The sequence below is a fragment of the Podarcis filfolensis genome (genome assembly GCF_964270895.1).
Source record: "Podarcis filfolensis genome assembly, chromosome: 8".
NCBI lineage: Eukaryota > Metazoa > Chordata > Lepidosauria > Squamata > Lacertidae > Podarcis > Podarcis filfolensis.
In genome coordinates, this window is record NC_139611.1 from 26629281 (window position 1) to 27144583 (window position 515303).

The following is a 515303-nucleotide window of genomic DNA, read 5'->3' on the forward strand; positions in this document are numbered from 1 at the left end:
TAAATTTAAAATTGTAAGGTATTCCTTCTACAATAGACCAAGATTTTTCTTCACTGAATATGGAAAGCAGTGCCGTTTGTGGGCTTGGCATAATCTGTTGGTTTGCTCTTGCCCTGCCTGTTTTTTTCTAATACGTTGGAAACTCGGTACCAGCGACTGCGGTCTCTTGATTTGATGGGACGGCTGACAGCAGGAAGAAGGAAGGCATGTGATGGTGCTAGTGGGACTGACAGCTTTACTGTGGGCTAGGGCAGCTTTGTTAATCCTGCTGCTGCAAGAAACTTCACTGCCAACTGCCTGCTATGCACCCATCACTCTGGAAACAATGATACTTTAATATTGCAAACAAAGGCGCTGCGCCTCAGTGGGATCTGAGTGTGGTTTTCTTACCGCTATTGCTGCATTTGCTTTACATCGTATTATTAAATTATGATGATTATTTAAATAGTATTGATCTAAGTAGCTGATAACCGTATCGATTTCAAAAAAAAAAAAAAAAGCAGGGAGGTGTAGCAATAAAACTGCTAAACTAAACAGGGTCCGGTATGGTTTCAAGCTGGGTGAGGGACCTTGAGATCCCTCCCAGCTCTACAGCTCTGTGATTCGATGACCCCCCCTTAATTCGAATCGGGTGCTGCGCCGGACGAGCCGCTTGGGCAGCGCCGCTTTGGAGCTGAAGGAGAGGGGCGGGGCGTCACCAGTCGCCCCGCCTTCTTTATTAGCATATCTCCCGCCCGTCCCATCCCGCAGCCGCCGCGCTGACGTCACGACGTCCCTGCTCGGACCAAGATGGCGGCGCCTTGGCTCCTCTCTGCCCCTCCTGTGCCTGGGCTGGGCGCGATATGAGAGGGGAGGGAGGAGCGCAGAGCCGAGGTAAGCGGGTGAGGGGCGTTTAAAAGTGCCCGTTGTTGGCGGGGTGGGGGAAAGTAGTGCTTCCCCAGTTGTGGTTTGTTTCCCCAAGTTTCCGCTATCCCATAATAAGAGGGAGACCACGGGCTATTGGGGGTGGGGGAAGAGGCAGTGAAAACCCCCTTCCTTGTTGGTCGCTTGCTTATAAATTAAACTGAACTGGCAGTTTGCCATCTGCAGCCTTCCTTTAGCCTGAATGTCAATACCGCCCCCCCCACGCCTTCCTTTCATTTCAGTCATTAACCCTCCAATACAGCCCATTCCCCCCCCCCATGATATTTTTTTGGGGTGCTCTGCAGTGGATAAGGCCAGTGGATAAGGATGATGGGAGCTGTAGTCTGACAGCCCCTCCCCCGCCCCCTGCACTAGTTTATCTCCAAGCGTTTTTACACAGAAGAAGGGGGGACGCCTTACTCCTGCTCAGAGACGTTGCTTTTTTTTCTTATGATCAGGCTTTCAGGGACCTTTTCGTTTGGGGAGTGATTTGGCTTTGCTATTTGCGTTCTGCCCCCTGATGTTTTGAGAGAGGGGAGTGTTAATAATTGGTATAATATTAACACTGGTTGGGCTCTGCTCGCCAATTATCTTCCCTGCAAATGAACATTGAAGTTTTGCTGTGGACACATAATTTGCTTTGTTTTCATTTTTAGCTGAAAAGTTATGGGAGGAAAGACAGACAGTCACAGTGCTGCTCATTTCATCTATTTTTATGCTGTTGTTTGGGTCTGGGGTATGAAGGAGCCAATTTTTTCAGATGTTAATGCAGTTGGCTAAATAATTCAGTTTGTGCCCAGAGCCCACACCCTCTAATTATTATTATTATTATTATTATCATCATCATCATCATCTTTATTATCTTTATTATCTTTATTATATTTATTTCCCACTCTTTTCCCAGACCAGGTCCTTTTCCCAGACCAGGACCTTACACAATTAAAGCAACACCCCTCTGCATTATTATTTGTTATTTATTAATAAATAAATATTATTGCTCTTTATTAAATTCATATACTGCCCCAGCCCTTCATCAGTAGACCACAGGGCTGTTTACAACATACAACACAAATGTCATATAGCAGTATCTGTGGAACTTGGGAAAAAAGCAATTACATAAATACAATTATAATAAGGAATACATAAGTGTTTTGTTCTCTACCCCTGCCTGATTGCCAAGATGAGCAGCCTACCTCTCATTGTACGTAGCTTGGATTTCAATGTTTCCATCCACTTACAATCACAGAATGTTACAATTACCCAAAGGGTTCATCTAGTCCAAGGTTTCCCAAACTTGAGTCTCCAGCTGTTTTGGACTACAATTCCCATCACCCCTGACAGCTGGTTCTACTAGGTAGGGTTGATGGGAGTTGTAGTCCAAAAAACCAGCTGGAGACCCAAGTTTGGGAAACCCTGATCGAGTCCAACACTCCACAATGCAGGAATCCTAGCTAAAGAATCCCTGACCCTTCTACTCCTGCACTTTGTTTCTCTCCCACAGCAGACCATGGAGGGCTCCTTTGTCCAGCACAGTGTGCGTGTCCTGCAGGAACTCAACAAGCAGCGGGAGAGTGGACAGTACTGCGATGCCACCCTGGCAGTGGGCAGCTTGGTGTTCAAGGCTCACTGGAGTGTCTTGGCGTGCTGCAGCTCCTTCTTCCGGAGCATGTATGACGGAGCTTCCAGCAGAATCATCCTGCCAGAGACCTTTGTGGAGATCTTCACGCCCCTCCTCGACTTCTTCTACACAGGCCACTTGGCCATCACTGCGGAGAACTGGGAGAAACTTCTCGAGGCGGCCAAGGAGCTCTGCATCCCAGAGGCAGTCAGGCTTTGCCAGGAGTTCAAGCCTGGGCGCTTGGACGGTGGTGACCAGAATGGCCCATTTCCGCTCGCAAAGGACCTTGGGGGTCGCTCCGATGCGCTAGCCGAGACGCGGGAAGAGCCGGCCCTTGGTGGCGCTGTGCCCCCAGGTGACACTGCTCGAGAAGCCAGCCCGAGCCCCTGCATCCGGGGCAGCAAAGTGGCCCAGGGCCAAAGAGAGAGCCCCTGTCTCCTTCGGGGAAGGCTGAAAAGGTCCCCCAAAACAATAGCGCTGAGCAATGCAGGTGAAGTAAAGAGCACCCCGGAATGTAAGGAGCTCCTAAAAAGGCCACTGAAAAGAGGAGCCGCCGAGGATGCGGGCGCCAATCATGAGGTGGCGTGTGGAGTCATGTGCTAACAGAAAGGGGTTGCCTTTGTCCGCGACGAGCCCCGTCCTGGTTTGAGAATAAAGGCGCCTTAAAGCAGCGAGCAATGTTGGTGGGGACAAGCAGCAGAACGCCTTTGCTGCTTGTCTTAATGTGGGAGCAGGGGGAGGATGGGTTGGGACCTGCACCAAGGGGCTGGGTGTCTCTGGGGTGGGGGAATTCAAGATCTCTGGGGTTACTGCATGTTCTGGCATTTAGGGACTCGCAGCTGTGGGGAAGCAACTTGGGGTCCTTGGGGAAGCCTTTGCTGGTGTGCAGAACAACTTTGCAGAGGATCCTGGGATACGCCCTGGCATGCATATTCAGTTTTCAGAGGGCCTCAAGACAGGAGTATGTTCAGGAAGGTAGTCAAGTCTGTCTTGCACTTGTACATGTTACAGGAGGATTGGTAAACTGTGTTCCAGTCAGTTTGTCCATCATTGCCAGTTTTTAAGGCATGGAACTGCTAATAAGCTTCCATAGATGTTTCCCGTAATTCAAATTGGCAAACTTCTGCACCTCCAGAAAGCAGCTGAGGAATCTGGTTTATACTGCAGTGAACCCAAATGTACATATGTGGTTAGTCAGATCAGAAATGCCTATGGTGGTAGGGCATGTCAGTTTAGGGAGTGTTTCTTCAATTATTGCAAATCTCTTCAGTGAAGGGTCTTAAAAATATGTTTTTGGGTGTGAAGAATTCAAATCTGATGTTTTTGTGATTGGACAACATTGAGCTTGATAAGTCCATGCCTAATGAAGAAGCACATAAACTGCTTTTGGAAAACTAAAGAAGTTTAATTCTACCTTCCGAAAATGTCATAATGCTAAAAAATATATATATTAATATATAATGTAACTGCAAGTACTTGGCAGTCATTTTTAATGATTTCCTTGCAATTTTACACACATTTTACTTAACTAGCAAAACTAATTTGTATTAATTTAACCAAAACTTCTTGATATTACAACTTTTTAGCACCCCTCATTTTTGGAATTTGAAAGTTGAAAAATTCAAGACGCTTTACTATGGTAGACTATCTCCCAACAACCTGGAATGGCTCAGAAAGTTTGTAGTTAGCAACCACAGGTGTTCAGTTAGTCTGGTCTTTGTGCAGTTCTCGAGCTTATCTGAGAAATCACGAGGACTAGAGACTTAACTATTCAAAAATGCAAGTTTTTGAGATTTACAAGAGCCTGAAAGTTGTGTACATTAAACATCCTTGACCTGATTCATGGGGATTTTGAATGGGCTATACACAGTGTTTCTGGATGGGTGGGATCTTTCGTAGTATTTTTTTCTGTATGTATAAATAGGCGTAGTGGCTGTAGGAAAACTATTATTTCCTTGTTTCCCATCTGCTAATTTTAATAATATTGAACAATGACAAAAACACGCCAGATGGATGAGTCACAAATTCATCCCAGCTTGTACTTAGAGCTTTGCTAGAATCAGTGATTCGTGCATGTTGCAGTTTTTATGATGCAGAATTTAAATTGCAGAATCCTCATTTCATTTACCTTTCTTTTTGTTAAAGCACCAAATAAATCCAGTGAGGCATGGTGCAGATTCACATGTTTTAACATCAGATCTACGCAGGCCTCTTGTTTCCAAAGCAGCACACATCCATGTACAGCAAATCCAGGCAATGCAGAAATATCACATATGTCAACAGGCATCAACAAAACTGTGCACTTTGTCCCAGTACAGCACGGACTAATAAAAGCAACTCAGAAATAACTAACAGCTCTGATTTCAAGGCCTGGCTGCTGTTAGTGCTCCAAAACCTGCAGATGGGGTCATACTGCAGTAGCAAGTTCCCTCTCACTCGCATACACGCAGTGCAGGTTTGAGCTGTGAGTCTTTGTAAACAAAGAGCTTCTGAATCTTCTAAGTCCAGTTTGCGTTCTTGTTTGTCCCAAAGGCCAGGTCTCTCTAACAAAATGCTAAAAATGTTTTACTGCAGCTGAAAGTCACAATGGGTAGTGGGATATTAGAGAAGAAACCTAACTGTAGTTCCGTGTAGAATGGTGGAATGATTGGTTTGGCCTATTCAGTCAAGCTGCCTCTGCAAGATTGAGAGCTGCCTGTTGGGATTCTAGGTTCAGGCAGCTGTTGTTCTGAGAAACTGAACAGAATAAGCATCTTGTCAGGAAATGGGGGGGGGGGGCTGCCTTGGATTTTGGGGGAGGCCAGGGGAGAGACAAGGCCAGTTCATCCATCCCATAGTAGTTTGGTTGTGTGTTGTGTACTTGAAAAAGGTGGAGCTTAGTCTAAATATTGGGAAACTCAGAGGTCACTCATCAGATACCGCCAGTTAACAGTCCACAGTCTGATAGTAACAGTCCAGATAATTTCAGGGATGGTGAAAATGTATTTGTGTGGGTGGCAGCCAGTCTATTTAATGGAACTGATAGAGCTGGTGATATGAGGACTGTGTGCTCACAGGGGTCTTGGGGACCCCTCTGCATATTTGAAGTGTACACCTGAAAATGTGTAAGGGGCCATGATCAACTTCAGCAGCTCCTTCTCAAGTCTACACTCCATTGCTAAACCAGGTTTGACCTGTGTAAAGGGTGAAATAGTCTAACTATGTTTGTATAGCAGCTTCCCCCAGCCTCATGCCCTCCAGAATTTTTGGGCTACAACTCCCATCCGTCCCGATGGTGTGGTCCAAAACACCCAGAAAGCATCAAAGTACCTTTGTCTTAGAGCTGCTGTGTGAGTTTAAAATTTCATTTTAAACAACATTTACAATGGTTTGGGCTATTCTTCAGGTGCTGGGATCAAGTAAAGGAGAATGGTTGAATCTCCTGAACTTGTTTCACCTGCGCCTCTTATTTGCACTATGTGATTAGGCTACAAATAACACTTGATGGCAACAGAACTTTTACTTGGAACGCTTAACTAATTGGCAGGATTGAAATTAGCCTATAGTTAGTTCCTTTCTTACAGTTGTACTAAATGAATGTTTTAAATACTTGACCATCATATATGGCCAAGTATTATAATTTTTTAACTGGTCAAGTGGCTAGCCTTTGTGATGGATTCTGTTTATCGTAGTACACAAAGTTGTGTTTGGGTGGGTGTGTAGACGTTACTGCCCTGTTTTTCTTGCAGCGGGAAACGCAGGAGGCTCCCGGCTCAAATGACCTGACAGCTGAAGATGAAGGAGGAGGGAGCAAGGAAAGGGATGAGGATTACATTCCCGGGAAGAAGAGCGTGAGGACCAAAAGGAGAACTCATCTGTCCAGGAAGCCCAGCAGCTCCAAGACTGCTGGGAACAGTGGCCTGCTGGAAGCCGGGGTGCTGGGAAGCCGCAGGGGTGCGACGGGACCAGTTGAATGCCCCACTTGCCACAAGTCCTTTCTCAGCAAGTACTATCTCAAGGTGCACAACAGGCAAGTTTGCATGCCTTGCGCTGGGGAGGGTGCCACGCTCACAAAGATACGGGCTGCCTGTTTTGCCCCAAGAACCAGCTTGTGAATTGAGGCATGGTTGGCTCTGCGCCCAGCATTTGGAGCAGGAATGGGCAGACTCCAAACTTGGTTTCTTATTAGAAGCCAGAGAGCCCAGGTGCAAAAGTTAGGAGTCCAGGACAGATGCCTTTGAGCACATTCTGCATGGAGGGATTTGTTTTCAGGACCAGAACTGGACTGAACTCATTCGTCTCAGACAGAAGTCTACTTCTGGTTACTCCAGACTTTCTTTGTTTCAGCAGCCAGATTTAGCTGTGGAATGGGGAAGGAAGATATCTGTTGGTATTGTTAAACAATTGGGAGTCACAAACTCCTGACAGTCAACTGTTGCTGCTGTTTTATATTATTTTATTATAATGTATTTATATCCTGCCTTTCTGAAAGCAGCTTCCAACATTTAGAAGCATCGTTACAAAATACAAAGTAATAAAAACTAACTAGTTAAAAACGATAGCTGAAATACATCAAAGCACGTTTAGAACCAGCAATTGAAAATATACCCTTGTAACCTGCAGGAAGCACACTGGTGAGAAGCCCTTTGAATGTTCAAAGTGTGGGAAATGCTACTTCCGGAAGGAGAACCTGCTGGAGCACGAAGCCAGGAACTGCATGAACCGTTCAGAGCAGGTATTATGGGAAGGAGGGGGTTACAGCTGGAAAACACACAGACACTCTTGCAGTGCTGTTGGAGGAGCAGCCCTGATGTACTGGGTGGGTGGAGGCTGTTATGGTGCCCAAGAGAGAGGGCTGAGTTGACATGTAGAAGACCCGGGTTCAAATCCTGTCTCGTCCACCAGGGAGCCGACACTGACACAGCCTGTCAGCACTGAGCTGCAAACGCACCAGCCGCAGAAATGGCAGCCCCAGGCTCCATCTGGAGAGGGGTGACTTAAGGATTTGTGCCTGCATTGAGTCAGGACAAAAAGGGGCTGTTTGGGGTTGGGTGATGTCTAGAAGAGGAGCAATGCGGCCTTCTTCTCCTTCTACAGTGCAGCCTCATGTGACTGTACGCTAATCAAAAGACACAGAGGCTGGAAGCCACAGGAGGGGAGAGTGCTGCCCTTGGGCTTGAATCCTGCTTGTGGTTTCACCCCTGGGGCATGTAGTTGCTCCCTGTGAAAACAGGATGCTGGACTAGATGGGTGAGCGGCCTGATCCAGCAGGGCTGTTCTTAAATTTCTCTGCCTGCTTCCTGAAGCAGCAGAGTGTCTGGCTGTGTTTCTCAAACTTGTAGGTTTGCTCGCTCTCCTTGGAGCTGGCAGTTCCATGCAGGGCTCTCTCTCTCCCCCCCCCCCCGCCAGCTCCCTGAATGTCCTTTTCCCTTTTCTGTCCAGGTTTTCACCTGCTCTGTCTGTCAAGAGATGTTCAAGAGGCGGATGGAGCTCCGTGTGCACATGGTGTCCCATACAGGAGAGATGCCTTATAAGGTCAGCCTGCCTTGCCCCTGAGTCTTGCTGGCTGCCTTGCGACAGGACATTTTACTTTGGGGAAGGGGAGCGATTCACATAGCCTCAACCTTCCCTTCGAAGCTACAAGGCAGCTGGGGCTGATGGGAGTTGTGGTCCAAAACATATGGAGGGCCCCAGCTTTTGGAGGGAGCGGAAGGCTGGCATCGGGAACAGAAGCTGTATCTGAGCTACCCTGGCCAGGTGCTCAGCTAAGCACAGAGGCTTGGAGCTGAGGTTCCCTTCGCCCTTCTAGGCTCAGGTCTGCTCTATGGATGGTGCTGTATCCTTTGTTACCAATGGCTACTGTAGGACTTCCGGGAACAGCCCTAATGAAGGAGCAGCCTGTAAAAGGGTTAACAGAATACTTAAAAGTTACAGGGATGATTATTAGAAAGATTTGGAAGCGTTTTGAGGGGGTTCCTAAAGAAGAATGGTTTAAGGTGAAAGGTTAACGGAAAAGTTGGTTTAAGTAGAGGCCAAATGAAAAAAGTATCCTTTATGAGCGCACAGTAAGACTTCGTTTTATACATTAATATTGACAGACAGGTGCTTGCAGCACAATGTGTAAGTATCCAGAATTGTAGAGTTGCGTCCCTGCAATGCCTCTTTACCAGATTCCCACCAAACCTTAAGGATGCTAAGTAATGAACTTGGGAAGCCTCCAGCCTTGATGAAAGGGGAAAAGAGAAGAAAGTAGACCTTCAGAATTATTCGAGCTCTGCACCTCACCCTATAAATATGAGGGATTATCCTTTGTTTTCGGAATCTCCATTTGTGTTTTTAACATCCTTTGTAATATGTGGGACGTTGCTCAGATAACTGTACGGAGGGAAGGTTGGTTTTGTAAGGTGTGGTTCAGTGTGAGAAATGGCTTTTCTTTTCAAATGAAAACAAACAAAACAATAGCAACTCTCATCTGCCACTGACCTGCGGCTCTTGTGTCCCCTTGTGTTCTAGTGCTCTTCCTGCATCCAGCAGTTCATGCAGAAGAAGGACCTGCAGAGCCATCTCATCAAGCTACATGGGGCCCCCAAGCCACACGCGGTGAGTATCGGTGTTGGCCAAGACTTGGCAAATCGCCCTTCTTGGGAAACTCTCACCTAAGCTGAAAATGTCCAGGGGACAAAGTGCTTGAGATGGCTTCTTCGCCATTGAGTCTAATTTTTGTTTTATATGGAAACAGCAGTTCAGGAGAATCAGGCCTCACAGGGAGTATGTAAGTGTCTGGGTTTAGTACACTCCAAGGCTACTTTTTCATCTTCTTAGTTAAAACAAAAACTTGCAATTGCTTTGTTTCTGTCATCACAACCCACACTTTCTTTCCCTTTTGCTACGTTTGTATTATTGACCCAGTAGATCACACAGCTGCATAAAATACTTTGTTACTGGCGGTAACAACTTGTCATCTTTTTTTAAAAAAACACAACCTTATTTTTTCTGAAACCTGTTTGTTATGGCAAGCCCAGTGGAGACAGGGAATGTGGTTTGCTTGGGAGATGGCACCTTACATGCGCACCTTACATGCGAGAATGAAGGGAAGGCTGAGCTCCAGGGATGTTAATGGGGGGAAAGGGGCAGTCTGCGAGGAAGTGGTTGAGCCTGAGGCCTCCTCTGCAAGACTGCTTGCCCCACAAGGGGCACATCCCTGACCCCAGTCCATCCTTCCTCCTCTTCCTTCTTCAGTGCTCTGCCTGCTCCAAGTGCTTCCTGTCGCGGACGGAGCTACACCTCCATGAGGCCTTCAAGCACCGCGGGGAGAAGCTGTTTGTCTGCGAGGAGTGCGGCCACAGGGCTTCAAGTCGCAACGGGTTGCAGATGCACATCAAAGCTAAGCATAGGTGTGCAGAAGTGGCCTGCTTTGTCCCTTTCCACGGGGAGCTTCCATGCCCCAGTATGCTCTAGCATTGCCCTTCCTCCTTCTGTCTCTGCAGGAACGAGCGCCCCTATGTCTGTGAGTTCTGCCAGCACGCCTTCACCCAGAAGGCCAACCTCAACATGCACCTGCGCACCCACACCGGGGAGAAGCCCTTCCAGTGCCACCTCTGCGGCAAAACCTTCCGCACGCAAGGTATGGGTACAGCCTGGCCCTTGGGGCCATTCCCACTGAAGGGCAGAGTTGCCGCAGGGCATCTGCTTAGGACTTGTGGGCCTGTCCGACCCGGGCTCTCTGGGAACCTAGAGAACCTCTCAGTCAGCAGGAGGCCTGGGCAATATCAGGTTTTCAGCACCGTGATGTATCACCAGCCAAACAACGCAATCTGGCGATGCACCACGATGTTGAAACGGGGAGGAACAAGCTGCAGGCAGACTGGAGTGAGGTGCACTGTGCTGGCTGGAGCCGGGGAGCCGTGATGTATCGCCAGCTCAAAAAGTCTGAAACCGGTATTGCGGTGTGAACTTCATACGGGTTTCGGACAAATTACCGATACATCTTGCAGCTCTAGTCATTAGTCAGGAAGGAATAGTGGGTGCTTTTAAAGCTATGTTTCCATTCCCATCACTTTTGTAATACAGTCTGGTGTGTATATAGAAATATAAAGAAGGCCTCTTCTCCTGTTTGACTGGTTTTCTCTTCTGTGTGCACACATCAGCAAGCCTGGACAAGCACAACCGGACCCACACAGGCGAGCGTCCCTTCAGCTGCGAGTTTTGTGACCAAAAGTTCACCGAGAGAGGCCCCCTGCTGAGGCACATTGCCAGCCGGCACCAGGAAGGGAGACCCCACTTCTGCCAGATCTGTGGGAAGACTTTCAAAGGTAAGGGGAGGGAGTGCCAAAACAACTGAGTGAATGAGTGAAATGCTTGTTAAGAGGGGCGAAGCTGTCTCAAAACGTGCAGTGCAAAGGCTTTTGTGTAAGATGGAACTACACAGTTGAGGAGCACGGATCCTGCAGCTTGGCCTTTGCCAATCTGGTGCCCTCCAGGTGCTGTTGTACTACAACTCCCACCAGCCCCAGGGTCTGGTATGGTCAGGGATTAGGATCGGGGCACCAGATTGTCTGCACCTGGCTTAGTGGCAGAGGACTGAGCTTTTGTATTCAGGGAGACCCCAGACTTAAGCCAAGTTAAAGAGGCCACCTAGGGCGGGACGGCTGGGCATAAATCTTGGTAGAGCTACTGGCCAAGTTGGCCAGGCTTCTGCCCTCCAGAAGTTTTGGACATGGCCAGCACAGCCCCTGGGAGAAGTTGTCAGAAACATCTGGAGGAGTGGGCAGCGCTGGGCTGGATGCTGTCCTTAGGCAGCCACTTAATGGGCCCCCGGTCTTGCTTTTCCAGCTGTGGAGCAACTGCGTGTCCACGTCCGTCGGCACAAAGGGGTGAGGAAGTTCGAATGCACGGAATGTGGCTACAAGTTCACACGGCAGGTACGATGCGGCACTCGTGGTCTGGCTTACGGCACATTTAAGAAATAGGAATTTTGTGTTTGTGTTTGTGTTTATGTGTGCATAGCTGACTCCCAGGCTCTTCAAATCCCCTCTCAATGCCTTTTCTTTCTCATTCTTGCAATTCTTCCTTCCTTCTTCCCTCTCCCTACAGTACCTGCATTGATTCCCCCCTTCATCTGAGGAAAGGGGTGGCCAACCTGTGGCCCTCTGTCTATTTTCATGTGGCCCTCAACATCTGCAAGTGCCTAGCAGAGGGGAAACTTGGGATGGGAACTGGGGCAGGAGGTGAGAGTGACAAGAGGGTGGCTCTGTTCACTTTTCTCTTGGGTCCCTGCCCAACACGTGTAAGCGGCCCCCAAGAGATTATCCTTCATGGAGTGTGGCCCTCGGCAGGAAGAAGAAAAGAGAATTCTCCTCTGCCTTAGGATGACTAAACACTTTCAAAAGTGACCCCCTTGAGAGCCACTGGCCCTCCATAAAGTACTCTCAGTTGTCCAGAGACCTTCAGACATTTTGTCATCCTCACCCCAAACCCATAAGGTGTCCCTCTGGTGCAGATGCCCGGCTGAGGCAGACCTGCCTGAGGGAACCCAGCTCAGCCCCTGCCTTGCCTCCTTGCCCAGCAGTGCATCTGTTACTGCCGGAAAGGGCCCTTAGCTGCTCTTCCCCACTTCCATTTGTGGGCTCTGGGTTCTGACATGCCAACCGTCTCTCCTCTCGCTCTCTCTCGAAGGCCCACTTGAGACGCCACATGGAGATCCACGACCGGGTGGAGAACTACAACCCCCGCCAGAGGAAGCTGCGGAACCTGATCATCGAGGACGAGAAGGCCGTGGTGGTGGCCCTGCAGCCCCCTCACGCTCTGGAGGGGGGCTCTGCCGAGGAAGTCGTGGCGGAGTCGCTCGGCCACGGCTCCCTGAGCGAGGAGCTCCCTGTACAGAGACTCTCTTCGAACGAGAACTTTGGTCCCCCGGATGTGATCGAACAGTCGCTGATCATTACCATCCCAGATGACTGTGAGACGTAGCGTTGTGCCCCTATTGTAAAGCCCCATCCCCAATAAAGGAGAGTAATTAAAAAAGAAAACCCGAACTTCAATTACATCCGTACTCTGAACATAATGCAGTGTGTAATATGGCCCAGGTGCCGCTAAAATTTCTATGCTAGGACCTTCCCTTGCTCAGCTGACAGAACCTCTACTCCCTTCTTTCACTGGAGTGGAGTGAAAAAGAATCGGTCACCCCCACAGTTCGAACCATTGTTGATCCAATTGCCTGGGACGGGGAAATGGGGGTGGTGCGGTGTTATTTCCTCATCGGCCATGAGCCCCTGGAGTTCTTTGTGTGTGGATTAGTTTACTCTGGCCTTACTACCATCAAGGGATGGGGGATAAATTTGATTCAGTTCACACTAATCTGATCTGTACTTTATGAAACGATACAGAAACTGAAACCCAGCCGGCCTCGGATATTCCCACTCCTCCAAATCTTGCAGTGCAGTGCTCCAGGCAAGCAGTGTGTTAAAAAATGCATATAAATGTGTATATCCATGAAAATAACTTGCAAAAGTGCATTATATAAGGGAAATCGTTTTGCAGGAAAATACCGTATTTTTCGCCCTAAAGGACGCACTTCTTCCCCTCCAAAAATAAAGGGGAAATGTGTGTGTGTCCTATGGGGCGAATGCAGGCTTTCGCTGAAGCCTGGAGAGCAAGAGGGGTCGGTGCGCACCAACCCCTCTCGCTCTCCAGGCTTCAGGAAGCTATCCGCAAGCCGTGGGAGAGCTGCCTGCACCCCGAAGCCTGGGGGCGCGCTGAGCTCAGCGCCCCCCAGGCTTCAGGCTTCGCACAGCTCTCTGCAAACCGTGGGAGGGCTGCGCGAAGTTGCGCAGCTCTCCCACGGCTTGCGGAGAGCTGCCTGTTCTGGGGGCTGCTGTCGGGGGAAGCTCGGGCTTCCCCAGCCCCGCGCCGGGGGGGGGAAGAAATTTTTTTCCCTTTATTTCCCCCCAAAGAAACTAGGTGCGCCCTATGGGCCGGTGCGCCCTATGGGCCGAAAAATACGGTATGTTTCTTAGCAAAATTGCATACAAAGAAGTGTACATGGTATGAATCATAGAACAGAATCATAGAATTTGTAGTGTTTTGCGTCTTATGCCGGGATTACATTCTGGGGATAGTTCGCATGTGCAAAAAAAGTACAGTGGAACCTTGGTTCTCAAATGTAATCCGTTCAACTCCCAAGATGTTCGAAAACCAAGGTGCGGCTTCCAATTGGCGCAGGTGTCCTGGAAATAATAGCCGACAGCTGCATCGGACATTCAACTTCCAAAAAATGTTTGGAAACTGGAACACTTACTTTGGGGTTTTCTGCGTTTGGGAGCCGATTTGTTCGTTAACTAAGCTGACCAAGAACCAAGGTTCCATTGTATGCCCAAACCACCCTCATGCAACCATCTTTACCTTTCAAGCAAAGCAGAGAGCTCTGGGGTGCTCCTGTGGGGGCAAATGGATTCCCAGAAAATCTCCTGAGAACATCCCAGAGCCTGGTAAGCAAGGCTTTTAAAAACTTTCTGCTCCAGGAAAACCCGGTGCAAGAGGAGCTTTTAAGCTCTCCGCCTTCCCTGTGCTTAATCTGTGGGATTTCAACCAGCCGGCTTTCAAATTGCGCAAGTTAATTGCACACAATTGTACCGTATGAAGGCAAATGGCACTAGAATTCATGAGGATTCCTTTTGTGTAAAGAAGAAGAAAAAATTAATGTGGAATTGTATGGTACGTAAGACCGGAAAAATGTGAAACCGAGACGGCAAAGCCCATCTCGCCTTGGTCGCCTGACCAGCTCAGCCTGCTGCGTTCACCCTCTTTGTGTAGCTCTGAATGGACATCTGGAAGTGTTGGTTGGTGTTGAGATGGGAGTGGAAGAGGATGACGTAGGCCTTGGGGGCGAAGTAGCCCCCGAAGATCCCGGCGAGGGTGCAGAGGAGGGTGGCGATGTGTATAGCCGCCAGGTACTTGCCCTTGTAGATGCTTGCGGCGGTGGTGTACGTGATGAAGGAGACGAAGTAGATGAGGTTGCTGAATGTGATGCACTTGGCTTCGTTGTAGCTGTTGGGAAGGTCCTTCCCCATGTAGCTGATGGTGAAGCAAGCCACGCCCAGCAGGCTGTTGAAGATCATCCAGAAAACGGGGATCACCGTGTTGCCCTGGCTGCACTCCAGGAGAATCAGCTCCTCAAAGGCCTCATAGTTCTTGTAGGGGGCTGGTGGGCTGATGGTGAGGGAGGTGAGGACCATTGTGCCTTGCAGCCCAGTGATGGCTCCTATGAGCAGGCCGGAGCCGTGGTACTTCCGCCAGGCCCCATACAGGCCCGGAGCCCTGGCCGCCATCTTGAAGACGATGACGATCTGCACCGAGCGCGCCGCCATGCACGAGAGGCACCCGGTGAGGCAGGTGCTGTACACCGACAACCTCAGAAGGCAGACAAAGTGCCCTGGGGCCCCGAAGAAGCAGTAGAGGCTGAGGCCGGCGCAGGCCAGGGCGCCCAGCATGGCGAAGCACATCCAACCGCCGGCCGACTTCACGACGGGCGTGTGGCGATTCCGCACGAAGACGCCTGTGGTCCCGGCCACAAGCAGCAGCAGGAGGGTGTTGGCTGCCAACAGGGCCACGGAGATGGGGTCGTCCCACAGCATGAAGACGACGGTGCGGTCAAAGCAGGCTTCGCTTCTGTCAGGCGCCCACTGATCCTTCCGGCACTTCTGGCAGGTGTACGGATCTGTGGGGTGGCAGGCCTAGTCAGCGGAGGCAACTGGAAGCCACGTTTTCCCCATCCCTGGGATCTCTGGGGGGCAGCCAACAGGACAGCCGCTGCAGTGTAGTTGTTAGAGAGTCTGACTACAAGGACCTGTGAGACCAGGGTTCAAATCTCCGCTGGGCCAGCTGGGTGCGACTTTGAGCCAGCTGCTGCCTCTCAGCCTAACCTCCCTCACAGGGTTGTTGTGGGGGTTAAAGGAGGAGGAGGAGGAGGAGTAGAATAATGTGTACACCACCTTGAGGTGCTTGGAGAAAAGCCTAGGATACATATGCAATAACCAACTGGGATAGCTCAGCTGGAAGAACACAAGACTCTTAATGTCAGCGCTGTGAGTCTGAGCCCCATGCCAGGCAAAAGATTCCTGCATTGCAGGGGTTGGACTAGATGACCCTCGCGACCCCTTCCAGTTCTATGATTCTATGAAATAGTTAATCATGGATTCCTTGCTGTAAGAACGTTGCCTTTCCTCCCATCAGCACAGCTCAGCCTTAGTGTACCTATATGCTGCAGTGCCTCGCCGTCTGTGTGTGTTGCACTCTGGAAGTGCTCTCCTAATATCACAGTGTGCAAGAGTGTTATTAAGGGGTGGCCCTGGGTCTTTGGTACTCCTCTCATCCCTGCATCTCTTGAACCCGTCCCCTTCCTCCCCACCCCAACTTCTAGACCTCGCCCACCCACCGTCTTAGTTCGCTCAGGGTCCTAAAAGTGCACCTGCTCCTACAAACTGGCGGCAAACAGGTGGCCCATTTAAAACAAGAAAGCAGACTCTCTCTCTCTATAAGATTAAAACTTTCCAAAGACAGTTATAAGCATCTGAAACCAGTCACATTTAGAAATAAATTGAAAAGCAAATAAAAACGCATCTGAAGCACATTCTCTCCCTGAGGCCTGTAGGTTTTTTTTAGGTCTGCTGGACATTGTATCTTTGTGAAGGGGTGAACTAAGGTGCCCAGAATTTCCCGAGGGAAAGAATGTGCTTTAAAGGTATACCGGGTACTAAACGCTCCTTTTTTTGCCACTGCCATCACCCCCCAGGCTAGCATGAGCGAACCCTCTGTGGCTCCAGCACATTTCCATGTTTCTCCATCCCTCCGATGCTTTGCAAGAGAGCTTCCTGCTTCTGGTCATGGGCCACTTGGCCATGGCTTCCTCCTAGAGGATGCAGGTGAGACCACAAACCCTGCCCCCAAACCTCAAAAGCTCAGGAACATTATGCAAGGCTTGGGCTTCGGGATTAGGAAGCCATGTGACCTCAGAGGCGTTGGCCCTGTGGGGAGACAGCAAGGGGGCAGAGCCAGCCTGAACCCATGGAGGCCATGGGTTTAAAGAGGCAGGAAGCAGAAGAGTTGAATTGCCTCTGCCCGCCTGCTTCTGACTCTGGTGCTGGCCTGGCCTTGCCCTGCCTGCTGACAATTCACTCACCGCTTCTGTTCAGGAAGGTTCCTGGAGAGCAGCCCAGGCACTGGAAACAGCATTGGTGCATGCCCTGCTGCACCTTCTGCTCCCCCGTGCCGCATTCCTTGGAGCACACGGAGTCAGGGACCTGGGCGGGAGGAGGAGCGTTGGTGTCAAGGGGTGTAAAAGGTAAAGGTAAAGGGACCCCTGACCATTAGGTCCAGTCGTGACCGACTCTGGGGTTGTGGTGCTCATCTCGCTTTATTGGCTGAGGGAGCCGGCGTACAGCTTCCGGGTCATGTGGCCAGCATGACTAAGCCGCTTCTGGCAAACCAGAGCAGTGCACGGAAACGCCGTTTACCTTCCCGCCGGAGCGGTACCTATTTATCTACTTGCACTTTGATATGCTTTCGAACTGCTAGGTTGGCAGGAGCAGGGACCAAGCAATGGGAGCTCATCCCGTCGCGGGGATTCGAACCACTAACCTTCTGATCGGCAAGTCCTAGGCTCTGTGGTTTAACCCACAGCGCCACCCGCGTCCCTGTCAAGGGGTGTAGGTAGACCCAAAGTGCCCTCATGAGCCAATGCTACAACCCCCCTGTAGTAGAATGGGTTGCTCGCTCCCATTTTTCCCTGGCAAGGGGAATTCCAGGCAGACCAACGTCATGGGTGATGGCTAGATCTCAACAGTAAAAATCTTCCCTGGGTGTATGAGCCTCCCACTCCTCCGTGTGTGCCTCCTTACCTGATTATCCTCTGTGTGCCACAGGAGCCTGTCCTTGTGGATGCTCAGGCGGTCCGGGTTCCTGTCAAAGGAGCCCACCACGGTGTAGTTCCACTCCTGCCCAGCCCATGTCCACAAGACCAGGTCGTAGCCAACCAAGGGGTCCCCATTGGTGTCAAAATAAATCTGTCTGTGGTTCAGGCTGAAGTTCACCCGCTTCACTTCCTTCAGGAGCTGCAGCAGAGAGACAGACAGACAGACTAATCCAGCCAACCATGACCTGATATCCTTCAGATGTTCTGGACTACAACTCATGTCAGCCCCAGTACATCTCATCTGGTGAAGCGTTCTGGAGGACTCTAGAGCTTGCCACGTTCTTGTGGGTTGGTCCAAAGATATTACCAAACTGTGGGCTTGGAGGCATTTTCCAGAGTTTCTCTGGGGAGAAGGAATTAACTGCTAAACCAGTTTTAAGTCTGCAGTGTGGAAACGCCCCATGTTTAAAATTAAATGCACGAAGCCTTGTTTTGCTGGAAGATCCCCAAGCTGGCTGAACCAAACGGTCCCATTCCCTGGACGAACTCCCCTTCCATTTTTTGATCCTGGAAACTCCCCATGGATTCTGCAATTTTCCACACCCCAAACCCGAACTCTTTAATTAGGCAGGGTTTGTGAGCAGGAAAAGGGAGGGGAAAGGGCGAGAGATCCAGGGCTCAGTGCAAGCGACTTGGGGGCTGCTGTCTCCTGGGTCACCCTCTAACAAGATGAATCATAGAGTTGGAAGGGACTCTTGAGGTTCATCTAGTCCAACCCCCTGCAATGAAGGAATATTTTGCCCAACATGGGGCTCAAACCCATGCCCACGAGACTAAGAGTCTCATGCTCTACCAAGTGAGCTATCCCAGCTCACATACCCCCAATGCCCATCAGAGCATGCTCAGCTGGAGAGATGGTGTGGCATAGGCGCTAAGATTATATCATGCAGAGAAATCTCAGCTGTTATTCTGTTTTCTTCGGCATCCTGGAATCCCGGGAATAAGCAGGGATAAGCACCGTGGCACCCTACAGATGTTGCAGCCTCCATCTTCCATGAATCCTGCTGGCTGGGACTGATGAGAGCTGGAGTTGAGCAATATCTGTAAAGCCACAGGTTAGCCACCCCTGGCTGGCACCTGCTTTTTCCATGGAGAGACCCCACACTTACCACAGCAGGAATGCCACTTGGCACTGTCCCTGCCGGATAAATGCCCAGAGACAGAGAGAGATGGGGAGGTTTACCTGCCACGGATAGACGGTGCCCTTTTGGCACACACCAGTTTGGCAGCCCAGCAGACGGTGGAGGGCATGCGCCATGACATACACCGCTGAGTACACACTAAATGCTCCTTGTGTGTCGTAGGGCGACGGCTCCTGCCTGTCGGGCAGCTTGCGGAACCGAGAGAATTGCTGGCCGCACCTTTCCTTGCAATTCCGACACGAGCCAGCATCGCCCCTGTGGGGACCCGCTTCCTCTGATGCGGCAAAAGCTGCTTCAAACGCCTTCATCCCCGAGAGGCGTGCCTGGTGGATGGTTACCCCGAGCACCGTGCCGATGCCCTGAATGCCGGGGATCTTCCAGATTTCCGTGGCCAATGACCAGTCTTCCGTGCCCAGCCACACCTTCCCGGTCACGTTCTGCCGGGCGGCCTCCCAGAGGAACAGGAGGGCACTGCGCTTGTTGGCGAAGACGGTCACCACGTTGGCGGCAGAGGCCACCACCTCCAGGACCATGCGGGCCACCTCTGCACTGCTGGCGGGGATGATGCCCTGGTACGCGAAGCAGATGCCCTCCTGGGGGGCCGCTTCGTGCAGCATCTGCAGGCCCTGGAGTCCGTAGTTGTTGTCGCTGCCCACCACCGCAACCCAGGTCCACCCGAAAGTCTTCAGCAGGCGCACCATGGCGTCCACCTGCAGCTGGTCAGTGGGGATGGTGCGCAGGAAGGAAGGGAAGACCCTCTTGTTGCTGAGCGTCTTACTGGAGGCTTCATAGCTGACCTGGGAAGAGAGAGAGCAAGGCAGGAAGGAGGCAACTGCTCTTGATATACATCGGGTCCTCCAGATGTCGCTGAAGTTTAACTCCCAACAGCAACCCCTTCTCTGTTCCCAGCATGGCCAGAGATGATGGGAGCAACAGCTGCAGGGCCACAGACATCCCCTCACCCCTGATGCAGCTGGATGGGGAGATGGAAACAGTTCTGTGAGTTGGAAGGGACCCCCAAGGCTCATCTAGTCCAACCCCCTGCAAACCAGGAACAGCAGCTAAAGACTCCCTTGACAATTGGCCATCCACCTTCTGTTTGAAAGCCTACAAGGAAGGAGAGTCCGCCACCTTCCGAGGGAGTCCGTTCCTTCGTCAAACAGCTCTTGCCCTCGGAAAGTTCTTCCTAATTTTCAGCTGGCACCTCCTTCCTTGTCATTTGAATCCATGAGTTCGGGTCCTGCCCTCTGGAGCAGCAGAAAACAAGCTTGCTCCAGGTACATCACTGACGGAAACAGAGCCACCGGTGGGACGTGTCGGCTAGCTAGCAGCCACCTCAGGACTCCTCAGGCGTCTTTTATCGTCAGTCCGAGGCTCCCTCTGCTTCAGTTCACCGCCCTTGCCCTCCCCAACATTTCCTGAAGGCTTTCTTCTGCCTAATCTACACTTTCACGGACATGATCCGGCAGGAACCTCTCCCCAACACAACTTCCCAGTGGACTGAGTCGCTTTTACTTTGCAGTGATCTCTCCTGCACCAGCAAAGAGGGTAATTTGCTTTGGGGGAAGATGTGTGGTGTGAGAAAAATAAGGCAGAATCGTAGAACTGGAAGGGACTCAAAAGGCTCAGCTGGCCCAACCTACTGCAATGCAGGAATCTCAACCAGACACTTGTGAAACATGCTATCAACAGCCTAAAAGAGAGACCAGGAAGAGCAGTCTGGCACCAACCCCCTGACATCTCTGGGCAGCTGCTGGTGCCTGTTCTTGCCCACCCCCAATAATTTTCCTTATTCCTGGGCCTGGCTATGCTGACTGTGGCTGGTGGGGAAGCTGGAGAAAGCACAGAGTGGGAGACGGCTCTCCTAATCCACGAAGTCCCACCGCCCTTCGGGGGCTTACCTCTGGCATGCAGAAGACGCCCAGCAGACTGGCTGTCGTGAAAGCATTCTCACTGGTGTCTGGCCCGATGACGCCCACAACCTTGGGCAGGGAGTGGGTGTAGTTGGCAGCCACCACCAGCTGCCGGGCACCGCAGCAGCCCTCTCCGCCACCCTGGGAGAGGACGCTCAGCGTGGCGTACATGTTGGAGGATGCCGAGCAGGTGTCGTAGATCTCGTACCCCAGCATGACGTTGGGCAGGAGGCGGCTGGAGTTGTTGATTTCCTCCACCCCCAGCCGCATAGCCTGGACCAGGTAGTAGCCGTGGTGGCTTGCGTCGTACATGCTGCAGAAACAGAGAAAAGCCATTGGAGAAGGTGGAACTAAAGGACAGGTGGGGGGGGGATCCCAAGTGAGACAGCAGCAAAATATTGCATGGTAGACTGCTCCTATGCAACAGGCTCCATTATGACACTCCATTCCATGTCCTCCCTCCTTGTTGCCTGCCCCACAACCCTGAATTTGTCAGCACCTTCTTTTTTATTTCTCTCTCTCTTCTTTATTATTTATTTTTGGCTAACTCTACATTTATGTTGATGGGACGCGGGTGGCACTGTGGGTTAAACCACAGAGCCTAGGGCTTGCTGATCAGAAGGTCGGCAGTTCGAATCCCCACAACAGGGGGAGCTCCCGTTGTTCAGTCCCTGCTCCTGCCCACCTAGCAGTTCGAAAGCACGTCAAAGTGCAAGTAGATAAATAGGTACCACTCCAGCGGGAAGGTAAGCGGCGTTTCCATGAGCTGCTCTGGTTCGCCAGAAGCGGCTTAGTCATGCTGGCCACATGACCTGGAAGCTGTACGCCGGCTCCCTCAGCCAATAAAGCGAGATGAGCGCCGCAACTCCAGAGTCGTCCGCGACTGGACCTAATGGTCAGGGGTCCCTTTACCTTTTATATTTATGTTCTGTGAGGGATGGAAGAGGAAAGGCCCTGTGTGAGAGGCAGGGGAGAGAGAATCTCCCAGGGTGGGAGGCTGGGGGAAGCGCCCAGGTGAGAACTGGGATAATTTATATCCCTTGGTGTGCATTAAGAGTAAATATATAACCTTGATAGGTTTTCTTCTTCTTCTTCTCCTCCTCCTCCTACATTTTCTTTTCTTTTCTTATGCTCGCTTTTTCTTATTTTTACTCTCGGTTTTGCTTTTACTGCATTCTAAAACTTTTAATAATGATTATAAAACACAAACTAAAAACAATACTGAACTGTAAAATAAAATGGTCGAACAAATAAAACGAAACATAGATTGGTTGCAAACAAATGGACAAGTGTTCAGTTCTCACTGGGCTGCTTGGAGAGTTGTCCCCCTTAGTTCCCCCCTCCACCTTGCCCGCTGGTACTTGTCTTATTATGATCTCTGGAAACTTCTTTTAGTCAAGTCATTGGTCCACCTGCTTCAAGATTCCCTGCAAGGTGTGGCAGCAGCTCTCTGGGGCTGCAGATGGGGGTCTCTCCCAGCCCTTGAGATGGTGACGATTGAACCTGGAGGACCTTCTACTCTGCCCCTGAGCCACAGCCCTTCTTGTGCCCTGGTTGCACTGTTTTGATTGCATGAGCAATGGCACTCATAGCCTCCAACTTTAGAGCTATTGATCTGTTTACGCAGCTTCTTTGGGAAAAATTGAATAGGAATTTCCAGCCCCCTTCATCTTTTATAAAACTGGAGGAAGCTGGAGGGTCAGGGATTCACTACACATAACTTTGTCCCATGTATGTTACTTGTTGACACAAGACACTGTTTCAAAGGAGATTGGATAAAATCCATGGAAGAGGTGAGGTCGATCAGTGGCCGTGAGTCATGATGGCTGCACGGAACCCTCCATATTCCAAAGGGGAATAGACCTTGCGACCTTGGAGAAGACACAGCATGGCACTTCTTAATGGGTTTTCAGCTGAACTGCCTCTCAGAGGGACAAAAGAAAAAATGACCACCTAGACAATATCAAAACTGATTAACCATCCAGCGAAACACAATAGCTGATTGCAAATAAGTAGGATGCCTGTCTGTTGCCAAGACAAGCCTAGTGTGTTGGGGGGGTGGAGAGAAACGGTCTTAAGCTGACTGTGAGTCCACATTGGAAGGGGCCTGTCTGCAGCTCCTTAAAAAAAAGTCTAGAGGACGGGTGCCACCACACACAAGGCTCTGCTGCCTGTAATGCTACTTCTGCTTGTGCAGGATGGTGGGATAGCAAGTAGAGGAGCCTCACTTGAAGGTATAAGTGTGTCTATGGGAGATGTTCCTACGAGCACTTGACTGTGGAGAAGTTACTTTTGGTATTTGCCGTTTTCATTTGCTCTTTTGCCAGGATTAAACATAGCTTGGGACCACATGCTTCCCAGACACAGATACCTGCATCCTACATAGGAAGATGACTTATCAGATCACTGGCCCATCAGACCATCTAGCTCAGTGTGGTTTACCCTGACTGGCAGAAACTCTCCAGGGTTTCAGACAGGGGTCTGTCCCCACCCTACTTGGAGACGCCTTTGGGAATTGAACCTGAGACCCTCTACACGCAAAGCACTGAGCTATGGCACCTGTGATATTTCTGGCTCCTCTCACTTACCTGTCGCAGATGTCAACTTCTGGCTTAGTTTTCTGGGGTTTGGTGATTTTACTCCGGTGAATTTGAAACAGCCCCGCAAGGGTATAATCTCCATCCAGCCTCAGCGGGGAAGAAATCCCCTGGTTTAAGTTCCCACTGGCAAAGCAACAGAAGCCCCAAAGCAGCAAATATGAAAAGGGTGGGGGAGAGAGACTCATCCTGAACAGACCAGGGGAAGTCACTGTTGCAGCCACAAGGGCACTCTGCTTTTTGGGAAGGAGGAATACTGAGGCCAGTGTCCCTGAATCACCTGGGATCATTTGCATAACCCTGCACACCTGTAAAATGCTTCAGAGCAGAGGGCAATATATACATACACAGGAAACTTTCCTGGAGCAGGGAGGCAGCAGGATGTAAGCCGAAAACCAAATTGTGGGGTTTAATTTTCCTAACAGATTCCGCAGGAGAGTGGAAGTAAAATGTGCTCTCTCCTCCTGGGCTCCTTGTGGAATAATTAGACCCTATAAACACTTGCAACACTCCTTGTGCCCCCTGTTACGATCACGTTGACTACATCATGTAGGAATGGATGCACTAGCGGCCTGTGCAAGTCTCTAGTCCTCAGCTACTAAAAAAACCCGAAAGCACCCAAAAGGAATATATCATGAAAGATTGAAATCTTTTGAAAGACTGAAATGAAAGAAGAGGAAGCAGCTATGTTTTGACATGTTCACTGCCACGCTGTTACAATGCCTGGCTTTTTGGAAAGAATTGGCACTTCCACCATGCACGGGTCTATCGCTGGACTCTATGCTGCTCCATGTCTGCATGATGACATCCTCATCCAAATGCTGGCCTGTATTATTTCCCCACTTAATCCAGATTATGGCTTCCATGGAAAATCCGATAAGGAAAGAAAATATATGCAGAAACAGTGAATCTTTATTAAAAGAGGAGAAAATGGGGATCCCCCATGGTGGGGGAGAACATGGGATGGTATTTTTGATGATGACACTTTGCTTTGCAGAATTTCCAATGGTATGTTTTGTTAAACACATACCGGTAATACAGGTGAATGGTTAATCTTCCTCAGTATTGTCCACATTGACTTCCAGCAACACTCTGGGGTTTCAGGCAGGGTTCATTCTCAGTACCACCTGGAGATGCTAATAGTGAACCTGGGATCTCCTGGATGCAAGGCAGATGCTCTGCCACTGAGTTATGGCCCTTTCCTTTAATTCTTAAACTCTATAATCAGGACAAATATTTGTAGAAATGAACCAAACTAGTATGTTGTTACCAATGCTGGTGATACTCCAAATAGACCCATTGGAACAAATTGATGTGGCATTGATTTCAGTGGGTCTGCTCTGAGTAAAACTCAGCTGGATGAAATCCCAGTATTGGGGAGAGTGCAATGATTTCCATTGCTCTGCCCATTTTCATCATGTGTAAACCCCATCACACTTTCCTTCCTTCCCTGGAAAAACAGCTTTGGGAAGGAGGGAAGTTTCAGCAGGGAATGAATGAAGAGGTGTGCTTAACCCTTGTCCCACCTGACACTGGGCCCTATCCAGCTATGCTCTACACAAAGTAGATAGACCCACTGAAATTAATGGACCTCAGTTTGTCATGGCCATGACTTTCAATGGATCTTCTTTGAGTGGGACTCTCTCATTGGATACAACAGATTATTTTCTTCCACTTGAGTGGACTTGCTTTCTGTTTGCTGAAGCCTTTGGAGTGGCCACTGATTGGCCTGATTCAGGAGGACTCTCCTTATGTTGTTATTTGATGTCATCATGGTGCAAAAACATGCATGAATCTGGGCACCATCAATTATGGATCCTCTGTTTTTTTGCAGGGGATCCCTTCAAACTGAAGTGTAACTATCACAGAGACCCTGAGTCTCATGACACCACATAAATCGTGGTCCATATCGAGGCAGTGCTAAAAAGTGGCAAGTGGCAGTGCCAAAAAGTACCAGTCTGGGACTATTTAGAGTTCAGTCATTGGATACAGATCTGATCTGTGCTTTGATGGGAGCTGGTTGTTCTCTGTAAAATTTGTGGCGAATTCAAAGGGTAATCCCATTATTATTTCTTGGATCCAACTTACTTTTTTCTTTTTCCTTTCTCCTCCTGTGATGAGGCTGCATTTTAATATTTTAATGTTTCAATATTTTAATCTTGTTTTTAAGTTGTATTCATTCAACTTGTTTTTATTATTGCTTGTTAGCCGCCCTGAGCCCGGCCTTGGCTGGGGAGGGCAGGGTATAAATAAAAATTATTATTATTATTACATTGCAATGAGGTTGGACCCTTGGGTGTCCCTCCCAACTCTACAATTCTATGCGGTCATTTGTTTAGCTTGCCTTCGTTTATTTTATTGTGTTCTGCTTTTATTACGTATTTTATTACGCTATCGCGTTTCTACTGTTAGCCGCCTCGCGCCCGTTTGTGGAAAGGCGGGAAATACATTTAAACAAAACAAAACACAGCTGGGGGAAAACCTTACAACGTCTCCCACGGTTTGCCTAGCTACCTTTCCATTCCAACCTCAAACAAAAAAGTCTATTGCCCGGAAATCCAAATGATGGGTTCCTGTAATTTCTGGTGCTCCTTCTTATATCTGCGAGGCAACCATATGACGTCACGACGTTCCGAAACACGAAGCCGCTCTACTTATTCCTGTCTCTATCGTCGTTTCCCGGCTCGCGAAAGGACGCGCATGCGCGCTAGCGGTCGCTTTGGAGACGCGGGCCGCCGCCGAGGCGAGGTGTGGGGATGGCGAACCGCCGCTTGAACCCGGCCAGCCTCCTCCGGCGGCAGAGGAGCCGGCGCCGGCGCCGAAAAGCGGCTCTGCAGTCTCCGCCTGCTCCGCCTGAGAAGAAGGCCCGCGGAGGGCCCGACGTCCTGCAGCGCTATGCACGCGAGTTCGCCCGCGGCCTCCTCTCCGTGCGGCCATCGCAACCGCCGCCAACGGACGAAGAAGCCTCGGATGAGGGAGAGATGCTGACGGCCGTCGAGGCCAAGGAAGGCAGAGCCTTTCTGCTCCTGCCTCAGGGGCAGGTGAGCGCGGAGAGGGCGTGGCTATGCAAATACAGGACGCGCGCGGGTCGTTCCCCCCCCCGCCGTTGGAGACGTTACCAAATAAGGGAAGGGCGTGGCTTGGGAGTAGAAGGGGCGTGCTTATGCAAATACTGCCCGTCGACTCCAGTTTATGGGGTTGGTCTATGAGGTGCTGCCGCTCAGGGAAAGGGCGTGGCCAGGAAACACAAAAGCCGTGATTATGCAAATACAGAGAATGGACTCCAACTCAATGGGTTCGCCATTGGGTGGAATAGCTGTATGGTATAGGCCTGCAACTTACACAGAGTTTGCACCTAAAGTCCAAATCACCTCTGATCGAAATTCATTTGGTTCCGCGGTGGGTGGGATTGCAAAGGCATTTGTCCTGGAGAACCCTGCCCCCTTCTTCCCCCTTTTAATCTGTTTAATAAAAAAATTCTGAATGTGCACACGTTAAATGCGCATAAGTTGCGGGCTTACTGTACAAGGAAGAATGTGCTTTTGTGGGGGGGTTGACTAGGTAGCAGAAGGGGCAGGGGGAAGTGGGCAGGTAGATATGGAAGGGCTGTAGTGGTAGAGTATCTGTCTTGCATGCAGAAGGGCTCCTATCTCAAGCCTTGAAAAGTCATTGTGTAGAATAGATAATTTGGAGCTAGATGGACCAATGGACTGAGTCATTATAAGTCAGCTTCATATTTCAGTCAGGCCTATATTCAGAACCATGCGGAATACTGTAGAATCTAACTCTGATTTTAGCAGAAGGATTGTAGCTCAATGGTAGATTATCTGCTTTTCGTGCAGAAGGTCCTTGCTTCAGTCCCAGGTGGCATCTCCAGATAGGGCTGAACGAGACTCCTTGTCAGAAACCTTGCAGAGCTTTGTAATTGCAGACAGTAATAATCTAGCTGGACCAATGGTCTGACTTGGAATAAGGCAGTTTCTAATGTTCCTAGAACATCCTCTGTGGCCCTTCAGCTGTTCCCATAAGCTGGCCAATGATGGAAGTCCAACAGTACTTGGAGGACCAGTATCCAGCAAATGATTATGATATAGAATCATAGAGTTGGAAGAGACCACAAGGGCCATCGAGTCCAACCCCCTGCCAAGCAGGAAACACCATCAGAGCACTCCTGACATATGGTTGTCAAGCCTCTGCTTAAAGACCTCCAAAGAAGGAGATTCCACCACACTCCTTGGCAGCAAATTCCACTGTCGAACAGCTCTTACTGTCAGGAAGTTCTTCCTAATGTTTAGGTGGAATCTTCTTTCTTGTAGTTTGGATCCATTGCTCCGTGTCCGCTTCTCTGGAGCAGCAGAAAACAACCTTTCTCCCTCCTCTATGTGACATCCTTTTATATATTTGAACATGGCTATCATTCACCCCTTAACCTCCTCTTCTCCAGGCTAAACATGCCCAGCTCCCTTAGCCGTTCCTCATAAGGCATTCCTCATAAGGCCTTTGACCATTTTGGTTGCCCTCCTCTGGACACGTTCCAGTTTGTCAGTGTCCTTCTTGAACTGTGGTGCCCAGAACTGGACACAGTACTCCAGGTGAGGTCTGACCAGAGCAGAATACAGTGGCACTATTACTTCCCTTGATCTAGATGCTATACTCCTATTGATGCAGCCCAGAATTGCATGGGCTTTTTTAGCTGCCGCGTCACACTGTTGGCTCATGTCAAGTTTGTGGTCAACCAAGACTCCTAGATCCTTTTCACATGTACTGCTCTCAAGCCAGGTGTCACCCATCTTGTATTTGTGCCTCTCATTTTTTTTGCCCAAGTGCAATACTTTACATTTCTCCCTGTTAAAATTCATCTTGTTTGTTTTGGCCCAGTTCTCTAATCTGTCAAGGTCGTTTTGAAGTGTGATCCTGTCCTCTGGGGTGTTAGCCACCCCTCCCAGTTTGGTGTCATCTGCAAATTTGATCAGGATGCCCTTGAGTCCATCATCCAAGTCGTTGATAAAGATGTTGAATAAGACCGGGCCCAAGACAGAACCCTGTGGCACCCCACTAGTCATTCTTCTCCAGGATGAAGAGGAACCATTGATGAGCACCCTTTGGGTTCGGTCAGTCAGCCAGTTACAAATCCACTGAGTGGTAGCATAGTCAAGACCGCATTTTACCAGCTTCTTTACAAGAATATCATGGGGCACCTTGTCAAATGCCTGAGACCCCAGAATGGGTTACACCATTAAAATGTAATATTAAAAACAGTCTAGGACAACTTCTCTGGGTAATGTTAAAAGGGGCAGCCAGCATTTACATATTAGTTTGCTTATTTACAGTAGTTATTTTCTACCTGTCAGGCGCTGACATTCACTGGCAAGTGTTCCCTGACGTGCCTGTATGGCTCTGTACGGGTGTTTGGGTTCAACATCGTTCCAGATCAGCCCCCGTATCACCTCTTTTCCCCTTACTCCCACTGTGCTCTCACCATTGAAGCAGTGGCTTATAAGGAGCCAGAAAAATCTGGGAAGGAAATGAAAGCAGAGGCAAAGTCCATCCTCCGAGCACATCTTGTGCCCCGAGGTAAGTTGGAATGGAGGGTGGGCCCTGAACTTGTTCCTGTGAGAGGGTGATCTTGGATGTTTGAAGAATATGATGTGTTTTGTGCTCACACAGAGCTCTGCCTCTCGGGAATCAGATTGTTAAAAAAGGCTTTTGTGGACAGGCTGTCTAGTGTGTGTTTATATATACCCATGTGCATCCTTTGAAATTCTTTTGGAGTTTCTGTGTGCAGAATGGATATCTTTGATGGGCATGATTTTGACCTGTGGCCCTTTGCCACAGACAGGTCATTTTACTGTTCTGTGTTGCAGTCTGGTAAGGGGAAAAGCCTGGATACAAATAAATAAAAAAATAAAAATTCACATCCAGCAGCTCTCTTTCAGTCTAACGCTGTTCACAGGGTGGTTTTGTTTGTTTCCTGAAATATTTTATATTGCTTTTTCAGAAGCTGTGTTTAGTATTTTACACTAAAAGAAATGCAACATGTACACAAAAACCAGCCGTTTATAAATCACGATAAATACACATTTAAGACAAAGCAGCCACAGAAAATTTAAGTCCTCATTGAAAACATGCAGAATTTGCAGACTTCTCAAAAAAACAACAACCCCCAAACAGGTGTTTGTGATTCCCTAACTTCTTCTGGAAGAAGGTTCCAGAGCTCAGGGCCTGTTGCCAATAAAAGCCAAACCCAGGCAGCTAATGTCCGAACCTGTTAAATAGTAGGAATAGAGAACAAGATTGAGTAAGCCACAGTTGGGTAGCTGCCTTATTGTGAGAATAGCTCTGTGTGTGTATGTTTTGCTTCCCTGTGCTCTGTAGAAAAAGCTCGTGCAAATGTGAAGACTTCCAGGACTGAGGCAGGCTCTACTTGAAGCCCTGCAGAACCACTGCAATTATTATGGTTTTCTGTCCTTATCACAATGGCCTTGAAGCATTATGAGGGCCAAGCAGGAGGCTTACTGTCTCATTTGTGGTTTCATCATTTGTCTTTCCAGATGCAAGATGCAAACTGATGAAAGACTTCATTCCTCAGTGTTCCATGATTTTGTTGGAGCGTCTGGATACTCCAGCGACTAGGTTCATTCACAGCTACTCAAATTTCTCCCACATATTCAAAGCAAAGGTGAGTTCCTTCTGTCCTCTGAGTTTTCGCAGAACTGATTGAGGATGGCCAGGATACACTGTAAGACCTGGTGTCATGTGTTCAGTCCCCATAAGCAGGGCCTCTACTTAATCCTCTTGAATTTGAGTAGAACCCTCTGTGTGATGGGAGACCCTGATAAAGCAAGATTATACAAGGGAAGGTCAAGGACTTGGTGGGGGTGTGATGCATGTGAGAACATGCCCTTCTTTACAGTTTGAGCATTCACACCTGAAGTCTGAAGACACCCGCTAATGAAAAATGCTGACTATGTGGCCTATATCAAATTTCTGTTTGGGCTAATTACATGGATTTCAATTGAGCTGCATTGGTCCTGGGTCTTGGGTATCCTTTTAGGCCTCTTGTGGGGATGAAGCTGCTCTGCTGGGCAATCAAGGCTTCCTTTGTGCTAATGTTTCTTGGATTTGGGGCCTTTTAATTTATCCTACACTTAGGCCTGAACTCCAATGGATATATCCGCTTTTTGGGTGTTTGTCACTTAGCCAAATACTTGCTAGCTAAGGCCAATTTGCAATGAACATTAATAGCCCTGCTGGATTCATCCAAAAGTCCATCTGATCCAGCATCCTGCTCTCCACAGGAGCCTCTAAGATGCCTCTGTGAAGCACACAAACTAGTTATGAAGCCAAATGCCCCTTGAACCTGCCATTCCCTAGCTGTTAGTATTCAGAGGGATGCTGTCTCTGAAGTTGGGGGTTCTTAATACCTGCTAATAGACATACAGTCTAGCCTGCCCCCCTTTTTTTAAATGGATAAAACCACCTTCAGACAAATGCCTTCTCATTCCTAGAGACAGAAGGCTCCCAGTTTCACTCCAGAGGATACAGTGCTCGCTTCTGTTGGTGCTGGGAAGCAAGACCCCAGGAATGGCCTGCTGATGTCGGAAAGCACATTGTCAGCAGTTGAAGAGTTAGTCCAAGCATGCCAAGGTGAGTAGCTGAAAGCTAACGTGAGCAAGGGTGAAGTGCAGCTGTAACCTAAATGGAGCAGTGCTTGTATCTGAAGACTTGTTAAATAAAAATGAAGCCAATGGGGCCCTCCTTTGTCCACAGAGGAAGAACTGGGCCAAGCTGTATTCTCTGATTCTAAGCTTGGAGGGAGAATCTGTTTCTGCTTGGCCGTTTTTTATTGAAAAAAGGTGTTGGTCATGTTAATCTCCTGTGAGATTTCATGTAGCTGTGCCAGTTGTGTGTTGTGAGTTCTTATTCTCGAATAATCATTTGAGATTGTAACTTCACTGGGGCAATTATGTTCAGATGCTGTGTTTGTGTTTCAGATGAGGATGAAGGCTGCCCTATAGTCTTGGTTTGTGGCCCCAAAAGTGTTGGCAAGTCAACTTTTAACAGATACCTGATTAATATTTTGCTCAACAGGTGAGTTCTCTGGTGAATGAGAGAGCTTCTTTCTCCCAACTCGTTTCCTATTTTCCTTGGGTCAGGGGTGGCGGGTGCTGTTTTATCTCCTCCCCACCGTGGGCTGTCAGCTCTCTCATCCTTGTCTGGCTATCCTGCCTTTGTTCCTTTTGCCAAAGCAGTCTCTAGCCTTCCAGTTTTGAAGGCCTAGCACTTATAAGCATGTATCTCTTAGATTTTGCAATGCTTCTTAATACCAGCTTCTGGAAACCACAGGAGGGGAGAGTACCCTCCCTTGGTCCTGCATTCTGGTTTGCCACAGGCATCTGGCTGGCCACAGTGAGAGAAGGATGCAGGATTTAGATGGGCCATTCTGAGCGAGCTCAGCTCTTCTGATGTTCTTATAACCATCCTGATTGCTGACAAGAGCAGGTGGGTGGTGGGCTGCTGATCAGAATATTCAAATTTTTGCTTTAGCTTCAGGCTGGGTTTTCCAGTGATGGCAGTCAAAGGCATTCTGTTAACATTTGTATCATTTCCTCTTCTTAATTGTAGCCTTCCCTGCATTGAATTCTTGGACTGTGATCTGGGGCAGCCAGAGTTCACGCCTCCTGGGTGCGTTTCCCTAATTAACGTAACAGAGCCGCTTCTGGGTATGTGCTTTGGAGGCATTTTCAGAGTGATTTGAAATGTCTGGACGCCTGTTCTGAGTGGCTTTATTTGTTTTATTTATTTAACAATGAATGACTGTAAGAAAACCTCTAAGTAGCTTACAGAAATATAAAACAAAATATTACAGTTATCATTGAAGACAGGTATTGTAAATTATACCAGTGGTGATTAAAATCAACAGTAGCTAAAAGTAAATAAAACGCATGTCAACCTACTATGTACCTGAGTAGGCTGGCCTTAACAAAAAAAATTTTAGCAGGCGCCAAAAAGAGTGCAGTGAAGGTGCCTGCATGATGTCAATAGGCAGGGAGTTCCAGAGTGTAGGTGCTGCCAGAAGATCAGTTTCTTACAAGTGCAGAATGAGCATTATTTGGCACTTGCAACAGTGTCAGATCTGCAGATTGAAGTGGCTGACTGGGCATATATGTGGGGTAAACTGATCCTGCAAGTAAACTGGTCCCAACCTTCAGGACTTTGTAATAGTAATAATAATTCCTTGAATTTGGCCCTGGAGCAGATTGACAACCAAGGCAGATCTCTGATTTGTTACGTGCTGTTTTATGCTGACAGGGTCTCACTCCCATCAGAAACCATGCTGCAGCATTCTGTGCTAACATCAGTTTTTGGATGAAGCACAAAGAAAGCCCCACACAGAATTTACTTCCTGGTGTGAGTGGAGCTCTTCTTGGAGCACCAGCCTTTCCAAAGGGATCAAAACCAAACTGGAGCAATGACCTACTTTCCCGTTAGAGGTTGAGTCTAGAGAGAAAGGTCAATTACTTTCTGCACCCCCACCACCCCGTTGGGTGGATAAAGTGCTGTTGCAGCTCTTTTGAATATGTGCAGTTCTGTCAATTTCTTCTCCCCTTTTAGGTCCACCATTCACTCACCAGCGTACCCCGCGCAAAATGGTTTACTTCGGTGCAACCAGTTGTGAGCAGGACACTGAAAGATACATTGACACGCTGAAATACGTGTTCAGTGCCTACGAGAGAGACGTTCCTCTGGTCATCAACACAATGGGATGGGTGAAAGGTAAGGCTATGGGGAGTATGTGACTTTTTCTGCCGTGGGGTCAACTGGGTGCAAGTTTGAGATCCTGTGTTGGCCCAAGGCGAGGAAAGTGGGGATGTGGGGACTGTCACTGAGGCCCATTTCTCAAATTCTTTCTTACCTGGCCTTGCCGTCTCAGTTGACATATCTCTTGCTTATTCTGCTTCGAGAACCCTAAGCTGTGCAGGGTACTGGTAGCCAATGTTATTGCTATTTAGAGTAGACCCATTGAAATTAGCAGACATGGCTAACTTTGACCCATTAATTTCAATGCGTCTACTCTGCGTAGAACCCTTGACTCTGTGTGCCTCCCAAACCCCCAGCTTCTGGCTCTGGGGACTTCACCAGATTTGGAACATGGCTGCAGAGGTAGCACTGGCAACCCAGTAAGGCTAGAACCGTGCTTGAAGGGAAGCTGGCACCTGCCCTTCCGTAAAGATCTCAGCAAAGTGCACAGCGGGGGGTGGGGAAGGAAAGTCTTCAGTTGCTTTAATACAATACCGCTTCTCTTCTGGAATTTATGCTCAGTTTGGTATTTCTGTTTTTGTTTGCAAAGTCAGCATTTTCTGTGCTTGTTTCTGTGCTTGTGCAGTACCGAAACTGACTGGCAGAGAGGGAATATGAGGTTGGCCCTGGTCAACTGATATGTTTTTCTCTTTATATCAGTCAAGTATATTCATGTAATTCTGGTTCTAAGCTTCAGATTTCATTAGAATGTCAGATATGTTTCAAAGGTGAGGAATGGCAGGTGGAAGACGCAAGGTACTGAAAATTGGGAAGAAGGAGCTATGCAGGGAACTCATGCCTTGAGCTATGAGAGTGCAGGATGTGTGTGCATTCCTTTAAGAAGGACCCAAGCTTCTCTCTTTTAATGGCCATAAAAATTGTGACCATGGAGGCAAAGCCTGCTGAAATTGCAGAAGTGTTTGAATCAGGTGGACTTGGGTCCCCTGCAAAACCTTTTTCTCCGTCTCCCTTCGGCTCAATAGCCACAGAGGCCTGAAATGATGCACTCTCGCTTGATGCAGCAGCTTCACTTTGCACCCTATAACATGTGTTTCATCCTTTTGATTGAATTCCCACATTCCTGCACTGTTCAGACATGCTCTTGTTTTGTCTCCTGGTTCAAAGGTGCCGGATTGCTCCTTTTGATTGACATAATTCGGCTGCTGGCGCCTAGTCACATCGTTCAGATCAGTGCAGAAGACTTCAGGGACATGCCTCAGCTATCCCCAGAGTATATCCATTGCACTGCTGGCCTGCACACAAGAGGCAAAGCACTCCTCCGGCGCAAGAGCCTGAATGGGATGGAGGACTCAGGGCAGCAGGGCTTGGCCCAAGCAGGCTTCCACCCTCCACATCCTGGCCATCAGTTGCTGTGTGTCCAGCCAGAGTTCCCAGGAGCAGGGAACGCTGGCACTGGGTAAGTGCCATGCAATGGCATGTGGGGACAGGGGTGGGTGGGGTGGAGAGCAGGGCAGGGTAAGGTGATACCTTAAGGCCTTTCCATGACTAGCTAGCCTCACTTCGCTGGCACCTCTGCTTGCCTTTGGGAGTCCTTGACCCACTCTTTCTGCATCCCTTCCTGTCTGTCTTGTAATGTATATTACAAGCAGGTCACTAGCAAACTGTTGGCTAATAGTGTACTTGCAATAACAGCAAAAGAGTATTGTGGCATTTTAAATACTGTTTGTGTGTGTGTGACACTAGCAGGGGGGGGGCTCTGCCTCCCTTCTTCCTCCGCTTGTCAACCTCCACCATATTAACTTCCTGGAACAACTAAACCCTCTTTTCACCTTCCCAACCCCATTTCTGTGGCCGCTTCTCTTTTCTATTCTGCAGCCCTCCTTTGCGCTGTTGTTCTCACCTTCAGTCCCATGTCCCTCCCCTCCTTCCCCCTCATAAGGCTGGCCAGAGAGTGTGCCTCTCTACCAGTCTCTGATTTATTTCTCATTTTGCTCCTCTAGACGCACCCACAGCAGTGTCCTACGAGACATGGCAATCTTGGCGTACTTGGGCCAGCTGCAGCCCCCAGGCGTGGAATCTGTGTTTCCTTTACACAGCCTGATACCCTATCAGGTAAATGTGCCTACGCAGCAGAGCTTTGTGTTAGTATTGTCGTTACAGAGGCTTTGTGTAAGCAGCCAAGATGCAGTTACCGCTTGGGAATTGTTACCCTAAAGGATTCTCTCTGTCCTGCTCTTTCAGCCCAGGCTGCTTTCAGTCCATCCAGCCTGGCATTGTTTTCTCTGGCAGGCAGCAGCTCTCCAAGGTCTCAAGCAGAAGCATTTCCCCAGCCTGGCTTCCTGACACCCTTTTGAACTTTGAAGATGTGAAGTATCTTGCATGTGCAGAGTATATACTTTGTCGCAGAGCTCTGCCCCCTCCTCCCTCAAGTATCCCCAGTAGATTGTCCCCAGGATATGGCATCCAGAGGTATTCTTCTGTAAAAATAAACAGGAATTCCATTTCTGGCTGGTGATGCCAAGCGGTCATTAGCAGATGTAGCCCACAGAATTTGTATAACTGAAACAAAGCAAATTGCTGGTTGAGTTTACGCTCTTGCTTTTTGTTTTCCAGGTACCTTTCAATGCAGTCGCCCTCAGAGTCATACACACAGACGTTGCTCCTGCCCACATCTTGTATTCTGTCAATGCCAGCTGGGTTGGCCTCTGCCAAGTGCCAGATCAGGTGCCGTGTAACGCAGACGGGCCGGTCTTGTTGACGCACACCCCTATTTGCAACTGCCTGGGCTTTGGTAAGTGTCTTGCATTTGTAGCACCCCTCTCTTCCTGCCCCACCCTAAATCCTTAGTCTTTTGTAAAATGAAAACAGTCCATGATAGTGGGAGTGCCCTTTCCACTGGGAACTGTTCAGAATCAAAAGGGGCAGCAATCCACGGACTTCGGTTGACCTTGGTAGATAGCCAAAATGTATACTTCCCACCCAGCTTCCCCTTCCCCTTGAGAGGGAGGACCTTGTCTAGCCAGGGCAGGTGATGCAGGACTACACAGACAAATCACCCCCAACTTTTGCTTGTAAGAAGCAGCATCCCCTCTTGCTAAGCTCTGTGGGTTGGCTACCACTATCTGGCTCATGTGCTCTGCCCCCAAAGTGCTCCAAATATTTATTCCAGTGAAATTATATCTTGACCTTTCTGAGGGCAATTTGCACTATTTGGATTAAAAATAATAATTACAGTATGTAATTAAAATAAACACCGGTAAAAAAAAGAAAAGAAAAACCAAAGCAGCAGCAGATAAATATGAACTGAAATATTGTGATTAAAAACCAAGTCATGATTTCTCTTTAGCCCTGAAGTAGGTGTCTAGATTTTTGCAGAATGTTGCTAAAACGTCCAGAGGTAACCTTAGTTGTGCCAGCCTGCTAAGTGGTTCCAGAATACTCAAGGCTTGTTCTTCATATGCCCCTTTCTACAGGAATTGTCCGAGGCGTGGACACAGACAAGAAGCTGTACCACATTCTGACACCAGTAGCGCCACAGAACTTGCGATTTGTGAATTGCTTACTTATTGGAAGTATCCCTATTCCTAATTGCATCTTCCTGAACCAAGTAAGGACTCTTCCTTCTATCTATCCTGAACCTACTGCCAGCCAGAGCTATTGGAGAATCTGAGTTTTAATATTCAGAGGGAGAAAACAGTTTCTCACCCTCCCCCCATTTCTTTCCACGGTTCACAAATTCATACTGGGTAATGCTCACTTTGCTCCTAGTGTCCTATTGGCCTTAAAACCTTAGAGTCTGATAGATATGTTTGGTGTTTTGTTTTGTTTTTTAAACCCAATGAGTCTTTTGCTGGCATTTGCCACGTGTGTGTATGTATGTATGTGTGTGTGTGTGACAGACACAAGGTGTCCTATAACACTGTCTTTTCTTTGTCAGGTGGGGATTGAAGGGGACATACCCTATGTCACGTCGGAGTATAACTATGACATTTCAGGTGCTGGGAAATTGAAATTGAAAAAGCATCTTAAGAGGAGAGAACATACACAGCCATGAGCTCCAATCTAAATCCTCCTCTGCAGGAACTGATCAGCTCAGGAGACATGGCATGTTCTCAGGGGACCTTCCACAGGAGACCAGTTACAATTTTCACAGCTGAGAGTGTCATGCTGATCCACTGTGATGTTTTATTCATTTGTGTGTTTTCTTTGCATCCTGAAAAATTAAACTTTTGATATAAACTGCCTTTATGCCACATTCTTTGAGGTCCTTGGTGCAGGATTCACCAAACAGTGGCCCTTCTGAGTGTGGGTGAAATGATGCTTCTTTTCTGTTCCATCACTCTGGTTGTCATGTGCTGGCATGTGTTTCAGTTTTCAAGAGTCTGCAGCAATTTGGTATTTACTGTTCCTCTCTTCTCTGTGAAATTTGGTTTAGGCTACCCAAGATGTGGTGGTGGAGAATATCTGGTTTCAAACAAGAAATTACCAGGCTGCAGTTGCTGCCTGCAGAGGGAGCTCTGTCGCTCTTGCAGTGCAGTGAGCTTGAATGTTCTGGGTGCAGCCTTAACAGCCTTTTACCAAACAGCTCCGTGCTGAGAGGACTCTTGGCACAGGCCACCTGGCTTCCTGAAGATGCTGTAGCTGCTGCTGCTGCTTTTGAGTCCCTTATTATATTTGGATAAGATTCAAGGGAGCCAAGCTATTTTCATTGAAACAATGCTTGGCCCATGCCAGAGACCCTCTTGAGCCAAAGCTGCACTGCAGGAAAGGGATCTACTGCTGAGTCGGCTTGGTTTTTCTCAGGCTGTGTAACATCCTTTGCCTACCTGGGCTCCTTTGGTTGTTTTGGACTACAATTCCCATCAGCCCCAGCCAGCACAGCCATGCTGGCTGGAGCCATTGAGATTTGTAGTCCATCGTAGTCTCTGTTTTTTCTCTTGAGATCTAGCAATTCAGTCTCATTTCAGTGCTCATCCTTTGGGCCAGGGAACTATGCCTCACACAAGCTACTTTGATTTTTCTAATCTAATGGTTTTAAGGAGCTAGCTGCAGACAAAAGGTGGTTGAGATCATGTTGCTCAAGCCGCCTGATCGACTTACCTAAAGTCCTCTGGTTCTTGAACTTGCAGTTTTGAAATCCTAGATTTTGATCAAGAAGTTGGCCTTTGTGTGAACAGGCATCAGTGCACAGCTGGATGCAGTCATCTTAGTGTACAGTGGTACCTCGGGTTACAGACGCTTCAGGTTACAGACTCTGGTAACGCAGAAATATTACCTCAGGTAATATTCTGGTAACCCAGAAGTATTACCTTGGGAGAACAGAAATCGCGCGGTGGCAGCGGGAGGCCCCATTAGCTAAAATGGTTTCTCAGGTTAAGAACAGTTTCAGGTTAAGAACAGACCTCTGGAACAAATTAAGTTCTTAACCTGAGGTACCACTGTATACCTTTTAGATGGGGATGAGGAACTTACAGTTTTTCAGATGTTGCATTAGCCAAAGGCCAATGATAATAGGATGCAGAGGACTCAACAGCAGCAGCATTATTATTTATTAAATTTATGTTGTCATCCACTTTTGACTAGAGTATCTTCATTCCTCTGATAACATGGGCTCTAATCCGTGAAAGTTTAGGCTACAATAAATCTGCTAGTCTTCAAAACAAACCCTCTGGAAAGCAGTGATTCTGGATCCCATATTATGTGAAACAAAGTGTCTTGTTGAAGCTTAAGTACCAATAAATCTATTACAGTGTTAGAAACTGAGATATGAAAGCTAGGAGCTAAATAGCACCTTAAACCTAGGTTACAGGTGCAGCAACGGAATGTCTAGGCCCACTTTTTTTTATATAACAAGAATGCAAGGCTGAAAATGAATGAACTGCAGCTAAAATATTATATTCATTTTTCCCATAGTCTAGTCCTTCCCCTGCCCACCTCCCTAATTTTCTTAAAAGGGTCTCTTCCCCAGTCTTCAGAGAGTAGCTAGAAGTGGAGAGGTAGAAAGAGCTCCTCCTTTCCTTCCGCTCTGCTGTTTTAATCTGAAATCTTAGGTACAATACTGCACCCAGAACTCAGAAACTACTTGCACTAATGAAATTCCCTGTTGCAAAATGTGCCTAGAACAATGGTTTCTAGCACTGATATTTGGTTTTGAGCACTGATCTATCATGGCTCAAGCTTTCATGCAACAGGGTGTGCTTCATCGGATGCCTAAATTGAAAGACATATGTGTAGCATATGGGCAGGTGGGGGAATGGAAGGAAGTGAAGTCAGAGAGGATCGAAATGTGAAACAAGTCAGTGATAAAAGCAAATTACATTGATGATGGGCATAAACGTCAATTTCTGTTGAAAGTTTCTCATTCCCCCCCAGTGTTAAATTCACTTTTCCACATTTCTTCAGCAGTTGTTTTTTTATTATTTTTTAAAGATCCTCATGAAAATTCATCAGCATTTTAGTGCAGATTTCTTCTAGGAAATTCATTTTCATTTGCGGTTTTGACTAAATGCACACTTTTGCAAGCTGTTTCCCTGATATCATTTGTGAATGTTATTTTCACTAGTATATGCTTTTTAAAACACACATTTTCCCCTAAGATATATGCATTTTTGTTCATATTGTTTGGAAAACTGCAAACTGAAAAATTTGAGAAGTGCAGCTTTCGTGGTGCAAATTAAGCAGTTTCTCATTAAAGTGCAATTTCCCCTTCATCTCTGGTGACAGCAGAGAAACCCTGGTGATTGATAAGCTAATTGACACATGTAGTGTAGTGATAAAAACAAACACCCTTTTGGGTTGTATCCAGCTAAATTCTAGTTGGAGTAAACCCATTGAAATCAACAGCCATAAGGTTAGCCATATTGATTAATTCCAATAGGTCTACTTGGCAGTATGGCTCCAACCCTTCATCCTGATTTGGTTCACTAGTTGATAGCCTAGGACCTCTTGAAGAATTGCAATCCAGCCGTTTTCTGCTGCCGTCTCCCATTTGAAGTTCTGCCGATAGAAATTATTTTGTACTGCCTTAAGATCGGTAACGGAGTGTCCTGGAATTGCTGCTTTTCCTGTTCAATACGTACTATGTGAAACAGCATCTGATGTATTCTATTTACAAATTGTCCCAGCTCAGATCTCCCTTGGGGTGGGAGAATTTACTATTCAAGTCTACAAACAGCTACCTTAAAGCCACTTTTAAGTAATTCAGAGAGACCACAGGAAATCCACTCCTCCGTCCCCATTTAACTATTCCATTTTGTGTGAGAGCAACCTACGAGGAAAAGATTAACTTGACCAGTTTTTGTTTTCTTGAAATGGGAGGGCTTTTTGTTGGGGTTCGCAACCCGGGACGTTCTCGTTGGCTGAGGCCCGCATACGTCACGCTGTTGGCAGCCGAAAGAGTTAAAGTGTTAGCTTAATGTGTTCTTAATTCTCCCCATATGGCCAAGTCTGGCTGCACAGGAAAAGCTTTGGCTGACAATCTACCCTGAACAGTGGCTAGGGTAAATATGGACGCCATCTGTGCAGTGCTTCAGACGGGTGGGGAGGGGATTGGAAATCACATATGAAATATCAGGGTCTGAGGCAGCCAAAGTTTTAAATGTATCTTACCAGAGACAGAAAAGCACAGATGTCCATAGGCAAAAGGCAGGCACCCCTCTGCCTGTGGAACGAGCTGCACAAGCCTTTGAATCTGAAATAATCGGGCACTGGGGTGGGATGGGGGAGATGAAATCAGGGGTGCGGTGGTGCTTCCCTTAGCTGGTTCTGAGTAGCTGGTTGCTGTAGCAACCGGTCCTGCCTGCCTGATGCTCAGTGGCCTGTGCCTTGAGCTTTTCTAAGGGACTTTGCTTCGCTGGCTGATTTGTTTGCATGGCGGGTTGTGGGTAAGAGAGTGAGAGCTAAACCCAGTGCAATAAAATAAACTGGGCAGGCTCGGAGGAGTAGCAAAACTGAGCCGTGGAATAACGCTGTGGAAGTTCTTTCCCCCCTCCCCACCTGGTGGGCGCCAAGGCTGGAGAGACGGCTTGGTTGCCGAGTTCATTTTCGGGGGGGGGGGGTGGAGGTGTGTGGCCGCCTGCCAGGAAGGGGGAAGGCCCAGAAGCGGGAATCCAGATGGCGAAGGCACATGAAACGGACAACCCTAGGAAGCTGGTGGTAAAATATACAACGCCCAAGGGAGGCTCTCGGCTCTGGAAAGAAAGAAACGTGGAGGAGGCCAAGAGGCGCATACTTTGCTCTCGCCGTCCGAGTGGAAAAGCTTGAGCGGTGGGAGTCTGGCTGCCGAGCACCAGGGCTTTCTCACTCCCTTACTGAAGGGTGCAGAGCAGCGCTGAGTCCCTTTCTCTTTTGATCTCTTTGCTTTGTGGTGCTGTGACTGCTTCTGCTCTGTGGACTGCTATCTGCCAACCCACCCACCCACTGCTCCCCCTGGGACTCTGGCTCCGCTAGAGGCAAGGGGATGAACTCGGTCCTGACCAAGTATGGCTCCCCACCTCGCACCTGGCTCAACCTGCGCTTGGGAACAAGTAAGTGGTAACAGTCATGAAATAGGCTTGGGGTGGGGGGAGATCTGCCGCTTCAGGGCAGTTAGCTGCAGCCTGGTGTTTTGTGACTGTAAGGTCTCTGCAGCCTGGAATGGGTCTTCCATGTTCAGGAGCAATCTACACCTGAAATAACTAGTGCTACGGGCAAACGGGAAGGCTCTTCCTTTCATGCCGGGCTGGTGGGTTTTATTGAGATACCTTGGTGACCCCTTCAGGAAACGGGTTGTGGGGCTCCATGGGGCCTTTTGTCTCATCCAGCAGGGTTGCCCCTTGAGTTCTTTACTGCCAGTTCGGGTTTTCTTCTGCCATGCACGCCACATCACTAACATTCACAAGGGGGCACAGTGTTATAGTTTAAACGTGTCTTGAGCTCCTTGCAGGTGATGATATTCCTTCTCGGACCCCAAACGGAGCAGTGAGAGACTCTAGGGGTGCCTGTGCTTACCCAGGGTTCGGCTTCCTTGACATGAAGGTCAACAGAGACTGGTGTCATTAGGATGTATGGTTTTATTTGCACGTATCTACAACCTGAGCATAGGATGGAGGGGCTCACAGCATTAACCCCCAAACAGATCTTGCTTCCCCATTAGGGTCCCAAGGTAGCCCCAAGTCACAGCTTTGGGTCCAGCACAGAGCAAGGCATGCCTCTGCATCTCCAGCTTACAGCACAGCCAAAAAACACAACCTCTTGGGGGGGCCACTAGGTGGCGCATCGGAAGATGGCTGACAATAACATCTCTCCGACCCACACGAGGTAATTTGGAGGCTATGATGGGGGTAATTAGCCTCCTTAACCCCCCCAGGATTGTGGGGGGGGGGACGGCCCTTGCCTGCTGTGCCCTATACCACCCCCGAATTTGTGGGGTTGGGAGCACTAGGCACAAAGCCCTCCTGTGGGATTCCGGCACTCCTGGACGCCGTCCCTGATTTGCGCCGCTAGTTGCAAGCATCTTCAAAAGAAACAATTTGGACGAGATAAATTGCACATGCTTCAAGGAAAAAGGGGAGTAAAGACTGCTGACAGAAGAGATCTCTGATAACAAGACAAGAATAAAATATGAGAAGATACGTCAAGATACGGTATGACAAATGACTGAGGGGGGAGGGGGGAAAAACCTGCCTTCCTTTTTCTTATGTGATTTAACAAGAATCCCCTCCCCTAATGAGTCAGAAACTAAGGACTTAAGCTGTGGATTTAAACTTTCGAACCAAAGCAATGTTTCAAGATGAAGCTGGAAAGCTAAGAGTTTTGGAATGACGCAGTTAAAAATGCCGTCGCCATTTTGGGAGGCATTGTTGGAGCTCTTGGGTCTGGGAGGAGAAAGAGAGAAATAGAGTTGTTTACATATCATGGATCAACTCCTCGGTGGGACTTAAGAGCGACAAATGCCAAATTCATGATAGAAAGAGCGATGCTATCTACGAAGGAGATATATGGAAACAATCTGGACTTAGTGGAGGAACGGGAAATCCACACAGGATTATTATTTTGCTTATCGGCTTAAGGAGACTAACAGAAGAGATAGTAAAGGAAAGATAGAAATTATATGAACAAGATATGATGTGGAATGGGACTGATTTGGACATTAACGCAGTAATAAGAAGATGATTTGAATCCCCCGTTGGATCTTGAAGTATGGGTTCCCCCAACAAAATTTAAAAATTTGGCTTTGTAATTTGGAATTATGTGATGTGATTTAATTTGATGTGATTGGCCAGTTAATAAAAATTATTTAAAAAAAAAAAAAAAAAAACCACACAACCTCTTGTCTCTTGTTCTTCAACCTTACAAAGTGATGTCACTTCCAGCTAGGTGATGGAGCTTGCCCCCATTTGTCTCTATGACAACAGAACAACCTCTTTCTAATATAAATGGCAGCACTCAATCATTGCCTTAACAATGAATCGGGTTGGGCTGTTTTCCTCTTATAGATTCTAGCCTCACCTATACAGGATCACAGGTTGGAAGGGGCCCATGGGTATCATACACACTGACCCCTCTAAACCTGTAGCAATATCCTTTGGGACCCATCCAAAGGCCTAGCTGTCCGTCATCCATCCTCTCTTACAGTGTGGCCAAACAGATGATTCTGGAAAACCTGCAAGCCTGAGTGTAACAGCAGACTCCTCACTTGCAATTCCAAGCAGCTGGTATTCACGGGTATTCCGCCTCCTGCCCTGGAGGAAGCATAGGGCCTTTTTGACTAGTCTTTGATAGCCCCATCCGCCAGGTATTTGTGTAATCACCTTAATAAAGCCATCCAAGTCAGTGGTACTTCATGTTGTCCTGAATGTTCATCTTCCTCAGATGACCCTGCTGGGTTCTAGTATTATTAGAGAGGAAGAAAAACTGTTCACTTTCCCCACCTCGTATCTAATTTTATACACCTCTATCATGGGTCCCTCCTTTACTTATCCTGTGTTCCTGTGACAACAGTTGTGGCCAAAATCAATTTCTTTTCCCACTGGAGGGGAGAGGGCTAAAGAGCCCTTTGCCTGGGTTTCTGCTTGGGCAGGCCAGTGGCAAGCTTATTTCGCTAGCCCTTCAGCCTTGCTCTGGGAAAACAACAGTGTACAGTGGCCAAAGAAAACTGTAGACTCTGCTGAGATCCCCATAACTCCCAAGAATGCAGCCATCCTATTTAGCACTGGGCTTGTCGAGTTCAATGCCACTACTGACCAGCAGTGTCTCCCCAGGGGTCCAGATTAGACCCAGTGCCCCCCTACCCCGCATAAACATTGAGTTCCCTCCTTTACGTATGAAGCCAAGTATGTGGCTTTTGATAATGCAGCAATTCTGAGCCAGAAGTGGGGGAGAACTGGTGATTTTATAACCCTGGCTACCTCTTTGGCAACTAGGACAGACAAAACAAACTGTTCTGAGCATTCCCCCCCCCCCCTTAAAATAAGCAAAGGAGACACTGATAAATTAGCCAGCTGGAAAAGGGTTCACTCTGCCTCCTTTATTCTCCCAAATCATTTCCTTCCCTATTATAGGGAAATGCTGCTCGTTTTTGTGCCTCTCAGGAATGAAGCAGTCCTTAAATGTTTTCATTAGCTGTTTTCTTCTTCTTCTCTCTCTTTCTCTACCCAGTCCCTTCTCTCAGACCCAAGAAGTGTTGGCGATCAAGGCAGGAAATCCAGCTGGCACCCCCCTCCCCTTGCACAACTTCTCCCTGTTTTGAGATGCTGGGGAACGTCTCAAGAGCACCAATCTCCACCCAGGACTGCATTCAGTCATGGGGGAAATTCTCTTAGATTTCCTGATTATAGCGGTAGAGCTTCTGTCCCGTTTTCTAACATTCCTTTCACGCTGCAGTACCCACTGTGTTCTGCAACGGTGGCTTTCGGACCAAATATACCAGCATGCAGTGCTAAATTTCATTCGCGCCAGTGGGCATGGTGTGGCACAGTGATGATTCTGCCATTGGACAATGTCCCTCCCCACTTTTCACACATGCCCGCTCCTCTTCCCCCCCCCCAGATCCCCCCCCCCCCGTGAAAATTGCAGGAAAGAAATGTACAACCTCCCCAAATCTCGTCACTTTACTCTCATGATTTTCCAAGGTTCAAGGCGCTGCAGACGGATTAATTTTTTTCCTGGAACCAAATCGCACGGAAATTAGCACTAGACATGCTTTTCTGGAAAAGGCTTTTACATTGTGTGAAAGCTGAAATATAATGCAGACATTTTGGACAAGAAATGGAAATGGAACACTGTGCAGCCCAGACCTGCCTCGGCTAGGCGAATGTCCCAAGGACTGGCCAATGAGCAGCCCAGCCATTCCCCTGAATGAAGCAGCTCCCTCAAGCAAGTAGATCCTGTGGGCTGAGGAGCCCACCCCCCAAGCTATTGAAGGAGCTATGGCCCTGCTGCCTTCAAGAGGGGTGGAAGATGCCATCCTATTGCCAGTGCTGAGAAAAGATTGAATTCCTTTCCTACTTGGAATGCAGGGACACCATCTTTCTTTTCCTCAGGACAGTCCTGATCGGTGGTCCCTTTGTAAAGAGCTTGCAGCTCATGGGAAGCTTACGAGGCAAACCATTGGTTCATCTAGCTTAATACTGTTTGCATGGACTGGCAGCTACTCTCCAGGGTTTCAGGGCAGGGAGCCTTCGCCAGCCTAACTGGAGATGCCATTGGGGAATGAATCAGAGAATTGTAGTTTTGGGAGGATCCCAAAGGGTCATCCTGCCCAGCCCCCTGCAATGAGCCTGGGACCATCTACATTTTTTAAACAGGCGCTCCACTCCCAAGCTAAGGCCCTTCCCTAAATTCTCCTTCCAGGCCGAAATGAGTTTAACATTCCTGCCATTTTGAGTTGCTTAGAATAGAAAAGGCGTTCGTCTTGCCACCAGTGGTGTTAAGATGGACCTGATCCGGGGCCATGTCAGGACACTTGGGAGGGTTTTAAATGGGGTAGGATGAACCTAAGAAACATGGTTGCTGGTGCAGAATGGCAGGGCTGAAAAGGAACGCCAAGGGTCATCTAGTCCAACCCCCTTTCGATGCCAGAGCCGCAGATACGAATGTGTGCGTGGGGATGGGGACCTGTGTTTTGCTTTTTGCTCCGAGAACGTAATCCACACCGGGGCAAAGCCAAGGGTTTGGGTGGTGCTCATCACAACCACAAGAAACATTTTATTTTTTTTACCTCCCCCTTTTTTATTTTTAACAGGCTGAAAAAGCTTGAGGTTTTTCGCGGTGCGGCTTCTCACGCAAGTTTCCCAGGACCTGGCACTGTTCAGGCAAGCTCTCGTTGCCAACAGCCTCCGCCTCCCCCCCGCCCCCCCTGCCCCTTGCACACAGAGACTCTGGTTTTAGCACAGCTGGCTTTCTGCTTTTTCTCTGCAAGTGGAAAAAATAGCAGGAGATTTAGAGCAAGCGCTGTGTTCTCCCAAGGAAACGGCTGCCTTAAGGAGCAGAAGAGAACCAGTGCAGTTGGGTATACAGAGCGTTATCGGGTCTGGATTGGGGAAACACGCTGAAAGCTCCTGAGGTTATTGAGGCTAAAATATTATCATTCCATGTATGTGTCCCCCACCCCACCCCCTTTCAGGGTGTTGCTAGGTACTTAAAGGAATCAGAGGTGCAGGCCCATTATGCAGTAGATGCCTTGGGAACTCCTTGCCATTTGATATTGCCATATTCTTTTTTCGGCACCTGCTAGAAACATTTTTTTTAGACAGGCCTACCCAGAAATTTAGAAAGTTGATGTGAGTTTTAATCTGTTTTCAGTTTGTTATTTTAGCTTTTTGAAAGTCTTAAATTATTCTTACTGGTAACTATATCTTTTTTTGTAAACTTCAAGGGGTGTTTTTTTTACAATCAGGTGGTGTATGAATCTAAATAAATAAATATGATGATAGGTGGCTTTTCATACTATTGTAGAGTTGGAAGGGTCATCTAGTCCAACCCCCTGCAATACAGGAATCCATGACAAATGGCCATCCAACCTCTGTTGAAAAACCTCTGTTGAAAAACCTCTACCACCTTCTGAGGTTGCCCATTCCACTTTCAAACAGTTCTACCAACAGAAAGTTCTTCCTAATGTTTAGTCTGAATCTCCTTGTCCTCTGAATCAATTGGCTCAGGTCCTACCATCTGGAGGAGCAGAAAAGAAGTTTGCTCCATCTTCCATGTGGCAGCCCTTCATATATTTGAAGATGGCTCTCATGTCATCTCTCAGTCTTCTTTTCTCCAGGCTAAACATACCCAACTCCCTCAACTGTTCCTCATAGGCCTTGGTTTCAAGACCCTTGATCATCCCAGTCGCCCTGCTTGTCAGTATCTGTCCTAAACAGGGGTGCCCAGAACCACCAAGTGGACTCTGAACAAGGCAGAATAAAGTGGCACTATAACTTCCCTATAACTTCCCTTGAGCTGTACGTTAGACTTCAGCCAATGCAGCCTAGAATAGCATTAGTCTTTCTTTCTTTCTTTCTTTCTTTCTTTCTTTCTTTCTTTCCTTCCTTCCTTCCTTCCTTCCTTCCTTCCTTCCTTTCTCTCTCTCTCTCTCTCTCTCTTCCTCTCTTCCTCTCTTCCTCTCTTTCTTTGCTGTTGCATCACACTGTTGACTCATGTTAAGACCCCTAGATCCTTTTCACCAGCCCTGGGATTTGAGGCTCATCTTGCTGCCCTATAAGCAGAATTGAGCAAGATTAAGTTTAAAAAGGGGACAGGGGTGAGGAGGTCTGGAAATCCCCGCCCCTGCCAAAACAATAACAGCACAGGCTATTATTTAATTAGCATCTTCTTCCAGCACCCTGATTTCTTTGTTATTGCCATTGAAGGTTTGAGGAACCCTTCACAATCAAGGCTGCCAGGACCAGAAACAGCCCATCTCTGTGTTCCATCTCTTGATCATGCTTAAAAGTGATGCAGTGCCCAGGAGCTGGGTTTTAACATCTGTCTCACACACTTGTCTTCAAGGTCAATCAAGTTTGACAGGCAGAGAAAGGAGAGAGAAAGTGGGTTCCAGGAGAGAGAGAGAGAGAGAGAGAATGAGAGCACAGCAAGGAGCAATGCTTGTGGCTCTTTTTCAGTCCTCACAGTGGCCAAAAACGTGCCCCAGTTGACATCAACAACCCTCTCCCCACGAATTTGTCCAATCCTCTTTTAAAGCCAACTAGTTTGGTGTGGCCATCCCTGTCTCCAGTGGGAGTGAGTTCCACAGTTTAACTGCATGAAAAAGTCATTTCTCTTGTCTGCCCTGAACCTTCCAACGTTCAGTTTCATTCGACGTCCATGGGGGGCTCTCTGGCTAACTTATTTATGGCCAGCTCCACACCCCTTTCCTTCTGATCAGGGCCCCCAAAAACCCCAAAGCCAGCTGAGAATTGTCGCCACCCCACACTGAGCCCCTTGGATAGAAAGGTGGGGTAGAAATTAAATAAAGAAATAAACGATGTGCTTTTGGGCTGTGAAACTTGACCTCTTAAGTGTGGGCCAAGGAGTCTGGGAGTAGGGGTTCAGCGTGAGGCCAGAGAGGGTGGCTCAAATTTGCTCCCAAAGCATCCTTTACCTTGGACACAACCTTGGACAAGATGACATTTTGGATCCCTTCCAACTCTACAGTTCTGTGATTCCAGCCCCACTTCTGGCTTTGCAAGCCATTTGGCTCCAAGGACCACTTTTTTCTGTGAGTTCACCCCTCTCCCCTTCTCTATCTTCCTTCGCTGCTTGATGAGGAATGCTGGGGGCTTGTCAGAGTTTCCATCCATTCGGGCTGAGGTGTTTTAAAAGGCAGGATGGCTGCAGCTTGTTCGTTCCAGGCTACAGTCTGGTGCTCTTGCCTGCCAGGAGGTTCTCCTTCCAGAAACCTTTGCTGAAAGGGGGAATGGGGGGCGGTGGCTGAGAGGGAACAGCAAGAATCTGCTTCTCAACGAAGCCCAGCGAAGGACACTGCTGCACACAATTCCGATTTCTGTGCTGTGAATTGTACAGAAAGAAGGGGATATCACCAGGTTGGAGCGCGGGAGAATTAATAATAATAATAATAATAATAATAATAATAATAATAATAATACCCTGCCCATCTGGCTGGGTTGCCCCAGCCACTCTGGGCGGCTTCCAACACATACAAAAACATAATAATGTGGTACCTCAGGTTACAGACGCTTCAGGTCACAGACTCCGCTAACCCAGAAATAGTACCTTGGGTTAAGAACTTTACCTCAGGATGAGAACAGAAATCGTGAGATGGCAGCGGGAAGCCCCATTAGCTAAAGTGGTACCTCAGGTTAAGAACAGTTTCAGGTTAAGAACGGACCTCCAGAACAAATTAAGTTCTTAACCCGAGGTACCACTGTAAAACATCAAACATTAAAAACTTCCCGATACAGGTGTCTGTCTTCAGATGTCTTCTAAAAGTTGTGGAGTTCTTTATCTCCTTGACATCTGATGGGAGGGGCGTTCCACAGGGTGGGTGCCACTGCCAAGAAGGCCCTCTGCATGGCTCCCCATAGCTTTTCACAGCGAGGGGACAGGCAGAAGGTCCTTGGAGGAGGACCTCAGTATCCGGGCTGAGCGATGGGGGGTTGGAGACGCTTCTCATGTGTACAGCCTGAAGGCCAGCCTGGGCAATCATCCTTGCAGAGCTAAGCACGGGGCCTCCATGTTTTGAGGCAGTCTACCTGTACAGGGCAGATGCTGGAGGCAAGCAGCAGGGGTGGGCTGTTGCCTCCACAAAGCCCATAGATGAGGGGATGCGCAAAGTCACCTTGGCTTGCCAGTGTGGAAGGACAGGACGCTGAGGTAGATGAACCTTCAAGGCTGCTTAGTTTTTGTGGTGGGTAAGAAGCCTTGAGTGTAAACCGCCCCTCTGCTTCTGCCTAGCAGTTTATCTTCTATGAGCCAAAAATAAGTTCTGGGTCCATTTTCAAGGGAAAGAAAGAAAGAAAGGAAAGAAAGAAAGAAAGAAAGAAAAAGAAAGAAAGAAAGAAAGAGATATTGGAGACAGGTTGGAGACAGGTTGGCCTTTCAGAACAAACACCCGCCTCTGATGCCAAAGAGCATTGTGATTCCTCTGATAGATGAGCCTTGTTTCCAGTGACCTTTGCAAGTTAAATAGAAAAAAAGGGATTTAATTAGGCATGCGGAACAAGAGGGGGACTTGTTTGTGCCCAGTCTGTTTGCACAGATCCTTCTCTTTACCTCCCACCTGGGCAGGTGAGTGTGTGCTAGAATAAAAGGAAAGCAACTTGGTGCATGCAGCTTCTCATCCCTCCTCAAAAGCCCTGCTGCCCCTTTCCTCTCTCCCTCTGCACATTTCCCCATGCCACCCCACTGCCCAGTTTTGCTCCCCCCCCCCTTTGCACATGGATGCTGCCTGTATTTCTGGGCGTGCCGAAGCATCGGGTCGAAAAGGAAAACCAGCTGTAGAATCCAAGTCTGTACAAAACCAGCAAAGGCGAGTTCAATTGCCAAAAACTCATTTTGGGCGGCTGAGTCAACAGATGGAAAAAAAAAAGTGGCTGACTTGGAGGAGCATGTCAAATTGTCTGGTGGGCAGCAAGCCAGGTCCATAGAAGAGGGCAGGTCTGTGGGGCAGCCAGCTGGGGTAGGAAGTGTTCTTTCTTTCTTTCTTTCTTTCTTTCTTTCTTTCTTTCTTTCTTTCTTTCTTTCTTTCTTTCTTTCCTGGAAGTGGGACGGAAGCCCCCAACCCAGGCCTGAGATGGGAATCTGGCAGAGGTATAATTTGAGGGAATGGGCTGAGCCTCCTGCAGTTCCACCTTCCTAAAATCCTTCCCTTTAATCTTGACTTTTGAGGATTTATCAGAGCAAGCTTCAAAGAGCCCTCAAACCACATGCCACTTGCAAACCCTGCAGTGTGCTATAAGGCTATTCCGCTCCGCAAAAGGGAAGGGAGGAATCAGGAGAGAGAGAGAGTAACCTATTCCTTGGGAGAAGAAGCTTTGTAAAAGTTAAAAAGACTTTTGCCTCAGTGGGCATTCCTGCTTCAGAGTGGGGTGTGCATGTGAGGGGTGTGTATGTGAGAGCTGACAAGTGATAAAGACCTTCTTACTAAAAAACACCAACAAACAACCCTACAGGGGTGGAACGAAGAGCGGATTGGCCGAGGTGAGGGGGGCAAAGGCTGTTTGCAGGCAAGCCCAGAGAGCGAGATGGTCCAGGATGCCTGTGACAGTGGGGCCATATGGCCAATCCCAACCCAGTTGCTTTGACAGAGTGAAAATAGGCTTCATGATGGGCTTTGCTGTTGGTATGGCAGCAGGCGCACTGTTCGGCACATTTTCTTGTCTCAGGTTTGGCATGAGAGGGTCCAGAAGTGATGGGTGGTGCTGGCAAAACCATGATGCAGAGTGGTGGAACTTTTGGGACATTTATGGCAATTGGCACGGGAATCCGCTGTTAATGTTACTTTTCTATCACGAAGACCAGTGCCCCTGCAAGTTGGAAGTTCTGCTATGTAGTAGAATAAAAATCTCTGCACCCGGATTGAATAATCCATCAAAATAAGTTTCGGCCTTTATTGCTGTAGCAAGAGTTTGTAAATCTTTTTCTCCATAACAAACGTGGCAGGCAGTGGAGATTTAGAAGCAATGGAATCTCTGTATACAACGAATCTCCGTGGATGTGACCTAAAATAAATGATCAATTATAGGAATCATACTGTTATGTACTGAGTTGAATAGGATTCAGAATGCAGCAGTCTGATTGGTCCTAGAACAATGCAGCAGTATGATTGGTTGGCAGGAACCACCTAATCATGCTCCAGATAGAAGTGAATCCACAACCTGATTGGCTTACAGTAGAATTCCGGAATTAGCCAATCATGTGCAGCCCATTGTGTAAATAATGTATATAAAGCAGATGCTTTGAGGGGACTTTCATTCATTCCTCCTCACCACTATGAGCTGAATAAAGAGCATGAAATCACTTTGCGACTCTGAGTATATTTCACATACCTATTAGAAGTTGCTTTTTAATTGGTATCAAGTGTTTCCTGTGTGGGTATGATTAGTTTATTACAAGATCAGCCATTGTTTATCAAAGGAATCTTCTGTCTGTGATTTTGTAAGCCAAATCAGGGAGGCTTGAATTTTTGCAAAAATCCCAAGTTTATGGAGGTGGAATAAAATTGGATGAAAGTGTGTATGGGTGGGTGGGGGGAATAACAACCCCACAAGTGTTTAAAATCTAGCCTGGGTTCACTTTGCATGGTTGAATTTACCCAGGAGCAGACCTGCGACATCGGTCCCCTTGGACATTGTGAGCTGCAAAGAGTGTTGCCAAATTTCAACCGCTTACCATTTACACTTAAGTTTTCTGCATTTGGCGTGTTTTGTTTTTACCGCTGCCAGTAGTAACATGCTGAGCGAGGGTAAACATTTTCTAATAAAACTGACCCAGAGAAGCAGATTTAAGGACCTGCGTAGATTTTTCTTTTCTGAAAAAAAAAAGACACATGGTGGAATGAGAAAAAAATGCTCCAAGGAATTCTCTAGCGAGTGCTGTATTTGGGGGGTACCTTTTATCCCGGACAATGGGGGAAAAAATGTCCCATGAGGTTTTTCAAGCGAAAACTGAGCTAGGGAAACAGAATTAAGTTATTTTCATCTCTTTCCCTCTATCACATGCACACACAACTCATTTGGAGTCATTTACTTATATACATTGGAATTTCAGCTTGGGGTAGTAAATTGTCACCCCACCCCAAAAAACCCTTTCTATGTAAGTTTTCTAGTTTCTGATGAAGAACGTTAACGTCCTCAAATAAACTAGGCTGAAGATCACACCAGGTTTCCAATGCCATGATTAGTCTAGATTGCAATTGTTATATTCCTTGCTACATACCAAACTGAAGGGTACTCCAATCAGCATCGGTGAACTCCAATAAGGCTACACTTCCACTATGAGGAAAGACACTGCTAAAGTGTTTTGGGCATTGTGGTGGTGGGAATGGCTAAGCACAGGTGGAATATGAAGGAAGAGTTATAAAACTGTACATACTGGAAAAAGAAATGCTACTTCTTGACACTGTGTAGAGGCACTCTGCCACAAGATATGATGGCCATTGGCTTAGGTTTAGGAGGAAGTATGGTCGATCAACAGCCATGGTGTCCTAGGTGGAACCTCCATGTTCAGAGGCAGTCTGCCTCTAAATGAGAGCTCTTGAGATGGCAAGGGAAGACTCTTGCAGTCATGCCTGGCTTGTGGCTCTCTGCAAAACTTTGCTGCAGCCCACCATCCTTGCCTGACCTCTGAGACTGCAGGCACAGGTGACAGCTTTTGGCAAGAGGCTGGAAGCATGGCTGATGCAAATCCCGCTGATGTCTCCGTGGTTTTGTTCCCAACAACCCTGTGAGGTAGGTAGGTGATGCTGAGAGATGCTAACTAGTCTGTGGTCACATAGTGAGCTAAGGGAACCAGCCACCAATTATGCTTGGTCTCGGGTCAGCATTTCTGTTCAGCACTAGACTGTCACTCTTCTAGTAAACAGGTTTTTGTGTGTGCGTCAAAATATTCCGTCCTCTTGAATTGGGAGATAAGAAATTGGGGTTCTCATGGGATGCAATGATGCTCCTTTCTCTTATTATCTCCTGCATCAAATTTAAAATCAGCTGCCTGACTCCCACCTTGGAGACAATGGTTCTCTTCCCATGTATGATTTCGACACTCCTTGTTTCTTTCGAAATCTCATTGTAGGGGCAAGACCGCCTTATTTTGGTTGCTTTCCAGCAAGATTTCTTTTTCTTTTTCTTAAATGCCCACCATAAGTCTGCCTTGTATCCTTGGCTGAGATCTCTTTCATAAATGATGGAAAGCGAAATTTGTAAAATGTCTGTAGGAGGCACGAGAAAAAGGCCCTTTGTCCGGCTGGGTGCGCAGAACATTGGTCAGTTTCTTAGAAGCTCTTTGCTCTCCCAGAAACCTCCCGTTTCACCAGGATGAATGAGCCACTTGTCTGTACATCTGCCGGAACCTGCTCCTTAAGGTGCAATCCTGACCGGCTACAGCTCAAGCCGCGGATGGGACTTGGGCTAAAAAATGTTGCGCTCGCCACCATCCCAGGCTGGTGAGACAGAGAGAGAGAGGATCTCCCTTTGGGCCACTGAGCTTTAAGGACAAGCCCACGCTTCTGGGATTCCTCTATGCAAAATGTTTCTATACTGGAAGAAACGAGGTGCGTACGAACTAGAGACCCTCCCTGCGGACTTGACGGAGCTGGAATGCGCAACAGTGGAGCGCTTTTCGTGGAGTTCAACTCTGGATATCACTCAGGATCTGGAGGGTAGGTCAGGTGCCCTGTGCGCCGAAAGCTCGAGGGATGAGGTCACCCAGCCTCGTGCTCGCTTCCCAGAGCCAACCCAAAATTATGCAAACAGTTTTAAGAGTCTTAGGCAATTTATTTCCACAATAAGAAGTTGCTTTCTTTCCCCGCTTCCTTTACCTCCCCCTGCCAGGATGCGCCGGGGCTGTTTTATTGCAGGGCAAAAGAGTTTTACAGTTTTAAACAAAAGTGTGAGGTTTGGTAAACAGGCGGCTGAAAATCAAAGTTTGGGTGCTGCTGGGTCCTGCCGACTGTCCAAATATTTGGACAGCAGTTGCAGAAAGGATGAGGATTAGTTCAGAGGCTTGCACACTTTCGGGACGGGCTGCCTGTCTAAATAATAGCAGGAAAATAGGAAAACAAAGCTTTAAAGAACAATGTGAGCAGAGGAGGAGAATCTTGCCAATATTGTGGTTTGCTTTTGAGGGGCTGAGCTGATAGCCTCAGAGTTGGGACCAAGTTGGATGGCTTTAAAAGAGGGTTGGGCAAATTCATGGAGGGTAAGGCTACAAGCCGTGATGGCTATGCTCTGCCTCCATGGCTGGAGGCATTAATGCTTCTGAAAACCCGTTGTTGGGAAGAGTGCTGTTGCACTCAGGTCCTGCTTTCGGGTTTCTCTTTGGGGTGCATCTGGTTGGCCACTGCGAGAAGAGGATGCTGGACTCTGATTGGCCATTGGCCTGATCCAGACAGGCTCTTCTTGTGTTCTTATAGATGCTGTTGGACTCCTGTCAGCATGGCCAATGGCCAAGGACGATGAGAGATTTATTTATGTATTTTGTTTGTGGATTGCGTCTACATCAAAAAGAATTTCAAGTCCAGCACAGATACAGAGATTCAAATTTTCTATAGGTGTTTCAATGGGTGCTCTGAGGACAGTAGAGATGGCGTCTGGCTGATATAGTGATGGGAAGGAGTTCCAGAGGGCAGGTGCTGCCACACTAAAAGCCCGATTCCTATGTCCTGTGGAAAGGACCTCCTGATGAGACGGTATCTGAGACAGTATAGTTCAGTGATCAGTTGGATCTATCAGGAGTGAGATGATCTGTTTGGTATCTTGACCCTAAGCTCTAGAGCAGGGTTTCCCAAACTTGGGTCTCCAGCTGTTTTTGGACTGCAGTTCCCATCATCTCGGACCACTGGTCCTGCTAGCTAGGGATGATGGGAGTTGTAGGCCAAAAACAGCTGGAGACCCAAGTTTGGGACACCCTGATCTGGAGAGCTTTGCATTACGAGTACCTTGAACCTGGCCTACTACTTAATGGTGGTCCACCAACATCTGGAAGGGACACCATGTTTGACCTTGCACAATCCTTTTTAAATGTTGGTCTGTGGACCCCTGGTTGGTACCTGAAATAGAGTGCTGGCTGTATGTCCTACTTGCACAGGGCAGTCCTCTGTTTTGAAGGGCTGCAGCAGGAAGAGAGTCCTCTACCTGAAGGTGTCCTCTATTTGAAAGCTGTTCTTTCAAAGTCTGGGTTTAAAGATAAGGAGCCATCAAAAGGGAGAGAAGGGAGGGGGGCCTCTTTGAAGTTGCTCATCTTCTGTGAACAGCACCTGGTCACACGTCTCTCTCTCTCTCGCCTGGTATCTGCCTTGGTTAAAGGCATTGCATTTCTTAATTAGATAGCAGTAATATGTTTGTCCCTGATGCTGGTCCTACCCAATGGCATTAGTGGGCATAACTGTTGTAATTGCAGTAGCTCAACTCGATAGTTAGCATGATTTCAGGAGATCTACTCTGAGTAGCTGGATGCAGCCTATTATTTGGATGCTTGCTGCTGTACACATAACCTACGGTGTGCAAATTGGCATTCTCTTTTACCTTATTGCATTGTCGTTATTAGTAGTAATATTGAATTTGAACCCCGCCCTTTCACCCCAAGGAGCCTAGGGCAACAAAGAGGTGCACAATTTAAGAAGCAAAAACAAAAAAAGCAAAAGCATTCTTAAAACAGTTCAAAACATTCCAGAATCAATTACAATTAAAAACATGTAAAATCATGTATATGTGATGGTATTGGTTTTCATTTATGTATAGTATAGAAGTTTTCTTTTTTCTTTTTGTTTGTCAGTTTTTGGTATGTATGTTCGTTGCTTTTTGTATTTTTGTGCAATCTTCAAATAAACAAGAGTGTTAAAAAGACACATGTAAAATCAGTTGCAGTTTTTTATTTTATTTTTTAAAAAAACATTCTAAAAGCAGTTAAAAATATTCTTCCATCCAAGGATCTTGGGGTTGCCTGGAACAAGCAATTTAAGGTTCAAGTAAATAAATACGTACCGCTCTGGCAGGAAGGTAAACGGCATTTCCTTGTGCTGCTCTGGTTTCACCAGAAGCGGCTTAGTCATGCTGGCCACATGACCTGGAAAAACTGTCTGTGGACAAACATCGGCTCTCTCGGCCAGTAAAGCGAGATGAGCACCGCAACCCCGGAGTCGTTGGCAACTGGACTTAACAGTCAGGGGTCCTTTACCTTTTTTTACCAGCATCGCTGTGGGTTAAACCACAGAGCCTAGGACTTGCAGATCAGAAGGTCGGTGGTTCGAATCCCCGCGACGGGGTGAGCTCCCGTTGCTCGGTCCCTGCCCCTGCCAACCTAGCAGTTCGAAAGCACGTCAAAGTGCAAGTAGATAAATAGGTACCGCTCCGGCGGGAAGGTAAACGGCGTTTCCATGCGCTGCTCTGGTTCGCCAGAAGTGGCTTAGTTATGCTGGCCACATGACCCGGAAGCTGTACACCGGCCACTAAAGCGAGATGAGCGCCGCAACCCCAGAGTTGGTCATGACTGGACCTAATGGTCAGGGGTCCCTTTACCTTTACCTATCATGAAACCATAACAGAGAAACCCTCCAGCTTCCTTTTGAAGCTTCCATTGCATGCTGAAGAGGCAATCCACGTATCCCACCCTTGACTAGCAGCTTGGCTCTTCAGCAGCTGCAGTGGCAGCTTCAAAGAACAGACTCCCCACCCCCACGCCAATCCTGGGCATCTTTGCCCAGTTCGCCCCCATGCATGCTTGTCGCTGTGAAGCAGATGTGTGTTAATAATGAAGGCTTTCATCCACCCTCCTTCCCCCCCATCTCTTTCTGTGTGTGTTTGTGTGTGTGCAATTTAATACATACAAAGGAGACGAAAGCTAGACCAGTAATCTTCAATGTACAACAAGAGCTTTTAAGAATGGCTGCCTTAGAAACTGCAGGCCTGTTTTCATTTGAAACGAGATACCTCTGGAAGAACTGCAGGTCAGGTCCTGAGCAGGTGCAGCATGGAAGGTCAGAGCTGCAGGTTGTCCTGGGACAGGAAGCTCTGGAAACCAGCATGGGGTCCTGGGAAGCTTGCTAGAAGGCTGACCGATGTTTTGCAAAGCTCCACCTCTGTAAACCGGCTGAAAACAGGCTTACGAAAACCCTTGCGGCTTTTAGAACTAGCCAATGTGAGTGAGCAGGCACCACCTGTAAGTTTATGTATGGAAGAAGAGAGTAGGGGAATCCAGTGCGCAGTTCTGGCTGCCTCACCTTAAAAATGATGTTGTAGAGTTGGGAAAGGTTCAGGAAAGGGCAGCCAAAATGCTCTAGCAGATGAGGGCACGTCATCCTCATTCTGACCTATTTTAAAACTTTTCAACATTAAGAGGAAAGTGCACCTCTCAGTTTTATTCTTGGGGAGGTGAGAGTGAGGTAGAACAAATCTTTTGGGTAAGACTTGGGTTTTTTTTTTTTGCAGCTCTGAAAAATCTCACCCCTGCTTTGATCCCTTTTAAAGTGTGGGTGTGAGTGTGCATACTGCTGTTTGCATAGGAGGCCGGACACTTTGCCACACCAAGTTAATTCCCCCCCCTTTGACTTCACACAAATATTTAGCTCTGGTGCTGCTCTTAGATGTAAACATCTCCCCCTTTGCTGTGACTGATGCCTTCCCTTGGCTGACAGCTGGCACCGCTAGGGAGTTGGTCCTGCAGCAGACCTCCCACTGGCAGGCCATGGACTGGGATGGATGGTGCAAGATGGGTAAATGAAAAATCAGAGGGCTCTGCTGCCTCTTTCTAACCTGCCAAGGCAGTGGAATTTCTGATCACTGCTGCAATTTCCCTTGTGGGAACGTAGGAGGAGCAGCTCCAGCAAGAAGAAAGGCTGGTTTGTAAGAGGGACATGGCAGAAGTTGAAAGTGTTGTACACGGCATGGAGAAAGCTCAAATCTCTTTTACAGACTGAGCTTCTCAGGTAGACTGGAAGGGAACAATAGGCTTGATTACCTTTTTCCTGCCAGGTAAGGGAAGTGGACATAGCTAAGCCTGGCAGGACAGCTTACTCTATGGCATTAACCCCTTCATGCATTGATTAGACTTGGTGGTTATATGAGGCTGGTTTTCCATAGTTGGCTGTGCAGAAGGCCAACTCCAAAGAGGATGCTGCGGGCAGACACACATTTCTCTGCTTAGTTCTGTTGCCTCCAGCTCTGTCGTCCTGCCCGCTTCCTCTCCCCCCCCCCAGCTTGCTCCCAGTTCTGCAACTGGATTTCCTTATTTTCTGCTCCTCCTGTGTGTTTTAAAAAGCTTCCCTTTTCCCTGCGCTGAAAGGATTCCCTTCTTCGCTCCCATGATTATTCATAATAGGTCAACGGCAATCATAATTCCGCCTGGCGGGGCGGCCAATAGGGAGGCTGTTACTAAGTGGTCAGGGCCAAGAGTGACCCCACCAGCGACAGAGGCTGCATTGTTCTGTGGGGCTTCAGGGTGGTAGTGGGGAGAGAGCAATTTCAAAGTGTGGGTAGCCCAGTCTCTTGAGCAGAAGCACATTTCTCTCACACAACTCGGGCAATAAAGCAAAGGGGACAGGCCGTCCTCCACTGCTGTGCTTGATACCTAGGTGCCGTCACTGTTCATAGAATCATAGAACTGTAGAGTTGGAAGGGACCCCGAGGGTCATCCAGTCCAACCCCCTGCAATGCAGGAATCCCTGACAGATGGCCATCCAACCTCTGGTGAAAAACCTCCAATGGATGAAAGGTTGTCTGTTCCACTCTCACCTTCCCAATGTTTAGTTGGAATCTCCTTCCGTGTCACTTAAATCCATTGTTTAGATGCTCCCCTCTGGAGTAGCATAAAACAAGCTTGCTCCATCTTCCATGGAGCAGCCCTTAAGATCTTTGAAGATGGCTATCCTATCCCCAGGGACGCGGGTGGCGCTGTGGGTAAAACCTCAGTGCCTAGGGCTTGCCGATCGCATGGTCGGCGGTTCGAATCCCCACGGCGGGGTGAGCTCCCGTCTTTCGTTCCCAGCTCCTGCCCACCTAGCAGTTCGAAAGCACGCTTAAGTGCAAGTAGATAAATAGGTTCCGCTTTATAGCGGGAAGGTAAACGGCGTTTCCGTGTGCTGCGCTGGTGCCGGCTCGCCAGAGCAGCTTTGTCACGCTGGCCACGTGACCCGGAAGTGTCTCCGGACAGCACTGGCCCCCAGCCTCTTAAGTGAGATGGGCGCACAACCCTAGAGTCGGACATGACTGGCCCGTACGGGCAGGGGTACCTTTACCTTTACCTATCCTATCCCCTCACTGTCTCCTCTTATCCAAGATAAACATACCCAGCTCCCTCAACGAGCCTACTCCTCCATGAATATGTCCAGTCCCTCTATTAAAGCCATCCAAGTTCAGGACTTTCACTGCCTTCAGTGGGAGGGAGTCCCACAGGTTAACCATGCGCTGTGTGAAGAATGACGTCCTTTATATCCGAATCTCCCAAAGATCAGCTTCGTTGGATTTCCACAAGCTCTACTGCTAGGTGATAAGAGAGAAAAACCTTTCTGCATGCCATGTGTAAATTTTATAAACTTCCATCATGTCACCTCTTACTTGCCTTTTCTCTAAACTAAAAACTCCCCAGTACTGCAACCTTTCATTTCATGTGTGTGTGTGTGTGTGTGTGTGTGTCACTCCATCCCCTTGATCTTTTTGTTTGCTCTTTCCTGATTTTGTTGGAGACGATGGTCTCAAAGTGCAACAGCATTAGGGGGCAGCAGATTCAGAACCAGCCTCTATCCTTCCCCTGGATTCTACACAAATGAAGTAGCCCTATGTCTGTTCTCGGAAAATGTTTCCCTTGCCCACAATTTACAGGGTCTTTTCTGTGGGTAGCGGACGGGTAGGGAACTTCTGGACCCATGGACCAATCTTAGTCTGCAGGACCCCATCCACTGACAGCAGTGGCGTAGCGTGGGTTGTCAGCACCCGGGGCAAGGCAAGTAATTTACGCCCCCTAACCCGTGGATTTGCGCCCCCTAACCCGTGGATTTGCGCCCCCTAACCCATTGATTTGCCCTAACCCCAGATGTTGCGCCCGGTGCGGTCCGCCCCCCCTGCACCCCCCACGCTACGCCACTGACTGACAGCAACTGGAGGAGATGGTTTAATCCTACATTGGCTGTGCTGCCCTATTCCCAGCAGGGAACATGAAATATACTCGGAGTCCTGTAGTGATTTCATGCTCTTTATTGCAGCTTGTAAAACAGTGATTGAATTGCCCCCCAAACCTCAGGCTTTTATATACATTATTTACACAATGAGTCCCGTCCTATTGGCTGATTCTACTTCCCTCCTGCAGCCTGATTGGACTTTTCCTGCAGGCCAATCAGCTGTTGCATTCTATGATCCTACCAGCCCAATAGGCTGATTAACTTCCTCCTTAAGCCTGTTAAGTCTTTTCCTGTAAGCCAATCAGTTGTTGCATTCTAGGATCCTACTTGCCTATTGTTCTAGGATCCATGCTTAGTACATAACAGAACAGGATCATGCAGAGAGGCCACAGGATTTAATCTTCGCTTATCTGCTGGAGGAGCTGAGATTAAAGCCCTTTTGCCTGCTTCTTTAAGTGGGCTGTGGAAGGAGGCGCCAAGGCTGCCACCCTCCTGCTTAAAGGACAGGCAGAGCAGAGCACATTTTGAAACAGCTTCCAGCCTCCTTTAATGGGGGCAGGGGAAGAAGCTGCTTCAAAAGGCAATTCTGTCACTTTAAAACAACGAATGGCAAAATCTTCAGAACTCAGAGGATGGGGGAAGTTAGGATCTAGGAAGGGCCAGGTCACCTCTTGGCCTAGGGATGGTGGGTGCAGGATTGGTATAAAATATCTATTTATCTTCTATCTATCCTGTTTGCAGAGAGGGTAGTAGCTTTGTTAGCAGACTGGTGCCAACTGCCTGGGGTGGCCTTGCAGCATTGTAGAGCGTGGAACAGCAGGTCCCATATAGCATTTCAGCCCTTGGAATCATTCGAATTGTAGAGTTGGATGGGACCTCCAAGGGTCCTCTAGTCCATCCTCATTGCAATGCAGGAATCACAACTAAATAATCCTTCCTGCCCCTGTTTGGTCTTTTTCTTTCTTTCTCTCTCTGGACACTTCCAATGCCCTTTTGACAAATGCGCCACCCTCTCCCAGGGCTCCCTAAAAAGGCAAAGGCCCAAAACTTTGAGCTTCTCCCCCCCCCCACTTCTGAAAAATAAGAAATAAAACTCCAGCTGTGAGTCAGTTTGCTGGCAGCCCGCACCGTACTGGGACTGGGTCGAAGGGAACCCGCCGATGCCGTCAAGACGAGCGTGGCCTCTGTTGTTGTTGGCTGCATCTGGGGCGGGGTGAGCTGTAATTCACTCGGTCCACTTCTAAATATAAACCCTGTTGAACCACCTTGGCCAGAAGCTGCAGCTGTGTGAAAGCCATCCATCGCTGAAAGCACCACTTATTTTCCTTTGGCTCGAGGTAGAAAAGAGTGTGCTCGTCGCTGCTCTGCATGCTCCCTGCCCCTCACTCCCTGTCTCTGACATTGGCTTTCCTGTCTTGTCTTGAAAACGGCCTCTGTCTTGTGCTGCTAAACAATTTTGGTGCTGCTTTGTTTGGTAATTGTCCAAGACTGACATTTTAAATATTGGAAGTGGGGGAGGGGTCTTTTAGCCTGTGCAGGGAGGACAGGTGGCTTAGAACCAAGCTGGTTTGGCGTTGAAGCCCTGACCTTTGCATAAGTCAAAAATTCTTTTTTGTTGTCGATAGAGATGGAAGAATCGGTCCATTTCAGTTTCTTTCTGTTTCTCATCTTCCCAGTCTTGTTTAATTTGTCCATCTCTGTATCAGTTTGGATTTTTTAAAAAGAAAATCTCTGTGAAAATGCATATGCATTTTTGTTCAGTTATCACTCCTAATACACATGTTTCTGTACACAATTTTGCCTGATAGCTGTGTTTTTTGCAAGCCATTCCCCTGAATACAGTGCTTTTTGGCACAAACCTATCCCCCAAATCGCATCCTTTCCCCCTACTAATACAGTGGTACCTTGGGTTAAGAACTTAATTCGCTCTGGAGGTCCGTTCTTAACCTGAAACTGTTCTTAACCTGAGTACCACTTTAGCTAATGGGGCCTCCCGCTGCCGCCGTGCCACTGCCACGCGGTTTCTGTTCTGAAGCAAAGTTATTAACCCGAGGTATTATTTCTGGGTTAGTGGAGTCTGTAACCTGAAGCATCTGTAATCTGAAGTGTCTGTAACCCGAGGTACCACTGTACCTGCATTTTGGAGGGCTGGTGAACTGCCTTGCAAAATTCGGAGAAGTGCGAATTTCAAAGGCTAGATGTGTTTTTGTTCACTAAGTGGTTCAGCAAAGGCAAATTTAGGTGGGTTGGGCACTGAGGTGCGAGAATCAAAAAGGAGTCTCTCCACTGTCCTTGTATATAATCTCAGAAGGGGCATGGTTGCCACAAAGCCTTTAAAGTTGTCACAAAGATTGCCACCAGTTGCTGGAAACCACAGGAGGGTAGAATGCCTTTGTCCTTGGGTCCTGCTTGCTGGTTTCCCACAGGCATCTGGCTGGCCACTGTGAAAAGAAGATGCTGGGTGTGATTGGCCTGATCCAGCAAGACTCTTTTTGGGTTCTTATTGCCATGAAGAACACCAGCACTTTAGAATTCACCACTGCATCAACACTTGAGGTGATGGGGAAGCTTCATTGGGATTGAATCAGAGCTCAGCAGCTGGAGGGTAAAGGTAAAGGTAAGGGACCCCTGACCATTAGGTCCAGTCATGGCTGACTCTGGGGTTGTGGCGCTCATCTCGCTTTATTGGCCGAGGGAGCCGGCGTACAGCTTCCGGGTCATGTGACCAGCATGACTAAGCTGCTTCTGGCGAACCAGAGCAGTGCACAGAAACGCCGTTTACCTTCCCACTGGAGCGGTACCTATTTATCTACTTGCACTTGGACGTGCTTTTGAACTGCTAGGTTGGCAGAAACTGGGACCGAGCAACAGGAGCTCACCCCATCACGGGTTCTGATCGGCAAGTCCTAGGCTCTGTGGTTTAACCCACAGCACCACCCGTGTCCCATTTCCTCTTAATAAAAAGGTAAAGGGACCCCTGACCATTAGGTCCAGTCATGACCGACTCTGGGGTTGCGGCGCTCATCTCGCTTTATTGGCCAAGGGAGCTGGCGTACAGCTTCCGGGTCATGTGGCCCGCATGACTAAGCCGCTTCTGGCGAACCAGAGCAGCGCACGGAAACACTGTTTACCTTCCCGCCAGAGCGGTACCTATTTATCTACTTGCACTTTGACGTGCTTTCGAACTGCTAGGTTGGCAGGAGCAGGGACCGAGCAACAGGAGCTCACCCCGTCGCGGGGATTCGAACCGCTGACCTTCTGATCAGCAAGTCCTAGGCTCTGTGGTTTAACCCTAGTTGGAGGGTAGAACCTGCAAAAAAGAAAAGAGAAACCCCCAACCCCCTTTTTTGCACTTGTCTGGAAGGTGGTCTCCATGTGGCTCTGAGTTTCTTGTCTCTGGACTCTTTCTGGCTTCCTCTTTGCTCACCGTGTATATTTGTCAACAAGCATTTTGCAAAAAAAATTGCTGTCATTCTCTCCCACGCTCTCTGGTTGAAATACTGGCGCATTTCCCCATTCGGGGAAGTGAGGAACCGCATGCACAAATTTGTATTCTCACCCCCAACCCCAACCCCCCCGCCAAGAAGAGAGAGAGAAAGATTTAAACAGCTGGTATGAAAACATTGCCTGGCGAAACCGTTGCCAAGAGCGGTTCTGCGGCGAAGAGCAAAAATAAAAAGGCTAGATTTAGACAAACTCAAAGGGGTTTTCTTCAAGCTGCTTTGGGAAAGGATATGTGAAACTCTAAAGAGATGGTGGGCACCAGTAGAGCTAAAGAGAAATTATCTCTGGGGCATCACTGAAGGAAAAACTTGCCTGCTGACCAGAGATTTGGGCAATGGGGACTTGTCTGGCATGTCCAAGTGCTTGTTGTTCCCTAGGGCAGATGCGCCTGCCTTAAATGGGAGTCCCTTGGAAAGGCAGCTGTGCAGTTGGGTGGGTGGGTGTGTCCCCTGGGCTCAGCCTTGAGCCTGGATGTCCCTGTGGTAGCCGTGGCAAGGGTGCCCTCACCCAACTTTGGCTGCTGCAGGATGAACCATGTCCAGTCCTAGATAAGGAAGCTCTAGACTCAAGGATATGTGCTTTCGTTTCATCACAGCTGGACTCCTGGGATGCACTCTGCATGGGGCTGCCTTTGAAGAACCTCCGGGAACTTCCGAAAAGCCACAAAGCGCCCCCTGTGGCGACCTTTAAAATAAGTAAATTGCTTTCTTTCAAAAAATTTCCCTCTACACAATGCGAATAAAGACAAGAAATACAAATGTTTTGTGGCAACTTTAAAGACCAACCTGGTTTTTTTTATTAGAGCATAATTTTTAGATGCACTTTGTTTAGATGCATGACTGAGATGTTGCCCTGGCTCCAAGATTTTAGACCATAGCAACAAAAAGTCACCAGCATTACTCTGCGGGGGCAAAGTTCTAGAGATCCTGAAAGACGGAGCTGAACCCTGCAGAACAAAGACTCCAGCAATTTGCTCTGCAAATTTGAACCAGACACCGCCAAAAGGAAAACAAACAAACAGGAAGTGATTTCCCAGGGACCACACATGGATGCTCTTATTTATTTGCCGCCCTGATATGCCGCTTGACAAACGTTCTGCGTTCCCAGACAATATTAAAACATGACAACCAAACCACAGAACAGTAGATTTGGATAGAATTCAAAAAGACTGAAATATTTAAGGGAACTTCACAGATGTGGGGAAATGAGTGGCTATTTCTCTCCTCATTTTCCTTTCTTCCCGGCTGACTTCTCATCTGCGCAATGCAGGGAGGATCATGGCTTTGCCTCTCTTAGCAACATGGTTCTCTGAGATCACGGCTCTGCAGTGTTTTGAAACCTGGAGCCTCGTCTATAGGCCCTCTTGGATTCCTGCAAATCATCTTGCCAGTCCTCTGACCCTGGTGGTACCAGCTCCCTTTCACCTCCGATGGGAGTCCGTTTGGATTCCTGCGCAGGCCCTGTGCCTGACAGATGCTCCATCCCTGCAGCTGAGAGGTGTCTGCCAAGAACAGCACGTAATGGCCTTTTAAATGCTCTTTGTTGACGGGAACTTTTCCCCGCATAATCAGGGGCTTAGGACCGGAGCCAGCTGAAAACTCTGAAGTTCGCCAGCAACGGAACCCAAGGCTTTTGAGCAGAAATCTCCCTCTGGGCTGAGAGGTGAGCAGCATGACCTGACCTGGTAGCTTGCTCTGACTTTACTTTTTTTTTTAACAGCACGTGGTTCATTTCTTTGCAGTACAGCTGACAGAAAGACAAGTAGCTTCAGGACTTGATGTGAGCCAGCACTTAACAGTGATTGACCCCGGAACCTGTGCTGGGCCTAGAATTGGTCAGGCCATGCAAGAATAAGAAGAGCCCCCAAAGCACGTGCAGAGTGCATTTTGCTTTGCCCTAAGTATCAGTCTCTCCCACGATGGGGGAAGGTGCTTGTTCCACACTAGCTATGGCTCACAAGTTAAAACTATTCTACATTTTCATTTACTGCTCACTAGTGTTGGGCGAAGGGACGCAGGTGGCACTGTGGGTTAAGCCACAGAGCCTAGGGCTTGCCGATCAGAAGGTCGGTGGTTCGAATCCCTGCGATGGGGTGAGCTCCCATTGCTCAGTCCCTGTTCCTGCCAACCTAGCAGTTCAAAAGCACGTCAAAGTGCAAGTAGATAGATAGATATCGCTCCAGCGGGAAGGTAAATGGCGTTTCCGTGCACTGCTCTGGTTCGCCAGAAGTGGCTTAGTCATGCTGACCACATGACTTGGAAGCTGTACGCCAGCTCTCTTGGCCAATAAAGTGAGATGAGCGCCGCAACCCCAGAGTCGGTCACGACTGGACCCAATGGTCAGGGGTCCCTTTACCTTCACTAGTGTTGGGCGATATCTGGTTTTCACAACGTTGCAATAGATCACCAGCTAAACATTTCAATATACCAATATACAGTGGTACCTTGGTTTTTGAACATCTCCGTTGACGAACATTTTGGTTTTCAAACGCTGTAAACCTGGAAGTAAATGCTTCAGTTTTCGAACTTGCCTTGGAAGTCGAACATGCCATCCAACTTCCATATTGAGTTTTCCATATTGAGGCTTCCTTACTGAGCTTTCGGTTTTTGAATATTTCGGAACTCGAACGGTCTTCCAGAACAGATTACGTTTGAAAACCGAGGTACGACTATCACAATGTCTAAAATAAGGATGGAGCTCTGTAGAGGCATTGGCTGGCTTCATGGCTTTTCCCACATTGCAATTTTTGCATAATGCACACACACACACAAATCATGATTCGAAATACATATAGCCAGCTCAAAAATGATGAAATTGATATCACAATATGGACTTCAAACCAGTTTTGGACACTATATCGATATATTGCCCAGCCCTGCTCTTCACAAAAGGCAGCTTCCGATGCCATTAAAAATAAAAGCAAAACATTTTAAAACAGTTAAAATCAGCAAAACATTAAAACAGAGTGCAAATGGACCATTACATGATCAAATGCTTCTCACCCCGTCCGCCCCTGATTCCTACATATAAAAGAGCCTCATGCTTGTTGATCAAGGGCCAGAGAGGCTTTGGGTTCAAATCCCCACTCAGTCTTGAAGCTTCCTGAGAGACTTTGGAGCAGTCACTCTCAGCCTAATCTGCATCACCGGGTTGCTGTGGGATATAAAATAGGAATAGCGGGAGAGAGCTGTGTCTGTGGGCTTTGAACTTATTGAATTGCAACAGGGGAAAAAATGAGTTATTAAATGAGCTGTGCTGTGGGTTATTAAGTTGAACAGACGTCCTTTGGCAGAAGGACCGAAAGGCGGCTGTGGAACGTGGCCACTGAGGATGAACACGTGTCGGGGTGTTTGCCAAAGTTCCCATCATGTCAGGCCTGGTAGGCTGAACTCTGTGGCAGCAATGAGTTGCATGGTGTTTAAAAAATAAATTTTAAAATCCCAGAATAGCTTGCCTATCTTGCTTATACCCGAAAGGGAACTGTAGGTCTTTTCTGCCTTTTGACCTGAGTTTCGAAATCGCATATCCTCCAACTTTCCTCAGATGAAAACAGGGACATTTCTCACTGCCCCACAACTGACTCTCCTAGACCCCCTATTTTTTGTTGTCCCCACCTATTTGAATAAGGGCAAATGCCAGCCCCACAACCACAATGGGATGCAGCACACACATCCTCCACCATCCTGAGAAAACCCCTTCATCCGAAATTTATTTTATTTTTCTTCTTTGGTAGATTTACAGAAAGAAAAACACACTACAAGAAATAAATTTTAGAAAGAGGCACTTTTTAAAAATTTATTTTATTTGTCTTCTTTGGTAGATTTACAGAAAGAAAAACACACTACAAGAAATAAATTTTAGAAAGAGGCACTTTTTTAAAAAAAAGTCAAGGCTCCTTGCTCTCCTCTCTGCAAGGGTGTTGCTAGAGGGTTCATGTTAACTTGTAGGCAAAGTGCAATGACAGTGACCACTCTTCAATTTGTCCTCTTCATTTGCTCAGAACCTAAATTTTGCATCTATAGCAGATGCAAAATGTGTGTCGTGGGCCTCTGCTGTGAGTTGCTTAAGTCCCGATCTTCTCCTGTGATCACTAAGCTTTTCCTTTGCCTACAAACCACTCCTTTTTAAAATTTTTGGCCGCTGGGTCCAGCTGGTCCCCAATTAGGACCACAAGCTGGCTGTCGATCTGAAGTTTTGCAAGCTAGGGGCTGTGAAGCTGTTTGCTCCTGACCGGCTGCTGGATAACCTGCCTTCTTCTTCTTCTTCTTCTTTTTAAAAAGCAAACTTTTGAACGCTTTCTCTTCCAGATGAGCGGACCGTGACGGAGGAGAAGGAGAAAGTATTGTACTGCCAAAATCCCAACTGCGTGGAGAAGCGGCGAGCCGCAAAGGTACTGTATTATGATTTTGCATGTGTTTGGATTCAGGGGGCTTCTGGGAAAGGGGATATTCTTAGATCTTGAGGAAGTTGCCACAAAGCCCTTGATGTGAGAAATCCAAAGGCTGTGGGGCTCAGTTAACCAAGCCAAGCAGGATGAGGTCACAAATACAGAATCAGTTGTTGGCACTGGGCTGCGACAGGCTCCATCTGCACAATATGCAGTGCTTTGCCATTCCTGTCAACTGCCCCCATTAAATCAGGACATCCCATTTTTTGGGTGCTGTGCACACCCCAGACACATGTTTTTGGGCTCTGTGATCTCGTGCAGGTCATGTGACTCGCACGGGAGCAGGGCCCAGAAGATGCACCTCCCAATTTCTGGAGTCAACATGTTGGAAGGTATGCTATACCACTTTGTAAACAGTCATGGCTTCCCTCAAAGAATCCCAGGAGCTGTAGTTTGTTAATGTTGTTGAGAGTTGTTTAGGAGACCTCTTTCCCACCCAACAGAGGTGCAATTTCCAGAGTGGTTTAACAATCAATTCCCCTCCACAGGGTGCTCTGGGAGTGAAATAAAGGGCCTCCTAACAGTTCTCAGCATCCCCAACAAACTACAGTTCCCAGAATTCTTTGGGGGCAAACCATGACTGTTTAATGTGGTATGATGCTGCTTTCAAGGCATAGTGCAGACAGGGCCATAGGGATTCAGACACAGTGAGCCTCTAATCCACTTTGTAATGTTTCTGGGTCCAACAACAAGCACCTGCAATGAGGAGTCATTTTTATAAAAGAATCTTTATTCAGAGGATCCTCTGAGACCATACCCTCCAACATTTCTCCAATGAAAATAGGGACATCCTAAGGAAAAGTGGGACATTCCGGGATCAAATCAGAAACCGGGACGGCTTCTCTAAATCAGGGGCGTCCCTGGAAAATAGGAACACTTGGAGTGTCTGCTAGTCAGCATCGAGATTCCCCTCTCACCCACCTTCCATCCCTGAATCTGCCACATGCTGCCAATATATTGAGTGCTCCCCACCTGCCACTCCATTCCACCCAATCTGCTCCACATCACCACTGCCTAGTGCTGGCATCATCCAACACATTGATGTCCGGACTGGGGGAATATGGAGTGGGTATCACACCCTTCTTTAATTGGCTGCCAGCCCATCTGAAAAGTTTTGCCCAATGCCTGACTTCGAGAGTGAACTAAAAACGACTTGAGTCCCCAAAAAGTGGCGGGAGCTGCTTATTGTTACATGTGTATTTATCCTAAACGTGCCTGCTTTGTTTATTTTTTAAAAAAGAAGCTGAATACCTACCATAGGGGCTAACCAGAATGTTTAAAGTGTGTTTGTGTGTGTGTAGGGTAAGGGGTAAAGTAAATAAGAACCCGGCTGCTTTTTCCCAGCTGGGTTTTAGAACTGAATGTGGGTGCCCCAAGTTCCTTTGTGCCCCTTCATGTGTGTGGCTGATGGTGCGGCTTGCGCAGGCCATTGCGGAAGGCAGGTTGCGGAAAGATGCCAGCAGGGCCGTTTGGGCCCGATGTTTGGCTCCGTCCTTCCCCTCTGCTCTTTCTGCCTCTCCGCCCTTCCTCGGGTCTCCCCCTTACCTCACCGCCTTTCCCCTCCCTGCTAACAAACCGCAAAGACTTTTCCAGACAGAGTGGCAGCCTCAAAACCTCAGCAGCTGGAGAAATGTTCAGCTCTCCCCCCTCCCACAAAAGGGTCAGTGCGTCGCCATTCCAGCAAGAAGATTGGTGTGTGTGTGTAAAGAGAGAGAGAGAGGGACAGCTGTTCTCCCTCGTCTGCTTTGCTCGATTCACAACGATTCGCTGGAGCTGCTCCCCCCATTCTCTGCTGCTCAGGAGCAGGAAAGGAGCCCAGCAACACGATTTGCAAAAATGAAAAAGGGCAGCTTCGTAGGCCCCTTGAGCTGGCCTGCGTGTGAGGAGTTGGAGGAGGAAGGGTCAGTTTCCTTGAGAAGACTGTGGGGTGCAAGGCAGCCTCGGCTTGTTCACAAGGTTACAGGTTGAGCAGGTGGGGAGGGAAGTGGGCAGGGTGACTAGCGCCACTAAAATAAATTAAGAACATAAGAAAAAAGCCTGTTGGATCAGGGCATCTATCCCAGCATCGTGTTCTTGCAGGAGCCAATCAGATGCCTGCAGGAAACCTGCAAGAGCCCCCCCCCCCCCGGTTTTCCAGCCACTGGCATACAGAAGCATTGCTGCCTTTGACCGTGGAGATAGAGTATAGCCATCCTGGCTAGTAGCCACCGATGGCCTTCTCCTCTGTGAATTTGTCTAATCTTCTTTCAAAGCCATCACTGCCTCCTGTGGGAGTGAATTCTGTAGTTTAACTATGTGCTGCATGAATAAGTTCGAGTTCCAGTGTCATTAGAGAGGGAGAAACAACTTTTCTCTAGCTACTTCCTCCGTGCCGTGCATAATTCTATAAACTTCTATCATGCCACTTCAGTCCAATCCTACAATTAAGGTGAAGAAAAATTTTATGGGTTTTTCTTCAGATGGGTGGGGGGTGGGGAAGAATCAGTTCTGGGGCCATCCTTTAATTCAACTCAGACTTTGCTTATGAGCTCTGGAAGGGGTGGGTGGGAAATGGCACCACTGATGTTCTGCAGCTTGCTTTGGACTGGGGGCGGGGGGAAGCTAGAAGTGGACAGGACCAATTGGCTAGTGCCTGTGACGCCGTCAATATGCCTTCTACCAATCCCTGGGACAGTTCTGCAACTGGTTTGTGTGTGTAAAGTAAAGCTTGAGGATGGGCATTTAAATGAATAAAAATAGGTGTGATCTGAAAAAAAGAAAAAGCAGGTAGCTTTCTTGAAGCACCTGAGTGTTTTGACATCACATATTAGGTTGCAGAGCCCTGTTGGGCCTAATCTGAGTCTGCCTTTCTGGAATGTGAGAACTAGCTGAACACCAAACCACTCACTCACTAAGCCAGCCTTAGGGTCCAGCTTGGACTGTGCTGCTACCAAAAGCCCAGCACAGATGGGCTGCCCCTGCTTCCACTCCCAGGTTATAATTTGTGTGTCTGCGTGCAAACTAGCCCTGCAGAATCTCCCTCTCTCTGCCTTGTCCTCTTAGCCTAATTGCTTGTTAATGTAAAGCTGCGATGGATTTAGAGCCTCTCATTCCCCTCTTCCCTGTCCGTGGAGTAGCCGACTTGGTTTCTCGTTCTTTCTTCTCTGGGATAGCTTCCCTTACTTTTCTTTGGGACTGAAGTCTGGGCAGGAAAAAGAAATCCCTTTGGGGTTCCCCCCCCTAATGCCACCTGGGTTTCTCTCTGAGGCTATCTTGAAGTGAAGGTAAGTGTTTGCTAATAGCACTGAACCCATATTCCCAGACCTCTCCCCCACCATTTCCTAAACCTTCATGATCTCTTTGGATGTTTTCCTGTTATGGGGAGCGTTTTTTGTTATTGAGATGAGGTTTTTTGGAGGGAGGAGGGTCTTGAGGATTATCCACAAAGGGGGATGCTCCATGGACTTTGTTCAGTCCCTGAGGTTGAATATGTGGTGTCCATCCTCTCCCCGCCCTGCCACCCTTGCTGCTGCTACTACCAAGTCTTTGAACAAACTTCCTCTTCAGGTTGGTTAAAATTGAACCTGGAAAAAAGTCCATTCCTTTTCTTGAAAAGGGAATTGGGTACCGATTTCAACATCTAGTTTTTACGGCAGCGGTAGGAGCCTATTGGCTAATACGTGTGACGTCAATTTGTCAACCCCCCCCCCGGCCTCCAATTCCTTGCGGCAGAATAATCTGTTTGGGAAAACTCTTTAGAAGCTATTAAAAAAACTAACAAATTTATGATGACATAAACTCTTGCGGACCGCAAGCCTATTTCATTGGTTGCTTGTTTGGCATATATTTCATTAAAGGAAAAGATGGGTCCGGAATGGTTATGAGATGCAAAAATTGGAGTCGCTGATGACCAGAACTTAAATATATGCTAAATAGGTGCACTTTTTACACTAACAAACCGGTGGTAATTTACTTAGCAGTATTAAGATGAATGTACTAACACCTGGAGTGTAGCAGGGAACCATTCACAAGAGTGGGACCCCCCCCCCCATCTTGCTGCTATTCAGCTTTTCCCTTGGATCCCTCCAAGTGAGATGGCTTTAAAGCAGCTTAAAAATAATTTTAAAATGTTAGTTAAAAATGCAGCCTTCAACTAGAGGACTTCAGGGTTGCTTCTACATTAGGCCCAACTGAGGCCCTAGTCTTCTTGTGGAACTGAGAGATGCTGAGGGCCATGTAAACAACTGCTCCTATGATAGAGGATGAAATACCTAAGAAAGTACTTGGTACTCCTTCTATACGCAACGGCAGCAACCAGAAGAATTTATGTTCCAAGGTGGAAGGACAAAGATAGTCCTACAGAAAAAGAATGGCAGAATAAGTTGGCAGAATATGTGGAATTAGCAATGCTGACTGCAAAGATAAGGAATCAGTATGAGACAGATATAAGAGGGGAGTGGGAACGCTTTGGATAATATTTAAAGATACACAATAGCCAGATAAATTTCCAAGTAGGGTTATACATGTGAGCAGCAGTTAAAAACAACCAGAAGAGGGGGGGGGGTAATTAAGGAAATGCAGCTCAACAAGGACAAAACAAGAACCCATGAAGGGATGTGCGGGGAAGTCCAAGAATATAAGATAACCAAAGATAACTGTACAGTGGTACCTTGGGTTACATACGCTGCAGGTTACAGACTCCGCTAACCCAGAAATAGTACCTTGGGTTAAGAGCTTTGCTTCAGGATGAGAACAGAAATCGTGCGGTGGCGGCGGAAGGCCCCATTAGCTAAAGTGGTGCTTCAGGTTAAGAACAGTTTCAGGTTAAGAACAGACCTCCAGAACGAATTAAGTACGTAATCAGAGGTACCGCTGTATAATGGATGTGTCAAACTATGATTGCTCTTGAGAGCCCTCTTCAGAGCATATTTGGCCCCTGGGATACTGGGTAGTTATGAAGCAGACTGGACAATAGCTCAAGTGTAGGTGTTGAAAGCCCCGACTGGACATGAGCCCACTGCTTCCTTGAGTAATTGGCCAGGCAATTGGTGGTCTGAGCCCTCCTGACAGTGGATGGAGCCTGCAACCTCTTGGAGATCCACTGTGATTTGCTTGGCGAACGGTCCGAGGACAAAGTTGCCCATCCATGTAGCCTGCTTGATGCCACGGCTGATGCAGCTCCCAGCGAGGTTTGCAATGCTCCATCAAGCCTTGTTTTGTGGGACTGGTCTTTGTAGCCTGACCAGGCCACTTTGTGCCCAACCAGGTGCCCTCTCAACCCTTCGAGGTCCAGGGTGTGTTGAGCACATCTTTGCAGGTGGTGCCTGCCACCTGGAAGGAGGTGATAATGTGGTCATTCCTGACGAGACCCAACCCTGGACCTGTTGGTATTAAACAACTACCACCCAGTTGCTTAAATTCTCCCTTTTGGGACAGGGACTCAAGAAGGTTGTTGGCAGTGCAGTTGCGGGTGTTTTTGGAGGAAACTGATTATACAAACCCACCCCAGGTTGGGTTCAGTCCTGAGTCTGCGGCAAAATCAGCTCTGGTCTCCCTGGTGAGATAGGACAGATTCCCACTCTTTGAGTTTTCCAGAAACAATGGAAAACATTCTTGTTTCAACAAGCCGTTCCGACGGGATAAATGTATATATTTTCAGGGGTCCGCCTTGGGTGTTTCATTGTATCATTTAAAAGCTACATTTAGTCATGTTTTTAAACTCATTTTTATTGTGTGGCTGTGAATCGTCTTGAATTGTACATTTTATCAAACAAAGGATCAAATGATGAGTGGTGCAGAGAAGGAGGATGGAGAGATGATGGTTTGCTGTTTCTCTCAAAACACTAGAATTGGCGTGTGGGGGTCTGTCCATGTGAGTTTGCGGTAGAGATCCTCTAGAAAAACTGTCTTGTAGCACATTTCATTAGGCAGTGTACCCAGGTAATTTTTCATTTTAGAAGGCAATCATCTATTGAATGCCTACACCAAAGGACATTGTTTTTATTCATTGAACAATTAATGAAACTTGATCTTTGAAACAAACTTTGCTTAAAGAATATAAACTTTTAAAACGAGTCACAAAATACGTGTTTGCTGTAATGAGGCATTTACAAAGATGCAGTCAGTTTTCATGAGCGTTATCTTTAACCAGATAATGAGCTAATCCAAATGGACTGAAACAGATTAAGGTTTCTTCATCTTCCTGTCCTAGACAATGAGAAGTCGCTCACTGGGTGTGAGGAAAAGGTGGCGAGGGGACCTTGGATGGAGGCAGAGCAATGAGACAGAGGCAGGTAGATGCAGGCAGAAGAAAAAAGCTGGAATGGTTCTGTAGTTTCTCCCTGTGCCGTTTCCAGGGACAGACTCAGGCAGAAGCTGCAGTTCCATTCCAGCCTTTTTCTTCTGCCTGCATCTCTCTCTGCTTCCCTTCCTCCTTCCCCCTTCTGCCTTTGTCTCCCCTCACTCCACTTCTCTGCGGTTCATGGCAGCTGGCTTACTGCTCTTTATTATCTCCTCTTTACCAGGACCTCTGGTTTTTTGAAACACTAGGAGTGCCTGGACCTATGACTGCCAGTATCCAGAAGCTGCCCTCCCTCAGCCTTCATCCAAGGCATAATTAACTTATGGGATTCATCGCCACAAATTGTTCTTAGGGAGAGCAGCACAGGTGGCCTCTTAAAATGGATTAGGCAAATTAACGCGAGAGAGATTTGAAACAGCAACCTTCATATTTAGAGCCCCACTGCCATGCCTCTCTGCCTGGGGTCCTCTTGCTGGACTTTTGCACAGCTCATTGGCTGTGAATTAGCTCTCCCAACTTTAGGCAGAGGCCTGTTTGGATGGAGGAAGCACAACAGATTTCAGAGTGTGGGATGAAATAGAGGAGCCGAGGGATAGTAGAAGCTGGAGGAGGAATATCTGTTCATTTACAACTGTACGAGATGAGTGTGGTGGTGAAGAGAGAGAGGGAGGGTGGGAGGGAGGGAGGGAGGGAGAGAGAGAGACCAGGCAGGTAGTGGAACTCTTTTTTTTTTAAAAAAAATAAAAATCATTAAGCACCTTATCCCAAGACTAGTCTTCTCTGGCCAGGCAGCTGCAAAATCTCAGGCTTACCTCCCAGATGTGAATTGGCCCACCCCAAATCGTGTGCACCCTAAAATGCTCTGGATTTATGTTGGGCATGAGTGTGGAACCCTGGCAGGCAAGGCCTGGAAGAAGCTGTAATGTTGTAACGTGGAAAGTATGTTTTACACCAGGACAGACACAATTTGTCCTCCAGTTTGTTATGTGTTGTTGTAGCCAAAGCTGGTCCTGCTTAGAGTAGACCCACTAAAATCAACACACATGGCTAACTTAGGTCCAATTGCTTTCAGTGGAGCTACTCTTGAGTAAAACTTAGTTGAATAAAGTTCTTTATCATCATCATCATCATCATCATCATCATTATTGAAATATACTCAGAGTCGAGAGTGGATTTCATGCTCTTTATTCAGCTCATAGTGGTGAGGAGGAATGGAAGTTCCCCCAGAATGTCTGCTTTATATACATTATTTACACAATGGGCCCCACGTGATTGGCTAATTCCGGGATTCATCTGTAGGTCAATCAGGTTGCGGATTCACTTCCACCTGGAGCTGGATTGGGTGGTTCCTGTGGACCAATCAGACTGCTGCATTCTGGGTCCTATTGTTCTAGGACCAATCAGACTGCTGCATTCTGAATCCTATTGTTCTAGGACCAATCAGACTGCTGCATTTTGGATCCTATTCAACTCAGTACATAACAATTATCATTATTATTATTTACATTTGTTCATCACTTACTATGTCTCAGTGCAACTCATGTTTACAAAAACACGTGTGATTACAAAATTTTAAATTCATCAGAAAGATGAAAGAACATCAACTGGCTAAAAGTGATCTGGCAACTTCTGTTTCAGTGTATCTGAAGAAGTGTGCATGCACACGAAAGCTCATACCAAGAACTAACTTAGCTGGTCTTTAAGGTGCTACTGGAAGGGAAAAAAATTTTTTTTTGTTTTGACTATGGCAGACCAACACGGCTACCTATCTGTAACTGGCTAAAAGTGCTCATCCTGCAATATCTATGGTCATTAGCTGTGATTTCTACATTGCAGGGGTAGGACCTTGGGGTCCCTTCCAACTTCCTATGAGTCTATGGTTTCCTTCAACCTCTCCATCAATGCAGGTGATACTTGTGCAGTGCTGTTTTTAGCAGCTGATAGCCACAAGCCACTAGCACCATGGAAAGAAGCTATTCTGTAGATCCCAGAAAGCCCCTTTGTGGCCATAGACTCGTCCTCGTTCACCCTTCCCAGCAGGAAGGGTTAGGGTTAAGAGTTTTCTCTGAGCTGTTATGTAAGAAGCTGCAGAGAGCCTCTGTGGTCCACAGCTGCCCGGAACAAGAGGTTCCTGCTCCCAGTCTGTGGCCTCTCTGTTGGCGCCTGTGTGTATGAAACTGAGGGGGGCATGGGTGGGGGGAAAGGACTTGTTGGAGGGTTACAGGAGGTGCTCTGACATCCCCTGGGCAGCTGATCAAGTAGATTTTGGCTAGGATGAAGGCTGCTTCCATCTCTCTGCCCCCCAAACTTCACTCTGTGCCAAGATAGATGCATGAGGAGCAGATTCAGATGAGGACCTGGCTATGGAATTCTCTCTCCCTGGGGGAGAGTTGGAAGGGACCATGAGGGTCATCTAGTCCAGCCCCTTCAAAGCAGGAATCTTTTGCCCAACGCGGGTCTCGAACCCACGACCCTGAGATTAAGAATCTCGTGCTCTGCTGATGCAGCGATCCATGCCTTTAAGTACGCTTTGAAAATGCTTCTATTTGCAGAGGAAGTTTTTTGTTTTTTTTTAAAAAACCCAATGGTTTCTGAGAAGATTTTCTGTGCAGCTACTCTGCATTATGTTGCTGTGTCATCATGAATTATTATGTGGTGGTCTTTATTGCTTCTGAATTTTGTAGGCTGCTTGGAAGAGGAAAATTGCCAAGCAGTGGGGAAATCCGTGTCCGCTGTGAAATAACATAGACACTTTAGGTTCCCATTTACTTTTGATGGTCTGTTAAACAATACGACAACAAGAGCAATATCAAAACATTGATATTTTATTTTTGAAAAATTAATAAAATATTATATATATAAAAAAAAATACTTTCGACGGTCTGTTAACATCTAGCGCAGTTGTTTCTCAGCTGTCCAGATTAAAAGTCACTCCCATGGCTCTTTTTTTCCTTTGTCCTCCCAGCAGGTTTGAAAAAGTTGACCTTCCTCATCAGGCCCTATGTTGTGTCTAGAGATGGTTTTGATAACAACTCTTCCACAGTCTGCCAGCAGGTGGCAGGGTTTGCTTAGAGCTGGCCAGCTCAGGCATCACAAGGCCCATGGAATTGTGGGAGAATCTGGCATGATGTTTAACAACATAAGAAGAGCCCTGCTAGGTCAGGCTATTGGGGGGGGTGCATCTAGCCCAGCATCCTGTTCTCACAGTAGCCAACCAGATGCCCCCATGGGAAGCTCACAGCAAGGCCTGAGTCCAGTAGCAACTCTTCCTACTTATGATTCCTGACAGCTGGTACTGAGAGGCTTGCTGTCTTTGACAGTGGAGGGAGAATTTGTCAATGGCTACTAGTCACAATCAGTCCTAGAAATCCTAATCGTGAACCTCAAAAAAAGAGAGAGAAGTTTTAATATCTTGTTTTATTTTTTTTCTTTTGCGAATAAATTATCTAACAACAATTGGCGACACCCTGTGAAGGTGCGTTACCTGGATGAAGCTAATTCAAAATCACTTGTCCTGGTGCATAAGCTGAGTGCAAGTCTGTAGTGGTAGTATTTAAGAGACTTACCAACATGTCTGACAACATGACCTACCCTAGTATAAACTTTATTCTTCATTGTAAAGCAGGCATAGGCAAACTCGGCCCTCCGGCTGTTTTGGGGCTACAATTCCCATTGTCCCTGACCACTGATCCTGTTAGCTAGGGATCATGGGAGTTGTAGTCCCAAAACTTCTGGAGGGCCAAGTTTGCCTATGCCTGTTGTAATTCTTTATTAATGGATTATTGAAGCTCAATGCATCAACCAAATTATTTTTTCAATTATATTTTATTAAGTTTCAACGTTTTTAACAAACATGGTCAAAACGCAATTTTGTCTTTTCTCTTATTTTTGTCAACTTCCCCCTTCTGCTACACCCTATCTACAATATATGTTTAGAGAGTAAACTTCTCAATTTATTCCCATGTAAATGCATTCCCCTTTCTTAAAAAATCCAAACTATTTTCCCAACTCAAATATGGGTCTGATGCAATTTTTAAACCCCCCCGCATGATAATCTCATGTCTTTTAAACAGTCCCAAGGCTCTCAAGGTATTTCTGAGGAAGGCAATTGGTTTGAATTAAGAAATGAGTTCATTTGTTTTCTTTACTTCAATGTGCTTCATTTTACATTTGCTTATATTGTATTTGCCATCTTGGTGGCCATTCATTCCAGTTTGAAGAGATCCTTTTGGAATCCCTTCCAATCCCTTATTGATCAGCAGGCAATACTTGCAAGCAGAAAGCTTTTAACTAAAGGCACACGAGTCCTGAATACATCAATAGCAGTGGATAAGCAGATGTTGTACATTGTCTTTTATTGGAGTGGGAAAGTGGGGGAAGCACAAATTAGGTCTGAAAAGACCACTGGGCTGCAGTGACATGAAAATGGTGCCACCAGGATTCTCCATGAAAACTGAGTGAACAAAGGAGAGAAAAGAGTGACTGTGGGAGCAAGCTATATCTGTAACACTTTCCAAATCTCAAAACCTCCTTTATTCTGGGACACGGAGGAAGGAAGGGTGGGCTTTAGTTCATCTTGCTTGTTATTTTTAGGCATGAATGATATTGTAATGCACTTTGTCCTTTCAGTGTATGGCTTCCTGAACTTTGGGCAGCTGAGGTATATTTTTGTTTTTGAATTTAAAATGAAGTCACCCTCGCTCCCAGAAAGCATATAGGAGAGGAAGTGTGAAGACCTCCCTTTGAAGAGCTCAGCCCTCAGGGTTTTTGCATGAGCCACTGATCTCGATGTAACTCATACAGTGGTAAAAAGGTAAAGGGACCCCTGACCATTAGGTCCAGTCATGGCTGACTCTGGGGTTGCGACGCTCATCTCGCTTTATTGGCTGAGGGAGCCGGCATACAGCTTCCGGGTCACGTGGCCAGCATGACTAAGCTGCTTCTGGCGAACTAGAGCAGTGCACGGAAACGCCGTTTACCTTCCCGCCGGAGCGGTATCTATTTATCTACTTGCACTTTGATGTGCTTTCGAATTGCTAGGTTGGCAGGAGCAGGGACCGAGCAACAGGAGCTCACCCTGTCACGGGGATTTGAACCGCTGGCCTTCTGATCGGCAAGTCCTAGGCTCTGTGGTTTAACCCACAGTGCCACCCGCGTCCCTTCTCATATAGTGGTACCTCGGGTTAAGTACTTAATTCATTCCGGAGGTCCGTTCTTAACCTGAAACTGTTCTTAACCTGAAGCACCACTTTAGCTAATGGGGCCTGCTGTTGCCACGCCGCCGGAACACAATTTCTGTTCTCATCCTGAAGCAAAGTTATTAACCTGAAGCACTATTTCTGGGTTAGCAGAGCCTGTAACCTGAAGCGTCTGTAACCTGAAGCGTATGTAACCCGAGGTACCACTGTAATTAGAGGATGCGGACTCAGAACAGGGGCATCATGCGGTGATGCAACAAGGAACCTCCGTTAAAGCCTGAGCAATTTCCCCTGTATCTTTGCACTGTGAGTGACTGGATGCACCAGCCACACTTGATGTCAATATGTGACATTATTACCCATTCCATCCCCCCCTCGAAACTGACCGGAAGGAAGCAGGGCCTCATGCAGAGATGCAGTGGGCAGCCTCCTCTGCAGATAGGCTTGCCTTATCAAATTACTTTCCTCTTTGGGCAGCACAATTTGGGGAATGGCTTCAGTGTTTTGCTCCTGGTTCTCTGGCGTCCCCCTACCTCTTCTTTCAAGGGGCTTCAGACGCCTTGCCTGTTGGACCCTCATCCTGAGTTCTCATTCACTCTTACGCTTCTGTACCAGCCGAGCTGTCCTTTGGCATCAGCTCCGTGCTTTCATCTCCCTTGACATGAATGACGCTGTCTGTGCAGGCTGCCACACGTCTGCCCTGCTTGCAAGTGGCCAAGTATGTGAGGGGGCGCAGAACTGCAGAAAGAGGAAATACGCGCAGGATGAAAAGCAGCCTGTGTTCGAGGAAACTGCTAGCCAGGCAGACATGGGGCTTTGATGGATGGGGAGGGAGCATGGGGGCCAGGTGGGGTGTGTGGAGGAGGCGTAGTGAAGCCTTTTCAGAACAGCTCTTGCAGCTGAAAACTTCATCCAAATTGTGATTTAGATGCATGCACCCCACCAAGAAATTGTGTTGCAGCTTGCTGGTGCTGCTTCCAGGCACAATTCAAAGCACTGGTGCTGACCTATAAAGCTAGCTTGGGTCCAGGCTATCTATTTATCAGGTGGATAGCTCAGTTGGTTAGAGTGTGGTGCTGATAACACCGAGGTCGTAAGTTCAGTCCCTGCAAGGGACAGCTGCTTATTCAGGTGAGTGGACTGGGTGAGCCTCACGGTACCTTCCAACTCAATGATTCTATATTCTATATATGAAAGACCATATTTCCCCATGCAAAGCTGCTCAGGATCTGAGATCATCGAGGGAGGCCCTTATCTCATTCCTGCCATCCTCACAGCCACACTTGGTAGGGACACCAGAGAGAGCCTTCTCGGTGGCTGCTCCCACTCTGCAACTCCTTTCCTGGAAAAGCTAGACTGGCTCCCTCCTTGTTGTCCTTCCACCAGCAGGTGCATATCTTCTTCTTTTGGGAGCTGACTGTTTTTTTTATCTGTATTTTAATAGAATTCTTGTTTCAATTCTATTAGAGTTGAATGACTTTGTACTGATTATGTGTTTAGCTTTTATGTATTGTAGCGGTGCTGTTTTAATTTGTGTAAGTTGCTTTGAGGTCCAGTCTGGAGAAAAGGTGAAATAATAATATTAAGTACCAATTACGCATTTGGACACTTTGCAGTACCATGTGAGCAAAAAGGGGAGCCAGATCCCTGCTCCCCAATATCTTGCAGTTGAAATAATCCAGTGGGCACAAACCATACTTAGAAGGGGTCTGAATCTTCCTTTCTGTTCATCTTCTTGCAGATGTGCACCAAACTTTTGCACAATCTTAGAATTATGGAATCAGAATTGTAGGGTTGGAAGGGACCCCCAAGAGTCATTGAGTCCAACCCCCTGCAATCCAGGAATCTCGGGATCTCAGCTATCTTAACAATGGTGGAAAGGAGCTGGGCAAGGGGAAAACCACTTGGACCCGTGTCTACAAAGCATGAGTCAATCAGAAAACCGTTCTGCCCCGTGTTTTCAAAGCTTGAGACAAGCAGAAGTGTGAATGAGCCCATTGTTATAAGTGCCACATAATACCCAAAACAAAAAAATATTTTTTTCCTTCCAGTAGCACCTTAAAGACCAACTAAGTTAGTTCTTGGTATGAGCTTTCGTGTGCATGCACACTTCTTCAGATACCTGAAGAAGTGTGCATGCACACGAAAGCTCATACCAAGAACTAACTTAGTTGGTCTTTAAGGTGCTACTGGAAGGAAAAAAATATTTTTTTGTTTTGACTATGGCAGACCAACACGGCTACCTATCTGTAACATAATACCCATTCCGCATTTGCAAGAAACCAATCTTTTAGTGTGGCAGCACCTACACTTTGGAATTCCCTGCCTATTGACACCAGGCATGTGCTTTCAAAAAACATTTTTGTTTGGACCAGCCTACCCAGATATTTAAGGGATGCGTGTGGCGCTGTGGGTTAAACCACAGAGCCTAGGACTTGCCGATCAGAAGGATGGCGGTTCGAATCCCCACGACGGGGTGAGCTTCCGTTGCTCGGTCCCTGCTCCTGCCAACCTAGCAGTTCGAAAGCACGTCAAAGTGCAAGTAGATAAATAGGTACCGCTCTGGCGGGAAGGTAAACAGCGTTTCCGTGCGCTGCTCTGGTTCACCAGAGGCGGCTTAGTCATGCTGGCCACATGACCCGGAAGCTGTACGCCGACTCCTTCGGCCAATAAAGCGAGATGAGCGCCGCAACCCCTGAGTCGTCTGCGACTGGACCTAATGGTCAGGGGTCCCTTTACCTTTACCTTTAACCCAGATATTTAGAATGCTGTTTTGTTTTCTGTTGTTGTCTTCAACATTTTTAATTTATTGAATTTATATACCGCCCTATACTCTCAGGTCTCAATCTTTTCACGGTTTTAACTAATAATATTTTTCGTTTTGTTAACCGCTTGGAGAGGGGTGGCTTTCCTTTTACAATCAAGCCGCATATAAATTTTATGAAATAAATAAATAAGGCACCCCCACCCCAAATCTGGAGGGGGTCAACAGGCGAAGAGTTTCGTCCAGAGACCCCCACCACGGCCGATGGACTTTTCGGGCTCCCGCTTCTTGAAACAAGAGGAGGAAGAGCGCACAACCTCTTTTTCTCCGCTGTGCGCTCCGGTGCCTGCTTCTGCCTTGGCGCCTGCGACTGGACAGGAATGGTACGCTCCAGCCGGAGACACTCTCCTCGGCAGGGGAATGGTAGGTCCCGCCAGTCTTCCTCCTCCTCCTCCTCCTCCTCCTCCTCCTCCTCCTGTCGGGCTTGAACGTGGCTTTGTCTCGGTGGAGCCTCCAGGCAGGTCTGCCTGTCTGGCTCTTCCGCAGGAGGGAGAGAGAGACGAGAGGCGCAGCAGCAGCAGCAGCTTTGTGCGCCATGAAGGCTGCGGCGGCGGCAGCTGGGGCTTTGGACGGAGCCCCCTCCTGTATCTGAGGCTGCAGACAGCCCCCACCCCCTCAGCCCCATTTTGGAGGCTCTCACAATGAGGCAGCGGCTGGGGGACTTGAAAGCCGCCGGTGACGGTAGAGGGACCCCCGAGGAGCTGCCCGCCAGGGGCGCCATCAAATTGGTGAGTGGCTGGACCGGAATCCAGAAGGAAGGGACAGAAGGGGGGGGACCTCGGGGAGGGGGCGCAAAACTGGGCACACGATGGTGTTGGTTTTTTTTAATGTATTGGTTGGCTGGCTGCAGACAGGGGCCCGGCGCCTCTTGGGCAGACGCGCGGCTCCTTTTCCACCAGGACTAGAAACGTGAAGGCGTTTTAACTTACCAAGGCTGCGCGTTAGCAGGGCGCGTTGGGTAGATCCAGACGCTAATTGTTGTTTTCGGGACCACAGATAATAGCGGAGTGTTGAGAGGCGAAGGAAAGCCAGTTCGGTTTAGACTGCAGTGCGAAAGCATCCATCTCTCTCTCGGCTTCTTGGCTAATATTGTTGCTGTGGTGGCTTGGAGAGGGGCGAGCTTTGGATTTTCGAAAGCCGGGAGATTTTCCAAACCCAAAAGGAAGACGTTTGAGTTGTGGCTGGAGAGCAGAGAAATGGACGCCATGAGCCCGTCTGGTGGGATCTGCCCCTGCTGGGTGTCAAGGTAACCTGGTTGGGCAGGTGTGCTGTCCGTGTTTGTGGAGGAGGGAGACCAGGCTGGACTCTTGGGAGTGACCGGCAGGATGGTCGTGGGTCCTGTACAGAGGAGCAGCAGATGCCCTCCATCTCCCACCCCATCAAGCGTAAATTTCAGGCCAATCAGTGAGCAGTTTCTTTGGTTTCCAGGGGCACAGTTACGGTCTTGGTGGAAGCTAAAGCATTGGATCGGGTCCCCACTTTGGTCGGCTTCGGTTGTTGGGATTGTGCCATTTCCCCAAGGCAATAGTGGGGTTTATCATGTGGGTCATCTCCAGGATTATAACCGCGCATTTGTAGGCGATACAAATATAGGCCATCATAAAACATCCATATATAAAATTTTAAAATATATACAAATAAGCAGCTGTGTAAAAATACGTAATAAGGATTTTCATTGGAGTTCCTTCCCGCTAAATAGTGCCATTCACCACTCTGAGAGATATAAAAATTCAGCCACCCTTGCAGTTACTTCCGGGTTAGTGTCAGGTAGAATCTGATATTTTCATTGTGATGTTAGACTACCCCCCAATAAAGGGGGATAGCACGCTTTTGAGTAGCTGGGTGTACAATGGACAGTAGAAAAGAATATGTTCCACTGTGTCCGGCAGATTCAAAAAACAGCCACAGATCTCCAGAATTTCCGTGGCCTGTGGCAATTATTTGCAGCCTGACTTTTTTTGGGGGGGGGGTCACCCTGTAAGAACCAATAATCCCCACCTAAATCCTGCCTCCCTTTCTCTTCTGGGATGGGCTACCTCCAGCTTCCTCTCTGGAATTTCTCGGGCAGGAGTCATGGAAGTTTGCCTGGGGCAGTTATAATATTCGGTGTACTAATTTGTTTTTACAAATGCTGTACTTTGAACAATTTGAAAACAGAAGTGCCAGGAGGGCCCCTCTGAAACTGTAGGGTCAGTAAATTTCGCTGGGGGGGGGGCAGGGTTCAAAGCCAACTTTTCCTCAAGTTTCAGTTGCAATACGAAGAAAACAAAACCACGTATTTACAGTTGTGGGGGCGGAGAAGTTGTGCATTGCCACAAACCTGATTCATGGGCCCATTTGGCTGCAGGAAGAGAAATGAAAACCACTTTGTCCTTCTGTGTGCTGGACCAGATATCCAGCCAAGGACAAAAGTGTGCCTGAGAAATTAAGGAGCTCAAGGTACTGCACATAGTCCACCTCATCCTCATTTAATCCCCATAACAGCCCTGTGAAGTAGGTTAGTCTGAGAGGCAGTGACTGGCCTCAAGGTCACCCAGTGGGGTGATCTGAACCTTGGTCTCTCCCAGGTCTGAGTCTGACATTCTAAACGCCACCCCACACTGACCTACCCCACACATCTTGTGGGGCCCGGAACAAAACCTTGGGGGCAGTAAGCAAGACCCCTTATTTTATTTATATTTTTATTCCATAAAATTCATACACCACTTGATTAGGGGGAGGGAAAAAACCCCTCAAAGTGGTTTACAAAAAAGATAGGGCGATATAATGATCAACAAGAAAAATCAGCAACAATAATTAAAAACCAGCTTTCTAGACATTTCATCTAAACACAATGTTTTTAGCAGGAGCTGAAAAGGGTACAGTGAATGGGGGCTGCCTGATGTCAATAGGCAGGGAGTTCCAGTAAAGGAACCATTAGGTCCAGTCGTGGCCGACTCTGGGGTTGCGGCGCTCATCTCGCTTTACTGGCCGAGGGAGCTGGTGTACAGCTTCTGGGTCACGTGGCCAGCATGACTAAGCTGCTTCTGGCGAACCAGAGCTGCGCACAGAAACACTGTTTACCTTCCCGCTGGAGCGGTACCTATTTATCTACTTGCACTTTGACGTGCTTTCGAACTGCTAGGTTGGCAGGAGCAGGGACCCAGCAATGGGAGCTCACCCCGTTGTGGGGATTCGAACCGCCGACCTTCTGATCGGCAAGTCCTAGGCTCTGTGGTTTAACTCAGCACCACCCGCGTCCAGAGTTCCACACTAAAAGATGGATTTTTTTACAAATAGTGTAATAGTGCCAATTCCACCAGTCAAAGTGGTTGAGTGGGTACTTGTGGAGCGAGGCGATCTCGTAGGTAAACTGGTCCCAAGCTGTTAAGGACTTTATATCCTAATAGTAACACCTTGAACTTGGCCTAGTAGCAAATTGGCAAACAGTGCAGATCTCTGAGCACAGGTGTTACATGCTGCCAAGGTTTCCTTCCTGCCAGCATTCTCCACTAGCTGCATCTTCTGGACCAAGTGCAAGGGAAGTCCCGCATAGAGCGCATTGCAGTCATCCAGCCTTGAAGCTACCAGGGCATGAGATCCTGTGGCCAGCCTTTCCTGCTGCTTCTCCCACGGTGTGTGTATGAATTGGTGCACTTCCTTCGTTCGGCAGCTGTTTCTCAAACGTTTTGGACTTCTAAAAACAACTTCCTCCTCAAAACACGTGCCATGCGCTGACTGTCAGAGGCTGACGCACACGGGGACACACCCGCTCTAGGCATGGGCATGTTAGCGTGAGCAGCTGTGGATTGGGGCAAATGTGTGTCTTGTTTGTGTGTGTGGAAGATTATACCCCCCAAAATACTTTTGCAGGTGGGCAGTGTGCTGTGGCACTCTTGCCCTGCATGCAGGCAACTGCTTGGCTACTGTGAGAACAGGATGCTCGACTAGATGGCCTACTGATCTGATCCAGTTCTTATGATTGGTTTTTTAGCAGAAGCACCAGTTCCCCTCTTCTCAGACTGGTCCTGATGAACAAAGTTGCTCTGTTCAGATCTGGGCAGAGGGCAGGTGACCTAAGGAAGGGCAGGTGCTCTCTGGAAACCCAGTTCTGTGTCATGTCCAAAATCGACCTTCACAGGTGAATTGGACATGTCCTGGAATCAGACCAGAATCTCAGATTCAAGGCTTGGAAATAAACGTCTCAATGAGAACCCAAAGCTAGAGAGTCGCTTCCAGGCATTTTGGACCATCCTTCTCCAACTTGCCACCCTTCAGATGTTTTGAACCACAACTCCTATCCGCCCCAGCCAGCAGAGCTGTGTAGTCCAAAATGCAAGAGAGCCTGTTGTATCAGGGCAGCCTCCTATTCTTACTCTGACCATTATGGGAATCCCACAGACAGGACCTGAGCACAAGAGCCCTTTCCCTTCCTGCTGTTTCCAAGCAACTGGTATTCAGAAGCATGACTGCCTCCAACCGGGGAGGGCGTCAGGTTGGGGAAGACTGTCTTAGCCTGTTTTGCCAGATGAAGCCTGTGGGTTTTCACTGTAAAATGGCACTAAGGAGCAGAAACTGGGGGTGGGGGATAGATGGGCAAAAGGAGACTCAAATTTGCATCTGCTAATCTATACGTTCCAGGTGTCAATCTGGAAACAATTCCTATAGCTGCCTGCTCAGCTTGCTGCCTAGGTGATGCTCAGCTTCACGGCCACTCATTTCTGGCCTGTTTTTCTCCCTTCTTAGCACTCTTTAAACTGGGCAGCTCTGAAACAAGAGGATGGGTTCTATTCAATGAGATTTTGCTGAGAGTGGACCTATTGAAGTGAATAGCAAGAACCCGTTCGTTTCAATGGGTCTGAAAGTTAGTTGAATGCCACCCATTGTTTCCAAATAGAGAACTGGCCTCTGCTAAGGGAGGCACCCTGGCCAATATGGAACTCACTCCCATGGGAGGCAGTGATGGCTGCAAAATGAGATGGCTTTAAAAGAGGATAATAAAAAAATTCAGGGAGGAGAGCTATTGGCTCTGCTCTTCATCCAAGGATGAAAGCAGTAATACTTCTGAAGGCTACTTGCTGGAAACCCCAGGAGTGGTCTTGTGTTCGAATCCTGATTCTGGGCTTCCCATCGGGGCATATGGTTGGCCACTGGGAGAAGAGGATGCTGGACTCGATGGGCCATAGGCCCTCTTTCCTCTGGCCCATTGAGTCCAGCATCCTGTTCTCCCAGTGGCCAACCATATGCCCTGATGGGAAGCCCAGAATTAGGATTCGAACACAAGACCTGCTTTTCCTTGTTGCACACAAGTGGAGAGAGTGAAGGGAAGCAGCCTCCCCCCCCGCCTCCCCACCCCCGCCATTCTCTAGCCCCTAAGCTAGCTTGCTCTGTGCCTCTTTACTCCAGCTGCCCTCGGGTATATTGGAGGATGCAGTCTCCTTAGCCAGTGTTGAAGTAAGATGAAACTGCCTCTTTGGTCGGATTTTGCACATGGAATGAGGGAGAGAGAGGGGGCCATCTGCAGGTGGCGAAATGTCTTGGGATGGCTTGGACAAAGAGATTTGGCTGGAGTATGGCAGAAGAAGGAGATGCTGCCTGATCATCCACTCATTTGGCTTCATAAGTTCTGATATAAGCAGAAAGCTTTGGGTTTCCTGGAGCTCAGGGTGGGCTTTGACATATCCCTTTGCAAGGTGGAGCCTGTTCCGTTGCGCAGGAGAGGACTCTCGGTGTGCCCCTCTTTCACCTCCTCCATCCCCTGGCACTCATGAGTGCGCAGGAGGCCGGCTGCACTTGGCCATCTTTCCAGATCGGTCTGGGACCATGGCAGCAGCCTGCGATGTCCCTTTGGCTCCCTGCCTGCCTCAGTCACATGGAACGGCCATGACGCAACAGCTGTCTGTGCTGAGCCACTCGCTTTGGGGCTGAGCCGGCCAGCGCTGCTGTCTGGGACTCTTGGCTGCCTTGAAGCTGGGCTTCTCCACTGCCCCCACCTCGTCCCAGCCTAGTGGAAGTGATTGAAGTAGCAGCCTGGGAAGGCCTGGCTTTTTCCTCTTTTCTTTTTTTGTTCTATTTGCGGTGTGAGCAAATAGGCAGCCTGAGCCCCCACATCCTCTCTCCCTTTTGTCGGGGCTGGCTGGCTTCCAGCCGACAGCTGCAGCCACTTGGCCCTCTGGCCTCTCGGAGACGCCCTTTCTCTCTTTCCGCTTCTCTTTCTCTCTGCCAAAACATGGATTGCTTAAGACCTGAGTGGCTGTGTGTGTGTGTGTGTGTGTGTGTGTGTGTGTTTAAATGTGTGAATTCCAACATTAGCCCAAACCCGTGAAAATCTTTTTTTTTTTTTTAATTATAAATTTTTATTCATATTTGCACATATATCCAGGAAAAACATAAACAAAAAATCCACCACATACCTTATACAAATTATATCCACTTCACAAATCATAAATAAAATACATAACTGAACTAGTCTCAACTGAGCCTTGGACTTCCCTCCACTCCTTTGGTAAGTATCTAATAAGTTATATAGTCGCGTATTTTTTAACTCTTTTACATAGGCCTTTCCCGCTGTTAGAGTTATTTCAACCCCGCCAGTGTCACCTGAGATTTAGATTCCATATACATTAAATATTTCTTCCAATTATCATGAAATTTCTGTTCGTCTTGGTCCCTTACTCTTCCTGATATTCTGTCAAGCTCAGCATAATTTATCATTTTAACCTGCCAATCACTTATGTTAGGTATTACTTCTAATTTCCAATTTTGTGCTAACATAATTCTTGCAGCTGTCGTAGCATATAGAAACAAGGTCTTGTCTTCTTTTTTAATTTCTTTACCGACCATTCCTAACAAAAAAGCTTCTGGCTTTTTGGGAAATGTATATTTCAAGATTTTTTTAAGTTCATTATAAACCAATTCCCAAAAGCCTCTCACTTTGCAACACGACCACCACATATGGTAGAGGTCACCTTCTACCTCTCTACATTTCCAGCATCTTTTATCCTTCAACTTATAAATCTTCGCTAATTTCACTGGTGTGTGATACCACCTGTAGATCATTTTCCACAGGTTTTCCTTTAGTGCCGTGCATGCCGTAAATCTCATATTCTTGTTCCATAGTTCCAACCACCTCTCAAAGTCGATGTTATATCCAATATCTATCGCCCACTTAGTCATAGCCTCCTTCACCTCCTCATCTTTTGTATACCACTCCAGCAAAATATCATACATCCTTGACAGTGTTTTGTTCTTACCTTCTATAACTTCTACATTAAATTTAGATTTTTTATCTTCAAATCCTACTTTCTTTTTGTCTTCTTTTAGCAGATCATTTACTTGGTGGTATTGCAACCACCCTGTAAATAAATTTTTGATCTCTTCATATGGTCTAAGTTTAATCCCTTTATCTGTCTTCCAAGTTAGTTCTTCATAGGTGGCATTCTTCCCTTCCATGTTTATTTTTTTTATAGTTAACACCTCTATTGGTGAAATCCACCAAGGTGTCTTCCTTTCCAATATATTTTTATTTCTTTCCCATACTTGGAATAGTGGTCCCCTAAAAATATGATTTAGAAAGCCTCTATGAACTTTCACCTTTTCGTACCACAGGTACGAGTGCCACCCGTACCTGTTATCGAAACCTTCCAAGTCCAAGATGTCCCTATTTTCCAATCTTATCCAATCCTTCAGCCACAATAAACACGCCGCTTCATAATATAAACTTAGATCCGGTAGAGAGAATCCCCCTCTTTCTTTTTTGTCCACCAATATTTTCATTTTTATTCGTGGTCTTTTGCCTTGCCAGATGTATCTCGCTAAGGCTCTTTGCCACTCTTTACACTGCTTTAGACCTTTTAGTACCGGAATGGTTTGGAACAAAAATAACATTCTGGGGAGAACGTTCATTTTGATAACTGCTATCCTCCCCAGAAAAGATAACCTCAATCTCTCCCAGATTTCAAGATCTTTCTTAATATTCTTCCAAGTGACTTCATAATTATCCTTATATAGGTTAATATTTTTCGCTGATATCCACACTCCAAGATATTTCACTTTCTTTGCTGTCATAATTCCCATCTTTTGTTCTAGTTCTACAATATCTTCCTTAGTTAGATTTTTAGTCAACATTTTAGTCTTATTTTTATTAATCTTGAGGCCTGATACCGCTCCAAACTCTTCAAATTTTTGCAAGGCTTCTTTCATACTATTTTTTGGGTCTTCTAGAGTTAATACAATATCATCCGCGAAAGCTTTTATCTTATGTTCTTTAATCCCTACCTTAATCCCTTTCACTTCCACTGCCTCTCTCAGTCTCTTAGTAAGTACTTCAAGTACTGTTATAAATAACAGAGGAGACAGGGGGCAGCCTTGTCTAGTCCCTTTAGATATGTCAAAAAATTCTGATGTTGAGTTATTTATTATTAGCTTAGCTTTTTGTTCATTATAGATAGCTTCTATACCTTTTCTAAACCTTTCACCCAGCCCCATCGTTTTTAGATTTTCTGTCAGGAAGCACCAAGAAACGTTATCACCAAACCCGTGAAAATCTAGGGCTGCGACATTGAGTTGATTTAATGGGACGGACGCGGTTGGTGCTGTGGGTTAAACCACAGAGCCTAGGACTTGCCGATCAGAAGGATGGCGGTTCGAATCCCCATGACGGGGTGAGCTTCCGTTGCTCGGTCCGTGCTCCTGCCAACCTAGCAGTTCGAAAGCACGTTAAAGTGCAAGTAGATAAATAGGTACTTTTTTGGCGGGAAGGTAAATGGTGTTTCCGTGTGCTGCTCTGGTTCGCCAGAAGTGGCTTAGTCATGCTGGCCACATGACCCGGAAGCTGTACGCCGGCTCCCTCGGCCAATAAAGCAAGATGAGCGCCGCAACCCCAGAGTTGGTCACGACTGGACTTAATGGTCAGGGGTCCCTTTACCTTTACAAACATTCAGAATAAATAGGCCAATGCGATCTCGTTGCCATTTCAGCAATACAGCAAGGGCAGGGTCCTGTAGTGTACTTTGGCAGCAGAAAATCAAATAGAGGAACTTGGCTACCGTCTTGGTGAGCTCCTGGTCTCTCCCCTGTAATAAGAAGCATATAACCTCCGTCTCTGGTTTCCATGTTGGAATACACAGATGGTCTAAAAATTGATGGCGGAGATCATCATACATTTAAGGGCCATGTGAGCTAGAGTTTCCACCAGGTGGGCATCACATGGGCAGATCCTATCTCCCTCTGCCATACCCGCAAACCTACCCCAAAGGAGGTTAGAAGGATTACAATTGAACCTAGCCAGCGAAAAAGCCCTTCTTTCTTGCGGGTTAAACAAAAATTGTAAATAATTAAGGTTAAATTCCTGCGCCCAGGAGAGTCGAAAATAGATGAGCCAATTTTCTGACTCAGCAGAAGGCAGCTTTCCAGGTTCCTGTGCTTCTGTTGAAGCGGCTTGTGCCTTGCTTGGGGATGGCAGGCAGGGGGGCCAGTGCCTTCTCTGCCCTAAGCCTCGCCAGTACAGACTGCGAGTGCCGCAGAGGTCAACAGAGCCCCGAGGCTGCCCTTCTGGAGGTCGTCCCTTGGATGAGAGGCATGCTGGAACTTGTCCTGTCCAGGTGCACAACCTTCCTGGCTTCGTGCTGTCCCCCTGAGCCACTCCTTCTGAACTTTAGACACACAAACACACCGAAAGAGCACTCGTTCCTGAAGGGGTTGGTCTTTGTTGTGGTGGCGGCGGCAGTTGCAGAGGGGTGGCATCTTGCACAGAGGATCCCACTGCTGACTCTGGAAAGCTTGGCTCCTGGAGAGCGGCGAGGAGGAGGAGGGAGTGAAGCCCCTTCCAGCGACAGGCAGTCCTGCCGCAGGCGAGGTATGGAAGCTGCGTTTTGGATGCCTGTCTAGAACCGCAGGATTGTGGAGCTGGAAGGTACCCAAAGGATTGTCTCGTTCGCCTCCCTGCAATGCAGGAATTGCAGCTCAAGGGCCCAGAAAGCACAACCTGCTCTTGTGCAGGAGGGCTTGGTGGGTGTCAGAGACACTTGGGTTTTCTGCTTGGGTACCAAGCCTCACTGGTTGGCTCACGTCCATCTGGGGTGCCAAAGGGGGTTTGTGAGGAAGGGGGGTTTGTCAGAACTGTTTGCCCCTGCACGAAGAAGATGGTGCAGAGGAGTGCTTGATTCTGGATGCCTGCAGAATTCGTCTCCCCAAGCGGAAAAATACATGTGTTCAAAAACGGTGTTCCTGGGCAGGTGCAGAGTGTGTTTTCTTTGGGGAGAGGTCCTTCCTTGTCTGCTTGGTGTGCTGCAGGATCAGATGCCGGCTTGTCTTGGGCCAGAGTAGACCCTCTGCTGCTGCTGCTGCTGCTTTGACCAAGAGGTGGCCCAGTGGCAGAGGACATGAAGTGACCTTCATGAAAGACAGTGTGGTGCAGTGGTTAGAGTTTTGGACTAGTTTGTTGGGCTAGTCACTGCTGTTTGGCCTAACCTACCTTTACAAGGTTGTTGTGGGGATTAAAGGAAGAAGGGGGAAAAACCATGGACACTGCCTTCAACTCCTTGGAGAAAAAGGTGGGATACCAATGCAAGAAATAGAATCACGGAGTCATAGAATTGTAGGGTTGGAAGGGACCCCAAGGGTCATCTAGTCCAACCCCTTGAGATGCAGGAATCTCAGCTGAAGCAACCATGACAGATGGCCATCCAACCTCTGCTTAAAAACCTCCAAGGAAGGAGAGTGCACAACCTCCCGAGGGAGTGTGTTCCACTTTTTAAATAAATATTAAATAATAATTCACCTTAACGTGTTAGTTGCAAAGAGCAATTTATCCCTTTCTCGGTGCAATTTGCAAAGGAGCGGGTGAGGCAGCCTTTGCTATGTAAACTGGTCCTGAGTCGCTTTGGGCCCTATTGTGCTTAGTGCTCGAACCTTGAACCAGGCCCGGTAGTGTGGTTGGCAGCCCGTGCCAATCCACGGACAAGGCATTGCACTCTGGCAACCCTCACAAGCAGCTGCCTTCTGCACCAGCCGCAGCCTCCAGACTGAGACCCACCCAGCTAGGCTGCCACGTGCGTTGGCAGCAGAAAAACATGGCTGAGCGTCATTCTGGTGTTGCAGCTGCCCATTCCAGCGACAGGCCAAGTGGAAACGTTGCTCTGCGAGTTGGCAAGAGGGGTCAGCCTGTCGGAAAGGCCCACACCCCTTTCGTTCCCAGGGTGGAATGCCGCAGTTACTTGGGGGTGAGGGGGTGGCCTTCTGCATGAGCTCTGAGATGCTCTTTTCTGCATCATTGTTTTGCTTATTCTCAGGGTCATGTGGGCAGGAGATGTGTTGTCAGGTTCAGTCCTCCTCAAATAGCCTGGCTTTTGCCTGTCAGAGTTTGATGCTGGAGCAGTTTTGCCATGGGGGGGCGCGGATGTCTTTCTGTATTGACCTTGCCAAGCCCCACTCCACCCCCCAGTGATGGGCAGCACTGACCTGGGGGAGGAAAAATAATTGCATTGTAGAGTTGGAAGGGACCTCAAGGGTCATCTAATCCAAACCCCTGCAATGCAGGAATTGCAGTTAGGAGGAGAGTTTCCCCATTATTTAGTCACATGGTAGAGCAGGAATGCCAACTTGGCCCCGTGACTGTGGGTGCCTGGAGCCATGGCTGCCATGCAGCATGCAAGGCCCTGGCACTGAAATCTGTGGGTGCCTGGGGAATTTTGTGGGTGCTCAGGCACCAAGGGCAGGCAGAAACAGCCAGTGTTTTTTGCTGCACCTGTGGCTAAGACAGCTACCTGGATGCCACAATTTTACTAGCCACTCGGCCAGTCACAGTGCAGGAAAAAAGGCGTGTGCAGAAGGATGCGACAGGTTTGTAAAATTCTGCATGGTGTGTTGGATGTGGGGCAGTGGGAGAAGCTTCCCCCCACCCCTCTTTGGATGCCAGAAGCTTGGGTCCATCCATTGCAACTGAATGGCAGGAGATATTCGAAAGGAGGCGCTCCTTCGCACCTGTGGAACTCATCACCACAAGATGCGGCAAGGGCTCCTGGTTTCGGTGGCAGCTAAGCCAGTGCATGGAGAGAGGCCCATCAGCAGCCAAGACAGCTAAATGGAACTTCCATGTGCAGAGAAAGTCTACCAGATCCTGGGGAGCAGCTGCAGGAGAGGCCTCGTTCCTTCGTCTTTCCTGCAGCTTCACAGAACGCATCTGATTGGCCACTGGATCTGATTGGCCAGTGGATGTTTGCCTTCATCCGGCAGTCAGGCTCCTCTTTTGTCAAGAGAAAAGTCCCAGCTGAGCTGTTCTGTCATCTACTACACATAGGGAAGTGGCAGCTGATGCAATGATATGTGCCCAGGGATGCCAATCCAGGCATGCTGCCACCAGGAACTTCACTTTGCACCTGGATGGTGGCATCGGCCGGCCTTGTTTTACAGCATGGCTCTGGCGTGTCCCGTCTTCTACCTCTCTGTTAAGTGACCCCCTCTCCTTTGCCATCTCCCCCCACTGCCAGTCCAGGATTGCATCAAGGTTTGTCATGCCTGGGCATCGCCTGCTGTTTGGTCCCGACTAAGAAGAGCCTCCTGAACTAATTTCAAGGAGGAGTAAACTTGCTGGAGAGGGAATACCCCAGTGAAGGTGTCTTGCCCCAAACCTCACTGATGGTGGAGGGCACCAATGCAGAAGGGAGAGAGAGAGTGCAGTGCTGTGGTTAGAGTGCTGGACTGGGAGACCTGTGTTCAAATTCCCGCTCAGTCATGAAACTCACTGGGTATGACCTTGAGCCAGTCACCAGTATATCAGCATATCCTACCTCACAGGGTTGTTTTGAGTATTAAATGAGCAGGGGGAGAACTATGCATCACCCTGAGCTCCTTGGGGCGGCGGGGGGTGGGGGGGGGAGAAATTCAATAAATAATACCCAGATAAGCAAGCCAGTCTTGTCGGCTGAAAGCGGTCAGGGGGAGAATGAAACAAAACTCTGGACATGCTCAGAGGCACCTGGCTAAGGACAGCATAATCTGTGGCTGTGTCGTTATTGTTATGTACTGAAGTTCTCACCCTGGGCCAGCAGGGGGATACTGTAGATAGTTAAGGTCCACATATGCAAATAAGGGATCAAAAGTGACGTTCAGTGATTGGATAGTTACAGAAAGTTGTTACAGTTACGTTGTACTGGAGCTCTATATAAGCAGGCTGGCTGAACCCTTCAGTTCAGTTCTGTTCTGGCCTGTGAATAAACAAGGGCTGTTTGGAGAATCGCTGTGTTGTCTCATATGTTCACCCATATGACTTAACAGTTATAGTGGGCCATTTGCCTGCTGAGAGCTCCCCCCAAAATCTCAAGCACAGGTAACCTTCCTGCCTTGCAGCATAGCAGATTTCAACTGATGCAGCTTCCCCAACCCTCCGCTTATAAAGACAAACTTCACTTGCCTGCCTCCCCTTCCCCCTACCTGTTGTAAGAATGATTGTCTGCGAAGGGACACGGCACCGAGAGTGCTGCGTGCGACTTGCTCTGTGTCAAAACAGTGTGAGACACACTTGTTTACAATCCCACGCCCGGCTGTGGAGATTTCCCTTGACTCATCACCAGACGGAGTGTTTCCTGTGAGTTAGCCGGGATGTGTGGCTGGCTGGTGGATGACTGGCTGAGGAGCTGGTTCCAGGCCTGCCTCGACTCAACTGAAGGCTTGCCTGGGCTGGCAAGATCCCAGAGGCCCCCACTCCAGGATACTTAAATATATATATATTATTAAATGCATTTATGTCCCAGTTTTTTCTCCAACAACCCTGCGAGGTAGGCGAGGCTGAGAGGCAGCAACTGGCCCAAGGTCATGCAAGGAGGCTGAGTGGAGGATTTGAACTCTGGTCTCTCCCAGGTCCCTAGTCCAGCACTTTTCTAACCACTATACCACATGGGTTCTCAAATATATATAATATAACTATCTGGATGGCAGAACATCAGATTTCTTGGCTCTCAGGATTTTTGACTGGAGACGTTTTGAGACTTACCTGGGATGTTTTGCATGTAAAGCAGATGCTGTACCTTCCAAATCTGGGGGAACAGCTCCCCTTTCTTCCACCATACTCCAGCCGAATCCCTTTGCCCAAGCCAGCCCAAGACATTTTGCTGCCTGAAGATGCTCCGTCTCTCATTCCATGCACAGAATCTGACCGGAGAGGTAGTTTAATCTTACTTCCACACTGGCTAAGGCGACGGCATCCTCCAATATACCCGAGGACAGCAGGCTAGCCTAAGAGGCACGGAGCAAACTAGCTCAGGGGGCACAGAGAGAATAGGGGAAGGCCACTGACTCATGAGGCAACTGCTTCCCTCTTTCTAATGATAGAGCTGGGCTGGCCATGCCCTTCCCTTCGCTCTCTTCACTTGTATGCAACAAGGAGAAGCAGTTGGAAGTAAGGACATAAAAAGAGGCTTGCTGGATCAGGCCAGAGGAGGCCCATCTAACCCAGCGTCCTGTTCGCAGCGTGGCTAACCAGATGCCCTGATGGGAAGCCCCAATGCAGGATTTGAACACAAGACTGCTCTCCCCTCCTGTGGTCTCCAGCAGCTGGGTATTCAGAAGCATTCAGACCTTCCAGGTGTCCCTATTTTCCAGGGGCAGTCCTGGATTAACAGAAGCTGCCCCGGTTTCCGATTTTCCGCTTTTCCTTCGGGTGTCCCTATTCTCATCAGAGAAATGGAGGGGACATCTCTATTTTCATCGGGGAAATGTTGGGAGGGTAAACTATGAAACTTGCCCAGGAGGGGGCAGCGATAACCACCCGTCTGGATGGCTTTAAAAGAGGAGAGGGCTACCGATAGCTATTAGACACAGTGGCTTTGCTCTGCCTCTGCAGCCAGAGGCAGTAATAATAATAATAATAATAATAATAATAATAATAATAATAATAATAATAGATAGATAGATAGATAGATAATTTATTATTTGTACCCTGCCCATCTGGCTGGGTTTCCCCAGCCACTCTGGGCGGCTTCCAACAAAGATTAAAAATACATTAAAATGTCACACATTAAAAACTAATAATAATAATAATGCTTCTGAACACCAGCTGATGAAAACCGCAGGGACTTGATTGGTTTTCAAATCCTGCAGGCATCCGGTTGGCCACTGTGAGAACAGGATGCTGGGCTAGATAGGCCTTTGGTTTGATCCAGCAGTCCTCTTTTTATGTTCTTTTATGCTCATAAGGCAGCTTGCTATGTAGCTTGACACAGATGGAAAACGAGCGAGGTCCCAACCAAAGAAGAATGGGAACTTAAACTGATTGGATATGCGCAGCTTGAGGACCTATCATATAGAATAAGAGAACAAGAAGAACATACGTTGAAAGAAGATGGGGAAATGTTTATTGACTATATGGGGGGGGGGAACTGTGCACACTTGAAAACGTTGACAGTGTTAAGATAAATTCAACAGTGTAAATAAGCTTTGATGGATGTATTAATGGAATGCTGAATGGTTTAGTTTATGTAAAATATGTTTTGTAAAATGAATCACGGAAAGAGAAGAAGGGAAGTCATTGATATTTTAAGGTTGTTTAAATGAATGTTTTAAAATGTAAAATAAAAAAATTAATAAAAAGCATACCAAAAAGAGAGGGGGGCTTTTTTTTTTTTTGGAAACTTAATGCCCTGCTGGTTACCGCTGCTCCTGCTCACCTGGGGAGGGAGGGAGTGCCTTCTTCCCCGCCCCTCAATGCTGCCGGCTTAGGTTCCAGCTGGGAGAGTTTCCTGGCAGAGACAGGCGATGAGAGGAGGGGAAAGCCAGACCCAGCCGCTGCAGAGGCAAGTACCAGCAAGCCGGACGGCTCCTGCGCTGGCAGCGGATTGCGGCCTGTCTGGGCCCAGCCTGGCAGGAGCGGCTTTCGAGCCCTTACTCACTGCAAACCCCAGAGATGCCCCACCTGCTTAGTCAAGGCTTTGTCACGGCTGGGATGCCTCCTTCAAATCCTCCCGGAGCCATGAATCAGCCAGCCAGCCAGCCAGCTGGGGACAGGCTCTCTCTGTCCTGCCCTGGTCTGCAAGACCTGGCTTGGGGGCGAAGTGGGGCCTTAGGGGTGAGTTTCTGGGGCTGGAGCGGCTGGCAGCCTCCTGCTGCCCTCCCAGCGGTTGCGTTTCCTCCGGGGAGGCTCCCTTGTCGCACCTGAGGCTTCTATGTCCGGCCGGGAGAGTGGCATTCGCTTTCAAGATGGCCGTTGAAACAGCCAGCAGCTGTTGGTTCCTCCCTCGTTCTCCTCCCCCACTGTCTCCAGCCCTTTCTGTGCATTTGCCACCGATGTCTGGTTGCCAGCGGGTCAAATGTGTTGCATCTCCCTTCTGAGCCACCTGCTGATTCTGACTCCCCATATCTCCGGGGCTTCCTGTTGCTTCAGCTGCTGCCTTGGTGGCCCTTTCCCTCCCTCTCAGCTTCGAGTGCAGAGAAGGAAAAGCCTTGCAGGAGAATGTGGACTTTTCAGCAAGGCTCGGAATTGGGGGTTGCCTCGTGGCCTGCTGGCTTTTCAGCTAGGAGCCTGGCTGGCTGCCTTGGTTTGTGTCTGAGGGGTGCCACTCTAGGAACAGTGCGATGGCAGGGTGGCCTGGCTGTTGCACCTGGTAAGACAGACAGGCATTGCATCGGCTCTGTAGGAAGCATGGCGCTGCACCGGGTAGACCCCCGGCTGCCTGTTTGGGGTTATGTTGGGGAGATTTAAAATGGCGGCAGTAACTCCTGCGCTGGGGAAACCTTTTGCGGAAAATGTATCAACAGGGCACGGAAATGATAATAATTGAGGCGATAAAGTTGCGTCTTAGAGATGCAAATAAAGATCATTTACATATGTCTACAGTGGTACCTCGGGTAACATACGCTTCAGGTTACATATGCTTCAGGTTGCAGACTCTGCTAACCCAGAAATAGTGCTTCGGGTTAAGAACTTTGCTTCAGGGTGAGAACAGAAATTGTGCTCCAGCAGCGCGGCAGCAGCAAGAGGCCCCATTAGCTAAAGTGGTGCTTCAGGTTAAGAACAGTTTCAGGTTAAGAACGGACCTCCGGAATGAATTAAGTACTTAACCTAAGGTACCACTGTAGTTACTTTTTGTACTTTGAAGGACCAAGACCCCGAGGTGGTTTTTGCTGTCCCCCTTCCACTTCCTGGGCTGCCTTCTGGTAGGAAATTCTCCTCAGACCCCCTCTGACTTTTTGTATTTTGTCAAGGAATTGCCCGCCTGTTTTCGAGGGTATCTCAAAGGCTGGACCCTGAGGTTGTTGGTAAAAGATGGGTGCTGGTGGACTCAGGTCACTGAACGCTGATTTCTGCTCTTGCTTTGTGCAACTGTGGAGTGGCTGAATTGTCTGGCCTGCACCACAATTGCAGTACATTTTGCCCATCATGTCTGAGCATGGAAATCTGTATGGCTTCCAATGAAATAGCACTTCTCTTTTCAGATATCATAGAGTTGTAGAGTTGGAAGGGACTCTTAGGGTCATCTAGTCCAACCCCCTGCAAGGCAATCTCAACTGGATCATACATGACAGATGGCCATCCAATCTCTGCTCAAAAACCTCCCAGGAAGGAGAGTCCATCACCTCTAGTGGGAGCCTGTTTCGCTGTCGAACAGCTCTTACTGTCAGAAAGCTCTTCCTTTCTTATAACTTAAATCCATTGGTTTGGGTCCTATCCTCCAGAGCAAGAAAAAAACCAAGGAGAAGTGTGGGCACTATTTACAGTCGGGGCGAAATCCAAGAGACCCCAGTTCAAATCCCTACTCAGCCATGAAGCTTACTAGGTGACTTTGAGCCAGTCACTATTCTCCCAGTTCAAATCCCTACTCAGCCATGAAGCTTACTAGGTGACTTTCAGCCAGTCACTATTCTCCCAGTCTAACCTACCTCAAAGGGTTGTTGCGAAGATAAAAGGCGGGCACAGGGGGAGAATCGCTCTTGGAGAGAAGGCAGGATAGAGACCAAATAGAAACACAGAATTGCAGAGTTGGAAGGGACCCTGAGGCTCATCTAGTCCAACCCCCTGCAATGCAGGAATATGCAGCTGTCCCAAACAGGGATCGAACCTGCAACTTTGGTGTTACCAGCCCCCTACGCTCTAACCAACTGAGCTATCCAGGCTGACATGAATAGCATACTGCAAAACGTCTTGTGATTGCAGCTTGGCAGTACAAAGTTTGGGGTGCACAGAATTTGGATGAAATCAGTTAGGAGCATAGGAAGGTGCCTTATATACCGAGTCAGGCTATTTTCCATCTAGCTCAATATTGTCTTCACTGGCTGCCAGCAATGGCTCTCCAGGATTATCAGGCAGGGGACATTCCTGGCTCTGCTTGGAGCTGGTGTCGGGGATCGAACCTGGGACCTTCTGCATGCGAAGCGGATACCCTACCGCTGAGCTATGGCCTTTCCCATGAGGGCAGCTGGAACTTGAACTCTGATGTGGCCCAAAATGTGTTGGGGCAGATGGAAGAGAGGCCCTGCAAGGTATTTCCTTCCAGAAAAGATCTGGGAAGTTTGGCTGTGATCAGAGACTGGCAGCGAAATGAAGTGTGGCTGAGCCTTTCTTATCCCTTAACTGTTCCTGGTGACAAGCCACAGGAAACCGGCTGGTTCCCAAATGCTGGATTTGAAATGATTGTGCCCTGACAGAGGGTCTCTTTCAAGCTCGCCTTTGTCGATTTTGAGGGCGAATAGTCTGTGGGCTTTTGTCTGGTCAGCATCCTTGTTCATCACACAGAGATTATGCAACGCTTCAGGCAGCATCCGATAGCTACCTCGGTGCAAAATAAAACAAGTGCCTTTAAAATAAAGTAAGAGTGTAGTCCTCATGGTTTTGGAAAGGAGGTTGACCTAGTCTTTTGTCTAGCCACAGTAGTAGTTCAGTAGCAGTTAATATTGGGCAGCTGAAGAAGTTATATCATTGCCTTTCACTTCAGTTTTGATAATAAGCTTCAGGTTCAAAATACAAATGGCGAATTTCAAATTCAGGGTTGACAGTGAAAAATCTGAGTTTCAAAACCTGACAGACCCGTCAGTGTTTGGCTCACAGACCAAAACAAACGGTTAGCCAATTTCTAGCCAAACCTTCAAATATTTGCTGAATATTCTCCGTATTTCAATAAATCAAATGCTGCTTTCAACATTTGCCAATGTAGGAAAGGTAGACATGGCTTGGTGTTGAGGAATTCGACTGAATTGACAGCTAACCTGCAATGGCATATTTGATATTTGACATGCAATGGTGTTCAGTAGTTTGCTGAAAGCTTATGAGGTTTCATATTTGAACTGCTAAGAAGGGCCTAAGCACTCAGATTTTAGCCTGGGACACCGACATTTCACCTTCAAAACAGGGATGAGAACAGAAATGTTAAGCATTTTTAAATATTGGTTTTAGGTTTCAGCAGAGGCAATTCCAGTAGCTGGGCTGCACTGCCCCCTCCTGGATCAACCTGCCATCTCCAGCTCCCTAAGGTGCCGGATTCAATTCCTGCCTGCTGCACTGTGGTCACAACTTCTGATATAAGCACATTTGAGACAGAGGAGGCCGTAGCCCATCAGAGGCAGCGATGCTTCTTCATCCCTAGGAGGGCAGAGGGCTCTTTTGCTCGGATCCTGCCTGATGGCATCCCAGTGGTTGGCCACTGCGATAACAGGATGCTGCACTGGATGGGGCATTGACATGGTCCAGTAGGTCCTCTTTTTCTGTGCTTGTGCCATTGTTGTATGTGAGGTCACCGGGCATCAGGCAGCCCTCCGCCCAACTCGGATGTGTGCTTAAAATTAGCTCTCTGGGGTTGCTGAGCAGCCGCAGGCATCCAGGGTGTCCCTCACAATCGGAGGAAACCTTGTAGCCGCTCTTGCATTGTTCTGCTGCAGACACTTGCTTCCGGCGCCTGTGTGGGGAGGAGTTTGGTAGGCCAGGGCTGCCGGCAGCCTCCTCTATGAGCCCCGGGGGGTGGGGTGGGGCACGTTACTTCAGGCATGAAGGACTCAGGTACCCCTCCTGTGACAGGGGCTGGGACGTGGGCGGCAGGGCGTGAAAGGCCGGCTTTTTCTGAATGGTGAGCTAACAAGGGAGCGAAAACAGCTTGGGGGTTTGCACAAAGCAGATGTGCAGGCAGCCAAAGGGAGCTCCATCGCCTAGTGGAATGGAAGCGAAGGGGGAACGGAGAGATGCGCCGACAATCTGGATTGCAGATGAATTTGCGAAAGAAAGAGAAATGCAAAGGGAGCCACCGTTTCCCCGTAACCTGTGCATCTGAATGATGTAGAAGGAGAACCCACCTGCAGTTGGAAAGTGGTGCATGCCACTCTCCCACCTCATTCAAGCCCAGGGGTCAGCAAACTTTTTCAGCAGGGGGCCAGTCCACTGTCCCTCAGACCTTGTGGGGGGCCGGACTATATTTTGAAAAAAAAATATGAACAAATTTGTATGCCCCACAAATAACCCAGAGATGCATTTTAAATAAAAGCACACATTCACCAGGCAGGCCCCACAAATAACCCAGAGATGCATTTTAAATAAAAGCACGCATTCTACTCCTGTAAAAACAGGCTGATTCCCGGACTGTTCGCGGGTCGGATTTAGAAGGCGATTGGGCCAGATCCGGCCCCCAGGCCTTAGTTTGCCTACCCATGTTCAAGCTTTAAACCTTGAAATTCACGTGGGGTGGGGAGAATCAATGAGAAACTAATTTGGGTTGATCCTGGTTGGAAATGAATTGGAGAAATCTGGAATGGCTAGGAAGAGGAATGAAGCTGGCTCGCTTCTACTGATACAGTATAGAAGGTCTACATTTGCATCTATACAGGCAAAAAAACCATCATTTTGCAAAAGGTTTTGCCTTTTTGCAGCATCAGTCAGGGGAGGGCAAGGTGCCCTTAAAGAGTGAGCAGGGAATCAGCTGTGGACTCTGGCTCACATCACCGCTGGCCCGTTTGCTCTGCTGCCAACATGCCTGCAGGTGATGGATGTTGGAAATCCAAACCCTGCATCAGGGAGATGCCTCTCCTCTTGGTCCTGGAATTAGCCCCTGGCTTGACCTTGCTGTTTCTCTCTCCCCTCCCTCCCTCTCCCTCTGCCAGGTATGCCACCACGCCGAGTGCCAGCAGCTGAACCACAACAGCCCCCTTCACTTGTGTGAAGCGTGTGACGGACACTTCCACGGTGCCATGCATTTTGACGGGCACATCCGCTTTGACCTGCCGCCGCAAGGTGAGGGGAAAAGCCCAAGTCACGCGGCTGGGTCAAGGGCAGCTTGGCATGGCCTCCTTTTCACAGGGCTTGTCCGAAGTTCCTAGACAGAGGTTTGATGGCCACCTGTCAGGGATTCTTTAGCAGAAGAGTCTGTGTCCAGGGTGGCTGTCTACCAGTTCCACCTGGTATGCAGGCTGAGACCCTACCTGCCCGCAGACTGTCTTGCCAGAGTGGTGCATGCTCTAGTTATCTCCCACTTGGACTACTGCAATGCGCTCTATGTGGGGCTACCTTTGAAGGTGACCCAGAAACTGCAATTAATCCAGAATGCAGCAGCTAGACTGGTGGTGACTGGGAGTGGCCGCCGGGACTACATAACACCAGTCCTGCATTGGCTCCCAGTACGTTTCCGAGCACAATTCAAAGTGTTGGTGCTGACCTTTAAAGCCCTAAACGGCCTCGGTCCTGTATACCTGAAGGAGCGTCTCCATCCCCCTCGTTCAGCCCGGACACTGAGATCCAGCGCCGAGAGCCTTCTGGCGGTTCCCTCATTGTGAGAAGTGAGGTTACAGGGAACCAGGCAGAGGGCCTTCTCAGTAGTGGCACCCACCCTGTGGAATGCCCTCCCATCAGATGTGAAGGAAATAAGCTATCTTATCTTTAAAAGACATCTGAAGGCAGCCCTGTTTAGGGAAGTTTTTAATATTTAACGCTGTATTGTTTTTAACACTTGATTGGGAGCCGCCCAGAGTGGCTGGGGAAACTCAGCCAGATGGGCGGGGTATAAATAAATAAATAAATAAATAAATAATAATAATAATAATAATAATTATTATTATTATTATTATTATTAGGGATGACCCGGAGGGGGGGGGTACCTTCCAACTCTGCAATTCTATTATTTCTTTCCAAACGGCTTAGCTGGTGTGCTCTTCAGTGGGTTGCTTCCACACCCCCCGCCCCCGGGCAACACAGTGAGGGCTGGAGCCTTCATGGGCTATGTCTTCCGCGCTTTTCTCCCTTCCAGGTTCTATCCTGGCCCGGAACGTCTCCACACGGTCGTGCCCACCACGCACCAGCCCTGCCTCAGATGTGGAGGAGGAAGATGAAGGGCTGATTGATGGGAAAGGGTGAGTGGAGGGGAGGGCTGGCCGGCCCAGGAGGTGCTCACAACAGGAGAGCTCTCCTCACTTAGAAAACTAGTGTCTCAGGGAGGAAGAGTCCAGTCTAGCCTTTTCCCTGGTGCACTGTTTTACATGCATACATACCGCTAGCGATTCATAAAAAAAAGGGGGGGGGAAATAGCAGGGCGATTTACAAGTATACAAAAAAAAAACAACAAAAAAAACCCCACACCATAAAAATCATACTTAAAAAGTTAAAATCAGAAATCAGCTAACTGTTGTGGAAGGGCGCATTCTCAATTGCTGGACTGAACAAAAACTATTCTAGCAGTCGTTTTAGAAGTCGAAACAGAAGGCGCTTGCAATTTGGGTTTATTTGGCTTTCTTTATTAGTGTGGGGTGTCTGATGGGGAATTTGTGCCATTTGAAAATCTACTTTGAACAAAAAAAACCAAAAAACCCTGGTATAATCCACCAGGAGCTGTATTGCCCCCCCCCCCCCGCTCGACACGTCGGTCAGCTTGATAGGAATTCTGCAAAGGCATTTATAAACCGTATGGGAGCCGGTGGGGCAGAACGTTTCCTGCATCAGAGGGGAAAGTTGTGCCTGCCTTCCCTTGCTGTTGTGGCAAGGGGGACATTCTAACTCCTTTCTGTCTGCTGGCTGGTCTGTTTCAGGGACAGGAAGAGCTCAGCCTTGAAGCTGCCAAAGAAGAAGGCTCGCAGGAGGCACACTGACGTAAGGAGGCCACTTGCGCTCATCCCATCACCGCAACTTGCTTTCACTCCGAAACCCTGGGAATTGGGTCTGGCCTCATCCTGTGCAGGACCATAGAAGTCACAGAGGCTTGGATGCCCTGCAGAGGGCCGGAGGGGTGGCAATGTGCCCTGGTGGTCCTCCTCCACGCGCTAAGAAATTGGGGTGGGACAGAGGCCTGGCGACTGTTTTGAATTCTAGCCGACATGCTCCTGTGTTTCTCCCGCAGGACCCTAGCAAGGAATGCTTCACCTTGAAGTTTGATCTGAACGTGGACATTGAGACAGAAATTGTGCCAGCCATGAAGAAGAAGTCCCTGGGGTAAGGAGGGCAGAGAGCAGCTTAGCCTGGGGTGCAAGCTGGGTGGGGGCTTCTCTCATGTTTGGGAGCCCAGGAAAGCACAAGGTGGGATTCTGTGGGTCTAAGGCCTCACCTGGAAGCAGCTCCAGCAATCCCGAGCCCATCAGTTCAGCGCAGGATCCTAACCTGCTCCCAACACCAGATGTTCGGAGGGCAAAGGCCTGGCTAGTTCTGCTGCTGAAGTTCTGACAGCTCTGATGTGCAGCTCCTGCTTGGAAACGGGTGTGGGGAAACAAGGTTAGGCTGAGAGTAAGTAACTGCCCCCAAGGTCACACCTATCTGAACAGGAAGGTCTTTGTAGCCTGTCAGCAGAAGGATAACAAGGAGGGAGCCAGTCAGGAGGGAATCCCACAATTTAGGAGCCACCACAAAAAAGGCACTTTCTCATCTCACTGCCGGCCGTGCCTCTAGTGTTGCATTGGGAGCTACGACCTTCCAGGCATTCTGAGCCCAAGCTAGTTCCAACACATTGATTAACTGGCAGCGCCACTTACTGGTTCTCTCTCTTCACTCACCCAGCGAAGTGCTGCTGCCGGTTTTTGAGAGGAAGGGAATCGACCTGTCTAAAGTGGACATTTACCTGGACCAGTCCAACACTCCCCTCTCCCTCAACTTCGAGGCCTACCGGTTTGGAGGACATTACCTTCGTGTGAAAGGTAGGCTGATGGGAGATGCCGTCCAACCCATCCAGAGGGCTCCAGGTTGGGAAAGCCTCTTTGGCAATATGAGAGAGACCTCTCTGTCCAGAATTGCCCTCCAGACCTGTCCCATGGCCTCCTCTTCTGTATTGCAGCCAAACCTGGGGATGAACTCAAAGTGGAGCAGGCGGTGAAGGACTTCAAGTCGCTGAGTTTGCCTATCCTCCGTCCTGCGGGCACTGGCCCGTCCTTCCCCAGCACCCCCTCTCTCGACCGCCTGGAGCAGTTGTCGCTTCGGAGGGAGAGTACCGACATCCTGGTGAGTAGGGGAAAAGGGATGGGGTGGACAGGAGTAGGGACCCTGCCCTTGAGATCGGGGAAGCCTGTGGGTCTGCAATTTGCGCTGCTCGTTATGTCTCTGTTTGTTTCACTCCATCTCATAATGTTTGTGCTAAGGCAAAAACCCGAGTAATATAAAACCCCCAAAAAATCTGGTAAGCACCATTGCAGGGCTGGAGGTGCAACACCATTCCCATGGGCCAGAAGCTGTTCTTGACCCTGGGATCATTCTCGGTGTTGGAGGGCAGTCTGCAAATCGAGGTACCAGGTAAAGACATAGCAAGAGGTGCCTGGCTTCACTACTGCTGCCCAGGTCCTGTTTTCAGCCTTCCCATGTTTCTCCTTGCCTCCTTTGGCAGCCTGGCACTGCTGAGATTTTCCTGTGGCACGTGTGTGTTTGTGTTGATGGCACAGCACAGCAGAGGGGCGGTCCGGCTTGTGTCAGGAGGAAACGAATTGTTTGCCATCCGTGCCCAGATGCGGCTGTGAGTGTGTCAGGGATGCCTGGGCGAGGAGGCAGACATGAGGCATGCCATCCTCTCGTGCACATCTGATGAGCCTTTGTCTGTTTTGCACGAGAGAGTCGTGTGTCACTTGGCGTGACAAATTGCCTTCCGTGCCTCATGCGGCGTTAGAGCAAGACTGTAGGCGTGGCTCTGCTCTGTGGGAGGAGTGGATGGATCTGTCAAAATGGATATATTTGTGCAAGCTGTTTCCCCTAACGTAATGCATTTCTGTATGCTGTTTTTCAACACACCTGCTCCTGACATTTGCGTCATTTGGAGCGCCATGAAATTTGGAGAAATGCAAATTTCAAAGGGTGGCTGTGTTTCGCTTTGAGTAGCGCTTCAGGAAGTGTCGATTGCGGAGGGTCGCCTTCAAATGTCAGTCGAGCTGAACTTTCCCAGTATGTTTCTGGGGTGCCTCAGTGCGCATGTGGAGGGACTTGGCCGATTCTCCCCCTTGCTGTGGTTCCTGTATTCGTTAGGACCTAAGAAGAGCCTGCTGGATCAGGCCTATGATCCATCTTGTCTAGCACCCTGTTTTCACAGTGGCCAACCAGATGTCTCTGCTGGCAAGCCTGCAATCAGGATTTGAGCTCAACCAGCACTCTTCCTTTCCTATGGCTTCCAGAAACTGGTATTCAGAAGCATTTCTGGCTCTGACTGCGAAGGCGCAGCTTATCAATCATGGCTAGTTGCCATCAATAGCCTCCACCCCCTTCCTACTTCCTCAGTAGCCTTTTCCCTTATTATTTGGTTGTAATTAGTTAATTCACCCTCATTGTAACCTGTCTGCTTTGTGGCAGTCCAAACCACCCCATTCCCATTAGTGGTCCCTCTTAGGTTCTCATCCAGCAATGTCTGGGTGGAAATATTAAGGCTGGGGTTCCCTACATGGCTGCATCGTCCCATATCCACTTGTCTGTTGCTTGCTTGGCGTCTGAGAGAGGGGTCCTCCTTTGCAGCCCATCACTGGCAGAGGACAGTGGTGTAGTGTGGGTTGCCAGTGCCCAGGGCTGTGTGGAGGGTGGTGGTGGTGGGAGGGAGGGAAATGGACAGAGTCCACATGTGCATTCAACTGTATCACCCACGGAGATAAGAAATGAAGAACCATTCTGTTACCTGGAGAGGTTACTTCCTGGTTCACATGAAGAAGCTGTTTTCAGTGGAGGCCAGTGATGGAAGCTCACAGCTGTATTGAGGCAGCACTGGGTGTTCAAATTTGGCACCCCTAACAAATTTTGTGCCTGGGGCAAATGCCCCTGTGCCCCCTCCACTCTATGCCACTGGCAGAGGATGTGAGCCAGGGGAGGGGGCTTCTCTAGTAACTCAGCATCCCTCCTGGCTTGCTGTGGTGGCTGGTACAAGGGGCGGAGCAACAAGGGTGCGCTCTGCCCTGGGTGCCACCACTAAGGTGGGTGACAGATCCTGGGCGGCACTCACCCTGGGGGCTGCAGTGCGCCCGACCCACTCGTCTCTCCTGGGAGTGACGTGGTGGCTTGGGCACACGCAGGCTCTGCTGCCGAAAAGGTCCGCCTGCTGCCCCCATCTCAGCTGTAGGGCAGCTGAGGGGGAGGAGGCAGGCAGACTCCTCGGAGCCCCGCAGGTGGCTGGCCCCACCCCTGCTGCCCCCACGTGCCACTGGCCCCGCCCCCCGCTCCATCCGGGCACCCAGTCGGCTTGCTCCACCACTGGCTGGTACCCTTTCCAACAAGCAGGGCAGAGGGCAGGGAGAGATCCACAGTATGTGCAGATGGGTCTAATGGCAGGCAGAACTGCAGAGGAGCTTAGAGCAAGTGTTGGGTGTGTGCGCAGGGTGTTATTTGCAACAGCAGGTAGCCAAGGCAAGCAACTGTCCCTTAATGAGTGCTAATGGGATCAGAGCCTTTGCTACGCAGGGAGCTCACCAGACTCCAGATTATCACGTCATGCGGCTGATCTTGATTAGATTTTAAGGCAGCAGAGACACCTTGTGTCAAGCCCTGCGCCCAGGCGCCACCAGAGCCCCAGATGGGTGCAGCGTTTGCTACATGAAGCCTAGGTTTGCCCCATCCCATATTAAATGGGGAGGTGGCGCGCTCTGGTTTAAAACAAGCAAACAGACAAACAAACCAGGAAAAATGTCCCCCAACAGGAAAGGACTGAAGATCATTCTCTCACCACCCAAACCACATTGCATAGGTTTGATTTATTTATTTATTCGAGTTATATCCCACTTTTTTTCTCCAAGGGCACACATTGTTCAACCCTCCTTACTGAATCTCCACAACAACCCTGTGAGGTAGGTTGGGCTGAGAGGCAATGAGTTGCCCAATATCACCTACTGAGCTTCCTGGCCGAGTGGGGATTTGAACCCTGGTCTCCCAGGTCCAAGTCTGACACTCTAGGCACTACACCAAACTGGCTGTATATCCTTTCTGCTCTCTCTCTCTCCCCCTTACATCCTTCTACTCTGCAGCCACTCAAGGAGGCTCAGGGGGGGGGGGGAAAGAATAACAATTAAATACAGTTATATCCTGCCATAAAACCAGCTTAAAAATTAACAGTGGGGAAAAAACCCAGAGATGACAGATAGCCATTCTCAAACACTGACTCCTTGGCAGTCCTGGGAAAGGGAAGACTTGAGTGTGAACCATAGCTGGGGAAGAATTTGTGCCCCCTCCTCATTGCCCCTTTTGTTGTAAAAATCAGCCCTCCAACGTTACATGAAACGAGGCAGGTGCACATTAAAATAATCGGTTCTGTCCCAAACCCATCATGCGCTTGCTGGTCATCTTCAACTGTCTGAAGGCTTGTCACACAGAAGATGGAGCAAGCTTGTTTTCTACCACTTCAGAGGGGAGGAACTGAACCAGTGGATTCAAATGGCAAGGAAAGAGATTCCGACTAAATGTCAGGAGAAGCTTTCTGAGGGTAAGAGCCATTTGAGAGTGCCACGGATGACCTCAGGAAGTTCATTGGAAATCTTTAAAAGAGAGGTTTGCTGCCTACCTGCCAAGGATCCTTTAGTTGCAATTCCTGTACCCCAAGAGGTCTCCTGCCAACCTAGCGGTTTGAAAGCACGTCAAAGTGCAAGTAGATAAATAGGTACCGCTCTGGCGGGAAGGTAAACGGCGTTTCCGTGCGCTGCTCTGGTTCGCCAGAAGCAGCTTAGTCACGCTGGCCACATGACCCGGAAGCTGTACGCCGGCTCCCTCGGCCAATAAAGCAAGATGAGTGCCGCAACCCCGGAGTCGGTCACGACTGGACCTAATGGTCAGGGGTCCCTTTACCTTTACATTTACCCCAAGAGGTTCCTTCCAGCTCTGTGATTCTGTGATTCTATGGTTCTACCTCCTTTCTTGCCTGCTGCTCCAGCATCCAGAAGTAATATATTGAGAGCCATCGGTGCCACAGCATCGGTAGGCCATAAAGTAATCTATTAATGAGAGGAAACTTCAACCCTGTGATAACATTCTGAATAATGTTTCCTTATGCCACCTCATTTTGTATAAGTTGCTCTTTGGTTAAGGCTGCAAATTTGCATGCTGTTTTGGCTCCGACTTCCGAGTGTATTACCCAGAAGTCTATGCCTCTCCCAAATCTTACCTGCTTGGCCCAAGCGGGAAAAGCCCAACGTGGCTCTTGCTTTGTAGGAGATTTCTCAAAGCCGGTGAGAGATGCTTTTGTGTGTTGCATTCCTGCAATAGCGCACAGTCACCCAGCTCGTCGGGCAGAGCCCGCGGGTCCCTCCAGAATAAAGGAAGGAGTCCAGCCACCAACAGGAGCAAATAGCTGTAGACCAAAGTTTATTGTGCAACAGGTTCAAAGAGGAATTTTGAACCCCGAGGATGGGGTGACAAGGACTTTTAAAAGTTTCTATCTTATCCCAGCATACAGTTCATTAAGCATCTTCACTACATCATTGCTACATCAGAAAAGGGGAGGGTTATACATGATTAACATAGGAGGAATGTATTGGGGCAACAGGGGGATACAGGATATGTATTGGGAAATAGATTCTAAGCACCTACTACAAAGGGACAATAAAACTTTGGTTTGCATAGTCTGCCACCTGGGCAAGTCCGGAGGAGTGCCTTTGCCCAGCGATTGACACCTATGAGTACCTTTCTGTGAGTATGTGACCTCCTGCCTGAGGGATTATGGCGGGGACCAAGTGGTTTCCAAGTCCTTGGCCAATGAAGCAAATTGGTGGTGGAAGGAAGGCAAATGGCAAAGGAGTTGATTTTATATGATTTTTAAAGCTAGGTAACTTCCCTGAGCTGTCAAGTCGAAAGGGTACATTTATGCATAACAACTTTAAAGATGTTTCCCCCCCCCCCCCTGGTAATTTCCATAACACATCAAAGGAATGGAGTGGCTCCCAGGTGAGGAAAGGTGGCAGGATTAGGGACTGTGTAGAGAAAAGGCAAGTAAGTTTATAAAATTATGCGTGGCCTGGGGAAAGTGGCTCGACAGCCCCCCCCCACTAGAACTCACGGACATTCAGTGAAGCTGAATGTTGGGAGGTTTGGGACAGACGGACATAGTTTGTTAAACTGTTGAACTCACTCCAACAGGTGGCAGTGATGACCACCAACTGAGATGGATTAGACACATTTGTTGAGGAGACGAATGGCTGTTGATGGCTGCTAGCCATGATGACTGTCCTCTGCCTCCACAGTTGGAGGCAGCAATGCTTGTGAATACCAGTTGCTGGAAACAGAACAGGTGTGTGGAGAAGGCTCCTGTGTTCAGATCCTGCTTGCGGGTTCCCCATAGAAGCAACTGGGTGGCCACTGTGAGAACAGGATGCTGGACTAAGACGGGCCAGTGGCATGATCCATCTGGTTCTTCTTATGTTCGTATACATAATAATGATGGTGATAATAAGCAGGACCCAAACACAAGAGCAACCTTCCCTTTTGTGGCTTCTGGCAAATGCCATTCAGAACCATACAGGAACCAGGTCCCCCACTGCTGGTGCAAAAGAACCTTCAGTAATATCTCCCTATATACATAAAAATGTAAGGCTATCATCACCCAGTCCCCATTGTTCTATTCTATAATAATAATAATGTTATTTTTTAAACCCTCCCCATCTGACTGGGTTGCCCCAGCCACTCTTATGTCATTCTCCTCTGCTTGGCTGTAGTCAGAAGAGTGATGAAGGAATGGGGAGGAAGCACAAGGTCTGCATTCTCACTGTGTGTACCTTTGAGTACCAGAAGCTAAGAGGGTGTGTGTGTGTGTGTTTTGCAGCAGGCAACAATAGTCTTCCTAGATGCTGCCTGTGGGCTTTCTGGGGACACCTTTTCTGGCTGTCCACTGTTGGAAACTGGATGCTGTGCTGGAAGGATCTTCTTAGCCTTGATTTTGCAGGACCCTGTTTGTGCATGTGTGTGCACGAAACAGGGTGCACAACACCCAACCCCTCAGTCTGTTTTATCTCGTTAAGACACATCTGTACCACTTAATCATTTGCATTGCTAAGCAGTGTACATAAAAAAAAACAGGAACTGGGATGTTAAAACAGTGACAACAATAAAAAACCTATCATAAATCCAAACATAACCTTGGAATGTCTGCTGGAGCAAGAAAGGCTTAGTCATGCGTCTGAAGTTCTGCTATGTTTCAGTTAAAGGTATTCTATTGGTTAACTTGACAAACAAACAAACAAACAAACAAACAAACAAATCAGGATCATAAGAACATAGGATTTAGGGCATTGGAGCACCGTCCCTAAGGCAATGCCACTAAAGTGCTGGGCACTTTTGAGTGAGCATAGGGAAAACTGAGAACAAGTGGGCTCTGCAACAAAATGTTGCAGTGCTTACTCCTCTCTCTGGCTTGTGCTTTTGTTCAGGGTTCTGGCCTGCCAGCCAGCCAGCTGTATCCTACAAACTGTCAAGACCCAAGAGACTCAGTCGGGACACTCCTGTCTTTCTCTCTCTCCCCCCCCCCCACCGCTTTTTTGTTTGTTTTACCTTTCCAACTGATATTCAATACTCTTTGACTTCTAAGGACTCTCAATCCTCATAGGGCTGCTTTTTCGGGGTGGGGTGTATACCCCCTTAGGCTTCTTATTTTTTTCCCGCTACTTCTGCAAACCTGGGAATTCTGAGGTAGACTGCCTCTGAACACAGATGTTCCATCTATCTATCATGTCTAGTAGCCATCATTCAGTGTTCTTAAAGCTGCGTTTTAGGGACATGAAGGAAGTCCTTTTGGATTGGAACAAAATGCCCCTCTAGCCCAGCGCCAGCTTCCCACAGTGGCAGCCAAATATCTCTACAAAGTCCACAAGCAAGCCTCTCCTGTCTCGGCTCCAATGATACAGAGATCTGTCCCCGTTTCAAACGTTTCCCCTACTTCAGCTCCTCCCCACTCCTGCTCTATAAGCAAATGCATATTAGGAGAAGGGGTTCCGATTGGGACCCACACCTTCCCTGCTGCACACCCTCTTTCCCCAAAGTTTCAGGGGGAGGCTGGGCTGTGATGCTCAGGTTTTTACAGAGCAGCTTGTGGCTGCTTCTTGCACTCTGAACCCCAGCCAGCCACCCCGCCCTGCCAGCTGCCTCTTGGGCTGGCCCGGCCCCTATAGCTCCTTCCCTGATCTTTGGATTCCTGCGTGCGGCTGTGCCGAGCTGCCTGCCAGCCTGCCCTGGAGGTGAGCTTGGAAACCTCGCCCCCATCCAGCTTGTGGTCGAGGGCAGCCTCTCAAGTCGGATGCGGTTTCTCCCCATGGCCAGCCAGACTTGGAAACCTTTGGAGCCGATCTGCTGCCTGCTTTGGCCTCTGTGCTGGAATTGAAGAGCTGGAACTGATCTCAGGGGGAAAGGGCTCCTTCTGTCCTTCACCCCATCCTCTCTCGGCCTGACATGGTTCGGAGGCAGCGAGGGCCTCGCAGCTTTGCCTTGTGGACATGCTGAGCCCCAGATGGACCACATGGAGTGTCCCCACTCATCTCAGCCCACCCAAGACCTCCCATCTTATCCGCTTCTTCCGTTTCCCTGACGAGCCCCCTGGCAGAGAGCCGCAGAGAGACAGCCAGCCAGCTGTGGCCCCAGGATTTGTTGCCTCCAGGATCAAGATATATAATTCTCAGCTGGCTGGTTCTGCAGTTTGTCAAGAGGCGGTGAGGTCTGGAGAGGCCCCAGGTGTCAAGGAGGAAGAGCGCCCTGGCTTGCAAGCACAATCCCTGAAAAGACAGCGATGGGGTCCAACAGAACCTGGGGATGGGCCTGGCACTGGAGAGAAACGGCGGCTGAGTGTGAGTTATCTTGTCCTGGGCAGAGAGGAGGGATCTCAAGGGAACAGCTGGAAATGAAAGAGGAGGACGGGTGGTTCTGAAAGGAACAGGGCAGCTGATTCTCAAGTGGAGGATGTGGACTGAGAAAAGTTTTCTCTCCCTCTCTCAACACTAGCACTTGTGCAGCCTAATGGTGGGCACAATTATTTGTACGGTGAACGCTTAAAACTATGGAAGGAGGCAGGAATTGCCACCAGCTAAGATGGTTTGTTGGGATGCGGGTGGCGCTGTGGGTTAAACCACAGAGCCTAGGGCTTGCTGATCAGAAGGTCGGCGCTTTGAATCCCCACGACGGGGTGAGCTCCCGTTGCTCAGTCCCAGTTTCTGCCAACCTAGCAGTTTGAAAGTACGTCAAAGTGCAAGTAGATAAATAGGTACCGCTCTGGCGGGAAGGTAAACGGTGTTTCCGTGCGTTGCTCTGGTTCGCCAGAAGCGGCTTAGTCATGCTGGTCACATGACCCGGAAGCTGTACGCCGGCTCCCTCGGCCAATAAAGTGAGATGAGCGCCGCAACCCCAGACTCGTCCGCGACTGGACCTAATGGTCAGGGGTCCCTTTACCTTTAAGATGGCTTTAAAAGAGGATTGGACAAATACATGGAGGAGAAGGCTGCTGGAAGCAGCAGGAGGGGAGAGCGTGTTCTTGTGCTTGCAGGTTCCCCACAGCTACCTGGTTGGCTGTTGCAAGAAGAAGATGCTGGGCTCAATGAGCCTCCTTTGTCCTGTTCCTGCAGGCTTTTCTTATGTTCTTAGTGGTGCTGGCAGCTCCTCTGATAGGATGGGCGACTGTCATTTTCATATTTCCCATAGTTCATTAATCTTCCTCCTCCTCTTCATGCGCATGCACCTCAAAAATGGATCCTCTCTGCCTATAAAAACAGGAGCTTTTGGATCTCAGGGTTGTTTTGAAATTTCAAGAGTTAGAAACCATGCACCGGATTTGGGCTCCAGCTGGAGCCAGTCCCTAGCCAGTCTACCCTGAGCACTAGAAATTTCGTCAATACCAGGAATCCACGGTGGCAGGAAGATCTTTGCAAGTTGGCAGGAGTGCGGACCTTTGACCGCCAGTTTCGATTATTTCTTGCTATTCGGGGAAACAAGGGGGAAAACCAGGTTGACTTTCCTGGCCTCTTCTTCTTCCCTTTGTTATATAATGGCCTTGGGCAGCAGCCAGTTTCTGGGGCGGTGGGGGGAGCGAAGGAGATCCTTCCTCTTTCCTCTTATCCTGGGTGGACTAATTTGTTCTTTGCACTTTCAGTTTCTTTAAGGGTAAACATGCAGAGCGTTCAAACTTTGTACTGTGTGTGTGTAAGCTTCATACAAAATGTGTATATTCTCTGCGCATAATACCTATATGGACGCTTCATTGTAATCCTTGCAACAACCCTGTAAGGCTTTTCATTATTTTGTTTATCATTAAGGTTTATCTCCTTTCGGAATAAAGATTGACAACTTAATACAGTCATACCTCAGGTTACAGATGCTTAAGGTTGCCTGTTTTGGGGTTGCACACCGTGCTGAACCCAGAAGTACCGGAATGGGTTATGTCCAGGTTTTGGCACTCGTGCATGCACAGAAACACTAAATCACGCTTTGCACATGTGCAGAAGCACCGAATCGCGACCACTGTAATAAAACAATATGTGAAATTGTCAACCCAAAATGCCTTAGCCAAATTCATGGAGGAGAAGGGCTATCAACTGCTACCACCCACAAGGGCTATGCTCTGCCTCCACAGTCAGTCTAATAAATTTTTTATTGGTTTTTCCACACATAATACAAAACAATACAACACAATACATAGACATACAAACATATAAACACGTATACTTTCTTAACCTTTCTTTTCTTGAACCTTCTTTCAGCGACTTCCCCATACCTCCCCTTTCTGCATCCCTGTTATCAATCTTTTCAGCATCCCCTAATTTCAATATACCACTTTCTTTAGATCTTATTTCTCATATCCAATTGTTAATCGCTGCAATTCTATTTTGCATTACCCAAAACATTTTAGCATTCATTAATTTTACAACAGTTCTTGAGATAGATTTTAAACTTCTTCCAGTCTTCTTCCACCGTCTCTTTCCCTTGGTCTCGGATTCTGCCGGTCATCTCCGCCAGTCCCATATAGTCTATTACCTTGGTCTGCCATTCTTCCAGTGTGGGTAGTTCTTGTGTCTTCCAATACTTTGCTAACAGTACTCTTGCTGCTGTTGTAGCGTACATAAAAAACGTCTTATCTTTCCTTGACACCAATTGGCCTACCATGCCTCCACAGAGGCTTCTGTGGAGAGACAAGAGTGCTTCTGAATGCAAGTTGCTGGAGACTGCTAGAATAGCACGAGACTCTTAATCGCAGGATCATGGGTTCAAGCCCCACATTGGGGGAAAGAAGGAGAAAAATAATAATAATAATAATAATAATAATAATAATAATAATAATAATAATAATTCTATTTATACCCCGCCCATCTGGCTGGGTTTCCCCAGCCACTCTGGGTGGTTATTCCTGCACTGCAGGGGGTTGGACTAGATAACCCCCAGGGTCTCTTCCAACTCAACAGTTCTATGGTTCTGTGAAGCCACAGAAGGACTCCGGCTCTTCTGACTGCTTATGGAGTTCCCAGAAGAGGTATCTGGTTGGCTGTTGTGAGTACAGGACGCCTTTCACCAGATCCAGCGAGCTCTCCTTATGTCCCTAAGCTGAGTTGCTTTTGTAAAAGAAAGAAAAGTGACTAATAATAAACTTAACTAAGAATAATAATGGGGCAGCCATGCCCATTAGTTTCAGTGCATCTGCTCTGAGTATAATTCACATGAACCGCCTGTCGTGCATCTCTTGAATGAGCTCAAAGCATCCGGATCCCATGTTTGCCTTTGCGTCCAAACTGCTCTGCTTCTGAGCACTGGAGGCGGCTTCACAGGGGAATGGGGGGGTCTCCGTTTGGGGAAAACAGCCCTCCCACTCCCACAGGGCCTGGAACAAAGAGAGGAGAGGGGCTGTGGGGGGACCGGCTGGGAAAGGCCTCCAGCCTTTGAGGTGCATTGTCTCCCTGTCAGCTGCCGGGCTCAGCTGGCCCTGAGGGCAGGCACCCTGTCACCCGGGGTGAGCTGCATCGCGGAGTAAGGTGACCTTGGGGATCCAGTTGTTTGTCCCAGCTGCTCCGTGGGCCCGGAGGAGGGAGAGTGTGCTGGAGCCTCTCTCCTCCTCCTCCCCATTGAGGCACTGGGGGGGGGAAACGGTGCCACCCCCTACAGGTCTGTAGAACTGCTGCTGCAAAGGCTGCAGCGGCTTGGAGATGAGCAGTGTTGGGTCTCTGCATGCTGGACGCCTTTGAGCTGCAAGGCCCTGATCCTGGAAGTTGCTGCTGCACCCTTGGGGTAAGGCTTGGCATTCTCTCTCTCTCTTCCCACCCCCACCGCAACCCTTGGGGCAATGCTTCTCCCTGCACCCAAACTGGCCTGATCCATTTGCATATTTCAGGGGAGGAATGAGGATGGAGGCAGAGAGACCTTCCTAGAGACAGGTGAGGCAGGAAACTTGGGGATGGAGGCCACCTGTCTGGTGTGACAACCCACGTTCATGGGGGCTCTTCCCAGGGAGTCTCAGCTGGTGCTCTCGTGGCTAAGTTCTTGGTGGCGAAGGGGAAGACCATTACTGGAACATTTTCCTTGAGGTTCTCTGGTTTTCAGTCTGGTTGTTTTGAGGTTTTGCTGCTTTCGTCTCTGCTGAGGGCCTGCCTCAGCAGCTGCCTTCTCTGCTCTCGGCATTTTGCCGCTCTGTTGCTTTGATTGCCACATATCGATGTTTCTCCTGCCTGATGTCAGCCGCAGCCCAATAAATGTGACCAAATAAATGCGGCGCTCTTCAAGATGCCACGCGACTCAGTCAACGGTCTTTGCCTCCGTTGGGGTTTGTTTCCTGTTGTATTGATTTTGTTGCAAAATCAACACAGCACACTTTTTTTGGATGCCAGAGGACTATGTTTAACATTTCAAATGAAAGATCTGGCATTAGCATATGCGATGCTTACACGTTGTCCAAAAAGATGGTACCTATTTGCATAACGTTTGGTGTATACTAGTACAGTTGTTCCGAAAGTGGGTGGTACCACCCCCTGGGGGGCACCTAAAGGTAAAGGGACCCCTGACCATTAGGTCCAGTCGTGACCGACTCTGGGGTTGTGGCGCTCATCTCGCTTTATTGGCCAAGGGAGCCAGCGTACAGCTTCCGGGTCATATGGCCAGCATGACTAAGCCGCTTCTGGCGAACCAGAGCAGCGCACGGAAACGCCGTTTACCTTCCTGCTGGAGCGGTACCTATTTATCTACTTGCACTTTGACGTGCTTTTGAACTGCTAGGTTGGCAGGAGCTGGGACCGAGCGAGGGGATTCGAACCTTGACCTTCTGATCGGCAAGCCCAAGGCTCCCTGGTTTAGACCACAGTGCCACCCGCGTCCCTTCTGGGGGGCACCTAGGGGGCACCAAAAGGCAAGGGGGCAGTGGGGGGGGCACCCACTGGAGGTGTAAATGACTATCAGACTTTGAAAAGCGGGACTCACTGGATCAAGTTCATCAGTCTTGTAGAATAAATTAAACTAAGCAGTTTTAATGGGATTTTGAATAAATGTGCAGTTGCTGCTGCTTTGCATTTTATTATTCTCTTCCTTCTGCAATGATTCCTATGCATTATTCAGAATGCAAACTGCCATTCTGAAAAATGCTTCTTATAGGGTAGATGTTAATGCATAGGTACGTATAGATGCAAATTTAGAAATGGTTACTGTGATTTAAATAGAAGAGCAATCCATCTCACTGCAACTTCCGATCTTTTCCACAGATGATGCTTAGCTACCCATCTGAAAAGGCAGTTAGGTTGAAGCGCACAGGAAACAGGGCCTTCACAGTGGTGACCCCCTTTCTGTGGAATTCGGTCCCATAAAATATCAGGAAGGCCCCCTCCCTAGATCTTTAAAAATGGGAAAAATGGGAAAAATTTAATCCTAAATTTTTCAGTAGCTAATCATGAGCTGTAGAAACAGGGTAGAGAATTCCTTCTGATATGATGTGCTGGTTAATTGCATGATTTGTGCTGGTGTGGTGAATTATGAAATGGATGCTTTTAGCAGGCAACGAATATCGTTTTGCTGCTGCTGCTTTGGCAGTTATTTTGGACCCAGCTTTGCAACAGATTCTCCTTGCAAAGGGGGCCCTAAGATGCATAAAAAGCAAACCAAAAAAATTGCCTTGCAGTGAAGTGATTGGAGGGGGGAGAGAAAGTGGGATCGTTTGCAGCTTGGAAAGCAGCAAATCCACTTCTGGCTCTCCTATAAAGAAAATGTCTGCCTGGTTCCACCTGGAGGGAACATTTGCACCATCTCAAAAATCCTGCAGGAACTAGCCTCTTCACCAGAGATATTTTATCCTGTGCCATCCTCCAAGCCAAGAGGTCTGTGTGTGATGGAGAAGAGGAGAAACGTTCAGAACTGGCCGATCTCTGGAGGGGGGGGGGAAGAGTAGGGAGAGGCGCCAAGGGAGCCCAGGAATGTCCCATCTCCAGGGTGCCCGGCAAGCTGCTCTCAGCGATGCAATTAATGCGAAGGCAGGCGGCGAACAGAGTGTTGATTCAAGGCGAGCAGCCTTCTCCTCGCCTCCCTGCTCACCAGCCAGCTGGAGAGTCAGTCTCTTGGCCCTTCCTCGTCTGCCTTTGTGCTTTCGTTCCTTGGGATTCTTCCCAGGGCAGAGAGCAAGAGGCATTGGCTATAAGGTGAGTCTGACAGACACAAGGATCCTTTTCTGCTCTGGCGGCAGGGGGAAAGGTTTTGGGGTGGCAGCCTGGCACTCCTGCTGATGGTTTGGCCCTTGCAGGATTTGTGGGTTAAAGTCCTATTCACCTTCTGCCCAGGGGAGAGCCAGAGTCTGGACCTTAGGACATTTTTTTTTGGGGGGGGGGACTACTTGCGTATTTGCACAAAATGCAAATTTCGGTCATTCGCTTCACAATCCCTGGAAAAGATAATTCTATTCTTGTTGTGCAGTAGTAATGTTTTGTTTAAGATTTGGTTTTATTGAGGTTTTAAGCAGAGGTTGGATGGTCATCTGTTAGGGATTCTGTAGCTGTGATCCCTGCGTTGGGCTGGAAAACCATTCCAACTGTACAATTTTGTGATTTATAATTACCAGGATCTTGTCCTTCAGGTCTTATGATATTCTCATCTGAAACTTGAAACATCAGTAAGAATTCCAAATAGTAGCAAATTTCACAGCAGGCTTTTGAACAGGACAGACCCTCCAAGTGCCCCTATTTTCCAGGGACAGTCCTGGATTTACAGAAGCTGTCCCAGTTTTTGATTTGATCCTGGAATGTCCCACTTTTCCTTAGGATGTCCCTATTTTCATTAGAGAAGTGTTGGAGGCTATAGGGTTATGCAATGCCCCCCCCCAAGCCAATGAGATAAGTAACTATGCTACCTTTAGAAGACATCTGAAGGCAGCCCTGTATAGGGAACTTTTTTAATGTTTAATGCTTTACAACGTTTTTAGAGGCTCCCAGAGTGGCTTGGGTCTGGAGTTATGCAACCAATGGGGGGGCCACTAGGTGGCGCATCGGAAGATGGCTGACAATAACATCTCTCCGACCCACACGAGGTAATTTGGAGGCTATGATGGGGGTTACAGACTCTGCTAACCCAGAAATAGTGCTTCAGGTTAAGAACTTTGCTTCAGGATGAGAACAGAAATCGTGCTCCGGCGGCACAGCAGCAGCTGGAGGCCCCATTAGCTAAAGTAGTGCTTCAGGTTAAGAACAGTTTCAGGTTAAGTACGGACCTCCAGAACGAATTAAGTACTTAACCCGAGGTACCACTGTACAGCCTTTAGAAGACATCTGAAGGCAGCCCTGCAAGGGAAGTTTTTTAATGTTAAATGTTTTATTATGTTTTTATATATGTTGGAAGCTGCCCAGAGTGGCTGGGAGGGTAGTATAAATAATAAAATTATTATTATTATTATTATTATTATTATTATTATTATTATTATTACTGCTGCTGTTGCTATGGAATAGGATGTCCCTATTTTCATTGGAGAAATATTGGAGCATGTGTGGTTATAATTATTTGTGTATAAAACAAACTTTTGGTGTGTAGTTGAAAATGAATCTTTTTGTTTTTGTTTTGGTCTGTCCCCTAGTTTACCTTAGTTCTGAACTAATTTTTCAGCAGTAGAAAAGTTTGTGTATATATATATATATATATATATATATATATATACTTTATAAAAATATATAACTATATATATATATATATAACTATATAGCTATATATATATAAAACATTTTGGATGGTTCTTTAGATGCAGCAACCATGACTGGTGTATTTGTTTCAGCTCAGGGAATTCAGCCTTTTGTCTTCCCGACAGCTTTTGCCACTCTTTTGCCAGCTTAGATATGAACGCCAGAATCTCTATGGGCCAAAGAAAGATCCCTATGGGCCGAAAGGCCAACTCGGATTACCATCCTAGTAGCCAATCTGCTGCCTCCGCTACATCTAAAAAAAGAAGAGATAGAATCATAGAATTGTAGAGGGAAATCTCAAACACCTTTAAAAGGAGATGTTAAATGAATAGAGATCTGGAGATAATCTCACCTGCTCCAGATCCTGGCCTGGGGGCGCTGCAGAGCACCTGTGGCTGGGTAGAGGGCATGCTGGGTGATTGCGCAGGTCCTTATCAGGCTTAGAATAGCATGGAGATTAGACAAGAGGCTTTGGGATTTGTGCTCTTTTGCCCGGGTCATGAAAAGGCAGCTGGCCATTAGCTTGCGCACCAAGAACCGGGCAAGATGTTTCTCTGCACTCTCCTCCAGCTCTCTTTTCTCCTCAAGGTATGGGCGGCTGCCGTGCCCCTGTGGGTTTTGGGGACAGGTTCCATCGTCCCAGGGTGCTCTCTGCCTCTCCTGACAACCCAGAGGCCTTCCTTTCGGAGGCAGCCATGCTTCTGAACAGGGTGGATTTGATTTAAATCAAATCGATTTATATCACGATTTAAATCACTAGTCAGTAAGACTTGATTTAATTTTTTTTTTTAACAGAAAGGCTCATTCTTGCTCGTATAATCTTAATATTTACAACCAGATAAAGGTTTCATCTTTGGAATAATAAATTTTCAGAGTAGTTTTTACAGTTCTATCAAAAATTACTGATTTGGTTATGCTATTAGAAATACATTGACAGATAATTATGAAATTTTCTGCTGTACTTCATTGGAAGGAGAAAAATAATCACTTCCTTAATAACAATTTAAACGATTTATTTAACTAAAACATTATAGCATATGTATCTATGTTTGTTAACTGATGTGGTTAAACAATTAAAAAACAAAACAAAACCTTAGGCGGAGTTTTAGCCCACATGAAAAACTTAAAACAAATCCTTATTTCCTGATGAATAGCCTTTGGACTTTAATGTCACTTAAATAGAAAGCTATCTTTAGAAAGATTTTTCCTCCAAAAGCATTATATTTTATAAATCCAATTTAAATAATAATAAAAAATCCGATTAAAATTTTTAAAAATCTGATTTTTGTGTGTGTGTGTGTGTGTGTGTTTTTTTAAATCATTGATTTTTGTCCACCTTGCTTCTGAATACCAGTTGCGGGAAACCGAAGGAGGCAAGAATTTCTCAGGTCCTGCTTCCTTCTTTCCCTTGCGGTTGGCCAGTGTGAGAACAAGACTCTGGGCTCCCTTTGGCCTGTTCCCGCATTCTAATCTTATGTTCTCCAGCCCTCTCACTTATCTCTCCTCTCCCTGTTTGCCCCTCGCAGGCCCCTGGAAGACAAAGGAAGAACATGAACGAGTTTTTGGGGGACGCCAGCATCCCGAGCCACGACCCCCTGCAGCCCTCCAGCGCCTCCTTGCCCAGCAATGGCATCGACACGTGGAAGAACCGGGCTGCCAGTCGCTTCAGCGGGTTCTTTGGTTCCGGCAACAGCGCCAGTCCCTTCACGCGGGTACGTTGCCAGTGCCCACCACTGCCGCCCGTGGGTTCCTGCAGGCCCTTTTCTTTTGCAGGTGTTTGCAGCTGGGAAGGGTGTCCTGGAGAGGTAGGGAGTCCCCGTTCCTTGCAAAATCAAGTGGCGTCAGATCACGAGGAAGGGTAGCCAGAGATCAAGGTGGAGACGCAGTCATAGAGGAGGCCATTCATGATGGAACTTCCATGTCCAGAGGCAGTTTGCAGCAGCAGCGGGTGGTTCTTGTTGTCTTACTCTGCTTGTGGGTTTTGGGGGAAGGGCTGGAGCTCAGTGGGTAGAGCAAGGGTCAGCAAACCTTTTCAGCAGGGGGCTGGTCCACTGTCCCTCAGACCTTGTGGGGGGCCGGACTATATTGGGGGTGGTGGTGGTAAATGAATGAATTCCTATGCCCCACAAACAACCTAGAGATGCATTTTAAATAAAAGCACACATTCTACTCATGTAAAAACATGCTGATTCCCAGACCATCTGTGGGCTGGATTTAGAAGGCCTTAGTTTGCCTACCCATGGGGTAGAGCAATCTGCTTTGCATCTGGCATCTCCAGGTAGGCCTGAGACCTTGGAGAGCTACTGCCAGCCAGTGTTGACAGTACTGAGTTAGATGGACAAATGTCCTGACTAAGCGGAAGGCAGCTTCCTAGGTTCCTATCTGGTTTTCCACTACGGGAGGCAGTTGAGGCTCATCTCTTTGGGGCTGGTTCACACATCCCTCTGGTGTGTGAGGGGGGAGCATGTCAGGGTGGGTGTGCCCTCCTCAAGTCTTGCATGCACACATTTATAGGATGTTCGCACACACAAAAGCAGACAGTGACACTCTCGCAAGCACACAACACCTCCTTTTCATTGGCTGATCCATGCAGATCAACTAAGGAGGGCAGTTCTTGCCCCCTCAGCAGTTCGTTAGGATGGCCAGTGAAGGTTGCTCTCTGAAAGACACGGCACAAAAGGAAAAGGGCTTGGGAGGGAGGAGGAAAGAAATAAACTCAAGGCCCATCCATACTTAACCTTTCACTTTCTAGGTGCATGTCCATGCTTTCCTGCTCCGTGTCTGAGCACTTTTCCCTCACCCATGAAAACCCACTCCTTTGCACTGAATTGGAGAAAACAGCCATTTTTGTTTCCCTCAGATTGCTGTTTGCTCTGATTCAGCAGTGAAGAGCGGATTTTTGAGGGGAAAGCGGCAAGGCAAAAATAAAAAGCTGTCGGGCACAGTTCCAGAAAGCCCGGACAGGTGTCTAGAAATGTGGAGCAAAGGTAATTGTGGATGAATCTTCAGGCACTAGTTACCAAGTTCAGTAGGTCATGGAACTGGGTCTAAGCGCAAGGAAAGAGCGCTTCCTTGCCTTCCGGTGGCTTCAATTACGGCAGCTGGCAGTGGGAGGGAGGCCTGTTATCCGTGATATCAGGGGGTCATGTGCCACTAAATACTCTTTTCCAGGAAGCATCGGTGAGTGCAGGCTGGTTCCTTCATACCCTATTTTGGGAAATCAGAGGCAGGGGACAAAATAGCTCAACATTAGATGACATGATTCTATCCTGGCATCGCCAGACAGTTCTGGGAAAGACTATTGCCTTTCTTGGAGAACCACAGCGAGTCATTGTAGACAATACTAAGCTAGATTATTATTATTATTATTATTAATGATTATTTAAATTTATTCAGTTATTTTACAAAAGGAACTCAAAATGACGCCATAATAAACCCATAGGTTTAAAACCAGTAGGAGAGAAAACTCTAGAAGGCAATCCTGTTTTTAATAGGCAGGATTGAGACATCCCAATTACTCAAGGTTAATTAATAGCCAAAGGCCTGAAGAAGAACAGATGGTTTGCCTGATGCCTAATGATACTTTATTATTCTTTATTATTATTATAAATTACATTTATATACAACTTTTCATCTGAAGATCACAGAGCGGTTTGCAGCATAAAAACACAAAATGAAAGCACAAAATACACATGACTGTAACAAAAACCAACCCCCGCCCACAAACATATTTAAAAGGCAATAGATTGCTTAATCAGCCAAAGGCCTGCTTATAGAGTTACTACGTAACACAGATGAGAGACAAATACACTAAACACTAAACAGGCACCCGGTGAGTCTCCTTGGGGAGAGCATTCCACATGCAGGGAGCCACCACTGAAAAGGCCTGTTCATGTGTTGCCGCTCTACAGACCTCCTGTGAGGTGGCACATGGAGAAGGGCCTCAGGTGGCGTTTGCAAGGCCTGGGTCGGTTCATATAGAGAGCATGGAATGGTAGTAGCCTGTTTTGGGGGGGGCGGGCGGCGGGTAGAGTCCTATACTATTTTGGTCTGGTCCAAGAAGGCTTCTTTTAGGTCCTTGTCCATCCATGATACCTACCTCAGGGAACCAGCTGCCAAAGGACAGGAAGCTAGGAGAGGATGTTCCCTTCATTCATCCAGCGGGCCATTATGGGAAACAGGATTCGAACCCTTGTCTCACGGGCCTCCTTTCCCCCTCCCCACGTGGTCCCACACAACACCCCTGTGAGGGAGGCCAGGTTGAGAGGCAGTGGCTGGCCCCAGGTGAGCTTTATGACTCAGCAGGGATTCGAACCTTGGTCTCTCCCAGGTCCTGTTCCGGCACTCCAACCAGGGCAACACCCCTGGCACCGCACAGCAGCAGCCCCAGACTTCCTTTTTCAGCCTTCTCTTCTGTGCCCCTCCAGGAGATGGACAAGATGGAGCAGCTGGAAAGCAGGCTCCACTCCTACAGCCATTTTGGCCTCCCCAAGTTCCCCCAGCAGCTCCGCTTCGATCAGGATTCCTGGGAAGAGGAGGAAGAGGATGACGATGCCGCCCTGTGCCTGGAGGACAGCTGGCAGGAGATCATTGAGGGCACAGAGGTGAGGTGGGAGCAGGGCCCTTTTGCCGTCCAGCTGGCGCTTCGGAATTCCAGTTCTGAAAGCCACCCTGAAGGGAGAGAGCTGCTCTTGTGCTCGGGTCAAGCTTGCGGGTTTTCCCTTTGGGGTATGTGGTTGGCCATGGTGAGAGCAAGATGCTGGGATAGATGAGCCATTGACCTCATCCAGTAGACGACTCTTCTTACAATTTTACGGAGAAGGCTGGCTGCTGTGATCTTGACTTAGGTAAAGGTAAAGGGATCCCTGACCATTAGGTCCAGTCATGACCGACTCTAGGGTTGCGGCGCTCATCTTGCTTTATTGGCCGAGGGAGCTGGCGTACAGCTTCCGGGTCATGTGGCCAGCATGACTAAGCTGCTTCTGGAGAACCAGTTTCTGTGCTTCTGGAGCACAGAAACGCCGTTTACCTTCCCACCGGAGTGGGAGTCTGATCAGCAAGTCCTAGGCTCTGTGGTTTAACCCACAGCACCACCCGTGTCCCCGATCTTGACCTAGCTGGGCTCAATTCTCCAATAAAGCTTTAACCTGAACCCCCTACCCCAGTGAAGGTATCTAGCAGCTGATTTAGGACAGACAAAAGGGAAGTCCTTTCTCCCCCTGCACAATTCACTTTGTGGAAATCTTCATCCCTGGATGAGGGGCAGGCTGATACTAGTTTAGATGGCTTTGATTTATTGAAAGGGATTGGACAGATTCAGGGTAAGGTCTGCCAGTGGAACCTCCACTTTTAGGAACAGTATGCCAGTATGTTGGGGTCAAGCAACAGGGCAGGGGTATGCTTTCAATAATAATAATATTATTATTCATACCCCACCAATCTGGGCGGCATATCTAAAAACATAATAAAAACATCAAGCATTGAAAACTTCCTGATACAGGGCTGTATCATAAGAAAAACATCAAGCATTGAAAACCTCCTGATACAGGGCTGCCTTCAGATGTCTTCTAGAAGTTGTGTAGTTCTTTATCTCCTTGACATCTGAAGGGAGGGCGTTCCACAGGGAGGGTGCCACTACCGAGAAGGCCCTCTGTCTGGTTGCCTGTAACTTCGCTTCTCGCAGTGAGGGAACCACCAGAAGGCCCTCGGCGCTGGACCTCAGTGTCTGGGCTGGACGATGGGGGTGGAGACGCTCCCTCAGGTATACAGGGCCAAGGCCGTTTAGGGCTTTAAAGGTCAGCACCAACACTTTGAATTGTGCTCGGAAACGTACTGGGCTTGTGGGCTCCCCAGAAGCTTTGAGCCTGCCAATTCGTGGCACTACTGACTCTTTGGAGGAAGCAGGGCTGTCGGCTGATGGGCGGTCCCTTCGAGCCTCACTTGGCCTTGGTTTTCCTTTGGTGTCAGGTGATTGACAGGTGGCTGGGGCCCCACCCACTCGCCAGAGCGGTCCTCTGGGGGTGGGGAAACCCAGGATGTGGCTGGCTGGGTCCAGTTCCCCACCCCTGGGGGGAATGGATTCAGAAGGGGGCTTGTCATATTCTTGGAAGGTAATGGTAAAAAGAAGAAGAAGCCCCTAACCCTGCCTCTGACTCTTAACCCTCCTAGGTTTTGACACGCCGGCAATGCCACCAGCAGGAAGCTATTTGGGAACTGCTGCACACAGAAGCCTCCTACATCAGGAAGCTGAAGGTCATCACAGATGTAAGCATCTTAGATGAAGGGATGTGTTTAATAATAATAATAATAATAATAATAATAATAATTTTATTTATTATTTATACCCCGCCCATCTGGCTGGGTTTGAGGACACAGAAGTCTTGAAGTATATTCATTCATTCATTCATAAAAAATATTTAAATACTGCTCTTCATACACACACACACACACACACACACACACACACACACACCAGTGTAGTTTATAAAAAAATACAGGTAGCCCCCTGTCTAAGCATGTTCAATATGTGTGCGGCTGTGTACAACCACATCGTGGCGAACCCGGAAGTGACCTGGAAACATCATAAAGATGCCACTGAAACGTCACTAAAAGGGCAGAATGAGGTGGGGGTGGGACAGATCGGGGTGTTTGCAGGCTTTTTCAGTGAGTTTCAATTATACACCATGCGTGCGGTGTCTCAGAACGTAACCCCTGCATAAAACCATACAATGCAAACTATATATATAAAAAGTTTAAACCAGAAATGTAGTACCTTTTATGGAACAATGTGCTCTCAATTGCCTGCATAGATGCCTGATGGAATAGAAAAGTTTTCAGCAGGTGTTTAAAAGTTGAAAGACAAGGTGCCTGCTGAAACTCTAGTGGCAGGGAGTTCCACAGAACAGGGTTAATGACACTGAAGACTCCGTTTCTTGTTTTTGTCAAATGAGCCACACCTGCTCAGGGAACAACCAGCAATGCTTCTGCAGAGGATCTTGGTGTCCCAGCTGAGATATAAGGGTTCAGGCAGTCCCTGGGGTACCCTGGGGCTGAAGCTGTTCAGGGCATTGTCAATTAATACAAGGACCTTGAACCAGGCTGCATAGTAGATGGGCAGGCAGGGCTGGTGCTTTAACAAAGGCTTCATATGTTCTCAGCCAGATGCCCCCGTCAGCAATCTGGCCACTGCATTCTGCACCAGCTGGAGCTTTCAAACCAAGACCAAGAGCAGCCCCACAGAGAGTGCATTGCAGTAATCCAGCCTTGAGGTTGCCAGTGCATGAAATACAGTGGTCACTCTATCCCTGCCCAGGAAGCATCCCTTTCCCTTCGCTTAAAGCAGTGTCAGATCCAAAGCCCTGGATCATGACCAACATCACCTTTGTTTGCTGGCTCTCTAACCAAACGGCGACCCCCACAACCGAGCCCCATTGCAATAGCTCATTTCTCTCTTTTTCTCTTTCCTCCTCAGCTGTTCCTGTGTTGCCTGTTGAACTTGCAGGAATCGGGGCTGCTTTGTGAGGTAAGCTAGCATCCTCTCCCTTTAAACATGGCTGTTGCCCCAGAAATGTCAGATGTCACCCTCCAGGGCCAAACCTCACTTTCCTGTGCCAGCAAGGGTCTGCCTCCTGCTCCCGGTGGCTTTGTAGCGAAACGCTGTCTCTGAAGCACCCTCCCCTCTGCCCCACTGGTCTCTTATCTGCTCTGAGGAAGTGGCCCAGTTTCTCTCCCCCTCCCACCCCCATTTCTGACAAGAAACCGTCTTGCGATCTTTCACTGTTTGGAGAAATACCTTAACCACACGACGCTCTGGCAGGCTTGCGGCACACACAAGCTATTTAAAGAGATGAAAGAGATATACCCAAGGCAACTCTTGCATCATGCAAATGCTTCTCTTGGGTCCCAGAGGTGTGTTGATCAGGTTTTCCCAACGAAAACGCACTCAACCTGTTTGATCGAGAAGGAACGCTGGATAAATGTAGTTGCATCGGGCTGCAGAGCAGAGCTGGGGAAAGGAAGACGGCTGCATCCTTTAGGTGCCTTTAGGATTCCCCTATCCTGGGATGTGGGTGGTGCTGCGGGTTAAACCACAGAGCCTAGGACTTGCTGATCAGAAGGTCGGCGGTTCGAATCCCCGCAATGGGGTGAGCTCCCGTTGCTCAGTCCCTGCTCCTGCCAACCTAGCAGTTTGAAAGCATGTCAGTGCGAGTATATAAATAGGTACCGCTCTGGCGGGAAGGTAAACGGCGTTTCCGTGCGTTGCTCTGGTTCACCAGAAGCGGCTTTGTCAAGCTGGCCACATGACCCGAAAGCTGTCTGGCTCCCTCGGCCAGTAAAGCGAGATGAGCACCGCAACCCCAGAGTTGGTCACGACCGGACCTAATGGTCAGGGGTCCCTTTACCTTTACCTTTATCCTGGAAGTATTTCCATCTCAGCTATCACTTTAAGAACTGTTGCCTGAGTTTTCAACAGTTGGGATGACTTTGATTGATTGCATTTCTATCAGACCTTCTTTCCTCTAAGGCAGGCATAGGCAAACTTGGCCCTCCAGACATTTTGGGACTACAATTCCCATCATCCCTGACCACTGGTCCTGTTAGCTAGGGAGTTGTAGTCCCAAAACATCTGGAGGGCCTATGCCTGCTCTAAGGAGTTCAAAGTGGCATACATGGTTCTACCCCCTTCCTCATTTATTCCCCACAACAACCCTGTGAGGTAGGTTAGGCTGATAGTCAGTGACAGGCCTCAGGTCACCCAGTGCGGTTTGGGACTGAGCAAGGTGGGAGAATTTGAACCCTGGTCTCTCCTCGGGAGGACTCCTCCAAGGAAGGAGAGTCCTCCTGAGGGAGACCATTGCACTGCTGAACAGCTCTTACCGTCTGAAAACTGAAATAATCTGGTGAAGTGGAATGGAAGGAGATTCGGGACAGATGAGAGGCACTGTAGACCTTCATGCCCTTTGCAGTTTCTTTGTGGGACACCACGTGTTGGAAGCTGCTGGAGTGGGTGGCTTTGAAAGGGGGGGGGATGGCCAAATTCATGGTGGAGCCTGGGGGCTGGGTGCATGTGTGCATCTCTCGATGGCTCCTGCCATGGTGCCTGTGTGGCACCTCTGTTCAGAGAGAGCAGTGTGCATTGAATGACAGTAGCAAGCGAGAGTCTGACCCAGGGGGGAGGGGCTCTTCTTGGAAGGTGACTCCAGTGCAGGGCCAGATTTAGGTTTGATGAGGCCCTAAGCTACTGAAGGGAATGGGGCCCTTTATATGTCCAGCTGTCCTTTGTCAACAACAAATTGTCGCTGCTTCTTGTGTTGAATATATGCTATATGGTAATTTAAGGACCTAATAGGTATCTAAAGTCATTTGCACATGTTGCCACGCACCCAGTCCATGCAAATGTAGGCACCCTATATATATAAATGAGCAAACCAGTGATATTTTAGGGAGCAGGCTAGCAGGCGGGGGCCATTACTCACATCATAGGAGCCTACACAACGCAAAACACTGTTGCTGTATGTAGGTTTTATTTTATTTGTTTTTTATCTTATATTTTGGAAATGTACATCCAGTTTTTTTCCTTTAGATTTTTTTTGGGGCCCCCAAGAGTGTGGGGCCCTAAGCTACAGCTTGTTTAGCATATACATAAATCTGGCACTGCTCAAGAGTGTAAGAAGGGTCTCAGAGTCTGCTTTTCCCCACCCTGCAGGTGGAAGCTGAGCGTCTTTTCAGCAACATCCAGGAAATCATCCAGCTGCACCGTGCTCTTTGGAGAAGCGTCATGGCTCCTGTTTTGGACAAGGCCAGGACCAGCCGGGCTCTGCTAGACCCCACGGACTTCTTCAAGGGCTTCAAGATGGTAGGTGTGCGTGCAGTGAGTGTGCCTACATGCGGGTGCAGCCAGGAGAGGATGGTGCTTTGTTCCTGAGCAACAGCGGGAGACCATTCCAGTGTCCCAGAACTGCAGCAGCAGAGGAACGCGAAAGGCCTCCTACCCCAGCTCTGAAGCATGTTCTGTTTTATTATACCAACATGTTGTAATGAAGGTTGAAATCTGGCTGTTGAAGGTGCCACAAGTGAGGCAAGTCGCCTGGCAGGGGGCACTGGGTGGCCGAGAAAGAGGGCCGGGAAGTCTGGTGTTAGCTTGGTTTTGATCCAATAGTTGGACCCAAACCAGAGTGAGCAGCTTTTCCGGGACCAAAATGCAACCCAACAGGCTCCTCGTAAAAGGTGGTCTCTGCTGAGCTGGTAGCTGCAGTACCATCTCTGGCCATCAACAGGGGTGGTGCTGGAGAGCAGAGGGGAAAAGGGAGTCTAGCTCCCAGAATCTGTGGTTTGGGACAACTGCACAGGGCCAGTTGGGTTGCTCAGGTGGCCCTTGCTCTCCTCCACTGCTCTTGCCTCCCTCCACCCGTGTCTTTAGTCTGATGCTTTCCCCTTGCAGTTTGGCTCCCACTTCAAGCCTTACATCCGCTACTGCATGGAGGAGGAAGGCTGCATGGAGTACATGAGGAACTTGTTGCGGGACAACGAACTCTTTCGCATCTACGTCACGGTAAGGAGGCTGTGACCATCCTACGAATCCCACACCTGCCTCTGTCCTCAAAGCTGAGTCCTACATTCAGAAAAGCTGCAGACATCCATCACCAGCAAGTCAAATGCTGGCTAGGCAGAGGTGCAAATGCTTAATGCTCACCTCTCCTAGTCGTGCGGGGGCTGTTTAAGCCCCACACTTTAGGAGTGTTATGTGGTTAGCTTGGTTGGTTGGAGCTGATAGCGCCAAGGTTGTGGGTTTGATCCCCGTACGGGCCAGCTGCATCTTCCTGCATTGTGGGACAAAATGACGCCAATGATACAATTCTATAATTAATCCTCTATGATTATTGCTCAGCTAAAAGAGGGGAACAATCTTAAAAGCAGTTTCAAAATGGCTCTGGAGGTTCTGGGGAAGTGGTGGGCTGGTGATGGCAGAGGTACTAGCCAATAGGTACTTTTCCTTTTCCTCGATTGGTCCGAACCAGGCAGACAGTCTGCAGAGCGGACTGTTGCTGTTTTTACAGAGTTTTGCCTGGAGGCCAAGACAGAACTATTGAAAACACCAAGAATTGGCCATTATTTAGAATGAGAGTCTGTCTTTCACCTAGGGCTCCTTTTGGAAGCTGTTCATTCCTGGGCTGGTTGTGGCTTGCAGCAGGGGCACCTTTCCAGGGCTGGCTTGTGTTCCTGATGGGAGCTAAGCCCCTGGCTAGTAGTGACAGACGGGCTAGTGGCCTGTTTCTTGGCTCCAGGAACTGACACTTCCCTTCTTCCACTTGCAGTGGGCCGAGAAGCACAAACAGTGCAACCGGCTCAAGCTGAGCGACATGCTAGTAAAGCCTCACCAGCGCCTCACCAAATACCCTCTGCTGCTGAAGTCGGTGCTTAAGAAGACGGAAGACCCCCACACCCGAGAGGCCATCATCACCATGGTAAAGTCTTGCCAGTGCGCCCTGGTACACCTGCTAGCGTAGGTGATGGTGTGTTGGGAGACACAAGGAATTCAGCAAACGTTTGCACCCAAATCCATCTCAGGAAGGGCTGGGACTCCATTGGGATGGGGGAGAAACACAGTTCATTTTGCATTTGAAGGCGAACCTACCTAACGCTGACAAAGTCTAGCCACGATGGAACCTCCATCACCAAGAGCAGTCTACCTCTAAGGATTTGATTCCAGGGGAGGACTGCAGCAGGAGAGGGCTGTTGCATTCACACCCTGGTTCTGGGGTTTCCTGGAGACATCTGGGCCAGCCTCCCCAACTGTGTGACTTCCAGATGTTGCTGGACACCCAGCACCCTCCATCAGTGCCGAACCACTGGCTGCTGGGAGTTGTAGATCAGCACATCTGGAAGGCACCCAGTTTGGGGAAGCCAGGTGCCACCCTCGCCTTATTGCTGCCTCCCCCTGGGTATAACCTCTGGCGGGCTTCCCTCCTCCCAGATCAACTCGGTGGAGCGCTTCATCAACCACATCAACTCGCGCATGCGCCAGAGGCAGGAGCAGCAGCGCCTGGCCAGCATCTTGAGCCGCATCGATGCCTACGAGGTGGTGGAAGGAAGCACGGATGAAGTGGACAAGGTGGGTGGCGAGGCTGTGGCTGCAACGTGGGGGAGAAGGGTGGGCAAAGGGTGCCCGAGATGGCAGCCTGGGCTGGGTGGCTGGAGAGAGTGTCTCAGGCGCCTGAACTCTCTTGGCTTTAACCCCCTTTCTTCAGATCCTGAAGGAGTTCTTGCGCCTGGACCTGACAGCCCCCATTCCAGGGACCTCTGCCGAGGAGACCCGGCAGCTTCTGCTGGAGGGAAGCCTTAAAATGAAAGAAGGCAAAGACAGTAAGGTAAGCCTTGATGGGCAGGGGAAATCTTCTTCTTCTTCTGTAGCCTTATTGGAGTTCACCAATTGGGTCTGCATTGCTCCCGGACAGGAGGAAGGAAGTCAAATGACACCGAGGGTTGGTTCAGAGAAAGAGTTCTTTATTTCTGCTCTCCAGAACAGCAGAAAGGCACCTGCGTGGTCAATCCACAGCAAGTCCAAAGAAATGAGAAATTTCAGGCAGTATATATATCCTCCAGGCACCCTCTCCCTCCTTTCCCAGGAATCCAACCACGTCAGCCTATACACGCAGGTTGACATCACATATGTTCATGCTCTGGTATTCTTAACCATAAAAGGGTATTCCTTCCTGTACTTCTGACCATAAAAGGGTATTCCTGTTCCTACTCTTATCTTGGAGCAAGAGGTCACCAGCTCCAAGAACACACTCTGGCACTGTTCCCGGACTAGGTCTGTGCATTAGGATGTAATATAAGACCTAGACATGTCATCCCTACTCCACTGGAACAGCCAAGGTCATCCTTGCCGTCATGAACTGATAAAGGAGAGGGCTCTGAGCACTTGTTTATACAGCCGGGTTTTTGTTTATACATTGACTCAGAGCTCAAGTTAATGGATTTTAGCTAAGGAAAAATAGGGATTTTGGTGCCCGTTTCAAACTGTCTGCATAGTCAGTTTTGGGTTTGGGAAACCCATTCCTTCACTTCTTGTTGTTGTTACTATTGCAACTCAGACTCAGGGATCTCATGTGATTCAGCCCAGAATTTCTACCCCCAAAGCCAGAGGCTGAGACACTGCCTTTGCATGCATAAAGCTAGGCAAAAATGTCTTTTCCCTGACATGCTAGCTTTCCATGTGCAGAGAGAGTGGAGAGGAATTTTTTTTTGGGGGGGGGTTACGTTTCACTTGCAGACTAATGTGGTGCACATCATCCCTTGTCCTCTCTAGAAAGGGTTGCCATTCCTGCCCCCTTCTCTGTCCCCCGCACCTGCATCAAGTTCCACGCAGGATGCTCTGATCGTTTGGCGTCTTTTTCTTCTCCAGATGGATGTTTACTGCTTTCTCTTCACGGACCTCTTCCTCATCACCAAACCGGTGAAGAAGGCCGAACGCACAAAGGTCATCCGCCAGCCATTGCTGGTTGACAAGCTGGTGTGCCGTGCGCTCAAGGATCCTGGTGAGGGGTGTTTGTGAGTTGGGTCATTTTTCACAGACAACTGCTATATGTCTGCACTGTAGGATTGACCCCTCGAGCTGTGCCACAGCCACAGCCTCAATCCTGATCCCCCCTGCAACTGCTTTTTGTAAACAAAGCACTCATCCACCTGTTGTTGTTATTTGTATACTGTGTTATACTCATATAAAGACACATAGGTAAAGGTAAAAGGACCCCTGACCATTAGGTCCAATCATGACCGACTCTGGGGTTGCGGCTCCCATCTCGCTTTATTGGCCGAGGGAGCCAGCGTACAGCTTCCAGATCATGTGGCCAGCATGACTAAGCCACTTCTGGCAAACCAGAGCGGCACATGGAAACGCCATTTACCTTCCCGCCAGAGCGTTACCTATTTATCTACTTGCACTTTGACATGCTTTCGAACTGCTAGGTTGGCAGGAGCAGGGACCGAACAACGGGAGCTCACCCCGTCGCGGGGATTCGAACAACCGACCTTCTGATCGGCAAGTCCTAGGCTCTGTGGTTTAACCCACAGCGCCACCTGCGTCCCATAAAGACACATAATACATGATAAAAATAAAAACGACCCAATAATCCCCCCTCCCCAATACATTTTAAAAGGGCATTGGATGTCAATCAGCCAAAGGCCTGGTTAAAGAGGAGTGTTTTTGCCTGGCACCTAAAGGTGTATAATGAAGGCGCCAACCGAAACCTCCCTGCGGAGACCATTCCACAAACGGGAGTTTAGTGTGGATTTTTGTGGTGTGTTCTCCCTATCCATGCAATGTTCTCCCTATCCAGCCGGCAGCCCACAGTTTCTCAACAGTAAACTCAGATATTCCTAATCCGGGGAAAATCTGCGTGCATAAATTGCCCTGTGATAAGGGCTGTGTGATCCTGGCCCTGCAGAATGTCGAAACCTGCTCCAAAGGAATCCAGATTTTGCTTCTGCAGTCGATGAAGATAAATCATAGAAAGGGAGGAGGGGATGGAATTCCTCTTAGTTTGCACAATCCCTTAGCAGTCCTAAGGAGCCTGATCTTGGGAGGCTGAACATCAGAAGAGCCTGCTGGATCAGGCCAATGGCCCATCTAGTCCAGCATCCTGTTCTCACAGTGGCCAAACGGATGCCTGTGGGAAACCAGCAAGCAGGATTCAAGCGCAGGAACCCTCTCTTCTCTCTTGCGGTTTCCAGCAACTGGTATTCAGAAGCTGTACTGGCCGGGCGCAGCCATCGTGGCTATTAGCCTTCTTCATGAATTTGTCAACTCTTTCAAAGCCATCAACGTCGTTGGCCACCACTGCCTCCTGCAGGAGTGAGTCCCACAGGTTAACTATGCACTGCAGAAAAAATGTACTTCCGTTTGCCTGTCCTGAGCCTCCCAACATTCGGCTTCATTTGATATCCATGAGTTCTAGTGTTAGGAGAGAGGAACTGTGGAGAGTTACGCTTTGCCACTCCTGCAGGAGGCAGCCACTGACATGGATAGCTTCAGAATGGATTTGGACAAATTCATGGAGGATAAAGCTATATCGGTGACTACCAGCCAGGATGGCCATGCACTGCCTCCATGGTCAGAGGCAGCAACGCTTCTGAACACCAGTTGCTGGAAACCACAGGAGGGGACAGTCCTCCCTTGGGTCCTCATTTGTGGGTTCCCCACTGGGCCACCTGCCGCTGTGAGACCAGGATGCTGGACTAGGTGGGCCACTGGCTTGATCCAGTAGGCTCTTTCACCTTTCCTGAATCTCCCACCATTCAGCTTCCTGAAACCGAGCTTGTGCCGGCAGCAGCTTTCCCTTCCCACTAACCTAACACCAGACTCCCCCTCCCTTGTCTTCCTCATCAGGTTCCTTCCTGCTGATCTACCTGAACGAGTTCCGGAGCGCAGTGGGAGCCTACACCTTCCAGACCAGTGGGCAGTCTCTGTGCCGGAGCTGGATCGAGGCTGTCTGCAATGCCCAGGTGGGTGCTGTGGGAGCCAAGAGGATTTCCCCCGAAAGGTGGAGGTTGTGGGCACTCTGTTTCCTCTGACTTTGCTGGACTACAACTCCCATCATCCTCGACCACCCTGGGTGGGTCCGATGGGAACGAGTCCAGCAATACTTGGAGGGCTGCACATTCCCCATTCCTACCCAAGGAGGATCTCCTCCTCTCCTTTATTTGAGTTTTTTTAAGAGAGATCGGATGACCACCTGCCAGGGATTCTTGAGCAGCGCTTACTGCATTGCAGTGGGATGGATTGGATGAGCCTTGGGACCCCTTCGAACTCTACCATACTGTGATTCTATGAATAGATTTCTTTTGCTGCAGTTTATCCTCCCCACCCTCTTTCCCAACTGGGGAAGATGAATTCTTCGACTGGGAGGACATCTAGTCAAGCAACACTCCTGCCCTTTGCCTCCAGGGACTGGCATTGAGACTCCCAGTGCCTGTAGACTTTGTTCAGCTGATATTTATTTTATCTTTTTGTTTTCATTTTTACTCATTTATTCTACTTGTTTCACAAAATGCATTTAAAGCGATGCCAGCCCACGATGACAGTGCCCTGTGCCATTTTTTTAATAGCCCCTCATCCTTTTGATAATTTCCCCCCTCCAGTCATCTAGAACTCTGAGGGTTTCACTTGAGAACTTCTCCCCTTTGCTTGTCCGCTTTTGGGTGCAGATCTGTCTCCACCCAGGGCACTTGCTGGCTCATTAAATTTTTTACAATTTTCTTTTTACAATTACAATCCACTCTTGATAAATTCGCTTATACCCCAGCTACAGTGATTGACTTCAATTGGTATTAACACATTTAGTGATTTCTAAATTCGTAAGTGAAGTTCTCCTTTCTTCCTGCGTGAGGTTTTAATTTTCATCAATTGTTCCCTTCATTTCTATATAAATTTTATATCTGTAATAATTATTCCTGGTCTCCTTAGTGCCGCCTTACCCATGCTTTGTTCAGCAAACCACAAATTGTCTCACAGAGGAGCAAAGAAGCCATGGCCTATACTATAGCACCAACTTGCATAAAAACTGCACCTGCTGATTCATATGCCTAGATGCATCTTGAGCAAATTGAGATGGCGAGTGCTTGGTGCGAAATGTGCTGTAACGACACCCCTCCGCTGTAGTCTCTGCTGGGTCTTTCTACTTATCCCATCCCTCCTGTACCTTCTTGCAGAACAAGTTGCAGCACCTCCGTCTGCAGGAGCACCAGCGTAGCCAGCGGCAGCTGCAAAGCCTTGAAGAAGAAGAAGAGGAGGAAGAAGAAGAAGAAGAGGAAGAAGAGGAAGAGGACGGGGAGAGTGGCGCCTCGGGAGCCAGCTCCCCCACCATCCTCCGCAAGAGCACCAACAGCTTGGACTCACAGCAGTGGTATGCTTGGGGCGGGGAGACAGGCAGGAGCAGAGGGGGCTTTCCAGGGGCCACATGCCAGTGCTGAGTGTGGCCAGAAGGAAAAGTGATGCTTATTGTGTAAAGAAGGTCATATTCCAGCCATGCACTAACCAGAGGCTTGCCCTCTACACCCACCCACACCACAGTTTAAATCTGCCTGGATAGCTCAGCTGGTTAGAGCATGGTGCTGATAATGTCAAGGTTGCAGGTTCGATCCCTGTATGGGACAGCTGCATATTCCTGCATTGCAGGGGGATCGGACGAGATGATCCTCAGGGTCCCTTTCACTGAGGTGTGTGAAGCAGGGTCCCTGAGAGCTGTGGCCTGGGGAGCAGGGATATCCTTTAGGGAGAATCCTGAGCACCAGATACAGGGATGTGGCCCCTGAGCCACAGGCTCTGTTATTGACATAAGGCAGTGGTTTTCAAGCAGTGTGCCATGGGACCCTGGGGTGCCTTGAATGATGGTCAGGGGTGCCATGGGCAATGCTGGCCTCTGTCCCTCTTTCCTTCCTCCGATCCCCTCTGGCGTCTCTGCTTCCCAAAGGCTTGCACAACTATCTGTTTGTTGGAGCAGCCCTGGCTGCAAGCTCCCCAGGTGAATGGTTCCTCCGGGGCTGGCTTCCCAGGCCCCTGTTGGGCAGTGTCAGGAGGCACCTCCTCTTTAGCTCAGAGACCAGAGGTGGCAGCAACGGCTGCCCAGAGGACTCCCAAGGAGTGGGGAGAGGAGAGGAGGCTGAGGGAACTCTCCACGAGGGAGGGCTGAGGGGATGCCAGCTCTGCAGGCAAGGGGTGACGTAACTGGGCTTCTGAGCCCCACAGGGGTGCTGCAGAAAGAGTGTAGTTGGTCTAGGGAGCCGTGGACCCCAAAAAGTTGAAAACCTCTGGCATGAGAAGACATGTGGTGGTGAAAGTCGCAACTAGTCCCGCATCCCATTCTCAAGAATGGTAGAACACTGCCCTGGATCAGTCAGAAGAGGATTCTGTCTGAGATGCCCCTTGATCCAGTCAGGCTGCTTCCTCTGCTCTGGTAAACAGATAGAGGCTGAGGAAAGATGCCTTATCAGCAGGCATTAAGCATGACAGGCAACATAAAGCTTCCAGGTTCAGCAGCAGTATACAGTGGTACCTCAGGTTAAGTACTTAATTGGTTCCGGAGGTCTGTACTTAACCTGAAACTGTTCTTAACCTGAAGCACCACTTTAGCTAATGGGGCCTCCTGCTGCTGCCGCGCCGCCGGAGCACAATTTCTGTTCTCATCCTGAAGCAAAGTTCTTAACCCGAGGTACTATTTCTGGGTTAGCGGAGTCTGTAACCTGAAGCATATGTAACCTGAAGCGTATGTAACCTAAGGTACCACTGTACCTTCGAATATAAGACGGAAAGGATATCACCTTGATTCTTCTGTGCTCCAGAAATCTTTGACTGGCTAGCTTAAGAAACAGAGTGCAGGAGAACTGAATGCTACAAAAAATGCCAAACTGTGCCAAAAATAAGTTGTTGTTTTTTATATAAAAAAAATAGCTCTACTTGCTCACCTCTGAAGGAGGGTCCATCTTATCCCCTCATACTTCTCCCCATAGCTGGTGAACAACTGAAGTGCACTTTCAGTCTCTTAATTCAGAAATGAAAGAGCCAGCCTTACCTGTCAGAAGTTTTGGAAACATTCCCATTACAAAATATCCTCATTCATGTGCCATTCATGTGCCTCCAATAGGGGCAGCGAGAACCTCACATTCTCCCTCAGTCCCCAAAATGCCTGGTGGAGTAAAAGTAGTCCAGGAATTAGATTTAGGGAAGGAAAAGAGTGGCCCATCGCGGAAGTGTTACCATAGGAAGGCCCTTGTCTCGTTCTTCCTAACATTTAGTCAAAGTCTCCTCTCTTGAAATTGAGCCTAAATTGATCTTAAAAGCTAACTGGCAACCAGCTCCTTCCTGATGTCCCCCTGCCTCTTCTTTGCAGCCTCTCTGACGGCTCCACCGAGACCATCTCCGTGGTGGTGGTAGATGCCAGTGAGGGCCCCCCTTCCCCCGACTTCGAGGTGGGTCCCTTCAGCTCCCAGTCCGATGAAGCATCCATCAGCACCACAGCTTCCTCCACAACACCCACCATGGAACTGGGCGAGGCCCTCCCTGCCAGCACCGCCAACCACTGCCTCAAACCGGAGTCTGGGTCTTGCCGCTCGGCCTCCATTGACAGCGCCTATGGCACCCTGTCGCCCACCTCCTTCCAGGAATTTGCAGACCAACAGCAGCGGCAGCAGCGGCAACAGCAGGAGGAGACTGGGGGGTCTACAGAGCAGGAAGACAGCGCCCCCACCCCCTTGCAACGGACTGGCTCCCCGAAACTGCGGCGGCAGGTGCCAGTCCAGCTGCTGCCTGCCAAGACCAAGGTGCTCAAGTCCAAATCGGAGGCAAACCTCTTGCAGATGCTGCCAGCCTCCCTGCAGCTGGCCCAGAGCAAGAGCCTCTCTGAACTCTGCCCGGCCATGTTCCTGCTGGGCTCCCCGCGGACTAATGGGCCCCAGGGCCACAAACAGGGCAAAGCAGGGCGGGGGGCCGGCGGGGGCGGCAGCAGCAGCAGCAACAGCAGCACCTCGGAGCTGTCTGAGGCCGAGGAGGGGTCACCAGCCGGGCTCTGCGTTTCCCCAGAGTTGCCTGCCACCTCTGCGGGGCTGCAAGCGCCTTGCTGGTTGGGCAGAGAGTGCCGGGGAGAGGAGCTGCCCACCGCCCGCCGGACTCTGTCGGACCCGCAGGCGAGCCAGCACCGCAAGCTGACGCTGGCGCAGCTCTACCGGATCCGAACCACGCTGCTGCTCAACTCCACGCTCACTGCCTCGTGAGTGTTGCTGGGCTGGGCTGGGCTGGGCTGGGGGAATTATAGGTTACTGTAGTTAAACTACGGAACTCCCTTCCACAGGAGGCAGGGGTGGCCACCAATTTGGATGGCTTTAAAAGAGGATTGAATAAATTTGTGGAGGGGAAGGCTAGTGATGGCTGCTAGCCATGAGGGCTGTGCTCTCATACCCTCCAACATTTACCAGCAGAAAGTCAGGACGTGTGTCAGCTGGCTTGCTCAGGAGCATGGCACCAAACGAGGCGCATGTCAGCTGCCCACCTCCCCTACCTGGTAGCTGCTCTCTTCCCTCCTCACTCACTTCTTCCTCCCATGCTGCACCTCACACTGCCATAAAGGTGGCGGCAACTTTGGTGGAGGCAGAGAGGGACTGGCAAGAGCGTTGCGCGAGTCCGTCGCCTCCGCTCCAGTGCGGAAATGCCTTTCCCACGAACAAGGGTTCCACTTCCTGAAGGTTTCCCTGCTAAGTGCAAGCCCTGGCCCATCCTCCTCCTGTGTTTGGAGCGGGGAGATGGGACATTCCTGAATGAAAGCAGAAGCCAGGGTTTCTTCTGCAATTCCATGAATTTCCCGGGAAAACAGGGACACTTGACGGTTATGTGCTCTTCCTCCGGGGTCAGAAGCAGTGATGTTTTTGAATCCCAGTTGCTGGAGACCGCAGGAGGTGAAAATGTTGCTCTTGTGCTCAGGTCCCATTTAAGGGTTTCCCAATAAAGGCATCTGGTTGTCCGCTATGAGAACGGGATGCTGGACCGAATGGGCCTGATCCAGCAAGGCTGCTCTTATGTAGAGACTTCAGCTCTCTTCCTGATCCTCTCACCCACTTTGTTCCGCTACCTCCACCTTCACATGCTCCTTTTGCAAGAACTTACCGTATTTTTCGCTCTATAAGATGCACCCGACCATAAGATGCACCTAGTTTTTAGAGGAGGAGAACAAGAAAAAAAATATTCTGAATCAAATGTTGTTGAAGAGACTGTGCGCGGCTATCCCTGAAGCCAGAAAAGCAAGAGGGATTGCTGCGCAGCAATCCCTCTTGCTGTTCTGGCTTCAGGGATAGCTGCGCAGCCTGCATTCACTCCATAAGACACGCACACATTTCCCCTTACTTTTTAGGAGGGAAAAAGTGCATCTTATAGAGCAAAAAATACGGTAGCTAACAGTAGAAATAGGGCTTGTTTTCCCAGTTGGAGCTCACCGGAGTTCAGCTCCAGCACCTCCCAGGCTAGCGCCATTGCCGTTCTAAGAGAATAAGGGAGAAGTTCATGGTGAGCTCCAGCATCTCTTTCCCCCTAGAAAAATCAAACCATCTAAATAACCTCTTTTGTCTGGTGGTCTGCTTGCTGCAGGGAAGTATGAAGACATCAGAGAAGCGCAAACCACAAGCGGGAGATGCTGTGCCCGGCGCCAGGAGTTCCACATCATCCTTAAGTTATGCAGCGTCACCAGCCTTCGGCACCGGATCCCCTTGCCCACTCCTTGGGTGGTGGTGCCCTGCTGACCTGGCAGGACACAGGCACGAGGGCGAGGGGCACCATCCTGCAAGCAGAGTCCGTGCCGCACGGGACGAGGCAGCTGCGTGCGTCGATGTGTGTGTGTCCAGGGTCCATGCATATGTGGCAATTGTTGGGTTTGAGTGCGCGAGAGGCAGCCTGGCAGTGGAGACGAGAGACAGCCACACCTGCTGACGGCTCTTGGCGGATGCACGGACCTCCCAGGACCACATTTCCTGCTTCCTTGCCCTCTCCTGCTTCACCCACATTCTGGATGGGGGGGAGTAAGAGGCAGGTGGAGTGTACTCCCTTTGACAAGGACCTTTGGGGTGGGGCAGTGGGGAGGGGTCTTTCCCAAACAATGCACTTAGGACTGTTATCTCGTACCATGCCCAGACGCCTGGGCATTAACACTATTGTGGGATGCTTCCAACCTAATGCCCTCCCTCTGTCCCACTGATTAACAGTTCTTCCTGTGCAAAACTCCTTGAAAGAGCAAGAGTTTATGCCTGCTGTGCTGGTACAGCCCTGCTGTTAGACGGCGGGGGGTATTGTCCCATTGCCCATGCTGAAATAAGATTCGACTGCTAGCAGCCAACTGACTTTGTCTGGCCCTGGGGGTCAGATGGATCTCTGTCTCTCGCTTTGCTTCTGCCCCCTGTGGGCGCCCTTCCTTGCCTCTTGGTCTGGACATGTGCAGAATGGCCAGATCAAGGAAGCAAACCCAGATGGCGAAGCTGGCTGGTCTTCCACTCTGTCTCCCTTTCCGTACTGCGGAGACCTCTGCAGCGAGGCCACGATCCCTGGTGCAGTTGTAGGGTGTGGGGAGGTCCTCCTGCCTTGACAACATGGCTTGTCTGATGAGTGAAATGGCATGCATGGCTGCGATCTTCTGCAAGGGTACCCAGGATGCTGGTGAGGGCACGTAAATGGTTGACGTTGCTCTCTGGTTGCGCCCAGGAAAGCCATCCACCAAGGGGGTCCTGCCAACCTGCTGGCGATAGCCCACATTGGTTCCAAGGCCCCATGTCCTGTGTATGCAGCAACATTTGCCCAGGCTTTGCACCCGAGTGTCCTGATTCCACTGGGGGGGGGGCTGCCCAGCAGGGGAACAAAGAGGGAAGCAGAATGTCGGGAAGGAGCAGAGAAGTGGGAGGTCCGGGGGATGTGCTGGGAAATCCAGGTTCTGGAGTAAGGGGGGAAAGTTGCTGGGGGAGGGCGAAGTGATGAGGAATGGCAGTGCAAAGTGGGCAGCTGAACGGGTGGAGAGGCCGAGCGGCCTACATAAACAGACGGCAGAGCCAGACGCAGGCCAGGAAGTTGGGAATACGAGAGACTGGGGATGGAGCAGAAGATTCAGGGCCTGCACTGCTTGCCATTATCAAAAGAGGCTGTGCTGTCTTTGCGGGAATGTTGGCTTAAGGGCTGGAGACATAGGAGACCCCTGGGGAAATGATGAGGGCAGCAGACTGGGGTCCCACCACCCCTGCACTTTGCAACCTTCTCTCCTTTATTGAGAAACGTGGAGGCGAAAGGACCCCTTCTCCCCCCCCCAAAGTGAATCCCCTCTGTGCTGAGCTCTCTTCCTTTGCCCTGGTGGCAAATTGGGGCACCTGCCCCGTCCTTCCCTTCCCTTCCTTTCACCTCCCTCTGGCAATAATAAGCCTGCAGGCCTCCCAGTTTGATGGGGACCCTGCTTGCTTTGCTCTCTACGGGGAAAACCCAAAGCACAGAGTGTCGTTCTCCTTTTCTGGGAGCAGGGGGTGGGGGTCTGTCGAGAGCTTCCTGCCCTTTATGCCCGTAATAAGTTGGCATTGGGTGCTACACTGTGTAGAGCAGAGACTGCAAGGGGGAACTGAGGGAGACCCTCTTCCCCATCCCAGTCCATTTCCCTGTGCATGATTTAGCCGGCTGGTATATTTTTTTCTGTGTGTGTGTTTTCAAGTTGCCTATTTATTAAGCTTAACTCTTTCCCTAGCACCCACCTCAACCCCCCCCCCCAGGCGAGGCCAGTTCCTTTTATACCACTTTATGTCTTGACGGTCGTGACCCCCACCCCTCCGCCCTTGTCCTTCCTGATATCAGGCAGATGTGTTGGTTTCGGCCGTCCCTCTAATGCTAATGTTCCTTGCTCAGTGCCGTCAGTGTCACAGATAAACCATTAAACATAACCCAGATCTCTGACTTGGTGTTTTTCTGTTTTATGGTGTGTGTGTGTGTGTGTGTGCAATGGAAGGTGGGGGCAGAGGAGAGAAATCCTCTGTGTGGAGTTATTATTGGTACTATTATTTATTAAATTTATATTCTGCCCTTCATTGAAGAGCTGTTTGGCGGTGGGACAGACTCCCTGCTTGGGGAGGTTTTTCAGTAGAGGTTGGATGGCCACCTGTCATCGATGCTTTAATTGAGATTCCTGCATTGCTGGGGGTTGGACTAGATGGCCTTTGGGGGTCCCAACACTATGTCTGGAACTTCATGGGGCAGTTTACAACATGGAGCACATACTAAAAAAAGACAATAACTTCAAACAAAGGCCTATTTGAAGAAGAACGTTTTTGCCCCGTGCCTAAAGATACATAAGGAAAGTGCCCTGGGGAGTGTATTCCACAAACAGGGAGTCACTGCAAAAAAGGCCCTGCTGTTGTGTTGCTACTCTGTCCTCACATGCATACCCTCCAACATTTCTCCGAAGAAAATTCCAGAATGATAATGTTACTATTTATACCCCACACATCTTGCTGGGTTGCCCCAGCCCCTCTGGGCAGCTTCCAACATTGTAGAGCAGTCTCATGCTCTGCTTGGGTGGCCAGACTCAAGCAGCCAGTTGCCTGTGTTTCTAAAGGTTGGGGGTTGAAGTAGCAGGAGGGGCAGGTGCCCATTTTTCTGCGCCTGACAAAGCTGTGGATGAAGTCCTTTGCACACATTGATTCTGCTCTGTTTGAAATGCCGTGGCAGAAACAGCACGTTCCCTGCAACCCTAAGGGCTGACTCAGCTGCTCATCGAGTCACTCTTTCCAGGCCAGATCGACAATGCACTAATTTGCATAGCAGCGTCTTTCAAGGAAGCCCATTCGTGACAACGTGCTTTGCAGTTCGCAGAAGAAATAATGGAAACGAGAAGTACTTTCCCTTTTATTTCCCCTTTGCTCTACACCGCAGAGCTCTCGAAGCACTGCCCTAAATTGGGCGGTGAATCAGGGCCCCTATCCACAGGGCCCCAGCATTGGGGGAGACCTCGGATCGAGTCCTGACGCTGGCCAGCTCCCTTTTTGCTGCCCCTTTCGCCCCGGTCTTGGATTTCCTGCGGGCTTCTGAATGGTTCCTCTGAACAGCCACGCTCTTAAACAGACATTTCCTTCCTCCCATGGTGGTTTTGCCTGAAGGGCTTCCTTGTGATGGCTCTGCCCTCATTTCCCACCTGTTCACTGGGTGAAATGTTGAGGACACCCTCTGCCCTCATCGCTTTCCCCAGGGCCTCCTTCTTGCCAGGCTGCATCCTCGGCGGCCTCCTGGTAGTCTCCGGTGGCCCCTGACAGCAGTTCCTCTGGGGATCCTTGCAGATAATGGGCTCCTCATCCCGGACTTGAATGATGAGGTGGCAGCAACCCGCTGCTGCTGTGGTAAGTAGGCAAATGAAGGGAGGGCAAGTTTTGCAGGGGGTCGACAAGGGAACTGGCAATATCCTAAGGCAGTCCTACAAATCTACGGGGTCTGGCTGCCACTTGGGAATCTGAGTGCTGTTCTGGGGTCCCATGCCTCCGGAAGGAGATTGTGGAGCTGGGTTAAGGTTCAGAAATTCTGCCATGGAAATGTTCCAGGGGCTACATCGACAAATGCTGTAGCATTAGTAGTCATAGAAGCATAGATTTGTGGAGTTGTCAAATGGGTTCTTGCTAGCAGAGGGCTGCTGCGCTATGTGGAAAGGTTGCAGCATTTTGGACTTTTGAGTTTAGAGGAAAGGTAAGAGGCGATTTGATGGAAGCGAATGAATTACACCTGACATGGAGAAAACAGAGAGAGAAATTTTTTTCTCCCTCTTTCACATCACGAGAACTTGTGGATATTGAAGCTGAATGTCGGAAGATTTGGGACAGAGAAAAGAGTCCTTCACGGGGCGCATAGTTAAACTGTGGAACTCGCTGCCTCATGAAGCAGTGATGGCCACCAACTTGGATGGCTTTGAAAGAGAGGGCTATCTGTGTCTACCAGCCACAATGGCTTCTGAATTCGTGCTTCTGAATACCAGTTGCTGGAAACTGCAGGAAGGGAGAATGTTCTTGGGCTTAGGTCGTGCTTTCAGCCTTCCCAAATAGGCATCTGGTTGGCCACTGTGAGAACAGGAAGCTGGAACAGGCGAGCTATTGGCCTGATCCTTTTCTTAAGTTCTGGGACGGCCCTATTGTTAGGCAGAATGAGGCAGCTGCCTCAGGCAAGACATAATGGAGAGTAGCCTGGAGGTGTTGGAGGATGAAGGTATAGATTCTCATTTGCTGGGGTAAGTGGGTCACTGCCCAACCAACCTCAGTCAGCTTGCATCTACCTGCCTTCTTGCACCCAGTCCACACTGTGGCCCTGACTGCCAGCTTCCTCAGCCTCAGGGTTGTCTCCCCCTGCCCCCCCTACAACTCAGCAGGAAGGAGGATAGGGACAAAACCAGAATGAGTTGGCCTGTTTATCATAGGCTCTGGTGCCCCCTACTGTTGGGCTCCCCACTTTTCTTCCTACCAGCCCCAATGGGCACCAGCCACCACTGGGGCAATGCTGGACAGGGAACTTTTCCTGAACCCCCAAAGCTAGCTCCAGGGGCAGTAGAAGACACTGACTCATCTCCAGTGCTGATACTGGTTTCAGCTGCAAGCCAGGTCAGTTTCTGCATGTGGAAGGGGGTGGGGGCTGCCATTTTATCCTTTCCCCCCCCAGCAAAGCGATGGCTCTCTTGCTAGTGACATGCCCCATGATTTTCATATTATAGCATTAGTTTGGGTGGTGATGTCAGCACTCTGGAGGGGAAGGTTTATTAAATGATCTGCCAGGATCCCCTACAATTGTCAAGTGGTCCACAAAATATTTGAAGATCTATTATTTAAAGGTAAGGATAAGAGAGAGAGAGTGTGTGTCTAATGTAAAGATTGTTCCACCTTCAAGGCGATGCAACTTTTTCTGAGGGTGAGGAGCAGAGGACGCAAAACTTGGAGGAAGTTTCTAGTTGTGCTATGTGGCTTTTTTATATATATACTGAGATGCTCATCTCCAAATTCACGGTCTGAGTTTTGGAACTGAAATTTGACAAGCAAAAACACAATGGATTGTATATAGAACTAGTCCTACTCAGAGTAATGATAACTGCTAAGGCTAGAAGAGTTGTTTGGAGCAGCTTACAGGTAAAAAGCAAAAACAACCCCTGGTTATTATTTTGCTGAAAACAGCAGTGGCATCAATATTGCAGAGAGCAGCACCCACCACCAATACATTAACCAGCAGCAGGAGAATCAAATTCCTGCATTTAAAAAGTGAAAACTTTTTCTCCATTGCCTCCAGGAGGACACAAATAAAGACTCTACTCTCTACTCGTCACAAGAAATTGTGACGGAGCTTTTGGGCCCTGGCTTCTCAGACAGATACATTCTAAAATGTTTTATTGGCAGGTGTGGATTTGCTGGTGTTGGCACAATGCAAGTGGGGAATGTTTGACATCATCACAATTCTCAGAGGAGAAGTTGGAGGAGCAGGTCCCAGGGTGGGGTAGGGGGGGTTATTCATTTCAGCTCTGCTCTCGCCCACAGTGATGCGCAATCTGTCCCGCTTTGTGTAGGAGGGCTTTACAAGAACAGGGCCAGTGGAACCACAACAAGGACTCTTTCGAGGTCATGGGGTTTTTGAGGATGGCAAACTTAAGAGAGAGGAAGGGGGTGGGGAAGGAGGAGGAGGAGGAAGGCTGATGGACCTGATATTTCTATATACTATCAGCATCTCATCTGCTGCATTTGTGTGTGTTGGGATGGAAGGGTCTGTAAATTTCAGGCACCTCAATTTCTCATTTCCCCCATCATAAATTCAGTTCTTCGCATTTTGCAGCCATATGTGGTGTGTTTCTTTTAATCGTCATGAAAACTCACCAGCGTTTTAGTGCTAATTTCTCCCAGCAAAACACATTCTTCTTCTTCTTCTTCTTCTTCTTCTTCTTCTTCTTCTTCTTCTTCTTCTTCTTCTTCTACTTCTTCTTCTTCTTCTTCCAAGCTTTTCCCCCTAATGGAATGCATTTTGTCTGCTAATTTCACTAATTCCTTCACACCCTTTCCTCTAATATATGCATTTTCATAAACACTGGCTGGAGAGCCACATTGCAAAATTCAGATCAGTGCGGATTTCAAAAAAAGGAGAGCTGTGTTCCATCGGTTCATGTTTGTTTTCACCCCCCCCCCCCAGCAAAGGCAAACTCGATATATTTGGCTTTAAAGCCAAGTGGAATTGAATTTTCTCTCCATCTCTAGTAGGGGGTGGAATACGTAAAGATCAAGGCAAAGACTGGACTGCACATTAGTACATGTGAAAAAGGCTCTCGCACGAGCCAGCAACGTGCTGCCACGGCTAAGAAAGCAAATGTGGTCTTTGGCTGTGTGACAGAATCATCGCATCCAGATCATGAGAAGTAATAAGCCTGGCTGAGTTGTTCCTACCATCGTGCAACAGGGAGAGTGGGAGAAACCCCTCTCCTCCAAGACCCTCAGGTCCCCATCACTGTTCCTGCAGTGCCCCACCACTTCAGGGGCTGGACCTCTGCAGCAGCAGGCCTTTGTTGCTAAAGTCGGTTCCTCGCAGGAGAACACAGGAGCTCTTGCCTCGTCTGTGGGATTTGGAATCCTGTGTGGGGTGGTCAGAAGGCTTGGAGACGCTTAGCCTGGAGAAGAGGTTCCAATATCTGCTCAGATATTGGCTTTCTGTTGCTCCAGAGCCCAACAGGTGGAAACCACACAGAAACAGGATTTTGACAAAATGTTAGGAGAAACGTCTTCATGGTACAAGCTGTTCAACACAAGAAGGGGCTGCCTTTGCTGCTGGTGTTGGGGTCCTTTGCTGCAGGTATTTAAGCTTCCATTGCTTCCTGCATTGCAGACCCTGACTTGCACCCGGGGTGGGGATTGGACTCAGGACCGGATTAACCATTAAGCAAAATAAGCACATGCTTAAGGCATCAAGGGAAGGGTTGGGCGACACATAAATTTTCCATTGCTAGGTTTTAACATTAACGGTCCCAAATTGCTCAGCTGAGTGTTCATTTTCTCAGTCGAAGTCTATTACAAATCCCAACAGGACAACTAGGCAGCAAGGCGGACTGCATGCCTTGTCCCTGCTAAGTATAGAAGCAGATGTGTTATGTGAGATTAGTTTCGGGGGTCTGATCAAAGACTCTGCAATTAGAAAAAGTGGGAGAAAAATATTAATGAAGTGGAAGTTTACCAAAAATAATCATTATTTTCCAACTTACTTGTAGGTTTCGTTTCATTTCAGAAACTAAAATTTTATTTTACGGTTTTCTGTTGTTTATACTTTGAATTAGATATACCAGTATATGGTGGCACCAAAATCTTTTAAGTGCTATCTTAGGCCTTCTAAAGGTCTTAATTTGGCCCAGGAGGCAGTACTTTACGGCAGGGATTTAATCTGCCATCACCTCCTCCACTGCAGACCCTGACTTGCACCCGGGGTGGGAGCGGGTTGGACTAAATGAATCCCAAGGACCTCCAACATGATGATTCTTTTCTTCTCCACTGGGATTTAATTCCTTTCCCAGGCAAGTCAGACCCCGAACCTTGACGCTTTGGGGCCAAATACACTGTTTCCAGGAAGGTAAAGGATACCAAGAGATCCTTCGGGGAAAGGGCACGATTATTCTGGTAAAGAGCTGCCTCAGCAGCCGCCTGGCTTTTTCTTATCAGTCCTGGCTTGTGGTTGCAGTGCCATCGAAGGCGCAGCACATCCTGCCTGCTGAGATATTGCTTCCGGGCTTCAATACTGGGTCCCTAGGGCAGCCACCCCCAACTCTGGTGCCCTCCTGAGGCAGCTGGATTCCTACTGATGGCGCACTTGGCTAGTAGGCATGATGGCAAAGCTCTGCCTCTGCAGCAGGAGGGAGCAATGCATCTGAGCACCAGTTTCTGGAAACGGCAGGAGGGGAAAGTTCTCTGGTGCTTGAATCCGGCTTGTGGGTTCCCCACAGGCCTGGCAGCAGACCCAGAGCACAACAGCAGCATTCTCCCCTCCTGCGGTTTCTGGCAACAGGTATTCAGAAGCATTTGCCGCCTCTGATCGTGGAGGCAGAGGAGAGCTATCATGGCTAGTAGCCACTGAGAGACTGGTCTTCCAGGAATTTCTCTAATTCTCTTTTAAAGCCATCCAAGATGCAGACCCTCCAAGTGCCCCTATTTTCCAGGGACAGTCCCGGATTTACAGATGCCGTCCCGGTTTCTGATTTGATCCTGGAATGTCCCGCTTCTCCTTGGGAGAAAATGGGAATGTTCCCATTTTCATTGGAGAAATACTAGAGGGTATGGAGTTATGCGACCCCCGATTCAAGGAGATAAGTAACTCTACAACCTTTAGAAGACATATGTATAGGGAAGGTGTTTTTTAAAATGTTTGTTATATTTTTATATATGTTGGAACCTGTCCCGCTGCCGCACAATTTCTGTTCTCATCCTGAGGTAAAGTTTTTAACCTGAGGTACTTCCTGGTTAGCGGAATCTGTAACCCGAAGTGTTTGTAACTCGAGGTGTTTGCAACCCGAGGTACCACCGTAATAACTTTTTTATTATTATAGACTAGGAAGTCCCTATTTTCATTGGAGAAATGTTTAGAAAACATCTGAAGGGTGCCCCGTATAGGGAAGGTTTTTTTTTAAAAAAAAGTTTAATGTTTTGTTATGCTTTTACGTATGTTGAAAGATGATAAGAGTGGCTGGGGTAAGCCAGTCAGATGGGAGGGGTATAAATAAAATTATTATTATTATTATTATTATTATTATTATTATTATTATGGAATAGGATGTCCCTATTTTCATAGGAGAAATGTTGTACGGTATGAAGGTGGTGGCCATTCCTGCGTCCTGTGGCATGGAGTTCCATTGTTCAACTTTCTGCTGTGTGAAGGTCTTTCTGCTATCTGTCCGGAGTCTCCCAGCACTGGATATTCCACAAGTTTTAGCAATAAATGAGCAAGAACTAGGTGTGATTATTCAGTAAGCATGTGCAGAGTGCCAATTTATTTCTTATTCCTGGACTCTATTAGGAATGCCAGAAGCTGTGTCAGTCAGGCCACCTAGGTCAATATTGTCTGCAGTGACACGCAAAACGAGTGCTGTACCTTGGTTTAAGAACAGTCCGGTTTAAGAACGATTTGGTTTACGAACTCCACAAAACCGGAAATAGTGTGCCAGTTTGAGAACTTTACCTCAGTCTAAGAACAGAATCCGAACGGTGGAAGGGCACCGGCGGCGGGAGGCCTCATTAGGGAAAGCACGCCTCGGTTTAAGAACAGTTTCGGTTGAAGAACGGGCTTCCGGAACAGATTAAGTTCGTAAACCGAGGTACCACTGTACCCATGAGCCGTTATCCCTTCTCCTATTATAATTATAGAATGGTAGAGTTATAAGGGACCTCAAGGATTGTCTAGTCTGACCCCCTGCAATGCAGGAATCTTTTGCCCAGTGTGGGGCTTGAACCCACAACCTTGAGATTAAGAGTCTCATGCTCTGCTGATGGAGCTAAATAAGTTACACCCAAAGCGTGTTTGGGGTCTGTGTTGCTCTGAGCCCTGTTATCAGCTGGGCTGGCTGTTGGGGCTGTTGTGGTGACAGGGCAAGTCATTGACCTCAAACGTAAATTTCAGGTTATGGTGAGGAGTCATTTGGATTGCGACAGGCAAGACGTTGGTGGGCAGGCAGCTCTCAGCTGTCTCATCACAGACGCAAGGCCGTGTGGTGCACCTTTTCCCCTTTCTCCTTTGCAAACTTTATCGGAGTATGCTGGCAAACACCCACACCGCCAGGGTGACGCTGAACGGGGCCTTATCGGCGCCGAGCGCTGGGAGTGAGTGGGAGGGTGCTTTTGCGGGCAACTCGCGGTGTTTCCCCTGTCATATCAGATAAGGTCAACCCAAGGAGTTTTGAAAAATTACCAGCCTTTAAGAAAACCACCACCAGAGCAGCAGCAGCAAAAGGAACTACGATTCCGATCTCTTCTGCCTGTGAGATGAGCGAGAGCAGATGCTCGAAAGGCCTCGCAGGTTAAAATAAGGGGGCTTCCTTGCAACACCCCCGTTCTTGTACCAAGAATCATTCCTCATCATTGTACATTTCCCCTGTAGCAGCTCTGCTCTGCTTTCTAAATACCAGTTGCTGAAAATTGTGTGTGTGCACATACACTTTCATACTTAGGTGTACAGACCCTCCAAGTGCCCCTATTTTTCAGGGAACATCCCGGATTTACAGAAGCCACCCTGGTTTCTGATTTGATCCCGGAATGTCCCGCTTTTCTTTAGGACGTCCCTACGCGGGTGGCGCTGTGGGCTAAACCACAGAGCCTAGGACTTGCTGATCAGAAGGTTGGCGGTTCGAATCCCCGCGATGGGGTGAGCTCCCATTGCTCAGTCCCTGCTCCTGCCAACCTAGCAGTTCGAAAGCACGTCAAAAGTGCAAGTAGATAAATAGGTACCGCTCCGACGGGAAGGTAAACGGCATTTCCGTGTGATGCTCTGGTTTGCCAGAAGTGGCTTACGGTAGTCATGCTGACCACATGACCTGGAAGCTGTACGCTGGATCCCTCGGCCAATAAAACGAGATGAGTGCCGCAACCCCAGAGTCATCCACGACTGGACCTAATGGTCAGGGGTCCCTTTACCTTTACCTATTTTCATTGGAGAAATGTTGGAGGATGTGGCGTTATGCAACCCCCAAACCAAGGAGATAACTATACAACCTTTAGAAGACATATATATAGGGAAGGTATTTTTTAAAATGTTTAATGTTTTGTTATATTTTTATATATGTTGGAAGCCGCCCAGAGTGGCTGGGGCAACCCAGTCAGACTGGGAGGGTATAAATACAGTGGTACCTCTGGTTACGAATGTAATTCGTTCCGGAGGTCCATTCTTAACCTGAAACCGTTCTTAACCTGAGATACCACTTTAGCTAATGGGGCCTCCCGCTGCCACCCCACCACTGCTGCACAATTTCTGTTCTCATCCTGAGGTAAAGTTCTTAACCCGAGGTACTTCCGGGTTAGCGGAGTCTGTAATCCGAAGTGTTTGTAACCCAAGGTACCACTGTAATAACATTTTTATTACTATAGAATAGGAAGTCCCTATTTTCATTGGAGAAATGTTGGAGGGTGTGGGTGTTTCTTGTGGGCTTCCCAACAGGGCACCTGATTGGCCACTGTGACACTAAACCCCTCCTCCACCACGGAGTAATACAAATCAAGGATTCTGATGAGGCACTACAAATCCTCCAATGGGGACTGGGTGATGGCAGCCTTACATTTTTATGTATATAGGGAGATATCGCTGAAGGTTCTGTCCCAACAGTGGTGGACCTGGTTTCCTGTGTGCTTCTGAATGCCATTTTCCAGAAGCCACAAAAGCAGAGGTTGCTCTTTTGTTTGGGTCCTATCTGCAGGCATCCCACAGGCATCTGGCTGGCCTGCTGCAAGAACAGCATGGTGGACTAGATGGTACGCTGGTGTAATCCAGCAGGCTCTTCTGATGTTCTTATGCCCTCCGTGGTGCTGGTCTTCAGCTCTCATTAGCCCCAATCAGCTTAGCCTATAGCAGGCTTCCTCAACCTTGGCCCTCTAGACGTTTTGAGACTACAATTCCCAGCATCCCTGACCACTGGTCCTGCTAGCTAGGGATCATGGGAGTTGTAGGCCAAAAACATCTGGAGGGCTGAGGTTGAGGAAGCCTGGTCTATAGCCAAGGAGGCTAATGGGAGCTGAGCATCTGGACCACAGAATCAGAGAGTTGGAAGAGACCACAAAGGTCATCTTGTCCAACCCCTTGCAATGCCCAACGTGAGGCACGAACCCACAACCCTCAGAATAAGAGTCTTGTGCTTTACTGGCTGAGCTATTTATGGTGACTCCAGCATTCCTGCTCTACCCAGAATTCAACCCTACAATTCCCAGAATACAACCCTACAATTCCCCTGTCAATCCCTCCTCGCAGGGAACTCTCAGCACTTTTAACAAATGACAGTTCTCAGGATACTTTGGGGGAAAGTCATGACTGTTTAATGTGGTGTGATACTGCTTTATATAGAGTAGATTTGGCCCTAGGTTCCAGGCAAAACAGACATCAGCGCCACCTGGTGGGCATAGCCTTCCTTCACATAATGCAGGTTTCAGTGACTGCTGTCACTGCTGCAAAATTCGGGATTTGTTAGTTGGGATTGCAGCCTACCTCGCTAGTTTGATTTCATGTGCCTGTATAAACTCTGGTGGATCTCATTTCCCTCACTGAGGCATCAGGGAAAGGACAATTTAGCATGCTGTTGACATTTTGGTCTTTGTCTCCCGGGCTGAAGAAATTCCCATGGACACACTGAACAGTTTACAGGCTCCCTCCACAAAGTTATTTGTGTAATGCAGCATTTTATTTCATAAATGGATATTTTATAAAGAATATGGTCACACGTGCGCCTCTACTGGAATGTAACGCTCAAGCTAATTTATGCTTTAAATGTTTGCGATCAACGTGACTTTGGGGTTGTCAACTTGAAATCCTAGGACATTAGCAGGTAAATTCCATGTTGGGGGGGGGGAGAGAAACTACAATAATGAGGGATGGCATCCCTTTGTTCTTTACCATGCAAAATACAAAGTGGGGCATGGCTGAAAGCCTAACCCAGGGATAGGCAGGGGGCTGGATGCAGCCCAATCACCTTCTCAATCCAGCCCATGGATTATCCTGGAATCAGCGTGTTTTTACATGAGTAGAATGTGTCCTTTTATGTAATATGCATCTCTGGGTTATTTGTGGGGCCTGCCTGGTGTTTTTACATGAGTAGAATGTGTCCTTCTATTTAAAATGCATCTCTGGGTTATTTGTGGGGCATAGGAATTCGTTCATATTTTTTTTCCAAAATATAGTCCGGCCCACCACATGGTCTGAGGGACGGTGGACCGGCCCACGGCTAAAAAAGGTTACTGACTCCTGGCCTAACCCCACTTACCTAAGCCCCATTGAATTTCGAGTGTTACGCTTCTGATTTGAGTGCCACACTTCCATTTTGAGTGCCACAGTTCCGTTTTGAGTCTTACGCTGAGGTCTGTCTGTTTTTGCTATTTATTTTGCGTTTTTGTTTTTGCAGCTGTGACTGCGTAGAACCCAGTTCGGCTACTGATTGATTGATGAATTGATTGAGTGACTGCAGTACATTGTTTATTGCTTTCATTTTATGGATCAATGGTCTCGTTAGAGAGTAAAATTCATGTTAAATTGCTGTTTTAGGGGTTGTTTTTAAAAGTTTGTAACAGATTAATCCACTTTGCATTACTTTCTATGGGAAAGTGTGCCTTGGTTTTGGAACGCTTTGGTTTTGGAACAGACTTCCGGAACGGATTAAGTTTGAGAACCAAGGTACCACTGTATGTAGATTTTTAATATGTGGATATTAAAAAATAACAGCAGCAGCAGCAGAAAAGTCCATTGTAGAGAACTAAGTGATTGCAGCAAGATTCAGCTGAATGGGCAGACAGGAGAACATCTGCTTGATAAATCTGCTCTTCAAGGGATTCTCAAGCCTCCAGAGCTGCTGCACAGGCTCTTTCTCTCCATCTTTCCTCTTTCAGGCCTTTCTGATGACTCTCTTGACCTCAGGCTGCAGCTCCAGAAATCTGGGTAACACAACTCAGGACGAGCTCATAAGGAGACTCCGGAAACAAGGGACCCCAAGGAGCCTGTGGAGTTCGAAACAAGAGATGCTGATTCGCAATGGGCGGGAGTCCACACCGCCACGAAGGTGCCCGTATGGTAAGTGAGGGTGGCTACAGTCCCTCTGCAGGGATGGAGCGCTTTCAGTCTGGCTGGGGTTCCTCCTGAATCTTGTGGGCCTTGACAATGTGGGGCGGGTGAGAGCTGGTAAAAAACTACTGGGCTTGGAGGTCCAGAAGGGGCCCCTGGTCCTAACTATCTTGCATATGTGTTTTTGTTTTTTTTGCAATTGCTAACAAAATATGTATATTTCATAGCTTAGTTGGTAGAGCCTGAGACTCGTAATCTTGGGGTCATGAGTTCGAATTCCAATATCCCTGCTGTAATGGTTCTAGGGGTTGCTCGCGCGTAAGTTGTCGCCACTCCTGGCTAGGTTACCTGGTTGAACCCTTTCTGTCTGGACAGCCTCTCTCTTCCTGGCTGTCTCAATCGCTGGCAGAATCCGTCAGTGGGCGCTTCTTGAACTTCTTCCAGCAAAGAAGTTCTTTGACGCCTAGTCTCCGCCTACTCTCCCTGCGTGGAAGTCTTCTGCGCAGGGAGGGTGTGGGCAGCGGAGGACCCGTGCTCTCCCCACTGGTCTCCGGCGAGGAGTCCTGGAGCCCCCTCGCCGATTCCCCCATCTGCCCCCCTTCTCCACTGGTGCTACGCTGATTTCCTTCCCCAGCAGATGGGCTGCCTCTCTCCCTACTGGGACCCTCTCCGGCATCCCTCTGGAGCCTTCCCTCCGCCTCTGGCTCCGATGGCAGTTCCCTGACACCTGCATTGTAGGGGGTTGGACTAGATGGCCCTCGTGGTCCCTTCCAACTCTACAATTCTGTGTTCAACACATGCACACTGCTGAATGATGGCTTGCAAGCCATCTGTCATGGACAGAGCATTTCTGAGTATTTCTGAGGCTTTCTTATTACAGAGGCTAGAGACCGCTGGATCAGGCCAATGGCCCATCTGGTCCAGCATCCTGCTCTCACAGTGGCCACCCAGATGTCCATTGTGGTAAACTGGCAAGCAGGACCCATGCACAAGAGCCCTCGCCCCTCCTGTGGCTTCCAGAAGCATTGCTGCCTTCGTCTGTGGAGGCAGAATGTAGCTATCATTGCAGCTAGCAGCTGCCCATCAGTAGCCTTCTCCTCCATGAGTTTTGTCCAATCCTCTTTTAAACCCACTCAAGTTGGTGGCCATCACGGCCTCCAGTGGGAGAGAGTTCCACAGTTTAACTTTGAAGGACTTTGTTTTATCTGTCCCGAATCTTCCAACATTGAGCTTCATGGGACATCTCTGAGTTCTAGTGTTATGAGAGAGGGAGAAAAACTTCTGCTCACTTTCTCAATGCCGTGTATAATTTTATAAACTTCTTCTTCGCCTTTCCTCTAATCTAAAGAGTCCCAAACTCTGCAATCTTTCTTTGCATGTTTTCAAAAAAAGAAAGCTGGGCTTTCCAGGAAAGGCTTGAAGGTTCGAAGCCCCCTTTGGCTGCGACCTTTGGCTCCAAAAGTAATTTATTTCTCACACGATGGATGATTCTCTTAAGGTATCCAAGCTGGCCCTTTCTGGAACATGGTTGTGGTTTTTTAAAATAGAAAATGTACAAAGGGGCGTGCTTGTTTTGCAGGGAATATGTACTGGATATCACAAGAATGCGAAAAACCTGCAGACAGATGCTGTTTTGGGTGTGCATTTTGTGAAGGTAAGAATCCAGAGCAGGGTAGTTTTGAAGAGTTGGGCAGAGCTGGGTCAAGGCTGGGATGGAAGCTCCCCCCCCCCCCCTTGCATGGAAGAAACAGGGAGGAGAGGAAAAGGGTGCTGACTCCAGCCTCCTCTACTCATGCTTCCTTCCTGGACAAAACCTCCCAAAGATGTTTGATTTAACGTACAGTAAAAGCAAACTGATTAATCCAGATGCAAGCTACCAAGTCGTCGTGAAACCCTGCAGAGACTTCCAGAACACAGTGTGCGGCTGTAAGTCGGGCTACTTTGAGGAGTCCCAGTATCTTGGGCACCTGGATTGCCAGAAATGCACAGACTGCTTGTCTATGAATCGGCAAACGCAGCGGAAATGTGAGTATCCCAAAGCGCTCAATATCTGCCTTTGGATCACTGTTTCCCAAACAAGAGATAAATTAGGTACATGTTTGAACAAGAGATAAATTAAGTTTTTCTTTTCTGGTCCCCCCACCCCCCTTCTTGATAATTTTTATAGCATCAACCAGGTTACCAAAAAGAAATAGAAATGAATGAAATTAAAACCCATTGTGTGTGTGTGTGTGTGTGTGTATGTGTGTGTGTGTGTGTAGGCAAGTTGTCACAATTGCCAATGAATAATACAGCTACGTGATGCCTGCATTGCAGGAGTTTGGATTAAATGGCCCTTAGGGTCCCTTCCAACTCTACAATTTTATTATTCTTTTTTTTTAAATTATCAATTTCAACATAACAAAATATCAAAACATATCATATTCATTATTTTCCCCCTTCTCCCCCACCTCCCCATTGAACCCTCCCCCCGAGACTTCCCTCAGCTCCTCTCTCTGATTTCTCAACACATATTATTCTCTGCATACTGTAAAATTGTATAAATCCTTATATTATCCGTCCATTATGTTAACAGTCAATAAATTTGTGTATTCAAAACCTGCCAAGGAGTCCAATTTATTTTGTTGTCTTTTTAAGTAATTTGTATACAATTCTATGATTCTATGTAGGACTTTGTTAGGGCTTTGTTGAGAAATTTAGGAGAAATGTGGTTAAATGCTGAAGAATTTAAAATAATAATAATAATAATAATAATAATAATAATAATGGCAAGCCGATGCAGAAATGTGATGAACTCAATGTAAGATTGGAGAAACGGGAAACCAAGAATATCCAAAACTGATGGCCTTGTCCATCCCTAGAAGAGAGGAGACTAGTAGAGCTGTATTCAAATGGCTGGCTGTACCGAAATCCTAAACTGGTCCCGAAACCGATTACCATGGGGCTTCTCTTTCCTTGCAGGCTCCCGAAAGGCGAACACAGAGTGTGGAGACTGCCTGCCTGGCTTCTGCCTATCTGGAGAAAGCTGCCAGCCATGCCCAACGTGAGATTTCCTTGGTTGTTCTTGACTTCCTTCCTCCATGGGGAATTCTGAGGGAGGGGTGGAAACTAGAAGTGAGGCCTGGTTTTCCCTTTGGCTAAAGGTCTCCCAAGAGGGCTGCCACGTTCTCAGCCATATTTTATTTAAAGAACCACACCAAAATAGGGCGGGGGATGCTCTCTCTATTGTTCCTTGCTTAGCAGCCTCAGTTTCCTGGTTCCCTTGCTAAAAATGTGTGAGTGTGAGATTTGCTAGCCATATTCAGCACCTTCCCCTGAGGATCTCTGAAAGTTAAATCTTTGAGCACAGAACAGACCCATTCTGGACTCTTCCAGATAACTTTTTATCGAGCTTTCATCCTGATTGTTTTCCCATATATGAAATCAGCTGCTTATTGAGTATTCACTCTGATTTGTTTGCATTGCACCAATGGATTGAGATCCTCCACTTTCCATTCCATTTCCCACCACTTTCCGTACTGCAGAAAGTCCAGGGTTGGATTTTTTTGGGGGGGTTTTAAGCAGGTTTGTGCAGCAAGTCAATTTCAGCTGCACAACCTGAATTTGATGTTCCATGACTTGCAAAACAGCCGTCTGGAAGCAGCCCTGGTCTGTCATGCAAATTCATCACTGGCACCTGCCAGTCGACGCTACCCATTTAGGACTGTTTGATCACTGGTTCATTCTCTTTTTCAAGTATATTCCTTTGGAGAATCAGCCCTGGACTTTAAATTATTGGCAGTCAGCTGGGTTGGGAAATAAACCAACATGGCGGGCAGCAAATGTAATGTCAATGGTGATGTGGACAGTAAGAATTCAATGAGAATTGCAATGTTCCAAGCTCATCCCTGTCTTCGTCATTTTAGTCAGGGGGTGCCAGTAAGCTCCACATAAAATCTTTTGTAAATTTCTTTGATTTTTATGTATGTATTTATTTATTTTGCAAAAAGCAACCAATAATTTTTATCAAAATCATCATCACCATTAGAGATTCAGGTAGGTAGCCGTGTTGGTCTGACACAGTCTAAATAAATAAATTAAAAAATTGTCCAGCAGCACCTTGGAGACCAGCTAAGTTTGTTCTGGGTATAAGCTTTCATGATATACTTCAGTTACACTGAAACAGAAGTATCTGAAGAAGTGTGCATGCACACGAAAGCTTATACCCAGAACATACCCATAGAGATGCTGTGGATGAGTCTCTCTTAAATTCTCAAGTGCCCTTATGTTCTCTTTGTCATACAACACAAAGCAACCCTCAGCACATCATTTCCCTGTCCTTTGTAATGCTTGTACCCAGGCATAGCCTACAAATTCTCTCCATTCCTGCAGTTTCTTATTATGCTTACTGTCTCTGTGTTCTTAGTTCAGCTCCAAGCCCTCTCTAGCTCCCTCCTATCAGCTCGGAAGCCTCCGCCATTAACATATAAGTCCCTCTCCAAATGTCTCTGGTGTCCCCATTGCCACCACCACGGCCTTGGGCCTCTTTGTGGGCTCACAGCTGAGTTCTGCTCTACCCAGTTTTGGTGACCTTGAATGCTGAGGCCAGCCTTCCTCAACGTGGTGCCCTCCAGATGGTTTTGTATTGCAGTGCCCTTCCTCCCTTACCGCTCTTTTGTCATGTTGGCCAGGCTGGTGGGAGTTGGAGAAAGCCATGTTCGGGAAACCTGGTTAGCATCCTTATCCCGTAGGGATGTGTTACCCCAAGCTAGACATTCTCCACCTTTTGTCCACCCCCAACAGACCCCTTTCTTTCAGTCCCCTGCATTGCCACCCTTCTGTTTGGGGGCTTAAGCCCCACTGGTCTGCAATCTACAAGTGGAGCCTGTCCCTTTCTGTCTATGATCTGCTTGTCTCGAAACACACCCTGCTCCTGCACGCTGCCTACCAAATCGAACTCTATTCTGCTGACACCCACCTTCTCTCACGCAGACATCAGAAGCTCTCCATCCCACCTCCTGCTTATTTGACCCCAGGAAGCATTTCTGTAAGGGCTGCCTTTGGATTTCAACAGACTACCTAGAAACTTATTTTATCTTTCCCCTCCAGAGCAAGATTATGGTCTAACTCTGATGCCTCACGACTTCCGGTACCCACCACCCCAAGCAGGCAAGTCCCCACACGATCACCTGCCCCTCACAAAGTGATCTCTCCCTGAATCACTTTGTCATCACCCAATAAACAGGTCGCTGTGATGAAAGCAGGGGTGGTCAAAAGAAGCCTCTTCCCACCCCTTCCCTTTCCAACTGTAACACAACAGCCCTGCAGTGCGGCCTGGGAGAATTGTCTGGGAGAATGGGCTGCCTTTGTGGCCTATATTTACCTAAAGGACTTAACTCTTTTTGTCTTCCAGCAAGAGTCCCAGAACTGAAATCTGCGGCAAGGACTGTAAATTTGGTAGGTCATGGCAATCCCAGGATATGTCACTCCTGGTGTTATGAGCTCAGTTTAGTGTTTATTGGAGGGGTGTGGGTAACCTCAGGGTCAGGGGCCAAATGCAGCACTCTGCCTGGCCCTTGGGAGTTTCCCCTGGTTGTGCCTCACAGTAGCCTGACTTTGCACCTTCCTGGAGTACTTTGGCTTGACTGCAATGCGTCTATGGCCTGTGACTGTGCCTTCTGCTTGTCTGGATGATGGAGAAAGGGGTGTTTATGTGCATGGAAACCTGTTTCTTGTGCGACTGAAACATAGCCTATGATAGGGCTGTCATATTTCAAGAAGTGAAAATATGGACGCAAACAAATTGTTGACTTAAAAAAAAATTCCCCTCCAAAATGCAAGTTTTCGGTTATGTTGCCGGAAATCCAGGACAAACTGCCGCTTTTTGGACATTCCACCCAGATATCACTTCTGCCACTGAGATCCCAGTTAATGTCTGGGAAAATCTGGACATATGGCAACCCTAAGCTCTAAGATAGTAAGGTAAGTGTCACAGGTTCAGTCCTCAATGGCTTTACAACTGGGTTGGGCAAATTTGTGAAGAAGTTAAATGTGTGTTACATTAGGGTTGACATCCTTCTGGGTTCAGCCACACATTGCCAGGATTCGGCCGTCGGAAACAGTGTCTGGGGGGAAATCGCTTAAATGTCCAGGAAAATCCGGACGTATGGCAACCCATGTCAGAAGTGTAGATTTTTGGCAAATTTCCTTAAAAATAGCTCAGAAACAACTTCTTCTTCTTCTTCTTCTTCTGCTTCTTCTTCTTCTTCTTCTTCTTCTTCTTCTTCTTCTTCTTCTTCTTCTTCTTCTTCTTCTTCTTCTCCTTCTTCGCTCAACAACTGTTGCATCCAGATTTTCACTTTTTGAAATGGTTAAATGGGACCGCCATGCCACTTTTGTTCAGGTTGAGCCAGTACAGTACAGAGGTTAGAGTGCTCAGCTAAAACATGGGAGAGACCAGGGTTCAAATCCCCACTCAGCCATGAAGCTCACTGGGTGACTTTGGGTCAGTCACTGTCTCTCAGTCTAACCAACCTCGCAGGGTTGTTGTGTGTGTGAGGGAGGGGAAGGTGAGGCAGAATCATGTATGCCACCTTGAGCTTGAATAACAGTGAGACTGGAGAAGCCAGTATAAGTTGCAATTTCAGTTGCATTTGGGGAAACCGCTTGAGGCATCCATTGTGTTGAGCTCCTTCAACTGCTTCTGTTTGATTTGCTCATTGCGGACAGCTGGAAGTTTGTAAATTTGTGATAATATACCTGATTTTCAATGGGGGGAGGGTTTGAATAATTTCGATTGCAACTGTATGTGCCCATGCACTGCGGTAGTACAATGTCTGGGGAGCTTGGCCAAGGCTAGGTGTTTGATTCCTCACTTTTTGGTCTCTTCCTGCGTGTCTTCTAAGCTATAGGTGTCTGCGGATGCTTGATGCTTCTGGCAGCGGCCTTCATTGTGTACTGTATAAGGAGATTTGCCCCCCATGCTGAGAAGAGCTACTCCACATCTCCATGCGTCCAGACTGGCCAGCCTACCAAACACCTTTGCAATGGTAATCCTAAGGTGGAAACAGGACCGGTCCTGCCATTTGGGTAGACCGGTCCAGCCATTAGGGGCTGTAGCTGCAGACCCTCCTCCAGTCCATTCACCTCTGTTGGGGATGGGAGCTGTGTGCCCCACAAGCCAACCATCTGCCCTCTCAGCTGGTTCACTGAAGTTCAGTAGCCCCAGGCTGTTGCTAAAGTAAGATTCAATCAGTCAGCCTGAACAGCTTCTACACATGGAACAGGGCAGGATGGGATCCTATCCTCTGCCTCAGGCAGAAAAATGTCTTGGGCTGGCTCTGAGTAGGAAAGTCCTCCCACGGGGTGGTCACATCAACCACACATGTAAAGTGCTTCAGACTGATTACAATAAAAAGATCAATCCGTATAAGTCCAGCTGTTGCAATTATACCCGTTTTGCAGATAAAGAACTGAGGCTGAAATAATAACAGCTCGCCTAAGCTGGCAAGGGAGTTAATGAAAAGAGTTCAATGCAGAGAGGAATTGACTGTTAAACCACTTGGAGAATTGTAGTTCTGTGACCGGGGGAGGGGGGAAGGGTCCTCTTACTGACTCCCAGCACCCTCCACGAACTACAGTTCCCAGGATTCTTTTTTTTTCTCTCTCTCTCCAGTCATTTACCATATTTTTCTGTGTATAGCACACCTCCCATTTTTGGGGACTAAAAATTAAGAAAATGGGGGGAGATTGGCCCCGTGTATAAGACTACCCCCTGTTTTTAACATTCTTTAGTAAAGAAATCTAGTCTTATACACGGAAGAGTACGGTATATTAAATCTCCAAAAATATTCCAGAATGTTTTTTAAAATGTATAAAGTTTCTTCTTGACTTCCTACCCCCCTTTCCTGATGTTTGTTTTTTTTAACTCCATTTTATTAGCTGTTTTACAACACATGCATTTTTACTCGCTAAACTCCAGTATCATTAATTCTTTCATTAATCCACCGCTTATATTTCAAATCCTGCCAGCGACTTCATATAGGGGTGATACTTTAACAGATAGTCGATCAATGGTCTCCCATCCTCCTTGGACTCCTTGGATCCTCGTTATGGCCTCTTAATCTGGCAGTTAATTTTGCCATTTCAGCCCAGTCCATCATTTTCATAAGCCATTCTTCCTTCCTTGGTAATCCTTCCTCCGTCCACCTCTGTGCATATAAAGTTCTAGCTCCTATTACACTTCCCATAATTCTTTTGAGAGATGCCATGACAATCTCAAATGCTTTAAATGTTCAGTGCGGATGGGCCCTTTTCCTAGCAACCTAACCACTAAAGGTGTAGCAAACTTAGCTGTCAACCTTCCCTTTTTTTGCGGGAAATTCCCTTATTCCAGTGCCGTTTCCCGCTGCTTCCTGCTGCTATCCCGGATTGTTAGATATCCCGTAGACTGTCCCCGGGACAGGTGAGGCTGCTGATCCCTTACTTTTGAGGCTGCTGATCCCTTATTTTCAAATCTGAAAGTTGACAGCTATGGTAGCAAATATCATGTCCAGCACATGCAGAAGCTCTCCAAGAATTTCGACGTGCCCATTGCTCTCAGAGACTAGTGTCTACGCCCCTTGAGACTTTCTGCTGCAGCTGGAAGATGCCCCCAGAGCCTTGCGGTTGGTAAAGCCAAATCTTTTGTTTTTGCAGGCACGGTGCAGATGCCCCCCCTGTTTCTCCATTCAGAGCCTCCCGCCGCATCCCTCGCCGAGAAAGAGAAACTGGTGAATGGAGCGCCCCCGATCTGTGGTTTGCTGCAAGGCAGAAACATGTACGCCGTGATTGACGCTGTGCCAGTCCGGCGCTGGAAAGAGTTTGTGCGGGGTCTGGGCCTGCGCGACAGGGAGATTGAGCTGGTGGAGCTGGAGCACTCGCAATTCCGCGAGCAGCAGTATGAGATGCTCAAGCGCTGGTGCCAGCAGCAGGGGCCCTCGACAGACGCCATCTTCACCGTCCTGGAGAGCATGCAGCTGGGCGGTTGTGCCCAGGAACTGAGGGAGCAGCTGCACGCCAACAGCTAGCAGGAGAGCCCCTGAGATGGGGTGGGGGCAAAGATCTGGGCTATGCTGTTCCCCACTCCATCTCAGACAGACTTGCGCTGCGGCAAAGGAAACAGAGAGGTCCAACCTCATGGAAGGGGCACTGCAGGTATAGAACTTTGCAGTGACATTGAAATCCTACTCCAGGTATTCTGGAACATGTGTAGTGCCTAAGACACTGAGCTGCAACCCAAGGATGATGCAGTTCCAATGGATATTCCAGGTGGCCCCTGAGATAGGGAGATAATACTTCATCTACCTTACATGCCGGTAGATGTAACGTTTGCTGAGATTATGTATGCGAAATGCTTTGCGCACACAAAAATGCTCTAAGGTACTATTAATGATTCAGCAGGACACCTTGCTACAAATTATGGCCAAGACCTATGCCTCAGGGCTTGGCTGCCCACAGGAAGGCTGAGACAACCAGAATATTACTCTCCCACAGCCCCTTGCCCACCCGCCACTCACCTCTCGGCCCTTCTGCAAGTTTCCTCTCAGTCAAACCAGCCTTCTGATTTCTTCAGTGTCCAGTATTCCATGACTGAGCCTCCCCACTCAGGAGTTGGAATGTTCAGGAACATTCTGTGACCTCACAGGAGGTCACCCAATGGCTGGCAAGAGTGCCAGGAGCCTGTTTTGAAAAATGTATTTATGTGTTTTCACTATGTCAATTCTAACGCACTTTAACAATCAGGGGCTCGTGATTCTGAACCTGACTGAGCCCTGAAAAGATACACGTGATGGTCCTAGGAGCTCCTAGTTTTCCCACACCAGGAAGTCTGCAATTTGATTGGCTTTCACTGTTTTTTGTTAAGTGGCCAAACACAGGGCAATCTCCAGGCGTCTTGCAATCTAGTTTAATCATGTTCCAAATCCCATCAAATGCCCGAGTGAAGAGGAGGGCTTAATCAGGTTCTAAGAAAATGTCAGTGTCGGCACCAGGCAGGGCTCACTTGGGAAAGAATTCTGCAGGTGGGGGGGTCACCACAGAAAAGGCCCTGTTCCTCACTGCCATGCCTTAAAACTCTCTCTGAGCCAGCCCACAGAGAAGGACCTCAGGTGATGTTCATAAGGGTTGTCAAGAGAAGTGGTGGTCTACCTGCAGACTAAATAGTGTGTCTGTAGGCCAGAGGGAGCTCAGCATAAGAACTTTAGTACAGCCTTCAGGATGAGGCCAATGGCCCATCTAGTCCAGCAACTTGTACACACCAGATGCCCTGGTGGTAAACCCTCAAGCACATATTTTGCATGGGGGGGGGGCTCAGGTGCCGTTCCTGCCATCTCTAGGGGTTTTTGGGAAGACCCTTGCTGGAGACACTCCTGCCAGTCAGCTAGGCGGACCCAAAGGTTTGGCTTCCTGTGTTTTTATGCATAGAAAGAAGAGAATAGACAGCTAGCTGTTGAGGATCCTCTAGCTTTCAAATTTCTGGTCTCGAGCAGCGAATTGGGATTCGAGGGCCGCCATCCAAATCCAGGATGCTGCAGTATTGCTATTTATGAAACACCCAGTTCTCTGCCATTTTTCTGGTGCTACATTTCCAAGGCCATTTTCAGAATTCCCTGCTGGTTGCAGCAACTGGACACTGCAGGCGCATCAAGCTGAGTTGTGGATATTGTCATTTAAATTTGAACTAGAGACTACCAGCTCTCGCGCTCACTGCCATGGCCACTGGAATTGGGTGCTGGTTGAATGCTAAACTTCCTGGGCTTAGAGTTTTGTTTTGAACAATTGAGAGGTATATACATTTTGTTAGATTAAAAAAATGCTCCACACCTCCGCCTACGACTCCCTTCCATTCCCTCTCTGTTCAGAAACCCTTTCCACCATGGCATCGTTATTTCAGTTTCAGGAAATAAAATAAAAAGAAATGATATGCTCTACGTTATTAAATATTACTTCTGTGTCCAGAATAACAGCTGCCTATTTTGTGTGTGGTTAATAGGCCCTTGGTGGCTGATCCAGAGGGGGTTAGTTATCCCTAGGTCCCATTGAATTCAGTGGAGGCAAAGTGAGTCACACAACAGGGGCAAGGGGAGGAATTCTGGCTGGTTCATATATGCACACACCTCTACCCAGTCCACTCCCTCTTAATTGCCACCCTTCAGCAACCAGGATGGCATAAAAACGTTCTTGCAGTTGTATCAGCGAAAGCAGAAGGGAGTCTGTGTAGAAGCAATTCCATCCTGAGGGAGAGGTCAAAAGTGAGAAAAAACAAAGGAAAGACCAGCTTGGAGAGGGACTTGCTTTTTAACAACTGATAAGGTCAACACGGGTGGCGTTGTGGGTTAAACCACAGAGCCTAGGACTTGCCAATCAGAAGGTCGGCGGTTCGAATCCCCGTGACGGGGTGAGCTCCCGTTGCTCGGTCCCTGCTCCTGCCAACCTAGCAGTTTGAAAGCACGTCAGAGTGCAAGTAGATAAATAGGTACCGCTCCAGCGGGAAGATAAATGGCGTTTCCGTGTGCTGCTCTGGTACGCCAGAAGTAGCTTAGTCATGCTGGCCACATGACTTGGAAGCTGTACGCCGGCTCCCTTGGCCAATAAAGCGAGATGAGCGCCACAACCCCAGAGTCAGTCACGACTGGACCTAATGGTCAGGGGTCCCTTTACCTTTACATTCTGGGTCTGAAAGAATCCCCAACCTTCAGAGGCCTCAAAGGTGGACAGGACCCAAAGCCATATAGAAAAGAAGAGTTTGAAGAAAATCTACAGAGCGCTGCTAGAGCTGCTGTGCTTTTAATGAAAATATGGCAGCTAAAGGAACTTCTTGCTTCAACTCATCCAAATTACTGAGATGTACATTTCAAACTGTAACCCTTTTATTTAGAAATGCCCTTTTCCCTTTGCAAAATAAAATGTGCAGCAGCAGAACCTTTTGTCTACAAGGTTCTATTATGAAAAGGGCAGGGTGCTTGAGGAACACTGCTCTCCATGATACTTTAAGCTACCCAGGTCAGTTTGCAGCAGACAGATGATCTTGGCAGAGAAAGAGTGATGTCAGACATAAAAAGAGGGCTGTGGCCCATCCACCCTGGAGAAGGGGGCCTGAGCGCTGTTTTGCAAAAAAAACAACACCCTCTCCTTTGCCAATAAAATAAGTACTCATAAAGACAATGGGAATTCCTTCCCAGTAAACATGCACAGGATACACAGAGCTTTAAAACATTCTTCATCCGGTTTCTGCATCAAGGAACACCAGATTCTGCAACCTGTTTAAACTATGCAAATGCAGCAAGCTTGCAGAATTTCTCGATTCATTTTTTCAGTGGTTATTCTTTTGCTTCTGCAAGTTAAGAGCGAGAGGTCAAAGAGCTTGATGGTATGCTGAAGAACCTTGTTCAGTCATGCCCACTTTCAGAATAGAAGTTAAGGGACCAAGAGGGTCATCTAGTCCAACTCTCTTAGGCCTTAGGGTTAGCCAAGACAGCAGAAAAGGACGAATCTGGAGAAATTATTTTATTGCACAGATGGACATTTGGACATTAAGCAGTTGATATCATACCAGCCAAGTGGGGGTGGAGGGTGTTGTAAGTTGCTAAGGTTGCCATGTGGCTAGATTTCATATTCAACTTAGCCTTAGGGTGAAGACAGACATAACACTCCGGACAGCCAGTTCTCCCCCTCCCCCAAGGTGTGACATCAGCTTCAGCTTGACTTACACACAAGTGAATTTATGCACATCCTTCCCCACCTTTCAGTACGTCACCCACCTCCCTGCTTCAAATGCTTCTTAACAAGGCATTGTGAACATTAATTCAATTCAGAAATACTAACAAGTTGCAAAACTTTTCTCAGGGTTGGTGAAGTCCCAGGTGCTAGCCAGTCAGTGCTCATCCCTGGTGCTTCCCGACACATTGAAAACTGGTACATGGGCGTTCTGGTTTTTTCTTTCTTTCTTTCTTTTCATTCCAGGACAGAAAACGGTACATTATATTTTAGGGTACAGTTTCACATCACTTCCAGCAAAACTTAAGAATGTTATGCCTGTCTTCACGTTGAGGGGTGGGGGTAGGGCTGGTCTGAAAATGGGCACAAAATGAATAAGAAGAATTGGGGGAACGAGCAATTGGAGAGAGATGGCATAGGTCAAGGAGGTGTGTGTGTGGTTTTGCTGAGAGGAGAGAGAAGCCCAGAAACAGGAAGTGGGGTAGGGGCGGGCAGTAACATCCCTCCTCCTCCTTCTCCTCCTCTCAAACAGCTCACAGGGTCTGAGATCTACAGGATGGAAGCATCTCCAAGCACAGCGGAACCAGGCAGGTGGGCAGATTGAAGGACGCCCGGGTCCTAGTGCTTCGCTATGTCTCCTTTTTTGAGGATGATCTGCCTTTGCCAAGGCGCCAATTTTGATTCATCATACCCAAGAGTCCTTAGCTTTTCTGACTGCTCTTTTTCCTTCTCTTCCTCTTCTCGCCGCAGCTTTTCTTCCTCTTTTCTGTTGGGAAGGAAAAGGGAGGGGAGGCTCAGCTGGTTACCAAAGGCTTGGGAGGCACCAAAGCTAAAATGCCCATTCATTCAGCACATAGGTGAACTGCGGAACTCCCTCCCACAGGAAGCAGTGACAGCCACCAACCTGGATGGCTTTAAAAGGGGAGTGGGCAAGCTCATGGAAGAAGGCGACCAATGGCTGCTAGCCATGATGGCTATCCTCTGCTTCCATGGCCAGAGGGCAATAATGCTTCTGAATTGCCAGTTTCTGGATATCAAGAAACCCCAGAGTTAATGAATACAGAACACGTGAGTAACTATGGCTTATTATCCTAATAGTGGATGTTCAATTGTTATTTTAGATAAAGTCAACATACCAGACGGTGGGAAGACTATTCTTGACACTGAGCAATAATAAGAACTGGAGAGCCCCTTTTTGGACTTTTTGTGTGGAAAGGAGAATGAATGAAACTGCGGGTGTCTGGGGTTGAAGTTTGGGGAAACATTGCCTAGCAGAACGAGGAACAGCTGGATATTATCTTGGAATACAGCTGGATACTTTGAATAACTTTAATATGCATAATTGAAAGACGGAGAACCACAAGTCCTCCTTATTTCTTTGTCACCTCTCTCTTTTTTATATTTTGTGATCTTTTTCTTCTTGTCATCCCCCGCCCCATTTTTTTCTCTTTTATCTCCCATGTTTTTGCTTTTGTTTTATTTTCTGATGTCCTCTTCTCCGGGCTAATGAGGGTATGCACAGGGATGGTTGGTAGGTGAAAGGCCCTGTGTGAGAGGCAGGGAAGGGTGGGAGGCTGGGGGGAGAAAGGGAAGGTCCTAGGTGAGAGCTGGGAGGGTCTGTCCCCCCCATCTGTGTGAGACAAGGGTTAAAGTCTACCTTTGGGAGAGGGTATTTTATTATTTTATTATTTTATTTTATTTTATTGCCCCCTTTCTCTTTTCTTTCTTTTTCTTGTTGTTGTTGCTGCTTATTTAGATTAGTTCAATTAGTTCATTTTTTTTATATTGTATGTTGAAGTGTTTTGATAATTTTTAAAAATAAAAACAAAACAAATCTCAGCCGACTTTTTTGCCAATCCTTAAGCCGCCACCCTTCCGAACCAGTCACAAAAGTAATGACTCACCGCTTTTGCTCTCTGCAGAAGAAAAGGAAGAAGAAGAAGAAAGCGCACCCGTTAGATCCCAAATTTATAAGAGTAATACTATAAGCATCTACTCAAAATCAAGCATGGATGAATATCTTTATTTTTGGTTTGTTCCACTTTTAAGAGAAACCACAGTAGTGTTGTCGTTAATATGCCCGAGGCATGTACAGAATCCACCCCCTTCCAATGGCTGAGAAGCTGCCTGCTGCCATCTATTGTCCTAGGTCTCCAACTTTCCTCTTTTTCCACCCACAGTATGGATAATAAATAAAAACAAATAGGGCCAGTGAGAAGCTGCAGGAAGGATTGGCCTTGCCTGGCTTGCTACCTTCCCCTCCTGTTTTTCCTCACCTACCGTCTCCAAAATGTGGCTAAACAGCCCCATGTTGAAAACACAGCACAACATAATTTAGCACCAATTTAACAACAGCCCGGGACGTGGGTGGTGCTGTGGGTTAAACCACAGAGCCTAGGACTTGCTGATCAGAAGGTCGGCGGTTCAAATCCTCGTGACGGGGTGAGCTCCCATTGCTCGGTCCCTGCTCCTGCCAACCTTGCAGTTCGAAAGCGCGTCAAAGTGCAAGTAGATAAATAGGTACTGCTCCGGCGGGAAGGTAAACGGCGTTTCTGTGGGCTGCTCTGGTTCGCCAGAAGCGGCTTAGTCATGCTGGCCACATGACCCGGAAGCTGTACGCCGGCTCCCTCGGCCAATAAAGCGAAATGAGCACTGCAACCCCAGATTCGGTCACGACTGGACCTAATGATCAGGGGTCCCTTTACCTTTACCTTAACAACAGCCCATATAGGATACGATCTTTGATTCCCATTTTGCAAGTCCAGCCAGGTTGCAGCCTCTATTGGTACTCCTGGGCTGTTTGCTCAGTGCTGTGGTTAGAGTGGTGGACTACTAGGAGCTGGGAGAGACCAGGGTTCGAATCCCCACTCGGCCACGAAGCTCACTTGCAATCCCTGCCTCTCAGGCTAGCCTACCTCACAGGGTTGTTGTGGGGATTATATGGGGAAGGGGAGAACCTTGTGCACCACCTTGAGCTCCTTGGAGGAAAAGGCGGCACACATTTGCAATCAATAAAGGATGCCCTTGCCGACAGCATCCCTTGAGCTGCGTTTCCTCCCCCCGGAGCCTGTGCTCACCTTTCCTCCTCCATCTTCTTGCGCAGGATATCCCTCCGCCAGGCGGGCATGGTGGCCAGTCGAGCCTCTTCCTCTCGCTCCTGCAAGGCAAAAGAAGTGGCTGAGGGTTTTCCTTCTGCTCAAGCCTGCGAGAAGGGCTGGAAGAAAGGGAAACGGAGGCCGGAGAGAGAGAGAGAGAGAGAGCAGAGAAGGCAGGTTCCAGAGCTCCAGGGCTGGCTGGAAGAGTTTTGTGGCCCCAGAAGGGAGGAAGGGGACATGGAAGCTGAATTTGTCCTGGAACACTTACAGGGGAAAGCAGGGATTGGTGGGGGCAGCAGGACATAAGAACCGCCTTAATGGCAATGGGCAAAACAGGTGAACCCCTTTGCCACCCATTCTCCAACGGATATCTGCTCTGGGTGCTGATATCTGGCACCCAAAAGGGAGATAGACTTACTTAACTACAGCATGCAGACCCTCTCCCCTCGGTAATCTGCTACAGAAACCATGGAATGGGCTTGTGGGGCGGGGTAGAAAAAGCACTGAAGATCCATTTGTTTTGATCACCTTTTCTGTTGGTTAGGAAGCTCTCTTGAGGCTGCAGAACAAATCTGGCTGTTAACCTCTCTACTAGGTAGCAAAGAAGAAAGGTGAAAGCATAACACATACACACACCCTCGCACTCAGAAAACCAGCTCAGGCTGGGAAAGGGAATTCTATGCCTTGCTGCTGCTTTGGAGATGCCACTGGACGTCGCTTTACTTTGGTGCAATTAAGTGGAGACGCCTTAGGACAGAACTCTGCCAAGTTCTGCCAGAGATCTGGAATGTGTTAGCTGTGCCTTGGACTTCTCTGCCCCATTGCCAACACTTCCTGCATTCTGGCACGTTTGTGGCTAAACTCAGGGCCACTGGAACTGGAAAGGAATCTCAGAAAGAAGGTAGGTGGGGAAAAGTTCAAGAAGGATCTAAACAGGGGGTTTTGCCCATCTCTCCACACCGCAAAACCTCCTTGCTGCTGGAACTTTGTGCACAGACCTTATTTGCAAAGGGGTTTGCACACTGAAATAATTTCTCCAGGATAAGTTGGTCAGAGCAACTTCCCTTTTGGGTGGGGGGCTGCTGTAGGCATGGCAGCCTTTCCAGGAAGATTTCACAATGGGGAACCAGCCAGCCAGGTAACCCTGCCTTTGCATGCTTTCCCACAGTGAGAGAACCACCAGAAAGCATTAGACGTCCCTGTAGAAAAACATCAGTTTTTGCTCCAACAAATGGAAGGAATCAGGCTGAATTTGCTGTTAAGGGTGTGAGCTGCTCTATGGTCAGCACACTGCCTGAAACATCGACTGCTTATCCACACCTCCACCTCCCAGTCTTGTAAACCCTCTGTTGTTTTTGTTTTAAAAAATATTTGGAGGCTTTTCACTCCATTTGACTGGGGCAGGTGCAGGTGACTATGGAATTCTATGCTCTCTTAAAAAGTGCCATATTTGGTTCCATTCTGTGGGTATGGCTAGCACAGGCTAGTCCAGGCTTCCTCAACCTCGGCCCTCCAGATGTTTTGAGACTATAATTTCCATCATCCCTGATCATGGGAGTTGTAGGCCAAAAACAGCTGGAGGGCTGAGTTTGAGGAAGCCTGGGCTAGTCAATGAAAGAAATATTCCCTCTAGATGGTACCCAAGGGAACCCTTGGTCCTTCTTCTTTTAGAAAGCTTTTTAAAAATAAAATAAAATCCTTTGTCTACAAGGCAGGCACCCCTCTAAAACTTGGACAAAATTTGCATCTGCACATATAAATCAGCATAGGCAAATGTTATGCAAATTTGTATCACGGGTCAGGATAGGGAAATCTTGGTTTCTCTTAGTTTCTCATTTTTTCTAATCTGAAGTTCAGTCAGTTTGTGATTCCCCCCCATTTAACCCTCATGAAAACTCACAAGCATTTAAGTGCGAATTCCTCCTAATATACAATTTTTTGTGTGTACAATTTGGCCTAATATACACATTTTGGAGAAGTAATTCATCCCAACACCATGCATTTATAGATTTTTTTAAAAAAGTTCTTTTCTCTATCTAGCTATGCGTTGTTAAACACCCTACCCTAGCATGTGCAATTTTGCACACATTACTTGGCTGGAGAAATGCATTGCAAAATTCGGAGAAGTGAGAATTTCGAAGGATGGCTGTGTTTCAGAAAGAGTGAATTAGGCTTTTACACACAAATCCCCACCCCTACTCTTAGTTCTGGGCCTGGGCCCCAAGTCCTTTACGGACTGAGACTCATTCCAAATGCCCTTCCCCCCTTAAAAATCCCACCTAGTTTCTCAGCCTTTTTGGGCAATATTCTGTGCTGGTGTAGTGCTGTTCTGCCCTCAATAGCTAGGGGAAGGTGAGTGTGGATTGTCAAGAGGTCTAGGATGAATTGGGAAATGTGTGTGTAAGTGGGAGGGAGTGATGTACCTTTCTAGAAAGCAGGAATCACACCCAAGCTTTTCCCCTCCCGACACTACAAGTTGTCATTTCTTAGCTGCCTTAAAACAACATGATTCTCTGAGAACAGCAGGTCCTCTACAGTAGTACAGGGTGTTTGGGGTTTTTTTTGGCATGGGTGGGTGTGAAGAAAGAGTAAGAGACCAGTTAAGATGAGATCGGAGAACAGTTTTCACAGTGGGGTCAGGGATCGTGGTAACAGGACCACAGCAAAAGAGCAGAAGATGGAGATGGATCAGGAATCCCACCAGGGCAAGCCGCTTAGGTGGAAGAGCCCAGCGAGCACGAGGGGGTTTAGCGCTCAGCCCCCACAGAGAGGTGGGACCTAAATTCCTGGGAGATTTACTGCTGAGAGGATAAAGGGGCTTATACGTGTGTAGGAACTGGAGGTCGTACGAGGCTATGGCTGGACTCAGGTACAGAGCCAGGATTGGCTGGTAAAGTTGCAAGTCCAGGGGGCAGCCGAGGCCAGTGTTGCTTGGAGGGGCTGGGAGGGGGGGAGAGGCTACTTTTACAGAGCATTTCCAGGGAAGCGACAGAGGACATGCTTGGCACACTGAAGAGTCCAGCTTCCCTGGGAAAGGCTCCTGTCTGGAACCCTGGACGGAAGAAGAGCTCTGCTGGATCCGGCCCATCCTAGTCCAGCATCCTTTTCTCACATGGGTTCTGAAACGCAGGCCCAAAGGAAGGCATGTGGTTGGGCGCAGGGCTACCAAAGAAGGAGTCCAAAACCATCACAGACCCTCCAACATTTCTCCGATGAAATTAGGGACATCCTATTCTATAATTCCATAAAGGGATGGCGCTGTGGGTTAAACCACAGAGCCTTGGGCTTGGCGATCAGAAGGTCGGCGGTTCGAATCCCCACGGTGGGGTGAGCTCCCATTGTTCGGTCCCAGCTCCTGCCAACCTAGCAGTTCAAAAGCACACAGTGCAAGTAGATAAATAGGTACCGCTCCGGCAGGAAGGTAAACGGCGTTTCCGTGCACTGCTCTGGTTTGTCAGAAGCGGCTAGTCATGCAGGCCACATGACCCTGAATTTGTACGCCGGCTCCCTCGGCCGATAGAGCGAGATGAGCGCCGCAACCCCAGAGTCGGCCACGACTGGACCTAATGGTCAGGGGTCCCTTTACCTTACTATTCCATAATAGTAAAATAATAATTTTATTATTTAAACCCCAGCCACTTTGGGAGGCTTCCAACATGTATAAAAACATTGTAAAACATTAAACATTTTTTTAAAAAGTTCCCTATACAGGGCTGCCTTCAGATGTCTCCTAACGGTAGCATAGTTACTTATCTCATTGGCTTGGGGGGGTCGCATAACCCCATACCCTCCAACATTTCTCCGATGAAAATAGGGGCATCCTAAGGAAAAGCGGGACATTCTGGGATCAAATCAGAAACCAGGACAGCTTTGTAAATCTGGGACTGTCGCTGGAAAATAGGGACACTTGGAGGGTCTGCCAGCAAGGTCTCCCAGGCTTTACAGACCTGGGACAGGCAACCCATCTCCTTGCTGCCGGGTCCATCCTATGTCTCTTCATGCCGGGAGACCTGGCAAGCTGATTTGCTGTAAGTCTATGCCTTCCTTTAATAAAGCACTAGAACTGATCACTATGGTGTTTTGGCCATCCTTCTTTAGTATCCCTGCACCCAACCACAAGCCCTCCTTTGGGCCTGTGGTTCAGAACACCAACCAGCTACCTTCTTCCAATTTGGTGCCTGCTCCAGAAGTTGTTCTCTACTTCCCCTCATCCCAGACCGCAGCAGGGACTGATGGGAATTTAGAAATATCTGTAGGGCCACTGGTCAGGGGAAGGCTGCCTGCAGAGGCCCTTTCAGCCAGAGTAGGCAATACTGAGCTTGACAAATCAACTTAGTAGAAGGCAGTGTTCTATGTTCCTATCCAGGAGGGAATTCTTTCCTTGCAATCCACTCTGGGCTGGAGAACGGCAGATCAGTAGGAGCAGAAACCAACAAGAGACAGTGGACTCAACAGCCTTGGAGGAATGGACAAATAGGTCAATTTCAGTTTTTCTCTAACTCTCCCCCCCCCCCACAATCTTAAGTTCAGTTCTTTGCATTTCTGCATCAATTTGGGATTTGTTTTATTTTTAATGTCCTCATCAGCATCTGAGCACAGGTTTCTCTTCATACATGTTTGCAAAGCAATTTTCTCTCATAAAATGCATTTTTGTATGTAGCTTTCACTAATCTATTAATTTTTGTGCACACAGCTCCCCCCTCCCCCAGCATATGCATCTTTTTTTTGTTCGCATGACTGGGAAAACTGCACTGCGACTTTGTGCATATCTGGAAAAATGGGCACATTTCAGCAGGTGCATCATTTCAGGAAGGGCCAATGAGGCAAATGCAAACTTCTCCCTCATCTCTATGTGGCCTTGGGATCAAATCCAGCCAGTGCTTCTTTCTGCATATTCGAGTGAGGCCAATTCACACTTTCTTAGCAATTATGGGTTTTTCTGCATGCAAAGTCATCTCTTCCCTCTGCAGTAGTATCTGTGCTGCAGATTCAAGAAGAGGGGTTTAGGCAAAACAAAACTCTCTGCCTGCTGAAAGCTAAGCGTTCAGGGTTCTAGCCTTTGAATTGCTAGTTTTCTACATGCAGGGATTCACCTGCAAACATGGAGAGAAATCACTTATGTCTCAGCAGAGGCTTGTGTTACTAACTAGTTGTGTTTCACAGCAGACAACTGGGGACAGGCAGAAGGTGGTTCAGTTAGGACCAAACTAAACTAGGACTAAAGAGATCTGGGATCAAATATATATGTCTGCTTTTCCCTTAGTGGAAGGCATGAAGAAACTATAGAAAGGGTATGGGGAGACCACCATCACCATTACATGGCACTGGTAAAATAGATATTTAGTTGATCTGGATCTCATCTCTGTTGCATTCTATCCAAGTAATTGCCTTATACTTTCTGCTCTCCTTTCATCACTGTACTGCATGGGTAAGGTCTCTCATCCATTCACATTTTGAAGCTATTAGAATTCCATTAATACCACTGGAACCTTGGTTCTCAAGTGCCTTGGTACTCAAACAACTTGGAACCCAAACACTGCAAACCTAGAAGTAAGTGTTCTGGTTTGCGGACTTTTTTTGGAAACCAAACGTGCTCCGTTTTGAGTGTTACACTTCTGATTTGAGTGCCACACTTCCGTTTTGAGTTTTACGCTGAGGTCTGTCTGTTTTTGCTATTTATTTTGCGTTTTTGTTTTTGCGGCTCTTTTTAGTTTGTTTTTGTGACTGTGTGGAACCCAGTTCAGCAACTGATTGATTGATTGTGTGACTGCAGTACATTGTTTATTGCTTTCATTTTATGGATCAATGGTCTCGTTAGATGGAAAAATACATGTTAAATTGCTGTTTTAGGAATTGTTTTTAAAAGTCTGGAATGGATGAATCCATTTTGCATTACTTTCTATGGGAAAGTGCACCTTGGTTTTGGAATGCTTTGGTTTTGGAACAGACTTCCGGAACGAATTAAGTTTGAGAACCAAGGTACCACTGTACTTGAATAGTCTTCCTCCAGAGAGGTCCTAGGACCTGGGAGAGAACAGAGTTCAAATCCCCACTCGGCCATGATCAAGGGTGACCCTGGGCCAGTCACTGCCTCTCAGCCTAACCTACCTCACAGGGCTGTTGTGAGGATTTAAAGAGGAAGGGGATAACCATCTAAGCCATCCTGAGCTCCTTGGAGACAAAGCTGGGGTATACCGTATTTTTCGCCCTATAGGACAAACTTTTTCCCCTCCAAAAATGAAGGGGAAATCTGTATGCGTCCTATGGGGCAAATGCAGGCTTTCGCTGAAGCTTGGAGAGCGAGAGGGGTCGGTGCGCACCGACCCCTCTTGCTGTCCAGGCTTCAGGAAGCTATCCGCAAGCCTGGGGAGCCCGCGGGAGTTCCCGCAGGGCTCCCTAGGCTGCGGATAGCAGCCTGCTGCACGGAGCGCGGGGAGCGCTGAAGCAGAGCGCCCCGTGCTTTGGGCAGACATTGGGCAGCCCCACAAGCTCGGGGGACAGCGGGGAGGCGCAGCGCCGCCATCCCGCTGTTCCCCGACCTGGTTTTGATTCCCCGACCTGGTTTTGGGGGGGAAATAAAGGAAAAAATTTTTTCCTTTATTTCCCCCCCCCCCAAAAAAAAACTAGGTGCGTCCTATGGGCTGGTGCGTCCTATGGGACGAAAAATACGGTGCAATAAATAAATCTCAATAAAATAAACCCACCTGCCCCCCTAAATGCTTTGCACTGCAGTTCCAGTCAGCACAGCTGTGCTAAAAACATCTGGAGAGCACTAGGCTGCGGAAGGCTGAACTAAATGGATCTTTGGACCAATCCAGGAGAGTTGCTGTCATTGTTGTTATTGGCAGATATCTGGATTCTGCACTTTTAACTCATTTTTTTTTAAATGTGGAGACACTGATGATGCTTACTATGAATTAATTTCAATTTCTTGTGAGGCCTGGTCTCATGTAGAGAGGCAGGGGATATTTAGATATTTTAAACAAACACGTACGAAGATCCAGCACATAGCCTGAGCAAGTCTTCCGCCAACAAGAATAGATATGCTCAATTCCTTCCATGCAAGAGAGAACTTTATTTCTTAACTTCAGTATCAGAGAAAACAACACTGACCCATGAACAACAGGCACACTAATCCTAAAATCTCTCCACTCCACCCTCAACCCCCCTGTTTCCCCCCTATTGCACTAGCTGGAGCTAACAGAGACAAGCAAAGGGGGAGGTGGAATGGAACTTTTGCAGATCAACACACTGAGCTAATCAGAAGATGCCACTTCTGCCACAAGTCAAAATCACACAGCTCAAAGATCACGCAAGCAGAATGAGAGGTTGATGCATCTGTTCGTGTTTTGATTGCCCAAACTTCCCCGAGTGATGATTTGGTTATTTGTGATGTTCTCTGAGATATAAATAAATTCCTGCGGGGAAAATGAGGACACCACCGCACACTCAATAATAGGGGGTGGTGGTGGTTGCGGTCGGAAATTCTAGGACCCTGTTTCCAGGTGATTTCAAGGGCTGAGAGCGATCTGCTGCTACTGTGCTACAAACCACAGACAGCCAAATAGATGCGACGTTATTTGTGCACATGGCTGTGGGTATTTTAATTTTTAATTTTTAAAAAAGAATGGAAATAGCTGCGGGAAGGTCCGATTTGGATTGGGACCGTGGTTGGAGGCAAAGGGTTAAAGGCCCCCTCCTGATCCGCATCACACACCTCCCCGCAATGAATGCTACTTACTTTAAAACAAACAATCACACTATTGCTAACTGAATAATGAAAACATTGCGAATGGTACAGCCTGCAATGTTTGAAGCGTGTCGAATAAAACAGGCTACTCGAGAGTTGCTTTTCCTTCTTCTCGTGGAGTGAGAGCAAGAGCCAGGCTCAGTCTAGGGCCCCACCTGCACCATGCATTTAAAGTGGTCTCACACCACTTTAAGCAGTCTTGGCTTCCGCCAAAGAATCCTGGGAATTGTAACTTGCGAAGGGTGCTGAGAGTCATGAGGAGACTCCCGCAGAGTGGCTTAACAATCGAACTCTGGGAACTCTGGGGGAACAGGGGTCTCCTAACATCTCTCAGCACTCTCGGCAAACTACAGTTCCCAAGAGACTCTGGGGGAAGCCATGGCTGTTTAAAGCGTTACTGCTTCAAATGTACAGTGCAGATGGAGAGTAGGTTGCTTAGGGCAGGTAGTAGATTTGAGATCTAAAGGTAGGTCTCTAAGTGATTTGCAGGAGATCAGCAAGGACTCCGACTCCCAGATGTTCGATAATAGCAAATTTATACTAAATTAGGCTGCTGAGATGAAGAACGCTTTTTGGAGGGAGATGGAGAGAATCAGGGGTGTTGTGTGACCGGAAGACTGTTTGTTCCAGTACTGAAATCCATGCTCAAGGATATCCCGTTCCTTAATTCTAAGAGTATATTTGCACCTGGCTCTGCCTGATGGCTCTCAGGACTTGAGTAAAACTCAGAATAAATCACCAAAGCCTAAAATCTGCCCTTCCTTGGCTTACTGCAAGTACTCAGTGTTACAATTTCCCAAAGGAGCGGGCTACCAAACCTCTTACACTCAAAATAATGAAAGATAACCATGGCCTAGTGAAGGCCTCAGCCTGAGACCCTGGAAAGCAACTGATGGCTGACATTAGGGCCGGCCCTGTCATTGGGCAAAGCACCAGGTCAGCTGCCTTGGTCGGCAGATGCTGAAGGGTAGTAGTTCCTCCTCCCCACTGGCCATTCCGCCTGAGCCCTCGCATTGCGAATAGATTAAGCTGCACATATAATCGTTCATGTGCCCCCTCCACGAGAGGCCTGGAGGGTGGCAACATGAGAACGGGCCTTTTCTGCAGTGGCTCCCTGTTTGTAGAATGCTTTCCCCAGGGAGGTTTGCCCGGTACCATCATTGCGTATCTTTAGGTGCCAGGCAAAAAACGTTTTTCCCCCCTATAACTAGGCCTTTGGCTGATTAACACTCTAGAATCACAGAACTGTAGAGTTGGAAGGGACCACGAGGGTCATCTAGTCCAACCCCCTGTAATGCAGGAATCTTGCCTGATGTGGGGCTCAAACTTACAACCCTGAAATTAAGAGTCTCATGCTCTACCACCTTTTTTGCAAGGGTGTGTGTGTCTGTTATTGATTTGTGTTTGCTTTATTGTGTACTTTGCGTTCTCATTTTTATTTCTATGTTGTGAACTGCCCTGTAATCTTTGGATGATATGCGGCATATAAATTTAATTCATAACAATATTCTCATTCATAAATGCAGCAAAGGGGGAAACAAATCATGAATAAATGCATAGATATTCTGTGCCTCAGACTATTCAGCTCTGATCTGCCCTCATATCTTTGGTCATAGGGGAAGAGCAGGAAGGGGACATGTAGTGTAGATATGATGACTGCTCTTCCTACTGATCTGAAAGAAAAGGAGCCTTTGAAGCCAATTCTGCACAGATTCAGGGGCACTGTGTACTGACAGTGACCATATGTGTGACCCCACTGTTGCTGGCCTGTCTTGGGTCTCAACATGTTGACGCACCAGGCGGACCAAAGATCTGGTGCATCAAAGGATTGTAGGGGCAGCTCAGCTAGACCAGGCGAATGGTCCACATGGGACATACTTTTGTTTGCCACGATGGCCAATCAGGTGTTTCTGGGAAGCTGAGATGATGATGACAACCTTCCCCAGATACTCACAGAGCTCTAGGAATGTGACTAGAAGCACCATGGCTCAGTGGCAGGGCACCTTCAGGTTGGGAAACAGACCCCTGTCTGAAACTGGAGATGCTGCCAGTCAGTGTCGACAACACTGAGTTAGTTGGACAAAAGACCTGATTTGGTGTTTAGCCATTGTGATCAGCAGATGTTGGCAGACCTACCACCCTCTCTCTGTAAAAATTGGTCTGGTCCTTTCCCCAAGATTGGCCACCACCAACCTCGTGGTAGCGAATCCCTTGTATAAATTACGTGATGGGTCAAGGAGACATTCTTTACGCCTGCCCTGAATAATGCAAATCAATGGGTTCTCAATGAATTGGAGACGTTCTCCCAATAGAAGTAAGGCGAAGTGCACCTCTGGCCCCTCGCCTCTGTTCTCCAAGACACGGCAAGGCCTTCGCTGAGGGCCCCCATGTCCTCAGCCCCCTCCTCACTCCCACCACCGGCTTGAATAAAGTTGTCGCCTTTGAGAACAGCCCCAAGATCACTTTCCACAAAGGTGGGTTGGGCCGCAGTGGCGCTGGCAGTCTGCACTGTGTGCCTCTGAGTTTGCATGGAAAAAACCGGGGCCGAATCTCTCTGCGCATGCCCTCTCTCCACCCTCCCAGGAATCACCCTCAGATATCAAACATCTCAGCCTCCTTCTCCTTCCAGAAGGAGAAGCTGCGGTCTATATAGCGGCAAATGTCTTCGTTGCTAAACTCCCCGAGCTCCGAAACGAGCTGGACTGAGTTCTTCCTGCTCTTGGGGTCGAGGGACGCTGGGGTCAGTTCATCTGTAGTCATGCTGGGCTCTTGGACACTGCTGACCAATGTTTGGGACGACGCCTGATGGGAGAGAACGGAAGGTGGGCGGGGAGATGACACCGCCGACCGCTCTGCGGAAGCCGCCTGGTCGGGCTGCAGGTTGTCACCAAAGAATTCCTGCTTGAGGTCCTCGAAGCTGTCCAGCCAGTCCCTCTTGCCGGCCTCTACCTCCTCCATCACCACCTTGTGGAAGTGGCGGATGAGCTCCCAGCTGTGGCTGCCCAGCCGGTCGAACATCTCGTAGCAGAGGAGGTGGCGGAACTTGCGCTCTGCGCGGCTCATGCTCATCTCCAACAGCTGGAAGTATCCCAGCATGAAGAGGTCCAAGGTGAGGCTGTCGTAGGCCACAGGCGTGCCACTGATGTGGGGCAGGAAGTGCTCGGGCCAGTAGAGCATGTTGGTGCGGCTCAGGCGGCGGATCTGCCTGGTGGGCACCTGGCTGATGATGCTCCTCCAGTGGGCGATCAGCTTCCCGACCACTTGCCGCTGCTTCATGAAATACAGCAGCCGGTCGTCCTCGCTGGGCTTCCTCCCCAGGGGCATCAGCCGAGCTCCGTCCAAGTTGGCGTTTGCAGCATCAGAGGTGGCCATCTTCCTCTTGGGCGTGGCCTGCCTGACCGACTCCGTGAAGGTCCACTTCTTCCAGTGCTCCAGGAATAGGTAGACGATCCTCTCCTTCCGCATGTCGATGTAATCCTGGACGCAGCTCAACTCTGTCTGGACCGGGAGGCTACGGGTCATGTGGTCAGGGCTGAACAGTGCCTCCCCGAAGGGGTCTCCCGCCACGCACGGGACGTCAGCCTGCTTCGGGAATAGGACCCCCGCTTCGCTGTAAAGCAGAGGTGCATGAGAGAGAGGGATGGGCGGCTCCAGGCCCATGGTGGAGATCTCCTCTTCCCCGAGCCCACCAAACGGCTCGATGCCGGTGATGTAGTCTTCTTCCAAGATGGGCTCCCGGCCAAGAGTGAACTGAGCTGTCCCCACCGGCAAGGACCGCTTCCTCTTGTACACCCGGCTGGGCATGGCATTGGGCACCTGTGCCTGCATGTGCAGTTCATAATTGGCCTTGAGGTTCTTCACCGACACCCCCCACTGCATGATCTCCTTCTCCACCTCCTCCCGGGTGCAGCTGAAGGACTGCGACCGAGTGATGTTGGAGGGGCCTTCTTTGAGAGGTGGTGCGGCCCCCACAGCAGCAATGCTGCCTGCCTGCTCTGGCCCTTGCGGGGTGACCATGTCTGCCAGGGTAATGGCCTTCCCACCCAGGGTGGCCAGGAGGAGCGCCATGCTCTTCAGGAGGGTGGAGATCTTGCTGCACCAGGCCGGGAGGTCCTCGGCCTGGCCTTGCATGCGCTTGGGGTTGACGGTGAAGTGCTCCTTCGCCAAGGCGGCTGAGACGGGCAGCAACTGCTGCAGCTCCTGCTCCAGCTGCTCCAGCTGGGTCTCCACCTTCTGCACCTTGTGCATCACCTGGAGGTTCTCGATCTGCCTCTCCAGGTAGAGGATGTCCTCCTCAGTCATGAGCTCCCCGAAGGGCCCCAGGATAGCCTTGTGGGCATGGGAGTAGCGCCAGCCTTCCTGGTGGCTGGAGGGAAGCTACGGCAGGGCAGAAAAGAACAGAGGGCAAAGGGGCTCCCTCAGGACCGTCCTCTACATTTGCCCGGGTTTCGCACACGCCACAAGGCCTTACATGTCCCTTCGTGGTGTAATGGTGGCGCAACACGTTGGCGCTCCCAGGGAGTTGCGCAGGCCGGGGTGGGGCGGGTGGGGTGCAGCGGGGCAGGGGAAAACAGGAAAGTGGTTGGAGGGGGGAGAAGATAGAGACACTTACAGTTTCCAGCTCACGTGGCGGGTAGCGAGAGAACCACAAGGAACACAAGGGCGTGATCGACTCAACGGCAGAGGCCGCAGGTATGATGCTCACACATTACACCACCGAGTGATCATGTAAGGCATTTAACGCTGCAGTATCGTGCCTTGTAGCGAACGGGGTGTGTGTTGTCTGTTAGGGGGTCCTTTTTCAGGAAAAGCAAGTTGGTTGGTTTTATTTAGACAGACGGACCAAATTGAAGACACGGCAGCAAAGAGTGGAGCTTGGTGGGCCACCATCAGATGCTGGGAACCCCAGCCTTGAGTCCAGGACCCTTGGCACCTACTGCAGGTTAAATGCACTTCAGAGTCAACCACACCAAGGCAAAGGATGCAGGACCATGCCAACCACATGCCAGCCGCATGCCCCTCACCTCTCCACCTCCCCCTAGCACACAGAAAAGTCTCAGGTGACCAAACGAAGTGGGAAAGAAGAACCCCGAGCCCTGGAGGCTCAATGAACTTGATTTGTAAAAGGGGCCACGGAACCAGGCTACTCATGTTGGAGACTGAAGGTCAAGGAAGGAAGGAAGGAAGATGGATCATAGACTCACAGAATTGAAGAGTTGGAAAGGACCCCAAGGGTCCTCTAGTCCAACTCCCTGAAATGCAGCTAAGGAGGGGTAGAGAGATGGCTAGGATTGATAGGTAGATAGATACAGGTGTCCATGGGAGCAATCTGCTAGTGGGGTTCATATAACTGTATCTCATCATACAACACAGCAGTCCAAACCCTGGTTATTGAGGGGTGCAGCAACTGGTGCACCCACAGCTCAAACTGGCCCGGCAGGGAGGAGCAGGGAAATCGAACCGGTGCAGGAATTGTCCCTAGGCCCCTGCAGGAAGCACATGAACCTGCCCAGGTGGCAGAACAATGCTGTTGTCGCTCTGCAGCGGAGGGGGATGTCTGCTCATCACAAGTCCTTACCCCCCCTTAGCTGGTGCAACAGATTAGATTGCAGCCGGCATTGCTTGCCTTTGACAGAGTGTCCGAGCCAGATGGATGGGCCAAATCTGGCCACTGAAGCAAGTTATTCCAATGAATGTTGTGATCATAATCGGAGTCCTTTCAGTTATCTAGAGCCAGTGGTGGTGTAGGGGTTAGTGCGTTGGACTAGGACCTGGGAGAGACCAGGGTTCAAATCCCCACTCAGCCATGAAGCTCGCTGGGTGACCGTGGGCCAGTCATTGTCTCTCAGCCTAACCTACCTCACAGGGTTGCTGTGGGGATTTAATGAGGAAGGGGGAAACCACCTATGTCACCTTGAGCCCCTTGGAGAAATTGCTGGGATATAAATGCAATAAAGAAATCATAATAAAATAAAACTGCCCCTCCCAAACATTTTAATTCGCAGTTCCAGCCAGCATAACTGTGCTGAAAACATTTGGAGAGCATTAGGTTGTAAAAGACTAAACTAGATTGATCTTTGGACCAACCCAGTAGAATTTTTGTTATGGTTGTTATTGGCAGAAACCCAGAATTCTGCACTTTCTTTGGAGGAAAGGCGGGATAAATGGATAAATAAATAGAAATGGTAATAATAATAGTAGGAGTAGTAACAACAATTATATTTTAATCCATTTCTAGCTTATCATTGATTTCATTTTCTGAACAGTTTAGATAGCTGTTCTTCTGTGCCATTGCCTTATTCCTCCTGTAAAGCCCTTTTGATATTTCCCCCTCACAACCAAGCGATGCACAAACCTCGTGAAATAAAACAAATTTAGAAAACCCAAACATCAATACTGTATTGGAAGGACCACAGGTGAGCCTCTCCTTGTTCTAAAGTAACATTAGGGCAGCTTCCTAAGTAATTTTCAAAGGTTCCTGCCAGCTAGCTGAGGCAATACAGTGGTACCTCGGGTTAAGAACTTAATTCGTTCTGGAGGTCTGTTCTTAACCTGAAACTGTTCTTAACCTGAAGCACCACTTTAGCTAATGGGGCCTCCTGCTGCCGCTGCGCCGCCGCCACGCGATTTCTGTTCTCATCCTGAAGCAAAGTTCTTAACCTGAAGTACTATTTCTGGATTAGTGGAGCCTGTAACCGGAAGCGTCTGTAACCTGAGGTACCACTGTACAGAGCTTGGTGGATCAAAATGATCTGACCCAGGAGAAGGCAGTCCCCAGGGGTGGGTGGGGGTGATTCCTCCCAAGAAACCCACTCTGGGCTGGAGAACGGTAGATCAGGAAGGGGAGGAGAATCCAGAAAGAGCTAGTGGACTGAGCAGCCTTCCTCAGCCCGGTGTCCATGCTGTTGGGACTCTCATCAAGCCCCGGACAGTTTAGCCCAATGGTCAGGGGTGAGTTCAGCAGCACTTGAAGGGGGTCTTGAGGCCGTGGGGCCAAGGGTTGATGCTTTCCTCAGAGGGAGCCTCACAGCAAACACAGGTGACAAGACCAGGGCACGCAGCACCACGCCATGCTGACCACCCCCATGCCCCCCCCACGCTTCCTACCTTGCGCCTCTGCTCTTCCTCTTCCTGGATCTTCACCTGCAGCTTACGGACCATCACCTGGCGCTTCCACTCCGGGATGGGTCTCCCCTGCTCATCGTGGGTGGGGATCAGGGCCTCAATGTCCACCTGGCCAGCCGCAGCTGACGAGGAGGGCGACAGCGAGGAGCCGTTGACCACTGGCTCCGGGGAGGCCGCCGGTCTGGGCGCGGGAGGCGCATCCGGGGTGGACGGAGGGGTCGGTGTCCTAGTAGGGGAAGGGGAAGATGCAGGAGCCTCGACCTGGAGTTGGGTGGGGTGAAAAGGAGCCGAGAGTTAGGGACAAGAGTTCGGTTTGCACTTACTTATTTCATAAAACGGATACACCGCTTGTGTGTAAAACAGCGGTCTACCAAAACAAGATAAAACAAGAACATTGTCACAAAGAAAAATGGACAATAGCCCTGTTCTGAAACCCATAAGTGACAAAGCCTATTTGCTGTTGCTAACCACCTCCTAGAACAGCTCACTGGACCAATTTCAAGTAGGGCCAGATCCGTGGGAGGTTGCCCTGTCCTTATGGCCTGTGTGATCCAACACCCATACACCTAATCAGTAGACAGATTCTTTACGACATTGTCACTCAGCGAAGTGAGAGTTTGGCAAAGGATCAATGTCAAGGTCTGTTGTTGCGTCTAGTATCTTGCCAATGCTACCCGTCTGCTCGCTGTTAGACAAGGTCTTCCCATCAAGGGCTGTGATCAAGTGTCGCAGGGGTAACTCCTTGATGTGGAGGGCACAAACCAACTAGATCATCTGACGACCAAGCTTGACCCATGGTACCACCCTCCCAGCCACTGGTTCTGCCCCATTCCCCAGAAACCTCTTCTTGATGTTTTGACAGGATCTCCTTTAGTGCAATTTGGATCCATCGGTTTGGCCTCCCAGCCAAGTCTTTTGTAGAATCATCTCCAATGGCCTGCAGGCCCTTCTTCACGAAACCTACAAGATGATTAGCAATAACTTCAGCTGGTTTGAGCCTTTCTCCGGAGCGAAGTGGTAGATATTCTCTTCCACCCAGTTCACTGCACACAGAATAATGTTGTTCTGTGATGATGCTAGGGAACTACTGATCTGAATTATATGCTTTCTTCTTCTTGTTCTTCATCTTCTTCTTCTAGTTTATATACCGCCCTATACTCGCAGGTCTCAGGGCAGGTCACAGAATAAAATCAGAACATAAAACCACAAAATACATAATCAAAATAAAAACAACAAAAACTCAATACCTCCCTCCCCACAATTTTAAAGGGCATAAAAGTTACGCTTTCAGCATAACTTTAGTTGTAACTTTACAGCCATCAAATAATCAGTTTCACCTTTCTGACAAAGATAATAGGATTCCTGATCCAACAATTTCAAACCTTTTTCTCGGACCTGACTGGCTTTATTGTGATCAAACACGCATTTTGTTGTCTTCTTCAGTGATCAAGCCAGCATCCATAAAGGTGGCAGTGGTGATGGAAGCTGCGGCATGCAGGCCAGCACCATATCTGATGCTCTGCATGGCAACATCATGTATTTCTAATGTATTATACTCTTGTTTTTTTATTAGACGTAGAAGGCGTGCTTGGTTTTCCTAATGTCCATTCATAACGTCCGTAATTTCAATCTTGGGCACTAGCTATTCGTTCTTCATTTTCACCAGCAGAGAAAATCATTTCATTTGACAGTTCTGAAGTATCCTGTTTCCTTCTTCTCTGCTTATATTCTGCAAGGCTTCTTCTCTCATCTTGCCACTTCCACTTATGTTCAGGCATATATATATATATATATATATATATATATATATATATATATATGACTGCAGGCACTTGGCAATCATTTTTAATCATTTCCATGCCATTTTACACACATTTTTTCACACGCACACACACAAATAATCGGACGAGTCAATATTTTTCTGTAGTTATTTACCAAGCAAAACCAAATTATGTCAATTTAACTAAAATATCTTTTGAATTCCCAAGTCATGTTACAACTTCTTTGTCCATCCTCATTTTTGGAATTGGAAGTTGAAAAATTCAACAGGCCCCAATATACCTGTGGTTATGGAGTGCCCATGTGCCTCCTATAAGAAAAAAAAGCATGCCATACATGGGGTGGGGACAGGACACCTACAGCCATTTGAGCTCTTCTCTTTAGATACTTACCGTTTAGGGACATTTTGGCAGGCTTGAGGTATTGTCTCAAGATGGATTTTGGAATGTGCTTTCTGCCCAGAGTGGCTGGGGAAACCCAGCCGGATGTGCAGGGTATAAACAATAAATTATTATTATTATTACTGCTGGGAACAGTTTGCAAGAGTGCAGCCGCGTGGGGCAGAATTCCCTGCAGCTGGAGTGAGGAATCCTCCCTGCCAAAAAAACCAGCCTTGTTTTTGCATTAGTAAAAGCTTAAGGACCCCACTGATAACCCCCATCTGCTGCCCACCCCCACATCCCCTTCGCTTCTTAAACAACAAAGGCAATGCTGTTGAAGTGAGCTCCAGAAGACTCCTCTCTCTCTCTCTCCCTCCCTCTCTCTCTCTCTCTCTCCCTGCACAGACAGACACACACACACACACACACACACACACACAGCAGCCAATCAGCTTCCCTGCTTCTAATTACAAAGAGTTGATCCTGCTCCAAAAGCCTCTTTGGGGCCTCTGCCCTCCCCCCACTCGCACTTCTAAGGAGGATAAGGAGGAACGTGGTTGGCAGACAGGCAGGCAACCCAGTCCGTCACCTACGTTGGTGGCTGTCTGGCCAGAGCCCGAGAAGATGGTGGTGAAGCCCTTGCTCTGGGGTGTAGGTTTCAGACTCTTCCCGGCTTTGATTTCTGCCAGCAGCTCTGCGTTGTCACCGGTCGGGGACATCATGTTGAACGACTTGGTGCCTGAAACAGAGGGTGAAGGGGAGGGTGCGTCAATTTCAGCCCCTCTCACTTTCTCGTTTCTTAAATTCAGTTTGTCCGGATCTGGCCCAATCACCTTCTAAATCCGGCCCATGGATGGTCCGGGAATCAGTGTGTTTTTACATGAGTAGAATGTGTCCTTTTATTTAAAATGCATCTCTGGGTTATTTGTGGGGCATAGGAATTAGTTCATTATTTTTTTTCATAATATAGTCCGGCCCCCCACAAGGTCTGAGGGACAGTGGACTGCCCCCCTGCTGAAAAAGTTTGCTGACCCCTGACCTAGGGCTTACATGAAACCCAAGCCACTTCCATGTGTTGGTTGATCATGACCTTGCTGCTGTTCATACATTTGCAAGGTTTCTGTGCAGCATCTACGCCACAATGCCACCACACAATATTTCCCCATTTAATCCGGATTTACTGTTTCCGAGGAAAATCCGATCAGTAAAACAAACCAATAAACCCCAAAAAGAGTTGATCCAGATTAAACATGGGGGTAGAAAATACAGCGTGGCATTTTGATGAGGCCGTTGTCATGTGGATTCTTCCCCTCCAAACCTGTCTGCAATAAACTGCCCACATCTCCTCCTCTCTGACTTGCTAGTTTTCCATGCGGATGTATTTTTTAAAAAAAACAACAACAGGGGAGCATTCATCCTAGGAACGACAGATCCTTTTAATTTCAGTTCTCTGAGTTTCTCATTCCTCCAACTCAGCTCCTATTTCCACAGCAATTTGCATTATAAAACCAACAACACCCCAAAAACAATTACTGGCATTTTACTGTGGATTTCTTCTAACAAAACCCATTTTTGTATGCAGCTTTGGCTAGCATAGACATCATTGCAAGCCATTTCCCCAGATACGTTGCATTCTTGTATGTATGTTATTTTTCCGAACACATGCATTTTTGCATGTATCACCTGGCCAGATAAATGCATCGCAAAATTCGGTGGAGTGGAAATTTCAGTTTGCATTGGGGTTGAGAAAACGAGGGAATTTCTCCTGCAAACAAACAAAACCTAACCTCTCCCCCACCTATTCATGCATACAGTTCCCCTGCCTGCAGTCTCTGGCAAGGTTTTGAAGATAATGGGGAGGGGGGGCATTTTCTCCAGAAAAAGTACATGGCCAGAAAAAAGATCCTCATCATATTCCACCCCCACATAGTTACTACTACTACTATTATTTATATAAAACACCTGGAGATCTGTGACCTGTTGCCTCACCTAATTGCAACCTCACCCAAGAGACATTTTTCACATTATCTTTGTAAGAAAGAGGATCAATGGTTGGAGCTGGAAGATCAAACAATTCTGCCAATCGAGAGCTCTCTGGGTAATTGCTCAAGCCCATGCCTCCCCCTCCCCCAGTTAGGCTGCCTCGGAGTTAATCATGGTCCACAGCAAGTGAGTTGAGCATTTCCAGTCACTGGCAGGAGAATTTGGCGTCTTCATTTGTGTGACATCGCTCACCAGACAGAGCTCTACTGCTTCCACCCGGCTTCTTAAGGAGCTCTACCAGGAGCTCTGCAAATGATCCCCCCCCCAAAAAAAAACCCCTGGAGTCAAGAGGACCACACCTATGCTCTGTGTATTTGAAGGAACCGCCTTGGAACATAAAAAATATGCAATGCGGGGGCGATGATGTCCTTAAGAGCCCCGGCGAGCCTGGGACACACATGGTAATCCCATCTCGGTGGAAGCTGGAAACATTCAAAGCAACGGCAAGCTAATCACTACACCATGTTCAAAGCCAGTGGGGGAAAAGTTGAGTGGGCAGAGGTGTCCCACGACATCACCACAAAAAGCCAGCTTTGCTGTCGTTCGGGGAAGAACCGAAACATGCCGACACCTCCAACCAGTTCCACGGCATCCCAAACCGAGACGACTCACATGGAAAAGGAAGCCCACAGACTGAAGCGTGCAGGATGCAAACAGGGTGCCCGACACTTCAAAGACAGGTAGACTTGTGCAGTTGGAAAGGGTGCCAAGGGTCATCTAGTCCAACCCCCCTTCAAGTGCAGGAATCGCAGCTAAGGAATCCCTGGCAAATGGCCACCCAGCCTCTGCTTGAAAACCTCCAACCACCTTCCGAGGGAGCCCCTTCCACTGTCCAACAGCTCTCACCATCAGGGAGTTCTTCCTAACATTTAGGCAGAATATCCTCTTGATTGGGTCCTCCCAGCAGACCACGCACCCCTCCTCTGAAGCCCGCAATGGCGCCTCACCTTTTCCTGATGCGACCCATCCAGCGTTCAGGTGCAAGGAATCAGACAGGTAGAGGTTAAGAAGGGATAAAGGAGGCCAGGGGAAGGCCAGGGCTGCGTTAGCCAGGTGCCAGCCCCTCCCATCTTCCCAGGGGGACCCAGAATAGCACTGATCTGGGCTAATGAAAATCCCATTTTGGGAGCTATTTAGTCCCGTTGGGTTGCATCGCCTCCTCACCTGGCTAGTTCTGATTCTGGAGCACAGGACTAGATGCTTGCTCCAGCTGTCGCCTGACCTCACACACCTGGCACCAACCACAGAGGAGCAGGAAATTGAACCACTAACATTGCCCTGGGTGCTCTGACCCACTTAGGGGGCGGGGAGGCGGTTGCCAAAGCTGGTCTGCTGCAAGGAGGATACTTGCCCTGTTTGGTGTGCGTCAGCATAGCACGCAGGGCGCAGCCCCAGCGCTCCTGAGCAGACGGCGCGGCAAGACAAGACCCAGGCTCCTCGCGCCACCATCTGTCTTCCTGCGCCATGCGGCTCCGTCGCTCCTAATTCCCTAGCAAGGGCCCATGGTACCACCAGAAAAGGGCGGAAGGAAAGGCTGCGGCGTCAGCCTCCCTCCTCCAGGCAGGAGGAATGAATGGACGGGGTCTTGGGAGCGCCTTTCCCCTCGGGGAGCAAAGACAAAAAGCCTGCTGGCATTAATGGCCCACTTTGAGAAAACGACATGCTATTAAGAGCCGGCTTGAGACCCCAAATCCTCCTGGATTCAGGGCTAATAAGCGCCATGTGTTGAGCGGCTGCCAAATTGGAAGCGCTAATAAGCCCCTGGGGGCCCCTGATAGATGTCCACGTGGCTCGGCTAATGCGGAGCATATGAGCACAAACAAAAGGAGCCCTGTGTGCCTCCTCCAGCAGAGGGGCGGCGGGCACAGGACAATTGGGGTTGGGGAGGGGTGAACTAGTAAGAGAGACTGCAGAGGGGACAAGGCATTCCCAGGAGAATAAGCACTGCTCTGATCCACAGCGAGCTTCTGCCCTCGGCTCTGGTGGAAACGTAGCCCCTGAGTTTTGGGGCTGAGGTCTGGGGACTCGCAGCCCATGGGCCCCCAGGTAGTGGCAGCAGGTGAGGGCAGCAGGTGAAAAGGCCCAGTATCGTGCAAATAATGGGGACCACTGCGGCTGACGCTGGTTGCCACAGCACCCTTTCCTCCTTCTTATCTCATCATCAACCTTTATTACAGTCCAGAGACCCAACAAATCGTTACAAAGCAATACACAATTCATACAGCCTACCTCCAGGTTAAACAAGCATTTTGTTCACAATATAGGGATCACTGGTTCTTGCAACCACCCATAAAAACTTTGCCACTGCTAATGTTCTAGCGTTTGTCTGGTCTTCCAATAGGAACCTGACATAGTGAGCCTCTGATTTTCCCGAGAAAGGTAGCAGCAAGGGTAATATCAGATCAGCCCTGGCTTGCTCATATTTTGCACAGTGCAACAAAATATGTTTTATGGAATCGATGTCTTGAGCACATGAGCAAAGTCTGTCCTGGTAGGGAACTCCTCTCAACCTGCCATCCAACACTGCAGAAGGAAAGACGCTTAGTCTGGCTTTGGTGAAAAGCCTTCGATGGTTTGGTACTGTCAGGTTTTTAATGTAAGATGTTAACTTCTTATCTTTGAATACTTTATAGCCAGGGGACATGCATATAGTTGGCTATCCAATGTCTCTTAAAAAATTTCTAAGGGAGGGCAGGATGTGTCTATTTCAGCCCCTCTCTTTTTTCTCATTTCTAAAGTTCAGTTCATCCCATTTCCACATAAGCTTTTTTTAAATGGACTGCAGGATTGTGGAATTGGAAGGGAAACCCAAGGATCATCTAGTCCAACCACATTCAATGAAGGAATCACCCCTAACAGGTGGTCATCCAACCTCTGCTTAAAAACCTCCAACAAAGGAGAACTGACCCCCTTCCAAGGGAGTCTGTTCCACGGTCAAGCAGCTCTTACCACCAGAAAGTTCTTCCTAATATTTAGCTGGCGTCTCCTTCCTTGTCAATCAAAGCCATGGTCTGGGTCCTCCCCTCTGGAGCAGCAGATGGCAAGCTTGCTCCACCTTCTCTGTGACAGCCCATCAGATATTTGAAGACAGCTCTCACATCAATAGTGACTTATCATATCCTTGCATCACGGAAAGCCACCGTGACTTTTTCCCTGCACCGGGATTTTGCAAGGAGCACGCGGTCAGAAATTTCCCAAAACGTATTTAAATAGCATGAGGCTGTGCAGATTCTGGGAGGCACACTGAGGCAAAACAAAAACTGCAGTTGCTTTGGGGAGACAAAGTAATCGGGCTTGGCCATTTCTGCAGAGGAAGAAAACGAGCAATTGTCTCTGAGGCGCGATCCGTTACTCCGAGGACTGTGCTTCTGTGTGAAGCCTCTGGGGATCAACAGCGTTTACCGAGAGACTTGTATGATGTTTGTAGCATGGTTTGAAATGCAAACCAGCTTCCTCCCTGTTTCATAGCTGTTCTGGGTGCTGAGCAAAGCATTCTGGGAATAGTGGTCCTAGGCTCCCATAGCAACAACAATTCCCAGTACCCTTCCCGCCCACACTTGGTCTTTGGAGGAAAGGCCACAGTTTGGTGGTAGAGCATCTCTATATCCTGACTGATTGAAGCCGAGAGAAGGCAACCATTTGCCTTGAGGAAGTTGCCTGTCGCATCTCTGGGTGAGTCAGGGAAGCAGAAGCATATGAGTTTCCTAGAGGCATTTGGCAGGCTGCTGTAGGGAATGGCTCAGCCTGATGGAGCAACATAGTCTTTTAGAAACAAGCTTCCGTGTGTGTTTCTCAGTCAGGATATAGAGACAGAGATTCGGTGTGTACGTCCGTAAACTGAGGCTCTAACGCCCTTATTGCCATTTGCATCCCACAATCCGGATGCATTGCCAGACTCAATTTGTACTAAATAATGTAGGCTTGGCATGGGGTGTGGTGACAGGTAAGCACCCAACACAAAAGCCTGAGGATTAAGCCTCCATCAATATTTTAAGGAGCTAAAGCCTTTGCTAAGGGAGGCAACTGCAGATGTATTTAAAAGCAGAGAGTGGGAGGGAGAACGTTTCTGAACTACAAGATAGCGCATGGGTTTTGCACCAGTTCAGCCCTCATGACTTCCCCCAAGGAATCCTGGGAATTGTAGTTTTGCAAGAGTGCTGACAATCTAGTTCAATAGCCAGTTCTTTCCCCTCTTGGAAGAGGTGAATAGCTCTTTCCATTTAAGTTTACAACTGGCCATTTCCAAGGGAAAGCAACCACTTTCTCAGGGGCCCATACTTCCTCAAGAAATTTTGGTTTTACTAAAAAAAAAAAGGCTCCCATTTGCTCCCAAAATGTCCAAATATAAGACACTGAGCCTGAGTTCTTCATCAGCATAACATGGGATTCCCAAAATCCTGTCAAATAGTATGCCTCGAGACTTGCAAGGGGGACAGAGGGAAAAGGGTGCCTCTGAGCAAGTTTAGAGAACCGCCCACATGGTGAAGTCCATGGAAATTATTAAAATAATACACCTATACAAGTTACTATCCTTCCTTCCTACAGTATACCTGCACCAGCCATACTCTGATTACCCTCTTTAGGGGGGGAAATCCCTGTCTGTCTGTCTTCCTTAGAGTAGTAATTTCCCCTGACCTAAAAGGGTGTTTCGAGAATTATTGTGAGAATGTAATTGATATAAATGCTCAAAATTATGATAGTCACTGTTTCTTCACCATCTGGGACACTTCCTTATACATGTGTATAAGATGTCTTATGGACATCTCACTACTCAGATATTAACCGCTTGTAGTAAGATTGCGAGATCCACCCTCCAATAAGTTGGGAAGCCTACAGCCTGCCCAAAATATGTATGGCAAGGGGCACAATTCTGCAGAAGCGCAGGAAAACAACAACCCCTTAGCATTCAAATTCATTTTTTAAAAAACGTTAAACACCTTCTTGCCAAGTTTCTAGTCCCTTGGGTTGTGGAGCTGTATTCGGAAGTATGTGGGGAACTTCGGAAACCTCAGAATCCAGAGGCAAGCAGCTGAATAAGGTTCCTTGGGGTCGCAGATACAGAATCAGGGCCCTGGGAGCCTCTTAACCACACCCCATGGCAGGAAAACAATTGTCTAATTTTATGCAAAATTAGACAAATTTCGTAGGCTAAGTATGGGTCCCCAGAATTTTTTCAACTGTAGTCTGGCATGCACACAGTGAGTGTGACTAGTCCTCAAGAAAGCTCAACCCCACACAAATTAGGGCTCTGAAGCAAGGAAGCTACACAACACAAGCGTATTAAATAGGTACAGTCAGAGATATGGCAAAAAGGCTCACTGGACTTACTCTTCATGGCTTACAAGTGGAGAAATCCTTCCTGGGAAAAGCAGCCATTGCTCATGGAACAGGCTGGTGCAAAGCTCTGGGGTGGGGTGGGGGGTGGGGACGGCCAACACAGCAGGTCCTTGGGGGTGGGAGCCAGAAATCTGTCACCCGGGGCAAGTGAGAGGAAAAGGCAGGGCTAAGTCGAAGGGGTGGAGTTTGGATAAAGGTACGTCGAGATAACCGCTTCCTTCTGCCTCCTCCGACCAAAAAAATAATAATCTACCTGCAGCCCCCAAAGGAGATTCATGGCTATATATTTTTTGCCTCAACACCCTCTGTTGTCCGACAGTTCCAGGTCTTCTTGGAATTTTAGACAAGAACACGAAACATCCGAGTCATGCTGACATTTTTAAAGCTACAATTTGCTTCCATTTGACAGTTTGGTGTAGAATCTGGTGGACTTTGAGACTGCAGGGAGAGGACAGGGAAAGCGGGGAAGCTGTAAAACACACACTAGCCTGTGACCCACAGTCACCATGAAGCAGAAGCAGTGGAACTCTGAGCTCTGGGTGTTCCCAAGCCTGTTTGGACCCATAAAAACATTGGGGATTATTATTATTATTTTAAATGGTCAAGCAGGGCTTTTGACCTGCTGGACTTTGTTCTTGTTGATCAACTACTCTGATTCACGCTTCTATCTCCTGCGTCCCAATTTGGCTTTAAATTATTATTTTTAAAAATAATTTGTTCTCGTGGCTGTCACATGGATCTTTGGTTTCCCACACTGTCCAACCAGGTGTTTCTGGGAAGCTCAGAAACAGGGCAATACCCACCTCCCACTTTTGCTCCTTGGCAATTTTGGTTCAGAGGCAAACATGGAAGCTTCACATAGCTATCACAGCCAATAGGGGCTGATACGCCTGTCAGACGGGAAAGTCGCTGTCTGACTTACTTCCAGTGGAGGAAGATGATCGCCGCTGGCTGGTGGATGGAGGGTGGTTCTCTGTTGGCAATGGAGGGGGTGGCGGTGGGGGGCAGACGCCCTCGGGGAGGGGTGGGGGAGGAGGAGGGGGAGGCATCTCCCCGGAAGGCTTGTTCTCTGCTGGGCTCCCGTTTTGCACGTTGTCGTTGGACAGAAGGGAAGCCTGAGAAGGAAATTGACAACAATAGCAGCGGCGGCAACAGAAGTATGGGAAGGGGGAATGAGAGACAGATAAAATCAGTGCCCTCACCAAGAACAGCTGCAACTACTAGCTACAACGACTGTGCTCTGCCTCCAGAGCTTCTGAATACCAGTTTTGGGAAGCCATAGGAGGGGAAAGGGCTCTTGTGCTCTGGTCCTGCCATAGTGGGCACCTGGTTGGCCACTGTGAGAACAGGGTGCTGGAGTGGATGGGCCATTGGCCTGATCCAACAGGGGTCTTCTTAGGTTTTATGACTCAACCCCCACTCAGAGGATGGCCCTCCTTGGGGAGGATCAAAGCCTGGATTTCAACAGAGAAGCCAGCACCTACTGGCTAGTATGTGTGACCTCACCAACCCACCTTTGTCAACTTCCACAGAAGTAGGGCAGACAAGCTGGCACAGAGATATGCAGCTCAAGTCCCACCTTGACCCACCTGCAGCCAAGATGCAGGTGGATACATCATTTGAGAGCAGTGGAGGTGACTTCCCCGCAAATACAGGCGTCTTCTTCCAGAGAGGGGCAGTGAGGTGGGGTAGAAAGCAGAAAATAGCCACTGTGGTCAAAAAGGAGGCAGGTGTCTGCCAGAGACAGCTGGGGAGGAGGGCAGCTGGTCTTTTGCTCTGCCTGCTTACTGTTTCTTGGTCCACCTCACCAGCTGCTGCACCATGAAAGGGGGAGAGGCTGATTTTGCATGTTTGCAGCCCATCAGGGAGAAGTCAGCACCTACTGGCTAGCATGTGTGACTTCACCAACACACCTTGGTCTTGAAGCAATCGCGGGAACAGTTTTGCAACTATGCTAGAAAATAACTGCGAATTTGGGGGAGCTGGTTGTATATGCATTTAAGTGTGTTTAAAAAAATGTTTTTGAAAGTGGATGAACTATCTGAAGCAACAGAGGAGGGGCCAGGCAGATTGGACCTAGTGTTTGAGTCATGGTTTGTCGCATAAACCTACTGTGATCAGACCGACAGCGTGGTGTAGTGGTTAGTGTGTTGGACCTAGTCCTGGGAGAGACCAGGGTTCAAATCCTCATTTGGACATGAAGTTCACTGGAAGTGACCTTGGGGGCCTTGCACTGCCTCTTAGCCTCACCTACATCACAGGGTTGTTGTGGGGATTAAACAAGGAGAGAAAGAGAGAACCATGTATGCCGCTTACAGCTCCTTAGAGAGAAAGGTGGGCTATAAATGCAAGCAATATATAAACCATTTTTAAGAAGGCTGTGTCTGTTTTCAGTCTGGGGCAACCCACTGTCTCTACCTCTGACTGTTGTCGGAAGGCCTATGCTCTGCAAAGAGCCTTGACAAGGACCACACACTCTCCGCCTGTCCCCGACCAGCAATTGGCTGTTACTCAGAATGGCTAGAGAGGAACAGCAGCTGGCCAGAAGGAAGCAGTATTCCCTAGTGGCTCACCTCCTCACTGTGTGCCATCCTGCGGTTGTTCCCGGTTTGCTCTCCCACGCTACCACCACTGCCCAGGTGCTTGTAGTAATCCCCGGTGCTGGGCTGCTTGTTGAAGTTCCTTGATTTTCTGCTAGAGTCGACACGCCGCAGTTCTGGGCTGCTCTCAAGCGAGGTGAGCTGGAAAACCAAGATGCCGGATCTCTTTTATTACAGCAAAAAGCATGAGGACAGATCCCCACAGACCTGCATGTTGCAGAGAAGGCGCCCGCACCACTCAGAGCCCAGAGTCTCATTTGAAAGGATGTGAAGAGGTAGATCATTAGACCCATTTTGTAGACAAGCATACTGAGCCCCAAACTAGTTGACACACTCAGTTCCCAAGATCCTTTGAGAGAACCATGAGACGTTAATTAGTTAGAACACCCTGGCCAGTTGAGTTGCCCTGGATTGCTTTGGCTTCTGCCTAAACAACACAGATAGCCTGCTACTATATAGGACCATCGGCATGTAGGGTTGCCTGACCATGAGAAGGGACCTGAAGTCTCCAGGTTTGCCTAGCCCTCTCCTGGTGACAGGTGAGGGCTTGAATCTCCAGGTGGATATCTATCTATCTATCTATCTATCTATCTATCTATCTATCTATCTATCTATCATCTATCTATCTATCATCTATCTATCTATCTATCTATCTATCTATCAATCATCTATCTATCTGTCTATCTATCTATCTGGGACGCGGGTGGCGCTGTGGGTAAAACCTCAGCGCCTAGGACTTGCCGATCGTATGGTCGGCGGTTCGAATCCGCGCGGCGGGGTGCGCTCCCGTCGCTCGGTCCCAGCGCCTGCCAACCTAGCAGTTCAAAAGCACCCTTAAGTGCAAGTAGATAAATAGGTACCGCTTTATAGTGGGAAGGTAAACGGCGTTTCCGTGTGCGGCACTGGTGCTGGCTCGCCAGAGCAGCTTCGTCACGCTGGCCACGTGACCCGGAAGTGTCTCCGGACAGCGCTGGCCCCTGGCCTCTTAAGTGAGATGGGCGCACAACCCTAGAGTCAGACACGACTGGCCCGTATGGGCAGGGGTACCTCTACCTCTATCTATCTATCTATCTATCTATCTATCTATCTATCTATCTATCATCTATCTATCTATCTATCTATCATCTATCTATCTATCTATCATCTATCTATCTATCTATCTATCTATCATCTATATCTATCTATCATCTATCATCTATCTATCTATCTATCTATCTATCATCATCATCTGTCTGTCTATCTATCTAATCTTTCTATCTGGAACACCTGCAACTTGCAGGCTTCATCCTAGCACGAGCCAGCTGCAAATTAGAGCATACAGTCTCTGCAGAGTCTGCTCTCTTCCCCTCTCCCAATTAACCTCCGTCTCCAGGGCTCTGTGGTGGAAGGGAGTGCAGAAAAAGAAAAAGACCAGGGTTGGACTCAAGAGGAGGAGAGGACTATGAATATGTGTGTGCCCACCTGTCAATCACCTGGTGTCACCATGACAAATAGGTGATTCAATTTCAAAGGGGGGGAGAGGAAATTGTGAGCAGGCTCCATGAGTACTCCCGATTCTCCCTTCCTTCCTTTGCAGGTGCAGTGTGATATCACGCCCATCTCTTTGATTAAGAACTATTGTCTTAGTCTTTTTCCTTTTCTCCTCCCCCCTCCCAATCAACTTTCCTTTGTGTGATGTCTTTCAGATACTAAGCCTGAGGGTAGTTAGGGACTGCCTAACTCTAACAACAGCTGTCTATTACCATAGCAAGAATTACTTGTCTCACCCCCACTTTTTTTAAAGCAGTGATAAAACTGACAAGGCTGTCGTAATCTCTGCAGCAAATAAAAATAAAAAATCTGGTGAAATGGATAAGCTGTGTCAGTTTTACTGAGCAGAAGAGAACCTTTGCCACTTTCACTATGGTTTCCGCCTTCCTCTTCCTCTTCTAAATGATTGGCAGTGAGGAACAGAACTTCACTGAATTCATTTGCCACTCCAGTAGAGCACTAGCGCAAAGAATCCCTGACAGATGGCCATCCAAACTCTGTTTAAAACTGTCCAATGAAGGCCACCAACTTTAGAGGGAGTCTGTTCCACTGTCAAACAGCTTTTACCATCTGAAAGCATTTCCTAATATTTAGTCGGACTCTCCCTTCTTGAAGGGATGCAGGTGGCGCTGTGGGTTAAACCACAGAGCCTAGGACTTGCCGATCAGAAGGTCGGCAGTTCAAATCCCCGTGACGGGGTGAGCTCCCGTTGCTCGGTCCCTGCTCCTGCCAACCTAGCAGTTCGAAAGCACGTCAAAGTGCAAGTAGATAAATAGGTACCACTCCGGCGGGAAGGTAAACGGCGTTTCCGTGTGCTGCTCTGGTTCGCCAGAAGCGGCTTAGTCATGCTGGCCACATGACCTGGAAGCTGTACACCGGCTCCCTCGGCCAATAAAGCGAGATGAGCGCCGCAACCCCAGAGTCGGTCACAACTGGACCTAATGATCAGGGGTCCCTTTACCTTTACCTTCCTTCTTGTAATTTGAATCCCTTGGTTCGGGTCCTGCCCAGAGGAGAAGTAGAAAACAAGCTTGCTCCGTCATACCAATTTTTGGGGGGCTTCCTCCCAAGAAGTCTGGGCACTGTCCTTTGTTAAGGGTGCTGGGAGTTATTAGAATCCTGGGAGCTACAATTCCCAGAGTGACTTAACAATCATCCATCATTGTGCATATTAATTGAAACAAAGCATGTTTTCTATCTTACTCGTAATCTTGTACTCAAAACAAACATGAAAAGTCAGTTGATCATTATGGTGTTGGATGCCTGCAGCCCATAGAAGGAATGATGCGCTCGCCACAATATATTGAGGTTCTATGAAAGAGAGTTATTCCAGAGCTGGAAAAGAGGTATCCTGATGGTACAGGGATATTGCAGCAGGACCTAGCCCCCTGTCACACATTGAAAGTGGTGAAGAAATTCATGACAGAGCAGCAAATACAGGTACTTGATTAGCCAGGGAATTCCCCGGACGTAAATCCCATTGAGAATTTGTGGGCTATATGCAAAAGTCGCCCTCATGCTGTAGACTGTACAACTATGGAGAAGCTCATTCAGGTGTGAATTCAAGTGTGGTCCAGGGATCCGAAAATCAACAGTGACTGTTTGAAACTAGTAGACTCCATGCCAAACCATGTTCAAATGCTGCTTAAAAATAGCAGAGGTCACATCCGTTACTAATGTGAGTTTTGTACATGTATATGTGAGTTTTGTACAATAAACTACTAAATTCATTGTTTCAATTAATTTGCACAAGGGTGTAGAATCATAGAACTGTGGAGTTGGAAGGGAGCCCCCAAGAGTCATCTAGTCCAACCCCTTGCAATGCAGGCATCACAACTAAAGAATCTCTGACAGATGGGACATCCAACCTCTGCTTAAAAACCTCCCAAGAAGGAGAGTCCTGCACCTTTGGAGGAAGAGACGAGCTATTCAAAAGCACTCGGGAGATATCTCCTGTGACTTTTCTGTATGGCAAAAGTGTGGACAGTGGAGTTTTGGGGACCAGGGTGCATGGGGGATGCCCATCTGCACCACATTTCTTGATCTGATGGTTCCCGATTACCAAAACATATCGGGGTGCCCCCTGCACGTAAAGTAAGAAAACAAGGCAGGCAGGCCACAGAAACCTTCCTCTCTCGCCCTTTGCCCCGTGTATTTATTTATTTATTGAAGTATTTAGATACACCACCCTCTCGTCAAATATCAGGGCGATGTACGGTGATATAGAACAATGCTCCCAAAGCCAGAGTCGCTCTCCTTTTGGTGTGGTCTCTCTACCGGTAGAAATTGTATAGCCAGCAGAAACACAGCAGCTGAAGTTCTCCCCAGGCCTAGGAAGCACCTCATTTGCTGAATTTCTGCTTGCAACATGGGAGTTTAAAGGCGCAGAGGTCCTATTAAAAAAGCAAACCTGTCAGAATGAGCACCACTAGATTGGTCCAAAGATCTAGCAAAGATCTTCTTTGGGGAAGGCTGGCCTTCCCCAGCCTGGTGGTCTCCAGATGTTTTGGGACTACAGCTCGCTCCAGCCCCAACCAGCATGTCCACATGATAACAACTACTAGCCAAAATGGCTATGCTCTGCCCTCCACAGTCAGAGGCAGCAAGGCTTCTGAATATCAGTTGCTGGAAACCACAGGAGGGGGAAATGCTTGAGACTTGCTTGTGGGCTTCTGTGGGAACCAAACTGGTCCCCTTTTGGCCTGATCCAGCAGGCTAGTACCAAACATCGGGTGTGTGGGGGGGCTGATCAATTTCATCCAGATCAGTGTTTCCCAAACTTGGGCCTCCAGCTGTTTTTAGACTACAGTTACCATCATCCTTGACCACTGGTCCTGCAAGCTAGGGATCATGGGAGTTGTAGTCCAGTAACAGCTGGGGACCAAAGTTTGGGAAACACTGATCCAGATGATCCAGATCTACAAAGTGCAAAATCAGGGCAGGAAGACAACAGCCTTATTGGTTTGTTTCAGTTCTTTAAAATGTCTACCTTCTTCCCTTCATCGCAACGGTTTCAGGGTAGGGTACAATAAAAGTTCACTTGAAACGCAATAGCGACACAATCAACAGAGCGGCTGAAATTCAGTAAATGTGATCAACAGTAGAGGGAAGACTTATATCTGTCCGAGCTGGCAATTAATAACCCACAAATGGCTGATCATCCCTCGCATTCAGAGACACAAACGCCTCTGGAAACTTGATTCAAGAGGATTTATATCCTACTAGCATACAAGTCTCAAGGAAAGCCTTTAAAGGGCAATATAAACAAACCACAAAGGAAAACGCCCCATCTAAAATCAGCACAGGACACAAACGTGAAAACATGCCAACTTGCCAGAAGAGGCATCTTGTTGGCCACTATGAGAACAGGCTGCTGTGCTAGATGGGCTCCCTTTGATCCAGCCGTGGGGCTCTTCTGAGGTTCTTAATTGCAAGGAGGATATCCATACAAAAGTGCACAATAGATTGCAATTGAAAGGCTGCATTCTTAGCTATCACCCTGACTAGCTGCCAATACGCATTTCCTTTATTTTTTAATGTGCATTTTCCTGTTGTTAGCTATCCATTTATCTCACCCATGAGAAGGCAAACTAAGGCCCGGGGGGGGGGGCGCGGATCTGGCCCAATCACCTTCTAGATCTGGCCCGTGGATGGTCCGGGAATCAGCGTGTTTTTACATGAGTAGAATGTGTCCTTTTATTTAAAATGTATCTCTGGGTCATTTGTGGGGCCTGCCTGTTGTTTTTACATGAGTAGAATGTGTGCTTTTATTTAAAATGCATCTCTGGGTTATATGTGGGGCACAGGAATTCGTTCATTCCCCCCCCCAAAAAAAATATAGTCCGGCCCCCCACAAGGTCTGAGGGACAGTGGACTGGACCCCTGCTGAAAAAGTTTGCTGACCCCCGATCTAATCCTTTATATTGGGATGGGGAGTCTGTATTCCAGCTAGCATAAGGTTACCAGATGTCCCTGTTTCCTGGGGACAGTCCCCGGATTTACACATCAGTCCCCATACAAAATCCATTGAAGTTGATAAGTGTCCCTGGATTCATTGGGGGGGGGGGGAAATCTGGTAACCTTAAGCTAGCAGCATCCCTGGCCATTGGCTATGCCAGCCAGGCCTGAAGGGGATTGAATCCAACAGTATCTGGAAGTCCATAGATAAGAACATTAAGTAGAGCTTGCTGGACCAGGCCAGTGGCTCATCTATTCCAGCATCCTGTCTTCGCAGTGATGCCTCAATGGGAAACCGCAAGCAAGACCAGGGAACAAGAGCCCACTCCTCCCCACAATGCTTTCCAGCAACTGGTATTCAAAAGCATTGTTGCCTCGGATGGTCAGCCATTGCAGCTAGCAGCCATCAATAGCCTTATCACCTACGAATTTGCTCAATCCTTTTTTTTAAAGGCCTCCAAGCTCCCCTTGTCCCAGATTTAAACAAATGCAAGAGCAGCCCTGCTGGATCGGGCGAGAGGTCCAGCAGCCAGTTTTCTGCAGAGGCTGACTAGATGCCTCTAGGAAGCCCGCAAGCTGCAGGGCACAAGCACAAATGGTGTGCGAGAGAACACCCTCGGAAATGGTCTGTTGGGTAGCTGCCTGTTATCCCCATTTGCATTTGCAGGTGGGTTGGACAAGATGACCTTCAGGGTCCCTTCTAATTCTACGATTCTATGATTCGTTTGCCCCTCCCAGCAACAGACTGCCTCTGCCATGTTCCATGGCAGGGCCAGGAGGGGCAAGGAGAAGTAACCACCACCCTCCCCCTCTGGAGCCAAGGGCAAACTCCACTCATCGTTATCATGGAGCAAAGCTTTGACTTCCCCGTCAACTTTGGAGTTTGCTCCCTCTGCACAACACAGAGCCCTTTTGCTTTCCTGCCAATATCGGACGCCGCTCTTTCTTGACCCTGCTTCTTTTATTACAGGCTTAGGGCAGCCTGCGTGGTTCCTCTCCCTCCCGCCCCCTTATTATCCTCCCCACGACCCCGTGACAAAGCTCAGCAGCTTGCATTTCAGGAACAAACTGAAAAGAGGGAAGTGGATGAATTTCCTTCTTTTGCACAACCAGCCAAGCACTAAAAAGCTTTCCCTGGTTCCGTATGCGGGCAACCCAGCTCAAGGCTGAACCGAGGGAAGGGACTTGCTAATATTCCTCTCCAAAGGAGACCAGCCGCCTGCCAACAGCCCTATCTCCTGTCTTTTTTCTCCTAAAGATTTCTGAACTGAATTGAACCAGCTCTCCGAGCATTCCTCTAAGCCTGCATACGCATTACCGGCTTGAAAGGCAGATCTGTTGCTCTCCCCCTGGCCCAATTCAGATCCAAACCCCGTTGTTGGAAAGCGCATGATCAAAACCAAGTATATCAGAAGAAACAACAACAAGATGGGCTAATGCTGTGTATGTGCAGGGCATAGTTAAACTATGGAACTCACTGCCACAGGAGGCGGCGATGGCCGGCAGCTTTAAAAGAGGATTGGAGAAATGGCTCGTAGCCGTCAAAGGCAGTAATGCTTCTGAATAGCAGTTGGTGGAAGCCGCAGGAGGGGAGAGTGCTCCTGTGAGCGGGTCCTGCCTGCTGGTTTCCCAGGGGCATCTGGTTGGCCGCTGTGAGAACAGGAGGCTGGACTGGATGTTCTTATATACAGTATATTTATTACTTTCCAAACCAGAGCTGGGAACACGCTGGGCGCAGCGTAAACAGGAGGCCTTAAATGCACCAACAAACTGGCTTGGGGTAAAGGCGGCTTCCTATGTCTGCATGACCTTGGGCCAGTCACTGTCTCTTTCGGTCTAACCTACCTCAAAGGGTTGTTGTGGGGATTAACCGAGGAGCAGGAGAACTTGTGGGTCTTGGAGGAAAAGGCAGGATATAAAAGGGCAATCAATCCATAACTAAAACAAATAATGTGAGCTTAGAACCTGTCGTTTCCCTTGTCTCTTAAAGAGCCTGATTTCGCAGCGAGCCCAGAAGGCATAGAGGATGCCAGCTCTGGCTTCTTGGCTATCATTTGCTCCAGCAAACAGGAGTGTGTGTGTGTGTGTGTGTGTGTGTGTGTGTGTGTGCCCACACACAGCCTTAAAGAGGCAGGAATCAGCCTCTCATTAGCTGCGGCTGGCTAATCTTTAACCGGGGTCCATTCAGGAGAGAGGACACAAGAGACAGTTTGCTTGCACTCTCTACTCAAGGCCTCTTGCTGCTCAGCATAAGAGGAGCAGCATAAACGTGTGGCACAAGAGGTGGGGGCAGGAATGACCCCACGGAAAAGGGAACCGTGTTCAAAAGCTGGGGGAAAGGACTTAGGAACAAGGGGAGCTACCTTAGAAATGATTCAGTCCCCTGGCCCCATCTAGCTCAATATTGCCAACACAGACTTGGGAGAACCTCTTCAGGGTTTTCGGCATATGTCGAACCGGGACAAAATTTTTCCTCTCAGTGCCTCTTCTCTAATCCTGAAGCTGCCTCACTGTCCCCCTTCTACATCTGAGCTCCTTTCCCCATTAGCTTTAAAGCTGCATGTAGCCTTTTCCTTTTTTCCTGCTTATGCCTCTGCCCCTGACTCTTCCAATCCTGCTGGTACCTAATAATTTGGCCACAATGATCAAGGATGGATAGAGCAACTCCCCTATTTGCAAAGGTTGCAGCGTTTGTATAGAGAAAAGGTGAGTAAGTGGCAACATGATGGAAGTGGGATAGTTTAGTTGGTAAGAGCATGGGACTCTGAATCTCGGGGCCATGGGTTTGAGCCCCACGTGGTGGTGAGCTTCATGCTCTGGCACTGGGGGGCGGAGAGCAGGCAGGGGTGGGGCTGGTGCGCATCCCGGAGTGTGGCACACATCCTGGGGGCAGGGCACCCAGTGCGGGTGGGGGGGGCAGCCATGATGGCACCCCACTGGGATCACACTGCCGGGGGCGGTGCGCTTCCCCCACACTCCTCTTCCTTCTCCAGTGGCCCCACGTTGGGCAAAAAGATTCCTGCATTGCAGGGGGTTGGACTAGATGATCCTCGTTGTCCCTTCCACGTGGGGCATCTGGCTGGCCACTGTGAGAGCAGATGCTAGACTAGTTGGGCCATTGACCTGGTCCAGCAAGGCTCTGCTAATATTTTTAACGCAGCCACCTTGGGAAGCAGGTCTGTGTCTTCTCAGCACCTTGATGGCAGGCTGTCCAGGGAGCCTCAAGAGACAAGCCTTGAATTCTGCCATGGAAGAAAGGCAGGATGTGATGATGATAACAAATGGAATTTGGGGCTTGCCCAAGATATTTGGCCACCTGAGGTGGCGCAGCAAATGGCATCTCACAGTCACAGGGCACAGTACCGCTGAGCATGCACACAATTGGCTTCAAAGGCTCAGATCAATAGCGGGGACAAACATAATCTGTACACTATATGCCCCCTTCCTCCTCGGGCCAAAGATAGACGGCAAGACCTGAGCTGAATATTTGCTCGAAGGCACAGTATATCTCTTAGGATTACGCAGGCTTTGTTGTCCTGTTCCCTTTTTGCTGCATTGACCCATGAGGAATCACTTGCGCAGCCTGATCTGTCCATGTTGGGGAGACTCAGGAGGAGGGGCTGGGTATGTTTGTGTGGCTGCCTCCCTTTGCCTCACAATAGGGCCGGCTCTGATAGAATCCATTACCCTGGGGTTGTTGGGTTACTCACTCCAAGCCCCTTGATACAAATAAAAGTTTATTTTCGGATCCATTTTTAGTCAGTTCTTGCTGCTATTTCATTTTCTCACATTGTGGAATCCGAAGCCGCATACCATTTTCCCCAGGTGGATGTTATGTTTTGAACTCCCAAACACCTCTGTGATACCATCTCCCTTCTCTCTGTTGCTCTATGAACACACAAAAGCATTCCTTTCCATCAACAACTACCAGTAATGATAGTTATACCATGGACCCTCCACATTCGGAGGCAGTCTACCACAGAATATTAATTGCAGGAGGAGGGAATTCCATTCAAAGCTTTCCTGGAGGCACCTGCTGGTCATTTCAGGGAGCAGGAATGCTCCGCCTGGACTCCCTTGCAAGGTGTTCTGTTTTAGCATGTTTTTCTTTGTTAAAATGCTTACAGCCTGCCTTTGGGTGCAGTAGTCCCTGCCAAAAGCCTAGCAGTATAAAATAAAATAAAAAAGGATAGTAAAAATTCAAAGCCTTAAAGCACAGACCCAAAACACAAACACCCCCCTCCAAGATAATCACAACATTACTGGCAATTGAAGAGCCAATAAGCCGTGCTACCAACTAGAATTAAGCCTCAAATAGCTGCTCAAAGAGCCCAGCTTTGTTACCCACCAGAAAAATGGGCAGTGAAGGGGCCAAATGGGCCTCCCAAGAGAGGGCATTCCAAAGTGTAGAAGAAGAAGAAGAAGTTTGGATTTGATATCCCGCTTTATCACTACCCTAAGGAGTCTCAAAGTGGCTAACAATCTCCTTTTCCCTTCCTCCCCCACAACAAACACTCTGTGAGGCGAGTGAGGCTGAGAGACTTCAGAGAAGTGTGACTAGCCCAAGGTCACCCAGCAGCTGCATGTGGAGGAGCGGGGAAGCGAACCCGGTTCACCAGATTACGAGTCTACCGCTCTTAACCACTACACCACACTGGCTCTCCTTCAACTGGAACTAGCAGCAGCCATTCCATCAGGCTGCAGGGAATCATGCAAGAAGGGAAGCGGGGTCAGTCCATTGGCTGAGGATTCCAACAGATGCTCAGCATTTGGTACCCATGATCATGCTCACCCTTCATTGGACTGTTTTTGGTGTTCCCGCCTCCTGACATTTCTTTTGTACTTCTGCAAGGGGATGCCCCAAGAAAGTTACTGCCTCTCTCTTGAAATGCAGAGGGTTCCGTTTTGGCCACATAAAGAAAGGGGCAGGTTGGAGGAATTCAATTCACTTTGCATTTCAAGGCAAATCTACCAAATGCAGCACTTCCTGAAACGACACACAAACCGAAATACAGCAACGATTCAAAGTCTGCACTTATCCAAATTTTGCGATGCAGTTCTTCAAACCAAAAAGTGTTTTCAAAAATGCGTATCTAGTGCATAAATTTGGATATATTGGGGAAAATAATATGCGTAAAAACGTATTGTATTTTAGGGGAAATTGCTTGCAAACACGCCTCCATTAGTGAAATCTGCCTACAAAAATGACTTTACTAAGAGAAATTCACACTAAAATGCTGGTGAATGTTCATGAGGGTTGAGGGGGATGCTAATTGCTGCAAAAAATTGGAAAAGGAAATCTAAGGTTGGAAATGTCAGAAGCTGAGAGAACTGAGCTTCAGTGGCACATTTTGAATATTTGAGAACAATTGTTTCACTTCTAATCCAGGCCACAGGTTTTCTTATATTACTGTGTGATTTCCAAGTTGGTGCAAAATGCACTGAAGAAACGAGAGTTGTCCTAAATAGTTCTCATGGCACTAATTTTACCAATGAAGTTTGGGGGGAGGAGAACAACCACCCTGGCCCAGAAAATTTGCCCCAAAGGGGCAAATGGAAGTCAAATAGGATACTTTAACTCTCAAGCTCCCCCTTTTTCTGCAAAACCCCCCAAAAGACACACAGCCCAGTCAATTCTCTTGACAAACGGATTTGCCAAAGGAAGAAACTTATTGCCAAAATCAACTTTCTTGCAGTTTCCTAGCAAGTCTCCCATAAAACTGCAACTGGTGAATTTCACTCCTATTTTCCTTTTTATAGTTACACCCCCTTGTGTCACTTACACCCCCCCAAAAAAAATCACCAAGGGGGGGGGTTTCTTCCTGCTACCCAGTGGTGTAGGAAGGGGGGTATGGGCCACCCCGGGTGTCATCACTGGGCGGGGGGGTGACAAAATGACAAAAATATGAGTTTTTTAAAAAATAATTTTTAAAAATTGGGCTCATGAAACTTTTTAGTTCAGTCAACAAATGTAACGAAACGCGGCTGGCACTGGGTGCCACACCACGGGAGCCGGCACTTACCACGGGGTCTGCAGCATTCCCGAGCCACGCGTCTCTCCTGGGAGTGACATGATGGCTTGGGCGCCTGCAGGCTCTGCGCTGCCTGAAACCGCCTCTGCATCTGCCCACCGCCTCTCCCTCAGCTGCCCTACAGCTGGGTCGCATCAGGCATCTGCGCGGCTAGCTATGCCACTGCTGCTACCCCCCCCCCCCACTGCCCATGTATCCTTGCATGATCCACAAACAAGCAAAATCAGCTGCAAATGTGCATCCCAGTGAAGACGGATGCTGCATACCTGTCCTGCATTGCTTACAGAGCAAACACCGGAACACAAAGAGCTGTCTTTAACTGAATCACACTCTTCATCTATCTAGCTCAGTCATATATGCACTGACTGGCAGCAGCTCTGCAGGGTTTCAAGTAAGGGACATTTCCAACTCAACCTGGAATGCTTCTGCATGCCAAGCAGGTGCTCTACCGTTGAGCTACAGTAGCCCTTCTCTTAAGTCACAGGAACATTGGAAGCTGCCTTATAAGGAGCGAGACCATCGGTATACCTAGCTTAGTATTGCCTGCACTGACTGGCAGCAATAGCTCGCCAGGGTTTCAAGTAAGGGTTATTCCCAGCCCAGTTGGGAGCTGAACCTGGAACAGGCAGGGGCTGTATCGCCAAGTATCAATGCATAGCCAATGTCCCCCAAGGTCTCTTAAAATAGAAATGAGCATCCTAACCGCCGCCATCCCTGACAGGATCTTCTCTGCCTGCATGCATTTGCCAGTTTATTCCATTTTCACTATGTTTCCCTAACCGTTAATTTCCACACTGTCTCTGAGCTTTCACACAATGTACAATCCACTTCCGGAACTGTAGTGAAACACTCCGAAAAGCTTAGCACTCATTTCCATACCATTTGCAAACAGATTGTTTCTGGAAGCAAATAACATGGGGATGAACTTGATAAACTTTCACTATACAGTGGTACCTCGGGTTAAGTACTTAATTCATTCCGGAGGTCCGTTCTTAACCTGAAACTATTCTTAACCTGAAGTACCACTTTAGCTAATGGGGCCTCCTGCTGCCGCCGCGCCACCGGAGCACGATTTGTGTTCTCATCCTGAAGCAAAGTTCTTAACCCGAGGTTCTATTTCTGGGTTAGCGGAGCCTGTAACCTGAAGCATATGTAACCTGAAGCGTATGTAACCCGAGGTACCACTGTATTCCCCTATAGTCCCAGAAGCGGCTTTTATCACAGAATTGAAGAGTTGGAAGTGACTAGTCCAACCTCTTGCAGTGCAGAGATCTTTTGCCCAAAGCAGGGCTCAAATGTCGTGTGAAAGCTCAACTATAATGTGGAACTCTGCTGTTAGGGGGAAGCCGTGAAATCGGAATAAACCGCCACCGTGTGGACGCAATCTCTGGGTGTGTGCGGCACTGGGAGCTGTGCTTGGGCGCTGGCCGTTCCTGCTCACTCCACAAACCTTCCAAAGGCACAGAGTCCTTAGTTCTGTGAGAATCTGTTCATATTTCAAGCACCAGAATCTGGAACGAGACATTTGCCGTTTCGGCTGAGCAGTTGGCCCATTTATACCTAACAAGCACAGAAACCGATATACCTGACTCAGATATATTTGTGATTGGAGACAGAAAACATTATCCGCCCAGGCTGCGGTAATAAAGCCAGACAGGGAAGCAGAAGCTCCGATGGGGAAGCTGAGAAACTGGAGGTCTCCTTTCGACCAGGGCACTAATTGGGGCTGGTTTAGGCTTTAAGGCAAATTGGGTTTCCTCCCGGAGAAAAATATGAGAATACATCAAAAGGACAGGGAAAATGTTTATGAAATTACCAAGGCCTCTGAGAGCAGGGAATGAATACTACAATAACAAGCTGGGAATTTAAGAAAAACACACATATGACATTTTCAATTTCTGTATTTATTTTTGTTTTCTCATCATAGAATTGTAGAGTTCGAAGGGACCTCCCAGGGCCATCCAGTCTCAACCAGCCCCTGCACCACCCTGGTTGAGAGTCCACATGGTCTGCTGCTCTCTGAATCGCCAACCTTCACAGACAGAAGATACGTACAGACAGCGATCTGTCCCTGCTGAGTTGGGAAATTCTTTTTTAAATAAAGATGTTGCCCATTTCCCTAAGAGCTTCCCTTCCACCCCATCGATGTGTCTGTCCTTTCTTCCATTCCAGCCACTTTGCTCATAAGAGGTTTGACATTTTGCATTTCTGGAGCACGCTCCAAGCAGCCCCCAAGCGATTGCTGCAGCAGCCCTTCCAACAACCCTGCAGTGTAGGATAGCAGTATCTCGCCCCCCCCCATCAGCAGGATGGAGGACATACCAGCTTGCCTGACTGCCCTGTTGAAGTGAGGGTTTGAACCGAGAGCTTCAAAGGTACACTAGCTTTCGACTCATTCCATGCCCGTCGCTCCTGGTTCTAATCTTCTCCCCCAAGTTCTAGGTGGAGAACAATTTCAGCCCAGCTCAATGCAATGCAAGAAAACAGGATGCTGCCTGCCTTATACCAAGTAAGACCAAATTCGCCCAGATTCACCGGCTGGGATCTGCTTTCCAGGTTTCCAGGCTGGGAGCCTTTCTTGGGTCTCCCTTGAAATCCTGCCAGGAACTGAACCTGGGACCTGCCGCATGCAAAACTGATGCTCTGCCACTGGCCCCTGGGCAACCACTTCCATTCCTTGACAGCAAAAAATAGAGGACAGTCACACCGTGTCCCTGTTCTGTGCCTGGGGAATAGGAGAATCTGCTGTAAATTGCCAAGAGATGTGGGGATACTTCCTTAGCTCTGGTACCAAGCTACCCCAGATAAAAATACCCCACCCCCAGGGTACCCATCTCTCCGCCGTCTCAATTTAATGAAGCAATACAGATATACACATCTATGTCTTTTTAATTTTCTCTTACCTGAGCAGAGAAGCACTAAGTCCCACCAAACCTGCCCAGCTGCCTGAAACATCGGTGTCACCTGACACCTGCCCTCTGCACACCTGCGATACTGAAGCTGGCCTCTCTGGTTACAGAAGCCTTCTAATGAATTAGCTACACCTATCAGCTCACCCACCAGTGACATCACCCGGGCGCAGCAGCCAATCGCCACCCGGCAGGATCTCTTGCTCCTCTCTTCACGGAGCCGTAAGTAAAGATCAACCTGGGAGCCCGGCAGCCCTAGAGATGAAGTGGCAGGTGGCAACAGGTTCCTGGGCTGAATGATCCCAGCCCCACCCCCCACCTCCATTCCCAAATTGCCAATTCGCTTAAGATCAGTAGGGAAACTGGCCCTGCTTGGGAAATGGTACCCTCCAACATTTCTCTGATGAAAACAGGGGGTTCATATTTATATTTATATGTATATTTATATTTATATATTTATACTGCACCCATGTGACTGCGTTGCCCCACTCTAGGTGGCTTCCAACATATATAAAAGCATAGGAAAACATTAAACTTTTTTTTTTTAAAAAAACCTCCCTATACAGAGTTGCCTTCAGGTATCTTCTAAGGGTTGTATAGCAGGGGTGCCCAAACTTTTTTCAAAGAGGGCCAGATTTGATGAAGTGAACATGCGTGAGGGCCGACCAAAGTTGTTGAGCTTTTTTTACAATTTTACCCCAAAGTTGTTGACTGAGCTTATTGGAGCCTGTTCTATACATTTTTTGTATTTTTAACAGGTGTGATATACCCCAGGACATACACTGCCACAGGGGCTGGATTAAATCGACCGGCGGGCCGGATTAGGCCCCCAAAATGGGCTTTGGGCATGCCTGTTGTATAGTTACTTATCTCCTTGGCTCAGGCGTCACATAACACCATACCCTCCAATGTTTCTCCAATGAAAATAGGAACGTTCTAAGGAAAAGCAGGACATTCCAGGATTAAATCAGAAACAGCTTCTGTAGATCTGGGACTGTCCCTGGAAAATACGGACACTTGGAGGGCCTGGAAATGTTCCAGCCCTGTGGTGAGATTGGGGGCAAAGCCATTTTATTATTACCCTTCGAAAGTCACACTTCTCTGAATTTTGTGCTGCTGTTCCCTAGCCAAATAATATGCCCTGAAATTGACATACTAGGGGAAAGTGTACATCCAAAATGCTAATACTGGTGAAAATACCGGGGGGGGGGGGGAGTGGTATATCAAGGGAAACAGCTTTCACAGATTTGCACATCATTATGTTTCTTATTGTTACAATTTATTACCCGCCCTTCATCCTAAGGGCCCAGGGTGGGTTACAACAATTAAAGCACAATATTACACAATATTTTAAAAAACAACAACCAAACAGTTTAAAACAATTTAAAATTACAAAAACAGGAGATGGGTCTGAAAAAGCCAGGATAAACATTCTCCAACAGATGTAGAATGAAAGTGCCATTTGCACCTCTGTGAGGAGAGAATTACACAATTTAGGGGCTGCCAATGGGACGCGGGTGGTGCTGTGGGTTAAACCACAGAGCCTAGGACTTGCCGATCAGAAGGTCGGTGGTTTGAATCCCCGTGACGGGGTGAGCTCCCGTTGCTTGGTCCCTGCTCCTGCCAACCTAGCCGTTTGAAAGCACGTCAAAGTGCAAGTAGATAAATAGGTACCGCTCTGGTGGGAAAGTAAACGCCATTTCTGTGCACTGCTCTGGTTCGCCAGAAGCGGCTTAGTCATGCTGGCCACATGACCCGGAAGCTGTACGCCCGCTGCCTCGGCCAATAAAGCGAGATGAGTGCCGCAACCCCAGCGTCGGTCACGACTGGACCTAATGGTCAGGGGTCCCTTTACCTTTTTAAAGAGAAGGCCCCTCTCTTGGGCTGCCACCCACCCCAAGACTCTGGGGGCAAATGAACTACCAAGGGGGTGCCTCTGCTAATCTCAACACCTGAGGGGGCCTTCAGGAATGGAGGTGACTTTCAGGTATTTGAGGCCTGAGTCATTTAGGGCTTTGAGCACTAATGGGCCCTAAGACTGAATTGGGCCCTAACTGGCAACCAGTGCTGCTGTTTTATATGCAGGGCTTTTTTTTTTTTTACCAGCCACGACTCAACAGAACTCAGTTCTCAGGTGGGCACATTTGCTATTCTTGGAGAATGGGGGAGGTGGCGAGTTCTGGCACCTCTTTTTCTAGAAAAATAGCACAGGCTATATGATTTCTAAGGAGAGGCCTGGCTAGCAATCTGGCCACTGCATTTTGGCCCAGGTGACATTTCCGTCTTCAAAGGAATCGCTCAGCTACCACCCCATTACTTATTTTAAAATATTCCTTAACTGCCCTTCACCAGAAGATTCCAGGGCAGGAAAGCTTGAGAAGATTTATTCAACATAGAAACCGAAATTATGGCACATACAGCAGAACCATCATTTTTAAGCCCAGCCCAGCAGATTTGGAACGATGCTTGATCTGAGAAAGTTGATGGGTCTTTAGTTGGACTTCGCTTTTTCAACTCATGCGCAACTACTCATCGCGTGCGCCTATTTTATAGTTTCGCTTTAATTTTTCTCCCTTGTAACTGTTCTCTCTGCTTGATATACATTCTCCAATGAAATAATAACAAAAAATGCTTCACACACAAAAACTAAGCAGAACACCAATGTAAACAAAAAAAGATAGGCTAAAACCAAAGAGAAAATAAACAAGAGGAACAGAAAAGGCAGTTCAGCTTAAAAAACCCCAGCTAAAACACTTGCATTGTAAGAAAGGTTGTAAACTGGTGCCAAGAAGATTGAGATGCCAGCATCAGTTGGGTCTCCTTGGAGAGGGCATTCCAAAATTGGGGACTCCCTGCAGAAAAGGGTTTTTGCTTTAAACAGCTAGAAGATTAAACCAACAAAAGGATTTTAGAATCATAGAATTGTAGAGTTTAGTTGCAATGCAGGAATCTCAACTAAAGCATCCCTGGCAGATGGCCGTGCAATCTCTGCTTTCAGAACTCCGATGAAGGAGAGTCCACCACCTTCCGTTCCACCATCAAACACCTCTGACCATCAGAAACATGAGCATGACTTTTGGTGAATACGAGCCTCAACTGCCTCATCAAATTCTGGACGAGCTAAATTACCAAACAACAGTGGATGCTTTATTTGTTTATATTTTATTTTTTAAAAAAAACTGCTTAATAACAATCTCTTAAGAGTTTTACATAAAAAAACAGCATTCAATAAAAATGAGGCCAGAATTATATGCAAGTGGATCTCAGCAATAAAACTCAGCCGTGTACAAAACAGAGAATTAAAAACCAAGAATCAATGGCTACTAAGCCACGATGGCTCAGCAATGTCACCAAGATTGGAGGCAGAAAAACTTCTGAACATCAGTTGCTGGAAACCACATGAGCCGTGAGTGCTGCTCTTGTGCTCAGGTCCTGCTTGCAGGTTTCCAACAATAAAGATCTGGTTGGCCACTGTGAGAACAGGATTCTGGGTTATATGGGGCATTGGCCTGATCCAGGAAGGCTCCTGATGTTCGTATGTTGGTCCAGGAAAGCCTGGGTAAATAGGTAAGTTTTGCAGAGGTATTTATAAGTCATGACTGTCTCTAGGCATCTAGAAGGACAATCGACAGGGTGGGTGCTATCACCAAGAAGGCCATGTCTGTGCAACAATCTGCTTATTGTGGAATGATGATCAGGTGGTCTCCTCAGCAGATCTTAAAAACTGGCTATGCCTGAACTGAGAGACGCAGTCTGCTAGGTATCCAAGAATCATAGAATTATAGAGTTGGAAGGGACTCCCAGTCCAACCCCCTGAAATGCTGATCCCAAGAGGCTTAGAATTTTAAAAACGTCAATGTTGAAACATTGCTATTTGGTAGCAAATAGGCTTTGAGGGAAGTGGGTGGTGTTGTGGGTTAAACCACAGAGCCTAGGACTTGCCGATCAGAAGGTTGGCAGTTCGAATCCCCGCAACGGGGTGCGCTCCCGTTGCTCGGTCCCTGCTCCTGCCAACCTAGCAGTTCGAAAGCACGTCAAAGTGCAAGTAGATCAATAGGTACCACTCTGGCGGGAAGGTAAACGGCGTTTCTGTGCGCTGCTCTGGTTCGCCAGAAGCAGCTTAGTCATGCTGGCCACATGGCCCGGAAGCTGTATGCCGGCTCCCTCGGCCAATAAAGCGAGATGAGCGCCGCAACCCCAGAGTCGGCCACGACTGGACCTAATGGTCAGGGGTCCCTTTACCTTTACCTAGGCTTTGAGGTGGGTACCTTCATGCACATGGGCATTCTGCAGCTCCAGCCAGCCAAAGTGATGGATTGAGTTATCAGAGAGAAACGTCTCTGTGGACAGATAGCAACCAGGATTTTACTGTAGTAATAAGATGCAACCAGATGCAACCTGGAAGTGAAACCCTCTCCAGGGCATGAGCCAGGAAGCAGCTGTGGGGCTGCCCCTTCTACGTGCGAGTCTGTTGCGAACGGAGTGTGCAAACACACACATCTTCCGTGCACCTGGAAATGTGGCAAAGGAGGGTGTCGGGGGAACTGGACACCGGCCGCTGTGTCCAGGGAGGTAACCTCATCCTGAGGTGCAATCTGCTAATGAGAAGTTATGCAGGGGGAAGAAAGCGAGCAAGTTCACACCTTTCCTCTGCTTCTGCAGGACCCAGCGGAGCCCGGATGATGCAAATGTGCTTTGCATAAGTACAACCAGCTGGAAGAAGCAGGACTGCAGCTGTGAGGGAGAGGAGGTGCTTTGCTTATGCCTGGCCCAGAACTTGTCCAAAGGCCAGGAGCCTACCCTGGCTGGTGGTTAGACAACAAGGCCTGAGAGCATGTGTGAAAAGTACCCTTTCTTCCCCTGGCTATTGGCATCCCAGATCACAAGACTGATTTTATATGCACCCCCCTAGCACTTGAATACATTTTGCTGTGTAAGGCTGCAGGTCAAAGAACCAATGAGGAGCTAAAACTGTCACTCTTGCCTGGCCTGCTGCCCTCACTAAGCCCCAGGGCAAGTCTTTCTGTCCACCACCTTGAAAAACATGTTTATTGTTATTTATTTAAAGCCTGTCTACCCTACTCTTAAGGGATGTGGGTCGTGCTGTGGTTTAAACCACTGTGCCGCTTGGACTTGCCGATCAGAAGGTTGGCGGTTTGAGGCTCCATGACGGGGTGAACTCCCATTGTTCGGTCCCAGCTCCTGCCAACCTAGCAGTTCGAAAGCACGTCAAGTGCAAGTAGAAAAATAGGTACTGCTCCAGTGGGAAGATAAATGGCATTTCCGTGCACTGTTCTGGCTTTGCCAGAAGCGGCTTAGTTATGCTGGCCACATTACCTGGAAAAACTGTCTGCAGAAGCAGACAAACGCCGTCTCCCTCGGCCTGTAAAGCGAGATGAGCGCTGCAACCCCAGAGTTGTTCACGACTGGACTTAACTGTCAGGGGTACCTTTACCTTTACCTTTACCCTACTCTTTAGTCTCAATGAGCAGCTTGCCAAAATCGGGACAGTGGTACCTCAGTTTTCGAACATAATCCATTCCGGAAGACTGTTTGAGTTCCGAGGCATGTTTGAAAACGGAAGCATTTATACAGAAGCCTTTTTGTTAGGCATTTCAAGTCAAGATTTACCAAAAGAGAGGAATTTTTTTTTTCATGTATGCTACAACTGCTGCTAGGATATTGCTAGCACAAAGATGGAAAAGTCCTGACATACCAACTAAAGAAGAATGGCAAGGAAACCTGATGGAATACGCTGAAATGTCAAAATTAATGGAAATACTTTGAGACAAAGACAATAAAGACTTTAAGAGACTGGGAACCATTTATGTTATATTTACAGAATCAATGTAAAGAAATGGACTCACTTGCAGGGTTTGAATAAACACTTGCAATAAAAAAAACAAATGTAGAAATAGAAACAGGATGTTAAAATAAGAGAAGAATAATTATTTTAATTTTTTTAAAGAATAAGAAATAACCAATAAGCAGGGAGATATAAAATGACCAAAAAAAAAACAAAACAGAAAAGGAAGTTGAGGGAAGTCACCGGGAGGGTGGGTTTATAATGTATTTTGTTTCTGAAATAATGATTGTAATGATAAAATTATAAAAATTCAATAAAATTATCTTTAAAAAAGAAAGAAAATAGAAGCATTTACTTCCAGGTTTATGGTGTTCAAGTTCCGAAATGTTCATCAATGGAAATGTTCAAAAACCGAAGTACCACTGTAGCAGGGAGCATTACTTAAACATGTGTGTTACTTGCCTTCTTTAATTCCCACCTTGCCTTTTGATTTGGTTTAATATTTGCATGCTGCTTTCCCAAGAAGGCTGAGCTCCTAGTAGATCATGTGAAGAGAACAAGGAATTGGAAAAATAAAAATAGCAGTACTGTCCATCTTGGTAAGCAAAAAAAAGGGGGAGCAGTATTCAATTAAGTTTTACTCAGAGGCGATCCACTGAAATTAAGAAACACAACTAAGGCCCATTCATTTCAGTGAGTAAAATTTAGTGGAATGCCACCTAAACAATGCAACAAATGAACACAGGTCGCTGTCAACCCATAAGCCTCAGGCACTTTGCAGTCCTACCACTTCTGCTGCAATCTGCAGTGCAAAACCGATCCCAAAGAGGAGTCAAACTGGACTCACAACCCCAATGCAAACAAGGGGTACTTCCAGACTGTCGCCATTTTCCGGTGGGATCCCATCACATATCAGCAAAATTAGGTTGGGATAATATAGCTGCCTGGGAGTTTTCGCACAACAAGCCCTCTTCCCCCAAAGATCAGACTTTTTTTTTTTTACGAAAAGAAAAGTTATGGGAAAACGTCCTGGATAGTGTGGGATAAGACTCGACACAAGGCCATCTAACCTCCTGGCCAACATATAAGGATGACAGCTCAATAAACAGGCCATCTGGGAAAAGCTCAATGGCTCCCCTAAGGGAAATTCAGCTTCCCTTGTTGCAAGATTTTACTTCTCTCCTCCACGTTTTCCTCCTCCATCTCTCCTCTTTTCTGCTTAGGTGGTTTCCTTTTCCCGCTAAGCCACATTGAAAGGAGAGGTATTCAATAGTTAATGCACCTCCAGCTGCTGGGATCATTATCTGGGTTAATTCAGGCATTGTTTGTGGAGTGATTCAGCCAGGATTCTGTTGAATCCCCCTTGAAGGCTGGAGCGGAGGCAGCTTTCTCTCTTTTCCCCCCAGGAAGACTGAAGACAGCTTGAATGAGGGATCACAGCCTGCGCGGGTCCATTCAGCCTGGAGGCATGCCTGGCCAAACAGAGTGCTTCGGTTTTTGTACTGTAATAACAATTTAAAATGTGTGTGCGTGTGTCCGTACACACACACATTTCCGAGCACAATTCAAAGTGTTGGTGCTGACCTTTAAAGCCCTAAATGGCCTTGGTCCAGTATACCTGAAGGAGCGTTTCCACCCCCATCGTTCTGGCGGTTTCCTCACTGCGAGAACTGATGTTACAGGGAACCAGCCAGAGGGCCTTATCGGTAGTGGCGCCTGCCCTGTGGAACACCCTCTCACCAGATGTCAAAGAGAAAAACAACTACCAGACTTTTAGAAGACATCTGAAGGCAGCCCTGTTTAGGGAAGCTTTTAATGTTTAATAGACTATTGTATTTTAATATTCTGTTGGAAGCCGCCCAGAGTGGCTGGGGAAACCCAGCCAGATGGGCAGGATATAAATAAATTATTATTATTATTATTATTATTATTATTATTATTATTATTATTATTATCATCTACTAATCTCAAAAGCAATGCAAACAGCACACACTGACAAAACAGCAACAATCATATAACTCACAAGGCACCACAAAATATATCAACCATCTGAACAGATATAACTCAAGACCATTACGAAACCCAAATGTATCGATGGCTACTAAGCTGGAGGCAGTAAATGTATATGAATAATAATAGTTGTTGGAAGCCACAGAGAGGGTGAGTGACATTGTGCTCAGGTCCTGCTTGTGGGCTTCCCAGTTGGGGTACCTGGGTGGCCACTGTGAGAACAGGATGCTGGACTAGATGGGCCCTGGCCTGATAATTTAAGATTCTTGCTCCGTTTTGGAAGGGCAGCTTCCTCTGAGAGCCAGCTTGGCTGGATCATATATCAATTGACTTGTGTGGGGCACTCAAAGGCTAGATAAGCATGACGTGGTTAATAGCCCCAATTGGTGGTGTTATTTCCATTTGAATATATTACAATTGGTTTAATGTTTGCGCAATTTTATATTTGCTTCTCTGCCAAATGGCTCTTACGCCGCAGAGCACAGAAGAAGATGCATTTGGTCTAAATCCCTTTGGGTTTCTGTTCTAATCTGGAGTTACATCTGTTCAGATTGTCAGGATTTTGTCAGAATACACCGATTGCATTTGAATTATTTTGCTTTCGATATTAGCAGATACACACTTGTTTGTTTTTACCTGTTACGGGACTCCATAGAATTATATTTATTTTTCCATATGTCTTCATGCTACTTTGTAACTGTTTTTATCCCAATTGTTTTTTTTAAATCACACCTTCAGTTTGTTGGGATTTATTTCCCTTTTTAATTTGGTATTGCTAGGTTTTCGTACTGTGTCAGAAAATCCAAGAAAAGTGTTTCACCAGCCTATTGCTTGCTCTGGCTATTCATATGCTACTTTTTTAAAAAACAAACAAAAAAACCCTTTTCTGCATTATATTTCTTGTACAACGCTTAGAGCTGAATGCAGTTCAGCGGGATATAAATTGTTTAAATAAAGAAAATAAGTAAAAAAGGCAAACACACTCTGGGAAGCAAACCTATTCCCAAACCATTTTCATTTTCAATTAAAATCAAACGATTTGGGGAATTTTGCAGTGGTTTCAATTATAGGAGCTGCAGACTGCATGCCACAGGGTCTTATGCAGTCTCATGAAAAGTGCTTTGTTCCTGCTCAGCTCCCAACTCGCAGGCAAGCAATATGTTATCAAGGTACCGGTGGCTGCAGCCTTGCAAGAAAATCATTTTGCTGTATGGTAGGTGGTAGGACAGCAGTGCGTGCTTTAGCTGAGATTCCTGCATTGTGGCAGTTTAGACCAGATGACCTTTGAGGTCCCTTCCAACTCTCATGCTTCTATGAATCTTGGAACACACACTCCACCCTCAAAGCAGTTCCACTGTAAAATTTGTCCCTGGCTAAGGTTTTATAGGCTGTATTTATTTTATACTTTCCTATTAAGTATTTCTGCCCTGTTTTCCCCTCCGATAGGAGATTCTCAAAAGCAGATAGCGCATTTATTTTATTTGTGGCACTTATATCCCACCTTTTTTCCCCTCCCAGGAGCTCACGGTGACACACATGGTTCCTCATTTTAACCCCCTCCCAACAACAACCCTGTGAGGTAGGTTGGGCTGAGAGGCAGCGCCTGGCCCAAGGTCACCCACTGAGCTTCACGGTGGCTCAGTGGGGGGATTCGAACTCTGGTCTCCCAGCTTCTACTCCAACGCTCTAACCCCTACATTGCATACATGCAAACCTGCCCTGCTTCCCACTGCCGTTTGCTTCAACTGGGCTGCAGCGAGCCAAGTAAATTTTTGCTCATGACGTCATTTAGGGTAGCAGCACTTAACAACGGCAGCAAAAAAATAAATAAATCACTTGGGTCACCTCAGCCAATCAGATTAAATCTTCAGCGCCTAGTCCTGCTGGTTGCGTAAACCAGCCCTAAGACGCCAACACTCCCCCCCCCCCGCAAGAGGGGAATGAGCGGCTGCCAAAGCGGATGATTTAAGGAATTTTTGCCTAAGCCCGATGCTGCGGGTTTAAGGCCTTTGTGCCGCTAGCTGTGCAGGGGGAAGAGGGGTCACATTGCAGAGAAACTGGAGACTTGTGTATTTATTTCCCAGCAAAGGTATCTGTGCCACACAATCCAGCCGCCAACAATAGACCCTCGGCCTTGGATGCACTTCCTCAAGCAGGGCCTGACACTGTATCTTCACCCTACACATGTGCACACACACACACAAACACACACACACACACAAACACATACACACACCCCTGCATGTCAGAGGCAGAGGATGGATCTGGCCCTGTCTTCCTAAGGAGGTGGTAAGACCTCCCCCCACCAGTGCTTGGCGAAGGGGTGAGAGCCGAATGCTTTGCATGCAGAAGGCGGCCATCGGCTCAACTCCCAATATCTCCAGGTAGGAATGGGAGAGACAGCTGAGTCTGGAAACCTGGAGAGCTGCTGCCCATCAGTGTAGGTAGATGCTGAGAACACAGCAAACAGCCTTCTACTGAATCAGACCACCGGCCCACTTAGCTCAACATTGTCTCCATTAACTGGCAGCAGATTTACAGGGCCTTGGGCCTAGGATGTTTCTCAGCCCGATCTGGCCGTGTTGGGGATTGAACCTGGTGCATTCTTCCTGCAAGGCAGGCACTCTAACCACCAAGCTACAATGGCTCTTGCCAAAGGCTCCGGCTCAGGATTGGTTCCTTAGGTTCCCAAGTGTGGGGCGTAGCCTGAAAGAACTGCAATCCAGGGAATTACAGCTAAAGGATCCCTGGCAGATGGACAGCCAATATCTGCTTTAAACCTCCAGGTCTACCATTTTCTGAGGTGGTGTATCCTTGCAACAGCATAAAGGTAAAGATAAAGGGACCCTTGACCATTAGGTCCAGTCGTGGCCGACTCTGCGGTTGCGGCACTCATCTCGCTTTATTGGCCGAGGGAGCCGGCGTACAGCTTCTGGGTCATGTGGCCAGCATCACTAAGCCGCTTCTGGCGAACCAGAGCAGCACACTGAAACGCCGTTTACCTTCCCGCCAGAGCAGTACCTATTTATCTACTTGCACTCTGACGTGCTTTCAAACTGCTAGGTTGGCAGGAGCAGGGACCAAGCAATGGGAGCTCACCCCATGGGGGGGATTTGAACTGCTGACCTTCTGATCAGCAAGTCCTAGGCTCTGTGGTTTAACCCACAGCGCAATAGCCACTGACAAAAGCACACGTTGAATCTTGTAGCTATGCAGTGAGGCCCTAAGAAAGCAAATGTCCGTTTTCAAAACGGGGGCATGTCCCCTTTTGCAGTAGTGTTTCCGCAGGCATCAGAGAAACACACAGCCCCTCTTGCTGTGTTTCAGCACAGTTACTTACCCAGGGAGAGGGCCTTCTTGGCAATGGCGCCCTCCCTGCGGAGTACATTTCTGAGCACAATTCAAAGTGTTGGTGCTGACCTTTAAAGCCCTAAATGGCCTCAGCCCAGTATACCTTAAGGAGCATCTCCACCCCCATCGTCCAGCCCAGACACTGAGGTCCAGTGCCGAGGGCCTTCTGGCAGTGCCCTCCCTGTGAGAGGTGAGGTTACAGGGAACCAGGCAGAGGGCCTTCTCAGTAGTGGCGCCTGTCCTGTGGAACACTCTTCCATCAAATGTCAAAGAGATAAACAACTATCTGACTTTTAGAAGACATCTGAATGTAGTCCTGTTTAGGGAAGCTTTTAATATTTGATGAATATTTTAATATTTTGCTGGAAGCCTCCCAGAGTAGGTAGGGAAACCCAGCCAGATAGGCAGGGTATAAATAATAAGTTGTTGTTGTTGTTGTTATTATAATAAATTCTTCTTCTTCTTCTTCTTCTTCTTCTTCTTCTTCTTCTTCTTCTTCTTCTTCTTCTTCTTCTTCTTCTTCTAGTATGTCAAGGAAATAAAGAACTGCACAACTTTTAGAAGACACCTGAAGGCAGCCCTGTATTGGGAGCTTTTTAAGGTTTGACATCTTATGTTTTTATATTTGCTGGAGGCTGTCCAGAGTGGCAGGGGAAACCCAGCTGGAAGGGTGGTGTACAAATAATAAAATTATTAATATTAATATTAATATTTCAGGGGTGCCCACAGCCCACCCATCCCTGAAACACACATAACAAATGCTTGAGGACTTTATATGGTCCACGTTTTAAAGTGAGCTGATCAGATTTGCAGCTCCATGACCAGTACATGGCTTGAAATGCAGACTGCCCTTCACTTTTTGCACTGCTCCAAATTTTGCAGGATAGTTCTTGGTTCAAAAACACACTGAAATGCATAGGTTTGGTTAAAACACCTATACAAATCCACATTTTAAGGCAAAATATTAAAGCACGTTTTCATGCTTTCCTTAAAAAATAAATACAGTGGTACCTCGGGTTGCAAACACTTCGGGTTACAGCCTCCGCTAACCTGGAAGTAGTAGCTTGGGTTAAGAACTTTACCTCAGGATGAGAACAGAAATCGCGCGGCAGTGGCAGCGCAGTGGCAGGCCCCATTAGCTAAAGTGGTACCTCGGGTTAAGAACAGTTTCAGGTTAAGAACGGACCTCCAGAACGAATTAAGTTCGTAACCAGAGGTACCACTGTATAAGCAGATTGGTGTGGAAACAGAATGAGTTGGATTTGTGAATAAATAAATGAAGCGGACAAAGTCCTGAGACAGATCTGTCCAACCTTTAACACATGCCAGCATTGAAGGATTTCTGTAATTCTCAGTTCATCTATTCCTTTTGCAGATATTTTTTTTTAAAAACCAAGATGCTGGATTCCCCTGTCCTTATTACCTAGATTGTGGGAGTTAGTGCAAAACTTTACCGGTATCAGAAAGCCTGTATGTCGCAGGGGGAAAGTGTAGAATGTGGGGCAAAGAAAATGTGGTTTTCTTCAAAATTCAGCTTCCATTTTAAGAAGCAAGTTTTGAGCCCTCTCACAATAGAAATTTGCTTGTTGAAATCTTAGCAGGCAGAGAAGAGGAAGAATTAGATGTTCCAGTGATCTGGAAACCATTGTGACTTCCCTTCCCATAACCAGCAGCAGCACAGAAGAAATTGTGCAAAGCAGCAAGTTGCAGGATACACGACACAAAACCAGAGGAAAATATTAACGTGTGGAAATTATGTAGGTCTCAGAGTGCAGCTTTACTTGTCACAGTGTTCGAATTGCACATAGTTTTAGTGGGCTGGGCTCGCTCAACCCTTGCGGGGGCATCTAATTTGGGATACGTGCATTACACCTGCCAAATATTTGGCAGCGAGATGATGAGGAGAGAATGCAGAGAGGTCCTCCAATGGCAACATCCACCAGCTGTGTCCCCATTTGGAAATGGACTTGCCACAGTTACACAAGCACGGCTCTCATCCAGCCTAGACTGCCGCAACGCTTTCTACATGGGGCCACCCTTGGAGAGGGAAACAGACCCACTGAAATTAATGGACATGATTAACTTAGGTCCCTTCATTCCATTGGGTCTAGTCTGAGTAAATCTTAGTTGGAGACAACTCTCTGAATTGATTGGACTTGGCATGAATATCAGAGGATCCAGCATTCTGCAGCGCAGAGTGTTCTGCTCATTGTATCTTCCAGACACAGCCACTGATCTCAGAGACTCCATGCGGCAAGGGACACCCATCATGGCTCAATTCTTCCCCTATCCCTGCATTCAGTCACTTGCCACTCAGGAGCCAGCCTTCCAAATCCTTCAGCAGCCAGCAAGAGACCGCAAGGGACTCAATGAACCATTTATTTCCATATATATATATATATATATATATATATATATATATATATATATTGTCCAGTAGCACCTTAGAGACCAACTAAGTTTGTTCTTGGTATAAGCTTCCGTGTGCATGCACACTTCTTCAGATACCATTTATTTCCCTTTATTTTTATTTTTTTAAAAAAAAAGACTTCCCCTGTCCCTCACAGTCTGCCAGAAAGGGACCTGGTTGTGGGTCTCAAAGTCACCGCAGCAGCCAGGCCACTTCCAAGCTGCTGAGTCTGCAAACCGAACCGCATTCCTGAGCCCCAAACCAGGGCTAAGGGGGAATGAAAGGGCCGGTGCAATTAACCAAATTACAAATGGAGCCATCAATTTTTCCTAACTGCAGCCTGTTGTGGTGAGTCAGCCAACAAACCAGCTATTGTTCCTGACAGCCCCTCTGTCGCTTCACATCATAGACAGGCAAGCGGGGACCAAGACCGCTCGCACTCCATCACCATCCCAAGACAAGAGAGAGGAATGGGAAAGGACAGGATTGTGTCAGGCAGGTGTGGGGTGTTCTGTCTGAAAAGGTCGACGCTGAGCTTTGGAAGGTTTATTTAATTATGACGTATACTTTCATCCCACCCACGATCTCCACTATCATTTTATTACCTACCCTTCACCCTGAGGTGGGTTACAACTATTTAAAATATCGTGACTATTCAAATATAGTGAGAGATTTTACTTTCTTGGGCTCCATGATCACTGCAGATGGTGACAGCAGCTGCGAAATTAAAAGACGCCTGCTTCTTGGGAGAAAAGCAATGACAAACCTAGACAGCATCTTAAAAAGCAGAGACATCACCTTGTCAACAAAGGTCCATATAGTTAAAGCCATGGTTTTCCCAGTAGTGATGTATGGAAGTGAGAGCTGGACCATAAAGAAGGCTAATCGCCAAAGAATTGATGCTTTTGAATTATGGTGCTGGAGGAGACTCTTGAGAGTCCCATGGACTGCAAGAAGATCAAACCTCTCCATTCTGAAGGAAATCAGCCCTGAGTGCTCACTGGAAGGACAGATCGTGAAGCTGAGGCTCCAATACTTTGGCCACCTCATGTGAAGAGAAGACTTCCTGGAAAAGACCCTGATGCTGGGAAAGATGGAGGGCACAAGGAGAAGGGGACGCCAGAGGACGAGATGGTTGGATAGTGTTCTTGAAGCTACCAACGTGAGTTTGACCAAACTGCGGGAGGCAGTGGAAGACAGGAGTGCCTGGCGTGCTCTGGTCCATGGGGTCACGAAGAGTCAGACACGACTAAACGACTAAACGAAACATTCAAATATCTGAAGGGCTGTCATGTGGAAGGTGGAGCCAGCTTGTTTTCTGCGGCTCCAGAGGCGAAGACCCAAACCAACAGATTCAGATGGCAAGAAAGGATATTCTGAGTAGACATTGGGAAGAACTTTCTGACAGTGAGAGCTGCCCAGGAGAAGAGACTCCCTCAGAAGGTGGTGGATTCTCCTTCATGGGAGGTTTTTAAACAGAATCCATCTGTCAGGGATTCTTTAGCTTGATTCCTGCATTACAAGGGGTTGGACAAGATGAACCCTGGCACCCCTCCCAACTCTACAATTCTATGATTCGATAATCCATGAATATTCATAATTAAAAACAGTTGAAACATATTCCATTCACAAGAATGGAATATGCCACAGGTCAGGGTGCATGCTCAGCATTTGCCAGAAGCTGTGCAGTGAAGGGGCCAGGAACACCATTGTGTGTTCATGGAGTTCCACACTTTAGGGGCCACCACAGAGAAGACCCTCTCCTCGGCCGCTGCCACCACCCCTTGAACTTCTGAGGGAGGTGGAAGCACCAAGAGGAACCCCTCTATTTATCTTAGCACCTGGGAAAGACTGTAGGGAAGGAGGTGGCCTTTCAGGTGTGATTTCAGAGGATGTTACAAATCGGTTAAATTACAAACACCTAAAACAAAAAAGCCCAAGTCAGACGGAGCAGATAAAACGTATCTAAAACCAACTGGAGATCAGCCTTAAGATCATCTTGAGGAGCAGACCTTACAACAACAGATACCAATACTGGCAGCCCAGAAGAAAAGCACAGGCAAACGGATATAGTAGGCCTTAACCTGGTGCAAAGCTGCCAGCAAAGTCAATTGCAGGAATTCCTTCCAGGAGAGCAATCCTTCTGAATACCAGTTGCCGGAAACCACAGGAGAGAGTGTTTTTGTGCTTGGATCCTGCTTGCTGGTTACCTGTAGGCATCTGGTTGTCCACTTTGAGAATGGGATACTGGAGTGGATGGGCCATTGGCCTGATCCAGCAATATTGTTCTTATGTTCAAAGCTGTGGGGCCACCACTGAAAAGGCCCTGTCTCATGTCACTCCCCTGATGCATCTCCCTCAATCATGGGACTATGAGAAGAACCTCCCCCACAGATCAAAGAGTCCAGGGAGGGCAGGCTGATGCAGGCTGAGGTGCCCTTTAGGTCATGCTCAGTGCCTGAGGCTGGCTGCAGCTGGGACTTGTCAGAGGCTTGGCCCAGCTGAACTGTGCGTCCACAGAGCCTCACAGCTGTGTGGAAGGCACTTTCCTTCTTGGGCAGAAGAAGCAGATGCCAGAGGAGCAGCACAGATTTGGAAGGAAGAGGTACTTAGAAAGCAAAGCATTGCCTCAGCATGGGAGGCACATTAGGGACCGATGGGGAATTCTTTCTGGATGGCAACAAGCCAGGAAAGTAAATTCTGTGTGAAGGGAGGAAGGGATGGAGGAAGGCATTTGCCCAGTAACCCTTGGAAAAGCTCAGTGCTAAGAAGAGTCTCAACCCTCCCTGCTTGGAGCAAGAGGCTCACAAAGATCTTTCTGATTGAACAACAAGGTTTTGGGGGTTCTGAGAGCACCCACAAGTTGGGGAGATTCCACAGCAAGGAGGACACTGTGCCAAGGTGCAGAGTCATACCACAACATGAGACTGTGTCCAGTTCTGGGGTCACGAGGTTCTCAGGGGAGACAGTCAATGTCTCAGTCAACCAGAGAGCATTCAGCACCTTGGAGAGCTCCAGGAAGCCCTGCTGAGGTGGCTATAGGAGATGTCTCTGTAGGGAGCTGGAGTCAACTCAAGTATTACTTAGGCCAGCCAGGCCCAACCCTGGAGTTCCAGATGGTTAAGATTAGCAAAAACATCCCATGAAGGAAAAGCAGAGCAGCGGTCATCATCCAACCAGCAGAGCAGACAGAAATCCCTTTGCAAAGTGGGGAGAAGAGAACAGTGGAAGGACTGGCCAAGCCAATGGGCCTGCTGCAACGACCCACATTTTCCCCTAAGGAAGAGTCAGTCAGATCTTCTGGGAACTAAGGTGGGGAAGGATCTCTGCCTAGTGCATGCAGGTCTGATGGGAAATGCAGCAAGGCCTCCCCTGACAGCCCAAGTGATATGGCAGGATGTTCAGAAGGAGACAGTCCTTTAAGGATCCTTGTCCCGAGCTGGTTTGCAATGCTTTAAATGTAGTGGCCCGCCCTACGAACTGGGCTCACAGACTGGTAAAATTCATACAGCATCACGGGCTCCACTTCGGGTCAAGAAGTTAGCAGCTGTGTTTTGGCTTAGTGAGGCTTTCCCAATATTTTTCAAACGAAGCCCCTGCAGCGATCCAATGTTGTAGTAACTGCAGCATGTCTGACTGGAGTAAAGAGAATCAGCTTTTTTTGTTCTCTCCAAGAAAGGGCACTCAGGTTCTTGCAGGGACCTGACTGAGCTGGCCAAAGGTGGTCCTCTCCGCCTTCAGCTCCAAAGGTGCATCCAGCATCACTTCTGAACTGCACTTCCTGACTTCTCAAGCGGTGTTCAAAACCATCTGAGATGGAAGAACAACCTGCTCCCTAAGTCTTTGCCTAAACAAGCACAACCAGGCATGTGCTCAAACCTCTACAGCAGTAATAATAATTATTATTTTATTATTTGTACCCTGCCCATCTGACTGGGTTGCCCCAGCCACTCTGGGTGGCTTCCAATACCGTACTGGCCAAAATATAAGATGCACCCACAAATAAGCCGCACCATTAAAATTCAAGGCTTATTTGCATGTGCGGCCCGCCTCCCGGCACTACTGCCCTGAACGGGGGACGGTCGGCACTGGTGCTTGGCACCCTGCTCCCCAAACCGATGCTTGGTTCTGAGTGCACTGTGTGCCCACCTCCTGACACTACCACCTCCTGGCACTACCTCCCCAAGCCGGCAGCAGGGGAGGCTTGGGAGCAGCAGGTGGGCTGTACATCATTACCCCACGCTCCTGGGCTGCTTCCTGGGGGGGGGGAGCCATGCCACTTTGCCGGCAGCCCCTCCCTTCCCCACAGCAGCTCAGAGGAGGCTTGGGAGACGCAGTCGGGATGGGTGCTGTTGTCCCACACCCCCAACGGCTCTCATGGACAGCTGTTTATGCCGCGATACTGTAAGGTCATGAATATAAGCCACACTTTAACTTTTCACAATCAGAATTTGGGGGGGGTGTGCCTTATATTTGAGCCAATACGGCATATACAAAAACATAATAAAGCATTGCAAAAACAGTAGTTGCGAAACCTTATTGGGCCAACATAAACTCATCCCTGCTGTCCCTTACCCTAATATATTAAAAAAGTATCATTCAGAATCATCGTTTGCAGAACCCAATACAAGAGTGCAATAAAATTTAAAACAGTAACCATTTATTTAAGATCCAATTAAAACTATGTAGTTTAATTAAGTCAACAACACTGGTGAACTTGATCTGGTGATACCAGCTTTTCAAAGTCATTTGCACCTTCTGTGCCCCCCCTACCTGTTAGTGCCCCACTAGGTAATACCACCACCTGCTTTGGGACCCACTGCTCTATAGAAACCTACAACAGCCTTCGCCAACCTGGTGCCTTCCAGCTGTGGTCCAAAATATCTGGAGGGTGACTGAGGCTTCCTATGTTTGAAAACCATGACCCCAGAGGAATCCTATGCACCCTTTATGTCACTGTTGTGCTTCCCACCTACTCAAGGTCAGTTTGGAATCTCCTCCACCGCACCAAGAAACTGCAAGAAAAAGCCAAGACAGCTTCCGGCGCAAAGCTTAGCATTTCTCCAAAGGGTCCTGCGGCATCCTGGGCCTTACCTCCCTCTTGAGGGCTTCGCTCTCCACATGGCGGAGATTGTTCTTCGCCTGCACGTAGATCTCAGCCGTGTGCTGAACCTCTGGGGGGTTTGGCGCTGGGTAGCCAGGAGGAGGAGGGAGCACCTTGGTGTCAGGGGGCGGGGGAGGCGCCGGGAAGTTTGGAGGTGGGGGTGGGGAGGCCTCACCCCCCTTCTTGCTGTTCCCGGGGGCGAGGTCGGGGTTCAGCATGTCCATGTAGGTTTGCATATCTGTGATTGTCGTACCGGGAACTCCTGGAGCAAGGAGTCAGAGGAGAGAGAGACAGAGAGCGCAGACTGAAATATTCATTGAAATTTGCAGTGCTGTAAAACAGCCTTTGAAATACCCTTTGACATTTGCAGTCTACAGACGGTCATTTACCCTTGCTAGATTCAACATGCTGCCATCTGCCTTATTGCAAGGCAGATTCGAGGGTAAACCATACGCGGAACGAGTCTGCCCCTGCGGCTTGATGGAGGTAGAAACTGTCTTCGTTACGCTGCCATTTCTACGGGGACATACGCTCGGTATTTATTACCCCTGCTATGCAAAAATCTCCAAATGAATCCAAACTTCAATGTCTAAAATCCTTGGTAGACCACAAGGATCCTGAAATCACGTTAAGGGTAGCCAAATTCTGTGTGATTGCCATAAAACTTAGGGAACAAGCTGTGCTATCATAATTATTGAGGCCTTAAATGATAATTTTAGGTTATATGTCAGTGACGAAGTTTTAATTTATATACTTTTAACCGTTGCTGTATCTGTATTGTCCCTGTTATACCTAATTGCAAATTCAAAAGTATCCGTACGGTGTTTTATGACTTCCTTGATATTGTATGTGGGCTGGAACTGGTCTGTGACCGAAATAATAAAATTCATTTGGAGTCCTTTGAAACATCCTTGGAAATTTGCACTTCTCCACATTTTGTAGCAGAGGTCTCCCAAAATGGGTGCACAACATATGGGAGACACATGATGAGCCCTGTTGGGTCCACCTAACTCCAGCATCTCTGCAGCTTTCTACAGTGCCCAACCAGAAACATCCAGGAAGCCCACAAAGCCTGAAGGCAAGAACCTTCCCCAGCTGTCTGTCTCCAGCAGGTGCAATTAGTGCAAGATTGCTTTGGCTCACCTTTGAGCCTGTGTGGCTTTAAAAGGGAGGACCAATTAACCTCTTGGCAATGTCCTTATTTGAAATTATTTTCAAAAGAAACCATAGCTGCTTTGGGAAATGCGGCCATTGCTTGCTGCTGTGCTGGTAACGTTCTCTAGCAGGGCTGGCAAGGAAGCACAAATCTGTGCCACAGGGTGGCACTCTTCCCTTGGCCCTGATCTGTATGTGTGGCCAGGATGATAAAAAGGTCTGGAAACTGAGCCTTATGAGGACAGGTTGAGGGAGCTGGGTGTGTTTCGCCTAGAGGAGAGAAGACTGAGATGAGAAATGTGAGCCATCTTCAAATATCTAAAGAGCCATCGCATGGAAGATGGAGAAAGCTTGTTTTCTGCTGCTGCTCCACTGGGAAGAATCAGAACCAGTGGATTCAAATGAGAGGAAAGGAGATTCCAACTAAACCTTTGGAATAACTTTCTGACTGTTAAGAGGCGTTTAACAGTGGAACAGATTCCCTCGGAAGGAGGCTGATTCTCCTCCATGGGAGGTTTTTAAACAAAAGTTGAACGGCCGTCTGCCAGGGATTCTTTAGCTGTGATCCCATCCAACTCCACGATTCTACAATTCATTGGAGGTTTTTAAGTGGAGGTTGGGTTTTTTTCACCTTTTGTCATAAGATTTTGTTGAAGCTTTTTCGTGGTAAAATAAGATCAAAGAAAACTAATCTGAAATTTTAAAAACAGAGAAAGAAGAGCAGAGGTTGGGTGCTCATCTGTCAGATATGATCCAGTTGAGATTCCTGCATTGGAATAGGTCCCTTTCCTGTAGTGGATCCCCGTTTGTAGAATGCTCTCCCCATGGAAGTTTGCCTGGCGCTTTCATTATATATATTGTAGGTGCCAAGCAAAGACATTCCTCTTCAACCAGGCCTTTGGTGGATTAATATTCTACAGTCTTTTAAATGTGTCTGTGAGACACAGGGGTTATTGCTTCGTGGTTTCGGTGTGAATCTTCACTTGTGTTTCATGCATTTTATTCTGCGAACCACCCTGAGATCTTTAGATGAAAGGCGGCATGTAAGTTTGATGAATAAAAAACAAATAGATCAAACTCTGCAATTCGATGGTGCGATGAATTAACTCCCCCACCCCTGCTGGCACCTCCCACTTCTCCCCAAGAGCAACTTTGCAACAGATGGCGAGTGGGGAAGGGCGAACAAACCCCAACACACACACACACACACACACACACACACACACACACGTGTGTGTAAGGGATACTCACTGCAGCCTTGACTGTTCCTTTTCTCCCCGGTGCTAGACTGGCTGGAGTTGCAGGAGTCGTAGTTGGAGAGGGTGCTGCTGGGGGACCCAAGGTCAAAGTGGGCCTGCGGGGCAGACATGGTGGTGTTGGGCGACGACATCCCAGAGTCTGGCTGCTTGAACTCCAGGTCCGTCGAAGGATCCCGCGAAAGGACCCTGTGCTCCACACTCTGCAAGCCACAGAAGTGTCAGTTAGAGGTGAGTAAGCAGCTCAGAGAAAGGGGCCACTCCGCACCAGGCCACGCTCAGGTGGCCCCCTCCTCGAAAACGGGTCCGCCTGGCTGATTGGGTGGTTGAACTTCTATCCCCACCTTCTGTCCTCCAAGGAAGTCTGGGGGGGTGCGTGGTTCTTCCCCTCCTCATTTGTTCCTCACAACAACCCTGCAGGGTAGGTTAGTCTGAGAGGCAGTGACTGGCCCAAGGTTGCTCAGTGAGCTTTGTGGCCGCGTTGAGGTTTCGAACCCTGGTCTCTCCCAGGTTCTACTCTGATGCTCTAACCCAGGGATCCCCAAACTAAGGCCCGCGGGCTGGATAAGGCCCAAGGGACTTGTTTATCCGGCCCGCGACAACCCCTGCCGCCTGCTCTTACCAGTGCTGTGCTGCGCGGCTGCGCACATCCGGGTCAGAGGAGCACTGGAAATAGCTTGTGCACATGCACAAGCGTTATTTGCACATGCGCAAGCATTATTTTCAGTGCACTTCCGGGTTGGAAGTGTGCCAGAAATAGTATGTGTGTGTATGGGCACGCACTCCCCCGCCCTCCAGCCCACTACATGATCGACGCTGGAGACACCAGCCCGAGGCGCGGTAAGTTTGCTGACCCCGCTCTAACCACTAGACCACACTCCCTGTGTCTGCATGCAAAGCAGGGGCTCTGTCCCTGATTTCAGGGTCCTCCCTGGCCCAGACAGGGGACAGGCCAACTCTTGCCAAATTGGAGAGGCCTTCCCTGGCAAATCATGGGTAAGAATCCCCCCCCCAAATGATTTTTATACAGCACCACAAAGTTGCAATTTCCCCAGTTTATTTATTCATCTTATTGCATTTATATCCCACCTTCTCTCAGGGTGGTGTACACAGTACTTTTCCTCATCTTTATTCTGACAACAACCCGGTGAGGTAGGTCTTCCTCATGGCTGAGTGGGGGGTTTGAACCCTTGTCTTCCCAGTTCCTAGTCTGGCCCTCTAACCACTGCACCACACTGACTCACTTGCATCAGTCCCTGACAATGAAAAGGCAGGCTATAAATACAAAGACGGTGATGATAAAATGAAGAAGAAGCCAAGACCAAAAGCCTTGAGAGCTGATGCTGAGGTAAAGTTTGGAGAACAGAAGGATGGCTTCAACTGGGGATTAGGGGGTTAAAGCCAACATGGGAAAGTGGCTTTTGAAAGGCGGGGAGAGAGGGAGGAGGCACCACCTGGGGATTCCTGAAGGGTGTTTCAAGAGACCCCTTGATTTAGGCTGGCTGGCTCCCCTACCCCACTCACAGGTTTTCCACCAGGCTGTAATTCTGCATCACATCTTTCCCAGATGCGATGCCCCAAGCTAACACTTGCCCTGGAGACTCCTTGGCACATCCCACAACAGGCACACATACACAGACACACCAGGACACCCCCCTTGCTTACGTTGCCCATGATCCCGGGAAAGCCCCTGGTCCCCTTGCTCGGCTCTGGCGCAGCCCAACCCTTCGGTCTGACCTCCTTGGCATGAAGGAAAGCATAACACAACAGCACTGGATGAGTCCCCGGGGGTGCTGCTGAGTGACAGCAGCCCTTCTGCGAGCCCTGCTTGGCATCATTAGCCCAGCTGCCCTGGGTAACACACCAGCTGCCAGCCTCCCATTGGCCTCCTCCGGCTGCTCGAGAAATATTTTTGTCCTCCCAATGGGGAGGCAGGGGAGCTGTGAGAGTGGAGCTGTAGGAAGGGAGAGCCTGCAGGGAGGGAGGGAGGGAGGGAGGGAGGGAGGGAGGGCTGTTCCATGCACCTGAAGTCACCCCCATGCAACACACACACAAAATGGCCCACAAAGGCAGAACGATGATCTGGTGTAAACTCGGCTGGCAGAGTCCGTATCAGAGGAGTGCAAGTGCCTATCTGCATCTGGTTCTGCCGAAGAACCTCCTAGGGCTCAGGAATGGTTCAGATGGGCCCATCATTTCATGACTGTCACACTCATAGGAGCCAACTCGTAGAGGCCTAGGAGGTTTCCCCCCCCCATAAAATATTTGAGGGGGCTGCCCCTCTCCAAGTTGATGGGCATTGTCACTCAAATGGTATGCGTCCACAGCATCATGTGATCAACTAAGTGGGGCAGCACTTGCCTAAGGGCCACCCCCCATATTTTATTCAAGTTGGCACCCCTGGTCACACTTCATGATTGCCAACATGCAGTAGTGGTTAGAGCATGGGTAGGCAAACTAAGGCCCGGGGGCCAGATCTGGCCCAACTGCCTTCTAAATCTGGCCCGTGGACAGTCTGGGAATCAGCGTGTTTTTACATGAGTAGAATGTGTCCTTTTACTTAAAATGCACCTCTGGGTTATTGGTAGGGTCTGCCTGGTGTTTTTACATGAGTAGAAAGTGTGCTTTTATTTAAAATGCATCTCTGGGTTATTTGTGGGGCATAGGAATTCATTCATCCCCCCCATATAGTCTGCCCCCCCCAACAAGGTCTGAGGGATAGTGGACCAGCCCCCTGCTGAAAAAGTTTGATGACCCCTGGGTTAGAGTGTTGGAAAACCAGGGTTCAAATCCTCACATGGTCATGAAGCTTACTGGGTGACCTTGGACTAGTCAGCCTACCCCACCTCGTAGGGTTGTTGTGAAGATAAAACACGAGCCCCTTCAAAAAGCAAAAAGAACTCTGCACAATGCCTTGAGCTCCTTGGAAGAAAGGTAGGATATAAATGTAAAAAAAAATGAAATAAAGAAATGGACGGGTGAAACAGCAATCCCTGTTTAAACATGTCATTGTTCCACGTTCATCCCTTGCCGTTCCAAGAGAAACCATTCACACAGTCATCTGCAACTCGTGAAAAGAAATATGGACTCAAGTGTTGCCTAAACTGGCCCTAAAAACAGCTCCACATCTGCGCTGAATGCACCAGGGTCTGGTGACGCATCTACCCATCAAGAACTTCTGAAAACCTTCAGCATCCAAAGAAAAAGTCCATTTCCCCATAGTCAGACCCCCCCCCCCAAATCTGGCTAATAGGGTTCAACAGGTGGCATCCCTCTCTTTCAAACTATTATTCCCCTCCAAAGTAAGCTACATCCCAGAGTTAACTGCCCCTTTCCCAGGCTCCTTCCACACCAAATCCCTTTAGCATTGCTTGGGTGCTGTTTTACGGAAATAAGGAGCAAAGCTGAAATGTGGGTTCCGCAATTGACATAATCCAGCAATATCCTTCCCTCTGGTGAAGATTCTTTCCATGATGATTGCACAGTAAGAGCTCAGCAACATTAGGTCTCCTGCAGTGTTAAGTGGTAGCTTCCTCCTTGCAACTTAGGCCCTATTTATTGCCTCTTGTTCAGTGTGATGGGGGGATTTTAATGCTATGTGATCCAGCAATGTCCTTCCATCTAGCAAAGGTCCTTCCACGATGACTACACAGTAAGTACTCGGCACCTCTGGTACCCTGCAGAGTAAATTGAGAGCTTCTATCTTCCAGCTTAGACTCCTTTTTACTGCCTCTTATTGCATGTGACGCTGGTGGCGCTGTGGGTTAGACCACAGAGCCTAGGACTTGCCAATCAGAAGGTCAGTGGTTCACATCCCCGCTACGGGGTGAGCTCCCATTGCTCAGTCCCTGCTCCTGCCAACCTAGCAGTTTGAAAGCACATCAAAGTGCAAGTAGATAAATAGATACCGCTCCAATGGGAAGGTAAACGGTGTTTCTGTGCGCTGCTCTGGTTCGCCAGAAGCGGCTTAGTCATGCTGGCCACATGACCCGGAAGCTGTACGCCTGCTCCCTCAGCCAATAAAGCAAGATGAGCGCTGCAACCCCAGAGTCGGCCAGTACTGGACCTAATGGCCAGGGGTCCCTTTACCTTTACCTATTGCGTGCAATTGGGGAGTTACGGACAAGGAGCCAGTTAATTGTTCCTTGCATAATCTCTCTCAATGGCCCTTGTCATTACTGCCTCTCCCTTTTCTCTCTGGTCTCACTCTTCCCCGTCAAAGCAAGCCAGCCGCCCGCATGACCTGATTCTCACCATGTTTTCCACCGTACGCAGGTACTTGGCGCAATGCAGGTGCCCATTGTAGTCTGCAAGGTCGGCCGCCGTGTAGCCATCCTGGTCGCGGATGCCCAAGTTTACGCCATTCACAACGAGGATTTGACAGCACTGAGAGGAGAAGAGAAAGGCAGTCAGCCCACGGGAAGAAGGACCACCACCAAGCCTCGAAAGGAACAAGGCTGCCTTCTTCTCAAGCTATGGCATGCCAGAGATTCATTTGTTCTGGCCCAGAGCTGCCTCCTTTTGCAGCAAACCTCCAAAGTTCCCTTTTATGAACTGTAGGGGGTTGGACTAGATGACTCTTGGGGTCCCTTCAATTTTACCTGGAGATACGGGGAGACTTGCATGTCCCTACCCAGCATTCTGGGGCCCAGCCAAGAACCCATATATCCCCAGGTCACTGCCCCGACCTCACAGAGTCCTGTTTCCATAAAGGACAACTCTATTCTTCATGCTTTGGTGTCTGCAACGAAATGTTGCAGCGTGCCTTCCTCACCTCTAAGCATGTGCACTCATCCTCAGGAAGGGCTGCAGCTCAGCAGGAGGTCCCAGGTTCAATCCCCAGCTGCATCTCCAGGCAGGGCTTGGAGAGGCTACTGCCTGGAGCTCTGGAGAGCTGCTGCCAGTCAGTGCGAACAATACTAAACCAGGTGGACCTCCCTGTAGTCCACCTGTTTAGGGTTCCAGCCACTTAGCCACGTTGCCTCTTGTATCAGTTGTAATTAGACCTAGCAAGCCTATATTTCCAGCTGACACTTGACATTCCTCACCGGACTATGTTTCTTGGGGTGGTTTGCCCTCTTAAGGCAAAGAAGAACCTCTTACACCAATGGCTCAGTTGGTTAGAGGGTGGTGCTGAGAATGCCAAGGTTGCAGGTTCGATCCCTGTTTGGGACAACTGCCTATTCCTGCATTGCAGGGGGTTGGACTAGATGATCCTAAGGGTCCCTTCCAGCTCTACAATTCTATGATTCTAAGAGGTTTTGTTGTTTTTTATTTTTCAAAACCCTGTACTTCTGCAAACCTCATGAACGAGCCCCACCCCCCACCCCAGCACGTTGATATCTCCCTCTAGTTTCGCCATAGCCTTGTTTCAGCTCCATCAGTACTCATCAGCTGTTTTTGCCATTACCATATTTTTCGCTCCATAAGACGCACTTTTTTCCTCCTAAAAAGTAAGGGGAAATGTAAGTGTGTCTTATGGAGCGAATGCCGCTGTGCAGAGAGGGAGAGCTGTGCAGCGCCCCTTTAGCGGGGCGTCTGTCCTGCGAAGCCGGAGGAGGAACAGAAGGGGCTCCTTCTGTTCCTCCTCCCGCTTTGCTGAAGGGCCGCTGTGCAGCTCTCCCTCTCTGTGCAGCGCCTCTCCTGTGCAGCGATCCCGCTTGCTGTTCTGGCTTCTGCCTTAGCCGCGCGCAGCCTTTTCCAGGCAGGGGGAGCCGTCATCCCGCTGCCCTGAAGAGGCTTAGCGCGGCTATCCCAGAAGCCAGAACAGCCAAAGGCTATCCCAGAAGCCAGATCCCTCTTGCTGTTCTGGCTTCTGGGATTCAGAATTTTTTTTTTTCTTGTTTTCCTCCTCCAAAATCTAGGTGCGCCTTATGGTCTAGTGCGTCTTATGGAGCGAAAAATACGGTAGATGTTTCCTTTTTTTAAAAAGTGCCTTATGCATTTCACATACATTGTTCAGAAATCTTTCCAACAACTCTGCAAGGTAGATCAGACTTCGCCTTGTTTCACGGACATGGTTTCTGCACGCTAAGGCAGGGAGATAGCAACCAGCTAACAACATTTTGTGGGTTTATGGCTGAACGAGGGACTTCTGGCTGAACTGAGGCCCCACTCATAGCATCCAGTTTGAAGCATTATGATGCTAATTTAAGCAATCGTTTCTGCACCCAAAGAATCGTGGCAGCTGTGGTTTGGTAACGGTGCTGAGAGTTTGGTGCTGAGAGCCCCATATCCCCCTTCAGCGACCTACAATTCCCAGAGCGCTTTAATGATCGATCCCTTTTGACGGGGAACTCTGGGAACTGTAGCTCCAGCAGGGAAATGAGAGAGGCCTCCTAACAAGTCTCAGAACCCATAATAAGCTATTTTAGGGGTCCCCGCTTCGCCGTAGCGGTCAGACCCGAACTCGCGGAGCAGTCTCCCTGAGCGGAGCTCAGCGGGAGACCGCCATTGAGCGCTGGCGCCGACCGGAAGTCTAGAACCCATAATAAGCTACAGCTCCCAGGATTCTTCGGGGTTGTTGCAAGAGGTATGATAAGTGCTTCAAATGCATACTGCAAATGTGGTCTGAGAAGCAACCCTGGATAAAAATCCATGCACTTACAGGGTAGGATAGACCCTATACTCTGCCCCTACAGACCACACAGCAACTGCACAGCCCCTCTTCCTACTTCTCTTCCTGGCCGCCAAATTGCTTTGCATTGCAGCCCTCCCTACAAGATACTCGCGAGGCCGACCGCTTGTGGACTCACCTCCAGCTCCCCGTTTTCAGCTGCGTCGTGCAAGGGGGTCCCACCCCAGTGGTCCGTGGTGATCTCCCCTCCGTGCAAAAGCAGCCAGCTGAGAACTTTGGCGTGGCCTCGGCTGGCGGCGAAGTGCATGGCGGTTGCACCGTCGTCGTCTTGCTCGGAGAGGCTGATATCCGTGAAGCTCATCTGAGGAATTAGAGATAAATGGCAGGATATATATTATATACCACATTTTTTGCTCTATAAGACTCACTTTTTCCCTCCTAAAAAGTAAGGGGAAACGTGTGTGCATCTTATGGAGCAAATGCAGGCTGCGCAGCGATCCCTCTTGCTGTTCTGGGTTCTGGGATTCAGAACATTTTTTTTCTTGTTTTCCTCCTCCAAAAACTAGGTGCGTCTTGTGGTCTGGTGCGTCTTATAGAGCGAAAAATACAGTAAATATGGTAAAGTGTCTTCTCTGTCTTTCTCTCTCTTGCTTGCTTTTTTTCACTATTCTAGTTCTGTAGACTAGTTTGATTCTTATTTTATTTTATGCTGAAAATTTTCAATTTTATTTTTTTTAAGGAATGAGAGAGAGAGAATGAACAAGAGGGAGAAGGCAGGATAAAAAACCCCCTGAAATAAAACAGGCCAAGAAGCTCCATTCCAGCAAGCGCCACTGGAGAGGATTGCAATACAAATGCAAACAAATGCAATTTGCTTATAGGTGACCACTTGAATGTTGCTTGGGCAGCCTTACTGGGCCCCGAGTTCTGATCCCCCTCGCGCCCAGCCTTTGCTGCAGCCCCGAGCAGCCCTCACCAGCCAGACGATGACGGTGTTGTGGCCCATCTGGGCGGCGGCGTGGAGAGGGGTCATCCCGTCGTTGGCGCGTAGGTGGGGGTCCGCTCCGCAGTCCTTGACCAAGTACTGGATGATTTCCAGGTGGCCCTCCTGGCAAGCTAAATAGAGAGGTGTGGCACCATTCTTGGTTTGGGCACTGACCGAACTGCAGGGGCGAGAAGACGGAAAGGAAGAGTGGGTGGGAAGGAAGTGTTCCGGTTTACTAATGTTCTTTGGAACCCGAACATCCAACGTGGCTTCTGCGGCTTCGGTTTCCAAACGTTTTGGAAGTCGAACGGACTTCCGGGACGGATTCCATTTGACTTCCGAGGTACCACTGTAGGTTTGAGGTGGACTAAATCGGGGTTTTTGCAATCCTCTCCAAACCTGTGATTTTTTACCCTATCAGGGAAAAAGGCAGGATGTAAATAAGAATAAGAGTAAGAATCATATTGATAGAAAAGGAGAATGCTAAAATGATCAAACCAGTTTCTTTGTTAGGTATACAACGGACGCTCGGGTTACAAATGTGATCCGTGAGGGATGCACGTTCACAACCTGGAGCGTTCGCAACCCACAGCGGCGCGTCTGCACATGCACAGGTTGTGATTCGGTGCTTCTCCACATGCGCAAAGTGCGATTTAGTGCTACTGTGCATGCATGACTGTCGAAACCCAGAAGTAACCCATTCTGGTACTTCCGGGTTTCGGCGGTCTGTAACCAAAAAAACCCGCAACCTGAAGCGCCTGTAACCTGAGGTATGACTGTATAGCCCTAGCCATGTCTCTTAAGGATCTGCTTGGTCGTGTATGCTTGGGCTAAAGCGTTGCCTAGGAAATTAAACAGCTGGAGTCACTTCTGGAAGGTGATTGGGAGAGCGCGTCTCTCGTCCAGCTTCCTCTGTTGTTCTCTCTCTTACACAGAGACCTATAAAATAGCCCTTTGGACCAGGTGACTTAAAAGAGCAACTTCATTCCTAATTGGCCTGTTTGATCATTATGATTAGCTGGTAGCATAAGTCTGCTTAGTGGCAACCAGGCGAGGGTCTCTGGAACAAATATTTCTGTTCCTGCAGCGCTGCCAGCAGATACCTGGGAATTGAACCAGGGAGCTTTTCAATGCAAGGCAGATGCTCCCAGACTGAGCCACAGACCACCTCTCCTTGCTCAGTGCTGTACCCCATGCTGCATGCAGAGAGGAGCTCTCAGTTGATGCTCTCCACCCCCACCCCCCCACCCCGCTCCAGGCAGGGCCATCCCATCCTTCTGGGTCATTAAGTTAATCAGCCTGCTTAGGCTAAGCTTCTTCCACCGGCTGTTTTTGGATGCTGCAGTTTCGTATCATGTTTAAATAAGCAGATTAGGCGAGTAGTAAACACAGGAAGGGAAAGGGTAACAACTCAGCGATGAAAATGGAAGGGTGGGGAGAGAGAGGATAACAACCCACTTCGAATCAGAAGCTCTCGAACTTGTGGACATCCAAGGAAGCTGAATGCTGGAAGACTCGGGGTGGATAAAATCAAGTCCTCCTTTGCCCAGTGCATAGTTAAACTGTGGAACTCCTTTCCACAGGAGGCAGTGATGGCCACTGACTTGGATGGCCTTAAAAGAGAATTAGACAAATTCATGGAGGAGAGGGCTAGCCAGGATGGCTATGCTCTGCCTCCCTGGTCAGAGGCAGCAATGCTTGTAAATACAAGTTCTGGGAAACCACAGGAGGAGAGAGGGCTCTTGTGCTTAAGTCCTGCTTACTGTTTTCCCACAGCCACAGGATGAGGGACAAGCTGGGCTAGGTTCCTGATCCAGCAGGGCTCTTCTTATGTTCTTTGTGAGCCAGTGTGTGAGCCAGTGTGGTGTAGTGGTTAAGAGCGGTGGACTCGTAATCTGGTGAACCGGGTTCGTGTCCCCACTCCTCCACATGCAGCTGCTGGGTGACCTTGGGCTAGTCACACTTCTCTGAAGTCTCTCAGCCCCACTCACCTCACAGAGTGTTTGTTGTGGGGGAGGAAGGGAAAGGAGAATCTTAGCCACTTTGAGACTCCTTCAGGTAGTGATAAAGCAAGATATCAAATCCAAACTTTTCTTCTTCTTAATTTTTATGGGCTGGAGGAATTCTATATAGCAAATCAAGGTAAAGGCAGCAACAGAAGCAGATTCTGGGTTGGTCATCACACACCTTTGTGAGACAGGCTCATTCCCATGCGACAGGGTCTTTTTGTTGCTTGAGGCAGAGCGACAAATGACTCTCCCCAATCGGTCAAGAGACTGAATTGCTCGAAACATGCACAGGATTTGCTTTAAAAGAGCATTTTGTTTCAGATTGGTAAGTAGACCAAACAAATTTGACTATATTGCCCAGAGGGTGGCAACACAAGAACAGGCCTTTTCTGCAGTAGCTCCCCATCTGTGGAATCCTCTCCCCAAGGAGATTCGCCTGGCGCCTTCATTATACACCATTAGGCACCAGGCAAAAACATTCCTCTTTAACCAGGCCTTGGGCTGATTACCATCCAATGCCCTTTTAAAATGTTTTGTGGAACATTATTGGGTTGTCTTTGTTTTTATTATGTATTTTGTTGTTGTTTTAATTGTGGTTTTATGTTGTGAACTGCCCTGAGATCTATGGAAATAGTGTGATATAATAATAATAATAATAATAATAATAATAATAATAATAATAATAATGTGACAGGGTAAATAGGTGCATCTACATCATCCTCTGAAAGCTGTGCGATGAGGGTGCCAGGCACACTGCTTTGGGGAGGGAGTTCCACAGCTTAGGGGCCACCACAGAGAAGACCCTCTTCTCCCAGGTCATCTCCACCCCCAAGCTTCTGAGGACAGAGGAACTACCAAAAGGCTCCCTTTGCCAAACTCAGCACCCAAGAGGGTCTTTAAGGAAGAAAGTGGTCTTTCAGGTCTTTGGGTCCCGAGTCATTTAGGGCTGAAGGCTACTGCACCTCCTAAGTACCAGTTTTGGAGTAGTTTTGTCCCACGAGGTGGGGGCAGAGCAACTCAGATTCGCGAAGGGAGGTTGAATTGTTCAGACACCCGGTGTGTTGATGGAAGCAGCCATTCCAACACTGGCAAACACAAAAGCGACTGCTTTCAGGAAAAAAGAGGGCATGGGGTTGAATTCCTGGCATGGACAATTGCTTGGGCTCCTCAGAGCTGGGAGCCAGAGCTGCTTTGCTAGTCAATTGCCTCTTCTCCCCTTCATTGTCTGTTGCATTATGGAATAGGAGTCGTAGCTGAGTGGAAGAGCACCTGCTTTGCATGCAGAAGGTCCCAAGTTCAGTTTTCCATGGCATCTCCAGGTAGAACCAGGAATATTCCCTGTCTGGCAAACTGGGCAGCTGCTGCCAATCAGTGTAGACAATGTTGAGCCAAATGGGCCAATGCCCTGACAGTGGAACAGAATATGCAGAATAAGTGAACTGCCAGCTCAGCAGTGAACATGCTCATTCAGGAGTCAAGCAGTGATGTGCCAGTGATTTCTTATAACATTTGCTTTTGTAGGAAGCTCTTGTCATGCATTTATTTGGGGCAATGCAAGCTATCTGCACCCTGCATTTCCCCCAATGAGATCAACCAGCCTGTATCTTCCAAGCTGGATCCCAAGCTTTGGCTGGGTTCAGATTTGCCCAAAGGATTTGCAAATGCCTGGCTGCAGCATCACGAAGACCGTTTTATGACGCTCCCAATAAATACCTGTTTAATATTTTAAAGAGGAGATGCAATAAATACTCGGCTCTGCTATCAAAATAGATGCCGGGGCTTTCAATAATTCATTGCTGTAACTCTGAGAAGGGCGGTGGCAGAGCAGGCTCTCGGGAGGCAGGGAAGAGGAGGGCTGGCCCGGGGTGGCCCAGTGCCCTACTTCGCAGAGGGCAGTCCTCTAGGTTGAAGGCACCTTCCTCCGTGCCTCATTGAAAGAGAACGGGTTGCAGACAACTCAAGTTTTACTCTGAGTAGACCCACTGAAACTCATGGGCGGAAGAAAGGCCACCCCGTCAGACCAGAACCTCCAGTTCTAGTCCCACTGTGTTTGATGGCATTGCTGTTGGGTGATGAGGAGAGAGCCAAGAGATCTCTCTCTCTGGAACAACCTGGCCACTTTGACCCTCTTTTGGGCATGTTGGATGCCCTCTGCTGCTGTGGAGGTCAATGGAAGTCACTGTAAACAGAACCAAGCTGCTGCATGGGTCCAAAATGGGTCCAGCTCTTTGTGTTTGGCTAACAGCTGCAAAGGATGTTGTTTCACGAGCAGGTGTGAGCCGCCGGTTCAAAAGAAAAGGCCCTGTGCGATGCTGCCAGATGTTTATTCAGCCATAGGAGAGGCGCAGCAGGTGGGCCTTTTGTTCCCAAGTGTGTGTGTGGCTCTGTTCATCCAAACTAGCTTCTTTCGGATCTCGGCTGCCCTAAAATATTTTTGCTTACTTGAAAAACCTCAGTAGAAAAGAAAAAAGAGATTCACAGAACTGCAGAGTTGGACGGTACCCCAAGGGTAATCCATTCTAACCCACCCCCACCCCCCGGCATTGCAGGAATCATTGCAAAATAATCACAGACAGGTCGCCACCCAACCCTATGAAGGAAAGCCCACTGCCATCAGAGGGAGTCTGGTCCACTGTCAAACAGCTCTCGCTGCCAGGAAGTTCTTCCTGTTGCTAATTCTTCGGAATCTTCTTTCCTGTCATTTGAATACATACATACATCCTGCAGGGGGCAGGGGACGAGGGCCACCCCAAAAGCATCCATTCAGCTGCACCCAGAAAATAAGTTGGGGCAGAAATAAACCCCAAGACTGGTGACTTTCTGATATCTTACAGGCTCAGAACACCATCATGAATCATTGAATTAGGGTACCCACTGCCTGTGGACCACGTTTGACCACCCAAAAGGTTTTTGATGACCCCCAAGAACCCAAACGATTTGGTGGTGGCTTTTGGTGTGTCTACTATGAGCCAACATGGCCCTCTAGCCCCACCCAAAAGGGTAGCCACTTCCTATTTAAGCCCAGTTTTTAAGAAAACCCTACATTTTTAGCCATTATGGCTGAGGTGAGGCGTTTGGGCCAAGATCTCCTGAACTTGGAGTCTGGAATTAATGTCCTCTTTTACTTGGCTTCTAGCCTCATGGTGGAACTGTGAGAAATTTATTTCCTCGGTGCAAGCACTCAGCCCTGAAAGAAGTGAAGAATCCCTCAGGTTTCATTATTCTGCTCTGTGGCCAGTACACATGAACCAAACAGATCATGGCTAGAACAGATTTTACCCATGAACGTATGAAGCTCTCTTATACAAGTGAGACCACAGTCCCATCTAAACCAAGACAACAGTCTGAGCTTATTATCTTACTCAGAATAACATGGCTTCATAGGTTTACTTTGACTAGCAGCGATTCTTCAGGGCAGCCTGGTGCCACCTCCAGATGTTTGAAGATTCAGGACAGATAAAAGAAAGGACATCATCACTATGCAGCACATAGTTAAACTATGGAACTCTCTCCTGCAGGAGGCCACCAACTTGGATGGCTTTAAAAAAAGGACAAGGCAAATTCACGGAGGAGAGGGCAGCAGTGCTTCTGAATACCAGTTTCTGGAAGCCACAGGAGGGGAGATTGCTCTTGTGCTTGTGGGCTTCCCACAGACATCTGGTCAGCCACTGTGAGACCAGAATGCTGGACTAGATGGGCCCTTGGCCATTGGGATTAGTGGAAACTGTAGTGCAAAACAGCTGGAGGGTACCAGGCTGGGGGAGGCTGCTCAAGTAGAAAGCAGTCTTCCCCAGCATCTTGATTTCTGAGATCCTTTAACTCAGTTGTGGGAAACATGTGGGCTTCCAGATGTTGGTGGCTGGACTCCCAACTCCCATCAGCCTCAGCCAGCCAGCATGGCCAGGCATGATGGGAAATAGGGATCACCAACCAGGGCCAGAGGTTCCCCATCCTTACTTGAACTGGAGACTGGATCTGGGCCTTTCTGCATGAACTACCACAGAGAACTACGCAGGCCCTCCTGACACATGAAATGGCCCTGGTTCGCCATCACACTATTGGCAGACCTGGCCCAGACTTTCCCCTTTGATTGACAGTGGCTCTCAAAGGTTTCCAGTAATGGTCAAAGGTTTCCAGGAATGGTCGTTCCCATCAACTGTGAGCTGGGGAAGATGGAGACACCTGGGACTATGTCCACACAGAGCATGTGCTATCTCAGTGAGTTAAGGCTGCTCCCCCTGGTGGGCAGAAAGCAGAGCTTCAATGCTTCTTCTCACGAGCAGCAAAGCAACATAAATCATAAACATAAACATAAATCATGCAACTTACAAAAGGAATAGAAACATAGAGTTGGAAGGGACCCCATGGATCATATAGTCTAACCCCCTGCAATGCAGAACTATGCATCTATATGGGGATCAAACCCGTGACCTTGGGGTTATCAGCACCATGCTCTAACCAACTGAGCTAACCAGCAAGGCAATAATAATTTGCACAGGGGCTCCCAATACTGACCTGCTGGGAGCCTGAAGGGTCCTGCCCTGCTTCTCTCCACCTGGCTTGGGGTGGGGCCTGACAGGCTCCACAAAGGACTGCTGCTGTTGGGCAGAGAGGGCTCCGTTTTTGTTTTCTTTTTCTTTTTAAATTGCTTTTCTTATCTATGTCATTTTAAATTGTGATTGATATTAATGTTGTATTCTTAGTTTTAGATTTTATGATTTATGCGGAAATTGTTTTCCATTTGGTTGTGTACTTTTCTGATGTGTTTTATTTATTGTGTGACTTTTGCTGTGTTGGTAATGATGTAAATCTTGTCATGTTGTAAGCCGCCCTGAGCACTGTCTTAACTATGGAAAGGCGAAATACAAATAAAATGATGATGATGGTGATGAATATGCTACCAGGCCAATTTCAATGTGCTGGTGACAACTTAGAAGGATGAGAGATTTAAAAGTGTCGTCTCCTAGACTGGTCTTTTTAGATCATTACAGGGTGTTCCATCACCAGGTGAGATCTATTATATGGCAGTGCACAGAAAGGCTTGCTTTGGTGGCTCCCCTTGAATGTGGCATGTCCTCCTCTCTGTGGTTTGGCTGGCATAGCCTCACTTTGCTTTTCGAAGCCAGCTGAAAATATAGCTGTTGACGCAGGCATTTCTAGGAGACTGTTAAGTGTCTAGAGATCAGGCACCAGGATGGCCCTCCAAATTTCCTTGCATACAACTCCCATGAGCCCCACCCAGCAAGGCCTATAGTCTAGCAACACCCGGAATACTATAAGTTCCCCATTCCAGCACCAAGGTATAGCTTTCACAGGCGACCGCTGTACCAAACTTATTTGTACGAGGGTTTCCCTTCAAACTTTGCCAGAGCTGGCCCCTGCAATGAACAGTGGGCTAGAAATTTTGTGCAACAAATAAATAAAAACGAAGCAGGTTTTGCAGGCTCCCAAGCGAAGTTCCTTTGCTCGGCGAGGCCGGAAAATGAAGCTGTTATCTTTTGCACCATGAACGGACTATAAATTCTCCCCCTAAACGCAACCCCTAGAGAGGTGGAACAGGGATCGGGGCAGCTTGAGAGGGAGGGAGGGAGGATTAACCCCCTGCACGTCTGCATTTTAATATTTTTAATCTATTTAATTAACAGTAATAGGGCTGAGGCCTCTTAGCTGCTAATCAGGGTGACGGACCCTCATCCTAAACCCATCATGGTCAATTTCAGCCTCATCTACCATCCGGCAAATTAATCTGCCCTTCCAGGTCTCAGTTGTATGCTGCAGAGACAGCAAGTGCTTTGGGTTCCCTGGTAATGCTGTGCTGGTGAGTTAAGGGCTTTGCCATCTGGCTTCCACAAGTCACAGGGGAGAAATAATGTTATGATAGCAGATGCTTGGGGTGGGGGGTTGTGTGCGCGAGGGAGGGGGGCAGGGTAACATTCCTTTGCTCTGCAAAAGCCCATCCCATCTGGGCTAAATTCCAGAAGGGCCGGCAGCTGCTTATGTCATGGCGACATATGCCGGGGAAGGATTCTCCAGCATCTTGAAAGCTAACACCTTTAGAGCAGCATCCTCTTTGGGTAGGGTCCCATCATCAAATGCAGGAGAGATAACAGCTCCTGAAAATTGGCAACCTGGCCGTCAGCTGGTCCAGCTGTCACCTGGTCTACACTCCTTCCCTCCACAGGGACTGCAGCACCAACGGCCTCAGGTCAGAAGAGGCAACTCAACACATAAAGGTAAAGGTAAAGGGACCCCTGACCATTAGGTCCAGTCGTGACCGACTCTGGGGTTGCGGCGCTCATCTCGCTTTATTGGCCGAGGGAGCCGGCGTACAGCTTCCAGGTCATGTGGCCAGCATGACTAAGCCGACTCTGGCGAACCAGAGTAGTGTTCGGAAACGCCGTTTACCTTCCCGCCAGAGTGGTACCTATTTATCTACTTGCACTTTGACGTGCTTTTGAACTGCTAGGTTGGCAGGAGCAGGGACCGAGCAATGGGAGTTCACCCCGTCGTGGGGATTCGAACTGCCAACCTTCTGATCGGCAAGTCCTAGGCTCTGTGTTTTAACCCACAGTGCCAGCCGCGTCCCTAACTCAACACATACATGACTCAAAATGCATCCCTGACTGAGGCATTCCTTTCCACGCCTTTTAACTCAAGAGGGAAAAAATCAAGCCTCTGGGTTGTGATTAAGGTAAAAGTCTGCTGGGCGATATCTGGTTTTCAACATTGCGATATATCACCAGCTAAATATCGCAATATACTGTTATATCACAATGTCTGAAATAAGGATGGAACTATGTAGAGGCAAACAGTAGGGCTGGATGGTATCTGGTTTTCAACATTGCGATATACTGATATATCATGATGTCTGAAGTAAGCATGAGTTATGTAGAAACACTGGCTAGCTTCACAGTTTCTCCCGCATTGTGATTTTTGCATAGCACACAATCACACACACACACACATACACACACACACACACACATCATGATTCACAATATATTGCCAGGTCAAAAGTTGTGAAACTGATATCATGGTATGGACTTCAAACCAGTTCGGGATGATATATCGCCCAGCTATGTGAAAATCACAATGTGGGGAAAACCATGAAGCCAGCCAATGCCTTTACATAGCTCCACCCTTATTTCAGACATTGTGATATATTGGTATATCACAATGTTTAGCTGGTGATATATTGCGGTGTTGAAAACCAGATATTGCCCAGCCCTAACGCACACAGTGTTAGAAACTCAGATATATAATCTAGGTGCCAAATGGCTCTTTAAACCAAGGTTACAGTTGCCAAAACAGAATGTCTAGTTGCTATTTTTATTTTTCAAATGACAGACTGACTGTGATTGATTCTCAGTTAAACATCTGGCTAGTTTAGATGACAACCTTGAGCTAGGCTAAGAGCTTTAAGAACTTAAAGAAGAAAAGTCACTTGATCCAGATACAGTCCACCTATATATTGGCCTATTCCGACTTCCCAGAAGGTGCTGGCGGGTCTGCTGCTTGATTCCCTCCTGCTCAACCTGTACGGATTATTCTGAAAACGCTGCAGATCCCAGGAATGGTCTCTTTCAAAGGGAACCAACTCTGACACTCGAAAGGAAGGATTAGTGAGTGCAGCAACCCTGGGAACAGCAGCTTGCCTCCTGTTATGAAGTTTGGAAGGTGGCAGGAATGCGGAGAATACAGCTGCTTTGTGAACTGAACTTTGTTGCTGTTTTCAAAGACCACAGAGGTATCCCATAGGCCTGGAGAGTGGCTGTTTCTCGGAGGGTGCATGAGCAAAGCAGGTGGCATCCAAGGTCAGGGATGCTCCAAGAGTCTGCTGCCACCAATGCTGCAGAGATTCTTTTCAAACAGCACATCCTCCAATGGAAAAGAAAAGTTGGGAAACTTTGATGCAGAGAAAGTCGCAGAGAGGAAGTGTTTCTTCCTCTCCCAACACCAGAAATCGCACAACACTGATGAGCATCAGAACATAAGAAGGCATGCTCAGAGACGGAAGGAAGGAACAACCCCCAGACTAGAGAAGAATGGCAAACCAAGTTGATGGGCTATGCTGAAATGGCAAAATTAACTGGGAAGCTCAGGAATCAAGAAGACAAGAACTTTAAAAAAAAGAACGGGAAAAGTTTATGATTTACGTACGAGACCACTGCAAGCAAGTTAAAACATTGGCAGGAATTTCACCCCACTTGTAAAGTAATAGAAACTATGGGTAATTTAGAAGGATAAAAATTTGGATAAATATTGATATGCGGTTGTAAATATTAACATGAGGACCTATGGAAGGGATGGAGGGAAGTCAGGAGATTCAGAGTAATCTTGATATTTGGACTTTGAATTGTTGTTTGTAATTTGTTTATAGTATTCAAAATCAAATAAGAAAATTAGATACCGATATATATAGAGAGAGAGAACATAAAAAGCCACTTTACATCCAGTCGGGCCAGTGTTAGGAACTCAGGTATGTAAGCTAGACACCAAATGGCTCCCTGAATCCAGGTTGCAGTCGCCACAATGGAATGTCTAATCCTAGGGGGTTGGACTCCCTTCCAATGCTACAATTCTACGATTTTATTATCTCAACTACATTGCTTGACTGTAGCTTGCTCTTACAACAATTCACTTGTTGCAGCATGTAAGAAGGAGAAACACACACACAGTGGAAATGGAAATGGTATTAACAATGGAGTAAAGCAGAGATTTTTAAACTGTCTTCGCCAACCTAGCACCCAGAACCGCCCCCATAGTCACAATTGGATCCTTGCCAGTAGCAAAAAGCACCTGGCGCCTAGCTAATTTCGAACACTGAGTCAGACCAATTGGTCCATCTAGCTTGATACTGTCAACACAGGCAGGCAGCAGCTCTCCAGGATAGCAAACGGCCCTACTTAGAGATGTGAAGAGCTGGACCCAGGATGCTCTACCAGGGAGCTATGATCCCATAAAGTCAGATCAAATTGGGAGCCAATGCTGTGGTGCTGGTTAGAGTATCAGACCATCTCCCAACCACTGAGAAGGAACATTAGGACTGGTGGACATCCGGTGAAGGTGAATGCTGAAAGATGCAGGACAGATAAAAAGAAAGGACTTCTCCATGCAGTGCATAGTTAAACTATGGAACTCATGGCCACAAGAGGCAGCAATGGGCACCAACCTAGAGGGCTTTAGAACAGGGCTGGGCAAATTCATGGGCTATGGATGGCTACTAGCCATGATGGCTATGCTCTGCCTCCGCAGCTGAAGCAACAATGCTTCTAAATGCCAGTGGCTAGGAATCACAGTGTAACCCTCATTTCTGCAGGAATCTCAAGTAAAGCATCAGGAGTTCTTTGGGGCTAAAATCCTGCTGAAGGGTTTCCCACTGGGGCATCTGGTTGGCCCCCCTTTGGCCTGATCCAGGAGACTCTTCTTATGTTCTCAAGGACCTGACTGCATTTCTGAGCACTCTTCACCAGAAGCAGGAACAAGCCCACACCCCTTAAGGCTGCAGCTGCTCTGATAAGCTCGACCACCATAATTCACAAGTGTCCAGGCAGACCAAAGCCGCGCCAAGATTTACAGCTGGGCATTGATTGCAGGCAGCCCCATAAATCAGCACTCTGGAGAGACCTGCACCATTGTGCCAGCTCCCAGATAGCTTCACGGCAGAGGCCGTAAAGGCATTGCAGGCATAGCAAGCGATAAAAGCCAGCCCCCACCCCCCAAATCTAAAGCACACAATGGGCTGCAGCCTCCTCCCCCTCCTCCCCACTCCGTGGAAGATTTTGTTAGTTCCAGTAAGGAACGCTTCTTGCAAAGAACAATCTGCAAGCCATTTTGTGAGGCTCAGCAGATCTGCGGAACCCTGAGCCACTTGACCAATGCACGGATCCACAGCAATGCTGAACAAATGGGCAAGAAGAGGAGACTCTGGTAGCAACTGGTGGTTGGGGGTGTGCTGGTGATCCTGGGTGCAAGAACAGGGGCAGAAGAGTGGTTTCACCTGTGAAATGGTGGGTAAAAGGTAAAGGTAAAGGTACCCCTGACCATTAGGTCCAGTTGTGACCGACTCTGGGGTTGTGCGCTCATCTCACTCTATAGGTCGAGGAAGCCGGCGTTTGTCCGCAGACAGCTTCTGGGTCATGTGGCCAGCATGACAAATCCGCTTCTGGCGAACCAGAGCAGCGCACGGAAACGCCGTTTACCTTCCCGCCGGAGCGGTACCTATTTATCTACTTGCACTTTGACGTGCTTTCGAACTGCTAGGTTGGCAGGAGCAGGGACCGAGCAACGGGAGCTCACCTTGTCATGGGGATTTGAACTGCCGACCTTCTGATCGGCAAGTCCTAGGCTCTGTGGTTTAACCCACAGCGCCACCAGAGTCCCTTGAAATGGTGGGACAGGGGTGCAAAAGGTCTGTAGGAAGGGGCGCAAGTCTTCGTTCCACCCACCTGCCTGGATTCTCTCCCCACCCCCAATTAGGAGAGGGATTAGCTGCTTGCTGGTTACCCAAGCAACTGCAGCAAACAACCCGATGGAAACCAGCCCTCCTCTCCCCTCATTGATCGCCACCAGCCAAGCTGATTAAGAATTAACAAGGCAAAGCCTACAGATTGAAGGGCTGGCACTGATCAGGTTTAAAAGCCCCGGCGGCTGATTAGGGACAAGATTAAACAGACGCAAAGCAAAGAGAGCCCTCCCCACCCCCATAAATGTGCTTCAGCCCCAGAAGCGGCAAAGACCACAGCCTCGCTATGAATATAGTGCCAGCTATAGCTCCCGCCAATGCCACTCCCAATTCATTTAGTCATTAGGATGAGATGCACCTCTATCTGGCCGCCCACCTCATGGGGCATCAAAGGGTTATCTGACCACCTGGGCCTGAGCAACTCACTAGAGTTACTCCCTCGGCTGCATCACCCCATTTTTCATTGCGCCCTCACACCAGCTTTTGAGCGCAGTTTGCTGTGATGCCAGTTCCAAGGTTCTAGTCCCTGGTGTTACTGCTCTGCACCTCTTCACTCCCTTTCGTGGGCCAATTCCACATCAGCCATTTTTTCCCAATAAAGAGACGGCGGGGGCAGCTGTAGCAATTTTGCATGGGATTCCCCCACCCCCGCCGAAAATGCGCCTGTGCATATGACAATATTTCGGTACTCAAAAAGAACCCTCTGCCTCTGGATGCATTGAAGAGAGGACGCATTGCAACCTGAAGGACCAATCCCAATAAATATTCGATATAGGACATGGGGTCGGGGGGTGGGAAACCACACCTGAGCAGTGCATTTATAATATATTCCATACTTTTGATAGCTGGGTCGCAAGGTTCCTTGGTTGGGTTCTTGAATAAAATGGCAGGCATTCTTCACTTCAGTCTCTCCCCCTCAGATTTCTGTGTATAAAAGCATTTTTAGCACGGAGAAACCTTTTTTTGAGGGTGGCATATAAAGGCTGCTTATTCTTATTTTTTTAAACAAACCTTGCAAATAATTTAAATTCCCCAGTGGGCATCAGATGCAGCCCTTTTTAGTTATGTGATGCTTCTTCAAACTCACTGTAGTGAGGATTTTCCCCCTCCTTTTTGCCAGTTTCACCACTACAGTGGTACCTCGGGTTACATACGCTTCAGGTTACAGGTGCTTCAGGTTACAGACTCCGCTAACCCAGAAATAGTACCTCGGGTTAAGAACTTTGCTTCAGGATGAGAACAGAAATCGTGTTTTGGCTGTGCGGCGGCAGCGGGAGGCCCCATTAGCTAAAGTGGTGCCTTCAGGTTAAGAACAGTTTCAGGTTAAGAATGGACCTCCGGAACAAATTAAGTACTTAACCCGAGGTACCACTGTATTCTTATTTTTTTTAGTGGATGCACAGGTGTCCCTGGGAAGGGGGTTTGTGCTGAGGTGGGACCAGAATGTCCACAATTGCACTGTGGGCAATTCACTCCTGAAAGGACAGCACTGAATCTGTGATGTGAGCTTTTTAAAACCACAGATCATAACTTGGCAGGTGCTGGGAAATCACAGTGTCTGGATTGTCCAGAATAAGCGCGTGAGCAGAGAAGGAATCGTTATCAGAGAAAATAACTAGTGTAAGAACATCCAGCATGAGACACTGCCTTATAATTGATTCAGCCCACTAGTCCATCTGGTTCAGTATTGCCTACACGGACTGGCAGCAGCTCCCCAGAATTCCAGGCAAGACTCTCTCCTAGTCCTATGTGGAGATGCCAGGCATTGTATCTAGAACTTAATGAATGGAAAGCAGGTACTTTGCTGATGAGCTGCAGCCAACCCCAACCCCCCTTTCTGGAGCAGTGTATACAATAAACAGGAATGCATAAAATTATGCTTCTTATAGATTAACATATCTAGTCACACCCACGCAGAAAACTGCAACTTTCATAATAAGCAGACAGGCAAAACGACTAACAGAAGTGATGCAGAGCAGGACTGAAGCATCCTAAGGGTTCTATCCAATGCTACTCCTACTCAGAGTAAACCTATTGAAGTTAATGAACATGACTAACTTGGATCCAGTGGGCCACCAAGTAGAACTTAGCTGGATGCAACCCTAACTACTGAAACCATCGGGGCAGATTATTATTATTATTAATATTAATTAAATTTTACTAATTGCTTCATTTTGTCCTGGGTGACCCAAAGTGACTTACAACCAAACAGACAGACAAAAATAAAAATAAAATAAACCCACATAGAAACATTCAAATAAATACTTTAAAAAAATCCTGCCCACTTCTAAAATGCCACAGACATCCTCGTTTGGCCTTTAACTATCTCAGTGTGGCAATCAGAGAATGTAATAGCAGAGGCAGCCTCTGTTCTTTGGAAATTCCAAAATCACAGTGTCACCATCACCAAAAGGGGTCCCTCTCCTTTGCCCATAGACTGCAAACTTCCACAAGGGAAAGCCGTGCGGAGAAGAGCCTCATCCAAAAACCTTGCAATACGGGCACATGGTGTGGGAATTCCTGTATTTGTGAAAATGGGCTTCATAGAATTTACTCACAAGTACAATGTCAGTGTGGTGTAATGGTTAGAAGGTTCGTCTATGGCCTGGGAGACCAGGGTTCAGATCCCCACTCTGTCATGAAGCTCACTGCAGTGACCTTGGGCCAGTCACTGAATCTGAGCCAAACCTACCTCACAGGGTTGTTGTGAGGATGGACTGAGGAGGAGAACCATTTACAGCACCCTGAGTTCCTTAGAAGAAAAGGAGATCTTTAAATGTAATCATCATCCTAAAATAAACAGAGCTTTAGAAATGATGAGGGGAGAAGGGCCACAGCTCAATGTTGGAGCATTTGTAGAAGGTCCCGGGTTCAAATCCCTGACTGACACTTCTGCATAGGACTGGGAAACCCTGGAGAGCTGCTGCCAGCCAGTGTAGGCCATATTGAGCTATATGCTCTTAAAACGGCAAAGGCTCCTGTGAGCTGCATTAAACTACTCAGCTTGGCTTTTCTTGGTAAAAAGGTAAAGGGACCCCTGACCATTAGGTCCAGTCACGGACGACTCTGGGGTTGCAGCGCTCATCTTGCTTTACTGGCCGAGGGAGCTGGCGTACAGCTTCCAGGTCATGTGGCCAGCATGACTAAGCCGCTTCTGGCGAACCAGAGCAGCGCACAGAAACGCTCTTTACCTTCCCGCTGGAGCGGTACCTATTTATCTACTTGCACTTTGATGTGCTTTCGAACTGCTAGGTTGGCAGGAGCTGGGTCAGAGCAATGGGAGCTCACCCCGGCACAGGGATTTGAACCACCGACCTTCTGATCGGCAAGCCCTAGGCTCTTCTTGGTAGCTGGGGGGAAAACCCAGGTTCACTTTTTCAGGGGATGATTTGCCCCTTATCCAAATATTGTCCTTATCTGCAGAAAGAATGAAGAAAACCCTAAGATAGAACCAATCTTTTGCTTCTTGCAACAATCCACTTAGCCGTCTTCCTTAACCTTTGTGAGTTCACAAGGGGGAGGGGGAGGGAAAGAGTCCCGTTTGGGCAGAATAAAGCCCTACCTCTTAGCCAACACGCAAGGTGACAAGTCCCTCCCCAAATGAGCCCCTGGCCATGTTGCTCACAGCCCCTGGAGATCCAGTTGCAGAGACCTGTAACAGAGACCAGCGTCATGCTGTCTCCGGGAGGTGCAGCGAACAGAGCGTCCTCACCCGGCAGTGAATAATTCATGCCCCTTCTTAACTAAGGAAGACAGGTGATCCCAGTAAAAAGCCAGCATGAAAGACAAGGACATTAAAACAAGGAAGGTCTACCAGGGGTAATCCACAGCTAATCAAAAACCTATTTAAAGCCGGGAGCTCCTCTGGTGGGGTTCCCAAGCAAGCAAGAGGGCTCAAGAGGAAATCGAGATTCTGAGCCAAGCTTAGTGCTGGATAAATGATGCATCGTTTATTTTTGGGTGGGGAGATTTCCCTGGTTCCACCCCACAGTTTTTCTTGAGTTGACTCATCTACACTTCTGCTTTTCCCCTTCTTAGAAAACATGGGTCTGAGTGGTTTTTGGCTTGTTCCATGCTTTCGAGCCACAGGTCTGAGTGGTTTCCCATTTGCCCACCCGCCTTCCCCAGGAAAACCTGCTGTTTAGCGCTGAATCAGAGCAAACATCCATCTGCAGAAAGCATGGCTGATGTTTGTTCCAATTCAAGGGTAAAGAATCGGTTTTCTCTGTGGGAAAGAAGCAAATCCTTAGTCCAGCATCCCACTTTACCTTCTTTCAGATTAACCTGGAAAATTAATTCATTTCATAACTGGTATCTCCATGGTTTCTGAAGTATTTGTTTCTTGAATTCCCCTGCCGCTGCCCCAATGTGGACGAGCGATCATGGATGATGGACAGATCAAGATCCTTTCTTTCTTTCTCTTTTTTCGCAGTCCTATTTTTATAGTGCAAATGATTGCAATAATTGGGAAGGGGAGCATGAAGCACGGAAGCCGTAGCAAACTGAGCCTACAAGAAGTTTAATGGAGTCCAGAAATCAAAATGACATTGGTGACATAGGTAATTTGGGTCCCAAATATCCAGAGAAATGGGGGGAGGGAATTCATAAACATCCTATTTTTGCTTTTGCATCTTTTCCTGTCATTCTGTTAACCAGGAGATGCATGAATCAAAACTACTTTCAGTTTTAAATAAATAGTCACCCATATACATAGCGCTGATGCGGGGGGGGGGCTTTATGGAGATTCCATTTTGTGTTGCATTTATTATTCCTTACAGAAATGTTTGTCCATTTGCATTCTCTTCGCTGGCCTTCACCTGCCCTCTGTGATGTCATCACACGGCTACATCTGATTGGCCATGGAGTTTTATCAGAAAGCAACAAATGACTGGGAGCAGGAAACCCTGACCAAAGGAGAATTAAAAACAAATGCAAACGTCAGGAAAAGCGACATTACAAAATAATCCAAAAATGCTTCACTCACACATAAACAAATTGCAACCTATTTAAAAACCAAACTGAAATGTCTAAATACGCTTTACACAGTCTGGTTTCGAGACAGAGGAAGTGCTAAGAAACATTGGCATCTTCAATGTTTTAATTTGGCTTTAAAACGCTCCATTCAGTGTTTATATCCACAGGTTTGGGTAGTAACTCATTTTACTTTGAAAGATCAGCCCTGTGACTCATCTGAGAAAGAAATGGTGGTGCCAAATCCTGATGGGGAAATGTTATCTATGGAATGCAAATGCTTCCTGGGAAATAAAAAGTCCACAACCTGCCAACTGCAGTAATTCCTGTGTCCTGTCCCAATTCTGTTTAAATATGTGGCCTTTCAAGAAGTAAAATTTTGCACCACTTGCACAGAGGTCCCATTTCAGCTTGCAAATGAGGTTCGCTTGCCATTTGCCAAATTCCAGCCCTCCAGCTCCAAGCTGTGACCAAGCATGTGTTCCCAGGCCACCTGCCTGCTTTATCATAATCCACTTAAGTTTACTTGTATTTACCTGTGTGGACTATAAGCTGTAGAGGAGGAGGGGGCAAGGAGGTCTGCTGCAAATTCCCTTTGATAGGTAGGTACCAGCTTGTAACAGCAGCCTTCACAAGGTGCATAGATAAACTATGGAACTTATTCCTGCAGGAGGCAGCGATGGCCACCAAGCTAGATAGCTTTAAAAGAGGATGCGGGTGGTGCTGTGGGTTAAACCACAGAGCCTAGGACTTGCCGATCAGAAGCTCGGCGGTTCGAATCCCTGCAACGGGGTGAGCTCCCATTGCTTGGTCCCTGCTCCTGCCAACCTAGCAGTTTGAAAGCACGTCAAAGTGCAAGTAGATAAATAGGTACTGCTCCGGCGGGAAGGTAAACGGTGTTTCCGTGCGCTGCTCTGGTTCGCCAGAAGCGGCTTAGTCATGCTGGCCACATGACCCGGAAGCTGTACGCCGGCTCCCTCGGCCAGTAAAGCGAGATGAGTGCCGCAACCCCAGAGTCGGTCACGACTGGACCTAATGGTCAGGGGTCCCTTTACCTCCCTTAGACAAATTCATGGAGGTAAAGGCTGTATCAGTGGCTGCTAGTCATGATGGCTACGCTCTGCCTTCAAAGTCAGAGGCAGAAATGCTTCTAACTACCAGTTGCTGGAAACCACTGGGGCATCTGGTTGGCCACTGTGAGAACAGGATGCTGAGCTAGATAGGACACTGGCCTGATCCAGAAGATTCTTATGCTCTTCATGCATCACAGAATTTTCCAAATTTCTGACAGCCTCCTTGCCACCCCTGTAAATTGACGCCCTTGACTCTTATGCCCAATATCGACTTTGGGTGTGTGATGGTACAATACATCGCTCCCACCTGCGAGCGCTCCAGATGAGAACAGCCTTTACCAAAGGTGTCATGGGCTTTGAAGACACTTGAACTCAGGACGCAAGGGAGAAATGTGCTAAGAGGAAGGCACACTTGGCAAATCCACACTGTGATCAACTCCCCCCCGGAAACCAATGTCCCCACTGTGGAAGGACGTGTGGATCCAGAATTGGCCTCCACAGTCACTTACGGACTCACTGTTAAAACCGTGTTTATGGAAGACAATCTTACTTGGCTACGAGTGATCGTCAAAGAAGAAGAAGAAGAAGAAAACATCGCTCCATGAACATATACAATACTCTCCCAAAAAGGCATGGGGCTCTCCAGGGCTACAGACAGGCCCTACCTCAAGTTGCTAGAGATTGAATCTGGGACAACTGAACTATGGTTCTTCTCCCTAAAAATGAAGTAAGATTAGTCCTCATGGCTCTGAGTTTAAACAGGAAGTTGTCTTAGACTGTGTCTGATCATTGGTCTATCTGAAGGCAGCCCTGTTAATAATAATAATAATAATAATAATAATAATAATAATAATAATAATTTATTATTTATACCCCCCCACCTGGCTGAGTTTCCCCAGCCACTCTGGGCGGCTCACAATCAAGTGTTAAAAACAGTACAGCATTAAATATTAAAAACTTCCCTAAACAGAGCTGCCTTCAGATGTCTTTTAAAGATATGATAGCTGCTTATTTCCTTCACATCTGAAGTGAGGGTGTTCCACAGGGCGGGCGCCACTACCGAGAAGGCCCTCTGTCTGGTTCCCTGTAACCTCATTTCTCGCAGTGAGGGAACCACCAGAAGGCCCTCAGCGCTGGATCTCAGTCTCCGGGCTGAACGATGGGGTAGAGACGCTCCTTCAGTTATACAGGGAAGCTTAGGGAATGTTTAGGGAAGCTTTTAATGTTCGACCGACTATTGTATTTTAATATTCTGTTGGAAGCTGCCCAGTAGATAAATAGGTACCGCTCTGGCCGGAAGGTAAACGGCGTTTCTGTTCGCTGCTCTGGTTTGCCAGAAGCGGCTTAGTCATGCTGGCCACAAGACCCGGAAGCTGTTTGCTGGCTCCCTCGGCCAGTAAAGCGAGATGAGCGCCGCAACCCCAGAGTCGTTCGCGACAGGGGTCCCTTTACCTTTACCTTTACCTTTACCATATTACCACTTAGGCCACATTCACACCCTAATAGGGCTGCCATATTTTGAAGAGCAAAAAAGAGGACACGTTTGCTGACTTTTAACTATGGATCACTATGACGACTCTCATCATGAAAAAGGGGGGGTGTCCTCGAAAAAGGGGACATATGGCAACCCTACAATTGCTTTAAACATTCATGGCTTCTTCCCCCAAAGAGTTCTGATGTCTCTTAAGACGGCTGAATTCTCAGAGTGGTTTAAAAATCACTCCCTCTTCCCAGGTTTGGGAACTTCAGCCCAGGAATGAGGATCAGAAGAACTTGCAACTAAGAACTTGTACCTGAGTATTTATTTCTTCCTCCCCTCCCCATTCTATTGTCCTTTTGTGTCATTTTAGATCAGCTGTTCTCAACCTTGGGTCCCCAGATGTTCTTGAACTATGGCTCCCATGATCCCTGACCGAAGACCATGCTGGCTATGAATGATGGGAGTTGTCGTTCAACAGCATCTAGGAGCCCAAGGTTGAGAAAGGCTGTTTTAGATTATAATTTTGAGAGCAAGGGCTGCCTTTCTGTTCTTTTAAAAGTAACCTGTGTGCTTCTCTGGGCACCTTTTTAAATAAACAGATACATAAATAAGTCTCTAATCTAGCTTAAACATACCAATTCCTGCCAACTTTCCTTGTAACAAAGCTTCCAGGTTGCTCAAGACTTGATGATGCAGTGTTATCAATAAGTGTGTGTGTGTGTGTGTGTGTGTGTGTGTGTGTGTGTTGGCCTTATTTGGGGATGGAATATTTGCCAGAGGTCTAAAACTACCCTTTCCAGTATACTTTACCCCTGCTGGACCTAGGTGTTCCCGGTATGCCACAATTGCATAATATGGCAGAAAAGAATGTGGACCACGGTAGTGGGATAGTTTAGCTATTTTCTTTTCTTTTTTTGGATCTCAACTTTCATTTAATAATTAAAAAAGAAGAAGATCCAGTTCCCAGCTGATGACTGGGAAGACGTGCTGTGGCAATGCCTGCCGAAATCCTGCAAAAAAGAGGCTAAATAAAATCCTGCAAATAAAATCTCCTGCAGCCATGTGTCTGTGCCTTGAAAAGGTTCATGCTTCTCCATGCAACTAGCAGAATTATTATCCCTATATAAATTTATATCCCAGTTACCCAGCATGGTAAACACACCAGTCATAAAAAAATCCAAAAAATCAAAATCAAAGAGGCATAGAATTGTAGACAGGGACTCCAAAGGTCATCCAGTCCAACCCCGAGCAAGGCAGGGATCACAGCTCAAGAATCCCTGACAGGTGGCCATTTAACACCATGCGAGGGAGTCCATTCCACTGTCTTACGGTCAGAAGGTTCCTCCTAACGTTTAGTTGGAATCTCCTTTCAAAAACAATCCCATCTTTTGAAACAACAAAACACATTTCCAGGACAGATGCAGACTCAGAACTGTGCAGGTTATGCAAAGTGAGAAGCTGTGAACACCTATTGGATTTGTATAGTTGGCAGAGCATGAGACTCTTAACCTTAGGGTCGTGGGTTCGAGCCCCACATGGGGCAAAATGATTCCTGCATTGCAGGGGGTTGGACTAGATGACCCTCAGGGTCCCTTCCAGCTCTATGGTTCTGTGATTACGATCTAACGCCAGTTACAGATTAGGAAAGTACATTGAATGGGTTTGCATTGTTTCCAGTCTCCACTTCAATTCGACCAAGTCCCATTTTTTTTGGTGCAGCACTGAAACAGCCTGGCCACAGAATTTTAACTTAACAAACAAGGGGGTTGCATACAAACAACTCTGAGCTGTTTTTTGTTTCATTTTTCAGTTTTTTAAAAATAATGATGATGATGATGATGATGATATTAATGTTAGCCCTACCCAGAGTAGGCCTGTTGAAATTAATGGGCATGGCTAACATGGCTCCATTGATTTCAATGGGTCTATGATTTAGTTGGATACAACCTCAACTTCTGGATGCTAACTCCTTCAGCGCTCCTTCCAACAGGGCCTCAACATTTCAGCCCTCCCCACTGCAGGGGCAGACCATTTAAAATTCTTTGCCCAGGATATAAAATAAACATATCTCCAAATTATGGTAATAATATGATAATCTCTGCATCTGTTGAGAATGTTAACATCCCAATGACTAATATCAATAATATGAGCACCCACAAGACCGTCGCTGAATGAACCAGGCACTCTAAAAGTTACAAGTTGCTTGTGCAACACAACACAATGTGTATCACACCGCAACTTTGCTGTGTTCGCACGGGGTTCACTTACGAAAAATTACAAGTGTGACTGCACATAACAAGAGGAGGCTGGAACGTCACATACCCTCAAAATGCAGGAGTGAATGTTTGTATAGAGTTGCAAATATTCAGAAATGCACAAATTCGCAAGCCGCTATTCAGAACTCTCCCTATATTTTGTTAAGAACTGCATCAAATAGACACAAGGTGCCCAGGCCCCGGGAATTTGTGCTTGCTTCCCGGTGCACATTTTGCCCGAGGTGTTTGCAAAACAGCTTCCTTGGCACGGGACCCAAAGTATGGGCAGGTTTTTAATTACCACGCCAGGTTCCTTCTCTCCATCCAGGTTATTTATAGGTCTATCACACTCGCTCATCATGGAAAATGAGATTAAACAGCCCGTAATCTGCAAAGCACGGATCCAGCCGACCTGCTTTAATGTCGGGCAGTGATTTTGCCATCAACTCCTTGCATCAACAGTATTTCTGAACTGGCACCTCAACAACCACATTGCTGGCACCGAGCTCAGCGCTGTGAAGGGCCTGCAGAGATCTTGGGGATCTCAGCTGCCAGCCCCAAAAGGGGTATAGTTCAATTTGGGGGCAGAGGAGGCTAAGGATTTGACCCCAGTCAGGTCACTGTTTAATCTAGGGACAGGTTTGTGGGCCTACAGAACACAGAAGCACGTATCTAGCAGGAAATCTACAGCTTGTGTGAGGACAACACTAGGACCCAGCTGCATCTTAAGATTTCAGTGGATCTTTATTTTATTTTTTTAATTATGGCTAACAGTGCAAACCCCATAAGGCAAGGGCAGCGGGGCGCTTTTCAAGGGGGAATCCCTTAGTTGTTGGGAGGAGAGTGACATTCAGTGCATTGATCTCCTTGCTGGAAAGATGTGATCTAAACAGCCAGTGTGGTGTAGTGGTTTAAGTGCTGGACTAGGACCTGGAGAGACCAGGGTTCGAATCCCTACACAGTCATGAAACCCACTAGGTGACCTTGGGCCGGTCCATCTCTCTCAGCCTACCCTACCTCACAGCGTTGTTGTGTGGGTAAAATGGGGATGAGGAGAACTATAAGAAGAATGAAAATGAGAACAACTTATTATTTGTACCCCACCCATCTGACTGGGTTGCCTCAGCCACTCTGGGTGGCTTCCAACATATATAAAAACATAATAAGACATTAAGCCTGAAAAAGCTTCCCTATACAGGGCTGCCTTCAGGTGCCTTCTAAAGGTTGTATAGTTGTTACTCATGTCCTTGAGTGGGTGCCACTACCAAAAAGGCCCTCTACCTGACTGTGTATGCTGCCATGAACTTCTTTGAGAAAGTGGGATGGTGATGATGATGTAAACTGGTGCAAACATGAATATGCCATCTAGCAGGTATTTTTCAGGATCCTGTGGTGCTGTTCCGACACCTGAAACCTGCACTCTGTGCATGTTCTGCTTCTCACCAGCACAAGTTGTAATGCAGAGAGGATGAGTCTGCCAGTGGCTATTTGCCACAATACCTAAATCACAGAACCTCCAACTATAGGGGAGTATCTATCTCTGAATACAAACTGCAAGGCCCAGACAACAGGGGGTAGTCATTATATGAACATAACAGTTTTGCTGATTTACAAGGTACCACCATGAGACGCAAGTCCATAAAACTCACCATAAAACATTGCTTTCAACCAGCTTTACTGTGTCATGGGTACAAGAAATCACTATATATATATATATGGAAACTCTCCCCACCCTGATGGCTGAATACCCTCCTCTGGGAAATTACGCTCTAACATTCAGCAGAATCAAGCATAGATTTTCCATGCCAGAAGCAAAAAGAAGAACGCCAGAAAACTACCCTTCCCCACATGTAGAGGAGTCACCTTGCAAGAAGGGGGGCAGATGTCTCCTAGAGATTTTCCTTGACAAATTGGAGGGGTAGTGCGCCCAAACTTGTTAAAAAAATAAATATCCACCTGCAAGTGGAAGTGGTATGGTCCAATAAAGCTCTACAACTTGGTTATTTAGGGTATTTGAGGCCCTCCCTAAACATCTGATTGTTGAGGAACACCCCCCCAATAAAAATTATAGGAATGCTTCACTCTTTGAGAAACAGGTTCCAGTTTCCAGGGTGACCTCAGTTAAGTGTCCTCTGTGGGGTCCTCTTCTGAATTGCCTCCTCCAGAAAATAAGAGTATTGGACTAGGGCCTGGGAGAGACTAGGGTTCAAATCCCAACTCAGCCATTAAGCTCACTGGGTGTGACTTTTGGGCCAGTCATTGCATCTCTCAGCCTAACCTACCTCACAGAGTTGTTGTGGGGAATTAAATGAGAAAGGGGTGAACCATGTGTGCAACCTTGTGCTCCTTGGCAAAAAAAAGGTGGGACAGAAAAGCAATAAGCACAAAAAATAATAATACGGCAATACAGGCTTATATGGCTGCTCACAGGCATCCGTCACCACTGCCGTTAAAAAATTCTCCCACTAGCCCCTGCTCCTGATGGAGCATTGTGGGAGATTTAAAATGTTAGCACACAGCATGAGGTCCTGGCAGGTGCCCCCAAGGCATCTAGTGGGGACACCAGACCCAACTCTTACAGAAGTTTCACTTGTGGAGAATGAAGGACTTGCCTGCCGTCAGAGAAGTTACAGATCAGAGCGTGCCTCCTGACTAAAGCAAGCCAACACAGAGCAGAGAGAAACTCACACAGAGACTCAATGAGCAGCAGCCTCTGAGACAGGCAATTCTGCTGCATCCGAAGCGATTGCTCAGTTGCCCCCCCCCCCATCATGCAGAGAGGCAACAGGAAAAAAGGAGCAGAGACTCACTCAGAGACGCATTGATCCCCCTCCTCTGTTGATGGACAGTTTGGGCTTACAGGACCTCTGAATGTTGTAACATATTTCCCACGGTGCCTATTTTGGGGGATTACTGGCTTAATCAATTGGACTCCTCACATGACTTTGGGCTAGGTGCCAAATGTCGACGTCAAGACCTCAGGACTCTCCTTGGGCCAGGGGTTGCCAACCTGGTGCCTGCGGGCGCCCAGACTCTGAGCTTTCATTGGGGATGGGGTGGGAAGTAAAACTCTAGGCCTCTTAGAAAAAAGGTTGTGAAGCAAAATGTGCTGGTATCCTTCTAAGTGATATCCACATGGTTTTGGCCAGTGAGCAAAGTCAGAGCTGTGATTGGTAAGCAAGTTGTTTGGACATCAGGCAACAGGAATCCTAAACAACTGCTGTTCCCCCCTCCCCTTTAGTGTGTTATTCCCTCACCCCACATGGTAGCCATTTTGTGACTGCCTCCAAATTCAAAAAGTGTCCACTGATCCAAAAAAGCTGGCGAACCCTGTCCTAAGCCATTCCCCATCTTTCCTGACCACAGCCCCCACCAGCCCTACTCCCCTCCCCCCCCGAAGCAGCTTTGCCTGTCTAGAATGTGCTCTTGAACTGTGATCATGTTTCTTGTCTGCCGGGATAAAGAGGTGGGTTTGAGGCGGACCTGGCTTGAATAGAGCTTAGCGTGTACAGGTAAGGGTCACACTCAATGCTCGGCCCATTTTGGCATCCATTCCTGCCCACCATTAACATGTGACCCACAGGAAGTTTGCTCTGAGGGAATGCGGCCAAACCCCACCCCCCAACTGCCCCCAAATGTGACCATAAAGCAGCACATACGCCCAGCGGCAAAAATATGTCTTCCTATATACAATGAAGGCAAGGCTGTCATCACGCAGCCCCTGTTGGAGGATCTGTAGCACTGCATCACAATCCTGGATTTGCATGGGTTTAAGAGAGCAAAGGAGAAGGCAGGTAGCACAGCACCAGTGACCATGGGCTGAGAGTGAGAATGGGGGACACTGACGGGGGGGGGGGAGAGGTGGTTTAAACAACAGCAGAAGTTTGAGTAAAGCAGGGATGACTAAGGAACTGAAAGAGGAATGGTGATTTTAAACAACAGCAGGGGTTTAAGTAAAGGACATGAATATAGATGGGGTGATAAAGCATCTCTGATCCCACTTTGAGAGCCATTGTTATCACGGTTGTTGCCGTCATATTGTCGTGGAAGAGCTGCAAGATGTTCACAAATTTATCTGGGCAGCTGATTTTCAGAAGGACAGTCCACAGGGCAGTATGATTTAGTGTCAAAAGCCTTAGTTTGGTCAATAAACGTCATATACAGGGGTTGGTTGTGCTCCCTGCATTTTTCTTGAAGCTGTCAAGCAGCAAATATCATATCCACTGTCCCCCTAGAACAGACATGCCCCAACTCCATATGTTTTGGGATGACAACTCCCATCATCCCTAGCTAACAGGACCAGTGGTCAGGGATGATGGGAGTTGTAGTCCCAAAACATCTGGAGGGCCGAGTTTGGGGAAACCTGTCCTAGAAGGTCAAAAACCATTTTGGGATTCAGGAAGGGTATTCTCGGATATAGTTAGGAGACAGTTTGCTAAGATCCTTTCAAGAATTTTGTCAGCTGCAGCGAAGAGAGAGATGCCTCGATAGTTTCCGCAATCCGTTCTATCACCATTTTTTAAAAGAGATTGATAATTGTGGCATCCCCAAAGTCTGCTGGGATCTCCTCTCTCTCCCAATGAGCTTGTGAAATTGTTGTAAAGGTTCAATTCCACCCACTTTGAAGACTTTGGCAGGTATCCACATCAGGTCTACTGGCTTTGTGTTGTTCATTTGGTTAATGACTGTGCACAAACACACCCAACAAACCTTGACGGTGGTGGACTCTCTTCCATTGGAGGGTTTTTAAATTTGAGATTCCTGCATTTGCCGGGGGTTGGACTAGATGACCCTTGGGATCACTCCCAAGGTCGCAATTGAAAGATTCTGTGTTTCTGCTTGGAAATACGCAGAAGTCACACCATCCACATGGCTCCCCATTCTTCCCTCTGCATTTACTGCACATGGAAGGGTTCCCCATCCCCCACCCCAGTTCTTCACATTTGGCTAACCATCCCTCCCTTGCAGGCGGCTTAATCCATTTACATAACCTCCGGCAGAGACAAAGGCGGCTGTGTTATCGCCCCTTTGCAAAAGCACCATGTGCAAATCCTCGGCTGCACCATGTCTGCACAAGGGAGCAATATTTCCATCAAGATCTAAACCTGGCTTTGTTGGTGCCCTGTCAAAAGAGCAAGCATTTGACTTCCCGCCATGATAAAGCTGTCATCGGAGGAGAAAGGCAAGCAGGGCTTAACAAACAGGAACAAATCTTCACAGCAGTCAAGACGGACAGGCAGCCTCTTCCCTGGCTGTTTGCTGAAACCGGGTTTTGCTGTTATCGTAGGAAAAGGCAGCGGGGTGGGGGTGGGGGTCAGATCTCGCTGAAACGCCAGCAGGCCATTAAGTGTAGTTACAGGCTGTTACCTACATTTACTACAAAAAGGGCCATTTCACAGGGCCACAAAGGAGGATGAATTTCTTCAGACCTGCAGCTCAGGGGTGGGGAACTGCCAGCCCACAAGTCAAATATGACCTGGCACAGGTCCCAATTTGGCCCATGAGGCTATTTTCCTCAAACCGTGCCCACGTGCTCCACACAGGTACAGGGCAGGCAGAGACAATGTTAGAAACTCAATTAAATAAGCTAGGCACCAGATTGCTCCATAAAACCAAGATTACAGTCGCCAAAATGGAATGTCAAGTTGTCATTTTTGGGCAAGACGGCTCTAAAGTCTGACTGAATTTTCCAAAGGTGGACTGACTGTGATAGATGATCAGTTAGACATCTGGCTAGTTCAGATGACAGTTTAAGGGCTCCAAAAACTTAGAGAAGAAGAGTCACTTTATTCAGGGATAGTCTGCATACGTATATATTGGCTTATTCCTGCAGGGTGTGGCATGAGTGTGTGAAAACAGTCGGGATCCAGTGATCCCCAGGCATGCACCTGGATTGTGGAGGTGTCAGGCGCCATCGTGGCTCCCAGGCATCTTCACTTGGTCGCAAGTGGCTGACAGCCAGGTGCAAAATGCGCCTGCAGACTGGCTAATTTTGAACACTGGGCAGAGATGTAGCTGGCTTGGTTGAGCAACTGAATTTCCTATGGGGAACTAGATTGCACAGCTGATCCCTGCAGAAAGCATGCTGGAAGTCACCACGTATCAGCCAATGGGTGGTGATTTCCATCTTGTTGGATCGGCTGTGCAGGAGGGAGCTTAGTCGCACAGCCAATCCCTGCAACAGATTTCAGCTGATGGGAAGTAACTTCAAGCATGCCAATCTGCAGTACTCCAGAGCAAAGCCCTGCAAGGTGCTTTGAAGTCCCCTGATGTCATTCTAATGTCTGGTGATTTGCAGGCTTCGGCCACCTATCAAATTTAGCCCATGGGGGTTAAGGGAGATAAGGACCTGGACCCACAGCCAAATTTGCCTTAGAGACACATTTTTGCAAAGCAATATTGCTGCATGCACTGCATTTTTGTATGTTGCCTCCACCAATTTATGCATCTTTGTGCATACCTCACCCTAGTGTAAGCCCTGCATGGCTGCACTGCAAAGAGGACGCCTACAGATGTGGGTCAGCAGCAGCACCAGGAGCCTGTCTTGTGGACCAGCCTGAAAAGAGACGGCTCTATGAGCCACTGAGAGGAAGTAGACTTGATGCTCAGTCCTGCTCCCAAGGCTGGGAACTTGAACTTGCCCTTCTGCCATGCCATCATTCTGCCACGGTCCCTCCTTGCCTTGCGAAGCTCTACCCAGAGGCAGCAGGCTTGCTCCAAACCTGGGTCCTTAAAAAACTCCAAATAGCTTCTCGTGGCCTTGCTTGCTTTGGGGACCAAACAAGATAAAGAAATAGAAAACTAGGTCTGCAGGTTAAAAGGGTAGGATGTTTCTTTCTGCCATTCTTCATTTTTTATTTGCAAGATGTCTTGCTTTTTTAAAATGGGATTTCATCTCCCCTGCCCACCCACCCCCTGCCAAAAACAACCACACCCATTACACACCCCTGCAGTTCAAAATGGCGCAGCCCATTCTATCACCAACATCTGCAGCAAATGAAGGCCAGCCCAAAGCAATGAGGAATATGGGGGAGGGTTGTCATTTGTGTGAGAATCAGCTGCCCCTAGCCAGACAAAACTGTTTCTTTGCTGAAGACCTCATGCAGAGAATACAGACCAGCCTCTCAAACGCAAAGAGGCAGCAGCCCAATTTTGGCCACTGAGACAGTTTAGATCATTTTGCACAGCCATGTGGAGTAGCCACCACACCCTATTTTTCATACTGCAGACTTGGGGTGAGGGCAAGGGGTTGGGTCTTGCCATTTCAAATTCTGGCCACAACAAGGGCCGCAAATTCTCCAGCAGCTCTCTCTAGCATGCACATGTTTACTTCTGTAGTTCAGAACCCAAAACCATGTTGCTTTCCAAATTAAAACATGCAGTTTGGACATCACAACCCAAGGAGAATTCATCACACAGCAGACTGTCAGTGGGGGGAGGGGGGGTAACTGCTAGTGGGAGTGAGTCAAAGAATGCCATGGTTCTGCCAATGGGCCAAAAGAAACCTAAGCAACTCACTAGTCCCTACCGAGGAACAAACTCACTCTTGATTTCTTACCTGGGGCAATGCCCAATGAGGAGTCGCAAGGAAGGGAAGTCTCCTTTGGCTGCTGCATAGTGAACAGGTAAAGCACCCGTGTCTGTGGCTGCCAGCGGGTCGCTGCTCCCGAAGCGCAAAAGCCAGTCGATCACTTCGTGGTGCCCAAAGCGGGCAGCCAGATGCAAGACGGTGGCACCAGAGTTGTCTGTGTCCTGCAAGTCATGGAAACACAACCAAGAGGGTCAAGCGTCACCTCCATTGAACACACAGGATGCTAAGAAGCAGAAGCCATTAGCACAGTATTTTCAAGCTTTGGAGCGCTGTGTGAGTGTAGGAAACCTGGGACACATTACCCAGGATGGCAAGGATTTAAAGCAAGAGTGGCAAGACCGAAAGGGACCCAAAAGCTTATCTGATCCAGTCCCCTGCAATGAAGGAAGCACAACTGAGTATCTTGCAAATGACAGGGCCAGCCCCTGACATTTTTGCTGCCTGAGGCAGAGGGAAAATAGCTCTTCCCCTCACCGATACCATGCACAGAAACTAAGTGGATGACAACACTGGTCATGGAACACTGCATACCCTCCAAATGTCCCTATTTTCCAGAGACACTCCCGGATTTACAGAAGCCGCCCTAATTTCTGATTTAATCCTGGAATGTCCCGCTTCCCTTAGGACGTCCCTATTTTCATCAGAGAAGTGTGGCAGGGTATGGAGTTAGGTCAGCAGTTCAAATCTGCACAAAGGGGTGAGCTCCTGTCGCTTTGTCCCAGCTCCTGCCAACCTAGCAGTTCGAAAGCATACCAGCGCAAGTAGATAAATAGGTACTGCTGTGGCAGGAAGGTAAACAGTGTTTCCGTGCGCTCTGGTTTCTGTCATGGTGTCCTATTGCGCTAGAAGTGGTTTAGTCATGCTGGCCACATGACCCAGAAAGCTGTCTGTGAACAAACGCTGGCTCCCTCAGCCTCAAAGCAAAGATGTGCACCACACCCCATAGTCAAATTCAACTGGACTTAACAAAGGGGTCCTGATAGAGTTATGTGACATATACATCCAGAACCAAGAATATAAGTAACTATACACCCTTCTGAAGACATCTGAAGGCATCCCTGTATGAGGAAGTTTTAAAATGTTTTATTATGTTTTTATTCATGTTGGAAGAATGGTTGGGGCAACCCGGTCAGATGGGTGGGGTATAAATAGAATAGTAATCACCATCATGGCCTTTGGTTGATTTGACTGACATCCTATGTCCTTTTAAAATGTGGTTTTTTTGGGGGGGTATTGGGTTGTTGTTTATATTTTGATTATAAATTTTCTAGTTTTATATTTTGATTTTGTTCTGTGAGCCACCCTGAGACCTGTGGGTATAGGGTGGTATATAGATTCAATGAATAAATAAAAATAAATAAAAAATCATCATAAAAAATAGGACGTCCCTATTTTCATCGGATAAATGTTGGAGGGCATGATAGTGTCCCCCACTACACCTGAAGGACAGCAACCTGGCTTAAGGGGCACAAGGCAGGCCACCTCAGAGAGAGAGAGAGAGAGAGAGAGAGAGAGAGAGAGAGAGAGAGACTGAGCTTTGTTCTCCATCAGCATTGCCCTGCTGCCTATCGTAGCCAGCAACCTCACTCTGCCTAATGAAAGGAACGGCCCTGAACATGGCAAATATTATGCAGCAACTTGGGGCAAGATGCAACCGAAATGGTGCTTTGCAAAAAGTTGTTTTCACCAGCAGAATTTTAGTTTGTTCAGCTGTTCGGCCCCTCCTCCTTATTTTGCATGATGTATTCTTGCCCTGCTAATCGCTGCTCACTGACCAGTGGAATTTCTGCTCATAGGTCACCCAGTGAAGGGCAGGCCCATTCCCTGGGCTCTGAATGCCACCAGGCACCAGTTATACTATTCCTAGCCCACCTTTGCAGGCTTTAAAACATATACACACACACAGCTGAAATGTTGCTAACTAACCATTTTTTCCATACTTGTACAATCTGGGACCTCCCATTTTACAGGTGAATGCTGGCATTGATTTGACTTGCTCCCAGTAGAGTTTCAGCATTCAGGTTTGGCCTAAGAAAACCATGAATTCACAATGGGGCTCCGGGACCTGTGTTAAGATGGTCCTTTCCTACCCAAGAGAAACAGCCAACAAGGAAGGGTTTTTTGTCAAAGGTGGTGGCATCCCACTGGCCTCTGCCTTCCCCTCCACACCTACGAGATTATCTTAAAGGTTCCGAAACTACCCCCCTCCCATTTCCAGAAACCATGTGAAAATCTCGGAGGTACTTGGCAGACTGTTTAATCATTTTTTTCCTGCCCGTTGTAGCAATTTGTAAATCAGTATTACATATTTATTTATACCCTGCCTTTTCCCCCGATGGAACTCAAGGCGGCTGTGCTAGATGTTGTATGGTTTTACAGGTGTGCTGTGGACCAGCCAAATGAAGCTTGCGGACCACAGTTTGGATCAACCAGTGGAGGAATCCCTAAAAAGGGGGGGGGATTCCAACCCCACGGGAATACATGAGTGACAAGGCCAATCCTTTCTTGGTTATCTCAGTTCCCTGCCTGGACTAGAACACTTTACACTTCAGTTCCATTCAATAATTGCACCAAACCATGGAAAAGAAAGCCAAACTGTGGTACTGTATATAGGATGCTTTTGCATTAACAACCACAGTCTGTGGTCACCTGGCAAATTGGCATCAGAAACCAGGGTCTGAAGTGGCTTTTCAAACCACAGTTTGCATCAACTACAGTTTGGCATATGTCTGAACTGACAATCCACAGAGGCACTTTTCTGTCTTGGGGAGTGGGTGGGGATGGCTGCTGCAACAAGATGCTGGAGTGATGGAAAACAAAAGAAATCAACCAGCTCCAAAGCCTGGTTTGCCCATTGTACATTGGGAAGCCCAAACCAACGTTCTGAGTTCTAAATTACGTTCTGTGCAAACCTTGGTTAGGTGTGTTGCCTGAACTGAGCAAACCATGGCAGAGGCTCCCTCCAAACAATGGCTCTGTATCTTTCCTGCTTTGACTCTGGTCCACTCTTCTCTAATCAATGCACATGCATAGCATTTCGTCCAAAATGCACATAATTTCAAAATGATCAGGAGTGGGCTTGTGAGATCCGCTTTGGTGGGTTTTTTTTAACTAGAAACCAGTTCCACCAACCACATGCAAAAGACATACACTGAAGAGTTCTGAGCCCAGGTATTTGTTTGGAGCACCAGAAATGAATGGGGCTCACAATCCTTCCATGCAAAAATCCACGCCAAGTTTCCTTCATATCTGGGAAAGGCCACAACTCAAAGGCAGAGCATCTGCCTTGCATATAGAAGGTCCTGGACTCACTCCCCAGCATCTCTCCAAGTAGGGCTGGAAGAGAGCCTTGCTGCCCGTCAGTGAGAAGGACCAATCTGTCAGAGCTGGCATAAAACAGCTTTCTACGTTGGGGTGGAGCTGTTGTTTTGTGCCCAAGCGTAAGCAGAAGGTCCCAGTTTTGGCTCGCATCATTCAGATAAGACTTGGAAAGACTTTCCACCTGGAATCCCGAGGAGCCTTCACTTTTGTTTCTGGCCCTCCCCAGCCCTGGCTTGAGAAAAGATTGCCTACCCCTTGCTTTAATGGGTGAAGATGCCCTTATGAATTGAACTCAGAACCTCCTGCATCCGAAGCACGTGTTCTAGGCTTCACCTCTTCTCCTGGTGCCCCAACCTACTCACGCCGATGTTGGAACAACTTTAACCACCTTCATTGGAAAGATGTACAAGACAAAAAACCACAGTCCTCCTTGGTGGAAACCATTTCCATTTCTTGCAAACTTGAGGCATTTCTAACCTGCTTTGATATTTTAACTTGGGCATGTTTTAAGTTAGGGTTGCAAACAGCGCCAGATTAGGTTTGATGAGGCCCTAAGCTTCTGAAGGGAATGGGGCCCTTTATATGTCCAGCTGTCCTTCGTCAACAACAAATTGTCACTGTTTTTTGTGTTGAATATATGCTATATGGTAATTTATGGACCTAATAGGTATCTAAAGCCATTTGCACATAACAAAATATGTGATATTTTAGGGAGCAGGCTAGCAGGCGGGGCCCATTCCTTACATCATAGGAGCCTACAGAAAACACTGTTGCTGTATGTAAGGTAAGGTCGAGGGAGCTGGCGTACAGCTTCCGGGTCATGCGGCCAGCATGACTAAGCCACTTCTGGCGAACCAGTGCAGTGCACGGAAACGTCCACTGAAGCGGTACCTATTTAACTACTTGCACTTTGACGTGCTTTCGAACTGCTAGGTTGGCAGGCGTGGGGGCTCGTCCGTTGCTGTATGTAGGTTTTATTTTATTTGTTTTTTATCTTATATTTTAGAAATGTACATCCAGTGGGGTTTTTTTTTCTTTAATTTTTTGGGGGCCCCCCAAGAGAGTGGGGCCCTAAGCTAAAGCTTGTTTAGCTTATATGTAAATCCAGCACTGGTCACAAATCTTTCTTGATTTTACTGTTTTGTAAACGCTCTGAGGAGGAGTTGTTGTTTTACAATCAAGCGGTGTGTACATTTTTAACAGAAGAAATAAATAACAAATGCACTTAGCATTTTAACGCAAATCAAGCAGTGCAATCGAAACATGCCAATTCCTACCATATAGTAAAGGTCATTTTACAGCACGGCTGGATTTTAGCATGTACTTGGAGATGTAAGGAGCAGTCTTAAGAGTGTTTCCTAGTGCTACATGGAGATGCCTTCAGGGGTTAAAGGTGGGACCTTCTGCATGTGCCTATAGGTCCATCCCTGAGCTATAGATGCTCCAGCTGAACAATAAAATTTGCCTTAGACCAAACCAGAATATTGCCCCACGTAGCTCAGTGCTGTATATGACTTCGAACTACAATTACCATAAGCCCAAGCCAGGTTGACCTGGGCTGGGGCTGATAGGGGTTGCTGTGCAAAACATCTAGAAGGCACCAGACTGCAAAGGCTGCTGCTGTACACTGACTGGCAGCAGCTCCCAGGGTTTCAGGCAGGGCTCTATCCCAGCCCTACCTGGAGATGCAGAAGAACTGGACCTGGGACCTTCTACATGGAAAGCGGGAACTCTACTGCTGAAAAGCTGCCCCTCCCCAGGTCATGCAGAAATACTCTGGCAGGGAGCCAGACTGCATTTCCCTGTCAATCAAGCATTGAGAGGTCAACACAGGTTTCCTTCAGTGTCTAGGGTGACATCTAGTCCACTTTTAAAGAAATTCTTCTGTGTGGGGGGAGGGTTTATCCCCACAGTGTTTCTGACCATATGCAACAGGGCATTGCGAATGTCTTGCCTACACAACATCCCCACAGACCAAGAGGCTGAATTTTGCACCTTCCTCTCCTCCCAAAGAGGGGGGGGGGGAGGAACCTAAACATTTTGCTCTGGCTAACAAGAGCTTAGCCCCGCAAAGTATTAAGACTCTCTTACTTAGAAACTCTGCTGGCCTTGAACACCTGCCTCCACGTAGAGGGAGCTTCCCAGTTGAGCACAGAATATGCAGCAGACAGGGATGCAGACTTCACACATGCTCAGAGGAACTCCTGCCCTCCTTTACAAGCACCACTCCTGTAATCAGCACTTGCTCTTGCTGTAACTACTGTACAGTGGTACTTCGGGTTAAGTATTTAATTCGTTCCGGAGGTCCGTTCTTAACCTGAAGCACCATTTTAGCTAATGGGGCCTCCCGCTGCTGCCGCGCTGCCGGAGCACAATTTCTGTTCTCATCCTGAAGCAAAGTTCTTAACCCGAGGTACTATTTCTAGGTTAGCGGAATCTGTAACCTGAAGCGTATGTAACCTGAGGTACCACTGTATTTGGTTATGGAGCAGCCAAGAAACTGTTCCCTGTTCTTTCCTTTTCGGTACTGACTTCTGAATTACGTATTTGTTGTCCCTGTTTTAAATACAAAGGCATGATCAACTTTGGGGGAGGAGAGGACACCTGCGTGCTGTCTTTGCAAATGAATCTCCACAAAGGAAGTGCTGGGGCTTAAAGCTAGGCTAGAAAATTGCTGCCTCCAACCAGCAGGTCCCTCTTCTTCCTAGAGTGAGCAGTGCTTAGTGGATGATGGGGGAACAGAGCTCTCATGGATCAGGCCAGTGGCCCATCTAGTCCTGCATTCTCTTCTCACAGTGGCCAGCCAGATGCCTGTTGGAAACCTGCAAGCAGGAATCAAGCACAATAGTCCTCTCCCCTCCTGTAATTTCCAGCAAGTGATATTTTGAAACATTGCTGCGTTTGACCACAGAAGCAAAGTACAGCCACCATCGTGCTTAGTAGCCACCGACAGCCCTCTCCTCCATGAAATTTGTCTCATCCTCTTTTAAAGCAGTCAAGATTGATGGCTATCACCAAACTTTTGTGGATGAGAGTTCCATAGGACAAAAATGGAATTCAGAGGCAACACATACACACACATAATCCTCCAATTTTGGCCAAATTGTTCACCCACCAACTTTCTAAAAACTCTAGCTATGGGTATCGACAGGGGAAAAATAGATTGCTGCGCGCCCCCGCAAAAAATAATAATCCAGCACTGGGTTGAGAGAAACGAACTCTGCGCGCAATCTGAGACATTCCCATTTTGACCCTTTCTTTTCCGAGCTCTGCTTGCCTTTCCTAAATAAGTAAATAAGAATTCCAAACAGGTGTCCTTTAAAAGATAACGCCCCTAAAGGTCAGCGTCAACGGAGCCGCTTGGAACGCAGTCCCCTTCCGTGCGCCCAAGGCGCAAAACCCTTCAAAGCGCGCAAGGGCGTCCCCTCGCTCCACCGGTGCTCACCTGGACTCGGCACCCTCCCTGGGTGAGCAGCCACTGGAGGCAGGCCAGGTTGCCGGTGGCGGCGGCATCGTGGCCCGGCGTGGCCCCATTGCGAGCCCGCCCGTTGCCGGCCAGCGCCGCTTCCTCCACCAGGTAGCGCAGGCAATTCAGCTTCCCGGCGCGGGCGGCGTGGTGAGCAGGAGAGGCGCCCAGCGCGTCGCGGAGCTGTGCGGGCGGCAGCAGCTGCCCGTCGGCCTGCAGCGCCTTGAGCGTGTCCACGTCCCCCTGGCGGGCGGCCTGCAACGCCCGCTCCAGGGCCATCGCCTGCGCCTCCGACGGCAGCCTGTCCGGCCGGCCGGCCCTCAACACCTGGAGGGAGCCATACGGAGGCCGCCCGCCTCGCCCCGACGGCCTCCCGGGAGTCTCCGGCGTCTCTCGGCGGTCCGCTCCGTCGGGTGCCTTGCAAAGGAAAGGTGGGCGGCCCGCGAGGTGCTGTGGCGGTACTCCTCTACTTTCCCGTCCCCTCTAACTTTGCCTGAGCAGCCGGACGCGAGGAGCCATCGCGCCCCGTCGAGGTTTGCTAGAAATCTTGCCCGCGGTCCTTTCCTCGGCTGCGGAGCTCTGCGCGACAGAAGGGCCGGCCTCCCGCCCCGGCTGCCGGCTCCAGCTCCTCCCTCCCTCCCTTCAGCACCAGCAAGAGCCTCCGGGGCGCCCTTCTGCCCCTCCCCGAGCCGGCCGGCTCCTCCCCTTCGCCGGCAGCGCTGAGCCTGGAGACGGGAAAGGGTTAAACGCGAGATTTAAAAGGGAGCTGCATCGCCTTTCTCTCTTGCTGCTGATCCCCGCACAGGCGCTGCAAACCCGAAATAGCCCCGCATGCTCTGGACTCTGGGAATGATCTCTGAGCATGTGCAGTGGGCTTTTCCTAACACCTGCCCGATCCAGAATGATGGAGCTCTTCGCCATCTACGGTACTTTGAAAAAAAACCATCACGGTCGTCGATTAATCAGGGGGGCTGACCTGATTCATCCAGATCAGTGTTTCCGAAACTTGGGTCTCCAGCTGTTTTGGGACTACAACTCCCATCATCCCTGACCACTGGTCCTGCTAGCTAGGGATGATGGCAGTTGTAGTCCCAAAACAACTAGAGACCCAAGTTTGGGAAACACTGATCATCTATGAACAAGTTAAAAAACAGAGGTCCCAGCACCAATTCTTGGGGGACACCTAATTTTTACTTCTCTCCATTTGGAGAACTGCCCATTTATTCCTGCTCTTTGCTTCCTGCAGCTTAACCGATTCCTGATCTACAAGACAACCTCTCTTCTTTTTCCTTGACTGCTAAAGCTTACTCAGGAGTCTTTGGGGAGGCACCTTGCCGAAAGCATTCGGAAAGTCCCGGACTTTGGCTAGTTAAGCACACTCTAGACTGGCTTTTGTTGTTATGCTGTCTTCATCCTGCTTGGTTTCAGAGCCAGTCCTAACATTAGGCAAAATGAAGCAGCTGCCTCAGGTGGCAGATGTTGAAGGGTGGCAGTAGCACCAGCTCCACTCCCCCATCACCTGGTCCTTCTTCCTGAGCCTTCTCAGGCCAGGCAGGAAGAGGGGAAATAAACCACACAGAAACCCCACACTACACATTGTGCTTTAGGTTCCCAAACCTCTCCTCCTCACTCAGACCAGTCAAAAATTGTTGAGGGTGTTGATGGTATTTTCTGCCTGTTGTATGAATTGCAATGCACCGTGCTGGATGTTGTGCCATTTCCCCATTCAATACAATAAAATTAAGGCCGTCAAACAATAAAATACAATGTGAGGCACAAGAAAGCAGCGGAAATACAATTCAATTAGGAATATTTAATGCAATGGTTGTGCAGTCTTCCACCTGCAGCCACAAATTCATGGATGCACCACAGACCACCTGAATGAAGGTCATGGACCACAGTTTGAGGGTGCCAACCTTAGAGCAAATATTCAGCTTTGTCCCTATGAGAAGAGGAGGCAGGCGGCACAGTGTCAATTATGGGTTGTATCCAACATTAGAGTATGTCCATAAAAATGGCTAAGTTGAGTCTACTCTGAGTAGGACTTTGTGGGATGCCATGCTTTGTTTGATCGACCTGCTGATCAGAAAGAAAATTTTCCTTTGACGCCAATTCTGCCCGAGCTCAGGGGTGCTGTGCACTTAGGTCTATGAGGGCAGGCCCCACCTGCCATTCAAAGGGCTTTTTTATTTCTGTTCAACCTCCCGCTAAAGTTAGCCTCACAACTCGCCACATTTATTTATTTATAATTAAGCTTGCATAAAACGTATCACAAGATGCTACAAAACACAGAAGGATAAAACCATCGAAACATTGTTTTAAACATCAGCAAATACTGGTTGGCTAAAAAAGGATAAAATTATTGTTGCAAAGGCTTTCAAAAGACACCTGAAAGAAGGGAGGGGCACTTCTGCCAAAACCTCTACCTGCAAGGAGCTCCACAGGGCACGGGCCACCAGTTAGTATTTGCTGATGTTTTAAACAATGTTTTTATGGATTATTTTGTTGATTTTATCTTTCTGTGTTTCTCTTAAGGACAGTCTGTTTTCTTATGCACCACCTTGATCGTTAAGCTCCTCTGATGGGTCACAATCATGGAATCGGATGGTCCTCTAAGAAACACCTGCAATAAACACCTTACATTTTACTATACACCACTATCAGAAGATGCTCTGGGGTCCCTCCCTCCCTCAGACGTATGTCCAAGTAGTCCCAGCGGCATCTCCAGCAGGCATCTCCTTGGCTGGACTCATGTTGAGGGTCTTAAGAAGCACCCCTTCGTAGTACGACGTGGCAGCTGCAGCAATGGCTGCCAGGCCTCCTGCTACAGCCATCCACAGGGAATAGCCATATTCAAAGCTGGGGAATCCAGGGATGCTCAGAGACACCTAGAAGGCAAATGGGAAAGAGCTGGTTGGTCAAGGATTTGGCATGGAGGGGGATCCCAGGCATTGGCATTGTGAGATGCTATGGGGTGCATTGTGTGGGAATGTTGATTACCGTATTTTTCGCTCTATAAGACACACTTTTCCCATCCTAAAAAGTAAGAGGAAATGTGTGTGTGTCTTATGGACCAAATGCTCTCCTCAGCGCTCCCTTTTCCCCCTCCTCAGGGAAAAGCCCCACGCGCTCTTTAAAGGGAGAGCCTTCCTCCCACTGCCCAGAAGTGGCTTCGCACGGCTATCCCATAAGCCAGGACAGCAAGAGGGATCGCTGTGCAGTGATTGCTCTTGCTGTCCTGGCTTCTGCCTTAGCAGTGCACAGCCTCTTTCAGGCAGGGGGAGCCTTCATCCCGCTGCCCAGGAGAGCTTCGCGCGGCTATCCCAGAAGCCAGATCCCTCTTGCTGCTCTGGCTTCTGTGATCCAGAATATTTTTTTTTTTGTTTTCCTCCTCCAAAAACTAGGTGCTTCTTATGGTCTGGTGCATCTTATAGAGCGAAAAATACAGTAAATATATCCTTCCTCACTCACGCTAGTGAGTCAGTAGCAGAGTACATTCCCCAGTATTTAGCAGGAAGCTAGTTGGTAGATTCGTCTGAATCTCTTTACTTTAGCAGTCCAATCTGGCTTGTCCATAATGGGTTTGTTCCTGGTAAATCCCCTTTGTTCCCTCTTAAAAAGAATAAAGACACAACAGTCTTCTTTTAAAAGTAATGATAAGAAGTTTACTCACATTCAGTTCACAGTAGGTTCCCTGAAGGCCAGCTTTAGCTTGTAATTACAGAAGAGAGTTTATCCCATATGGGGACTGAGCCCATGCGCTGCTGGCTGAGAGCCAGCAGACAGCAAAAGCATGAAGAGAAAATGGTCGAGAGAGAAAGATGGCTGCATGACCAGCCCTTTGATGGGGTCTCACAGGCTCACGCCCATCTACCTGGACACACGCAGGGGGAGGATGTTCCAGACAGGTGTGACAGGAAGTCCTCCTGGCTGGAGTAACATCCCCGTGTGTCCACTCTGGGCAAACAGGAAGTGTTGTACATGACTGCTTATGTTACATCCCACACAGTTGGGACTGCCATGTTGGAAACTGCAACTGGGCAGATTTTATGGACGGTGCTGATTGCAAAAGCCGATGTGGTGTAGTGGTTAGAGTGTTGGGCCAGGACCCAGGAGAGACCATGGTTCAAATCCCCACTCAGACATGATGACGCTCACTGGGTGGCCTTTGGGGCCTAACCTACCTCTCAGGGAGGGAGAAGGAAGGAGATTGAAGAGCAGGCTCTCCAAGCAAACCTGGATGTATTTGTCCAAGCTGCCGCCTGAGGCAACTGCCTCAGCATGTCTCATGGGTGGGCCAGCCCTGGACAGGAGACTTTCAAATGCTCTTCAGCACTATTTGAAAGCAAGGTGTGACCAAAGCCCTGCACCCCACCCATGGGAATCTCACCGAAACGTTCTTGTCCTTTTGGTAATTTTGAAATGCAATTTATTTTCTCATTAAGGGATGGGACACTGTTTAAAAAAGAGGGAGGGCATTCTGGCACAGCGCTGCCCTAGGCTAGCCCTCTGCCTTCAAGCATCTCCCCATTGTCTGTGCTGGAGTAAGAGTCGGCTGCCAGCGCTATTTCTCTGCGTGTTGTATAATACAACCACCACAAGGAGGGTGGGTGAAAAAGGACGCACAGCCATAGCAGACAGGGGAAATACCTCATACTGGTGCTGGAAGAAGACATACAGGCAATATCTGATCACACCAATGCAGGACAAAAAGCCTAAAAGGAAAGGGAGAGAGGTGTGAGCTCTTATGAACTTGGAGTGCAGAACCTATTTACTCCCCCCCCTACATGGGCATAGCCATGATTTTTGTGAGGGGGGCAGCAGTGGCGTAGCGTGGGTTGTCAGCACCCGGGGCAAGGCAAGTAATTTGTGCCCCCTAACCCGTGGATTTGTGCCCCCTAACCCTAACCCCCAGATGTTGCGCCCGGTGCGGCCGGCCCCCCCTGCACCCCCACGCTACGCCACTGGGGGGCAGAACCTCAGTTAGCTATGTATTATTATTATTTTTTATTGATTTAGGGGGGTTAGTTGTCCCTCCCTGTCCCCCCCTTTGGCTATGCCCATGCCCATGCCTCCCTCCCTCCCTCCCTGCCTGCCTGCAAGTCTTTAGCTTGGGAATTCCCAAATTGGGACATGGGCATAGCCAGGATTTATGTTGGGGGGTGGAGCAGGGCACCCACCTGCCATCATCCTCTGTCTAGCAGATTTGGAATGAAGTGCCTCTACAACAGTTTTAAATTACTTTCTTTTGACCCCAAGTGCTCAGAAAAATCTGTCAGAGTCTACAATTTCTACTTTTAGTTAATAGTTTTTATTTATTTATTTATTTGCTTGATTTGGAAGGGAAATTGCCCCTCCCTCCAGCTATACCCTTGGTGCCAGACCCACTGGTGTGCTGCAAGGAATACAGAAATCCACTGATTTAAGACTGTTGCGAATCATGGAATTGTAGAACTGTAGAATCACAGCTAAAGAATCCGTGGCAGATGGCCATCCAACCTCTGTTTAGAAACCCTGAAGGAAAGAGTCTATCACCTTCCAGCCAGAAAGTTCTTCCCAAAGTGCCTATCCAAAAAAGAGGCTGCCTGTTGATTCTCTGCTTGAGTCACTGCTATGGACTGACCTCCTTCCAGCCCAGAAAAGAGAACCATGAAACATGAGCTACTCTGAAGTTGTGAAACTTTTAGTCGTATGTACACAGGGCTGTGTAAGCAAGTATATTTGTGTGTTTTGGCTGATGCTGGAAGCTGGAGACATAGAGACACATCTTGCTGTGTGCTGGACCCATGAGTTGTGACGTGGGGCTTCCCTGGAACCCTAATGTGGAAGCAAGACCTGCTGGAGTCTCCAAGCCACAAGCTCCTCTATCCTTTGCTCATACATCCAAATAAAACTCTAAAGACGCCACAGTCTCCAATGACCATTCCAAGGAAACCAAACCCTGGGTGAATGCTGGAATCTCTCACCACTCAGAGTGGGGTCACATACAGCAATATCCCACGGGTCTAGGCATGCTTCCCCACTTTCTTCTGCAATAAGGAATTGTGCAGCCTGATCTATGTATCATGGGAAGGCTCAAGGAGGAGTCACTAGGGCAGAGGACCTGTGGCTCATCTGATTCTGCCGACTGAGGGAGGTGCCTCTCTTTGCCCAATGGCAAGGCTCATCAATGACACTGCAATCAAAATGAGGTGTGAGCTAGCTTGCATGGGCTTTACCTGTCCCTCGGCACTGCTTTCATCTAATGGAGAGGGCTCTTGTGTTGAAAGCCTCTGGTCTTCAGCGGAGGACATACCTGCAAAGAGATAGCATCCTGTGGAGAGGCAGAGGCAGCGCCACTTGGCCGTGGCCTCTTGGAAGCAGCGGAAATATGGACATCCTGAGAGGAGGCAGATGAAGGCTGCAGCCCCTGCGATGGCAGATGTGATGAGTGAGGCTCTTGCAATGATAATGGCCCCTGCAGGAAGATACATAGGTCAAGCCCCAGCAAGTGACCAGGAACACACCAGCATGGTTTTGAGTGGGGACAAGATCAGTATGGGACTGTTAAATATGGGACTGCAGGGTCTGCTTTGTTTGGGGGGGGGAGGCCAGGGGTGGTTTGTCCCAGTATCCTGTCTCTGACCATGGACCAGCAAATCATAAAGGAGTCTTCCTCCAACCTGGTGCTTCCAAATGTTTCTTTCTGCTTCTTGTAAGGGTAAAGGGACCCCTGACCATTAGGTCCAGTCGTGACCGACTCTGGGGTTGCGGCACTCATCTCGCTTTATTGGCCGAGGGAGCCGGCGTACAGCTTCCGGGTCATGTGGCCAGCATGACTAAGCCACTTCTGGCGAACCAGAGCAGCGCACGGAAATGCCGTTTACCTTCCCGCCAGAGCGGTACCTATTTATCTACTTGCACTTTGACATGCTTTCGAACTGCTAGGTTGGCAGGAGCTGGGACTGAACAATGGGAGCTCACCCCGTCGCGGGGATTCGAACCGCTGACCTTCTGATCAGCAAGTCCTAGGCTCTGTGGTTTAACCCACAGCGCCACCTGCGTCCCTCTGCTTCTTGTAGTCCAAAACATTTGGAAGCACCAGGTTGGAGATGATATATATAATGAAATAAAAAAAAATGCTTAAAATAACCTTTGTTAAGAAACCAGAAGCTTTTTTATTAGGAATTACAGGTACCGACATACCAAAGGAGCAGAAAATACTTTTTAAGTATGGAACAACAGCTGCCCAGATGTTATGAGCCCAGAGTTGGAAAGAAGACAAAGTCCCTACCAGAGAAGAATGGCAAACCAAGCTGATGGACTATGCCGAGATGGCAAAACTGAGTGGAAAACTCAGAAACCAAGAGGATAAATACCTTTATAAAAGAATGGGAAAAAATTATAAGTTACTTAGGAGACCACTGTAAGCAGATGGAAACAAGAGCAGGATTTGGATTCACTTGTAGTGTAAAAATTACTATGGACAATATGGTTTGATATAAAAATTGGAGTACGGATGAATATGCAGTTGTAGATGTTTAAAATGAGACCCCATGGAGGGGATGGGGGAAAGTCTTGAGATCCAGAGAATCTCTTTATATTGATATGTTTTTACTAGTGTGTTTGTACTTTTGTGAAACCAATAAAAATGATTTTAAAAAGAAAAAAAGAAATGTTTTGGATTACATCAGCCCTGGCCAGCGCGGTGAGTCATCGAAAGCACCTGCCTTAGAGCGAACACAACACAGTTCTAGACTGGAGCATCGTCCTCTCAATTATTCTCAGCACCCCACGGCTAAAATGTGGAGTGATCTTACAGACAAAGCCTTCTCAAATCTGACCAAATGCTCCTTTTTCTAGCATCTTTCCTCCCAATGGCAGACAACTTGATGCCTATGGATGCTCTGGACCAGAGTGTAAGGGCACAGTCACCTGAAAGTCAAAGGTAGACTGCCCTGAATGTGGAGGCTCTATTCCAAGCTAGCATGGTTCCAGGTAGTAGTTGTTGTTTTTTAGCCATATAAGCTAATGGCCATCCCCAGAGCCTGTGCTAATAAATCCACAAATTATTTATATTTAGAAAAATAAATAAAAGCATGCAAATATTCTGTTGGCCTTCCAATCACCCTGTGGCAGTGAGGTTGTTCACAACGCTGATTTGTAGTGACTGGCAGCCCCTTTGCCTTATAGAGAAATGATGTCAGTAAATTGAAAACCCAGAAAGCAGGAGAAGAACTGAAATAGCCAGGAATTCCGTTTGTGGGTGTGAAATAATGGATTTCTAGAGCCCCGGCGATCTCCTGGGGCCGTGGCAAGTTATAAATGGAGAAGAGGAAGTGGAAGGGAGGTGTCAGTTTACCAACCAACAGCTTCTGTGGTCAGAAGCCAGCCACTTGGCTAAGACCAGTAATTATCTTTTTTTCACACAGCCTTGGTTGCCCCCCGTGGGAAGGTCATAGTATTGCATGTGCACAGCCAAGAAAAACCAATTTAGTGATTTTACAGCAGCAGAACCAGTTTGCTGCACTCAGTGCAGACATCCCAGTGTTTGGACAATGCCTCCCATTCGCTTCCCTGCCCACCACCCAACCGTGTCAAGGTCAATCGCCTGCTGCTGCTGCTGCTGTGCCAACCAGGGTAAAGATAAAGGGACCCCTGACCATTAGGTCCAGTCGTGGCCGACTCTGGGGTTGCGGCGCTCATCTCGCTTTATTGGCTGAGGGAGCCGGCGTACAGCTTCCGGGTCATGTGGCCAGCATGACTAAGCCACTTCTGGTGAACCAGACCAGCGCACAGAAACGCCGTTTACCTTCCCGCCAGAGTGGTACCTATTTATCTACTTGCACTGGCATGCTTTCGAACTGCTAGGTTGGCAAGAGCAGGGACCGAGCAATGGGAGCTCACCCCATCGCGGGGATTCAAACCGCCGAGCTTCTGATTAACAAGTCCTAGGCTCTGTAGTTTAACCCACAGTGCCACCCGTGTCCCTGCCAACCAGGGAGCTGTCTTTAAAAGGGGTCATCCTTGACAGCAGCTTGGTGGGGCTCAATGGTCAGATTTGGGACGTGAAGTTTACCGGGATGCGGGTTCAGGTAAGAGCTGAAGACATCACAGGTCCAGATTTTGACAAACTTGTCCCAAACGCACTCTCCCCATAGGCCTCGGCAACGCATGCTGAGGACCACAGAGCCTTTGCTGTTCACCTGGAAGAAATGGGGGAAGGGGAGGCAGGAGTGAGGGAGCCTCAGATCAGTTACTGGTCCTCAGTAAATGGACCACTCAGGGCTAGAACACTTAGACACCAGTTCAGTTGAAGCGGTGCAGCAGCTAAGACAGGGCAATCTGCTAGCAGCTAGATCATAGCAGAGACTATGCATGCACCATGCATCTTAAGCATTTCCTTACCACAAAGAATTCTGGGAACTGTGGTTTACAGTTCTTAAACTACAGTTCCCAGGATTATGTCTTTTGAGAGGAGGATACATGTGCTTTAAATGTATGCAGCCAATGCCACAGCCTCAGTAATAGGTACTAGACGGATAACATCTGGAGGGATGGGTTGTAATTTTAATAAAGTAACTATGATAATATTGGCTCACCTGTAGACCATTCTGTGAATTTTATGGGGAAGTTCTCAAGGTTTTATGAGCTTTCTAAAAAGCTCCTACCACTTACTTACAAAGCACAGCAATGACAAAAATTACTTACAAAGCACAGCAATGACAAAATTCCTCCACCCCCCTCCAATCACATGCCCTCTGAAATTGCCCAAAGACTGTTATAAATGAGCATATGAAAATCTGATGCAAATCTGGGTCGTGGCCCTGTGCCTCAATTTCAAATGCTTTAAAATACCTAGTGACACCCCTGGAAGCAACTAACCCCCTTTAAAATTCCCACCAACTTTGCTTAAACCCTTAGGAACTAATACATACCCCCACTCTCTGATCCCTAAGGGAACGAAAAGCTCAATTATGCACAAGGCAATGAAATCATAGACCTACATTAAACCCCTAGCCCTTCCCATTCCCTTCTATTTCCCTCCAGTATTCTATAGATGAAATTAGGGACCAGCAGCTGTCCCTCCCCATTCTAGAAACTCCTTGGAGAGGAAGCTGAACCCTGAAGCATGGCCACAGACAGAGTTTTAACAAGACATCTGTAAAAGGCAAGAATCAGGGGCAGTGATTTCCCTCTCTGAGCCCTCATCCTGAGAAAGGGACAAGGAAATATGGCAAACGGGGACATTTGGAGCACATGTCTTATTCCTGGCACCCACCCACCCAAGTGCCCCTCCCAGACCCTTTCTGAAGAGTGGCAAGAGAAATGGCTTGCTCTTCTTACCTGCCAGCAGTCTGTGCAGATGGCGCCCACAGTGCAGACAAAGGAAAAGGCCCCCAAGAAAATAGAGAGCAGGCTCACGGTCAGCCCCATGGAAGAGACGTTGTGGAAGGAGTAAAGGGCCCAGCAGCCAGCCCCACTGGGCTCCAGCTCTGTCCTTCTGCCCTAAGGGGTTTTCCCACCTGGCCCAGATGACGGAACACTAGGCATTGGAAAGCCACCCCCCTCACTAAAACCTGGGTGCTTGGGGACCTCCTCATTGGGGCTGGCTTAGGGGCCGAACATGCAGCGGTGCCTTTTAATGAAATGGGAGGCTTTGACTGTGGAGATTAATGGGGCACAGAGAAGCTTAAATGTCAGGCGGAACGGAAGAGGCAGTCAGCCAGCTCTGGGACCTGTTGGCAGGGCCAGATTTAGATAAAGAGAGGCCCTGGGCTACTCCACTTGTGAGGCCCCTCCTCACCTCCCACCCTCCCAACTAGAAGAAAATGGAAGAGTGTTACAAACAAAATTGAGTGAAGCCAAGGATGACGACGGGTATTTAAAATTCTACAATTCACAGTTTCTCCTCTAAAGGACATAAGATATTATTGTTAAATACCATGGTGATTTTAAAAAAATGCATAAAATAAACACTGAATAACTTTTGCAATAACTGACCTTTGTAAATCTTTTGTGGCCTGAGTAGGCCTGGAACTAGTTCCCATGTCTTGTTCCTCTATAAGGAATCAAGTTCAGCCTTCATGGCATTTAACCATGGCTCAGCATCCTCTGAGGTTAAACTTTGAACCTCTTGGAAGATTGAAGGTTCCCAAACCTTCTCTGAGTTACTAACAACAGCTGCATCTGCTATGACTGTTTTGGCAAACTCTTCAGCATACCTTTTGGGTGGTTTACCCTTTGTGGCCCTTTAAGATCTGCGTACTATACACAAGCCTTCCATGCTAGGCTTCTCTTCTCTAGGAGAATGGTGGGCAGGCTGGCTCGTCCTCTTATATACCTGCTGGGATTGACAAGGCATCTGACCCTCGCCTGAATCTCATAGCTCTCCTGTAGCTGCCTCTGGTTATTTATCATTTAACTCTTGGGGGAAATAATTAGCACCATACATCATGTGCATGAAAGTTGCTGAACCAATTAACCAACTAGAAGGATTATTGTTAATAGCACCAGGAGCAGGGCCGTCTTAACCGTTGGCACTAGGGGTGCACGGCACCAGGGCGCCGGGCTCTCAGAGACACCAGGCTGAGAGTCCAGGGCCGAGCGTTGGAGTCCAAGGAAGAGTCATCAACAGTCAAGCGGAGCAGAGCCTGTTGGAGCACCGCCAGCTCTTCTGCTGCAGGTGGCTCTTCCCCGGACTCCAACGCTTGCCCCCGAACTCGCGCCAAGCCGCAGCAGCAGAAGAGCCTGTGGCACTCCAACAGGCTCAGCTCCACTCGGCTGTTGGCTCTTGCCCCAGCTACATGGCAACTAACTGTTTGGGCGCCGCACCCAGAGCATCGTGTAACATTGTGGCGGGATCCGCCGCGTGCCAACAGCACTGAAGGCAGCAACAAAACCCAGCAAATAGGAGCACACGGATCCTGTCCGGAGATGTTGCCTCCGACGCCGCTTGCATTCCCCATCGTTCTGCACTGGCACCCCACATTGGACAGGGCTGGGAGCGTGTACCGACAGCGGAAAAGCCAACAAAGGAACCCGCAGCTTGGCGCACGCAACAGGATGCATCGCACAGTGCCCACAACGTTACATGGCCTTCCAGGTGCTGCACACGCAGCCAAAACAGTTAACCGCCATGCAGAGGGAGGCAGCGGGTGGACAGCGGGGTGACTGTGCATGCAGACTGACATTTTATCCCCCTCAGCATGGAACCCCCCCTTTATATGCCCCTGTGTGTGGGGCACTGGCACCCCTTTTGGTTGGCGCTGTGAGTCCCTATGTCCCACAACTGTTTTAAAGGTTCTAAAGGTAAACAACTATTTCTTTTTTAAAAAGCCAACAACTTTGGGGTCCCCCCCCAAAAAAAAGGTCGACAACTCTGGGCAACCTAGGGGCACCAGGTGGATCTTTGCACCCCAGCACTGCATATGCTTAAGACAGCCCTGTGAATGAGCTCAGTAGAAGGCAGTGTTCTCCTCCTGTTCTGCTTAGAGTGTCTCCTTTCCTCTTTACAGACTGTAGTTTCAAGGATGGGCCTGGGGCAATGACAAGAAGATCGTCGCCTCCACTTGGGTTGACTGTGTGCTATAAGACTGGTCTGCTCATACTGCAGGGCCTTCCATTTTACAGAGTGTACATTCAAGAAGGGGAGGGGAGGGAAAGTGCCCTGCTGCAGGAATTCCTTTCCAATTCTTAGATGGCATTTTTTAGGGACGGGCAAGGACAGTGCCATCCTGTTTCGTCATCCAATATGAAATGGGAAGGTGCCGCCCCAACTCACCACCCCCCAAGCCTCCCTTTTTTACATATGTAATAATTTTTATTTGATTTTACAAATATAGAATTATAACAATCCAAATTACATATCCCTATTTAGAGATTTCTCCAAATCTCTGGACTTCCCACCACAACGTTACACAGCAAGCATTTCCTTTAAATGAGCTTTCATCGCTCTCGTGGCCAGAAGGGGGAGCTGAATACCATCATTTAAACCCATGGAAAAGCCTCATGCCTACAGAACAGCTCCTTCCTCCCAGGATCCTGTGGCCTAAGTTTGGTTAGATGGTGCTTTGCAGCATTCAGTGACTGATTTGCCCCTCTGAAAGGCTAACAGCTAGGCTTCTCCCAAATATACTATTTTCTCCTGCCTCCTGCTCCACCAGTCCCAATGGGCACTGACCATTCCTGCTCCTCTTGTACTTTCCCACCCCAGCTGGTTGTTAGAAGAGCTGGTAACTAAGGGCTTGTACGCAAGTTTGCTTGTTCCCTTCTGCAGCCCAATACGTTTTCCTTTTGTGTCTTGATACCTGCAGGAAGGGGCTGCCTTGTTGATAGTGTTGTGTAAGCTGTTCCAGAAGCAAGATACACACACAAATACACACACACACACACACACACACACACACACACACACACACAGACACCCCAGTCTCTCACAAGCTTGCAATGTATTCCTCTCAGCCACGGGAGAGCAAACACAGAGTACATATTCTCCAGCATGAAAGAGCTATGGAAGACTTCAGCTAGAGCTTAGTAAAGCTGGACACCAGCACCCATTTTATATGTTCTCAGGATAAGCCCAGTACCTCTGAGCATGTCTAGATTTCACTTCCTCTGGATGCTTTCAGCTATCAGGATTGTCCCCCTGCCACATGACTTCACCTGAACATTGAGGCTACTGGGGAGACTATTATACACCTTCCTCTGAACTTCCTTGTCAGCCTGGATTATGGATCTCACTTAAGGATGGCCTCCAAGGGTGTTCTGAAGCACCCCTAAACAGATCCAGCTTTTGTTATGACAGCCTGCTGCACCTCAGAAATAAGTTTTGATTGTGGCCTAGAGACATCTCAAGAGAGACTCCATTATAGGAAGCCAGGTTTGCAGGTTCCAAGCCAGCTGAATTACAAGACACACACACACACACACACACACACACACACACACACACACACAGCGAATGGATGATCTTCTTCCTTTTGTCAATCTCTGCCACCCCTCCCTTATCATATGAAAACTGAAAAATAAAGAAAAGAGCATCAGACTTCTTCTGGCGATTTTACAATAGCCCAAAGGCTCTGGCCAGCAGAGCCCCAAAGATATGCTAATCTCTTTCCCCCATCTTATCTGCACAGCAGAACAGGTTTTTTTCAGAAGCCATTTCCCCTAACACTTTTTAAAGAAGATTCCTTCCAGTAGCACCTTAGATTAAGATAAACCCTTCCAGATTGGTGCCATTTAAGAACTGATAACACCCACCCACTATCTAGTCTTTGTTTCTATGTTAATTTTCAATCCCAATTTAGAGATAAGTGGCAACGGTCTTCACCTTGCTAGACCTCATCTGCCTCTGCTAGGCATGCTTTCAGAATAACTCTTGCATTGAATATTAACTCTCCTCAGACTAGATTAACGTGCCATTTATTGAAATTGTTTTAATGTTTTTAGTAAAAATGTGCTGATGCCCTTTCAATATCATAAGATGTACTTCATCCATGTGGCCTCTTTAGGTGTCAAACTCTAGAGTGCGCTGGATTTCAGCATCAAGCAATCCCTAGAATTCAGTGTCAGAGCTGCATGTGAGAATGGCAGGCTTGCATGTAAACACCACGCTTCTTAACAAGGAGACCAGCCCCCTTTGGCAACATTTCCTCCAGGCTGATGGTGTACAGGACATCTGGGAACATTACATGAGACAATACTAAATGATTTGGCTCTACAGAACCACCCAAGATTCCCAAGACCGGAAGGATGAGGATTTTGGTCTGCTGTGTTTGTATCCTGGCTCAAACTTTCTGCAGGTTTTTTTTTTTCCTTTGACCAATTACTTGGGATGGCCTGCTGCAGGACTCTTTAATTCTGGGTTACAGAGGAGCTGAACAAATGTTGTCCTGGTTCATAAGTAGAGCCTGCTGGCCCTTCGAGTCCAGCATCCTGTTCTCACAGTGACCAAGCTGATCCCTGAAAGAGAAGCCCACAAGCAGGACTCAGGCACAAGAGCTCTCTTCCCCTCCTGTGGCTTCCAGCAACTGGTATTCAGAACCATTGCTCCCTCCAGCTGTGGAGGCTGAACAGAGCCATCATGGCTAGTAGCCATTGATAAACATCTCCTCCTTCTGCACCTGGTGGGAGTGTGGTTTTTCAAGTGAGGGGCAGAAATATGGTTTGCTAGAAGCTACAAACATTACTAAATTGCAGAAGTTGGCAGGCTGGTGTGGGGTTGTATTCAAGGGGGTCCCTGATCAGTCTCGCTGTTCCAGCTACCAAGATGCAGACACAAATCAATTTTATTATCTTGTTATAAGGAAAAAAACCCACCTGCTACTTTTCCCTTATGGGTTACCCAAAAGCCCGTATAGAGTCCTTATGTAGGTTCTCTATCGGTAGGAGGAAAATAACAGAGGCCAACCAGAGACTATTGAGAAGCAAAGCAGCTAGTAAGCCTGATCCTTATTAAACTGTTGCAACAGGGTTCTCACACACCCCACGCAGGAGGGAGGAGGAACCCAGAACATTGGTATGCAAGCTCTTATATAGACTTTTGAAATTGCCACCCTATAGCTCAAGACCACCCCCCAAAACATCATACATACATCACTGAAGGGGCGGTCTACAGCAGAAAACCTGTCTGCAAGGATACCTGGGCATCCTGGCTATTCTTTTGTGATGGTAAATACTCAGTTCCTGAATCCAGGTCATAGGCTTACCCTAGTCATACACAGATACACCCTTAAGACAGGATTTGTGATCAAAGAGACAATGGGGAGGTTTTCCCATTTCCTTCCTCCTTGCAGAGAAATGTTTGAGGGCAATTTGGGAGAGTCAAAATGGCTTCAGGATTGTTCTCCTGTATTATTTCCGACACATGGTTTATATACTTATGTATGTGTTTGCCTTGTACATTTATGAACATTTATTTTATATATATGAGACCTCGGAATTCCTATAACAATCTGAAGAAGACTGTGATCTGCTACACGGCTGCCGTTACTTACTCATCAGGCACACGCCCACAACCCCTCTCTCTTGTTGAGGAGGCCGTTGGGCGAGCAGACGGGGAAAGCGGCACGTGCCACTTAAAGGCATCGCATGGTTTCATGTCATCTTAACCAGAGGCCTGCTGTCAAGGCTGGGAGTGTGGCACGGGCCTCTATTGTAACCACACAAAGATTAAACTGATAATGGTTCTCCAGGGGGAGATGAACAGCTATCCCTGAACAAGCATTAATGAGCGCTTAGCTTGCAGGAAGGGGGGGGGAGAGAAGATCCAGATTTTAGCTCCTTCTTCCATTCGCTAAAACAAGACCTGCCAGGCGGTCCAACTCCAAAGGGAAGCCTGGGTTCTGCAAAATGAAAAAAGAAACCGTTATCCTTCTGATTTGCTGCTATATTATGATGCACAGTTAAACAGACGGGTGGGGATTCTCGTTGCCCCTAAACAAAGCCATTTCCCCTTTTAAAAAATTCAAAAAACAGCCTGATGCTATCTATGCCTGCTAATGTTATGTCCAGTTGTTATCTCAGACAGTTCTAGAAGCTTGCATGTGACTTAGTCGAGACCCTGTTGTTTGGCAGTTTGAACTCTGCTTCATCTGCAGGTTTTGGCACCCTAAAATGTTGGGTTTTGGTATGCAGTGTGGCTTGTGAATTTGGCTAGAGAGTAGAAGTTACCTTTTGCAACCACACACAAAGAGATATTGGTAGAAAAACACACAATATAGTTGTGTATTATAAGAAGTACTGTACCCAACTTGGATAGAAAAGGCTTCGAGTTCTAAGCTAGCTAACAAAATCTAGAGAAGACAGAGGTAGCCATGCTTGCTCATTTGTTCTCAGAGGATAAATCCAAGGTGACCTCTCATCTTGAGGTCTGAGAGAGAAGCGTGAAGCGGAAGTTGTAAATAGGATGCAACCTAAGATGTATTAGTCTAAACATCAAAGAGATTGTGGGGTCAGCACAGAGGTCAAAGGTACAGGGATAGACTCCCTTGCTCCAACTGTTTTAACCACATGTGAACCCTTTTCTGAAAGCTGAGTTGCACCAAAACTTCCAACCCAGAGGGGAAGTGGGATTCAGGAATTGCCATGCAAAAATGACCCAGAAGCATTTGCCATATCACAGAGCAGAAGCAGGGAACCTCAGGCCTGGGGAATGAATATGGCCCTCCAAGGCTCTTTACATAGCCTTCCTGATGACTCTGCCTAGGGCATACCCCACAACCAGCTATGCCTTTCAACAGCCCTACTGAGGGTCCTCTTTCTCTGCCTGGAATATGTCCTGAGGCTTGAACTGAGATAATGCCTTTCACATGGAACTGTACAGTTGGAAGGGACCCCAAGAGTCATCTAGTCCACCCCCGTTTCTCTCCTTCAACAGCCATTTGACCAGCAGCAGTAGCTGGTAGGTGCATTTCATTCCAGGCCAAGGCGAACTCCACTTGATAGTTTCTGCATAACAAACCTCTGCTAAAGGCACAAACACGAGTTACTCTGGAGTTTTTCCGTGGTCATTTGGCAACCAGGAGAATTCTGGGCTGTGGGGATAACCTCCTGGCTCAAATGACCTTTCTACTCTTCCAACCTGGTCCAGCTCCAAAAAGCACTCTTTTCATGGCTCTGGTTACAATCCGATTAAAATTCCAGTGTGAAAATCCTTGGAACGCAAACATTTTGAACACCGGTGACCTTAGCAACCAGTCCCAGGTTCAGACCCCTCCATGTAGGGGGAAAAAATCCTGAAAATTCTGATAAGAAGCTGCCAGACTCCGTGTAAGGCAGCCCTGGAAGAGACCGCTGCCTGCAAGTCTGGGAATGGTCTGACTTGCCATAATGCAGCTTTCTGTGTTTCGAATGAAGACAGTAACCAGTAGGAAAAACCCAACACCCAAACTGAAAAAACGTGTATGTCCCCCATTCCGCTGAAGCCCCTCCGGCCGGCTGGCTTCCTGCAGAGTCGGCTCGCGTCCTCCACGCGCCCTCGACGGGGAGCCCAGGCGGCTCAGCCTTAAGCATCAGAAGCCGCCTGGCGCCTGCCGACCCCCGGACTTGCAAGAATGGCGGGGGGGGGGGGAGAGAGCGCGACATCCTCTCTCCGTGGCTCCTGGGTGTGTGTTTTTTCTCCGCCTGGCGACGGAATAGAGCTGGGATGGAAAAGGGTCTCCCGTCGGAAGTTGCCGGGGAGAAAGGGCGCTTGAGCCAAATGAAGCGTCTCCTCTCTGCCTTGGCCTTTGTGAGCGCGCCCGGTGCGCCTCTTCAGCTGCATTCGTGACACCCGCGTGGTGTCTGGTTGTGAGAAGGGTTGCTGGTTTGGGGTGTCAGGTGTGTGTCTGGGGTGTGAGAGAATGAATCCCTCCCCCCCCCAGGCAGGAATTTGCAAACTTCAGTTGTTTGTTTGATTGCTGCGTTTATAGCTCAAGGGGGCGTACATGATTCTCGCCGCTCCTCATTTAATCCCCACAATAGTAAATGGGCCAAAGGTCTGACATAGAGTACGGCAGATTCCTATTTTAATCCAGAATCATGAGGATTACCATCTTAGTTATTGTATGTATTGCCCTTTGCATCTCCCCTTCCTCCGAGGAGCTCGAGGTGGCATCCATGGTTCTCCCCGCCTTTTCATTTAAGCCTCACACAACATCCCTGTGAAGCAGGTGAGGCCGAGAGATAGCGTGTCTGGTCCCCAAGGCCGCTCCGTGAGACCTTTATGTCTGTCTCAGGTCCTGGTCCGACACTCTAACCACTGCACCACACTGCCTCCCACACCCTCCCAAGTTTCCTTAGTGGAATGAGGAACTGGGAAATGCCCGATTTGTTCGTAAGAGAAGGTGGGGCTCGTAGCTTGGTGGTAGGTAATCTGCTTTGCATGTAGTAAACCCCAGGCTCAGTCCGCAGCATCTCCAGACAGAGACCCCTCACCCCTCTGAAAGTCTGAAACGCCGCTGCCAGTCAGTGCAGACTACTTAGCGAGGTGACCTAGCGAGGTACAAGGCAGTTTTCTATGTTCATTGGAAACGCCCATAGCTCAGGAGCAGAGCACACGCTTTGCTTGGGGGAAACAAAAAAGGCCTCAGGCTCCAACAGCATCTTCTGGGGATAGAGCCCGTGCTTGAAACCCCGTGAGCCGCTGCCGGTCAGTGCGGACAATATGGAGCTAGATGGATCCTTGGTCTGACCGTCTGTTTCTAAGAGAGGTTGCAGCTTGAACGGGAACAGTCCTGCTGAATTTAGAAAGGCTTTGTGGGGGGATAACTCACCCCCACCTGAATCATCAGCTGCCTGTTACTGAAGCCCCCTCAGCTTGGGAAGCGGATGAAATGAGGGGATAATCTCTGCCCCCTCCTCCTGCAACGGTTTGGAAGGAGGGTTGCAATGGGGGACTCTGGGCTGTTCTCTTGAGGGGCGGGTCCTAAATGTAACCAGGGACAAAGAGCTGGATCCAAACACCGGGTGGGGGGCATGGTCCGCTCGGATCCCAGATGGGTCGGGGACGCGACGAGTCTGTTTGAATGGTCCAATCTCATCCAGCAACCGCCTGGGTGGGGCAAGGGGGAGACGCCAACCCCCCCCCAGCTCTCTAACCCCCTCCCGAGGGGGGGACGTGGGGCGTGAGGGAGGCTTGGCGCGAGCTGGGTCTAGAGTTCAGCACCTCGGAGAGCGCTCACGCCACCACCCCCAGAGCGCCAAAAATATATATCAGATCTCTCACGCACAACACGCCCCCCACTCTTCCTGGGGCGGGGGGCGGGCGCAGTGCGCGACTTTAGGCTTTGGGGCGGGCCTGCTTGGGGTGAAAAGATGCCGTTGTATGTGGGGGTGGGGAATAATCCGAGAAATGCATGAAATGAGACGGAGGGAGGTGGTGGGGGTGTTGAAAAGGAGGACCCATTGCTTAGGGGGCTTTTGAAAGGGATCAGCCAGCCTCATGGAGGAGGAGAGCTCCATCAACGGCTTTCCGCCCCGCCACCATTAAATGGAGCCTCCAGGTGCAGGCGCAGTCTATAGCGGAACAACACCGGCTGCTGGGGACAAGCAACAAGCGAGAGTTGTGAGCTTGTAGTTAGAGGGACTGTCATCTGACTGAGCACTGTAGAAATGGGATGCTGACCCAGATGAGCCCCTCTCGGTCCGGCCCAGCAGCGGTTCCCCTCTGCTGAAAGACACGTAGTCTCCCCCCCCCCAAAGGATGGAGACAGGCTTCTAAGCTAGAAATCTGATTTCGTGCCAGGGCGAAGAACATCAGAATAGACCTGCTGGATCGGGTCAATGGCCCATCTAGTCCAACATCCTCGCGGCTAGTAGCCATTGATAGCTTTATCCATGAATATTGGCCCAATTCTCTTTTGAAAAGCCGTCCAAGCTGGTGGCCGCCGCTGCCTCCTGCGGGAGTTTGAGCTGCGGAGGACCGACTTCCTTCCATCTGTCCTGCTCCTTCGCTTTCTCTAAGCCTAACCTACATCACAGGGTTGTCGTGAGGATGAAATCGGGGACGGGGAGAAGAGAGCCATACACACAGCTGGCGGTAGGCTGAATAAAAACGCGATGAATACATAAACGACACAAAAGGAAGACCCTGTCGCTCCCACCCATTCACTTTCTCTTCGTGTAAAAGGCACGGTCCGCTTCTAAGCCTGGGGCAGGATCATTTATCATTTATTTTATGACATTCCTATCTTACATTCCCCCCCCCCCAAGTAGGTTAGGCTGACAGGCAGTGACTGGCCCAAGGTCACCCAGTAAGTTTCATGGCTGACTGGGGATTCGAACTCAGGTCTCTCCCAGGTCCCAGTAGTCCAGCACTCTGAGCAGTACACAACACTGTCTCCCTCCCAACTCCGGCCTTTTAAAATAGGCTCTCCTTCCCTTATTTTCAAGGCAACGTATTTCCAGCTTTTGCAACATTCGCTCAAATTCTGAGATTTTTTTTAAAAAACACTTTTTTGTGGAAAGCACTGGTCAATCCAGCTCAGCCCAAATCGCCCAGCATTTCGCACAAAAATAAAACGGGTTGTGAAGGCGTTCTGTCCTTGGCAAACGGAATCCGGATTATTTTCTCGAGCCAGAGAGCGGAAATTCCCACGCGTGCTGGCAGGCGCCTGGGTCCGGTCTTAGCCTCCGGGGAAGCCGCCTGGCGCGTGCCGCTTCCCAGCGCCTCCTGCCCAGGACACGGAGCTCTCCCTCCCTCCCTCCTTCCCTCTCCCCCCGGATTTGGACGCGTGCAAAGGGATTCCTCCACCCGGCGGCGCCTCCCGCTCGGGGGATCAGCTTTGTTGTACAGTATACAGAGCAAAAAGGCTGCTATCCCAGGCACAGAAACTCCCGGGGCACACGTACGTTTGCAGGATCTCTCTCTTTTTTTTTGCGGGGTGGGGTGGGGAGTCAAAGTAAAATACTGAAAGTTAAGTGCAGGCTGGTTTCTCAACCCCCAAAAGTTGAGAAGAGCAGAAGACTAGTGGCTCTTATGTCTCAGGTTTTCCACCAGCTAGATACTTGCTTTTTTTTTTTTTAATGAAACCTGGGAATTTGGGGGTTAGGGTTCATCTGTGTGCAGAGATTTGTGGATAAGAAAGCCGTCTATAAATGATCCAAATAAGTCATTACAGAATAAAAACGGATGGGAGTAGCTAGGATTTTCTTCGCCTTTCCTATTTCGTTGGCGGAGCATGATGCAACGCTTAGCATGTTAGGCGAGTCCTGAGTTCAAATCACGAAGATCACAAAGATCAGGTTCTCAGCCTAACCCACCCCTCGAGATAAAACTGCCCCGAGCCTCCATCAGCGCGGAGGGCGCTTTACGGATCCCCTGCCCCGAGAAGCTTCCAGTCTGAAATGAGACGGCACCTATGAGGGTAAACGGGTGCGGGGGTGGGCAGCATAGGGAGTTACAGTTCATATCGGGTGGGCTAAGGACGGAGGGGTTACTCTGATGGCTTCAAGGTGGGCTTTGAAAGAGAGACCCCCGTCCCAGATAGGTTAATACTCACATTACAGGAAAGCGGAGTGGGTTGCTCTCAGCAGCCTCGAAGTCCGCGGCTCCATTGCAAGATCACCTCAGAGGTCTGCAGAGAAAGCTTTGCTCCCTCGATGCCACGCTTGGTGTGCCTATTCTCTTCTCTCCCCCTCCCCACACCAAAATCTACCCTAGTACACAGAAGAATGTTTTTGGACTCTATAAGGACATAGGAGAGCCTGCTGGATCAGGCCCATCTAGTCCGGCATCCTGTTCAGATGCCCCAATGGGAAATCCGCAAACAGGATTCGAGCACAAGAGCGCTCTCCCCTCTTGTGGCGTCCCGAAACTGGGACTCAGAAACATTACTGCCTCTGGCCATCAAAGCAGAGCAGAGCTGTCCTGGTTTGCAGCCATGGTTAGCTCTTTCCTCCGTGAATTTCTCCAGTCCTCTTTTAAAGCCATCCGAGTTGGTGGCCCTCACTGCCTCCTGTGGGAGGGAGTTCCATAGTTTGGGCTGCGTAAAGAAGTCTCTTTATTTATCTGTCCTACAGCACTCATCTTCATTGGATGTCCCCGAGATCTAGCGTTATGATGGAGACATTTTTTTTTGTCTATTCACTCTCTCCGCGCCATGCGCCCCTTTATAAATTTCTCTGACTCCCTTCAGCAACGCCAGCCGTCAGGGCTGATGGGAGCGGCAGACGTCGAGCAAAATCTGGAGGGTCGTCTTCCCCACCTAGGCTATCCTTTCTCCTCCAATTTCCTCCTCTTTCTGCCAAGGCACCCCATTCATGACTCCCTCTTGAAAGCGCCTTTGGCTGAGGCCAGAGGTGGACAAAGCCAGCCGCTTGCCACCCTCCAAAGACTCGGATCCTCGACGGGGAGGGAAAAGAGAGCCCCCTCCCCTCTTTTGCAGTTTAAAACGCATAGCCCTCCCGCTCCCAGTTAAACAAAGAACCGAACCTTCCCCCCACCCCCAATGCACATCAATAAACCAATCAAAGGGATAGGGGTGTTCGGAGGGGGGGACCTGTATGTGGGAGGTGGGGTGATGGGACATTGTTGGAGTTAAGCCCCCATGCATCCCCCCCACTCGGCTTGGGAAGCAGCTAGGGGTCTCAGGGGCAGATAATCGCCCACGCACCCCCAAGCCCTATGGATTTGGAGGAAAACAAAAGGGGGGCATATCCTAATTCTTTACGTGGGGGGCGGGGAGTCTAGGTAGCGTCGGGAATAAATAAGAGACCTGGAGTCAAGCGGATAATGGGGGTGGGGGCTGAGATAGAGCGGGTCCGATTCACGTTCTTCCCCCCACCCCCACCCCCACCCCATGGATCAAGGACGCTTCGAGAGTTTTAAAAGCTTAATCCCATGAGGGGAGGGCACTCAGCCCCACCTCCTCCTGTAGGTGAAAAGGGGTAGTGGTTTTGGTGGGGGCGCCGTTGCAGCGGGTGCCAGTTCAGCACTCTGGAGAGCGGCCAGAGGCGAGACAGGCGCGTGTCTGGAGCGGAAGAGGCAGCCCAGGAACGCCCAAACACCGCTTAGTCGGAGAGCAAGCGAGACTGAAAGCTTCTGGATTTCCAAATTTAAACAGATGTCCTGAGACCCGTTGGCTTGGGGCGGGGGCGGAATGCCAGGCATGAAGAGCACCCCACACCCGCCCCAAGCCGACTGATACCAACGTAAATCTCCTTTGTCAGATGGTTTCCTGTTGGCCATAACCACATAAAGCCATATCCTCACAGGGCGGGGGGCAGTGGTCCCATGTCCTCGAGAAGAGGACTATTGTACTCAGCCTCACTTCTGAATAAAGATGAACAGGATTAGGCTACACTTTCAACCGGCACCAGTGGAGCAAGTTCGCTGTGACTAACATAACTCTGGTGGGATTACTTTTGAGATTGCAGAACCACAACCCTATGTACACTTGCCTGAGAGTAGGGCTCATTGTACTCAGTGAGGCTTACTATCAAGTAAAGATGCACAGGATCGGGCACACTTCCCAATGACACCAGTGAAACAGGTTATTTGTGACTAACGTAACTCCTGTTGCTTTGAGTGGGCTGCAGTTGTGGCCAGTTTTTGTTGAAAGGTAATTCCTTTTTAATAAAATAAAACAACGGAATATACATTGCAGCGACCAAGAAAAGCACAAAACCAAATTATATCTGGTGAAAGGTAGAGGAAGAAACAAACAAATAATTAAGAAATGGTGGGCCTCCGGATGCAGTCAAGTGGCAACGCTTATTATAAGGGCGTAAGAAAAGCCTGCTGGTATTCAGAAACATCACTGCGGAGGCAAAGCACAACCATTGTGGCTGAAGATCTGATTTAATCAGGACGTTTTCTTATACTGAGTCACAGGTGGGGCTCATGTGAGTCCTCAGCTAGAGAAGGCTCAGGTGAGGGTCACACGCCTCATCAATCCCAGAGTACAGTCATACCTCGGGTTACAGATGCTTCAGGTTGCATTTTTTCGGGATGCGGACCTGCCAAAACTTGTAAGTACTGGAATGGGTTACTTCCGGGTTTTGGCGGTCATGCATGTGCAGAAGCGCTAAATCACGCTTCGCGCATGCTCAGAAGCGCCGAATCTCAACCCACATGTGCGCAGACACGCTGCTGCAAGTTGCGAACATTGAGGGTTGTGAACGTGCATCCCACACAGATCACATTCACAACCCGAGCGTCCACTGTATATAACAGGAAGACCGTCCTGACCAGGCCATTAATAATAATAATCATAATCATAATCATAATAATAATAATAATAATAATAATAATAGTAATAATAAAAAAAATTATTTATATCCCGCCCTCCCCAGCTGAAGCTGGGCTCAGAGCAGCTAACAACAGTAAAACATTTATGGGTTCTTTATTTTTCAAATTAAAACAGCTCTTTTGCACCAAAATGCATTCACACAAAAGAGAAGTATTAAAAACAAAAGGTTTCCTTTGCAGGTACTAGGCCACTGTTCCATCTAGGCCAGTGTTGTGTTGTAATTGTTGTAATCTGCCCTGGGACTTTAGGTAAAGGCCTGATTATTAATTAGATGAATGACATGATTCTATGATTCTTAGCTTATTGTTCTTTGGTGAAGCAGACTGAGTACACACTCATACTAAAACACACACCACTAAGCAAAGGTAAGCAGTAGAAGAAGCACATACAGAATAGTTTTCTTTGTTAATAATAACAAAGAAACTCTGTAAAAACAGAGCAAAACATTATTTTAACCTATGTGATCTTCAGATGCTCCTCCACAGCCTGTTTAACAAATTTTGTGGTTCTATATGTTGTGCAATTGGTGCTGGAGGAGACTCTTGAGAGTCCCATGGACTGCAAGAAGATCAAACCTATCCATTCTGAAGGAAATCAGCCCTGAGTGCTCACTGGAAGGACAGATCCTGAAGCTGAGGCTCCAATACGTTGGCCACCTCATGAGAAGAGAAGACTCCCTGGGAAAGACCCTGATGTTGGGAAAGATGGAGGGCACAAGGAGAAGGGGACGACAGAGGACGAGATGGTTGGATAGTGTTCTCGAAGCTCGCAACATGAGTTTGACCAAACTGTGCGAGGAAGACAGGAGTGCCTGGCGTGCTCTGGTCCATGGGGTCACAAAGAGTCGGACGCGACTAAACGACTAAACAACAACATCAACAATGTTGGGCAATAAGTACTTGCAACTGAGTTTTTCTTTTCAGGGAGTCATTGCTAAGGCCTAGTGCGTGGGTGGGGTGGGGTTCCAGAAAATAATAATAGTTGTTACTGTTATTGTGATTATCATTATTAGATCCATAGCTAATAATATCAATATCTACACTGCCTGGCAGTTGCTTTCCAGGAATTCAGGTCTGAATCGCTCTCAGCTGTACCTGGAGGTGTTGGCGATGCAAAGCAAATGCAAACACTTTGATAGTTGTTAATAATAATAATAATAATAATAATAATAATAATAATAATAATAATAATATCGAGGGGGTGGCAGTAAGAAATGCCCCTGACTGGCCACGGTAAAACTCTCCAAGGTACCCCGTGAGAGGTCTGGACTGAGCACAGTTGCTCAGCTGCGGAGGTGCTTCACCGAGTAACTCTCCCAAAGGGCGAGGAGGCATCAGGCGGGATTTTGAGTGCAAAAGGGAGCGGCAGATTAAGCGGCTTCCCCGGAGCAGATGGGCTGGGACTCAGCGCGGGGCTGGGGCGTCCCCCGGCGACGCGGTGGCCCAAGGCGGAGCGACGGGGCGGGGACGCGAAGCGGCAGGCCGGCTGCAATAAAAGCGGCTCGGGCGGGCGGGGAGTGCTGAGTCCGCCTCCTCCTTGCCCCGCACTCGCTCGCTGAGCGCGCTCCCTCTCTCTCTCTGGGCGTCCGCTCCGACAGCCACTTCTCTCCATGCCGCCGCTGAGCTCCGACGCGCCGTCGAGGACTTACGGCTCCAAGATGGGCTCCCCGAAGAAAACAGGGGAGGCCACGCAGCTGAGAAAGGTGAGGGCCGCAAAGGCAGTCCCCGCTCCCCAGCCTCCTTCCCCGGGGAGGGATCCCCTTCTCCTCCTCCTCTTCCTTGTCCTTTTGCTCCCGTCCCGTCGGACTGACTGGCTTCTCCTCCCGCAGAGCCTCAAGCCGCTGATGGAGAAGCGCCGCCGGGCGCGCATCAACGACAGCCTCAACCAGCTGAAGACCCTCATCCTGCCTCTCATCGGGAAAGACGTAAGTGGCGCTCAGTCCTGCCTCTCCCTGCAGTACAGGACGAACACACACACAGAGAGAGAGAGAGAGAGAGAGAGAGCGCGAGAGAGAGAGAGAGCCTCTGCAGAGCGCTTTTTGTAGCCTGCCCTTCCAGTCGCGTCCCCGTTGGCACCCGCTGGCAACCCCTGCCAGTACTAGAAAGCTTCTATAGTAAGAACTTTGCAGGATCGGGCCAAAGAGGGCAGGAGTTGCCAACGGGTGCCCTCTAGAACAGGGTTTTCCGAAGGTCTCCTGCTTTTTTTTTTTTGGACTACAACCCCCATCATCCCTAGCTAGCAGGTCAAGGATGATGAGAACTGTAGTCCAAAAACAGCTGCAGACCCAATTTTGGGAAACGTTGCCTAGATGCTGTTAGACTTAGGCTGCCATCCTTCATGACCCAGTGGGCATGCCAGGGATCCTAAGGGAGGGAGCTGAAAATAAAACTGCCAATATCCTCATGAAAATCAGTGGTGCAACTGCTTTTCTGCAATGCTGTGTCCCGTTCAGATCATCCCTCCTCAGAAAAAGGGTATTGTGGAGTTGGAGAAGGTTTGGAAAAGGGCAACCAAAATGATCCACGGGATGGAGCAATTCCCTTATGTGGGAAGATTGCAGGTTTTGGGACTTCATAGCTTAGGGAACAGGCGAGTGAGAGGCAACAGAATAGAAGCTTATAGCTTTGCTTTCAATCTGTTTTAGTGTTTAGACTTCTGTATGTTTTAAAGCACAGTTGTAAATTTCTCTTGATTCTGTTTTAACTTTTTGTAAACTGTTTCGAGGGGTTTTGGTTTGTTTTTACAATAAGCAAGGTAGAAATTGTATTATATAGATATAAAATTATGCATGGCATAGAGTAAGTGGGTAGAGATAATAGTTTTCTTCCTCTCTTGTAACTCTCAAACTCCTGGACATTCAATGAAGCTGAATGCTGGAAGATTCGGGACAGATGAAATCAAGTCCTTCTTCCGCACGGCACATAGTTAAACTATGGAACTCAATCCCACTAGAGGCAGTGAAGGCCTCCGACTTTAACAGAGGATTAGACAGATTCATGCAGGAGGAGGAATGCTATCCATAGTTACTAGCCTGAAATGCTAGTTTCACTGTTGGGAGTCAGTATTGCTTCTGAATACCAGTTGCTGGCAGTGGAAACTGCAGGAGGGGAAAGAGCTCAAATCCTGCTATGGCTTTCCTAGAGGTTGGCCCATGTGAGAACAGGATGCTGGACTAGAGGGGCCTCGGGCTTGATCCAGCAAGCTCTTATCATGTTCTAGTCATTGCCCATCCTGAGTTCAACATCTAGAACACTCCATATTCCACACTGGTGGGCTAGCCAGAGCTCTCACCTGGATTCAGAAGCATATTGCCTCAATAAGTGGAGACCACATTTATTTCCCTGAGTCTTTTTTCCATGGATTTGCCCTATCATGTGGCTATCCTTGTGTTTAGTTGGGGGGCTGGAAACCTACACCCCCCAAATGTTATTGGACTCCCATCAGGTTAGCCAGCTCAGCCAGTAGTCAGGGATGAAAGGAGTTTGGCATCTAGCAAACTTTGGGGTGGAGCACAGGCTCCCATTCTGGTATTTAAGGATTGCACAGAAAAGTACTTCTGTCTGAGCCTGCAATCTTTCCATTCTCTCTGTGGCTCCATCCCACCTAATGTCCCCCTGGTCCCCTTGGCCCTAGCCTCCATTAGATGGGTGCCCACTCTCCCCTGTCCACATCCAAAATCCTCTTCCTTGCCCTTTTCTCATCTCTTCACTGCTTGGTATGTCTGGGTCCCTTTGCAACATCCTCTGTGCATTTTCTTGCTTTTGAGACTCCTAAAGCAACTCTCTCTCTCTCCCTTTCCTTTCCAGAGCTCTCGCTATTCGAAGCTGGAGAAGGCTGACATCTTAGAGATGACTGTCCAGTTCCTCAAGGAGCTTCCAACGCCTTGCGCTTCCGTCTCTGGTGAGTGACATGACATTCACACATGATGCGCGAAATGGCATCACTTGATTTCTTACAACTGAATTATCCAACACAGGGGAGCTGACCGATGAATGTGGGAATAGATCCCAGTTTTGTTTTGGGTTATTTTAAGTGTTAGAAGAGGCAAGAGATCTAGGGGCCCAGTGCAAGAAACTGGTGCTTGGCATGCCTGGGCCAGCCCCTCACAACACCCCTGTGTGTAAACACTTGAGCAAGAACTGAGTTTGTCTGAACCAGTAAAGGGGGGGTGGGCAGAGAAGAGGGGCTAAGTGGATCTTCCACACCATACAATTAAAACACTATGATGCCAATTTGAACAGTCGTGGCTTCCCTAAAGACTCCTGAGAGCTGCAGTTTCTTAAAGGCACTGAGAGTAACTATACCCAGAGTTCCCTTTGAAGAGGGATTGAATGTTAGACCACTCAGAGAGTGGCGGCTATGTGAGGAGGAATAGCAACTCTTAGCACCCTGAACAAACTACAGCTCCAAGAATTCTTTGGGGGAAGCCATGCCTGTTTAAAGCGGTGTTATGTACTGAGTTGAATAGGATCCAGAATGCAGCAGTCTGATTGGTCCTAGAACAATAGGATCCAAAATGCAGCAGTATGATTGGTCGGCAAGAGCCACCCAATCCAGCTCCAGGTGGAAGTGAATCCACAACCTGATTGGCCTACAGGAGAATACCGGAATTAGCCAATCACATGCAGCCCATTGTGTAAATAATGTATATAAAGCAGATATTTTGGGGAAACTTTCATTCCTCCCCACCACTATGAGCTGAATAAAGAGCATGAAATCCACTCTCGACTCCGAGTATATTTCAAGCGGTATGATAGTTCTTTAGATATATGTTGCAAATGTGCCTCAGGAGCATAGGAGAGAACTCAGCCAAAGAGGGGTTGCTGTCATCAGTGGGAAGGATCTCTGCCTCTTGTCAATCAGCACTGACCTAGATTGACCCAGGATCTGACTCAGTTACAACCTGCTCATCAGACCTCATGAGGCTACTTTATAGGGAAGTCAGACCATTTGGCCTCTGCTCTCTCCCCTAGCCAGAATTTAGGAGACATGGGCAAAATCTTTGAGAAGAATTCCTACCTGGCTGAGACCTTAACTCTATATTGATAATACAGCACATAGGGCTTTGTGGGTGGAATTCAAAGATCCTGGAGTCTGGGCTCCCAATGAACTTAGTCTAAAACTGATGGTGGGGGAAATAAGAGGGGGGAAATGAGATAAATGGGATAAATGATGGTGTTGCATGATGGGATAGATGAGGTCCATGCTTCATTTAGCAAAGTGTCCTCAGTACTGTCAAATTTCCCTATTTACACCAAAACAAATTACAGGGAGAAATTTTCTGAGCAAAGCAATAACACGGTTATACCAGTTAAATCATCACAGTTCCCTCCCAAAAGAATGCTGGGAAGTGTGGTACTTTAAGCATGGAAGTCAGGGTATTCTCTGTTCATAAAATCATAGAATCAAAGAACTGTAGGGTTGGAAGGGTCCCCAGAGGGACATCCAGTCCAACCCCCTGTTGCTAACCTCTGAGTGGGTGCTGTAAGTTCAACAAAGAATAATGCGTGTTGTATTACTTTCTGTGGCTGGCACTGGTACCCAGCTCACAGACACAGAATTGTAGAGTTGGAAGGGACCCTGAGGGCCATTTATAGTCCTACCCCTTGCAAGGCAGGAATCGCAACTAAGGAATCCCTGACAGATGGCATGACAGATTTCTCTCTTTCTCCCCCCACAGGCTCCGCAGACAGTTTCTGTGACGGCTACCACACCTGCCTGTCTCGCCTTGCCACCCTCCTTCCTAAATACAACTTCCTGAACCGTGAGGCCTGCAGCACCCTCCTTGGGCATCTCCAGCAGGCCTTTGCACAGCAGGGCTGGCTTCGGGACTGTTCCAGCCCAGCAGACTTGTCCAAAGAGCCAGGCTTGGAGAGGCCCCCGGGCCCACCTAGAAGGGCCCAGGAAGCCCCTTCACCACAAACAGCACTCTGGAGACCTTGGTAGAGCCACAGAACGTCTCGGCTTAAAACTGAGAGCCCTGCGTGCTCTCTGTACGGCAGCCATTTTCGGACGGGGAGTGGCTGGAGCAGAGCCCTGTGCTGTGAAAGGATTGCCGATGCGTCGAGCAGAGAGATCCGCCTGCAGAAAAGGCTGTGTCTCAGAATGATGTGCTGCTCTAGCCTTCCAGCCAGCCTCAGCTGGGCATAAATAACGTTTACCTGGTAATTCGGGTGTGATTGGATCGTCCCAAGTCGCTCCTGACCCAGTTGAATGACCTGCCCTCAGATGAAGCTGCCTGCTGTGCCTCTGCATGGCGGTTCCCTGTGTTCTGTTTAGGGAAGGATCACTCAGTGATAGAGCATGTGCTCTGCATGCAGAAGGTTCTAGGTTCAATCTCCAGGGAAGGTTGGGAATGCCCCCCCCTCCAGAAACCCTGGAGAGAGCTGCTGCCAGTCATTATAGGTGACCCTGAGCTAGGTCCAACTGTGGTTGGATCACAGTGGTTGGAACACTTGGCATATGTTCCTATTAGACAATATAGGACCACCTCCTTGCAATTGGGAGGAGCACCCATGACATGGACTCATGCAGAGACACATGAGAGGGACTCCTCTGAGGGCAGGTGATTTCTTACACTGAACATGTGTGCATGCAACAGAGTAATGCGTCTTCCTTTTCATTCAGAGTCAGGTATCAGTTGCCTGGAGAAAACTGCTTTCTGAGGAGCATCAAGGGTCTGGGGAGACTTCCTGCTCTCTCTCTCTCTCTCTCTCTCTCTCTCTCCAGACATCTCCTTTCTCCCTCCCATAGCCACGATAGGAGTGGGGGATGGAAGGCCAGTAAACCCCGCGGGTTGTTAAATTGTCTTTTTCTTTCCCCTGGTCTGTGACTTGCACAAATCCGGCCTGGCTTGAGCCAAGGACCGGACAGCACTTTAAACCTGTATATAATAATGGATTTGATACACAATTAAAAATAAAGAAAAAAAATCATGTTTGTTTGTTTTTTAAATGCATGTATTGTTCTATCATGAGAATGTAAGAAGAGGCTGCTGGATCAGGCCGGTGGCCCATCTAGTCCAGAATCCTGTTTTCAATCCAGGCCAACAAGGTGCCTGTGGCGAAACTAGCAAGCAAGACCTGAGCACCAGAGCTCTTTCTCCCCTCCTACGGTTTCCAGCAACTGGTATTCAGAAGCATTGCTGCCTCTGACCCTGGAGGCAGAGCATAGCCACTGCTGGCAAGTAGCCATTGATATCCATCCATGAATTTTCCCAATCCACTTTCTCCGTGCCACACATAATTTGATAAACATCTTTCATGCCATCTTCTCTCTAGACTAAAAACTACCCAAAGCTGCAAGCTTTCCTCGTATCAATTTGTCAGACATAGATTTATCATTATGGGATACATTCATGGATTGCATTTATATCCCAGTTTTTTTCTCCAAAGAGCTCTAGATGCCATTCATGGTTTCCCCCCTAACAACAACCCTGGGAGGTAGGTTAGCCCAGGATCACCCAGTGAACTTCCTGGCTGAGTGGGGATTTGAACCCAGGTCCTAGTCCAACACTCTAACCCAGTGGATCTCAAACTTTCCCCTGGGACACACTTTCAGAATAAAAATTTTATTGATGAGAAATATATTGTGGGGGGCAACTCCTAGCAGTGCTTGATTTATAGCACAAAACACAACTATTTTATAATATGATTGTGGGACATCCAGAAAGTATAAAACAATGCAGCTACATAAAAACATTAATCATTCCCAAAATATAATTATAAACAAACCTCTTACATTATTACCTAAGGTACATACTGTATGTATGTATACCAACTCAGTGAGGTGTGAACTTGCTTTTGCCAGGCAATCTCATTTATATTGGCTCTAATTTGAGACAAACTCATCTCATCAACGTAAAGAAGCCTTTCCCTTTTCTGATCTTCCACATTTGTCAGAGTTGAAAACCCCTATTCACAACAATATATCGTGGACAACTGGAGAATAATAGCCATTGTTCTGCCTCTTGTTTTGAGAGTACATCTAGCCCTATTTTGCAAATAAAAAAATATTGTATTTAAACTATGCTACGCTACACTGACATGGTTAGGTGTTTCTTTGATTGTCCTTGAATCTTCCTGCCACACTCGCCATCCTCTCCTGACACACCAGTGTCGCACACCACACCCTTTGAGAACCACTGCTCTAACCACTACACCACACTGGCTCTATCTACAACAGGGATAAACTTTGAACAGGGATAAACTTTCAAACCACTGGTTGGGCAGGTTGCTTAAACACCTTGCTACACCATCTCCCCCTGTAGGTCCCCCCCCCGAAAGACCAGTCCCTCCTAGTACATTAGATCCACTCCAAGATGGGAAAGGACTGGAGGTAGAGGGGAAGAGAGAGAACGTGCCCTCCCTGCTTTGTGATCCGTGTCAATTTCTGAGCTTAGCAGCCACCCCCCTCAACCCAGAACTTTGCTCTGGTTGCCCAAACATGTCCCAGCTATGGCGCCAGTTATTGCTTGGGTTCCTCTGCTCCTGGGGCTTTGCCCAGTCTTGTCCCCAACCTGCAAGCCTGTGGTGCTGTGAAGTGTGTTGCCAGCCACATATCTACAGTATGTGAGGGTGTGACAGAGGAGACTTGCAAGGGGCTCATTCCCTAGCACCCAATTTCCCAAGCAAGAGACCTGCAATGGCTTCCTCGGTGAGAGCGTCCCTTTGCCCTTATTACAGTCCACCACCTCCTGGGAGAAGCGGTTACAGCTCTGTGCCATTTCATTAGAGACATTAAAACAACACAGATTCTTGGAACATAATAACAGGCTGCTGGATCAGGCCAATGGTCCACCTACTCCAGTATCCTTTTATCCTTGTGGCCATCCAGGTGTCCTGCTGGGAAACCAGCAAGCAGGACTCAAGCACAAGAGCATTCTGCTCACCTGCAGTTCCCTGGCAGCTGGTATTCAGAAGCATTTAAATAGCAAGATGATGAAAAAGTGGCAGGCCAAAGGACCGGAGGAAAGCTGCCGTCGTTTTAGAGGAATAAATGAGCTGAAATAATGGGCTGGGGCTGTGTGCGGCAGTGCAAGGACAGGGAGTTGGACTATATGAGTCTCTTGGGTCTCTTCCAACGCTACAATTCTAGGAAAAGCTCTGCATGCAGAAGGCCTCAGGCTCAGTCCTCAGCAGAATCTCCAGGTAGGGCTGGGAATATCTTGAAACCCCGGAAACCTGCTGCACACAGACCCTGAGACATCTTGGTAGATTCCGTCTCCAGAGCACCCAAATTCCTTATCCTGCTGGCACCTTGAAAGTGCTGGATCAGCAGTCATGAGACGCGGAAGCAGCTGCCTGATGACTGACAAGCCTCCTGGGAGCTCCTGCTAGACACTCCCTCTCATCAAGACGGCTGTGCCCTGGTGATTGGCCAGAAACAACCACCACCAAAACTCTAGCAGAGGCAGAGAAATGCCAGTCAATTTCCAAGCTGTGAAACCCAAGAACAATGACCCAGCAAGTTAGGACCAATTCATGATGGACAGATCTATCGGCTACTGTTAGTATTATTGATTTACCTGCCCTTCCTCCTAAGGTCCTCAGGTGGGTTACAGCATCAAGACACAATATTAAAAACAGTTTCAAACAACCTGCAACCACAGAAATCAGGCGGGTCCTAAAAATATACATCTCAAGTGTCAAAGGCAATGGTAAAGAGTTGTGTCTTCAACATTTGCTGGAAACTGTGGCGTGTAGTGCCAGGCAGTTCCACCACCCCCAGGTACAGTATAATTACTACCAGCCTCAGTCTGCACTGCTGTGATGGCTGGGGCTGATGAGAGTCGTACTCCAAAATGTCTGGAGGGTGCCAGGCTCAGGAACACCACTCAAATGTATCTCCACTGCATGAGGGCTAGAAATTTGATTGTTAAGAAATGGAGAAATTAACACAGAGACCGACGGCATGTAGGGAAGGAACTGAGTCAGACAATTTTCAGAATACATGGTATACCTTCATGACAGATGTCACCAAAGAAGCTTCTTCCAGCCATCCTTGGTCAGCTGTGGCTAAATATTCTGGGCTGATACCCACAAAGAAAATGCACATTAGTTAAAGAATTCCATATACAACTTTAAACCTGATAGTATTCTACATAATAATATTCTCTTTCCATTCTTATTGTGACAGTTGAGTTATCCTTTTTTTTTTTTTTTTTTGGTATTTTTATAACCAACCGCCCCCCCCTCTCTCAAATCTGGTATAGCAAAGGTGAGAAACCTTATAGCTCACCAAATCTTGTTAGGTTCCAGCTACCATTATTGCTAACCACTAAGCTTGCTGATTGGTGCTGATGGATGCTGAAGACTGACATCCTCTACTGGACCACTTTGGGATTTCCAGTCAAAATTTAAGATTGCCAGACAGGCATATGAGGGGCTGACACTCATGGAGTTTCTGAATCACTATAGAAGGGACTGTATGAGGTCACTTCTTTAATGTTTTGGTGGGAACTACTAACAAAGGAGATGATCTTATGCACTTTCTTCCTGAACTCCCTCTCTTCTTTCAAGCCAGTGATGTGAGCAGATGTACAGTACATGCCTGGGTTCTGCTTAGGGCCCAGACTCCATGTTGGAAACCAGTTTTATATTTTGTAACTAAGAAGTATCTTTTACCTTCATACTACTTTGATGTATTTGCTGCCTGCATTGAAATGTAAGTAAACCTTTTGCTTATCTTACTAAAATGTGCAGCTCATTCTTAGCAACGGGGACAAAAAGGTCAGCAGTGTAATTGCCTGACTCCTCGCTTCCAGTAAGCTGCAAAAGCACATGGGTATTTTTACACTGCTAAAGGGGCTTCACAGCCTGGTTACTCTTATATTTATCCCACACACACATGATAGGAGCTTTAAATTTTAATTTACAGATTTAATCCTTAATTCATCTCCATCAACCACAAATTCTTTACTCCTGCACCAGATTCTGCAGATGCAGGTTAATGATAAGTCGCAAATGGGGCCCCATCCGAATTCTTTTCATGGGTAAGATTACAGAACATTAACAATGCAATCTTATGCATACCTACTGAGAAGCAAGTCCAGTGGAGTTCAGTGGGATTGAAACCACCTCCCTGAGAGTAAGCCCCACTGAACTCCATGGGATTTACTTCTCAGGGGATATGTATAGAACTGTGCTGTAAAAGTCAAGTTGAGCAGGACCGACCAACGCCCAAAGGTGAAAAGTAAAGTTGAAACATCAGTGCAGATCTTATCCTCCTGCTGGGGTGCCCCAGTGCTTAGCTCATGAAGTGGAGCAGGGTGCACTTGGTTCAATTGCTTAATTACCAGTTGCTCACGTCTCCTCACTTCTACCCTTTCCTGAAAACCTGGGGCTATTGCAAAACTATTTTCCAACCACACAGAGAAAAGGAACACAAGAACTCATGGACATCCAGTGAAAATGAATGCTCAAACACTCAGAGAAATAAAATCCTTCTTCCTGCAGCGCATAGTTAAACCATGGAACTCCCTGTTAAACCACGAAACTCCCTCCCACTGGAGGCAGTCATGGCCACCAACTTGGGTGGCTTTTAAGACAAATTCATGGAGGAGAGAGTTATCAATGACTACTAATCCTGATGACTATTTTCTACCTCCCCAGATAGTGGCAGTAATGCTTCTGAATGCTGGTTGTCGGAAACCACAGGAGGGGGAAATGCTCTTGTGCTGAGGTCCTGCTTGCAAGCTTCCTACAAGCATCTGGTTGGCTACTGTGGAAACAGGATACTGGACTAGATGGACCATTGGCCAGATCTAACAGACTCGTCTTATGTTCCTATAAGCAGGAGGAGATGAGTCCTCTGGAAGATGCTCTGCAGAAATACTCATGGTGTGGAGAAAATGATGGTTTCCTCTCTTTCTTGGAATGCTAGAACTTGAGGTCACTGAATGAAGCTGACTAGCAGGAGGTATTCAGAACAGACAGGGAAAAGTTTGGTCTTCATTCATCCTGTGATGCACTGGTGGGATTCACTACAAGACTGGACAGATACATGGAGATGAGGTCTCCATTAGGGAACATCTATAGCCCTTCAGATGTTCTTGGATGGACTCCAAACCCACAATAGTGAGGGTAAATAGCACCACTACAAGTTGGCCAAGTGCAAGAGAGGATTATAGAGCTGGTGAAACATTAAAAGCTGTATAGACTCCAAAAGCCAGTGTAGTGTAGTGGTTAGAATGTCTGACTAGGACCTGGGAGACCAGGGTTCAAATACCCACTCAGCCATGAAGCCCACTGGGTGACCTTCGCTAGTCGCTCACCATAACCTCCAACATTTCACAGATGAAAATAGGGACATCCTATTCCATACTCTCCAACATTTCTCCAATGAAAATAGGAACGTTCTATTCCATATCTCCCAACATTTCTCTGATGAAACTAGGGACATCCTAATGAGAAGTGGGACATTCCAGGATCAAATCAGAAACCAGGACGGCTTTTGTAAATCCAGGACTGTCTCTGGAAAATAGGGACACTTGGCAGGTGTTGTAAATGAAATCTGCCCTTATAGAGTCATTTGTAGGTTCTCCATTGGTAGGAGAAAATAACAGAGGCCAACCAGATAATATTGAGAAGCAAAGCAACTAGTAAGCCTGATCTCTATTAAAGCTGTTGCAACAGGGTGCTCCCCTCACACGCAGGAGGACGGAGGAGGACCCAGAACAAAGGTGTGCCCGCCCTCATATAGACATTTTAAATTGCCTGCCCTGGAGTCCAAGACCACCCCCAGAAACATCATCCATACATCACAGAAGAGGCGGTCTACAAAAGAAATCTGAGTGTGTTGTTTATTTCCTATCTGGCAGGTTACCTGTTAATGGTCACTTGACTGGCTTACCTGGGGAGCCTGGCCAGTCTTTTGTAATGATAAATACAGTGGTACCTCGGGTTAAGAACTTAATTCGTTCTGGAATTCCGTTATTAACCTGAAACTGTTCTTAACCTGAGGTACCACTTTAGCTAATGGGGCCTCCTGCTGCCGCCACGGTGTCACCGTGCAATTTCTGTTCTCATCCTGAAGCAAAGTTCTTAACCTGAGGTACTATTTCTGGGTTAACGGAGTCTGTAACCTGAAGCGTCTGTGACCTGAAGTGTATGTAACCCAAGGTACCACTGTGCTTAGTTCCTGAGCCAGGTCACAGGCTCACCATATTCATACACAGACATACCCTTAAGACAGGATTTGTGAATGAAAAGACAGTGGGGAGGCTTTTCCATTTTCCTTCGACCTTGCAGAGAAATATCTGAGGTTAATTTGGGAGGGACAAAATGGTTTCAGGACTTTTTCTGTGGGGTTTCAAACATGTAGTTTATATACGCACTTAGGAATATTTATCATATGTGTGTGTGTGTGTGTGTGTGTGTGTGTGTGTGTGACCTTAAAATTCTTATAACACAGGTCTGATGCCCTCTCAGCCTAACCTACTTCATTGCATAGTTGGGACAATGAATGGGGAAGAGGAAAGCTACACTGCTTTGAGCTCATTGGAGGAAAGATGGGATATAGAACCACAGAACTGTAGAGTTGGAAGGGACCTCAAGGGTCATCTAGGCCAACTCCCTGCAATACAAGAATCAGAGCTGAAGGCTCCCTGGCAGATGGCCACCCAACACCTCCAAGGAAGGAAAGGTTTTTAAGCAGGGTTTGGATGGCCACCTCTCACATAATTGTAATGAATGAGTAAATCAAATAAACTCCCATCAGCCCCTGCAGCTGGCACGGCCAATGGTCCAGGCAGTTGGGAGCTGGGCTACACAGCAACAACTGGCGGGCACCTGCTTGAGGAAGGCCATCCCTGAGGATGCATGCAGCTCCCTCCCTGAGTGCTTTCCTTGATGGGAGAGATTTGCTGGAGGTGTCTACGGCACTCAGGAAGAGCTGCCCGGGCATGTTCTGGGGAGACAGGCCGCTCAGCCAGCCACCCACAGGGCTCGCAGGGAGCGCGTGACTCAGCAGTTTCGCTCGGCAGTTCCAAGGAACCAGGTGAGGCCTCCAGGGCCCCAAGGGATCGGCATCCGACTGGCAAGCCCTGCACTGATTTGAGCACCGTGGGAAAGCAGCAGCCTGCCTTGCCCCTGCTCGACCCACGTGGCTAGCTGTGCATGCCTGTCTACCTTGCAGCCCCAGGCAGCTACTGCACTCTGGGCTGCTTGGGCCAAGGTGTGCCAGAGAAAGCAACACACTTTAGCCAATCCAGAAGAGACCTGATATTCGGTTGGGAAAGTATCTAAGACCATTAGGAGAGCCAAATTTCATGCTGCATTATGGAGAGTGAGTCCTGTGTGTCTGTTTGTTCCGTATCAGATAAAATCCCGTCAAGCAGCACAGAATTTCTCAAGGGTCCTCCAAGCCTTTGGCAACATGCACTTTAGGAGTTCTTTTTTCAGCGGATGCTAAACTCCACATATTTTTACACCAAAGCAGAAGTCGCAAGTTCTGTAAAGTTTTCGCGCAACCGAGCTCCTGGCAGCCGCCTGCATCCGGGTCTAGAGTTCCTGAGCACTGAAACCCTTCCGCTGATTGTCCCACAAATTTAGTAAACAAAGCTGTGGTGAAGTAGGAATGCGATGTTTGAGTATTTTGGTCATTCTTGACAAACCATATTCCAGAATTTGAAAAAAACAAACAAACTGTGCAGTTCCACCATAGGTGGAAAATGGTACCTCTTTTTCCACCCCCCAACAGTTCTGAGAAGATTGTGATGTCATATAGGCAATTGTGTTGTGCCATCTTTGAAAAATTTTCATAGAACACTCTCTCACTTCCATTGAGAGTGGTCTATGTGGTTTAGATGACCATAGTGCATACCATTTAAAATCCTTTATTTGTGTGAGGAGGTCCTTCTCCTGTGTAGGTTTAAGGCCCAGCTCATCATGAACCAGTTCACACTGAAGAGTCTCAGCCAACAAGCCAGCCAGAGGCTACGATCCAGATCTCCTGCCCTTTCTGCTTTTTATTTATTTAATATTTTTAACTTTGCTGATGTGGCAGCTTTCTCTCTGATAGTTATTGTGGGGGCACACCCACGCCCAGTTCCTTATTTGTTTTTGTCACATGGGGCCATCGCATATGTGCCTGAGCACTCTGCAAACACAACAGCTTTGTTACGGTGTGTGTGTGTGCGTGCGTACAATATGCATCTCAGAGGAGACGGTCCCCTCCTCCATTCCTTCCAAGGTTTAAGGACATTCTTTTAAGAATGAAAGAAGAACCTGCTGGATCAGCCCAATGACCCATCTTGTCCAACATCCTAGATGCCCAAAAGGGAAGCCCACAAGCAGGACCTGAGTGCAAGAGCATCCTCCTAACCTGCGATTCCCAGTAACTGGCGTTCAAAAACATTTATTGCGTATGACTATGGAGGCAAAGAAAAAGGGACATGGGTGGCGCTGTGGGTTAAACCACAGAGCCTAGGGCTTGCCGATCAAAAGATCAGCAGTTCGAATCCCCACGATGGGGTGAGCTCCCATTGCTCAGTCCCTGCTCCTGCCAACCTAGCAGTTCGAAAGCATGTCAAAGTGCAAGTAGATAAATAGGTACCCCTCTGACGGGAAGGTAAACGGTGTTTCTGTATGCTGCTCTGGTTCGCCAGAAGCGGCTTAGTCATGCTGGCCACATGACCCAGAAGCTGTACGCCGGCTCCCTCAGCCAATAAAGCGAGATGAGTGCCGCAACCCCAGAGTCGTCCGTGACTGGACCTAATGGTCAGGGGTCCCTTTACCTTTACCGTGGAGGCAAAGCATAGTCATCATGACTAGTAGCTATTGATAGCCTTCTCCTCCTCCATGAATTTGTCTAATACTCTTTTAAAGCCATCCAGGTTGGTGGTCATCCCTGCCTCCATTGGGAGGAAGTTCCACAGTTTAACTTTGCACTGCATGAAGAAGTCCTTTCTTTTATCTGCCCTGCATCTTGCAACATTCATCTCCATTCATGGGCATAGTCAAGAGGGGGGCGGGGGGCACCTGTCCCCCCCATCAAGTAAAACAATAGAGATACTTAACTAACTGACCAATCACATTGGTTCTGCCCCCCAAATCCTGACCCCTTAACAAATATCCTGACTACGTTCATGTCTTCATTGAATGCCACGAGCTCCCTCTGCGAGAGGGAGGAAAAATTCTCTCTCTCCACTTTTCAGAGCTTTCCAAATGAGCTGTGTGTCTAAGCGCCATGCAAACAAGGAACTAGGAACGAGTAAACCGACTGCGCCTTTGTCTCCGCCATGACCTCTTCCCACATCCTCGGTCTTGTCACCTGATGTGCCCGAGGGCAGGAAGGATGTGCCAACCCGTGGAAACCTCCGCCCATAATAACTGGCATCAGTCGGAGGTGGATCTACCTGGAGGCAGCAGGTCTGACCCCTGGAGCCCGAGAACAGCCTCCTAGGCCTGCAGGCACAGGCAGGCAGTCTCCTAGTTTCGCTCTGGCTGCTGCCCGGAAGCGTCGCTATGAATCACCAGGAAGGAGCTGCTTGACGGAGGAGTTTTCTATAGGAGCTCAAACCGCAACAAGCTGGAGCACATGTCAGCATCTGTCTCCCCCCGCCTCCCTCCCTCCCGGCACTCAAGAGCTATGCAATCACGCTTCCGAAGACAAGACGTGGGAAAATTGCAAGGAGCGCCAGGTTTGAGCTGCCTTGCAGCAACAGTTTCCCAGGCCTGGGGAGAGAACAGAGACGGCGGTGGTGGCAGGAAAGTCGGGCGTGGCTTTTGCTCTCAAGCCGAGATGCAAGGAGAGCCTGCTTGCATCAGGCCCACCTAGTCCAGGATCCTACCCTGGATGTAGCAATGGGAAACCTTCAAGCAGGATCTGAGCCCCAGAACAATCTCCCCTCCTGTGTTTTTCAGCAACTGGCAATCATTCAGAAGATCCCCATTCTCTTAGGTCTGCTTTCTTTGCTAGGTCTCCTTGACTCAAACTCCTTCCCTAGGCAATAGATTGCTGTTGCTCCCTTTAAGAACTCCTTCTTCTTCCCCCAAGATATTTTGTCTGTGCAATTAAGCACCTCCTCTGCAGAGTGCTCAGCATCCTGCCTTGGTTTCTGGACCCCATTTGCCTGCTCAAACTAACCTCAGCCAGATGCATAAACTATGAGGCGGAATTTGGTTCCCAATTTCCAGTTCCTTATTTGCTTTGTTTTCAAGGCCACCACTCTCAAACACGCCGCCAGCCCCATGGGAAAATTATTTAGGGCATTTTAACCCCATGCTTCAATTAGAAAAGGTTTCCAGGGTAGCTTACAAAAATCAGTAATAAGACAGTCCTTGCCCTGAGGCTTTCAACCTCAAAGACCCAACACGCACACAAAAAGGGAGGAGTCAAAAAGCAAACCAAGGCACAAATTCTCAGCAACAAAGTTCTTATATACAGGTTATTTCAGGGCACTTCCAGGCGGTTATTATTTCTAGGTGGGATTCAACCACATCCCAGCCAATTCAGGTTGCCAACTCCCCTATCAAGAAAGGTTATAGCGTATGGGATTTTTCCTTTACAAAAAAGGCAAGCCAGAGGTGACATGATAGAAGTTTATAAAACTTTGCATGACAAGGACAAAGCAAATAGGGAAAGGTTTTCCTCCTCTTTCATAAAACTTAGAACTCATGGTTATCCAATGAAGCTGAATGCTGGAAGATTCGGAACAGATAAAAGAAAGTCCTTCACACAGTGCGTAGTTAAACTGTGGAACTCACTGCCACAGGACACGGTGATGGCCACTAACATGGCTTACTTTAAAAGAGGCATGGAGTGATTCATGAATGGATACCAATGGCTACTAGGCACAATGGCTATGCTCTGCCTCCACGATCAGAGGCAGCAATGCTTCTGGGAACCACAGAAGTGAGTTGGGCTCTTGCTTTCTGGTTTTCCACAGACACCTGGTTGGCCGTTGTGAGAACAGGTTGCTGGACTAGGTGTACCGTTGGCCTGATCTAGCAGGCTCTTCTGATATCATATGTTGATTAGAAGGTATTTTGTAACAAACCCACTTCCCCCAGAGATCAGATTTTTTGTGATAAGGAAAGTGACCAGGAAATGCACCAGGTAACATTTGCTTTGATGCAAGAGCAGTGGCGTAGCGTGGGTTGTCAGCACCCGGGGCAAGGCAAGTAATTTGCGCCCCCTAACCCGTGGATTTGCGCCCCCTAACCCGTGGATTTGGGCCCCCTAACCCGTGGATTTGGGCCCCCTAACCCATGGATTTGTGCCCCCTAACCCGTGGATTTGTGCCCCCTAACCCGTGGATTTGGGCCCCCTAACCCTAACCCCCAGATGTTGCGCCCGGTGCGGCCGGCCCCCCTGCACCCCCACGCTACGCCACTGTGCAAGAGATATATAATCTCCCTGAGAATGAATCAGAACGAATGCTTGATAAACAGGCCACTTGGAAGCGCCCCCAGGCAGGCAGGGAGCTCCTTCTTTGGCTAATGGATGGGGTCAGGTTGGCCTTAGCTATCTATCTGGGAGGCAGGGGTGCAACCTTCCAGGAGTCCTGGGTGTCAGTGGCTGATGGCAGAGGCAAAGCGTGTGGTTCTCTTCAGCTTTGCAGTCCCAGGGCCCATGTGTACATAATTGCCAGGGTAGGCATAAACGAATCAGTTCTGGGGTATCCCAAATTTCACTCTCATTCATACAAACATGTCCTTTATTAGGCACTGTAGCATTGGGTCAAACCCAAGACATAACCAGGCACACTTCAATCAGGCAAATACTTGCCAATATACATAACAGTATATAACCCCGGTGGCGCTGTGGGTTAAACCACAGAGCCTAGGACTTGCTGATCAGAAGGTCAGTGGTTCAAATCCCCACAACGGGGTAAGCTCCCGTTGCTCGGTCCCAGCTCCTGCCAACCTAGCAGTTCGAAAGCACGTCAAAGTGCAAGTAGATAAATAGGTACCGCTCTGGCAGTAAGGCAAACGGCGTTTCTGTGCGCTGCTCTGGTTCACCAGAAGCGGCTTAGTCATGCTGGCAACATGATCCGGAAGCTGTACGCTGGCTCCCTCGGCCAATAAAGCGAGATGAGCGCCGCAACCCCAGAGTCGGCCACGACTGGACCTAATGGTCAGGGGTCCCTTTACCTTTTTATACATAACAGTTAAAAGAACTGGGGAGAGTCAGTGTGGTCTAATGGTTAAGAGTGATGGACTAGGATCTAGCAGGCCAGGGTTTTTTTTTTTGTCTTCTTTTTTTGAATACAATTTATTAATTTTCTAATAACAAAAACATCACAAACAAAAATTCAAACCATAATTCTTAGTTCAACTGTATATACAAATCATAACATCACCATATCCTGGGATTTCATAAATCCCTTGACTTCCCTTCACTCCCCCTCTTGGTTCCATTGTTTTGTGCTTATTCATGCACGTCTATAACCGGAAGACCAGGGTTCAAATTCCCACTTGGCCATTGAGTCAACCATGGCCCAGTCACAATCTCTCAGCCTAACCTACCTCACAGGGTTGTTGTAGGGATTAAAGTGATCGCCAAAGAAGAAGAAGAAAGACGAAGGAAGGAGAGAACCATGTACACCACTTTGAGCTCATTGAAGGGTGGGATATAAATGCAAATAATAATAGGTACTCCACATTAGACTTTGGCCTGACCTAAAATGGTACATCCACACCACTGGGGGTGCTATTTTCTAGGAGAGTCTGCTGCCTCAGGTGGTCTCCCTACCACTTCTCGGCTGCCCCTCTCCCTCCTTGCTGCTGGTGCTACCAGCTCTCTGTGGAGAGGGAGGAGCAACAGGTATTGAACCAGACTCAAAGGGAAGGTGAGGAAGTGTGTGACTGTGGCAGCAAGGAAGAAAGGGCACCCACCAAGCATATCTTGCCTAAGAGCCCCACAAATCCTGGTGATAGCATTGCATGGCACACTTGTTAGGGTGACAGCAGAGTGTGGTTGCCTTCTGCTCACTGATGGAACAGGACGTTGGGCTTGATGGTCCTTCAATCTCATCTGCCAGGGTGTTCTTAAGCACCCCTAAAAATATCCAGTTTGGGCTACAATAGCCTGTACCTCAGATTGTGGCCTGGGAGGATCTCAAGAGAGATTCCGTTACAGAAAGCCAGGTTTGCATGCTCCAAGCCAACTGAGGTGCAATATCAGCAGGTCAATTCATTGTCTCCTTCCTTTTGTCAATCACTGTCATTCCTCCCTTATCATTTGCAAATGGAAAAGAGCATCAGGCTCCTATTAGGAATGTCCAGGCAAGACAGGGTCGCTTTTTGGCCACTCAGTCCCCCTTCCTCACAGTACCTAATGGAGAAGTTTCAATAGCCTCAAGGCTCTTGCCAGCAGAGCCCCAAAGATATGCTAATCTCTTTTCCTCATCTCACCTGGACAGCACAACAAGATTTTATCAGAAGCCGTATCACAAACTTTTTTTTAGTAGATGGTTGGCACCATCTTAAGACATTTAACATCAGTTCATTGTTAGGAAGGCAGGATTTCCAGTCTTTGTTTCTATGCAAATTTTCAAGACCAACTTTAGGCGTAAGAGATTCTGTTGTAAACAAAAATCTGCCCTTTTCCCCTTATGGGGTATCCAAGAGCCCATATAGAGTCCTTACGTAGGTTCCCTATTGGTAGGAGAAAATAACAGAGGCCAACCAGAGAATGTTGTTGTTTAGTTGTTTAGTCGTGTCCGACTCTTCGTGACCCCATGGACCAGAGCACGCCAGGCACTCCTGTCTTCCACTGCCTCCCGCAGATTGGTAATGATAAATACTTAGTTCCTGAGTCAGGCCACAGGCTCACCCTATTCAAACACAGACATACCCTTAAGACAGGATTTGTGAAGGAAAAGACAATGGGGAGGTTTTTCCATTTTCCTTTGACCTTGCAGAGAAAACATTTGGTCAGTTTGGGACAGTTTGGGAATCAAAAATGGTTTCAGGTCGGTCTTCCTGTGCTGATCTATGTACGTGCTTGGTTGGTACATTTATTATATATCTAAGACCTTAAAATTCTTATCACAATTCCCTCTCCTTTCTGCTTCTACTTCCTGCACCGAGAAGAGGTAGTCTCACCTCCACCTCATCCTGCCACTGAACTCCAGCCTTGCAGAATAAGGAAATGGAAGAACACAAGAAGAACCTTTTGGATCAGGCCAATGGCCCATCTAGTCGAGAATCCTGTTTTTACAGTGGCCAACCAGATGCCCCAATGCGAAACTCACAGCTGAGCACAAGAGAGCTCTTCGCTCCTGCAGTTTCCAGCAACTGGCGTTCAGAACTTCCAACCATGGAGGGAGAGTATAGCCTCCATCGTGGTTTGTAGCCATTGACAGATGACTATCATCTCATGCTCGTCTTTCCTCAGTATCCACAGCCACCGACCAGCTTCCCACCTGTTTCCAATGATTTTTACCTTTCCCCAAACTCTACTGCCCAAACCCTCCTTATTCCCCTGACAACCACCCCTTCTCTTGCTACAACTGAGCCACTCAGCTCAGCACCCATTGAATAACTGATTTGGGAAATAAACAGAATGAAAATAGATGAGACAATTATAGATGATCCAAAAGTAATAATACAAATTTTTAAAAAATATTGTGAAAATGTATATAAAAAAGACAAAGATGCAAAAGATGAAGTAGACAACTACCTACACCAACAGAAAATCCCAGAGATAAATAAAGAAAAAATACAAATGCTAGACTCTTCAATAACAACATTAGAAATTAGGAGCGCAATCAAGAAAATTAAATTAGGGAAAACACCTGGCCCAGACAGTCTCCCAGCAGAATTCTATAAAAAAAATGAAGGAAATCCTATCAGCTCCACTGGTTGAAGTAATGAACAACATTCTCAATAAAGGAAAGATTCCAGACTCATGGAAGGAAGCCTATGTAACATTAATACCTAAACAGGGAGGAGACCTGGAGTCAATATCTAACTACAGGCCAATATCGCTATTAAATTGCGATTACAAACTTTTTGCCAATATATCGGCAAATAGACTTAAAGAAGCCATCAATGAAATTATACATCCAATTCAGTCCGGGTTCCTCCTGGGAAGACAAATCTCGGCTAATACCAAAAATATTGTGGGCATTTTAGAATATCTAGAAGCCAAAAATGATAAAAAGCTGCCCTATTATTACTTGATGCAGGAAAGGCATTTGATAATGTTTCATGGTATTACATGAATAAACAATTGTAGGTTATGGGTCTAGGAACAAAATTCAGAAAAGGAATAGAGGCAATATATGAACAACAAAAAGCAAGGTTAATAATAAATGGTAATCTAACAGACAATATCCCTATAACTAAAGGAACCGGACAGGGGTGCCCCTTGTCACCCCTGTTATTTATATTAGCTTTGGAACCGCTGCTGCATAATATAAGGAAAGAAGGAAAAATAAAAGGAATTACAATTGGAGAGAAATCATATAAAATCAGAGCATTCACAGATGATATAATAATAACAACTCAGGATCCAAATCAAAGCATTCCAACAGCTATTGATTTAATTATAAAATATGGGAAATTAATGGGCCTGAAGATAAATCACCAGAAAACAAAGTTATTGACCAAAAATCTAACACAGGAAGAGAAAACTGAATTACAAGAAAAAACAGATCTGGAAATTAAAAATAAGGCTAAATACCTGGGGATCTGGATTTCAAATAAAAATATAAATCTCTATATTATATTAAAACATGGAAAGACATAAAAAAGGATATGGAAAACTGGACTAAATTACACCTCTCCCTTTTGGGAAGAATCTCGGCAGTAAAAATGAACATCCTCCCAAAAATGATTTTTTCCCCCCAAACCCTACCAATTCTGGTAGGAATGAAATGCTTCCAGGATTGGAAAAAAGAATTAGCCAAATTTGTCTGGAATGGAAATAAACCAAGAATTAAACATCAGGTATTGATAGACAAAAGAGAAAGAGGAGGATTTGGACTACCAGATCTGGAATTATATCATGCTGCAGCAGGATTAGTATGACTAAAAAAATGGATCACATTAAAAGACACAGACGTGTTGGATCTTGAGGGGCATGACAACCGGTTTGGGTGGCACGCCTATCTAATATACGAAAAGGTGAAGGTCCACAAAGGTTTCTTAAGCCATGTAATAAGGAGATCACTTTATAAAATATGGAGTAAATATAGAGGAATTTTGGAACCAAAGATACCTTTGTGGACATCTCCAGTGGAAGCAATAGCAGTTAAAAGGAAAAACATGGAGGGAGAGTGGTCCACCTACTGGATATTACTAGAATCAGACAAAGATAAGCCAACTTTAAAAAAAATATGATGAAATTAGATGCCACCTGTCTGATTGGATAGAGTATTTCCAACTAAATCAAAAATTGTGTATAGATAAGAAAGAAGGTCTTGCCAAAGAAACTTCCATTTTTGAAAGAGAATTAATATATAATAAAGGAAAGTATATATCAAGAATGTATGAATATCTTTTAGAGTGGGAAGTGAAAGAGGAGCAGGTAAAAACATCAACGATAAGGTGGACGCATGACTTTGGATATAATATCTATATGGAGCAGTGGGAAAGACTGTGGCAGCAAGATATCAAATTTACATCATGTTATAACTTGAGGGAGAATACCATGAAGATGCTTTACAGATGGCATCACACCCCGTTAAAACTTGCTAAAATGTACATAGGTCGTTCACCAACATACTGGTGATGCAAAACGGAGATAGGGTCTTACTATCACATGTGGTGGACCTGCATAATTATAAGCGAATTTTGGAATAACATATATGACGAATTTAAGAAATTATTTAAATTTACTATCAAAAAAAGGCCAGAGATTTTCCTGTTAGGAATATTTCCAATAGAAATCAAGCAAAACACAAGACCACTGTTTATGTGCGCAATCATGGCTGCAAGAATACTGGTGGCCAGAAGTTGGAAATACGAAACAACACCAACAATAACAGAATGGCAAACACTCATGATAGAGTATTTCCATTTAGCAAAGTTGACTGGAAAAGTCAGGGGAACCTTAAATCAAAATGTATATGGAGAATGGAAAATATTTAAGGAATATATGACTATATTGTAAAAATGATATGTATAATAAATCAATGGAATAAACATCTTAGAGGAATATATGGAAAAAGATATAAAACAAACTGTGCAATGAAATCAAGACAATAGAAAAAGTATAATGAGAACGACTGGAAGTTTTTCACAGAAGACTTTATTGGATAAGACATGATGTTGTATAAATGTCTAGTACTTAATTGTTACTTTCTTTTTCTTTTCTTGTTACTTTTAAACTTCTTTTTGTACTTTTTGATGTGGAAAATTCTTTTTTCCCCTTTTTCCCTTTTTGTGTTTAACTTTGTTGTACTTACCTTTATTGTATGATTGTATTTTAAACCAATAAAGATGTATTAAAAAAAACAACTGATTTGGGAAATCTGGGTTGTGGTGGGAAAAAAGTATCTGAGGTAATTTTGGCTAGGCAATTCATTGGCTTGCCCTCTGTGAAATGTAACTAGTCATTGTTTAGCACAGAATGATCAAATTGTAGAATTGGAAGGGACCTCTATTTCAACCCCCTACTATGCAGGAAACTCAATATATGCCCATCCAGTATGAAACAAAACTGGACCCTGCTTAGCTTGGCAAATGTGCTAGCAGTTTTATCGCTGCACCACAATTTGCATTTATGTACAAGATTTATGTAAATGCATACTATTAAAATATGCATCTATTGATTCTGATCCTTTAAATACTTAAGTATTGGGCCCCTGAGCATGAGCAGATGGAAGCTCAGGCCTCTAACCTGGAACTTTGGAACCTTGCCATAGAGGGGCTTCATTAACTATGAACCCCAAAATCTGGGATCCCTCAAAACTGGCACCAAAGTTTCACAAGCGTTTCGCGGCAAAAACTCCATATTTTGCACACCCCACAGAGTAACTGATACATCAAAAAGGGGGTTGTAGTTAATGCCCCCAAACCCAACATTGTCCAGTTTGCTCCAAACAGGCGCCAAACTTTGGTAAAAGTTTTGCAGCGTTTTACAGTGAAAACCCCGCATTTTGCAGCGCCCAACAATGGGGGTAATGGGTATTACCCAAAAACCCAATGTCGTCTGATTAACTCCAACCAGCACTGAAGATTTTAATATACAGGACCTGAATGAATTACAGAAGTGTGGTTTTTTTTTTTTTAGGGGGGAGATGTTCCAAAAAAAAGTTCAACAACTTTCTCCTGGTTTTCACTTTTGGGAATATGGCTACCCAACTATAGAAGTTAAAGAAGGGCCGCTTTCTTTATTTTGCACTTTCCTGCCATCTAGTGGAACCAGTAGGAGTGAGTGCAGTAACTCCAAGTCCCCTTAGCTTTTGTTTACTGGATGTAATAGAAGGCAAGAAACTGAGAGGTGCTGGTCAGTTGTGAGGTCTTGCCTAGGGACAGAGGGGTCATTTTTTTTGCTTTTCATTTTAATGGAAGCCCACCTAATTCACAGTTCCCCCAATAATACATGGCCGCTTCTGGAAGCTAGAGAAACAGAGGCTTGTCTTTCTCTGAGATGCACCCAAGAGCTGTGGTGTGGGGCTTCCTTGTAACCCTACTGGGAAAGCATGATTTGTTGGGGTGCTAATGCTGTGAGCCCCTTCATCATATGCTCACAGTGCATGTATGTGCAAATAGAACCATATACTGTATCCTAAAGACACCACAATCTCCATTGCCCTCCATTCCAAGGAAACCAAACCCCAGATAAACTCAAGCACTCCTGGAGCCTCTGCATTTTCAGCTGCTAATGTGCAGATAGCATAAGTGAATTTGGGTCATGCAGCAGTCATGAATTTGACCCAGCGACTTGTGCTTGGATGTCTCTGATTTTGTTCCAATCCATCTAAAACATTCTCAGCCACCAAATGTCATTAAGGTTACATGGTTAGGAGCAAAGGATTCACTTCTCAGTGAAGATGCTTTGAATCAGGCTGTCAAACTTAGACAGAGTGAAAATTAACACAAGGAAACTCTGCAGCAGAATTTTTGTTTTTTTGTTTTTAAAAAAGCAAATAAACAAAAGGAAAAGGCACACTGGAAAAATAATCCCCTGAAAGAACTCCTTTCAGGCATTAAATAATTGATTTGCCTCTAAAAGTCTAAAAATAGCAGTTAGAGAGGAAGACCAGCTGGAAGGCAAGATGGAGGCAAGTTGCTGAGTCATGCCAGGCCTATTAGCTTGATCTCTTCCCACTTTAAAATAACGGTCAGCATTTTAAAAAATATGTGAAATGGGGGTAATCAGGACATACAGTTCCTTATAGCAGCCAGCAGTTTATTGCTTGGGTGAGATGGGACTGGGAGGGAAAATACGGTATCTTCAGAAAAACAGAAGGATTTGCACCTGCAACACTCCTGCTCACACCATACATTTAAAGCATATCCTATGGATACAGGGGTGCTTGAAGGAACTGAGGGAATGCGGGGATTGAGTGAAGGGTAAAGAGAAGTGATGGTGGGGTTGGCAGGGGGCTAGGGAAGGTTGGCAAACAACACAATTGGGGCTACCCTCTTTGGAAACTGGGTGGAGTTTGGGTTATTTTTAAGGGTTCCCTCCCTTCTTCATCCCCATAAAGATGTTGACGGCAATAAAGGTTTATGGTTTTTGAGTCTTGATCATTGAGATGGTTCCCCCCCTTTTTTTTACAGCTCTCTTGGATGAAACTGATATTCTAGATCCATATTAATTGGGGTTTACGTCCAATTTTGGTATGGAAACTGATTTGGTCACCCTGTAACATGTCTTCTGTCAGGAGAGAGACAGGGGGAATGAGTCCCTGTTAATTCTCCTTGATCTCTCAGTGACATTCCATAACATTGACCATGATATCTTTCTGGAGCGGCTGTCCAAATTGAGGGTGGGTCACTCCGCTTTGTGGTGGTTCCATTTCTACATAGATGGTTGCTTTCAGAGACTGGTGTTTCGGGAGTGCTGTTTAGCCTGATGGAGCCTTCAGTGTGGGGTTCCGCAGTATGCAATATTATCCCCATGCTCTTTAACACCTACATGATACTGCTGAGTGGTGTCATCCAGAGTTTTGGATGCTGATGACACACAACTCTACTTCTTTACATTTATAGAGGTGACAGTGGAAATACTGGACTGATGTCTTGTCTAGCTAATGGGCTTGATGAGAGCCAATAAACTGAAGCTCAATTCAGACAAGATGGAGGCACTGTTCGTGGGCCATTCACTAGACCTGATGGATGGGAGGTTGCCTGCTCTTGATGGGGTTACACTCCCTCTGAAGAAGTGGGTATGTAGCTTGGAGGTATTTATGGAGTCATCACTTTCTTTTGAGGCCCAGGTGGCCTCAGTGGCACAAAGTGACTTCCATCAGTTTCAGCTGGTGGTTCAGCTAAGCCCCTATGTGAACAGAGATAGCCTAACTTCTATTGCCTGTGCTCTGGTAACCTCTAGGTTATATTACTGCAATGCATGATATGTGGGGCTGCTGTTGAAGGCGGTTTGGAAATCGCAGCTGGCACAGAATTCAGCTGCCAAGTTGTTTCCTGGGGCATGTCAGTTTTGCCCATACATAGCACTAGTCCTGGTCTGACTGCATTGGCTACCAATGAGTTTCCAGACCCAATTCAATGTGGTTTTGACCCCTAAACTCTTAGGACCCTCAGTACCTCAAGGACCAGCTCTCCCCAACCCAGACTTTGCAATTGTCATCTGAAGTCTTCCTTTGGAGGTCCAAGGGGTGGCAACATTCGAACAGGGACTTTTTAGTGGTGGCTCCCTACTCCTGAAATGCTCTCCCTTAGGAGGCTCATCTGGCACCATAGCTTTAGGTGCTACGGAGAAAGATTTATTTTCTTCCATGCCTTTGGCTTTTCATTAACGACTTAAATAAATATAATATAAACAATTGAGAAACATGAAAAATTCATAATCTTATAAATTATGGTTTATAACTGCACACTCAATAAATCATATAGCACTTGAAAATACAATAAATAATAAAAACACAAAGTAATTGTAATGGTGATGGTATCACATCTTATATTATGCACAGGGCATTAGCCGCCTAATCACGCCAGTTTCTTTTAGGGGGGCACTCTACCCCTGCGCACCTCTATGGCGCCTCCGTCGCTTGGCAACGCTTCTCCTCGCGTGTTCCGTTCGGAGCCGGAAGAAGCGACCGTCGACTTCCCTAGAGACCGCGACCTCTCCTACCTCCCCCTCCTTTCGCTCTTTTGTTGCCGTCACGTGGGCAAGGGAGGTGGTCGCTCGGCGGTTTGAAATGAGGCGAGAGCCTGGCCAATGAGGAGGGAGTTGGGGGCGGGTGGGCGGCGGGCAGGGAAGAGGTGCCCGGAGCGGAAAGCCAATGGCGGCGTGGGAAGGCGTGTTCTACTTCGGGAGGCACCGCCCCTCCGTTGCCTTCCCTCGGTCCGCCTGTCAGTCATTGAGTCGGTCGGCCGGTTTTTCTTGCTGCGGTTCCTGTTGTCTCTCCCGCCATCCTTGCTTCCCTCATGCAGCTCGCCAGGGGCCCCGCCAGCGGGGAAGCCGCCGCCGCCTCGCCAATCTCCGGCCCGGCCGCCATCCAGATCAGCAGGTACCGCCGCCAAGAGCCACTGGGCTCGTCCTGTCAGGAAAACGCCGCCTCCCCCCGGGGGGTGGGGGCTTTGCCGTGGAAGGTGTAGAGAGAATAAAAGGGCGGGTGGGGGGAGAGGGCGCCTCTGGGCATGTGCAGAGGGCCTGGGGAAAGGAGGGCTCAATACCACCATTAGATCCCCACCATTTCTTCCAGATGACACACCACACATTCCTTCTAGTGAGATGCGATATTGGACTGTACCCATCTAAACCTTACTCGGAATAGACCCATGGAAGTTTATGAGCCTAAATTGGGGGAGGGAGAGGGCCTCTGGGCACGTGCAGAAGGCCGCTTCCCTCATCAGGGGGTGCTCGGTACATCTGTTTGTAAACTTCACACCCCCACCCTTTTTAGCCAATTGACACCACAAATACAGCTTAGTGATATGCTATATTGGGTCGTATCCAGCTAAGCGTTACTCAGAGTAGAACCATGGATGTTTATGGGCCTCAATTGGCCCTGTCCCCATTAATTTCAGTGAGCGCACCCCAACTTGGGCTTATTTTGGATTTGCCCCGTTAAAATGATGTAATACCCTAAAATACCAAAGGAGCTGAAATAGAGCATCGCCTCTGCTTGAAAGAGAAGAAGTCACCAGGACCAAAATCAACAGGAACAACCGACCCACGAGTTGCTTAAGGCCAAGAGCAGGTTCGGGGTTGTGTCCGATGCTAATCCTATTTGGAGCAGACTCATTGAGGTTCATGGACATGACTTAGAGTCATTAATTTCAATGGATCTATGCTAAGTGGAACTTTGTTGACTGCAACCCTCAGTATCACTTCAGCCAGTGAGGCCTTGCAGAACAGATATGTTGGCGACCAGCTTGAAGAGCATTAAAGGGGATTTCGACAGATTCATGGAGGAGAAGGCTAGATGACTAGACATGATTGTTGGGTTTTACCTCCACTGTCTGAAGCAATGTGACTGAATAGCAGCTGCTGGGAATCACAAACTGGGAGAGTATTGCTGTGCAGTCAAATCCTGTTTGTGAGCTTCCTGCTGGGGCAATTGAGTGGCCACTCTGTGAATGGGACATAAAAAGCGCCTGCTGGATCAGGCCAGAGGTGGCCACCTAGTCCACTGTCCTGTTCTCACAGTGGCCAACCAGATGCATGTGGGAAACTCACTAGCAGGACCCAAGCACAAAAGCACTCTCCCCTCCTGTAGTTTCTAGCAACTGGTATTCAGAAACATTGCTGCCTAGATAATCTTTTGATCTGATCCAGTAGGCTCTTCTTAGGTTCTTGTGAGTCTATCAATGACTACTACATATGGTGGCTAGATTAAAACATCTGGGCTTGGAGGCAGTGTAGCTCTGAATGCCAACTGCTGGGGATTGTGTGGAGAGGCTGCTGTTAGACTCAAGCTTGTGGGCTTCTGGAGCATTTGGTTGGCCACTGTGAGACCAGAATACTGGACTCAATGGGCTTTGTTTGGCCTAACCCACATGTCCAACTTATTCTTATGTTTTCATTTCCACCCGACATTACAGCACTACAAGGAAGTTTGGGGAGTGTCTCTGGGAAGGGCACTCCATGGCAGTGGTACTATGCCAGTCAAAGTTCTGCTGCTTTGAGAGTGAACCCACTTAGATTGCTGTTAATTTATGTAGTGAGGGAAGTGGCACTTGTATGCTCAAATGTTGTCTTATCTTCAAGGTGTGGCTGTTCAGAGGGTACGTCCTTATTCATCCACCCTCTCTTGCTATCTATCAGTGTTGGAAGAGGAAAGGATTCATGGAGATCAAATTGAATTAAATGGGGCAGAAGACTGGTGGCGGGATATAGGGGTTAAGTTGTTGGCATGGTAAAGTCAGTTGTCACTATGAATTCTGACAATCCCAGATTACTTTTGTGAACATCCAGAAATAGAAAAATATTTTCCCACTATGGACATTTAGCATTAGTATGCAATGAATGCTAACGCTTTGCGTGGGACTTCCAAGATGCTAGTATATGCCATATTTCAGAATTCACTCTAAAGTGCCAACATTATAAATCAGTTCAAAAAAGTTATTATTGTGTAAATTATGTAAACACCTGAGCCTGATGGGGATTGGCAGGAGAAGAACAGAGAGACAGTGTGGTGTAGTAGTTAGAGTATTGGACTACTAGGACCTGGGAGACCAGGCTTCAGATCCCCACTGAGCCATGATGAAGCTCACTGAGTAACCTTGGGCCAGTCATTGCCTCTCAGCATAACCAGTTGCTGGAAACCACAGGAGAGGAGAGAATGCCCTGTGCTTGGATCCTGCTTGCATGTTTCCTACCTGCATCTGGTTGGCCACTGTGAGGAAAGGATGCTGGAGTAGATGGACCACTGGCCTGATTTAGCAGGCTTTTAGTAAACTCTAAAGAGCCCATGTCTCAGTGCAAGGAGTCTGGCTTGATGTAATGCAGCTTTTGTTCTCCAAATGTGCTGGATGGGAGTTAAACTAAGACCAAGGTATTGTTTGTGAGGTCTAGGGGAAAGATCTGTTGCCCAATTTATTTCTGGGATTGTTCACCCACTAACAGATCAGATGTTTAGGAGCTGCTGTTAGATCCAGCCCTCAGTGGTGGATGGTCAGGTACTTTGTATGGCTTGCAGCCCTTTCTTGTTTATTTCACCTGGTGTGTCAACTGCAGGGGAGGAATTTGTCCACAGTCATCCACATCTTGATAACCTGCAGATCACATTACCGTAATACACTACCTCTGAAGGCTATCTGGAAACTTCAGTTGGTTCATAATGCAACAGCAAGGCTGGTGCCTAGTGCTGGTATTGAGGCTCACATCTCCTTCGAAAATTGCCCAGTGGATGCTCAAACCGTTTATAGGTCAATTCAAAAGTGTTGGTTTTACCCTAAAGATCTTTAAATTAAAGAGGCTCTGGGAAGTGGAGGCTTGGTGGACCACCTGCCCAATTACTGGCTCACCATCAGGTGTAGTGGAGGCCAAAAGGAGGGGGGGCAATTTATGGATGTTCCTCTCTACAACTCCCTCTCCTTATTTGGTTGCCAGGGCCTTTGCTGTTGGTTTTCAGCTTACTGGGAAAGATTTTGCTCTTCTTATTTGCTTTTAATGGTTGTGGGTTTTAATGCTGTTTCTGTATTCCCCGTTTTATTTGTGTTAGCTTGTGGTTCAGTACCTTTGCTGGAGAATCTTTCAGTGAGTGGGGAGGGTTATTATAGACAGTCTAATCAAACAGGTAATTTAATTATTATTTTATTTGTCTCCCCCCCCCAATCCCCCTGAGCCTCACTTCATACTGGCCACATTCACACCATACTTTTAAAGCACTATGATGCCACTTTAAATAGTTATACCCCCCCCCAAAGTTATGGGAGCTGTATTTCGTTGAGGATGATGAAAGTTGCTAGGAGCCCCTATTCTCCTCAAAGACCTATGGTTCTCGGTGTGATTTCACAATCACTTCCTCTTCTCAGGGAACTCACGGAACTATATCTCTCAGAGGGGAATAGGGTCCTCCTAACAACTCTCAACATCTTAAAAAAATACAGGTCTCTATGACTTATTAAAGTGGTATATCACAGTGCATGGTGTGAATGTAGCTTGGGTATTGCTGCTTGAACAGCGCTTATTGTCACTTAGATGGTAAATATTTTACTCAGTATTTTATGACCTGGAGGCATAAATTGTGTTTGCTCTGGGTGGGGACTAACCTATTTCTTCAGGGTTGGGTTAAAGAAACACACACGTTCCTGAGTGTTAATCTACAAATTGATGCTGTGCAGATTTGTGATGTACTGTAGTTTAGTTTCTCTCTACTACCATCCTGAGCTCTCCTGAAAATGGAGAAAGTCAGGCCTGCTGAATTTTCAGTGTGATGGTCAGCTTTTATTGAGCTGCTGTGCCATTAGCAAGATGTGGCGGCTGCAAAGTTACATTTCTCCTACTGGATTCAAACTATTGTCTTTGTGTATCCTCTCAATGCAATATTTGTGCTCTGATCAATGAAACCTACACCGGGAAATCACTTAAAGGGCTCCAGTTTTCGCCTTCCCTTGGTGTCATATTAGCAGTAGGCATAGGAGAATAATTACGCTAACCAGGCTGCTGCCACCTGTGAGGTTTTCTAATCTCCTTACTCTCTGGGGTGGGGTTTACACCAAAGGCACTTAAGAGATCTAGGAGAGAAGTTTGCTGCTCTCTGTATATCTGCTCTTCTCAGTTGTGCTGACTTGCTGGGTTTTCACTCAGCTTTTTGCATTTGCAGACTAAGTTTAAAATAAGTGCATTGGGAATTGCATTCATAAACATCTCCCTTGGGCTGTTGGCGTTTTAATTTATATCCTCTGGAAGCTTCTTTTTATTATTTCTTTATTTTTACTATGGCTTTTTTGTTTTAAACGTACCATTTCCTGACCAAGCCCAGTCCTCTTTACCTCTGGCATCCCTTTGCAAATCACTATATTTGCAGTTAAATTCAGCTGTTGGTTTGATGGTAAAATCTGCTTTGACACTGTGGTATTCCAATAAACAGAAACAGTGGACAGCTGGGTTTGAACAATCTGGCTTTAAATCCTGACTTTCTCAAGGGCAACGCAGTTGCATAGCCTTGTCAAAGCCACCAGCCCAATTCATAGCCTGACCACTGCAGTACATGTGTTGGTTACCTTGAGGCTGAAATACTGCAATGCATTCTCTGTGGGGCTGCCCTTGGTCCTAGTTCAGAAGCTCCAACTGGTAGAGAATGTGGTGGCCAGATTGCTGATGGGGGCATCTGGCTGAGAACATGGGACACCATTGTTGAAGCATCAGGCCTGCCTGCCCATCTACTACAGAGCCAGGTTCAAGGTTCTTGTATTAATTGACAAAGCCCTGAACATCCTAGGTCCAGGGTACCTCAGGGAGTGCCTAAACCCTTATATCATTTGCAGGATCATTCTTGGTTGTTCCCTGAGTTGGCAAGGCTCATTTGACAAAAACAAGTAATGTTGGTGTCATTGGCCCAGTCTTGTGGCACACTCTGCCTATAGAGATTCAGCAGGCGCCTTCAGTTTTAATCTATAAATGTCTTCTGAAAAAATGAGAAAGTGTGAATGCAACGAAGACATAGAACAGGTATGCATATCAGAGAGAGCCGAGATTAGCTGCAGATCCTTGATGACTACCGGTATATAGAAAATCCACATTTGCTCCTATGTAATGTGTGGACACTCAGTTATCCATCAGTAAAATGCAAATGATTGTGCCTTTAAAAAATCCAGGTGTCTGTGGTGTTTTGACTTTTTGTCTTATCTCTTCACTGGATTGGCCTAAATGTTTGTTGCTCAGGGCGCTTCCCAACAATTGTTGTTGTTTAGTCGTTTAGTTGTGTCTGACTCTTCGTGACCCCATGGACCAGAGCACGCCAGGCACTCCTGTCTTCCACTGCCTCCCGCTCATGTTGGTAGCTTTGAGAACACTGTCTAACCGTCTCGTCTTCTGTAGTCCCCTTCTCCTTGTGCTCGCAATCTTTCCCAACATCAGGTCTTTTCCAGGGAGTCTTCTCTTCTCATGAGGTGGCCAAAGTATTGGAGCCTCAGCTTCAGGATCTGTCCTTCCAGTGAGCACTCAGGGCTGATTTCCTTCAGAATGGATAGGTTTGATCTTCTTGCAGTTCATGGGACTCTCAATAGTCTCCTCCAACAATACGTACAGTAATGCAATTTAACGTTTGCTAACAATAGAAGTTTAGATTCAGCTTAACACAGGACGCAGAGTGAAAACATCTTAAAGCTGACACAGATTAAATGCCTAGGGCGGGGACAATATATTTATTCTGATAAAGAGCCAGTGTGGTGTAGTGGTTAGTATGTTGTACTAGGACCTGGGAGACCAGGGTTGAAATCCCCACTTGCCCATGAAGCTCACTGGGTGACCTTGGCCAGTCACTGCCTCTCAGCCTAACCTACCTCATAGGGTTGCTGTGGGTATTAAATTAGGAGGGGGAGAACCATGTAAGCCGCTGGTGAGTTGATCTAATTCTTTTTTTGACTGTTCAAAAACAGAGATTGGGTGAGTGCAGAAATAGTGTTACTTGGCATCCTTCAGTAGGACAAAAAATTGTTGGCTTGGATTTCTTTTTTGTAATGCAGGGTCTTACCAAGTTGGTTGCTCCGAATATGTATGTGGGGAAACTGCCTTCATAAAGGTTCAGGTGTGGAATAAGTAGCCAAAACGAAAACAAAAAAAAACAGGTTGCCTCTTCTAATCCTGCAAGCTGTTGTAATTTGTTCTGGAGTCTGCAGAGAAGGTCACCCTTGACCAAGTGCCTATAGTAGTGTTGTCTGGCAGAAGGTGAGCAGGCTCTGCCCTCTACAGGACATTTTTGGGAAATGTTCAAGAGCTGGAGGCAGGCTGCTGTTTTTTTAAAGGAAGCTGCCTTATGCAGCATGACCATGTCTTGCGTGGGGGTTATGTTTTGGCAATGGTACGTATATATAAGAAATGCCCCTGCACAGCCATCCTTACCTACCAAGCAAGAATGACTTGCTTACCAGGCTCTGGGATGCTCTCACAAGATCTCACGGGACTGTTCAAGTTCCTACAAGATTTTGTGAGCTCTGTAAGCAGTCTGAGAGCTTATCAGCTCTTTCCGCACCAGGAAAGCCCTGCTCTACAGGAGGTTTAAGCTACCAGCATGAGTTTGACCAAACTGCGGGAGGCAGTGGAAGACAGAAGTGCCTGGTGTGCTCTGGTCCATGGGGTCACAAAGAGTCGGACACGACTAAACAACTAAACAACAACAACACAGGAGGTTTTAAGTTCTCTACCTTGTGTGCAGTTAAATTGTGGAATTTCAGCTGCGCAAGTCTGCAATTTTGCAAGTTAATTGCACGCAAGAAGTAATCGTCAAACCTTTGGCCTGCTTAGTTCAGTCTTACCTACATTGACTGGCAGTGGCTCTCTAGGGTTTCGTGTAAAGCAGATGCTCTGCCACTAAACTGCTACAACCACTTCCCATTTATTTGTTTGCTACAAGGTCCTTGGATTGGTTTTCTGAGCCACTTTTCCATAAAATGTTTCTACTTCTAGGCAAGTGAGGATTAGTTAATTGTCAAGCTATGCTGTTTTCTTGTTTGTTTCATATTTTTATTTTGGATATGGCCTTTTCAAACAGAAAAATTACTGGTTGTGGTGGAACTCATTCAAGTGAATGAGCTCTCAGTCTTCCTCTGCTTTTGCATCTTTACTGTCTTGCTGAATGCTAGGAGCAGATTTCTATATGGTTGGGTGTCAGGGTTTTGGAAAGCACAATGCTTGTATTATATTGACAGCTGTTTATGTAGTTTCATGGATTCTTCTCTTCCACTTCTCGCTCCCCCCCCCCCCATTTCCTAATGATGGCTTGAAATCCTTTAAAATAGCATTTTGAAAGCAGGATTTCTTCCTCATCTCAGATTCTGGATCCTTTCAGGTTTGGGATGGGTGGATTGGCAAAACCCTTCCTTCTCTGGAACCTCCCGGACAGAGTGGCTTTGGGGAGGCTCTCTTATTGGGACGGGGGGAAATGGGAAGATTTCTATATTGCAGGCCAAGGTGGCTCCTGGCAGTCCGATCCTGCACACATTAATCTGGAAATTAAGCTGTCCATTTAGTTCAGTGCCACTTGCTCCTTTATCAGTGTGCCTAGGATTGTGGCCTGAGAGAGAATGTTTACAGTAATTCTTTTGTGGCTTTCCCTCCCTGGACTTTCATTTAACAGTTTCACGAGCTTGCTTAACTTGAATATCCCCTTCTCAGACACCTCCCTCCTGCACCTCCCATATTTCATGACCTAATGCTGATGGTGAACCCAGCAATGAGGTGTAACCCGTGTCCTAGGTGATGACTCATGCATGTGGGTATTTGAAGCCACATAATGAACCCAATAACAACTAATTAATGGTACCAAGCGTCCTTCATTAGACAGATACTTCATTCCTCTGATTTTGTTTGTTCATGGCTCAGCAGTTCTCCCTATTTCTACATTTTTCACTCCACCTCCCTTACTGTAACTTATCACTGGCCAGCCTACACGTTCCCTTAATTCCACCTTCTTTCATATTTTTTTGACCCCTTTCTCCCTTGTCCCACATTCTGTAAAGCTCCTTATAGGAATAGGCTCTGTGCTCGTTACCTGCTATCTAGCAGCATTCCGCTTTTCTCTTCAGCCTACGTTTTAGTATGTCTTCTTTGGCTCACAGAAGGAGTTAAACTTTATGTCACCATTTTAGAATGCAAAAGCCCTATAGCGGAATCAGGTGAAAGACCCATCTAGCCCAGCATCCTGTTCTCACAGAGTCCAAACAGATGCCCCATTGAGAAGCTCTCTTCCCACATGAGATTCCCAGCGGCTAGTGTTCAGAGGCATATTGCTTCTGACAGTGGAGAGAGAACATAGCAGTGTTAGAAACTCAGATATATAATCTAATCACCAAATGGCACATTAAACCTAGGTTACAGTCACCACAATGGAATGTCTAGGCACCATTCCCCCCAGTTGTTGTTGTTGTTTAGTCATGTCCGACTCTTCGTGACCCCCATGGACCAGAGCACGCCAGGCACTCCTGTCTTCCACTGCCTCCCACAGTTTGGTCAAACTCATGCTGGTAGCTTCGAGAACACTGTCCAACCATCTCATCCTCTGTCGTCCCCTTCTCCTTGCACCCTCCATCTTTCCCAACATCGGGGTCTTTTCCAGGGAGTCTTCTCTTTTCACAAGGTGGCCAAAGTACTGGAGCCTCAGCTTCAGGATCTGTCCTTCCAGTGAGCACTCAGGGCTGATTTCCTTCAGAATGGATAGGTTTGATCTTCTTGCAGTCCATGGGACTCTCAAGAGTCTCCTCCAGCACCATAATTCAAAAGCATCAACTCTTCGGCCATCAGCCTTCTTTATGCCCAGCTCTCACTTCCATACATCACTACTGGGAAAATAATAATAATAATAATAATAATAATAATAATAATAATAATAGAATAATGATGATGATGATGATAATTTCTATACTGCTTTACAGCACATTAAAACATCAAATAAAACAATCCAGAATAAAACTAATTCAAGCTTCCAGGAAAATCTTTCAGATGTTTCTGTAAGTGACATTTTGCTTTTCCCAGTCGCCAACCTGGCATCCAGAGATCTCCATGTTCTCACAATTGACCCGTGTTAGTCGGGGGGAAAAACACACATGGCTGATTTCTGACACTGGAACTTAGCCATAGTGGCTAGTAGCCATTGATAGCCTTATCCTCCATGAAGTGAATTCCATTGTGTGCTGTGTGAAGATGCACTTTCTTTTGTCTCTCCTGAAACTTCCAGCAGTCAGCTTCGTTGGATGGCCCTGAGTTCTAGTATTGTGAAAGAGGGAGACAAACATTTCTCTGTTCCCTTTTCCTCTTTCTTGGTTTTTATCCAAACTGGAAATCTCCAAGTGCTGTGAGCTTTGATCCATCTTTGTGATCATTCTGGTTGCCCTTTTTCAAACCTTTCCCAGCTCTGCAGCATCCTTTTTGAGGTGAGGAGATTCTGCCTCCCATTTTTGTCATTGTATTTGAAATATACTCAAGAGTCGTAAAGTGATTTCATGCTCTTTATTCAGCTCATAGTGGTGAGGAGGAATGAATGAAAGTCCCCTCAAAGCATCTGCTTTATATACATTATTTACACAATGGGCTGCACATGATTGGCTAATTCCGGAATTCTACTGTAAGCCAATCAGGTTGTGGATTCACTTCTATCTGGAGCATGATTGGGTGGTTCCTGCCAACCAATCATACTGCTGCATTGTTCTAGGACCAATCAGACTGCTGCATTCTGAATCCTATTGTTCTAGGACCAATCAGACTGCTGCCTTTTGGATCCTATTGTTCTAGGACCAATCAGACTGCTGCAGTTTGGATCCTATTCAACTCAGTACATAACAGTATTATAAGTTACCTGAAAACCTGCTTTAGCAACTGAAGCAATAGGCTAAGTCATCTGATAATAGTATTTTAATTGGTAGTTGGCTTCCAATTAAAGGGAGGTACATGATACTTCCACTTTCTAAACAGTTTGCTGTTGAACATTTATTTCTCCAGAGCTTCTGGTTAGATGTTAAAGCAGTTCCCTGAACCAGGGAGACCAGCTATATGAATTGTCAACCATCTCCTGTTTCCTAGGGAGAGGTCAAGCCTCTTTGATGGTTGTTTTTAGAGTCTGTTGTTGTCTGGATTCAGAGGAATTCTTTTTGTGTGTGTATGTTCTTCTGTCAATAGCGCAAGATCAGTTTGTTCTCTAAATTCATGGCTTGTGGCACTGACGATGTTTGTGTAGGAGATTTCCAGACACTATATGAAGAGCAATATAGTTATGTGTGTGAAGGGAGCAGAGACATCACCTGGGCACCACTTTCTGTACCTGAGCGGTCACAAGTTTTAGAGCAGCCATGCTGAAGATGTGGCGGGAGGTGGGAGCAAAGCTCTTCCAGCTGAATGCGAATCTTGGGAGGTAAGTGATCAGGTGTGAGTATCCTGCAATTTAAGCTGCCCTGGTATGGGAGTAAGGCTGGGTGCTGTCTTGGGTAGTGGGTTGGCCTTGGGCTAGCCAGTTAGAACTTGCATCTTAGATACACATTCATCAGGTGGCCTTTAGGGAAATATTCACATCTTTTTTGGAATTGGGTATCTAGCCTGGGAGACCAAGGAAGTGAATGGCACTGCCTGTCCTCAGCTTTGTGGGTTATAGATCTTGTAGTGTCAGATTTACATATGTAAAATGGAAGAGCCCACCCCACCATGGGGGAGTCCCATATGTAAGTCATAGGTAGAGATTCCCCTTCCCTTAAAGTCTGAGACTGGGAGAGTACTCTAGCCTCAAGCTGCCACAAAGAAAAGGGAACTGTAGTTTTTAAAAAGGTTTTTGGGAACCGCGGCTCTGTGATGGGTAAACTATAGTTCCCAGGATTATTTGTGGGAAGGATGTCCAAAAAAAGATTCTGTCAGTTGATTGTTCAAATGTTTTTGAATAATAACACAGCTATATTTGAATCATTACAATTATTAGAACAGGAAAGACAAAATTTAATCAGTACTTAAGCTAAGTTGACTTCATTGTTTTACAACTTTTGAAAAAGTAGACCTATTGAAATTAATGGATATGACTAACTTAGATCTATTGATTTCTGTGGACCTACTCCATGTAAAGCTTTGGTGGATACGGTCTGGCAGGATACATTTTTTAATTAAAAAATATTGAACAACGTTACACACACACAGAGAAACAATCAATAATAACAAAATAATGTAAGTTCAGTGCACGGAGCTCTTGATAATAAAGTCAAAAGAAAAAAATCAGGAGTGAATGAAATGGACACAAATAAAATTATAAATGGGGTATAAGACACAACTTATACTGTACAATGATGAGAAAAAATGTCTTGCCTGTTTATAGATCTGGTCAAATAAAATTGTATTCTGAAGGGATTTGCCTGTCTGACTGCATTGTCATATATAAATTTAATAAAATAAACAAATATTGATTAAAAATAACCCACAAGCAGAGGTGCAATCAGAAGAATCAGTGTCTTCCTAGCCAAAGGAAGATTACATCTCAATATCTCTGAAATAGCAATGAACATAACTTTCTTGAACCAGCTATCTAGGGTGCAGCATGAAGCGTCTTCCCAGCCCTGAGTGATGACTAATCAAGCTGCTACCAGAAGATATACAGTTTACTGTTTACATATAGGATCTGCATTACCTTTATCAAAAATAGGAAAAATACATACATGTGAGCCAAACATTCTAGGGTAAAATACTACTGATGGAAGACTCCCCACCCCCACCCCAATGCTGGCAGAGACAGTCTAAAAGGGTGGATAGACCAGATCTTCATCCATTGAGATACCTCAAATTGTTCCTTAAGATCCGGCTCCCATACCAACTTTACATAGGGTGAAAATTGTAATAGTAAAAGTAGAGTGTGATGCCATTCCCCTCTGGATGGCCTGTATAAGGAGGAGCTCAAAAGATGTGTTTTTTTATGAATTGTCCAGTCTGTTGAACCCTTAACCCTTCAAGCCAGTTTCCCAATTGCAAGAGGCATTTCTATGGCATGGGTACCTTTGCCCTAGAGAGCAAGTTCTCCAATCAAAAGGGAAGAACTGCACCACTTCTTGATGGCCCTCCTTCAGGCCTCCTCCCTTGCTCCCACTCCTTTTTCAATTGATGGCTGATGGCGTGCCAGTTTGGATCATGAAGGGAGGAAAACTCTCTGTCCTTCATTTCTCAGTCTTCCCGGTGGGAGAGCAATCAGCCCCCCACAAACATCTCCTCCTTTTCTTCTTTCTGCTGTACCTGTTCCTAATCATAGAATCTCAGAATTGTAGAGCTGGTGCAGCAATGGTTTTTATTTTTAAGAATATTTTTAGCCTCCCCTTCCTCGCCAAGCAACCTGAAGAATGTAGATCCTTAAGAATTTAAGGTGAGGGGAGTTCAAGCTTTTACTTACTTGTGGGTGGGAATTTCTCTTTGTCCTCTTGCTAAAAGTATGTGAACAATTTGTCCCTGCAGAGGACCAAAGTAGAACTTCTGCTAGCTTGATGAAGGCAAAGGTCTGCTTATCTTCCTGCAGCATTTTTCCATGGGTTCATCTCTCAGCACTGTTGCAGTGTTTTAGAACAACCACCTCTACAGCAGCCTTTCCCAAGCTGGTGCCCTCCAGATGTTTTAGGCTACAAATACTTTTTGGGTGGGGCTGATGGGAGTTGTACTCCAAAACATCTGGAGGGGGATACCAAGTTGAGTTAAGGCTGCTGTACGTGAACACTGTCAGTCATGTAGCTGGGTTTCTCCCTTCTCCTTTTGTATGAGACCACAGGGTGTCTATGGTGACTCATTCTGCAACTATGTTGGGGACCAAGGCAGGAAATCCTCTGAGGGGGAGGCGGGTGTGTGTGTGTGTGTGCCAAGCCTAGTGCAGATAATGCCATGAAAATACCAGTTCAGAGTGCTTTCTAACAGAGATGAGGACTCTCTCTGTCTCCTCCTCGGGATGCAAGGTCGACTTATCTGGTATGACAACCTTCATACTTTTTTTGTAGGTGCTGTGTGGTTGAAATCTGTGGATTGACCCTCCTTTGTGATCAGTTGCTTCTCTAGGTCCCAGTCAGGCACAGTGCCAGACAGTAGATATAGGAGAAAGAAGAGCAGTTAGTTGGCTTGCAAGAGTGGCTGGGACTTCAAAAGGAGGAATATGAATCAAGGATTATGCCATGATTGAAAAGGATTTGACTTAAAGCCTGTATATACAAGAAGACAGGTAGTTGGGAAGGGTGAATTGGGGGCTCTAAATACAATTAGGCTGCAATTACAGCAGGTGGAATGGGGAGGAAGAATGGCTTTGGGAGCAAAGACTTTTGCAAGGGTTTTTTTTTTTTTTTTTTTTTTTTACATTCAGAACCTTATTTTCAAACATCCACTTTCTGGGACTCCCCCCTTCCCCCACCCCTACCGTATTCCCCTTTCATATTGTTGTTTCCACAAGTTCTGTTTCTGATTTAAAGCACAATTTATATACCCCATTGTTCAAATTTAAATTTATACAAACCTTATGCAACACCCTTGATAAAAAAAAAGCAAAAGATCTCTCCCCATAGCCCGCCCCCTTTTCTTTCCACAATGTCCCCCTTTTTTCCCATTAAAGTAAAAGCACACAGAATAAAAGTATAAAAAAATAAGAAATATATTAGAAAAAAGAAAACCAATTCAGAAAATAGTTGCAAGCCTTTGGATTCTAATTCTCCCTCCCCTTCCCCGGTTTAATTTCCCTTATCCTCCAATCTATGTTTCCAGCCTGGAAGTCTTAAGTCCATCAATCCCATTTTTCCCCCAACTCCTTGCAGAATTATTTCCCATTTTTAGGATTACTTTTTAAAAATTAATTCCTAAATCTTTAAAAATGTCAAATTATAAAATTCCCCCCATTGTTCTTTCAAGGTTATAGTCCAGCTTCCTCTTGTTCCGCTGCTAAAACTTTCTTATTCAGAAGTTTAGTAACTCTACATGGGTTGTTGTTATTCAGGAACAAAAACTTGCGTTCAGTCCCTTCCTTCTTCAGTAAAGTATTCTGTTGTCTCCTTTTAGTCTAAACACCCTGTAGACGAGATTCAGTTTCAGTTTTGCAGCTTTCCCAGGAGATAACCAGTTCTGTGAAATTCCGAAGTGTTGTATTTTTCCCGGCTTACGCCCATCTTTGTAATGTCCCGAAGCTCCTCTAGGGGGGTTGTTGTAACTTTGTTTCCAAAAATCCGATTGTTCTCCGTATTTTCGCCATTTTGTATTCAAGTCTTAACAAATTATATCAAGTTGTAACAAATTTGACCAGCAAGGTCCTTGTAATAAAATCCTCTTTAAAATTCCGACTTTGACAGCTACTTTGACAGCTGTCAAAATCACCGGCTCTTTTCACCAGGCTCACTCCTCAATCGCCCCGGTTCCCAGGGAGGGGGGTGCATTTTCCTTCTCCTTCAATTCTTCCTCCAGCACAATTCTTGTACTTTCCCATCATGGAATTCTTGATTTTAGCAAAGATACCGTTCTTTTTGGGCCTTGGCTTCCCAATCCTTGTTTTAAAATGTCTACAATAGGGAGGGGGACTGACTTCCTTTTTAGATCCCCCCCGCTCGTCTCAAATCCAAAAAATTTTTCTTCTTTTAAACCCGATTTCCAATTTACTCACGGGTTGTTGTTAAAAGTCCAAATTCTCAATGGAAGAAGTCAGCGCTCTCCGCCGGATGGCATGCGGCTTCGCTCGGCAGGGATGGCAGAGGACTCAAAGCACCACGCTTCTCCCCGGCACCCGATCCGTAGCCTTTAAAAAGGCTCCTTCACGAGTCGGGAGGGCGCTAGCGGTGCTAGCCGAGTCTCCAAGTCCACGGCCCCCGTGGCCGTGGTTTCTAAGGGTCCCCGCATCGCCGGTGCGGTAAAACCCAGCCCCTGCCGAGCCGGCTCCCTCCGGAGCTCGGAGGGAGTCCGCCATTCGGCGATGGCGCCAACCCGGAAGACAACCTTCATACTTTTTTTGTAGGTGCTGTGTGGTTGAAATCTGTGGATTGACCCTCCTTTGTGATCAGTTGCTTCTCTAGGTCCCAGTCAGGCACAGTGCCAGACAGTAGATATAGGAGAAAGAAGAGCAGTTAGTTGGCTTGCAAGAGTGGCTGGGACTTCAAAAGGAGGAATATGAATCAAGGATTATGCCATGATTGAAAAGGATTTGACTTAAAGCCTGTATATACAAGAAGACAGGTAGTTGGGAAGGGTGAATTGGGGGCTCTAAATACAATTAGGCTGCAATTACAGCAGGTGGAATGGGGAGGAAGAATGGCTTTGGGAGCAAAGACTTTTGCAAGGGTTTTCCTCTCCCATGGTTGGGGCTGAGGGAGGAGGAAGAGCTACAGAATAGAAGGTGACTGGCCGGACAACAGAGGTGGGAAAATATTTCATATTCCTAGGAGTTGTTGACACCTTTTCAAGCTCCTTGGCAACCTGTTGCCTGGATTTTTTCCTGGTTCAGAGACTTCTTCCTGGGAAGAAAATGGTATGCTTCATCTTGACTCATTTTGAACATCACTTCAGTGATCTTCCAGACCGTGTGGCTGATTTGCTTATACATTTCCAGTTTGGCCTGACCGTTCTTTACCATGATGTCTGAATCAGATGAATTATGTTTAGCATGAGCAATTAATTTGCTTCCAAACTATGGCTTGGTAACTGACTTCACATCAAGGTTTTGTGGCAAAAATGGTTTACATTTCAATCATGAGATTAAATTTTACAGTTTGCAGCAGCTCCCAACCTTGGCCATTGAGAATATTAGACTGATATCCTTGAAAGCAGACAGTTGTTGTTAAAAGTGTCCTGCCCCAAAATGCCTTGCTCCAGAATTCAGTCCAACATCAGACATGAGAGAGGTTCTGACCTGAGGAGAGACCCAAGGGCCATCATGATAGACTGGCCTGTAAGAGATTGATTCTGCCCTACAGTTCCCTACAGCCGCTGCTGTGTCTTTTGTTCCTGGCTCAGAACCTGTCCTTATCTCGTGTTTCAAGATGCAGCTTCAACCATTCAGTTTTCTATTACTTCTTCCTGTTACTCTTTGAGAATTTCAGTAATTCAAGGACTACCAGAGCACCTCTGGGGAAACATACCTATGCCTTCTCTCTTTCCATGGTTCAACCGGTGACCCAAATTGGGGAGCAGCAGCTGCTTGGTCCAGTTCTTCCCTGACCTAATCCTTCCCCCCACTCCTAAATCTGGCAGGAAGTTAATCCACAATTAGATATTATAGGATTATAGGGTGTCACTCTTGAGGGTGGTCCAGGTTAGAAATGAGAGGAAGATTGTGTTCAAAACTGGAGTAGTAAGTACTGGCAATGTCTCATGCAGCTTGCTGATCCATGTAGCAGGTGCCCTCTGCTGGTCTTTGCACCTGTGAACCTGTCTACGCACTTGGGTTACCTATGGAGGTTGGCTCTGTTTTGTCCTCCATTGGAATAACAGCCTATTCCTACCTCTTAATGGTGACGCAGATCATTAATAACATTATATTCTTCACAACTGTGAGCAGGGCAGTGGGATGGGGTAAGTGAAGACAAGCTGCTGCAACAATTAATTATAATGTTTTTCACTGCTCCTGCTCAGGCTGCACAGACAAAACATTTTGGTTCCTGAAATTCATTCTGATTGTGCAGATAAAATATAACTGATAGTATTGTATAGGATGTGGTATTAGTGTGTGAAAACAGTGAAGATCCATTGATACCCAGGCATGCACACCAGATGGTGGAGATGTCAGGCGCCATTCTGGTGCCCAAGCTTCTTCACTTGGTCGCGAGTGGCTGATAGCCAGGTGCAAAATGCACCTGGCCGCTGGCTAATTTTGAACACTGCAGTCCAACATCATCTGTAAGGTGCCATGTTGTTGACACATGTTCTGTCTCTTCAGCTGAGCTAGAGCCGACTGCCTCTTTATCTGCCTCTTTATCCTCTTTTCTCTCTGTAGGATTATGCGCCCTGATGATGCCAACATTGCTGGGAACGTCCATGGAGGGACCATATTAAAAATGATTGAGGAGGCAGGTGCCATCATCAGCACTCGGCACTGCAACTCTCAGTCTGGGGTAAGTACTCTGCACATGTTCAAACAGTAAAGCTGTTTGCAGCCATGATATACGGAGGAGCCTCTTCCCAGTGATGCCTTCAGTATTAGTAGCAGGCAATTGTGGAATGGGGCAAAGCTGCAGGAGCAAAGCCTTTTTGCCTCCCTGCGCCTCCGTTGTAGATTGAAGTGCCTGCTCTGCATGTTAAGGTTTATAATGTTCCTGTCTTCTTTTGTTTTATTTTTCAAACTGTCATATAACAGTTTCCAGCTTAATAACAAGGGAGTAGTAAAAAAGATAAGTAAATTTAAAGATACATGACATGGGAATACAAATTCCAACTTCAGCAAAAAAGAAATGGAATAGAAAAGATCACAAGAGACATTTGTCCACTACCTAACCCAGTGGTTTTCAACAGATGTGCCATGGCGCCCTGCAGCACCTTGAATGATGATTGTGAGTACCGCGGGTGGGGGAAGTGCTGTGCAACCATTGCCGTGCATCAGCCAAAAGAAAGCAGGCATAAGAAAAAGTCTGGACCCTGCGCTCCTACGCAGGATTAGGTCCCATGTCACCTGTACGAATTTATTTCCGAGCTAAGCACGCCTGGGGCAGGGCTGCCAAGCATTTTGGCCTTGTTCAAACAGGAGGGATGCAGGAACGAGGCAGCAGGCTTGTAACGTCCCAGAGGAAATGTGGGCTTCACCTTTCACTGTAGATGCTGTTCCCCCCCAACTTTTGGATCCACGCTGGCTGCGCATGCGTGCTCATGCTGCTTACTCACCTGCTGCCAGAGCCCTGTGAAAGTGCGGGGGGGGGCAGGGTCAACAAAAGCAGTGTCCGCGCCCATTATGCCCCTCCTTCTTCTTCACCTTTAGTGGGGGAGGGGTGTGGTTGTGAGATAAAGCTGAGGGGGAAAGACATCTGCCTCCCCCACCCACCAACTGACCAAACCTGAGCCCTAATCCATAATAAAAAGGTCTGATATTTATTTATGCAAGGGCAGAAACAACAAATCCAGGTTCTGAAATGGACACTGACCTTCTGCCACCATGATTGGAGAAAAGCCCGAGGGTGGTGGCTGCCTCTCCTCTGTTTCCAAATCTGTCCTTTTAAACTTATTGGATGACCAGAATTCGTGGATAGCCACCCTATTTTATCAATTTCTTCCTTTTTAAAAAACAAACCCCAAATGTAATCTATGACTGGCCAGTAGGTGGCAGTGATAGATAATTAGAGGGGAATAAAGAGTGGGGGACTCCACCAAAGTTGGAGATGGGATTCCAGTCTGCCAAAGAGCTTATTGCATAAGTACACAGTTAAAAGCATTCTGTGATGCTAATGGACCCAGACTCCCTCGCCACTTGCAAGGTGGGTAGAACTGGGTAGCGGGTCTGTAGACTTCAGGAGCAGCCTCATGTTTTTTCCACCCATCTTCCGTTTTGGGCTCTTTTCCTCCTTTGCTCCCAGTGGTGTGTGTTGTTTTCCTTTTACCCCACCTGCCTGTGATGTTTTGCTCACTCACTAACAGTGGCTTCGCCTGCCCCTCTCAGGAGCGATGCGTGGCTGCCCTGGCCCGCGTGGAGCGCACAGACTTCCTTTCCCCCATGTGCATCGGAGAAGTGGCTCACGTCAGTGCTGAGATCACCTACACATCCAAGCACTCTGTAGAAGTCCAGGTGCATGTGGAGTCGGAAAACATTCTCACAGGTAAGCAGAACCCCAGCACCTTTTGTGGTCACCTGCTGAACAAGGGTTAAACCACGTGATGGCGCTTAACTTCTTCGCTTTCTTAAATCTTTCATTTCCCAAGATTTTTCTTGAGGGGAAAGGGCAACTGCTGTGTCTATCATTCTTTTTAATGAAAGAAATTTCTCTCAAAGTGCATGTTCAACCATGCACGGCTGGAAGTTATACTTCACCCTCAAAACTGGATTTGAACATAAAGAATTAATTTTTTACCTGTTAGCTGCAGCAGGAATTTTCGATGTGAAAAAGTGGAGATAACCTCCTATCCCATCCGTTAAAAAGTAGCATGATAGAGTACGTTACGGTGGCTAAATTAACTAATTACCCGAGAAGTTAGGAAGACAAATGACGCCCATGTTATTTTAGGAATTGATGGATGCATTTTGTTTTGCAGTAGGAGGAGGTTGGTCTCGATGGAGTCACAATATTTTGATTTATCCAGGGCTGAAGCTTTTTATTATGATTTGCGAAGCAATTATGATGATTGAATAACAACACAGAATAAAGCAATCCACCAGGATACAAGAGACAGAATGCACTGACTTTGATACATTAAGTTGTATACGAGATGAAGAACTTCCATTTGTTTGAATAGACTAGTGTTTCCCAACTTTTTCTCTTCCTGTGCCATCCCCATGGGCTTGGCCAAGGAAGGCAGGGGGGCAGCTGTTATTTGACACAGATGGGGAAAACCTACAGATACAGTCCAAAAGGCGCACAGGGAGTTCTGTATATATGGGAGAATTTTAAAAAGCAAGTGGTCCTCCCTGACCTGCTGCAAAACTATCTTTTCATCCATAGGAGCCCTGGCTGCCTAGATAAAACATTCTAGCTCCCCATACTTTACCTGGGAGTAAAGCCTACTGAGCTCAGTGTGGCTTTCTTCTGAGTTGACACTTATTTACTAGATGCAAGTCAGCAGCACCAGACAACCCCGCTTGGCTAGGCGCTGGGGTGGATTTCACCCCACCCTGCAGAGCCGAGGCCCTGGTAGGCCGCCCGCTTACCCACTAGTGATTGGCCAAGTGGATAGCCAATCAATCAGGATTTTTTTAAAAACAAAAGCTTTCCTCCTTTCACTTCTCACTTCCCTCTGTGGTCCCCTAGCCTTGTGTTGTGGTCCTTCAGTTATGCAATTTTCTCCTGTGGCCCCCTTGGAATATCCTGGGGCCCCTGGTTGGGAAACACTGGTATAGACTATATTACAATATACTGTGGTTGTATCCTACTAATTTGTATTTGGAGCAGACCTTTCTGTCATCTTGCCAAAATTTCTAGGGCCACCCCCCCCAATGATATTTCAAAGCCGATCTCATGCAAAGTGAATAATAATGTTGGGCCAGGACCTGGGAGACCAGGGTTCAAATCCTCTCACTCAGCCATGAAACTTGGTAGGTGCTCTTGGGCAAATCACTGGCTCTCAGCCTAAACTCCCTCCGGGGTTGTTGCGGTGATTAAATGAGGAGGTAAGAACCATGTGTACTACCTTGACCGTTTGGAGAAAAAAAGAAGTGATATAATGCTCACCCTGCCTCTTGCTTGATGCCTCACTCCTTGGCTCACAAATCCAACTTCTTTGGAAGTGGCTGCTTCCCAGCTGCTACATTCCAAAACTTCCCTTCCCTCCAGGCCTGGCCGAAGTGACATTACCAGCGGTTGTGCAGTCGAACGCATACTTCATTGCTCACGAGATGGAAACTGTCTGCAGCGTATCTGCAAATTTCTGGCTTTCTTGGCCTTTTGGTCTATTTATTTATTCAATTTCTCGCCCACCCTTCACTACAAGCTCAATAAAACAAGAAAAGTTTTTAAAATGTGAAAAAAAGTTCCTAAATGTTAAGGGAGGTTTTAAACTAAATGCATATTTTAAACCCTTCTCAGGGTTTATTCTTGCTTTATTGTACCGAGGATTCCCCCGCCCCCCGTGATTCACACATAGGTGTTTATATCATCATGGCATGACCTTTGGCTACTTACAGTAAGACTCGACTCGATATTGCGGCACAAATGTTTGAAGAAACGTGTGCCAGGATTCAAGAGTCGGGGGCCGACTTAGGAGACAGGAATGCCCAAAATGGCCCTCAGCATTTCAGTTCCTTCCCCAGATACCCAGTCTGGCAAGAGAGTCCCCATGTGTGGCATTACAAATGATAGCTCTCTTGGCAACCCTCTTCTCATCTCCTCTCATCCCCTCCTCCCAATATTTGGCCCTGCCTCAAGCTTCTCTTGGAATATCTTCCTGCCAAGAGAATATGGTTTTGACCAACTGGGATGTTGAGACTTTGTTGGTGCAAACGTTGGGTTTTGTAAAAACAAAGCAGGTGCAGAGAAACCAGATGTCTATCCCCATGCTCTTGGCCGACGTGTGGGAAGATGAAAATGTGTTTCCATGGTTACCGTGCCTTGAAAGAGAATATGCAGATCAAACCGGGAGCCAAAAGTTCATCTCACTCGGTGATAGACACCACTGATTAACTGTGGGCCACTGCGAGGAGTGGCACCAAGCGAGTCCCTGCCTGTGACTTCCTTTTTATAACCTCCCCAAATCCTTGAGGCTGCTTCTAAATATTAATCTGCATATATCGCTGGACGGAGGAGAACTAGGGAGAACCTTCTCTTCCCACAGACGATCACAGTTCAGAGGCCCTCATGACTGTGGCCAATTGGACAGCTTTGATGGGAGAGGCCTTTAATAAAATTGGACTCGTGGAATGAAACGCTTGGGCTGCCTTTCATCTCCTCCAAATTGCAATTAAGATTTAAACCAACCCTTTCACCGGTTCCACTGCACAAGGAGATTTTTTTGCAGTGAGGTTTGTGGAAAAAACCTCTATCCAGAGGAACAAGGGAGCCGTCAGGCCTGGGAGTGTGCTGACTTTGATACTGCCCAGAGCAGGGACAGAGTTGGGAGGCTGCTTGCACCAACATCTTCCCCAGGATCAGCTTAGCTTAGCTTAATAAACAGCAGCTCCCAGCATTCTTGGGGAAAGCCATGACTGTTTCAAGTGGCACCAAAGTGCTTTGAATTTACGGTGCGAATGGGGCTGCAATGTTTGCAGGAGATGCCTCATTGCTGTGCATTGCACCTTGAAAATGGATAGGCAGGTCCAAGTGGCACTTGAATTCCAAATGTGTGCTTATGTGATCCTGTGTCAGGCTACTAAAACCTTTGTTCAGTGTTCTTGTTTTATAGGAAAGATTGTCAAATTGGGGCTCAGCCAAGGGGTGGAAAATGAGCAGCTCTCCAGATATTGGTGGACTTCAGCCAGCATGGTCAATGCTCAGGGATTATGGAGTCCTGCAAAAGCTGGAGGGTGGTATGTTCCCTGCCCCTATATTTTGAAGGGTTAGGGAGGTCGTGCCAAGGATTCTTTTGCTTATCCTTTGTTTCCCCATTTCAAGTTGCCATTTAGCGATAGCCGGCGGTGTCTGAAGTGCCCCAGTCCCCCTCTGGGCTTGCCGGCTCCCAGCAGGCACGGCCCATCCAGCTCAACCAAGCTAAGCTGCCAGTGCTGCTCATTTGACTTATCCCCAATGTCTGGATGCTAATTTCTGTTAGATGCAATTAGGAGGGAACAGCTCCGGTACAGGCGGACTGCAGCCACAGAAGCTTCTGAAAGCAGCAGCCTTGGGAATTGGCGCTCTTTTGATCAGAGTTTTACCGGGAAAATGTGCAGATAGCCATTCTGTGTTGTTTGGGGAGGAGTGTGGGAGCCTTGGGGGGGGGCATAGGGTTGCTGCTGTGGAATCCAGCCTGTCAGGTTGTTTTGCTGTTGTTGGGTTTAAACAGTAAATCTTATTCCCAAGAGAAGGTTGTCACATCACAGTGAAAAGCTGTGCACAGAGCCGAAGTATTGCAAATTAGCCCTACTTTCCGCACAAATTCTGTTTTCCTTTTGTAACAGGGAGGGGGAGATGCTGCAGTGAAACGCCTCCTCCAGAGTACTGGGAGCATTGTCCCTCTGATCTTCGGATGAAAAGAGGCGTGATGTTTTTTTCAAGCAGTCGGGCCAGTTTTGAAAGCAATGTACTTGTTTGTACCAGATCAAAATCTGAGCAGACTTTTCCCCCTGCAAATTTAGGCCCATAGTCAGAAATCAGGGTGTGTGTGTGTGTGTGTGTGTGTGTGTGTGTCAGGAACGGAACAGCCATAACATATAGCTCCATAGGGTCAAACTTAGGTAATGGTCACTTTTTTTGGAAGCGTACTGCCTGCACACTTTTCCTTATTGCTGCAAATGTAAAAGGAACTTATTAAAAAATGAAAGCTGAACATTCAGGGAGGAGCCTGGAATATCTGAGATGATCAGTTCCCCTCCTTTTGGAACATAAGACAAGCCTGCTGGATTAGGCCAGTGGCCCAACTGGCCCAGCATCCTCTTCTCACAGTGGCCAACCAGATGCCCCAACCAGAAACCCTCAAGCAGGACCTGAGCACAACAACACTTTCCCTCCTGCAGTTTTCAGTAACTGGTATTCTGGAAGCATGACTGCCTCTGTTAATGGAGGCAGAGCATAGCCATAATGGCTAGTGGCCTCCTTCTCCTCCATTAGTTTGTAAAACCCACTTCTATAACCACCCATCCCCGGTGGCCATCCCTGCCTCTGCCTGAGCCAGTGCACCAATTGCAAAGAGCCTTATAGGTGTAGCACCATAGAGGCTAACATACGTGCTATGACATAAGTGGGGCATGGGGTTGGGAATGTAGGTAGTGCTGTCAAATAACACTGAAATGCAGAAAATAATTGTTGGGAGAACTCAATTATGAACGTATGTCAGATATGTACAGTGATAACTCACAACAGCAATAGCTGATTCAATGCAATCATACACACATTGCAAGTTAATTAACAATGGCACTGATCAGACAAAGATAGTTGCCAGAGTTTGAGCGCCATGGCAGAAAAGGTCCCCTTGCCAGGAGTTACACTGGCTGATATCACTTGCTTTGTTTTGCTTTCTCATTTCTTCAGGCCAGATGCTTTGATGACTCAGTTATTATTCCATATTTTGCAGTTTTCCGTGGTCTGTTCATTTACAGATATTTTTCCCTCCTTTAAAAGGTGCCAAGCGGGTGACCAACAAGGCAACTCTGTGGTACGTGCCCCTCTCTCTTAACAACGTGAACAAAGTATTGGAAGTCCCTCCTATTCAGGTAAGGGGATGTTCCAAGGGTGATGGTGGAGCTCTATATGAGTCAGGCCTTAGTCCAGATTCTGCAAACAAAATAAGCAATGCCCATTTCCATGTTTGCATCCACTTGCTTAATCATGTACTGTATCGTGTTGTATAATCTGGTTTTGTTGTCTTGATTCACACTGTAGCTGAGACTCTCCTAGAAAGATGTCCTCTTCTCCCCCCAGACTTCCTTTGAACAAACTTTTTCTAACTCCCTCCTTTGCTCCAACATATTGTGACATATCAGATTTAACACTTGGTCCACGTTGCTCCTGTCCACTCCCATTACCTCAGAGGGAAGTCCTCTCTTGCCATGCCTTCAAAGGGGCAGTGTGTGTCCTCTTAAACAGCTGTATAGAAAAACACTCCGGCAACTTCCTTTCTCCATTGGTGGCCCAAGGGGACATTTTCTTGCCTCCAGTGGCACATGAAGCAATGGTGGTGGTGTGGCCAGTCGGGCAGCAGTCCTTGTCCCTTCCCCTCTGACTTAGATGACCAGGTGGCCCTTCTGTTTCTTCTCAGTTTGCAGAGAAGGCGCAGGAGGAGGAAGGGAGAAGGCGCTACGAAGAGCAGAAGCTGGAACGTTTGGAAACGAAGGAGAGGAATGGGGACGTCATCATGCCAGTGATTAATCCAGGTAAGACGGGCAATCTGAGTTAACGCCGGCTCCAAAGGACATGGTGAGGCTTAGCAGAATCCTTTGCATTTTTACATGGATCTATTGATTAGTTTGCTGCCAAAGCCAGAAGTACTAACTTTGGGGCAGGTATTTTTGTGAGTGAACAACTGCAACCCCTCTCCGAACTACTGATTTCTAAAATGTTATACCTTTCCATGAATCGTGCCCATGATGCACCATTAATTGACGTATGCTTATCAACTACATGTCACACCTCCTCCCTGGTCCTTCCTCCAAACAGGAACATTTTAGGCCTTTTCTCCTCCATATCCCTCTGGCTGGCTCCTAGGTTCAGCCTGAAGGTTGCCCTCACCCAGTGGCGGAGGAAGGGGGGCAGTCCGCCCGGGTGACATCTCTAAGGGGGGTGACAAGAAGGCATTGCATGGGGGGCTTGCCCCTGGGTGCAGTGGCGCTAGCCGTTGCCATCGCGCCACCGCAGCCGCGCGCAGAGGATCCTCCTTTTTTGGTTGCAGTGGTGGAGGAGGGATCCCATCGGTGTCTGTACGGCGCTTGAGCAGCTCCTATGGATCCCTCTGCTGCAGCCACGAGCAGAGGATCCCGCCGTTGTCTGTACAGTGCTCGAGCAGCTCCGTCGGCAAACCGCCCCGCGGTGCATGCGCTGTGCCGCTACGTACGCTGCATGCATGTGCGCTGTATGTACAGTGCTGTGCATGTGTAGTACATAGCAGCGCCGCACATGGGCTGCAGGGCGGTTTGCCCCCCCCCCGACACCCCGCAACAGGTGCTGGTTAGCCTTCCTTTGCCCCTGCCCACACCTGAAATATGGGTGGCATCTTTGCTACAAAGGTGGGATATCTGGGATTGTAGTTCAGTGGGTGCTTCCTGAGAGTCAGTTGACTGTGACTTAGCTAGTCACCATGAAAGCTGGATCCATTTTGCATTTCCTGCTGCAGAGCCTGTCTGATGACGGTGCCAACTTGTGTGTGAACCTGGATGGGGACTGGCATCTCCTCCTGATGTCTTGAACAGGCTCAGTCTCTCAGTTTGGCTCACAGAAGCTCACAGGGACCCAGGCTGAGAATCCCAGGTTGGAGGTCTAGAACTTCCATGCCATGCATTGGGACTTTCCCCAGAGGCACGTGCTCCTCTTTACCTTCCCCACCTCTATGCATAAAGACAGACTTTCTTCCTTCCTCCTGCTCCAATGAAAGCCCAAAGCCTGCCTTTTGGGGAGTGAAGAGCCCCAACCGGCGCAATGTGCCTGGAGCAAGAGCAGTCCTCCAGGGATGCTTTCGTCTTCCTTCCACCACAAAAACAGTTGGGTTCAAAGCCAGCTATTTTAGTGCTCAGACTGTCTGCACTCGGGTATTTATAGATGACCATACAGTGGTGTGCATGCAGCCCAGGAACGTGTCGTTCCCCCTCTCCCCATCCACTCGAGGAGACTGTTCAGTGGATTTCTTCCCAGATCTGTGAGTGGCAGCAGTCATGCCTTCTCTAAAGCTGAGGCTGCTGCCAGAGCATGTGATCGAGTGAACTTGCAGAGGTAGGAGCTCCGAAGAGGTGACCTGCAGGTCTATTTTTGGCTCTGTGAACAGAGCCCCCCCTCCCCACTAGCTTAATTTTAGGTGTCTTTTAGAGCAGGAAGAGCACAGGGGATTTGTGCTGCAGTTGCCTAGCAACCCATCACAAAGGGCGGGAGGGGGGGGAGAGAGAGAGCTCGGATCTCTTTTGTCATGTCCAGGAGGCTTTTAAGACGAAAATTTCTACAGAATGGCAGCGGGCTTCCTTTGTTTGGAAGCTTTAGGATGGGGCACAGCTGTCTGTTTCCACAGTGAATAGACTGTATGTTCTACTTAAAGGTCGTTGTCTGTGTTAAGGACATTTAAAGCTTGATGTGCTCCAGACTAAAGGTGTGTTGGGAACTCCCTGCCAAGTGAAGTATCTAAGGACTTGTGCTAGGAGAGAGCCTCATGTAGACACAGCAGAGAGGAATGCAGGTTCTGCCCCTGCAGCTGGGTGGCACACTGGCACCTCTGGCTATAAATACCAGGAACTTGCCCTGATTCGCAGAGCAAGGCTTTCAACCAGCTGCACTTTAGGGTCCAGCTCAAGTCCTGCCTCCATCCATGGATGACAGAGTTCCTGGGTTGTTATTATTCATTAAACTTATTAGTCACTTTTAAAAAAACAAACCAGTAACTCAAAGTGGCTGAACAATAAATAAGTCACATCTGCATTAAAACCAGCACAAAACAAGACAGAGAAAAATCTAAAACTCGTTCAAGTTTAAACAGAAGGTACCTGCTGAATCTCTATTGGCAGAGCATTCCACAATACTGTGCCGATGACACTAAGACTGTATTTCTTGTTATCGAGTGAGCCTCACCAACTCGGGGAATGACCAACGATACTCCTGCAGATGATCTCAGAACTTGGATATAAGGGTTCAGGCGGCTCCCCAATCCCAGATCCACTACTATCTGTGTTTAGACCAGGCTTTGTAACTGAATCACCTTTGGTCACCCTGATTTATTGTGAGAGGGACAGGGGGAATGCAACTGTGTTACTTCTGCTCAATCTCTCAGGGGCTTTTGCTGCCCTTGACTGTGAAATCCGCCTGGACCAGCTCAGAGTGATGGGTATTGGAGGCACCATATTATGATGCTTCTGTTTGTATCTTCAGGGCTGGTGGCTGCTGCACTTGTGTGCAAGGGCTGAACAGACTTTAATAGAAGGTAGCTTTGAGGATGGCTGGACATTGATAGAACCTACATGGCGAGAGGGTGGGGAGCACAGGGAAATTGTGCAGAGCTGGTACAAGAGAGGTGTGGAATGGCAGGGGCTTGAAATGATTTTTTTGGGTTTTTGTTTGTTTGTAAGTCTCTTTGAGTTGCCTTGGGCAAGAAAAAGCAACTCACCAATTCAGTAAATAAATGAATAAATAATGGATTAAAACTCCCACGTGCTATTTTGTGTGTATGTGTGTGTTTGTGGGCACTCTGGGATCATTTTCAGTGGTGTCGGAATCCCACCCTCCTGGAAGAGACTCCATGCAAGGCAGCATCTGAAGTCTTATCGACAGTAACCTTCTGGTGAACTGGTGCCACAGACACTGCCTCTTTCTCTCAATTTATTTGCCTGGTGGGCAAGGAAGGGCTAGCAAGCAGCAACATACCCCCATATGCAGTGATTCACTCATCAAGCATTTTGTATTCAAATGCCATTGGCTACACGATTTCCAAAACAGAGTGAGGTCAATGTGACTTTTTAATTCCCATATGAAATCCATACTCCCTTTCTGAAAATGTAACCCAGATTCCCTTTAGGTTCAAACACCTAATGTTAGATTGTTTTCTCAGCTCTTGGACTTCAGGTCCTTCTCTGAAGTCTGTCTTGTGGTTGGATGGGGGTTGCTGTGTTTGCTATTCCCTTCAGCTCCTGGCATGCTCCTTAATCTGGGTGATCAGGTTAATCTTTGGGAGAGTGAAAGTCTTGGCATGGTTGATTGGTGTGAGATACTATATTGCCTGAAGGTTGGGGGTGAGGCTACATTACCTTCATATCCCATTGCGCCTTGTAATCCTGCAGTGAATGCTCACAGCTTACCTTTCTGTCTCTCTTGCTCTCCTTGCTCACAGATAGACAAAGAAAAGGTAAGATTGTTCTGACTAATTAACACTGTTAAGATAGGGAAGCTTCCAAGTATTGGCTCTCTTATTCTTTGCTGTAAGATTTGTCAAAGGAAATAACTCTCGGCTTGGCACTATGGGAGCAGGTTCCCTTATTGTTTTAAAGTTCATTACAATTGCTTAAAGCAAATTATATAAAATTATATATATATAAAAATCATCTTGCCACACAGACCTCTCCGAGGCAAGTTGGCTTGAATGGATTTGGTTTAGAGGAGGCATATAATTTTAAAAAGTTAAGCTTTGCTTGATTTCTTAAATTTTTTAGCTCTGGAGAACTGGGCAGGTACTGTGCTAGCCAAGGTGGATCAGATTTTTTTTCCTTAGGTGGTTGCTGCAAGAGGGGAGAGGATCTGACAGCCAGAGCTCAGCTGAGGAGAGTCCCTTTCCTCTGCTAGTTGAGGAGGGGCAATGGTGCTAAACATTCTGGATGAGACATGCTTCTTCCTTTGCTTAAAAGCTATATAGCTGGATGAGTAGATGATTTTTTAAAATACATAAGGTTTCACTGGTACAAATAGTGGCTATACATTTGATTTCACATGTCAGCCATGTTGGTAAATACACAGATTTCAAAACTGCTGCCTTCTCAGGTGGGTTTTCATAGTCTGTTTTGACCCCTTTAAGGCAGGGGTCAAACATAGCTGCTTCAAGGCGTCTTCCATTGATGCGTGGTGTACACAGGGCATCACGCTGCGACCTGTTTCCCAGCATTTCCTTGGAACTGAATTGCAGGGGAAGAGGAGCAAGCTGTTTTTCAGGGAAGCTCCTCTGCCATTATTATTCTTACTGAGGATCCTGACACAGTTGCAAAAACTGCTAACACAACGTTCTCCAAGTCTGAATGCACCCTTAGTCTGATCCAGCAGATCTCTTCCTCTGTCCTTACGCTTCTGTGAACTCTAAAACATCCTTTCTGTGGGGCTGAATTAATTTGGTCTTCTTATGGTCTGTGCTCTTCCCTCCCCTTACAGAGCCATATACTGTTGGCTACAGCCAGTCCAGCTTGATCCACCTGGTGGGACCATCTGACTGCACCATGCATGGATTTGTGCACGGAGGTAAGTTCACAGTCTGTGTCCATCGTGGCTTTGATGTGCTCTTTTAGTGCTGCATTGTGGCTCTGACAGACACCCCGTCATTTGCTAGAAAGTCCTGGGTGAACCCTTTGAGGAGGTGCCTGTTGATGCTGGTTTCATTCATTAGCTTATATACTGCTTCCTGTTTCATCAGAAATCTCTAAGCAGTTCCTTGGCATCAGCTGTCATGTAACCTTTTCCTTAACTGCACCCAGGCCTATCTGTCTAGTTCTGCCTACTCTTCCACACACCCCTTTGTTCTGTTAGTTTTGCATTGGAGGCTTACTGGGCAGGAGTTGTATGTTTGTAATGCATGAGTGCTGCAGAGGTCTCCTACACCTGTTTTGGAACTAGTCAGGGGCTTGGGAGGCTTGAATCAGGAACCTCAGGATTCAGGGCTAGGGTCTTCTCTGGTAAGCTGGCTAGAACCATACAAATTCAGGCGTCTAGACACACAATCTCAGGTTGTGTAAACATTGGTGCCTGCAATTAGCAGTCTGTGTTACAAAGCCTCTGGGTGAGCGGACGGAATGGTACGTCTTGCTTGCTGTGCTTCAGGTATCACCTTTTTCAGTTACCAGCTCATGCAACTGACTTCAGGGATCCTGAATGGGAGAGGGTCCCCCACCCTCCACTGGCGGAGGAAGAGGAGTTTGGGGGGAATGCATCGCCCCCGGCAGCACGATCCAGGTGGGATGCCATCGCGGCTGCCCTCCTGCCTGCGCTGGGCACCACGCCCTGGGACGCACACCAGCTCTGCCCCGCCTGCTCTCCGCCCCCCCCCCCGGTGCCGGAGTATGAAGCTCTGCCACTGCCCCCCCCCCCGGTCTGGATTCAGGTTGCTGTCCAGTCCCAAGGAGCCAAGGGAAGATCTCTTTAATAACATTGTATGTCATGTTTGTTCTCGATGTAGAGTTCTAGTGGCTTCGGTTTTTGGCCTTCTTCCAGTTGCATTGACTGGATGGATCCATTACATTAAGCCGACCGTTCAGCCAAAAACAAAACAAAAAAAACCCCCAACCATTCTAGGAAATGTGTTGAGAGACTGAATTGCTCCAAATTTCCCAGCAAAATGCAACATCTGTCGGTTTATGCAAAAAGGCTCAGTTGGCACAGGCTCTCTTTTCTAGCTGCAGCTCAGTATCTTACTGGCGACTACATCAGCCCTGTGCAGTTTATTCTACGTGTGCTGAAAAATCCTCAACCAACCTCCCCCAACCTGGCGTCCTCCAGATGTTTTGAACTAAAGTTCCCATCAGCAGTCTGTGTCTGTGTCTGTGTGTGTGTGTGTAGAAAGGAGGAAAAGACAGAGCAGCTCAAAGAGAATGGAATGGTGCCTTTTTCTCCTTTACCTCCAAAGAGATCAATGGAGGGGTGGATGGCAAAATGGTTTGCTCTTAATAGAAATTGTAAAACCATAACTGCTGGTATTTTTGTTGCTTCGCAACAGCTGCCTCTTTCCTAAAATACTGCACCTGCAACTTGACTGTTTAGCAAAATTGATTTTCTCTTGAATAAAATGTTGGCAGATGTGTGCGGGTGATTTGCAGGAACAATTTTAATCATATTATGGTAAAGTTGGTTTTTGGCCAAATTAGGCCTAGTTGGAACTTTCTCCTTTAAAAAATTCAAAACTACCTTGTGCCATTTTCTGTGAAAAACATGGGATTGCTCAAGGCTAGGAAGAGTTTGGAGAATAGAAGGGTGAAATATTGTGGAGCTGTTCCCCCCCCCCCCGGGCCTGCATGCTGCTTCTGTTAGCAGGGCTGTGACAAAATAAAAATAAAAATGCAACCATGCTGGTCTGAGCTATCAGATAGATCTAATAATCCAGATTTGCAGCACTTTAGAGGGCAGATGAGAATATAATGCAGGTTTCAGGCACTGGATAAAAAGATCATCCCGCCCCCCAGCCATCAGCTTCTCTGAAACTGAGGCTTCAGTAGTCGTTCTCACTGGGGTGCAGTCTGGCTAGCAGTCCACTCCTCTGCATATCTGCTCAGGAGTAAATCCTATTGAGTTCAAGTGGGTATAGGATTGCAGGCTTCATGCTGCAAAGTTCCTTGGCTTCCAGGTGGCCATTGTGTGACTTATGCCTTTCCCAGGCATCCAGATGGAGCAGTTGGGCAGAAGGTAATAATGGGAGCTTTGTCAAGCTCACTGCTTGGTGTTTGGGGTGTTGTTTGCAGTGCCTGTCATTTCAGTGTAGCAGCTTTAGATGTGCAAGATCAAACTTTGAGTATCAGCAGAAATCGCAGCATAATTGGCAGCCAGGAGGGCCTGACTGGCAGAAGGCAACAGACGTAGCACAGAGCGCAGCCCTGCCTTGGTGTTCTATTTTTAAAAGGCAATGGAAGTCATGAGATCTAGGAAAGATCCCACCAAGGCCCCAAGGTGAGAACCTTGTCCTAAAATCCACTGTTGACTCTGAATAGATTCTCGCAAGCAACCGAGGGGGCTGTCGCTGTTAGGGTGGGCTTGGTATTCATAATAAAGCACCAGGATCCATCCTCAGCCTGTGTCCCAGAAGAGCTGTGTCTGATATTCCTCTGCTGATCAGAATGGTTTCAGTCAAGCTGCCTTCAACAACCTTGGTGACCTCCAAATATTTTTGGACTGCTGCTGCACCCATCAGCTCCAACCGCCAAGGGGGCTGTATAGAAATAAGTCAGTAGGGCAGGACGAGTTATGTGTGCAAGTCCAGTCTCCTCGTCTGAAAAAATATATTTGTAGATTTGCAGATGGTACAGACACAGGCAGCCGAAGTGATCCTCACAAGATCAGACCCAAGTCTTTTTGACTTCTTAGTTTAAAAGGGAGGGAGAGAGAGATGACGGGGGGGGGGCAACATGGGGAGATAATATGATATATGGTTGTAGAATTACGCATGATGAGGAACAAGTGTGTTTCATAATACTGGCATTTGTGTGGTGATCCAATGAGGAAGATTGGGGGTAGATTCAGGTCTAGCCGAAGAAAGCACTTCTCCACACAACACATGGTGGGGTTTTATTTATTTTTTTCTTTTTGAGCCCCCCCCCCCCCAAGTTGTGGTGGTTCTCTTTTTATATATATATATATATATATATATATATATATATATATATATATATATTATTCAATTTTTCCAATACAAAATTTATACAATTCATACATCTTTTGTATATCAGTTCTCTTTTTGACTTCCCTCAACTTGACTGATACTCCTTCCCTTCTTAATTTCTTACACATTTCTAAAACCTTACTTCCATTATTTTTATAAATTAAGTCTTATTTTGCTCACATTCTAATCTCTGATCTCGTCGATTTCGGATCCTTCCCATCAGTCTATCAAGTTCTGCATAGTCCGTCATCTTCATAAGTTGTGGTGGTTCTCACTGGCTTTTTTGGGTGGGGGAGGGTTAAATTTGTGGATGAAGATGTTTGACATCAGTTAATCGTTTGACAGATTGTGACACAGCCTTGTGGAAAAGCAGCTTGCCAATGAATGCTGTCTGAATAAAGCCTCTATGGTCAGAGGGCTGTTTTGCTTGAGTGCTGCAAGTGAGTTCCACAGAGGCATTTCATTGTAGAAACCAGGATGGAGGACTAGAGGGTGTCTTTGCTTGGATCCAGCTATGGGGCTCTTCATATGTTCTGACAATTAAAGCTTCAGAAGAAGATGAAATGGGCAGGTGCTGCCATGGGCTGCAGAAGCAACACACGGACTGTGCTCTATTATTCAGAGGCTGCAGTGCAGGTAGGAAGAGGCTGTGATAGGCTGAGCTGTGTCTGGCTTGGGGTGTTCCAGCTGCCCGAGATCCTGCATGTTAGAGGAGGGCTAGCCAAAGTGCTCCCTACAGGTGGTGCTGGACTATATCTCCCATCATTCCTGACAATTTGCCATTTGGCTGGGGCTGATGGGAGCCGCAGCCCAAAAACATCCAGAGGGCACCAGGCTGGCAAAAGGCTGAAGCAGAGTAACCTAGATAGATGTGATGGTAATGCCATTTGTTCAGAGTTTTCTTTTAATCAAAATTTAAATCTCCTGCTTGAATGCAGATGAGGTGGTGCTTCTAGTGGTGCCAGCGAAGAGAAGTGGTTGCTATAGAAACTCTTCATTATGAAGACTCTCCTTGGTAATCTAGACCTGTGTAATTAAAACATACACTTTGGAGAAGGAGGGGGCTCTCAACTTTAAAATCAAGTCTTGCAAATTAAGTGGAAGCCTTTTGATGGGAGGATTGTGCCGGAGTCAGAACTGACTTGCTAAAAATCCTGTCTCGTGCCTCTAAAAAGAAAGAAAAGTATATGTGTGACTTAGAGTAGAATCCTGGTAACACCTTCTCCCATCGAGCTGGTTTAGGAATAGAATGGCTGATGGATGCTAAGCCCTGGTGACCTCACTGCCCATTTTGTACTTGGGAACCAAAAAGAGGCTGTGCAGACATTTGACACAGGGAACCAGCAATTATGATGCAGGGTTGTCTTTTGTATTGAGCATATATGAATTCAAGCATCTAAAAAGCACCTTCCCTCTTCCCCAAGGCATTGACTCCCAGTGACCTAATAAACTTTAGAAAAAGACTCTGTCCTCACCACCATTTCCACCTGTTTACAAACTCACAGAGAGAGACTTTTTATCCACAAAAGACTCTAGTAGGCCTGGTTAGGAAATTCTGACCAAGTGATGCTTCTGAATACCAGATGCTGGGAACTGCAGGAGGAGAGAGTCCTCTTCTGCTTCTTGCTGGTTTCCCACAGGTAGGTGGTTGACTACTGTGAGAACAACAGGATGCTGGACTAGATGGGCCCCTTTTGGCCTGATCCAGCAGGGCTCTTCTCTTGTTCTTAGTTTGAATGGTTGTGGGTCTGTAGCTTTTAAGAGCTGGTTTGTAAAGTGAGTATATAATACAGGAAGTAAAATTTTGGGGAAAGGATGTACACCCACCACCAATGAACCCAGTTTATTTTATAGATCCAGTGCCTTCTCTCAGAACCAGCTGGTTCAGAACAAGGTGTCTCCCTCTCTCCAGCACCCTGGCTCCCCACAGTAGCTGGCCAGGTGGTTTCAGGAAGCCCACAAGCAGACTTGGATGGCCTGTGTGCCCCTCCAGCTACTGAGCTGAATATGGAGTTCCCGCCTGGTCCTTATTGCTAACAGCCGTTGGCAGGCACATTCATGGAGATCTTTTCTACAGTGTCAGAACATAAGAAGAGCCTGCTGGATCAGGCCAGTGGGCCACCGAGTCCATCATCTTCATCTCACAGTGACCAAGCAGGTGCCTATTATGAGAAACTGGCAAGTAGGACCTGAGCACAAGAGCACTCTCCCTTGTGGCTTCCAGCAACTGGTAGTCAGAAGCATTTCTGCAACCGACCGTGGAGGTTGAGCATTGGCATCATGGCTAGTAGCTATCGATAGCCCCGTGGACACATTCATGATTTGTCTAATCTTTTAAAGCCATCCAAGTTGGTTGCCATCACTGCCTCCTGTTGGAGGGAGTTCCCTATTTTATGTGCTGCATGAAGAAGTCCTTTCTTTTACCTGGCCTGAATCTTCTGGGCTGGGGTGCGGCATATATGATGGATGGGCCCTGGCCTGGAAGGCGGGGGGTTTTGCACATACTTTGGAATCACTGCTTGTTGTTTGTGGCCACAAGGCACTAGACCTCTTGATGTGGATAGGCGTGTGCTGCTTTCCACTCTCCCTTTTGCTGTTCCTCCACAGCCCCTTTCCCCCCACACTTAACTAAGCCTAAAATGCACTCATTACAGCTGCTTCCCTTGTTCCAGGTTGCTCCCCCAGAATGCCACCCTGGGTGCATTGCAGCACTGATCCACACTGCACGTGCTCCTCTACTTTTTTTTGCCTCTCACAGTACACCACAGGCTCTCCCCCAGCAGGGAGTAATGGCTTAACTGCTAGCCCTGGCAGTCTTCATCTTATTGTTTTCCCCATAGCCCTGGCAGTCTTCATCTTATTGTTTTTCCCATGTTTGGCGCGGGGGGGAATGCTGTTACTAGCCAGGGCCTTGCTGCCCCTGTGATGCATGCAGTCCCCAGGGTGGCTTGATTAATTGGCCATCACCGCCTGGTCGGGGGCAGCGGCAGGGCAGGGGAGATGGATGCTTTGTTTCAAGGCCTCCTCTGCAAATCGGGGTTAATGCGATTTCATCTGTCTCCAGCAGGCTAACACTAATAGGGCAGCAAGCAGGCAAGAGGAGAGCTGCGCTCGGGAGACATCGCCTTCCAAGCGACTCAGGAGCAAATCATTCTCCTTGCAAGCACAGGCCCAGCACTTGGGTTAGCAAAGATCTGTTCTAATAAGGGGTCAAGGAGTGGCTCTTCTCTCTGAGTTGAGCCTGGTCGTCCTTCATGGGGTCATGGGCTTCAGTTTGCAGCATCTTTGGTTTAAAGGTTGTGAGGTAGCAGAGCTGGGTTCCTGCTGGAGGCTTTGGGGAACCAATCAGAATGAACCAGACTTCACCATCTTGATACCCTCCAGATGTTTTGGGCTACCGCTTCCATCAGCTGTGCAGCGACAGCTGAGCTGGCTTGCTGGGGGCACCAGGTTGGTGAATACTGCCTGGAAAAGGCAATGTTAGGCTAGGTGAACTAATGGTCTGGCACAGTATTTACCATCTTCCTATTCCTGAAGAGTAGCTCAGTCCCAAGAAAGTAGCAGTTGGTTAACCTGTTTAACCTCATGTTGCACCCTTTGGGGGATGCTGCAGACTAAATCCTGTGGTCCCACCCAGGCAGTGCATGCTCTCTACTACTGAGCTGTAACTCCCTGCCAATTTTTGGACTTTTATCCCGCTTCAAGCACCATGGCTATGTATTCTTTGGCATACAGAAACAAGAGTTGAATTAACTTGGAAGATGGGCAATATGTGTTGATTTCCATACCCCTCCTTGCTAGGTACATTTTAGCAGAGAATTGATTTGTGATATATTGGTGTGCTGTTGTGTGTGCTGCAATTTTCCCTACTCTATTGGTATTTACTTCTCTGTTTCAAAGCAGAAACAAAAAAACTCAGGGCTACTGTCCTATGTGTGTGCCCATGCCCATTTGCATCTTGTGTTTAAAAAGAAAACACCCCCAAATCTGGAGTGAGTTGCCTGTCAAATAGATACCCTGTAATTTGGCTGCCATCTATGAAATGACGAATCTCCTCTTCTGACACCAAACACAAAATTACTGAGAAATGTCTGTGTAATTATTCTTGTTCTCTTTAGGTGACAGCTTGAATGAAGTGGCTGTAAATGTTGGGGAAATGTGGATGCTGATAGAAAGGAAGGGCATGGTTGAAAACCTTAACATATCCTGCTAAATGAACTTCTTTATAAAATGGGTGAAGGTCTCTGGACAGTTTTGGGACTGTGAGATGGAAACAGTTTTATGTGATGTTCATTGGTGTCCACAGGCAATAAATCTCTGCTCTATTGTTGAAGGGAAAATCTTAAGACACCTTTTTGAGAAACTGAAAAATGTGTGGCCTGTATGATCCATGTTGCAGGTCAAAGCTTGCTATGCACCCCTTGCCTTATTTTTTAAATTTTATTTCATCAACTCTGTCCCATGTGGCGTCCCCGTCCCCATCCTAGGTCATAAGAAGAGTCCACCAGATCAGGCCAGTGACCCATCTAGTCCAGCATCCTGTTCTCATAGTGGCCAACCTGATGCCTCTGGGAATCCAACTCTCCTCTCCTGCGGTTTACAGCAATTGGTATTCAGAAGCATTGCTTCCTCCAATTGTGGAGGCAGCAGGGCTTCTGAATACCAATAGCCATCAACACCCATGAATTTATCTAATCCTCCTTTAAAGCCAACCAAGTTTGAGTCCAACTCAAAGCTAGTCTGATAAAAAAAAATGGCAAAAGCCTAAAGCAGCAGAATGGAGGAAGATGGAACAAAAGTTAATCTACTCCAAAATTATGGTGAAGCAAATGAGCTTATAATATACCAAACATTAATAAAGCAGGAAGCTTGGAAGCTGATCAGAAACCAGCGGAGATCTGATAACATTGAAGTTGGTGTTCCAAAGGGGACAGCACTACCCGTTGCAGACAGAATTGGCCATTTTGTACCTGCTGACGTTACCAAAGGCAGCCTCACACGGTGTAGCTTTGATGTGATCCAAGTGTGACAGTGTCAAGACCTGCTTTTTCTAAGAAAGGGCATTGCTGCCGCACAAGTTGAATCTCTGCAAAAGCATGTCATGCTACAACTACTGACCTGATGTATCATGGAGCAGAGCTTGGTTCCAGGAGAACTGCAAGCTGCTCTTGGGTGGGGGGGGGGTGAACTTTCACCCTGTAGGACGACCTGTGTCCCTATAAATTGGGATCTACCAAACTTTTTTCTTACTTGGTTTAAGTCTCAGTTTGTTAGCCGACATCCAATTCATACCACTGTGATGCTTGTTCCAGATGTCCTCTCTGAGGTCACATGGAGAGGGGAGAGAGACAGAGAGACAGACAGCGTGGCACTGTACTGTCCCCCCCCCCCGCCAAACATAGCTAAATGCTGACACCAGTGGCGTAGCGTGGGGGGTGCAGGGGGGGCGGGCCGCACCGGGCGCAACATCTGGGGTTAGGGCAAATCCATGGGTTAGGGGGCGCAAATCCACGGGTTAGGGGGCGCAAATCCACGGGTTAGGGGGCGCAAATTACTTGCCTTGCCCCGGGTGCTGACAACCGACGCTACGCCACTGGCTGACACAGTTTCACAAGCATGAGTGCAAAGATAAGATCATGGTTTGAGTTTGAGAATATAGCAGTTCAGATTTTTAAAGCTCTCGCGTGTTATCCCTGGCTGTGTTTTGAGACAGACATAAGCATGGCCCGTGTAGTCCAGCCTCCTGTTCTCGCAGTGGCCAACCAGATGCCTGTAGGAAACCAGCAAGCACCCTTTGGCTTCCAGAAACTGGTGTTCAGAAGCATTATTCTCTCCAGCCATGGATGTAGAGCATAGCCATCCTGCCTTAGTAGCCAGTGTGGCAGTGAGTTCCATAGTTTCGCTATTTGAAGAAGGACTTTCTTTTATCTTCCCCGAATCATCCAATGTTCAGCTTCATGGGGTGTCCACGAGACCCGGCCTGCCGACGATGAGCTGTGCTTAGGACAGATCCCCACATTAAACAAGAGACGCAGATGCCACTTAAACGGTTTCCCTATTTTGCATGATTCCCCCATAACATATAGGATTACTTGTCCCTCTCTTCCGTGCTGCTACATCAGTGCACTGCACATTTCCCCCTTTCTAGGGAAGCACACAGCATGATGGGGGAAGTGACGGTCCTTGTTTTAGGAAGACAACATGCTCTTCCTCCTGTTGCTGTTGCTTTAACAGCAGTGCAAGGAAGGAAGTCACGGTTCTAGTGAGCGTGCACTTGCCAGGGTATTTTTAGTAACTGTTAGCTTCCCTGTCAGTCGGAGCCACATTGCCTTGCTTCAGGCTGGGGGGTGGGGGGGCGGCTGCATGTCTATGGAATACGCTGAAAGCAAGTAGTAAAAGAAATGGTGTTGCATCTCTCTCTCTGACTTCCCAACCTGTACACTGTTTATTTCACAGGCCATGATGCTAGGCAGCGAAGAACACCGTGTGTGTGTGTGTGTGTGTGTGTGTGTGAGAGAGAGAGAGAGAGAGAGAGAGAGAGAGAGAGACTTGCAAGCCATTTCCCCATGTCAATCTGATTCTTTTGCCCCATTCTAAAAAGCCTGATGTCTGCCCACGTGGACCAAATGTAGTGGCATGCAGGCAGTCTTTCAGAAAACCAGCGTCAGACCAAATGCAATAGATGGGATCAGGAGATTATTTTAATTGATTACAAGGATCACAGGGCAGCACATTATGGTTCTCCCTTTCCCCCGTTTTATCCTTACAACAACCCTGTGAAGTAGGTTAGGCAGAAGGAGGCAGAGTGACTGGCCCAAGGCCACCCAGTGAGCTTCATGGCCGAGTGGAGTTTTGAACCCCGGTCTCCCAGGCCCTAGTCCAACAAATTTAACCGTTGCGGCAACCACTGGCTCTCAGTGAGAGCTAAACTCTGTCAGCACAAGGGGGCTTTGCTGTCTACAGCTCCCTGTACCTCCCAGGGGGTCTGGGGCCTGCAATGGGATGGAGAAATGAGGAGGCTTTAGTGGCCCTGTCTCACTCAGTCCTAGTCTGACCCTTTTAGCACTATCCCATGCTGGTTTACTCAGCCATCATCTCCTGTAGAGGTGCTCAGGAGCATGGTTGGATGCAGTCCCAAATATACCATATTTTTCCGTGTATAAGACTAGATTTTTTCCCTAAAAAATAACGTCAAAAATTTGGGGGTGTCTTATACACGGATAGTAAAATACACATTTTTTTCTTAAATTGGAGTCCCCCAGAATAGAGCGCTTCTTATACATGGGGCGTCTTATAGACAGAAAAATATGGTAGTTGTCTCTTCCTCTGTTGTTTCCAGCTAATGATAAAGAGAGCAGGATGATTGGAGCATCCCTCTGTTCAAAATGCACTACCCAGAGTGGCTTGCCTGTCACCTAATTTATTATACTTCCGGGATCGAGAGAACATGGGCAATCTTCTTTTTTAATCTCTCTCTTTCAAATATAGGTAGGCCTGGAATTTAAAAGGCCTGTAAATCTTCAGTGCAGCTGTGAACTTTGTGTTGTGGTTACATCTTTGATTTTGTGCTGCGTTAGATTTTCATAGTGTCCTTTTTGTGTACAGCTACTTTTAATTTGTCCCAGGAAACTGTCATTATTGTATCGCATATATGTATAAAAAGCACTGTAAGTAAATAATTTCTTCCCCACTCTCTAAGTTTCGGGGATCAAAGCGGTAGCACCAAAATTTCAAGCAATTCATCTCCTACCCCCCACCCCCCTGTTTGGTTTTGAAGATGCTCTCAAGGCAAGTCTTTAAAAATGTAGTATAAGCACTGATAACTGGGAAACACTGGCCTGCGAGTGCTCCAATTGGAGAACAGGCTTTCCTTTGTCTTCATGGAAGACAATCTTACTCAGCTACGAGTGAGAGAAGCTGCTTCACATCCTCCCCTCCCAAAGGCCTCTATGCTGCTTAAAAGTCTTGTCAGAATGGATGTTGACTTGTGCATAAGTCACAATCCTTCCTCTTTCCCCCTCCCCCTCCCCTCCTTTCTTACCTGCTGTGATGAATGCTCCACTTGCCTGTAACACTTGCTGTGCTTTGCCTTAAATTGCTTTGCCTGTTTTTTTCCTGTAGAAGAATGGCTTGGCCTCTTCTTTTATGTTCCTTAAACCTTGTGGGGAAGTGGAAATTGAAGCCTGGAGGAAGAATGCAGGCTTCCTTTTGATCAGAGACCGTTCCAAAAGAGAGTCTGGAGGAAAGGAATTCTGTTTCCCCGCAGACCTTAAAATTTCAGTGCATTTAATTTCCTTCCAAAATCAGCTACATTTTCTCTGAAGATCTTAGGGCCTTGTTAAGCTGCAGTATGTATTGTGCACTTATTTAAAATGTTTGTGTCCTGCCGTTCCAAAAATGGCTGTTGGGCCCAACAAAGAAAAAGGAATTTGGAAATAAGTCAAAATGCTTAAAACATTATTACTTCAAAGAAGGAACGGCAATAAAAGAGCAGAGGTAAACTCCAGAGTTCACCAAGATCACTAGCAACCAAAGACCTTCCTTAAAATAGGTCTTCATCCTGCAGTGGAAGACCCTCCAGGAAGGGGTGAGGCAGATCTCTTCGGGATAGGTATTCTAGATTCTGGCTGTGCCCTACTCCCAAAGGCCTCTCTGGTCAGTCAGGATTTTGGAACTCTTAAGAGTTGATATTAAGAGATTGTGTTCCTTTACAGCCTAGCTAGCTGTGGATCTCTGTCCTTAGCTCTCATCCACTTTCTAGAATGCAAATAACAAGCTTGTGCAGAAAGGCTTGATAGCACTCACTGGCTGCTGCTCCTCGACAGGAAATTGCTAAAAACTGGAAACAAGCCTCAAACTTGTCTCTCTGTTTGCTTTGTTCGACCGAGCCTGGAGAGCTTTCTTGGCAGAAAGGCTCACAAATGAAAGAAGTCTGCACAAAGACCTAATTAAACAAGATTTATTCACCAGAATTTGGTTCACATTTGTAGTATCTGCTGTGAAACGCACCAATCTGTATACTCCCATCTGGTTCACAGATAAAAGTTTGGAAGATCTGCTCTTTGACAAAACAATAACTAATGGCCTGCCGGGCTGAGTCTGCCATATCATCATGGAATATTTCAATGTTTATGTCATGGTATGACTCCTGGAACGTCGTTATGTTCTTTGTTCTGTGGCTTTTCCTGTTTTGTTTTAAACAAACACACAAATACTTTTTTGGGGAAAAGATCCAGCTGCTGGAGGGAAGTTGGGGTGTTTCCTCAGTGGTGTTACTGAGTGCTGAAAACTTTAACTAGTCATGTGTAGCTAATTCCTAAGATAAGAATTCAAGGCTGCTGGGAAGACATGACCTCTGCTTTTTGAAGCCCTACCAGGGCTGCATCCACACAGCAGTTGATTCCATTTCCCCAATTTCCCCCAAACTCTATTGTATTTGAGCCTTCACATAACGTAAAAGCCACTTCTGGAAAACTAATGGAACACAGTGCATGTTTAGCGCTCATTTCCATGCTATTTGATTCCAGGAGAGATCTGTTTGCAACCCCCTTAAGCTGGAAAATTGTGGGAGCAAAGTGACAAAATTTGGGGCAGTATACCGGCTTACAACTCTTCCTGCTATTTTTATGGGTGTGGGGATCATGGGGGAACAGAAACATGCCTGTGTGGAAAGCAAGGAGAGATTAGTGACATTTGTTTTTATGCCACCTGTGTCCACTGGTATGAATAAAATGTAGCACAGCATGCCAGTATAGCAATAAAATAGCCAGAGTTCCGTAACCTGCAGTGTGAACGGAATGTTAAGGGAACTGATGGGCTAGCATTATAAAACTAAGGCAATATTATCCATGCCCATGCCTCTTAAGCTCTGGCTTCAGAGGAGTGCCATATGCTTCTGAGCCTGGTGTGGTTTTTGGGGAGGTTTTTTGCATCCTTAAGATTCAGAAACATGCATGTTTTAAAATAACATAAAAAATGAGACACTCAACCTGCTGAATTCTGTGGGCTGTACCAGTTTCTGCACTTCCGTAGAGAAGTTGTAGGATTTATTTTCTGCAGCCTGAAAGAATGGCCACCAGGATAGAACAGAGTAATTTTTGCATGCTCCCAAACAGCAGCTTTCCAGTCCTTAAAGAGGAAAAATCTGAAAGCCTTTTTGCAGGTTCTGCTCAAGACTTAGGAGCCAGAGGAGGAATGTGGGGAGCCCAGTGGCTGAGGGTGGGAGAGGGCAACTGAGTAGCTTATTCCCCAGAGTGGCTGGGGCAACCCAGTCAGATGGGGCAGGCTTCCTCCTCTTGTGGCTGCCTCAGTTAATAACTGGCCATTCTGTTTCCTGCAGGTGTTACTATGAAGCTGATGGATGAGGTAGCTGGGATCGTTGCTGCTCGCCATTGCAAGACCAACATAGTCACTGCATCCGTGGATGCCATCAATTTCCATGAAAAGATTAAAAAAGGTAAATTGGTGGGGGTGGACATAAGTATTTCATTTTTCCATTGCATTTACACTTTCATGGCCCAAGACACTGGCCTTACTCCCAAGTCGGACAGAGGGTCCAAAGACTTGAGGAAGGAGAGGACCAGATGCCTGAACTGCTGTAAGAGACAGCAAATTGGCTGCCCTGCTAGAGATCTCCGCATGGAAGGAGGAACATAAGGAGGTGCCTTATGCTGAGTCGGACCACTGGTGGATCCAGCTCAGTGTTGTATGCTCTAACCAGCAATGTATCTCCAGGGGTTTAGGCATGGAGACCTATCATGAGGTGCTGGGGATGGCATACTGGGCTTATTGAATGCAAAGCTGATGTTTTACCATGGACAATTCATCCTTCCCAAGTGAAGAGTCCTTGCAGGCAGTGAGGTCTCCTCTGCTCCTGAGAAAACAGTTTCACCTCCCCAGATTCCCTTGTATCCCTGTAGACTACCGTGACCAGCTTGGGGCTTCAGGAGGCATCCCATGCCTGAGGGACTGCATGCTTTCTCCTAGGGAGCAGGACTTCAAACACCCCTTTCTCTGCAAAGCCCATATCAGCCTTGAGTTGGCTCCAGGCAAGCCATACTCCAAGCTCCCTGCTGGTCAGCCAGTTGCATCTGGCCCGAAGGTGCTGCCAGCCCACAGGGAGCTCTCTGTGGTCCTGACGACTTGCTGCCCAGCCTGCACTTTTTGCCTGTGCCCGGCTCAGAACATCCCTGGCAGAGCACTGCTTCTTCCGGTGGGTTTTTGTTCCAAATACGCTTGCCATGCAAAAACAAAGTGAAATTGGGTGGAAGGGAGATCTAGATTCGGCTCTGCAGAATCCTACATGATTTTTATTATTATTTTATGAATTATATTTATTCGTATCCCGCCTTTTTCCCGGACCAGGATGCAAGGCAGCTTACGTGTATTTAGATTTAGTACAAAAAGCTAAAAGCATATGAAAGAGAATCATTGAAACAACAATTAAACTGCAATAGAATTAAAATAATATGGAATATATATTTGAAAATACAGAGTGTACATTGCATTGAAATGAAAGGAAGGTGATTCCAGCATGGATCTTTGAAAGCTGCCACACCTTGTCTCCTAGCAGGGAGGGAGAAATGCCTGGTTTTCCAGCAAGGGCACAGAGTGTCAGTGGCCTTCCAAGCAGGGCTGCGTTTCCCACCATACTGAACCAATACTGAATGCTCTGTTATGTGTATAGAGAGAACTTAGAGGTCAGTATATATTTTCCCCCATCTCTCTGCTGAATCAGGCAGAGAGCCATCCAATCCAGCTTTTGTTCCTAAGAGCGGTGAGCCACAGGCAGGATGAGAGCATGATAGCCTTTTCCTTCTGCCTAAATACTAGGTGCAACAGACAATGGCATGCTATCACTGAACCATGCAGGGGTGCAGCAGGCAGCCTCCCTTGTGGGCACAGCCAGCTGGGTCACAGGAGCCCTCAGCTGTTTCTTTTGATCCACAGTGTGCCCCAGCAAACCATGTGGGTAGTGTTGAGACCCTTTGAGGAAAACAGAAGAAAACATTAGTAGGGTGTGGGAAGGAGCTCCCCCTCTTGACTCGGTGACATTTACCTTTGAGTTGAGAAGCAAGCCCTTCCCTTCTGACTGCCAGTTGCCGCGTTGACTTTTGAGCATGTTCTGTTTCTGAAAGCTTGACTGGATTAAATTAGCTCTCAAAATCTTTATGGGATAGAATGTGGGTCAGAGGTGTTTACCCCTCCGTGGAGAGAAACAGCCTCCTGAAAGGCTGACTTTTCCAACTCAGTGTTGGGTCTATGACTGCAGTGGAAAAATCCCACGAATTTCAGCAGGAGTTCATAGAGTTCCAATTCGGCGTTGTTCTCTTTGAGCCGCCAGCTTTTTCCTGGCAACATTGAGGCTAATCTGAGATCTGTAATGAACACCCCTGACCTACCGCAGTAAACCTTTTTGAAAAACACAACAACAATACACACATGCACATAACCTTCTCTCCATTAAAGCTGGGAGAGAATTTAGTTTGCTCCAAATTTTAAAGCTGGCATATCTTAATTCACACCTCCCAAACCTAATACACAGATCGGATTGTAATGATCCTTTAGAGTTTGCTAGTCGGTTCTCTCCTCAAAAAAACATGCCAAAATGCAATTGAAAAAGGTGTGTGTTGGGATAAAATACCTTTCGAAGATTGAAATAAAATACTTCATCACAATACCTATCTAAATACATATTTAATTTTTGTGTGTGTGGATTTCTGGTTTTTTTTTTAAGAAAATTGCAGATTAATGTGGAAACAGGGCAGGACAAAATTAGGATTAAACAATGAGAAATTGACAATTGGCATAGTGATCTGTTCATTCCTGCTTTCTGAAATAGGAAGTGATTAAAATGACCCAGCCTGACTTGCCAGTTCGTGGGGTGCCTTGTTGTCGGCAGGGTTTTTCAGCCTTGCAGGTATTAATCTAGTGCCAGGAAGCCAAACCCTTCCTAAATGGAGATGAGCTTCTTGCCTAGCCAGGCTGCGTGCTCTTCCTTCTCAGGGGTGAACTTGGAAATAGCAAGCTGCCTTTTGCTCCCACCCACACAAGCCGGGGCGCACAGTAAGGAATAATTGCCGCTTGTCTGTCCCTTTCCCAAGGCAAATTCATACCAGAAGTGACAGCTCACCAGCTGCAAGTCACTGGGGTGGACGCCTTTCACAGCTGACTTTAAAATTACATGAACCCTGGGACTTGCCTCTTTCTCTGTCAATGTGTTGGTTTTTTAAAAAACCTGAAATTTATTATCCAAACTGGGCATTTGGACATGGAAGCAACCAGCTGGGCAGGGAGGCAGTGCGATTTCCCTCCCATCTTCATGTTTTACATCTGTGTTATTTACCTACCACACAATGCAGTTGAGAATGGAGGCGTGCAGGATATGTTCCTTTCTTGACATTTTTATCTGCTTTCTTTCTATGCTGGATCACCAAAGGTAGTGCTTAATCCTCTAGAGATTTTGTTTGTTTGTTTATGTTTATGCTACTATGCTGGAATCAGATAGGCCCCTGTTCAAAAGCAAAACAAAAACCAAGTTTTTTTTTGTTTTGGGGGGGCATGTTTGTGTGACAAGGTATTAAGGTTTGCTGTTTACAGTAAAGTTGGCAAGTTATGCAGGGTTTGGAAGTCAATGTTAATTTCAATGTTGATACATTGCTGATTCATTTGTCCCCTTCTTCGTATGGTTGCTGGAGATATGAATTGAAAAAAGCAATACATGGGGGCTAAATCCTCAGTTAAACATTAGCTGCTGCTTCAAGGAACTGTTTTGTTTAGATGAGAGTTTCACTACTTTGAAAACATTTAGATCCTCTCTTCCCCCCCCCCCCCTCTCGCTGACACCTTGGTCCGGCAGCGTTGCGTTCCCCCACTTACATTAATTGGGGTCTAACTGGCCACAGTAACCTTCAAAATAGCAAGTTATTTGTTCTAATTTTTGCATTCAGGGAAAAATTGCTGAGCGTTCTAGAATGCGGAAGCAGGAGGTGACCAGCAGTGCTGATCCTGCCTCAGTTGCTAGCACAAAGCCATCCATAACACACCAAAAACACTGAGTGGTTGCAGAGCAGTTTGGTATGTTCATGTGTTAACAAATAAATCTGCTGCCACCGCTGCAAAATTGTTGGGGGTCTTGTGTGGGGGCGGTACAAACCATTTGGGTAGGCCATGGGTTAGCTGCCACTTCCCTACACAACTTGTGTCTTCAGTTCCTATCCACCTGCCCATCCATCTGCTTTTAGGCCCCATGAACATCACCAGAGGCCTTCCTTCTTTAGGCACCCCTGCCAGGTGAGGTGGGTGGTGACTGAAGAGGCTGCTTTGTCCCCCGTGGGAAGCCCTTCGTGCAGAACTCTCTTCTGCAGAAAGACTTGATGGGGGCATTAATTTTTTTAGGTACGAAGACTTCTCTCTCCCCCCCCCCCATGACTTTTAATTGTTGTTTATCTCTGCTGGCTGTTACAAATGTGTTAATGGAGAGATGTGTGATCTCAGGCCCAAAAGTGGCCCCCAGAACTCTCTTATCAGCCACTCAGAACTCTCTGTAGGCCACACCCCTCATTGGTCCTGCTCTGCACCCTCCTGACATGCTTTTGCCTGGCTGGAACATGTCCTTGAACTGTGCTAATGGCTCCTGCTTCCGTGGATGGAGAGGGGTGTGCTCATGTGTATAGAGACTTCTGTGTGACTGCAATGTAGCCTATTGGGAGGAAGGTTAAGAGCCACATTATTTCATCTGGCTTTGACCACCAGGGTATTGGATACCTTTGTTCACAGAAAACTCCATGAGAAATACATACACCCTGTGCAACAAACTCTGGCATGACACATCCTGTGACTGAGCCTCCAGCTGCATGTAATTCCTTTTGGAGCAGAAGAAGACAATAACATTGCAAGACGGCTTCCACACCTCCTGGGTGTCTTTGCTCCTGCCTTTACCTGTCTCCGGGGTATTTGCTATAGAAAAAAAGGAAATCATGAACCTGTTAAAATTTTGCCCAAATAGATCTTATGAAGAAGTATTAGACATGCACTGGAGATGAGCTGCCCTTGTGGAGAAATACCAGCAGTTCCCAAATGTTATAAGCATCTTACAGCTAAGGGGGTGCTGTCAAGTTTGGCGTTAACCAAGTAACATCTAATGTGTTTGCAGAGAATGCTATCTGAGTGTGCCATCTTGTTACAGAGCTGAGAAAGGTTCAGATAAGGGCAACGAGAATTGCCAAGGGATTGCAGCGCCGCCTCTATGAGGAAGCGGTTAAGCATTTGATTCTTTTAGTTTGTGGGAGAAGGTTGACATGATGGAGGTGCATAAAATTATGCAGTGTGTGCAGAGAAGTTGTCTCGTAATAAGAATTCAGGATCATATTGTGAAATAAGAACATAAGAAGGGCATGCTGGATCAAGCCAGTGGCCAATCTAGCCTAGCATCCTGTGGCCAACTAGTTGCCCCCAAAGGAAACCGGCAAGCGGGATCTGACCACAAGAGCACTCTCCCGCCGTGTGGCTTTCGCTGTAGAAGCAGAACATAGCCATCATGTTTAGTAGCCATTGATATCCTGCATGAATTTGTCCAACCCTCTTTTAAATGAGATTTGGTTGGGCTGTAGATTCAGGACAGACAAACACAAACGAACTGTCCATTCACACAGCGCAGAAATTTGTACTTCACTGCCATGGGGTGTGCTCATGGGCATCTTTAAAGAAGGATTAGACAAATTAATGGAGGAGGATGTATTATCTGTGGTTATTTGCTCCCTGATACTGAATGGCGCCTTCATGTTTTAGAGACAGGGTGCTTCTGAATGGCAGTTCCTGCAGGTCAGCAGTGAAACTAAGGGATGGTGGCCTCAGTGTTGCCTAGCGAACTTCAGTGATTTCAGACCTGGCTCCTTCCTTGAACCCAGACATGCATCTGGGGACTCACTTCTTATTTCACTCCCCCACAGTATTTCTGTGGTACTGGTGCTGTGACCGATCTTAGACCAGGCTGCAACCCAGCCGTGGGTCCCAGGCCCACAAGTTGCTGTGGGACAGCCTGGGGCTCACCAGATGTTTTGAGATACCACTCCCATCAACCTTAGCCAGCATAGCTGTATGATGCTGGGGGTGACAGGAGCATGACCCTGCTGACCGAGGCTAATGGGAGTTGTGGTTCCAAACATCTAGCGGGCTCCGGGCTGACTTGGGCCACCCCTCTCAACAGCTGGAATTCTGTATCTGAGGGGGAGGGGTGTCTGGCACTAGCTGTATTTTTCCTTTTCCAACCAGATGTGTGTCTGGGGAGGGGGAGGGGACACACACACACACTGTTCTGGGGATCAGTCTTGTTTGCTTTCCATGCTAAGGGATCCGTTTCCTTTCCTTCACATCACAAAGGAGGCTTGAAATTACAGATAATAGCATCTCTTAACAGATGGAACCTGCTGTTTCTCTTTTAAATGTCAAAACTGATTAGGTGCTCTTATTCAATCGCAGAGATGTGGAAAAACCATCTGACTTTACTGTTCCTCATCCATCCCCACCCCCCAGTGTGTGTTTTAACGATAGTCATGTGTTCTGGATTGGCTCTTTCCCTCTCTTCTCTCTCTCCCCCCCACTCTAATGCTTAAAGTTGCAGAGTAGGCTGTTCCGTGCATGAATAAAACAGCAGATTCAGGCTGTTAACCTAAAAAAGGGAGGGAGTGCATGGGAGCACAAATCTACAACCCAAGTTTCAGTAATTCAAAAACACGCCTGACATTTGCAGCCCGTCAGGCAAATGCACAGAGGGTGGTGAGGCGTGGCGGAAGAACAGGTGCTGAAATGAGCAGGCCAGAGTATTCCAGGATGTAGGCAGGGTCTTTGTGTTTCTTGACTTACGTGGTGGAAGGAAGTGGGCACCAGCCTATAAATTTGACTTAATAATATGATTTAATCAAATGCCTCCAGCCAGGATTGGTGTGATGTGCTCAAGGCTGAAATGTGCACCCAGCTGTTTGGCGCACACTTGCCTTGGGATGCATTTAGCTTAGGTGTACTCTGAGTAAACCACTTGAAATTAATGGGCTGAGCAGGTCCAACACTGAATACAGCGTGTCATGAACCTATTCTGAAAGGTTTTGCCACTGCATGCCTTTTTCCTCCAACGCTGTTCATTTTACAAAACAACCTCTTGTCTCTTCCTGGGGTGGTAAAGAGCGACTGCTTGAGAGAAGTTCCTGTGCCCGAATGGATCCCCCTGTCAGCTACAATCTCTCGGCGGGTTATATAACGTGGGTGCCTCTGGAGGAGCATGTTAGGTTGATTCCTGGGGTAACATGTCAGCGCTGTTGCAATGAGTCTTAAAATCAGGAATGGTGTGAAAACAGGAAGAGCCTGTGGGTTCAGGCCAAAGGGGGCTCATGTAGTCTAGCATCCTGTTCTGTCAGTGGCCAACCAGATGCCTGCCACAGGCATGACTTGAGCACAAGAGCCTTCTCCCCTCCTTTGCTTTCCAGCAAGGTATTCAGAAGTGTTGCTGTTTCCAACTGTGGAGGGAGAGCATAGCCATCATGCTTAGTGACCGTTGATAGCCTTATCCTTCACAAATGTATCCAGTCCTCTTTTCAAATCATCCAAATTGGTGGCCATCGCTGCCTCCTGTGGGTGTGAGTTCCATAGTTTAACGATGATTTGTATTCAGGTAGGTAGCCATGTTGGTTTGATGCAGTCGAAATATATATAAAAATATAAAAAATTGTCCAGTAGCACCTTAAAGGTAAAGGGACCCCTGACCATTATCTAAGTTTATCTACTTGCACTTTTTGGTGTGCTTTCGAACTGCTAGATGGGCAGGAGCAGGGAACAAGCAACGGGAGCTCACCCCGTCGCGGGGATTCGAACCACTGACCTTCTGATTGGCAAGTCCTAGGCTCTGTGGTTTAACCAACTAAGTTTGTTCTTGGTATAAGCTTTCGTGTGCATCTGAAGAAGTGTGTATGCACATGAAAGCTTATACCAAGAACAAACTTAGTTGGTCTCTAAGGTGCTACTGGACAATTTTTTTATTTTATGATTTGTATGGTGAAGTCATTTCTTTTATCTCTCCTGAATCTTCCAATATTCAGCTTTGCTAGTAGTTGTCCATTCGTGTTGTGAGATAAGGAGAAAAACTTCTTTCTGTCCCCTTTCTCTATACCATGCATACTTTTATAAGCTCTCCCCACTCCTTTTCCCGTAATGCCAGAACCCAGGGTCAGCCAGGGAAAATATCTGACAGCAGAAGCAGAACTTCACACAAATCATAATTTAATTTGCAGAATTCACTGGCAGAAGGTGTCACGACTGTCCATAGCATAAGCAGCTCATGAAGTCACCCACACAAAGTTCAGGGTGCTAATTCTGGTGTATAAAGTCCTATACAGCTTGGGACCTGAAAGATTGTCTCGCCTCTTATATAAATAATCGATCACTGTGCTCTGCATATGAGGACCTCCTGCAGATGCCATCGTTATCAGAAGCTCTGTTCTGCATAGTGCAGGATTCTAGCATTTAGCGTTGTTGTATGTACCCTTTGGAACTCCCCCCTACTTGAATATTAGACAGGCACCGTTTCTGCACCTACCAAAAACCTTCCTCATTCAGCAAGCCTTTTAAGCTGGGATATTTCCCACGCTGCATCTGTATCTGGGTATCGTTTTTTTATCACTTGTTCATTGCCCTGGGCTCCTTTGAGAGGAAGGGTGGGAAATACATTCAACAAATAAATAAAGCCCAGACCTCCTTAGCCTTCATCAAGGCGGTGGCCTTATGTCTCTTCAGAGTATGGAGCCTCCATGTTTAGAGGCAGTGTACCTCTGGGTTCTGGTTGCCAAGCAACAGCAGTGAGAACAGGATGTTGTTTTCAAGCCCCCCTTGCAATCTTTGCAGAGGTATCTGATAGATTACTGTGGGAAGCAGAACGGCGGGCTAGGTGGGTCTGTCCTAGTGGGCCATGAGTCATCCCTGTGTTTGAAAACCTCACTTGAGTGATTGCTTGACATCTATTTGCAAAGTCTAAGCCAGCTTTGGGTAATCTGTAGGGCACTTAGATGAACAAATTAGAGCACAGAATGTATAGCTTTTGCTGGAAAATGGTACCTTTCTGTTAATTTGCCCCTCACCCCCACCCCGGCTGCCGCCATGGAATAAATGATGGTGCTGCAAACTAAAAGTTCACCGTTAATGCATTTTTGGCTTCATTTAATTAGTGAAAATGTGTTTATCCCACATTTCCGTTTTGCTTGTTTATGTTTTGTTTTTAAAGATCAAGATGACTTATGACACACTTAGTATGTGCATCTGAACAAAATAATAGAAGCAAATATTACAGAACAAGCGATTTGTCACGGCAGATACAGTAAATATAAAATCAGGAGGGTTGTGTGTTGGTCCCTAAGATGCTCCAAAAATCTACAGCCAAATGGGACCAAGCCAAATGGGTGAAAATTATGGCACACTTTCAGTAGATAGGGTTTTTGTAACAACAACAACAACAACAACTGTTAGAATTTAATTACTTTTTAATAATTATCTTTTATGTGTGCTTTTAGCTTTTTGCATTTTACCTGTGCTGTTTCAGTCCATGTGAGCCACTTGAAACCTGGTCTGGGGGGAAAGGCAGGTGCTCTCTCTCTCTCCTCTAAAGTTCTCCAGAATTCTTGATCAGGCAGATCAGCAGCAGAGAGGGGGGTGGGTGGGTGGGGCGGGTATAAAATAGGCTGAATGTTGTAGCCATCAGGTCAGCTTGTAGAGGCCTGAGTTCGCAGGGGGAGACTGCAGGCTGAATCATCCCCCCCCCCCCGCTGTTCCCGTGTACTGTATCCCCAGTACTGTGGGGATACAAAAGCAATGAATGTTTCCGTGTGTGTGTGTGTGTGTAAAGGACCATGGTTTACTGGTGCAACTGCAACAAGCAAATCACAGTCAAGGCAGTTCTGTGGCTTCTCTGCTTAGAAGATGACAGGTAGGTCTTGTCAGCATGTTTGTGATGTGTTAAGCAGGGTAGGACACTAACCCATGATCAGCACTGGGCTGCTGCCACAGCTGAGCTGTGAATTGAACACAGATTCCCCCATATCATAGAACTGTAGAATTGGGACCCTAGGGTCATCTATCCTCTATCTCTGCAATGCAGGAATCACAGCTAAAGAACCCCTAGCACACAGCTATCCAAACTCTGCTTAACAAACTTTAAATGTGCTTCCATGTGAAAGCCCTACAGATATTTGAAGCGGGCTATCGTATCACCTCTCAAAATGAGCTTTGTATCCACTGAACTTTAGCTAACTTTTCAGGGCCAGCATGCAGTTTGCAGATTATAATGCTACTTCTGACGTCTTGCTCCATCACCCTCATGTTAATTGCTCGGGACCGGCCCATGGATTTGACAGCACAATGGCATGAAACACCTTTGGCATCTCTGACAAGGGCCAGTTTTGCAATCTTGCCTGGCTGTGCGGCTCCCAGCGATGCCCATGAAAAGATGCCCAGAGCTGCTTCTCAGGAATTTGCTGACTCGCTGCCAGCGCCTTCCTTACCCCAGCACTGGACAAGATCTTTGTCTTTGGAAAAAAGAAGAAGTTATAAATAAATAAAAAGCTACCCAAGCTGGAGTTGCCCTCTTACAGCTTGTTTCATTTTATAGTGTTTATAGTGCCTGTAGCTTCTAAGTCAAGCTCTGTTCTACTGGTTTTTATCTAGTACAAATGATGACATCAAACTGGAAATTGAAAAACAACCCTGCTTTAATTGGTAAAAGTTCATCTTGTCATTAGGATCCAAACAACTTGCAGAACTTTTTTGGTGGGTGGGGGGACAGTTAAAAGTACAGCTTTTTTTCCACCCTAGGTAGCTGCAGACAATACTATTTAACAGCTTTGAGCTGCCAAACTCAACTTGGCACCCAGAACCCTTCTCTGCTCCCCCAGCTGGTTTTTCATTGCTGGACCTCTTGCACATACCTAAAGTGCTGCTGTGCATGGCACTGACATGAATTCCACTGTTACTGATTTTACCCTTGGTAAAAGACTTGCTTTGAACAGACAACGCCTGGTGTGGAAGAGAAGGCTCGCAATGGCTTCCAGCCACAATGGCTATTCTCTTCCTCCACAGTCAGAGGCGGCAATGCACCTGAATGCTGGTTGCTGGAAGCCAAAGAAGGGAAGAGGACTCTCTCATTCAGATGCTGCTTGTGAGTTTCCAAATCAGGCATCTGGTCGGCCACTGTGAAAACAGGATGCTGGACTAGATAGATCCCCTTTGGCCTGATCCAGCAGACTCTTCCGATGTTCTTATAGGACCTAAACACTCAAGAAGCATGGAATTCCTCCTTGGGACCCTGCTATTTAAAAGGGAGCTGCATGACCACTATGAACCTACATGTGGTGCCATAAGAGAGACTCCCTGAGCTCATCTTGTGTGATTCCCTGCATCAAAAGTGCTGCTTGGCATTCTGGCCCCTCACCTGCCCTTTCTGCCTTCTGTTGGAGAACCTGGTTGATTTCATAAAATTTATATACTGCATGATTGTAGCGAATAAAAAGGTTTACAAAAGGAATAAAACAACTAGATTATTAGTAAAGGCAGTAACATTTAAAAAAAAAAGCAAACCACCAACAAACTAAAAAGACATCTGCATTCTAAATATCTGGGTAGGCTTGTCTAAACCAAAAAGCTTTTAGCAGGCACCAAAAAGAGTCAAACCGCCTGCCTGGTGTCAGTAGGCTAGGAGTTCCAAAGCGCATGTACTGCCATGCCAAAAGATTGATTTCTTATAAAAGCGGAACAGGTGATGCTCCTAACAATGCCAGTTCTGCAGATTGAAGTGGTTGAGTGAGCATATATAGGGTAAGACAGTCTCGCAGGTATAGTCTGGTCCCATGTTATTCAGGGCTTAGTATCCCAATAGTAACACCTTGAACTTGGCCCGGGAGCAAATCTGCAAACAGTGCAGATCTCTGAGCAGAGGTGCGGACAAGTCTTTACTTCTGTTAGCAATTGTGCCGCAGCATTCTGCACAAACTGCAGCTTCTGGATCTGATGCAAGGGAAGGCCCACATAGAATCCACTGCAGTAACCCAGTCTTGAAGGTAACCCAGGCATGAACTACTGTGGGCCAAGCTTGATGAACTCCTCTGTGTCTTACAGGCAGCGTGATCACAATTTCTGGGCGCATGACCTTCACGAGCAATAAGTCCATGGAGATCGAGGTCTTTGTGGATGCTGACCCCTTTGTGGATGAGTCTCAGGAGCGGTATCGGGCTGTCAGTGCATTCTTCACCTATGTGTCCCTAAGCAAGGAGGGGAGGCCGCTCCCTGTCCCACAGCTGGTGGTAAGCCTTACGAGTCCCCCCTCCCATCTTTTGGTCCTGCAGAACTTGGCTACGAGTCCTTCTCTTCTCTCTTCCCGCCCCTCATTTTGGCACATGTTCCTAGATGACTTCAGAGATGTTAAGCATCCTGGGAGACTGCACTCCCGCTGTTGGTGAGAAGCATTTGAAAGCAAACACAGAACCCTCCTGCTTAGCCGTTTCCAGCTGCATTTCAATGTATTGTTTAAACAAAACACGCAGCATTGTGAACGCCCTCCAGGGTTGTGTTTTCCCTCTCTGCTTCCAGGGTGGAGAGGTCACATGGATTCAAGTTTCTCGTTTGTCAGAGATGATGTGTCTTACGCAGTTGAGCTCTTTATGCAATGTCCCTGGGGCTTTTTTGTGTTCCGTCCAGCAAAATCTTGTTCTCTTAATTCAGCATGGAAAAAAGAGAGAGAAGAAGCTGCTTAAATTAGGCTAAAGACACATTTTGTTTTGTTTTTTTCAGAGAGCTGAAAGTGGTTTGAAAGAGAGATGTGGTGTGTGTATGGGGGGGGAGAGTTCATCTTAGTTTTGCCCTTGACCAAATGGGCTTGACAGGTTTTTGTGGGGTTTTTTGTTTTGCTTTTACAGCAACCTGCCAAACCTATTTGGCTAGAGAAAGCAGTTGAACCAAAAAGATTTGTGTGTGAGTGAGTGAATGAGAGAGAGAAAGAGATGCCCCCCTCAAACGATTTTCACGTCTCTAGAATTATTTCTCCAATCCTTTACCATAACTGCATGTTGCTACCTAAGCAAGTGTAGCTTCCCAGACCCACTTCTGCCAACCTAACACAAATATGAGGGCAGAAGGGGCATTTCTAGGGAAGGAGGCATGCATAATCTCTCCTGGGCCCATCAATTCTTCCCAACAGTTGCCGCATCTCCACCTCTTGATTGCTTTCCCCTCCACTGAGTTTACATCTCTTTCCAGTCAGAGCCTGGCTTAGACAGGGAGGGGGGCATTCTTAAAAAAGTGATCTGGTGGAGCATTTGTGGGTGAGAATCGGCTGAGAAAGGGTTAAACACCCTACCCGCTTCTCCGCTGGACCACCATCATTTATCCCACTCAATACACATGCCTCTTTGGTGAACATACAGAGCCGGCAACCCTGTATATTTTTCTCTGTCCACCCTTAGTGTCTCCAAAGAGTCCCCTTAAAACCCATGATAAGAAAACACCTAACCATTTCTACAGTGTTTGTCCCATTACTGTCTCTTGAAATATTTTTTAATTATAAGCATTAAGGTAGGATTGATGCAGAATTTGGAGCCAAACGGCCTCCAGCTTCTATCGATGTTTGAACGTTCCTCCTCCCCAAAAAAGTCTTCCTGGTTTACTTTTCCAACCCACTATTGTCAGTCCTGCTTCCCTTTTATTGCCTATTTTTAGCTGTCTTCACTCAGCCGCTCAGAAACAGCTGAGTGAGAGAGTTGTTCCTCGATTAATATATTATGCCTTGTTGATTTCCAACAGCACTCAACTCTCCCCCGGCCCCCCGGTGTTTCAAAGCATTTAGTCGACTCGGCTTGGTTTTGCTATCGGAGTAGTGTTTATATAATTTGTTCTTAACATTAAACGAAACACACAGATACACCCCACTTAAATTTCTTGGTGCTATAAAATGGGGGGCATCCCCCCAAAATGTGCTTCCTTTCTTTATTTCTGGAGCTTGTTATTGCCTTCATAGAATTTAAAGTCAGCTCAGCTCCACTTCATGTAACATTCCATTCTTATACGGCTGTTGGCCAGGCCAAGGCTCTGATTTATTTCCTGTGTGTTTCATAGAATCATAGAATCGCATCGCTGGAAGGAACCACAAGGGTCATCTAGCGCAACCCCCAGCAATGCAGGAATCACAGCTAAAGTATCCCTGACAGATGGCCATCCAACCTCTGTTTAAAATCCTCCAATGAAGGAGAGACCACCACCTTCCGAAGGAGTCCTTTCCACTGTCAAACAGCTCTTACCATCAGAGAGTTCTTCCTAATGTTTAGTCAGACTCTCTTGTAATTTGGATCCATTGATTTGGGTCCTGCCCTCTAGAGCAGCAGAAAACAGGCCTGCTCCATCTTCCATGTGGCAGCCCTTTAAATATTTGAAGATGGCTATCATATCACCTCTCTGTCTCCTCTTCTCTAGGCTAAACATACCTAGCTCCCTCAACTGTTCCTCATCAGGCTTGCTTTCTAGGCCCCTGATCATCTTGGTTGGCCTCTCTACACATCTTCCGGCTTGTCAATATCCCTCTGCAACTGTGGTGCTCAGAAGCGGACACAGGGCTCTAGGTGGGGTATGATCAGGGCAGAGTAGATCGTTGATGTAGCCTAAAATTTATATATTTATTTGCCACTCTTACACACCATGTTCCAAGCCACAGCTTACATCAACAAGAGGAATAACAGCAAAACAACATCTTAAAACAGCCACAACAATTGCATAGCGAGGCAGCTGAAAGTATGTTATCAGCCAGCTGGGAAAGCATTTATTCTCCATAGGAACCCCAATGGGAGCATTAACACCCCAACATACCTTGCTTCTTCCCCATTAGGGTTCTAGGGGAACCCCAAGTCACATCTTTAGGTCCCTCCAGCACAGAGCACGCCTGTCTCTTCTCTCTCCAGCTTCCAGCATCAGCCAAACTGAACACACAACTCCCTGGCTAGCATTGTGTTGTGTTTCCCTAAAGCCATTATTTATTTATTTAAACACTTTACATACTGCTTAAGTAGAAACATCTCTGGGCGGTGTGCAAAAATTATAATACAGAAAAGGTTAAAAATCAGGTTAAAACTTATAAAATCAGACCTCAGTTAATATGCATGCTGGAATGAAGTCTTCAGTAAGTCCCGGAAGTTCAGAAGCGAAGGGGGCCTGACTGACATGGCTAAGGCTTCAAGTTATATCCCTGACACCTGCAATAGAACAGCTGGGAAGGACACTCTCTCTCTCTCTCTCTCTCTCTCTCTCTCTCTCTCTCTCTCTCTGGGGCCTTGGAGAGCTGCTGCCAGTCAGAGTGGACAAAGCTGGGGCTGGATGGATGGATGCAATGGAGCCTGAGTCGGAGGAAGGTGGCTTCACTGTATGTTAATGTTTTCCAGGGTTCTGTTCTGCCTCTGCTCTAAGCCGCTGTATTCCCTCGAGCCAGAATTAAATTTCTGGCAAACGGGCTCCCCACCCCATGCTGAGCAGTGCGGAGATGCTAATCTTCTTGGATTGCAGTGTTCCGAGTTCCTTGAACTGATGTGTTTGTCTTTGAGGCTGGTCCGCTGTGCAGTTTCCAGGCGAAGGTCTCTCATCCCAGGCTCCCCGCTGCTGTGGCATCCAGGGGGCACGTCGAGGGCTGCTTCGCATTGCCAAACCAAACTGGGCTCCTCCTGCTTGCTGCTCAGTGCTTCTCCGAAGCTCACTACCACATCTAACCAGAGGTTCAGCTGCACCTAACACCTAGTTAATGAGAATTGAGATCTTCCATTGATCTGCTGTGCCCACATACTGCTGGTGGGCCTGTTTGAGGGCAGCGAGTCCTGAGAGGCAAATTAAATGTTGAGTCCTAGAATGTAGGTGTCCAAAGGATGACATCATGGCCCATGTAGCCAATTCCTTGTCCCTTGGGGCAGGGTTCCAAAGCTACCTTTGGCTAAGAGACTGAGCCCCCTAGTTCAACTCTTGCCTTGCCCATGAGCTCCCTAGAACGCCATGCAAAAGCCCCTCTGGTGTGGATATCTGCTCCCAGCTATTAGCAACTCAGATGCCTCTGGAAAGACCAGGAAGCAGGATATGAAGGCAACAGCTGTCTCTCCCGCCCTCCACAGCATCTGATATTCTGTGGTCTCTAAACCCAACAGTCATTTATCGATCTCCCTCTCTAGATTTGTCTGATTCCCTTTAATATTTTAGACTGTTTTGATGTCTAAATTAGCAGCTGTCACCCCGTCTCATGAATAATATTGGCCCATCTTGCTAGGAAATTGTTAGGCAAACTGTGAGGTTATGAAATTTAGCTCATCATCAGTTTCAGTATTAATATGAGTGCCTGTCTGCTTTCTCCACCCACATTCCGCTTCAAGACTGACATAGTGCAGGCTCCCTCCCTTGATCCAACATCAGCCCAGCCACCCAGGCCATTCCATTCTCTAGCCCAGGGGTAAGCAAAGTTGCACCCTCCAGATGTTGGAGCTGCCAGAATGGGGCTCTGGCCTGAGCCACACTCACAAAGTTGGTTGGCCTGTTAAGAATTTGCTGGTCAGCGGTTCCACAGGCGTGGTTTGAAATCTAAGCTGAACAAACACATCTCTAAACTTGGGAGGGGGGAGGCAAAGTTGGACCTGGGACCTCATGCACCCAAACCAGCTCAGCTGTGGAGCCATGCTTCCAGCCCCTAATCCCAAGAGGCAATCTTGAAGGATTCAATGACAGCTTGAAATAGGGAGAGGACAGGCCCAGGTTTGCTAGCTGACTTTTGGGTCAGCCCCACTCCTGTCCCCCAGGGTTGTTTGGCTTCAGTAGGTATAATCTCAGCAGGAGGCAGTGGTGGTAAATAAAGGGAAGGATCCTCTTCTGAATTCCAGGGCTGAGCTTTGAGGCCTGGCTCTGATTAACCACCAATTGTGTTGGAGGAATGCTGGCTTGAGTTAACTTCTGCAGGGGATGGTTGGGTGTGTCGGAATTTTAGCTGCAGTTGCTTATGGGGGGTAGTTCCTGCCATTTTCCATCTTAAAATATGCTCTCTCTAGGTCAACTCTGGGTCTTCTGGGGGTGGGGAGAGGAACAGCCTCCAGGCAGTTGCAATGCAAGGGGCTGTGGTGACTTTTTTAGTTTGGTCTCCTGCGGAGGGGGGGGGGAGGTTGGCAGGCATGGGGCAAAGCTGGCAGGAATTCTTCAAGCTGTGTGGCCGTTCTGCATTTTAACTGGGTCATTTCAGCAGGGGGCAGAGGGAGGAGTGCTGCTACTGAACTGTGCCATATGAGGCTGGGTTACCAGGAAATCCCAGGTTCAAATGTCACTTGCAGGGTGACCACCCACCTGTAATATTCTGAAACTGGGCTTACGTTATGATGCTGGGAAGAGTTAATGCAGGCCAAGGTTCATATTAGACACAGTTGCATGGAACTTACTCCAACCTTTGTTGATGGAAAGCAGTCCCAAGAAGCTGCAAATTCCAGGAGGGGGCTGGTGGACCTTTTCCTACCCCTCCAAGCTCTTGTCGCAGCCCCCCCACACACACCTTGCAGGTGCCTATAGCAGTGTTGAGCCAATTGTGAGCACAGTGACCATAGTACTATTAAATTAAATATCCATGTAAATGGCCAATTACCAAGACAATCCAGCACTGTCACGTTCGATTTCAAAGAAGTCCTCAGAACGAGGAGATTGGTAGAAAGGAGTGTGTAATGCAGATCAGGAAAGGTACCACAAGCGCAAGAGGATGCCAGTGTGGTTAATGGGCAGAGTCAAAGGATCTATTAGAGGCAAGGAAGCTTCCTTCAAAAAGCAGAAGCCTTGTCCAAATGGAAGAGAACTTTGGCAAAAGAAGTGCAAGCAGACAGCAAGGGATGCTAAAAGGGGAATGGGGGGGGCATGTTGTTAAAAGCATTAAGACCAACAACAGGAAGTTCTTGAAATACAGTGGTACCTCGGGTTACATACGCTTCAGGTTACAGACTCCGCTAACCCAGAAATAGTATCTCGGGTTAAGAACTTTGCTTCAGGATGAGAACAGAAATTTTGCTCCGGCGGCGTGGCAGCAGCAGGAGGCCCTATTAGCTAAAGTATTGCTTCAGGTTAAGAACAGTTTCAGGTTAAGAATGGACCTCCGGAAAGAATTAAGTACTTAACCCGAGGTACCACGGTACAGTAGTAGCAGGAGATTGTCATCTGTGGAGGTGCTTGAACAGGAGGCTGGGCTGGAAGGGCCACAGGGATGTCCCAGCAGGTTCTTCTCATGTTCTTACATCAAGTGGGGAATTGCTCTTTGGGGAAAGGGGTTAAGCAGCACCAACACCACCAGGGCTCTGCTCTGTATCACAGGCTTCCATGACAAAACTAGAAAGGGACACACACTTTCCATTAATGTGTGGCTTGAATCCAAGTTCAGCCTTCCTGAGTCTGGTGCCACCCCACACACAGTTGTTTTTGGACTACAGATCCCATCAGCACAAGCCATGATGTCTGGGGTGGATGGCAGTTGCGGTCCAAAACACCAGAGGGGGGCACCAGCTAGGTTGGGGAAGGCAGCTAAGAGAACAGCACAGAGTTCAACTGGAGATTCTGTAGTGCTGGCTGAATTAACTGTTAAGTGTTAGCATTCTAAAACAGTGTGCTCAAATTCCCCAAAGTGAGTGGTTCCTGCAGGTTTGCATGGTTTCCATAATGGGGGAAGGAAATCCTCAGAGAGTCACAATGTTCCTCACCACCAAGATGAGAGGCCCCCTCAGGGCGAAAGGGGCAGAGGAGGAAGAGCAATGGAGGTGAAAGGTGGACAAGTTTGGGAAGGGGGCTTGGGAAAGCCCTGCAGTTGGATATTGCCAAGAGCCAGCGCTGTGTAGTGGTTAGAGTGTCAGGCTAGGGCTCAGGAGAGACCAGGGTTCAAATCTGCTGCTCGGCCATGAAGCTCGCTGGGTGGCCTTGGGCCAGTTACCACCTCTCAGCCTATCTTGCAGGGTTGTCGTGGGGATTAAATGAGCAGGGGGAGAACCACATGGCACCACCTTGAGCTCCATGGAGGAAGAGGTGGGATATAAATGCAATAAATAAAATAAAAGCCCATCTGTTCCAGCTCTGGCTTTGCTGTGGTGGCCAACCAGGTGCCTCTTGGAAGCTCCTGAGTGACATATGTATGTTTGGGGTGGGGGGCAAGGGATTTATCCAGCAATGCAGGGCCAAAGATCTTCCCTTCCATCTGGAAGATAATGTTACACTACTTGGCAGCAGATAAACACAGAGGACTCATTTGGAAGGGAGCGATTCATTAGCGCCACCACTCTTCCTGGGGGAATCATCCTGCCAGGCTGGTGCATAATAACCACTGTGATCCAGAAACATCCCCCGGCTGCCTCTGACTAAACCACCAAGGAGCCTGCCAGCCACCTGGCATGTGCCTTTTTACAAGTGATTAAGTACCTGGGTTCAGCCACAAGTCCTCTGCGTGTAAAACACGTCCCTGCATATGGGATTGTCGCATCAGTTGGCAGGTGTGCCAGGAATGTCCTTGTCTCTGATGTACAACGGAGGATCGGAAAACCAAGGGCTTGCCAAAGCCAAGGCCAGAGCTTGATCCTTTGTCCCTCTTCGCCCCCACCCCTTCAGTCATCACAGATTCTGTGCAGGCTCAAGTATTGTATTGGGGGAGAGTGTGCAAATCAAGCAGATTCTTGTTTTATTGATTTGGAGCACTTGGACCCCCCACTCTTCAGCCAAAAAGGCTCCCGGATTGGCTTACATACAGTCAGTTAAAACAAGACAGACCCTGCCCACTCAGGCTTACAATTTTCAAAAAACACAAGGGGAAATGGACAGGGAGAGAAGCAGGAGGATCACACTTGGGGACAAATTCAGTTCTTTGTTTAATGACCAGCTGGCACAGAGCAGATCATAGACTTGTGGAGTTGGAAGGGACCCAAGGGATATTCTAGTCCAACCCCCTGCAATGCAGGAACCACAGCAAATATGATTGCAGATGAGAATTTTCCTTCTGCCTTGCGTCTGCAGTGATGGAGTTGTTGCTGGTCCGCGAGGCAGTGTGATTCAGTGTGTGTGATGTTTAGGTATGTGAAATGAAGTGGGGTTTGTGGGAGGTATGGTTCTTGTGGAATCTCATCAGAATGGGAAACAGTACTGGAAATTATGTGGATTCAAACAGGGACAGAGTTCAGGCAGGCAAATGTGATTGTGTACTCACTGTCGTCACTTTTTTGCCACTCCCCCCTCCCCAAAATGACACAAACGATGTGGAATCACTTAGCAATCACAAATTAATTGCATGTAAATTTGGCCACAGCAAACAAGCAAAAAAAAAAGTGTTTGTGTGGAATTCAAGCTGAATTTATATATATGATGCTTTTCCATGGTGGGACCATGCTCAAAGCAGGACACAACAACATGCAGAATAAAATCTAACAACATATCAAGATAATGCATGAACAGTTGCAAAACAGAATACAATTTAAATGAAAAGTCATGCTAATATCAATATGGCAAGCAAACATTTCATGTTAATAAACACTGAAACAAAATAAAATACAGTACTTCCAAGTAGCAGCAAAAACAATGCTGCCGCCACCCCAGCAGAGAGTTGGGGCAAGGCAGGGGCAGGTAGCAAAACAGAAATGACACTCCTTTGCATCCTTTGACACCCCCCCCCCGCCCAGCCATTGTGAACATGGGTTTGAGATGGAAAGGAGCAGAGCCTGAAGACCCCAGGGAGCAACCCCAAGTGAGCAGCTCTGTTGGGACCCAGAAACAAGGGCTGGGAGATGAAATGATCAGAGCCCTAGGAACATCAGGTGCTGCCTTATACTGGTCTGTCTACCTGGCTCAGTATAGTCTAGACTGACCGGCAGCAATGGCTCTTTGGGGTTCTCTTCCAGCCGTACCTGGTGCTGCTGGGGATTGAATCTGGGACTTTCTGTGCAAAGCAGGTGCTTTACTACTGAGCCACCATCCCTTACTTCTAGCATCTTTCTTTGCTGCTAAAACTACAAGGAGAACCAAAGAGGCACAAGGGAGCTGAAGGGAATGGGAGAGCTCCAAGGATCTGGAGGGCATCCCTTGCAAAACACCCACTGGAAATGTGCCCTTAACATTTTGAAATGTGGATCCCAGGGTACCCCTTGGTTTCCTGCAGCTGTGGATGAGGACTGACAGATGTTTCCTGTCTGTGGAAGATCCTCCCCTTAACCTAGCCAGCCAACGTAAGGATGAGTGGTTGTAAGAATACAACGAGAACCGCTTTTGTCAAAGAATTTAAACACAGTGAAATAAGTGGCTGGGAAAACCCTGCCTGTCCCTCATGTGCTTTGGGTTCCAGGGCCAGCTTAATCCAACCTCGACCGTGCCCACACCTGTTCTGTCTTTGCTCGGCAGGTAGAAACAGAAGATGAGAAGAGGCGTTTCGAGGAGGGGAAAGGCCGCTACCTCCAGACCAAAGCCAAGCGCCAGGCACAGACCCAGCCGCTCACTCAGCAATGACCGATCTCAGCTGGAGCCCCTTCCGGGAGGAGAGAGCCACCATCAGCACATCCACTCAGAAGTCTTCACTTTGGGCATTTCAATAGCAGAACCTGACCGGTAGCACATAGAGCCCTCATGGCACCCCAGAGAAAGCCACCATTCTGTTATATCTGTACTTGTCGTAGATAGTCCAACTGGCACATTAGGAGCCATGCTAGGCGGCCAGGGATGCCCTTGGAAAGGTGGGGTGGGGGGCTTCGGGACAAGGGATTGGGGGTGGTAATCCTGCTTGGAGAGTTATGGAGCTTCATTATTTTGAAGGCTGCTCCACCTAGGAGGGCTACTGTATGTTAACAAGGTTTTATTTTTTGCGGGGATGGGGTGGGGTTTGCCTTGAAAAATCCTGGCCAGCCTCCCCTAGCCTAATGCCCTCCAGATGTCTTGGGCTTCCAAGACTGATGGAGCTTGTAGTCCAAAATATCTGGAGGACACCAGGATTGTTGGGCAGGCTACCCTTGTTACATGCAGACAAACTGAACACCTGGCTGGGGCAACACAAGGACTACGTCGTTGCACTTACGGGGGCTGCTCTCCTCACCCCCCAAAAAGGCACTAGCATTCTCTCGGAAGAATGATGGGGCCATTAGCACATATATTTTTTCCAGGGCCTTGTGTCTTTGTTATGCTCTTGTTTCACACCCTTCCCTTCCTCTCAGCAAACACCAAAAGCTGCTTCATGACAGTCACAAGCCTAAAAAACAACGCTGTTCTCTGTATTGTTATCTGGCAGTCTCTCTTTGTCCTGTTCCATTCCTCTTGACTATACATATGTATATGTATGCCTAATTTATTTAATGACTATTGTGAATAAAGACTCTATGCCTTTATTTCAGTGATGGGTCTCTGTTAAATTGCTTTGGGCAGGTAGAATATGCAGGCAACTCTCAACTTACGCAGGGGGCTACATTCTGGGGATAGCGTGCAAAACCAAAATTTTGTATAATCAAAGCACACAGGGTGCAATGGTGAATGGGATTGCCAAAGTTTTTTTTTCCCCCTGGGTGCCTGCCCCCTTTTAATTTTCTTCTTCTTAAATATACCAGGCGCATACAAGTTAAATGTGTGCAAATCGCGAGTTACCTGTAGACGTTTGCACAGCTGATGGAACATCTAGCAGGCTTGGACTCCATAGAAACACAGGAAGCTGCCTTATGCTGAATCAGACCATCAGTCCATCTTGCTCAGTGTTGTCTGCACTGACTGCCAGCAGCTCCTGCAGGCAGGAATCTTTTCCCATAGTGGTATATAAATATTCAAACAAATAAACAAACAAACAGATACAGTGGTGCCTCGCAAGACGAAATTAATTCATTCCACGAGTCTTTTCGTCTTGCGCGGTTTTTCGTCTTGCGAAGCACAGTCCGTCGCACCTGTACCTCTTCAAGCGGCTTTAAGAAAAAAGGAAACAAACTCGCAAGACATTTTCGTCTTGCGAAGCAAGCCCATAGGGAAAATCGTCTTGCAAAGCAACGCAAAAAACGAAAAACCCTTTCGTATTGCGCGTTTTTCATCTTGCGAGGTACCACTGTACCACGTAAGTAAGCCAGGAAGCGGAAAGGGAAGACCTGCCACCATTTTGAGTGTGGAATGAGCCCAACTTGGCCAGTGGCAACTGGTTCCAGGGAAGCTTGGGCTCCTGCAAGTGGGAGAAAAGGAAAGAAAGTTACAGGTCATTGTAGAAGTTTCACATCTTATAAGAGCAGTGCAGTCAGTGGAAGTGTCCCTTGACCAAGCTAGGAACAAAGTACCTGGAGAAAAAAGGAAAACTATGGTTGCTATGCTTCTTTCTGTGGTTAAACAGGCTGCTGTTTCCTTGGAGTTACAGGAAATGTGAGTTTTACCAACTGCTCTAAGAAAAAAACTGCTCCTTTATCCCTTATGGTGTATCCAAGAGCCTGTATAGAGTCCTTATGTAGGTTCTCTATCGGTAGGAGAAAATAGCAGAGGCCAACCAGAGAATATTGAGAAGCAAAGCAGCTGCTAAGCATGATCTTCATTAAACTGTTGCAACAGAGTCCCCCACTCCCCCCATGCAGGAAGGGAGGAGAGGAACCCCGAACAATGGTGTGCAAGCTCTTATATAGACTTTTGAAATTGCCTTTAGTTCCTGAATCTCTTACATATATTGATAGTTTGCTCAGCTTAACAGATACTTGCCAGGCTGTATTTGCAAAGGGAGGTGTAAGCCCCTACAGTCCAAAGACAACTAGAAAGCTTTTCCCATTTCCTTCCTCCTTGCAGAGAAATATTTGAGGTCCATTTGCAAGAGTCAAAATGGCTTCAGGATTGCTCTCCTGCACTGTTTCAGACACTAATCCATGTGTGTTTGCCTTGTGCATTTATGAACAATTATTGTATATATATAAGACCTTAGAATTCCTATAACACAACTGAAATCTGTTTGTGGATGCCTAGGAAATAACCACCAGCCAAGACTGTAATTGAGAAGGGCTCCATCCTCAGGGGAGGCTATTTGCCGAGTGTCTGCAAGAGGTGCCATTCTGTCCTTGCTTCCACTTTGAATTTGAAAACAAACACCACACACCTGGCCCTTGAGTGTTTGCACTGCCTCAAAACCAGCAGCCAGGTTCTGAAGTTCCTAGACAATCCTCCTCCCCCTCTGGCCCTGTGTTGCTTATGTTTCCTCTGTGCTGATGGAGAGGTGCTCTGCACATGTTCAGAAGGCCTGTTATTTCCCTAGGCTGCGCAGGCAAGCCTGCTCTGGTTCCTAGGTCCTAACAGCATATTTGTTCGTATCTATAATGTAAGCCGTTTACCATTTTTTGAGGAGTTCTCTCTCTCCCTCCCCCACCCACAAATCAGCGTGGGAGAAGACAGTCCCAGCCCCACTGCTCAGAGCTGGAATTGTCATCAGGGAGCTTGCAATTAAGCAGAGTATAAATAGCCCCAACTCGAGTGGGCAGCGGTGTGGCTTTAGTCATGGAGAGGAGTGACATTTCTAAGTGAAATAGCTGTTTAGCGCTCCCTTTCCCCTTCTCCCCCCCCCCCAATTCCCAGTCGCATGAGTCATGACAAAACCCAGGCAGATAACAGGTGGGAGAAAGGAACCCTCACCCCTCAGTGTTGAGCCTCTGGTGTGTCTCTGTCGTGCGGCGTTTAACTGTTACCTTCCTAAGGGCAGCACCCGGCCCTACGTCCGTCCATCCTAAAAGAAGCTAAGCTTTGGACTTCTTCCTTAAAATGCAACCTCTATTCCTCAGTGTTGTATGGCCAGATCAAGCCTCTGTGTGAATGCCCAATGGCTAAGACATGGGCTTTGAAAGTGGAAACAAAGGCAGAACAGTACCTCTTGCAGAGACACAGCAGGCAACCTCCCCTGAGGGTGGATGAGTCCTTCAGGGTCAGAGGAGAGTGTGTGTGACAAACAGACGGACAGAGACACATTGGCAAGTGTTGTTTTACAGTGATGGGGAGGTCGTCTTCCCAATTACCTCTTCTCCCTGTAGAATCTGGAGGTCTGCTCCAATCTGGTTTTAGTTTATTGTTTATTTTATGCTTTGAATTATTTAAAGAGTCATTTTAACAGGGTGGTTTTTTTTACTGATAATTGTGTTGTTTTATTCTCTTTGCAAACTGCATTGAGGTTTCTTTGTTACCATCAAGCAGTTGTATAAATTTTGTGAAATAATTTCTAAAATACCAGTGGATTGGAGGAGGGGGTGAGCAGGTGAATCTCACAAAACTGAGGCCTGCTCCTTCCTGATCTACAGGAATCCACAGTATCTTTTAGAGCAGGTGACCAGGGATGATGGGGCTGTAGTTCAGCAACAAATGTAAGTTTGAGATTAGCCACCCCTGGGATAAGCTTTTCTAAGGTAATTCATCATCATCATGAGAGCCAGTGTAGTATATAATGGTGAGAATGTCAGACTAGGACCTGGGAGAGACCAGGGCTCAAATCCCCACTGGGCCATGAAGCTCGTTGGATAACATTGGGCCAGTCGCTGCCTCTCAGCCTAACCCACCTCATAGGGCTGCTGTAGGGATTAAATGAGGGGGAGATCTGTGTAAGCCACCTTCAGCTGCTTGGAGGAAAAGGTGGAAAATAAATGCAATAAATAATCATTTCTTGGGATGCCACCTTTCCTTGGTAAACAGTGTTCCAATGCTGCTCACAGCCTTCTTTTTTCTGTTTAAAGTTTGGGGATGGATAATGCTGCATGCCTCCACTTCAATAACATAAGAAGAGTCTTGCTCAGGCCAATGGCCCATCTAGTCCAGCATCCTGTTCTCACAGAGCCAACCAGATGCCTATGGGAAACCCACAAGCAGGATCCAAGCACAGAAACACTCTCCTCTCCTGTGGTTTCTAGCAGCTGGTATTCAGAAGCATTACAGCCTCCAGCAGTGGAATGCATGGCCATCATGGCTAGCAGCCATCAATAGCTCGCTCTCTGCCGTGAATTTGTCTAATCCTGTTTTAAAGCTATCCAGTTTTGTGGCCATCCCTGCATCCTGTGGGAGTGAGTTCCATTGTCCGACCCTTAAACTATGTGAAGGGCTTCTTTTTATCTGTCCTGAATCTCCCAACCCTCATCTTCATTGGAAGCTCATGAGTTCTAGAGTTAAGGAAAGGATAAAAGCTTCTCTTTACAGTGGCACCTCGGGTTACAGACGCTTCAGGTTACAGACTCCGCTAACCCAGAAATAGTACCTCGGGTTAAGAACTTTGCTTTAGGATGAGAACAGAAATCGAGCGGCGGCGGCATGAGGCCCTATTAGCTAAAGTGGTGCTTCAGGTTAAGAACAATTTCAGGTTAAGAATGGACCTCTGGAACGAATTAAGTATGTAACCAGAGGTACCACTGTATCTACTTTTTCCATGCCATGCATCATTCTATAAACTTCCATCATGTTGCCTCTTACTTGCTTTTTGTCCTAAAAAAGAAGTACCACCAAATTCTGCAACCTTTCCTCATACAGGAGTTGCTCTGTTACCTTGGTTATTTTGTTTTTGTTTTATTTTTTAGTAAAAAAGAAGTGTGTCTTTGGTACCTGGAATATGGTGTTGAGGTGACTTGAGCAAGGGTCCCACATGGGATTTCGAAGCCACACGTCTGCTGCGTCAGCCAAAAAATTTTTGGCAGGGCAGGAAGCTCATCTGGGCTGGGCCCCTTTCCCCCTTTTTCTGTCTTTTTCCTTGAGAGTGCCTGTCCCAGGCAGATGGCCTCACGGCCAGCTTCTTCAAGAGCGCAGCCTCTGCCCTGCGCCTCCCTCGGCCGAACGCCAGCCTAGCAACACGGCCGCATGTCTCCAGCAGCTCAGCGAGGCTCAGCGCTGGCTTTTCACTTCCAATTAAACATCAAGATGCATTTTGAAGGATGAGTCAGGGCTGCCCTTCAGGAAAAGGGGGAAGTTTCTGTAACATGAAAGAAATGCGTCTCAGGCTTATGGGCAAAAGCAGGGCTGCCAGGGCAAAACATTCCCCCTTCCCCTGCCAAAAAAGAGGATGCCTCCCTTGTGTAACTTTTGAGATGGTGAGGCGTAACACTCTCTGGACCAGAACACCTAGTCCGAATTAAGCAGGTAGGTCCAAGGATGGCTACTCATTCCTGAAATCTGTTTTCCGGCCTTGATTCTGGCCAGAATCTGACCTCCTCCTAGCTATGCATCCATATGTGGTCAGCAAACTGCAAGCGAACACATGGGAAGCAAGTGGAAAGCCAAATCTTACACCCCTCCTTTGCAAAGGGGCAGGGCTCCTGCATCACTCAGTTTTGCTTCCTTGAAGAACCACAGCTCAGCACTAAGCATCTACCTAATGGCTTCCTGGTAGGGCCAGGAGAGACTCCCTGCCTGAAACCCTGGAGAGCAGCTGCCAGTGAGTGTAGGCAGTACTAAGCTAGACAGGCCAATGGGTCTGACTTGGTAAAAGGCAGCTTCCTATGTGTTGGCAGCTGATGTGCACTGCAGAGTGCCTTTCTGGGAATTCTGCTCAGAGAGCTTCCAGCTTCTGACTAGGCTTGGTGAAGTGTTCAGGTGGGAAGAGTGACTTCCTCTAAGGTCCACTTGGCCATCTCTTGCGTTTGATGCTGGTGGGAGAGGCTGATGGACTGCCGGAAGTTGGTTCAGTCTTGGAGGGGTTCTTTGGCACAATTAGGAAGTCAGGGAGAGAATGTTTTGCAAGCCCATCCGCCTGGCCAGCCTTTGAGATTTTCCCTGAGGCTCCTGTTCACATCTGAGATGGAGCCTTTTTTGGTGGCTTCCCCCATGTCATTGCCCTCTCTCCACATTGAAGTGTACCCTGCCACACACTTTGTAGTGCGATGTGAACAAAGTGCTCCCCCTTTCAGACAGTGTCTAATAACACTTAATGGCTTTCTTTGGGAGAAGCTGTTGAAAAGGGTGAGTTTGGGGGTTCTGGTAGTGCTGTTCCGTTTCAGCTGTTTTGGCTGGCTTGGATTTGTACATGGTTTATGTCGCCAACATTTGAGTTTTGCGCTTATGGAGGCAGTGAGCCAGCAGGGGTGGGCAATACCCACCCAAGAGGCATTCTTTTCTTAGCAGCTCAGATGTCTTCAGAGTAGGCTTCCTCCAGGGGTGAGGGCTGCAGTGGGCCTGGAATCTCACCCCCCCAATCCTCTTCACACTGCCTTCTCAAGGCACGAGCTAAGGGGGCGTCACAAAGGATAGGGTTTTCCCTCATTTTACATCCAGTTCTGCTGGCGAACGGTCTCGGTGAAGCCTCATTGCTGTGGCCGGGGAAAGCACTCTGCATATGCTTAGAGGCACACGCACCTCGCTCGCAAACAAGGAGGCACGAGCAGTGCAAAGCGATACACTCTGCGTATGCTCAGAGGCGTTCGCGTACCTCGCCTGCTCCTGAGACCCGAGTTCATGAGAGCAATGCAAAGTGGGGCCGTGCGCCTTCTCCTCGCCCGTGGGATGATTCATGGGGGCTGCAGAGTGAGCCTCCTGCGCCTCCCGGTGCGCCATCGCCATCTTCGGCCGGGACTACCGGTGGGAGCGGGGGTGGGGGACGGGAAAACAGACCGGCTCGGAAGTGCGCCCCCTCCCAGGCTAAAAGAGAGAACGGGGAGGGGAGGGGAAAGGAACCATCCCTGGCGTGGAGACACAAACACAGCCCCCCTCCCCGCGTGTCCAAAGCGCCTCGGCCAGAAGGCCCCCTCTCCACCCCCAGCAACGCCTCCCCCGGGCCCGATCCTGGACGAGCGCGGAGCGGAGGGGCGGCGAGAGGAGTCTAAGCATGCGCTTGCACGCCCCACCCCCGCCCAGCCCGGGCAGGCGGCGAAGGCGGCGGCGGCGAACAGCGCGAGCGGCAGGCGGTGGCAGAAGGAGCGGCAGCAGCGAAGCGCCCGCTTGCAGCCCGGAGCTCTCGCAGGTAAGCTGCCCCGCGTGGACGCTGGCGCGCCAAGATGCTAGGGGGATATGGATTCCGGTGGAGGGGGGGTTCCTTCAAACCCCCCACCTCGTGGTGTAGGGACGACACCCCCTTCCTCCCTGCGGGGACACTCCCTTCCCCCTCGCCTTCCCCGGGGCGCGCAAGGCAGCGCGCTCTTTGGGGGCCGCGGAGGGTGGGGTTTCTCCCCTTTGCAGCCGAAGACGGTGGGGGGAGCGACCTCCTTTTCAGCCCAGCCATCTAAGCTGCAAGGAATGCGACTCCCCCCTCCCTTTCCCCCTCCTCTCCCAACCCACCGCAAGTTTCTTTCTTCTCCGTCGAGATTTTACAAGGGGTGGGGTGGCGAGGATGAGCAGGCGCGCAAAGGACTCCCAGTCTTTACTGCTAGTTCTCAAGACGAAGCCTTTCTCTTTTGGTTCACCCGTGGGAGGCTGGGCTAGATGGGCCTTTGCACGATCCAGCTGCTTCAGGGCTGGTCTTTAGGGTCTTCCCTTCATCCCTCCTCCCACTCTGTGAACCAGGCCTGCCACAGAGTCCATGCTCCTCTCACCTGCAGTACTCAATGTAAGATGATGATGGTGGCTTTTGTTTGTTTGCAAACCGGTCGATTTGGGCTGATTTCTGGCATTGGTCCTGATTCTGTAATCCTATTGCATTTTGTTGTAACTCTTCCGCCTTTGATTGAGGCTGCAAAATTGGCATCATCTGCCCCATTTCCCTCCAGCTTTCTCCCAACCAGCCAGTTCCTCAGCTGACACTGGCTTAGGAAAGGAAGGGTAAAGTAAAGCCAGGGAGGGGGCAACTGTGGGGGAGGGAGGGTCACTTAATTGCCCTGATCCTTTGTTAAGACATTTTGCAAAGATGCCTCTGATAGCATTGCGAGGAATTTCTGGAATTTGCTGGGGGCACCTGCTGTCAATGTCTGAAAAGTCGCTGAAGCAGCCATAAACTCTTGTAGTTGCTCCTCCAAGAGGATGTTTTGTGTTCACCCAGCGAATGAGGGCTGTGTCATTTGATTGATGAATCAGTTAGTTTAATTAAGAGGGTCTCCAAACTGTGATCCCATATCTGAGAAGAAGCAGCGGTTGTTCTTAGGACCTGGTGGTCCATTCAGAAGATGAGTGGGAAGGGCCAGTATTGACAGAGGGAAGAGTCCACACTTGAGAGTAGTGGAGAGGATTAGCAGCAAAGTCAATGGGAGGCTAGAATTAAGATGTTTAATCTTGATTCAATTAATAATCATACAGCATCTAGTGCAGCTCATTACAATTGCTACAACAGGCATAAAAACCATTAAGGCCCTCAGCAATTTTCAAGTGGACTGTGGAGTGGGGGGAGTTTGGGAACCACTTGTCTAATAGATTGCAAGGTTCTGATTAACTTTTAAAAAAAAAGCACCAGATGCTCATGCGTAACTGCATAATTCAAGTACTTAGAGACTTTAGATGGTAGAGGCCACCTTAGCAATGCAAGAGGAAACCCCCCCCCCCCAGCTTGGTCAGGCCAGAAGCCCATCTAGTCTAGCATCCTGTTCTCACAGTGGCCAACCAAATGCCCCACTGGGAAGTCCACAAACTGGACATGAGTGCTTTCCCTGCTTACAATACTCAGCCTCTGCTATTCAGAGATGTACTGAATAACTCAGTTGGTTAGAGTGTGGTGTTGCTAACACCAAGTTTGCAGGTTTGATTCCCATATGGGACGGCTGCATCTTCCTGCATTGCAGGGGGTTGGACTTGATGATCCCACTCGTACCATCCTGTGACAGCAGAGGCAAGCATAGCCATTGCAGCCAATAGCCTCCTCCTCTATTTATTTTTCGGATCCTCTTCTAAAGCCATCCAAGTTGGTGGCCATCTCTACACCTGGTCAGAGTAGATTTCTTAAGAGCATAAGACAAACCTTGATGATGGCTCAGACCAGCGGCCCGTCTTATCCAACATATTCTTGTGCAGTGTCCAACCAGAAGCCTTGCAGTCAGGACCTGAGCTCCAGCAGCACTCTCCTCACTTGTGCTTCTGGGCAACTGGAGCTCAGAGATGGACTGCCTCTGAACATGAAGGTTCCATATGGCCACCATGAATGGTGGGAACAGAAGAAGAAGCCCCATAGTCAGACCAATGGCCCTTCTAGTTCAGTGTTATCTACACTGACTGGCAGGAGCAGTGTAGGTTCTACCAGCCCTCCCTAGAGATTGAACCAGGGACGTTCTGCATGCACAGCAGATGCTCTGCAACTGACTTTGGTGCTTTGTCTAATAGCCATCAACAGACCCCTCTGTCATGGAAGAGTATAACTTCCATGGAAGAGTAGAAGAGAGGGAAATGCTCTTACTCATAAACAGAATGATCCATGGGTTAAAGCACATGCAATTCACTGGCTAGGCTTTCATCTGGATGTTGAAGTCCATGGAATTTCAGGTGTTCTCTGTAGTCCATATGATGCATTAATTGGTTTCATTTCCTTCATGTACCATCCTGACCCTAAAGTCCAGTGCACAATACTAAAAATGCATTCGATAAGTAGAACACCTAAAAACTGCATTTTTCCTTTTAAAAAAACAATACAACAAGGCTACATAGTGAAAGAAATGTTGAATCCCAGGTCAATAAAAGTGTGGGGGACAGCCACACGTCTCAGGGGAAGGAACTTCACATCATCATCATCATCATCATCATCATCATCATAATTTGGTACCCTGCCCATCTGACTGGGCTGCCTCAGTCACTCTGGGTATGGTTGTTGGGAGACGGACGGCTGAAATCTCTTTAAAATTTAACACTGTGTGATGGAAGTGCAGTTGCACCGGGTGTGTTGTTTAGGGAGGGGGCTGCACACCCCTCCCAGGTTTCATACTGATAACCACTGAGTCACGACTGCCTTACCAAATTAAACAGGCCTGGATCCAAAGGACTTGGATCCAAAAGCACACATGCAATTGCTTCAGAAAAAAGGACAACACTCTCCCATGTCTTGATAGCCTATGTAAAAAGCAGCCTGCATCTTTCTTGGTCACGCTCTAGTGTGACCAAGTAAACGGCTTCCGGGATGGCGCTGTTTAGAGAGGAGCCCCTTTTAAGATTCCAGGCTGCCTGGTGAGCATGGAGGTGTGCTCGCTCCAGAGGCGACATGGCTGGCTGTAAGAAGTGGGTGTCCCCAATGAGTGTGTTCAGATCCTCTCCCATGGATACACCCCTTAATTTTCTCCCCTGGCACATTGGGAGGACAGTAAGGTGCTGTGCTCAGGGACAGCACAGCGACTTTTCCAGCTGCCAATAAAGACCCCGCCGGCAGTCCCGCCCCACGGGGTTCTAGCAATGCACAAACCCACCCTCACCCACCCCGGCAGGAACTTTGGTTCTGAATGGAAAGGAGAAAATAGCCACAGCGATTGCTCTCTTCCAACCCCAACAGCCATTTAATCCCTCAAAAAGAAGGCGGTTGAAGTTGACTTGCTGACACACACCCACACACCCGGGGACCCTGGTTTGCTTTGGCATTCGCTGTTTGGGCTTTGTTTGCGATTCTCCCACAGCAGAGGGATGCCCCCACACCTTGTGAAAGAACTGTTGATAAACTTCCTGCCACAAATTGCTTTGAAGGGCTTGCACTAGATGAACCTTGGGGTCCCTTCCAACACTACAGTCCTAGGAATATGGCCTCCTTGCTTCTCACTGCCTGCCAGCGGTTCATCTCGGAGTGACTGGGGGAGTGCATCTAACCTGGCATCATCAACCAGGAGGGGTGAGCAGGTCTCCTTCCTTCCCTCCCTCCCCAAATCTCCTGGAATCTGACTTCCCTTCCCAGGAAGGGTCAGGTAAAGGTAAAGGGACCCCTGACCATTAGGTCCAGTCGCGGACGACTCTGGGGTTGCGGCTCTCATCTCACTTTACTGGCCAAGGGAGCTGGTGTACAGCTTCCAGGTCATGTGGCCAGCATGACTAAGCCGCTACTGGCAAACCAGAGCAGTGCACAGAAACACTGTTTATCTTTCCGCCGGAGCGGTACCTATTTATCTACTTACACTTTGACATGCTTTCGAACTGCTAGGTTGGCAGGAGCTGGGACCGAGCAACGGGAGCTCACCCCATCGCAGGGATTCAAACTGCCAACCTTCTGATCAGTAAGCCCTAGGCTTTGTGGTTTAACCCACAGCGCCACCCGCGTCCCTAGGAAGGGTCAGAGCTACTGTTAAATCGTGCCATGCAGGGGGTTGCACTCGATGGCCCTTGAGTCCCTTCCAACTCTACAATTCTATGGTTTTGGGCTTGTTGATCATCTTAAAGCCACTGTGTGGTCATAAGACCATAGGAAGCTGCCTTATGCTGAGTCAGAGCTTTGGTCCATCGAGCTCAGAATGGTCCACCCTGACTGGCAGCAGTGGCTTTCCAGGGTTTCAGGTAGGGGATATTTCTTTGCCCAACCTGGAGATGCCAGGGATTGAACCTTCTGCATGCAAAGCAGATGTTCTGCCACTGAGCTAAAGTCTCTCCCCTAAAAATAAAGTAAGGTCCTCATCCTCATTGTTTGAATAAAGTTCCGAATTAAATAGGATTGCTGGTCTATCCAGCTCAGTTCAGACTCTCCAGAGCAGGGGTCAGCAAACTTTGTCAGCAGGGGGCCGGTCCACTGTTCCTCAGACCTTGTGTGGGGCCGGACTATATTTTGGGAAAAAATATGAATGAATTCCTATGCCCCACAAATAACCCAGCAATGCATTCTAAATAAAAGCACACATTCTACTCTGATTCCCAGATCGTCTGCAGGCTGGATTTAGAAGGCGATTGGGCCGAATCCAGCCCCCAGGCCTTAGTTTGCCTACCCATGCTCCAGAGTTTTTCCCAGCCCTGCCTTGAGATGCCATTGAGGACTGAACCCAGGACCTTCTGCATTCAAGACAGATGCTCTACTAATGAGCTTTGGCCCTTCCCCAAAAGCACTCCCCCTGTCCTGTTTTGAGCATTGATTTGTGCACCTATATTATTTATTTATTTATTTATTTATTTATTTATTTATTTATTTATTTATTTATTACAGTCTTATTCTGAAAAAAAGAGGCCTCAAGCCAGGTAGAAACTAATCTAGATAATCTGTTTTGGCGCAGGTTTTGCCACTGAAGCATCTTGTCCGAAAATGCAGTACTGGGAACTTGCAGAAAATTAATTAGTTAAGATCAAGCAGTGCTAGTGAGGGCCTGTGTGTGTGCGTGTGTGTGGAGATCCCACTGTTGTTTCTTTCAAGCTTCACTGGTGTTCCTCCCTCTCTTAAGGAGTCATTTATCACCCTCGCTGCCCACTCAGCCAGCCCTGCCTCTGGCTGCCCTGCGAGCATCCAAGAGGGAGTGATTTATCAGCGCTGTGTCTTGCAAATTGGTTGCAGCAGGCCACTGTGCCATCTCTCCCCACCACCACACCGCCCCCCGCCCCCCTGCAACAATCTTCCCCGAGGGCCCAGATGTAAAAAAAAGGCCTTTTACAACTTGGAAGAGCTCTGCTGGATTTGGTGGGGTTCGTTTGTCATTTTTCCTCCAGTGCTTCCCTAACCCTTCTTCTTTAACTGCGGAGCTGAGAAAATGCTCTGTGGGTCTCAAAAGCTCGTCCTTTATTTCGTGATTGATTTGTCTGCTTTACTTGCGGCTGCTAATACAGTGGTACCTCGGATTACAGATGCTTCAGGTTACAGACTCCACTAACCCAGAAATAGTGCTTCAGGTTAAGAACTTTGCTTCAGGATGAGAACAGAAATCGTGCAGCGGTGGCGCAGCGGCAGCAGGAGGCCCCATTAGCTAAAGTGGTATCTCAGGTTAAGAACAGTTTCAGGTTAAGGACAGACCTCCAGAACGAATTAAGTTATTAACCCGAGGTACCACTGTAGAAGGAATTTGAAGCTGTCTCCACCTGGGTTTTTCCCTGGTGGGATTATAGAATTGTAGGGTTGGAAGGCACCCCAAAGGACCATCTAGTTCAGCCCCCTGCAATGCAGGAATCACAGCTGAAGAATCCCTGACAAATGGCCACCTAACCTCTGTTTACAAGCCTCCAAGGAAGGAGAGGCCACCACCTTCTGTCCCATTGTCCGACAGTCAGAAAGTTCTTCCTAATGTAAATTGGGCAGTGAGCTCATGGCTAGGCTAAAATATTTTGCTGCCTGAGGCGGAGCAGCAAGTGTCACTATACACCCATACATGGTGCACAGTGTCCCTGAGCATGCGCAGAGTTGACTTTCAGGGCTCATTTCTTTTCAGATCTGTAGGTAGATCAAACATAATATCTATGCTACTACCCCCCCACTCTTCTTCCCATAGGACCACAGATGTGGCAGGAGCTGAATGTTTGCTCTAAAGGGCAGCATATCCTCCAGGTTTATATATCCTTTATCTCCCCTTCCCTCTATTATTATTAGTAGTAGTAGTAACAGCATTAATCTTATTTTGCTTTGCTTGCAGAGCAGCTGGGTGCCTTAGAAATCACTGCCTCTATGTGCTCTGGAGACCTCTTTTTTTAAAAAAAGTTTAAATAATATGTACATAATTGACCGTTCTTGTCAATAGATTGTTTGTGTGGATTGGGCCCTTTGCCCACCCCCCAGAAATGCGTGTTGGCACCCTATAATTCAGAGTCGGCCCTGACAGCACTGCTTCACTCCCCCACCCCTCTGAAAGTCAGCCTCTGTTTGCATCTATATACATATATACTGTATATATATAACTCTGTGCTACCAATCTGTGCCCTAGGTCCCTTTTGCAGGAGCCCATTTCCTGCCCTTTGGCTTGGTGGGGGCGAGGGGAGCCAGCACCAATGCCCATCCATCCCCCCTCCCCCATGCATTGCAGGGGGTGGACTAGATGAGCCTTGGGGTCCCCTCTAAACTCTATGATTGTATGATTCTAAAAGATGTCCCTGTCCAAAGCAGCCACCAGCCTGTGCTTTCGAAAGCTGCCTGCCAGCAATTCCCAGGGCTTGTTAAGTCAGGACGGACCCAGAATGGATCACTTATTGACGAGGAGTAAATGCTTTATTTGATTTCTGCTAAAGAGTTGTTTGCGAGGGTAGCAATGGCTCTCTTGATTTGAGTGGATGTGCAACTGGCACAACCGATTCGGTGCAGAAATGTGTGTGTTTGTGTGTGTGCTGCTGGTTGCTCTTTTGGCACTGCACTCGTCTGGCTCCAAGTTTGGTATTTCAGAGGTCTCTTGAGGTGGGCAGTAATCAGAGAGAAGTCTGCCAAAAGGCTCTGTGACTCTAAAGAGTGACGGCATTTGAAATAGTTGCCAGAGCAAAATTCTGCCCAAGACTCTGTTTCCACAGGGAAGGAGAACGTAAGGAGGAGCCTTCTGGAGGCAGAGCCAAGCCATCATGGCTAGTAGAGCCTTATCCTCCAACAATAGGTCTAAATCTCTTTTGAAGCCACCTAGATCTCAGAGCCCAGGTGGCTTTGTATGGGAGAATACGGTCCTACAGGTAGCCTTGACCTGAGTCAAAAAGGGCTTTATAACCAGCACTGTTGAACTGTGCCCAGAAACAATGGTGCTGTGCTAACAAGGGAGTCATCTGCTCTCCATAACCACTTCAAAATACAGTCCATTCGCTTACTTTTTATATTTTGAATTTGAGTTTCTATATGGCTAGTCCCCTTGTGGATTTCTTTTTAGATCAGGTAGGAGGGAAATAAATGTTCTGGCATGTGAATGAATGAATGAATGCCAGTGGGTGTGGTGCTTTCTACAGGGACTTTACAGTCTAGAATTCAACACACAGTCAGCAAAAGTGGAAGAAGAGGGGAAGCAGAGGCACAGGTGAACTGGGCAAGAGGGTGCATTCTTTTGACCGCAGGTGCTTAGGTTACTTGGAGTGGGGAGTTAAGGACAGCTTCTGCAAGTTGAAAGGCTGCCAGGAAGCTGCTGTGGTGCTGGGCCATGAAATTTCAGACCTCCTCCTCACCACTTCCCAAGCAGGTCCCTCCATTTTGGACCTTACACTCCATCTACTGAAATCCACAGAATTACTGCTACCCTCCGAAGTGGACCTCAAGACTCTCTCCAGCGAGCAGCGAGGGGCGGGGAGAGTATTCCCTATCATTTATTTATTTATTAAATTTCTATACCATCCTTCATCTGAGCAACACAGGGCGGTTTACAATATAAAAACACGAAAACACATAACATAGTAACAAATAAAAACAATAGCCTCACACAGTTTAAAAGGCCATCGCTTATTTAATTAGTCAAAGGCTTGGGAGAAGAGAAATGTTTTCACTTGGTGCCTAATGATATGAAACAAAGGCGACAGGCAAGTCTCCCCTTGTGAGAACATTCCACAAGTGGGGAGCCACTGCAGAAAAGGCCCGCTCTCACGTTGCCACAATCCAGGCCTCTTGTGGAGGAGGCACATGAACAAGGTTCTCATGATGATCGTAGGGTCTGGGTTGGTTCCTAGGGCAGGCATAGGCAAACTCAGCCCTCCAGATGTTTTGAGACTACAATTCCTATCACCCCTGACCACTGGTCCTGTTAGCTAGGGATGTTGGGAATCGTAGTCCCCAAACATCTGGAGGGCCGAGTTTGCCTATGCCTGCCCTAGGGGGAGAGGTGGTCCTTAAGGTATTGCGGTCCTGAGCCGTTTAAGGGTTTACAGCCAGGTTGCTTTTGTGCTGACCGTCCCCCTGTAGAACAGCCTTTCACAAGCCTGTGGCCCTTCAGATATTTGTGAACTATAACTCCCATCAGCCACAGACAGCATAGCCCAATGGCCAGGGATGATGGGAGTGGTAGCCCAAAATTTCTGGGAAACACAGGATTGGAGAAGGCTGCTCTAGAAGGTGCCAGCTACTCCAGATTCTAACCCTTTAGATGCCAGATGCAGCTCTCGAAGAGGATGGAATGTCCTGAAGAACTCTCCAGGCTGGTCTGTAAAAGCTTAGCCGGTGCTCCAGGCTGGTGCTGAGGCAACTTGTCTCCTGCATGGTTGCTGGCTGTGGTCCTGAAAGCGTGGTGAAAATCTGTGGGTTGATATATGCAGTGCTGTCCATGGTGCTGAACCTGCCCCAATCCAGATTAGCACCAGCCTGGTCTTGTTCCCTCTCACCTGAGCCATTGCCTTGCTGGGTTGATGGAATCCCCAGTGAATAATAGGACCAGAGCAGACCTGGGAAAGGCCCTGGGGAGCTGGTGTTAGCTTGAGAGGGCAGTATTGCACTTTTTAATCCTGGTTGCCTCATCTCAAAAAGAAAATTGTAGAATTGGAAAAAGGTTCAGAAAAGGGCCATCAAAATGACCAACAGGCTGGAGCAACTCCCATTCATGAAAAAAGATTGCAGCGTTTGGGACTTTTTAGTTTAGAGGAAAGGTGACGAAGTTTAGAGGAAAGGTATCTGACGAAGTGTGCATGCACACGAAAGCTCATACCAAGAACTAACTTAGTTGGTCTTTAAGGTGCTACTGGAAAGAGGAAAGGTGAGTAAGTGGAGACATGATAGGTGTTCCAGTAATTATGCATGGCTTGGAGAAAGTAGATAAAGAAACATTTTCCTCCCACTCTGATAACACAGTAATTCATTGGGCGTCCAATGAAGCTGGATGTTGCAAGATTCTGGACAGATAGAAGAAATGACTTCTTCAAACAGTGCATAGTTAAACTATGGAACTCTCTCCCACAGGATTAGCCCAATCCATGGCTCCTAGCAATTGGGGCTCAGCTCTGCCTCCACAGTTGGAAGCAGCAATGCTTTCGAATACCAGTTGCCGGAAGCTGCAGGAGGAGAGAGTGCTCTTTCTCTCAGATCCTGCTTCCTGGTTTCCCTTTGGGGCATCTGGTTGGCCAGGATGCTGGACTAGATGGACCAGGGGCCTGATCCTGCAGGCTCTTCTTATGGGCCTCACTTTGTGCAGGTGAGCTGCCTCTGCTCTGTATGCTTTCCCTAGTAGTGCAGAGCTGCAGCAGTGCCACAACTTATTACCTTCTGAGCACAGAACCTCCTGGGAGTGTTCAAATGTTGGCACTTTGCCAGCAGCAGGGGCCGAACCGTCCCCCTGCCCCCGGTCCCTGGAGAGGCACATTAACGGGAATCGCTCCTCTGAACCGAAAGAGCCCACCTCCCCTTTCCTGTCCCAGCCAAAACGCTCTGCAAACCTCTCGCCTGGCCCCTCTTGCTCTAATTATTATTTTTTGTAATTGCCAATTCCCCAGTCACAAAAGGCAGCCCCGTACAGTGCCAGCCAGGGTATGAATTATATTTCTGGAGAGCGCGAAAGATCCATTATTCACCAAAGAGGCATAATAATTCCCCGGGTGCTCGCTTGAATGCCGTGCACTTAATCACCCGGGCAAGCTATTTGGGGGCTTGATGACGCTTTGCCCCCACCTGGTGCCTGCGATTCCATTTCAATTACACTAGGTGTGCAGACGTGTTTTGAACACAGAACACAGTGGCGAGGTCAAGGTGCCCGAGAGATGCCTGAGGTTGCGTGCCTGATTTTTTTTAGCTTGCTCTTGAGCAATAGCTGGGTTCTCTGCTTCGGGGTTGTGCTGTTGGAGGGGAAAGGGGAGAGAACCACAAACCTACAGCTGTGCAACCTGTAAGGCACAGTTCCTGAACAAGCTGTTAAAATGAAGGGAGGTGTGTGGAAACTCCACACAATTGAAATTCTGCCAGAGCTTCGGATAAAAAAATAAAAATCAATAAATTCCATTTCCAGTGCTAGACCTTATCTTCAGAACATGTGAACTCTTAATGAGCCCCAGAGGATGTGCAGAGTGCCTATTGCTCACAGCACAGTGGTCCTAAGCAGTCCTTACCAACATATTGAATTGCAGGGCAAGGTGTCCTACTCTAGGAGTCCCAGAGTCCCAGCAGAAAGGATTTTTAGAGCAGGAAAGGAACAGGCTGTTCAGGGCAGAGGTAGCCAATGGGATGTTGTAGACTCTCAGCAGTCCCAGTATGGCCAGCAGTCAGGGATGGTGGGAGTTGGGAGCCTAGCATCGTATGGCAGGGGCGCCATACTGGTTACCCCTGCTTAAGGCCTGCTGGTTATAGAATCTCAGAATTGTAGAGTTGGAAGGGACCCCTTGTGTCATCTAGTCCAACCCCTTGCAATGGAACAATCAAAGCTAACCAGCCCCTGAAATCATAACTAGTTATGTTTACCAGTCCTTAAGAGGACTCACTAGGAATGCTGCTTTTGCAGAGGCAGAAATAATAATAATAGTAATAGTAATAATAATAATAATAATAATAATAATAATAATAATAATAATTTATTTATTTATTTATTTATTTATTTATACCCCGCCTATCTGGCTGGGTTTCCCCAGCCACTCTGGGCGGCTTCCAACAGAATATTAAAATACAATAGTCTATTAAACATTAAAAGCTTCCCTGAACAGGGCTGCCTTCAGATGTCTTCTAAAAGTCTGGTAGTTGTTGTTCTCTTTGACATCTGGTGGGAGGGCGTTCCATAGGGCGGGTGCCACTACCGAGAAGGCCCTCTGCCTGGTTCCCTGTAACTTGGCTTCTCGCAGCGAGGGAACTGCCAGAAGGCCCTCGGTGCTGGACCTCAGTGTCCGGGCAGAACGATGGGGGTGGAGACGCTCCTTCAGGTATACTGGACCGAGGTATACTGGACACTGCCATTTCCTCAGTCTTGATAATGATGATGCAGTCAGCATTCATGATGATTGACCTGTATGTTTAAGACCTGGTTGAACATGGTGTTGGTGGGTAAATCTCTCCCAGCTTTATCCAAAGTATTTCTGTTCAAAGAGTCCTTATGGTGGTATCTTGCAAATCCATTTCCCAACTTTCTGTTACTGACCACGGTGATAATGCAAACAATAATAATTTCCGGGTATCACAGGAGGTTGACATCACCACTCCTCAGCATCCTTTCACGCTGTGTAGAACCCACCAACTCCCTGATTTTCCAGGGAACTTGAGACAATAGAACAGCTGGATGACAGCTGGAATGAGGGTGGAAAGGAACATGTGGCGAAATGATCAAAGCGATGGAACAGCTCCCCTTTGAGGAGAAGTTGCAGCATTTGGGACTAGAGCATCCAGCCAAGCTGATTGGCCCATCTTGTCCAGCATCCTGTTCTCAAAGTGGCCAGCCAGATGCCCCAGTGGGAAACCCTCAAGCAGGACCCAAGTACTAGAGCTCTTGCCCACTCCGTGGCTTCCAACAGCTGGTGTTCAGAAGCATTGCTGCTTCCAGCTGTGGAGGCAGAGAACAGCCACCATGACTAGGAGCCGTCGACAGCCCTCTCCTCCATGAATTTGTCTGATCCTCTTTTAAAGCCATCTAGGGGACGCAGGTGGTGCTGTGGTCTAAACCACAGAGCCTAGGGCTTGCCGATCAGAAGGTCGGCGGTTCAAATCCCCGTGATGGGGTGAGCTCCTGTTGCTCGGTCCCTGCTCCTGCCAACCTAGCAGTTCAAAAACACATCAAAGTGCAAGTAGATAAATAGGTACCGCTCCGGCGGGAAGGTAAACAGCATTTCCGTGCACTGCTCTGGTTCGCCAGAAGCGGCTTAGTCATGCTGGCCGCATGACCCGGAAGCTGTACGTCACCTCCCTTGGCCAATAAAGCGAGATGAGTGCCGCAACCCCAGAGTCATCCGTGACTGGACCTAATGGTCAGGGGTCCCTTTACCTTTACCTTTAGGTTGGTGGCCATCATGGTCTCTTGTGTGAGTGAGTTCCGTAGTTCATGTGGTGCATGAAGAGGTCCTTTATCTCTCCTGAATCTTCCAACATTCAGCTGCTTCAAGGTTCAATAGGATTTTAGCCAATGAGTCTATCAGCTAATCATTGACATCTGGAGTAGCTTTTCTGGCCGGGGTTGATTTATTTATTACATTTAAAGCCCACCTTTTTCTCCAAGGAGCTTGTGGTGTCATACACGGCACTCTCCCTCTTCAGTTCATTCCCACCACAACTCTGTGATGTAGGCTAGGCTGAAAGGCTGTGACAGTCCCAAGTTCACCCACTGGACTTCGTGGCCATGTGCAGAGAAAAGTGGGATATAAATGCAATTAATAATGATAATGGTGATGATGGTGGTGGTGGATTGGGGCAAGGGAGAGGCGTCTTTTCCAGGTAGCGTTGATAGAGTCATAGAATCGGCCATCTAATCCAACCCCCTGCAATGAAGGAATCTTTTGCCCAACGTGGGGCTCAAACCTGTAACTCTTGAAGTTAAGAGCCTCGTGCTCTACTGACTGAGCTATACAGACAGTTCGTTTGCAAGGTGCCTATTTAAAGCCTGTGGTTCATCGTCTCTCTTTTTAAACCCCGCCGGGTCTTTGCACCACCAGCACCACCCACTCTGCAGGGACAGCATAAATAAATACGTGGGGCGCCTGCCATTGTAAGTCTCGCTGCTACTTAATGGAAGTGTTGCGGGGGGCGGTGTGGCGGCTGCGTTTTGCACCTGAACTGTATGTAGCCCAAGAAAACTACCAGGCTATATTTATCTCCTTGGTGTTGGATGGGTTGCCATGGCAGTCAACGAAGAGAGAGGTGTCAATGGGGGGGGGGTAGCAAAGGAAGCCTGCTGAATTCCTCCACAGAGATACCCATGCACTCCCCCCCCACACACACACTGCAAGTCTGGGTTATTTTTAGCCAGCTTCTCTCACATCCGGCAGGTAGCCGAATCCTTCCTCTCCCTCATCCTGCTCATCTCTGAGATGGGATGCCCCCCAAAAGTGGATGTTCCACTGCTAGACTAGATGGTGATGCTGTCCCAAGCGTTGCTGCAAGGAAGGGAAATGGGTGTCATAAGGAAATAAAAAGAGTGTGCTGGATCAGGCCACTGGCCCATCTAGTCTAGCAACTCCAGGTACCTATTCTGGGGAAACCCAGGAGCACTCTACCTTCCAGCAACAGGTGTCCAACTGTGGGGGCAGAGCATAGCCATCACGTCTAATAATAATAATAATAATTAATAATAATAAACATTTTTATTTATACCCCTCCCTCCCCGGCCAGAGCCAGACTCAGGGCGGCTAACACCACAGTAAAAAGCATAATAGGAGAAAAAGAAAAGAAAAGAAAAAACAATTTAAAATACAGATTAAAATGCAATTTAAAATGCAGCCTCATTTTAAAAGTAACCGATAAATCAAGACCATAAGGGGAGGGAAACATAAGGGTCAGACTGAGTCCAAACAAAAGGCCGGGCGGAACAGCTCTGTCTTGCAGGCCCTGCAGAAAGATGTCAAGTCCCGCAGGGCCCTAGTCTCTTGTGACAGAGCGTTCCACCAAATCGGGGCCAGTACTGAAAAGGCCCTGGCCCTAGTTAAGATCAATCTAACCACCTTGCGACCTGGGACCTCCAAAATGTTGTCATTTGTGGACCTTAAGGTCCTCCGCTGGGCATACCAGGAGCTGTCGACAGCCTTCTCCTCCATGAATTTGTCTAATAATAATAATAATAATAATAATAATAATAATAATAATAATTTATTATTTGTACCCCGCCCATCTGGCTGGGCTTCCCCAGCCACTCTGGGCGGCTTCCAAAAAATATTAAAATCCTCTAATACATCAAACATTAAAAGCTTCCCTAAATAGGGCTGCCTTCAGATGTCTTCTAAAAGTCTGATAGTTGTTTTAATCCTCTTTTAAAGCCATCCAAGTTGGAGGCTGTCACTGACTCCTGCGGAAGAGAGTTCAGAACCATGAGGACTAGCATCCTACTTTATTTTTAGGGGAGTGGCCATAGCTCAGCAGTAGAGCGTCTGCTTTGCATACAGAAGGGTCAATCCCTGGCATCCGGCATCCTCTCCATGTAGGGTTGGGAGAGACTTCCTGCTTTGAACCCCAGTCTGTGTTGACAGTGCTGGAGCAGTGGTCTGATGCAGACTTAAACCAGTTCCTAGGAACCCTTCTGAGTTCTGCTGGTGCAGAAATGAGAGTGCTTGAGTCTTCAGACAGTTGCTCAAACAATGCGAGTTTTGCAAGAAAAGGAATGCAGTCAAGGGTTGGGCTCACCATGTTCAGGGTCAGCTGTGAGGCAGGAGAACTGATAATGGAGTTTGTCCTGAGGGCCAGCATGGTGGATTCCTCCAGGAACAGCATATGCCTTTTGACCCAGCAGGGTGAGCAGCTGTCTGTCTGCAGCAAACGGCCAAGCGCTCCCAGGAGGAAACAGCACCACTCCCTTTTCGCCCCCAGCCTTGCTCCTTAGGAATCATGCAGAGAAAAAATGTAAAATAAATAGCAAAAGACATATTTCATTAAGTCTTGCTTAGAGCTGCAGGAAGCTTTGCAGATTAAATATTAAATCGCACCCTGACAGATAATGTCACATCCTGAAGGTCGAAGGAGCATTTTTTCGTTTTTTAAAGCGAAAGATGGAAAAGAAGTGGAAAAATGTAAATGTTAACAAAACAAAAAACCAGCCTCTTAAACTGGTGAGAATATACTGTGAGGAGGTGGTGATAATCTGCCTTAGAGCCAGTTCTTGACAACCTTTCCTGCTTGTCTACTGCTCTGCTCTCAGCATTCTGTCACACTCTAGTGTGACCAAGAAAAGGGTGGAGCTACGCAGATGAAAGGGGGTGGTTGCTGTGTAGAGTGGGGCTGGCTGAGTTCTCCATGGGTAGGGACTCAGGCCTGGGGTGGGGGGTCATGAAAGTCGGTGTGGTGTAGTGGTTAGAGGATCAGGTTAGGACCTGAGTGAGATCCGGGTTCAAAACTCAAGTCAGCCATGAAGCTCACTGGGTGGCCTTGGGCCAGTCGCTGCCTCTCTCAGCCTGATGTACCTCGCAGGGCTGATGTGAGGATTAAATGGGGAGGGAGAGAACCATGGGGAGCATGACTTCCTCCAAACAGGGAGGCAGAGCATAGCCATCTTGGCTAGCAGCCATTGGTAGCTTTATCCTCCATGAACTTGTCTTACAAAGCCATCCAAGTTGGTGGCCAGGTTGGGACAACTGTTCTGACTCAGCTCTTTAAGAGAGCCCTGCAGGATCAGGCCAGTAGCCCATCTAGTCCAGCATCCTGTTCTCACAATGGCAACCCAGATGCCCCCAGTGGGAAAACATCAAGCGGGACAGGAGTGCAACACCGCTCTGCCCACCTGCGATTCCCAGAAACTGCTGTCCAAGCTTTGCTTACTCAATACGTTCTGGAAGAGTTAGAATCATAGAGTCAAGGAAGTGTAGAGCTGGGTGGGACCCTGAGAGTCATCTAGTCCAACCCCCCACAATGCTGTTGTATGGGGATGTTCCAGGCTGTTCTCTCACCTGTAGTCTGAACTGTTCTGACATGTTATTCAGATGCCTCCATGCAGTGGTCACGGACCCCAACAGGAGTCCAAAATGATGTGCATTTTGTCTGTTTGGGAGGTGCTTGGCAGCTGATTTGGTTCTCTTCTGATCATTCCTCCTTGACCACCTTTGTTGAAGATCCTCTGGAGCAGAAGTATTTTGTTTCTTTCCCTTTTTTGCAGCCAGACAGAATAATAAGTAGACCCTTTGAAGGGGATTTGGAAGCGGATCAGGACCAGGTTGCCAAAGCTCAATGGAGGCAGCATCGAGGGTGGAGATTTCAGCAAAATGCTGAAATGCAAAAAGCTGGAATGCTAAGAGAGCAAGCTGTAAAGGTAGCTCAGGAGGAGGGGAGCCCCCAGCAGCCAGCGCCCCTTAGTAAACAAGCTTTCCTCATTTCAGCTGCTTCAAAGGTCTTTTTGCTAGCAATACGTTTGACTTCAGAAGCATGTACTCGAGGACCGTCAGCTGACGAATTGGGCCTTGCGCTGTGTACTGGGGGAGTGGGCAGCAATGTGCAGGTGGGTTGACTCAGTGGCCTGCATTTTTGGATGCTCCTTGGGGGCTGCTGCTGTGGCGGAGGAGGCTGCCAGGCTGAGCTGGTGCACTTCAGAATTTAGCACTCCACCACTGTCTTACGCTTACCTAGGCTGCAGGAAGGGGGCACTCACTTGGTCACAGCATCTTGCTTGGCAAGGCGAAGATCCCTGGTTTGGTCCCCAGCATCTCCCAATTAAAAAGGAGAGTAGAGGCTACTGGTGTGGAGGGACTAGTGGCTTGTCTCGATATAAGGGCAGCACACTCCATCTCCAGCCACCATGACTCCAAGCATTGGGCTGCTGGCTGCTAGCTGCCTAACATGGGGGCAGTGGGCTTTGCATCGTGCCTCAAAAACGTGGGTGGGTGCCCACAGTTCAGTGAATCAGAGGTTGCTCCCCGGTTGGGAACAGTATCTCTGTCTGGTGCTGTTGTTGCTGCTTTATGCTAATCTCAAGAGCCCCCTCTGGGGGTTAAAAGGGGTTTAACATAAGAACATAAAATGAGCCTCCTGGATCAGGCCAGTAGCCCATCTAGTCCAGCATCCTGCTCTCACAGTGACCACACAAATGACCCCATGGGGAACCTGCAAACAGGACCTGAGCACAGGAGCCCTCTCTCCTCCTGCGGTTTCCAGCAACTCTTATTCAGAGTAATTGATGCCTCCTGCTATGGAGGCAAAGTGATAGCCCTCCTGGCCGGTAGTTATTGAGAGCCATCTGCTCCATGAATCTGCCGAATCCTCTTTTGAAGCCATCCTGAGTTGGTGGCCATCACTGCCGTCTGTGGAAGCGAGTTCCACAGTTTAACTATGCCTCCAAATACCAGGAACCGCAGGAGGGGAGAGGGTTGTCGTGCCTGGATCCACTGCAAGAACAAGATGGACTAGATGGGCTTAATCCAGCTGGTTCTTCCTATGTTTTGTTCCTCCTCTGTTTGAGCCTTGCAATCCAGCAGGATATCAATTTCACACAAACCTTTTGCATGTGGCGATGCTCTTTTTGTTTTCTGAGCTGTCTCTTGTTTCCCTTCCAGAACCATGAGCCATAGGACCACCCCGGGCGCTGCTTCCCTGTCTGTCCTTGGGTGGGATCCTCCCACTTCCCTGATGCACCCTTGATGGCCCTGGCCCACTTGTAGGATGCATCTCCTCCCCTCCTTCTTCCTGGTACGTCATCCTCACCTGGCCTCGCCAGATGGCCACTACTCCTCCCTCCACCATGGATGATGAGCAGACCTTGAACAGGAATGCCGTGGCTTGGCTGGTTTGCTCAGGGCTCTCTGTCCTGGCCAACGCCTGGGGGATCCTCAGTGTGAGTGCCAAGCAGAAGAAATGGAAGCCCCTAGAGTTCCTCATCTGCACGCTGGCTGGGACGCACATCCTTAACATTGCCATTCCCATCACCATGTACTCGGTCGTCCAGCTCCGCCGCCAAAACTCCGACTACCAGTGGAGCGAGGGCCTCTGCAAAGTCTTCGTCTCCACCTTCTACACCTTGACGCTGGTCACCTGCTTCTCGGTCACCTCCCTCTCCTATCACCGGATGTGGATGGTCCGCTGGCCGGTGAACTACAGGCAAGTCCCTCCTCTGGATGAGTCCCGCGGTGGTCGCAGAATCATAGTATTGTAGAGTGGAGAGGAACACCCCCCCCCAAGGATCATCTGGTCCAACCCCTGCAGTGTAGGAGTTACAGCTAGAGAAGGGCTTTCACCATGGAAGGTGCAGCAAGCTTGTCTTCTGCTGCTCCAGAGAGGAGGACCCAAACCAATGGATTCAAATGACAAGGAAGGAGGTTCTGACTATAAACATTTGGAAGAGCTTTCTGACGGCAAGAGCTGTTCAGCAGTGGAACGGATGACCTTGGAAGGTGGTGGAGTCACCTTCACTGGAGGTTTTTAAATAGGTTGGATGGGCATCTGCCGCAAAAAAGGTTTCCCAAACTTGGGTCTCCAGCTGCTTTTGGACTACAACTCCCATCATCCACTGATCCTGCTAGTTAGGGATGATGGGAGTTGTAGTCCATCAACATCTAGAGACCCAAGCTTGGGAAACCTTGTGCCAGAGGTTCTTTTGCTGTGATTCCTGCACTCCAGGGGGGTTGGACAAGATGACCCTTGTTGTACCTTCCAACTCTACAATTCTAGGATTGTATGGTTGCCATCCCCAGACGGACCTGGGATGATCTGTTTCACTTTCAGCCAAAAGGATACGGAGTATGTGGCTTTGTCCTAAGGGGAGGTGTCTTTTTTCCTCCCCTCTCTAGGTTAAGCAACACCAAGAAGCAAGCGGTCCACACCGTCATGGGTATCTGGATGGTGTCCTTCATCCTCTCCACGCTGCCGGCCGTGGGCTGGCACGACACCACAGAGCGCTTCTATGCCGCGGACTGCCGCTTCATTGTCACCGAGATCGGCCTGGGCTTTGGCGTCTGCTTCCTGCTCCTGATCAGTGGGAGCGTGGTCATGGGCGTGGTCTGCGTGGCCATCGCCCTCTTCCAAACTTTCTCCATCCAGGCGGGCAACAACATCGACAAGAACAAATTCAACGTCCCCACCATCGTGGTGGAGGATGCTCAAGGCAAGAGGCGCTCATCCATTGATGGCTCAGAACCCATTAAGACTTCTTTGCAGATCACCTATCTGATCGCGGGGATCGTTTTCATCTATGACTTCCTCATGGGCTTTCCTATACTGGTGAGTGTGATTGCAATTGCTGGTGGTACTAAGTTGTCCAGGGTCTCTGCAATAGATAGGGCTTGCAAAGAGCTCTTTCCAAACCACGTGAAAGGGCAGGAAAATGGCAAATGCAATCCCATGTAAACAAGTGTAAACTGATGCACGTTGGAGCAAAAAAAATCTTACCTTTACCTATACGTTCTGAACTGGCGGTGATGGACCAGGCATGAGACGGTGGCGTAGTAAATAGCTGAATGAAAATGTCGACCCAGTGTGCAGTGGCTGTGAAAAAGGCAAATTCCCTGCTACGTAGCATTAGGAAAGGAATCGAAAATAAAACAGCCAGTATTAATAATGTATACAATGAATACAGCATACAATTCCAGGGTGCCACCGTGTTTGGAATGCCGTGCACAGTTCTGGTTGCCTTGCCTCAAAGAGGAAAAGGTTCAGGAAAGGGGAGCCAGAATGATCAAGGAGAAAGGAAATGTAGTTTTTAAAGGTGCGGAGAGTTGTGAGGAGAGCCCCATATCCTCCTCACCTACCTACAATTCCTAGGGTGCTTTAATGATCGATCTCTCATCACAGGGGACTTTGGGAATTGTAGTTCAGTAAGGGGAGTGGGGCTGTCCTCAGCAGCCTCAGCAAACTACATTACACAGGATGCTTTGGGGAAAGCCCTGACTGTTTACAGTGATATGATGCAGGTTTAATGTACAGTGAAGATGGGACCACACACACACACACACACACACAGAGAGAGAGAGAGAGAGAGAGAGAGAGAGAGAGAGAGACTTCCAGGTGTTCTTGGTCTCCCAACTCTCATCAATTTTGGCCACCATCCTTAACTATCAGGGAAGATGGTAGTTAGTCCCCAACAACATCTGGAAGGCACTTGGTTGGGCAGCCTTTCTCAATCTGTGGGTCCCCAGATGTTGTTGAACTACAACTCCCATCGCCCCTAGCTAGCAAGGCCAGAGCTCAGGGATGATGGGAGTTGTAGTCCAACAACATCTGGGGAACCACAGGTTGAGAACCGCTGAGGTTGGGGAATGTTGAGCAGTCCCTCCAGATAATATTGTCTGAATCCCCCAAGGCAGGGGGCGCCAAGTCTGAGACCTGAAAGGCACTGGGCACAGCAACCTGGTATGATGCCCAGAACAGGCTGACTAGTAAGAAATGCCAAAATGGTTACGATACTTCCCCCTCGGCTAGAGAACCCGAGTTTTCAAACATAACAGGTCCCCTGATGGCTCTTACCAGTGCCAACAAGGGACCTGTGTGTATCCCTCTCCAGAAACCAGGGTATGTTTCAGGCACATCTCCCCTAGTTAGCAAGCTGCAGTCACTCCATGGGCTTTCATTCCCTCCCTTATTTGATAAAGCAAGCCCTAGGAGCACGCCTTTGTTGCACGTGGTTCCTCCTCCACTCCCTTGGAAAACAGCCTGCCTGCCAAGACTGGATTCCAAGCCTCCTACAGTTCCCCTTCCCAGGACCTCCCTGCAGCCCACTGAGACGGCTCCGGCTAAACATAGCCGCTGCTGCCTCGCCATCATCTGGAAATCAAGAAAAGGCATCTCGGAGGCTGGAGCCCAACGAGGAGAAGCCTTACTTTCCGGTGCCCCATGTCCTGGTTTGTTCTTATCTCTCTGGCATCGTGCCCGATGCCTGCCTGCCGTTCCAAGGGTTTCTAATCACTTTCCAGAACAATAAGCAGCGTCTTCCAGCTCTCTCAATTAATGCAGATGAATCGTTTTATTAGAGGATGGTTGCCAGTCAAGGTGAAGGCAGAGAAGCTGTATGTATGATTCCTGTGGATATCAGGAGCATGCAAGGGGAATTTGAACAAACAATGGCAGGAAGAAGCATCTAGCCAAGCACGCAAGTCCTTTCCATGGAAGGTCAGTGGCAGATCAAAGTCCAGTGAATCAATATTGAGATAGGCTGATCAGGGCAGAGCTGGTTTTCCCCCTGTGTGGGGCCAGCCAATCATCACTTCAGAGTTGGAAAGGGTCCCAAGGACGGGGGAAAGCCCCCCCCCCATAACACTAGAACTCATTGCCGTCCAGTGAAGCTCAGTGTTGGAAAATCCAAGACAGATCAAATAAAGGACTTATTCACGCAGTGTGCAGTTAAACTATGGAACTCCCTCCTGCAGTAGGCAATGAGGACCACCAACGTAGATGGCTTTAAAAGAGAATCGGACAAATTCATGGCTATCCTTGGCTACTAGCCGTGATGGCTCCGCTCTGCCACCACATTTGGGTGCAACAGTGCTAAGTTGAATACCAGTTGCTGGCAGCTCCAGGAGGGCAGAGGGTGTTCTTATGCTCGGGTCCTGCTTGCTGGTTTCCCACTGGGGGACCTGGTCGGCCAAGGTGGGAACAGGATGCTGGACTAGGTGGGCCATTGGCCTGATCCAGCAGGGCTCTTTCTCATGTTGTTATGTAAACTCAACATAGGCAGATGAGTTCCTATCAGCCACTGGGATTCTTTTTCCTTTTGTCTCTGCCAGTACAGTGGTACCTCGGGTTAAGAACTTAATTCGTTCCGGAGGTCCGTTCTTAACCTGAAACTGTTCTTAACCTGAGGTACCACTTTAGCTAATGGGGCCTCCCGCTGCCGCTGCACAATTTCTGTTCTCATCCTGAAGCAAAGTTCTTAACCTGAGGTACTATTTCTGGGTTAGCGGAGTCTGTAACCTGAAGCATCTCTAACCTGAAGCGTCTGTAACCCATGGTACCACTGTATTCCTTTGAGTAACCCACTAGATGGCAGAAGCCCAATCCATAGACAGGAGTGAGTTGGAGGCTGGCTAAACAGTGGCTTGCTAAGCTCCACACCAGGCTATGTCCAGATGTGAAGTGAGGATTTGGAGATCCACAGCATCTTGGCTTCTTAGCCAAGAAGCCACACTCCCTCTCCTTGTTTGGAAAGCAAAGGGAAAGTCATGACATAAAACAGAGAGAACCCAATGTACGTCTACTTTATTTCTCGATGCCCAAACTGGTTCCCAACTAAGTAACTAGCTACCTTCCTCCCCAGCTAATCTCTGGTGCTTTTTAAAAGAGGGTTAAACCTTACAGGATTGGCAGGATTTTAGCATCCAGGGTGGTGAGGCTGGACAGCAACAGAATTTCTTTTCAGATTGCTCATTCCCTGGAGGCCAGGAGGGAGGGGGAAAGGATGTACAGTTTGAGCGGGTGGAAAGAACTCTGTGTTCCTTTGATGTGTGCGCTTGGAAAAGGTGCTGGGCCTCAAGGGAAGAACTGGGGTGGGAGAATCTCTGCTGCATTTTACACCCTAAAAGACAGAGTGAAATTCAGCAGATCACTCCTCTTTCATCTCTAAAACTCTTACAATTGCGGATGACAGTGCTGTCCACCCTCAAGCAGTCAGCCTGCTCTGAGGTCAGGATGGAGAGAGGGAGGGGAGGCATCGCAGCCAGCTTGGGCTGCCATTGGCTTAGCTGCTCCGATGTCATGGAAGAGCTCTCTTGGCTTGGGCATCACGGTGAAGGGAGCGTTGCTGAGATGTTAACCTTAAAGGGGTCTCTGAGCAAACATTACTAAGTGGAATGTTTGCAGGTTTTGTCTCCTTATCCTGATCTTGGGCTTTCAAAAGAGACTTTGTGAATCAGTTGAGTGGAACGGGGCCTAGCAATGGAAATGGATAGAAGACTCTTCCTGTGAGTAGATGTGATATCTGAGCCATCAGGGGTTCGTCTTAGTCAATGGAGAACAAACCCTGCCTTTTTAAAGAGTCCTCTTTGACTGTGAAATCTTTCTGAGCTTGCTGTTGTTATTAGACTACAGTGGTACCTTGGGTTACATACGCTTCAGGTTACAGACTCTGCTAACCCAGAAATATTACCTGGGGTTAAGAACTTTGCTTCAGGATGAGAACAGAAATCACGCTCTGGCGGTGCAGCGGCAGCAGGAGGCCCCATTAGCTAAAATGGTGCTTCAGGTTAATAACAGTTTCAGGTTAAGAACGGACCTCCGGAATGAATTAAGTACTTAACCCAAGGTACCACTGTACTAGGGACTGCTGTCTCTGTTCCCTTGTTGGCTCCCATCAGCAGTCTGGCTGCAGCATTCTGGACCAACTGAAGCTCTCTTCTCAATGGCATCCCCACATTGAGCGTGTTAGAGTAGTCCACAGTAGGGTTAGGCTGAGACAGAGACAGAGATTAGGCTAAAGTCACCCAGTGAAACTTCCGGTGGGATGGGGATTTGAACCGGGATTCCACACCTCTCCAGCAATCTAACCACTATGCCATACTCCCTCCACCCACATGGCTGCAAAATTTGCAAATGTATGGCAGCTTCAGCAGAAGGGTGGGTAGGATGTGTCTGACTGGGTAGTAGGGGCTGTTCTTCTTGGAAGAAGCATTCTGTAGCTCTTCCTTTCTCCATTCCTTTTCGTTTATAAAAATGGAAATGAGGTTCTCTTCCTTCCCACTCACCCACCCACCCGCAAACCGAAATCCTCCCTCATGTACTTCAAGCCTGATTCACCGCCACGGCTCTGTTCTGCTGAGAGACATTACGCACTCAATTTATAAAGATCAAATTAAGTTAATTTGAATTTGGCTTGCACTGGGGGTGTTAATGAAACATTGATTAACAGTGGGGGAAACCTCTGTTTTCTAGCCTTGATTGATATAAATGTCCACGTGTTCCGGTTTTGGCACCCCTCCCATCTACCCTCACCACCCTCACCCTTCTGGCCCCCAATTTAAATTCAAAGATGCTATTAATTGGATGGCTTTGCATTGGACAGGCTGAATGTCCGTGCAGTGATTTTGAGTCTCCAGACAGGGCTGAGGCTGGCAATGTGCTCCACTGGGGAAAGAAAAGGCTTTTTGCAGCTAGACTTCGATGCTAAATGATGGAATGAGTCCCTTCCCTTTTGGAATAAATAAAAAATAAAATAATATGAATCTAAATGCCTTCCTTATGCATTGTGTCACCACCACATACCACTGTCTCAGTTGAGACTGTAAGCTCTTTGGGGCAGGAACCTGTCCCCTGGATCTCAGAATTCTGCCCAGGCCACACCCCCTTACTGACCACGCCCTCTTTGACTGCTTCTGCCTAGCTGGGAAAGGGCCACAGCTCAGTAGCAGAGCCATCTGCATTGCACGCAGAAGTTCCCAACTTCAATTCCCAGCTCCACAGAAAAAGGAGAGAGAATATCTGCCTGCAGTCTCAGAAGGAACCTGCCAGTCTCTGTAGGCTATGCTGAACAAGATCGACTCAACAGACTCCATGCGTGATGCCTCTTGCTTGTTTGGATGGAGAAGAGAGAGGTTTGCTGCTGTGTAGAAACCTATTTCCTTTTGTGCAGCAGGAAGGTACGTACCTTTGCACAGGATGTGCCTTCTGTACAAAGGGAAGAGTCGCGTCTCTCATGGCACTGGGACTTGTGAACATCCGATGAAGCTGCAAGATCCAGGACAGGTGACAGAAAGTCCTTCGTTAAGCTATGCAGCTCGCCCCCACAGGAGACAGGGTTGACCACCCACTTGGATGGCTTTCAAAGAGGATTGGACAGATTCATGGAGGAGGAGGTGGCTATCCATGACTACCAGCCATAATGGGCTATGCTTTGCCTCCACAGTCAGAAGCAGTCATGCTACTGAACACCAGCTGCTGGAAACCACAGGAGAAGAAAGGCATCTGGTTGGCCACACTGAGAACAGGATACTGGACTAGATGGGCCTCCCAAGTTGACCTGATCCAGCAGAAACCTCCTTATGTTGCTATGCCAGTGTGCTCAGTCATCTACTGCCTTCTCTCACGTTTCCTCTTGAAACCGTCACCAGATGCAAGCTGTTCTGGAGCTCCACCATCAGCTTGCACTCTGCTTAAGATCATAAGAAGAGCTTGCTGGATCACACCAATGGCCTGATCCAGTCCAGCCTCCTGTTCTCGCAGGTGCTCCAAAGGGAAACCAGCAAGAGCACCCTCTCCCCTCCAGTGGCTTCCAGCAGCTGGTTTTCAGAAGCATTGTTGCATCTAACTTAGGCAGAATATAGTAGCCATCAACTCCCCCATGAATTTGTCTTATTCTCTCTTAAAATCACCACTGCCTCCTGTGGGAGTGAGTGCTGCAGTTCAGCTATGCTCTGCGTGAAGGACTTTAAAACAAACAAACAAACCTCTACTTGTACCCTTCCTATTTTCTGTGAACTCAAGTCCGGGTCTGTGGCGGTCCCAGGTAGGCAGGCACCCATCCAAGCCCTGACCAGCCTGAGACCAGCTTAGCTTCCGCAATGCGGCTGCATTAGATACCCCACCAGCCAGTGTGCCCACCGCCCACCGTGAGAGTCTGGAGGGCCTGTTAGGAGCCCCTACTGACGTGCCTGATGCCTTGTCCTGCAGGTGGTGAGCTTTGCCAGCTTGAAGTCAGACGTGGCCTACAACTGGATGATCCTCTGCGTCCTCTGGTGCTCGGTCGTCCAGTCCCTCCTGCTCCCGCTTTTCCTCTGGGCTTGTGACCGCTACCGAGCTGACATCAAGTCTGTCTGGGAGAAGTGTGTGGCCGTCATGTCCAATGACGATGTGGGGGAAGGTGAGTGGTGATTTTTCTTTGCGGGGGGAGTCCCCCAAATTCTGGAGGTAGGGCATTTGGGCAGTCCAGTCCAGTCTTGGGCACTGTGTCCTTCCTAAGTGAACAGAGGGCAGCATCTTGGCTGAACCTCAGTCCTCTTCAGTTGCAAGGCAGATGTTTGGGAGCAGTAGGAAATGATGGACAAGACCAGGAAGAAACCAAGGCAGCCAGCAAATGCATTCCATGTGCCCCTCCTGGCCCAAGTGAATTGTAGAATTGGAAGGGACCCAAAGGGTGAGTTAATGCAACTCCCTGCAGTGCAGTTATATCTGTCCACATTCATTCCTGCCCTCCAGCATAGTCTATCTGTTAATATCGCAGTGAGCATTCAGGTGGAATTTTGACTCTACCTACCCTTCCATGTATTCCCCATAGCGTGTTTTATTTATGGTGTTTGTGGAATTTATATATTTCACTTGGGTGTAAAAACCAAGACCTCAGAGTGGTATACAAAAAGGAAGAAAGCAATAGGAATTACCATTGAAAACAGATTTAAAAAGGCAGCAGCTACTTAAAACATTCAGAAAATAATGAAAATTGGCAATAAAAGAATGGATCGGAGTGCATGCCAACATCCTATATAACTGGACAGGCTTGTTTTTAGCAGGTTCTGGAAAGAGTCTGGCGAAGGAGACTGTCTGATATCAATAGGCAGGGAGTTCCAAAGTCCTGCCAAACAATGTGAAAGAGGAGAAACTTGCTGCTTACTCCCCACCCAAAGAAACCCCTCCCACAAAAAAAATTAGAGAGGTGGGCTTTGACATCTTGGAGGAGTGGGTCCTGCATGGCTGTGGCCCTGACCCCTTCATCCAAAGTTCTTAGCAGTGGACCCCACCCCACCCTTTTTAATGCAGCTTTGCTTCCTCTGGGACTGCAGAAAACAGCCTGGATGGAGTGATCCATACAGACCTGATGTACGAGCGGCCCTACGATTACAACTTTGCTGGGGACGCCCTGACCTTGGACCACATTGCCAAATACGACCTCTCGGCCCTGGAGAGGGGCATCCCCCAAGCCTACCCTACAAAGCCTCCCCCAGAGGACAAGATGCAGTATCTGCAGGTAAGGGGGGGGGGGAATACTGAGTCAGATCACTCACCCACCTAGATCAGTAACACCTGCACTGACTGACAGCAGGTCTCCGGGTTTTCGGACAGGGAATATTTTCCAGCTTTACTGGGTCCTTCTGAATGGGAATCAGGTGCTCTAACCACTGAGCTGCAGAGGGTTTGAGTTGCATCCCAGTGAACAGGAGAAGTAAAAAGTGTAACTGCTTTCTACCACCTACCAGGGAGAAGAATGGGGGAAAAGTAATCATATAATTGTCAAGTTGGGAGGGACACCCCAAAGGTCATGTAGTCCAACCCGCTATAATGCAGGGATCACAGCTAATGTAATGGCACTTCTGTGTTCTTTAGCAGTGACGGTGCTGCTCTGCCCCTCCTTCCACTCCACACAAGGCCCATTCCTCCCCTCCAGCTGCTTTTCGCTTTCAGCTGTCTTAAAAAACCATGCGTCCATCTCTAAGTTCCAGTTCCCATCTACCAAGTCCTGTCAACTGTGGATGGTGTGAAAAGAAACTCAAAAACATTAGAGGTGTTACGTTGCAGCTTACTTATCATGGATTGAGACTGCTCGGTCCTGGAGTTAAGTTCCATTCACCTACTTCAGAGGAGGGACCTCAAGGGTCATCTAGTCCAACCCCAGCAATGCAGGAATCTTTTTCCCAATGTGGGGCTCAAACCCGCAACCCTGAGATTAAGAGTCTCATGCTCTACCGACTGAGAGATGTACAGTTCCCAGAATTCTCTGGGGGGAGGACATGACTGTTAAAAGCAGAATAATGGTTCAAATGTGTTGTCTTGCACAGCTCCAGGAACTCAAAGCACCTGCCAGAGAAATTGTGGAACAGGGGTGGCTAACCTGTGGGTGCTCCAGGGTCATATTCACACCTTCCATATAAAGCGTTATGATACTACTTAGAATAGTCATGGCTTCCCCCGAAGAATTCTGGGAAGGGTAGTTTGTAAAAGGTGCTGAGAGCTGTTAGGAGGCCCCTTGCATTCTTCTCGAAGAACTACAATTCCCAGAGTTGTGAAACAACCACAAGGAGTTGTAGCTCTGTGAGGAGAACAGACAAACAAACAACTCTCTGCCCTGTTCCCAGAATTCCTTGGGAGAAGCCATGACTGTTCTAAGTGGTATCACAGTGCTTCAATGGGACGGTGTGAATGTGCCCTTTGAGGGCCCTTGACCCGGGCGCAGAGGCAGCAATCACTCTGAAGCTTCTCCGTTCCTCCTCCCACAGGTCCCCCCCACCCGGCGCTTCTCCCACGATGAAACGGACATTTGGACAACCAGCCAGATCTCGGCCTACCTCCAGCACTGGGGGGCCAGCGGGGACATGGCCGCCAGCCTGGCCCAGCTCCTCCTCCCGCGGGGGCACGGCTATGAGCGCCGGAGGAGCAGCAGCAGCCTCCTGTCCTATCAAGAGGAAGGGCAGCACCCGCACCGCAGGCGCCGGAAGTCCGCCGAGAGCACCTTGTCCCTCAGGCCCTTCCCTCCGGAAGACTACTACAAGGGCGGCGGCGGCGGTGGGGGGCCTGGAGGCTACAAGTGCTTCAGCAAGGAGGAAGGGGTGAACTTCATTGACACCAGCCCCCTGCCCAGCCCCAGGAAGGGCCCCCTGCGCTCTGCGTCCGTCTCCCTCATCCCGGACACGTTCCGCCACTGCTCGGCCAACCTCGCCAACTTCCCCTTGACCACTTTCGAGCGGGAACCTCAGGGCTTGCGGCGCCTCTCAGCCCAAGGCCGGGGGTGCTCCCTGACAGTCCCAGGCCCTTTCCTGGCCCAGGAGGATGCCAAGAACTTCTTCCCTAAAGGCAGCGCCGGCTCCCCGTGCCTGGAGCAGATCCGCATCCAGCTGTACGAAGCTCCTGAGGAACGCCCAGCCAGCAGCTGCTGCTCCGAGCCAGAGGGCTTCCGGACAGGCCTCAGCCCCTCCTGGGGGGGCCAGGAGGAGCTCCGGAAGGGTGGAAGCAAGGGCAGCACCAGTAGCTTCCTGAGCACGCCCTCAGCCTCCTCCGGGTACGCCACGTACCACTCGGATTCCATGGGTTCAAGCTCCTAGAAACATAAAGCACCGGAAGCCACTGGCGGGTCCCGTTCAGTTTTCTCTTTCTCTCGGGAAAAGTCTTCTCCTCTTCGTGGTCCAGGCTTTGGTTGTTTATTTAAAGAGGACTGGGCACAGCACCAAAGAAACCAAAACTCCAGCCTCTCTTGCGTGTTTTGCAAAAAAGCAGGAGGATGGAGGAGAAGGAGGAGGGCGGCCAGGACGATTTGAGGACTCGGGAGCTGCAGCGGAGCAGCTTGGAGACCCATGTCCCTCTTGGCTGAACCAGACCCCACCAGCAGAAGGGCGGTGGGGTGCACTTTCCCCTTTCCCTCTTCCTTCCTTACTTCCAGCTGCAGCCGCTAGCTGGGCCCGATCAGGAATTTTCCATTTTTTTAATAATCCCGTGTCCCGCACCTGGTACTTTCTAAGACAATGTAAAGTTGTGCATGAGTTTTCTGTATCAAATGACCCTGCGATGCGTCCCCTGGATGAGGCTGTTGATGAAAGCTATGGGCTTGCAAGAGGGTGGGGGTGGTCACCGATTTCTTGGAGGGGGCTGTTGGCAGGGTGGCAAAGCAGTCTGTGTTCCCCTTTCCTCCATCAGCCCTGGTTTGCGGGACAAGAGCTCTGTGTTTGTGTTCCATTTGTCCATGATATCACTGCACAAGCAAAGGGTTTGAGGCAGGTGCAAAGCTCTGTGCTGATATGCCCCATCCCCTGAGCCGTAGGGTATTGCAGGATGAAGCCCCTGTGGAATCTAGCCTAGCAGCTGATAGGCAAGGAGAGAGAAGAAACTGTTGGTTAAACTGGCTGCTGGGACTTGGGAGTCCAACAATATTAGGCTGGAATAAGGGTTTAGTCTATGTTGGCATTTGGGGCTTTCTCCCCTCTGTTCCTGGGACTCAGGCAGCAGCTTCTGACACACACATTTGGCCCACAGGATGGAGATTTCGCTGCCACCACCTTTCCAGTGCCAAAGCCCTGCCACCCACACCATGGGTTGATTTGCTGCCTCTGGTCTGATCTGAAGCAGCATATTGCAGGTAGAAACTGTGCTTTATGATTCTAGGGTCATCTAATCCAACCCCCTGCAATGGGCGTTTCTCCAGGGGCGAAAAAGCACGGCAGGCACAGTGTTAAGGGCCAAAGCTGCAACCCATCCTCCTGTTCTCTCCTGAGCCCCAGGAACACCTAGCGATATTTTTTTTAAAGACAAAATCATGGCATCGCTGCAGCGCCCCTGCTGTGTGGCCAGGAGCACCACCTGCATGCATCATTCAAATTGTAGTGTTGCACCTGGGGCTACTGTTTTCAGCCTGCTTGATCGGAAAATGATGGGAGGAGATCGTCACCTTTCTGGTTTTTCTGTATGTAGGGTGGCATGTCTTTGGTACTGGCGGGGAAGGAATCCTTTCTAGCCCTTGGGCTGGATCCTTATCTCCCCATCCCAGGTGGGCCAAATTTGACTGGTGGAAGCGGCTGCCCACCTGCCAATCACCTGACATCATTATGCCACTGTGCTTTGAAGGCCCAGTTGGTTGTCGGGACTTCAAAGTGCAGCACAGAGCTGTTTGAAAACCCCTTTGTAAACAGCCCCATGCTGCTCTTTGAACCTGAAAATCAGCTGGTGGGAAGTGGAAGTTCATCTGGCCCCAGCAGCAAAAATAAATCCCCAAGAGTTCACTCCCAGTTATTTATTTGAAAGCACATTATGTGATGGCAGGGTGGGGAGACTGGGCCTCTCTTTCAGGCTGCTTTGAACCCCTGGCCACTGTCACTTTTCCAGTTTAGCATGGGGCAAGTGAATGTTATGACCATTAGGGTCAGCACAAAGTTTCCTGCTTGAGTTCCTTCTCGCGTGCACGACTGTGTGTGTGATGTTGTCTTGGTAGCAGGGGAGTCGAAAAGGTTTGCTTTAGGGAAATAGATGCCCGGGAAAGGAATGAGGGCAAGTAGAGAAGGGAGGGGAGGGAGGGAGTTAGCATTTGTAGAGTCCTCAACATTTTTGCTTTCAGGTACACTGTCTTCAGTCAAACAGTCTCCTCCCTCTGGGGCAGGAGGTTGTCTCAATGGAGTCATGAGAGAAGCTTCCCCAAGCTAAGATAGAACCAGATTCGGTGCTTGTTTACGTTCAGCTAATGGCTGGATTTGCCACCATTTCAAGTCCAATCTAGTGTGGTGCAGGAACCACAGCTAGAGAATCCATGACAGGCGGCCAGCCAACCTTTGCTTAGAAACCTCCAAGGAAGGAGAGTCCACCACCTTCTGAGGTTGTCCATTCTGCTGTCAAACAGCTCTTGCCGTCAGAACGTTCTTCATCAGAATCTCCTTTCTCGTCTCCAACCCCATCGTTCAGCCCAGACACTGAGGTCTAGCTCCGAGGGCCTTCTGCTGGTTCCCTCACTGTGAAAAGTGAAGCTACAGGGAACCAGGCAGAGGGCCTTCTTGGTGGTGGCACCCGCCCTGTGGAACACCCTCCCATCAAGGAAATAAACAACTATCTGACTTTTAGAAGACATCTGAAGGCAGCCCTGTTTAGGGAAGCTTTTAATGTTTGAAGTTTTATCACTTTATTATTATTATTATTATTGTTAATAATAATCTGTTTGGGAGCCGCCCAGAGTGGCTGGGGAAACCCAGCCAGATGGGCAGGGTATAAATTATTATTATTATTATTATTATTATTATTATTATTATTATTATTCCATGGTGCGGGCCCTACTTTCTGGAGCAGCAGAAATTGGGGGATCTGTGCCTTTTAGCTGCTGAAGAGCAGGCAGAAATATGAGGTGCCCCTTTTCCTTCCTCTTCAAAACTTAGTTGCACACAGCTTTTGAAATCAACCCACACTGTCCATGGCTGTTTTCATCCCTTCGCTGGGCAGATCTACACCTAGGACACTGCTTTGCTCTGAGACCAAACTGGTTCATCTCACTCAGTATATTGTCCACCCTGAGTGGCAGCAATGGTTCTTCCAGTGTTTCAGATGTAGGGGACATTCTCTGCACCCCACTTGGAGATGCTTCCAGGATTGGACCTGGGACCTTCTGCAAGCAGAGCAGAATGAGATGATAGAGTCCAGAGGCGGAGAGCAGGCTGTACCACTTTAGGGTGCTGGAAATTGATAATTTCTTTGAGCATCCCCCCACATCCAAGGCAGATGCTGCCTTGATAACAGAACTATAATCCTGTGCTGTGGAGAAACGTTCTCATCTCATTGAAACCTGTTGGGTGTTCCTTATTTTTCCCTTTTGGATTTTGGATTATTTAAGAAAGGACATACACTTCAATAACATACAAGGAGTGAAGAAATAAAGAAAGACAATGCGGTGAAATTGAAGTTAAACATAACACACAAAATGCAAATTTGCATCCTTTTGGTCACAATCCCTGAAAAGAATTACTGTATTGGTATTGGGGGTCGGGGTAGCAATGCAATTGCTATTACAGTGGTACCTACGGTTACATATGCTTCAGGTTACATACGCTTCAGGTTACAGACTCTGCTAACCCAGAAATATTATCTCAGGTTAAGAACTTTGTTTCAGGATGAGAACAGAAATTGTGCTCCGGCGGCAGCGGGAGGCCCCATTAGCTAAAGTGGTGCTTCAGGTCAAGAACAGTTTCAGGTTAAGAACAGAACTCCGGAATGAATTAAGTACGTAACCAGAGGTACCACTGTACATATACAAATGTTTGAGAGATACAGGAACAAACAACAGCTTGCCTGTTTGCCATCATATGGTCCACAACTTGAAAAAGAAAATAATGCGCAGTGGAGAGTTGATGAATTGGTTCAAGTGCCCCCACCCCACCCCACCCCCTACCCCAATCTGTTTTAGGATGGTCGCCCGTCTTGGGTGCCAAATCTGGAGACAGTTTTCCAAAATGTAGGATGGCATCATTCATAGTTTATTCCCCAGCGCTTTAAGAATAGATATGGGGCCTTTGGGAGGATAAGCATTTTCCTAATAGGTCAAGGAAGGGGTTGTTATGCATGCCTGTATTTGTGGTGTGGGGGGTGTGGAGGGTTCAAAAACATCTTGGGGGGGCTGGGGGGGCTTGGTTGCACTTTGAAACTTGTACTGTTTTAATCATTGTAGCAGATTTATTCCCCTCACCCCATCGCTATGAAATCCACAAAGGGCAAAGCATCTCAAAAGGCAGGTTCCAGGGCGCAGAAGTGCTCGGTGCACATCCTTCCACTCGGCTTTTCTTCCTTTTATTGAAAAACAACAGCAGCGCCAAAAAAGCAAGCTTCTAGCCCTCATGCTTACAGATGCTAACTCGCATCTGAACCGGTGCAGCAGCAGCTCCTGTGTCGAAAAGGGTATCTCAGAGGAATTGCGATAGTCCCTCACTTCATCTCAAGTGTAGTTTGTTCTCGCACAGGCCACGGGATGGGGTCCCGTCCCCCGTCCCCCACATTGTGGGTTTGCAAGGGGGAGAAGGATGCCAGTTGCTGAGAGGAGATCATTCAGTTTGGGCTGTGGTTTCCAGAAAGGGGCTCTTTCGCTGCGTCCGCCATTGAATGTCCAAAGTCGTAAGGAGCAGTAATTATTTGACTGGTTGGAACAAAACTGCCTCCCCCCACAGAGAAAAAGATGTTGACCAGGAAACCAGCCATCGCTCTCTGTGGTGTGACCAACAGACTTCTGGGGCGCTGTTTTTTCATTATTATTATTCCAACCACTTGATATTCCACCTCCCCACAAATATATTATGGATGTTGTGCCTTTTAAGGGTTTGACAATAACGATGCTGGTAATTAATATCTGACGAACATCAATAGTCCCGTTGATGAGCGTATATTGGATTTCTTTTTTGCAGAAAGCAGTCAAGGTAAGAGGTGGGATGGGCAAGATGAGATACTTAACCCTTTTGTCGTACTGTATCTTTTTAACTCTTTGTAGTGTCACAAGGCAATACTTTTCCAAACCCGTTGGGAGGGTCACCGTATCTCAGAAATCAGATCCCATGTTTTTACTGACCTTTTGGGAAATAATACTTTTTTAAAGAAAAAACTCACCACCTTGGCACCCTTAATAAAGAATACTGTACCGGCGGCTAAAATTCATAGGCCCAGCCAGGCAATACCTTTCTACTGCTAGAAGACCACGGGGTGGGGGTGGGGAGTGTTTATTCCAGCGCTGAGGCTTCTCTCGGCCTGCTCCGAAAAAGACTCCATTTCTGTTTTGTGTTCTGTCCCTTTCTCTTGGTGACGTTCCACGCTGTGCAAAGACAAACTTTCTGATTTGTGTCTGGATTTGTCTCGAAACCAGATTTAAAAAAAAAAAGTTTTATTCATCGGTTTTTCCAAACTGTTTGTAGTTTGCTCTTTTTTCCCAACCACTTTGAGGGTTCCTTTCTCTTAAAGACCAAATTAAAAATGAAAACAAAAACCCGTCTGTTATTTTCTTTGTCTCTAAACCTCATTGGCCTTCTTTTTAGTTACCAAAACAAAAAAACCCACCCAAGGGCAAGCCTATCTAATCCAACCTGGTGCCCTCCAGATGTGTTGGACTACAACTCCCATCAACTTCAGCAAGCATGAAGTTGTAGTCCAAAATGTCTGGGGCTCATGGGAGTTGTAGTCCAAAAAAGGAACACAGAGAAATACATAGGAAGTGCATTTTACCGAGTCAGACCATTGGTTCATCTTTGCTTAGTATCATCAACACTGATTGGCAGTGGCTCTTCAGGATTTCAGGCAGGGAGACTTTCCCAACCCTGCCTGGAGCTGTTGGGGATTGAACCTGGGACCTTCTGAAATCAAGGCAGATGCTCTTAACATTGAGCTATGGCCCCACCCCATTCTGGCAGGGGCTGATGGGATTTGTGGTCCAAAACCTTGGGAGGACAGTAGGTTAGTGAATATTGGTCTAATCTAATATCCTGAGGATTTTTAGCTTGGAAAAGAGAGTGGGGGGGTAAGCTACATCTCTTCAAATTACTGAAGAGGGACTAGACAACTGAAGCCATAACCAGCGCAGACCCTCCAAGTGTCCAAGTTTTCCATGGACAGTCTCAGGTTTACAGAAGCCATCTTGGTTTCTGATTTGATCCCAGAATGTCCCACTTTTCCTTAGGATGTCCCTATTTTCTTCAGAGAAATGTTGGAGGGTATGGAGTTAGGCAACCCCCCCCCCCAAGCCAAGGAGATAAGTAACTATCTGAAGGCAGCCCTGTATAGGAAAGTTTTGTTTAATGTTTTATTATGTTTTTATATTTGTTGGAGGCCGCCCAAGGTGGCTGGGGCAAACCAGTCAGATGGGCGGGGTATAAATAATAAAATTATTATTATTATTATTGACGACATCCCTACTTTCATCAGAGTAATGTTGGAGGGTATGTCAGCATGCCAATCTCCTCTTCCATCTAGTGGTCCAATCCTCTTGAACAGCCATCAAAGCTAGTGGCAGTCACCATCTCTGGTGGCAATGAGTTCCAAAACCTAAGAAACCATTTGTGAAACTGCCGCAAGGACAGTCTTTGGTTTATGTCCAGGGAACCAGCCTGCTTTTAGGCCTTGGGCCTGGAGTTTACATTCAAGCAACCCAAATGTTGGTTGATTGGGGCAGAACATCCAAATGATGGAAGTAAAATTATTATCAAAAATTAAACGGGCCCATTTGCTATCCTGTGATGGTATCCAGCACTAAAAGGTCCCACCTTATCAGATTTTCCTTCCAGTTGGATATTCTGGCGAATACAGCATGTAAAAATGCCTGCTTGTCTGAATTCACCAATGCAAAGTAGCTCCTCTCCTCTTTTTTTTTTTTTTAGAATTGGATGTTTTCTTTTTCTTGGACCTGATTTTCATTGAGTCATTCTGGCAGTAAGACAAAAGCTTTATGAGCAAAAAGCCAGCCTGCAGGATCAGGCCAATTGCCCATCTATTCCAGCATCCTGTTCTCACAGTGGCAGACCAGATGCCTGAGGGAAAGCAGCAGGCAGGATTTAAGCACGAGAGCAGTACTCTCCCCTCCTGTAATTTCCTTTCCTTTTCTTGACGAGATTTTTCAGGCTCACCTTATCCAAATGTGACCAGGATTGGGATGAGGAGCACAGCTTGCTGCTAAGGTCTCTAAGGTGCTACTGGATATATATATATATATATATATATATTTTTCGACTGCGTCAGACCAACATGGCTACCTACCTGAAGCTTGGTGCTAGTTCTGGTCTTTCCTAAGGGGCCCAGTGGACTGTTGTCCAATGCATTGACCCATTAACCTTTGGATGTCCCTCGAGGCTCCCCCATGTTGTTTAAACATCTTCATCGAAGGTGGGGAGCCTGTGGCTCTCCAGATGTTGCTGGACTGCAACTCACATCATCCCTCACCAAGGCTACGCTGGGGCTACTTGGAGCTGGGAGTCCAAGCCCATCTGGTGTAAAATAACACATTGCCCAGTCTCTGGTCCCCTATCCTTTCCGCAGGGTTGTGAAATCTGGTTCCCGGTAGCATAACGGAAGGAGAGAAGAGTGGGGGGGTTTCAGCCGCTGCTGCTAAGCATGGCTTAGTAGTAGCATTAAGACTGGGGAAACGAAGGAAATGGCTCCTTGATTTTTAATGTGCTTCTGGTTTGGCAAACAGCTGGAACTTTGCATGGAATCACTCCCACCTAGTGGTTGGCAAGGGCATCACAGGCACCCACCCAAATTCCTTGGGTCTGAAACAGTCATAGAAAGTTGGGGTGTTAATACCCGCCTAACAGAAGCCCAGGGACGCGGGTGGCGCTGTGAGTTAAACCACAGAGCCTAGGACTTGCCTATCAGAAGGTCAGCGGTTCGAATCTCTGTGACAGGGTGAGCTCCCGTTGCTCAGTCCCTGCTCCTGCCAACCTAGCAGTTCAAAAGTACGTCAAAGTGCAAGTAGATAAATAGGTACCGCTCCGGTGGGAAGGTAAACGGCGTTTCTGTGCGCTGCTCTGGTTCGCCAGAAGCGGCTTAGTCATGCTGGCCACATGACCTGGAAGCTCAGTGGTGTAGCGTGGGTTGTCAGCACCCGGGGCAAGGCAAGTAATTTGCGCCCCCTAACCCGTGGATTTTAGCACTCGAGCCAGGTAGGGGCAGAGAGCTGCGAGTGCGAGCGTGCCCCCCCCCCGATGTTGCGCCCGGTGCGGCCGGCCCCCCCTGCACCCCCCACGCTACACCACTGTGCCAGCTCCCTCGGCCAATAAAGCGAGATGAGTGTCACAACCCCAGAGTCAGCCACGACTGGACCTAATGGTCAGAGGTCCCTTTACCTTAACAGAAGCCCACGAATCTTCCAAAAGGTAAAGCAACCCACCTCCTGGCTGAGCCTAACACCCTTGAGGTTCTTTCGTATGCATGATGATACAGTCCCTCCCCTGCTATCTGAGCTCTTAAGGACCTCGTGTGAGTCCTACTAGATCAAGCCAAGGGCCCAATTAGCTCAACAGCATCTGTTCACAGCAGCCAGCCAGATTCTCCAAAGAGAAGCCTCTGAAAGCAGGATGGGAAATGCAACAGCCCCTCTGAGTCAAATGAACCTTAATGGCTTCAGGTGCTGACTGAATGACCCAGTTAATCAGCAACCATCTCCAAGTGCCCTTTGTAAATCTCCCTCAATCTTAACCGTAATTAGCACCTCGTATAAAAAAAGCCCCACAGGGAGCCTCAAATGGTTAAGGGAAGGTTTCTCCTCTTCCTTTATTTTTGGCACTCAGGAATAAGCTTCATCTCCCATGATTCTGGCTGCTGTGACAGACAAGGAATCAACCCCAACTCCTGGCCCTTTCAATGAGGCCATTTTAACATGTTCCACAGCAATTGTTGGTGGGTTTCTTCTTTCCCCTAGAATAAGGATTGGGGACAATTGTGCAGGCTGGGGATTGTTCTCTTTCTCATCAGTGTAAGGTGAAGGAAGGATGGGGGAGAAAATGATAGGATTGCACTCCGGGTACTGCAACTGATCCCAAGTCTGCTTAGTTTGCAAAAGGCCTTAAACTCTATGGTGTCTATTCACAGCGGAAACTGTGAGCTCCTTTGCATTTTATAGGCACTGGCCACAGGCTGAGAAGTAGCTAGAAATTGCACATTAGCTTTAGAAAGTGCAAAGAAGAAAACCCTAGAATGGTGACTCATGCAGAGTTGCAACAAGTGCCCTCCTCTCTGGGGGCTGGGTTCTTAAAAAGAGCCCTGATGGATCATGCCCATCTAGTCCAGCATCCTGTTTTCACAGTGGCCAAGGAGGTCCATAAGCAAGACTTGAGCGCAACAGCTTTCTCCTCACTTGGGCTCCCCAGCAACTCGTATCTGGGATGCTGCCTCTGACATGGCAAACGATAGCCTGGTCCTCCATTGAAAACCACCCAAGTTGGGGGCTGTCACTATATCTCACAGGTGGCAAGGTCCAAGCAGCGACCTAGGCTGAAAGTCGAGGGACGCACCAGTAGCTGATTGTAGCCTTCTGAATTATGGAAAAGAGGAGACCCACACCAATTTTGGGGTAAGGCAATTTTTTATTATTATTATTAAAGTTATTACATTGTTTTAGAGTAACTGTACACTAGTTTTATTAAGAAACAGTTTTAAAAAGAAACAGGAGTTATTGATATAAAAGTCAACGTCGTGAAAGCTACATTTTCCTTCGTCTGAGGAGAAATGCACAGAACTACAAAAAAGGAGGTGGGCCTGATCCTGTGAAAAGGTTGCCAACCTTTAAAAAAAAAAAAAAAAAAAAACTAGCTCCAAGGGGCCCTTATCTGGCAGCAATGCTGCTTTCATGTAAACATGTCCCTTGCTGAATCCTGTGACTGCTTAGGGCATAAGAATAATAGAATAGTACAACTAGAGTTGGAAGGGACCCCAAGGGTAATTTAATCCTGCCCCAGTTGTTCTGTCCCCCCCCCAGCTCCCCTCCTCAGCTGGCAATTTCATACTGCCCTGTTCATCCCTCTCAATTTTCCTGGACCCCCCCCCCAAAATTGAAAACAGGGGTTGTCATATTAACTCCTACTCCCAATGTAGGGGCTATGTGCCTTTAACAGCTTTGTAATGGGCAGGAATCCAACAGGTGAAACCTCCTCTTTTCCACTGCCTCTCTGTCCATGGTGAAAACGTTTTTTTCTGACAGGTTTTGTTTTTCTTGCGTTGTCTCCCCGCCCAATTTTAATACCAAATAGGGGCACGGGGCTAGGAAGGATTTTTAAAGCGTCAGAATCCGGTGCCCAACACGGAATGGGGGCTCAGTTCAGACAGGACCAGGTCGTCGTTGAAACTAAACGCTTGGTTCAGTTGGAACCCGGACTCTGGGCCTTTGGGGTCTGGATCGGAACCACCCAGTTTATGCATTTTAAGGAAGAGCAAAGTATCCCTTGTGGGTCCACAGCGTTGATAGAACTCGAGAAATAGTCTCTCCGCCAGTCTTCAAAGCCCCCCTCCCAGCCCCTCAAGCAAACCGTGGTGCCTACAGCGTTTTAGGACGAGTGCCACACACGGAGCCCATGCGTGTTTCCTCGGGAGCAAGCGCCATAGAGATCAATGGGGTTTACTCTCATGTAAATGTACATAGGATGGCAAGTTCCAACCTAGAGCGCAGGCGGAGGCCGGCATGGAGACGCAGCACAAGAGCGCACGGCGAGAGCGCACGGCCAGGGCACACCGGTTTCTTACCAAGGCCGCCACAGCTCTTGGCTCCGCTCAGGGAGCGCCTGCCCGCTCTGGCACCGGTCGCTCCCCGCCTGGCTGCGGCCTCCCGCCGCGGGGAAGGAGACCTCGCACCCTCGGCTCTTCAGCGGCCTCGCTTTCCTGAGAGTCATCGTCGGCCCTCCGGGGCTGCCCAGCGCGGCCAGCCGGGCTTTGGGGAGCGCCGCCTGCGGGTCGCTGTCCGTGGTGCTGAAGACGCCTCCGGCGGCGGCCATGGGCAGAACTCGGGCGAGCTGGTGCAGGAGCTGGAAAGAAGAGGAGCAGGAAGCTTCGCTGGCCGCTTCGGAGCGCAGCAGGAACTGGCGCACTCCTTGGAGGCAGCTCCGAAAACCGGCCTGGTAGTCGGCGCTCTTGGTCAGCGGCACCCCTGGAAAAGGAAAGAAGTCGGGAAGTCGGATGGAGACTGAGCCACTCACGCTCCCAGTCCCACTCGCGCTCCAGAAGTCAAGATAGGGGAGATGGCCGCTCTTTAAGGCTTAAGCCAGTGGCTCGCAAACTTTTTCAGGCTACCGCCCTCTTGGTTCCATAAACTCACCCGCAGTGTGCCCTACTCTATACAAAGCATTATTCAGAATATCTGTTTGCACGACCCACTGAGGAAGAATAAAATTCAGAACAGGAGCAATTAATTGTTTAATCAAATTAAAACTAATTGGTTTCATGAATTCAACAAAATTAATTAGCTAGATCCAGCTTTCCAAAGTCTGGTAGTATTTTACATTTCCAGTGCTGCCACCCCACTCCCTTGCCCCTGCCCCCCAGTTAATCCCACTGTCCCATAGAGAGTGTTCTTGCCCACTTTGGGAACCACTAGAGGTTAATTATCAGAAGCTGTTCTTGTCAGAGGCAGTGAAGGTTCACCTGGACTTCAACTCCCAGTAGCCTCAGACAACATGGCTAATAGCCAAGAATGATGGGAGTTGTAGCCCAATAACACCTGGGAAGCCACCGGGTCGCTATTAATTTCTGTCCTGCAAGAGCCGATTGTGCAAAAACAGTTCTGCTAGGACTCCAGCTGATCTTCCTTTTTTATTTTTGCTCAGAACTGTGATGGTCTGATGATCAGTTACAATTTGCTAGCACTTGTAGCGTTTGGTCAATTAGTCGGTTAATCAGTTATGTCTTTTTTTAATGAAAATGTGTCCTTGAATGATCAGTCAGCAGACTTTTAAAAATGGGGGGGGACGACGACTGTTTTTTAATTTTTAGAAAATATGGCTACTAATTGTGGACAGCAAGCAGCATCTCTTCTGTGTGTGCAGAAAGAGAACGCCTCTTCTGAAACTATGGCTTCTTTGATACATCATTCTAGAAACCCAAGGGACAGTGCAACCCTGTGCATGTCTACTTAGGAGTAGGCTCCATTGAGCTCAAGGGGGCTTAGACCCAAGTGTGTGTGGCATTATAGCTGAAGCAATCCATCTTTTTTGAGGTGTTGCTTTCCCCTATGTCAATCAGCTAAAATGTTAATCTACCAATGCTTCCTTAATTGGGTTCCATGGTTCCATTTGGGGGGCTTACCTTGGTGGGCCAAGGGCTGTAGGCTCTTCATGTACTTTACGCTCAGCTCCAGGATATCTGCCTTCTCCAGCTTGCGTTTCCGGATCTGCAATTTCACCACCAAACCAAAGAAAGCCAAGGGGTTACTGGGGTCGTTTCTGCCTGCCCTGCCCTTAGTGAATGACTTCCCCCCCATAACCCTGTTGGCTTCTCTCTCAGCTGGATCGAAGGATGGAAGTAACTTATTTATTGTCTTTCTATCCCATGTTTAATCCCCACAGCAGCCCTGCGAGGTGGGTTAAGCTGAGAGCCAATGGCTAGCCCCCAAGGTCACCCAAGTAGATTTACCATGGCTGAGTGGGGATTTGAATCCAGGTTTTGGTCTGGAACTCTACACTTCAGGGGGATGAGATGGACCCCTATTTCAACATTGCTGGTTCCAAAGCAAGGATACTGGAGTCTCACCACCCGTCCCCTGATGTGCCAAGCGCCTCCCTTCTCCCGACCCCCACCCCATCCTGCACTTACGAACATCAGAGTCAGCCCTATACTAAGCCAGACCATTGATGCATCTAGTGTGCTATTGTCCTCACTGACTAGCAGCGGCTGTCCAGGGTTTCAGGCAGGAGACATCCCCAGTCCTACCGGGAGATGCCATTGGGGATTAAAACTGGGACCTTCTGCATGCCAAGCAAGTGCTCCGCCACTGAGCTGCTCCGTTCTTCCAACACTGGTTTGATGAAAAAGGTAAAAAGATGGAGGGGGTCCTTTGTGCTTCTGCCTCTGTCATTTTCAAAGTAAAATGTAACCCGCTTCCATGGGGGATAAATTGGCTCCCTGACTCTCCCTCTCTCCTGGAAATGCAAGGGAAGCGGGAGCCTCACCTGGTGGGAGTAGTTCTTTTCCAGCAGAGCTTTGAGTTGCTCTAGGGAGAGGTTGATGCGAGCTCGTCTCCTCTTCTCCATGAGGGGTTTGGAGACCTGAGAAAATGCACACGGGGGGAGGGGAGAATCTATTTATTTATTTTATTTATTACATTTCAATCCCACTTTTCCCCCCTCCAAGGAGCTCAAGGTGGCATGCACGGTTCTCCCCCTCCTAATTTAATCCCAATGACAACAACAACCCTGTGAGGTAGGTTAGGCTGAGAGGCAGGGACTGGTCCCCAAACTTCATGGCAGGGGAGGGAATTAGAACGCTTAGAAGTCCAGCACTCTGACCATTACACTGCACTGCCTTTCAGGTATCAGCCAGGCTTAACTCTGGAACCTAAACCACATTATATCACATAATACCATATTATTACATATTCATTCGTTGCTTACTACAATTTTTTTTTGTCTGAAATGCATTTTTTTTAAAAAAAGGTATACAACTTCTGAAGCAAGAAGAGATGAAGGGACTCCTGAGTGCACACAGAGTGCATTCTTTCCACCACAGAATAAAGACATAGGTGGTGCCGGGGGGGGGCAGAGGGGCAAGCACCCCCCACAAAGGATCTCACTCTCCCCACTTGTCCGCCTCCTGTGGCTGAACTTCTGCCATTTAACAGAGACTGTTTATTATCGTTCAGAGATCTTAATATGTGGGGCACAATTTGCCCACCTAGAAATAAACTTTCCCCCTTCTGTGCCCCCCCCCATATTTTTTGCTGGTGCCCCTACTGCCTACAGACACCTGCAGATTGTGGGTGGGTGGGGAAGAGCTTTCAGGTCAGAACAATATTTTTTTGTCTAGATATTGACTACTGGCTTTTTGCAGTTTCTCCCTGTATAAGCTCAGGGGAATCTCCAACTATTCCTGGCATTGGAAACAGGTGCCATGCTGATCTTGGGGACACATTAACCCCTGGGCTAAAACACATGGCAAAGGGACCCTTTTCTCCTTCCACCCTGGGGAGGGGGGGCAGGTAGGCTGCCCCCTGTCCTTTTGCTCCCATCTGTAGCATCAGACCCACCAACCTTGCGGAAGGAATTGAGCGCCCTCCTCTCTTGCAGTCTGTGGTCCGTACCCATCCTGCATCCTCTGCCCTCTCTGCACCAAGGAGGTGGCATTTTATCTCCGGAGTCGTTTTTCCATTTCAATGGGTCCATTCAGGCTGGGGAACCTCCCCCGCAAAGGGGAGGGAAGTGGTGGAAGGTGGAGGAGAGGGTAGCGGCTTGCAGAGAGATGGAGGGCGGGATACAGGCATTTGGATCTGCCTGCATCAAACGGCTTTCAGGTCCTGCTCTAAGGACAGATTTTTTTAATCATGCGTTTTGCCTACTTAGAAACATCGAGGCCTTTGGGGAGAAGAAGAGGGGCTTGGTGGTGGAAGGCAGCAACACCCACCCCACGCCCCTGGTGAATTGTTCCTCATTGTAATGTCCCTCGAGCATGTACAAAGCGCTTTCCCATTTCAGTGGAATAAATGCACAGCCTACAAACAAGCTAGGATCAGGAGGGAAGCCAAAGCGGACCCCAGAACCTCTTTGTTGATCAGTTAAGCACTTGCTTAACCCCAGGGACGACTGCTTTGAAGGCTCAAGTGGGGATTGTTTTGTCTCCTGTAAAAACACCCAGGCCAAATAATTGTGAGTTGATTATGGCACTTGGATCCTGGCGCTTGCTTAATCCAAATACACTGGTGGTTGGGGGACAAATCCTAGACAAAGCAGCCAATCAACAGCTGAATCAGGCTTCAGCCCTAAGCGCAGCCCATTTAACTCATGACCTGAAATATAGGATTGCGTTGTAAGTCGCCAAATGTTGGTATTCTCCCTTCCCATTCTCATCCCAGCCCTTCCTCCTCTTGGTGCTGTGGTTCGAGGAGTGTCAGACAAGGACCTGGGAGAGACCAGGGTTTGAATCCTCTCTCGGCCGAAGCTCACTGGGTGACCTTGGGTCAGTCACAGACTCTGGGTCTCTAACCTACCTTACAGGGTTGTTGTAAAGATGAGGTGGAGAACCACGCGCAGTGCCTCGATAAAAGAAATGTTTAGGGCTCCCTTGCAGTTGAAGAGCCAGGATCCAAAACCTTCCTCTCAGGGGGGTCTCCCTGAGTGGCCATCCATCCGCACATTTCATGCTGGGGACGAAGGAGGAGAGCTGGACAATGTAGCAATTTTCTGCCTTTTTGTGACTGTAAAAGAGCGTAGCCGCTCTCGCTGAGCTCCGCCTGGACATGTGTCCCATTAAAGCATGGCAGCGAGGACGCAAGGAGGGGAAAGGGGGGGCAGGCACACCGCTTGCTGTTAAGTGGTCAGGAATGCCCCACTTTCCCCTGTCCTCCTTTCTCATCTCAGGGAACCCCCAGGGGATAGGACTCTGCTCAACTCCCTCTTGGCTGCAAGGAAGACGTAGCTCAGTGGCAGGGCACTTGTCTTGCATGCAGAAGGCCCCGGGTTCAATTCCCCACAGGGTCTCCAGGTGGAGCTGGGAAAAGACTCCCTGTTTGAAATATTGGAGAGCTGCTTCCAAGTCCGTGTAGACGCTACTGAGCCAGATGGAACACAGCAGTCCGACTCCATGTATGGCAGCTTCCTATGTCCCTGCAGCGTTTTCTACACTTCCTTGCATTTGCTGGTGTTTAAGACACCCCTGCAAGGTAGGCCATCGCAAGTGGTTACCTGAGATGTGGACATTCGCCAAAGACCACCTCAGGGCTTTGTGGCAGAGGCAAGACGAAACGGGGGGGCTTCCAGACTCACAGCAGAACCCTCTTTCTTCCCATCACACCCCACACTTTCTTCCCTGGGGTCGGGGATTGGCATCAGAGCTGCTTCTTTGTGCCAGGGCTGAGCCACAGGAGACATGACGTGTGCCTCTGAGCATGTGCAGAGTGCTTTCACTCAGGCCTTAGTAGAGAGGATGCTAACTAAAGATAGATTTTCCATGTTGACTGGCAGTCTACCTTTGAAGCAACAAATACTTGGGTGTGGGATGAACTAGAGGGGAAGGCCGATCTCTTAATGTCCTGCTTGCGGGTTTTTCCAGAGACACCTTATCTTACACGGTGAGGAAGCGTGACTTTTGGGTCTGATCCAGCAGCACCTTCCTTGCATTTCATTTGTTTATTTAGGGATTAATAGTTGTACTGAAGTTTTCTGTACATTAAATAGTGGGAGGGGTTTGATTCTTTGCTTTTGCAAGAGAGCATAACTGAGGCAAGAGGTTTAGAATGGGTGACTAACAGCTAGGGAAGGAGGACAAAATTGCAGAGCACCTCTCATTCTTCTAGTGATGCAATTCACGAAATCAATTTCTTGCAAAGCTGGGAAGCTATGTACGTTTGGAATAATCCCCCTCCCCTTTTTACAGTACTGCTATATTTTGGACATTGCTTGATGTTTTCTCTTCTGTATAATCACTAGGTTCTTAATCCCAAGAAGAATAAGAAAGAAGATTGAAAGAGGATACACTTTCCTAGGCAGGCTTCGATGATCTCGGGGTTCCTTGCCCCTGGACCTTGTGACTGCATTTTTTGGGGGGTGGGAGGCTGGGTTGTTTCCCTGCCTCCAAAGTGCACATGGGAAATGAGCTTGGCTGGGGAGGGGGGAGGCGTGGCCCTAATTCTCCTCGCCCCAGGCCTGCCCCATGAAGCCTGAGTCTCCTGTTGAGGAACCCATTCACTGCCACCGCCTCCATAATAGGCGATTCGCTTTGGTGCCTCAGACAAAAACCCCAGATGTTGCCAGGCGCGGCCTGGCGGTGGGAGCCGGGCTGCTGCTGCTGGTGGTTTGGTGGGGAAAACAGATGAGGGGAATGCCAATGACTATCCATGCTTGCCCCCCCCCCCCAAGCTAAGGCAGGCACGCCTGCTCTGAAATTGTAAATGGAAGCCAGCTTGGCTGGAGATGGGGGCCTCCTGGCCATTGGATGGCCCAGAGGTGGCCAAAGGAAGTCTCCCCCCTGCCTGTAATTTGTCCTCCCTCCCTCCCAGTTTCTTAAGGATACTGTCTGCTAACCACACACACTACAGTTGGAAGTGGGGGGGGGGTCACAAGGAATAAGGGAGCTTTTATTGCTTTGCCTGCAATCCGGCTGAACAATGTCAGCAAGTGGGACCCTCCAAGCCAGGCTGAAGGGCCTCCCAGTTCCTTATTCAGCCCCCGAGATGTGTTGAAACAAACAAAAGTCTGGTGTCTTTAGAAAGACTTAACCCATTTTATTATGGCGTGAGCTGAGGTCTGCTGGTGTCCCAGTTCCTTCTTCCTGGCTCCCAGTTCCACAATCAGCACTCGAAGTACATCATAGCCTGAACTGGAGGGGGCACAACTCTGGACCCCCGACATTGAGATGTCCCCAAATCATAGGTCTGCCTGACTGGGAGGTTGTTCCTTCTTCTGATGCACTTGGTCCAAAGCTTCCAAACAGGGATCTGGATGTTTTGCACCCCAAAATAATTATGGTGTCAATCCAAACCATGCACTCCAAGTCCTGGCATCCTCTCCATCCCAAAGCTGATTCCCCCCCCCAAAAAAATAACCCAACCTCACTCTCAAAGCTGACATCTGTTCTATGACAGAAGTAACCAATATGGCCCTCTCCAGATGTTCTGAAACAGAGAAGGAGCCTGCCTTAGTGTGCAGACTTTTGGGAAGGCCCAAAGGAGTCTGTGGGGAGATTAGGCTAATTCTTTCTGCTCCAAAAGTATTTACATTTGACAGTGAGAGTAGCACAGCAGCTGAAAGGTGGATCTAGAATCCGGGCAGCCCTGGATTCAAATATGATCTCAGCCACAAACTTGCTAGGGTTGCCTTTTTTATACTCAAAGGATGGGGAACCTGAGGCCCTCTCTATCAACATTTCCCAAACTTGGGTCTCCAGCTATTTTATATTTTTGGACTACAACTCCCATCATCCCTAGCTAGCAGGACCAGCGGTCAGGGATGATGGGAACTGTAATCCAAAAACAGTTGGAGACCCAAGTTTGGGAAACACTGCTCTAGATGTTGCTCAACTCCAACTCCCATCATCCCTGGCTATTGACCATGCTGGCTGGGGCTTATGGGAGTTGGAGTCCAGCTACACCTGGGGGTGTGGGAAGAGGTTCCCAACCCCTGCTGTATCCACTTTCCTGAAAACATCTCAAAGTTAATTCTGAGTAGACAGGCAGAATAGAAGATTGTTCAACTTAAGCACACCACTCTCAGCTTCCATCTGCAACAGAGAAAAGAATACACGCATGCAAGTATATCCACCTCTGTAATCCTCAGAACAGCCCTGTAAGGTGTTAACACCTCTGCCTGCCAAGGTGTTCTGCATTACTCATAGCTTGCAGATTCCTCCATCAACAGAAACTGGCACAGTGCAGTTAAAACACCAAGTGACACAGGGAATCCGTCTCAGATCAAGGCATAGAAGGGGTTGGGGGATGAGGACAGACAAGTAGCTAGCTAGAAACCTCATTAGATGATCCTCAGGGTCCTTTCCAACTCTATGATTCTGTGTGAGGCTACCTTTGAAGGTGACCCAGAAACTGCAACTAATCCAGAATGCGGCAGCTAGACTGGGAGCAGCCGCAGAGACCCCATAACGCCAGTCTTGAAAAACCTACATTGGCTCCCAGCACGTTTCCAAGCACAATTCAAAGTGTTGGTGCTGACCTTTAAAGCCCTAAACGGCCTCGGTCCAGTATATCTGAAGGAGCGTCTCTGCCCCCATCATTCTACTCGGACATTGAGGTCCAGAGCCGAGGGCCTTCTGGCGGTTCCCTCACTGCAAGAAGCCAAGTTACAGGGAACCAGGCAGAGGGCCTTCTTGGTAGTGGCACCCACCCTGTGGAACGCCTTCCCACCAGATGTCAAAGAGAACAACTACCAGACTTTTAGAAGACATCTGAAGGCAGCCCTGTTTAGGGAAGCTTTTAATGTTTGATCCATTACTGTATTTTAATATTGTGTTGGAAGCTGCCCAGAGTGGCTGGGGAAACCCAGCCAGATGGGCAGGGTATAAATAATAAATTTGTTGTTGTTGTTGTTGTTGTTGTTGTTGTTGTTATTTATTATAAGAAGAGCCCTGCTGTGTCAGGCCAATGGCCCATCTTGCTCAGCATCCTTGTCTCACAGTGGCCAACCTGACTCTTGCAGGAAAACTTGGAAGCAGGATCTGAGTACAAGAGCACCGTCCCTTCCTGTGGCTTCCAAAACTGGCATTCAGAAGCATTTACCACCTCCATCCCTGGAGGGATAGCATAGTCATCTTGGCTAGTAGCCATTGATAGCTTTCTCCAATTTATAAGCTCCCCTCCCAGCCGAGGGCTGTTTCTCCAAGGCCACTTTGCCTCATACCCTCTTAGGGGATTTTATTTGGGGGGGGGGGGTGAGTGGGCAGCAAGCTCTGCATCCTACTTGTCCATATTGGCCTTGAAGTTTTAGGAGGAACCCTGTTTTTCTCTGTCCTGGAGCAGGATGAGGATCAGGAAGAAGGCAAGTCCCCCCCCCCGCAAAAAAATCTCTCCCCCCAGAATCTCCCTGCTTGCTCTGTGTAGTCCAGAGTCAGCCTGTGCCTGGGGAGATTTGTGGGGGGGGGGGAGTTAGATGAGGCTTGTCTGTGTTCCTCCAAACAGATGGGGGGGGCTTCTCTCCCACCCGCCCTGGTAGCCTGTCTGCCCCTTTCATGGGGGAATATTGATGTGTTCTCAGGAAGGACAGCATCTTACACCGTGGAAAATCGTGGCCCGCCCCACAGTCTTTCAGTGTTGTGAGTTGAGACCCCCCCCTTCCAAATAGCCAGGCACTCTGCTGGGGGGGGGCACTTGGTTTCAACCCACCTTGCACAGACGTCCTCTTGGAGGGTCTTGGCTAAAGAGTAGGAGGGAGGCAGTTGGTGTATTGTATAAAGGGCCTGTGAACTAGAAAGCAAATGTGGGGTGAAGTGGGGTGGAGAGGATAGTTATTCAGCCCCCCCCCCGCTGCTCAATTGCTGCAAAGACTGAAGGCTGGGGAGGGGGGCAGGCTGAAGCTGCTTAGGGTAGGATCCCATAGAATACCCCTTGCAGCACCCCCTCCCCAAATCTGAGGCGTACCCTGGTGGGCGCGTCTGTGCCCCCAAACTGCCTTGTTATCAAATCTGTTAAGTCTGATTTCTTTGATCCGAGACGGGTTTGCCTAAAATAAGAAGGGTGACACAAAATAAAAGGGGGGAAGGGTTAACATATAGCGGAAAACCCCAGGATGATATAGGTACAGAATAAAATGAGAAATCGTTTCAGCACCTTTTGCTGGGAGCAGAGTAAACTGCCTTACACTGAGTCAGGTTCTTGGCTGATATAGCTCAATGTTGCCCACACTGACTGGCAGCAAGGGCTCTTCAGGCTTTCAGGCAAGGGTCTCTCCGAGGCTTACAGGGAGCTGCTGTTGGGGATGAAACCTGGGACCTTCAGCATTCCAAACAGGTGCTCTGCCGCTGAGCCGAGGCCCTTCCCACTCCTGCCTTGCTTGCAATATTCGCACCTGTGCAGAATCTTACCATCCTAATGACGAACAGCAATAATAGAAGCACCCACACGACTGCTGCTGAACGCAACATACACATTAAACGTTACACTCGTACATGCAACACGACGCGATGTGGGTCACGTGACAGCTTTGTTGTTATGCATGCGGGGTTTGCTTCCGAAAACGTACAAACACAGACGAGGCTGTGTTGGCACATACAGGCAAAAGGCAGGCGCGGATGTCCGTAGGCAATTGAAAATACAGTGGTACCTCAGGTTAAGAACTTAATTCGTTCTGGAGGTCCGTTCTTAACCTGAAACACCACTTTAGCTAATGGGACCTCCTGCTGCCGCCGCGCCACCAGCGCGCAATTTCTGTTCTCATCCTGAAGCAAAGTTCTTAACCCGAGGTATTATTTCTGGGTTAGCGGAGTCTGTAACCTGAAGCGTCTGTAACCCGAGGTACCACTGTACTCACTTTGTGTCACAAGTTTACAAGCCGTCCTTCATAACTGTGCGTGCGTTGAGCTTGAAATATTGTTAAGAATGACATAAAACGATGCCAAATAGACGGGGCCCCAGGGATTTTGTACTGGTTTTCTCCACCCTCTGCGGTCCTGGAGATACGCATGTGTGAACATGGCCAAGGAACCTTTGCATTGCAGGGGGGTTGGCCTAGATGAGCTCTGGGGGTGCCTCCCGACTCTACGATTCTATGAGACCGCATGTGCTGGGATGGTGGGCGGAGATGTCCAGCTGAAAAGGACAGCAGGCTGAGGCTTAGCTAGCGCCTGCCTTTGTTAGGGACACCTCCTGCCTCTCAGGGAGCAATTTGTTAGCTAATGATCTGTTTCCTTGCCATAAAGCCCCCATGGTTTCCCCTTCCCCCCCCAAGAAAAAAAAGCTTTCTCAAAAGGGATCTTCTATTAGCAACCCAATAAGCCTTGTTATGTTGATGCCCAGCCAAAGGACCCAAAGCCCACTTGGTGGAGCCTTGGAGGGTAATTAAACAAGAGGCTGCAAAGCTGGTCTTCTATTAACCAGCCCCAGGCTCTCCTGCCTCACTTTTGGCATTCGGTGGGGTGAAAAGAGAGCCATGCGCTCCCTTTTTCTAAACTGACTGAGGTCTAACTGGGGCCACGGGAGGAGGGCTGGTTCCAAAGGCAACATCAGGCAGAACTCTCCTAGGATTGTAGAATCTCAAGAGTCATCTCACCCAATCCCTTATAATGCAGGGATCACAGCTAAAGCATCCCTGACATGGCAGAAATGACCGGCAGAATCCGCGACCAGGGAGAAGAGTCGGCAGAAGAAGATTGGAAGAAATTTAAGGACTATTTACAGAAATACTGCAAAATTAATGAACTCTGAAAGATGCTGGATTGAACTTATGTGGTCTCTAGCTGTTATGATAAAAATAATTGGGATTAATATTGTTTAAGTCATAAAATTTAAAAAGTTGATTGGAAAATAAGGTGTTAGTTAAAAGGAATGTTAAGAGATTAGGATTTGCTGGATTAACAATTTGAACTAGAAAACAAGAAGGGGAGGTATGAGGAAGTCAAAGAAACATGTCATTGAAAAACTGTTATTGAAATTGATTTGTTTTTACTATTTTTTTTCTTTTTCTTTTTGTGTTTGTATAAAATTGGAAAATTCAATAAATATTTATAAAAAAAAAAAATAAAGCATCCCTGACAGATGGCCACCCCACCTTTGATATACCATATTTTTTTTAAAAAAATATTTTTATTAAAGATTTTTTTGATTTACAAAAGTACATGCCTTGTCTCTTTTTTTCAAGTTTTACAGTCTTTTCTACAGATCTGTTACAACAGATCTGTTGCTATGAGACTTTAGCGCTGAGTACAGTATAAGGTCGGGAAAAAGAGGGGTGGCGGCGGCAAAATTTGTATTTATTTTTTTTTTGCTGTGTATTTGTGGGGGTTTCGTGTCGCCGTCCACTAGATATGTTCTCTTTCTATTCGCTTGTTACATTTCCTTGGTTGGGGGCCCAGGGTATGGTTGGTTGTCTGTGTTTGGCTGCAATGGGATTTGTTTGCATTTGTGCGTGGGGTGGGGGGAGTCTTGTTGGGTCAAGTAAGCCAGATTGATTCGTATGCTGTTGGTGGGTTCTTGTTGTTGCCTTGTTGGGCTGTGTATGTGACAAAGGGGAGCCGTACTGGGGTGAAGGCGCCTTCTTTGTCCCTTGTGTCAGTCTCAGTTTATTGGTTAGCTTTTCTAGCAAGGCTGTGGAACAGTTAAGATAGTTCTTCCTAATATTTACCGGTAGTTGGCATCTCTTCCCTTGCAATTTGAATCCACTTGCACAAGTAAACCTGCTTTATGCAACTTTGGATGCCCTTAAAATTCAGCAAGGTGGGCCAGATGATGGAAGAGGGCTGGGCATGTTAAGCAAGGTTGGAGATGATAGATAGATAGATAGATAGATAGATAGATAGATAGATGATAGATAGATAGATAGATAGATAGATAGATAGATAGATATCCTGACCTGGCCTGCAGCACAATCTGTTGCTAATTCTTCGCGGGTGCACAGAGAAGCAGGAGGCTGTAAATAAGTTGGCAAGCTTAAGGTGACATCCTTTCCCAGAGGACATGGAAGCAGGGCAACAGGCGGCTGCAGTTGTATCTATCCAGTTCCTAGCTCTGAAGGCATGTGTTCATCAAACCAGATGTTGGTGTGATGCTGATGCCCAGGTGGCTTTTACATCCACCACTTCTAGCTGCGTTCCTCTTCTCTCTGATTCTCAGGCAGAAATCCAACCGGTGAAACTGTCCCCCCATCACTGCATCTCTACATGAGATGAGAGGCAATCTGCACCTGTTGAATGTCCATCCTACAGACAGGTGGGGAGAGAGGGGGCTTTGTCCTAACCAGAAGCCTTCAGATTGTTAGCGTTCATTGCACAGAATGAAAACCAGTCCTCTGAATCCAGCACACAACCTATTGCCAATTGCAAGCATAGTCCCAGTTAACCAGTCTGGGGTGGGGGGGTGGGGGTGGATAGAAAGGATGGTTAGTACGGCACCTGGAACCTTTGAAAACTAAGGTGCAGTTGATGCTGACAACTGGGCTGCCTTCAGGGGGAACTGTATTTTAATTGCTGGTTCTAAAAGTGTTTCAACTATTGCTCTTAACCAGTTTGCTTTTATTACTTTTCTGTTTTATAATTATGTTTTTAGATGTCGGAAGCCACCTCAAATCCCAGCCTGGGAGAAAGGCAGGGTATAAACACATTAAATAACAAACAAACAAACAAACAATCTCTAATTCCAGAACAATGAACCCCCCAACCCCACCACCACCCACCAAAGAATAACTTTATAACATGCATAAGCGTAACAGTAATAGTGGAGAGATTGCTTCTGAGGTCGTAGGGAGTACATTTCTGTTACAGAGAAATAATAATCTCTCTATTCCCCTCCCTCGGCCCCAAAACTCCCTCCAAGTTAGACAGCATAAATAGAGTTTTGTGTTATAGTCCAGCACCTTGGACAGTATTTAATTTTAATTAAAAGCAAGCCAGCACTCTGAAATATATAACAACATCAAGCATTTCTACAGCACATTTAAAGTTCGAAATGTATCGTGCGCATCCTTTGATTTATCCATTCATTTGTAAAAAAATAATAATCTCTAAACCAATTAACATTAAAGAAGACCTAAGCTTGCGCAGGATATTAGATGAAAACATAACATAATTAAGCAGAAAATTAGAGAAGTCTCAAGCTTGCATACCATTTTAGATAAAAACAGAACAGAACAGAATTAGGCACAAAATTGTGTGCTCTCCCCACCCGTAAAAATTGTACACATTAAAATCCAGACGGAAGTGCAAATAAAGTAATAAATGAATGCAGAGATACAGGAGCAGACCTTAAGGAGTCAGGAAAAGCCAACGGTCAGGCGGAGAGGCATGTATAAAGCCAGGAAGGGACATAATTGTTTGGCTATTTCTGTCTCATGGAGTAGAGTGGGTTGATGCCAGCTAAACTGTACTCGGGAATATTAAGCCCATTGAAATGAAAAGGCCTTGTTCCTGAGTAAGTATGCATCACATCAGGCTGAATGGCTGCTGTGAGCTGCTCCCTCAAGCCCAATGCAACTTACACCTGAGTAAACCCGCGCAGGGCTGACCTGTGGCTGGGGCAGGATCTGAACGCTGCCGTTTTAAACCCACATTTCGAACCACTGTGCAAATTGTAAGCAACGCTCAAATTCTTGCTTTTGAAGCGTGATGAGTTGAGGGTCCATCTCTCCCCCCCCCCGAAAGTCTTCAAATAGCCAAAGCTTTTTTTAAAAAGGGGCTCATGAGCTCAGGAAGGACCATGCCTGCCTTTCCTTGCTTGCCTCCCACCTCCTCCCTGATGCCGGCCAATCCCCAACAGTCCCCCAATTTGCTCCACCATTATTTTAATTACATGGATATTTCCCACACAGCAGGCCGTGTTTAATGAGTGCCTTGCTCAAAGGGATCCCAAACCAGTCAGCAGGCCAGCCTAGCTGGTTTTGAACGCCTTGTGTGGTGGTGAGGGACCTCTCAGCGGTGGAAAATTGACCGAAAAATGGTGCTAATTTGCAATGTTCTGCTTTTGGAGTGATCCCCTGCTTTAAGCCTGCCTTTGCCATTCACGCACGGTCACGCTCGGTGGTGTGAGGCTGCACCGTACTAAATGGGCCCTGTGCCGCTGCTGATGCCCCCCCCTCCAACGGCAACCTCACACAGAGATGGCTCCCAGTTCAGTTTTTGTCCAGAAATTGCCATGCCTTGTCCTAATGGTTATAAATGAGCTCCCTGCTAAGTTCTTACAGAGCTCCTGGAAAGATGAGATCCTATTTACCGAGTGTTACAGAAGCGTTTGATATGATCTCCTGAACTGCTGAAATGCAGGCTTCTCTTTGCTTATGTTAGAATTGTAGGCTTGGGAGGTAACCCCAAGTCTCATCTATTCCAAGCTCTGTGCAAGGTAGACAGACTGTGACTGCTCAGAAGAAGCAGCTGTGCAACAAACTAACTCAACGTTGACAACACCAAACCCTGGGCATTGATGTAGGAGCCCAGAAGGTACAGCCCTGTGTCTTTCGTACCCTCATATCTCCTGCCCATTTAACCTGGATTTACAAATAAAGTAAGAGGAAAAAATATTATTACTATTTTATTATTTATCTATTGTGTTCATATCCCACCTTTCTCTTCAAGGACCCCACATCAGCTGCTGGGCAACGCTTTTAAAACACAATGCATCGTTATGGCACCTATGCATATCAATTAGCACCTGCCAATTAGTGTCCTAGGTCTGTGCCCTAAGGACTTTTTAACAGTCCTTCATCAATGGTCTAAGTAAAATTAGCAGTCATGGGGTAAGAAGACAGGTCCTTTTAGGGACTGGTAACTGGTTAAGGAACTGGGTGGGGACCGAGTAGGAATAAATGGACAGTTCTCACCATGGAGGTAAGCAGGCAGAGGTGTCCCCCAAATATCTGTATTGTGAGGAAGAGTACTGAAAAGACTTCTTTGCCTGCTTTTGCTACTGCTAAAGCTGCTGATATAAGAGACAGAAAGATTTGGGCTACTGATGGCTACTAGTCACGATGGCTGTGCCCTGGGTGAGCCAGTCAGTACAAAAGTGAGTTGATGAATCATCATGGGCTTTTGAACCCAAAACATAAAGTGTTTAATTGGTTTAATCTAAATGCATTTGCAGGGATGCGGGTGGCACTGCAGTCTAAACTATTGAGCCTAGGGCTTGCCGATCAGAAGGTCGGTGGTTCGAATCCCCACAACGGGGTGAGCTCCCGTTGCTCGGTCCCAGCTCCTGCCAACCTAGCAGTTTGAAAGCATGTCAAAGTGCAAGTAGATAAATGGGTACCGCTCCAGCGGGAAGGTAAACAGCATTTCCGTGTGCTGCTCTGGTTTCACCAGAAGCGGCTTAGTCATGCTGGCCACATGACCCGGAAAAACTGTGGACAAACGCCGGCTCCTTTGGCCAGTAAAGCGAGATGAGTGCCGCAACCCAGAGTCGTTTGTGACTGGACTTAACTGTCAGGGGTCCCTTTACCTTTTTAAATACATTTGCACCTTGATGCCAAAGCCCAAAGAGAAATGCCTTTATTGAGATGCTGAAGGATGTGTGATATAGAGTCACAGAATTGTAGAGTTGGAAGGGTCTACATTTTGTCCAACCCCCTGCAATGCAGGACCATTCACTGTCAGACTGAAAAGCCATCTCATCTGATTCCTTTTTGTTCCTTGTTACAGTCACGCCAGAACCAAAAGAAACTTCCAAGGAATAATCATGTGTTCTGGATTTGCAGGACCGTCATTTTAAAATGTGCCCAAATGATCCTACACTTCTTAAAGCCATTCAGTCCAGCCCAATGTGTGTTTGTTCAGGAGTACGTCCCACTGAAACCCATGGAGATTTGCATCCTCGTAGGTGCAAGCCTATTAACAGTTATCCAAAAATAAGTCCAACTGCGTGTGCTATGGGACTTATCCCTAGGCAAGTATTCCTGCAATTCCAAATGCATTCCAAAAACGAGGCACCAATCTGTTTAGATTTGCAACCCCATCTAAGCTGCAAATGCCATGTTAGATGTGAAAAAACAAAACCAATTCTTCCATACCCAACTAGAGATTGTATTTTAGGAGCCAGCAGAATGTAACATTTGCAAAACGAAGTTAATCATTGCACAAGGAGTGGGGAGGTGGCTGGAGGAAAAGGCGAACAGCTCTTCAGGGCAGTCGGCCTGTGAAAAGGAGTCACGCTTTCCAATTTCTTGGAAAAAGCTTTGAGGGTGATAGAGAGCTTGGAGGGAAAAAAAGAAAGAAAGAGAAAAGGCTGTGCATTCTTTCCCCCCATGAAAGCTGAGTGAATTTCAGTCTCTGTTGTCTCTTGGCAGACAATGACCACACTTTCTCTAGAGATGCATCCTGGAGGGGCTGGAGGTTTTCAAAGTGTCCTTAATAAAAGTTGGCTTTTAGCAATCTGAATTGCCAAAGGGGGGGGGGGGAGAGGGGCCCACTATGCCTGGACACAATAGACTCAGAGGAGTGAATCAACACTCATCCAGAGTGTGCAAAGTGAGAGTTAGGAGTGAATTCAGAGAAAGGCCCAATTGTCTGTGTCTTTTGTGCCTTGAGCCAGCTGGAGGTAATCTTTCAATATTTACCCTGCTCTATTGTTCAAAACTCATTTGCACACGCAACAGTGGGGGGGGGGGGGCAGCAGGGGAATGTGTAACTATTTCCAGAGGTGGTGGCTCTGTTTTTGCAGGGGCAGCCTGCAAAAGGTAGACCTTAAAGAACCCACCTTTGGTTGGTATTTTGTTTTCAGTCATTAAAAAAATACGTATTATTCATTTAAAAACGAATCAGAGCGGTTTACAACAATTGTATGCAACACCGTATGATAAAAACCATATAAAAATATCAAAATCAGAAATCAACCAACTATGATGGAATAACGTCTTCTTAATTGCCTGCTTAAGCCTGATAGAAAAGTTTTCCGCAAGTGTTTAAAAGTTGAAATCGAAGGTGATCCAATGGTACCCTTCTGCCACTAGCTTTTCAGATCTTCTAAAATTTATGTAGCCACTTAGGTATCTGCAGTCTGAACCATATATTTTTTATTTGTTTAGAGCAGGCAACAAACAATTAGCAAAGGAAGCATAATATATCCAGAGAATACAAAATATCCTTTTACAAACACAGTTTCAAATATATTTTTCGAACGATGTTCGGTTTCAATGCACGGCCAACACATTAAGATTTACAATGCCTCAACCCCAAAGAACAAGTGGTTTCTATATTATTTATTAAAAATTTTATATCCCACTTTTATTCCAAGGAGCTCAAGGTGGTCACATGGTTCTTCCCCCTCTTCATTTAATCCATCAACAACCCTGTGAGGCAGGTTAGGCTGAGGGACAGTGCCTGGTCCAGGGTCACACCCAGTGAGCTTCATGGCCAACTGGGGATTTGAACCCTGGTCTGTCCCAGGTCCTTGTCTGACACACTAAACCACAGGACCAGGAAGAGAATGGACCCGGATGAGGATAGGAAGGCAGCATACAACCCCACCCCCAGCAGTGCTGGCCAGGTCTGCCAATCCCACCCCCCACCCCCCGTCCTATGTTGTAGGTTGAGGGTCAGGTTGGTGGAATAGTTTTTGTCCTTGTTTGTTACTATGTCATGTATTTTTGTGGTTTTATATTGTATTGTAAACTGCCGTGTAATCCTTGGATACAGGGCAGTATAGAAATTGATTAAAAATTAAAAATTGCAACAACGACCCTGAAAGGAAATATTATTTGGTTTTATCCCCGATGCAGGTGGATAACGGAAGATGGAGCAAGATTGCTTTCTCCTGCTCTGAACAGCAGAATGGTCTCCCTTGGGAGGTGGTGGACTCTCCTTCCTTGGAGGATTTTAAGCAGAGGTCGCAGATGGTCATCTGTCATGTATTATCTAGTTGAGATTCCTGCATTGCAGGGCATTGCACTAAATAAATCCCTTCCAACTCTACAATTCGATAAGATTGTAACACCACCACCACCCCGCCATGTTCTGCCATGTAAAGGTAAAGGTAAAGGGACGATACCTATTTATCTACTTGCACTTTGAAGTGCTTTTGAACTGCTAGGTTGGCAGGAGCAGGGACCGAGCAACGGGAGCTCACCCCATCGCGGGGATTCGAACCGCCGACCTTCTGATCGGCAAGTCCTAGGCTCTGTGGTTTAAGCCACAGCGCCACCCACATCCCTGTTCTGCCATGTAGGCTGCTGTTAATAATGCAGCAGGCTGAAAGTCGTTAGTCGGGGCTTTAGAGAACTCTTGGATGTCTGCCTTGGTTTCTATGGGCTGCCTCAGTGGGTGAGATGGGAATCGGGGCCCATACCACCATGCATGGCTGAAGGGCCAGCTCCATTGGGCTGCTTCTGTTTCTTGAACTGCTTGCATTCTAGACTGGTCTCCCTCTCTCTTCCCATTCTCTTTGTGTGTATATATATATGTATGTATCCCCCCACTTCAAAAGGCAGCAGATGGCATTTTTAAGTGATGCCACATCAAGAGCCCACAATGTAAGGCCATAAAGTCCCAAGTCGAAAACAGCCTAACTGCACTGCTGACTGTGAGAACGGCTATTTCCGCATTTAACCATCGGTGCCAGAGTTCTTTTTTCCTCCCTCCCTCCTCCCTCCCTGAACCTCTTATTTATTAATTATTAATTATTTTCGTGCCACCTCTTATTTATTAATTAATCATTTCATAAGCATACTCCTCAACTGTAAGAAAGCACCACAAAGTACTGTAGTTTACATGGAGAAAAACAATAGCAATTATAAATAAAAAGAATTAAAAGCAGTTATTTAAAACATGTTAAAAATTGATTAAAGTCAAGATAAGCAGGTTGTCCGCCCACCCGCCCAGCAGTAAAAATCGGCTGCTATCTGAGCTGCTCTTGGAATCCTTTCGGCTGGAATAGCCTGTTAAATAGAAAAGGGGGGTCGGGAAGTACATCATCATCATCACCATCACCAAAGCGTTATCGAAACCAGAAACTCGCGCTGAGTGCGTTTCTCTTCACCTTTCTTATCTCTATGGTCACCCGCCCTATCGAGGCGGACACGCCCCCCTGGGCCGGTTTCAATAAATCTCGCGAGGTCTCGCCGCCGTCCTGTGCTGAGATGCCAGAGTCTACGCCCCGCCTCCGCGGAGTTGTCTCGCGAGAATTGGGGGGGCGAGGCCTCGCGAGAGCGGGGCTTGGCTCCGGCCGCCGGTCCATCATGGCCGGCGCTGAGGGGAAGGCGGGCGTCGGCGGGCGAAGGGGACGCGAGGCACGGACCAGCCTGACGGCCTTCGTGCTGGGAAGCTCCGTGGCGGCCGTGCCGCTGCTGCTGTCGGCACCTCCGCCGGCGCTGCTCTCCGGGCTGGGCTTCCAAGGCCGCGCCGCGCTGGCCCTTCATGTGGCCGGAGTCAACGCCGCCCTCCTACTGGCCTGGGGTCGCGCTCCGGGGGGCATGTACCAGGTAAGGGCGGGGAGGGCGTGTCCACACGAAGCCCCGCCCCTCGGCGGAGGGATTCGCGAGCTCGTGGGCGTGGTTAGTGCAAGTCCGCCCACTTCTGGCTGGGAAGGGCGTGGCCATACCCCTCTTTGCTATAACTTGGTTAGACACGCCCAGGGATGTGGAATTCTAAAAGAATTCTAAGGTCTTAAAAATAGAAAAATATTCATAGATGCATGCATATCTAAATACAGTGGTACCTCGGGTTACATGCGCTTCAGGTTACATGCGCTTCAGGTTACAGATTCCGCTAACCCAGAAATAGTACCTCAGGTTAAGACCTTTGCTTCAGGATGAGAACAGAAATCGTGCAGCGGCGGCACGGCGGCAGCAGGAGGCCCCATTAGCTCAAGTGGTGCTTCAGGTTAAGAACAGGTTCAGTTTAAGAATGGACCTCCGGAACGAATTAAGTACTTAACCCGAGGTAAAGGTAAAGGTACCCCTGCCCGTACGCGCCAGTCGTGTCCGACTCTAGGGTTGTGCGCCCATCTCACTTAAGAGGCCGGGGGCCAGCACTGTCCGGAGACACTTCCAGGTCACGTGGGCAGCGTGACGAAGCTGCTCTGGCGAGCCAGCACCAGCGCAGCACACGGAAACGCTGTTTACCTTCCCGCTATAAAGTGGTACCTATTTATCTACTTGCACTTAGGGGTCCTTTCAAACTGCTAGGTGGGCAGGAGCTGGGACCGAAAGACGGGAGCTCACCCTGCCGCGGGGATTCGAACCGCCGACCATACGATCGGCAAGCCCTAGGCACTGAGGTTTTACCCACAGTGCCACCCGCGTCCCCAAGGTACCCGAGGTACCACTGTATAAATAATCCATGTGTCTGAAATAGTGCAGGAGAGCAATCCTGAAGCCATGTTGACTCTCCCAATGACTTCAAATATTCCTCTGCAGTAAGGGAAGTAAATGGGGAAAGCCTTCTTGTCTTATAGGGGGCATATTTGTGTATGAATAGGGTGAGCCTGTGACCTGGATTCAGGAACTAAAGTATTAACCATCACAAAAATGGCCAGGCTTCCCAAGTAATGCAATCAGCGACCATTATCGGGTATCCTGGAAAACTGGATTTCTGATGTCGACTGCCTCCTATGATGCATGTATGATGATTTGGGAGTGGTCTTTGGCTAAGGGGGTTGGGCAACGTCAAACGTCTTTAAAGGCTCCTGCACTCTTTTGTTCAGGGTCCCTCCCATCATGGAAGGAGGGGAGGGATCTCTGTTGCAACAGAAAAATATATATATCTGCCTTGCTTTCCACTGGATCCTGCCTCCATCCATTCTTCTCTGACCGATCATGGGCTTAGGGGACTCAGAGTCCCATGGGGAGTTGGACAGCAAAAGGCAAACCCCAATTTTTACATCAAAGGCTACTCCCTTCTCTGCTTGAGGAGGGGTGTGGCTGTCTCCTTAATGAGTTTCCTTTTCTGCTCCTGACCCAGATATGTCAGCTCTGCTGAATGGCTTTCTATCTTCTTCTGATGCCAGTGCTTAGGGCTGAATCATGGGGCAAGTATGTCCCTGCGCAAGCACAGAGTGCTTTAACCACTGAAGCAGTCCATTCCTGTGAGGCGTTTTGCAGCACTCTGACAACTGGGCTTGTTTACTTGTCCTAGGCTGGCACTTGCTTCGTCAAGAACATAAAGCCAAAGCTGCTGAAATCATAATGTCGTTATGCAAATCTATGGCGTGATTCCATGTGCAAAACTGTGCACAGTTCTGGTTGCCCCACCTCAGAAAGGAAATTTCTGGAAAAGGTTTAGAGAAGGGCAACCAGAGGATCAAAGGGGAGAAGTGACTTGCCTATCAGAAAAAGTTGCTGCATTCGGAACTTAGGACCTTTTCGTTTAGCAAAAAGACAAGTAAGATAAAATGATAAAAGCTGATAGAATTATGCACGGAATAGAGAAAAGCTTTTCTTACTCTCTCACATTAACTTGTGGACATTGATGAAGCTGAATGTTGGAGTTTTCAGGACAGATGAAGGAGAGGACTTCTTCACACAGCGCATAGGTAAACTATGAAACTCCCTCCCATGGTGGGAGGCAGTGATGGCCACGAACTTGGATGGCTTTAAAAGAGGATTAGGCAAAATCATGCAAGACAAGGCTGTCACTGGCTGCTAGCCAGAATCAGCCTCCGTTATTCCTCAGTTGCTGCACACAGGGCTGTTTCACTCATCTTCTACTTGTGGTTTCCCCGGAGGCCTCCGGATGGCCACTGTGAGAACAGGATGCTGGACTAGATGGGCCATTGGCCTCATCCTGCCAGGCTCTTACTTGTCTGTTGTGGCGTGACTTGTTTTAGCCTGGCACCTACTTTGTCAAGCCCACAGTCATTTTTGCTGCGGCTGGTCTCTTAAAAGTCTTCAGCGTTGTGTTAGATCTTAATGTCGTGCCGTAGGATAAGTAGGAAAAGTTTGAAGAGGAAACCTCAAGCCCTTACCCCTATTTGAAATAAGGTTGCACTAGAAGATTAGGATGCAAAGCCGTCCCCGATAGATCTCATATATCTTTTTCTCATAAATGTTATTGTAGACAAATAAGCTATAGAGAAGAAGGGGAACCTGCAGACTTCCATATGTTTTTTGGCTCGAACTTCCAATATCACCAGTGGTTGGGGAGGATGAAGGGAGTTTGGAGTGGTGGACAGGATAGGCATATTTCCACCCAGGGGTTTCCTGTTGTCAATCCCTCCCATGGTGTGCTGGAGAGATAGGACTGCCTTAGGATTTGGCTTCAGAACTGGTGACTTGTGGGGTAGGAGTATGTGGGGTTGCCCCCCCTCTGGCTGATGGGCAGGTGAGTTTCTGACTGCCTTTTCTTGCCTTGTAGATTGCCATCCGTGCCTGCTTCTTGGGCTTTGCATTCGGGTGTGGTTTATTGCTCAGCTTCGGACAATCTACGTGGAAGCATTTTGGATGGTAAGACTTTGGGTTTGGCAGCACTTTAGGTTTCTGAAAAGAAAACTGGGCTCTGGGGGACAGCTCTTTTGTTCCTGGAGACTCCTGGGACCTGCACTCACCTCTGTTTGGCTGGTCTTGATCCTCTTAGGGGCACTAGGAGAGCCTGCCATAGGAGACAAATACTACTTAATGCATTGTTTCTGAATCCATTTTTTGGAGCCCCTTTTCTCCCCTGCCTTCTGTACTCAGGAAATCCTAGCTGCTTGCCAGGGGACAAAAGCAGACACCTGGAGGGGAATGTCTGAATAACTGATGGTTCTTAGTTTGAGGTGGATGTGAGACTTAGGCATCTGCTCTGTAATATATATATATATATATATATATATAGATGTGTACAAGTTCTTCTCACTGTTTTAGGACACCTGCACTGAGTGACGTGAATGATGCTATATTTGAGTCTGCATGCTTCCTGGAAAAGGAACCATCCAGAGAATGAGCCCACCCTTGTAATATTGTTTTTAAAACATCATTGGAGATTAAGCAGCTGGTGTGTTGAGCAGCCCAGTTTACAGCTCTTCAGAAGAGCAAACCTAGAGTTAAAACCCAGGAAGCTGAAACATGAGGGTTTTGCTAAGTCCCTGGTTGCTCTTCCAGGTATATGTGTTCGCTTTCCTTCTTCCATTACTCTGAATACTTGGTGACAGCTGTTAACAACCCCAGAAGTCTCTCCTTGGATTCCTTCTTGATCAACCACAGCTTTGAATACAACCTAGCTGCAGTCTCATCCTGGGTTGAGTTCACCGTGGAAAAATTCATTTGCCCAGGTCAGTAACTATTGAGTTCTTATGCAAGTGAAACAGAAAAACTCAATCATTCTAATGGGAGACCCAGAAACATGGACTTGGAGGCAGGTCTGAAAACGAAGCTGTTTCTCTCCCCAACCTGAACTAATTGGGGTGATATTGACCCCTCACCTTGAAAATGATCTCCCCTTTGAAGGTGTGTTTCACCACAACACTGATACTTGTTTAAGCAACAGGTGAAGACACTCCTCTTTGCCCAAGCTTTTGGGGAGGGAAGAAGTATATATTGGGTGCTTGAATCTCCATTGCTGCTGGTGGTTTGTAACTGAAGTCTGTATTTTGCTACATGCTGTTTTTATCTTCTTTTTTAAACTGTTGGTGCTTAGGCCATGTATTCTTTCTCTGGGACCTCTGGGTACAAAGGCAGGTCATAAATACTTTAAATAAATAAGAACTTGGTATGCTGAAACAAGGTGTAGGACTTGGCCTTTGAGTGTCAAGGGGCTTTGCATGCATTATCTCAGAAAGCTTCTAAGTTAGGCCGGGGTTGCTATCCTACTATTGCAGGTACAGAGGCTGAGTAAGCAGCACTCCTTTTGTGAAGGCCACCTACTCAGCTTATTACCACCTTGAACCAGAGACTTCACAACTCGCATTTTTAGCTATAACAACAGCCCTTCGGTGGTGGCTGAGAGTGCTTTATTCATTGCACCCTCCTGGCCCTCAGTTACTAATACACGCCTGAAAATGCTGATAACAGGGTGGAAGAACGAACGAAGCATGCTCTGACATTAAGGTCCTTTTTTGTTTTAAATGACAGTGTGAAGGGGAGGAGATCACTGTTATCAACGAGTGTTTATGGGAGTTTGGCTTTAATCTCTGCATTCTGCTTCTTTTGTACATCGAATTGTGAAGTTTGCAGATGGGTCTCCACAGAAGTTAACTAGCCCACAAACCTTTGTTGTAGCCCACCTGCTGGCACAGACTTCTGTCAGTCATTTTTGGTCCAAAAGAAAACCAAAACCCAGCTCCAGTTAGCTGTTTGCCCTGGTCCCTTGTGAAGAATGTACTTTTGTGAAGTTAATCCATTTGTTACAAGCACCGAGTGCCTTCTTTCCCCTTCTGACCGGTGCAGCTGCAACTCTTACCAGAGTCGCACCATTTTGCAACCTGCGCTTGCTCATTTGCAGAGATGAAGCAGATCACTTGGCTGAGTTCGGCAGGGCTGCTCATGGTGGTTTTCGGGGACTGTCTGAGGAAGGCTGCCATGCTCACAGCTGGCTCCAACTTCAACCACATTGTTCAGAATGAAAAATCGGAGACCCACACTCTTGTGACCAGAGGTGTTTATGGCTGGTTTCGTCACCCATCGTACGTCGGATGGTTTTACTGGAGTATTGGGACCCAGGTACTGTTGCACAGCTTAGTGCATCTTGTAATATTTTGGCTCTTTCGGTGGGTGGAGGGGGTACCCTAGGCTACTTGAGATATTAAGAGGAATGTGTGATAGCGTTTAATTCATGAATTCAACCTTCCAGTTTTCAGAGTGGTTTAACAGTCAATCCCTTGTTGCAGGAAACTCTGGGAGTTGTAGTTCTGGGAGGGGAATAGGGGTCTCCTAACCACTCTTGGCACCTTTAACAAACTTCAGCTCCCAAAACCCTTTGGGGAAAGAAGCCAGGGTCATTTAAAGTGGTATCAGAACGCTTTAAACATAGGGTGTGAATGTAACCTTCGAGTCTCTTGAGCTTTCCAGTTTTCATGCTCCTGGCAGCCATTCTCCTGCATTCCTTGTTTCAGGTATTGCTGTGCAATCCAATCTGCATGGTGGGCTACACGCTGGCATCCTGGCGCTTCTTCCGGGAGCGGATAGAAGAGGAGGAGATGACACTGATCCATTTCTTTGGGGAAGAGTACCTGGCCTACAAGAGGAGGGTCCCTACAGGCTTGCCGTTCATCAGAGGCGTGAAAGCAGAACTATGAAGACCCCGGGGCCGGCATTGAGCAGAACGTGGGAGCTCCTGGCTCCAGGGGCCGCTTGGCCTGGCCTGTGCAGAAGAACGACGGTGACATTCGTGCCGTGCCGGTACAGTAGCGGTCAGTTTTAATACCTAGTGAGTTTCCTGGAGGTTTGTGAAGGGCTGGGCGGAAGCTCCATACCTTAGGCAAAAATAGATGCCCTCCCTTGACGTAAGCGGCAGAAGGGACTGCCTGGATGATCAGAGCTGCACTGAATCCTCAAGGCCGACTTTGAAAGCAAAACAATTTTCTTTGCTCTGCCTCTTGCAGCTTTGATGGAGCAAAGTGCACCAAAGCAGATTTCAATGACAAGCTCGCCCTTTGAGTAACCACTATTGCTCCCTGGAAGGGGTTTGGATAGAAACTCACCTCTCTAGTCGAAAGTTTTTCTTTTCTTTTTTAAAGCAAAGGGGCCCAGCCCTTCCAGTTCTTCTCCCTCCCCACATACTCCGTCCCACCAAAGGGCAAGCGCAGCACAGCTTTAACCTCTGGGCCTGATCTCCTAAGCACTCCCAAGGCTGGGCTGGCAGGGGGTAGGGTCTGTTTGCAGCATCCAGGCCCTCTGGTTCTATCTTAAAATGCATGACTACTGTCAAGATTAACAACACAGGCAAAGAGATCTCCCTTCCCTTTGCCCTTTTTCCAAACCAGGCTTGCAATACACCTCAGAAACGAACGAAAAAAAGAGAAGTCTTTGCACCTAAATGTTGTGGTCTCCTGTTTCTTTCACGGCCATTTTGACGTCCCTCCTGGTTGAGCGGTCCTGTCTCACTCCTACTGCTCAGCCTCACAACCTTTGTCTTCATTCCACATTTTTGATACTGACCACCTCTCCTCCCACCAGAATTCTGCTTGTGTAGCAAAAGTTCAAATTCTGTTTCTACAAAGTGCAAGGGGATGGTTGCTTTTGACTTTGCATACTGAACAAGTATTACTTTGGCAATATATATTAAGCAGGATGCACATGACTGACTGGGAGAGACTTCCCTCGCGCCCTCCCCCTCTCCCTGGCTGCCTTTTTAAAAAGTTTCTCACTGCACACTTTTCCATTTTAATATACCAAAGAGAAGTTTAATGTGTTTCTGTTTCTACTGATCTATTTATAATGAAGATGGGAAATAAGACGCTTGCAAACTGCGGCCAAGACTGGCAGAAATGGCATTTCTGTCGTTTTGGGGGACCAGTTGCCATCCAGTTATCATTCTGTGTGTACCCAGCAAGGATGATTCCTTAAGCTGTCATCTGTCTCCACTTTCTTTGATTTGTAAATGCAAAACGGCCAAAATCTCAAGCAAGCAGCTTTAATTTCTCTTTCACTCTGTGACATTCTTGTTTTACAGAGGGGTGAGCAGGCTTTTGTGCTTCTTTACTTGGGGCACATTTTTTGGGGGGGGAGAAAATGAGGCAGGTGCACTTAAGAGAGAAACATACTGCAAAAATAGGTCCAAAACAATTCTGTGCTTAGGAAAAGCTGGATTCTACACCTCTGTATAAATTAAGACAGTCTACATAGTTTCCCCTATTTCCCATTGTACCTGTAGAATCTGCTTTTAGCATTGGAAATTTCTGGTCAATAATTCCCCTGCTGTTCAGAGTTAGGTAGGAGCTCAGACCTTGCCTTTATAGACTGGATTGCCCAAGAGCTTCTGTTGACCTTAATTCTTTAATCTGGGAGCATGGCTGAGTTAATTTTAGGCGTGTGATGGAGAGACACAACTCATGACTTGGAGCTTCAGGGTGATTTGTTTCCTCGGTGGCTCGTTAAGAATCAAGCAGAATCTGAAAAAATCTGTTCTGTTGCTTGTGAACTATCAGGTGGCAATTGAGAGTCCCTTGGTTGGCTTTGTGCAAATGTCATAGTACAGCTTGGTGGGGGAACCTGTTGCACAGTTGACCTACTGCAACATAAAACTGAAGCTTCTTCCTTATGTTGAGTAAGTCCATTGACCCATGTTGCCCAATACTTGCTTGCTCTGATGGGGAAGAAGATTCATATACGGTTCATATACGCCATGAGATGGGGTATCGGTTGCAGAAATCAGTTTCCCCAATAAAATTAGTTTTAATAAATAAAAGTTTCTAGTCCTTGTGGCTGCAAAATGAGCTTGCATGGTGGAGGAAGGGTATGTCTGGTTGAATTTCAAAATCTAGAAAGTTGCTAAGGTTTTCAAGGGTCAGATTCTGATCTGTCTTACAGAGAGTGGATCCACTGAGATGAATGGGCATGTCTAAGGTCCATGCATTTCAATGGGTCTGCACTTAGTTGGATGAGATTTGAATTCCCTGCATAGCATGTGTGTAGTTTGCAAACCCTGCTTTGTACGGAAGGGGCTGCAGCTGAGGGGTAGCTCTGTGCTTTGCATTCAGGAGGCCCCATATTCAGTCCCCAGTTGGGGACTGTCCCCTGCCTGAAACCTTGGATTGCCGCTGCCAGTCAGTGTAGACGGTACTGAGGTAGATGGATCCAGAGATCTGAAGCAGTATCAGGTCTCACCCTATGTTCCTACTTCAGACCTGTAGGCCCTCCTCGGTCAAAATACATGTCCATATCTGTAATATGCAGGCAATATCTGTAATATGCAGAAGCATTTTTTTAAAAAAGTATGCACATTTAATCAAATCAGTGTAATTTGTATGGATTGTGGAATACAGCTTTTATTAGAACGAATTTTGGATGTATAATCCTAGCATCATTTTTATAGAAATCATGGTATACACACAGGTCTGCCTCCCCCTCTCCCCTCCCCCTCCCCCGGCTGCCCTGGTAACTAGCCAGTTTGTGTTGCCAGGAGAATATCCTGAGATTCCCTCTGAAAATTAATCATGCTGTTTTTTGCTTTGTTACCTCGGAAGCTGAGAGGCAGTTGTTTACTTTCCAGTCCCTTTGGAGCAGTCGGCTGGCAACCAGCCAAACAGAGGATCAGTTCTGTTCTCTTGTATTTTTAAAAGAATAATAATAAAATATTTTTAAGTCTCTATTCTTTTCCAGATGTTGACAGCGCCCCTTTCTTAGATCATATTTATTTATTGCATTGACAACCCCACCATTCCTCCAATAAGCTCAAGGTGGTGTATGTAGCCCATAATATAAGCCTCACAACAACCTTGTGAGGTAGGGTAGGTGAGAGCTGATGACCGGCCCAAGGTCGCCAAGCGGGGATTTGCACTCTAGTCTCCCCCTCATAATGCATGAATGGGAATAACCCCATAATTCCTGGTGGACAAGGAAGGGGCCCTCTTATTTTAAAACCATTTCGGCAGGTGTTAGGAACCTGCAACCCTCCAGATGTTGGACTCCCAATTCCCATCAACCCTAGCCATCATGCCAGTAGGCACTGCATCAGGGCCATCTGTCTTCAAACAGAAAACAGGTATGTTTTTTTCCACACGCACCCCAATTCTAATAGCACAAATACACATCCTTAATTATCATACTGAGCATATGGGATCCATTTTGTGAAGGTTGCTTAATAAAATCCATAAGCGTTAAAGGCAAGGAAAACGTTTGCATCTAAGTGAGTGTTTCCTGGCCTTGCAATATAAGAGGAATGTCCTCCACCCCCGAATTAAACTTCGACACACATCGGGGATGACTGTGTGAGTGGGGAGTCCAGCAGCATTTGGAGGTCCCTGTTTCAGAGAGCGAGTTACCTCCTTGGAACGAGGCCAGCCTACATCAGTGACTGCTGCAGAGGTGCAACAGGTGAGCTCATCTGAAGGTAATTCTGCTCTGTCTGGAGGGATTGGATCATCTAACCACACTGTCCCAGAACAGCTGGGGGCTCTCTAGAGGTTTCTGAACTACAACTCCATGCACCCTGGCCAAGGGCTGTGTTTCCTTGGGCTGATGGGATCTGTAGTTCAGCAACAGCAGGCGGGTCCCCACATCTGCTCAGGAGACATGTCAAGATTGCTAGACCCCAGGAGAGGCTCACAGGAAATAAGCAAGGCTAAAACGGGGGATCATGCAGAGAGAGACAGTGGGCAGGCCTCTTCTGCACACAGGTACTTTAAGCCATACAGAAGAAGTGCTGAATGAATGTTTTTCTCAGGATCCAAGGATGCCCCAACCTCTAGTGTGCTAGTGGATATGGCTGTATCTAGAGAACTGGCTTTTAAGGGTGTAGCTGAATAATAGGAGATGCTGGTTTTGCATAGCAACATTTTATGCCTCTCAGTTGCATGGTAAAATAAGAAAAACCTGCAGTTCCAGGCAGGTGCAGAAAATCCACACACTTGGTAGTCATAGGAGGATTTTGCTTTTCTCAGAGAAGCCCAGACTCACTCACTCAGTTTGGAGCTGTTTGAGAAGCCAGTGCCTGTCTAGACGTTGATGTGGGAGGCACGGCTGAAAGAACACCGGCAATACTTGTCAGAAGCTGGAGGAATTAAGATTTCCACTGCTGCACCCTCCATTGTTTCTTAACAAGCCTGCACCTTCCTGGGCTCCGGAAGTGCCAACAACAAAGAAGCCCTGCAGAGTAACGCAAAATAAATCCTTCTGTTTTGCATGTTTTAGGGATTGCAGAATCAGGATTATCTTAGTGCAGAATATATATGGTTTTCTGAGCACACACCACACTGAAAAGAGTCTGCTATGCCATACATGAACATTTTTGTTCAGAAAGACTGCGAGTGCAGGTTCAGCACAGGAGAAGCTCTGTTTCCTGATCTGCCTCCTTGGCTGACTTGCGAGGTCCTGGTGGCTGCGGGGGACTCTCAGGTCGGCCTTTCTGCTTGCTCCTGTAATATTCTTTTGATTTCAGCAGGGGGTCCTCTGCGGCTGGGCTGAGAATCTGGCTTTCTGCTTTGGGCTCCGAGGCTCCTTCTCGTTCCTCAAGGCCACTGCACAAATCAGGCCTCAGATAGAAGAGAAAAATAACAGTGGGTGGAAGGAATGGTCTAGGAAATCATAACAAGCCCTAGCTTTTCAATCACTAAATAAATGCCAAGCTTTTTTTAATTAAGTAAACTGCTGGAGGATAGCCCTATCTTAGGCTAGTAGCTCTGACAGGTTAATGGAACCTCTCTGTTCTTGCGCAGTCTACCAGTTTCTGGGGAACCAGCTTGTAGAATTTGCAGAAGCATCTGGATGGATGTTACTGGGCATAGGATTCTGGACAAGGCAGCCTTTAGTATAGCAAGGCTATAAGAACTTTAGAAGAGTTTGCTAGACCAGGCTTCCTCAAACTTGGCCCTCCAGATGTTTTGAGACTACAATTCCCATCATCCCTGACCACTGGTCCTGCTAGCTAAGGGTCATGGGAGTTGTAGGCCAAAAACATATGGAGGGCCGAGTTTGAGGAATTCTGGCCTAGACCAATGGCCCATCTAGTCCAGCATCCTGTTCTCACAGTCGCCAACCAGGTGCCCCAGTGGGAATCCTGCAAGCGGGATCTGAATCTAAGAGCCCTCTCCCCTCCTGTGGCTTCTAGCAACTGGTATTCAGAAGCATTGCTGCCTCCAGCTGTGGAGGCAGAGTGTAGCCATCATGACTAGTAGCCCTTGATAGCCCTCTCTTCCATGAATTTGTCTCTAACACTGAAGCATGAAACTGCTAGTGCTTCCCTTTGAAACCAGCCTCTTAGATCAAGTATTTTCCCTCCCAAGCGAACACTGATGGCTGATGACCAGGTCACTTAGTTAATCTGTATCCCCTGAGGAGTGGCCACTTGGAAAACATCAGATTGAATATTTACCTTTTTGCTCCTCCGGTATTGTGGCATCAACATAGAACCAAAATGCTTTGCTACCTGAAATGGATCAGATACCTGTGCTGGATGTCAGCAGCCTCTGGGCTCTCATCGTATATTTTCAGCAAGCTCTCTGGCTGGCCATTCCTCTCCTCCTTTGTGTCCTGTAACCTGAAGGGATATTTGGGTTGAGTTGGGGGCTTTGGCATGGGGGAAGCTGACTCAAGAGCTGTACCACAAATACCTACTGATTAAAGCCATCCACCTTGACAGGGTTGGAGCAAAAGAGATTTCTGGAGGACAGAGGGTCCCTCCTCCCTCAGAGAGTCACAAGGCTTGATCATCCCTCTGCCAGACTACATATTCCTTCAGCTATGGGTGTTTTAAGAAGCACAATGGGGATTTACAATTCAGGGGCCAAGTCATTTATTCCAACCATCCGCAATGCAGGTATCGCAGCTCAAGCACCCCTGGCAGATGGCCATCCAACCTCTGCTTTTAAAACTTCCAATGAAGGAGATTCCACCACCTTCCAAGGTTGTCCCTGTCACTGCTGAATGGCTTCCTAATGTTTAGTCAAATTAATGTTTAATTCCTTGTCACTTGAATCTATCGGTTTCAATCCTCCCCTCTGGAGATAAGGCAATGGAGGTTTTTGAAGGCAAACTTGTGCAGGATCTGGGAGCGGAGCAGGAAAGCAGCAGCTTCCTCACCTGGGCTCCAGCCGCTCCTTTACTTTGGCGATGGAGTGGACATAAGGGGCGATCTGCTTGGTGATGGTTGTCAGGTAGCTGTTCTCCTGCTTCAGCTGCAACAGATCATGGAGCTGTGCTGCACGAGAAGGAAGTCTGGTGTTAAGTCAGTCAAGTCCAAAGGATTGGCCCTTTCATACAATAAGCATAGGTACACAGAATCATAGAATTGTAGAGTTGGAAGGGACTCCCAAAGGGTCATGTAGCCCAACCCCTTGCAGTGCAGGAATCACAGCTAAAGAATCTCTGGCAGATGGCCACCCAACGTCTGCTTAAAAGCCTAGAGTCCACCACCTTCTGGGAGAGTCCGTTACACTGTCAAATGGCTCTTACTGTCAGAAAGTCCTTCCTGATGTTTATTTGGCAACTCCTTTGTTGTCACTAGAATCCATTGGTTTGGGTCCTGTCCTCTGGGGCAGCAGAAAACAAGCTGGCTCCATCTTCCATGTGACAACCCTTCAGCTATTTGAAGATGGCTATCATATATCCTCTCGCTCTCCCGGCTAAACATACCCAACTTTGTCAGCTGTTCCTCACAAGGTTTGGTCTTGGTTGCCCTCCTTTGCCCACCTTCCAGTTTGTAAATATGCTTCTTAAACTGTGAGGCCCAGAACTGGATGCAGGACTCCTGGTGTGGTCTGACCAAGGCAGAATAGAGCACTACTATTACTTCCCTTTATCTAGACGTGGGTGGCGCTGTGGGTTAAACCAAAGAGCCTAGGACTTGCCGATCAGAAGGTCAGCAGTTCAAATCCCTGTGACGGGGTGAGCTCCCGTTGCTGGGTCCCTGCTCCTGCCAACCTAGCAGTTCAAAAGCACAAAGTGCAAGTAGATAAATAGGTACCAATCCGGCGGGAAGGTAAACGGCATTTCCGTGCGCTGCTCTGGTTCGCCAGAAGCAGCTTCGTCATGCTGGCCACATGACCCGGAAGCTGTACGCCGGCTCCCTTGGCCAATAAAGCGAGATGAGCGCCGCAACCCCAGAGTCGGTCATGACTGGACCTAATGGCCAGGGGTCCCTTTACCTTATACTTCTGTCAATGCGGCCTAGACTTGCATTAGCTTTTTTTTTTTGCCGCTGCATCACACTGTTGACTCAAGCTTGTGGTTCTCCATACACAAATTCAAAACCTTATGCGACATGGCTACGTTTCTAAATAAGAGGCATGGAGTCAATCTTTTCTGAAAAGTGTACTTGGCCTTCTTACATGGAAGTTCTTTTCCCGTCCATAGATGTACAGAGTAATTATCAATGGTTTGTATTTCAGAGAGGAGGAAACAATGGCACTCTGCACATGTGCAATGGCACACCTTCCTACATAAGAGCTATACAAATCCTCCTTATACCTACAGCAAGGTATAATACTGCAGCCCTACCAAGTCAAAAAGGTTACCAGCTACCATTGATTGGTGGGGTTGGATGGCTTCAGAGAAGTTCATATTGTGCTCACCTTCATAAATCTCTTGCTCATTTGCCACTCGCTGATAGGTTTCTTCCCAGGTCTGCAAAACACAAAGTCGGAGTTATCAGCACATGCTCCTCAAGCAGGGGGATTTTGTGCATATGTGTGTACTGTGATTGCATAGTTGCTGCAGGACTATGCAGCCTGAGAAAGTCAGCGTACCTCTTCAAACACGCTCCGCATCATCTCCACAGAGGAATACTCCGAAGCAATCTGCACGTCCATCTGCAGCGACTTCTGCAGGATCTCGCTCATGATCTCCGTCTTGATGAGGGAATGGTGCTTGGTGAGGTCGCGGTGCAGCTCCTGCACCTGATCCTTCAAGTTCTGAATCTCTATTTGAAGGGCCTGCAGCAACACGGGGGAAAGGGAAGCAAGTTCGAAAGGCTCCAGTTGACGAGGTGGAAGGATCAGCAAGAGAATGCTGAAAACTTCCTTTTTGCCAAACCGGGGGCTTGGGGGGGGATTTATGACTTACTATTTTTTTTATTTGTAAAAAAAATTTCTATACCACTATATCAGAAAAACATATATGAGATGTTTGCAACAATACTAAACCTGAAAGCAAACATTTAAAGCTAAAAACAAACATCAGCAACTGATGTTTGTTTTTAGCTTTTTATGCTTTTAATGTTCACTTTCATTAATACCAGTGAAGAGCCGTATACACATTAATAATAATTGCGGAAGAATGCATTCTTAAGTGCCTGTATAGGCTTGGCGGAACAGAAAGGTTTTCAACAGGCATTTAAAAGTTGGCACAGAAGGTTGGCTTCTGAATCCAGTGACAGAATGTTCCACAGGTCAGGGCTGATGGCTCTAAAGGCTCAGTTCCTTGTTGTGGTCAAAGGAGCCTCGCCAACTCGAGGAACAACCAACAATACTCTTGCAGATGATCTCAGTGATCAAGCAGGGGATATAAGGGTTCAGGTATTCCCTGAAGCACCCTGGACCTAAGTTGTTCAGGGCTTTGTTAATGAACACAAGGACCTTGAACCTGGCTCAGTAGTAGATGGGCAGGCATAGCTGGTGCCCCATGCTCTCAGCCAGAAGCTCCCATCAGCAGTCTTCCAAACCAGACCCAAAGGCAGCCCCATATAGAGCACATCGCAGTAATCCAGCCTCGAGGTCACCAAAGCATGGACTATAGTGGTCAGGCTATAATGCTCCTGTCTTCTTATTTTGCATTTGTGTGTGTGTGTGTGCATGCACAAACACACATTCATTGGCTGGGCCTGCTGATTCATCTTGGCCTGCTCTGTTGCAAGGCTGAGCAACATCTCCAGCAGTGGTGCTGGCTTGCTCCCGCAGGTGCCCACGGCTGCGCACCATCACCAGTGACAGAGCGAGAGCAGCCTCTCCCTTGCCCAGCCATCCTTACCCGATACATGTTCTCATAGTTGCGGCAATGCTCAGTGAAGGGTGTCTCTCCACCTTCAGCCAGGAGCACCTTGGTGCTTATGTACCGGTGCATGGTGGGCTTCCGGACCAGGGAGCCTGCCAGGGACATTTTTTCGCAGGTAGAGGGGCAGCCAGACACGAGGAGGGTCTTGGAGCAGGGACCTCCGGACATCCTGGAGGAAGAAGAGGGAGCCAGCTGAAGAGAGGAGGAGTCCCTAAGTGAGAGGCTCCATAAGGGAATGGCTTTGGATCTCAGCACTCATAATCAGTTGTGTTACTTAGGGGGGGACAAAGTGTGTTGGAAGATGTGGCAAGGCTGCTTCTGCAGCAGGTGTGTGTTGTAAGGGAAAAAACAACCCTGTCCAGGGTTGTAAAGACTGCGGAGAGAATAACTGGGTGCACTCTTCCCACCTTGGATCAAATCTATGCTTCCAGGTGCCATAAGCTGCAGAGATAGCGCAGGATAGTATGCACCCCAGAAATGATCTCTTTCAGCTTCTGCCTTATGGAAGAAGGTACAGGGTTATAAAGACTAGAACTAGCCACCTGAGAAACAGTTTCTATCCAAATCTTTTAAACGCAGTGTAAGGAGTCTTTATGGAAGTATATTGTATTTAATTATGGGGTATCAGAGTTTTTAGGGGGCTAACCAGCCTGGGATAGCTGGGATAGCAGGCTTGTTGGTTTTTGAATGTCTTACGTAGATTTTTTCAATTTCGTTGTTCTGTATGGGACAATGACAATAAAGATTATCGTATTATATCGTAAGGCCGTATTGTTTCAGGCCGATGGCCCATCTGGTCCAGCATCCTGTTCTCATAGCAGCCAACCAGTTGCTTGTAAGAAACCAGCAAGCAGGGCCCAAGCACAAGAGCACTTTCCCATATTGTGGCTTCTAGCAACTGGTATTCAGAAGCATCACTGCCTCTGACCATGAAGTCACAGCATAGCCATCCTGGCTAGTAGCTATCAATAGCCGCCTCCTCCATGAATTTGTCTAATCCTCTCTTACAGCCATCCAAGTTGGTGGCCATCACGGCCTCCTGTGGGAGGGAGTTCCACAGTTTAGCTCTGTACTGTGAATTAGGACTTCCTTTTATCTGTCCTGCATCTTCTAACATTCAGCTTCATTGGGGTGTCCACAAATTCCTAGGGTTATAAGAGAGGGAGGAAAACTTTCCTCCATTCCCTTCCTCCAGGCCATGCATTATTTTATAAGCTTTGATTATGTCGCCTGTTGTGGGAGGGATGGTCTGCACACATGTCAGTTTTGGGCAGTAGCCACGCGACGTCATTGTCAAAATCCCAGCCCAAATCCCACCACCACCACCAGTTAATCCAGAGTTATTTTTTCCAAGGAAAATCTGATGGGAGTTAAAAACAAAAGGAAGCTATTGCTGATGACCAAGGCTGGTTCCAGACAGGGGTTTCATATAGCAAACAAGCCAAGCAGATATCACAAGCGGGTCACTGGCAAACAGTAATTTTTCCAAGAAAATGTAAATCTGGGTTAAATGGGTAGAGTCAGTGAGCAATACAAACTGGCTTTTTGATGCCAACGGTGTTTTGACACTTGGGGAAATGTGCATGCATCCCATAATAAACACCACTGTGAGGCAACACCCTTTGCGGTATCTCAGCAGCCCCTTTGCAATATCGCAGTATTGGATTTGAAATCGTTTTTATATATGTTACTGTGTTGACCTTTTTTTAAAAAAGAAAGAAAGACATGCAGTGATTTTAAAGCTGTTTTTAAATATGCAATGTATTTCGTGTATGTTTTTATTGGATTGCGAAATGGCTTTGATATGCTGCACAGAGAGCAATCTATAAATGAAATTAATCATTATCACACACACTCAACACACACACATACACACCCCTACCTGGAAGCATCATGAGTCAAAGACTGGTCCATCTACACCAGTAAAGGACTATCTGCCAATTAATTGTGATGTAACAAACCCTCCACCCACAACCAAATTAAAAAGAGCCCGGCTGCAGCCTGACAGTCCTTCCCACTGACTCATCCCGCAGCCAAGACAGATGCTCAGATCGCCACTTACGGATCAGAAGGTTCATCCAGACCGGCAGATGGGGACTCCCTGCAGATTCTGCTTGGCCTTTCCCCTTAGCCGGGCACTTGGCACTCCCAGTCCAATGCTCTCAGCCTCAGTTTCCCTTTGGAGGGAAAGGGGATCCTGAAGACCCCCGGCCCAACCCATCACTTTGCCCCCAGTGCTTTGGGAGAGGGCCGTCCCTGCCTGCACAGCAATCAGCTGCACCAGAGCAGAGGGGCCTGTGATGTCAATGGTCCTAAATATATCCAGTGCCAGGGAAATGTGCTTTGCAGAGTTCTCTGAAATTCTGATAAAAATAGGGACGGGCAAACTGCTAGCCAGGCAGGCTGGGATGTGTGCAAGGATCCACTGGGTTTGCCATCTGCTTCTCAAGTAGGTCGGGGCATGAAGGTGGTCAGGCAGACAACGGCAACAGGCACGCTAGCTGAGCGCCAAAAGCAAGACGCATTGGGATGTTGCTGTTTTCTAGGGCTCTCAGCCATTCTAGACCCAAGTACTGTAGTTGTAATAGGGTGTTTTGATACCTGGGGGAGGCTCCTCAGCTGACACCACTTACCCCATTCCAGGAATCAGTGGTGGGTGGCACTGTGGGTTAAACCACAGAGCCTAGGACTTGCCAATCAGAAGGTCGGCGGTTCGAATCCCTGCAACGGGGTGAGCTCCCATTGCTCAGTCCCTGCTCCTGCCAACCTAGCAGTTCGAAAGCACGTCAAAGTGCAAGTAGATCAATAGGTACCGCTCCGGCGGGAAGGTAAACGGCGTTTCTGTGCGCTGCTCTGGTTCACCAGAAGTGGCTTAGTCATGCTGGCCGCATGACCCGGAAGCTGTACGCCGGCTCCCTCGGCCAATAAAGCGAGATGAACGCCACAACCCCAGAGTCGGCCACCTGGTCAGGGGTCCCTTTACCTTTACTATGTTGCAGATAAGAACTTAAGGAAGAGCCCTGCTGGATGAGGACCATGACTCATTAGTCCAGCATCCTGTTCTCACAGTGGCCAATCAGATGCCTGTAGGAAACCAGCAAGCAGGATCACAAGAGCAGCACTCTCCCCTCCTGGGGCTTCCAGCAACTTTTGTTCAGGGCAGAGCCCACCTGGCCAGTAGCCATCACTAGCCCATCTCCTCCATGAATTTGTTTGCCAAATCCTCTTGTAATGGTACCCAAGTTGGTGGCCATCACTGCCTCCAGTGGGAGAGAGTTCCATAGTTTAACTGCTGGAATTCCAAATTTCTTATCACTCAGGTAGACTGTTCCTGCCTGGAGGCTGTGCTATGGTGCAAACAGACTGTTGGCTGTGGCTGTCACACCAGTCTCCCGTTTCCTCCCTCCCAAACTAGCAGCCCTCAAATGCTTGTTTGCACAGCAAGGATCAGGACTCCAAATGCACGAACGTGCAAAGATGGAGGTCACTTATTTGCCTTCAGTTAACTGACCAAAACTTTTCTTCTTTTTTTAAGCTGACACAGGTGTAACTGTTTAAGTCTCTTGCAGCAGAAACAAGGCTGCAGTGAAGCGAACATGCTTATGGACTCCCTTCAACGAAAGCCACAATAAATGTATTAGCTTATCCCCACCCACCCTGCCTAAGAATATTCTTACTAAAAAGTTTGATTTTGCAGTGCAGCTGGTTGCAGAAGAGCTACACCAACTCCAAATGCATTCAGCAACGTTTGGAGATGCAATGTGTGTGTAAGGCAAGCAAATGAAATTGTTTGCCAGAACAGAAAGGATTATTTTCAAGCAAGTCTTCACTAGATGGGCAAATACGTCCGTTTCAGTTTCTCTTAGTTTCTCATCTTTCCAGTCTTTTGGTTTTCTACATTTCCATATCAGTTTACTTAAAAATTAAAAAAAGCCCTCAAAAAAATTCATCAGCACTTTGGTGCAAATTTCTCCTTATAGCTCATTCTTCTCTGCAATGTTTGCAGAGCAGTTTCTCCTAATATAATGCATTTCCGCATGTTATTTTTACAAATATGTGCATTTTAATGCCTGCTGGAGAACAGGGCAAATTTTGAAGGTTGGCCTCTTTCACATATTGTTTCACAAAGTGAGAAGTCAGTAGGTGGATTTGCATCTAAATGCAAACAATCAATTTTCTGCCCCATCCCTGGAGCCTCTTTGCTACAATTGCTGGAGCTAGTTTCCTTGCTCCACATCCCAAAGAAACAGAAACGGTGTTCTTCGTTTTCCTAGGTTCAGTCGGGTGCCAGCTGCACTGGGACTCTCTGACACAACAGCCTCCCAACCGGCCAGCTTGGCTTCCTGGAACTGGCACCGCCAGCCCATCTGATCTGCTCGCTAATCAGGACAGCTCTTTTTGTCTCCAAGGGTGCCTGGTGCCCAGCTCAAAGGCAGGCAAGAGAAGTTTGGGCTTCAAAATGTCTCCAGCCCGTATTCAGCTTTGCACAATCCACCTTTGTTTAAAAATACTTCACTGCGTTTCCCTCCCCACAGATCCCCCTTCCCCAACGTTGTGTCCTCCAGGAGTTTTGGACTACAACTCCCATCAGCCATTGCCTGTGTTTGCTGGCAGTGGATGATGGGACTCGTAGTCCGAAACATCTGGGGAAGGTTGCTACAGATGAAGCAGGTCTCGGGAGCAGCTTACATGTTACTGTTGCTCATCCCAGGTCCGATGCCCGCTCCATTCACCACCACGGAGCGACGGGGCGCTAGAAGCAGCAAGGGCTCCAGGCAGTGGGCAAACTCAGCTCTGTATTCCGTGTTGATCTGGAAGGGAAACCAATTAAGACGGGTCATCATTCTGAGAGCACCCAGAGTTGCAAGCCTTCTCCTGCATGTGGATATAAGAGAACTCTCTGGACAGGACTATGTGTCAAGGTAAACACGAGGCCACAGTAGTCCATGCTCTGGCAACTTCCAGATTGGATTACTGCAATGCACTCTACTTGGGGCTGCCCTTGAATTTGACTTGGAAACTTCAAGTGTTCCAAAATGCAGTGGTCGGGTTACTGGCTGAGGTTCTGTTTGGATCTCAATATAACCCCTGTTTAAAAACAACTGCACTGCTTGCCAGTTGGTTGCCAGGCCCAATTCAAGGTGCTCACATTGGTGTTTAAAGCTACATGACTCAGAAATATCTCAAAGACGTGCCTCCTTCCTTGCAATCCTTCTATAGTCTGCATTTGGCAGAGGGGCCCTTTCGATAGTTCTTTCTCCCTCAGAGGCTTGTGGAAGGGATGCAATCCAGGAGAGGGTCTTGTCTGTGAAGACACACCTATGGTGTGTAGGCAGCCTCATCTTTGTCTCCCGCAAAACTCTGGAAAGCCTCGGGTACAGAACCTGGACTTAAAGCACATGCCCAAATTTGGCTTTACAGGTGTGCTGCTAGACCTCATGGCACAGACTATATTCCAGGCTAGCCGGGTGACCTTCCCATGAAGAACTGATAGATGAAACAGGCATGACCCCAGAGGGAAAGGGGGGGGGTGAACATTTGCTCAAATGCTCTCTGGGTGCCTGGAGCTGCTGGGATGGCTCAGCAGGGAAGAGCAGAAACTTGTACCTTGCTCGTCTGGGAGGGCCTCAGTCGATGGGGCAGCTTGACGATTTTTTGCAGCCTCTCCATCAGTTGCTGAAAACAGAATTGTGGATGGTTTGGTCAGTTCTATGAAATGCCGCCCTCTGTTGTGAAAGCAGTCCCTGCCCCATGACTGTTTCTGGTCAAGAACAAGAACCACCTGGCCATCTGTCAGGGATTCTTTAGCTGTGATTTTTGCATTGCAGGAGGCTGGACTAGATGCGGCCCCTTCCAACTCTACAGTTCTATGATCTCCTTAGCTACTTCTTTCTTTCTAACTGCTCTCAAAACACCAGAGTCCTTGGCATAACCCCCGAGCCCCCAAACTCTGCTGTTGCTGTGTCTACACAGCTGTATTAAATGCACCATCTTCTCCCCTGATCCTCAAGCTGCCATTTCCTTCCTTGTCTTCCCTGTGTCAAAGTTTGGTTTGTAAACTCCTTGGGGCAGGGCTCCATCCTCTTTTTCCTGATGGAAGTACAAAGATTCATAACCACCAGGTGCTTCTGAGCATCTGCAGAGTGCTTTTCTTGCCCTGGAAACTCACAAGAAGGGCTTTGCGCCTCATCTGAGTACCCACAGAGGCAGCTGTGATAAGGGGGTGTTATTTGAATTTGTGGGTGGTGACTTACATAGCCTAAATCAAGGAATTCAGCCTTGTTTGCAGAGCTGAGGAAAGCAGAGCATGTCACCAGGTGGACCTGAAGAGGAGAGGAAAGAAAACATGACACCTGTGCAAATACCAAAACTATGAGTACTTGGATCAGAGGCACCAAGAGGGCCTCTGAGCATGTGCAAAGGGCGTCTCTCTCACCACTGAGCAGGCTATATATGCCTCCTCCCCTCTGGGGTGGGGAGACAGGGCTCCCTCACCTTAGACTGCTTGGCTTCCATGAAGACCTAAACCTCACTCAATTTTGGTGTCAGTCCAACCACAACCTGCCATTCTACGTTTTATCTCATGAGACTTCCAAGTGCCTCCAAACTCTGGCAAAACTTGACATATAATTTTAGGAAACGAGGCTGATGGTACCTTACCTGACCTTGAAGGTTAGGGTGCACTATAAATATAATGCAATGCAAATATAGAAAGTGGGATTCTTGTCTTATCCTTTGTCATTCAGATTGGGTGTATTTTTGTTTGTTTACTCAAATTTGCACCCTCTCCACCTCAAGCTCAAGGAAGCACCCATCGTTTTATCCTCACAAGCACCCTGTGAGGTAAGCAGGGCTGAGATATGGTGACTGTGCCTGTTGAATTCTTGCCTGCCATATTACTGTTAATGTGCAGAGAGCCTTCCTTTTGGGGGGGGGGAGGAATGGCCACCTTCCCGATTCAGGTGCTTTACCTGTAGGGTGGGCAGCAAAGATGCCAAGTGTGCCAGCTGTTCCTTGAAGGCTTTTTCCTTTTCTTCATACTGGCTGGAAATGACAAAAAAGGGGGGCCTATTATAAGGCTGCTTATGCACAAAATGAGAGAGCTCCACAGTTAGAGAGGTGGGAATGAACCTGAAATGAGCTAACCGATGATATTTAAAATGCATCTGAGGCAGCCAGGAAAACTTCCATTCCTCTTAATAAAGGTAAAGGGACCCCTGACCATTAGGTCCAGTCATGGCTGACTCTGGGGTTGTGGCGCTCATCTTGCTTTACTGGCCAACTGAGCTTCCGGGTCATGTGGCCAGCATGACTAAGCCGCTTCTGGCGAACACAGAAACGCCATTTACCTTCCTGCCGGAGTGGTACCTATTTATCTATTTATCTACTTGCACTTTGATGTGCTTTTGAACTGATAGGTTGGCAGGAGCAGGGACTGAGCAACGGGAGCTCACCCCGTCACAGGGATTTGAACCGCCGACCTTCTGATCGGCAAGCCCTAGGCTCTGTGGTTTAACCCACAGCGCCACCCGCATCCCGCTTTGACAATAGACCTCCATAAAAAGAGCCCTGCTGGACCAAGCCAAAGGCCCATCAAGTCTAGCATCCTGTTCTCACAGAGGTCAACCTCCTGTGGGAGGGAGTTCCAAAGTTTAACTACCTGCTGCATGAAGAAGTCCTTTCTTTTTATCTGTCCTGAATAAATCCTTCACAACACATGAGCAAGGTCTGTGTGGGCTGTTGTTGTCGTTACACTAAAGTTTTGTTTGGATAAGCCCCGAGACACTCCTGCTTCTTTTCTGCCAACAGGGGAAAAAAATCAGACAAGGAGTTTGAGCACGGGACCACTTTTACCTCTGAACTACTTTCAAAAGCATCTTCTTCCGCTCTGCCAATTTCTCCTGTGGGGGAGAGAGAGAAAGAGATGGACTGTTCCTCACGTCAAGCGATAGGCAGCCTCCCTCCCTCCACCACAACTGGGCTTCTAGGGGGTAGGTTGCTGCCTCAGAGAGCATCCCCTGCAGGCAGACTCAAGCACCAAGGCTGCAAGTGACCCTTCCCTGCCGCAATTCACCTGCATGCTGCTGAAGAGCGAGTTTATAGATGTCTCCTCCTCATCCGCGCTGTTGCGGACCTCCTCGATCATGGCTTTGAGGAGCACTATCGCCTCCCTGGTGGATGTCTGGAGCTCTTTCACAGCCTGAGTCGCAGGGCAGAAAAGGCGAGTGTTGAAAACTGCAGGCGTTATCAGTAGGGGAGCAGAGCAGACCCCACGGAAAGGGCAAGATTAAGAATCATAGAATTGCAGCATTGGAAAAGATTTCAAGGATCATCTAGTCCAACTCCCTGCAATGCAGGAATCACAGCTCAAGAATGCCTGACAATAGCTGCTCAACCTCTGCTTAAATATCTCCAATGAAGGAGAGTCCACCACCTTCTGACGGTCAAATGGCTCTTCCTGTCAGAATATCCTGTCATTTGAATCCATTGGTTTGGGTCCTACCAGCTCCCATCAGCCCCAGCTAGCACAGAGGGTGGGAGTTGTAGCCCAAAGCATCTGGGGGCACCAGGTTGGCAAAGGCTGATTCTACCCCCCTTCCCCTTTTAAAAACAACTTACATCAAAGGCTCCTAGATGTACATTCTGTTATTCAGAGCTCCTTCACCCAAATCTCAACCCGGAGCCCATTTGCAAAACAGATGATGATGATGATGATGATGATGATAATAATAATAATAATAATAATAATAATAATAATAATAATAATGTTATTTTTATTATTATTATTTATACCCTGCCCATCTAGCTGAGTTTCCCCAGCCACTCTGGGCGGCTCCCAATCAAATGTTAAAAACAGTACAGCATTAAATATTAAAAACTTCCCTAAAGATGGCTTAAGTGTCCTAGCCAGGAAAACCAGTCACACAACTGTATCAGTTCCCAAATCCACAGCCTTCCAGAAACGATGGACCACGATTCCCATCAGTCCCAGAAAGCACAGTGGGGTTGATGGGAGTTGTAATCTAAATCATCAGGTGAAGGCTGCCATCGCCAATTGGCTCAAAAAACGGGGAGGCTGTGCCTGCTCCAAGATGATCTGGGAATAACCGTGACCAGATGCTTCTGCCTAGGTTGCATCAAGATAAAGCGTCTCCCAGCCACAGCCCCCCCCCCCCCCCGCAGTGAAACCTCTTCAGTTTTTATACCCACCATCACGGCCTGGTCTAGCTTCTCACAGCCCTGCATATACGCAGTCTCAATATCGATGCAATGCGCTCGACTCTCCCTGGAGGAGGGAAGACCAGAGAAGGAGGTATCAGAGGGGAAGTGCTGTGGGTCAGCGGCGGAGTATCTTGTTTTGCATGCAGAAGGCCCCGGGTTCAGTCCCCAGCTCTAGGAAGGTCTGGATATGTCCCCAGTCTATATTCGTGGACAGCTGCTACCAGTCAGTGTCAACAACACTGAGCTAAATGGACCAAAACTTGCCATTTAAGGAAGCTTCCTATATTAAGTCTTTGTCATCCACAACATGACCGCTTTCTTTCTTTCTTTTAAAAAAGGGTATCCTGTGGCAAGGAGTTCCACTGGCTCATTATGCACGTTATATAAATGTAGCAATGCTTGCAGATGTGTGTGTGTCAAACCCATCAGGGTTCAGCGGGCAACTCTTAAGCTTTCATCTTTGGATGTTGTTGTTTTTTTAATAAAAAATCATAATATTCATTTAGCAATTCCATTATCTCAGTTTATTTTTTCCGAAATGCTTTTTCTCCCCCCCTTTTTTTTACTTTGCCTTCAAACAAAACCAACCCAACAACATTAAACGTGCTTCCAGATGACCTGTTAATTGTGCATTCATCCTGATATGTTTGCAGGGAGGTTCCATGATCTTGTGTCAAAGGTAGTTCTTATCCCACCCTTCCCATTTTCCTATCATTTACCGGAAAAAATCACAGTCTCTTGGGGAAGTGGGTTGGTTGCACAAGTGCTCCTAATCAACTGTAGCTGTGCAGCCTGAATTTGCCAGTATGTGAATGAACTGCACTCCCCAGAAAGTAGCAACAAAAGTCTGGAGGCAGCCTTAAGAAGATATTTCCTGGGTTTCCCATTCTCTCAAGCTACTGTACCACCTGCTTTGCATCCTCTGATGCCTGGAATACCCTCCTAGATCCTGAATGTGGTGCCATTTCCCTCTTTTCACTTCTTCAACACCCCCCACCCTGGTCCATGAAGTCTTCAACTTCTCCCCAGACGCACTGAAATTTAAATCTGTGTAAGAGCATATTTTGTCATTTACTGCTTTTTCCTTTCCCTGTTCTCTCCCTGCTATCAGTCTTTAGACCAAACTTTGGCAGCCTGGCTTAGGCTATGAGAATTGCAGTTCAAAATATCTGGAGAACCCCTCTAAATGCTAAGCTCCACCTCGGAGCAGGGACCTCTCTTCCTGTTTCCTGCAAAAAGCCATGCCCCATCGATAGCTTGTGATGTAGATATGAAGTAACAGCAACTCACACGGGCATGTCCCGAAAGCAGTTGATGCAGAGCATGGACTTTTTCTCTGTTGAGAACATGATGTAGAGTTCCTCATGAAGTGCTGGAAGAGACACAGGTGTCACTTTTAAGCTTGAAATAAAAAAAAAATAGACAAAAAAGAAAAAACCTCCACCATCTTCTGAGGGAGCACATTCTACTATCAAACAGCTCTATTGAACCACCACCTAGTGGCGTAGCAATAAAGCTGCTGGCATGCTCGTGAAGCTAAGCAGGATCTGGTGTGGTTTTAAATTGGATGGGAGACCACCGCTTACAATTAATGGAAGTTGAGCTAAATAACTCTCAGGGTCCCTTCCAGCTGGACAATTCTTTAATTCTATGACATGCCCTGTAAATAGAAACAGCTCTATCAAAAAGTTCTTAATGTTTATTCAGAATCTCCTTCCCTGTAATTTGAATCAATTTGTTCAGGTCCTTCCCCTCTGAAGAAGCAGCAGAAAACAAGCTTGCTCCATCTTCCATGTAATGGACCGTAGATATTTGAAGAAAAATCTACCCTATCCCCTCTCAGTCTTCTTTCGGCTAAGCAAATCCTACTCCCTCGATTGTTTCTCCTAAGGTTTGGTTTCCAGAGAGTTAAGGAAGGCTATGGGAAAGACACTTACAACATTTCTTGTGGATGTCTTTGATACGCTTGGTCAGTGAGACGATTTCGTGGCGGGAGAACATTCTGGCTTTGTGGGTCTCCTCGCGGCACTTGGAGCAGAGAGGCTGGTGGCAGGTATTGCAAAAATACATGGCGTCCAAGTCCTGGGGGAGGTGGGAGGTTAGAGGGCAAAGCTCTGGTTGGCATGCCTGGGCCACCACCACACATTGGCAGAATATTTTATTCAGTGGCAACAGTGGGTGCCCCAGGATGTGCACCGCAGCATAGATTGCAACACAGAGGCAATTTTTAAAACAGCAGTTTGACAGTTTTTGACTGCTTTTTGTGAAAAGGCTGGAGAAATTCCATTTGAGCCTAACTAACTTGCACGGGTGGCGCTGTGGGTTAAACCACAGAGCCTAGGACTTGCCAATTAGAAGGTCGGCAGTTCGAATCCCTGCAACGGGGTGAGCTCCCGTTGCTCGGTCCCTGCTCCTGCCAACCTAGCAGTTTGAAAGCACGTCAAAGTGCAAGTAGATAAATAGGTACAAGGTAAATGGCGTTTCCGTGCGCTGCTCTGGTTCGCCAGAAGCGGCTTAGTCATGCTGGCCACATGACCCGGAAGCTGTACGCCGGCTCCCTCGGCCAATAAAGCGAGTTGAGCGCTGCAACCCCAGAGTCGGTCATGACTGGACCTAATGGTCAGGGGTCCCTTTATCTTTACCTAACTTGCACTTGTGGACAAAAACACAGCTCTCCTTTCAAATTCCCACTTCTCTGAATTTCACAATGCAGTTCTCCAGCCAAGAAGCGAGTACAGAAATACGTGGACTGGGGGAAAGTGCGCATTAAAACATACCCTCCAAGATGCTGCAGAGGAAAATCGGGATGTGTGTCTTTTGGGGGCCACACTCTCATGGAAGCCAAAATGGGGTATCCCAGGATCCAATCAGAAGCCAGGATGGCTTCTGTAATTCCGGGATGTCCTGCTTAGGGGTATGTTAAAAATGCATATATTAAGTGAGATTAACATACAAAAATGCATTATATTTTGGAGAATGGCCTTACAAAAAAATGTGTATAGTATGCAGAATTGCTTACAGGCAGGTGTAGCATTAGAAGAAATGCACACTAAAAAGCTGATGAATTTTCAGGATATTTTTTTCCTTTTTTAAAAAAATTGCACATTGGTGTGGAAATGTGGAGGACTAAACAATGACTGGACAAAACTAGAAATGGAAAGAAAATGAAACGGGCAGATTTGCCCATTTCTAGTTTTGGCTGAATCCCACACAGTGGTCTTGACCTTCAAAGGCCTTCTTTGCCGCCCTCTCTGCTTACCTGCTTTGTACTCTGCAAGTCACAATTTGCACATTGGACCTCCTCCTCACAATCCCCAGAACTGTCCACCAAGAACTTTAGAAGCCGGTCTTCTGGAGGGAGGCCATTCCCCCTGACAATGGACTGGTGGCTGCAGAAGGAAGACACAGGGAGAAAGAGGAAGCCCTGGGAAGGATGTCAAAATAATACAGGAAGACTCATGGAAGGATGTTGAGATATGTTGCTTTATTGGACTGGGCACTTTCTGCAACACAGAATCACAGAACTGTAAAGTTGGAAGGGATTCCAAGGGTCATCTATTCCAACCCACCGCAATGCAGGAATCACAGCTAAAAAGTTAATGCCAGAATAATGCTGCATTCGTGGTGGATTTATTCTGCTCTGCGGTGCTTCCCAGTGCTATCGCATTACTGCCACCCAGAGGGAGGCAAAGAAGCAAAACCCCAGATTTTTTGTTGTATTTAACATTATAGGACTTTAGCAGGAAGTTATGGGTTATGCACTGACTGGAAATGAAGCAGTGTGACTGTCCCAAAAATATATGCAGGTGTTGATCACGTAGGACTGTTTGAAAAGCATCCTGAGAGTAACTTGTCACGAATGCACAAGAAGAAGGGACCTTTGGATGAGCCTCAGAGTTGGGTGGAAATAATCCCCATGGAACACAATGAAACTTGCTTCTCAGCAAAGAGGTATAAGATCGATTTCCTTATGGACAGGAAAACCAGGTGTGTAAATGAACAAGCTTTAACTATTTTTATTTTATTTAGATTTTATTTTTATTTATTTCATAACATGTAGACATGGCTTGATTGTTTAAAAACCCCTTGGAGTGTTTTACAAAAAGATAATGGGTGGGTTGCATTTGTCTCCCCCACCTGTTGCACGCCTTTGCCTGATTTGGCCAAGGCGCGCTTTCTCTCTCTCTCTCTCTCTCTCTTTCCCCCCTTCCTGCTGCCGAACTGCATTCCGCTGGAGCTAAAAGGGGAGACATTCAGCTCAGCAGCTGTTCACACCTGAAGCTCATTGTGTGATGGGAGGCTTCATGTTTCAGAGGCGAGAGAAGTGCGGATTTGCACGCTGGTTTCCAGTGGGGGGGAGGCAGGGGGAAACAGACAAATTGACACTGCTCACGCCTAAAGCGGGGAAATGGGGCTCTTCTTAATGTTGAACAGAACTCTAATAACCCCCTCCTGTTTCCCAGTTTCTGTCCCTGGCAGTTAATCACAAAGCCTCAGATTCCTTTGGCAGCTACGGTCAAACCTGATATGGGTGTCTTACAACTGAAGACAAAGGCCAGGCATTAGCCTGGTCACGGCTTCCCTTTTTAGGAAGTCAATGCCTCATTCCTCTTCCGCTAATTCCCAAACTCTATTCCTGGCTCACACTAGCGAGAGATTTACTAGGGCCCCTCCACAAGATATGTTTATTCAGCCAATGTTCTGGTTTGCTTGTGCAAAGTTGGCACGGAGGTTGGATGATGTTTATTGAACACCCGTTCTGATTTATTTGCCGGGAGATGACACAGGGAACATTTGTCCAGTGTGCATTTGCTTGTGGCGTATTCATACATTTCCCCCCCCCCCCCGCTGATCATTTGTTCATCCCACACTTTTCAGTGCATCTCCTGTTGCTTTCCAAACCACAAGGAAGTTTGATGCTTTTTTAAAGGGTGATTTGTTGCCCCAGGGTTACAAAACCCTAAAGTTCTAACACAGTACTGCAAATTTGTACATGTCTCGGTTTTGCCCTTGTAGAACTCAACAGAGAAGAGGATAGGGACAAAAGGTACATACCGGGGTCAGCAACCTTTTTCAGCCATGGGCCGGTCCACCGTCCCTCAGACCCTGTGGGGAGCCAGACTATATTGGGAGGGGGAATGAATGAATTCCTATGCCCCACAAATAACCCAGAGATGCATTTTAAATAAAAGGGCACATTCTACTCATGTAAAAACATGCTGACTCCCGGACCATCTGCGATTGGGCCGCATCTGGCCCATGGCCCTTAGGTTGCTTACCCCTGGTACATACAATGAGCTACCGCTACCTGTCATTGGGCTCAACTTCTTCCTGTCTTTGGTTATTGCGCCACCTACTGTTGGACTCCTTGCTTTCTGCCCTACCAGTCCCAGTGAGCATTCAGCACGACAGTACGATTGTCACTACATAACATAATACTGTACTATGCAACATAAACATCAAGGGAATTGTAGAAATACCATTGCAATAATAAGAAATGTGTAATAAAACAGATTTTCACAGCAGCATAAAATGAGAGAATTAGCAGCTGGTTTCTAAAATACAGACAACGCAGAGCAGTAGATGCAACGGCCGGCTTGTCACTGGGTCTCTCCTTGGCAAGCAAGCAAGGAGGAGGAGAGCAGCTGGTGATGATAGGGGTGAGGAGGAAGCAGACACACAAATGGAGGGGGTGCTCTGGAGGGGTCTTCCCAGGGGCCCTACAAAATCTGCAGGCTGTGCCCATCTTGCATGTCTCTCCCAAAGATGCCCATATCCTGCTGCTTGGATGGATATCTGTAGTATCTGGATGGAAACTGGTTGTAAGGAGGCAAGGTCAGAGCAATGACTCATGCAGAGATGCAGTGGGCAGCCTCCTCTGTGGATAGAACCTTTGGGCTCACAGCATACCAACCTTTACTTATTTAATGCATTTCTCAAATTACCGTACAAGCATTTCTTGCAGTACACAAAGGGCTCCAAACTGGCACCAGGCTAGTGCAGAAGTACAATAACCCATCGGTAAAAAGGGCTGCTTATCCCATCACCCAAATATCTCTGGACTGTAGGGGAGCAAGATGGTCCTTCCTTACCCACAAAGAGGGCATGTCAGGCGGCTCTCAATGGCGCGGCCCCGCAGGCAGCTGGCGCAGAAGTTGTGGTAGCAGTCGAGGAGGCAGGGGTGTTCATACTGCTCGTGGCAGAGGAAGCACACCAGCGGGTGGCAGTTGGCGTTGTCCAGGTCGCAGAGGTTCTCCAAGGGGGAGAAAATCCCACCAGACATCTGGAAGGGTAGCAGCGAGAGAGGAGAAGGTTACTGGAGAGGCTAGAGGGGTGACTGGCCACAGAACAAGAAGCAGCCCTTTTGAATTGCACAGGCAAAGAGTCCTGTGGAAGCAGAAAGGCGAAGAGCTCTGTGTGAGCTCAAAGCCTACACATCCCTTTTGCGAATTCAACATTGGCCTGTCAAGGTTATTACAGAATCTCCCAAACATCTGAATGAATTTAGTCTAACCCCCTGCAATGCAGGAACCACAGCTAAAGAAACCCTGACAGGTGGCCACACACCTCTGCTTAAAAATTTCCAGTGGAGGGGAGTCCACTGCCTTCTGAAGTAGTCTGTTCCACTGCTGAACAGCTATTACCACCAGAAAATCCTTCCTAGTGTTTCCTTCGGATCTCCTTTCTTGTAAGTTGAATTCATTGGTCTGGGTCCTGCCCCCTGGAGCAATTGATAGTCAAGGTGAGTTTTATTTCTGAATGGGAGGCCCACTCATAAACCTCTCTGCTTTTAGGGAGTCTGTGTGTTTAGCACTTGCATGCCCTCAGAGGAGCCCATCCTTAGTGTTTGTGCCGGAGTCATTGATTTGGGTATCCACCCAGGTTCAAAAGAAGAAATCCCAGAGCAGTGGCTCATGCAGAGATACGGCAGGCAGCATCCTGTGCTGCTAGGGTGCTTTGGGCTCAGAGGTGCTTTTAACAATTTCATTTTTTCTCACAGCACATTATGTGTTCTCTTGCAGCACACCACTGTCTATTGACACTGAACTATTAAAATGTTGTATTCTCTAAGACCAGTAGGCACTGTGTGTATTTATAGCAAGTTACACACACATTTATAAGGATCACAAGTGTGTGTAAAGGCTAAAATCAGTGATTTTCTATTGCTTGCTTCTGGCTAGAGGAAATGAGGTAGCAATTGAGACATATTTCCACTCTAGTAATCAAAGAGTGATTAAAAACTATTTATGCACATTGCTATCCCACACCAAACAGAATCCAAAGTCCTTCCAGCTTTCCCATTTTTGATTGCCGAAAACTTTAAAAGGTTGGGGAACCAGAAATCATATTTTAATTTCTGAAGAAAATATACTGAAAGGTGTTTGGGGTTTTGGTATACCATACTTTGGTAAGTTCATCTTTAGGTTGCAACGGTTTCATTGGCTCTACAGTGACCTCCGCTGGCAGAACTCAGAAATACAGTGGAATTGATACCAGCATGCCTGGTTGAAGATGTCATATTCACACACCTCAAGATTTTCTCCTCCACAGGGACAGAGAACAAAAGTGTGCAAACAATGTGTGAAAATTTTGCTTCTGTCCAGTTGCAAGTACACATTTGGGGAGCCATAATGTGCTGTGGCTTCCATGTATAAATAGAGGCAATATTGACACTTGTATGCAGTTTTCACACATTACAGTACATACGTGTTCATCCCCCCCGCTCCATCACCACCCATGTAAGGAAAACACAACCATGATCTGCTTTGTCTTAAGCTTTACCATTAATATGGATTAATGGGCTGCAAAGACCAGTGAAGGACGAATGGACAGCGAAAGGGTAATATTTCAAGAGTGGATGCTAATCCCTTCATTTCATTCTGAAACAGCTGTTTTGGGGACAAGTCTTGAGGGCTTTGTGGATAGTGATTCATCATGTTCTGGATGCATGCTATTAAGCAAATTGAAAATAGCAGAGTGCTTCCTTTCCTACTAGGTCAGTTGTTCCCCAACTGCGTGGCAGAATGGCAACTTCACACTGAGGAATAAATAGATCTAAGGGAAACCTTGTCAGCCACTGAGCCTGTATGAGTCCTTCCTACCTAGAATTTTGGTAAGTTTGGAGAATTCCATCCAGGAATTTAGCCATGCACCAAAATTAATGGACACAAATTAGTCTGAGGAGGACTAACATTGGTGATAGCCCTATGAATTTAGGCCTGCATCAGTTGAGTGGGTGTCATAATTACAATTATAAATGATCTCACCTCTGCCATGCTGTTCTTTTGGGTGGAGGGCAGAAACATCTTACCTTTTCCGGATTTCCTTCGGTCTTCTCCACTTTGCCCACTTCTGCAGTGATCGATTTGCTGCCTCCACTTCCCCACTTGTTTCAGTTCAAAATTGCTGTAACTTTCAGCCGACCAGTCTATAAGACAAACTACCACCTGTTTAGAATTGTAGTAACTTGAAAAACGTGCCCTCCTGGACAAGAATTTCTGCTGGGACAATGGCAAAATAGTCCTCCTTCTGAAAGACAGCAGTCAAATTTCAGGTGTGCACCCATGGCGTTAGAACAAATACGGACTTCATAAATTCTTCTGCAGAAGCTCAGTAAGTATGGGTACTTTGGAGAAGACGCCGTGTCAAATTTGAAGAGGCAAAAAGTTCATCGGCTCTTGTATCTCATTTCCTGGGAAGTGCTAGAAAACCGTCTGCTCCCCCAGTTCCCTTGGGATTGTTTCTCTGGAAAGGCAGGATAATGAAGAGGCAAGTGCAAATGTCTATCGACTGACGGTCTGCTTCCCTTCTCCAGCACGTCAGAATCTTTTCTCTCTCATTCACCGCCGCTGTCAAGGTTCATTCAAGGTCAGATCAAGTGCCCATGTGATGGAAACAAAGCAAACTCCCTCCGTGTTTCAGAGGCCACGAGGATTAGCAAGTTGAATGGCCATTTCAAAGGAGTAAGACAGGTAGACACTATGCACAGTCACTGGTTATGGATAGATCAGCCTTCTCCAAGCAGGTGCCCTCCAGACATAGCTGTCAACTTTCAGATTTGAAAATAAGGGATCAGCACCCTCACCTGTCCCGGGGACAGGCTACAGGATATCTAACAATCCAGGATATCAGCGGGAAGCAGCGGGAAACGGCGCTGGAATAAGGGAATTTCCTGCAAAAAAAGGGAAGGTTGACAGCTATGCCTCCAGATGCTGAACTACAGCTCCCATCAGTGCCACTGGTGCTTTTGGGAATTGTAGTTCAATGTCTGGAAGGCACCAGGTTGGCAAAGGCTTACAATAGATGTTTCTTTATTCCAGTCTTCAGTCCATGACATCTACACATAACCATTGGCAATATTACCACATGAATTTCCAACCCACCCAGCCCCGCAAGTCCTTGGGAAAACCTGTCAGCATTGGTTTCTCCCGATTTACACAATTTTTGTATCAATTTCTGCTGAATACGCACACTTTTCTTGCAAACAATTTTACCAATATAAGCAATTTTAAAGGTGTGCTTACCACGACCCCCTAATATAAGCATCTTTGTACACATTTTTGAGAGCTGGAGAAGCAAATTGCAAAATTTGGAAAAGTGTTAAATTCCAAGGAGAGCTGCGTTTCAGTTCGTGGATTGTTTGAGGAAGTTAGGTAAATCTCCCCCATTTCAATCACCGGATCTTATTTTCTCCTAGCGAGTTCTGCCTACCTAGACAACCATTTATGTATTTACAGTAAACAGTTTTGAACAGGGGTCAGCAAACCTTTTCAGCACGGGGCTGGTCCACTGTCCCTCAGACATTATGGGGGGCCGGACTATATTTTTTGGGGGGGGAGGGGGAAAGGAACGAATTCCTATGCCCCACGTACACTGGCGAAGGAAGAGGCGTGCGGGGGGAGCGTGCCGCCCCCCATAGTGCGATCCCGGTGGGGTGCCATTGCTGTCCCCCCCCCCCCCCGCCTGTACTAGGCGCCACACCCCCGCAGGTGACGCGCCACACCCCCAGGACACGCCCCACGCCCCTGCCTGCTCTCTGCCCCTCCCCCGGTGCCGGAGCATGAAGCTCTGCCACTGCCCACAAATAATCCAGAGATGCATTTTAAATAAAAGCACACATTCTGCTCATGTAAGAACACCAGGCAGGCCCCACAAATAACCCAGAGGTGCATTTTAAATAAAAGGACATATTCTACTCATGTAAAAACATGCTGATTTCCAGACCATCCACGGGAAGGATTTAGAAGGCGATTGGGCCGGATCCAGCCCCAGGACTTAGTTTGCCTACCCATGGTTTTGAATGTGGGAGGAATACCTTGAGAAGGATATATATCTGTTAATATACAGGGAACATCAGTGCATATGCATGACTGGCTCTCATAAAGAAACAGAGAGGCAGCTCTATGTTATCTGGAGCATTTTTAATTTTTTTATTACATTAACATTCTTTTTTACTTATTTGAAAACTTTATTTATTTATTTATTTATTTATTTAATTTAATGAATAACGAGACCAATAAAGTTTCTTTCCTTTCCTTCTTTCTTTGAATTAGTGGAATACTTCGTTAGTCTCTTTATGCATTTCATACGGTATTTATTTATGACATTTCCCCCTCAACCTCGTCTCAATCCCCTCAGGTAGCTCCGAGCAGCGCCTGGAACTACAACTCCCATCAGCTCCCGGGAAGGGAGGAGGAGCAGGATGGGAACTGGGCCAAAGGTATTGCTCAATCCCTCCCCGCCATGCTTCTCTTTGCGGCACACCTCCCAGCATGCTCCGCGAGCAGCGGCCTTAAGAGGACGGGACGCCGAAGGCGATCCCCACCCTACCCGCTCGTCTCTATGGTTATATCCTCCTTTCTCTCCTTCCCCCGCCCCTCCTATGCGGCGAGTGCGCAAGCGCACGCCGCCTGACGCAAGGGCGGAAGTGGGCAGGAGGGCGGAGCGGAAGTAGGCGCATGCGCGCGGCCGCCTTCTTTTTCTCTCTTTCCCCCTCGTTGCTGCCGCCATGGCGCCTGCGGTGAGTCTCCGGCCGAGTCGGGCCTAGAAAGGGAGGTCCAGGGTGGTGGGGTGAGGCTCGTGACGTATTAAGGAAGCGGAGGGGGGTTGTTGGCGGTGACGTCATAAGGAGCAGGGAGGGGAGGGAGTCTACCTGGCCGGGGGGGGTCCCCCTGCCCCTTCCTCCCTGCAAGGTAGGCCTCAGCCTCTCCTCCCACCCCATGAAGCGCGTTTCTGACTTCCCTGGACCCGCACCCTTGTTACTTTCCGGGGTAGGCTCTCTATGTCCCCCCTGAGCATGTGCAGAGAGCAGCTGAGCTCTTGGATATGGCTCCAGAAGGACAGCGCAGGAAGCGAGGCCTACCCATAAGAGCTGCTGGATGAGGCCAAAGGGGGCCCCATCCAGCCCAGCGTCCTGTTCTCACAGTGGCCAACTAGGTGCCCCAAAGTGAACCCCCCCCAAGCAGCACGTGAGAGCAACAGCCTCCTCCCACTTCTACTCTCCAGCATTCTAAGGTAGAATGCACTGTCTATGGAGGCTCCATTGACAAATCTTACAAAACTGAGAAGAGCCCTGCAGCCCCTGGAGCGGGCCAAAAGGGACCCACCTAGTCCAGCCCAGTTCTCACAGTGCGCATCAGGCATACGCAAACTCCGGCCCTCCAGATGTTTGGGACTACAATTCCCATCATCCCTAGCTAACAGGACCAGCAGTCAGGGATGATGGGAATTGTAGTCCCAAACATCTGGAGGGCTGGAGTTTGCCTATGCCTGGTGCACATCCTTCTTCTCACAGCCCTGCTGCACCCTTTATATCAGAGACCCCTTTTATCTCTCCGTTTATCTCAGAGGCTTCAACTGGGGTGCCTCAATGGTTGCCTTTTGGACTCCCAACTCCCATTGCCCATGCTGGCTGTGGCTGATGGGAGCTGGAGGCTGAACATCACCTGAAGGACCATAGGTTTACTACAAACCATCAATAGTTTACTGCAGGTGTAGCCAACATGAGACATTCAGATTTTGCTGGACCATAGCACACACACAAATTTATTGTGGTCCATAGACCCAAAATATGCAGTGCAGAGGCTGCTGAACAACTATAGCTTTCATCGTCCCTGACCATTGAGCATGCTAAGTGGAGCTGATGGGAGTTAAGAGTCCCAACAGTATCCGGTGTGTGTGTGTGTGTGTGTGTGTGTGTGGCCCTCCTTGCCATTGATTTACACATAAGCATTTGGGGGAGAGAATAGTCTCTCTAAAGGGTCGTGGCCTGCCGCTTTATGTGCAGTCCACACCTCACCCAGTGTGATTGTCTGTGAAGCCAGGTCACATTATATATAGAACATGTGTTCAGACACACATGTTGTGCAGCTCTGATTGTTGGCAGTCCAGGGTTCACCAGTGTCCGCTTTCCAACTTGTATGGGCCACCACTTTGTGGCTGTGTTGGGTATGAAATTGAAAAATCTGCCTGTGAGATGGGGACCAACACCAACTTGCAGTGTCCCCAGTAATATTGGCCTATATCCAACACTCTGTAAAGTCACAGAATTCAGTGGGCTTAAGCTTGCCTGTGTTGGATTTAGACCATTAATTCCCCCCACCCACCCCATATGACCAGGTGACACTTATTCACTCATACAGTGGATGCTTGGGTTGAGAACGTGATCCGTGCGGGATGCACATTGCAACCCGCAGCGGCGCATCTGTGCACGCACAGGTTGCAATTCAGCACGCATGCGCAAAGCGCAATTTAGCTTTCTGTGCATGCATGACTGCCGAAACCAGGAAGTAACCCATTCCGGTACTTCCGGGTTTCGGCGATCCGTAATCCAAAAAAACGCAACCTGAAGCATCTGTAACCCGAGGTATGATAATATAAGAAAAAATGTGTAGAGTGGGCAGAATGCTGAACCTGCTGTATAATCCTAGCCACAATATTTAAGCTATAGCTTTGTCTTTTGTTCCAATTATTGGTTGCAATAAGAGCTATTTTAAACTCTCAGGTTGCTGTGTTTATTATTATTATTATTATTATTTCTTCTGTACTACTTTTCTATCGGAACAGTCAAAGCAGTCAGTAAGAAAACAAAAAAACACACCATATCAAAATTTAAAGCTGAAACATAAATCTAATGAAACTATGAAAAGATGGCATACCTTCATATTTTCACATCAACTCCTCAGGAAATTGACTGACAGCGGGGTCAGACTAAAGGCACACTATATTTTTGGCCACAAGTTATTTATTTATTTCCTAAGATTTAGACACTTTTCATTGTAGAAAACCTCAAAGTTGTTTATAAGAAGAATAAAACAATAACATTATTGGTAAAAAAAATTAAAAAAACAATAATTTGAAACATTCAAATCAGCAATAAACTAAAAACAAATTAAAGCACACATCAACATTCTAGATATCAGGGTAAAGGTAAAGGTACCCCTGCCCGTACGGGCCAGTCGTGTCCGACTCTGGGGTTGCGCGCCCATCTCGCTTAAGAGGCCGGGGGCCAGCGCTGTCCGAAGACACTTCCAGGTCACGTGGCCAGCGTGACAAGCTGCATCTGGCGAGCCAGCGCAGCACACGGAAACACCGTTTACCTTCCCGCTAGTAAGCGGTCCCTATTTATCTACTTGCACCCGGGGGTGCTTTCAAACTGCTAGGTTGGCAGGCGCTGGGACCGAGCAACGGGAGCGCACCCCGCCGCGGGGATTCGAACCGCCGACCTGACGATCGGCAAGTCCTAGGCACTGAGGTTTTACCCACAGCGCCACCCGCGTCCCTAGATATCAGGGTAAGCTTGTCTGCTAAAAATATTTTTGTTTAGATATCAGGGTAAGCTTGGCTAAACAAAAATATTTTTAGCAGACACTGAAAAGTATACAGTGAAGGTGCCTGCCCAGTGTCGGTAGGCAGGGAGTTCCAATGTGCAGGTGCTGCCACATAACAAAATTGATTTTTTACAAATGCAGATCAGGTAATGGGGTAGCTGTAACAGTGCCAGTTCTGCAGGCACATATGGGGTCAGGGGTTCTTGCAGGTAAACTGGTTCTGAAGTTGTCAAGGGCTTTACAGTTGTACTTTGGTTTTCGAACAGCTCAGTTCCCAAAATTTTTGGCTCCCGAACACTGCAAACCCGGAAGTGACTCTTCCGGTTTGTGAACTATTTTTGGAAGCTGAACATCTGACGGGGCTTCCGCGGCTTCTGATTAGCTGCAGGAGCTTCCTGCATCCAATCAGAAGCCGCAATTTGGTTTTTGAACATTTTTGAAGTCAAGTGAACTTCCGGAAGGGATTCCATTCGACTTCCAAGTTATGACTGTACAGTAACACCTTGAACTTGCAAATCTCTTAGCACAGCTGTTCTATGTGGACAAAGTCACACCTCTCAGCAATTGTGCTGCAGCGTTCTGCACTAACTGCTGCTTCTGGATCAAGCCCAAGGGAAGCCCCAAACCATGAGTTTGTGCCAGATGTGATCTATAGTATTCAAGATTAGTATGTGCACATACTAAATGTCTTTTTTTTTTTGCCTTTAGGTTACTGAGCTAGGTTGCTGGAGCACTAGGGAAGACCTGACTGTCCAGCTATCTAGGGCTAGATCACTGCTTAGTTGCTTATAGTCCACCAAAATGCTTAGGTTTGTTCACACACAAACAGTGTTAGTGGTTGCATCCAATTAAGTCCTAGGCTCCATCTGTACTATACATTTAAAGCTGTCTCATACCACTTTATGCAGCCCTGGCTTCCCTCAAAGAACCTTGGGAAATGTAGTTTGTTAAGGGTGCGAAGAGTTGTTAGGCGGCCCTCCTCCCAAGGTCTGTCACAGAGCTATAATTGCCAGAGTGGTTTAACAGTCAGTCCCTCTTCCCAGGTAACTATGAATTGTAGCTCCGTAAGGAGAATAGGGGTGTCTCCTAATAACTCTCAGCAGCCTTAAGTTCCCAGGATTCTTTGGGGGAAGCTATGACTGTGTATGTGGGTTAAACCACAGAGCCTAGGACTTGCCGATCAGAAGGTCGGCGGTTTGAATCCCTGCGATGGGGTGAGCTCCTGTTGCTCAGTCCTTGCTCCTGCCAACCTAGCAGCTCGAAAGCACATCAAAGTGCAAGTAGATAAATAGATACCGCTCCAGCGGGAAGGTAAACGGCGTTTCTGTGCACTGCTCTGGTTCACCAGAAGCGGCTTAGTCATGCTGGCCACACGACCCGGAAGCTGTACACTGGCTCCCTTGGCCAATAAAGCGAGATGAGTGCCGCAAACCCAGAGTCAGCCACGACAGAACCTAATGGTCAGGGGTCCCTTTACCTTTACCTATGACTGTTTATAAAGTGGACCTGCATTAGTAATTTCTCTTAATTTTGGTGGGTCTGCTCTGAGTAGGACCAGCATTGATTACAGCCCCAAGTTCATTTATATTATTCAGTGTATTAGTGGTCTGGTGGTGTGTTTGTGTTTTGACATTCTTTTCTAGCAAAATCTGAAAAAGGTGCCAGCTTTCTACAAAGCTTGATTGCCTGGAGTCGCTTCTGGCTCTCTGTAGACAACCAGATAAGGGGGCAGTTAGCATCATCTGCTTGTGGTCCTGCTAGCTTGCAGCAGATAGCTAGGCCAGCATGGATTAAGGGGAAATAGCCACCCACTGGTGTTTGTCCCCAGTGCTTGATAGTCAACATGCTGCCTCTCACTTCCGCTCTTTGCTGTCATGGCTGAGGGCGAATGACAAACTTCTTTTCCAGAATTCTGCGAGGTAGATTAGCCTGAGCTCCTCTAAGCCCAGTGAGCAACATCACTCCCCTCAGGAGGCTTCCAGTCAGCCAGAGTTAGGAAGAATTAAAGCATGGGATAGCAGCAGATAAAGCAATAAGAAGAAACCTACTAGGAGTGAAGAAAAGTTGGCCCTGGGGCAGCTTGACAATCTTGGAGAAAAAAGGGGATTTTAGGAAGGACTTTTTAAAACATGGTTTTGGCTTCAGAAGCTTCACCATGAAAGGCATTGTAGGGGCAGAAGATTTAGGTTGGGGAGAGCAAGAAAGATTGGGGGAAAATTTGAGAGGAGGTGCAGCTGGTTGTAGAGCCCTGCGTTTAAGGACGAGGAACTTCTAGATTGGCTGAGAGAAGTGGCAAGGAGCCAGCACAAAGATTCAACAGGTGTGAGTCAAAATCAGGGTGTTGGGTGGGGGGAAAAAGGGTTTGGGAAAACATGTGATGTTGTGCAATTTCTTCTCTATATGGGACTCACCTGATGTTGCGAAGAGGATGTCTGGTTTTGCAGTGAGCATCGGCACCAATAGGGAAAGAAAACATGTTTATGGTTATTGTCACCTCCTGTAAGGCATCTAAAGCTGTTAGCTAGAGGGGTAACCGTGTTAGTCTGTAGCTGCAAAAACAACAAAAGAGTCTTACTAAATTTATTATGGGACAAACGTTTGTGGACAAGAATCTGCTGAAAAACAATTTCTTACCTCTTTACTGCATTCCTCAGTACTTTAATTTCTCCTTTTGGGTGGCAGGGACCAGTGTATAGTCAGTGTGATCTACCCTGAATCTTTTGGTTAAGTTTAGACTCCAGCCAAGATGAAAAATCTGGGTTTGGGGAGGGACAGCTGCCTGTTTCACCCCTCCCCTCCTACATTTGGCAGGCTGTGAGACATTAGTTTTATTTATTTGTTATAGAAAGCTATATACTGCATTTCAAGTATAGGAAAATAGCTAAAGCGGTTTTCAGCATATTAAAATAATAGAAGAGCCCTTAAAATTTCCTCTCTGGTGCATGTGCCCGGATTTCTTGAACAATAGTAACCTCTCTTTCTCTCTCTCCTGCAGAAGAAGCTTGTGACGAAGGGTGGCAAAAAAAAGAAGCAGGTTCTGAAGTTCACTCTAGACTGTACCCATCCAGTAGAAGATGGCATCATGGATGCTGCCAACTTTGTAAGTTCCCGGCCCTTGGAGGCATTGACCACCTCTGGAATCCCATTAACTGCCTGCACTTGCTACTCTGAGAAACCAGGCACATCTCCCACACAGATTGCAAATAGAAGATCTGGTTGCTTTGCTGCCATCTTTGGAAATGGGAGGCACTTCTGTCTTGTTCAGGGCTTCTGTTTCGGAGTGTGTTTTTGACAGGCAGGGTATGCCTCCTTGTGCTGTCGAAAGGCTGCTTGCAAATAACACTACTAACGGGAGCATCTGCTGTTGTCTCTGATCTCTCCAGCTAGCATGGAGGTCAAGGCTATTGATGGCTGCTAGCCGTGATGGCTGTGCTCTGTGCTCCAGAGTCGGAGGCAGTAACGCTTGTGAAGTGCTCTTGTGGCTGTAAACCGAAGGAGGGGAGAGTGCTCTTCTGCTCTGCTCTTTCTTACTGTTTTCCCACTGGGGCATCCGATTGGCCGTGGTGAGAACAGGAGGCTGGACCAAATGGGCCACTGGCCTGATGCAGCAAGCTCTTTTCATGTCCGTGCTGCATACACTTGGTTGCAACTGGTTTTGGATCCTGCAGGAGGTTATTGCTGGTTTGGGGTGGGGGAACCTTGTACCCTCCAGAGAATGTTGGATTCCAGCTCCCATCAGCCATAGCCAGTGTGGCCAGATTGGTCAGGGATGATGGGACTTGTAGTCCAATGGCCTCAGCAAGGCCACCAGTTCCTTATTCTTGCTTTGTGTCCTGTTTTAGAACAGTCTGGTTTGGAGTGGGCAGATCTTGGAGCTCTGTGTATGTGTGTGTATCTGAAGTTGGTGTGGCAAAGCCTGATGCCTGTTTGCTTGTGACACTGCCGTTTTCCTGCAGTGCATGCATTCAGCTCTGAACAAAGCAACTAGGTATGTGCTTGCACTAATGCTTTGTCTCAGTCAGACTGCTGGGCCATCCACCTCAGTGCTTTCCACCCTGACTGGCAGCAGCACTCCAGGGCTTCAGATGAGGACTCTTCTCAGAGTATCGCCAGTAGTTTGGATACCCCAGTGGGCTGTCCCTTTTCCTTGTTGGTTGTGCATTCTTTCAAAGGCTTCTATGTATCGTAAATCCTTTCTTGCTTCTGCCATTGTCTGTATTATACATGCAGATTTATTCAAATTTATTAATCACTCGTGGGGGAAAAGGAATCACCTTAGGCAGAGGTGAGGAGCCTGTGACCCTCCAGGGGTCAGCAAACTTACCGCGCCTCGGGCCGGTGTCTCCAGCACTGATCGTGCGGTGGGCAGGGGAGCGCGTGCCCATACGCTATTTCCGGCGCACTTCCGGGTCGGAGGAGCACCGGAAATAGCTTGTGCGCATGTGCGCAGGCCTCCAACCCAGATGTGCACCGGAAATAATGCTTGCGCATACGCAAATAACGCTTACGCATGTGCACAAGCTATTTCTGGTGCTCCTCTTGACCTGGAGGTGGGCAGCCACGCAGTGCAGCGGCAGTAAGAGCGGTAGCGGGTGGCAGGGGTTGCCGCGGGCCGGATAAATGAGTCCCTCGGGCCTTATCCGGCCCACAGGCCTTAGTTTGGCGACGTCTGCTCCAATTGTTGCTGAACAATGACTCCCATTGTCCCTGACCATTCTGGCTGGGCCTAATGGACACTGAAGCCATGTGGCAGCCAGAGAGCTGCAGGCTCCATTTCTCTGGTCTGCACTGACTGGCAGCAACTCTCCACAGTCTGGGATAGAGAGAAGAGTTTGCCAAGCCTGCTGCCTGAGAGATTTCCATGAGAGGCGCCCAGGATTGAACTCTGGACCTTTTGTGCTCTGGCGCTAAACTACGGCCCTCCAGAACAACAAGGATGTGGAACCTGTGTCCCGTCCCCAGGTGTTGTTGGCCCATCATCCCTGACTAGAAAAGACGAGAGATGGAGGACCATAGGTTCCCCATCCTTGATCTAGGCATCCTTTAATTGGCTGGTGGCCTCACATTGTTCACAGATGAATATTATGGGTCATGGTTCTTCTCAACATTTGTGAGAATTACGTTGAAGTCTCTCATTAACCTTTGCTGGGTTTTAGACCTTTAGAAATTGGCAGTGTTGCCTCCTTTTTCAGGACATTTGCATGTCCAGTTTTGTTGCAGAACAGCCTTCCCCAAGCCTGTGCCCCCCAGATGTTTTGGGACTGCAGCTGGCTGATGGGATCCATAGTTCAAGGCCTCTGGAGGACACCAGCTTTGGGGAAGGCTAGTGTAGTGGTCGCAAGGGACACGGGTGGCGCTGTGGTCTAAACCACTGAGCCTCTTGGGTTTGCCGATCAGAAGGTTGGCGGTTTGAATCCCCGCGATGGGGTGAGCTCCTGTTATTTGGTCCCAGCTCCTGCCAACCTAGCAGTTTGAAAGCACACCAAAAAAAGTGCAAGTAGATAAATAGGTCCTGCTCCGGCGGGAAGGTAAACAGCGTTTCTGTGCACTGCTCTGGTTTCAGTGTTCCGATGCACCAGAAGCGGCTTAGTCATGCTGGCCACATGGCCCAGAAAAATTGTGGACAAACGCCAGCTCCCTCGACCTGTAAAGTGAGATGAGCGCTGCAACCCCAGAGTCGTCTGTGACTGGACTTAACTGTCAGGGGTCCTTTACCTTTACCTAGTGTAGAGATCGGGATTTTGGACTAAGACCAGGGAGACTTTGGTTTAAAGCCCTGCCTGTACAGCCATGATGCTCTCAGACGGATCTTTGATCAGTTACTGTCTCTCAGCCTGTCTTGCAGGGTTGTTGTAGCGATGAAATGGATTGGTGGGTCCAGTTTCACCGCCTTTATCTTCCTAGAGGGAGCAATGGCAACACAAACATGTTCTTGAAAATAAATAAAAGGTTAGGCATCCCCTCGTAACAGTCACTCTTCAAGCGCTTGTTGTTTCTTTAGAGCATTTGTTACGCACTTTTCAGGCAGAAAGGCTCCCAGAGTGGCCAGCATACAATCATTTAAAATGAGACAGTCCCTTCCTGCAGGTTTACAACCTTAAAAAATGCAGCACGCAAGGGAAAAGGGACGGGGAGGGTAGAGGAAAAACAAATTAAACTGGGGTGCCAGTTCTTAAACAGGCATTCCTATTTTTTTTTAATTATTTTTTTGCAGGAGCAGTTCCTGCAGGAGCGGATCAAAGTGAATGGGAAAGCTGGGAACCTTGGTGGGGGTGTGGTGACCATCGAGAGAAGCAAAAGCAAAATCACAGTCACCTCAGAGGTTCCTTTTTCCAAGAGGTAAGGAGCCATGCGGGGTTAAAAGACTGGGGTGGGGGGTGGCTTTGACTTAAAGAGGCCTTGCCTCTTGACGTACTTCAACTGTGGTATTGCCTCTGGCCCTCTGATGTTGTACAACTAGGTGCAGGCTGAGAAAAGAGGATCACCCAATGAAGCTTATGTGCTGCTTCATATAATATATTTTACTCATTGCCACAGGGAGTGTTGTTGACCACTAGCTTTTGTGCCTTTAAAGGGGGATTCTTGGAGGAGGAGGAGGGGAGAAATCTCTTCATGGCTGCTATTCATAAGGACTATTTAGAACATCCATCTTCAGAGAAATCTTGGCTCTGAATTACCAGTTGGTGGGGTGCAATAGTGGAAGAGGGCTATTTATTTGTTTATTTAATTACTTCCCCGCTTTACCATAAGGAAGGTCTCTGGGCGAGACGCAACATTAAAATACACAGTTACAGTGGTAGCTCTGGTTGCGAACGGGATCCATTCCGGAGGTCAGGCCGGATCCTGAGGTTTTCACAACAAAAGAGACTGCTTCTGTGCATGCGTGCACGGCGAATCACTTCCGGGTTTGCCGCTTTTGCAACCTGAAGTTTACGTTACCTGAGGGTAACGTAACCCGAGGTTCTACTGTATATTTAAAAAGCCTTGAACCAAAAAAGTGTGAAAACAATATAAAACAGTTCTATATATAAAACATTTCCAATAAAAATGTTATCATGCAGCTCCCGTTTGAGGATTTGTAGTGTCACAACACAATCCTGGATTTGTGTGAAGTCCAGGTGGGATAGAAGAACAAAAGTGGTTTTAAATAATGGTGGAGGTTTGAGTAGAGCAGGGCTGGAGTAACACAGAGGAATGAGTGAATGGATATTTATTTGCATCAGCCACCAGCCATAACAATAAAACAAACAAAATGTGGTATACAAAGAATAAAGGTAAATATTCACTTATATAAAATACATTTTGAGGGTTTGGATCAATAGTCAAATAATGGATCTTATTCTAATTGCCCCAGCTAAAAACCTTGCAACCTGAACACAGAGGAAAACATGTAAGTTTGAGTAAAGTGAGCAGGTGGTGTCATGGAGGGCAGGATGGAGGCAATTTAAAACAAGATTTGAGTACAGTGAGAAGGAGGGTTGGAAAGGCTCTGTTGTGCTGGTTTGTGGGGGGACTGACAGGAGTTGAAAGTCCAAAAATATTTTTAGGGGAATGCAGGCCCTCCCAATCCATGTATAAATGAAGCAAAACTGCTCATTTAACAAACTTGAATAATTTTTTTTTTTCTTGGCTTGGGGTATTGAAGAATGCAAGCCCATGAAACCAGTTTCTTACTCTCTGGGTGTCCTACTGAGTCCTTCCTCTAAGCCTTGGAGATTTCATTCGGTGTCGTCAACTCACCTTCACACCCAGAAACAGGGAGTTGGAAATGTGATTTCTTAAAAAATACAATGACAAGAAAGCTAAGGGTTTTTTGGGTTGCCCAGATTTTACCCACATTTGCATATATCATGCCTTTTGGGGATCTTGGGCTGCTGCATCCCCCATCAGGCGACTGAGATCCTGTTGCCGTTGACTCAGCTTGAATTATTTAAGCCGCTCGAGAACCGGGCGTGCGACTGACCCAGCGGACTCCGGTGGCATCATTTGGGGGCCGCAGTCAGTTTGCTTCCCTGCTTCTTTGTTCCTCCTGCAGATACCTGAAGTACCTCACCAAGAAATACCTGAAGAAGAACAACTTGCGCGACTGGCTCCGCGTGGTCGCCAACAGCAAGGAGAGCTATGAGTTGCGATATTTCCAGATCAACCAGGATGAAGAGGAGGAGGAGGAGGAAGATTAAATGCAAAGGAATCTGGCAATATTTTGTACATTCACTTTTCCTTCAATAAAATACAGTGAAAGTTGTTATAACATTTCTGCTTGTGTGGTTCTGTCTGGATTGCAGTCATGTAAACACAGAATAGATGTCCGCACCAAAAGCTTCCCCTGTTCTTTGCTGCCCTCTACGGAGAGATGGTGGTATGGGCTTAGGGGTAGGGATCCCCAACTTTTTCTTTTGCCCAAGCAGAGCCAGCCCACCTGTGGCGTGGGGCGAAGTGGTCCTGTGGGCACCTCTGCCACTGCCAGAAAGGCAGCACTGGCAGCCAAAACCTCACAAAATCTCTCCAGGGTAGTGGCGCCACAGTCACGTGTTCCCATTTCCGATGTGCCCAAGAACCCACTTAGAAATCTCAAACTCGGGATCGCTGCAAAGGGCCCATTTTGTAGAAGAAAAAACTGGCAATGCTCTGAAACACCACCCGTCCCCATAGGGGAAAACAACTACCCACCCCAAAACAAAACACGGGGGGGAAAGACCACCCCCAAAGGTTGGGCAAGCCCTTCACTCCCCCAACCAAACTATCTTCTCCACAAGCTAAAGCACCTCAAGTTAAAATTGGGAATGTGTTGGGTGCTGGTGTTTTGAGAGGGTCATTGTGCCTGTGGGTGCCAGCCTAGGAGACTGGGCTGAGGGGAAGGTTCATCCCCTTGTATTGGGGTGGAATGAAAGGGCTGCTGCAATGCAGGTGCGGGGAATCTACAGGTGAAACTCGAAAAATTAGAATATTGTGAAAAGTTCATTGATTTCAGTAATTCAACTTGAAAGGTGAAACTAATATATGAGATAGACTCGTGACATGCAAAGCGAGATATGTCAAGCCTTGATTTGTTATCATTGTGATGATCATGGCGTACAGCTGATGAAAACGCCAAATTAACAATCTCAGAAAATTAAAATATTCAAGGAAATCAGCAAAACAAGGTTTGCAAATCAAGCAAGATTGGACCTCTGAGAAGTGGAAGCACATCTCGCTTTGCATGTCATGAGTCGATCTCATATATTAGTTTCACCATTCAAGTTGAATTACTGAAATCAAGGAACTTTTCCATGATATTCTAATTTTTCGAGTTTCACCTGTAACTACCAAGTCCCGTCTGCCCCAGGAAGCATGGTCAAGGTTGACGTTAGGAGTTGTAGTTCATCAATGTCTAGATTCCTAAAGGCTCCCCAGACTTGCTGTGATGGAAAAGGCTTCATCATTGGAGAGAGGGGGGCAGAGCATGTGTTTGTATAATAGGGAAGAGGAGGCTGGTTTCAGAGGGAGGGTGGATGTATGAAGCAGTGTGTAGAGTATTGAAGGTGGTTGGGTTTGGGGTATTGACAAGATGCACTAGTGGCCTGCCAGAGGGTCTGGAAACCAAGCCTTAGGAGGAGCAGCTGAGGAAATTGGGGACGTTCAGCCTGGAGTAGAGAAGACTTTGTGGAGGTGATATGACTGCCCCCTTCAAATAGCTGAAGGGCTGTCACATGGAAAATCTGAGCGAGCCTGTTTTCGGCTGCTCCCGAGGGGAAGAACCCAAACAAATGGATTCAAATGGCAAGAAATGAGATTCTGACTAAACTTTAGGAATAACTTTCTGACAGTAAAGAGCGGTTTGACAGTGGGCCAAAGTCCCTTGGACTTTTAAGCAGAGATTGGATGGCCATCTGCCAGGGGTTCTTTAGCTGTGATTTCTGAATTGCAGGGGGTTGGTTTGGATGACCCTTGGGAATCCCTTTGAACTATATACCCTGCTTTGTGGACCATGCTGGCATCACAGAACCTCTGCTACCCCAAGGCCATGCTTCTAGCTCCCTGGCTACTCCTTCCTACCTCTGTCCTTATTTCAAGTTTTGCTTAGATCTTCTTGCAGCTGGGTGGAATAAGAGGAGTTGGAGAGCAAATGCAGTTTGCTGGCTGTGAAGGAAATTCCCAAGTTGACTGTTGCAGCAACCTTGTGGAAGAGGGGTTTCTTTTGCCAAGCAAAGTAGTCTTTTTGCTTCTGAGGAACAGAAGAGGTTGAGGAAAGCTTTTTCCCCAGATTTTTTTTTAAATAAAAAATCCCCAATATTAAGTTTGCCAAGCTGTGCAGGGTGAACATCCAAGTACTCTGGCTATTGTGTCAGCCAGTAGTTAAGGAAAGCAATAAGAGATATTTTTAATTTATAAAATACTGCTAAGCTGGCATTTCACACCAAATAATATTAAGGATGCTTCACAGTATTTCAGAAGTTGGTTGGAGGTGCCACGATGGCAAAGATTTTGCACAATATGGAGCTCAAATCCACAACCCTGAGATTAAGAGACTCAAGTTCTACTGACTGAACAATCCCAGAGTGACTTCCTCAAAAGAATAATGGGAACTGTAGTTTGTTAAGGTGCTGGGAATTGTAGGTCTATGAAGGGGGGAAACAACGATTCCCAGGATTCTTTGGGGAGAAATCATGAGCTTGAAGCATGGGTATAATTTGCTTTCAATGTATGGTATAATCTACCTGCAAACAAAATCGGACTGAATGCTCAATTAACCGGTCATCTGGAAGAGAGCAGAATAATAAGCAAAGCCTACTGGCTTCTGGTTGCCTTAGTTTTGGAGAGGTACATCCTAAAGGTGAGGGATCATTTGGGATCCGGTCCAAGTTTGGGTCCTTGGGGCTGTTAGATTGGCTGTGGAAGTCTCCATTTGACTCTCTGCTCTGTCACAAACCTCCCCAGGGTGGCTATGGGGCTTTCCCAGGGACCCAATTTGCTGCTTCCCTTGTGGGCTGCCAGCTTCTTCGCCTTCAGAATATCCAAAGCGAGGAAGCCCTGAGTTCGAATCCTCACTTGGGCACGGGTCACACCAGTCTCCTCCCTGTCCTCCTTCAGGTTAACCAGCGTCATCTCTGAATACCATCTGCTGGGGAATACAAATAGGAAGAGAGTGTGCCTGCCCGGTGTGTAAAAGGTAAAGGTAAAGGCACCCCTGACCATTGCGTCCAGTCGTGACCGACTCTGGGGTTGCGGCGCTCATCTCGCTTTATTGGCCGAGGGAGCCAGTGTACAGCTTCTGGGTCATGACTAAGCCGCTTCTGGCGAACCAGAGCAGCGCACAGAAATGCCGTTTACCTTCCCGCTGGAGTGGTACCTATTTATCTACTTGCACTTGGACGTGCTTTTGAACTGCTAGGTTGGCAGCAGCAGGGACCGAGCAATGGGAGCTCACCCTGTCGTGGGGATTCGAACCGCCGACCTGATCGGCAAGTCCTAGGCTCTGTGGTTTAACCCACAGCACCACCCATGTCCCTGCCCAGTGTGTAGTGGCTGTGAAACAGGCAAATTCCATGCTAGGGATCATCAGGTAAGGAACTGAAACTTTTGACATCATAGTGCCGTTATAGAAATCTATGGCACATTTGCAGTACTGTGTGCAGTTCTGCTCACCTCACCTCAAAAAGGATATTGCAGAGTTGGAGAAGGTTCAGGAAAGGGCAACAAAAATGATCAAGGAAAAGCGTCAGAGTTTGGGACTTTTCAGTTTAGAGAAATGGTGAATAAGAGGGGACGTGATGGAACTGTAGAAAGTTCTCTCTCATAATACTCAGGGATGTCCAAGAATGCTGGAAGATGCAGGACAGATAAGAGGAAGTCTTCCTTCTGGCAGCGCATGAACTATGGAACTCCCTCCCACAAGAAACAGTGATGGCCATCAACCCAGAGGACTGGGCAAATTTATGGAGGAGAGGGCTGCCAATGGCTGCTAACCCTGATATCTATGTTCTGCCTTCACTGTCGCAGGCAGCAGACCCCCTGAATAACAGTTGCTGGGAATCGCAGTTGGGCAAAAGTGCTCCTGTTCTTGGGTCCCACTTGCAGGTTCCCCATAGGCATCTCCCCCTGCAAGAACAGGAGGTTGGTCTGTTATTTATTTGTTGCATCGGTATCCCACCTTTCCTCAAGGTGGCCTCCTCCCCACTTTGCCCTTACAACAACCCTGTGAGGTAGATTAGGCAGGGAGTGAGTGGCTGGCCCAAGGTCATCCTGTGAGCTTAG

General features: G+C 47.9%; 14 protein-coding genes, 1 long non-coding RNA gene and 1 pseudogene across 39 annotated transcripts; 10 read left to right on the forward strand and 6 right to left on the reverse strand.

Moving 5' to 3' along the window:
* The first annotated feature begins 756 nt into the window (after positions 1-756).
* On the forward strand, positions 757-12528 carry ZBTB48 (zinc finger and BTB domain containing 48). 4 transcript variants are annotated; one of them, XM_083628282.1, is made up of 11 exons: positions 757-873; positions 2405-3100; positions 6250-6534; positions 7128-7235; positions 7943-8035; positions 9014-9100; positions 9740-9894; positions 9988-10124; positions 10648-10812; positions 11333-11421; positions 12176-12528. In XM_083628282.1, exons 2-11 carry the CDS (start codon positions 2411-2413, stop codon positions 12467-12469), a joined length of 2103 nt encoding a protein of 700 aa, XP_083484408.1. In that variant the 5' UTR covers positions 757-873; positions 2405-2410; the 3' UTR covers positions 12470-12528. The 4 variants fall into 4 exon arrangements, with proteins under 4 accessions (XP_083484408.1, XP_083484410.1, XP_083484409.1 ...); XM_083628284.1 differs by having other exon boundaries at positions 6250-6530; positions 7124-7235; XM_083628283.1 differs by having other exon boundaries at positions 2408-3100.
* A 989-nt stretch (positions 12529-13517) lies between these two features.
* On the reverse strand, positions 13518-23416 carry TAS1R1 (taste 1 receptor member 1; the record flags this gene model as incomplete). The annotated part of the gene is made up of 6 exons (XM_083628612.1): positions 13518-15215; positions 16677-16797; positions 17395-17607; positions 18652-19407; positions 20512-20836; positions 23112-23416. The coding sequence occupies 6 exons, from the start codon at positions 23414-23416 to the stop codon at positions 14281-14283; spliced, it is 2655 nt and encodes an 884-aa protein (XP_083484738.1). The 3' UTR covers positions 13518-14280.
* On the forward strand, positions 22829-37125 carry NOL9 (nucleolar protein 9). 2 transcript variants are annotated; one of them, XM_083628691.1, is made up of 12 exons: positions 22829-26161; positions 28472-28694; positions 29672-29799; positions 30629-30767; positions 31115-31211; positions 31746-31843; positions 32736-32897; positions 34047-34338; positions 34883-34994; positions 35496-35673; positions 36356-36489; positions 36820-37125. In XM_083628691.1, exons 1-12 carry the CDS (start codon positions 25877-25879, stop codon positions 36934-36936), a joined length of 1965 nt encoding a protein of 654 aa, XP_083484817.1. In that variant the 5' UTR covers positions 22829-25876; the 3' UTR covers positions 36937-37125. The 2 variants fall into 2 exon arrangements, with proteins under 2 accessions (XP_083484817.1, XP_083484818.1); XM_083628692.1 differs by having other exon boundaries at positions 30635-30767.
* A 3645-nt stretch (positions 37126-40770) lies between these two features.
* Positions 40771-145812, forward strand: PLEKHG5 (pleckstrin homology and RhoGEF domain containing G5; the record flags this gene model as incomplete). Of its 10 annotated transcripts, none has more annotated exons than XM_083628536.1 (22): positions 40772-41407; positions 68445-68527; positions 103938-104067; positions 105077-105179; positions 105852-105912; positions 106160-106251; positions 106810-106946; positions 107084-107247; positions 123878-124063; positions 126779-126955; positions 128520-128615; positions 129823-129873; positions 132058-132207; positions 132793-132903; positions 133667-133816; positions 134326-134463; positions 134600-134719; positions 135760-135892; positions 137743-137858; positions 139065-139258; positions 141242-142117; positions 143485-145812. In XM_083628536.1, exons 1-22 carry the CDS (start codon positions 41341-41343, stop codon positions 143492-143494), a joined length of 3345 nt encoding a protein of 1114 aa, XP_083484662.1. In that variant the 5' UTR covers positions 40772-41340. The 10 variants fall into 10 exon arrangements, with proteins under 10 accessions (XP_083484663.1, XP_083484662.1, XP_083484661.1 ...); XM_083628533.1 differs by lacking the exon at positions 40772-41407 and adding an exon at positions 53825-54183; XM_083628537.1 differs by lacking the exon at positions 143485-145812 and having other exon boundaries at positions 40771-41407; positions 141242-142121.
* On the forward strand, positions 51025-51407 carry LOC310768036 (reactive oxygen species modulator 1-like; annotated as a pseudogene). Its single transcript has one exon. The product of its transcript is annotated as a reactive oxygen species modulator 1-like (transcript).
* A 913-nt stretch (positions 145813-146725) lies between the features above and the next one.
* On the forward strand, positions 146726-168483 carry TNFRSF25 (TNF receptor superfamily member 25). Of its 2 annotated transcripts, none has more exons than XM_083628877.1 (9): positions 146726-147248; positions 157473-157653; positions 159224-159298; positions 159511-159669; positions 160606-160687; positions 162733-162796; positions 163041-163080; positions 164529-164672; positions 166321-168483. In XM_083628877.1, exons 1-9 carry the CDS (start codon positions 147216-147218, stop codon positions 166689-166691), a joined length of 1149 nt encoding a protein of 382 aa, XP_083485003.1. In that variant the 5' UTR covers positions 146726-147215; the 3' UTR covers positions 166692-168483. The 2 variants fall into 2 exon arrangements, with proteins under 2 accessions (XP_083485003.1, XP_083485004.1); XM_083628878.1 differs by having other exon boundaries at positions 146739-147248; positions 157501-157653.
* Positions 168484-170154: 1671 nt separating this feature from the next.
* On the reverse strand, positions 170155-280842 carry ESPN (espin). 2 transcript variants are annotated; one of them, XM_083628620.1, is made up of 14 exons: positions 280181-280834; positions 273382-273575; positions 243562-243748; positions 242764-242946; positions 240263-240394; positions 236004-236211; positions 233588-233859; positions 200462-200629; positions 198811-199003; positions 191102-191247; positions 188332-188610; positions 173457-173536; positions 172284-172295; positions 170155-171145 (listed from the first exon to the last, which is right to left on the reverse strand). In XM_083628620.1, exons 1-14 carry the CDS (start codon positions 280478-280480, stop codon positions 170998-171000), a joined length of 2502 nt encoding a protein of 833 aa, XP_083484746.1. In that variant the 5' UTR covers positions 280481-280834; the 3' UTR covers positions 170155-170997. The 2 variants fall into 2 exon arrangements, with proteins under 2 accessions (XP_083484746.1, XP_083484747.1); XM_083628621.1 differs by lacking the exon at positions 172284-172295 and having other exon boundaries at positions 173447-173536; positions 280181-280842.
* Positions 280843-282509: 1667 nt separating this feature from the next.
* Positions 282510-290801, reverse strand: LOC310769535 (claudin-16-like). Its single transcript, XM_083629008.1, has 5 exons — positions 290528-290801; positions 289260-289386; positions 286497-286658; positions 284852-284916; positions 282510-283089 (listed from the first exon to the last, which is right to left on the reverse strand). The coding sequence occupies exons 1-5, from the start codon at positions 290615-290617 to the stop codon at positions 282892-282894; spliced, it is 642 nt and encodes a 213-aa protein (XP_083485134.1). The 5' UTR covers positions 290618-290801; the 3' UTR covers positions 282510-282891.
* A 15647-nt stretch (positions 290802-306448) lies between these two features.
* Positions 306449-311849, forward strand: HES2 (hes family bHLH transcription factor 2). The gene is made up of 4 exons (XM_083626645.1): positions 306449-306616; positions 306743-306838; positions 308721-308814; positions 310595-311849. The coding sequence occupies exons 1-4, from the start codon at positions 306524-306526 to the stop codon at positions 310858-310860; spliced, it is 549 nt and encodes a 182-aa protein (XP_083482771.1). The 5' UTR covers positions 306449-306523; the 3' UTR covers positions 310861-311849.
* Positions 311850-333231: 21382 nt separating this feature from the next.
* ACOT7 (acyl-CoA thioesterase 7) lies at positions 333232-398516 on the forward strand. 4 transcript variants are annotated; one of them, XM_083628891.1, is made up of 10 exons: positions 333252-333511; positions 350567-350684; positions 352217-352373; positions 357477-357568; positions 358114-358228; positions 361873-361887; positions 362898-362984; positions 376445-376561; positions 388255-388439; positions 397543-398516. In XM_083628891.1, the coding sequence occupies exons 1-10, from the start codon at positions 333429-333431 to the stop codon at positions 397645-397647; spliced, it is 1074 nt and encodes a 357-aa protein (XP_083485017.1). In that variant the 5' UTR covers positions 333252-333428; the 3' UTR covers positions 397648-398516. The 4 variants fall into 4 exon arrangements, with proteins under 4 accessions (XP_083485018.1, XP_083485017.1, XP_083485019.1 ...); XM_083628893.1 differs by lacking the exon at positions 333252-333511 and adding an exon at positions 346479-346578; XM_083628892.1 differs by lacking the exon at positions 361873-361887 and having other exon boundaries at positions 333232-333511.
* Positions 397989-404630, reverse strand: LOC310769603. 3 transcript variants are annotated; one of them, XR_014551726.1, is made up of 3 exons: positions 404522-404630; positions 402706-403069; positions 397989-398916 (listed from the first exon to the last, which is right to left on the reverse strand). It is a non-coding gene; the product is annotated as an uncharacterized lncRNA (long non-coding RNA). The 3 variants fall into 3 exon arrangements; XR_014551727.1 differs by lacking the exon at positions 397989-398916 and adding an exon at positions 399224-399325; XR_014551728.1 differs by lacking the exon at positions 397989-398916 and adding an exon at positions 399240-399316.
* Positions 404631-404947: 317 nt separating this feature from the next.
* Positions 404948-465292, forward strand: GPR153 (G protein-coupled receptor 153). Of its 3 annotated transcripts, none has more exons than XR_014551629.1 (7): positions 404948-405052; positions 422914-423454; positions 424144-424573; positions 430946-431135; positions 432052-432236; positions 433483-437750; positions 465198-465292. XR_014551629.1 is itself a non-coding variant. In XM_083628689.1 (6 exons), the coding sequence occupies exons 2-6, from the start codon at positions 423075-423077 to the stop codon at positions 434302-434304; spliced, it is 2007 nt and encodes a 668-aa protein (XP_083484815.1). In that variant the 5' UTR covers positions 404948-405052; positions 422914-423074; the 3' UTR covers positions 434305-439691. The 3 variants fall into 3 exon arrangements, 1 of the variants encoding a protein (XP_083484815.1); XR_014551630.1 differs by having other exon boundaries at positions 433483-437766; positions 465214-465250; XM_083628689.1 differs by lacking the exon at positions 465198-465292 and having other exon boundaries at positions 433483-439691.
* Positions 444263-448486, reverse strand: HES3 (hes family bHLH transcription factor 3). The gene is made up of 4 exons (XM_083625752.1): positions 448426-448486; positions 447349-447444; positions 446486-446570; positions 444263-445331 (listed from the first exon to the last, which is right to left on the reverse strand). Exons 1-4 carry the CDS (start codon positions 448477-448479, stop codon positions 444928-444930), a joined length of 639 nt encoding a protein of 212 aa, XP_083481878.1. The 5' UTR covers positions 448480-448486; the 3' UTR covers positions 444263-444927.
* Positions 464497-473681, forward strand: ICMT (isoprenylcysteine carboxyl methyltransferase). Its single transcript, XM_083628885.1, has 5 exons — positions 464497-464940; positions 467813-467901; positions 468538-468707; positions 469877-470094; positions 470487-473681. Exons 1-5 carry the CDS (start codon positions 464512-464514, stop codon positions 470667-470669), a joined length of 1089 nt encoding a protein of 362 aa, XP_083485011.1. The 5' UTR covers positions 464497-464511; the 3' UTR covers positions 470670-473681.
* On the reverse strand, positions 473305-498389 carry RNF207 (ring finger protein 207). 2 transcript variants are annotated; one of them, XM_083628686.1, is made up of 18 exons: positions 497552-498389; positions 495333-495523; positions 492500-492629; positions 491178-491322; positions 490531-490612; positions 489229-489304; positions 488093-488218; positions 487873-487919; positions 486990-487062; positions 486273-486341; positions 485626-485694; positions 484708-484829; positions 479995-480187; positions 478776-478961; positions 478602-478653; positions 477112-477229; positions 476477-476569; positions 473305-475565 (listed from the first exon to the last, which is right to left on the reverse strand). In XM_083628686.1, the coding sequence occupies exons 2-18, from the start codon at positions 495521-495523 to the stop codon at positions 475349-475351; spliced, it is 1989 nt and encodes a 662-aa protein (XP_083484812.1). In that variant the 5' UTR covers positions 497552-498389; the 3' UTR covers positions 473305-475348. The 2 variants fall into 2 exon arrangements, with proteins under 2 accessions (XP_083484812.1, XP_083484811.1); XM_083628685.1 differs by having other exon boundaries at positions 497508-498204.
* Positions 498390-500121: 1732 nt separating this feature from the next.
* On the forward strand, positions 500122-511320 carry RPL22 (ribosomal protein L22). Its single transcript, XM_083629042.1, has 4 exons — positions 500122-500260; positions 506065-506169; positions 509284-509408; positions 511105-511320. Exons 1-4 carry the CDS (start codon positions 500249-500251, stop codon positions 511247-511249), a joined length of 387 nt encoding a protein of 128 aa, XP_083485168.1. The 5' UTR covers positions 500122-500248; the 3' UTR covers positions 511250-511320.
* The last annotated feature ends 3983 nt before the right edge of the window (positions 511321-515303 follow it).

Excerpts from the sequence above, each read along its gene's own strand:
- ZBTB48 (XM_083628282.1), top strand. The coding sequence starts at position 2,411 with ATGGAGGGCTCCTTTGTCCAGCACAGTGTGCGTGTCCTGCAGGAACTC. Across the intron at positions 6,535-7,127 it reads TCAAGGTGCACAACAGGCAA|CACACTGGTGAGAAGCCCTT; the intron begins GTTTGCATGCCT and ends ACCTGCAGGAAG. Across the intron at positions 8,036-9,013 it reads CAGGAGAGATGCCTTATAAG|TGCTCTTCCTGCATCCAGCA; the intron begins GTCAGCCTGCCT and ends CTTGTGTTCTAG.
- NOL9 (XM_083628691.1), top strand. The coding sequence starts at position 25,877 with ATGGCGAACCGCCGCTTGAACCCGGCCAGCCTCCTCCGGCGGCAGAGG. Across the intron at positions 31,844-32,735 it reads CGTAACAGAGCCGCTTCTGG|GTCCACCATTCACTCACCAG; the intron begins GTATGTGCTTTG and ends CTCCCCTTTTAG. Across the intron at positions 32,898-34,046 it reads CACAATGGGATGGGTGAAAG|GTGCCGGATTGCTCCTTTTG; the intron begins GTAAGGCTATGG and ends CCTGGTTCAAAG.
- TNFRSF25 (XM_083628877.1), top strand. The coding sequence starts at position 147,216 with ATGATGAGGTGGCAGCAACCCGCTGCTGCTGTG. Across the intron at positions 159,299-159,510 it reads TGGGTGTGCATTTTGTGAAG|ATGCAAGCTACCAAGTCGTC; the intron begins GTAAGAATCCAG and ends TGATTAATCCAG. Across the intron at positions 162,797-163,040 it reads CCACCACCCCAAGCAGGCAA|AGTCCCAGAACTGAAATCTG; the intron begins GTCCCCACACGA and ends TCTTCCAGCAAG.
- ESPN (XM_083628620.1), bottom strand. The coding sequence starts at position 280,480 with ATGGCCCTGGAGCGGGCGTTGCAGGCCGCCCGCCAGGGGGACGTGGAC. Across the intron at positions 243,749-273,381 it reads CTCATTGGGCATTGCCCCAG|TTCGGTCAGTGCCCAAACCA; the intron begins GTAAGAAATCAA and ends TCGCCCCTGCAG. Across the intron at positions 242,947-243,561 it reads ACACCGTCATCGTCTGGCTG|ATGAGCTTCACGGATATCAG; the intron begins GTGAGGGCTGCT and ends CTAATTCCTCAG.
- LOC310769535 (XM_083629008.1), bottom strand. The coding sequence starts at position 290,617 with ATGGGGCTGACCGTGAGCCTGCTCTCTATTTTCTTGGGGGCCTTTTCC. Across the intron at positions 289,387-290,527 it reads TCTGCACAGACTGCTGGCAG|GTGAACAGCAAAGGCTCTGT; the intron begins GTAAGAAGAGCA and ends CATTTCTTCCAG. Across the intron at positions 283,090-284,851 it reads TCTTCCAGCACCAGTATGAG|GTGTCTCTGAGCATCCCTGG; the intron begins GTATTTCCCCTG and ends TTTGCCTTCTAG.
- HES2 (XM_083626645.1), top strand. The coding sequence starts at position 306,524 with ATGCCGCCGCTGAGCTCCGACGCGCCGTCGAGGACTTACGGCTCCAAG. Across the intron at positions 306,617-306,742 it reads AGGCCACGCAGCTGAGAAAG|AGCCTCAAGCCGCTGATGGA; the intron begins GTGAGGGCCGCA and ends CTCCTCCCGCAG. Across the intron at positions 308,815-310,594 it reads GCCTTGCGCTTCCGTCTCTG|GCTCCGCAGACAGTTTCTGT; the intron begins GTGAGTGACATG and ends CTCCCCCCACAG.
- ACOT7 (XM_083628891.1), top strand. The coding sequence starts at position 333,429 with ATGCAGCTCGCCAGGGGCCCCGCCAGCGGGGAAGCCGCCGCCGCCTCG. Across the intron at positions 357,569-358,113 it reads TGGAAGTCCCTCCTATTCAG|TTTGCAGAGAAGGCGCAGGA; the intron begins GTAAGGGGATGT and ends GTTTCTTCTCAG. Across the intron at positions 362,985-376,444 it reads GCATGGATTTGTGCACGGAG|GTGTTACTATGAAGCTGATG; the intron begins GTAAGTTCACAG and ends TGTTTCCTGCAG.
- GPR153 (XM_083628689.1), top strand. The coding sequence starts at position 423,075 with ATGGCCACTACTCCTCCCTCCACCATGGATGATGAGCAGACCTTGAAC. Across the intron at positions 424,574-430,945 it reads TCATGGGCTTTCCTATACTG|GTGGTGAGCTTTGCCAGCTT; the intron begins GTGAGTGTGATT and ends CTTGTCCTGCAG. Across the intron at positions 431,136-432,051 it reads CAATGACGATGTGGGGGAAG|AAAACAGCCTGGATGGAGTG; the intron begins GTGAGTGGTGAT and ends CTGGGACTGCAG.
- HES3 (XM_083625752.1), bottom strand. The coding sequence starts at position 448,479 with ATGGGTACGGACCACAGACTGCAAGAGAGGAGGGCGCTCAATTCCTTC. Across the intron at positions 447,445-448,425 it reads CGCTCAATTCCTTCCGCAAG|GTCTCCAAACCCCTCATGGA; the intron begins GTTGGTGGGTCT and ends GCATTTTCTCAG. Across the intron at positions 446,571-447,348 it reads AAAAGAACTACTCCCACCAG|ATCCGGAAACGCAAGCTGGA; the intron begins GTGAGGCTCCCG and ends GTGAAATTGCAG.
- ICMT (XM_083628885.1), top strand. The coding sequence starts at position 464,512 with ATGGTCACCCGCCCTATCGAGGCGGACACGCCCCCCTGGGCCGGTTTC. Across the intron at positions 464,941-467,812 it reads CTCCGGGGGGCATGTACCAG|ATTGCCATCCGTGCCTGCTT; the intron begins GTAAGGGCGGGG and ends CTTGCCTTGTAG. Across the intron at positions 468,708-469,876 it reads GGAAAAATTCATTTGCCCAG|AGATGAAGCAGATCACTTGG; the intron begins GTCAGTAACTAT and ends GCTCATTTGCAG.
- RNF207 (XM_083628685.1), bottom strand. The coding sequence starts at position 497,546 with ATGTTTCTGCCCTCCACCCAAAAGAACAGCATGGCAGAG. Across the intron at positions 485,695-486,272 it reads AATTCCTTGATTTAGGCTAT|CAACTGATGGAGAGGCTGCA; the intron begins GTAAGTCACCAC and ends TTCTGTTTTCAG. Across the intron at positions 477,230-478,601 it reads TGAGCAAGAGATTTATGAAG|CACAGCTCCATGATCTGTTG; the intron begins GTGAGCACAATA and ends CTTCTCGTGCAG.
- RPL22 (XM_083629042.1), top strand. Across the intron at positions 506,170-509,283 it reads TCATGGATGCTGCCAACTTT|GAGCAGTTCCTGCAGGAGCG; the intron begins GTAAGTTCCCGG and ends ATTTTTTTGCAG. Across the intron at positions 509,409-511,104 it reads GAGGTTCCTTTTTCCAAGAG|ATACCTGAAGTACCTCACCA; the intron begins GTAAGGAGCCAT and ends TTCCTCCTGCAG.